At 40.2% G+C, this 576,716-nt stretch overlaps 2 protein-coding genes and 1 pseudogene across 3 annotated transcripts; 2 read left to right on the top strand and 1 right to left on the bottom strand.

The window, feature by feature from the left end:
* Positions 1-276,271: 276,271 nt before the first annotated feature.
* Positions 276,272-498,815, bottom strand: LOC126199239 (RNA-binding protein 33-like). 2 transcript variants are annotated; one of them, XM_049936032.1, is made up of 20 exons: positions 498,511-498,815; positions 474,794-474,893; positions 474,644-474,708; positions 456,429-456,604; positions 447,715-447,912; positions 424,487-424,608; positions 402,158-402,299; positions 392,811-393,055; positions 379,693-379,944; positions 377,426-377,537; positions 376,898-377,058; positions 346,136-346,463; positions 342,009-342,169; positions 315,180-315,356; positions 306,319-306,570; positions 297,773-297,925; positions 295,572-297,631; positions 286,196-286,396; positions 281,240-281,299; positions 276,272-276,477 (listed from the first exon to the last, which is right to left on the bottom strand). In XM_049936032.1, the coding sequence occupies exons 1-17, from the start codon at positions 498,522-498,524 to the stop codon at positions 297,497-297,499; spliced, it is 2,793 nt and encodes a 930-aa protein (XP_049791989.1). In that variant the 5' UTR covers positions 498,525-498,815; the 3' UTR covers positions 276,272-276,477; positions 281,240-281,299; positions 286,196-286,396; positions 295,572-297,496. The 2 variants fall into 2 exon arrangements, with proteins under 2 accessions (XP_049791989.1, XP_049791988.1); XM_049936031.1 differs by lacking the exon at positions 286,196-286,396.
* A 251-nt stretch (positions 498,816-499,066) lies between these two features.
* Positions 499,067-573,497, top strand: LOC126198959 (RNA-binding protein NOB1). Its single transcript, XM_049935607.1, has 7 exons — positions 499,067-499,271; positions 499,432-499,564; positions 510,873-511,081; positions 518,672-519,217; positions 526,812-527,051; positions 562,240-562,375; positions 573,270-573,497. Exons 1-7 carry the CDS (start codon positions 499,197-499,199, stop codon positions 573,389-573,391), a joined length of 1,461 nt encoding a protein of 486 aa, XP_049791564.1. The 5' UTR covers positions 499,067-499,196; the 3' UTR covers positions 573,392-573,497.
* LOC126200109 (5S ribosomal RNA) lies at positions 509,273-509,389 on the top strand (annotated as a pseudogene).
* Positions 573,498-576,716: the final 3,219 nt, after the last annotated feature.

Here is a 576,716-nt window from a genome sequence, read left to right as displayed (position 1 = left end):
GTATTTCAAGTGTCATCGCTTTACCCGCGTCAATTCTAATTCACATACAGGCTTTTTGCGACTAGGACCAGATATTTAGGGATTCCTCTTTGTTCCAATACTGCCCTTAGCTTGTCCCTGGGAGTTCTGTCTAATGTTTTTCCATGCACCACAAATGCTAGGTGAGTTTTCAGATTAAATTCTTGCCTCTCTTGAATGATTTCTCTTACTGTAGAAACACCGTCTATGCATGATTTTCCCTTTCGGAAACCTGCTTGTTCCTCCATCAAATTTACGTCCGAGATATTTCACTGTCTGTTGTTTATTATTTTTCTGTAGATTTTGTAAAAAATGTTCAGGATATTTATGCCCCTGTAGTTAGATGCATTACTTCTGTCGCCTTTCTTATACACTGAAATGACCTTCGCTGTTTTCCTTTCCCCCAGTGTATCATATTTTATCCAGCACATGTTGCATTCCTAATTCTAAGAGAATTCCTCCGTGTTTAATCAGTTCGCTAATTCCAGAATGAGATTTTCAGTCTACAGCGGAGTGTGCGCTGATATAACACTTCTGGCCAATTAAAACTGTGTACCAGAAAAGACTCGAACTCGAGACATTTACCTTTCATAGGTAATTGGTCTACAGACTGAGCTACCCAAGCACGACTCTAAACTCCTCACAACTGTACTTGCGCCAGCAGCTCATCTCCTACGTTGCAAACTTCACAGAACCTCTCCTACGAAACGCCGGCCTGGGTGGCCGAGCGGTTCTAGGCGCTACAGTCTGGAACCGCGCAACCGCTACGGTCGCAGGTTCGAATCCTGCCTCGGGCATGGATGTGTGTGGTGTCCTTAGGTTAGTTAGGTTTAAGTAGATCTAAGTTCTAGGGGACTGATGACCTCAGAAGTTAAGTCCCATAGTGCTCAGAGCCATCTGAGCCATTTCTCCTACGAAACTTGTAAAAGTAGCATTCCTGGAAGAAAGGATACTGCAGAGACATGGCTCAGCTATAGCCTGGGGGATGATTCAAGAGTTAAATTTTCACTCTGCAAAGGATTGTGAACTTCATACGAAACTTCCTTGTAAATTAAAACTGTGTGTCTGGCCGAGACTCGAACTCGAGATCTTTGTCTTTCATGGGCAAGTGCTCTACCACACTTGCCCGCGAAAGACAAACGTACTGAGTCCGGGTCTCAATGCCATGGAGTTTCAGTTCGGTAATTATTCCTTCTAGTTCTAGTGATTTCCGGTTTTACATTTTTTTAAAACTGTCTTTAATTCCGACACTCCAGTACAGCCTATCCCTTGTAGATGTTCTTATTGTTCTTTTTTATCTGGTTCTTTGATTACTGGATGGCACCATAGTTCTTTATAACGTGTAATCCAGTCAGATGTTTGTATTTCGTTTAGATTTGTGGTGTCTCCTCTTCATTGCTGAGGCGTTTCATTGATTTATATGCTATTTCTCATCTATCACGGATGTCATATTCACCTCTGGTTATAAACGCGTCCCACGACGTACTATGTGCTGATCTTACAATCGTTTTTGCTTCATTTTTTTCGATTACATTGCTCTTTAGCTTCTAATAATTTCTTTTGCTTATTTTTTACGGTTTTTTTTTTGTATCTATTCGTTATTCCCCCCCTATGAACCATGGACCTTGCTGTTGGTGGGGAGGCTTGCGTGCCTCAACGATACAGATAGCCGTACCGTAGGTGCAACCACAACGGAGGGGTATCTGTTGAGAGGCCAGACAAACTTGTGGTTCCTGAAGAGGGGCAGCAGCCTTTTCAGTAGTTGCAGGGGCAACAGTCTGGATGATTGACTGATCTGGCCTTGTAACGCTAACCAAAACGGCCTTGCTGTTGCGAACGGCTGGTTCAAATGGCTCTGAGCACTATGGGACTTAACATCTATGGTCATCAGTCCCCTAGAACTTAGAACTACTTAAACCTAACTAACCTAAGGACATCACACAACACCCAGCCATCACGAGGCAGAGAAAATCCCTGACCCCGCCGGGAATCGAACCCGGGAGCGAACGGCTGAAAGCAAGGGGAAACTACAGCCGTAATTTTTCCCGACGGCATGCAGCTTTACTGAATGATTAAATGATGATGGCATCCTCTTGGATAAAATATTCCGGAGGTAAAAAAGTCCCACATTCGGATCACCGGGCGGGGACTACTCAAGAGGACGTCGTTATCAGGAGAAAGAAAACTGGTGTTCTACGGATCGCAGCGTGGAATGTCAAATCCCTTAATCGGGCAGGTAGGTAAGAAAATTAAAAAAGGGAAATGAATAGGTTAAAGATAGATATAGTGGGAATTAGTGAAGTCCGGTGGCAGGAGGAACAAGACTTTTGGTCAGGTGAATACAGGGTTATAAATACAAAATCAAGTAGGGGTAATGCAGGAGTAGGTTTAATAATGAATAAAAAAATAGGAGTGTGGGTAAGCTACTACCAACAGCATAGTGAACGCATTATTGTGGCCACGATAGACACGAAACCCACGCCTACTACAGTAGTGCAAGTTTATATGCCAACTAGCTCTGCAGACGACGAAGAAATTGATGAAATGTATGACCTGAGTCGAAATAAGGCCCCGGGAGTAGACAACACTCCATTAGAACTAGTGACGGCCTTGGGAGAGCCATTCCTGACAAAACTCTACCATCTGGTGAGCAAGATATATGAGACAAGCGAAATTCCCTCAGACCTCAAGAAGAATATAATAATTCCAATCCCAAAGAAAGCAGGTGTGACAGATGTGAAAATTACCGAACTACCAGTTTAATAAGTCACAGCTGCAAAATACTAACGCGAATTCTTTACAGACGAATGGAAAAACTGGTAGAAGCCGACCTCAGGGAAGATCAGTTTGGATTCCGTAGAAATGTTGGAACACGTGACGCAATACTGAACCTACGAATTATCTTAGAATAAAGATTAAGGAAAGTCAAACCTACGTTTCTAGTATTTGTAGACTTAGAGAAAGCTTTTGACAACGTTGACTGTATTACTCTCAAATTCTGAATGTGGCAGGGGTAAAATAAAGGGAGCGAAAGGCTATTTACAATTTGTACAGAAACCAGATGGCAGTTATAAGAGTCGAGGAAGCAGTGGTTGGGAAGGGAGTGAGACAGGGTTGTAGTCTCTCCCCGATGTTATTCAATCTGTATATTGAGCAAGCAGTAAAGGAAACAAAAGAAAAATTCGGAGTAGGTATTAAAATCCATGGAGAAAAAATAAAAACTTTAAGGTTCCTCCTGATGACATTGTAATTCTGTCAGAGACAGCAAAGGACTTGGAAGAGCAGTTGAACGGAATGGAGAGTGTCTTGAAAGGAGGATATAAGATGAACATCAACAAAAGCAAAACGAGGATAATGGAATGTAGTCGAATTAAGTCGGGCGATGCTGAGGGAATTAGATTAGGAAATGAGACACAAAGTAGTGAAGGAGTTTTGCTATTTAGGGAGTAAAATAACTGATGATGGTCGAAGTAGAGAGGATATAAAATGTAGACTGGCAATGGCAAGGAAAGCGTTTCTGAAGAAGAGAAATTTGTTAACATCGAGTATTGATTTAAACGTCAGGAAGTCGTATCTGAAAGTATTTGTATGGAGTGTAGCCATGTATGGAAGTGAAACATGGACGATAAATAGTTTGGACAAGAAGAGAATAGAAGCTTTCGAAATGTGGTGCTACAGAAGAATGCTGAAGAATAGATGGTTAGATCACATAACTAATGAGGAAGTATTGAATAGGATTGGGGAGAAGAGAAGTTTGTGGCACAACTTGACTAGAAGAGGGGATCGGTTGGTAGGACATGTTCTGAGGCATCAAGAGATCATCAATTTAGTACTGGAGGGCAGCGTGGAGGGTAAAAATCGTAGAGGGAGACCAAGAGATGAATACACTAAGAAGATTCAGAAGGATGTAGGCTGCAGTAGGTACTGGAAGATGAAGAAGCTTCCACAGGATAGAGTAGCATGGAGAGCTGCATCAAACCAGTCTCATGGCTGAAGACCACAACAAAAACAACATTCGTTATTCAGAACGATGGGTGAAAAGATGCGATTAACATGCCCGCAATTTTGGTAGTTGTACAGAATAAATGACTTGAACTGGTACGACTTGGCTGGAGAAACTTGTGGACTCTGCTCTCGAGGCAGCTGTCGATGCTAATGGCAGTGTTACAAAATATTTGTGTGAAGATTTTTTGCCCACTGTGCTTATTTGTTCGTCAGCCTTCAGACTGTCTGTACAGCATTGTACGGACGCTGACCGTCGTGTCGTTGTTTGCTACAGTCGTAGCGAGACCCTGACCGCACCTCGTGGGGTGTCGCGGCTGCTGCTGGTGGAGGCCTCTACAGGTCGCCTGTCACGATGGGCGCCGCACCCCTGCCACGGACGGCTGGAGCCGGCGCCGACCCACAGTGCCCAGCTGAACATGCGGGGCTGCCGTCTGGTCGCCTCTACGTTCATCTGGCCGCCCTACACGCTGCCGGCACACCGACCGCGTCAGTACACACACACACACACACACACACACACACACTACACTCTCAAAATTCATTCTCTAATAAAAATTGTTCATCGCATAGTAGGAGTGGTCCGAGTGGTCCAGCCGAATGATTGGATCATCTATCTATACAAGCCAATTTATACTGTGTGACGGAGCTTATTTACATGGTCTGGTCACATTAATGTGACCAACGCCTATGTTCGACATCAACGTCCAGTAACCACTCACAAGCGGCAGGTGCAAGCACAAGTAGTGGAACGTATAAAGAGCGCGTCGGGGGAGGGCCCGGAACAGTGCACTAAGCAGGAACAAAATGAAATGCAGCAACTGTACCGGTGGGCACTTCGCCAGGAAACGTAATACCAAAGTTAAAACCTTAATAAGCGTAAATTGTGAAGAAAATCATCATTCTGCAAATATTAAATGTCCCAAATATCCAGAGGAGCCGGCAAGTGCCGAAACAGCGGCTACCATTAATTGTGTCGATCTTCCAACAATGTCTGATCTAGAATCAAAACCAGAAGTAGTTCGTTCAAACAACAAAAAATGGTTCAAATGGCTCTGAGCACTATGGGACTTAACTTCTGAGGTCATCAGTCCCCTAGAACTTAGAACTACTTAAACCTAACTAACCTATGGGCATCATATCCATGCCCGAGGCAGGATTCGAACCTACGTCCGTAGCGGTCGCGCGGTTCGAGACTGAAGCGCTTAGAACCGATCGACCACTCCGGTCGGCTCGTTCAAACAACAGTCTTCATTAGCATATTCCCAGAAAAGAAGGATAAAGTTGTTAATGCAGTGGATCAAGTGGCCACACCATTCTTCAAGCGAAAAGTTATCATTGTTCAAGCAGGAACTGCAAAGATCTTCTTTATTAATAATGCAAAAATCAGAAAATAGCCAATATTCCTTTATACATTATGGCCTCCACGACATTGAAGAAGTAGTATCTAATTATTGCATCTGTTAAAGTAGATGATCACCGTACAAAACACTCTATACTCAAGTACATAATTGACAAATAAAATATCAAAATCTTCAGAGTTAGAGAAACAAGAGGGCGTGAACTTCCAGTTCAGTTAAAGGATTATATAAGTTATCGTTATAATGCACAAAATTACACAAGAGGAGAGGCCATCCACCGTGATAGAACTGTATCTGGTATAAGAAGTATGCCTCCCTACCAATATGAAGATGTTCAAATAACAATATTAAAAATATATACTGAAGGCTAGTCGCATATATATCAGGCCATGATATATCAGGCCATGATATATCAGGCCATGATATATCAGGCCATGATATATTATTCTACAAGGAATACAATAAATACAGAATTTGTCAATTCTTTAGTATCCTTAGGACCCTTGATTATAATGGACAACTCCAATGCCTATTCTGTTTTATTTAGTGACACAGTTACAAACCGTAATGGTCGTATACTAGAATAACTTGTTCATAATAATAATTTAACAAGATCTAATAACGATCGACCAACCTAAATACGTACATCAATACTGGATCATGTGATAAGTTTACATAGCATTAAAAATCAATGCAGTGAAATGCGGCTGGGTGATTGTGTCGGGAGTGCTCATCTACCAATTTTTTCCATACTTCTCTAATAAAAATCAATGCCCAAAATTTACAACAGCTAAAACCACAGAAAATTATCCAAGGCATAAGCAATTTGCATACATTCATGCATACATGCATAAATTCAACGAAATGATTAAGGCTTCATCCAGCAACTTCAAGGAACAATCAACAGAGAACATACGAATGATTGTAATGGAAAATTGTTGACATCATAAATAAAGCATTAATTGGGTGCACTCCTAAAATCCAAATCATACCCGAAGACCAAAGGATGCTCCCATCATATCCTGAATAATATAAAAATCAAGAGAAAAATGCATAATCTTTTCAAACAAACTACGAACCCAGTATGTAAAACACAATGGTACAGATTGAATAATTTGGTAAGAAATCAATTAAAACAATTTCGAGCCCAAAATGGGTCCACGTAACCAGAAAACTTGGTCATAAAATGCATCACCTTCAAAAATATAACAAAAGGTCCACCTTTGATCCACTGGCGAGAACTGCAGCAAAAAATAAAGCTGAAATCTTCAGAGAGGTTCTGGATAACGTTCACTAATTTCCAACTGATGATAATTTCAACCTAGATCGTGAAGGACGAGTAAGCGAAGAATGCCAACCGACACTTGGATGAACATCAAGCTCAACTACTGATCGATGTTACAGAATAAAAAGTAAAAAACTCCATTAACCAAGGAAAAAATAATTCGCCAGGCCCAAGAAAGATACTACTACTAACGACAGGAAATCTATTTAAGTTATTACAAAATTTGTTCAGTATGGTTCGTAAACAACGAAAGATACCGCACCAATGGAAGCTGACCATGATGACAATGATGTAAAACCGTAAAGACTTCCAAATGACCCCTTGTCATATAGACCGATAACATTACTACCTGTGATCAGGGAGACTTATGCTAAGATATTAGGTAACAGGGTACAAAAGTTCATGTTACATAAACAACTCACCCCACCTATACAAGTAGGTTTTCTAAAAGCACGTTCAACCATGGATCCAGTTTTTTGGTTAGCAAGCAACGTAACACAAGCACTAAATGTTGAAGATTGAGCCTTAGCTCTAATGTTGGATATTGAACGTGCGTTTCATACAGTTTGTCATTTGGAACTATTACAAAACAAAACTTGGCTTTCCGGTTAAATTGGTAAAACTGATAGCAAGTTCAGTTGATAATATACAAGTTCGGTTACCATAACTGACAGCAAATCAACAGCATTTTATCCAATCTCTGGAGCAATATGGCTTACTGGTGTCATGCATCCACAACTGAAAGCTTACATAGACTGGCAACACAATATATCATTTTGCTGAAATCGTGGCTTGCCAAATAGAAGATACGCCCAAATGCTCAGAAAAGCCAACTCATATTTCATCATACAAATTGACAAATTACAATTTTCGAAAGGTAGAATATTTTACATTAACATTATGGGGAAAACAAATCATACTCAGCAAGTCTGCGAAATATCTTGAAATCACCTACTATGCGACAATGGCATAAAGGCAAGCAATCAATGAATTAATCATGCAAGCAAAGAATAGACTAAATTTACTAACATTAATAAAAAGAAAATTCATGAAGCTTCTTCACCTATGCTCTTATATACATATTGTTCATTTATAAGACCGATAATACAATATATAGCGTCAATATGAACGGTCGCTTCAGTACAGACTCCAAAACTTTTCAGCACTTATAATTGGATTATACTGTAAATGATGAAAGTATGTGAATGCAGCTTGCCGCTAACTTGGTGTAATGTCTCTCACACATGAACCTGTACAGCAAAGTAAGGGCCTCCTGTTTTTATCTTTAGGCTGATCCGCGATAAGACAGGCAAACAATTATACTAATGGAGGATTCTGCGTATTTTCTCTAATTTCATTCGCTCTCTCTCTCTCTCTCTCTCTCTCTCTCTCTCTCTCTCTGTCCTTCATCTATATACAGTTTTAAATATATTATTTAATTACGTGAACTCAGCCCAATAGAATCTCTGGTGGAGCCATTCGTCTTAATCTTCAGCGGCTGGCTTGCTGTAAAAGATCTTTATATCTATTATTATTGTTAAGCGCTGCATTCAGTTGGGAAAATCGATCGTTTGAACAATTCGTTCATTATACGACAGACTTAGAATTTCAGATGTGTCCGAAGCCTTTTTGGGCGATTTTATAAAATAGCGGTGATTGCAGGCTCTCTTCGTCACAACTGAAACTTCCCCACTAATTACAGGGCCAAGACAATCATCAATGATTCAGACAGAGAACTCATTCGTCATTCACTCTAGAATAAAAAGGTCACAAACCTTATTTCTGAGGAAAAATTGTATATTCAATCCATCTCCAGTACATGTTCCGTTTTCTGTTGATTCCAAGTCTTACTTAATTTGCGTTTACAGTTTTTCTCTCTCTCCAAATAACCCGCTAGTGGCACAAACGTTAATAGCTCGCTTTAGCGAGAAGAAGAGCAAATATGTCTCTTTTAGCAGCCCGACAATCTTCCAACAGATACTTCCGAAGCTGTCCTCGTTATTCCTCCCTAACAACCATAGAGAATACATATATGTATCTCTATTCTTCCAAAGAATAAACGTACTAGAAAAATACCTTGGCGTCGACGAGCTGTCGGCGCATATATTACTAGAAAATCCGATCAGATACTTTCCAAAAGTGAATAAATGTGGATGATTTGATTGGTAATTATTAATTATTGCGTGGTAGAGGGTAATTTTCCGTGGGGAGATTACACACTGAGAGAAGGATTTCAAGAAAAGCACCAAGACGGAATCCTAGCACATCAGGAGAGGACTTTATAATGGTACCAATGTACAGCCACTTGAATAACGTTTCATTAAATTATTACTGGATTATCAAGTTTGACAATAGAAACCATAATAGAATTGCTAAAGCAGATACCATTTAAATGTAACTTTCCACAATGTCCCACATCGTCCAAGCATAGTTGTTGAAACCTCACAAACAGTCTACCCTGAGGAAAATAGTAGTATACAGGCAAATCTACAAGAAAATTATATTTTACTGCGTCTTAAAAAACACAATCAAGAAGAAGAGTGATCTGATTTATACAAACTATTACAGAGAATTTCTTTAGGGAAGTATTTCCTCGGCACTTAGGACGATTTAGGGTTTATAATTTCCTCCCTCGTCCAACCAAAGAGATAAAATGTATTAATAATAAAATAAGAGGCCAAATCCCAAAACTTAATAAATAGTCTCGACAGTATACAGACGTACTTTGGACTAAACAAATCCATCGGCTCTGTTCGAAAATGGCTCTAATGCGGAAACTGAGCGTTTTATCTGACGTCCAAAAGGGAGTGACTTTCGGGCCAAGGCTGCAAACATTTCCGAAAATGCTGAGTTTGTAACCCGTTCGCATGGCGCCGTGGCTAAAGTATACCGTGCGTTGCAAAAGGACACCATCGAAAACAGGCGCCGAGGCAATTGTGGTGCACCAAGGGCCGTAGGTGACAGGGTGAACGACGGCTGAGGAGATGTTTACGGGTATACAGATGTGCAACTGTTAAGCAACTGACCGCCCAGATGATCAAGGGGTTGTCAACAGTGTCTTCTGAACGACCGTTCAGCGAATGTTGCTGTGTATGGTGCTCCGCAGTCGGAGTCTGGTTCATGCAGCCATGCTGACTGCTGTACACCGGCGACCAAGGCTGGAATTTGCACGCCAATACTGAGACGCGACAGGTGGCCTCTTTAGATGAATCGCGTCTTATGCTCCATCGCGCACATGGCCGTTGGCGTGTACTGCGTGAAGTGTCTAAAAGCAAACCCCCTGCAACATTTGTCAGGAGGGTCCAGGCCGGAGAAAAGAGCTTTATGTTCTGTTGTTAAGGCATTACCTGGGTGATCTCGTCACTCTCGGAGGCACAATGGATCAACGAAGAATGCATCTATCCTTCGGGCCCATGTCCAAACCTACACGCAATTTGTTCCTCCTCGGCACCATCAGGACTACGCAACATGTAACGTGGTTCGAAGAGCACCATGGTGAGTTTTCCCTGACCACCCCAGATTTAAACCCAATCGAGAATCTGTGGGACCACCTAGGTCGGACGGATCCTCATGCGACAAACGTAACGCAGCTGGCCACGGCTCAAGGGAGTCACCATGGCTCCACATCCCCTGTCTGTACCAACGACTCTCCTCCAGCACGTCTCGCTACAAGTGGTGGTTATTCAGCCTTCCGACAGCTGGTCACATTAGTGTGACTGGATAGTGTATGTACTATCGCCACCCCTCCCCTCTACCGGCTTCCCTATTCCATTCGTACAAGGGTCCTTAAAGCAGGAAGTTACACGTTAAGAACATTGTACAATAAGAGTGTCGTATTGTCAGATGAGAGCACATGTTCCAGCTTTCCTGCAGAGACAGTTCTGCTGCTGTAGCGACAGTAGGTGCAACAATATGTGTGAGTGAAGTGGCATGGCAACTGGAAACGTACTCCAGAGTTGAAGCACGCGGGACAGTGGATTCTCGTAGGTGAAACGTCTAAACTGCACACGGATTCATCATGTGTATGGACTAAATGCAATGTCACGTCCAGCCATAGTGGAACGGTGTCAACAATTTGACCAAAGCCGCACAGACATGGATGGTAAGAAAGAAAGGCCACCAACATCAATCAAAGACGTCCGTGTCCTGCAATCGAGAAACTGATTCGCACCTAGAGCAAATCTTCCAACGATGAGGACGGTCAGACAGCGGTTCTCAAATGGCTCCCCGTCTCTATTGATCGTGCTGTCAGTGGGACATTAAACTAATCTTCCTTTCTTCTTCCTACAAATGCTTTGTGACCGAGGAACTTACTTCTGTCATCGAAGTACAGAACGATTGGGAGGACGTTCCGACCTTTGTTTACAGAAACTTGGTGACTACGTTGGAAAACAGTGTCGTGTACATATGTAGCTTTGAGCTCTAGTGTAGCATTCAATAAAACTTACTTAGCATGCCATAGCAATGTCTCACTTAAATATGAAGTCCACTCATAAATGGTGTGTGGGAAAAATGACTCTCAGTAAGTGCCTGTACCAGCTTCAGTTTCTCCCATTTCTACGTCGTCATTTCGTGATATGTATACAGAAGATACTGACACAGTGCCAGCCTGTTATTGGAATGTAGGCTCTCGGTGTTCCAACACTAAATCTCTCTGTGAAGCTACGATGCGTCTCTTCCAGCGTCTGCCATTTGAGCACCTACTTGATAGTCCCACGCTCACTTTTCTATCAGTGAATACGAGGGTTGTCCAGAAAGTAAGTTCCGATCGTCCGCTAAATGGAAACCACAGTGAAAATCAGAAACATTTTATTTTCAAGAGTTAGCTACACTTTCCAGATACTTCTCCACATCGTCGCCGCTCTGACTCCGACATTTGTCGGAGCGTTATACCAAATTTCCAACACCATCGTCATAGAAGGCAGCCGCCTGTGCTTTCCCATAATTCTCTACGCTGGTCTATAGCGCGTAGCCTGCACCCAAGTGTTGTCTTCTTATCCAGCGTTTCATGCGAACAGAGATGATACTCAAGACGACACAATTAGGACTGTGCTGTGGGTGATTGAACACTTCCCATCGAAAAGGCTGCAGGAGCGTCTTCACTGCCCCTGCAGAGTGCGGCTGAGAATTCTGCAGAGTGCGGCTGAGAATTGCCATGAAGAAGGAAGTGTGTGGCAGTTGTGTTAGGTGGGCTGCATTCATTAAGGCGAAGCCTCTCTGCGGGTCCTCCTACTTGGCGGGAGACATCGTTGTTCTAGGCACCTTACTCGCTCACAGTGTGCTCACAACTGAAAAGAGCATCTTGATGCGATCGACGGTCATACTACAGACACTACCCAACACATCCGTGCAAAGCTTCATTGGGCTTTCACCGTGGTGGACAACCCTCGTGTAAACAAAATGCTGTCATATTACTTGCATATGAATACTCGTTGTAATGCATCATTTGTACCCCCTCTAAAAACAAACATCGTCCGAAGAGGCCGTGAAGGCTCAATGGTACTGATCACTCGCCGTGTCATTTTGAGCCCGTAGGCGTCACCGGATGCGGATATAGGGGGGCATGTAGTGAGCATGCTGCTCTGCCAGCCGTTGTCAGTTTTCGTGACCGGAGCCGCCACTTCTCAGTCAAGTAGCTCCTCAGTTGGCCTCACAAGGGCTGAGAGCACCCTGCTTGCCAACAGCACTTTTGCAGGCCCAGAGGGTGACCTATCCAAGCGCTAGCTTAACTTCGGCGATCCGACGGGAACCAATATTACCACTGCGGCAAGGCCATTGGCTTTTCCCGTTGCCTTTTCCCCCTTCCGACAAATGTAAGCCACAATTTGGTTTTAGTTTTACATTACTGAAAAACAACGTTACCAGTTATACTCTTCGCCAGAGGGTTTGCAGTTCCTAAAATAAAGAAAAATTCGGTTTCAAAGGTATGACAACAGACTCGTCTCGGAACGCAACTTACGTCAAACGACCGCCTGAAACATTTCTTTTTATCGTCTCTCTCTAACGAATAGCACTCATGTAGGTAACCAACGTACTGTGTGATTTCATAAAAGCTGACAATGAACGTTTGAGTTCATGACCGGTAAAGGTGGTTTTACAGTAGAGTAAACGAAAACCAAATTTTGGTTGTTTGCTGCTCTATCACAAAACAGTGACAGTTCTCCAATAATGTCAATATTTGATAAAACAGAATGATCACTTTTAGTATTCGAAGAGCAACATGTTTTATTTTTTATATAGATTTCTGCTTCACTATTTAGTTATTTACTCGGAGTGGTTACAAAGTTACACGGTGAGCTCGTTTTGACGTTTCACCAGTATCAAGATTATTACTTAGCAAGCACGACGTGGTCCGTGTTGCATTTTGCAGCATAAGTATTGGTTGTCTTTTTTATATTATAATCACATTATTTCTGTGTACTTTTGCTTTGTGAAAAAGAATTTTACCGAGATCACAAGAAGTAAAAGCGTTTGGAAATAACTTGATCATACCATAAAAGAAAAGACAACCGATAGTTACGCTCCAAGATGCAATATGGACCACATCGTACCAAGACGTACGCTTGATAACGGCAAAACGCCGACAGGGATTCGACGTCTAATTTTGTAACCACTACGAGTAAATAACTTAATAGTGCAGCAGAAATCTGTACCATAAATAAAATATGGCGTTCTTCGACTTCATCTGTGTTGCGGTTCAACTATAAAAGAACTCCTGCTCTTGTTTTACCATTTCGTCTCTGGTATGTCAGAGGTAAATTGTAAATTTTCTGTAGTTTTTTTATGCAACCTTTATAATAGGTTTTCCAAAGTACACGTTCAGTTTTATGGGACGCAATTTTGTTACACATATTTCATACCAGAAGGGTTTGACAAAACCTACATCACAAATGAGACTCGTAGTTGTAAAAGGGGACTATTGAGGAAGTAAGTGATACTAAAGGATTATTTTTTTTTGCCTTTCTACATCTTTTATCGAACTATCCTAATTGGAAAGGCTTTTCAGAGACCGATACCGGTCACAAAATTTGTTGACTACTTGAATAATTTAATGACACTACATGTTTCGACATACAAACTTCATCTTTAGGTTTCAAAGGCAACATTTAACAGAAGTACACATATATATTAAAGTTACTCTGTATAGTTTTGTGAGCTGTGGTCATCGTGCGAAGAAAGAGAGGGGTGACCTAATGTGAGGGGATATTCACTCCGTTCATTGGTCTGCTATTCACATGGAATGGCTGTCTTCTTGTGGTGTGTTCATTTATCTTTCTTGCTATGGCTCCTTCGACCTTGTTGACCACTGTTCATAAGCTTGCAAAGCACACTTAAAACAAGTCGTCGCAACTACTCCACTGTGCAGTAGATGGCAGTCGAAACAACGCTTGTTTAGATTTCTCAATCGATGTGTCGATCCTGGTCGTTATATCACTTTCAGTGACTTCTCCAAATCTTACTGTTGCTTATTTGTATGTTACTCGACAAAATATATTACAACAAGACAGACAGTGACAACTTGACGTTAATAATGACAGTGTAAAAATTATTTTAAATAACTACAAAGATATTTTTTCTGAAACGCACACATATTCCTAATTCGTTACTAGTTACTATTTCAACAGTATCGAAGTTGCAGAAGTGTAAGTTCTCTAATTTAGTTGAGGATCTCGTTTTTCTCACTTGTGGCCACGGATAAATATTTTCACTTCAACTTCAATATTTGTGTGTACTGTTAAATGTTCTTTTGTGTTACCCCTGTAGGCTGAAGAGGCTTGTACGTTGAAACATGTTGCTTCATTAAATAATTTAAGTAAAGCAATAATATGCTGTGACTGGCTGCGGTCACTGAAAAGCCTTTTCATATTTTTGAAACAGTCACGGTCGATTAACAGTGTGACTATAAATTATCCTCACTGACACTGGCGCTGCTCCAGCTCACGCCTCCTCCTGTGTGGGCGGCTCCAGGTAACGCTACAGATCCAGAGAGCGACCATATGGCCCAATTCGTGCTGACGGATGGGTCTTTCCTCGAAGGAGGCCTGGAGGTGCGCCTCGCAGAAACCCTGGCAGCCCAGCTGAACGCAAAGCTACGATACCGCGTGCGCATGCGCGACATGTGGCGCGGCGTTGTCGATGACGTCAGCAGACGCTCCGCGCACATCGGCTTCGCCGGCAAGTGGTTCGTTGTGATGCAACCCCATCTCAACATCACCTGCACCGTGCCCTACCATCGCGGCAGCTTCTACTGGTGAGGACATCCACTGCAAATTTCCTGTCTATGCAGTTAATGCATTTTTCTGAGGCCTTATATTTACTAGGATAGTATTTTAGTTTCAATACAAAAAAAGAAATCTCTTGATGACTCTTACACAACATGCATCTAAAATTTTTGGTGACGGGGCTGGCATCTCAATGGTAACCAGCAACGGCTTCGTCAGTACTTCACTGCGTTCAGGGTAACGGAACAGTAGCCAGTATTAATTATCGCTTGGGTGAGCCCGAAATGTTTCAGTTGGTTGTGTAAAGCCGAAGAGAATCACTAAAACTTTACACGAAATAATCCTAGCAATAAGGATTCGACATCTCTCGCTCATCATCGTGTCATCTGAAGACACAATGTGTTAGGACGCTGAATCATTTTCAACTGCAGGTATAGGGACACACTAGCACTAGGGGGACCGGAAAGTAATGTTTTTCAAAAATGGCTCTGAGCACTATGGGACTTAACATCTGAGGTCATCAGTTCCCTAGAACTTAGAACTACTTAAACAGACTAACCTAAGGACAGCACACACATCCATGCCCGAGGCAGGATTCGAACCTGCGACCGTAGCGGTCGCGCGGTTCCAGACTGAAGCGCCCAGAACCGCTTCGCCACAACGGCCGGTCTAATGTTTTTCTTTACTCTAAATTCAAACAGATAAATTCTTAAAACGCTTTTATTTTTAATCAATGATGTAATCACCCTTGCTATCAACAAACTTTTGCCATCCTGTGTGCAAATTTTCAATGGCGGATCGATGAAAATCAACTGGTTTTTGAGCAAAATGCCTCGAGGTGGCATTTGAGACAGCATCAATGTTTTCCACATTTTTTTCCACTTGGAAAATATTGTAGCGATCGGAATAAATGGAAATCCGATGGTACATTAGCGGGTGAGTATGGTGGGTGAGGCAATACCTCCCACCACAATACATTAATTTTTTCCATCGAGTTGCAGAATAAAGCCTTCTCTATTGACAATCTTTGGATACTTGTCAATTAAAAGGTTGAGTTACTCAATCCAGTTGTTCACAGTAAAGGTTTGCATTCACAGTTCGTCGAGGTTTCAGTATTTAAAAATCTCTCGAAGACTCCACTAAACGCACAAAAGAGCATTTTTGCGGTGTATATAGTGGCGATGCAGTCGGAGAGAGCCACTGCCTTTGGCGTTTTGAAATATTGTTCATCTCCAGTGATCGAGCGATCAAAAAACGCTTCGGTATTATGTCGCTGAAGCAATAAGTTCCGTGTGGTGAATCGGTTAGTTTCATTTGTCTTTACCAATCTGCTGAAAATGTTCTTGGACGGTCGGCCAAGGTTGATTAAGATTGTTTGACAGTTCCTCGATTGTTTGACACCGGTTTGCTTCCACTTCCGCCCTTACCATTTCATCGTCTAAAGTTGTTGGTCTTCCTGATCGATACCAGTCGGAAAGATCAAAATTGCATGAGTTGTACTTAGAAAACCACTTTTTCACTTCCAAACGTCTAATGCACTTGGATAAACATCGAAAATGTTTTTGGTTGCAAGTGTTGTGTCATTACCCTTGCGAAACTCCAAAAATATAGGATGCCAGATATGTCCTCTTCTGGTATTTGTCTGCCATTTACCATAAATTGCAAAAAATATTCAATATTTAATTATTTACGAATAAAGAAATTTCTCTAACCTTAAAATGTCTGTCGCACTACTCTGAAGTACACAATGAGCTGACAGATGACAAACGATTATTGACATGCGCACAAACGACATTATCCCCCTAACAAATACAAAGCCATAACTGCAAAGCACAGGCAGGCATGCTGATGAAGGCTACCTGCATTATAGACGAAACTTTATTAGCTTTATCACATTATGATGCAGTGACGCACTCAGAAATATTTTGCTGAAATTAACTCCAGCAGCGGTAGCCGATGCTTATTCAAATCATATCGTTTAACAATACCATATGAAGCATGGTGTGACGTTCACTGAAAACGACTCATTTTCGTTACGGAAGGTTATCATCGTGCATCCTGTTTTTGTCTCGACAAATCAGAACGTGTTACGTTTGCCTTACTAAGGATCCGCGGCATTTGACGAGCGGTCGTTACTGGTGCTCTATGTGCATGGCTCTTACTCATGTTAATATTTTTTTTTTATTTTTCTTATATATCACTAACTCTGAAATAGATTGTTTCATGTAATTGAGGTCAGTTGGTTAAATCGCTATTTTTTCTGTTTGTAACAGATCTGAAGATGGCAACAACTGAAATCAGTTATTGTGAACCGTACAATTTACGAGATCAAGACTTAGCTCTACGAATAAATTTACCTCTTTATCACACCTCTGGAGCGACCTGCTGGGACGAACTTTCATCGAACAATAAATTACAAGACATATGTGTCAGCTGATGGTTAACTCCTGAATCGATGGCAGCCAGTTCAAAAACTCAATGCGGGATTGTAGCCCACACGATGCTTTGTTCTCACCTGCACTATTCTCCCGTAATGGTTTGTATGCTACGGCCGATCACCTGTCCTATCCTCAAAAAAACTTATGTATTCTATGCTTGTGTATATCTTGAGCTATTAATTTTCGTTGTAGTGTGATGACAGATTCTATATCATTTTGAGGTGATCCCTGAATAAACAGGTAAATGAAATCAATCTGTGAGTACTACACCATGCTAGTCCCGAAAAACCACTCAGTATGACGGTCAAGTTTACATCTTATCGGCCTTAGTGAATCCGCTTGTTTCCTCTGGTTGCTTTGCACCTGATACATGCAGAGCTTCACCACCCTGATTAGTCGACTAAACAAGTCATCTTAATTGGTCTGGCAGTCTGCAACAATAATTCCGCTGCTGCCTCGGTGTGGCAGGTTTCTTGAGTCGGTTTGAACAGTCGCGCTATCGACCAACGGGGATCTTGACATTTTTCAAAATTTCGTGCAAGATGTTGACACCAAATCCATGAGCGGAGGTAACTTTTCCTACAGTCACCTTCATTGTGATATGAAGTTGTGGTGTCACCGCCAGACACCACACTTGCTAGGTGGTAGCCTTTAAATCGGCCGCGGTCCGTTAGTATACGTCGGACCCGCGTGTCGCCACTATCAGTGATTGCAGACCGAGCGCCGCCACACGGCAGGTCTAGAGAGGCTTCCTAGCACTCGCCCAGTTGTACAGCCGACTTTGCTAGCGATGGTTCACTGACAAAATACGCTCTCATTTGCCGAGACGATACATCTACATCTACATTTATACTCCGCAAGCCACCCAACGGTGTGTGGCGGAGGGCACTTTACGTGCCACTGTCATTACCTCCCTTTCCTGTTCCAGTCGCGTATGGTTCGCGGGAAGAACGACTGTCTGAAAGCCTCCCTGCGCGCTCTAATCTCTCTAATTTTACATTCGTGATCTCCTCGGGAGGTATAAGTAGGGGGAAGCAATATATTCGATACCTCATCCAGAAAAGCACCCTCTCGAAACCTAGCGAGCAAGCTACACCGCGATGTAGAGCGCCTCTCTTGCAGAGTCTGCCACTTGAGGTTATTAAACATCTCCATAACGCTATCACGGTTACCAAATAACCCTGTGACGAAACGCGCCGCTCTTCTTTGGATCTTCTCTATCTCCTCCGTCAACCCGATCTGGTACGGATCCCACACTGATGAGCAATACTCAAGTATAGGTCGAACGAGTGTTTTGTAAGCCACCTCCTTTGTTGATGGACTACACACTCTCCCAATGAATCTCAACCTGGTACCCGCCTTACCAACAATTAATTTTATATGATCATTCCACTTCAAATCGTTCCGCACGCATACTCCCAGATATTTTACAGAAGTAACTGCTACCAGTGTTTGTTCCGCTATCATATAATCATACACTAAAGGATCCTTCTTTCTACGTATTCGAAATACATTACATTTGTCTATGGTAAGGGACATTTGCCACTCCCTGCACCAAGTGCCTATCCGCTGCAGATCTTCCTGCATTTCGCTACAATTTTCTAATGCTGCAACTTCTCTGTATACTACAGCATCATCCGCGAAAAGCCGCATGGAACTTCCGACACTATCTACTAGGTCATTTATATATATTGTGAAAAGCAATGGTCCCATAACACTCCCCTGTGGCACGCCAGAGGTTACTTTAACGTCTGTAGACGTCTCTCCATTGATAACAACATGCTGTGTTCTGTTTGCTAAAAACTCTTCAATCCAGCCACACAGCGGGTCTGATATTCCGTAGGCTCTTACTTTGTTTATCAGGCGACAGTGCGGAACTGTATCGAACGCCTTCCGGAAGTCAAGAAAAATAGCATCTACCTGGGAGCCTGTATCTAATATTTTCTGGGTCTCATGAACAAATAAAGCGAGTTGGGTCTCACACGATCGCTGTTTCCGGAATCCATGTTGATTCCTACATAGTAGATTCTGGGTTTCCAAAAACGACATGATACTCGAGCAAAAAACATGTTCTAAAAATCTACAACAGATCGACGTCAGAGATATGTCTATAGTTTTGCGCATCTGCTCGACGACTCTTCTTGAAGACTGGGACTACCTGTGTTCTTTTCCAATCATTTGGAACCCTCCGTTCCTCTAGAGACTTGCGGTACACGGCTGTTAGAAGGGGGGCAAGTTCTTTCGCGTACTCTGTGTAGAATCGAATTGGTATCCCGTCAGGTCCAGTGGACTTTCCTCTGTTGAGTGATTCCAGTTGCTTTTCTATTCCTTGGACACTTATTTCGATGTCAGCCATTTTTTCGTTTGTGCGAGGATTTAGAGAAGGAACTGCAGTGCGGTCTTCCTCTGTGAAACAGCTTTGGAAAAAGGTGTTTAGTATTTCAGCTTTACGCGTGTCATCCTCTCTTTCAATGCCATCATCATCCCGGAGTGTCTGGATATGCTGTTTCGAGCCACCTACTGATTTAACGTAAGACCAGAACTTCCTAGCATTTTCTGTCAAGTCGGTACATAGAATAGTTAGCATAGCCTTCAGCTACGTCATTTGCTACGACTTAGCAAGGCGCCATTACCAGTTACTATTGATGCTGTAAAACATGTACCGTCAAGTGCGATGTTCACGAATTATGGATTAAAGTTAAGTATTCCAGCAGCTACGTACGTTTTTTGTTAGTCTCATTTCCTTGACCTGTTCCAGACCTCACGCCAACCTGCGTGAGCTAAAACGCGTGCCTTTCGGCTTCCTCTCATAGTGGGTTGGCTGTCTTGCCAATCCACAACAGAAGTTATAATGAAATCTAGACCTTTCACTGCATACAGGCGTTGATAAATATCAACGGGGACAGTTGAAAAATGTTTGGTCCCGACCGGGACTCGAACTCGGGACTTCCTGCTTATATGGCAGACGCTCTATCCAATTGAGCCACCGAGGACACAGATGATGGGGCGACTGGTGGGACTTACCTCTGGCACGCTCCCCGTGAGACCCACACCTTCTAACTTTCTGTCCACACACTACATTTGTAGTGCCCCTGCCCACCCAGGGGCACTATAAATGTAGTGTGTCGATAGAAAGTTAGAAAGTGTGGGTCTCACGGGGAGCGTGCCAGAGATAAGTCCCTGCAGTCGCTCTGTCGTCTATGTCCTCGGTGGCTCAATACCGGCACGGTAGCTCAAATTCATATGGCTCTGAGCACTATGGGACTTAACATCTTAGGTCATCAGTCCCCTAGACTTAGAACTACTTAAACCTAAGGGCATCACACACATCCATGCCCGAGGCAGGATTCAAACCTGAGAGCGTAGCAGCCGCGTGGTTCCGGACTGAACCGTCTAGAACCACTCGACCACAACGGCTGGCCACAGTAGCTCAGCGTGTTCGGGCAGAGGGCAGCTCGCCCTCTGTAGTAAAAAGCTGAGTAAAGGAATCAAAGGTCAACTTGAAAGGATGTCTTGTGACGTCGGCCCAGACCAAACGCAACGAACAATACCGAACAAAATGAAAAAAAGAAAAAGTCGGATAGAGGGTCTGCCTTGTAAGCAGAATACCCCGGGTTCGAGTCCCGGACGAGGCACACATTTTTCAATTGTCCCCGTCCATAGTTACCAACGCCTTTAAGCAGCGAAAAGTCTAGATTTCAAAAAAGTCTAGACTTCATTCTTAGAGAGCTGGAAGATCACCAATGATATCTGTACAGATACCAGCTTCATATTGACTGTGACACGTCGGTTCTTAAGAAAAGCGGTTCTTGATCCAGAGATCGTCTGTCCCCCCAGTCTTTCAGACTTATTTCGCCACACTGGAAGCGCCTGTCTCATATGATGGCACATTTCCACCAGATCAGCGCGGACTGTTGCACCGCTGCTCCCCTTGAAACGCAGGAAACGAATTGCCGCATGATACTCCACTTTATCAATGGGTTGTGTTATATGGTTTTGTTTCTTCGATGTAGCAGCGTACTACGATACTCTGGCGCGGAGATATTAATGCGTATCAGTCGGCAGACATGTATTTCCAAATAAACAAAAAGTAATGACGTGTTTTTTCGAGGTGGTAATTAAAACTTTATTACTAACTCTTGTATTAGGGTAAAATAGAAGGTATTTACAATATTATCGGACCTACTAAAATAAGGGGCGATCAAAACTATCCCGTTTAACGTCATTGCACCAGCGTATATGAAACGTAGCGCGACTCCGGTGCGCTTTTATAAGCATCGGCATGTAGGCAACCGATTAATGTGGCATTCGTGTCTTCCGACGTATTTGCTGTAATTGCGGAAACGTGATGGCGACGTTACTAGCAACTGCGTCCAAAGAATGCCAATCTGCTGTTATTCTTTTTGTGGCTGCCGAAGGACAAACACCAGTAGACATTCACTGGGGAATGAAGAATGTGCATGGGGCAGAATGTCTGTAGAAAACGACGGTTGTGGGATAGTGCAATAAAGAGTGCTACTGCTTCAAGATAACGCACGTCGCCACATTACAACTGTCGTAACGCATAAGCTACGCCAAGTCAAGTAGGAGACAGTCGAGCTGCCGCCCTGTAGTCTTGCTGTCCCTCCATGCGATTATCACGCCTTCGGTCCCTTAAAAAGGGCCTTGCAGGGTCGACGATTCCTGTCGGACGAGGATGAGCAGCAGGCGCTTACGAACATCTTCACGCAGCTGGACACCCTATTTTACTAACAAAGGAACCTCCCCATCGCACCCCCTCAGATTTAGTTATAAGTTGGCACAGGGATAGGCCTTCAAAAACTGAACACAGATCAATCGAGAAAACAGGAAGAAGTTGTGTGGAACTATGAAAAAAAATAAGCAAAATATACAAACTGAGTAGTCCATGCGCAATGTAGGCAACATCAAGGAGTGCGTTACTTACGAGCGCCGTGTTCCCGTGGTTAGCGTGAGCAGCTGTGGAACGACAGGTCTTTGGTTCAAATCTTCTCTCGGGTGAAAATTTTAATTTTTTATTTTCAGATAATTATCAAAGTTCAGGCACTCACACATAATCAACTTCGCTCTCCAAAATTCCAGGACATGTTCAGATTTGCTTGGACATATACAGAATTTGACGGTCTACGCACGGAGACATTTGAAAACGTAAAAAACATATGTTTTGACAGAGCACAGGGAAAACTGTGCGACTCTGAAACTGTTGCATTCATTTGATGCAGTTTATGTGACAAACTCTTATGTTTTCATCACTTTTTTTGGAGTGATTATCACATCCACAAGAAAACCTAAATCGGGCAAGGTAGAAGAATCTTTTTACCCATTCGCCAAGTGTGCAAGTTAGGGGGGTCGACAACATATTCCTGTCATGTGACGCACATGCCGTCACCAATGTCGTAAAGAATATATCAGACGTGTTTTCCTGTGGAGGAATCGGTTGACCTATGACCTTGCGATCAAATGTTTTCGGATCCTATTGGAGAGAAACGTCCTTTCGTCTACTAATCGCACGGTTTAGCGGTGCGGTCGCAAAACACAGACACTAAACTTATTACAGTGAACAGAGACGTCAATGAATGAACGGACAGATCGTAACTTTGCGAAAATAAAGAAAGTAAAATTTTCACGCGAGGGAGGACTCGAACCAAGGACCTTTCGTCCCGCAGTTGCTCACTCTAACCACGAGACCATGGCGCTCATCGGGTAATATTCTCCTTTATGTTGCTTATCTTGCACATGGACTACTCAGTTTGTATATTTTGCTTATTTTTTTCATAGTTCCACACAACTTCTTCCTGTTTTCTCGATTGATCTGTGTTCAGTTTTTCAAGACCTATCCACTGTGTCAATTTATAACTAAATCTGAGGGGGGTGCGATGGGGAGGTTCCCTTGTAAGAGGGTATCTTGAACCTGGTGCGTCGGTGGGGTGATAGTCTTGATGCTCACGGCGATTTCGCCTAATTGGCATACCGATTCTGGACAGTATGGCCTTCGAACGGAATAATATCCCGTACAATAACCACTTAGAGTTATCATGTCACAACAGCTGCTGATGGAGCAGGAGTGATAGAACAGCTGTAAAGGTTAACATACCGAAAGGCACTATGACTCACACTAGACAAACTGCAGTGGCTAATGAATGGAAAAAGCAGGATCTCATCCACATGGGCCTAATTAACGTTCGCCCTTCAATATTCGGCGTCCACTAAGGTTCAGCCAAAGACGATCAACGTCTGCGAATTGCGCTCTGTGTCCGTGTTATTGTTTTGAACTCGACGCTGTCGAACCACGGCTTCATACGAATGACAATCTTGCTTTGCCGCAGCCATTGGAAATAAGAATGCATCGAGGACTGTGGTCAACAGGTTTCATGACTGTGATAGATGTGTGGGGTGACGAACTACATGCCTATCCATCGCCATAGCAGCAAATATCTGCACGCCAACAGCTACACTGAACTGCTGATAAATGGTAGCTCGTTCTCTTCACAAATGAGTATCACTTTCGCTTGCGTAACGACAATACCAGTAAAAGCTCAAATATCCTAATATATCTCTGTGATAATAATTTCCTCAGACTAGGATTGCTTTGGTACGAGGTGTCATCTCTTTAGCTGGATTCCCAGACCTGCATTTCTGTTCGTATGAATCTGAGACTTAGCAACACTGTAGGGATGACATGCACAGTGCATATGTGCGATACTCGTGCTGAGGCAGTAGATCAAGATCTTATCCTGCAACATCGTACATCATAGGGCTTCTACTATTAAGGCATATCTTTAACGGAAAACAGAGTTAATTTCCCTGTATTTTTTGGAGCATGGGTTCAAAATGGTTCAAATGGCTCTGAGCACTATGGTACTTAACTGCTGCGGTCATCAGTCCCCTAGAACTTAGAACTACTTAAACCTAACTAACCTAAGGATATCACACACATCCATGCCCGTGGCAGGATTCGATCCTACGACCGTAGTGGTCGCGCGATTCCAGACTGTAGCGCCTAGAACCGCTCGGCCACTCCAGCCGGCGGAGCATGGGCTGTCAGAAGTTTGAACGTACAGGTGAGTTAGAAAAGCTGGAAATGCAAAGACTCAGTCTAGGTATAACGGGAATCAGTGAAGTTAAATGGAGAGAAGATAAGGATTTCTGGACAAATATAAATTAATATCAAAATCAGCAGAAACTGGACTAACATGAGTAGGATTCGTTAGGAAAAGGAAAGTAGGGCAGAGAGTGACCTAATGTGAACAATTCTGTGATGTGATTAATCTCATCAGATTCGATAGCAAACCAGCACCGACAACTATAGTTCAGATATACACGCCTGGAAATGGAAAAAAGAACACATTGACACCGTTGTGTCAGACCCACCATACTTGCTCCGGACACTGCGAGAGGGCTGTACAAGCAATGATCACACGCACGGCACAGCGGACACACCAGGAACCGCGGTGTTGGCCGTCGAATGGCGCTAGCTGCGCAGCATTTGTGCACCGCCGCCGTCAGTGTCAGCCAGTTTGCCGTGGCATACGGAGCTCCATCGCAGTCTTTAACACTGGTAGCATGCCGCGACAGCGTGGACGTGAACCGTATGTGCAGTTGACGGACTTTGAGCGAGGGCGTATAGTGGGCATGCGGGAGGCCGGGTGGACGTACCGCCGAATTGCTCAACACGTGGGGCGTCAGGTCTCCACAGTACATCGATGTTGTCGCCAGTGGTCGGCGGAAGGTGCACGTGCCCGTCGACCTGGGACCGGACCGCAGCGACGCACGGATGCACGCCAAGACCGTAGGATCCTACGCAGTGCCGTAGGGGACCGCACCGCCACTTCCCAGCAAATTAGGGACACTGTTGCTCCTGGGGTATCGGCGAGGACCATTCGCAACTGTCTCCATGAAGCTGGGCTACGGTCCCGCACACCGTTAGGCCGTCTTCCGCTCACGCCCCAACATCGTGCAGCCCGCCTCCAGTGGTGTCGCGACAGGCGTGAATGGAGGGACGAATGGAGACGTGTCGTCTTCAGCGATGAGAGTCGCTTCTGCCTTGGTGCCAATGATGGTCGTATGCGTGTTTGGCGCCGTGCAGGTGAGCGCCACAATCAGGACTGCATACGACCGAGGCACACAGGGCCAACACCCGGCATCATGGTGTGGGGAGCGATCTCCTACACTGGCCGTACACCACTGGTGATCGTCGAGGGGACACTGAATAGTGCACGGTACATCCAAACCGTCATCGAACCCATCGTTCTACCATTCCTAGACCGGCAAGGGAACTTGCTGTTCCAACAGGACAATGCACGTCCGCATGTATCCCGTGCCACCCAACGTGCTCTAGAAGGTGTAAGTCAACTACCCTGGCCAGCAAGATCTCCGGATCTGTCCCCCATTGAGCATGTTTGGGACTGGATGAAGCGTCGTCTCACGCGGTCTGCACGTCCAGCACGAACGCTGGTCCAACTGAGGCGCCAGGTGGAAATGGCATGGCAAGCCGTTCCACAGGACTACATCCAGCATCTCTACGATCGTCTCCATGGGAGAATAGCAGCCTGCATTGCTGCGAAAGGTGGATATGCACTGTACTAGTGCCGACATTGTGTGCTCTGTTGCCTGTGTCTATGTGCCTGTGGTTCTGTCAGTGTGATCATGTGATGTATCTGACCCCAGGAATGTGTCAATAAAGTTTCCCCTTCCTGGGACAATGAATTCACGGTGTTCTTATTTCAATTTCCAGGAGTGTACATCCCGACGTCGCAAGCAGAAGATGAAAAGATAAAGTATATGAGAATATTGAACGGTCATTCAGTAGGTAAAGGGAGATGAAAATGTAATAATCATTGGGGATTGGAATGCGGTTGTAGGGGAAAGAACAGAAGAAACGTTTACAGGAGAATATTGGCTTGGCAGTAGGGATGAAGGAGTAGAAAGACTAATTGAATTCTGCAATAAATTTCAGATGGTAATAGCGAATACTCTTTTCAACAATCACAAGACGAGGGAGTATACTTGGAAAAGACCCAGAGGCACAGAAAGATTCCAGCTGGATTACATCATGCTCAGACAGAGATTCCGAAATCAGATATGGGATTGTATGGCGTATCCAGGAGCAGCCACGGTGGACGGTAGATTAAAACAAATCGTATGGAAGAATCATTGTGGAAAAAAGTAGGATACTGAAGTACTAAGGAATGATGAAACGCGTTTGAAGAGGACTGGGCATCCCTAAAGGGTTAGTCACAAATGTTGGACAATCAGACAGAGGCACAGGGAAGGTAACTCCAAAACACCTTGGGTAACAGAAAAAATACTTCACCTGATGGGCGAAAGGCGGAAGTACAAAAATGTTCAGGGAAAGACGGAAATTCAGCAATATACATCACTTTGGAATGAAATAAATACAAAGTGCAAGGCAACCAAGGCTAAAATTCTGCAGGAAAAATGCGAAGAAATCGAAAAAGAAACTATCGTCGGAAGAACCGATTTAACATGTAGAAAAGTCAAAACAACCTTCAACGAAATTAAAAACAAGGGCGATAGCATTACGAGTACAATGGGAATTCCACCGTTAAACGCAGAGGATATAGCAGATAGGTGGAAAGAGAGCACTGAGGCCTCTGTGAGAGGGAAACATTGTCTGATTACTTGATAGCAAAAGAAATTGTAGTCGTAAGGAAGACATAGGAGACTCAGTATTAGAATCATAATTTATAAGAGCACTGTAAGACTTGAGATCAAATAATGCAGAACGGATAAATAACATTCCATCGGAATTTCTAAAATCACTTGGGGGAAATATAGTGTAGAAACTATGAGACTGGATATGTACCAGTAGACTTCCATAAGAATTCCGAACATAGTTAGAGCAGATAGATGCGAAAACTATCGCACAATCAGCTTTACATCTCATGCATCTAAATTGCTGACAAGAATAATACAGAGGAAAACAGAAAATGAAATTTAGGATCTGTTAGATGACGATCAGTTTCGCGTTAGTTCTCAAGTTGCGATTGATAATCGCAGCACGACTGAAGAAAAATCAAGACATGCTCGTAGGATTTATCAATCTAGAGAAAACTTCGACAGTGTGAAATGGTGCAAGTTGTTCGAAATTCTGAGAAAAACAGAAGTAGGCTGCAAGGAAAAATGGGTGATATACAACATGTACAAGAACTGAGAGGGAAGAATAAGACTGGAAGACCAAGAAAGAAGCACTCGGATTAAAACGGGTGTAAGACAGCGATGCAGTATCTTGCTTCTAACGTCGCACAGACAGTTACCGTTTGTACACACACAAAAAAAGATTTGCATCACCTCGATTCCGACAGTTCCGGAACCTGCACAGAAAATTGGAGTAGAAATTAACATAAACATCATTTCCTCTGTTTTTATTGCTCATGAAAACCACACATGGCATGTTGTACCACCATACAGTGATACCTTCAGAGGTGGTGATCCAGATTTCTGTACTCACTGATACCTCTAATACCCAGTAGCACGTCCTCTTGCATTGATGCATGCCTCTATTCGTCGTGGCATACTATCCACAAGTTCATCAAGGCACTGTTGGTCCAGATTGTTCCACTCCTCAACGGCGATTCGGCATAGGTCCATCAGATTAGTTGGTCGGTCACGTCGTCCATAAACAGCCCTTTTCAGTCTATCCCAGGCATGTTCGATAGGGTTCATGTCTGGAGAACATGCTGGTCACTCTAGTCGAGCGATGTCGTTATCCTGAAGGAAGACAGTCACAAGATCGGCACGATGGGGGAGCGAATTATCGTCCATGAAGACAAATGCCTCACCAGTATGCTGCCGATATGGTTGCACTAAAGGTCGGAGGATAGCATTCACGTATCGTACAGCCGTTACGGCGCCTCCCATGAACACCAGTGGCGTACGTACGCCCCACATAATGCCACCCCAAAACAGCAGGGAACCTCCACTTTGCTACACTCGCTGGACAGAGTGTCTAAGGCGTTCAGCCTGACCGGGTTGCCTCCAAACACGTCATCGACGATTGTCTAGTTGAAGGCATATGCGACACTCATCGATGAAGAGAACGTGATGCCTGTCCTGAGCGTTCAGTTCGGCATGTTGTTGGGCACATCTGTATCGCGCTGCATGGCATTGTGGTTGCAAAAGTTGGACCTCGACATGGACGTCGGGAGTGAAGTTGCACATTATGCAGCCTATTGCTCACAGTTTGAGTCGTAACACGATTCCTGTTGCTGCATGAAAAGCAGTATTCAATATGGTGGTGTTGCTGTCAAGGTTCCTCCGAACCATAATCCGTAGGTATCGTCCGTCCACTGCGGTAGTAGCCCTTGGGCGGCCTGAACGAGGTATGTCATCGACAGTTCCTGTCTTTCTGTGTCTCCTCCATGTCCGAACAACATCGCTTTGGTTCACTTCGAGACTACTGGACTCTTCCCTTGTTGAGAGCCCTTCCTAGCACAAAGTAACTATGTGGACGCTATCGAGCTGCGGTATTGACCGTCTAGGCATGGTTGAACTACAGGCAACACGAGCCGTGTACCTCCTTCCTGGTGGAATGACTGGAACATCGGCTGTCGGACTCCCTCCGTCTAATAGGCGCTGCTCATGCATGGTTATTTAGATCTTTGGGCGCGTTTAGTGGCACCTCTGAACAGTCAAAGGGACAGTGTTTATGATATAATATTCTCAGTCAGGGCAGTGTCTCTGAGACAATATCCTCAGTCAACGTCTATTTTCAGGAGTTCTGGGAACCGGGGTGATGCAAAACTTCTACTTATGTGTGTATATATCTGCTGTAACCGAACCCCGATCTTGCATCAGTCTGGACTCAGCGACATATGTATCATTCAGTTCGTCACTGCTTGTTTTTTGCGGTCATAGCTTATTGGCTGAAAACAACGCTCTTTAAATGTGGCTGATTATGTCATCGGCGGTTTTTGGTGCAATCTTCTTGACAATGAAAAAGGGTACCTTTAATTAACATTTACTAGAAACAGTGAAATGTGCTGTTTTCCAAAACCGCAAAACTGGCACAAAAAGTCTTCACTGTTCGCCCATATCTCTCATCACTCCAGCTACGTATATTATACAAAATTCACTCGTGATGTGGCATGATTCCGAAATCTGTATTCTCTCTCTGAAGTACCGATGACACACGAGATCAATGGGTAATCACAAGTTTATTGTAAATGACACGTAATGTGTTCCAGACCGAAACCTAGCCAAGACTGCCTTCCTAGCGAACTACATGTCAGCGCCAGATTTTCGGCAACATTAGTGCCACCTTCGGCTGTTTTCGGTTCGAATCTAATTTTCAGTATCCCATTTCTTCAAACTAGCGCTTGAATCCCATCAGTTTGCCTCAGTGACATCTAAAAACAGATAAAAAACGAATTAGACGTAATTTATTTGTTGTAGTTAATGCGGAAACGTTTCTACACTAACAACTTGTGTATGATTACGTTTTACTCTCAAACTGGCCATTTTAAATTTCGGTGGATTACATTAAGAAACTGTCCATTTTAGTTTGATTGAAGATTGTCAGAATATTCTGTGTACCTCCATTTATAAGCTATCTTACGTAAATAAAAACTGCTACGAGACAGGTAAACAAATTTAATATCAAAACATTAACTCTAAGAAGTTTAGAAAATAAGCGAACGCAAACTTATCGCTATCATTGCTCAACTGACTGCTAGCCATCTACCGTGACAAATGGGTAATACTGTAATAATTTCCTGCTAATACTGCTAGAGTGCAGCACTCTACAGGTCACATACTAGACATTTCCACATTATCTCACGCTTCGATATTTACACCCCCACTTCTAATGTGTGTTACAACAGGGGATGCAGATGGAAGTGGCCATTTACTGCCTCCCAACTGTAGCCCTGTTCACGTCCTATACTACTACGATTTTGTAACTCATGTCAAAATTTAATGTTCTTCGCAATAGAATGATTAAAATGCATAAAAGTCACGTGTGTTGTGACTGGAAACGTCACAAGTGTAGCAATAGCTTTACTCATTACGAGAAGGAATGCAATAACGTTTTGGGACCTTTTGCCTTATCACTGGCCTCTTCTTGCCCTTCCAATTACACTCTATCCCCTCTCTCTTCCTTTCCCAGCTCCCATTCCTGAGCTACTCCCCTTTCCCTCCCCTCCTCATTCCTAAGCCACAGCCCTTTCTTCGAAATAGGCTAATTAGACAGCATAAGACATGAATGTAATATGATTTCGACCTTTGATCTTGGTATTGACCTCCATCTACCCCTTCCTTCCCTCACTCTCTATCCTGACCCTTTCCCATAGCCCTCTCCTGCCCTTTCCGCTCCCTTCCTCCCCCCCCCCCTCCCCGAACATCCATTACTAATAAGACACTCCTTTCCCTGACTTTACCTCTCGGAATCCACATGTCATATCGTCATCAAGCACTCATTGTAATCACTTTAAATCAATTTCCGTGCTTATACATGCATAATATTTAAACCTGAAATATTTGTGTTTGTAGAAGGCGTGTGAGTATGCTTAGTTTAAATGTAGAAAATACCAGAGATACAATGAAAAATTATTTGTGTTTAAAAACTATAACATTATCACAATTTTTCATTTTTAAACAGTAACCACAATTTATAGTGAATTTTATTTCGTTATGAATGTATGCTCCTGTATAGGGTGTAGGATAATGACCGCTACCAGTCACAATAACAGGTGATTTTATTTTTGCGCCCATCTTCAGGTGGTTTACATTCACTAACATGTTTCCATACACAATGGCCGGCCGTGGTGGCCGAGCGGTTCTAGGCGCTACAGTCTGGAACCGCGCGACCGCTACGGTGGCAGGTTCGACTTCTGCCTCGGGCATGGATGTGTGTGATGTCCTTAGGTTAGTTAGGTTTAAGTAGTTCTAAGTTCTAGGGGACTGATGACCTCAGATGTTAAGTCCCATAGTGCTCAGAGTCATTTGAACCATACACAATGTTGGAGAGGACAGTTTAAACAGTGGTCTTTAACACTGCGTATGGAAACGTGTAATTTCTGGTAAACCGCCGGGAGATAAGCTGTATTTTCTGGCTTTATTCATTCACAACCCTGCATTATCATCATGCCCCTCTATGACTCTGGTAGATGCATTTATATGGGAAATCATATATACATTCTGTAGAAGGTCCAGAACATTGGCGTCTGCTAAACAGGAACTTCTTATCGCCTTTGTTGTGTATGGTGGCGCTACATCAACTGATGTATCATTCTACAGTGAACGTAGCAGTTAAGTGTACAGTACTGCACAGTCTTCCATTTATGAACACACGCAATAATGTATACGTGCAGTAGTGTGTATGTGAAGCTTGTTTAATATACTCTTTGAATATATAGTGAACTTTAACTTGTCTAATCCTGTTGTCATTATTGTGGTAACATAACGTCAGTTACTTTTAAATTAAACTGACTGTATGGTGTTTCACATAATATTAAAGTTCATCTAGTATTTAGAAGCTCCTGTATTCACATTTCTAGTTATAGTATGAGACAACATTTCTATAATTCGGGGTTGCTATATTTCGGACTGGGACCCGCCCCAGTTAGCTGTAATTAGTGACACTAGGCTTAGTGGCGCTGTGTGGCAGGTACGTGGCGGCGGAGCGGCCGCTGGCGCGCTGGCAGGCCCTGTGGAGGGCGTTCGCCGGGCCCTTCTGGGCAGCCCTGGCTGCCGCCTTCTTCGGCTGCGCCTGCTTCATCGCCCTTCTCTCCAAGAGGAGTACGTATAGTGGTCAGCGCAGAACGCTGCTTCCGTTGCTGCCAGCACCAACCAACCACATCACTTGCCCCATATGGGGCAATATAATAAAACTTTTTTTGGAGCAAATCGTTTTATTGTTACTCAAGATATTCACCATCTATATTTATACATCAGTGCACTCGTTTACACAAAATCTGAAGCTTTCTTTTCAACTCCGATGTTGCAATCTGATGCACTTGGTTTCGGAAGGATGCAACAGCTTTTAAAATACATTCATGCTCATAAATCAAAGATAATGCTGATACATGGTGAAACAACGCTCTGGTGAGCGGTTTGCAGGTTCAAATCACCTCGGGGTATGATCATGCGGTGCATCTGACCTGCGGTCGTCTCACGGTGGCGCTGGCAGCAGACCACATACGCAGACGTGTGTTGGTGCACGTCAGAGTACGGTGCAGCGAGTAAGTGTGCAGACGTTTCAGACGTGCTAATGGTGACTGTGTGTTGAAAATGGTTCAAAGAACACATATTGATGACATTATGAGCGGTAGAATACTAGGGCGACTGGAGGCCGGTCAAACACAGCAGGTCGTAACACGGGCCCTCCGTGTACCACAAAGTGTGATCTCAAGATTATGGCAACGATTCCAGCAGACAGGAAACGTGTCCATGCGCTACAGTACGGTACATCCACAGTGTACAACTCCACAAGAAGACCGATATCTCACCATCAATGCCTGCAGACGGCCACGGAGTACTGCAGGTAGCCTTGCTCGAGGCCTTACCGCAGCCACTGTAGCAGTTGTCTCGAGACACACAGTCTACAGACGACTGAACAGACATGGTTTATTCGCCCAGAGACCTGCAAGGTGCATTCCACTGACCCCTGGTACAGGAAATCCCGTAAAGCCTGGTGTCAAGAACACAGTACATGGTCATTGGAACAGTGGTCCGAGGTTATGTTCACATACGAGTCCAGGTATAGTCTGAACACTGATTCTAACCGGGTTTTTATCTGGTGTGAACCAGGAACCAGATACCAACCCCTTAATATCCTTGAAAGGGACCAGTATGGAGGTCGTGGTTTGATGGTGTGATTATGATTGGTGCACGTACACCCCTGCATGTCTTTGACAGAGGAACTGTAACAGGTCAGGTGTATCCGGACGTCATTTTGCACCAGTATGTCCGCCTTTTCAGGGGTGCAGTGGGTCCCACCTTCCTCCTGATGGATGATAACGCACGGCCCCACGGATCTGCATTCGTGGAGGAGTACCTTGAAACAGAAGATATCAGGCGAACGGAGTGGCTTGCCTGTTCTCCAGATCTAAACGGCATCGAGCAGGTCTGGGAGGCTCTCGATAGACGTATCGCTGTACGTCTTCAAACCCCTACGACACTTCAGGAGCTCCAACCGGCACTGGTGCAAGAATGGGAGGCTATATCACAGCAGCTGCTCGATCACCTGATCCAGAGTATGCCAACCCTTTGTGCGGCCTGTGTACGTGTGCATGGTGATCATGTCCCATATTGATGTCGGGGTACATGCGCAGGAAACAGTGGTGTTTTGTAGCACATGTGTTTCGGGACGGTTTTCTCAACTTATCACCAATACCGTGGACTATGTGTGTTCCCTATGTGCCTATGCTATTAGCGCAAGTTTTGTGTAGTGCCACGTTGTGTGGCACCACATTCTGCAATTATCCTTAATTTATTAGCAGTAGTGTATTTACGACGTTGAAACACATCAAAACCAAAATCACTACCAAAACACAAGACAACGCTTCAGAATAAGAGGACAAAGCATGACGAACAACGAAAACATCAAAACACGCTACAAAAGACGCACATACTAATCACACACCAAACGCATCGCATTTGTAATTTAAAGTACATTACAGGAACCGTTTTGAAATTAATTTTGTCCCTGAATTAACGATATCTCGCGACGAACTGTGAATCATAATTTGGAACCAACACTCAAAACTATCACAAAAACAACGATTGGCCTATTGGCAACAATCAGATTCCGAAAAACAACTCTATCAGCAAAGTAAATCTGAATTGATCTGATTGGATCAAAAGATTCTACCGGAATGAAACCAGGGCAGACTCAGCAATTTATGAAAGGGGACTTAGGCTGTTAAGGCATGCGCGGCTATTTATGAAAGGGGTCCTAAATGAAATGCAGCCATGGTCGTGGACATGCAGAAATGTGGTTCAGTCTGAATAATTTCCCCTCCCATTGACTCCAATATGATTCTAAAAACTGTAAGCAACGGAAACTGAAATAATTTACTGAGTGGCCCTCAAATGATTCGTGTTGTGATCCTAAGCACGTTATTATTAAACAAAAGTTAAGCAGGATCATCGAACTACTGTTAAAGAAGGAGTTACAAATTTGTTACAAAAAAGCAGATAAATAACGTAATAGATAAGTTGTTTGCCACTCTCCTCTCTCGGAGACCACATGCCATACACATAAGAAACAAAGAAATGCCAATAGTAACAAGATTGAACAAAAAAACATCTGCGGTGTTGCAGTGGTACTGTTGACTTGTGACCACTACACGAAAAATATAGAACTCATTGATCCGCGATCTCTGAATAAGACTGACGGTTTCCACGAGCTTTACTATACTGCACCTCCTGTCTCCAGCTCCCTTCCTAAAAGTTAAGCTGCTCTTCTTCCAGTCAGGGAATTTGAGTTAAATAGAATTAACGAATTCTTGCTAAGCCCCCAGTCCTCTAAAATATTACAAGTCCTACCAATGAAAGGGAAGCTGCTGGCTTGCTCTCCCATCAGACAACATTGTAATACTGAAGGCCAGTCGCTGCTGAGTTCTCGGTTCCCCACGGCCTGAAGTAAACTTTCGCAGACTTGGCGACAAACAGGCGCGTCGGTAACATCAAACACCTAACTGGCAACTGTAAAGTAACACTCTCACGAGGTAGCTAAAATGTTTACCAGCAGTGTAACTTAACTGTACCTGCCCTGTGCTGCGCCCTTTTGCCTTTTGCACTGCGCTCAGGGTGGGCGGTGAAATTGCATATTGCGCACCTATGAGAAACGTTCAACGCTTATCCTGTGCCATTCACCAGCTTACTCAAGTAGCTAGAATACCAATGTATCATATCGTTGCCTCAGCGACACCACTCCATTTTCCAAGAGGAGGCTCCCGTGAACATAGAGGCCCGGTAGACTTCAATAAAAGCGGGACAGGAACTGGGCGGTTACGTCAGACAATCTGCCGTCGTCCGATGGTCAGCTAAGCCTGTTCCTACAGACGTCTTTGGAGGCGTCGCCGAATGGAGCCTAACGGATGGGCAGTCGGTCTCGCCTTGTGAAAATTCCAGTGGCTTTAGCCCAAGCCATACCAGTGTACCAGGAGCGACTGCAGTATGAATCCAATACTAAAATAAAATATACTGTTTACCAATCAAGATTTTGGGACTGTGGCAAGTGTCTTTCCCATATGTATTAATAAACTTTTTAAAAGACACTACTGAAGGAAGACTTGATTACACCCTGAATTGCCGGCCGGGGTGGCCAAGCGGTTCTAGGCGCTACAGTCTGGAACCGCGCGACCGCTACGGTCGCAGGTTCAAATCCTGCCTCGGGCATGGATGTGTGTGATGTCCTTAGGTTAGTTAGGTTTAAGTAGTTCTAAGTTCTAGGGGACTGGTGACCACAGCAGTTATGTCCCATAGTGCTCAGAGCCATTTGAACCATTTGAACCGCCCTGAATTAAATTAAATCACTATTCCGCCGACTTTCATCATTCCATCATTCTACAGTAGACCGACTTAACAGATAGGCCTATATTTCTGAGTGTCAATTCGACGACCCTTCTTGAAAACGTGACTGATCCATGCTTTCTTCTAATTATTAAGAACACTTTCACACACCAGAGACCTACAGTACACTGCTGTTGGAACAGGAGGAAGTTCTTTTGCATACCTATGTAGACTCATTGCAGACTTCTTTGTTGTCCTATCTAGTCGCATTTAGTTATGTTAAACGCCTTATTATCACTGATTTCCTGTTCTACAATGAGTCGAGAAGTTCTGGTCTGTCAGTTACCAGAGTGTCTAAGATGTCACCTTCAAGACAGGCAGTTATCGGATAAGACATTTAGAACAATTTCACACGATTACCTGTCTCTGTTACCCGCCCTAAGCATTTGAGTTTCCCAATCTATAGCTAGTAAGTTGAACGTGGCCAGGAAATTTACGCAAAATATTCTGCAAGTTTCCACTCAAATATTAAACCACTGCTGCTGATGAAGCAAGGGGGGGGGGGGGGCTATAAAGCATCTGATGACCATCTTTCATCAACCTTTAATACTTATCACATTCGTAAACTGTACGACTCACATTACATACTACATCTTTTTTATAGCTGTAGAAACGTCGCCACCAGCAGCTCCAGTGGGAGTGGAGAATTCCATTTCTATTAACACCTAGTTTCAGCCAACTTTCTGTCTCTATTACCATGTGGACATAGTTTACCGTTTATAAGCGAGAATAATTTTTTTCCATGACCTTTCCACAAGCGCTCCTGCTTTATCAATATTTTCTTCCTCCGATCTGCTATTACAAGTGCTACCCTGTCTGGAATTAGCAGCCATCCTATCGGGCTTGTGCATGAATTTCTCTATCATAAAAAAAAGCTATATTTGTAGTTCACATGTATCCCGCTACCCAAGTAACTGCATCTTGCGAAAGTGCATCTTGATCTGTTATGCGAAGGTCCTACAACTCTCCGCATGATAGCGTAGGTGGAGATATTCACATCCAATATCGTCACATAATCGTTTGAGCTTCTGGTTTAACGCTTCCACCCGGCTCCAGACCTAAGGATCGTGGTTGGTTCTGGTACTGATAGTGTAAAACTGCACTAGCTCTACTTCCAACCCCACGTGCAAGTTACTGTCTCCACTAAATCAGCGAGCCGTCTGCGGGAACCGTGGATGGCCTCTGAACCCAGACGGCAGACGCCATGAGCCGCGATTTGCAGGCAGGGGTACGTAGCGCGCTCCTCCACTTCTCAGACGAGATCCTCCGGCAAACAGAGCGGACACCTGCGTTCTTTCCCGACTCCTCGCTATTTCCCTTAGAAGCTACATCACCTGGCTAACTTTGTCACAGTGAGAAGTAATCCCACCCTCTGCGCCTGTCCGGACCTTTCAGGAAGATCAGCCACAGTCCCAACAGGCGAGGCATTCCATTCTCATTCGGACATACTTTCAGCAGTGGGCAACACCTCAACTTTGTTTTTAAGGTGTAAGGCCGTTGTGCCAGTACCCACTTTCGCCTTCCGCCCAGAGATTCGCGACGGCACCACTGTCTGACAATCACAGTCAGGTAACTGTCAGCTGGTTGGGACGCGTGAATTGCAAAGTGTAGTGCCATCAGAGATCCAGAGGTGCCACAGCATTCTTGTCAGGTACCCCAACGCCACCACAGTCCTGGGCTGCGGGCTGAAGCCTATCGATCATGGTCAACAAAGCTTCCAGCTGTTAACATATAATGACCAGTTCCTCCCGCATCCGTACACAACAGGTGCAGTCCCTAATAGTCTTTAATCAGTTTCTGTCTGCACCTCACTCCAGCTGAAGAAGTCGCTGGATGCAATTTTAAGTTCTCCTGCTACGCTACTTCTAGTTTGTACTACAATCCAAAGCTGTCTCACACAAACTGATGGATTAAAAATTTGCCCAAAAAAAACCTAGAATAAGTTAGTACACACTAGTCTACACAGTAAAATACACAGACACAATTCAGTTCTTCGCACAAGTACGACAAAACAAAAACTAAACTAAGTACTGCCTATAAAACAGAAACAGCTACTGCTACAGATGCATACCCTCGGCTCTGCAACAGTCGCTACAGTAGGGTAGGAAAATGGAAAACACATTTGTTCCATGGATTCTGTGAAAATGAAATGCATCTGTAAAGGAAATCTCATGCAGGACGCTAGTGCGACCTCTCCTTGAATGCTGCTCGAGTATTTGGGATCCGTAGCAAGTCGGATTAAGGGATGACATCGAAGCAATTCAGAGGCAGGCTGCTAGATTTGTTAATGGTAGGTTTGTACAAAACGCAAGCGTTACGGAGATACTTCGGGGGAAACGGGAATCCCTGGAGGGAAGGCGATGTTCTTTTCGAGGAACTCTATTGCGAAAATTTAGAGAACCGGCGTCTGAGGCTGACTGCAGAACGATTCTGTTGCCTACAACATAGACTGCGGGTAAGTACCGCGAAAATAAGATACGAGAAATTAGAGCTCGTGCGGAGGCATATCGACAGTCGTTTTTCCCTCGTTCTATTTACGAGTGGAACACTGCCACGTGCCGTAAGGTGGACTGCGGAGTATCGATGTAGATGTAGATGTAGATGAAGATGTAGATGTAGATTTGCAAGATGCTAGTGCGCTCTATTCCAGAGTATTCTTCCTGTGTATGGCGTGCCAATCAAGCAGGCAACATAATAGACATCAAACGAATTCAAAGACGGGCTATTACATCACAACACGTTCTCATGGCCAACACTTAACTGTGATAGAACTGCCCAAGGAAATCTTTGGTAGGAAGACGTTGTTCTCGCGAAAACCTATTGGTTTAATTTAGAGAAACTGTATTCGTAAAAGACTGTGCGACCGTCATATACATTTCTACCAGAGAGCATGAGAACAGGACAAGAGAGATTAGGGCACATACTGATGCATATAAGCAGACAGTACGCAGATGGAATAAGAAAAATACTGGTAGTTTCTGTGTTCTCCAGTAGATACGTGAAAGATAGCTATACGCAGAAGCGCGCCGAGCTGGCATTCTACAAGTGATGGTTGTTCCATTCACTGGATTCAGGGTTGACCAGGGTTAAAGACAGATCAGTACAAGCGAACACTGAATGACTGCCACGCCCTGTCTCTATGCTACAGTTAAATAATATAAATTTTCTATAAGGGGGCGATCAAAAAGTTCCTGTTTGAGGGCGTTGCTGCAGTGTATATGCAAGGTAGCGCGACTCTGATAGGGGTATATAAGCACAGACAGCTAGGCAAGGGATTAGTGTCGCATTTGTGTCTTTCTGACGTGCGTACGGTAAAGGCGGAAACGTAAACTATGGTGACGTCATTACCAAATGCTCCAAACAGGGCTTTCCTTGGCTGCCGAATGACAAACACCAGTAGACATCCATCGGAGAATGAATAATGTATATGAGAAGCATTCCACTGTTGTGGAATCGTACACCAAGTTTCATTGCCGGTCGCGGTTCGTCACAACGCGCTCTTCGACTTGGGAAATCCGCCTCGTCAATTACGGATAAGTGGGAGACACTGGAGCACAGTTCTGATCTGTCCTCAAGCGATAATCACGCCTTACGTCTCTTAAAAACGCCTTGAAGGGTCGACGGTTCCTGGGGACAAGGATGTGCATCAGGCAGTTACGAACTGCTTCGCTCAGCAGGACACGATGTTTCACTAAACGGGTATCCTCAAGCTTGTGCGACGGTGGCACGATTGCCTCAGTGATCACGGCCAGTTTGCTTGATTAGCTTACCGATTCTGGACTATACGACTTTTGAATGGAAACTTTTTGATAGCCACTTATCTTAACAAATTATTGTAAACTGAAGCTAATTTTTGTTGTAATAATTTTGCTATAGCTGTTGCCTAGCCATATTTGGCCCTGTACGGCTGTTGCATGCAGGCAAGTCACTTCATAACAGCGGCTGCTTTCGGTAGTTGGTGTTATTCTCCTGCAACATTTACGTGTTTGACAAGAGTATGAGGCGAATACAACTGATAATAACGGTACAATGTACCCACCTCCATGCACTGTACATTAGCTTGCAGAATACAGGGTGTTTCAAAAATGACCGGTATATTTGAAACGGCAATAAAAACTAAACGAGGAGCGATAGAAATACACCGTTTGTTGCAATATGCTTGGGACAACAGTACATTTTCAGGCAGACAAACTTTCGAAATTACAGTAGTTACAATTTTCAACAACAGATGGCGCTGCGGTCTGGGAAACACTATAGTACGATATTTTCCACATATCCACCATGCGTTGCAATAATATGGCGTAGTCTCTGAATGAAATTACCCGAAACCTTTGACAACGTGTCTGGCGGAATGGCTTCACATGCAGATGAGATGTACTGCTTCAGCTGTTCAATTGTTTCTGGATTCTGGTGGTACACCTGGTCTTTCAAGTGTCCCCACAGAAAGAAGTCACAGGGGTTCATGTCCGGCGAATAGGGAAGCCAATCCACATCGCCTCCTGTATGTTTCGGATAGCCCAAAGCAATCACACGATCATCGAAATATTCATTCAGGAAATTAAAGACGTCGGCCGTGCGATGTGGCCGGGCACCATCTTGCATAAACCACGAGGTGTTCGCAGTGTCGTCTAAGGCAGTTTGTACCGCCACAAATTCACGAAGAATGTCCAGATAGCGTGATTCAGTAATCGTTTCGGATCTGAAAAATGGGCCAATGATTCCTTTGGAAGACATGGCGGCCCAGACCAGTACTTTTTGAGGATGCAGGGACGATGGGACTGCAACATGGGGCTTTTCGGTTCCCCATATGCGCCAGTTCTGTTTATTGACGAAGCCGTCCAGGTAAAAATAAGCTTCGTCAGTAAACCAAATGCTGCCCACATGCATATCGCCGTCATCAATCCTGTGCACTATATCGTTAGCGAATGTCTCTCGTGCAGCAATGGTAGCGGCGCTGAGGGGTTGCCGCGTTTGAATTTTGTATGGATAGAGGTGTAAACTCTGGCGCATGAGACGATACGTGGACGTTGGCGTCATTTGGACCGCAGCTGCAACACGGCGAACGGAAACCCGAGGCCGCTGTTGGATCACCTGCTGCACTAGCTGCGCGTTGCCCTCTGTGGTTGCCGTACGCGGTCGCCCTACCTTTCCAGCACGTTCATCCGTCACGTTCCCAGTCCGTTGAAATTTTTCAAACAGATCCTTTATTGTATCGCTTTTCGGTCCTTTGGTTACATTAAACCTCCGTTGAAAACTTCGTCTTGTTGCAACAACACTGTGTTCTAGGCGGTGGAATTCCAACACCAGAAAAATCCTCTGTTCTAAGGAATAAACCATGTTGTCTACAGCACACTTGCACGTTGTGAACAGCACACGCTTACAGCAGAAAGACGACGTACAGAATGGCGCACCCACAGACTGCGTTGTCTTCTATATCTTTCACATCACTTGCAGCGCCATCTGTTGTTGAAAATTGTAACTACTGTAATTTCGAAAGTTCGTCCGCCTGAAAATGTACTGTTGTCCCAAGCATATTGCAACAAACGGTGTATTTCTATCGCTGCTCGTTTAGTTTTTATTGCCGTTTCAAATATACCGGTCATTTTTGAAACACCCTGTATGTACACTGTATGCTGTGGCCGCCCACTTCATACAGTGTAGTGCCTACTGCATCGGCATCTCACTTCACGTCCAACCAACACGGGATGCCTGCATCACAGGATCCACCAGCAAAACCTATGTCGTCTGTGTTGTCAACACAAATATTTACCGGCGGCCACAACACCAGGTCTCTACCAACGCCCGCCAGGGACCGCTACCCGTTCGCAGAGCCTGCTGAACACCTTCACCAGAGGTTACAGCTCGCCCAGGAAGTACTTTGATCACAAATAGATTCGGCAGATACGTCCGCCAAACGGACCTTATAGGGCGGCGCACTGCTGGCAAAGGGCAGTTCGACACACCGCTTGGAAGTAAACAGAGCTGACACCCCAGCAGCTACGGCCAGACGCCTCTTCTAGCAGGCCGATCTCGTGCGGATGGGCTTATCGTACAATTATTCATTGTGATCTCTCCCTGTGAAGAGACGGGGATTTTCTATTATTATTTGTTATTTTATATTTGTGACAATTCGCAGTTGGGATCGAGTCCGTTGTTCTTTTGGAGATTGTATTATTGTTTCGTTTTGGTGAGTCTAATAAACTGTTTTCAGACTTGTGGTTTCTGAATTTCTATTCTGCTACCGCAGATACTTCACTGTCTGATGAGAAGTGTCCAGACACCTCTGTGTAATGCAGTTTTGAGTACTACATGTCTTGAGAGGCGGACTCAACAGTATAAAAGGGGGTGAAGAGTGTTGTCAGTACAGAAGCAGTAACAGCAGAATGGATCGGTCAGGGGACCTCATTGTCGTCGAACCTTTACTAGTCGCTGGAAATCATCTGAGTAACAGATACGTAAGGAACGTTTGAATATTTCAAAAGATGCACAAGTCGACTATTGGTGATGCGACTTTGACGTGGAAATGCGAAGGAACGACCGCAGCTAAACTAAAGATGGCAGGCCTTATACTGGAAGAAACAGACCGTCGAGAATTGTAGAATTTGGATGAGAGAAAAAGTAGCATGAATTCAGCGGGAGGAAACAGTCTAGAGTTCTCAAGTCCTACCAACAGTCCATTTAGCATAACATCTGTGCTTAGGAAATCAAAAGGAATGGGTTACAATGGTCGAACAGCTCCTTATGGGCCACACATTTCTGCTGTCAGTGAATGCTAAGCAATGGTTCAGGTGGCAAGAGCTACGTCTCTGGGCAGCGGATGACTGGAAGCGAGCGATTTGGAGTGATGAATCACGTTGCATCCGTGGCATTGAAGTACAGAGGAGTTGGTGTTACTGTATGGAGATGATTAGAGTGTGCTCCCCCTTATTGGGCAGTGTGCTGAAGGATATGAACTCACTCTGCAGCATTGTGTACTGCTTATAGAAGGAGACTTACATGGAGACGATGACTGTATCTGTGTGACAATGCAGTCAGTCGTAAAATAGCATCTCTGGGGCAATGATTTGTGGACAGTAACATTCCTGAAATGGGCTGGCCTACCAAGAGTCCCGACGTGAAGCCAATGGAACGCCTTTAGGATGAATTACAACTTCGCTCCAGACCCTGGCGTCCAAATTCACTACCTTCTCTGGTTTCGGCTCCTGAAGAAGAAAGGGTTGGCATTCCTCCACAAACATTCACACATCTCAGAAATTATCCCCATCAGAGTTCAAGACGTCATAAAGCCGAAGGGTTGGATTCTGGCTACTACTGTGCACATTAAGTTTTACTGGGGCTTAGGTACAACAGCAGTATCTTTTTTCCCAATGTAAGTCTGAGGTACATATTTGTGAATGTTCAACCTTTCCATCATGTGCAAGTGCTGCCAACTGTTGGGCATCACTACAAAAATATCAGCAAGTCAGTGCAGCAGTGCGCAGCAGCTCGTGACCTCCAGAATACACGAATGTTGCTGGTTCGCTACATTCCACTGTATAATTCAATATTGTTTGTGTTTTTTGCAAGGTAATTATTCAGTGATCATTTTACTGTTCATTACAATGGAGAATATTTCGTAATTAGTTATTTTACTCCATAAAATGAAGCCAAGTGTAGAAGTATGTTTTGAAAACAGGTACATATTTTTCTATAAATCTTCGATCTAAAATCACCTAAGAGAATTATCACGTAAAGAAAAATTTTCCTTCTTTCAGAAAATATTCGTGGCCGAAAGGGTTAGTGTCTGTTAACTGGTATTCGAATACTTTGTACATGACTGTACACGTAGAAACAGAAGTAGTTGCATGTACACACACACACACACACACACACACAGCTAGGACGCGGGTGTTCTGCAAGTCATGCTGGCCCCTGGTACAGAGACGGACTGGTGGGCCTGAGCCTCTTCTCAGGTTTCAGATCTGGCCGGCGGCTGATGTCGGCGCCGCTGCTGAAGTCGTGGGCCGTGCTGTTGGGTTGCAGCACTCCGCTGCCCACGGCCGGACACGCCCTGCGCCTGCTCCTCCTGTTCTACGTGCTCTTCTGCATGCAGGTCAGGCCTCAGCACCGCCTAATTCTGTCTACATACACAACGCATGTATTTAACCCTTCACTGCGCTGCTTTGCAGATGTGCAGAGCAAATTTTCAACTATTTTTTCGTCAGAGTCCTTGAAGTTAATCACTAGAAATTGTCTTACAGATGGGAAATGCTGCTTTCTGATGGCAACGAAAAAGGCATTACCCTAACGACCTATCAGTTAACTGTTACTATTTAGATGGTTTTGTCATTTTATAAATTGGTCGTTAGGGTAATGCCTTATACGCCCACATTCTTGGCTGCGAACTTGGAGAACTCGCCTTAATTAGTAGGATTTGAGATCCTTATTGGTTTGTTTCAGCGCCTACCTGTTAAGCGATGTAAAGAACTTCAAATCATATCTTTTTATTTCGATTTGTTGTGTACTATAGATTCACAAGGTATTTGTGGATAGCCTCAGCGAGCTCCTTGCTTTCCGTTTTTCTCTTAATATGTCGTCTGCTGTTGGGTTTTGCGTCAAGTTGCATTTCTGATGCCGTTACAACTAATTATATCACTAGTTGGTGATAATACCTTGGCCGTAAATGTACACATTATTGTACTTCATAGATTGCAGTGTGACATTTTAAATGAGGATAGGTCCTCATATATACTAGGGGTTTCCTCATCAATAAGAATTATAAAGGATATCATATTTTCAAAAATTTACAAGCTTTGTCCGGCGGAGCTCCTGATTGTATACCGTCTAGTTCTGATCTTTTTAATGTCTTTGCACGTTATCTTGTTAATCTGTAATATTAAATAGCTTCACTACTAACAAATATGTACATATGTTTTGTTTTATTGTGCTGGATTTACCAAGAGATTTGTTTTAACGCCACTACTTTCGTTTTGTAGCTTTAAGTGTAATACACTGAAAAGCCAAAGAAACTGGTACAGGCATGAGCATTCAAATACAGAGGTACGTAAACAGGCAGAACACGGCGCTGCGGTCGGCAACGTCTATAGAAGACAAGTGCCTGGCGCAGTTGTTAGATCGGTTACTGCTACTACAATGGCAGATTATCAAGATTTAAGTGAGTTTGAATGTGGTGTTATAGTTGGCGCACAAGCGATGGGACACAGCATCTGCGAGGTAGCGATGAAGTAGGGATTTTCTTGTACGGCCATTTCACGAGTGTAGCGTGAATATCAGGAATTCTGGAAAACATCAAATCTCCGAAATCGCTGCGGCCGGAAAAAGATCCTGCAAGAACGGAACCTACGACTACTGAAGAGAATCGTTCATCGTGACAGAAGTGCAACTCTTCCGCAAACTGCTGCAGATTTCAGTGCTGGGCCATCAACAAGTGTCAGCGTGGGAACCATTCAACGAAACATCATCGATATGGGCTTTCGGAGCCGAAGGACCACTCCTGATGACTGCGCGAAACAAAGCTTTACGCCTCGCCTGGACCTACAAACACCGACATTGGATTGTTGATGACTGGAAACATGTTGTCCGGTCGGACGAGTCTCGTTTCAAATTGTATCGAGCTGATGGACGTGTACGGGTATGCAGACAACCCCATGAATTCACGGACGCTGCATGTCAGCAAGGGACTGTTCAAGCTGGTGGAGGCTCTGTAATGGTATGGGGCGTGTGCAGTTGGTGTGATGTGGGACCTCTGATACGTCTGGATGCGACTCTGACAGGTGACACGTACATAAGCATCCTGTCTGATCACCTGCATCCGTTCATGTCTCTTGTGTACTCCGACGGACTTGGGCAATTCCAGCAGGACAATGCGACACCCCACACGTCCAGAATTGCTACAGAGTGGCTCCAGGAACAGTCTTCTGGCCACCCAAACTCGCCAGACATGAACATTATTGAGCATATGTGGGATGCCTTGCAACATGCTGTTCAGAAGAGATCTCCACCACCTCGTACTCTTACGGATTTATAAACAGCCCTTCAGGATTCATGGTGTCAGATACCTCCTGCACTACTTCAGACGTTAGTCGAGTCCATGCTACGTCGTGTTGCGGTACTTCTGCGTGCACGTGGGGGCCCTACACTATATTAGGCAGGTGAACCAGTTTCTTAGGCTCAGGTGTATGAGTACCCGTCACTTTCTGTACAGCTTGTATAGTACACCCTGATATATACTAAAAGTATACTCTTTTATTATGCATGGACCTGAAGATGGCATAGTGGAATGCCGAAACTGGTAGTCAGAATAAAATAAAATAATATCTCAACTACACAGCTGTTGGCGTACTTCATTGATAATTACTTGAACAGCTTATGTTCCCAGTCCATGACGGATCAACAGAGACGAGATAGTTTGTATGTTTTATGTCTAATTTTGTCACCGAGGTGCCAGAATCTGAAGCGAAAAAATTTTTAGAAAGAAGAGAGAACACACAGTGGTACCATGTCGTGCTGCCGTACACCTCACACATGGAAAATGTAAATTTATTAGATAGCAGCATCGGCAGATGTCGTATAAAGATTACATCCAAACGATGTATCTGACTGATATAACTGTCATAAATTTGTGGATTCTCTACAGAAGGCTACACACTGAAAAAAGAACTACAGAAATGTCGATGAACCAGAAGTAGTTTAGATTAGCATTGGTTCAAACTCTAGGTCGGATTGGTCATGGAACAAAAAAGTGAGATGTAAGAACTAGCCCAGATCCAACAGAGATCGACAGGCTTAAATATAAGGGATTATCGATACCTCCAGAGCCTACAAGATTATATTCCTACAATCACCGGCCAGTGTGGAATGAGAGCAACGTGCGAACTCCCTAACTGCAAAATCTATACCTTTGTCATGTGTGGGAAACGCAAAGTAAACTTATTTTTAAATATAGATAAAAACTGCTTTCTTGCAATACATAGTTTCTAAAGACACGTGACATCCATTCCTTTTCGAAAGAGCCATTAATTCAATCGTAATTGTTTAAAACTGTTGTTTTATACCTAAGAAACGTTTATTATCGGTCTAAATTTCACACGGTTTTGCATAAATGCCAAGTGTGACATACGAGTGAGTATTATAAGTATTACATAGTTTTACATAAATGCAAATTGCAAAAGGATATTTTTTTCAGATTTAAGAATGTATTATTTTTCCCACATTTTTCCAGACATCCTTGAAAAATTTCAGATACGAAAAAAGTTATGTAGTTTTCTTAAAAAAAAAAAAAAAAAAAGGCGGAATGAAGGGTTAACTCTGCAGTTAACAGTATTCTCACCTTAAGGTTACACTGTGTAAAATGGAAAGTAACATAAACACCTTGACCGAGCGCTACCAAACTGGTACTCCTGTAATTCCATGCCTGTGGGATACATCGATTAAAATTTCATCCTTATGCGAGCGTATTTTCAATATTTTCAGAAAAAATGGCTCTGAGCACTATGGGACTCAACTGCTGAGGTCATTAGTCCCCTAGAACTTAGAACTAGATAAACCTAACTAACCTAAGGACATCACAAACATCCACGCCCGAGGCAGGATTCGAACCTGCGACCGTAGCGGTCTTGCGGTTCCAGACTGCAGCGCCTTTAACCGCACGGCCACTTCGGCCGGCTCAGTATTTTCAGAACAGTAAAAAGTCATTCCTACACGTGAATGATGCGAATACATGATGACTATTGGGTGTGTCTAACGTTATTGAGACTTTTCAGGTGGAGATAGCAACAGAACATGCCCAAAGGTCATGCACGTGTAGCCTATCGACACCTTTAGCACTATGCATAAGTTCGAATCATTGGTAGGGAGGGCTTTGGGGCATTACACAGACACATTATACAGACAGTTAAGCAAAGACTACAGAGTGGGGGCTGACGAGTTGGATTGAAGACTATAGTGTGTCAAGGAGAGCAAGTACAGTTGCCTCTAGAAGGACTACACCATTAGAAGACCATAGGATTGGTCGACTGACTCTGACAGATAGAACGGATGACAATGTGTGATATCTGGGCAGAGTTTACAGGCTAAGTGTCGCCACCAGCCCTCTGGAACAAATTAGTGGAAGCTGAGTTGAGATCTCGAATTGCCATGCATCGTTTACTGCTAACACCAAACTGCAGACAATAGAGGCTTGCATGGCGTAAAGCCTGAGACCCCTGGGACATTCAGTTGCATTCTGTGGAGTTTGGTGATGAGTGTTGCTTCTCTTTGTGATGGACAGATCGACACCAGGGTGTCCGTGGACAACATGGTACAAGATCACAGGAAGTAAAGTTACTCAAAATCCTTACCACTATTTATTTGTAGCTGGTTGCCACATGGGTCTACTACCTAGAAATTAAAGCAGGCTGTACCTTTTTATTGTCTACTAGCCTCTTCCCCATGGCTTCGCCCTTGTAAGCGTTCGACACATACATCGAACATACCTACTCCTCCTCCTGCTCTTTGTTTCCACCTCTTCCTCCTTCTGTCTGCCCATGTCATCTTCAGAGTTCTATCTGTCTATCTCGTCCTCCACACTCTCTCTGTTTCTCTGTCTCCACCTCCCACTCTCTTTGTCAGTTCCCTCCACCCCCTCTCTCTGACCATTCCTTCCTCCCCCTCTCTCTGGCCATATCCTCCTGCCCATCTCTCTCTCCATGTCCTTCTTCCCCTCTTCATTTTCCACCTGCCCACTACCCCTCTATAGCTTCCACCTGCCTCATGCATCTACTCAAACTCTCTATTTCCCTCTCATCCTCTAGCTTACTGAGTCCATCCCCCCTCTATCCATCTCAAACTGTTCCCAGCCGAGCTTGTTGACACACATATCCCCTGCACCACAGATCAATAAAGCAGGCCAATGTTACTCCAACAACACATTTGTCTTTCAGCAAAGGCTACACATCAGGAGCTTTCAGATCATTTAAGTTACGTTGTGCAAGACGCGACAGTTGGCTGCGACTGCGACGCTGCCCCCTCCTCTTTTCCCGCCCTGGCAGACGGCGACACGGCCGCAACACGACAGGAGTCGTCGCTGTTTCCCAAGCTCTGGTCGGCGGCGGCGGACTCAGACACATAATAAAAATAAGAATTCCGATTTTCTTGCTGTAAAAAATACTGTATGTTAATGCAACAAAGTTACATCGGCTCCCAGAGTTAGTTTTTCGATACAGATTCTCCTTTTACGAGGGCTATTCCGAAAGTAAGGTCCGATCGGTCACGAAATGGAAACGACTATGAAAATCCGATAAAGCTTTGCACAGATGTGTTGGGTAGTGTCTCTAGTATAACCCCAGTTAGCATCACGTCGCTCTTCTCATTTCTGAGCTCGCAGTGAGTGCGTAAAGATGTCTAGAAAATAGTGTCTGCCGCCAAGTACGGGGGCCTGGTGAGAAATTTCCCCTGAAGCTATGCAGCTAACATTACATAACTGTCGTGCTGTTTCGTCTTCAAGACAATTCTCAGCCGCATTCTGCAGGGGCAATGAAGATGCTCCTGCATCGTTTTCAAATGGAAATGTGAGATTACCCACAATACAGCCCGTAATTGTCTCCCTCTGAGTTTCAGCTCAGGTCACATGAACCGCTGGTTATGAAGACAACATTTCGGCACAAGACAACGACCCGTAGGCCAGCGTAGAGAATTGGCGGAGAGCACTGGCGGCTGCCTTCTATAGCGAGGGTATGGGAAAGTTGGTACAACGCTACGATACACGTCTAAGTCGGGTCGGCGACTATGGAGATAAGTAGCTGCAAGGTGTATCTAACTGTTGCAAATAAAACATTTTTGATTTTTACCGTGGTTTCCATTTCGCGACCTATCGGACCTTACTTTCGGAATAGCCCTCGTACTTTAAAAAATTGAAAAGTATCTCTTCCGGTTTTGCGTGTTTTTTTCGCTGTATATTACTTCTCTATCGATTGTGAGGAAAGTAAAAGGCACAAAATTGATGTTTGCGTATCTTACAGTTTCACATCACAGCTTGATAATGAGGTGTCTGTTTTTCCGATATTCGTCAGAGTTATTCCGATACTTAATTTACAAGTAACCTACTGCATAAAATTTGAATTGTGTACAGTGAAAAATGTGGTCGCTGGCTACTTTGCGTATGGTTCACGTTAGGCCATACATCGTTGCCTATGAAAAGAAGCTAACATATCGAAATTATTTTTAAAGCTGAGATCAGAATGATATCGAGCTCCGTTTCCGAGATTTGGGCTCATATATCTCCGGGAGCGTCGCGACTAGCCGCCAGTTCTGTCGACGCGCAACGAGAATCGTGTGGTCATCACACGATAGAGAATGCATTTGTTTTTTTTCGCTGACAAATTTGGACCTAATGAAACCATTTTATGTCATATATTTCTCCGGTATGAGTTACTAATATTTCTCCATATGCTCTTGACAATTTCATTTAAAATGCCACGAAATGTAGGTTTCTTAAAGCCAAGTGATCAAGCAGAACCCATTTTCTTGGTTTTGCTGAGGCATCTGAACCTGTTCCAAGCTTTCTCGTTTATTTCTCTGATACGAGTCCCGAATATTCCTCCATCTGTTTTTGCACATTTCACCTAAATTTCCAATGAAAGATAAGTTTATTAACAATAAGCATTGTTTCAAGTTCTTGACAACAAGATAGGGTTACACCTTAAATATCTCTAGAATTTTCATTCTGAACGTCTACAGTATACACTGGCAGAAATGTGAAAGAAATAATGTCCGTGCTTGTTCATAAAATTTCCCCAAATTATACTTGTCTGTTTCTCCCATGCAGAAACTTACGGAACAAGCTAAGGCAACTTTCATAACCGACTGACTCTTTATTCCCATCCAAATGAACTTCCATATTCTTATATTCTGACAGCATACATCGTTATGGATGACATGAACATTTAATCTTGCCAAGCTGCAATCAAAAGATGACTCCAGGATTTATAAAAGACGAATTTCAATTGTGAACTGTGTCAGACCAGAAGGGCCTTGTAAAACAGTAGTGCACTTTTGGCACAAGTTTTTTGAGCACCATCTTCTACCAATGAATTGAAGTGAATGTGACAAATTACTTATTGCAGCATACTGTTTGCGCAATCTGTTGAGAAACGCCTTCCTCAAAAACGAACATCTATTGATTACAGAAATCTGTAAAACAATCTGGTGGTGGTTTTTCACAACTAGAAGGTATCATCAAGACACCAATCTACCGTTTACTTTCAAAGTGAAGGTATTGTAAAATGTAACTGTCTCGTTCTACTTTAGATTGTTCATTTTATAATGTACTTGCCGTTTTCAATTTTTATCGTCACAAAAAAGAGTAATGCGAAAATTGACCTGCAAGTTCATTTTCATCATTCTAATTCTACATCTGCATGGATTATACTGATTTTCATAACAGGCCTGAAAAATTTGCATTAATGGGAAAATATTATATATTTCACTCACCTGCCAGTTTCAACTGTGCACCAATTTCTGTCTCTGAACATAGTGTCTCTATATTTAGGGTTCTTCAAATCGTAAAGGCAAGGATGTTGCGAGACCAGCTCACAGAGCATCACATCCTGTGAGTGGCTCATTTCAGTTTTCCTTGACTGGCTCGACATCTTTCTGGCAGCCGTACATCTTCGTGTCGTCCGACTTCCGTCGCAACACTGCTCACTGGTGCAGTGCTGCGGCAGCTGCCGCAACAGTTGCGCGTCGCATCCCAAACTCGAACTGCGCATGCGCCAGTAGGCAACTTCTGACGTCACGTAGCCACCCATCGCAGTCGCTAGTGTGCGTCGCGTCTTGGACAACGTACCTTAATTTGCCACTGACACGAAGGCCATAATGCAAAGGAGCTCGGTAAAGTAGGCTGATACAACTCCTACACAACATGCATGTCTTACAGAGCACCCTACATATCGGAGCCCAGAAAACTGTTTCTTGCACCTGATATATAGGTGCCTGCAAATCAACATTCCTGTAAATCAACAAGGGTATCTTGTAAAACAAAAAGAAAACTGTATCTGTCAATCCGAAACATTTCCAATGTTGATGCTAAAGCACATTGTAAGAAATACTGCAAAATATTAAAGACTGTAATATGGATGTCAAAGCAAATATATTACAAGGAAAAGATAGTCGTATCACATAACAAAATAAAGACAATATGGGATATAGTGAAGGAGGAGACTGGTAGAACCAGACATGAAGAGCAACAAATAGCATTAAGAGTAAATGATACATTGGTGACAGATGTGTATAGTGTTGCAGAACTTTTTAACAAACATTTTATAACTGTTACTGAAAAGACGGGGTTGTCAGGTTCGGTAGTTGCTGCTATGGATTACCTTAGACCAGACATTTCAAGTAACTTCCATAATATGAATTTGACCATCACTACCCCAACAGAAATAATGTCCATCATAAAATCTTTAAAATCAAAAACATCTAGTGGGTATGATGAAATATCAACAAAGTTAACTAAAGAATGTGATTCTGAGCTAAGTAACATATTAAGCTATCTGTGTAACCAGTCGTTTATCAGTGGAATATTTCCTGAATGGTTGAAATATGCTGAAGTTAAGCCACTGTTTAAGAAGGGAGATAAAGAAATAGCATCAAATTTCCGTCCAATTTCACTGCTGCCAGCATTCTCAAAAATTTTCGAAAAAGTAATGTACAGTCGTCTTTATAACCATCTTATCTCAAGTAACACACTATCAAAGTCACAGTTTGGATTTCTAAAAGGTTCTGATATTGAGAAGGCTATCTACACTTACAGTGAAAATGTGCTTAATTCATTAGACAAAAAATTGCAGGCAACTGGTATATTTTGTGACCTGTCAAAGGCATTTGACTGTGTAAATCACAATATCCTTTTATGTAAACTAGAATATTATAGTGTAACAGGAAATGCTGCAAAATGGTTCAAATCTTATATCTCTGGCAGGAAACAAAGGGTGTTATTAGGAAAGAGACATGTATCAAGCTATCAGACATCATCCAACTGGGAACTAATTACATGTGGGGACCCACAATGTTCCATTTTGGGGCCTTTACTTTTTCTTGTGTATATCAATGACCTTTCATCAGTAACATTACCAGATGCCAAGTTTGTTTTGTTTGCCGATGATACAAACATTGCAATAAGTAGCAAATCAAGTGTAGTCTTAGAAAGATCAGCCAATAAAATATTTGTGGACGATAATCACTGGTTTCTAGCCAATTCTTTGTCACTAAACTTTTAAAAAACACACTACATGCAGTTCAGAACTTGTAAGGGGCGTCCCAAGAGTATATGTCTAACATACGATGACAAGAAGATAGAAGAAGTGGACAGTGTTAAATTCTTGGGATTACAGCTTGATGATAAATTCAAATGGGAGGAGCACACCACAGAACTGCTTAAGTGTCTTAACAAATCTCTGTTTGCAATGCGAATTTTGTCAGACATAGGGGATATAAAAATGAAAAAGCTGGCATACTATGCTTACTTTCATTCCATAATGTCATATGGGATTATTTTTTGGGGTAATTCATCAAGCCAAGCTAAAGTTTTCTGGGCCCAAAAACGTGCAGTAAGAATTATATGTGGTGTGAACTCAAGAACATCCTGCATAAGCCTGTTTAGGGAACTAGGGATACTAACTACTGCTTCCCAATATATTTATTCCTTAATGAAATTTGTCATTAAAAATATATCACTTTTTCAAACCAACAGCTCAATTCATGGAATCAATACTAGAAATAAGAATAATCTTCACAAGGATTTAAAGTCACTTAGTCTTGTACAAAAAGGTGTGCATTATTCAGGAACACACATTTTCAATAACTTGCCAGCATCCATAAAAAGCTTAACAACCAATGAAATTCAGTTTAAGAGAAGCCTAAAGGATTTATTGGTGGCCAACTCCTTCTACTCTATTGATGAATTTCTTAGTAAAACCAACTGATTTGTATATAAGTACAACATAACTTCTGCACAATTTCAGTGCAGTAATGTTTTCATTGAAAATTTGTGTGTCTCTGTGTGTGTGTGTGTGTGTGTGTGTGTGTGTGTGTGTGTGTGTGTGTGTGTGTGTGTTTGCGTGTGTGAAAGTATAATCTAACTTATGCACCATTTCAGTGCAGTAATGTATTCATTGTAAATAAGTATTACGGTAGTTGTATTACATGTTTATTACCTTATAAATAAATAAAAAACTTTTTTATTTTAAATTCAGTGAATTAGTATTTGTAAAATGACTCTTAGTGTTCATTAAAAAATGACGATCATTCCACTTGGGACCTGTGGAATGGTACATTAGCTTATTTGTTTTAGTTGTAAATATTTTTCATGTATTGTTGTTTTTCTGACATGTTCCACATCCTGGAGGACCTTCTTACTACGGATCAATTGGAATGAAAGTAAATCTAATATAATCTAAAATCTAATCTGTTATGTAGGGGCTGGAAAAACATGTTTTTCCCGTATCTCTGTTCCAATTGGAGGTAGAAAATTATAAACCTGCAGTGCTGATACTCGAGAGGCCTCCTGTTTCTGTGCAAAATTTGGTTGAAATCGATCCAGAAGTTTAGCAAGAGATCGCAGACATATACATCTACACTCTGATTCATATATACAACCGATAAATAAATGTTTATAATTTCATTAGGCAAATGCTACTTCAAAGAGATAAAAATTTCCAGCTAATTTATTAGTTACATCTGCAACTCCTGCAATCATGCTGTGAAGAGCTACTCCAACTAACAGCAGAAGTGATTCAGTAATTATTGAAGTAAAACTGACTTCACCAATATGTGACAGGAGAGTTGAAAACTTGTTGCCATACCCTTCATGATCAGGGTTCCAAACGGCATAGTCCAGTAGGATAATGCAATATCCCTCACTGCAGTTTACTCCACAAAAGGCATGAGAAATGTGTGGATCATTGACCCATCAGCCCAGCCCCTAATTTGTTATTCACAGAGCATGTTGAGATGCGATGGGAAGACATATATTTTCAAATCAGCTTTTTGCCAACAACCCTCATGAAGTGACACACCATGCTTTTGAGACTGGCAACAAATTTCTTACGATGACATTCGAAGACTGTTTGCTTCCATGACACAATGAGTACAAGAGTATATTCATGCTCCTTGTAGTAAGACCTCTTACTGATGTTGATGATGGACAGTCCAGAATGGAATGAAAGTTTGTGTAATACACATTATGAAATGGACATAACCATAAAGTTTGACAAATATTGTACTGGTAACATTATCAATTTCTGTCACTGTATTAGACATGCCTTGGGTAAACCATTTTTATTTTACATGACGAAATGTGGATAGACACAGTAATAAAAGCATAGAGTGAGTATAATGATTTGTTGTCTTTGGAAGTGAAAGAAAGAAATCCCTAATAGTATACCATAAAGATTAATATGAAGTCCACTGTTACACTTCCTGTGTCATCTCAATTATGTGTTGAGGATGTGAATTAATTATTTTTGTATAGGATACAAGCATTGTAATATGTCATCCCAAACTGGTCATTTGTATAAGGTTGTGGTGTCCAGTTGCTAAGTAATGTGCCTGGACTGCAAATAAAGCCACATAGCATTGCAATTCTAGTAATAAGCCACTGATTTCATGAAGTTAGTATATCACTTTGTCAAATAATGTCATTGCTGGATAACTGGGCTGATACATGGTACAGAGTTTTTGTAATGCCCAACGGCCGCTAGTCACAATTTGGTTTACTTTACTAAACAGCACTGTCAGGTATTTCGGATTTACATATCCATCATCATATTGACATTCATATTAGTTAACCTTCTATGAAGAGAGCTTCGATTTAATAGAAAAACACATTTAATGCATAAAATGAGTTGGAGGTGTGTGTAGTAGAAGACAGATTTCTTGGAAAAGCACTGAAGGAGATACCACAAATGATTTTCACTGCCCTGCTTTTCAGTTTTCTTCTTGCAGTTTGGTGTCTCATCGAGCAGATCTCGTGGAAGTTTTGTTTTACAGGCATTCTGTCATGGTGAGAGGCATGTTTCTGTACCTAACGACTCATCTCGTAACGATGGGACATCATCAGATCTTAGGTGACCGTTTTTCCAGAAGCAGTCACATAACATTTTCAGATTCATAAAGAAAGACCCATTTGATCAGAGTATTTAATTGACGCTGAGGAATAAGCTATATAGTCAATGTTGGTAACTAACTAATTTAATTTTACTCTTCATTTATTTTTGATTCAGATTTGCATGCCTTGTAGAAGTGAGACAACATTAAAATTCTTATGGACAGTCCAAGGACAGTAAGAGTCGGCCGCCACCCTCAGAGCCATTTCGCAGAAGGCTTCCCCAAGGCAGAAGTGAGGATCAATAGCCGATGGATAGGCACAACTTCGTGACTCTGCCCTGTGGCACCTAAAGCTTTGTGAACACTTAGATAGCAGCTCCTGTTGTGAAAGCTCCCACCACTAACATTTTGCAACCCAAAACGAGAGAAATGTTGCAACAGAAAGCACTGTTGTGAGAAAAGCAGAGATCAGAGTTCTTCCCCAGACAGCACAAGATACCACAGATAAACAGCTCGAAAATGGAATGGGGCACACAGTTTTGGGCCTCTGAAGATGTGGGACCAGTGGATGTGTTGACTCAGCAAAAAACAAATGTATATGCGACATAAGAATACAGGGACTGGCTCACAAGTTTGACAGAGAAGTTCAGCTATGTCTACGACGAGCACCTCCTTAGACACAGAAAAAGACAGAGACAGAGTGAACCGACTTTTTCAGTGTAAGATGGTAGGACAAATGTTACTGGTGAACCAAATAGAGTAGAGCCCAAGGATGGGGACTAGCATGTTCTAAGGAACATTTTTACAGGTCAGTACTCAGAAGATATGGAGCCCAGACAATCTGAATTTAGTAAGAAACGCAAAATGCAGCAATGCATGGTCTTCTTGTAGTACACATTTGACAGAAATCATTTCAGCGTCAACTCCATTCCGAACTTCTACTTCTTCCTGGACGTCATCTTTGGCTACACCTTCTTCTTCGTGATCAATTTCATCTGAGCCTCTATCTTTGGCATGGTTGCTGCTAGTGTTACCACCAGGGCTGATGTGTCACGGACTTAGAGGAATCTCGGGCTGATTTGCACTTTGCCACTGGCAAACCCATTGGTTCTACCAAGGACTGCAACCACTTCAGCGTCCAGCCACCTGCAACACCGTGGTGAGATCAAGCCACAACGACCAGATGATGTGTAGGGAAAGTATAGTCTTTTACAATATTTTGATCACTTCAAGCTTTCAAGAGTTGTATTCTAAATCAATGAACAGTCTACTTTCAGCTCCAACCACAGGTGTGACATATTCTCTTCTATAGTATTATCTGTTTTCAATCAACAACACTACATTCACTGGACACTTTGCGATTACAGTTACTTCACTTCTGCGATTATTAACACCTTCCCCCTCCCCCCTCTCCCTGGCAATTGCATGTCAGATACGCTCACTCATTATTATTTTAATGTTGCCACTGCCTGTCTTTTGTTTTGGGAATCATTTTTCTCAGAATGAATAAAAATAAATGTGATTTTTGTGTCCTTTAGTAGTCGTACGTTTTGTCATTTATTTTCGATGGCAGCCTAATTTTTACGACGCCTTCCAGATTTATAATTCATTTAAACCTGAGTCACCTTGTTCAGAGGATAATAAACTCGAAAAGTTAAACATGTAAACATCCCCTAGCCCACGGCCTAATCACTATAAATCAGGAATCGCCAAAGATATAAGTACTTACCATGAAAATATGCATTGTAGCATCTTGTTTGAAAAAATCTTCATCTAGAAAATGGAAACCTGGTAAATTTTTCAGATACATTTTTCTTTAATTCCTTGATATTTATCTACTAGAAGTTTTTGAAAATAATTCTCATTATAATTAGTATTAATATTTTTCTCAGTTCTATTGATAATATCGGTTAGTCGTTGTTTATTAAGAATAGAATATTTTTTTAATTTTATGTTTTACAGGCTTTATGGAGATCACTTCCGATTTTTACTCAAATCGTTATCGTTATTAATTTTGCCTTCAGATTTGTTGATGAAATCAATTAATTTACTTTTTCCAAGTTTAGAATAATTTTTTACTTTTAGAGATTTTATGAAGTTCTTTTAAAATTTTTTTATTAAATTCATTATCATTATCATTTTTATTAATAATATTGTCAACAGGATTTACAAGAAGGCAATTGATTTTTGTTTGTTAGGTTTGGAATAATTCTGCAAATTTTCTGCTTTACCATTTGATCTAAGTTCCTTTATATCTTTATATTTTAGTTCTCCCTTCTCCATTTCTTTATTCATTTCTTTCCTATTAAAATAACAAATAAATTCCAACAGATCTTCTCCAGTTACATTTGAATAACCATTTCCTTTACAATAATTTTCTAAGTCTCTGTAACACAAGCCCTACTTTCGTTTGCTATAATTTTCTAAGTTTTTAAATAACTCAGGTTTGTTGGTCATTTTGTTTCTATTGTTTTTATATAGAATGAAATTTGATTTTTAATTTATTAAAACGTTTTTTGTTAAAATATACCTTTGAGTTTTTGTATTTTAATTGCAATCAATGGAATATATTCAAGGTTTGTTTGTTCTTATTTATAAGAAATGAAATTTATTAGATTTGTAAATTTTAAGTGAGAATTTGTTTCTTTTTTTCAATATAAGCAATTGATGTTTGATAGTTCTTATTTAAGAAAATTTTTAAATGTGAAAATGAGAATTTGGTTTTTTCAATGTAGGCAAATGAATTGATAGTTCTTATTTATAAAGAATAAAATTTATTATAATTGAAAATATTCAAATGTGAGAATAAGAATTTGGTTTTTTCGATATAGGCCAACGTGATGTTTTGGTTGGAAAAAAGTGCAAAATTAGATTCTTGGTTTGAGTCCTGGAATTTTTAAGTCAAAATGCTCTTTGGTCCATAATTGGCACAAATATACTACTAATTTGTCACAGAGATGTTTGACTACCTTGTCAGTAAATCTCTAGAGGTTGAACATGCCCTTCTTCTGGGAAAGTTCTGGATAAAATTCCAGATAGACTGTAAAATGATTTTAATGTTTCGATTGCTGATATCACATACAGCCCACAAAGCCAAGATAGCAAGTCGTGACATCAGCATAAAGGCATCTATTCACAACCTGACCGGTTCACTGTCTCAACCGCCAACCTGTCAGACTGTGTGTGTACACTGGCAGCTGCTTGACAGACCCTATCTGCCTGCACTGGCGGAGTGTGGGCTGGCAAGTGGGGGTCAGGGATAGCAGGTTAAGGATCGCTAGTGGAACTGACAGACTTAGACCATGGACCCGACCACGAGCCCATTGTCCACACATAGGCGGACTGGTCGAGACAGACCCCCTCGGCAGAGGAGTCGGCAGACTGCTTGATCTGTGTATGGGAGCCCTAAACGAGGATTGCTGCCCACAGGTGAACACAGCGTACCAGGCGGGCCTTGTGAGCCGGCTGGCGCATCCGGGCTGGGAGCGGCCTGTCGCCAGCCTGGAGCAGGCCTTGTCCAGGGGGCTATCCTTCGTCTTCCCCGCCTTCTGGAAGGTCTACTTCCAGGTAACTGCTGCCACCGGTCCTGCTCCTGTTCTGTTCCTACTCGCGATTCTCACAGTTATCTAAGGGCCTCTTTGTTTTCTATTCAGAGTCAATCCGAACTCCACTGACAAAATTTCGGAAATTTTTCAGGGATATTTTCTCATTATTTTGGTATAAATGACTCATAATCTCCAGTAGCTCTGTAATGAGTAACTGCTGTTCACTTGATTCCTTATGCCCAACGATCTTTGTATGTACACTGCGCTCATCAAATTTTACAAGCATTACATAACAAAATAGCACTAGTTGATATTTTGTGCGGTATTGGACTGTACAAATCGCAATATTCTCGTAGATAAACTCCAGTTTTATGGAACTGATGGCATAGCCTACAAACCGAAATGTCATATCTAACCAAAAGTTTGCAGAAATTTGTGTTTAATAATTCGATCACTGTAAGCAGAGGTGTTTCTTCTAACTGGAGATAAATGGCTTTTGGGGTTTCATAATGCTCAGTCTGAAGTCCACTATTGTTTTTCATGTAAGTAAATGGTCTTCCATGTAATACATAACGAGAAAGATTACTTCTTACTGCTGATGACTCTAGAATCATAATCCATCCAACTATATGTACGCAACAGAAGAGATGATAAACAATATTCATAAAACTATTCTTCAGTGGCTTCCTGTGAATGGTCTCGCTCTCAAATTCGAGAAGACACAACACATTCAGTTTTGCACATCTAGAGCTACTACATTAATGATAAGTGTAACACATCATGAGGAAAGAATGAATAGGGTGGGAACGTCAAAATTTTTAGATTTTGTATACTGGTGTGAATTTAATCTGGAAAAGTACAATGTCGAAAAATATTAGTAAACCTGGGAAGACGATGGCGATTTTGATCCGATGGCGGCATATGCCACCCGGCAGATAGTAGATGCGCTGATAATGGCTTGTACGTCGTCCGCCAGCAGATATCGTAGTGGCATAGATACCAGAGCGCCATCTGTATCCACCCTTTAGTAGGTAATGTTCTCAGCCAGAAGACTCACTATGATCTTTCCGCGTAGAGAGATGGTCCTTTCGGAGAACTGCCATACAAGTTACATGTGCTGCGCCCATTGTGCAATGATGCTCTTATCAGTGGTCACTTGAACATTCTCACACCCGTAGATGAGGTTCTCATAGATGAGGTCCGGACGTCCATGCAGCATAGACACCCGCCAGGATCGATGTGTTGTAAGGGCAGCAGTGGCAGATCGTACAGCAACCACAGCATAGATAAAACGACTTGTGAGCCCAGAGGTGTCAACACGATTTTTTGCGAACCAGCTATTAGCAGTGGGACTATGGGCATGCACACCTCTGGTCCGTCTTCCACTCAAGCCACAGCATCGATGTGCATGGCTCGACTGGAGCCGTCAGAGGATCACATGACAGATGGAATGATGCGCTGTGGTCTTTAGCGATGAAAGCATATTCGTCCTTCAAGCAAGTGATGGTCGTTTGCACGTAAGACATGCACCTGGCAAGCGCTGTCCTGTAGACAGCACTCGTTCAAGGTACACTGGCCCCATGACAGGCCATATGGTCTCAGACCCGATAACCTACAACTGTTGTTCACCTTTGGTGTTTATGGAGCGGACACTAACCAGCACTCGGTACGTATGGAACGTTGTTACGCCCATTCTTTTGCTGTTCTTGCAAGAGGGAGGTGATGTGTTGTCCAACAGGATAATGCTCGCCCACACAGTGCCCATGACACTCAATGTGCTTTGGAATACAAGCAGTAACTTCCCTGGCCAGCACAGTCTCCGAACATGTCTCCAATCAAGCACGTGTGGAATATGGTGGGACGAGATATGATTCGTGCGACTCGTCGACCGACAACTCTTCAGAGCTACGTGAACAGGTCGAGCAGGTGTGGCATAACGTAACCCAGGTCAGTATTCACCATTTGTACGATCAACTGGATGCCAGAGTCATAGCTTGCATTGCCACCGTGAAGCTGCACCCATACTAATATATAGGGTGTTTCAAAAATGACCGGTATATTTGAAACGGCAATAAAAACTAAACGAGCAGCGATAGAAATACACCGTTTGTTGCAATATGCTTGGGACAACAGTACATTTTCAGGCAGACAAACTTTCGAAATTACAGTAGTTACAATTTTTAACAACAGATGGCGCTGCGGTCTGGGAAACTCTATAGTACGATATTTTCCACATATCCACCATGCGTAGCAATAATATGGCGTAGTCTCTGAATGAAATTACCCGAAACCTTTGACAACGTGTCTGGCGGAATGGCTTCACATGCAGATGAGATGTACTGCTTCAGCTGTTCAATTGTTTCTGGATTCTGGCGGTACTCCTGGTCTTTCAAGTGTCCCCACAGAAAGAAGTCACAGGGGTTCATGTCTGGCGAATAGGGAGGCCAATCCACGCCGCCTCCTGTATGTTTCGGATAGCCCAAAGCAATCACACGATCATCGAAATATTCATTCAGGAAATTAAAGACGTCGGCCGTGCGATGTGGCCGGGCACCATCTTGCATAAACCAAGAGGTGTTCGCAGTGTCGTCTAAGGCAGTTTGTACCGCCACAAATTCACGAAGAATGTCCAGATAGCGTGATGCAGTAATCGTTTCGGATCTGAAAAATGGGCCAATGATTCCTTTGGAAGAAATGGCGGCCCAGACCAGTACTTTTTGAGGATGCAGGGACGATGGGACTGCAACATGGGGCTTTTCGGTTCCCCATATGCGCCAGTTCTGTTTATTGACGAAGCTGTCCAGGTAAAAATAAGCTTCGTCAGTAAACCAAATGCTGCCCACATGCATATCGCCGTCATCAATCCTGTGCACTATATCGTTAGCGAATGTCTCTCGTGCAGCAATGGTAGCGGCGCTGAGGGGTTGCCGCGTTTGAATTTTGTATGGATAGAGGTGTAAACTCTGGCGCATGAGACGATACGTGGACGTTGGCGTCATTTGGACCGCAGCTGCAACACGGCGAACGGAAACCCGAGGCCGCCGTTGGATCACCTGCTGCACTAGCTGCGCGTTGCCCTCTGTGGTTGCCGTACGCGGTCGCCCTACCTTTCCAGCACGTTCATCCGTCACGTTCCCAGTCCGTTGAAATTTTTCAAACAGATCCTTTATTGTATCGCTTTTCGGTCCTTTGGTTACATTAAACCTCCGTTGAAAACTTCGTCTTGTTGCAACAACACTGTGTTCTAGGCGGTGGAATTCCAACACCAGAAAAATCCTCTGTTCTAAGGAATAAACCATGTTGTCTACAGCACACTTGCACGTTGTGAACAGCACACGCTTACAGCAGAAAGACGACGTACAGAATGGCGCACCCACAGACTGCGTTGTCTTCTATATCTTTCACATCACTTGCAGCGCCATCTGTTGTTGAAAATTGTAACTACTGTAATTTCGAAAGTTTGTCCGCCTGAAAATGTACTGTTGTCCCAAGCATATTGCAACAAACGGTGTATTTCTATCGCTGCTCGTTTAGTTTTTATTGCCGTTTCAAATATACCGGTCATTTTTTAAACACCCTGTAGGTGTGACGTGAGTAAGCGTTCATACCTGGTACTTTAGAACTACTTGTGCTATTTATCTGTAAATGTTATCATTGCATGTACTCCATATGCACTGTTACAACAATAAACTTTGAGTGAATTGGAAACCTCTAAATGGGTGTACTAAGTTTTCTCCGGCTGTGAACATATTGGAACTCGTGAAACAGCTTGTTTCTGTCACATTTGCACTTCGAATAATTGCAAATCATAGGGAAAGAAAAATCACTAAGTTGAAATGTTTCCTTTCAAAAAGGCGTATTTTCATTCATTAATGTCAAATATAATAATGTTCTGGGATAGCTCATCTTTAAGAAAGAATGTTTTCGTTGCTGAAAACCGTGCCTTAAGGATAATATGTGGCGCTCACCCACGATCTTCTTGTAGACTTGAGTTTAAGGAATTCTGCATTTTGACTACTGCTTCCCAGTATATTCATTCTCTCATAAAGTTAGTTGTAAATGATCCACTGCAGTTCAAAAGCAACACTGATGTACAGTTACAGCCCCATAAGAAAATATGACATTCATTACTCTACATTAAGCTTGTCTTTAGCACAAAAAGAGGTGTAGAACGCTTCAAGCAAAATTTTTGGTCACTTATCCAGTTATATAAAATGTCTGACAGGCACCAAAGTTTAACTTGAAAAAAAAAATGAAAAACTTACTCTTTGGCACTCCTTCCATTCCATACTCTGTAAAAGTTGGGTGGACAGTAATAGTAACTCACACCTGCATTTAAGAAAATAAATAGTAAAAAACGGTCTTTCAAATGGTCAGCAATTACTGTAGTCACAAATGAATGAGTGATGTGAATGTAAAATGATTTGTTCCACACCATAACGATTAATCGTGCGTATGATACATGGCACATGAAACTAACTAACTAATTAGCTATCTCAAAATATATTCGCAACAGTCCAGATGTCACGGTGTGCTCTACGTCTTGTTTGGAAACAAGGTTGTTCCATTCAGTCGCTGTATTTGCTGTTGACACCTGTAACTCCCACACCACTCTTCGCCCTCAAACTTACATTCAGCAGTGGTCACGTTTATGTTTCCGCAATTTTAATGATAATAACAGTTATACACTGGGATGCGGATGGGTTTACTGGTGAAGAATTAGTCAACATTCGCCTCGTGTATGGGTTCATCGAACGCAAAGAAGAAAACCACGATATTGTGCAGAGCTTGTTTCTGCAGCAACGGTAAGCACAGTACCTTGCGCCTGCATACAGTATAAGTGGCTAAGAGGAACCGCATCATCCCGTGTTAGAATGGAAGATATGAAGGAATGCAATGTATGCCAGAATTCCAGATCCGGAAGACGATATGTTCCACGTCATTGGTGAGAATCGCGCTACTATTTGCACTAGCTCTGAACAGAAACCAAACATTGTTCCGAGACTCTTACAAGAACAGCAGTTGCATCCTTATCAAACACAGAAGGTGCAGTCATTGCCGCCAGCAGATTTTCTGTATCGAACGGAGTTTGTAAATTGACTCCTACAGAAACATGCAAGAAACACAATTTTACTGCTTTCGTAATTTTTACAGATGAGGCTGTGCTTACGAGAGACGGCTCGTTCAACAGAAAGAACAGGCATGTACGGGATGACGAAAATCGATATGAACTTGTGTGATTATCTTATCAATATGAGTTCGCTGCGATAGTGCTGAGTGGTACTTCAACAATCATGCGACTGACCTTACGTACCTCCCGATAAGTTAAAAGGAGTCGCATGCAAAAATGTTGCTTCACCATTTCTTCCCACAGTTTCTAGAAATTGCGCCGCTGAGAATTCGTCAGATTATGTGGTCTCAATATGATGGGGAGTCGGCACAGTTCTTGCTCCATGTTAGGAAATTGACTGATGTACAGTTCGGGAAACGATGGATTGGTCGCCGTCGTCCTTTCCTGTGGCCAACTCGACCTTCGGAAATAACACGAATTCACTTCTTCTTCTCAGGAGCGTATGAAGAGCATAGTTTACCAGACTTCGGTCAATACATAGACCTGATTGCTAAGATTGTCGCAGCAGTGGAACCAGATCACCAAAATCCTTGGATTCTTAGCGAATAAGACAGCTGATGGGTCGTCGCTGCATCCTCTGCAGTGAGCAAGGTAGTCCTCAGTACCTGCAAGAGAACAGTTCTGCATTTATTAAGTACTGTACTGTGCTCTGACTGAAGACACTGAACATACCATGATGAAAGCGTACGTGTGTTATCTGAAGGTTGTTGCATTACTTTGTGTTTTGTGTTATTAGTTTTAATGACTGCATATTATGGGCTTTTGCAGTGTTGTGAAAGAGTTTCCACAGAAACATAGATAATTGGCATGACAAACCCTTTAAATTACAATTATATTTTTATTCTGCAAAGAGTCACCAGAGACCGTAGGTGCCTAATATCAAAAGACACACAAAATATCCATCAACAGCCTCAAAAATTATGTTCATGGAATTTGAGTTCAACCTGTATAAACAAAAACAAAACACTGTTAACCACACTTGCACACACTGTAGTTCGCTGCAGTGTGTATGTATTTGGCTGATGCATAAATTCGTCCAGATGACTGTAATTAATGTGTTTCATTGTTTCAATATTGTTTGTGGTTCTATTTCTTTAGACCCGAGTCCCATTAGATAAGAGATGGCAACATTCATTATTTTAATTTTTCTGTAGTTCCAGAAAACTTGTGTATGGACTGCCAATACATAGCCTTATGGTATGGGCAGAGTAGCGCAACACCAAAGAAATTCGGGACACAGTGCGAAAATTGCCGTCCCGAAGGCAGACAGATGGTGACACAGCTGATCTGCAAAGCTCTCCACACATTACGCCAAAGTGTGGCAAGATGCCCATAACGACTCGAGAATCCAGCATTGCGGCAATGCATGCCTTCACGGCCAGACAGCGAAACAAACTGTCACCTGGGCATTATTTATATGCACTGATCGAGCCACCAGGGACGGAAAGATGGGTAGTGAGACAGAGGAGGAGGAGGTGGACAGTTAGAGGTGGGAGCAGGAAATGGATGGAGAGAAAGGGGAGGGGGAATGAACAGGCAGAAATAAGGGAGGAGGTGACAGGGAGCAGTGGGAGAATGAGATAGTCAGGGAGGAGGAGATGGATACAGAGAGGGAGAAGAGATTGACAGAGAACGAGAGAGAAGGTAGGAAAAGATGGATAGAGAGAGGGGGGAGATAGAGAGGTGGTGGAGGCGATTGACAGAGAGAGGGCGAGAGGAGGAGATGCAGTGAGAGGGGAGAGGAGGAGACAGACGGGGAAAGCGAAAGGGCGACATGGATGGAGAGAGCAGTGAGGACTAGATAGATAGTGAGAGGAGTGAAGAGAAGACAGACGGAGAGATGGCAAAGAGGAGTTTGGTAGTAGAGAGAAGGAGAAGGCGAAGGTGGACAGAGAGAAGGGAGAGATGGAGATAGTGAGTGGGGGGGGGGGGAGGTAAGAGGAGATGCGTGCAGTACCTGAGACATACGAAAACGAGAGCAAATCAGCGGATAAAATATATGCACCACGTCCTTACCATTTTCTGCTTGAGGGAGACTTCCTTCCCCAGTGGAGAGAAAGTATGATTATCTAGGTTTTTGAAGTAGGAAAGACCCCACAGGAAGCGGACAGCTACATACCAACTTATCTTGCCAATATCTTTTACACTCATTGCATGGTAAGCCGACAACTGTTCTGGACCGTCCAGAAAAGGCCTCTTTTCTACCATACATTGTGAGTTTCAGGAGATCCGGTCTACTACTTCTACTAGTGACCATGTATACTCCCTGGAGTATACTATCAGAATGGGTTTTCAGCAGCTGCTCAGTGTTCTTCGACTCACGTAAATCCTATGATACCATATGGTGCCACCATATCCTCACCACCTTACATGGATGGGGCTTCTGTGATACCCTCCCAATTTTCATTTGAAATTTTCTGTCTTAACTGACAGGTCATAGGCCACTATTATTCCCGGCATCCATTGGGGAATAAAATATCTGCTCTTAGACCTCACTGACAGCAGTAAACGGTGGTATTTCTCCAGTCCCCCAGTCATGATCGGACCCCTGGGAATTAACTCATGGATCGGCTGGCCTATGATGCTATCTGAAAAAATGTTCTGCAAATGAAGATAATAAAACTCTCGTCTTGATCACAAATATTTATTTTACTTCTTTCATATGAAGCAAAATAAATATTTGTTGTCAAGACAAGAGTTTTATTAGAAGTGTACAACATGACTGCCACACCTCATAAAGCTTTTATGTAATATGTATCAAGGAAATAGAGCCACATGTGGATAATAATGTATCATCTTCAGACTGAGATTTTCACTCTGCAGCGGAGTGTGCGCTGATGTGAAACTTCCTGGCAGATTAAAACTGTGTGCCGGACCGAGACTCCAACTCGGGACCTTTGCCTTTCGCGGGCAAGTGCTCTACCAACTGAGCTACCCAAGCACGACTCACGACCCCTCCTCACAGCTTTACTTCTGCCAGTACCTCGTCCCCTACCTTCCAAACTTCACAGAAGCTCTCCTGCGAACCTGGTAGAGCACTTGCCCGCGAAAGGCAAAGGTCTCAAGTTCGAGTCTCGGTCCGGCACACACTTTTGATCTGCCAGGAAGTTTCATGTATCATCTTGTCTTAGTGGTGTCTAACAGAGAATGGAGCGTCACGACCACAACCAATACGTTACCTGTTATAAAAACAGTCTACAACTGTGTAGCTGTCTTCTCTTCGACCATCTCACCGTGAACCCGCAATCTTTTGCTCCCTCCGTATTGATTACAGTAATCTGATCCACGGTTACATCCTGCGACAAGGTGGCGCAACCTGTTTGTGTCTCTCTCCTGACGGTCCACCACATCCTGGTGGAGTGCCCCAGCGTCGCTGCAACACGGCAAGGTTCGCAACAGAGTTACTCCCTGAAGACCAAGCTGATTATGTCAAGGCGGCAAATCAAGTTTCGAATTTCATCCTTCTGAGTGGTCTGTGTACTCTTCTCTGAAGCCTTCATCGTTAAGACCCTGTTGTTGCCGGGCGGGGGACAAGAGTCGTCAACTGCTGCATTTTAATCGCCAGATGGACGGCTAGTTCGACACCTGTTGCCGTCCACTCAGTTTTAGTACTACTTGAAGTCTTAATATCTTCTTAAAAATGTTTTAGCACGCCTTTCATCAGGTAGCTGAATTGTCGATTGTGTTGATCTGGTACAGTAGGTGGTGGAGCCGTATGACAAGCCGCAGTGAGCCTCATATCACCCCCCCCCCCTCCCCCCTGCTGTATCTAGCCTTCGGTATTATCTTTTTATCTTTAACCCCCCTGCTCCCCGACTCTTCCAATAATTTATTTTTAACACCTTTTATGGCTGACCTATGCCAGTTTTTTCTTTTACAGAGAGCTATTTCTCGTTTGAAACTGAATAGCTTTCTCTGATGTTTCTGACAAGCCGTTTGAGGCGCGCGAAAGCCAATCTAGCATAACATGTTTGTCCGTTGCCTGGTAAATGTGGCTCGGGCATCCCGCTAGGGAGCAGTGAAGTGGTGCCTCCTGAGTATAAAAGAAGCTTGCATGTAAGCTATGGCAAGAAGGTTGGTTAAGCGTCCACGGTAGTAATGCGATATGTGAGCGGCATTTTGCTGACGACTCCGCGTAACGTCCCGTTGAAGTATCAAGGCGAACATGTTGACCGTTAACTGGGTGCTGCTCTGTTGGAAGTGGTTGTTTGTTTCCTATTTTAGGTATCGGCGAGACTTGGTTTGGAGTCAGAGACCCTGAATACGCTGTCTTGCCTAGTGAACAGGGGGCTCGTGGTGGTTTTAATTTCATCCAGGAACAAAGTGTAAACTACCGTGAGCATCTGCTTTACAGTCATCGGATTCCAGGGACGAGACTTTCGGAAAATCTCCATGTTCCGTCGTAAGGTTCCGTCATCCTGGCAATCGAGACACATTGCGCTGAAATACTATGCGGTCCCGTACTGTGGCCCATTGGTTATGCTCTGTTCTTTTAATAATCAAATGTGTTACTTATTGTTAATTTTTTATAAAGCCGCAGTAGGCTTGCGAGGGGACATTGTCCGTACATAATCTGCTTTATTTGGGTTTACATTGTATATAAAATTGCGAGAGGCCGGTGTACTGTGAGAGTTACTGTACACCTTTGTTATTATTTGGCTTTTGACTTATTCTGTGCCACTTCGACGTTAAATGGTATTTGTATTTTGAGTATTGTGGCTTTGGTGTGTGTCAGGCAGCCTATGAGCCTTAACGTTGTAAGAAACTTAAAATTTTAAGACTGCTTCGTGGAGGACCTTATTTTCTCAAGGTTTGTGTTCAAAAGCTGCTTTCGAAGTTTTGTTAGCTGGTAACCTGAGGCGGATAGTTAAATTCTGTTGTTATTTGTTTTGGTAATTCAACCTTATTGCTGTTACAGGTAGTTACCAAATGCTATTTCTTTTTAATTTTGTGTATCTTGGTTGCCGACTAAGGCAAGCTAGTAACTGTGACCGTTTAGAAATTGTATTTAAACACATTGGTCGCCATGAAGGCACTTAGTTAATTACTGTGTTTCTTTATTCTGTTGCCTTTTGAGGGGCTAATAGCTGCCATTTTTTCATATTTTATTTCTTGTGCCTTCTTTATTCTGAATGTTTACCAGAGCGGAAAAGTTAACAGGGTGCAATCGCTTTTCTGATGTGCCCACCTCGAGCATCAAGAGAGCTTCTTGTTGTTTTTGATGTTCGATCTTATGTGAAATAACCTAATTGAAACTGTATCAAATTATTTGATGTAGCGTCTTCCCAATCACGAACCTAGCTCCCTACCGTTTCACTGTTAGAGAAGGGACCGATGATCACAGCGGTTTGCTCCCTTAAAACCACATAATTCATCCACCCACCTCGCGCAATGACCACGACGAGAAAAATCAAATAAATTAGACCTCTTACGTGGGTTTGATAACAATCACGCTTCCCACACATCATTCGCGAATGGAGTAGATAAGGATGCAGACGTAGACGTAGAGGTTAGGTCGTAGAAGCGTTAACGATGCAGATGGTCAAAATAAAACTTTCGGTACTTGAGTGGGCCCCCATGAAAAACGAGTGATCATATAACAACAAAACTTTGTGGAAACATTTGTAAGGACAAGCGGAGGAAAAATAACGAGTAAACCATTGAAAGAAACACATTTTTTGTCCACATGAGAGGATAAAATTCGTAAATTGCATACCATGTTTACGTTGCACAATGTGACAACCATCTGCGTCCACGATAGCCTGGAACCGCACTAGAGATACCATTTCCCAGTTGTTTGCAGCACTTTACGATCGGTGCACCATGGAATGTTCAGCTGCCGTGACACAGCTTGTGCATTGCTTGAAATTCGCACGTTGTGTCCAGCATTCTCAGCTACGGCGACAGTAACTTCTTCAATAATTTGTAGCGCAATTCGTCGTCGACCTCTCCAAGAAGCTATTGCCAAATCGCCAGTTGATTCGAACTTCCGAAACATATTCTTCAACCCCGGTGTGAAAAGAGGACCTTTTCTTATTCTTTTAATGCTTCGATACTTGCGAAGACCAGAAGCACTATTGCTGCTGTTTTCATCAAACAGCTTTACGAATAAAGTCCTGCTCCCAATGCCCAGACCCATGTTGACTGGCAGCAACTGTAATGCACACTGATGATTGTGTTTCAGCCCTACGTCACAGTACCAGTACCAGCAAGTCATGACGTTAAAACTACTAAAAACACAAAAGAAGACGATGTAAATATTCCAGAATTCGGATGGAGAACAGCTGCCAACATGAGTAACGTAAAAGTAAATATCCTCGGAGTAGTGAAGTAACTTAAATCACTTAATAAAAGCAAGTCTTCTGGTCCAGACTGTATACCAGTTACGATCCTTTCTGAGTATGCTGATGCATTAGCTCCATACTTAACAATCGTATACAACCGTTCGCTCGACGAAAGATCCGTACCCAAAGACTGGAAAGTTGCACAGGTCACACCAATATTCAAGAAAGGTAGTAATTACAGGCCCATATCGTTAACGTCGATATGCAGCAGTATTTTAGAACATATATTGTGTTAGAACATTATGAACTACCTCGAAGAAAACGGTCTATTGACACACAATCAACATGGGTTTAGAAAACATCGTTCCTGTGAAACACAACTATCTCTTTATTCACATGAAGTGTTGAGTGCTATTGACAAGGGATTTCAGATCGATTCCGTATTTCTGGATTTCCGGAAGGCTTTTGACACTGTACCACATAAGCCGCTCATAGTGAAATTGCGTGCTTATGGAATATCGTCTCAGTTATGTGACTAGATTTGTGATTTCCTGTCAGAGAGGTCACAGCTCGTAGTAACTGACGGAAAGTCATCGAGTAAAACAAAAGTGATTTCTGGCGTTCCCCAAGGTAGTGTTATAGGCCCTTTGCTGTTCCTTATCTATATAAACGATTTTGGAGACAATCTGACAAGGGAACCTCCCCATCGCACCCCCCTCAGATTTACTTATAAGTTGGCACAGTAGATAGGCCTTGAAAAACTGAACACAGATCAACCGAGAAAACAGGAAGAAGTTGTGTGGAACTATGAAAAAAACAAGCAAAATATACAAACTGAGTATTCCATGACAACATATGCAACATCAAGGACCTCTTGCGCTCAGGAGCGCCGTGGTCCCGTGGTTAGCGTGAGCAGCTGCGGTGCGAAAGGTCCTTGGTTCAAGTCTTCCCTCGGGTGAAAACGTTATTTTTTATTTTCAGACAATTATTATCTGACAAACTCTTATGTTTTCATCACTTTTTGGGAGTGATTATCACATCCACAAGAAAACCAAAATCAGGCAAGCTAGAAGAATCTTTTTACCCTTTCGCCAAGTGTACAAGTTAGATGGGTCGACAACATATTCCTGTCATGTGACGCACATGCCGCCACCAGTGTCGTGTAGAATATATCAGACGTGTTTACCTGTGGAGGAATCGTTTGACCTATGACCTTGCGATCAAATGTTTTCGGTTCCCATTGGAGAGGCACGTCCTTTCGTCTACTAATCTCACGGTTTTGCGGTGCGGTCGCAAAACACAGACACTAAACTTATTACAGTGAACAGAGACGTCAATGAACGAACGGACAGATCATAACGTTGAGGAAATAAAAAAAAGCGAACTTCTCACTCGAGGGAAGACTTGAACCAAGGACCTCTCGTTCCGCAGCTGCTCACGCTAACCACGGGATCACGACGCTCCTGAGCTCAGACTATCCTTTATGTTGCCTATCTTGAGCATGGACTACTCAGTTTGTATGGTTTGCTTATGTTTTTCATAGTTGACACAACTTCTTCTTGTTTTATCGATTGATCTGTGTTCAGTTTTTCAAGGCCTATCCACTGTGCCAATTTATAACTAAATCTGAGGGGGGTGCGATGGGGAGGTTCCCTTGTGAGCAGCCGTCTTCGGTTGTTTGCAGATGAAGCTGCCGTTTATCGACTAACAAAGTCATCAGAGCGCCAAAATAAACTGGAAAACGATTTAGAAAAGATATCTGAATGGTGCGAAAAGTGTGTGTTGACCCTAAATAACGAAAAGTGTGAGGTCATCCACATGAGTGCTAAAAGGAACTAGTTAAACTTCGGTTACACGATAAATCAGTCTAATTTAAAAGCCGTAAATTCAACTAAATAACTAGGTATTACAATAATGAACAATTTAAATTGGAAGGAACACATAGAAAATGTTTTGGGGAAGGCTAGCTAAAGACTGCGTTTTATTAGTAGGACACTTAGAAAATGTAACAGACCTACTAAGGAGACTGCCTACACTACTCTTGTCCGTCATCTTTCAGAATACTGCTGCGCGATGTGGGATCCTTACCAGATAGGACTGACAGAGTACATCGAAAAGGTTCAAAGAAAGGCAGCACGTTTTGTATTATCGCAAAAGATGGGAGAGAGCGTCACAGAAATGATACAGGACTTGGGCTGGACATCACTAAAGGAAAGGCGTATTTCGTTGCGACGGAATCTTCTCACGAAATTCCAGTCACCAACCTTCTACTCCGAATGCGAAAATATTTTGTTGACACTGGCCTACATAGGGAGGAACGATCACAACGATAAAATAAGGGCAGTCGGAGATCGTTCGGAAAGATATAGGTGTTCATTCTTTCCGCGCGTTATACGAGATTGGAATAATAGAGAATTGTGAAGGTGGTTCGATGAACCCTCTGCCAGGCACTTAAATGCGATTTGCAGAGTATCCAGATAGATGTAGGTGTAGAAAAACGCAAATCCTGCAGCTCACAGTCTGAACATCACGTCTATAAACTTGTGTACTCATGAGACAATTACTCTGTCCAGTCACATTAATGTAACCACCTGTCAAAAGCCTAAACGGCCAGCTTTTACAGTGCGGACCAGTGCGAGACGTCCAGTTAGAGAGTGAATTAGGTTCTGGAAGTTATCAACAGGGATGTGGAGCCGTGCAGACTCCAGTCCCGTGGTCATCTGCTCTACATTTCTCGGATGTGGATCCATGGCCCTTACAGCTCGATCGAGGTGGTCCTACAGATCCTCATTGGCTTTAAAACTAGGGAGTCTGGTTGCCAGGGGAGTACAGTAAATTCGTCGTGGTGTTCTTAGGACCACACGTACACTGCGAGCTGTGTAACACGTTGAACTGTCGTGCGGGTAGATGACATCGTGTCGAGAAAAAACGAAGTCCATGAAGGAATGGACGTTGTCCCCAAGGATAAACGTATACCTGTGTTGATCCGTTGTGCCTTCCAGAATGACGAAATCAGACTGGGAATGCTGTGAAAACATTCCTCAGACGATAAATCTCCCGCCTCCGGCCTGAATCCTTACGACTGTTGAAGGATGTTTGCTTTCGGACGTTTCACGCCGTATACGCTAACGGTCATCTGTCCGATGGACCATATCAGAACAGAACACCTGTCGCCACTCAGTGGAGGTCGAGTTCGGCTATTGGCGTGCACATTACAGCCTTCGTCGCCTGTGAACAGCAGTTCAAAAATGGTTCAAATGGGTCTCAGCACTATGGGACTTAACATCTGAGGTCATCAGTCCCCTAGAAATTAAAACTACTTAAACCTAACTAACCTAAGGACATCACACACATCCATGCCCGAGGCAGGATTCGAACCTGCGACCGTAGCGGTCGCGCGGTTCCAGACTGAAGCGCCTAGAACCGCTGGGCCACACCGGCTGTAAACAGCAGTCAGCATGGGTGCATGAACCATGCACCTGCTGAGGAAGCCCAGTGCAGCAACGTTCGCTGAACAGTCGTTGAGCAGACACTGTTAGTAGGCAAGTCGTTCGTCTGGGCAGTCAGTTACTCAACAGTTGCACGTCTGTTCGCCCGTACACATGTCCGCAGCCGTTGTTCACCCCTGTTACCTCGTCGCCGGTTTTGGATAGCGCCAGTTTGCCATGCACAGAGTACTTTAACCATAGAAGCACGCGAACAGTTTACAAACTTAGCCGTTTCGGAAATGCTTCCACTCTTGGGCCCTAGAGCCAATGATCATGGCCTTTTGGCCGATAGATAAAGTGCTCCACTTTCCCATTACGACAATGAGTGCACTGTTTTCCGCGTCCCCGGACACGCTTTATACCCCTGCACTGCTACTGCTGTCCGCAGCTCGTGGTCTTGCTGTAGCGTTCTCGCTTCCCGCGCACGGGGTCCCGGGTTCGATTCCCGGCGGGGTCAGGGATTTTCCCTCCCTCGAGATGACTGGGTGTTGCTGTGTCGTCTTCATGATCATCATTCATCCCCATTACGGTCGGAGGAAGGCAGTGGCAAACCACCTCCATTAGGACCTTGCCTAGTCGGCGGTGCGGGTCTCCCGCATCGTTCCCTACGCTGCTCGGAGTATGAGACCTCGTCATCATCACTGTTACTGCTAACACATGCCGTTGAGAGCGGTTACTGCACGTTGACGTCGAACATTGGCGATGGTCATATTAATATGACTCGATCGTGTAGTTTTTCCGTCCACAATGGCTCAAGTAGCGAAAGTTTAATTCATAAAATTATAAACAGCCGACCAGTTGCAATGGATAAAGAATTCTTTACCTAGGTTTCAACAAATTTAAATTTGTCTTCTTCAGAAGATGGCAATTTTACATTAGTAAGGACTAATGTACCATTGCCGTTTTTACAAATGTCGGCATAGATCCATTTGTCAAAATTAAAATATAGCCCTAGAAATAGGGTTTGTCACGTAAATATAAGTCGGTTGTGAGCTCTGTAACATCCATGTACTAATTTATATTTACGTGAAAAACCCTATTTCTAGGGCTATATTTTAATTTTGACAAATGGATCTATGCCGACATTTGTAATAACGGCAATGGTACATTAGTCCTTACTAATGTAAAATTGCCACCTTCTGAAGAAGACAAATTTAAATTTGTTGAAACCTAGGTAAAGAATTCTTTATCCATTGCAACTGGTCGGCTGTTTATAATTTTATTACGTGGAACCGTTGCTGTTGTGCAGCTATGTTTTAAATACTGAAAGTTTAATTATTATAACCACCCTGCAGCCTCCGACACGTCCGTAAGGAAGCTTGGCTCACATAGGTTCCGATGTAGAACTAATACTGCCATGTCACGCGTTCCACACTCCTGCTACGATTCCGCCATTTCGTTATTCTTATGATTACATGTGGAGCTGTCTGCAATAAAGCTGTCATAGTGTTACTCGAGAGCGAGGAGCTGATGTACGGCGCGTGCTGCAGAATGTGGAGGACGAGAGATACCGGCGGCTGGTGCGGCGAGCACGTCTCTCAGACGACGTGAGCGGCAGTCTGCTCGCGACCGCCTCCCGTCGCGACGCCGCCGTCGCCGCCGCCGACGCCTTTGCCGACTACACCATGGGCGCCGGACACCGAAAGCTCAGACGTCTCCAGGTGAGTCGCGGATTCACCCTGTGTTAATCACTGTGAGGTCCACATCGCGTTTACTAGTCAAGTGAGGTTGGATTGGGTTGATTTGTTTGGGGAAGGAGATCAGACATCGAGGTCATCGGTCTCATCGGATTAGTGAAAGACGGGGAAGGAAGTCGTCCGTGCCCTTTCAAAGGAACCATACTGACATTTGCCTGAAGCGATTTAGGGAAATCACGTAAAACGTAAATCAGGATGGACGAACGCGGCACTGAACCGTTGTCCTCCCGAATGCGAGTTCAGTGTGCTAGCCACTGCGCCACCTCGCTCGGTATACTAGTCAAGTGAACAAAGCGTCCCATGCAGACTCAAAAATGCACGAACTTCCTTTACGGCACATTCTGCCCATGAGAATTGCAACGCCGTGGAATAATCGCCAAATTGGCGTTCCATGTACTACATGCTTGGACATACACTATCCAATCAAAGGTATTGAACACCTGTTAGTGGACATTAGCAAGGAATGTATGCAACCCTTGCCTTTTTGACGGCCTGAACTCTGCTTGGGACGCTTTCAGTCAGGTGTATGAACGTCTGTGGAAAAATTGCAGCCCATTCTTTTTCCAGAACCAAACCAGAGAAGGCAGTGATGTTGGACGTTTGAATCTGGAGCGAAGGTATCGCTCTAACTCATCCTAAATGTTTCCCAATGGGTTCATGTCGGTACTCTGGGAAGGCTAGTCCATTTAAGGAATTTTACCAATGTGTTACAATGTGATTTCCTATAGCCTTCTGACTTAGAAAATATTTAAATTTTATAATTAATCGTGAATATTGCGAGAAATAAAATAAAATGAAAAAATTATAACAACAGCTGGAATCAAAACCGAGCCAGCGATTTGCCAGTCAGTGCGTATGACTACTATGCCAAAGCCCCGTTACATCAACTGCTCCTCTGAAGTTCCTCAAACTCAGCACTTGCACAAGCATGTTCCACGCAGTTTCGAAGATAAGTACTGACCTGGTACTGTGAGCAGCATAGTACTCACAGTGCCTGAAGGGACGACGTCGCATTAGAGCATGCACAGTCGAAAATGGACAGCTGCACCCAGTCTCTGAATTGATCGTAGCGCAGCTAACCATCATTCCAGCTCTCGACGCTGTTTTACAGTTATCGTGGAGAGACTGCTACAAAAGATGTTTTCTTCCATTTTATTTGTATATAGCATGCATTCGAAAAAAATGGCGTAATTTTAGTGCGATTTTCGGCTCACATTCAAAGAGAAACGGCAAAATTTTAGTGCGATATTTACAGTGTGCTGTAGCCCATCAGTGCATGATAACCGTCCATCACTCGTTATTGTCCGTAAACCATTGCCTGCTACTTAATGGTGAGGTGCACTGTGATGTTGATATAAACAATAATCGTCTCCAAACTGATCCTCTAATGTGCGTTGTACAGAATGCTGTATTATGTGATCATGCTCTTCTGTATTTAGCAGTTTCTTAACACAATAAGGGGACCACACCCTAACCAAGAGAAACATCTCCGCAGCGAAACATCAGTTCAATGCGGCACTACAAATTGCGCCAGGTAATGTTCTCCAGGAGTCATAAAGCCCAACGCTGTCATCTAACTGACACAGGGTACAACGTGACTCATCAGTGCAAATCACTCGTTTCCAGTCACACAATGTCTACTGGCTTCACTCTTTACACCACCCCACAGAAATATGTGGCTTATGAGGAGCTGCTTGACCACTTTACGAGGGCGTGCTGAAAAATGTCTCCGAACATTTTATTCTGATCTCAGTATCGGTTGAGGTATCACATGTCATGCATATTACTCGGTCGACTTTCTCGCTACGCTGACGCAAGCTGCAACATTCAGCCGCTAGAGGTCTCCGAATTTTAGGGTGTAACATGGTGGAAAACTATGTCGGTGCGTGAGAAACAGCGTGCTGTAACCGAGTTTATTATTATTGAAATCCATACAAGAATGAAAGCTGTGTACGGTGCCGGCGTCAGTAACGTGCGACGTTGGGTTGTTCGTCTTCGTAATGAAGGAAACAGGGAGACTTAACGCGCTCTCAAAAGGGAAACTCCCTATCGCACCCTGGTCAGATTTAGTGGTGAGATGGCCCAATGGGTAGTCCGCCCAAAGAAAAAAAATCAAGCATGAAAACAGGAAGAAGGTGTACTGAACTGTGAGAAAAATAGCAGAACATGTGCAACATCGAGCGAATTACAGTATGCATGGTGTCGTGGGCGTTGGATTATGAGCAGGGAGATCCGAGTTCAGATCTCTCTCGCGCCACAATTTTTTTATACAAAATTATGATCATACCATCCTGTCGTTGACGTGTCTGCTCGCTATATTCAAAGCTGTGTCTGTGTCGTGGTGTAGCGTGTACCGCAAGTCTCTAGAGGAACGGAGGTTTCCAAATGATTGGAAAAGAGCACAGGTAGTCCCAGTCTTCAAGAAGGGTCGTCGAGCAGATGCGCAAAACTATAGACCTATATCTCTGACGTCGATCTGTTGTAGAATTTTAGAACGTGTTTTTTGCTCGAGTATCATGTCGTTTTTGGAAACCCAGAATCTACTATGTAGGAATCAACATGGATTCCGGAAACAGCGATCGTGTGAGACCCAACTCGCGTTATTTGTTCATGAGACCCAGAAAATATTAGATACAGGGTCCCAGGTAGATGCTATTTTTCTTGACTTCCGGAAGGCGTTCGATACAGTTCCGCACTGTCGCCTGATAAACAAAGTAAGAGCCTACGGAATATCAGACCAGCTGTGTGGCTGGATTGAAGATTTTTTAGCAAACAGAACACAGCATGTTGTTATCAATGGAGAGACGTCTACAGACGTTAAGGTAACCTCTGGCGTGCCACAGGGGAGTGTTATGGGACCATTGCTTTTCACAATATATATAAATGACCTAGTAGATAGTGTCGGAAGTTCCATGCGGCTTTTCGCGGATGATGCTGTAGTATACAGAGAAGTTGCAGCATTAGAAAATTGTAGCGAAATGCAGGAAGATCTGCAGCGGATAGGCACTTGGTGCAGGGAGTGGCAACTGTCCCTTAACATAGACAAATGTAATGTATTGCGAATACATAGAAAGAAGGATCCTTTATTGTATGATTATATGATAGCGGAACAAACACTGGTGGCAGTTACTTCTGTAAAATATCTGGGAGTATGCGTGCGGAACGATTTGAAGTGGAATGATCATATAAAATTAATTGTTGGTAAGGCGGGTACCAGGTTGAGATTCATTGGGAGAGTGCTTAGAAAATGTAGTCCAGCAACAAAGGAGGTGGCTTACAAAACACTCGTTCGACCTATACTTGAGTATTGCTCATCAGTGTGGGATCCGTACCAGATCGGGTTCACGGAGGAGATAGAGAAGATCCAAAGAAGAGCGGCGCGTTTCGTCACAGGGTTATTTGGTAACCGTGATAGCGTTACGGAGATGTTTAATAAACTCAAGTGGCAGACTCTGCAAGAGAGGCGCTCTGCATCGCGGTGTAGCTTGCTCGCCAGGTTTCGAGAGGATGCGTTTCTGGATGAGGTATCGAGTATATTGCTTCCCCCTACTTATACCTCCCGAGGAGATCACGAATGTAAAATTAGAGAGATTAGAGCGCGCACGGAGGCTTTCAGACAGTCGTTCTTCCCGCGAACCATACGCGACTGGAACAGGAAAGGGAGGTAATGACAGTGGCACGTAAAGTGCCCTCCGCCACACACCGTTGGGTGGCTTGCGGAGTATGAATGTAGATGTAGATGTAGATGTAGATGTAGCGTCCGTCTGCAACAGAAGGGATCTCCAGACGGCCGTTGTGACCGAGCGGTTCTAGGCGCATCAGTCCGGAACCGCGCTGCTACTACGGTCACAAGTTCGAATCCTGCCTCGAGCATGGATGTGTGTGATGTCCTTAGATTAGTTGGGTTTAAGTAGCTCTAAGTCTAGGGGACTTATGGCCGTAGATGTTAAGTCCCATAGTGCTTAGAGCCATTTGAACCATTTGAACCTCCAGACGCACGTACTTCCTATTTGTTCTTCACAGGTGCCACATATTGTATTATGACTCTTTAATTCTGTTTTAGATGTTTTGACTGTTGTAACATAGTTCACACCCATTTATTTGTTGTTTTTATTTGTGTGAGAGGTCTACGCATCGTCCCGCTTGCTCTTACTGTTCATCACGTGTAACGTCCGCCCCCGGTAGCTGAGTGGTCAGCGCGACAGAAGGTCAATCCTGAGGGCCCGGATTCGATTCCCGGCTGCTTCGGAGGTTTTCTCTGTTCTGGCCTCTTAGCAACAAATGATTCTGATCAAAGAGGGAACAACATTGTGGATGCAGGGATTAGTGATCACAAGGTCGTTGTAGCGAGATGGAATATTCAAATCCACCAAAAGAATATGCAAAATATTATTTAAAAAAGCAGATAAAATTCGCATGACGCCTTCGTAAGACATGGGCTCCACTCCTACGAAACTAACTAAGGAAGCATACGCGAGATGTGGCTTGAATTCAAAGAAAGATGACATAGAGATACATACCAAACAAGTTAATGTGGAGAGACGATGATACTGCTAGCATATGTTATGCTAGTAATAAGTATCATAGCTTATGTGATGTCTGAGAACCTCCAATTCTGGGAGCAAGTCAGACGAAAATTGTGAATAAACATCCCTCAGTTCTCTCTCTGTGCTGTGAACAGACTTTCAGATCGTGTGGTGAGTAGCCTCTGCTTGCAGGAAGACGTGGTGCGCTCGTTCGACGTCGTCATGTTGCTGCCCAAGGGATCTCCACTGCTGCCTCGCATCAACAGTCTCATCGGAAGACTCATGGCCGCCGGCTTCTTCGACAGGTCTGTCAGGCACACAGCTCCCCACTATTATTTCCAGTTTCTATAGTTGAATTCTTTTATCTTGGCGGCTCGCGCATGCCCGCCCAGACGCGGGAGATTGCTGCGTTGCCAGTTGCACACGACGCACGCGCCAAGAGAAGCAACGCCATAGTATAGTACGCAAGCTTACGTTTAGGGGGGAGCGCGCAGTTTATGAAGTAAAGCCACCACGGCCGCATTAACCCTTTCGCTGCTACAGAGACGTGCTCCCCGCATTCCGCGCTGTGCGCGATTTTGTCACTGCACTGCTCGCCTGTGCTGACACATGGTGTTTCCGACTGCTTTGACACACTTATCATTCGATTCCACAAAAACTATTTGGCACAAAAATTAGATTTTTACACATCTTCTTGACCGATACCTTCCCACCACTTCCTTTGACTGATTGAAGTGTTTTAAAATAAAGCCAAACGCGCCCGGTGTAAATAAAACTTTTATTACAGTCGCGAAAGACGGAATATTTCTCAATATTACATACGACACCTATGTGGTACTTAAATGAGATATTGTTATACAGTAAATTTTATATGAAATTTAGGTACCTTGTCCACATTTCATTCTCAACATTGTGGCAACTAAAATCGACCATACAGAAAGTATACGCTATGGACTTTTACCTCTGCAAACTCTTCAAAATTTCGTGCAATGGTTTACTATATTTAATGCTGCACAATAACTGGGTTGAACATCGAAACAAAATTAAGTCATTTATCGGGGTAAGGTATCAGTCAAGAAGATGTGTAAAAATCAAATTTTTGGGCCAAATAGTTTTTGTGAAATCGAATGATAAGTGTGTCAAAGCAGTGGGAACATCCTGTGTCTGCACAGGCGAGCAGTGCAGTGATGACAAAATCGGGCACAGCGCGGAATGCGGGGAGCACGTGACTGCAGCAGCGAAAGGATTAATGAAGAGACAAAGCACTAGAAATTTCAAAAAATTGCATTCAAACGAATAAAATTCGTGATGTAACACACTTCGATATTGTTTTTAAATAAAGAAAATAACTAGCATCGCACAAGGTTTGAACTCTTACTAACACAACACCTTAACCGTTACGCTAGCGCAGCTCGTCGTACAATATATCTCCATAACGAGTCTAACAGGTGACGCAAAATTCTGACAAACACTGTTGGTATGCCTATGAATTACTCGCACTTCATCGAAGTACAATAGGAAATAAACAATTACCGCAGTTCTTTATTGCGAAAAAGCGGTTCGTGAAATTGATACAAACACCTTTCCTTGCTATCGCCTGAATTAAGAGTCTTATTGCTTGTTTGGTTTAATTAATAGAAAATGAAGCAATTGGTATAAAGAATGGTTTTTCCAAACTTTCAAAAAACAAAGTCTGCTATCAAGACATTGCTTTTGTTCTATTACTTTATTTATGACTGAACGTTTCTAAAACTGAAGACACTCGTCCGTGCTCTGCTCTGCAGTCGAGATCTGGCAACGTCGTTCTCTGTTCATTGGCTGACTGTGTTTTGTGACGTCAGATGCGCAGAACGAACCTAAACTCGGCCGCCAACATAAATGACGCGCACTTTAACAACCCTACCACAACAAAAGTAAAATTTAATTATGATTGTAGTGTTGCTCACGCTGCTAAATATTGCATTTTCGGGCAACAACAAAGTTATGTTATGTGGTGGGTGTCATTAGAGCACAGTTAATCAAGTCATTTCATGAAATAATGGATAAACTAGGCACTCATCTTTTCGTGTTTTCCACGCTGGTCTCGTTGTGAACTCATGGCTCAATCGTCGAAAATCTAGGTGGTGGTGATTCCAAGCTCGGATGCAAAGAGGCCTAGGTGTTATTCTGCGATATTCAAAAGTTTTATAGATGTGTTTCATAAACCATTCTTGAAGATTAAACTTTTGCAAGTTAGCACAATGGTGAGGTAAAAAAAAGTAATCAGCACTCCGAATTTAAGTTACTCTTCTTTTTTATTACTTTTGTTGCACCATCACTTCACAATATGAAACATACTTGAAAATATCTTCCTCACTGTTAAAGTTCACATTTCATAAACTGACTACAATTTGCGTCTTTTCAACATGACGACCAAGACTTGACTCTCTAATAACAGCTTACGCGCCCAAAAATCAGAGTTACAAGTACGTCGAAGATCATAGTGACAAAAGAAAGAATACACATAAGAATTATATCATTGCAACATAAACATATCGATCTATCAAAGTACCTCTACATTAATGAAATCAAATCTGAATGTTGTCACAGAAATATGTTAACTATTTTACAGAAACACAGTAGAATATTACTGGTATCGAGAGGTTGAGGTGAGGTGCCTTAATGGTTACGTAATTCAAGTACCATTACAAGTTCCAATATACAGGACGCTGTAGTGCCTTGCCAACAGTTTTAATCAGTAATGCATTCTAATTTCAGATTGTTTAGTTCCTGGTGGGTTTAAAAATCTCACATCTTTATATTTCTTCGAATAATGTCAATCATCCCTTTTACTCGTTAATTAATACACTATGAGACAAAGACTGTCTGGAATACAGGTAGTACATAACTGAAATACTGTATACCTTACTCTTCCCTAATGTCCAGGACCTGGTAGTGGGAGATAAAGACGATTCCAGTTACACGTTAGGGAAGTGCAAGAAGAATACTCAAAATGGGACCTGACAAGAAACACGAAAAAGACGGAGTGCATCGTGGTAGGTGAAGATGGCTGAGAAGATTCGAACGTAGGATTCTGAAAATTAAAAATGTCTGTCTATCTAAAGCAAATGGAAGAAGCGCACAAAACATCATAAGTAAAATTGGGCAAGGAAAAATAATAATTGCCCAACTTAACTCCTTGCTATAGACTGATAAAATTACAAAGTGAGCGGCGGTCTTAATGTACAAGCCAATCGCAGAGAGTATCGCCACATATGACGTTGAAATACCGGAACTAACTAAAAAGGAGAAAAATAAAGTGATGTCCCTTGAGAGGGGGTTTTAGTGAAGAAGTTTTCGCATCTCCAGACTGTCAGAAATGACACAATACGGGAAATTATGGGTGGAAAAGACACCATTCTCGATGCCATAGATAGCAAAATACGATGTTTATTCGGTAACTAAGGTCTGAAATGCCGTAGCAAATCGAATGTCGCACCGAGCGAGGTGGCGCAGTGGTAGCACACTGGACTCGCATTCGGGAGGACGACGGTTCAATCCCGTCTCCGGCCATCCTGATTTAGGTTTTCCGTGATTTCCCTAAATCGCTTCAGGCAAATGCCGGGATGGTTCCTTTGAAAGGGCACGGCCGATTTCCTTCCCCATCCTTCCCTCACCCGAGCTTGCGCTCCGTCTCTAATGACCTCGTTGTCGACGGGACGTTAAACACTAATATCCTCCTCCGAATGTCGCTCTAACATTGAAACACTCATCCGCACCGACTACCGGTATGCCAGGCGACGCCATTTTCATTGGTACTGTCGCATTGTGCTTTTTACATCATCATTTCAAAGTGTTTAAAACAACTGGTTAGCTCGTCGACTGTGATATACGGATAATGATTCCGTTTTGGCAACGTCGTAGCAGCGGAAATTCATCTACAGATATGTGTGGTTGTGGCCGCAATGCAATGAGTGACATCAAAGTGCCTAAACGGATGAGAACTTTCAAGGACAGACGTTAAAATGTCCATGATGAACTGCGATCTGGTCGACCATCAGTAATCTCCAAATATTTGGTCATAGTCCTGGACGAAAAGATTCTTGAAGACCAGCAGTACCCAACCTCAACGTCAGCATTGGAACTTCCAAATGTGGTAGAACAAGTTTACACAAAATTGTCTCTGAAAAGTTGCACGAACTGTGCGCTACTTACTGAGGAACACAAAATGGAAAGAACTGCTTGTGCTCTTGAATTTTTGGATCGATATCATAAGGAAGGTGGTCAGTTTTTAGAGAACATTGTCACGTGGGATTATATGTGAGTTTCTCACATGATTCCAGTCTAAACGTGAGTCAGCGGAATAGCGCCACGCGACATCACTGGTCAAAGTTAAGGCCAAACAGACAGTCTCAATATGCAGGGTTATGGCAACTGTGTTTTGACTCAGAGATGTAGTCTTGTTAGTCGAGTTTATGCAGCAAAGGGCAAAACAACCGCAGCCACTTACTGTGGCTGACTAAATTTCGACATGCAATACAGAATAAGTGACGTGGCCTCCTGATGTCTAGGGTTTTGTTGCTGCATGACAATTCCAGAACCTATTCTGCCATTGCATCTCTTGGATGGAACAGATTGTCCATCCACCGTACAGTAAAGACTCGGTGTCGAGCGATTTTCACTTGTTCCGCTACCTAAAGGAATGTCTCGGCAGCAAGCACTTGGCATCATATGATGAGGTGGAAGAAGCAGTTGAAGACTGGTTATCCACGCAGGTGACCGACGTCTTTGACTGAGGGATGCAAAAGCTTGTGGAACGTTACAGCAACGTACCAAAACTATGTAGAAGAATAGAGAAACATCTAAGTAATTAAGTAAAAAGTTTCTTGAAAAAATCTGTGATAGTTTATGTTTTATAAGAAATCTGACCTTACTTTCACAATAACCACCTCCAACGAATGACTCAAAACCGGTGGCCAAAATGAATCTCTGACTGTACACCATCTGAGTGAAGAAATCGTAAAAGACTACCCAGGAGATGGATGCAAGACGTTAAACATGCGATGAGTTCAGAGGGGGCTTCAGGAAGAAGACTGGACAGATGGGAAACTGTGGAAGCTGAGAAGCTTAATTTAGCTAATAACAATAATAATTATTATCTCCATTTATTTTAGCTAAATAGTGTTGTTATCCATTTATAAAAGAAGAAATTACGTAAAACATCCAAAGTGGATTGAGGAATGTTGCGTGAAGTACAAAAATAGTAACAACTTCATACGTCGAAAATAAGTAAAGTGGATAATTGCGAGTAGGAGCACTTTAGACTGCAATAAGGGTCTAACTAAATATTACTTTTCACTCGAAATTGTGTTAGTGATCATTTGTACTATGGTATCATCTTCCTGCAAATTCTCCAAATACTTCAACAAATTACTGTCAAGACACAATATTTGTCGCAGGTACGTATCAGTGTATCAAGTATTTGGACACCATAATATATGGATAATTATAGCTGGCAGCATTCTCCATTTCAGTAACAAACTAACTAAGAAATCAAGTTTTACTTGGACTCTACAAACTGATCGTGTGTACTAATGAACTCTCTACATATTTTGCAAATTACTGTTAAGATACAGTATTTGATGCAGGTATGTATCTGTTTACCTTGTATTGAGACAATCTGAAATACAGAAATCCACCATTTTCGATCCTGCATATACTCCTGTTCTCGGCCTGGATAAATGTCCTTACAAAGACTTAGAAGGATTGTTCAAAAAAGTGTTATGTTTGTTTATTATACAAGATACTAACAAATAGCTGAAACTCCTTCTTACCAGACACTACCCACATCAAAGTTGACAGAACCACTCAGGTTTTAAGTTCATAAATGCTCTTATCATAAAATTTCAGCCGGCCGCGGTGCTCTAGCGGTTCTAGGCGCTCAGTCCGGAACCGCGGGACTGCTACGGTCGCAGGTTCGAATCCTGCCTCGGGCATGGATGTGTGTGATGTCCTTAGGTTAGTTAGGTTTAAGTAGTTCTAAGTTCTAGGGGACTGATGACCACAGATGTTAAGTCCCATAGTGCTCAGAGCCATTTTGAACCATAAAATTTCAACTATAAATAACCTACTGTTAACCCCCGTTCATTCCCTTCTCAACCACTACTTCCCTTACATGTCCCTCGGCTCTTAAAACTACCGTCTGGTTTCTATAGAAGTTGTAAATACAAGGTTTTTCTTGTAGCCTTCAGTCCAAGTTCTGACTCTCAAGTTATTTTCCTTGCTTTCTTTGTCTGTCACTTTTTCAATAAAATAAAGTCTAGTCCCCGCTTTCAGGCTTCACTCTCTGCGAATTTTAACAGTAGTACCGGTTGTCGGGGAACCATACTGTGCCAAGTTACAATAGAATCGTGACCAGCACAGAACTTGGTTCACCACTCCATAGTGCTGGTTTTCGGCAAACATGCTGCCCCATACACATTCTTCATTCTCTGACAGATGTCTACCGGTGTTTGTCCTTTCGCATCCAAGAAAAAATAACAGCACATTGCTGCTCTCTGGGCACCATTGGTAATAATGTCGCCATAGTTAAAGTTCCCACATTTACAACACACATATTAAGAACGACATGAATGGCACACTAATATGTTGCTTACATGTCAGTGCTTATGTACCCACATCTGAGTCACGCAGCATTGCATATGAGTTGCAGCAATGTTGTCAAATGGAAACTTTCTGATCGCCCTTTATATGAAATGTAGCGAATGAGGGGATATTACCGTACAAGTGAGAAAAACGTTATAATACCAAATTAATAAATGGAGGCCCCGGTTCATTCCATCTCCGAAACAACAACAAGGAAACCACATATCAGCTATGGGTGCATATACAAAGCATAAAACATTGAACATAAGGAAATATTGATAAAACAACAAATATTGATGATGTAGACATCGCATGGCAAGACATTTAACAGCGTACTTTTTGCTCATTGCTGAATTCATTCACTAACTGATGACATTAGTAGTTCTGAATATGTAAAAAGTATGAGTTCCATCAATTATACAGGTGCTTCGAACGTAAGGCATACTTGTGTGGCACTGGTGCAGAAGATTTTTCCGCTCCTTTGCAACCTTTTGATTGCTAGGGTTGACTCGCCGTGGATCCACTGAAATTACAGGTTGGGGTGACACAACTTATCTGTGATAAGGCTGCAGTCTATCAAAGTGCATGATTACAGAGCACTCAGTGTAGACTAGGAACGTTAGAGACACAATTTAGTACGGCCCTTCATAGGCTGGAGAGGACTTTTTCATTTTCCCTTTTTTAATCAATGCTACAGGACCCAGTCAACTGGTCAATAAGGGGATAGCACTGAATCTTCGTTACTTTGTTTCACCTGTGCAGCTGTGGCTTGAAGATTACTTTCCTGTACATCTCGCCAGATCAGTATAAAGCATCATCTTCAACTTGCCCAAATCAACTGCCGGCCGGTGTGGCCGTGCGGTTCTAGGCACTTCAGTTTGGAACCGCGTGACCGCTACGGTCGCAGGTTCGAATCCTGCCTCGGGCATGGATGTGTGTGATGTCCTTAGGTTAGTTAGGTTTAAGTAGTTCTAAGTTGTAGGGGACTGATGACCACAGATGTTAAGTCCCATAGTGCTCAGAGCCATTTGAACCATTTGAACCCAAATCAACTCCCAGGAGTAATAATTTTACTCAAAGGGTGAACTCAAGGGGCGTCCAAACACCACTTTGTAGGGTGTGTGCCCCATTGACTGATCAATTCTGCTGTTACAGGTAGATAAGATGAATGCCAAATATTGATCCCAATCGTTAATGGTCCTGTTCTCAGAGTAGGATAACAATTAACTACAGTTTCATGAATCCATTCTACGTTGCCATTGGCTTTAGGATGGAAAGAGATTTTTCTCTACTTCTTAATTCTCAAAAGTTTACATACACTGTTGAAGAAGACAGACCTTTTCCCTTGTTCTCTGAGAATAACATCAGGACTTCCAAAAGGCAATACTAAGTGATTGACAAAAGCTTTTCCCACTTTCTCCACCGCCATATAGTAACTGGTACCAGGGCTAGGTGCTGCAAAAAAAAAATTATGATCGACAGAATGTTCTTGTTCTTCTGTTGTGCCTGCAGAAAAGGTCCTGTAATATCTACACTACAGTGTCATAAAGCCTAAAGCTTCTTGTGCAGTTTATAGTGGGATTCTCATTATCTTGTTTGTTACACTCCTTGCGTGCATAGAAGGTAAGGATGTCTATAATCCTCTGTGCCCAGTAGTGCATCTTGATTTCTTTGCTAATGGCATTCTTTCCATTGTGACAGTCTGTATACTACTGTAAAACTACATAGTGATATGGTACTGTAATTCCTTGAGTGTCATCAGTCGGTTCCCAAGGGGAAGTTTTCCATACAGAAAACTATCTTCAGATACTGATACATCCTGCATTCACCATTTGAGCTTGTTGCAACTCCACAATAAGCACCTCATCTGTTTGCAAAGCACAAATCTTTCTGTTTGATACTCTGCATTGTGATGCAACTTACTGGGTTTCTGATGTAATCATACTCACTTAACTTTAATGTCTGGATCGTTCAAATTCAACAGTCACAGAGGGGTTATGTGTCTGGTAACCACTGTAACCTTTCTACCATATGGGTAGAATTTAAAATAATTTATCCCAAACACCAAAGCCAATAATACCTTTCATTGTGCAACAGTTAATTTCGCCTTATTGAGCTGGAGCAGTAAGCAATCGATTTCTCTTCGCCACTCTATTCCTGACTTAAAGGAAACCCCACAGCAAAATCCTTACCATCAAAGGATCTGTTAAATGCTTATATCTTCAGAATCTTGGTATTACCAAAACATCTCTAACCAGCCACAAGGCTATCTTAAATTCCACTGTCCACTTAGAAGATATTCCTTTTTTCAATAACCTGGTCACAGTAGCATAACCTTTGAAACGATGATAATAATTCGCTAGCAATAGAAATGTCTGCAGTTCTGTCACATTGGTAGGTGCAGAGAAGCTGCATATCGCTTCTGTAAGTTGTGGGTCTCATTTCACCCTAGCAGAACTGATAAACTGGGCCAGGTATTAAAGCTATGATTCTGCAAAAGAACATTTCTCTAACATAGATGTGTTCAATGTAATCGTAACAACACACTTATAAGCATTTCTCGATGTTCCTTGATTGTCCTTGAAAACACGATGATATCATCTAAATAAACAAAATCCGTAAACAAAAAATCTGTGAATTGCTGAAAGGCTGTGGGCGCATTCCTCAAATCGGAAACGCAGTTTTAAACCTGTCTTGGAGAGCAATACGAATCTGATGGTATCCCAATTTCATATCTGGAATAGTAATAATTCGCGATTTCCCAACCTATCCAAGATTTCATCTATACAAGGCAGTGGACATGTCTCAGGTGTTGTGATCTCATTCACTATTAGCGCATCGAATCATAAGCAACAGGTTTTATAATCATTAACAGACTTTTTGGGCACAATTACTATTGGTGAGGCTCGTGGACTAGAAAATAGATAAATGATTCCAGTGTCTAGCTCTCCTCAGTGACTGACTGCAAATGACATAGGGTTTGATAGGGCTTTTACGCTATCAGTCCAGCACTCCGGGTCTAATTTTCTTTGTATGTGAAATCTGCGTCCGGCAAATATTGCTTTTCCTAATACAGCCACATAATGTCTTTCAATACCACATATAAAAGTCTTCGATCTGATTCTGACAAGTGTGATATTGACAGTCTCAGCCTTGCAAAGTCCACATTTCTCATGTACTTTCAGTCAGTCGAGAACTTAATTCTTGATGATCAGATCAACCAGGAAGATAGTTTCAACGAGATCCTTAATTTTGGCTGTCACCTAGAAAACTTTTCCAGTACTCCCATATCCGGTTACGGGGACATTAGCTTTCAACCCTAAGATATGCTGTTCATTAGAAGCGCGGGAAATAGGCCTTTTTCTCGGGTCACCTGAATCTGTTTAGTGCTGTCGCCACCAGAACGATGAACTGTTTCGCCAAATTATATAGTTTGTGACCAATAGTCAATGACACCCTGAAAATGGCACAAAATATCTCTCCCCAGGATGACATCAAAATCCTATCCTCATTTTCTCCATGTTTAGATCTCAAAGCTGTGCTCCATCCCACCAATTGCTAGTTTAACATAACAGGCCCGTATTTCCTTGATGATCTCTGCCCATGACCCACTAATATGGCACCAGATAGCTATAATGCCCACTCATCACCATGGCGTAAAAACGCTCAAATCACTTGAGGCCCGTTTCAACCAAAATTTTTACTCTTTTTCCACATACACTCCTGGAAATTGAAATAAGAACACCGTGAATTCATTGTCCCAGGAAGGGGAAACTTTATTGACACATTCCTGGGGTCAGATACATCACATGATCACACTGACAGAACCACAGGCACATAGACACAGGCAACAGAGCATGCACAATGTCGGCACTAGTACAGTGTATATCCACCTTTCGCAGCAATGCAGGCTGCTATTCTCCCATGGAGACGATCGTAGAGATGCTGGATGTAGTCCTGTGGAACGGCTTGCCATGCCATTTCCACCTGGCACCTCAGTTGGACCAGCGTTCGTGCTGGACGTGCAGACCGCGTGAGACGACGCTTCATCCAGTCCCAAACATGCTCAATGGGGGACAGATCCGGAGATCTTGCTGGCCAGGGTAGTTGACTTACACCTTCTAGAGCACGTTGGGTGGCACGGGATACATGCGGACGTGCATTGTCCTGTTGGAACAGCAAGTCCCCTTGCCGGTCTAGGAATGGTAGAACGATGGGTTCGATGACGGTTTGGATGTACCGTGCACTATTCAGTGTCCCCTCGACGATCACCAGTGGTGTACGGCCAGTGTAGGAGATCGCTCCCCACACCATGATGCCGGGTGTTGGCCCTGTGTGCCTCGGTCGTATGCAGTCCTGATTGTGGCGCTCACCTGCACGGCGCCAAACACGCATACGACCATCATTGGCACCAAGGCAGAAGCGACTCTCATCGCTGAAGACGACACGTCTCCATTCGTCCCTCCATTCACGCCTGTCGCGACACCACTGGAGGCGGGCTGCACGATGTTGGGGCGTGAGCGGAAGACGGCCTAACGGTGTGCGGGACCGTAGCCCAGCTTCATGGAGACGGTTGCGAATGGTCCTCGCCGATACCCCAGGAGCTACAGTGTCCCTAATTTGCTGGGAAGTGGCGGTGCGGTCCCCTACGGCACTGCGTAGGATCCTACGGTCTTGGCGTGCATCCGTGCGTCGCTGCGGTCCGGTCCCAGGTCGACGGGCACGTGCACCTTCCGCCGACCACTGGCGACAACATCGATGTACTGTGGAGACCTCACGCCCCACGTGTTGAGCAATTCGGCGGTACGTCCACCCGGCCTCCCGCATGCCCACTATACGCCCTCGCTCAAAGTCCGTCAACTGCACATACGGTTCACGTCCACGCTGTCGCGGCATGCTACCAGTGTTAAAGACTGCGATGGAGCTCCGTATGCCACGGCAAACTGGCTGACACTGACGGCGGCGGTGCACAAATGCTGCGCAGCTAGCGCCATTCGATGGCCAACACCGCGGTTCCTGGTGTGTCCGCTGTGCCGTGCGTGTGATCATTGCTTGTACAGCACTCTCGCAGTGTCCGGAGCAAGTATGGTGGGTCTGACACACCGGTGTCAATGTGTTCTTTTTTCCATTTCCAGGAGTGTATTTTACCACGAACGGTGTCATTTTCCACCTCTTTTAACCTACAAAAATTGACGCAGTTAACTGTTATAATGGAAGAATGGAGATATGGTTACTCTGGCCCCTCTATCGTTTCCTGGTTTCCATTACCTCTATATTGGGCGAATATTAATAAAATGGACAAACTGCAGGTACGGATTTCCGATTGTAAATGGATGAAAATAGGCCCTATGAACGTGTGTGTAGAAATACGTCGATACCACGGTAGATATTTCTGATGAATTAAAGTTCCGTCGACCATATGCAACGTGTTCCTTGTGTTTTACAAGCTGTGTGATTGATGCTGCATACTTTAAACAACAAACTGGTTCAGTAATCATGTCAGGAACAAGACAAGGAGATAATGTTTGGAGGTATGACCAAGCAGATGGAAACAATCAAGAGACTGCGTGGCTATATCAAAACAAGTACTCTCACTGACACCAACCACATCACACAACATTTCAAGCCCTTTTAGGGCGTTTGTGTGTGTGATCATGGGTCATTTTAGACAGAAGAACATGCAGAGAGACGACGGATGATGCCTACACCAGGTTTGAAGGACCAGACACTACAGGAGGAGAACTCCAGTACAAGCTCCAGGCAAGTGGCCTTTCAACATGCTGTAAGCCAAAGTGCGATTATGTGTATCCTGCTTGACAGCCGCTACTATCCCCATCACCTGCAACAAATGCAAAAGCAGCGCATTTCCCTCTATGGAAAAGATTTTGTCGACGGTTTTTGCACTAGACCATCACAGTTATGTGATTTCTGTTATAGGTTCTCCTTATTAATGCAGTAACCTTTACCTGAATTGACATCATCAGTCTGCATAATCGTCATCTGTGGGCTACAGACAATCCTTGGGAAATGGTTGAGGTGTCTCATCAGCATCAGTTCAGCATCAATGTGTGGGTAGGTATTCTTGGCAAGCACACACTTTGACTGGTTATTATTCCACAAGGCCTCGACGGAGGCATGTAGCTCTGCCTGCGCTGCTCGAGAACGTGCCTGTGACAATACTACAGGTTATGTGGTTTCTACATGGTGGACTATCACCCCACTTCCGCATTACACTTCACCGACACCTGAACAACATTTTCCCCAGACGTCGGATGGCATGTGGAGGCCCTGTAGCCATCTGGAGTTTTACCTCTGGGGGTATCTGGAAAGCACTGCATGTGCTGATCCGGTTCCTGATGTGCAGAGTCTTCAACAGCGTGATCACAATGGCTGTGACGCTATTCAGAGAGAGGCTGGAACGAGCAAACAGTGGGACGATCCATGATGCGACTTGTGAACGCATGCACTGCATCCCATGGGGGCCACTTTGAACTTCTTCGTTGATCTATAACATGTGGGGCCGGACGATGGCATCAATGTAATCCCGAAACTGGTAGCACATAGAAGTTCATAAAATAAAATAAATTTCTACAATACATACGGCTGTTGGTAAATCATTGCATAAAGAAGACTTTGAACTTCTTTCATGACTTGGATGCAGTGCAGCTCCGTACAGTGTTCCCAGACCATATGTTGTCGTTGTACTCACACTGTCAATTTCTAGACTTATGTTCATAGGTCCTCCATTTCCAGTCGGGAATGTCTCCCTGCAGTTAGTCGGTTTTATTAATGTTCACTCTGTATATTTGATATCCACTGCAGTTTCATGTACACTCTTTGACATAAAACTCGACCGGCGGCCGGCCGCTTCAGAGGCTAAGTCCGCGCCGATCGCGACATGGGACAAAATAACTGGCCAACTCGCTAATTCTCTAAGTCCGGTTATCTGCACAATCTGACAACACTGTAGACTGCGGCACTTCCTGGAGGAAAACTTGTCCCAAGATAGAGAAAATCTAGGCTGATTACGCCTGTGGTCTAGCGGTAGCGTGCGTTGTTTATGTTCATAATGTCAGTGGATCGAGAGCAGCTGGCATAAAATATTTTTATAGCCTCTTCTGTCTGAATGCTGAAGACGTGAATGTAATGGTAACGCAGATTCAATCTATTTCGCTTTGTGACACACCGATATCAAAATTTTATCCAGTAACGATTTTGCGGCAGATTTCCTGCAGACTGTCCTCCTCTGGACGCCGTATGCGGCAAAGCTCCGGGATCCATTTGCTGGCTACTGGCAGCGGCCGTGGCGACAGCAGCGGCACTGCACTCCCCCGTTCTTTATCGAAAGCGCCTGCTACCGCTCATCGCTTTTGATGATTTAAAACGCTTTATTATTAAATGTTGCTCCACAGAAAATTTCTACAATTTCCATTCACGCTCAAAAGCAACGGAGACAGACGCCCTGATTAGTAGGCGGGTCATCGGCAAGAGCTGAGTATGGCCCGAAATTAATTTTATAGACTGGGACGAAATTAAACCACCTCACTACATTCGATGAATTTATAAATGCTTCATACCTCGTTTCTTTTCCTTTCAAACTTAATTATTTGTGCAACTTTTGGTCAATGTTTGGATGTTTTCGTCAAGCCAGAGTGAGCGTCTGTGGTGTAAAGTGTATTACAGTTCTTGTTTCATTCCTTATGGTAAGTCTATGCGATAAACTGTGTGAATACCTTGCAATGCATGCTCTGTAGCAGTGCAGGCACACTGCACATTTGGAGTTCCATGTATGGGTTCATGAAGTATTTATTGTTGATCGGAAGAGATAGTTAAGGTCATCAGATTTAAACCAGAAAAATTTGTCGTTTTGAAGGTTTCAGAGAACGGAAAGGAATTGCTGACGGCGGTGTTAGAAAACGTCTACAGTTAAATGCTATTGCAAAAATTTAGAAGAAGGGAACTATATTAATGAACATGTGCACTTCATAAACAACCTTCTGACATGTTAGACCTATATGACGAACAAAGCTCAAATTTATATCGTTGACAGTCGGTTTGAATCTTTTCAGGACCTATTTTACAGTGAAGCACCTTGGAATTTGCAAAGCAGAAATCCATGATATTAACTTAATTTACTAAGTCGAAATCGGACGAAGATTGATGTTTAAAGGCATTCTTCAGATTTCGCATAAGAAATTTTTACTAGCAGTTTGCAACTCCATTAATTAAAATGGAAAATAAAAGGTCGTAGTCAGCGGCTTCTACCGTGATTCGAACTTATAGTACAAGCACTGCAACGCACAAGGGAACCTCTGAGCTAACGACACACTGGCGGCCAGAGGCGGACTATAGTCACTGCGATGTTGCCTGAGCCTCAAAACGCAACCTTAAACACACGAACAGAGGAGGTGGAGATTACTGTTTTAACGTCCCGTCGACAACGATGTCATTAGAGACGGGGCACAAGCTCGGATTAGGGAAGGATGGGGAAGGAAATCGGCCGTGCCCTTCCTAAGGAACCATCCCGGCATTTGCCTGAAGTGATTTAGGGAAATCATTGAACACCTAAATCAGGATGGCCGGGCGCGGGATTGCACCGTCGTCCTCCCGAATGCACACACAAACAGGTGTTACTTATGTGAAGAACGCCGTTCTTGGAGTCCAGAAATTAAATATACTTTCTAATTGTGTCATCTTGCAGTGGATTATATCGTACGAGTCTTCGATGTGGAAAACGAATGTCAAGTGAATTTAGCGAGGTAACGCCGACCTACAACTGGAAGTAAATGCACTATCAGAGTGTTGACAAATACTTGCTACGACGCTGCCATTTTTCGGCTCTCTGACGAGGCAGCTCTTCAGCGAAATGCTTGCCGTGATTCTCCGATACGGTTCTTCAGAGTGGAGACGCGCGCGCACGTTTGGTTTTTATGCGGCGTTCTCCCCTGATGGTTTCTGACGTCGCCTTGTGGGCTATGTATACATATGAGACATTCAATTATCATTAATCCAGAATGATACAAGTTTCAGCTTCCGGCGTGGAAGAAGGCTGTTGACGCCGACATTATATCATTTCAACGTAGGGAAAGCAAAACGGATCATTCAATGTTTCTCATTCAACATAAAGCATGTGAGATAAATTTCCGTAACCTTCATAATCATCTAAAAATACAAACGAAGTAAAAATACACCGGAAGCTTATTCGAATTGAATATAATGTAAGATACCAAACGCTTTGCATCTCGATGTCGAATTTGTCCACTTGCAATCGTTTGCAGCATGGACATAGAATGTCATGATTACCACGAGAATGAAGAAATATGTTGGTAACGATGGAAGCAAGAAGAGACGCAGTCAACAAATATTCTATTCCTCATGGCATTCATTTCATTTGACACGTAAGAAGAGGTAAAGCGGGAATTTACTTTCGTTAACACGAAAGATATGCCGCACATATTGATAACGAGGAAGTCTGCGTCTTCATACGTTTCCTCCTTGAAATCTGTATGCTCTATTATATACTAAGTAGCCCGATCATTGTTTCAGTAATGTTACCCTCTTGTTTGACCCCGTAACGATGAACAGATTCCAAATGCATGTCTCTGCGTGAAAGTAGCTGTTCGAACCCTTCCTGGGTTGTTTTTTGTGTTTTATTGCTTGGAATTCCTGAAGCAGACCACTGTGCCTTCCCCCCCCCCCCCCCCCCCCTCCTGGGTTAGGTCTCAAAACTAAACCGCTTTGTATCCAATGGCATAATTTATTCATACAGCATCAGCATAAGACACTTGCGAGTGAGAGAATGACAATAACAATCGTAACAAGAACAAGCAAATAATGAATGATGTTTATTCCAACGCAGAACGAGAATGGCTTTAAATATAAAAATCTATATCTATATCCATATCTATTGATCTTTGAGTTGGCACAATGCAAATATATTCTTAGCATTTAGTTACTGAATTTAGTTCTGGATGTTTGCAGAGAAAAGGAAAAGTCGGTACTTCTCGCTAGTGTAATATAATGCGAACCAGCAACTACCCTTTCCTTAGAACACGACTCAAGCAGGTCCTCAAGTAGGCACTGCTGCATTCAGTTCCCTGACATTGCTCTGATGACGGTTAATGCAGATAGTTCCGATTATGAAATACAAAACGTATTGCAGGTTAGTTCCTAGGATAGTAACATTAAATTTGCGTTGTAGACGGCACATGAACGTGACGTTTATCCATATTACTCATCAATATAAAAAGACAATATTTTGGGAATTTAGCAGGATTACTCAAAATGAATTCTGAAATTGGGTGACTGACCGCACAGGTGCTACACGTCGTCAAGAGTATACGATTTCCTAATCGCATTAGGAATATGAAGATCGTCTTCGACAGCTCGCAACTTTCACATTGCTATCTCCACCCTACTCCAGACAGCTCTTGGTGGAGTTGCACTACGTTGCCGATGTTATGGAAGGCCTTCAAACCGACAACAGACCACATATTGAAAAATACAAGCGAATTCTCTTGCAGCGTAAGCTTATTGTAACTAATCTAAAAATTATTGGAGAGGAACATTGTCCTATTCAAAAAAAGTAAAATGTTACACATTGTTGACGTCAAACGGACATTATCTATGTCCTGTCTTGTGTCCTACTCATCTATAATATCAAGTGTACTATGAAAATGATTATATATAATGGATTATAAGGTAATGCATTGATATCAGATGGTGGGGGCCGGCCGCTGGTGGCCGAGCGGTTCTGGCGCTACAGTCTGGAACCGCGCGACCGCTACGGTCGCAGGTTCGAATCCTGCCTCGGGCATGGATGTGTGTGTTGTCCTTATGTTAGTTAGGTTTAAGTAGTTCTAAGTTCTAGGGGACTTATGACCTCAGCAGTTGAGTCCCATAGTGCTCAGAGCCATTTGAACCAAGTGCTCAGAGCCATTTGAACTATTTAACACAAAATGACATTAAAAATTTAAGTTATTCACGAGCAGCTAGTTGAGAATATGTATGAACATTAAATGACACGACGAACCGTCTTGTTCTGCATATGGATTCAAACCCAGCTCATACAGACTAAGCAAAGATTTCGTGACTGACGGAAACTAACAGTCATTCCTGATTAGGCATACAGAGAGTGATATACCTCGATTTTAGACAGTATCAGTTAGCAAATATCAACTTTAAATTGCATAACGCAAACATTTTTAACAGACGCGAATTCCTACCCAGCATCTATTGTCCCTGTTAACGAACTACGAGAGATGTTAAATATTGCTTCTTCACAAGTAACTTACTTGAAATGCCGTGAGGTAAAGCTGTGTGTTGGACACGGATTCGAACTCGGAACCTAATCGGATTGCTATCGAAGCACAGTCAAATGTGACATATCGGAATTTCGCGGCAGTAACTAGATGTTTTAACTGAAATGACGAGACGAAACATTAATTTTTTCCTTCCCAGGACTCCAACCCGGCACCTATCGCTGTTATATTCTAGAGAAAACGAACGTTAAATATGGGTTTGTTGCACCAGCAGTGACATGTGAGCATGTTTGAACTGAAATAATATGACGAAGAGTTCAGCGCTCACTGGGAATAGAGCCCCACACATATCGTTGTTGACTACACACAAAGAGACGTCAGCTACCAAATTTTTCTCCACCAGCTGCTCAGAATAGCATCTTGAACTTGCAGTCATCTCGCAAATAGTTCTGTGTCTCACTGGGAGTTAAAAACGTCAGATATCGTTAGTGTTGACAGCGAATGAAAATACATTAAAAATCAAAATTATTATCCACCAGCAGATAGGTGTTCTCATGCTAGAGCTTGATAATACATAATTAAATCTTTAGCGCTGGGCCAGGATTCGATCCCATCACGCATAATATGTGAAGGTGTTGAGGAATCTGGAGTTTTGAGCAAACAACAAATTGTAGCCGAGCTGTATTGCCACGAAGGGATCAAATTCCGCGTTAAGGGCGGTCTGAGTTGCATTCCCAGTTCAGAACCAATTTTATCGACATACAGAAGCTCAAATAAAAGATGGAATAAGTGTCTTGTGACCATACATAGCGTTTGTGTCGTCACTTGAAATAAATAACTAGTATAAGAAAGGTTACTGGTGATAGAGTTTCTACATGTCGCCACTCCAGACTTTATTGTGGTTCAACCTACCGTCTACTTGGTAAAGAAGGAATATCATCTTTAATGTGAATTTTCAGACCACGCAGCCATTATATCTCCTTCACTTGGTGTAGCCAGGAGAGAATGGAATCTGTCACTCCCTATCTAAAATCATTGACAGAAGTAGGAATCGAACCCAGACCATAGGTATAACAACCTACCATCCGTCCAACAGACCACGAAATCCTCTTCTCTGCGAGTCATTTATCTATCGTAACGCAGTTGCGCCACACTGGATGAGAATTCTGACACACAGGCTCCCTGTAGTAATTTGCAGCATGTTCAGTAAATTCATTTACTTGGTTGACCGAATCACCATGAACTAGCTGCCTCGGCTACCCAGTGCATACATTCGACTATTTTGTAATCACAGAAATAAAATCACGTAACTGCCACCTACACACAACTGCCAACATTGCAGGATGCAGAAGTTTAAATAGGAAGTGTTCCTTTCCACTTGAGCTATTCTATTGCGCTATCTGTTACTAGAAAACGTCGTTCAGTCCAAAAGAAAAGCTGTAACTGTTTGTCTCTCAGAAGTCAAGACCTGGCCATATGCATAATCTCACAGTGCTGTGGAATCCAAAAGTTCTGGAGGAATAGTTGCCGAGCTCTGGAGCTGTTGTAGGTACGTGTCAGCTTGTAGCATAGATAAAATGTCGCGAGTTCGAATACATTCAGTGCTACATTTTTTAAAACGCAATTCTGCTCTCTGCTGAAGTTATAAATTTAATGGAACTTTGAACATAATTCCCTTCACTTCTCAACCCAAAGTAGTCGCATGTGGAAAAAGGACTAACTACTGTGACATTTTGTTCTATTCAGGTTTAATAGACAGCAGGCAGCAGATGCATCTCGAAGATGTGCAGGGAGAGCGCATCGTGCCATAATATGTCAGAAAAGTATTTTCTACATTAGCCGTCGTGTGGTAGTGATATTTTATTCTTCTTCAAACTTTGATTGACAGCTTTAACTCAGAACACGTTTTCTACATGCATGTAATCAATAAACTGCATGTGCATTGTCAGACTGTCATAGGTAACATCAGAGAATTCGCATATATCGTTGATGATTAATTTCTCTCTCATGTTTACTATTGTTTTAACAACACTAAAGGAAACCTTACGAAAATTGTGCACTGTATTATAAGAAATGAATTAAAACTAACCATGATAACCTTACGACGAAAGTATCTGTACACAAGCATGCCTCTATCGACACGAATTAGTAAAATACTACTCACTTAGATTTTGATTGGGTCTGTGTTTAATTGGTATGCTGTGTCATACTCAAGAGGTATGCAAATGTGGCATTTCATAAATATAGTTACGTATTCCTAGAAACCCAAAATTCGCTTGTCAGCAGCGGAAAGAGGCGTTACCTGTTGTGCAGCATTGTAAGTTTTTCAACATTGCACTATGAGCTGAAAGCATTTTCTTGCGATTTCCTTATTGATGTTTGATCTGACTGCTTGTAGCTCTTTCACAGAAGGGATAAAAACGTTACACTCAGTGAGACTGGAACTGCAAACCGTAACAGACGCTGTTTCACAGGTCAGCACGTTACCACAGAGCTGGCGAGGAGGTATGGGTCTCAGCTTCCTATTACGACGGCAATAGTAACTAGAACTCGTAAACCGCTATTTAAAGGTCGAGATTAGTTGCGATTTCCACCTGCAACGACTTTCCTGGGCTGAAAACCGTAAATTTTCAATCTTTTGTTACCCCTCAAGCTATAATAACTCAGATTATTCAATGGAAATGACAGGTAAAATCAAGTGAACTTTGAGGCTTAATTCCGTGCACACCAGGAAGTAACTCGTCGATCACAGAGTTGCCAAACATACGTTGCCTTGTTGCCAAATCTCAGTTACAGTACCAGCAGGAAGAAGACGAACCGATGTGATCCTACAGCGGTCTGGGAAGTGACCATAGCTGGTGTCTCCAAGTCGCGGCTGCTACGGCCTGGAATACGTAATGCGTCTGATTCGCTTTCTGTAACTAGGTCTAGGGACTGGAGCGTAGTTACTAATAATACTCAGAACTGACTGCAAACTGAGCATCATAAATCAGTAACTCTCATTGTTGTTTTTATATTTCTTTCGTAAGTGCACTCAAAACTAAGAAAGTCATTCACAGGCGTTTTCGTGCCTCGCCGATAGTCGAGCACAACATACAAATAAAAATAAAAAAGAATGTGTGTGTGTGTGTGTGTGTGTGTGTGTGTGTGTGAGAGAGAGAGAGAGAGAGAGAGAGAGGGAGAGAGAGAGAGAGAGAGAGAGAGAGAGAGAGAGAGAGCGAGAGAAAAAGAGAGAGAGAGAGAGAGAGAGAAATAAAAAGCAATGAGAGAGAGTGTAAAAAATTGTTGTAAAGAAATTGAATCATGGTATTTAAAGAAATCTTTCATTAAAATGACACGTTCCACATCATTACGAAATGTCGTATTCATGATCTATGGAACAAGAGTTAATCTAATGTAATCTAATCTAATCTAATCACATCATATTGATGATTAGCCATTAAGAGTCATGAATTACCGAAATTTTTGGCAATACCAGTAACCAAATCTAAACTTGAAAATAAAAGACGACAATTTTTGTAATAAACCGTGACTCCTGTCAAGACCCTTTCATCCCTGTTATCTAACCACGAAAGATGTCTGATATACCTCCATTCTGAAGTAACAAAGTGTGCATGCATTTAAAGATGAAGTGCATGATGTGAAGTTCTGTGACGGAGATACGAACCCAACACGTAATCCGATTGTTAACTAAGAAAAATCAAATGTTACGTATCGGTTTTTCTTACGAGCCGCTAGGTGTCTGAATCTAAAATAAGTATACAAACTTTTGTGCCTAAGCGACAATCGAACTGCACACCCACCGTGCATCCACGAATATAGCTTAAGTATCAGTTGCTTACTCATGAACAGTAAGATATGTGCGTGTTTGACCAGAAATAACGACACCTGTTGCGATTGTTGGCAACACATGAACAGACATTGAAATTGCGCGTTAATTTTCACTAGCAGGTGGGTGTGCACTTGATAAAGCTAGAAATGAAATTATAAATATTTTTGTACTGGATCAGGTTTCAGACCCACATACTTACCTTTGGAGGAGACCTAGAGAAGATTGCAGTCTTGGGAAAAGGAACGAAATGACTGAACTATACTGTTACGAGAGATTCAGATCCTCGAAAGAGGAGATACGAATTCGAATCACAGTCCAGCACCAAATTTTTAAACGTCTCTAGTTCAATCAAGTACAAGTAAAATAAGAGCCCTGTCCCTTTAAATGGCTATCGGTTCATCAAATAAAATAAAATTTTCTAATGTAAGTAAGCTTACTGGCGACTGTATTTCTGTTTACCATGACTTCCGTTGTGTCATTTCCCAACGTAAACCGGCTCTGCCCAGTTGGTAATGAAGGAACGTGATGTTTAATGCGGATTCTGGATTATAACGTCTTTCTCTTGAGGTTACCAGAGGTAAAATAAATCTGTTTGTGCCTCTTAAAAGTAAATGCCTGAACCCACGCATTGCACTTGTGATAGTTCGTTCCACCAGACCACATTTCCCAGCCCCAGGAGTGTGCTGTAACGGATGATGTGCTTAGCTTACCAAATTAGTCACGGTGGAAAAAATGCGAGTCTATTAAATGGTCAAGTAGAAGCAAGCTTCTGACGCAGAGATTATGCTATTCTCATGTCAGCAGGATGTAAAGACTCTTCTAGGCATCATAGGCTGGATGTGAAGCCATTTTGATTTTTCACAAATTCAGCAAATTTCTTAGTTCGAGAAAATGCACTGGGAAGTGTGAAGTTGCCGGATAATTCGATTATTACTGTTATTATTACTATCATTTTATTCATACCGCTGCTGTAACACAAGTGCTTGAACATCATTTAGTGCCTTTTGGTCACTATAGAAGGAGTTTCCCAAGAACAGGTTCTTTCCCTGTCTACGGAATCCTTTTCATGTTAATATCAAACACCAGCAATTACTCGTAGATTACATTAAAACTAAAGTAATTGACGAAGACGTTACTTGGTAACAAAAACGCACTGCCTTTCTTCATTTACTTTCGCCTAGAAATGGCTATCGAGTACTGACAAACCAAAAGGCAAGAGATCTTACTGCCTTCCGATATACGTTGCTGTTAGTTCTTCCACATGATTTGGTCGACATGACCTGTTTCAAGTAGTGTATGACAGACAGTGTTTTAGAAAATCTATTGTTTCCCTTTGCAATAAACAGAAGTATTTTCAAAATGGTTCAAATGGCTCTGAGCACTATGGGACTCAACTGCTGAGGTCATTAGTCCCCTAGAATTTAGAACTAGTTAAACCTAACTAACCTAAGGACATCACACACATCCATGCCCGAAGCAGGATTCGAACCTGCGACCGTAGCGGTCTCGCGGTTCCAGACTGCAGCGCCAGAACCGCGCGGCCACTTCGGCCGGCAAGTATTTTCATTCTAAGCTGTCCAAGTACAAAATTTTCGCAATATTAGTTCTTATTTAATATTCGCTTCTATAATGTAGTAAAGTATTTCACAGTCGGAAAACTCGCATCCGAAACGTTGACCTTACACTTAGTCGCTGACTATAAATTCTAGCTCAGAGTGACACCAGTTTAAATAACCTATTGTAGGGAAGACTGTTTGCCAGTGCTCTTTCTCACCGGAAAATACGCAATTGACTCATTTGGCTCCATAAGTACACTGTAACAGTAATTTCTGTGTGAAATTTGTCAGTAAGCTTTCGCCTTCCAACCGGCAAAATACGGAAGAGTACGGCCGGTAAACAATTCACAAACCACGATTTAGTGCCGATAAGACGATTTCTTTAAACGTTGTCGAAGCTGAGGGAATTTACTTTCTGCTTAAATCGTCTTAAGCAGCAACGTTCACAGATATCTCAAATAGGAAAAAGCTGAATATCCAGGTACGAAGGTTGTTAAACAAACTTCCCACAGTTTGTGTCAGGTTGATCTTTTCGTCTGATAACACTGCTTAAGTATTTTGTCTAAGAGGTATCACAAGTAGCATCCCTGTAGCTGTGGGAATCATTGGTTGAAAACGAGTTTAACACCAATGGGTACAGTGCTGCTAAATTTTCAAAATTATTATCAACCTAAGTCTGAGTTCATCCACAAACTGAGGCGTATTTATAATATTGAAGCTAGACTGTGTATCCTTGTCTTTCTTGAGTGGTCATTGGAAGGCGTTTACACACACGTATACAATACTATGAATACTTCGAACGCTATGGTTAACGTTGCTCTCATAAACTACTTTTTTTTAATTCTTCTGGGTCTTAAGCGTGCAATATGTGTTGTAGATACAGTCTCAGACCAAAAAATTGACCGCCGAGTCGTTCACGTAAGGTGGACAATACAGTCATGCTCCTCTCAGAATTCTATGTCTGGCAATATGCTCGATCTAGCAACATGTAGACTGCAGCACTTCCCAGAGGAAGTCTTGACTCCAGTCTTAGTACATTGCTCTTGACTACGACCGTAGTCTTGAGGTAAAACGCGAGACCAGCTAATATGATATTGTAGATTCGCTTGAATTACACTCATAGATTCAGCACCGAGAGGAAAGGGGCGATAAAAATTTTGTCGATATGTGCTTTCGGTCGCCAGACGTCATATTAGCTGGTCTCGCGTTTTACCTCAAGACTACGGTCGTGTTCCATCAGCGGTATGAATAAAATGATAGTAATAATAACAGTAATAATCGAATTATCCGGCAACTTCACACTTCACAGTGGATTTTCTCGAACTAAGAAATTTGCTGAATTTGTGAAAAATCAAAATGGCTTCACATCCAGCCTATGATGCCTAGAAGAGTCTTTACATCCTGCTGACATGAGAATAGCATAATCCCTGCGTCAGAAGCTTGCTTCTACTTGACCATTTAATAGACTCGCATTTTTTCCACCGTGACTAATTTGGTAAGCTAAGCACATCATCCGTTACAGCACACTCCTGGGGCTGGGAAATGTGGTCTGGTGGAACGAACTATCACAAGTGCAATGCGTGGGTTCAGGCATTTACTTTTAAGAGGCACAAACAGATTTATTTTACCTCTGGTAACCTCAAGAGAAAGACGTTATAATCCAGAATCCGCATTAAACATCACGTTCCTTCATTACCAACTGGGCAGAGCCGGTTTACGTTGGGAAATGACACAACGGAAGTCATGGTAAACAGAAATACAGTCGCCAGTAAGCTTACTTACATTAGAAAATTTTATTTTATTTGATGAACCGATAGCCATTTAAAGGGACAGGGCTCTTATTTTACTTGTACTTGATTGAACTAGAGACGTTTAAAAATTTGGTGCTGGACTGTGATTCGAATTCGTATCTCCTCTTTCGAGGATCTGAATCTCTCGGAACAGTATAGTTCAGTCATTTCGTTCCTTTTCCCAAGACTGCAATCTTCTCTAGGTCTCCTCCAAAGGTAAGTATGTGGGTCTGAAACCTGATCCAGTACAAAAATATTTATAATTTCATTTCTAGCTTTATCAAGTGCACACCCACCTGCTAGTGAAAATTAACGCGCAATTTCAATGTCTGTTCATGTGTTGCCAACAATCGCAACAGGTGTCGTTATTTCTGGTCAAACACGCACATATCTTACTGTTCATGAGTAAGCAACTGATACTTAAGCTATATTCGTGGATGCACGGTGGGTGTGCAGTTCGATTGTCGCTTAGGCACAAAAGTTTGTATCCTTATTTTAGATTCAGACACCTAGCGGCTCGTAAGAAAAACCGATACGTAACATTTGATTTTTCTTAGTTAACAATCGGATTACTTGTTGGGTTCGTATCTCCGTCACAGAACTTCACATCATGCACTTCATCTTTAAATGCATGCACACTTTGTTACTTCAGAATGGAGGTATATCAGACATCTTTCGTGGTTAGATAACAGGGATGAAAGGGTCTTGACAGGAGTCACGATTTATTACAAAAATTGTCGTCTTTTATTTTCAAGTTTAGATTTGGTTACTGGTATTGCCAAAAATTTCGGTAATTCATGACTCTTAATGGCTAATCATCAATATGATGTGATTAGATTAGATTAGATTACATTAGATTAACTCTTGTTCCATAGATCATGAATACGACATTTCGTAATGATGTGGAACGTGTCATTTTAATGAAAGATTTCTTTAAATACCATGATTCAATTTCTTTACAACAATTTTTTACACTCTCTCTCATTGCTTTTTATTTCTCTCTCTCTCTCTCTCTCTCTTTTTCTCTCGCTCTCTCTCTCTCTCTCTCTCTCTCTCTCCCTCTCTCTCTCTCTCTCTCTCTCTCTCTCTCACACACACACACACACACACACACACACACACACACACATTCTTTTTTATTTTTATTTGTATGTTGTGCTCGACTATCGGCGAGGCACGAAAACGCCTGTGAATGACTTTCTTAGTTTTGAGTGCACTTACGAAAGAAATATAAAAACAACAATGAGAGTTACTGATTTATGATGCTCAGTTTGCAGTCAGTTCTGAGTATTATTAGTAACTACGCTCCAGTCCCTAGACCTAGTTACAGAAAGCGAATCAGACGCATTACGTATTCCAGGCCGTAGCAGCCGCGACTTGGAGACACCAGCTATGGTCACTTCCCAGACCGCTGTAGGATCACATCGGTTCGTCTTCTTCCTGCTGGTACTGTAACTGAGATTTGGCAACAAGGCAACGTATGTTTGGCAACTCTGTGATCGACGAGTTACTTCCTGGTGTGCACGGAATTAAGCCTCAAAGTTCACTTGATTTTACCTGTCATTTCCATTGAATAATCTGAGTTATTATAGCTTGAGGGGTAACAAAAGATTGAAAATTTACGGTTTTCAGCCCAGGAAAGTCGTTGCAGGTGGAAATCGCAACTAATCTCGACCTTTAAATAGCGGTTTACGAGTTCTAGTTACTATTGCCGTCGTAATAGGAAGCTGAGACCCATACCTCCTCGCCAGCTCTGTGGTAACGTGCTGACCTGTGAAACAGCGTCTGTTACGGTTTGCAGTTCCAGTCTCACTGAGTGTAACGTTTTTATCCCTTCTGTGAAAGAGCTACAAGCAGTCAGATCAAACATCAATAAGGAAATCGCAAGAAAATGCTTTCAGCTCATAGTGCAATGTTGAAAAACTTACAATGCTGCACAACAGGTAACGCCTCTTTCCGCTGCTGACAAGCGAATTTTGGGTTTCTAGGAATACGTAACTATATTTATGAAATGCCACATTTGCATACCTCTTGAGTATGACACAGCATACCAATTAAACACAGACCCAATCAAAATCTAAGTGAGTAGTATTTTACTAATTCGTGTCGATAGAGGCATGCTTGTGTACAGATACTTTCGTCGTAAGGTTATCATGGTTAGTTTTAATTCATTTCTTATAATACAGTGCACAATTTTCGTAAGGTTTCCTTTAGTGTTGTTAAAACAATAGTAAACATGAGAGAGAAATTAATCATCAACGATATATGCGAATTCTCTGATGTTACCTATGACAGTCTGACAATGCACATGCAGTTTATTGATTACATGCATGTAGAAAACGTGTTCTGAGTTAAAGCTGTCAATCAAAGTTTGAAGAAGAATAAAATATCACTACCACACGACGGCTAATGTAGAAAATACTTTTCTGACATATTATGGCACGATGCGCTCTCCCTGCACATCTTCGAGATGCATCTGCTGCCTGCTGTCTATTAAACCTGAATAGAACAAAATGTCACAGTAGTTAGTCCTTTTTCCACATGCGACTACTTTGGGTTGAGAAGTGAAGGGAATTATGTTCAAAGTTCCATTAAATTTATAACTTCAGCAGAGAGCAGAATTGCGTTTTAAAAAATGTAGCACTGAATGTATTCGAACTCGCGACATTTTATCTATGCTACAAGCTGACACGTACCTACAACAGCTCCAGAGCTCGGCAACTATTCCTCCAGAACTTTTGGATTCCACAGCACTGTGAGATTATGCATATGGCCAGGTCTTGACTTCTGAGAGACAAACAGTTACAGCTTTTCTTTTGGACTGAACGACGTTTTCTAGTAACAGATAGCGCAATAGAATAGCTCAAGTGGAAAGGAACACTTCCTATTTAAACTTCTGCATCCTGCAATGTTGGCAGTTGTGTGTAGGTGGCAGTTACGTGATTTTATTTCTGTGATTACAAAATAGTCGAATGTATGCACTGGGTAGCCGAGGCAGCTAGTTCATGGTGATTCGGTCAACCAAGTAAATGAATTTACTGAACATGCTGCAAATTACTACAGGGAGCCTGTGTGTCAGAATTCTCATCCAGTGTGGCGCAACTGCGTTACGATAGATAAATGACTCGCAGAGAAGAGGATTTCGTGGTCTGTTGGACATTCCGCCGCCGGCGGCCGTGCTGTGCGGACGTGCGGAGCGGCTGTTGCGGTGTTTACATCGTCGCTGCGAGCGGCCGGCGCTGTGTGGTGAGTGCGCGCATTCTGCGTTAGTTATAGTCCACGATCACATTTCTAGAATGACATAATGGAGCAGACAACGCGACGCGATACTTTGAAGTTGATTTTCGATCCGAACTACTCCCGACCGAAATCTTACGAAGTTGAGGCATTTATCGAAGAAACTTTTAAGGTCAAAGTGGATGAATTGATTGGAATTCACCTGTCGATTGTCAGTCCGACTGTGTTCCTTAAGTTATCCAGTTCTGACAAGTGCGACCAAATTGTAGAAGCATGTGGTGGGGTGGCAAAATTCAAACATTCAGACGGACACATAGGGCAGGTCACGGTTTCGCGTGCCGGAATGGAAATAAGAACGGTTCGAATCTTTGAGCTCCCCTTTGAAATAACGTCCGAGGAGATTAACAACAAACTGAGAGACTATGGCACCATTATCAGCAATGTCGCCGAAAAATGGTCTAGCTTGCACAAGTATCCAGTATTAAATGGAGTCAGGCATGTTAAGATTGACATGCTGAAACATATCCCATCGTATCTCTGGATTGGTGGATATCGAGCGATCATCATTTACGATGGGCAGCCGAGAACCTGCTCGGGTTGTGGTTCGACCCAACACGTCCGCCCGCAGTGTGTTCAACGGCGTGTGACGCAACTGCCGACTGGGGAGCGAGACCCGCCTAGTCAGATGGCTACGCTACCCGTGACGTACGCCGCCGCAATTCGCAGTGACGTCGCCCCAGACATGTGTTTCGACAGGGCGGTAGTTGCTTATGCCGACGTTCCCGATGGTAACGTAGCCATGGATACTAGCAACACAGAAGCTACAGGTCCAGCACACTCACAAGACGAGGAAACTGACAGACGTGCAGAACCAGACCAGGCTAAGACGGCAGAAGAAGGCATGTGCAAACCACTCGAAGAAGTCGGGCAACAAAAAGAGGACACGGTTGCCACGTCGGAGGATAATGACCAGCAGCCTACAACTGTTTCACCGAAGAAACGGAAGAAACGTCGAATAGCCCGACAGGGAGCAGCAGAAATCGCGCCAATCCTGCGTGAAAAGGCGAAACAGATAGGCCAAGAACTGGCGGAGACGACACAGGCAACTCCTCTGGAAGATCGAACAACAAAGAAGAAGACCCGAAATGAGGACACTGAACCCGACCGTGGAATCCACATTCCAGACGGTCCAGCTAGTCCGAAGGACCCTCCACCTGTACCAAAAACGGACACGCGGGAAGTTACGTGCACGCGAGATTGGGCGGATGACATCGAGGAGCAAAACCATGATGCAGAGATGGCTGACATACCACAACGTTCAGGACGGACGGCACCCGACCGTCGACAAGATGTGTCCACCCGGCAACAAACCACCATCAAAGACGCTCGTGCAGAAGATGATGATGCCGACTTCTTCTAAGTAGAGCACACATCCACTTCACCTGGCAAATAGTATCCCACCTGACGCGTGTAAATGGTCCGCCTTAGTCGTTGATATCTTGCTAATTGCTATAATCGCACTATTTCACTCCAATTTACGGAGCTTGTTAGCACTTGATGTTAGGTTGGCGCCATTACAATGTATTGTATTGTAGTAATCGCTGCTGCTTGCTGGATCGCTGCTGTGTCTCGATGCTGATGCTGGCTCTAAATCTGGTTGTCTAGGGTTAAAAAAACATGAGGTCCCGTGTTTTTCATGTGCTTTTGATGATAAAGAACGAGCGAAACCAACACGTATGTAAACATCAAATATTTATTACTTTAGTGGCCATATTAATTCCACTGTCCACCAAAGACCATAACACAACACAAAGTAGTACTTCCTTTACATGTTCTTTGCCTTGTTTTGCCAAACAATAACACAGAAACACACCTCACCAAAGTGACATTCCGACTGCCCCTGACTGCCTCCGACTGGTTTTTTGACCCTTCTCGCTGCTTGTATTTATAACATTGTCAAAGAACTACTAAAAAGAGATATAGTTTATGAGTCACATGTACATCTGTTATCATAATTTGTGCAGAAAGTTATTAATTTGCATCGAGTGACATAATTTAACATGTTATTAAAATGACAGACAGATTTGTTGACTTGACAGAATAATTCTTTGTTACAAAAAGGCTGTTTTTTAGAAGTTTGTCAATTGACTTCTCTAATTTGCATAAATAAGTAAGTAACATGAATTATGAAGAATTACATTGGTTTTCGTCTAAAATAGGATTGATTACGTGAATACTGAGTGAAAACGCTTCTAGTGAACAAATAGGTTTCACTGGGTGATTTTTATTTAAGGAGATCCAAAATACCTAAGTTGGCCACTATTTTTCGTACTTCATATTAATTATTTAAGATGAACTTAGTGTTTTTACATGATGACATTTGCTGTATCAGTGATCAAGTGATATTAACTTTTGTGTGGGTCAGTTATTCAGTATAATTTAATGGGTTGACTGTTTATGGAGACATGTTGTGCAATCATTGTTAACATACACAATAACTTTTCTATAATCATAAATACTCGTTAAACTGGTTGAATTTGGAAGGGATCGCATACTTCATTAAAGTAAAGCCTTTAATATGTTCCGTTACAATACCCCCCTCGGGTAACATCATTTACAGAATGTTAATGATATTAGCCGACTAGGACAAATGTGTCAATTACTATGCATAATGTGTATGTATACAACAACCGTTACACCGTTCCAAAATGACTTTTTCCTGCAAATATTTTAGTTGTGTTGTTTCAAATGCACTTTGTGTTATGTCAATCAGTATGACAGCATAATAAAAATATTTAGTAATACATGAAAGTAAAAAAAAATTGTTAATCTTTGCTCCCAGTGCGCCACATGGAAAATGATCAAAAACAGACACAAATATATCACATGCGATCTTAAGATATAAAAAAAAAATATATGTAAATTATTTCAAAGTCAGCTCTCATTGAGTCACAGAATAATCAAGATAATAGAAGGAACATAAATATATTACATAGATGGACAGGTCAGATGTCCATAGGAAAAACAATGCAACTGTCTGCTCATTTTGAGCCACATAAAGGAAATGAAAACAAAGAACATAATTATAAGTATGGACATGATATATAAACACAAACACTAGAGAAGTCACATGTATGAATATAATATGCATTTAAAAAAAAGAAAATATTTAAAGAACTTGTCTCCCATTGAGACACATAGTCAAGATAGTACAAGAACATATTAATACCAAAATTGCACACTTAATTTGGTCACAACATAACACAAACATCAAACTTGGTAAACATCTGATTGGTTGTAGAAAATTGTACACAAATCTTATGCCTAAGAAAAGAATAGTAACAAAATGATGGGTCTTGCACAACAATTTTTACATTGTCTTTTATATTTGGTGCAAGTATGTCCCTTTTTCAACAATACAAAAAGAAAGTAATAAATGTTTGTCACCTTCTTGCCCATTGCAAGTAAAGAAGATATCACAATATTTAATATTCAATAGTGACAATGAAAATATAAAAACATTGTCTCAGACATCTGGAACTTTTCCAGGGTCAGTAGTGGTAGTTGCTATTTGACACACCCAGTGAAAATCTTTCGCTGATAACATGCTTTACGGAAAATGGGTAAGTAACTGTATTCAAACAGGGAAATGTGCTTAATCATGTTTATATGGTTTCAATTCAGTGATGTTTCTTAATCCAAATAACCTTCTTGATCTGGGAAAGATTAGTCTATACGCATTAGGATGTGGGCTTTCTTTTATTTCAAATGGACAAATGTCAATGTTTACTTTAACATATAGATAACCTAGCTCAACATCTTTGTCTACTTCAGTATTTTCAAACAATAGATCATTTTCAATTCCTTTAGTTCCTAAGTCTAATGTCTCTTTCCTACATTTAGCCACATCCCTGTCTGTTTGCAAAGCATTGGCATTTAAACATAAACCTTTGTTTTCATCTGTTCCTCTTAACACTGTGTTGCCACTCAACAAATTATTGTTTTCACCCCATTTTTTATAAAGTCCGCTACGGATTCTTATCCACCATATAGGATACAAGGTTGCACTTACCTTTGCTAATTCTTTCCAAAAGGCATCTTTGTTTATACAGTTTCCATAGTTGTTCCACAAAACTTCTAAAAAATTTTCCCCTTTTTCTTGAAAACACACATTTACATTCCATCCGTTTATATTTTCTTTAATATTATTATTATTACCATTCTCATAGATTAGCGTTTCATAGTTCCCAATAGGCAATAGCTTGTCCTCAGATACACATTCCCTAGTCTGCATTTCACTTAAATTAACCTCATTATTACCCATGTTTGTCACATCACTTACCTTTACCACATCACTTTTCAATTCTACAAATACTTTTATTTCTTCCTCCACACTCTCATCAATAACATCACTTGATTTAGGATCATTATTTAAATGTCCCTCTATTACTTCTTCTTCTTCCTCAACAACAACCCCATCTGCAGTTTCCCCCCTATGTATCTGAATCTCAGCAATTGAGTCTTTGGCTCCATTAAACACTTCGTCATCCCCCTTCTTATCAAATAAACCCCCCAAAATAGATTCTACTTGTGGTGTGTCTGACTTGTTATTCACACCAGTATCCTTTTCAGCCCAACTATGGAACTCTGCAATACCTTCAACTTCTGCACTTTCACTAACTACCTGTGCTTGAACACAGTTTTTATTAACTGTATCACTTTTACTCATAGTATCCCAAAACCTTTTATTAAATTCTAATTTATTCATTCTAACAACTTCAGTATTTTCATGGTAATTACTCTTTACATTGTATCCTCTCCTTTTCCAGTTTCGGTTATGTGTTGTCCTGTCATAATATTGTCTAGCCCCAAAACTACGGACATCTAGTGGGACTGTCCACCGTTTCCCGGCTGGTTTCCTCGGTCTGTCCGTTTGTAGCTGTCGTTTTGTTCACTAGTTTCAACAAACCCCCTTCTATCTTGTTCTCTTCCCCAATACCTATTTCTATCATTCCTGTTATCTCTCCTCCATCCTCCCTCCTGTGTATTGTTTCTGAAATCATTTTCATATCTCCTATCTCCCCTATTTGGAGCATTATTTCCAGAATTTTCAAAGTCTCTCCTCCAATAATAATCTCTATTTACATTCCTGTTCCACCCCCCATACTGGTTGTTGCCAGAGCCAAAACTTTGGTTACTTTCTCTTTCCAAGGCCCTATCTAATCTATCTACAAATTTCAGGAACTCTTCCATTGAATCGTCTGGTCCATGGACCAATTCCCACTGCAGTCTCTCTGGTAATCTTCTTTTTAAAACATCAATTTGTGTCATAATATCAAAAGAGTTATTTAAATGAGCAAGTTTTTTCAGTTGATCTCTGCAAAATTTTTGCATTCCCCCTACTTTCCCTCTATACACTGGTCCATTTAGAAATTCTGACTTTAATCTGGCTTGTATGGATTGTGACCAAAATTTGCAAATAAATTTAGCTTCAAACTCTTCAAAAGTATTCCAAGAATCATTATTCTCATTTGCCCAGGATAGGGCCTCCCCTTCTAGAAACCGTTTTACTAACTTAATTTTTAGGTTATCTGACATTCCTACAACAAACATATCCTTACATTGGTGAATAAAGTCAATAGGGTGCAGATTTTCACCAGGAAAGCATTTCACTTGGATGTGCCCATACATTGTATTTTGATTGTAAATCGTTTGTTTGGACATCAATGCATCTTCCAATTGTGAATATTTAGTGTGCATATTTTCTACTTTTGTATCTACATTAGTGGTGTACAGGTTGTATTCTTGTTTAAGGTCTTCTGATGTTTTGTCTATTCTTTGATCTAATCTTTTAGCTTCAGCATCTACTCTGTTGTAGATGACAGCAATGCTGTCTGTGTTAGCTTGTATGTTTTCATTTAAACTTTCAACTTTAACTTGAAATTCTTTTCTGAAGTGTATCAACTGTTCTCTAGTGTCCTTACTGAGGGTAGTTTTAATTTCCTCACACTTCTCATTGAGATGAGTATTTAATAGATCAAAATTCAAACTTAACTTATCCAGTCTATCTGTGTTTTCCTTAAGTTTCAAACTTACTTGTTCACTCGATTGTTTAAGTTGCGAGCTTATTTGAGTTGCAAACCCTGCTAGCCACTCTGTTAAGTTTAATTGTTCACCACCCCCTGGTTCAATTTTTACATTTCCTACGATCTCATCCCTCTCAGGTAGAGACATGTTAACAATTAATTATTTTAAATGACAACAACAACAAAATACCTTGCTTTATGTCTATGCTATGATGTCGTGGTCGGTGTTCTTGTTGGCTTTCTTCACTTATATTCAGTTTTATCGAAGCAGAAGTCTTGATTGATGAATTCCATTGACATAATCCAGACGTTAATCTTCCGAGCGGTGTGATGATAGTTTTTCGTAGTCGCACAAACACACTTTATTTATTTCTTTATTTTTGCATTTTTTCACTGTTGCCACAATGCACAAATAAAATTTTTTTGGAGTGCCAAGCACTTACGAAATTTATCGCTGCACTATTATCATCGATGCACTTAAAGATCCCGGACGAGCCCCCACTTTTGTAAATGGTCCGCCTTAGTCGTTGATATCTTGCTAATTGCTATAATCGCACTATTTCACTCCAATTTACGGAGTTGGCGCCATTACAATGTATTGTATTGTAGTAATCGCTGCTGCTTGCTGGATCGCTGCTGTGTCTCGATGCTGATGCTGGCTCTAAATCTGGTTGTCTAGGGTTAAAAAAACATGAGGTCCCGTGTTTTTCATGTGCTTTTGATGATAAAGAACGAGCGAAACCAACACGTATGTAAACATCAAATATTTATTACTTTAGTGGCCATATTAATTCCACTGTCCACCAAAGACCATAACACAACACAAAGTAGTACTTCCTTTACATGTTCTTTGCCTTGTTTTGCCAAACAATAACACAGAAACACACCTCACCAAAGTGACATTCCGACTGCCCCTGACTGCCTCCGACTGGTTTTTTGACCCTTCTCGCTGCTTGTATTTATAACATTGTCAAAGAACTACTAAAAAGAGATATAGTTTATGAGTCACATGTACATCTGTTATCATAATTTGTGCAGAAAAGTTATTAATTTGCATCGAGTGACATAATTTAACATGTTATTAAAATGACAGACAGATTTGTTGACTTGACAGAATAATTCTTTGTTACAAAAAGGCTGTTTTTTAGAAGTTTGTCAATTGACTTCTCTAATTTGCATAAATAAGTAAGTAACATGAATTATGAAGAATTACATTGGTTTTCGTCTAAAATAGGATTGATTACGTGAATACTGAGTGAAAACGCTTCTAGTGAACAAATAGGTTTCACTGGGTGATTTTTATTTAAGGAGATCCAAAATACCTAAGTTGGCCACTATTTTTCGTACTTCATATTAATTATTTAAGATGAACTTAGTGTTTTTACATGATGACATTTGCTGTATCAGTGATCAAGTGATATTAACTTTTGTGTGGGTCAGTTATTCAGTATAATTTAATGGGTTGACTGTTTATGGAGACATGTTGTGCAATCATTGTTAACATACACAATAACTTTTCTATAATCATAAATACTCGTTAAACTGGTTGAATTTGGAAGGGATCGCATACTTCATTAAAGTAAAGCCTTTAATATGTTCCGTTACAATACCCCCCTCGGGTAATATCATTTACAGAATGTTAATGATATTAGCCGACTAGGACAAATGTGTCAATTACTATGCATAATGTGTATGTATACAACAACCGTTACACCGTTCCAAAATGACTTTTTCCTGCAAATATTTTAGTTGTGTTGTTTCAAATGCACTTTGTGTTATGTCAATCAGTATGACAGCATAATAAAAATATTTAGTAGTATATGAAAGTAAAAAAAAATTGTTAATCTTTGCTCCCAGTGCGCCACATGGAAAATGATCAAAAACAGACACAAATATATCACATGCGATCTTAAGATATAAAAAAAAATATATGTTAATTTTTTCAAAGTCAGCTCTCATTGAGTCACAGAATAATCAAGATAATAGAAGGAACATAAATATATTACATAGATGGACAGGTCAGATGTCCATAGGAAAAACAATGCAACTGTCTGCTCATTTTGAGCCACATAAAGGAAATGAAAACAAAGAACATAATTATAAGTATGGACATGATATATAAACACAAACACTAGAGAAGTCACATGTATGAATATAATATGCATTTAAAAAAAAGAAAATATTTAAAAAACTTGTCTCCCATTGAGACACATAGTCAAGATAGTACAAGAACATATTAATACCAAAATTGCACACTTAATTTGGTCACAACATAACACAAACATCAAACTTGGTAAACATCTGATTGGTTGTAGAAAATTGTACACAAATCTTATGCCTAAGAAAAGAATAGTAACAAAATGATGGGTCTTGCACAACAATTTTTACATTGTCTTTTATATTTGGTGCAAGTATGTCCCTTTTTCAACAATACAAAAAGAAAGTAATAAATGTTTGTCACCTTCTTGCCCATTGCAAGTAAAGAAGATATCACAATATTTAATATTCAATAGTGACAATGAAAATATAAAAACATTGTCTCAGACATCTGGAACTTTTCCAGGGTCAGTAGTGGTAGTTGCTATTTGACACACCCAGTGAAAATCTTTCGCTGATAACATGCTTTACGGAAAATGGGTAAGTAACTGTATTCAAACAGGGAAATGTGCTTAATCATGTTTATATGGTTTCAATTCAGTGATGTTTCTTAATCCAAATAACCTTCTTGATCTGGGAAAGATTAGTCTATACGCATTAGGATGTGGGCTTTCTTTTATTTCAAATGGACAAATGTCAATGTTTACTTTAACATATAGATAACCTAGCTCAACATCTTTGTCTACTTCAGTATTTTCAAACAATAGATCATTTTCAATTCCTTTAGTTCCTAAGTCTAATGTCTCTTTCCTACATTTAGCCACATCCCTGTCTGTTTGCAAAGCATTGGCATTTAAACATAAACCTTTGTTTTCATCTGTTCCTCTTAACACTGTGTTGCCACTCAACAAATTATTGTTTTCACCCCATTTTTTATAAAGTCCGCTACGGATTCTTATCCACCATATAGGATACAAGGTTGCACTTACCTTTGCTAATTCTTTCCAAAAGGCATCTTTGTTTATACAGTTTCCATAGTTGTTCCACAAAACTTCTAAAAAATTTTCCCCTTTTTCTTGAAAACACACATTTACATTCCATCCGTTTATATTTTCTTTAATATTATTATTATTACCATTCTCATAGATTAGCGTTTCATAGTTCCCAATAGGCAATAGCTTGTCCTCAGATACACATTCCCTAGTCTGCATTTCACTTAAATTAACCTCATTATTACCCATGTTTGTCACATCACTTACCTTTACCACATCACTTTTCAATTCTACAAATACTTTTATTTCTTCCTCCACACTCTCATCAATAACATCACTTGATTTAGGATCATTATTTAAATGTCCCTCTATTACTTCTTCTTCTTCCTCAACAACAACCCCATCTGCAGTTTCCCCCCTATGTATCTGAATCTCAGCAATTGAGTCTTTGGCTCCATTAAACACTTCGTCATCCCCCTTCTTATCAAATAAACCCCCCAAAATAGATTCTACTTGTGGTGTGTCTGACTTGTTATTCACACCAGTATCCTTTTCAGCCCAACTATGGAACTCTGCAATACCTTCAACTTCTGCACTTTCACTAACTACCTGTGCTTGAACACAGTTTTTATTAACTGTATCACTTTTACTCATAGTATCCCAAAACCTTTTATTAAATTCTAATTTATTCATTCTAACAACTTCAGTATTTTCATGGTAATTACTCTTTACATTGTATCCTCTCCTTTTCCAGTTTCGGTTATGTGTTGTCCTGTCATAATATTGTCTAGCCCCAAAACTACGGACATCTAGTGGGACTGTCCACCGTTTCCCGGCTGGTTTCCTCGGTCTGTCCGTTTGTAGCTGTCGTTTTGTTCACTAGTTTCAACAAACCCCCTTCTATCTTGTTCTCTTCCCCAATACCTATTTCTATCATTCCTGTTATCTCTCCTCCATCCTCCCTCCTGCGTATTGTTTCTGAAATCATTTTCATATCTCCTATCTCCCCTATTTGGAGCATTATTTCCAGAATTTTCAAAGTCTCTCCTCCAATAATAATCTCTATTTACATTCCTGTTCCACCCCCCATACTGGTTGTTGCCAGAGCCAAAACTTTGGTTACTTTCTCTTTCCAAGGCCCTATCTAATCTATCTACAAATTTCAGGAACTCTTCCATTGAATCGTCTGGTCCATGGACCAATTCCCACTGCAGTCTCTCTGGTAATCTTCTTTTTAAAACATCAATTTGTGTCATAATATCAAAAGAGTTATTTAAATGAGCAAGTTTTTTCAGTTGATCTCTGCAAAATTTTTGCATTCCCCCTACTTTCCCTCTATACACTGGTCCATTTAGAAATTCTGACTTTAATCTGGCTTGTATGGATTGTGACCAAAATTTGCAAATAAATTTAGCTTCAAACTCTTCAAAAGTATTCCAAGAATCATTATTCTCATTTGCCCAGGATAGGGCCTCCCCTTCTAGAAACCGTTTTACTAACTTAATTTTTAGGTTATCTGACATTCCTACAACAAACATATCCTTACATTGGTGAATAAAGTCAATAGGGTGCAGATTTTCACCAGGAAAGCATTTCACTTGGATGTGCCCATACATTGTATTTTGATTGTAAATCGTTTGTTTGGACATCAATGCATCTTCCAATTGTGAATATTTAGTGTGCATATTTTCTACTTTTGTATCTACATTAGTGGTGTACAGGTTGTATTCTTGTTTAAGGTCTTCTGATGTTTTGTCTATTCTTTGATCTAATCTTTTAGCTTCAGCATCTACTCTGTTGTAGATGACAGCAATGCTGTCTGTGTTAGCTTGTATGTTTTCATTTAAACTTTCAACTTTAACTTGAAATTCTTTTCTGAAGTGTATCAACTGTTCTCTAGTGTCCTTACTGAGGGTAGTTTTAATTTCCTCACACTTCTCATTGAGATGAGTATTTAATAGATCAAAATTCAAACTTAACTTATCCAGTCTATCCGTGTTTTCCTTAAGTTTCAAACTTACTTGTTCACTCGATTGTTTAAGTTGCGAGCTTATTTGAGTTGCAAACCCTGCTAGCCACTCTGTTAAGTTTAATTGTTCACCACCCCCTGGTTCAATTTTTACATTTCCTACGATCTCATCCCTCTCAGGTAGAGACATGTTAACAATTAATTATTTTAAATGACAACAACAACAAAATACCTTGCTTTATGTCTATGCTATGATGTCGTGGTCGGTGTTCTTGTTGGCTTTCTTCACTTATATTCAGTTTTATCGAAGCAGAAGTCTTGATTGATGAATTCCATTGACATAATCCAGACGTTAATCTTCCGAGCGGTGTGATGATAGTTTTTCGTAGTCGCACAAACACACTTTATTTATTTATTTATTTTTGACATATTTTCACTGTTGCCACAATGCACAAATAAAATTTTTTTGGAGTGCCAAGCACTTACGAAATTTATCGCTGCACTATTATCATCGATGCACTTAAAGATCCCGGACGAGCCCCCACTTTTGTAAATGGTCCGCCTTAGTCGTTGATATCTTGCTAATTGCTATAATCGCACTATTTCACTCCAATTTACGGAGCTTGTTAGCACTTGATGTTAGGTTGGCGCCATTACAATGTATTGTATTGTAGTAATCGCTGCTGCTTGCTGGATCGCTGCTGTGTCTCGATGCTGATGCTGGCTCTAAATCTGGTTGTCTAGGGTTAAAAAAACATGAGGTCCCGTGTTTTTCATGTGCTTTTGATGATAAAGAACGAGCGAAACCAACACGTATGTAAACATCAAATATTTATTACTTTAGTGGCCATATTAATTCCACTGTCCACCAAAGACCATAACACAACACAAAGTAGTACTTCCTTTACATGTTCTTTGCCTTGTTTTGCCAAACAATAACACAGAAACACACCTCACCAAAGTGACATTCCGACTGCCCCTGACTGCCTCCGACTGGTTTTTTGACCCTTCTCGCTGCTTGTATTTATAACATTGTCAAAGAACTACTAAAAAGAGATATAGTTTATGAGTCACATGTACATCTGTTATCATAATTTGTGCAGAAAAGTTATTAATTTGCATCGAGTGACATAATTTAACATGTTATTAAAATGACAGACAGATTTGTTGACTTGACAGAATAATTCTTTGTTACAAAAAGGCTGTTTTTTAGAAGTTTGTCAATTGACTTCTCTAATTTGCATAAATAAGTAAGTAACATGAATTATGAAGAATTACATTGGTTTTCGTCTAAAATAGGATTGATTACGTGAATACTGAGTGAAAACGCTTCTAGTGAACAAATAGGTTTCACTGGGTGATTTTTATTTAAGGAGATCCAAAATACCTAAGTTGGCCACTATTTTTCGTACTTCATATTAATTATTTAAGATGAACTTAGTGTTTTTACATGATGACATTTGCTGTATCAGTGATCAAGTGATATTAACTTTTGTGTGGGTCAGTTATTCAGTATAATTTAATGGGTTGACTGTTTATGGAGACATGTTGTGCAATCATTGTTAACATACACAATAACTTTTCTATAATCATAAATACTCGTTAAACTGGTTGAATTTGGAAGGGATCGCATACTTCATTAAAGTAAAGCCTTTAATATGTTCCGTTACAATACCCCCCTCGGGTAATATCATTTACAGAATGTTAATGATATTAGCCGACTAGGACAAATGTGTCAATTACTATGCATAATGTGTATGTATACAACAACCGTTACACCGTTCCAAAATGACTTTTTCCTGCAAATATTTTAGTTGTGTTGTTTCAAATGCACTTTGTGTTATGTCAATCAGTATGACAGCATAATAAAAATATTTAGTAGTATATGAAAGTAAAAAAAAATTGTTAATCTTTGCTCCCAGTGCGCCACATGGAAAATGATCAAAAACAGACACAAATATATCACATGCGATCTTAAGATATAAAAAAAATATATGTAAATTATTTCAAAGTCAGCTCTCATTGAGTCACAGAATAATCAAGATAATAGAAGGAACATAAATATATTACATAGATGGACAGGTCAGATGTCCATAGGAAAAACAATGCAACTGTCTGCTCATTTTGAGCCACATAAAGGAAATGAAAACAAAGAACATAATTATAAGTATGGACATGATATATAAACACAAACACTAGAGAAGTCACATGTATGAATATAATATGCATTTAAAAAAAAGAAAATATTTAAAAAACTTGTCTCCCATTGAGACACATAGTCAAGATAGTACAAGAACATATTAATACCAAAATTGCACACTTAATTTGGTCACAACATAACACAAACATCAAACTTGGTAAACATCTGATTGGTTGTAGAAAATTGTACACAAATCTTATGCCTAAGAAAAGAATAGTAACAAAATGATGGGTCTTGCACAACAATTTTTACATTGTCTTTTATATTTGGTGCAAGTATGTCCCTTTTTCAACAATACAAAAAGAAAGTAATAAATGTTTGTCACCTTCTTGCCCATTGCAAGTAAAGAAGATATCACAATATTTAATATTCAATAGTGACAATGAAAATATAAAAACATTGTCTCAGACATCTGGAACTTTTCCAGGGTCAGTAGTGGTAGTTGCTATTTGACACACCCAGTGAAAATCTTTCGCTGATAACATGCTTTACGGAAAATGGGTAAGTAACTGTATTCAAACAGGGAAATGTGCTTAATCATGTTTATATGGTTTCTATTCAGTGATGTTTCTTAATCCAAATAACCTTCTTGATCTGGGAAAGATTAGTCTATACGCATTAGGATGTGGGCTTTCTTTTATTTCAAATGGACAAATGTCAATGTTTACTTTAACATATAGATAACCTAGCTCAACATCTTTGTCTACTTCAGTATTTTCAAACAATAGATCATTTTCAATTCCTTTAGTTCCTAAGTCTAATGTCTCTTTCCTACATTTAGCCACATCCCTGTCTGTTTGCAAAGCATTGGCATTTAAACATAAACCTTTGTTTTCAACTGTTCCTCTTAACACTGTGTTGCCACTCAACAAATTATTGTTTTCACCCCATTTTTTATAAAGTCCGCTACAGATTCTTATCCACCATATAGGATACAAGGTTGCACTTACCTTTGCTAATTCTTTCCAAAAGGCATATTTGTTTATACAGTTTCCATAGTTGTTCCACAAAACTTCTAAAAAATTTTCCCCTTTTTCTTGAAAACACACATTTACATTCCATCCGTTTATATTTTCTTTAATATTATTATTATTACCATTCTCATAGATTAGCGTTTCATAGTTCCCAATAGGCAATAGCTTGTCCTCAGATACACATTCCCTAGTCTGCATTTCACTTAAATTAACCTCATTATTACCCATGTTTGTCACATCACTTACCTTTACCACATCACTTTTCAATTCTACAAATACTTTTATTTCTTCCTCCACACTCTCATCAATAACATCACTTGATTTAGGATCATTATTTAAATGTCCCTCTATTACTTCTTCTTCTTCCTCAACAACAATCCCATCTGCAGTTTCCCCCCTATGTATCTGAATCTCAGCAATTGAGTCTTTGGCTCCATTAAACACTTCGTCATCCCCCTTCTTATCAAATAAACCCCCCAAAATAGATTCTACTTGTGGTGTGTCTGACTTGTTATTCACACCAGTATCCTTTTCAGCCCAACTATGGAACTCTGCAATACCTTCAACTTCTGCACTTTCACTAACTACCTGTGCTTGAACACAGTTTTTATTAACTGTATCACTTTTACTCATAGTATCCCAAAACCTTTTATTAAATTCTAATTTATTCATTCTAACAACTTCAGTATTTTCATGGTAATTACTCTTTACATTGTATCCTCTCCTTTTCCAGTTTCGGTTATGTGTTGTCCTGTCATAATATTGTCTAGCCCCAAAACTACGGACATCTAGTGGGACTGTCCACCGTTTCCCGGCTGGTTTCCTCGGTCTGTCCGTTTGTAGCTGTCGTTTTGTTCACTAGTTTCAACAAACCCCCTTCTATCTTGTTCTCTTCCCCAATACCTATTTCTATCATTCCTGTTATCTCTCCTCCATCCTCCCTCCTGCGTATTGTTTCTGAAATCATTTTCATATCTCCTATCTCCCCTATTTGGAGCATTATTTCCAGAATTTTCAAAGTCTCTCCTCCAATAATAATCTCTATTTACATTCCTGTTCCACCCCCCATACTGGTTGTTGCCAGAGCCAAAACTTTGGTTACTTTCTCTTTCCAAGGCCCTATCTAATCTATCTACAAATTTCAGGAACTCTTCCATTGAATCGTCTGGTCCATGGACCAATTCCCACTGCAGTCTCTCTGGTAATCTTCTTTTTAAAACATCAATTTGTGTCATAATATCAAAAGAGTTATTTAAATGAGCAAGTTTTTTCAGTTGATCTCTGCAAAATTTTTGCATTCCCCCTACTTTCCCTCTATACACTGGTCCATTTAGAAATTCTGACTTTAATCTGGCTTGTATGGATTGTGACCAAAATTTGCAAATAAATTTAGCTTCAAACTCTTCAAAAGTATTCCAAGAATCATTATTCTCATTTGCCCAGGATAGGGCCTCCCCTTCTAGAAACCGTTTTACTAACTTAATTTTTAGGTTATCTGACATTCCTACAACAAACATATCCTTACATTGGTGAATAAAGTCAATAGGGTGCAGATTTTCACCAGGAAAGCATTTCACTTGGATGTGCCCATACATTGTATTTTGATTGTAAATCGTTTGTTTGGACATCAATGCATCTTCCAATTGTGAATATTTAGTGTGCATATTTTCTACTTTTGTATCTACATTAGTGGTGTACAGGTTGTATTCTTGTTTAAGGTCTTCTGATGTTTTGTCTATTCTTTGATCTAATCTTTTAGCTTCAGCATCTACTCTGTTGTAGATGACAGCAATGCTGTCTGTGTTAGCTTGTATGTTTTCATTTAAACTTTCAACTTTAACTTGAAATTCTTTTCTGAAGTGTATCAACTGTTCTCTAGTGTCCTTACTGAGGGTAGTTTTAATTTCCTCACACTTCTCATTGAGATGAGTATTTAATAGATCAAAATTCAAACTTAACTTATCCAGTCTATCTGTGTTTTCCTTAAGTTTCAAACTTACTTGTTCACTCGATTGTTTAAGTTGCGAGCTTATTTGAGTTGCAAACCCTGCTAGCCACTCTGTTAAGTTTAATTGTTCACCACCCCCTGGTTCAATTTTTACATTTCCTACGATCTCATCCCTCTCAGGTAGAGACATGTTAACAATTAATTATTTTAAATGACAACAACAACAAAATACCTTGCTTTATGTCTATGCTATGATGTCGTGGTCGGTGTTCTTGTTGGCTTTCTTCACTTATATTCAGTTTTATCGAAGCAGAAGTCTTGATTGATGAATTCCATTGACATAATCCAGACGTTAATCTTCCGAGCGGTGTGATGATAGTTTTTCGTAGTCGCACAAACACACTTTATTTATTTCTTTATTTTTGCATTTTTTCACTGTTGCCACAATGCACAAATAAAATTTTTTTGGAGTGCCAAGCACTTACGAAATTTATCGCTGCACTATTATCATCGATGCACTTAAAGATCCCGGACGAGCCCCCACTTTTGTAAATGGTCCGCCTTAGTCGTTGATATCTTGCTAATTGCTATAATCGCACTATTTCACTCCAATTTACGGAGTTGGCGCCATTACAATGTATTGTATTGTAGTAATCGCTGCTGCTTGCTGGATCGCTGCTGTGTCTCGATGCTGATGCTGGCTCTAAATCTGGTTGTCTAGGGTTAAAAAAACATGAGGTCCCGTGTTTTTCATGTGCTTTTGATGATAAAGAACGAGCGAAACCAACACGTATGTAAACATCAAATATTTATTACTTTAGTGGCCATATTAATTCCACTGTCCACCAAAGACCATAACACAACACAAAGTAGTACTTCCTTTACATGTTCTTTGCCTTGTTTTGCCAAACAATAACACAGAAACACACTTCACCAAAGTGACATTCCGACTGCCCCTGACTGCCTCCGACTGGTTTTTTGACCCTTCTCGCTGCTTGTATTTATAACATTGTCAAAGAACTACTAAAAAGAGATATAGTTTATGAGTCACATGTACATCTGTTATCATAATTTGTGCAGAAAAGTTATTAATTTGCATCGAGTGACATAATTTAACATGTTATTAAAATGACAGACAGATTTGTTGACTTGACAGAATAATTCTTTGTTACAAAAAGGCTGTTTTTTAGAAGTTTGTCAATTGACTTCTCTAATTTGCATAAATAAGTAAGTAACATGAATTATGAAGAATTACATTGGTTTTCGTCTAAAATAGGATTGATTACGTGAATACTGAGTGAAAACGCTTCTAGTGAACAAATAGGTTTCACTGGGTGATTTTTATTTAAGGAGATCCAAAATACCTAAGTTGGCCACTATTTTTCGTACTTCATATTAATTATTTAAGATGAACTTAGTGTTTTTACATGATGACATTTGCTGTATCAGTGATCAAGTGATATTAACTTTTGTGTGGGTCAGTTATTCAGTATAATTTAATGGGTTGACTGTTTATGGAGACATGTTGTGCAATCATTGTTAACATACACAATAACTTTTCTATAATCATAAATACTCGTTAAACTGGTTGAATTTGGAAGGGATCGCATACTTCATTAAAGTAAAGCCTTTAATATGTTCCGTTACAATACCCCCCTCGGGTAATATCATTTACAGAATGTTAATGATATTAGCCGACTAGGACAAATGTGTCAATTACTATGCATAATGTGTATGTATACAACAACCGTTACACCGTTCCAAAATGACTTTTTCCTGCAAATATTTTAGTTGTGTTGTTTCAAATGCACTTTGTGTTATGTCAATCAGTATGACAGCATAATAAAAATATTTAGTAGTATATGAAAGTAAAAAAAAATTGTTAATCTTTGCTCCCAGTGCGCCACATGGAAAATGATCAAAAACAGACACAAATATATCACATGCGATCTTAAGATATAAAAAAAAATATATGTTAATTTTTTCAAAGTCAGCTCTCATTGAGTCACAGAATAATCAAGATAATAGAAGGAACATAAATATATTACATAGATGGACAGGTCAGATGTCCATAGGAAAAACAATGCAACTGTCTGCTCATTTTGAGCCACATAAAGGAAATGAAAACAAAGAACATAATTATAAGTATGGACATGATATATAAACACAAACACTAGAGAAGTCACATGTATGAATATAATATGCATTTAAAAAAAAGAAAATATTTAAAAAACTTGTCTCCCATTGAGACACATAGTCAAGATAGTACAAGAACATATTAATACCAAAATTGCACACTTAATTTGGTCACAACATAACACAAACATCAAACTTGGTAAACATCTGATTGGTTGTAGAAAATTGTACACAAATCTTATGCCTAAGAAAAGAATAGTAACAAAATGATGGGTCTTGCACAACAATTTTTACATTGTCTTTTATATTTGGTGCAAGTATGTCCCTTTTTCAACAATACAAAAAGAAAGTAATAAATGTTTGTCACCTTCTTGCCCATTGCAAGTAAAGAAGATATCACAATATTTAATATTCAATAGTGACAATGAAAATATAAAAACATTGTCTCAGACATCTGGAACTTTTCCAGGGTCAGTAGTGGTAGTTGCTATTTGACACACCCAGTGAAAATCTTTCGCTGATAACATGCTTTACGGAAAATGGGTAAGTAACTGTATTCAAACAGGGAAATGTGCTTAATCATGTTTATATGGTTTCAATTCAGTGATGTTTCTTAATCCAAATAACCTTCTTGATCTGGGAAAGATTAGTCTATACGCATTAGGATGTGGGCTTTCTTTTATTTCAAATGGACAAATGTCAATGTTTACTTTAACATATAGATAACCTAGCTCAACATCTTTGTCTACTTCAGTATTTTCAAACAATAGATCATTTTCAATTCCTTTAGTTCCTAAGTCTAATGTCTCTTTCCTACATTTAGCCACATCCCTGTCTGTTTGCAAAGCATTGGCATTTAAACATAAACCTTTGTTTTCATCTGTTCCTCTTAACACTGTGTTGCCACTCAACAAATTATTGTTTTCACCCCATTTTTTATAAAGTCCGCTACGGATTCTTATCCGCCATATAGGATACAAGGTTGCACTTACCTTTGCTAATTCTTTCCAAAAGGCATCTTTGTTTATACAGTTTCCATAGTTGTTCCACAAAACTTCTAAAAAATTTTCACCTTTTTCTTGAAAACACACATTTACATTCCATCCGTTTATATTTTCTTTAATATTATTATTATTACCATTCTCATAGATTAGCGTTTCATAGTTCCCAATAGGCAATAGCTTGTCCTCAGATACACATTCCCTAGTCTGCATTTCACTTAAATTAACCTCATTATTACCCATGTTTGTCACATCACTTACCTTTACCACATCACTTTTCAATTCTACAAATACTTTTATTTCTTCCTCCACACTCTCATCAATAACATCACTTGATTTAGGATCATTATTTAAATGTCCCTCTATTACTTCTTCTTCTTCCTCAACAACAACCCCATCTGCAGTTTCCCCCCTATGTATCTGAATCTCAGCAATTGAGTCTTTGGCTCCATTAAACACTTCGTCATCCCCCTTCTTATCAAATAAACCCCCCAAAATAGATTCTACTTGTGGTGTGTCTGACTTGTTATTCACACCAGTATCCTTTTCAGCCCAACTATGGAACTCTGCAATACCTTCAACTTCTGCACTTTCACTAACTACCTGTGCTTGAACACAGTTTTTATTAACTGTATCACTTTTACTCATAGTATCCCAAAACCTTTTATTAAATTCTAATTTATTCATTCTAACAACTTCAGTATTTTCATGGTAATTACTCTTTACATTGTATCCTCTCCTTTTCCAGTTTCGGTTATGTGTTGTCCTGTCATAATATTGTCTAGCCCCAAAACTACGGACATCTAGTGGGACTGTCCACCGTTTCCCGGCTGGTTTCCTCGGTCTGTCCGTTTGTAGCTGTCGTTTTGTTCACTAGTTTCAACAAACCCCCTTCTATCTTGTTCTCTTCCCCAATACCTATTTCTATCATTCCTGTTATCTCTCCTCCATCCTCCCTCCTGTGTATTGTTTCTGAAATCATTTTCATATCTCCTATCTCCCCTATTTGGAGCATTATTTCCAGAATTTTCAAAGTCTCTCCTCCAATAATAATCTCTATTTACATTCCTGTTCCACCCCCCATACTGGTTGTTGCCAGAGCCAAAAATTTGGTTACTTTCTCTTTCCAAGGCCCTATCTAATCTATCTACAAATTTCAGGAACTCTTCCATTGAATCGTCTGGTCCATGGACCAATTCCCACTGCAGTCTCTCTGGTAATCTTCTTTTTAAAACATCAATTTGTGTCATAATATCAAAAGAGTTATTTAAATGAGCAAGTTTTTTCAGTTGATCTCTGCAAAATTTTTGCATTCCCCCTACTTTCCCTCTATACACTGGTCCATTTAGAAATTCTGACTTTAATCTGGCTTGTATGGATTGTGACCAAAATTTGCAAATAAATTTAGCTTCAAACTCTTCAAAAGTATTCCAAGAATCATTATTCTCATTTGCCCAGGATAGGGCCTCCCCTTCTAGAAACCGTTTTACTAACTTAATTTTTAGGTTATCTGACATTCCTACAACAAACATATCCTTACATTGGTGAATAAAGTCAATAGGGTGCAGATTTTCACCAGGAAAGCATTTCACTTGGATGTGCCCATACATTGTATTTTGATTGTAAATCGTTTGTTTGGACATCAATGCATCTTCCAATTGTGAATATTTAGTGTGCATATTTTCTACTTTTGTATCTACATTAGTGGTGTACAGGTTGTATTCTTGTTTAAGGTCTTCTGATGTTTTGTCTATTCTTTGATCTAATCTTTTAGCTTCAGCATCTACTCTGTTGTAGATGACAGCAATGCTGTCTGTGTTAGCTTGTATGTTTTCATTTAAACTTTCAACTTTAACTTGAAATTCTTTTCTGAAGTGTATCAACTGTTCTCTAGTGTCCTTACTGAGGGTAGTTTTAATTTCCTCACACTTCTCATTGAGATGAGTATTTAATAGATCAAAATTCAAACTTAACTTATCCAGTCTATCTGTGTTTTCCTTAAGTTTCAAACTTACTTGTTCACTCGATTGTTTAAGTTGCGAGCTTATTTGAGTTGCAAACCCTGCTAGCCACTCTGTTAAGTTTAATTGTTCACCACCCCCTGGTTCAATTTTTACATTTCCTACGATCTCATCCCTCTCAGGTAGAGACATGTTAACAATTAATTATTTTAAATGACAACAACAACAAAATACCTTGCTTTATGTCTATGCTATGATGTCGTGGTCGGTGTTCTTGTTGGCTTTCTTCACTTATATTCAGTTTTATCGAAGCAGAAGTCTTGATTGATGAATTCCATTGACATAATCCAGACGTTAATCTTCCGAGCGGTGTGATGATAGTTTTTCGTAGTCGCACAAACACACTTTATTTATTTATTTATTTTTGCATTTTTTCACTGTTGCCACAATGCACAAATAAAATTTTTTTGGAGTGCCAAGCACTTACGAAATTTATCGCTGCACTATTATCATCGATGCACTTAAAGATCCCGGACGAGCCCCCACTTTTGTAAATGGTCCGCCTTAGTCGTTGATATCTTGCTAATTGCTATAATCGCACTATTTCACTCCAATTTACGGAGCTTGTTAGCACTTGATGTTAGGTTGGCGCCATTACAATGTATTGTATTGTAGTAATCGCTGCTGCTTGCTGGATCGCTGCTGTGTCTCGATGCTGATGCTGGCTCTAAATCTGGTTGTCTAGGGTTAAAAAAACATGAGGTCCCGTGTTTTTCATGTGCTTTTGATGATAAAGAACGAGCGAAACCAACACGTATGTAAACATCAAATATTTATTACTTTAGTGGCCATATTAATTCCACTGTCCACCAAAGACCATAACACAACACAAAGTAGTACTTCCTTTACATGTTCTTTGCCTTGTTTTGCCAAACAATAACACAGAAACACACTTCACCAAAGTGACATTCCGACTGCCCCTGACTGCCTCCGACTGGTTTTTTGACCCTTCTCGCTGCTTGTATTTATAACATTGTCAAAGAACTACTAAAAAGAGATATAGTTTATGAGTCACATGTACATCTGTTATCATAATTTGTGCAGAAAAGTTATTAATTTGCATCGAGTGACATAATTTAACATGTTATTAAAATGACAGACAGATTTGTTGACTTGACAGAATAATTCTTTGTTACAAAAAGGCTGTTTTTTAGAAGTTTGTCAATTGACTTCTCTAATTTGCATAAATAAGTAAGTAACATGAATTATGAAGAATTACATTGGTTTTCGTCTAAAATAGGATTGATTACGTGAATACTGAGTGAAAACGCTTCTAGTGAACAAATAGGTTTCACTGGGTGATTTTTATTTAAGGAGATCCAAAATACCTAAGTTGGCCACTATTTTTCGTACTTCATATTAATTATTTAAGATGAACTTAGTGTTTTTACATGATGACATTTGCTGTATCAGTGATCAAGTGATATTAACTTTTGTGTGGGTCAGTTATTCAGTATAATTTAATGGGTTGACTGTTTATGGAGACATGTTGTGCAATCATTGTTAACATACACAATAACTTTTCTATAATCATAAATACTCGTTAAACTGGTTGAATTTGGAAGGGATCGCATACTTCATTAAAGTAAAGCCTTTAATATGTTCCGTTACAATACCCCCCTCGGGTAATATCATTTACAGAATGTTAATGATATTAGCCGACTAGGACAAATGTGTCAATTACTATGCATAATGTGTATGTATACAACAACCGTTACACCGTTCCAAAATGACTTTTTCCTGCAAATATTTTAGTTGTGTTGTTTCAAATGCACTTTGTGTTATGTCAATCAGTATGACAGCATAATAAAAATATTTAGTAGTATATGAAAGTAAAAAAAAATTGTTAATCTTTGCTCCCAGTGCGCCACATGGAAAATGATCAAAAACAGACACAAATATATCACATGCGATCTTAAGATATAAAAAAAAATATATGTAAATTATTTCAAAGTCAGCTCTCATTGAGTCACAGAATAATCAAGATAATAGAAGGAACATAAATATATTACATAGATGGACAGGTCAGATGTCCATAGGAAAAACAATGCAACTGTCTGCTCATTTTGAGCCACATAAAGGAAATGAAAACAAAGAACATAATTATAAGTATGGACATGATATATAAACACAAACACTAGAGAAGTCACATGTATGAATATAATATGCATTTAAAAAAAAGAAAATATTTAAAAAACTTGTCTCCCATTGAGACACATAGTCAAGATAGTACAAGAACATATTAATACCAAAATTGCACACTTAATTTGGTCACAACATAACACAAACATCAAACTTGGTAAACATCTGATTGGTTGTAGAAAATTGTACACAAATCTTATGCCTAAGAAAAGAATAGTAACAAAATGATGGGTCTTGCACAACAATTTTTACATTGTCTTTTATATTTGGTGCAAGTATGTCCCTTTTTCAACAATACAAAAAGAAAGTAATAAATGTTTGTCACCTTCTTGCCCATTGCAAGTAAAGAAGATATCACAATATTTAATATTCAATAGTGACAATGAAAATATAAAAACATTGTCTCAGACATCTGGAACTTTTCCAGGGTCAGTAGTGGTAGTTGCTATTTGACACACCCAGTGAAAATCTTTCGCTGATAACATGCTTTACGGAAAATGGGTAAGTAACTGTATTCAAACAGGGAAATGTGCTTAATCATGTTTATATGGTTTCTATTCAGTGATGTTTCTTAATCCAAATAACCTTCTTGATCTGGGAAAGATTAGTCTATACGCATTAGGATGTGGGCTTTCTTTTATTTCAAATGGACAAATGTCAATGTTTACTTTAACATATAGATAACCTAGCTCAACATCTTTGTCTACTTCAGTATTTTCAAACAATAGATCATTTTCAATTCCTTTAGTTCCTAAGTCTAATGTCTCTTTCCTACATTTAGCCACATCCCTGTCTGTTTGCAAAGCATTGGCATTTAAACATAAACCTTTGTTTTCATCTGTTCCTCTTAACACTGTGTTGCCACTCAACAAATTATTGTTTTCACCCCATTTTTTATAAAGTCCGCTACGGATTCTTATCCACCATATAGGATACAAGGTTGCACTTACCTTTGCTAATTCTTTCCAAAAGGCATCTTTGTTTATACAGTTTCCATAGTTGTTCCACAAAACTTCTAAAAAATTTTCCCCTTTTTCTTGAAAACACACATTTACATTCCATCCGTTTATATTTTCTTTAATATTATTATTATTACCATTCTCATAGATTAGCGTTTCATAGTTCCCAATAGGCAATAGCTTGTCCTCAGATACACATTCCCTAGTCTGCATTTCACTTAAATTAACCTCATTATTACCCATGTTTGTCACATCACTTACCTTTACCACATCACTTTTCAATTCTACAAATACTTTTATTTCTTCCTCCACACTCTCATCAATAACATCACTTGATTTAGGATCATTATTTAAATGTCCCTCTATTACTTCTTCTTCTTCCTCAACAACAACCCCATCTGCAGTTTCCCCCCTATGTATCTGAATCTCAGCAATTGAGTCTTTGGCTCCATTAAACACTTCGTCATCCCCCTTCTTATCAAATAAACCCCCCAAAATAGATTCTACTTGTGGTGTGTCTGACTTGTTATTCACACCAGTATCCTTTTCAGCCCAACTATGGAACTCTGCAATACCTTCAACTTCTGCACTTTCACTAACTACCTGTGCTTGAACACAGTTTTTATTAACTGTATCACTTTTACTCATAGTATCCCAAAACCTTTTATTAAATTCTAATTTATTCATTCTAACAACTTCAGTATTTTCATGGTAATTACTCTTTACATTGTATCCTCTCCTTTTCCAGTTTCGGTTATGTGTTGTCCTGTCATAATATTGTCTAGCCCCAAAACTACGGACATCTAGTGGGACTGTCCACCGTTTCCCGGCTGGTTTCCTCGGTCTGTCCGTTTGTAGCTGTCGTTTTGTTCACTAGTTTCAACAAACCCCCTTCTATCTTGTTCTCTTCCCCAATACCTATTTCTATCATTCCTGTTATCTCTCCTCCATCCTCCCTCCTGTGTATTGTTTCTGAAATCATTTTCATATCTCCTATCTCCCCTATTTGGAGCATTATTTCCAGAATTTTCAAAGTCTCTCCTCCAATAATAATCTCTATTTACATTCCTGTTCCACCCCCCATACTGGTTGTTGCCAGAGCCAAAACTTTGGTTACTTTCTCTTTCCAAGGCCCTATCTAATCTATCTACAAATTTCAGGAACTCTTCCATTGAATCGTCTGGTCCATGGACCAATTCCCACTGCAGTCTCTCTGGTAATCTTCTTTTTAAAACATCAATTTGTGTCATAATATCAAAAGAGTTATTTAAATGAGCAAGTTTTTTCAGTTGATCTCTGCAAAATTTTTGCATTCCCCCTACTTTCCCTCTATACACTGGTCCATTTAGAAATTCTGACTTTAATCTGGCTTGTATGGATTGTGACCAAAATTTGCAAATAAATTTAGCTTCAAACTCTTCAAAAGTATTCCAAGAATCATTATTCTCATTTGCCCAGGATAGGGCCTCCCCTTCTAGAAACCGTTTTACTAACTTAATTTTTAGGTTATCTGACATTCCTACAACAAACATATCCTTACATTGGTGAATAAAGTCAATAGGGTGCAGATTTTCACCAGGAAAGCATTTCACTTGGATGTGCCCATACATTGTATTTTGATTGTAAATCGTTTGTTTGGACATCAATGCATCTTCCAATTGTGAATATTTAGTGTGCATATTTTCTACTTTTGTATCTACATTAGTGGTGTACAGGTTGTATTCTTGTTTAAGGTCTTCTGATGTTTTGTCTATTCTTTGATCTAATCTTTTAGCTTCAGCATCTACTCTGTTGTAGATGACAGCAATGCTGTCTGTGTTAGCTTGTATGTTTTCATTTAAACTTTCAACTTTAACTTGAAATTCTTTTCTGAAGTGTATCAACTGTTCTCTAGTGTCCTTACTGAGGGTAGTTTTAATTTCCTCACACTTCTCATTGAGATGAGTATTTAATAGATCAAAATTCAAACTTAACTTATCCAGTCTATCTGTGTTTTCCTTAAGTTTCAAACTTACTTGTTCACTCGATTGTTTAAGTTGCGAGCTTATTTGAGTTGCAAACCCTGCTAGCCACTCTGTTAAGTTTAATTGTTCACCACCCCCTGGTTCAATTTTTACATTTCCTACGATCTCATCCCTCTCAGGTAGAGACATGTTAACAATTAATTATTTTAAATGACAACAACAACAAAATACCTTGCTTTATGTCTATGCTATGATGTCGTGGTCGGTGTTCTTGTTGGCTTTCTTCACTTATATTCAGTTTTATCGAAGCAGAAGTCTTGATTGATGAATTCCATTGACATAATCCAGACGTTAATCTTCCGAGCGGTGTGATGATAGTTTTTCGTAGTCGCACAAACACACTTTATTTATTTATTTATTTTTGCATTTTTTCACTGTTGCCACAATGCACAAATAAAATTTTTTTGGAGTGCCAAGCACTTACGAAATTTATCGCTGCACTATTATCATCGATGCACTTAAAGATCCCGGACGAGCCCCCACTTTTGTAAATGGTCCGCCTTAGTCGTTGATATCTTGCTAATTGCTATAATCGCACTATTTCACTCCAATTTACGGAGTTGGCGCCATTACAATGTATTGTATTGTAGTAATCGCTGCTGCTTGCTGGATCGCTGCTGTGTCTCGATGCTGATGCTGGCTCTAAATCTGGTTGTCTAGGGTTAAAAAAACATGAGGTCCCGTGTTTTTCATGTGCTTTTGATGATAAAGAACGAGCGAAACCAACACGTATGTAAACATCAAATATTTATTACTTTAGTGGCCATATTAATTCCACTGTCCACCAAAGACCATAACACAACACAAAGTAGTACTTCCTTTACATGTTCTTTGCCTTGTTTTGCCAAACAATAACACAGAAACACACCTCACCAAAGTGACATTCCGACTGCCCCTGACTGCCTCCGACTGGTTTTTTGACCCTTCTCGCTGCTTGTATTTATAACATTGTCAAAGAACTACTAAAAAGAGATATAGTTTATGAGTCACATGTACATCTGTTATCATAATTTGTGCAGAAAAGTTATTAATTTGCATCGAGTGACATAATTTAACATGTTATTAAAATGACAGACAGATTTGTTGACTTGACAGAATAATTCTTTGTTACAAAAAGGCTGTTTTTTAGAAGTTTGTCAATTGACTTCTCTAATTTGCATAAATAAGTAAGTAACATGAATTATGAAGAATTACATTGGTTTTCGTCTAAAATAGGATTGATTACGTGAATACTGAGTGAAAACGCTTCTAGTGAACAAATAGGTTTCACTGGGTGATTTTTATTTAAGGAGATCCAAAATACCTAAGTTGGCCACTATTTTTCGTACTTCATATTAATTATTTAAGATGAACTTAGTGTTTTTACATGATGACATTTGCTGTATCAGTGATCAAGTGATATTAACTTTTGTGTGGGTCAGTTATTCAGTATAATTTAATGGGTTGACTGTTTATGGAGACATGTTGTGCAATCATTGTTAACATACACAATAACTTTTCTATAATCATAAATACTCGTTAAACTGGTTGAATTTGGAAGGGATCGCATACTTCATTAAAGTAAAGCCTTTAATATGTTCCGTTACAATACCCCCCTCGGGTAATATCATTTACAGAATGTTAATGATATTAGCCGACTAGGACAAATGTGTCAATTACTATGCATAATGTGTATGTATACAACAACCGTTACACCGTTCCAAAATGACTTTTTCCTGCAAATATTTTAGTTGTGTTGTTTCAAATGCACTTTGTGTTATGTCAATCAGTATGACAGCATAATAAAAATATTTAGTAGTATATGAAAGTAAAAAAAAATTGTTAATCTTTGCTCCCAGTGCGCCACATGGAAAATGATCAAAAACAGACACAAATATATCACATGCGATCTTAAGATATAAAAAAAAATATATGTAAATTATTTCAAAGTCAGCTCTCATTGAGTCACAGAATAATCAAGATAATAGAAGGAACATAAATATATTACATAGATGGACAGGTCAGATGTCCATAGGAAAAACAATGCAACTGTCTGCTCATTTTGAGCCACATAAAGGAAATGAAAACAAAGAACATAATTATAAGTATGGACATGATATATAAACACAAACACTAGAGAAGTCACATGTATGAATATAATATGCATTTAAAAAAAAGAAAATATTTAAAAAACTTGTCTCCCATTGAGACACATAGTCAAGATAGTACAAGAACATATTAATACCAAAATTGCACACTTAATTTGGTCACAACATAACACAAACATCAAACTTGGTAAACATCTGATTGGTTGTAGAAAATTGTACACAAATCTTATGCCTAAGAAAAGAATAGTAACAAAATGATGGGTCTTGCACAACAATTTTTACATTGTCTTTTATATTTGGTGCAAGTATGTCCCTTTTTCAACAATACAAAAAGAAAGTAATAAATGTTTGTCACCTTCTTGCCCATTGCAAGTAAAGAAGATATCACAATATTTAATATTCAATAGTGACAATGAAAATATAAAAACATTGTCTCAGACATCTGGAACTTTTCCAGGGTCAGTAGTGGTAGTTGCTATTTGACACACCCAGTGAAAATCTTTCGCTGATAACATGCTTTACGGAAAATGGGTAAGTAACTGTATTCAAACAGGGAAATGTGCTTAATCATGTTTATATGGTTTCTATTCAGTGATGTTTCTTAATCCAAATAACCTTCTTGATCTGGGAAAGATTAGTCTATACGCATTAGGATGTGGGCTTTCTTTTATTTCAAATGGACAAATGTCAATGTTTACTTTAACATATAGATAACCTAGCTCAACATCTTTGTCTACTTCAGTATTTTCAAACAATAGATCATTTTCAATTCCTTTAGTTCCTAAGTCTAATGTCTCTTTCCTACATTTAGCCACATCCCTGTCTGTTTGCAAAGCATTGGCATTTAAACATAAACCTTTGTTTTCATCTGTTCCTCTTAACACTGTGTTGCCACTCAACAAATTATTGTTTTCACCCCATTTTTTATAAAGTCCGCTACAGATTCTTATCCACCATATAGGATACAAGGTTGCACTTACCTTTGCTAATTCTTTCCAAAAGGCATCTTTGTTTATACAGTTTCCATAGTTGTTCCACAAAACTTCTAAAAAATTTTCCCCTTTTTCTTGAAAACACACATTTACATTCCATCCGTTTATATTTTCTTTAATATTATTATTATTACCATTCTCATAGATTAGCGTTTCATAGTTCCCAATAGGCAATAGCTTGTCCTCAGATACACATTCCCTAGTCTGCATTTCACTTAAATTAACCTCATTATTACCCATGTTTGTCACATCACTTACCTTTACCACATCACTTTTCAATTCTACAAATACTTTTATTTCTTCCTCCACACTCTCATCAATAACATCACTTGATTTAGGATCATTATTTAAATGTCCCTCTATTACTTCTTCTTCTTCCTCAACAACAACCCCATCTGCAGTTTCCCCCCTATGTATCTGAATCTCAGCAATTGAGTCTTTGGCTCCATTAAACACTTCGTCATCCCCCTTCTTATCAAATAAACCCCCCAAAATAGATTCTACTTGTGGTGTGTCTGACTTGTTATTCACACCAGTATCCTTTTCAGCCCAACTATGGAACTCTGCAATACCTTCAACTTCTGCACTTTCACTAACTACCTGTGCTTGAACACAGTTTTTATTAACTGTATCACTTTTACTCATAGTATCCCAAAACCTTTTATTAAATTCTAATTTATTCATTCTAACAACTTCAGTATTTTCATGGTAATTACTCTTTACATTGTATCCTCTCCTTTTCCAGTTTCGGTTATGTGTTGTCCTGTCATAATATTGTCTAGCCCCAAAACTACGGACATCTAGTGGGACTGTCCACCGTTTCCCGGCTGGTTTCCTCGGTCTGTCCGTTTGTAGCTGTCGTTTTGTTCACTAGTTTCAACAAACCCCCTTCTATCTTGTTCTCTTCCCCAATACCTATTTCTATCATTCCTGTTATCTCTCCTCCATCCTCCCTCCTGCGTATTGTTTCTGAAATCATTTTCATATCTCCTATCTCCCCTATTTGGAGCATTATTTCCAGAATTTTCAAAGTCTCTCCTCCAATAATAATCTCTATTTACATTCCTGTTCCACCCCCCATACTGGTTGTTGCCAGAGCCAAAAATTTGGTTACTTTCTCTTTCCAAGGCCCTATCTAATCTATCTACAAATTTCAGGAACTCTTCCATTGAATCGTCTGGTCCATGGACCAATTCCCACTGCAGTCTCTCTGGTAATCTTCTTTTTAAAACATCAATTTGTGTCATAATATCAAAAGAGTTATTTAAATGAGCAAGTTTTTTCAGTTGATCTCTGCAAAATTTTTGCATTCCCCCTACTTTCCCTCTATACACTGGTCCATTTAGAAATTCTGACTTTAATCTGGCTTGTATGGATTGTGACCAAAATTTGCAAATAAATTTAGCTTCAAACTCTTCAAAAGTATTCCAAGAATCATTATTCTCATTTGCCCAGGATAGGGCCTCCCCTTCTAGAAACCGTTTTACTAACTTAATTTTTAGGTTATCTGACATTCCTACAACAAACATATCCTTACATTGGTGAATAAAGTCAATAGGGTGCAGATTTTCACCAGGAAAGCATTTCACTTGGATGTGCCCATACATTGTATTTTGATTGTAAATCGTTTGTTTGGACATCAATGCATCTTCCAATTGTGAATATTTAGTGTGCATATTTTCTACTTTTGTATCTACATTAGTGGTGTACAGGTTGTATTCTTGTTTAAGGTCTTCTGATGTTTTGTCTATTCTTTGATCTAATCTTTTAGCTTCAGCATCTACTCTGTTGTAGATGACAGCAATGCTGTCTGTGTTAGCTTGTATGTTTTCATTTAAACTTTCAACTTTAACTTGAATTTCTTTTCTGAAGTGTATCAACTGTTCTCTAGTGTCCTTACTGAGGGTAGTTTTAATTTCCTCACACTTCTCATTGAGATGAGTATTTAATAGATCAAAATTCAAACTTAACTTATCCAGTCTATCTGTGTTTTCCTTAAGTTTCAAACTTACTTGTTCACTCGATTGTTTAAGTTGCGAGCTTATTTGAGTTGCAAACCCTGCTAGCCACTCTGTTAAGTTTAATTGTTCACCACCCCCTGGTTCAATTTTTACATTTCCTACGATCTCATCCCTCTCAGGTAGAGACATGTTAACAATTAATTATTTTAAATGACAACAACAACAAAATACCTTGCTTTATGTCTATGCTATGATGTCGTGGTCGGTGTTCTTGTTGGCTTTCTTCACTTATATTCAGTTTTATCGAAGCAGAAGTCTTGATTGATGAATTCCATTGACATAATCCAGACGTTAATCTTCCGAGCGGTGTGATGATAGTTTTTCGTAGTCGCACAAACACACTTTATTTATTTATTTATTTTTGCATTTTTTCACTGTTGCCACAATGCACAAATAAAATTTTTTTGGAGTGCCAAGCACTTACGAAATTTATCGCTGCACTATTATCATCGATGCACTTAAAGATCCCGGACGAGCCCCCACTTTTGTAAATGGTCCGCCTTAGTCGTTGATATCTTGCTAATTGCTATAATCGCACTATTTCACTCCAATTTACGGAGTTGGCGCCATTACAATGTATTGTATTGTAGTAATCGCTGCTGCTTGCTGGATCGCTGCTGTGTCTCGATGCTGATGCTGGCTCTAAATCTGGTTGTCTAGGGTTAAAAAAACATGAGGTCCCGTGTTTTTCATGTGCTTTTGATGATAAAGAACGAGCGAAACCAACACGTATGTAAACATCAAATATTTATTACTTTAGTGGCCATATTAATTCCACTGTCCACCAAAGACCATAACACAACACAAAGTAGTACTTCCTTTACATGTTCTTTGCCTTGTTTTGCCAAACAATAACACAGAAACACACCTCACCAAAGTGACATTCCGACTGCCCCTGACTGCCTCCGACTGGTTTTTTGACCCTTCTCGCTGCTTGTATTTATAACATTGTCAAAGAACTACTAAAAAGAGATATAGTTTATGAGTCACATGTACATCTGTTATCATAATTTGTGCAGAAAAGTTATTAATTTGCATCGAGTGACATAATTTAACATGTTATTAAAATGACAGACAGATTTGTTGACTTGACAGAATAATTCTTTGTTACAAAAAGGCTGTTTTTTAGAAGTTTGTCAATTGACTTCTCTAATTTGCATAAATAAGTAAGTAACATGAATTATGAAGAATTACATTGGTTTTCGTCTAAAATAGGATTGATTACGTGAATACTGAGTGAAAACGCTTCTAGTGAACAAATAGGTTTCACTGGGTGATTTTTATTTAAGGAGATCCAAAATACCTAAGTTGGCCACTATTTTTCGTACTTCATATTAATTATTTAAGATGAACTTAGTGTTTTTACATGATGACATTTGCTGTATCAGTGATCAAGTGATATTAACTTTTGTGTGGGTCAGTTATTCAGTATAATTTAATGGGTTGACTGTTTATGGAGACATGTTGTGCAATCATTGTTAACATACACAATAACTTTTCTATAATCATAAATACTCGTTAAACTGGTTGAATTTGGAAGGGATCGCATACTTCATTAAAGTAAAGCCTTTAATATGTTCCGTTACAATACCCCCCTCGGGTAATATCATTTACAGAATGTTAATGATATTAGCCGACTAGGACAAATGTGTCAATTACTATGCATAATGTGTATGTATACAACAACCGTTACACCGTTCCAAAATGACTTTTTCCTGCAAATATTTTAGTTGTGTTGTTTCAAATGCACTTTGTGTTATGTCAATCAGTATGACAGCATAATAAAAATATTTAGTAGTATATGAAAGTAAAAAAAAATTGTTAATCTTTGCTCCCAGTGCGCCACATGGAAAATGATCAAAAACAGACACAAATATATCACATGCGATCTTAAGATATAAAAAAAAATATATGTAAATTATTTCAAAGTCAGCTCTCATTGAGTCACAGAATAATCAAGATAATAGAAGGAACATAAATATATTACATAGATGGACAGGTCAGATGTCCATAGGAAAAACAATGCAACTGTCTGCTCATTTTGAGCCACATAAAGGAAATGAAAACAAAGAACATAATTATAAGTATGGACATGATATATAAACACAAACACTAGAGAAGTCACATGTATGAATATAATATGCATTTAAAAAAAAGAAAATATTTAAAAAACTTGTCTCCCATTGAGACACATAGTCAAGATAGTACAAGAACATATTAATACCAAAATTGCACACTTAATTTGGTCACAACATAACACAAACATCAAACTTGGTAAACATCTGATTGGTTGTAGAAAATTGTACACAAATCTTATGCCTAAGAAAAGAATAGTAACAAAATGATGGGTCTTGCACAACAATTTTTACATTGTCTTTTATATTTGGTGCAAGTATGTCCCTTTTTCAACAATACAAAAAGAAAGTAATAAATGTTTGTCACCTTCTTGCCCATTGCAAGTAAAGAAGATATCACAATATTTAATATTCAATAGTGACAATGAAAATATAAAAACATTGTCTCAGACATCTGGAACTTTTCCAGGGTCAGTAGTGGTAGTTGCTATTTGACACACCCAGTGAAAATCTTTCGCTGATAACATGCTTTACGGAAAATGGGTAAGTAACTGTATTCAAACAGGGAAATGTGCTTAATCATGTTTATATGGTTTCAATTCAGTGATGTTTCTTAATCCAAATAACCTTCTTGATCTGGGAAAGATTAGTCTATACGCATTAGGATGTGGGCTTTCTTTTATTTCAAATGGACAAATGTCAATGTTTACTTTAACATATAGATAACCTAGCTCAACATCTTTGTCTACTTCAGTATTTTCAAACAATAGATCATTTTCAATTCCTTTAGTTCCTAAGTCTAATGATCCCTGTCTGTTTGCAAAGCATTGGCATTTAAACATAAACCTTTGTTTTCATCTGTTCCTCTTAACACTGTGTTGCCACTCAACAAATTATTGTTTTCACCCCATTTTTTATAAAGTCCGCTACGGATTCTTATCCACCATATAGGATACAAGGTTGCACTTACCTTTGCTAATTCTTTCCAAAAGGCATCTTTGTTTATACAGTTTCCATAGTTGTTCCACAAAACTTCTAAAAAATTTTCCCCTTTTTCTTGAAAACACACATTTACATTCCATCCGTTTATATTTTCTTTAATATTATTATTATTACCATTCTCATAGATTAGCGTTTCATAGTTCCCAATAGGCAATAGCTTGTCCTCAGATACACATTCCCTAGTCTGCATTTCACTTAAATTAACCTCATTATTACCCATGTTTGTCACATCACTTACCTTTACCACATCACTTTTCAATTCTACAAATACTTTTATTTCTTCCTCCACACTCTCATCAATAACATCACTTGATTTAGGATCATTATTTAAATGTCCCTCTATTACTTCTTCTTCTTCCTCAACAACAACCCCATCTGCAGTTTCCCCCCTATGTATCTGAATCTCAGCAATTGAGTCTTTGGCTCCATTAAACACTTCGTCATCCCCCTTCTTATCAAATAAACCCCCCAAAATAGATTCTACTTGTGGTGTGTCTGACTTGTTATTCACACCAGTAGCCTTTTCAGCCCAACTATGGAACTCTGCAATACCTTCAACTTCTGCACTTTCACTAACTACCTGTGCTTGAACACAGTTTTTATTAACTGTATCACTTTTACTCATAGTATCCCAAAACCTTTTATTAAATTCTAATTTATTCATTCTAACAACTTCAGTATTTTCATGGTAATTACTCTTTACATTGTATCCTCTCCTTTTCCAGTTTCGGTTATGTGTTGTCCTGTCATAATATTGTCTAGCCCCAAAACTACGGACATCTAGTGGGACTGTCCACCGTTTCCCGGCTGGTTTCCTCGGTCTGTCCGTTTGTAGCTGTCGTTTTGTTCACTAGTTTCAACAAACCCCCTTCTATCTTGTTCTCTTCCCCAATACCTATTTCTATCATTCCTGTTATCTCTCCTCCATCCTCCCTCCTGCGTATTGTTTCTGAAATCATTTTCATATCTCCTATCTCCCCTATTTGGAGCATTATTTCCAGAATTTTCAAAGTCTCTCCTCCAATAATAATCTCTATTTACATTCCTGTTCCACCCCCCATACTGGTTGTTGCCAGAGCCAAAACTTTGGTTACTTTCTCTTTCCAAGGCCCTATCTAATCTATCTACAAATTTCAGGAACTCTTCCATTGAATCGTCTGGTCCATGGACCAATTCCCACTGCAGTCTCTCTGGTAATCTTCTTTTTAAAACATCAATTTGTGTCATAATATCAAAAGAGTTATTTAAATGAGCAAGTTTTTTCAGTTGATCTCTGCAAAATTTTTGCATTCCCCCTACTTTCCCTCTATACACTGGTCCATTTAGAAATTCTGACTTTAATCTGGCTTGTATGGATTGTGACCAAAATTTGCAAATAAATTTAGCTTCAAACTCTTCAAAAGTATTCCAAGAATCATTATTCTCATTTGCCCAGGATAGGGCCTCCCCTTCTAGAAACCGTTTTACTAACTTAATTTTTAGGTTATCTGACATTCCTACAACAAACATATCCTTACATTGGTGAATAAAGTCAATAGGGTGCAGATTTTCACCAGGAAAGCATTTCACTTGGATGTGCCCATACATTGTATTTTGATTGTAAATCGTTTGTTTGGACATCAATGCATCTTCCAATTGTGAATATTTAGTGTGCATATTTTCTACTTTTGTATCTACATTAGTGGTGTACAGGTTGTATTCTTGTTTAAGGTCTTCTGATGTTTTGTCTATTCTTTGATCTAATCTTTTAGCTTCAGCATCTACTCTGTTGTAGATGACAGCAATGCTGTCTGTGTTAGCTTGTATGTTTTCATTTAAACTTTCAACTTTAACTTGAAATTCTTTTCTGAAGTGTATCAACTGTTCTCTAGTGTCCTTACTGAGGGTAGTTTTAATTTCCTCACACTTCTCATTGAGATGAGTATTTAATAGATCAAAATTCAAACTTAACTTATCCAGTCTATCTGTGTTTTCCTTAAGTTTCAAACTTACTTGTTCACTCGATTGTTTAAGTTGCGAGCTTATTTGAGTTGCAAACCCTGCTAGCCACTCTGTTAAGTTTAATTGTTCACCACCCCCTGGTTCAATTTTTACATTTCCTACGATCTCATCCCTCTCAGGTAGAGACATGTTAACAATTAATTATTTTAAATGACAACAACAACAAAATACCTTGCTTTATGTCTATGCTATGATGTCGTGGTCGGTGTTCTTGTTGGCTTTCTTCACTTATATTCAGTTTTATCGAAGCAGAAGTCTTGATTGATGAATTCCATTGACATAATCCAGACGTTAATCTTCCGAGCGGTGTGATGATAGTTTTTCGTAGTCGCACAAACACACTTTATTTATTTATTTATTTTTGACATATTTTCACTGTTGCCACAATGCACAAATAAAATTTTTTTGGAGTGCCAAGCACTTACGAAATTTATCGCTGCACTATTATCATCGATGCACTTAAAGATCCCGGACGAGCCCCCACTTTTGTAAATGGTCCGCCTTAGTCGTTGATATCTTGCTAATTGCTATAATCGCACTATTTCACTCCAATTTACGGAGCTTGTTAGCACTTGATGTTAGGTTGGCGCCATTACAATGTATTGTATTGTAGTAATCGCTGCTGCTTGCTGGATCGCTGCTGTGTCTCGATGCTGATGCTGGCTCTAAATCTGGTTGTCTAGGGTTAAAAAAACATGAGGTCCCGTGTTTTTCATGTGCTTTTGATGATAAAGAACGAGCGAAACCAACACGTATGTAAACATCAAATATTTATTACTTTAGTGGCCATATTAATTCCACTGTCCACCAAAGACCATAACACAACACAAAGTAGTACTTCCTTTACATGTTCTTTGCCTTGTTTTGCCAAACAATAACACAGAAACACACTTCACCAAAGTGACATTCCGACTGCCCCTGACTGCCTCCGACTGGTTTTTTGACCCTTCTCGCTGCTTGTATTTATAACATTGTCAAAGAACTACTAAAAAGAGATATAGTTTATGAGTCACATGTACATCTGTTATCATAATTTGTGCAGAAAAGTTATTAATTTGCATCGAGTGACATAATTTAACATGTTATTAAAATGACAGACAGATTTGTTGACTTGACAGAATAATTCTTTGTTACAAAAAGGCTGTTTTTTAGAAGTTTGTCAATTGACTTCTCTAATTTGCATAAATAAGTAAGTAACATGAATTATGAAGAATTACATTGGTTTTCGTCTAAAATAGGATTGATTACGTGAATACTGAGTGAAAACGCTTCTAGTGAACAAATAGGTTTCACTGGGTGATTTTTATTTAAGGAGATCCAAAATACCTAAGTTGGCCACTATTTTTCGTACTTCATATTAATTATTTAAGATGAACTTAGTGTTTTTACATGATGACATTTGCTGTATCAGTGATCAAGTGATATTAACTTTTGTGTGGGTCAGTTATTCAGTATAATTTAATGGGTTGACTGTTTATGGAGACATGTTGTGCAATCATTGTTAACATACACAATAACTTTTCTATAATCATAAATACTCGTTAAACTGGTTGAATTTGGAAGGGATCGCATACTTCATTAAAGTAAAGCCTTTAATATGTTCCGTTACACGCGGTATAGTCCACATGACGTCCTTGCAGGCGTACAGAATTGCGACCTTGAATATAAATAAAATTAGCAGCACCCTCAATCTGAGAAATCTCCAAGATTTTCTGTACGCCGCTGATGTTGACATCTTAATGCTGCAAGAAGTAACGGCTATCCGTTTGGACGACATCACTGGCTACAACGCCGTCATCAATCCTGGCAATGACATTAGCCTCGGCACAGCGATTATGACTAAAGAGGGGATCCTACTTACAGACGTGACGAAACTGCCGAACAGTAGAGGTCTCGCTGTCACGATAAACAACACCAGGTTTATCAACATCTATGCCCCGTCAGGAACCGGAAACAAGCGCCGCAGGGCCGAATTTTTCAAGGAGGACATCGCCCCCTTTTCGCGGTGCGATTTGAACAAATAATATTTGCGGGTGACTTTAATTGCGTGCTGAATCCCAAAGATCAGACGCCAAATTTTAACAAATCTTTGGAGCTGGAGAACATCGTCAGAGAATACCATCTGTTAGATACTTGGGAACTAAAACATGGTGATCAGCTCGGTTTCACCTATATCACCAGCCATTCAGCCAGTCGTATCGACAGGATTTACGCAACGTCCAATTTAAGGCGACACGTTTTACAGTCCGAGCTATGGCCCACTATTTTCTCTGATCATATCGCGTACATATGTACGATAAATTTAGAGAAACAAGGCACTTACAGGGCGAGAGGTCAGTGGAAGCTAAACGTTGCTCATCTTTCGGATCCTGGATGTCACGCCGCCTTCCACACCACTTGGGCAGAATGTGAAAGGAAGTTCCACTTGTATGGTACGGCGCTGAATTGGTGGCTCAACTGCGCGAAGCCCGCAATCATAAAGACAATGAAAACTTACTCCCGTGAAAAAGTCGCCTGGCGGAAGCGGACATTAGACTTTTACTTCAGCTGTCTGAGAGACTTGTGCGTTCGGGATGCTACAATCATAACAAACTATGGGCAAATCAACAGAATAAAAGCAAAATTGCTCACCCTGCAGAGGCACCTGTAAAATACGAACGCGTTTGCAGAACGGTACACGAGAAGAAACAACATCGATGTACCACATCCTCCAAGAGAACAAAAGACAAAAACGGAAAATTCTGACGGAACTCAAAACTTCAGACGGGAGACTCTTGACAGATCAAGCTGCAATACGAGACGAGATCCATCGACACTTTAGTGAGTTGCTGGCCAATACACAGACAGATGAAACAGAGCAGCAAGCTCTCACTGCTAGGACGACAGAGCGACTCACTCCAGAAGAAGCTGATGTGCTCGCAGCAAGAATAACGGATGAAGACGTCGAAGATGCCATCTCGAGGAGTCCAAAGAATAAATCACCTGGACCAGATGGGCTACCCGCTGAATTTTATCAAACTTTTCGCGAAAAGATAATTGCTAAATTGACACTCGTCTGCAATGAAATATTAAATGCCGACACTGACCTTCCGAAGGAATTCTGTGAAGGTACAGTGGTCTTAGTCCCCAAAACACCAAGAGGCAAAACCGTGGTGAATCTTCGACCCATAACACTTCTCAATAGTGATTATAAAATCTTCGCCCGTATCATGATGCAAAGGTTTAATTCAGTTATTCGTACAGTGACAGGAGCTTACCAGACAAGTGTGGGAAAGGATAGAACGATATTTCAGACCTTATGCGACTACAGAGACATTATAGCGATATCGGAAGCCTGCAACATTCGCTGTGCCCTGATGTCGCTTGACTTTGAAAAAGCTTTTGATAAAGTTAATCATTCGTACCTGTTCCGGTGTATGACATCCATGCACTTCCCACAGAAAATTATAGCCTCCGTGAAAAACATACTGACGAATAGCACGTCAAGAATCAGTGTCAACGGACAACTCAGTCACCCGATCAATATTCACAGTTCGGTAAGACAAGGTTGCCCCATGTCCATGACGCTTTTCGCGATTGCGCTTGAACCTCTCTTAGTATCCCTGACTCGGCAACTCCGTGGACTACATATACACGGACAGAAGATCATATGTCAAGCCTACGCGGACGATGTAGGGGTACTTGTGACTGACGAAAGCGAGGTGGCTACAGTACTTGAAGTTGTGGCGACCTACGAACTGGCGTCAGGAGCTAAACTCAACCGCAATAAATCTGGTATTATGAATCTTGGTAGGGGCATAGAGATCAGAGCCGCTGGACGTATCAACACTGTGGAAAAACTAAAATGCCTTGGAATAGAATATACGAATAATATCCGCCGCACAGCCGCTCTTAATTACAGAAAATTACTTGCCACATTACGAGCAAGCATAAAACAACACAGCTTGCGTAATTTAAATGCAATACAAAAAGTGCAACTAGCCAATACCTATATAACCTCCAAAGTAAACTATGTTGCTCAAGTGCTTCCTCTGCCACGCACCATAGCACGCCAAATGCAAGCAGCGCTTGGTTATTTTGTCAACAGAGGTCAGATATTTAAGGTTTCCTATGATACCTTGACGCTATCGACACGCAATGGAGGGCTACATCTAACAGACATCTACCTTAAAGCGCAAGCGCTATACGTTAGCAAAACTTATAAACAGTGGCAACGATCACCGCGGACCTTAGTGGCTCATCTCTTACGTGAAATCACCCCAGTCAGCAGAGATCCACCAATCGATGTGCATCACATCTCCCACGAGCTGTACCACTATAAACACTTTCTTGTGGAATACAGCTATGTACGCCATAGAATACCGGAGAAGTACATATATCAGGTTAAGGAGGTTTACAACACCTTGCTGGGAGGAAAATTGCGCAATCGAATAGAAAACAAGTTTCGACATTATAACTGGAAAAACATATGGGAAAACATATCTGACCCCCATCTACCATCAAATGTGCGATCGACGTGGTACCTCGCAGTCAATAGAAAAATCCCCACCAACTCTAAACTGCACGCTATACGTCTGGCACACACACCAAACTGTCCCAGCTGCGATGTCGTCGACACCGAAGAACATCGTTTCGTCTGTGACGATGTGAAAGACGTGTGGAATCTCTTCAGGCAAAAACTAGCACGTGTGATCCGCACGTCACCTAACACCATTACACCGACACACGTCCTTCTGCCAGATGACGTGCCATATCCTAACACCAAAAGAAGGTCAGCCAACTGGCTCAAAGGACTGACAGTCCATTACATCTCAACGGCTATGACGAAGAGTGCAGAAGACTATTGGATGTACCTGATGACAGAACTTCAAAAGCTCGAACGACAAAAGAAATACAAAGAAAATTACGCAAATTTCTTGAACCGAACTTTGTCCTACCGACAGAGCTGAAGAACGATTAAACGATATTTTTTTTATTTTTTTTTATTTTTTATTTTTTTATGAAATTCTCTATTACGTTTCTCATTCCTTTTGCGCCAACAAGGTGGCTATTTCGTTTACCCTTTGCCCTCGTGTAGCAGCACTAATAGGTTGCTGACGCAACCCTGAGACGCCAGCGGGCTGAAGTACGCCTGGCTCTCCTATAAAAATCGCTACCGCACAATGATGGAAGAATGTAGCGGACCTATATTCTTTCCACAACTCCAAAAGAAGGGATTTTGTTCACTTGTACACATTTACTTCGTTGGTCAACTATCTCTTATGGAACAAACATAGCACAGAAGCTAGCCGAAGAAGGCACAAATGGCGAGCGGAAGGACGGGCTGTAGGGGAGGAAGGAGGCCCGACAAAAAAAAGAAAAAAAGTTGGACGGATGGTAGGTTGTTATACCTATGGTCTGGGTTCGATTCCCACTTCTGTCAATGATTTTAGATAGGGAGAGACAGATTCCATTCTCTCCTGGCTACACCAAGTGAAGGAGATATAATGGCTGCGTGGTCTGAAAATTCACATTAAAGATGATATTCCTTCTTTACCAAGTAGACGGTAGGTTGAACCACAATAAAGTCTGGAGTGGCGACATGTAGAAACTCTATCACCAGTAACCTTTCTTATACTAGTTATTTATTTCAAGTGACGACACAAACGCTATGTATGGTCACAAGACACTTATTCCATCTTTTATTTGAGCTTCTGTATGTCGATAAAATTGGTTCTGAACTGGGAATGCAACTCAGACCGCCCTTAACGCGGAATTTGATCCCTTCGTGGCAATACAGCTCGGCTACAATTTGTTGTTTGCTCAAAACTCCAGATTCCTCAACACCTTCACATATTATGCGTGATGGGATCGAATCCTGGCCCAGCGCTAAAGATTTAATTATGTATTATCAAGCTCTAGCATGAGAACACCTATCTGCTGGTGGATAATAATTTTGATTTTTAATGTATTTTCATTCGCTGTCAACACTAACGATATCTGACGTTTTTAACTCCCAGTGAGACACAGAACTATTTGCGAGATGACTGCAAGTTCAAGATGCTATTCTGAGCAGCTGGTGGAGAAAAATTTGGTAGCTGACGTCTCTTTGTGTGTAGTCAACAACGATATGTGTGGGGCTCTATTCCCAGTGAGCGCTGAACTCTTCGTCATATTATTTCAGTTCAAACATGCTCACATGTCACTGCTGGTGCAACAAACCCATATTTAACGTTCGTTTTCTCTAGAATATAACAGCGATAGGTGCCGGGTTGGAGTCCTGGGAAGGAAAAAATTAATGTTTCGTCTCGTCATTTCAGTTAAAACATCTAGTTACTGCCGCGAAATTCCGATATGTCACATTTGACTGTGCTTCGATAGCAATCCGATTAGGTTCCGAGTTCGAATCCGTGTCCAACACACAGCTTTACCTCACGGCATTTCAAGTAAGTTACTTGTGAAGAAGCAATATTTAACATCTCTCGTAGTTCGTTAACAGGGACAATAGATGCTGGGTAGGAATTCGCGTCTGTTAAAAATGTTTGCGTTATGCAATTTAAAGTTGATATTTGCTAACTGATACTGTCTAAAAACGAGGTATATCACTCTCTGTATGCCTAATCAGGAATGACTGTTAGTTTCCGTCAGTCACGAAATCTTTGCTTAGTCTGTATGAGCTGGGTTTGAATCCATATGCAGAACAAGACGGTTCGTCGTGTCATTTAATGTTCATACATATTCTCAACTAGCTGCTCGTGAATAACTTAAATTTTTAATGTCATTTTGTGTTAAATAGTTCAAATGGCTCTGAGCACTTGGTTCAAATGGCTCTGAGCACTATGGGACTCAACTGCTGAGGTCATAAGTCCCCTAGAACTTAGAACTACTTAAACCTAACTAACATAAGGACAACACACACATCCATGCCCGAGGCAGGATTCGAACCTGCGACCGTAGCGGTCGCGCGGTTCCAGACTGTAGCGCCAGAACCGCTCGGCCACCAGCGGCCGGCCCCCACCATCTGATATCAATGCATTACCTTATAATCCATTATATATAATCATTTTCATAGTACACTTGATATTATAGATGAGTAGGACACAAGACAGGACATAGATAATGTCCGTTTGACGTCAACAATGTGTAACATTTTACTTTTTTTGAATAGGACAATGTTCCTCTCCAATAATTTTTAGATTAGTTACAATAAGCTTACGCTGCAAGAGAATTCGCTTGTATTTTTCAATATGTGGTCTGTTGTCGGTTTGAAGGCCTTCCATAACATCGGCAACGTAGTACAACTCCACCGAGGGCTGTCTGGAGTAGGGTGGAGATAGCAATGTGAAAGTTGCGAGCTGTCGAAGACGATCTTCATATTCCTAATGCGATTAGGAAATCGTATACTCTTGACGACGTTTAGCACCTGTGCGGTCAGTCACCCAATTTCAGAATTCATTTTGAGTAATCCTGCTAAATTCCCAAAATATTGTCTTTTTATATTGATGAGTAATATGGATAAACGTCACGTTCATGTGCCGTCTACAACGCAAATTTAATGTTACTATCCTAGGAACTAACCTGCAATACGTTTTGTATTTCATAATCGGAACTATCTGCATTAACCGTCATCAGAGCAATGTCAGGGAACTGAATGCAGCAGTGCCTACTTGAGGACCTGCTTGAGTCGTGTTCTAAGGAAAGGGTAGTTGCTGGTTCGCATTATATTACACTAGCGAGAAGTACCGACTTTTCCTTTTCTCTGCAAACATCCAGAACTAAATTCAGTAACTAAATGCTAAGAATATATTTGCATTGTGCCAACTCAAAGATCAATAGATATGGATATAGATATAGATTTTTATATTTAAAGCCATTCTCGTTCTGCGTTGGAATAAACATCATTCATTATTTGCTTGTTCTTGTTAAGATTGTTATTGTCATTCTCTCACTCGCAAGAGTCTTATGCTGATGCTGTATGAATAAATTATGCCATTGGATACAAAGCGGTTTAGTTTTGAGACCTAACCCAGGAGGGGGGGGGGGGGGGGGGGGGAAGGCACAGTGGTCTGCTTCAGGAATTCCAAGCAATAAAACACAAAAAACAACCCAGGAAGGGTTCGAACAGCTACTTTCACGCAGAGACATGCATTTGGAATCTGTTCATCGTTACGGGGTCAAACAAGAGGGTAACATTACTGAAACAATGATCGGGCTACTTAGTATATAATAGAGCATACAGATTTCAAGGAGGAAACGTATGAAGACGCAGACTTCCTCGTTATCAATATGTGCGGCATATCTTTCGTGTTAACGAAAGTAAATTCCCGCTTTACCTCTTCTTACGTGTCAAATGAAATGAATGCCATGAGGAATAGAATATTTGTTGACTGCGTCTCTTCTTGCTTCCATCGTTACCAACATATTTCTTCATTCTCGTGGTAATCATGACATTCTATGTCCATGCTGCAAACGATTGCAAGTGGACAAATTCGACATCGAGATGCAAAGCGTTTGGTATCTTACATTATATTCAATTCGAATAAGCTTCCGGTGTATTTTTACTTCGTTTGTATTTTTAGATGATTATGAAGGTTACGGAAATTTATCTCACATGCTTTATGTTGAATGAGAAACATTGAATGATCCGTTTTGCTTTCCCTACGTTGAAATGATATAATGTCGGCGTCAACAGCCTTCTTCCACGCCGGAAGCTGAAACTTGTATCATTCTGGATTAATGATAATTGAATGTCTCATATGTATACATAGCCCACAAGGCGACGTCAGAAACCATCAGGGGAGAACGCCGCATAAAAACCAAACGTGCGCGCGCGTCTCCACTCTGAAGAACCGTATCGGAGAATCACGGCAAGCATTTCGCTGAAGAGCTGCCTCGTCAGAGAGCCGAAAAATGGCAGCGTCGTAGCAAGTATTTGTCAACACTCTGATAGTGCATTTACTTCCAGTTGTAGGTCGGCGTTACCTCGCTAAATTCACTTGACATTCGTTTTCCACATCGAAGACTCGTACGATATAATCCACTGCAAGATGACACAATTAGAAAGTATATTTAATTTCTGGACTCCAAGAACGGCGTTCTTCACATAAGTAACACCTGTTTGTGTGTGCATTCGGGAGGACGACGGTGCAATCCCGCGCCCGGCCATCCTGATTTAGGTGTTCAATGATTTCCCTAAATCACTTCAGGCAAATGCCGGGATGGTTCCTTAGGAAGGGCACGGCCGATTTCCTTCCCCACCCTTCCCTAATCCGAGCTTGTGCCCCGTCTCTAATGACATCGTTGTCGACGGGACGTTAAAACAGTAATCTCCACCTCCTCTGTTCGTGTGTTTAAGGTTGCGTTTTGAGGCTCAGGCAACATCGCAGTGACTATAGTCCGCCTCTGGCCGCCAGTGTGTCGTTAGCTCAGAGGTTCCCTTGTGCGTTGCAGTGCTTGTACTATAAGTTCGAATCACGGTAGAAGCCGCTGACTACGACCTTTTATTTTCCATTTTAATTAATGGAGTTGCAAACTGCTAGTAAAAATTTCTTATGCGAAATCTGAAGAATGCCTTTAAACATCAATCTTCGTCCGATTTCGACTTAGTAAATTAAGTTAATATCATGGATTTCTGCTTTGCAAATTCCAAGGTGCTTCACTGTAAAATAGGTCCTGAAAAGATTCAAACCGACTGTCAACGATATAAATTTGAGCTTTGTTCGTCATATAGGTCTAACATGTCAGAAGGTTGTTTATGAAGTGCACATGTTCATTAATATAGTTCCCTTCTTCTAAATTTTTGCAATAGCATTTAACTGTAGACGTTTTCTAACACCGCCGTTAGCAATTCCTTTCCGTTCTCTGAAACCTTCAAAACGACAAATTTTTCTGGTTTAAATCTGATGACCTTAACTATCTCTTCCGATCAACAATAAATACTTCATGAACCCATACATGGAACTCCAAATGTGCAGTGTGCCTGTACTGCTACAGAGCATGCATTGCAAGGTATTCACACAGTTTATCGCATAGACTTACCATAAGGAATGAAACAAGAACTGTAATACACTTTACACCACAGACACTCACTCTGGCTTGACGAAAACATCCAAACATTGACCAAAAGTTGCACAAATAATTAAGTTTGAAAGGAAAAGAAACGAGGTATGAAGCATTTATAAATTCATCGAATGTAGTGAGGTGGTTTAATTTCGTCCCAGTCTATAAAATTAATTTCGGGCCATACTCAGCTCTTGCCGATTACCCGCCTACTAATCAGGGCGTCTGTCTCCGTTGCTTTTGAGCGTGAATGGAAATTGTAGAAATTTTCTGTGGAGCAACATTTAATAATAAAGCGTTTTAAATCATCAAAAGCGATGAGCGGTAGCAGGCGCTTTCGATAAAGAACGGGGGAGTGCAGTGCCGCTGCTGTCGCCACGGCCGCTGCCAGTAGCCAGCAAATGGATCCCGGAGCTTTGCCGCATACGGCGTCCAGAGGAGGACAGTCTGCAGGAAATCTGCCGCAAAATCGTTACTGGATAAAATTTTGATATCGGTGTGTCACAAAGCGAAATAGATTGAATCTGCGTTACCATTACATTCACGTCTTCAGCATTCAGACAGAAGAGGCTATAAAAATATTTTATGCCAGCTGCTCTCGATCCACTGACATTATGAACATAAACAACGCACGCTACCGCTAGACCACAGGCGTAATCAGCCTAGAGTTTCTCTATCTTGGGACAAGTTTTCCTCCAGGAAGTGCCGCAGTCTACAGTGTTGCCAGATTGTGCAGATAACCGGACTTAGAGAATTAGCGAGTTGGCCAGTTATTTTGTCCCATGTCGCGATCGGCGCGGACTTAGCCTCTGAAGCGGCCGGCCGCCGGTCGAGTTTTATGTCAAAGAGTGTACGTTGCAACTGGGAGCAACAACACCTAAGTGACCAAATACCCTACAATGGGAGCAGTATGGTGCTCGGCATGTGTCAGCAGAGTATCTGCGTCACTTGTATTGTTCGCTGTCTGTTTCCTTTATAAATATGCAGCAGGGGTCTTTATTGCATGAGTCGATCGAAACAAACAGCTGAACTTACTCAAAAAGTACCGTCACATGGACTGCCTCTTGCAAAGGCAAACGTGACGCCACTTTAACATCAGCTCCAAGTTACGACTCTATACTGTAGATAAACGCATCAACAGCTCGAGCTTTGCCTGCTTCTAGCACGACACCGTATAGTGTCACGTCTCTCGCCAAGTCATATAAGTGACACGAGATTGTGCGAATTCTATCACCTAATGCTTCAAAATCCTCTCCTAGCCTTCACCCAAGGGTGCACAATTTATCCTGGTAATAGCTCACACTTCTCCTATCTGAGTACCTGTCTTCTAACTCATCGGCCAATACTTCGAGACTTTCTGTATCCCTTAAGGAGAGCCGGAACGATCCATCTCCGCCATGATAATTTTAGCAAATAGCAGGAACACTTTTTTCTAAAACCATTAAACATATTGCTCTGAAATTTTGACTACATGTTCAGTGAATATTTCTCTACAAAGTTACAACGCCGTGTCAAGAAATATTTATTGGTTTTTGTTTTACAATTGTTTTAAACAGATGCTTATTTTTTTCTCTAAAATTTTGCACTTTTTCTTATATAACTCTTGAATTATATAATATTTTTTACAAGTTGTTATATAAATGAAGGAAAAGAAGTAAACAATATTGTGTATAAATTTCATTGATATACTTTTATGAGTTTTTGAGAAAATGTTCCTCAAATATGAAAATTTTAAAGTTACGGGAAATGGCTTTTTAATATATTCCTGCCCCATATGATGGATTATCAGCATCCTCTTCTTTTTCCAGTGTTAGTTTCCTTTTCACTGGTCTTTTCTTCCCTTTTGCTACATGTTGTAAGCTTCTGTCTCTTCTTCCTGCACCTCTTAGTCTTTCTTCATCAATTAGGCGCGTTGTGGAAATGGTGGTTTGTCCTGGTTGGAAACCTAAACGTTTCAGCACATCACATTTCATAATGTTTCCTTCATTGTATGTTGTCACTGCATCATACACTCTAACATGCAATGTTTTCATCTGTACAAACACTCTTGGGAATCCTAATCCAAATTAAATTATTTAGACTTTCTTTTGTATTTTGTGTTTTCCCTTGCAAACACTTTTCCAATAAACTTGGCTGTCATAAATGTCTGAATATTGGCTTAATTACATCAATTAAAGCATTTGGCAAACGGTTTTTATGGGCATATTCCTTTCTTGATTGGTACTTACACCATGAGTCATTGTGGGGCACAGCGCATGTTGTGGGTGCTCATTCGTTGATGCAGTATGAAAAAATAATGCCCATACTGCTCTCCTCATATGCTCAATGCTTCTTGTACTTTGCCTAATTGCACACCCATAATACCTCTGCAATCTATCAATTGCTTCATATGTCAATATTCCTCTTCTTCCAAGGGTCTTACCATCACTAAGCTTCTGGGATCTTAATGCGTGCTTTAGTTTGTGCAAGCGAACCCCCATTCGCTTCTGCACATATCCAATGCACTCCTGTTTTTTAATGTGAATTTCATTGCCATAAGGTTTGAGTTTATCTACAGCTTTATACCCCTTAGAATCACCGTCTCCTATATAGTTAATGTATCGTACATTATACCACTCCTGTGATCTGGAAAAAATTGCTTTCACTCCCTCTACTTCCATCGTTCCACGCGTGCCGTGAAAATTTGCTTCACAACTTTCACTATGTTCGTCCTTGATATTGCCCTTACATCTACAATGTTTTGAGAGAATAGCAACATCAGTTACTTTGCAACTGTCTCCAATGGTAGCTGTCACAACACCATTTAGAGATTTATGACCTCTACGTATGATCCACCTAAAGCAACATTTAAATCTCTACAATTCCCATTATCTGTCACAGCTTCATCAACTGCTTTCTTCACTGTTGCTTGAACAATATCTTCAGCAGAAGCTCTCACCAATTCATTATAAAATCCAAACTTGGTTGGTGGTTTTGGCAAGTTCATAATTCCACATAACATTGTCCCTGCAGCACTGCCCTTGCTAGTACAACGCAAGCCATACACTAGCCTAACATTTATATCATACACCTTCTTTCCACTATTACCACAATGAGGAATACTGTTAGAATTAGAAAATGAAACTTCTGCAGCACATTTTTTACACTTCAATAACATTTTACATGCCAAACCAATGTGTGAAGCCGGCCGCGGTGGCCGTGCGGTTCTAGCACTTCAGTCCGGAACCGCGTGACTGCTACGGTCGCAGGTTCGAATCCTGTATCGGGCATGGATGTGTGTGATGTCCTTAGGTTAGTTAGGTTTAAGTAGTTCTAAGTTCTAGGGGACTGATGACCTCAGATGTTGAGTCCCATAGTGCTCAAAGCCATTTGAACCATTTGAACGTGTGAAGTGATTTTCAATTCAAGTCCTCTTTCTTTGCAAACTTGGCATAATACATTATGTTTCAAAATATTAGAGAGCAAGGAAATGTTAATTATTTCATCCACATCATTACTGTCACTTTCATAGTTTTCGAATTTTTCTTTGCTGTCACAAATTTTCTTGCTGCAAGAAGTTCTATCACATTCATTTGGAGTAGTCAGTAAAGCAGTCTGAACAGCATTCCCTTCGAAACAACAAAAGAATTCTTCTTCCACTCATTGTACCTTTTCTTAAACACTCGATTGCTGAAACGGAGCATATCGATATCCACAAACCAAATACGTAAACAACGCAAAGCAAACTCCACAAGTCAACACACACGGTATAGCGTTTATGTTTACCGATATGAACAGTCACTTGTCACAGAGATAAAGCCATACAATGTTGGAAAACAAAACACTGTCTAATTCTGCAAAGACACCCTGCTTCCATCCAGTGAGCGGTGCTGTCAGAGGTGACACACCAAGTCGCTATAACCGTTTACGCGGAGCGTCGACATTGCAGCGATAAAAAACACACTTAGAATTCGCGTAGAAGGGTGAAACTTAATTTTTTAATTCAGAAAACTCCAAATAATTTTATGATGAAGAAAAACAAAAAACGTTATTTTTGTCATTTTCATCGTTCCGGCTCCCGTTACTATTGTTACTGATTCCACATAGTGCATGCATCACCCGACAACTTTACGTATTCAACAGAAAACCTTGTGGTTTCTTGAAAATGCGACCAACACCATGGACATTTTGTAAGAAAGTGGACGCATTCTCTGTGGGCTTCCCTGAGAAAGAAGGGATAAAAGTGACAGCAGGGAAGCAGTTCACTTTGTTAGGCTGTGGGGTGTCAGCATAGTCTGCAGGTCCCTCTGCAAGAGTATCATTTTGTTACCCTTTCCTGTAAAGCCTTGAAAGGATTTTCACTACCTCCTCCCTCTGTTCTGCTATCTACTTTTGACTGTGTGCTGGGCATTTTTAGCCTTTTTTTACAGAACAAGTTGAAAATCTCCTGTAAAAGAAATAGTCTGCTCTTCGGGCAACATTCACTACTGGCATGTTGCCTGCAATACTTTAGCAAGCAGTGACACATACATTAAGCTTCGTATGATGCGACGTGTGAAAGCAGCAGCATGGCCAGTGAATGTGGGCCGCTGGGTCCATAGGCACATAGCACCCATGTGGACCTAGGAGCGATAGCTGGCTGCAAGTATGGCGAGGTAAAGTGTGTGGGCCACAATTGCAGGCTGACTGCATCAGCGACAAGGAAGAGGCACTGCAATGTTGAAGCCAGGACCCTCAGATGAAGCAGGTACAGACTAGCAAGCTGTGGTTAGCTTCATCAACAGATGGGCGACAGATGGGCTGCACCGCTACAGAAGAAGGGTGGTCCCAGCAGGAATGGTGTGATGTTGGCGAAAGGTGGACTACAGCATGACCTGTGGCAAACAGCATGGTCCGTGGCAAGGTCAGTTCGACCAGTGGGCAGGCAATGTACCAACATGACCAGCATGACCTCAACAGATGTGGCGACGCCAGTGAGCGACAGGCAGCTATCAGAGGTAGCACTCCTAGCAGGAAGCCGCATGAACCATATACAGCAAATCCATTCACTTGGTTCATCACAGCAAGCACTGCCTGCACTCACTGCGCATGTGAATGGTGCCAATTGTTGCTCTATGCCATTATGAATCCATGGCACGACTCTTACGCTATGTGAACATGACAGTATTGGCAACAGATCTTGTAATCCCAGCGTCACTCTCAGACAAAGATCACACTGAACCCAACTTCGCCTGACACAGCTGTAGACTGTGCAGTGACTGTGCAGTGTCAGTCAGTGTGCCCATTCCCAGTGACGAACAGAACAAGCCTTGACTAAATCACTCCTGGTTGTACTGTGCCCCCAGCTGTGACAACATGCATACTGTTGCATCCAGATGTGAAGATATAATTGACACAGTGTAAATGGGATGTGCTGAGGTAGATGAGCAGAGCACTGGCTACTTGGAGGTACCGTTATGATTAGAATACTGTGATGTTCGGAGCGAATTGAAGAGTGTAGGAAGATGGTGTGTTGTTGGGTCCAAGGCTAAGGGCAGAGAGAGACCAAATCTGGAATCCACGTCTTGCTGCAACCTATGGAAACACATGTGATGTCCTCGTACAATTACCATTGGATGCAGGCTGCAGGTTCCCAAAGTGTACCTTATTAGCAGTCCACAACCGTGTGAAGAACACTTGGCCATAAACATAGGCCATTTCCGGAGTGCAAGTCACAAGAACTGTTCCATGGACAGATAACGTCTAGCACGAGAGAAAGAAAAACTTCACAACTTGGAGTTAATCAACAACATGTTTCCTTACCGCTATGAGCAGGGGGCCACCTGCACATAAATGTCTTACTGTTGATTGTGTCTACCTACATTGTCTGTCTAGCGTCAACTTAAGGTGTCAGCCTTTGTTGGGTGCGTTTTGTGAAAAGATCTTGGCCTAAGATCCTTTATCGGGTGCCCTAGTGTTCTCCTATTGCTGTATGTGCAGTTATTTCGGTATATTAACTCATGTAACGTTATAGTTAAGTTTTTTATTTCACTGGAGTTATATTATTGATACCTTTGGGTACTGTCTTAGGTTAGCACTTTGTCATTTTCGTATGTTTATCTGTGCCTCCTTTTGTAAAGCAGATTAATTATAATGGATAAGGTATTTCATTTTGTATTATATTATTGTATTAACACTCCGCTTTGAGGAGCAGATGCTTCGAAAACCACGAAAACAAAACTCGTATGGCACAACATCAAAACAGATAACACAAGGTGTAATTGGATCTACACAACATCAAAACTAAAATACTTTGGCAGTAAAACTGCGGTGCACTAATATCGAATTTCTATGTATAGAAGAAAAACATTAGGATTGAAATAGGAAACAAAAGATCATGAGTATAAATTTTCATTTGATACTGTTTAATAGCCATAATTTAGAACATGAGAATTGTTTACATTCTTGGCAAACAGATTTGTAGGGAAAACCACCTTGTTACAGTGACCATTGATGGTTCTTTTTTAAAATAAAGCAGAATGCATGCGGTCTAAATAAAAGTTTTATTGCAGTCACAAAAGATGGCGTATAACCTATATTACTTCTACTTTAAAGGCAGCTAAGTGTGCCACTACACTATCTTAGGTCGCAATTCATGTTATTTTGTCTAACATGTATAGATGATATTTAATGACTTATTAGCCACCCTAATTATACGCCAATTCCGGTTCGGGTGTGCCTAATGCTTCGTCACGGCCGTCGCATAATACTGAATATGCACATGTACACTCGACACATACACCAGTTTTAGAAGATCACGCACGTCTCTTTGGCAGGTGGTGGTCGGACCTGCCGCGTCACCGCTGGACGACAGAGGCTGGCATCGAGGACACCGATGGCGATGAGAACGCAGAAGTCGATGCCGCCTTCTCGTTGTCACTGGTGCACGCCCAAGGCGCGTTCGCAGCACTCCTCGCTGGTTGGCTGCTGTCGTTGATCGTTTTCTCCCTGGAGCTGGCAGTTCATGTGGCTGCAAAGAGAAAGGCCGCCGCAGCTACTAAAGTATTTGGAGCAGCTCGCTGAGTCTTCTCTTAGTGGTCCCCAAAGAGACTCGGGCTGTGACAATCCTTATCCTCTGTGACATCCACAAGAAACTAAGGTTATATACGAGGGCTGGCTGTATAGTCGTGGTGTATCGTTTCAGACAATAATTGTTGTTCAGTGCTGTACTCCAAGGGCTGCATCAACTCTAGTCACTGCACCTACCCAGTGGCAATGTAACACATCCCATATTGTACACATTCTCTTGTTCTTGTTTACTTGCACCAGTATGATAGTCAGGTACAATGAGACAAATGTCAAGCAAGTCATTGGTCTCATTCTGTTGTACACATTTGCAGATATGCATACGCTGATGAGCCAAAACATTCTGACCACCTGCTTAACAGCATTTCGGTCCACATTTGGGAGCAATACAGCAGCAGTTCTATGTGACATGGATTCGTCAAGATCTTGGTTTGTTCCAGAGTTATTTGATACCTCAAATCTGTTCCTTGGTCACGCACTTCCCCTAAAATGAGGAACCATTGTTTTTGGGCGCGAATATGGCACCCAAAAGAGTTGCAGATGTTTTCCATCTGGTTCAGACCAAGAGAATTTAGTGACCAGATACCAATGTGAGATCACTACCATGCTTCTCAAGCCACGGTCGCGTGATTTTGACCTTGTGGCACAAGCAGCTATACTGCTGCTAAATGGCATCACTGTCGGGGTACACATTTAGCATTAGCAGTGCCAAGGGCCTTGCCGCAGTGGTAACACGGGTTCCCGTCAGATCACCGAAGTTAAGCGCTGTCGGGCTGGGCTGACACTTGGATGGGTGACCATCAGGTCTGCCGAGCGCTGTTCATTAATAATTATAGTTAAATAAAATAACGCGTTAATCTGAAACTGACTATTCGTCTTGAACTTTACTTCGATTTAGATTCATAAATAATTATGTTACGTGATTTTCACGAAGAATAAATTGCAGACTAGTAACTGAAATAAGTGAACGAGAATCTATTGAAAACACTAGTATTAATTTACTTATGGTTTTTTCCATCAGAACTGGGAAGACAATACGTGTAGTGACTCACTGGGGTTAATTTAAGAACTAGCTGGGAAAAACAAAACCCCTCAATACCAGCCCATGTATAGATAAATTAACATTCCTACTTTCATACAAGATACGGAAGTCGGGATAGAAAAAAGGGTCGCTACACTGGGCCGTGGACAGCTGATGAACAGCATCACAGTGTATTCAGCAATGAACTGCAGTTCTGCACTACACAGGATGACCATTGTCAGTGTGTACAGCGATGACTTGGGTAGAGACCCGTTATTCCTTTATTTTGGGGAGGCAGAATAGTGTTACTCCTGGCGTCTTAGTGTGGGGACCTATTGGATATGACTTCAGGCCATAGATGGTAGTTACAGAAGACACTCTGACAATACAAAGGTGGTCACGAATCTCCTCACGACCTCTATCCCCGTTTAATGTCGGTTCTTTCAAATACTTCCACTGCTTCTTCTACATATTCTTCTCCTTCCTTATGATCCCTTCATTTCTCTTAATCTTTTATTCTGTCTTTCTACTTTTTTTTTTTTGCACATTTCAAAACTATATCCCCACAGAAACAGCTCCCAGGACGTGCGCCGATGGTGCCATGAACTAATTGTGCCACAGGTTGTCAGTCGAATACCATGCCGGCACTGGCAAACTCCTCTCAAACATTCCCAGCTGGGAACCCATCTGCTCCACTCCCAGCTTGCTGGGAATTAGCTGAACGGAACTGTGGTTTGCAGTGGGCTAGATCTGCATCTGTGTGCTCAACCCATCTCGTTAGTGAATGAGAAGATAGAAAGCTAATTTCTTGGCATGATAATGGAATGGGGCCTCCTCCAAATTGTGGACATTGTGTTAGATGTGTAACACTAAGCATTGATTTTTGAAACAGATCGTTGTGCATCGTAGTTCTTGTGGCTACAGCTGATAACGAAAACAAAATGAAGGCAGAGGGTGAAAAACAGAACCAGTACACAGTCTGCTCCTATAAAGTAGCAAAAAATGCCTTTGACCGAAAAAAAATGCAGTTCCACGACAAGTGAATAATGTCTGTGTAATTGCAATAGTGAACTTACTTCCTTGATTTCATCGTTTTGAGAGTTTAAGAATATTTATTCAAATGGTTCAAATGGCTCTGAGCACTATGGGACTTAACATCTGAGGTCATCAGTCCCCTAGAACTTAGAACTACTTAAACCGAACTAACACACGTCCATGCCCGAGGCAGGATTCGAACCTGCGACCGTAGCAGTCACGCGGTTCCGGACTTAGGAGCCTAGAACCGCTCGGTCACAACAGCTGGCAAATATTTATTACGGTACAGTGTACCTCTTCCATCAGATCCATTTTCTTGTGGTTAATCTGCCAATATGAGATCTGATTCAGAAATAAGAGGGAAACGTTAGAGGAATTGGAAGTCTGTGCCAGCCCTGGATGACTGATTCATTTAGGTGTAACCAGGATATCTTGGTTGAAATTTCAGTCTGACAATGATTATCAGTTACTGCTTCCTTCTTTACAATCTATACATGCGGAAAACTAATAGCTGTAGTTTCCTCTTGCTTTCATCCATTTACATCATCAACATAGCAAGGCCATTTTGGCTAAATATTACAAAATCAGATCAGACAATCATCAAACTTTGCTCCTGCAGGTACTGAGAAAGCTAAGGACCCTCTTCCGGAAGCTAAGGTTTGTCTTGCCTATCCACATCCCTCCGTTGTCGTTGCACATACAGTACAGCTAGCTACCTGTATCTTTTTGCCATGCAAGTTACCCAACCTTAGCAAGGTTCATGTTCATGGAGGAGAAATAAAGTAAGGCACAATAAATTTACTATAAAAAGTGAAGGTAGAGCTGTTGAAGACCCCTTAGAGATTGCTATAATATGTAATTAACATTATATACGAGGGCCGTTCAGAAAGTAACCTGCGGTTGATTTAAAAAATACACCAAGTTAAATAAAAATATTTTAATATATACATCTTACAACTACATCTTTGCACTATTTTTCTACATAGTCTCCATAGCGATTGAGGCACTTATCGTATCTCTTCACAAGCTTTGAAATTCCTTCTGCATAAAAATCACCCGCTTGTGCCTGGAGCCAGCCTGTGACCGCATCTTTGAGCTCTTCGTCGTCATCAAACCGCTGTGACCCGAGCCATTTCTTCAAATGCATGAAGAGGTGATAATCACTTGGCGCCAGGTCTGGGCTGTAAGGTGGATGGTTGATAACGTCCCACTTGAAGGACTCAAGAAGGGCCGTTGTTCTGCGAGCAGAGTGAGGACGGGCGTTATCGTGCAAAAAAACGATACCGGAAGTCACCATACCACGGCGTTTGTTCTGTATAGCCCGTCGTAACTTTTTTATTGTTTCACAGTACACGTCTTGATTAATGGTCGTACCACGTTCCATGAATTCAACCAACAACACCCCTTTGGCATCCCAAAACACCGTTGCTATCAGTTTTCTGGCAGAAAAATCTTGCGAGGCTTTTCTTGGTTTGGTAGGCGAATTTGAATGTGCCCACATCTTTGATTGTTCTTTTGTCTCAGGGTTCACGTACTTAATCCAGGTTTCGTCACTGGTCACGATTCTGTTTAACAATGGTTCTCCTTCGTCCTCATAACGTGACAGAAAGTCTAATGCAGAGGCCATTCTTTGAGTTTTGTGGTGGTCGGTAAGAATTTTGGGCACCCATCGTGCACAGAACTTACGGTAACCCAATCTTGCTGTCACTATCTCGTACAAGAGAGTCTTAGAAATCTGTGGAAAACCAGTAGACAACTCCGACATTGAGAAACGTCGATTTTCACGAACTTTTGCATCAACTGTCTGAACGAGTTCGTCAGTCACCAATGATGGTCTACCACTCCTCTCTTCATCATGAACGTTTTCTCGTCCACTTTTAAATAAACGTACCCATTCACGGACAACTCCTTCACTCATAACTCTTGGTACGTACACGGCACAAAGCTCACGATGAATAGCTGCTGCAGAATATCCTTTGGCTGTAAAAAACCTTATGACAGCACGCACTTCACATTTGGCGGGGTTTTCTATTGCAGCACACATTTCAAACTGCCACAAAAACTAAACTAGCGCAGGTACGACGTTCACTCGACCACGGCTTGATGCTGACTGACCTGTTGAGTGCGTGAACGCACAGATGGCGTCGCTACTCCCCCCACAACCCGCACTGTGACCAATCGGAGGTTACTTTCTGAACCGCCCTCGTAAATACAATACAAAATTGAATTAAAAACCAGTGTCTCCAAATGATGATGAGAAGAACCCCAAAAATTACAACACCTTCATTCCAAATCTAGTGACTATAGTGGAATTAAAAACACTATCAATAAACCAAAAACTGAAACATCATATGAACCCAGTGACATCATAATTGAGGTCATTAAATAAAGTTCCAGCAAAACAGACTCTCAGGTAATTGATATAATCAACATATCATTTTGTACAGGAATATTCCCAACAAACTAACAACAATCAATAGCAAAGGCACTTCACATAAAGGATGATACATAAGACATATAAAACTACAGTCCTGTCCCATTGTTGCCTAGCTTTTCTAAAATAATAATGTACAAAATGTTTTTAATAAAATTAAAATATTAGTCCATACTCAAAGTGGTTTCACGAAACATTAATCTGCTGATGGAGCTGCCTTTGACTTTTTGACTCAAGTCCTGAGTGCTACAGAATAAAATGAATTAAACTGTGGGCTGTTTCCAGATGTATTTAAAGCCTCTGATCTGATCAGTTATGATCTGCTCAAGAAATTATCCAAATAAGGAATCTGCAAACTTTCCTACAACTGGTTTGAGTCGTATCTTTCTGGCAGGCAAGAGAAAGTGTAAATATGTTATGAAAACAAAAGTTACTTTTCAGGATACAGGAAAATTAATCATGTTGTGTATAAAGGCCCTTATTCAGTCACCCATTATTCCTGATTTTTATAAATGATTCCCATATTACTTGTTAGTAGCACAGCCTGGTTTACAGCAGAAGGGACCTATGGATGATTTAGAGTCTACTGCATGAGAAGAAAACTCTGTGGGAAGCTTCAGAGACAAGAACTAAAGTTGGAAACAATACTAGAATAGTGGGGGGAGGATATAGCATTGAACAAACATCTTACACAAAGTTTCAAGGAGTTTAGTTAAAAGATCATTTAAGATGGAAAAACATGAACTATTGAAAGAAAAGTTGATTAAATACAGCTATGTCCTAAGATTGTTTAGGAACTGAGGTAACACTGAAACAGTACTATATATTTAACATGCAAATGTGCATAGCCTGTAACAATATGGTGTGGTGCTGTGGGTAAATGTAAGTTTTGCAGAACAATCATTTAAAATTCCAAAACGAGCAACAAGAATAATGAAAGTTATTACCATTAGGGAATTATGCAGGAACAGAATTTAAAATTTTTGTTTCCTGGATACATATTATCATCATTGAATAGTTAGGCCCACACTTACGAAACTAGAAGTAGAAAAGATTTTCGTAGAGAAGTGCATAATAAGGCCCTGTTCTGGAATAATATGGTACATGAACTGAAAATAATCAGGAATGCATTGTCTGTAGAACTAAATAACATAAAACATCAGGAATATTTAAGAAAAATACAATAACATCTAATAGTTTTATAGCACTGAGCAATGTATAAACTATTCACTTTGACACATTAATGTTGGTTCTATGTAGTGAGAACCACATTTGTTATAGTTATGAGCTTCAGTTTCTATCAAGATCGAATGTATAAATAGTAAAAGCGAAATTTGTGAAATACCAGGAAATAATGAGACTACAGTGGCTGCAACTGAGGGAATTCTGTGTACCACACCATGTGTCATAATCATAGTTACTGTTCCACAGATAGCACAACAAATGTCATTAAAAAACTTTGTGATGATAGTTCCAAATGAACCAAAGCTTAAGCCATTGTTAATAATGTATTACCTCCTTGGTGCAAATAATTTATTAAAGAAGTTCTTGACCATGCAAACTTTGTAAGTTTATCCATTGATATCAGTAATTATAAATTAACAAAGTTTCTACCAGTATTAATTAAATATTTCATTTCAGATATGGGGTTGCTTCAAAACTTTTTGGAATTTATTGCTATTGAAAATAAAACTTCTAATTTGATATATAAAAATGTGGTGTCAGTCCTGCGATATCTTTGCCTAGAATAAAAGTTTGTGTGTTTATCTGCTGACAATACGAACAGCATGTTTGGTAGAATAAACAGAAATGGCAAAGAAAATGTTTACTCTAAATTACAAACTAGCCTTCGTAGGAATTGTTTTATAGGTGTGGGTTGTGTAGAACATGTCATATACAACAATGAGAAAACAGCTGTTAGGAAGCTGCCATTTGATGTAGAGAATATCACTTGTAAAATTTACGATATTTTCAAATTTTTACTGTAAGAATACTTAGAGGTTTCCCCTAAGAAATTCTTTCACTAAGTACTTTATCTTTTTCCAGGGCGGTGGCGTATCCTATGGGTTACTCAATTTTTCATTCGCATACGATAGCCTTTTTGTAGGTTGGTGTATGAAGATAGATAGTTGGGTGCATTACGATATTCCTAGGCATTAAGTCGTATGCTAGTCCATAAGTTGTATTAAAGGAATGCAATGAATGAGCTTTCTTAGGTGTGTGAATCAAGATTTCATTTTGGCTTCTCATGTTCAGTATTCTTTGGCCACGAATGTCCATGTACTCAATCTAAGATGCAGACTATAATTTTTTTTTACTGTTTTCCGTTGGTATCCTACCTGGTATTCAAGACCCTTATAAATGGTTCAAATGGCTCTAAGCACTATGGGACTTAACAGCTGAGGTCATCAGTCCCCTAAACTTAGAACTACTTAAACCTAACTAACCTAAGGACATCACACACATCCATGCCCGAGGCAGGATTCGAACCTGCGACCGTAGCTCAAGACCCTGATATAAGCTATTACAATGCCTAATTTTTTTAATGTATTAGATATGGTGTGTTGTACTATAATGGTATAATTTTCAGATGGGTTGCGCTAGCTTTAGACATTGGGTTGAATACCGCTGTACTTTGTTTTCAATAATTTACTAAAAATTTTTATAGCATACAGTCTAACTTTTAAACATTTTACTTTTCATTTGTAACTATCTGTGTCGCTTACTTAGCGATAATGTCAAAAAATGGCACTTGCACTTTTGTAATGATATAATGCAAGTTTCGAAAATACGTTGTATACGGTTTGTTAGCAGTACTCTGTCGTGAAGAAATCATCAAAATATTTTATAAACATTTAACAATTTTTATGTGTGTATATTTGGAATCATGGTTGTTTTGAAATTACATATTTGACTTTTACTGATAGAATCTGCATACTGCTGCAGCGACACCTCTTGTGCTAGTGGTCAGTTCGTCTCATGCATTAGTTATTAACAATCTTATGCCACACTGATAGGCATGACATGTATAGTTATGGGAACGAAGTTTTGGCGAATTGTGATGTAAATAGTAATTTTGATTTTGACGTGCCATCGCACCGATCATTTCGTGTTTTATGTACCTGGAAATTCAGTGGAAAGATTTCATGTGCAGCTCGCACAAGATGCTTATAATAACCTTTATGAACGTACTTTGCGACTTGATTATTCTAAGGGTTAATGTTGCATAATTTGTATGACAGCTTGTAATTTTATTACAGATTTGTCAATGGTAACTTAGCTTTAATGAAACCGATTACCGATAATAAAGTTTTTTATAGCAATCTCGGCTAACCAGTCCTTCTTCTACTAAGAAATCACTACAGGTCGTCTCTTCGTCCTCAATATGACTCAACTAATGGATATTTTTCTTCGTTGCTTTCATTTATAGTTCATTACTAAATTTCGGTTTCATTATAGACGAATTTGGGATCCGTCCAAAGTGGAACTGAATAACTTTTTGTTGGTTCAGTGGCCTTGAGAATGCCACTGATTGGGTGAGCGGAGTAAGTGCATTTGATTTTAGTGATGAAGCGAAGAGGTAACACAATGAGCTCGCAATCAAATCACCACCCAGCCATTCAGTATTAGTTTTTCCCACCGTTTCTCTGAAAGGTTTAAAGCGAATGCTAGAGTACTTCCTGCTGCTGGTTTCCTTCTATATTCGTTTCTAGTCTGAGCTAGTCCTCCATCCTTTCTGAGCGCATCTTGAACGTGACATTAAACGCTAATCTCCCTCTTTATTGAATATTATATTCTTTTAATCGTAAAGTAATAGAACAAAGATTTTTTCCTTACCCATTTTTTGTACACTAGTAATACTGAAAATTTCCAGCTACTTTACACTATAAATTACATCTTCATCAGTACCCATCATTTTGCATGTGGCTTCAGAAGTCTAAACTGAAGAAAACACCCAGAAACGGTTCAAGGCATATACGAAATTTAAGAATTTTTAACATATTGCAGCCCCGTCAGCAACTGTGAAAGACTATTATTTTGAAGGATCAGCCTCAGTTGCGCAAATTTTCTGGTCTTTACCAGGTTTCGGCTAAATTAATCTAGCCTTCTTCAGAAGCATAAAATTACTATAACATGCCAGAGTAAGGCACAGTCAACATTAAAATTAAAACCTATAGTACCGTGGTACCATGTCGAATTAAAACTACTTAACTGAAGTCCAGCCCCGGCATCTCTTCACCAAGCAGTCGGTTGGCAGCGGCAGCTACGTTGGCCAACGTTCCGATGAAGAGAAGCAGCAGGTGACGCACGAGTGGTTGCACACATGATCAAATAATAAAAATATTAAAAGAATATTCAAGGTTTTCATTTGACTCCACCTTCTATTATCGCAGTGGCACATCAAGGTGAGCTGCAGCCACATGGCACAGCGGTGTGGAGTCTGGCTGATGGACCTGAATTGTCGACACCAACATGGAGCCATCATTTGGTGGTCGTGGACAGCGGCTCACAAGTAACCTGTGTGGCATCGGGGTCACGGACAGCGCACTGGCCGCACCTGTATGTGGTATCAGTGTGGCTGGCCCAGGGAGTTGCCACTGTCGGAGTGGCTCCATAAGATGGATGATGGGGTGGCCGCTTCCGCCATCGGACAGGCAGCTGCAGTGGAGAGGAGGCAGTTCAGAACAGCCAGTGTAGAAGGAGACTACTAGCAATTTGGAGTAAGAGAGCAGCCAGTTCATTGGGCGAAGCAGGAAACGTAGAGCAGAGCAGTAACACAGCCTGATGGACTGACAGTCAAGGCTTTCAGCATCTTGTCATCAAGGGCATCCTTCTGGGTGGAGCAGCGGACAGTGCTTGGATTCGCAGAACCAGGGAATACAGCACAACCAGGAGTCTACAGTTCGCTGCTGTGTTGTGTTTTCGGCTGTAACAGTTGGAGGAGAGCAGTGGTTCCCAAACGGGGGTAATTACCTTCTGAGGGGTAAAATAAAATTTTCTAAGGGGTAAAAAAAAAGGAATTCGATGGTGTTGTTACTAAATTATTTTTTAAAAATTATTATTATTATCACTATTTCGTAACACTGATTCCTAAGTACCCAGTCCTTATCTTTTCTTTTTGTTTTTTCAAATACGAGCATTAACCCGTGACATAATTTGGTTGAGATTAAAACATACGAAACGAATCTATGAACATCTTCATCCTTCACATAGCCACTTACTACACACAAAAATTTTATTTTGTGCCATGGATTTACAACAGGAACATTGATACATATATATCAAATATGTTTTGATATCTTCAGAATGAGATTTTCACTCTGCAGCGGAGTGTGCGCTGATATGAAACTTCCTAGCAGATTAAAACCGTGTGCCGGACCTAGACTCGAACTCGGGACCTTTGCTTTTCGCGGGCATGTGCTGTACCGTCTGAGCTACCCAAGCACGACTCACGCCCCCTCCTCACAGCTTCACTTCTGCCAGTATCTCGTCTCCTACCTTCCAAACTTCACAGAAGCTCTTCTGCGAACCTTGCAGAACTAGCACTCCTGGAAGAAAGGATATAGCGGATACATGGCTTAGCCACAGCCTGGGGGATGTTTCCAGAATGAGATTTTCACTCAGCAGCGGAGTGTGCGCTGATATGAAGGTAGGAGACGAGATACTGACAGAACTGAAGCTGTGAGGACGGGGCGTGAGTCGTGCTTGGGCAGCTCCGACGGTAGAGCACTTGCCAGCGAAAGACCCCGAGTTCGAGTCCTGGTCCGGCACACAGTTTTAGTCTGCCAGGAAGTTTCATGTTTTGATATCTCATTAAAATGCCTTCTCTGGGCTGTAAGTAGTTTCCGCACCAGACCAAAACATTCCATTACTCACTTGGCAACGGATAATCCATGTAGTTGACGGCACAACGCAACAGCATCTACGTATCGTAATCGCTGTAGGGCCTACGTAGTGTTATTATTATTAGTAGCAATGGTCAGACATAATACATTGGCCTGAGTAAGGTCTTTCAGTTTCTAGTAGTTCAGAAGTAGGGAGTCCAGCATGAGGTAATCTACAAACATTAAGTGTAGCGCAAGCATTTTAATTCGGTTGCTTTTAAATGGGGGGTGTAGGGGGCTAGAGCTGCTAGGGAGAGGAGTCGTGCAGAGAAACCATGTTTTGTAATAAGGTCTATCCTCAATGTGGATAGTTAACTTTCTTGTCTGATGAGGAGTTACAGGTAGCACTAGCGATGCACTGTTGAGTGCTTCATCATTCTATAAAAACAGATTGTTAGAAACAACAAGAACCATTAGTTCATTATATAATAAATATCTACAGAAACTAGACAATTATTGAGCTATATGAAAACAACGTAAATTAGTTACAAACTCTGGCGTGCACACACTTTATTCTACATGAAAATGTCACTACAGATATTCGGATTTAGGTTATGACGCGTTCGATATGCCTGCCATTAGTGGCGATGATGTGGAGCATGACCCACTAAGTGTTGGAACAATGATGCTGTCGATGACCTCCTGAATGCTTGTTTTCAGCTCAGCAATGGTTTTGGACTTATTGCTGTGCACCTTGTCTTTAATTTAGCTCCATAAATAGGAGTCTCATGTGTTCAGATCCTTAGAATATGGCGGCCAATCTAAGCCCATGCCAGTGGCCTCTAGGTACCCCAGAGCCAGAATTCTATCCCCAAAGTGCTCCTCCAGGACATCTGACACTCCCTGCTTCGATGGGGTCGAATTCCGTCTCGCATGAACCACATCTTATCGAAATCAGGGTCACTTTGGATAATTGGGATGAAACCATCTTCCAAAACCTTCACGTACCGTTCGGTAGTCACCGTGCCATCAAGGAATCACGCACCGATTATTCCGTGACTGGATGTTGCACACCGCACAGTCACGCGTTGAGGGTGAAGAGACTTCTCGATCGCTAAATGCAGATTCTCAGTCGCCCAAATGCGCCAGTTTTGCTTATTGACGAACCTATCCAAATGAAAGTGGGTTTCGTCTCTAAGCCAAACCATCTAATTGTCATCATGCCCCGCGTTCAACAGCGCAGTTTGAACGTCCTAACGCAAACCGTCCAGAAGTTACGACAATTATACTTCATATAGTTCAATTATTGTCACCCTGCGTCTTTCGTCTTTCTAAACATAAAAGTGTTCAAGCAAAATTCTTTTTCATTCTAAAAGTTAGTTAGGCACTAACGTTGATGACGTTGCAGGAACTATCTGATATGTGACTGCACTCAGAGGTAATGGGCACAGACAGACTGGGAAAAAATGGACTAGCGTTGTACCAGTGCTGTCTTTCATAAGTCACCAAGTGACTACTTATGTGAAATACAATGACATCGCTGTTGGTCTTGGAGTATTCAGTTGGAAAGACTATTTGATTGAATTGTGTTTCGTGAAAATTTTTATCTGCCATTCCATTTTGTTCAAATGGTTCAAAAGCCTCTATGCACTATGGAACTTAACATCTGAGGTCATCAGTCCCCTAGACTTAGAACTACGTAAACCTAACCAACCTAAGGACATCACACACATCCATGCCCGAGGCAGGATTCGAACCTGCGACCCTAGCAGCCACGTGGTTCCCGACTGAAGCGACGAGAACCGCTCGGCATTCCTTTTGGTTTCCATTGTTTTGCGGTCCTCATCTTCTGCCTCCGGCAGAGTGTACAAATAGTTGGTGTTTTGATTTTGTCTGACTTATATTGCAGGTTTAGAATTAAGTAAGGTGATGGCTTTGATGGATACGTTTTACGTTTGAGTTCAAGGGTAAGATCCTTTATTCGGTATTTTCATATTCTTCTATTATTTGTGATATATTAATTCACACCACATTTATTGTAAGGTTCGATAAATTCATATTATTCAAATTATTGACTCCGTGTTCTGTTGCATTAGATATGTTACGGTGTTATTGCTTTGATATACACTGAAATGGCAAAAGACATGGTTTAATGATACATTTGTCGAGAGTGTCATGTACACAGGATATAAAAGGGCAGTACATTGGCAAAGTTTTGTACTCAGGTGTGATTATGGCCGTACGATGGGAGTTAACAGACTTTGAACGCGGAATCGTAGTTGGAGCTAGATGCATCGGACATTCCATTTCGAAAATCATTAGGAATTCAGTATTCCGCGACCCACAGTGTCAAGAATATCAGTGCCGAGAATACCAGATTTCAGGCTTTACCTCTCACCACGGACAACGCAGTGGCCGACGGCCTTCACTTACCGACCGAGAGCAGAAGCGTTTGCGTAGAGATGTCAGTGCTAAAGACAAGTGACATTCCCTGACATAACAGCAGAAATCAATGTGGGACGTACGATCAACGTGTTCGTTAGGACACTACGGTGAAATTTGGCGCTTTCGGCTATGGCAGCACACGACCGACTCGAAAGCCTTTGCTAACACCACGATATCGCCATGTAGCCTGCAGCGCCTCTCCTGGGCTCATGACTATATCGGTTGGTCACTAGACGACTGTAAAACCGTTGCTGGTCAGATGAGTTCCGATTTCAGTTGGTAAGAGCTGATGGTAGGGTTCGAATGTGGCGCAGACCCCACGAAGACATGGACTCAGGTTTTGAACACGGCGCTGTGTAAGCTGGTGGTGGCTCCGTAGACTGTATTTAAAGGAATGAACCGATCAATTACTGGAAATGGTTATGTTCGGCTACTTGGAGACCATTTGCACCCATTCATGGACTTCACGTTCCCATACAAGGTTGGAATTTTTATGGATGACAATGCAACTTGTCACTGAGCCAATTGATCGAGAAAAGAAGGAAGCACAAAAACGTTCAGGAAAATACAGCAATACGGCATTGTAGATCACTTATGATTTAAATAAACAGGTAATTCGCAAAAGAAAGGGTCGTCAGATACACCATACAGAACAGTCAAAACAACCTTTGATGAAGTTAAAAGCAAGAGCAGCAATATTAAGGATGCAAGAGAAATTCCACCGTGAAACACAAAGTAGAGAGTGCGTAGGTGGAAAGAGTACACTGAAGGATTCTATGAGGGAGAATACATGTCTGATGAAGTGGTACAACGAGAAATGGAAGTCGAAATGGAAGATACAGGGGATAACAGTAGTAGAGACAGAGTTTAACAAAACTTTGAATGACTTACCATCAAATAAGGCAGAATTTTTGAAATCGTTGGGGGAAAGTGGCAAGCAAACGACTATTCAAGCTCGTTTTTACAGTGTATGAGTCTGGAAACTTATCACCAGACCTTCAGAAGACCATTTTCCAGACAGTCCCGAAGATATGAGTAACAAGGGGAGAACTATCGCATGATCAGCTTAACATTTCATACATCCAAGTTCTTGAGAAGTACACAGAAGAATGGAAAAACAAAATTGAGGATCTGTTACGTGACGCTCAGTTTGACTCTAGGAAAGGTAAATGTTCCACAGAGGTGGTTTGACGGTGTGCTTTATAATGGATGCATGACTGAAGAAGAATAACGACAGCCTCATAGGTTTTGTCGGACCTAGAAAAAGCGTTCGACAATGTAAAATTGTGCAAATTGTTCGAAATTCTGGGAAAAATAGGAGTAAGCTATAGGGAAAGGTGGGTAATGTACAATATGCACAAGAACCAAGACTGGAGCACTAAGATTGCAGTGCCCTGAGTAAAAAGGATGTAAGATATGGATTCAGTCTTTCGCCCCTATTGTTCAAACTGTACATCTAAGAAGCAATGACGGAAATGAAAGAAAGATTCAAGAGTGGGATTAAAATTCAGTTGAAAGGATAAAAATGATAAAATCTGTTGATGACATTGCTACCCTCTTGGGCATTCGCAGAAATTTCTCTAAGAGAGTGGGAATCTCAAGACTCTAAAATGCCATTTTTTACACAAATGAGGTGATCAGTTTAGAAACGTGACACGCCATAAGAACTAGATTTCACAGCTAACACAAAAAAATATATCCCAGAGAATTGATAGTTATCCACTTGCTGTTCTCTAGAACTCCATGGGAAGGGACGAATGGCCCTATTGGCACCTCCCCCCTTCCAACACTTGAAGACGCTTGTGGCTATACCCAGTGAAAGTAAGGAAGGATTGCAAGACCTATCGAACGTGATCAACAGTCTAATGAGCACGCACAAGAGACTGGGTAGTTGGAAGAAAGACGAAAGAAACGAGAAAAACGAGAAGTAGCAGAAACGACATCAGTGGCAAACTTAATGCTACCTTGGAAGCCAGGGGGGGGGGGGGGGGCGGAGTGTCAGTGGGGTCAACTGCCCCTAGTGCGAATTCATGTAACTTATGAATGTAAAACACTACTTGTAACGGTAGGGCCTGGATTTTTATTATCTAAAATACCGCGAAAATTACTGCTAAAATTACCTGAAAAAGAAGATAAAAAGGCGTAAAAATTATATGAAACGTATGTAAAGTGAGTTATAAAATGAACTAGACTAATGTAAAACTTTGTAGAAAAACGAAATTATAAAAAAGATGATTAATTTTAAATCACTATGTTTTCCTTTAAGAAATCTAATTCGTCGAAGATGTACGAAAATTGTTGTACCATCGTCAGAGGTATTGAAGCGCATGTTTCTCATCGCGTGGGGTTTGTCGAATATGGGGGAACATCTGTTGACGGACAATTCGTGCCTATATGTAGAAAATATTTCAACATTTGCTGAAACAACTTTAGCGTGCACTTTGAGTTTTAATTTAAAAAATAATTACATGTATAACATTTCACAAATGGGCGTTACGTTTGGTACAATATCTATACAAAATATTAATATTTTTGTTTCAGTACCCATACTTGTTAAAAGTTATCAACAGTAAGTGGCTCGACACTGACAATAAGCAGACGAACAGTCAATTCATTTTCGGTGTGTACGAATATGTTCTTAAGCAACAGTATTACGTTTTCCCTTGAGGTACATGTTTTATTCGTCCTTGCTAATATTAAAAGAGTGAATAATTGTGAAATAAACGAAATTGATACCCAAAAATGTAGCAATGAAATAAAATTTTAAAAATGGCCTCATCCTTGAAAAGTCAAATAATATATGGTACCCATTTGACGAAAAATGCAAAATTAAATTTACGTTTCTATAGAATGTAGGGGACTTCACTACTTTTGAACAATGCGTGGCTCATGTGGAAAGGAATGTTACGTCTCAACAAACTTCAGGCAGTACTATAAAAAAACGCTATAATAAAATGTAGTTGCCGGTCGACGGAATGACGGAACTTGTACATGTGTATGAAGTCTACACCTACATCTGCATCTACATACATAGTCCATGAGTCGCCATGTGGTGCGTGGCGGAGAGTACTTCAGCATTTTATTCGAGGAAGTCCCCATCACAATTGTCCTGAATTTTTCCGCTGAATGGTCCGCCGTTAGCACAGCTGTGATCACTGGCTATCGTAAAAGCGTCGCCTTTTTCGTCTATTTCTTGATCTGTACGACGACGTCTTCCTTCATCGACCGACTAACAATTTCATCAAACTTAAGCTTGTTAAAACAGTCACGTTCCTGCGAAAACATTTTGTACTATACAGAAGAAAACAGGTACGTAGTTCACAAGGCGCGGTCTAGCAGACACCAACAGTATCACTAACACGAGTCAGCAAGAAACAAATAAAGCAATAATGCAACTGACAAAAAAACATTTCAGGGCTACTCTGAAGTCACGCGAGGCCTGCGACAAAGACAGGCCGCGGTGCGCAGGGGGGCGCAGAAAGCTATCCGCAGAAAGCAACGTGTTTTCTCAGCTGTGCGCATGACGTCACGGTGGAAGCAGCTTTGCCAAACAGTACACAGTTCGAATTGTGTGTGATTGTTTTTCTTGTGTTGTTTTGTGTTTGAAGGGGTATTTTGATTGAGTTCTTTCTTCTGAGGTACTCAGTCAACAGCGGAAACATTCGGAATTCGGGAGTGTTAACGGTTTTTGCTGTAATTGATATTTGATTCGGAACTGAAATAGTTAGCGATAGTGGACAGCGGGATCAACATTGTGTTCGCCAGCTCTATAAGCTCTATAATTTATGGTTCGTCCTGTGAAATTCTTATTGGAGAATCTACAAGTGAGTGAGAAAATTAAGTTTTACAATGCCAGGCTGTGCTGTTACGGGCTGTTTTTCCTACAACCGGAGCACAAAGGGAACTGACGTAATGTATCACATTTCCCGCCTAATGAAACATTACAAAAACTATGGTTGTCGAAATGATGTAGGAAAGACAGGGTAAATGTTGCGCATGCACGAATATGTTCTCGCCATTTCGCAGAAACAGATTACTTAAGGGATTTACAGTCTGAATTGCTTAATTTGCCCCGAAAAAGAATGCTCAAGCCAGATGCAGTTCGTGCAATTTGCCGTGCAGTAGTGCGAATGTCAATGTGTCACCCGCAACAGAAGACAGAACCAAACGGTATAAGAAACGAGAACTAAATAAGAGATATCTGGAAACTCTGGAAAAGCTGTCACCAAATAAGAAACATCATAATAAGAGCACATTTACAGATGACAGTTTTTTTTCAGACACAGATAAAGTTACTTTGATGAATACTATAGCGGCTTTAGAAAGAAGGAATGCTGTTCTTACAAAAAAGTGTTGTGCAACTTCAAGCTCTTAAGTAAATTCATTTCAATGCGATTAAATGAATAGTTTCTGATTTATTTGAGCCGAGGTTCCGAATTTCAAGTGTGTGTCAGTGTGGTTGTGATCTGATATTTTACCGATGTGTGAAGCATAAGCTGCGAAAGAATATAACTCATCAGTTTTAACTGTAATATTTTAGCAGCAGAAAAGCAGTTTAGACATCTCAATTCTGGTATAAACAAAATCTTCCGCCAAAAACTTGACGTAAACGCGCATGCCGTGTCGTCTGCTTGTGAGCGCTTGCTTCCAAGCTGACGTCACTAGGCCAGCCAATGGTAGAGCAGAGCGCTTACTGCCCAACCTTATTATTTAGTAACCTTGGCGGTGCGTACGTCACGACGGTAGGCCTGAACTCGCTCGTTCGCTCAGCTCAGCAGACAAAATGTGTTTCTAAATCTGTTGACTAACGAAAATTGCATCTTCTACTGTAGTTCTTAGCGCAACCAAGGCCCGGTGCAAAAATGTCTGCAAACTCTTCACATAGACAAGAAACAGTGGCTGAAGGCACAGTCTGATTCACTGATAGGACCTGATTGACTATAGACAAGTTAAACAACTGAAATAAATCTAAACCAAACAAGTTCACTGCAGAAGAACGAAGGACGTAAAATGACACAAGTTTTGTTTGTCCCTTGTATGTTGCAAGAAGGCTGCACTGTCTAACACAGGGATATTCTGACCTGAATAACAATTTAACGTAACATTTGCGACACGCAACGGAGGTGTGCCCAGTTGTTTGTACGTGTCTTTATTGATCAATGAAACTGCAGCTCCGGTATCGAGCTGGAATGGGACCACGTTGCCATTAATGTCCAAGTCTACAAAAAGTTTATTGTCCTGCTGACGACAAGAGCGACTGTCTCGTGCAACGTGAACTGACACTGTTACAGAATCACTTGCTAATTGACGTGATTTCCGGCGACGTCGACGCACACTTTTCGTGGGACGAACACAGTCACTGTTAGAGAGAGCGGCACTGGGCAGAGTGGAATGAACTACATGAATGTCCATGTGCGAAGGGTCACGAGCCTGAGTATTCGCGGTTCGATTCCGATTCCGGCGCGAAGCAAAGGGCCTGGAATGGTTGTGAGTGTCCGATCGGAGCTTTTTCCGGCAAACACTCTGAACATGTCCTTTTTTATTACAGAAAAAGCAAATAGCTTGGCGTGACGGGCAATTCTCACGCGAATGTCTAGTAGCACACCGCGGGCATGACTTTAGCACTGCATTTGCCTGCCTGCGCGGCAAACTTAGCGGAGAGCTTGGCAGCAGCTGCGCGGACGGGCGCGAAGGCTGTTTACTGTTCCGTGCAGCTCGCCCGGCGGGCCGGTTAATGTGACACACGGCTGGCGACGTTTCAAATGATTCCTGAGCAAAGTCAAGTGTGTCTTGCCTATCCAATATGTCCATCACTTGTTGAAGGGAGGGATTGACTAGTTTCAAAATTTGCTCCCGTATACTAACATCAGAAACGTTCTGTGCAATTGCATCACGCACCATAGTATCTGAATAAGGGAGTCCACATTCACACTCAAAAGCACAATCCCTTGTAAGGACTTGCAAAGTTGCAACCCACTCCCGATTAGTTTGACCGGCCATACGTTTTGTACGAAAGAAAGTATACCTTTTTGCAACTACATTGACTGATTCCTTGAAATATGCATCTAAAGCAGACAAAATTTCTTCGTAGGACAGAGTTGCTACGTCGCGGCGGGGAAATAATTTCACTATCACAAGGTACGTCTGGACGCTGACACATGACAATAAGTGAGGCTGCCGCTCATTACCTTGAATTCTGTAGGCGGCGAGATGGAATCCAAATTGGCGTGACCACTCCGTCCAGCTTTCCATGGCCGCATCAAAATGCCGAAAAGGTGGTGCAACTGCGTGTTGTGGCTGCGTGAGCGGTGAAGCGGCGGCTGCCGCATCGTTTTTTATTACACGTTGACCCTGGACAAGCTGTCCAAGGGCATCCAATAACGCCTGCGTCTGCTGATTCTGCAAGCGATAAAATTCGGACAGTACATCTGGAGATTGTGGCGAAGCCATGACGCAAGTAAATGAGGGCAATACCAACGCTAAATCCTCTTTTGAGACTCGTCGCCAAATATGTTGTGTCTAGACAAGACAGCCTAGACACAATGAGAGGAAGCCGAAAGGCACGTGCTTAAACTCACGCAGGCTGGCGTGAGGTCTGAAACAGGATACGTAATGAATGCTATAAAGAAAAGTACGTAGCTTCTGGAATACTTAACTTTACTCCACATGTGTAGAACATCGCTCTTGATGATACATTAATAGAATCTCAATATCAATTGAATACGGCGCCTTGCTAGGTCGTAGCAAATGTAGCTGAAGGCTATGCTAACTATCGTCTCGGCAAATGAGAGCGTATTTGTCAGCGAACCGTTCCTTTCAAAGTCGGCTGTACAACTGGGGCGAGTGCCAGGACGTCTCTCTAGACCTGCCGTGTGGTGGCGCTCGGTCTGCAATTACTGACAGTGGCGACACGCGGGTCCGGCGTATACTAATGGACCGCGGCCGATTTAAAGGCTACCACCACTACAAACAGCATAGTGAACGCATTATTGTGGCCAAGATAGACACAAAGCCCATGCCTACTACAGTAGTACAAGTTTATATGCCAACTAGCTCTGCAGATGATGAAGAAATTGATGAAATGTATGACGAGATAAAAGAAATTATTCAGGTAGTGAAGGGAGACGAAAATTTAATAGTCATGGGTGACTGGAATTCGTCAGTAGGAAAAGGGAGAGAAGGAAATATAGTAGGTGAATATGGATTGGGGGGAAGAAATGAAAGAGGAAGCCACCTTGTAGAATTTTGCACAGAGCATAACTTAATCATAGCTAACACTTGGTTCAAGAATCATAAAAGAAGGTTGTACACCTGGAAGAATCCTGGAGATACTAAAAGGTATCAGATAGATTATATAATGGTAAGACAGAGATTTAGGAACCAGGTTTTAAATTGTAAGACATTTCCAGGGGCAGATGTGGATTCTGACCACAATCTATTGGTTATGAACTGCAGATTGAAACTGAAGAAACTGCAAAAAGGTGGGAATTTAAGGAGATGGGACCTGGATAAACTGACTAAACCAGAGGTTGTACAGAGTTTCAGGAAGAGCATAAGGGAACAATTGACAGGAATGCGGGAAAGAAATACAGTAGAAGAAGAATGGGTAGCTTTGAGGGATGAAGTAGTGAAGGCAGCAGACGATCAAGTAGGTAAAGAGACGAGGGGTAGTAGAACTCCTTGGGTAACAGAAGAAATATTGAATTTAATTTATGAAAGGAGAAAATATAAAAATGCAGTAAATGAAGCAGGCAAAAAGGAATACAAACGTCTCAAAAATGACATCGACAGGAAGTGCAAAATGGCTAAGCAGGGATGGCTTGTCTCACTAGGGGTAAGATAGATACTGCCTACAGGAAAATTAAAGAGACCTTTGGAGAGAACAGAACCACTTGTATGAATATCAAGAGCTCAGATGGCAACCCAGTTCTAAGCAAAGAAGGGAAGGCAGAAAGGTGGAAGGAGTATATAGAGGGTATATACAAGGGCGATGTACTTGAGGATAATATTATGGAAATGGAAGAGGATGTAGATGAAGATGAAATGGGAGATAAGATACTGCGTGAAGAGTTTGACAGAGCACTGAAAGACCTGAGTCGAAACAAGGCCCCGGAAGTAGACTACATTCCATTAGAACTACTGATGGCCTTGGGAGAGCCAGTCATGACAAAACTCTACCATCTGGTGAGCAAGATGTATGAGACAGGCGAAATACCCACAGACTTCAAGAAGAATATAATAATTCCAATCCCAAAGAAAGCAGGTGTTGACAGATGTGAAAATTACCGAACTATCAGTTTAATAAGTCACAGCTGCAAAATACTAACGCGAATTCTTTACAGACGAATGAAAAAACTAGTAGAAGCCGACCTCGGGGAAGATCAGTTTGGATTCCGTAGAAATGTTGGAACACGTGAGGCAATACTGACCTTACGACTTATCTTAGAAGAAAGATTAAGGAAAGGCAAACCTACACTTCTAGCATTTGTAGACTTAGAGAAAGCTTTTGACAACGTTAACTGGAATACTCTCTTTCAAATTCTGAAGGTGGTTGGGGTAAAATACAGGGAGCGAAAGGCTATTTACAATTTGTACAGAAACCAGATGGCAGTTATAAGAGTCGAGGGGCATGAAAGGGAAGCAGTGGTTGGGAAGGGAGTGAGACAGGGTTGTAGCCTCTCCCCGATGTTATTCAATCTGTATACTGAGCAAGCAGTAAAGGAAACAAAAGAAAAATTCGGAGTAGGTATTAAAATTCATGGAGAAGAAGTAAAAACTTTGAGGTTCGCCGATGACATTGTAATTATGTCAGAGACAGCAAAGGACTTGGAAGAGCAGTTGAACGGAATGGACAGTGTCTTGATAGGAGGATATAAGATGAACATCAACAAAAGCAAAACGAGGATAATGGAATGTAGTCGAATTAAGTCGGGTGATGCTGAGGGAATTAGATTAGGAAATGAGACTCTTAAAGTAGTAAAGGAGTTTTGCTATTTGGGGAGCAAAATAACTGATGATGGTCGAAGTAGAGAGGATATAAAATGTAGACTGGCAATGGCAAGGAAATCGTTTCTGAAGAAGAGAAATTTGTTAACATCGAGTATAGATTTAAGTGTCAGGAAATCGTTTCTGAAAGTATTTGTATGGAGTGTAGCCATGTATGGAAGTGAAACATGGACGATAACCAGTTTGGACAAGAAGAGAATAGAAGCTTTCGAAATGTGGTGCTACAGAAGAATGCTGAAGATAAGGTGGGTAGATCACATAACTAATGAGGAGGTATTGAATAGGATTGGGGAGAAGAGAAGTTTGTGGCACAACTTGACTAGAAGAAGGGATCGGTTGGTAGGACATGTTTTGAGGCATCAAGGGATCACAAATTTAGCATTGGAGGGCAGCGTGGATGGTAAAAATCGTAGAGGGAGACCAAGAGATCAATACACTAAGCAGATTCAGAAGGATGTAGGTTGCAGTAGGTACAGGGAGATGAAGAAGCTTGCACATGATAGAGTAGCATGGAGAGCTGCATCAAACTAGTCTCAGGACTGTAGACCACAACAACAACAACAACCTAGCAAGTGTGGTGTCTGACGGTGACACCACACTCGATATAAATGATATAACGGCTTGTTTATTACATTTATTCTCTTCTGCTTAACAGTCCTCATTTTAAACGAGAAGTGATGCAATATACAAGTGATAGTCGTTTTGACATGATTTTAAGTTTATAGTACCCCAGTACAGCCATTACAAATTATAAGTAGGACTAATGACTCCATAATAGTGGATTCCAGTAGAAGATGCAATTCTTGTTTGTACGTACACACCTAGCCACGAGTGAACAGGTGTAGAGACGTAGTTTGTTTTCTGTGTTGAGCTAGCGAGCTCGAGCTCTGACCTACCTTTGTGCCGTACGCGCCGCGGCCCGTCTTTCTCGTAGGCCTCGAGTCACGTCAAATTTCATCATTATATTTCGCTAGAGGAGCGTTATTCCTTTCTTGACGACTGTGACTTGAGCGCTAAAATACGGCTGCTTTACATTTATGTTGCTGGTCCTGACACCAATTTAATATTTTCGTCAACAGGCGGCATTGAATGTTGGGCAGCGTTCATTTAGGGGCTTCCTGTGCTGATGCCAGTTTACTTAATATTTACACTATTTCTGTTCTCATTTTTCAAGAAACAGAAATATTTAGTAATAAATGTAGGTATCATTCTTCATTATTAAAATAATGTAGTTCAAGTAAGTATAAATGTTTCATGCTTTATGAGTGAATTTAGGTTCGTTTCTCTGAAATCATGTTGGGTGCAAATGGAAACATAACCTCCCTTTGTTGCAGAGTCATGGATCCCAACACGTCCTCTGGAAAACTGAAAAACGGTGAAGAATATGAAGTTAGGCATATTTCTGGGTAACAATCAGAAGACTCTATTTTATCTTCAGATAGTGAGGACGATATTGAGATTCTAGAAAATCGCTAAAGAAACATAATTATAGCCGAGAGTGATATGATGGTGCAGAGGACGGTGAGAGTGGTGTACTTGTGAATAATGAAAGTGAAAGTGAAATTGATAATAATGAAAGTGATAATAAGTACTACAAATCGTACGATTCGTCCTTTTCAACCACGGAAGAGTTCTCTCCCTTGTGCATCAGAAGAACCTCGTCTGTCTGTGGCCTGTTTCAGGCAGTTGTTACATGGCAAAATTGTAGAATATGTTGTTTCTCAAATGAACTTACACGCAATACAGAAAGACATTTCAAAACCAATAAGCACAGATAAATATGAAACTGAACAATTTTTTGGCTGTTGTATGTACACATCCATTTATGGACTTCATCACTTCGTATGTAATGGGAAACCACTTCTCATATTTCAGCTGTTGGTGATACAATGAGCTGCGGTAGGTGGGGGTAGCTAAAATTAGAACTCTGTTTCAGTGATAATGAAAATATAGATACAGCTGACAATATGTATAAGATCAGACTCGTTCTGGAGCCACTGGCTGAATATTTTCGAAATAACCCGGAGAGTGAAGTGTTGTCTGCGAATGAACAGATGATTCCTTTCCAGGGAAAAATACCTTGAAGAGCTATGCGAAAAAGAAACCAAAAAATGAGGTAAAAAGCATTTGTCTTGTGTGATGCAAATTGACTCGCATATAATTTAGAGATATATTCAGAGAAAGCAGAGCTTGACCCTTCCTTACGTGATGTAGATGTGAGTGGAAATGCTCTTCGCTTGGCTTCTGTGATACCTAGAGACATGTTTCAAAAATGGTTCAAATGGCTCTGAGCACTATGGGACTTAACTACTGTGGTCATCAGTCCCCTAGAACTTAGAACTACTTAAACCTAACTAACCTAAGGACATCACACACATCCATGCCCGAGGCAGGATTCGAACCTGCGACCGTAGCAGTCGCGCGGTTCCGGACTGCGCGCCTAGAACCGCTAGACCACAGAGACATGTTTCACGAACTGTAGTTTGATAATTGGTTCTCAGAAATTCGGTTACTAGCTGAACTACAAAAATTGGGTATTTATCTTTAGGAACAGTGAGACCTAATCGGCTCCAAGGTTGTACGCTCACTTCTGACAAAGATATGAAAAAGAGGGGTCGAAGGAGTTATGATGAACAGTCATCTAAAACGGATGGCATTACTTTGAGTGCAATAAAATGGAATGACAACAAATCTGTTCATTTGCTCAGTACTTTTGCTGATCCAGCATCAGTAATAGAGAGATGGGACCATACAAAGAAAGAAAAAAAAATGGTTCAAATGGCTCTGAGCACTATGGGACTTAACATCTATGGTCATCAGTCCCCTAGAACTTAGAACTACTTAAACCTAACTAACCTAAGGACAGCACACAACACCCAGCCATCACGAGGCAGAGAAAATCCCTGACCCCGCCGGGAATCGAACCCGGGAACCCGGGCGTGGGAAGCGAGAACGCTACCGCACGACCACGAGATGCGGGCAAAGAAAGAAAAAATAAATGTCGAATGCCATAGTAGCGTTCACTATTACAATCATTACATGGGGGCGAGGGGAGGGGCAAGGAGGGGGGATTGATCTTTTGGACACAATGATAGCATTGTATCGCATGAAGATCCGATCAAAGAAGTGATATTTAAGTCTTCTATTTCACTTGCTTGCTCTGAGTGTAGACAATGCTTGGCTGTTATATGGAAGAGATTGTATAAGTTGTAAAGTGAGAAAACCAGACCAGCTCAGCCCATTGGACTTCAAAGCTAACGATGCTGCCTGTCTTTGCAAAGAGAATAAGGATGGGCAGAAAAAAAGGGAAGACCTAACGGTTCATTAACTGAAACTGCAATTCAGCTGAAGAAGAAAATTGGGTCAGCGGCGCCACTGCCTGAAAATGAAGTGAGAAAGGATGGAATGGATCGAAGGATGGAATGGGTAACTTACCTCAATTTTTAGAAAAACATGACTTGCAAAAACACTGGATGTAATGATGCAGCAATAGTGTTTTTCACAATATGTAAAGTGCATCTTTGCTTCACATCAAACTCTAATTTTTTTATTTTCATACTAAATAGTTCAAATCAGAAGCTAAAAACTGAAAAACGATGACATTAAAATCAATTTTTAGCTTTGTATTTCTTTCACAATTATTGCATTGTATGTATTTCTGCATGTTATTAAGTGTTATTGCATCATTTTTTATATTTACATTTTTACTGTATCATACAGCTACATTGTTGTCTTACAATGGAAATTGTAAAATATTCGTACAAGATTGAATATAAAGTGTAAAAGAGTCATAAACCTATTTCGAAAATATAAATAATTTTTAAAATAAAAGTCCACCTTGTATGTGTTAAACACATTATTCTTTAACATTCTGTGCATGTAATTTTTATTTTCTACAGGAGATAATAATCTGTGTAGTACAGGGTTAAGGAGGGTAGGAGGGGTGTAGAAGCATTCCACCAGAACTGACCTTGGAGAGCGAGTTCGAAAATTTTCGCGCGATCTAAGAGACCACAGCTCGTCAGTTGAGGGCTAGTCATTCCCTTTCCTGTGCCTCAAGCAAATGGAGTGAGGGAAGATCGACTGTCTATGACCCTGAGTCAGTGCTAACTTCTCTTATGTTGTCCTAGCGATCCTTACTCCAGATTAGCGTTGGTGGCAGTAGAATCATTCTGCAGTCAGCTGCAAATGCCGATTTCCTAAAACATATGAATAGTGTTTCGAGAAAATAACTTCGTTTCCCTCCAGGAATTCCCATATCAGTTCACGAAGCATCTCTGTAACACTTTGGTGTTGATCAAACCTACAGGTAACAAGTCTAGCAACATGCCTCTGAACTTCTTCGATGTCTTCCCTTAATCCAACCTGGTGTGAATCCTAGACAATCGAGCTGTATTTAAGAACGGGTAGAACTAGTGTTCAATAAGCGGTCTCCTTTGCAGATGAGCTAAGCTTTCCCAAAATTGTCCCACTGAACTGAAGCCGACCAGTCGTCTGTCCTCTAACCGATCGTAAGCGCTAATTCTATTTCATATCACTTTGCAACGTTATATCCAGATATTTAATCGACATGATCGTGTCAATCAGTTCCCCACTACCGGTGCATTCGAACATTATAGCATTGTTTTTCTATTCGTCTGCATTGATTTGCATTTTGTCACGTGTAGAACAAGCATCCATTCGTCAACCAAACAGAAATTCTCTCAAAGTCATCTTGTATCCTTCTACAGCCACTTAACGATGACACTACAGAGTCATCAGCAAACAGTCCGGCTGCTGCCCACCCTGTACGCCATATAATTTATGCATATAGCGAGCAAGAGCGGTCCTAAAACACTTTCCTGGGACACTCCTGACGATACTCTTGTCTCTGATGAACACTCACCGCCCAGGACAACGTACTGGGCTCTATTACTTACGAAGTCTTCGAGTCACTCACGTACCTGAGAACCTACTCCATATGCTCGAACCTTCATTAACTGCCTTCAAGAGGCACTCTGTCAAACGCTTTCCGAAAATCTAAGAATATGAAATCAGCTTGTTGATCTTCATCCATAATCCGCTGGTTATCGCATTAGAAAAGGGCAGGCTGAGTTTCGGACCAGCAATGCTTTCTAAATCCATGCTGATTTGTGGGCATATGCTGTCCGTCCCAAGGAAATTTATTACAGTCGAACTTAGAATATGCTCAAGAATTCTGCTGTAAACCAATGTTAAAGATACTGGTCTGCAATTTTGGGGGTCCGTTATTTTACACTAATTATACACAGCAGTCACTTACGCTTTTCCCATTCACTTGCGACTTTCCACTAGGCGAGGGATTCGCAATAAATGCAGGCTAAGTGAAAGACCAATGCCGAAGACTACTCTGACGACTTATTTGTTTTCAACCCTTTCAGTTGCTTACAACGCCAAGGATGCCTATCTATTTCTGTGCCCTCCGTGCGAGACTCTGAGCGACAGTCAAACGATGGTCGACAAGTGACTGGATAGTAGCCTTCGATCCGATAGTGATTTTGCACAGCGCCAGAATTTCGCGGTTTCTAGGCAAGATCTTTCGCTGAAAAAGTGTATATGAATGGCGGTAAAAAATAATCGTATACTAAGCGTGTCGATCTTTTTATGTCATTGTGGTCTTCGGTCCTGAGACAGGTTTGATGCTGCTCTCCATGCTACTCTATCCTGTGCAAGCTTCTTCATCTCCCAGTACATACTGCAACCTACATCCTTCTGAATCCGCTTAGTGTATTCATCTCTTGGTCTCCCTCTACGATTTTTACCCTCCAAGCTGCCCTCCAATACTAAATTCGCGATTCCTTGATGCCTCAGAACATGTCCTACCACCCGATCCCTTCTTCTATTCAAGCTGTAACACAAACTTCTCTTCTCCCCAATCCTATTCAACACATCCTCATTAGTTACGTGCTCTACCCATCATATATTCAGAATTTTCTGTAGCACCACATTTCGAAAGCTTCTATTCTCTTCTTATCCAAACTATTTATCCTCTACGTTTCACTTCCATATATGGCCACACTCCATACAAATACTTTCAGAAACGACTTCCTGACACTTAAATCTATATTCAATGTTAATAAATTTCTCTTCTTCAGAAATTCTTTCCTTGTCATTGCCAGTCTACATTTTATATCCTCTCTACTTCGACAATCATCAGTTATTTTACTCCCTAAATAGCAAAACTCCTTTACTACTTTAAGAGTCTCATTTCCTAATCTAATTCCCTCAGCATCACCCGACTTAATTCGACTACATTCCATTATCCTCGTTTTGCTTTTGTTGATGTTCATCTTATATCCTCCCTTCAAGACACTATCCATTACGTTCAACCGCTCTTCCAAGTCCTTTGCTGTCTCTGACAGAATTACAATGTCATCAGGAGGAAACTTACAGTTTTTATTTCTTCTCCATGGATTTTAACACCTACTCTGAATTTTTCTTTTGTTTCCTTCATTGCTTGCTCAATACACAGATTGAATAACATCGGGGAGAGGCTACAACCCTGTCTCACTCCCTTCCCAACCACTGCTTCCCTTTCATGTCCCTCGACTCTCACAACTGCCATCTGGTTTCTGTACAAATTATAACTAGCCTTTCGCTCCCTGTATTTTACCCCTGCCACCATCAGAGTTTGAAAGACAGTATTTCAGTCAACATTGTCAAAAACTTTCTCTAAGTCTACAAATGCTAGAAACGTAGGTTTGCCTTTCCTTAATCTATTTTCTAAGACAAGTCGTAAGGTCAGTATTGCCTCACGTGTTCCGATATTTCTACGGAATCCAAAGTGATCTTCACCGAGGTCGGCTTCTACTAGTTTTTCCATTCGTCTGTAAAGAATTCGCGTTAGTATTTTGCAGCTGTGCCTTATTAAACTGATAGTTCGGTAATTTTCACATCTGTCAACACCTGCTTTCTTTGGGATTCGAATTATTATATTCTTCTTGAAGTCTGAGGGTATTTCGCCTGTTTCATACATCTTGCTCACCAGATGGCAGAGTTTTGTTAGGCCTGGCTCTCCCAAGGCTGTCAGCAGATCTAATGGAATGGTGTCTACTCCTGGGGCCTTGTTTCGACTCAGGTCTTTCAGTACTCTTTCAGACGCTTCACGCAGTATCGTATCTCCCATTTCATCTTCGTCTACATCCTCTTCCATTTCCATAATATTGTCCTCAAGTACATCGCCCTTGTATAGACCCTCTATATACTACTTCCACCTTTCTGCTTTCCCTTCTTTGCTTAGAACTGGGTTGCCATCTTAGTTGTTGATATTCATACAAGTAGTTCTCTTTTCTCCAAAGGTCTCTTTAATTTTCCTGTAGGCAGTATCTATCTTACCCCTAGTGAGATAAGCCTCTACATCCTTCCATTTGTCCTCTAGCTATCCCTGCTTAGCCATTTTGCACTTCCTGTCGATCTCATTTTTGAGACGTTGGTATTCCTTTTTGCCTGCTTCATTTACTGCGTTTTTAAATTTTCTCCTTTCATAAATTAAATTCAATATTTCTTCTGTTACCCAAGGAGTTATACTACCCTTCGTCTTTTTACCTACTTGATCCTCTGCTGCCTTCACTACTTCATCCCTCAAAGCTACCCATTCTTCTTCTATTGTATTTCTTTCCCCCATTCCTGTCAATTGTTCCCTTATGCTCTCCCTGAAACTCTGTACAACCTCTGGTTTAGTCAGTTTATCCAGGTCCCATCTCCTTAAATTCCCACCTTTTTGAGTTTCTTCAGTTTCAATCTGCAGTGCATAACCAATAAATTGTGGTCAGAATCCACATCTGCCCCTGGAAATGTCTTACAATTTAAAACCTGGTTCCTAAATCTCTGTCTTACCATTATATAATCTATCTGATACCTTTTAGTATCTCCAGGATTCTTCCAGGTATATAACCTTCTTTTATGATTCTTGAACCAAGTGTTAGCTATGATTAAGCTGTGCTCTGTGCAAAATTCTACCAGGCGGCTCTCTCTTTCATTTCTTACCTCCATTCCATATTCACCTACTACGTTTCCTTCTCTCCGTTTTCCTACTGCCGAATTCCAGTCACCCATGACTATTAAATTTCCGTCTCCCTTCACTATCTGTATAATTTCTTTTATTTAATCATACATTTCTTCAATTTCTTTGTCATCTGCAGAGCCTGTTGGCATATAAACTTGTACTACTGTGGTAGGCGTGGGCCTCGTATCTATCTTGGCCACAATAATGCGTTCACTATGCTGTTTGTAGTAGCTTACCCGCATTCCTATTTTCCTATTCATTATTAAACCTACTCCTGCATTACCCCTATTTGATTTTGTGTTTATAACCCTGTAGTCACTTGACCAGAAGTCTTGTTCCGATTGCCACCGAACTTCACTAATTCCCACTATATCTAACTTTAACCTATCCATTATCCTTTTTAAATTTTCTAACCTACCTGCCCGATTAAGGGATCTGACATTCCACGCTCCGATCCGTAGAACGCCAGTTTTCTTTCTCCTGATAACGACAACCTCTTGAGTGGTCCCCGCCCGAATGGGGGACTATTTTACCTCCGGAATATTTCACCCAAGAGGACGCCATCATCATTTAACCATACAGTAAAGCTGCATGTCCTCGGGAAAAATTATGGCTGTAGTTTCCCCTTGCTTTCAGCCGTTCGCAGTACAAGCACAGCAAGGCCGTTTTGGTTAGTGTTACAAGGCCACATCAGTCAATCATCCAGACTGTTTCCCCTGTAACTACTGAAAAGGCTGCTGTCCCTCTTCAGGAAACACATGTTTGTCTGGCCTCTCAACAGATACCCCTCCGTTGTGGTTGCACCTACGGTATCTGTATCGCTGAGGCATGCAAGCCTCCCCACCAACGGCAAGGTCCATGGTTCATGGGGGGGGGGGATGTTTTTATAGCCGTACAAATTTCTACTGACTTTTGCTGTCGACATTTCTCCTTTCGTTTTTGAACAAAGAATGCAACAGTCTTTCAGAATTTTCTGGATTTTGTTACCAAACTACGGGGCATCTTTTCCGTCCTTAATCCACTTACCCGACACATACTTCTCCCAGTAAGCTATAAATGGTGAAAGTCTCGTTACCGAAATGTTGCCTTCCTTGGGAACGCAAAAGTCACCATCTCATTCCCACGTCACTAAGTATGCATGTCTTCATAAACCTCAAATGGTTACTAATGTAACAAAACAGTTACATGATAAAACACACTTAACAAAAGCATACTCCTTGAAAGTTCAAATAATTGGCAATAACAGTTAGGCGCTAATTTAAAGCAACATATCGTGTTATTTTTTTTTTTTCATTTGCCCAAGGGGTGTTCACATGCAGTGTGTGCCCATTGACCAGTTCTTGCCGGTATATGTAGCAAGTCATCGTAATTGGAACTATTACCATCCTATGCGATCTAACAATGAGCTACATTCATTGAGTAACTGTTGTAAAACAGCTTTCTTTTTAACTAATTTCATAATCGCTACTACATATAACAACCACATTTCAGCATGAACGTGTCTATAATGTGCTGTCAAGAACGATCGTTACGGCGCGAGAGTGTTGTCCGCAGTTAATGAAATTGTCTCTCAATTTTTCCATGGTCGACAATGACTTGTAAGAGAGGAGTGGTGCATGAATGTGGTTTACTTAAAATTTTGTGTGTAGTTTGGGGTAAAAACATAGTGAATACAGCACAAAAATTACCGATGATCGTAAGTTTTTTGTATTTCACAGACGAATGGCAACCGAAAACAAAAGTAGGAATTCGAAAAATATACTACTTGCGATGAAATGTTACAAAGAAAAGGGTGAGTCAACGACAGATAGAGTTATTACAAATCTCATTAATTGTAATGATAGTAAAAATATATACCTAGTCACAACCTCTGCCGGCTTAAAATGCTCTGATGAGAAGGGTAGCAGTCTCCTGGTCAGTACTTCCGATGTTCTAAATTGTATTGAAAAAAAGGAGATTGGCGATTCCCTAAAGTACAGGATTTAATTGAATCTGTGGCAATCTGACAAAAAATATAATTTCCAGAATGACGTAGGTGACATAAAGAGAACATTTCCATTGGACTGGCTGTCTTAATACCCGTGACTGATTTATTCTAAGACAGTTAAAAGTGCACTTTCTAAGTTGTGTGTACTTTTCCAGTCATTTGTGTCAGACGGTATGGCACATTCATAAGCCTTCCATCCACCAAAGAATTCTGAAAGGCGAAAAGATGTAGCTGAAAAGTTAACTATTTCTGTAAATATTACAAGCCAAATTTAGAGCGTGGAAGAACTCGTCAGTAAGTATCTTGTGGAATTAGTGGAAACTAGTTGCGCTAGGTTGAAATCAGTTCTTTGTTGCATATTGTTTGATGCATTATTTTACATGCCTTTGAGAGGAAAAAATCAGAATGCTGTTTTCGATGTAGTTCAGAGTAAAGTCAAGTGACGAAGCATGGCGACAACATTTTGATTTCAAATTCAAAATGATTTAAATTATGAAATAAAATGTACAGTTACATGTTATGCAGTATCCTAGAAGTTGTGCTTGAGAGGGAACACGAAGTAGTTTCCACATACATTGGTTTGAAAGTCGATGTTGAAGGTTGTTGCAGTGGTTAAAAATCGCAAAATGTGGGAAATACTATCCATACGATGTTTACAATGGCTGAAAAATAGTTGAGAGAACAGGACATACAACAGTACCGACCAAAAACTACATAAATTGTAGGGAAACGTAAAAACTAGGAATGTAAAAACAAGTTTTTCTGTAATTATACTGTTAGTTTGTTCATGTTTATGACAGTGACCAAGTGTTCAAACTGCTCTCTAAAAACCAATTGGAGAAAATGATGAGCAGATGACAACGTCTTCAAAATTTCTAAATCACATGAATGGGGAAAATGTTTTACCCCTACTGACATAAAGCCCTACAGGCGCCCCTGTTTGGAAGCAATATAACACATGGCTCGAGAGGCGAGGAGTACGTAAAAAGCAGACTAGACAGGAAAAGAGAGCATCCCGGCCAACGGAGGTTTACCTACTACAGCAGAGGCAGCGGAAGGAAATCTTTGACAGCTATAGTGGGCGTAGCGTGGCTTGGCGCATCTACCTCAAGCAGTCACGTAACGCGATTTTAGATACGTCTCTTTGACAACGTCTCATGCTATCGCATCTCCTGACAACTACTGTTTTCGCCCCTACCAGTTTGCGCTTCATAGCTGAAAACAGTCTGATGAAGTTGGCACCCGACTTTCAAGAAATATACATTTTTCACTTTTTTATAGATATACTATAGTTCTAAAGTATTCTGAACAAAATTTTAATAGTTCTGCAGTATGTCGCGAAGAAAACAATAGTACTCCGGAAAATCATAATCATGTAAGAAATCTTATTTGCAAACATTATGAATGCTGAATAGCTCCCCAAGAGTTACACAGAAAACCCATATAACCTTCTTTATGCAGATAATAACTTATGAGATAATTACAAAAATGGGGGACCCATTTACACTTCATAAAAAATAAATTTCTACAACAGTTCTGAAGACGGTTCGGAGAACATCCCAAGAGTTCTACCAATCATCAATTAAACTGTTACCCGAACTCTGAAAACTTTGTGCACAGGTAGCAGAACGGGTCGACCCCCATCTGTTTAACCATCTGCTCAAGATGACACAGCGTTTCGTTGTCTATTTAAGCTAGCCATTGAAAGTAGAGCTGTGGCACGGGTAGACGCAACGTTTTCAATGATCGTGGTAACGTTCACTTAATTTGCGATGGGAAGCGCTCTTGAATCTGAGGCGCTATTGAGATGCTGTGGTAAGAATACACGGTGCTCTTTTAATTTACTTATTAGAGTCATCGAACATACGTTTTCACGCACCAGCTCCAAAACATTAATAAACAGAAGTTACAGTTAGCATATCGATTACCCAAGAGCATCTATAATAAGAAATGCCTATCTCGAAATTTCAAACTAAAACACTACCAAACAGCTATCCGGCCTGAAGCCCTATATGCCTCAGAGTGCTCGAATATGAACAGGAAAGGCTTGACAAATAAACTAGAGATTCAGGAGAGGAAGATCCTGAGAAAAATTCTGTGACCCGTTAAAACAGATGGTAAGTATAGAAGACAATCGAACCAGGAGCTATACAATCACACCGAGAAAATCACAGATATAGCCAGGATAAGACGTCTCACTTTCTACAGCCATATCACAGGGATTACTGGGAAAACATCAAGTCCCTCTCCAGGCTGAAAAGTTGAATATCGTGGTCCTTAGCTGCCCCATCCGAAAGAAGAAGAAGAAACAGAAGAATATCACGGAATTAAAAGGAAAAGATTTGGACGACATGTCTTTAACACTTATTCGTAAAGAAGCAGGTAACAATCAGACAACAAGAAACAGGATTACATGGTTTTCAGTACAACAGTGGGGAGCAATGAAGATTTGAGATCATAAGTTTTTCATAAATCACCAAATAATTTTTCTTAGAAAATTAAAATTTTCCCAAGACTATTGTTTTCTTTGCGAAATTCTACAGAATTAGTCAGATTTTGTACATAGGACTCTTGAACTATAGCATGCTACCAATAACTCTGAAAAACAGTATATTTCTCGAAAGTCGGATGCCAACTTCGGACGACTGGTGAAAGCTGACAACAGCGTCACCAGCGATCAGTTATTCCTTTCGCCTACTCTACCATGCAATCAAACTTCGGTCTTAATTTGAAGAGAATGGCGCACAGCATTGTATGAAAGTGAATCATTGACGGCGGGGAAAATCGAAAAAGGAGAGAATCGAAACGTCTGAGATGTGCTTCTACATAAGAAAATTAGGTGGAATGATGCGATAAGAAAGAGGAGATACTTCGTAGAATCGACGAGGAGAGTAACGTCTGGAAAACACTGGCAAGAAGTAGGGACAGAATGACAGGACACGTGTCAAGACATCAAGCAGCAACTTCTGTGGTTCTTGCAGGAGCTCTAGAGGTAGAGTTGCCATCCGTCACAATATGTCGGGCCGTCACCATTATAGACTTTCTTGTCCAGATATCCCGACAAGACCAAATTTTGCTCCGATTTTGCAAAATACTGTTATGAGTTTGGCTCAGGTACTGAAGTAACGCCACCTGTTGACGCAGCATGTAAATGCAGCCTCGGTTAATTTTATTTGTGTCAACAAGTTTATGTGAAAAGGTCGTCCAACAGATGGGGTTGCATGTTGAGTGTCTAGTACCGACGATGCAAGCACCTTCTAGATTTACCACCATCATTCGAGAAAATACCAGACTTCTTCAGTAGTATAGGGGTGGAATTATTTAAGCAGCGCCACGTGGAAGAACCCGCAGTTCCCATTTGAATAGGTATCTGATAAAACTATTCTTTCTAAACGTAATTCGAACGTAATACGAACAGCGAGTACAATATAAAAAGCGTGGGGAAGAATAAGTCTCGATAACTGAAATAAGAAATACATTAATCGACACTCAAAGAAGTCTGAATGAAAGGAAGACAGCCAGTTTTACTGGCACGCAGATCAAGATGAATGCGAACAAATTAAAGAATGTGAACCCTAACCAAGAAATAATTAATTTGATTTCAAAAGTGAGGACGAAACAATGGCTTTCTATGCCATAGCATTACTTAGAGAAATGCGCTATTTCTTTTAATAAATATGAAATATTTCGTTGGGTGACGCTATCTGAGACCACAGATTTGGTGATGATTCACAGTTATATACCTGACTAAAAATTGTATGAAGACTTCAGGCGACAATTGTTTTCGGGAATATGTGTATCTGAAGAGCTTTTTAGAAACTAAGTGTGGCTCGGAAGAATGGAAGCCCAAACACTCCGTGGAACAAAGGTGAATTCACTTTCTCAAGGAAACCGAAAATCCTGAACACACAAGCTTGCAGAAATCCTAAAACCGAAACTGCCTGAAAAAATCTACAAACAAGGAGATAAATTGACGTTTCAAATAAATTATAAATTGAATTTAATACGGAGGAAACGCACTCATAAACAAATATGTTCGCAAGATTCTTGCCAACTAGGTTTAAGGACTTTCAGGCACATCGCACATGGCATGAACTCAGTAAATGGCTGATTCTCTTAATTCTAGCTTGCAGTCCTGTATCCTTTCCCGGCAGATATATTGTTACATACTGTCCCTTACAATCGTCAATATCATTTTGTAGGTTTTGCTATAATCACATTCTCTACTAGTCAGATCTGTGGTCAGCGTTTGGTAAAAACTGAAAAAATCGCTCTACAAGGGAGAGTTTTCCATTCCCCTGAGATACACACCAAATTACGAGAATTGACCTATGTGCAATAAGTCTGTGGTAAACGCAACAGTTATCGAAAAATAATTTGCTCGAACTGCGATGAGAAGAACCAACCACTCACAAATTTCAGTTGATAAATACGATTCTCTACCGCTTTCTTTGGATCCGTACGGTTGTACGTCCTCGGAAAGGATTGATCAAATTTCGCAATGAGCTTAGCGAACTTGCGAAGTTCTCACAAGCACATGATCCGAAGCCTTCATTAGAAACTCTCATTGGTAAACCAGAAAACCCAATTCCTTTCGAACATCAACAACACATTTGAAGAACCCCACTAAAATTTTTCTCCTTCTGAAGCTCTTTTGTTATTTTTCTGCAAATCAGCTCTGACGTCGTGGATATGTATATAGCGTTTTTCCAGTTCTCATAACCTTTTCCTCTAAAAGTGGAATTTTCTTATGAAAAAGCAAACAACCACGGATAATGTAGGTTGTAGCTAGATATAACGGGAATTAGTGAAGTTCGGTGCCAGTAGGGACACGACTTGAAGTCAGATGAACACAGGGCTATAAATACAAAGTCATATAGGGGTAACCCAGTAATGGGTTTAATAATGAATAAGAAAATAAGAAAGCGGGTAAGCTCTTATGAACAGCACAGTGGCACTATCGTAGCCAAGATAAACACGAAGCACACGCCTACCACAGTTACACAAATTCACGTACCAACTCGCTCCGCAGATGATGAAGAGACTGAAGAAATGTACGATGAGATAAAATAAATTATTCAGGTAGCTAAAGGAGACGAAAATTTTAACTGTGATGGAGGACTAGAATTCGACAGTAGGAAAAAGAAGAGATGGAAAAATAGTAGGTGAAAATGGACTGGGAGGACGGAATGAAAGAGGTAGAATTTTGCACAGAATATAATTTAATCATGGCTAACACTTGATTTTCGAATGATAAAAGAAGGCTGTATACTTGAAAGACGCCTGCAGTCACCGGAAGGCTTCAGATTCATGATATAGTGGCTAGACAGAGATTTAGGAACGAGATTTAAAAATGTGGTACATTTCCAGGAGCAGTTCTGGACCCTGGCCACAATTTATTGGTTATCAAGTGTAGATTAAAACCGAAGAAACGAAAAAGGAAGGAAATTAAGGAGATCGGACCGGCATAAGTTGAAAGAATTAGGTGTTGTTGAGAGCTTCGGAGGGAGCATTAGGCAACGGTTGACTAGAACAGGGGAAAGGAATACAGTAGAAGACGAATGGGTAGCTTTAAGAGATGAAATAGTGAAGGCAGCACAGGCTCAAACAGGTAAAAAGGCAAGGCCTAGTAGAAATCCTTGGCTCTTTTAGGCACTTGATTGCAGGTTTTATTTGCTGCATTTTTAAATTTTCTCTTTCCATCAGTTAAATTCAGTATCTCTTGTATTATCCAAGGAGCTTCCTGGATCACTCCTCTTTCTAAGCGCCCACGGTTGCCATAAATCCTGAAAAGAACAAGATCACAGGGCGCAAAGCCATATTTACGGACTATAGACGGTTTAGACAGGAAGAGAATAGAAGCTTTGGAAATAAGGTGCTACAGAACTTTTAAAAAATGAGATTGACAGGAAGTGCGAACGGCTAGAGAACAAATATAAGGATTTGGAAACGTATATCGCTAGGGGAAGGATAGATACCGCCTACAGGAAAATTAAAAGGCCTTTTGGGAAAAAACTACTGATAGCCTTGGCAGAGTCAGCTATGATGAAACTCTTTCATCTGCTATGCAAGTTGTATGAGGCAGGCGAAATACCCTCAAACATGATGAAAAATGTAGTAATTCCAATTCCAACGAAAGCAGTTGCTGACAGGTGTGAAAATTACCGAATTTCGTAAATCATAGTTGCAAAATACTAACACGAATTCTTTACAGAAGAATGGAAAAACTGATAGAATCTGATCTCGGGAAAGATCAGTTTGGGTTCCAGAGAAGTGCAGGTACACGCGAGGCAATACTGACCCCATGACTTATCTTAGAAGATAGATTAAGGAAAGGCAAACCTACATTTATAGTATTTGTAGACCTAGAGAAAGCTTTTTACAATGTTGACTGGAATACTCTCTTTGAAATTTCTGAAGGTAGCAGAGGTAAAATAAAGGAGTGAAAGGCTATTTACAGCTTGTTCAGAAACCAGACTGCAGCTATAAGAGTCGCGGGGCATGAAAGGGAGGCAGTGGTTGAAAAGCAAGTGAGACAGGATTGCAGCCTATCCCCGATATTATTCAATCAGTATATTAAACAAGCAGTAAAGGAAACCAAAGAAAAATTTTGAGTATGAATTAAAGTTCTTGGAGAAGAAATAAAAACTTAGAGTCTGCTGATGACAATGTAATTCTATCAGAGATAGCAAAGGACTTGAAATCGCAATTGAACGGAGTGGGCAGTGTCTTGAAAGGAGGATATACGATGAACATCAACAAAAGAAGGATAATGGAATGTAGTCAAACCAGGTGAAGCTAAGGGAATCAGATTAGCAAACGAGACACTTAAAGTAGTAGAAGAGGTTTGCTGTTTGGGGAGCAAAATAACTGATGATGGTCGAAGTAGAGAGGATATAAAATGTAGGTTTGCAATGGCAAGGAAAGCGTTTCTGAAGAAGAGAAATTAGTTAACATCGAGTATAGATTTAAATGTCAGGAAGTCTTTTCTGAAAGTATTTGTATGGAGTGTAGCCATGTATCGAAGTGGAACGTGGACGATAAATAGTTTAGACAGGAAAGGAATAGAAGCTTTGGAAATAAGGTGCTACAGAAGAATGCTGAAGATTAGATGGGTAGATCACGTAACTAATGAGGAGGTACTGAATAGAACTGGGGAGAATAGGACTTTGTGGCACAGCCTGATTAAAAGAAGGGATCAGTTGGTAGGAAACGTTCTGAGACATCAAGGGATCACCAGTTTAGTAATGCAGGGAAGCGTGGAGGGTGACCAAGAGATGAATACAGTAAGCAGAATCAGCAAGATGTAGGCTGCAATAGTTATCTGGAGACGAATAGGCTCGCACAGGATAGAGTAGCAAGGAGATTTACATCAAAACAACCTTCGGACTGAAGAACACAACAACAATAACAATGTAACTAAGTATTCTCTTGAGTCAATAATATGAATTGAGGATGTTGACACATTTTTTTCTTAAAAAACAATAAGGTTAATAATATGTGGACAGAGAAGGGAGAAAAACAGCTTATTACGACTGAAAGGGAAATAAACTGTAGTTTTATAAAAATATGAAAAGGCTGTGTTTTATTTCAATAGTTACTGATAATCTAGAATCATCGGCAACAACAGCAGTAACAGGTAGTCAATATTCTGCCGGAAAACGAAGTTTTTACAAGGAAAAATCAGAGTTGCCGGACAAATACCAGAATTCTAGAGCAGTTTTCATCAACAAAATTGATAAGAGACTAGCAACAATAAAAGTTTTACTAGTGGAGAAACTATGCTCCTCCGGCAGGAAGGTTTACTTAAAAGATTAGGTTTATATATATATATATATATTTTTTTTTTTTTTTTTTTTTTTTTTTTTTTTACTGGGAGGTTTCTTATTACAACGCTTTCTTAAGTCCATATTTAGCACCTACACAGGATCACAATACTGTATATTACGTGCTGTCAGTATATAGTTATTATGGACCCTGTTTGATCACACAATGCTTTTAGATACGTTTTTATGGTCATCGTGGCACTCATTCTCTCTCCGTGGTCTGTTTTTTCTTTCTCCAGCCCACTTGCTTGTTTTTCGTTTCCTGGCAGTACTACCTATCAATTAAACCTTTGAGTGAGCAGCTTCCTGTCTACTATTTCCCTGTTTATAAAGGGCTGCCTGAAGGTCATTTTTAATTTGTTCTGTGTATTTTTTCTCGGTGTACTTCCACTGCAGTAGAATACAGCGCAAGTTGTAAATGCCTTAATTTTCGTTAAGTTTCATGATAGCATACATTCTTTGATATCTAGTATATGCATTTGAGGTTGCTTAGTATACCGTACGTTTGTAAGCGGCTCTAAAATATCAATAAATTAAAACTGTCAATTCTGTTCCGATTACATTGGTCCTCTTATTTCTTTTGTTTACTGCAACGATACATGAAACGCAAATAAACTAATGCGGAAGGCATCAGTTGTGCTGGCGCATCTTTTCTTGAGTGTTTCAGGACACTGTCTGCAGGTAAATAAAAAGCACCGACACGTCAAGAATTTAACTTTACACGTTACTCAGAAATTTCGATTACGAATTTGTGCAAGTTTAAACATTGCAACTCTTTGTCACACGATGTACTCTTTATCATTTCTTAAATATTAAGATGATTTATGCCAACAAATGCAAACTGCACTTGATGCTCGCAATCGAGGGTCTCTTGTTGGCAATGCAATGAACTGAATCCTTCTTACAGATGTATCACCCAAGCACGAAGCTTGACAGCCAATAGCGTGTATTTAGGTTCTTAATTTTCTGCAGAAATATATAACTGACATTGTTTGATCCACATATTATAGTATAAGCACTTGAAACTATCTAGTATAGAAACAAATGTAAAAAGCCCAATATTTAAGAAATCTTCTAAACCGTTCCAGTTAACATTTCCAAGTCTCTTCTGCTTTTCTTGCCTTTTATTTCTTTGTTTGCTCTAATGATACACTAAACGCAAGTGAACGAATGAGAAACGCATGAAACAGTCTCCAACTATCTAACATTAACCACGAAACGAAATTAGGCAACAATCAGATGTGTTGACACGGTTACATTCATCTTTACTGGATTGTTTCAGTCACCTGCAGACAGATAAAAAGCAGTGATGCGTCAAGAATTACGCCTCACATTGTTACGGAGCTAATTTCATCCTGAATCTGTTGAAGCTAAAATATTGCAGCTCATTGTTAGACGGTGTACTCGTCGGCGAATCTGAAATCTTAAAATTATCTACATTAACATACAAAAAATCTTTTTGCTGCACTTGAGACAAATACATAACACGTCCTATGCTACACACGTAACTGTTAGGACCAACATCAGGGACGGATTTACGCATGGGCCATGTAGACCCGAGCGCAGGGCATTAGAGAGAAAAGGTGGTGCCGAGACACTTCGATAGGAGCTTTTATTTTCGGTAGGTTAGGTCACAAAAAAGGAATTGCATGTGTTTTGAAAATATGGCTGTCGCTAGCATGTCGTTTACGTCGTTTTGAGTTCTGTTGGTGCTGTACCGCTGTTTTTGACATCGATTCGTGTACAAGTTGAAATTTCCTTGGTTGTCAGTTGTCATCCTTGCGCATGTTAGCTGTTATTCTTTGTTAAAGAGTATGCTATCCAACATGACATCTAAATGCTAAGAGGTACACAAAATGGGAAACGAACTATTCAACGGAAAAGGGAAGATAGCATTCAAGTAAAGATTGGCGAATGTTTTCGAAATACAAATTCGAGCCAGTCTATCGGTAGTAATTAATCAGCAATTAAGGTGAAATTGTAACAGCCTTTAATGAAAGTGTTGATGACCGTTAACGGCACAGTGTTGGTAGAGTTAGGCGTGAAACGACGCTGATGTTTTTTTGTTGATGCTGAAGAGGTATAAAGACGGGGACTTGGCGGTGGCAGGATGGCATTCCCAACATTTGGAAATGAGGGAATGGAGCAGGACAGCTGGCGACGAGAAAATTCATGACTAGTCTGTGGAACAAATATCAACGGCATGAGGATGCAGAACGCAACGGAAACCATTAAACGCACTAACGGCAGTTTAAGACACATTGGTGGAACGGTCGCATCAAACCAGTCGCAAGGCTGAGTAAAAAAATAAATAAATAAATAAATAAAAATAAAAAAGTTGCTCAAAAATATTTATGTGTTAGGGATGTTCTGATACACTTAGGTATTAGATACTTTTGTTTCGATACCGAGTACATTTAGAATGGAATACTTCTTTCGATACTTACTTAGTATAGAAAAAAGTATTCGTGTCGAATCGGAACCTGACGTTAAAACAACTTCATCTAATGTTCGAGAGATAGTGCACTGGATTAAAACTAGTGTTGTGCGGTCGGACAAATCTAAAAAAAATTAAATACGAAACAATACTCACGAAGGCTCACTGTTGAAACTTGTTGCTTATTTTAAAACAAGGCGGAATTCGGCCCTTTTATTGTTTGAGGGCTTCTTACATCTCAGAAAAGTGATATCTGAAATCTTAATTGTTAGAGTTTCAGCAGCTGACATGCCAACTGCTGTAGAGATGGAAGCAATCAACTACCTTGATTAATAAAGACTTTCGAACATGTCACAAAAGAAGCGTCTGCGCAAAAGTATACTACAATATCCAAATTTATAGCAATGATGAATCGCTTGTCAACCAGATGTGATAACATCACACCAGCCGCACCAGTTTTCAAAAAATGCAATGGCGTTTTGTTTAAAAAAACTGAAGAAAAGATGTGGGTTAATTGACTTAAAGACCATGCGTCCAATGCTTCTCTGTTGGATCCAATGTTTAAAAACCTGCATTCTCAAGTTCCAGCAGTATATGGGCGGGCCATACAAAAACTCAGAAGTATGAACTGTGAACAACAAAATAGCCCAAGAGAATCGTAGGAAGATGCTATCTCGTCTACTGTAACAGGAATACGACTAGCGCACGGCCGCAGAAAGAAAAGGCAAGCACACAACCTATCTTTCTATTTGTCAAACCCTGTTAATATATTTAAAAAGGAACCCATTTCTGTAATGGAAAGACATGAAAGTTATTTTTGTACAAATATGCCTAACAACATCTCACCATGTTGCAACATCTATGTCTAGTGAGTGTTTATTCTCAAAAGCTGGTGCAACTGTAACTCAAAATAGAAAAAAATTGTCTCCGAAATATTTACAGCAATTGCTCTTTTAGAGAAACCTTCCAACATGTGACTTTTCTGCTAAGGGATTAGCATTAATAAATAAATAAAAGTTTTAATGTGTTTTAATAGACTACAGAAAACAAGCAACCAGGCAAAATATCATATACACTTTACGTCACTTCATTTGCATAAAAAATTAAAAAAACCGATATGCGTTTATACCGATACTTTTGAAGTACTTTATGAGTAGTATTGCAATTTGACTTAATTACTGTTCATTCGAGTAGATATAGATACTTTAATGGTATCGGAACATCCCTAATCGAGATACAGCGTCTCTCGGAAAGCACTCACCATCATCAAGTAGCGTAAGGTACTGCAAGATTAGTAATATTTACGTAAAAGCATCGTGATAAAACAACGGATTATTTTCACTCTGAAACCGAATACGTTAATGTATCCGATGTATTCCTAACAGTCCACAGTCTACCGGACGTAAGACACGTGTAATAGAGTTGATTCGCATATGTAATTTTAATCACAAACTGCACACGAAAATATCATATACGCTGCGTATGTTCTGCATCCATTACACTACGTATTACGCGTGAGGCGTACCTTGTCGCCTTGTCAGTACGTTTTTACATAATTATTGTCAAAGGCCACTAGCTTCCGCCTGATTGTTGAAAACGTAACACGTCCAGATATCTAACAAATGTTTTTGTGCAACTATACCGTATTTGAACTGTTTTACGGCAGTTTTCGAATTAGAAGCCTGTAAAGCATCATTTGAGATTTAAAGTTTAAATACATATAATTTTAAAATACAAATGAAAATAACTGAAACATTTAGGTATTCAACTAGACATGTCAACATCGCTATGAACAACCACACTGAGAAACATCGTAACTGTAATTAAACATGTTCGTTAGGCAAATGCAGAATTATAATAGGAAACCAAAAACCAAGCAAATTTTATTTATATTTATTTCATCTAACACCTCAAAATGAATATTTATTTGTCCGTCATATACATCTTCCCAAACCATTCACCCAATAGCGACGAAACTGGTGAATTGTTCTGCTCACGTTCGCAATGGGTTCTGAGGGGGTAAGAATCACCTACCACCCACAGGGGTGGAAGTGAAAACGGGGTGACGTACAAGTTTAACTTTGGAATATCTGGAGCAATTTCAGTCACATTTGGAGGCGAGGGTTGGGGGAGAGGACGTAACACGCAAAAACATTCGATGACAACCGATATCAGCGTCACATCCATAATTTTCGAGATCGCTAGACTTATTGGTGAATTACAGTGACGTTTCGGCCCCAGAGTTGTCGTTCTCGTCGTGTGACTAGGGCCTCCCGTCGGGTAGACCGTTCGCCGGGTGCAAGTCTTTCGATTTGACGCCACTTCGGCGACTTGCGCGTCGATGGGGATGAAATGATGATGATCAGGGCAACACAACACCCACTCCCTGAGCGGAGAAAATCTCCGACCCAGCCGGGAATCTAACCCGGCCCCTAAGGACTAACATTCTATCGCGCTGACCACTCAGCTACCGGAGGGCGGACGAGAGTTGGAGTGGAGGTGGCACGAGGGGGGGGGGGGGGAGGGGTTGCAAGGATAGTGATATACCAGTATAGAACCTTTTACATAACACCTGTTAACACATAACTGGCATATGTATGAACATAATGTGGGCGCGAAACATCTCTACTGCCGGTAGGGGTGCGCGTGATAACGACAGAGGTGACATGTAGAAACGTCCGATACCGACCCGTCGGTGTTTCTTTGCTTTAATTAGTTGACTTCGGATATTTTGAAAGTATTACGCGCAATCTGTCTCTTATTTGTGTTTGAACAACACGAGTAAGAATGAGCAATGCAGGGAGCCAACGATTTTGCCAGTGTGTTTCGGGTCTAAAGATCATGCCACACGGCTCAATGCCAGAGTCCTTTGTAGTGTATCGTGGTATGAAACAACGGAGAATCGCACAGCTGCCAGCGACAGTCCTTTTTCTTGAAACACAGTTCTTAGAAAATGCAACAGGTCCACCGAAGAGATTGGCTATATCACGCTTGTGGTTTGCTGCTGCGCGGTGTGTTCCGCACCAACAGGATTAACGGAAGATATGGAAAAAGTTCAAAGAAGAGCAGCTCGTTTTGTATTATCGAGAAATGGGGAGAGAATGCCACGGATATGATAAGCGAAGTGGGGTGTCAATCGTAAAAACAAAGGCGCTCTTCGCTGCGGCGAGAGCTCATGAAATTTCAATCACCAACTTTATCTTCCGAGTGCGAAAATATGTTGATGGCGACCATCTACATAGGGAAAAATGATCATCATAAATATAATCAGAGCTCGAAGGCGTAGATTTAAGTGTTCGCTTTTCCCACGCGCTGTTCGAGAGTGGAACGGTAGGGAAATAGCTTGAAGGTGGTTCGATAATCCCTCTGTCAGGCACTTAATTGTGAATTGCAGGGTAATCATCTAGAAGTAGATATATGTTAAACGTATGTGAAATATATGTGACATGTGCCTACGAGCCGCAGGCCAAGTATTAGTATACAGTATTTCCCCAAACAATCAGTCTTACAATGAAACTGTCAATCTTACTGGCTAATGTGTTTGCACCTGCACTTTGTGCTAATGAAGCTACTTATAATATCTCCATAAATGTTGTCTTAAAACATCACTTTCAATCTGAGCGAAGCCAAAACGTTGAGCCTGTCTTCTAACGAGGAGGTTCGAAGCCCTATTTTTAACCGACTTCGTATTTGAAAATTACCTTTTTCCACTGCTGTTTCTGATCACAAGTGAGAGATACGTTCTTAGAGCGATCTCGATGTTAGGAAAATAATCTTCGACGTTTTATGAACCCTGGTTAAGATGAAAAGAGAAATGAAAGAAATTTTTTTCCTGCAAAGTTGAACTCTCTTCAGTTCCCGATGATTTCGTTAACCATTATTTTAGAAGTTTTTGCGGTTTTCCCGACAGAGGGGCCTCACTTTTGACCGGCCCTATAGGAATTTGACGCGAGAGAGGAGGTTTGAGCAGCATGTGCCAACTTAATTCATAGCAGCTGTCAATTGAAAAATTCGTCTGTATAAGCCCATACAACATGGCTAGCCCGCGTCATTTACGATTATGACGGGCCTGCACCAAAGTATTAATACAAAGAATTTTTCTTAGAGTTCGGTGCCTCAGTCGGTAAAAGCGGAACCTTTTATAGGATCACTTTATTGTCCGTCTGGCCGTTCGTCTGTTAAAAACCCTTTTTACCAAGGACCGGTCACATACTAAGATCTATAGTACCTTAGCGGTGTAAAAAACTTGTTTCCAAGTCAGTGCAATCAAAAATTACGACCATTTGTGCCATTTATTTCGATACTCGCAAACTCTCTCATCAAAACCTTTAAGGCACTAGCCGTTGATCTAGGATCATGAAATTTGGCAATAATCAATGTTTCATGGTACAAGTAAAGGAAAAAAATCCGAAAAATGTTAACTTGTAATTATACCACACGAAAAAAATTTGTTTGTCATTTATCTAACTGTCTGTCCCTCCGTCTGTTAAGGCCCATTCTTCTCAGGAACGGGTTTACGTATCAACCCGAAGTCTGCCTCACATACTAAGATCTACAGTTCTTAGGCGGTGTAATAAATGTAAGCTTCTAAGTCAATGCAGTCAAAAGATACGGCCATTTATGCCACATATTTTGATACTCGCGAACTCCTCATAAAACCTATGAGGTAGTTACTGCTGATCCAGAATCACGAAATTTGGCAAGAAACAAGGTTTAACAATTAAAGTAAAGGGAAAAAATCCGAAAATGTTAATTTGTGATTATATAACGCCAGAAAATATTCTTTGTTATTTGTTATCCGACTTCAGACCTATAATTGAGCAAATGGCTCTGAGCACTATGGGACTCAACTTCTGAGGTCATTAGTCAGACCTATAATTAAAACATTCTTTAAAGTCATGGAGTTACGGGGACCGATATCTTGCCAGTAATGCTGTCGGTAACAGCCAAAAATTGTCGAGATTCTCACTTCCTTCATGGATGAACAGTCTACGTACATAATTAAGAATGTACAAAACCCTCAGAACGCGAGCCCTACTCGCACGGAGGCAATTTTTTATTTCAAAATTTATGTGGTGCGGGCGGGGCGCAGGCCAGCCAGTCTTGCGTCTCAGACAGTCCTGATTATTTTCTAGCGTCCTTTCTCTAACTGTACACTTTCTTCTATCCGGCAAATAACCATCACTTGTGGATGACTGGGCAGATAGCAGCTTCAAAGGTTCAAGTACGTATGACAACAATCAACGGATAGCCGAATGACGATAACTCGCTAGCACGTTTTTTACAACTTTCAAACAAGATAACTTCAGTGAGGAACGATATCTCTGTGATGATAGCGTTGGAAACTTAGAACGAAATGAGATATGTTTGGTAATAAAGAGTCCGTGACCAGTGCACCGACAGGCAAATGCTTCACACTCCGTTTTCCAACGTTCTGCCCGGAAAAAAGCATCATCACATAAATGGAAGAAAGAAATAACCTCCAGTATCTTAAAAGATCGTGTGTAACATTGAGACTGAGCAATGGCGTTATTGGAGAAAGAAGTGCCCATGACCTTATCGAAGGAATCGTTCCGGTATTCATATGTAGTGATTTAGGGACAGCTCGGAAAACGAAAATCAGTTGGTCGGACAAAGATTTGAATAACTATCCCCACGCCCCCATTCCCACAAATTGAATGTGAGTCTAGTGCTTTATTCACTCTTCCATTTCGAAACCACAACTCGTACCTATACAGTTCCTAGCCACGGGAGTGATCATTTTGAAAATTCTTGACAATAGTCATTCTTTAGGCCAGCATGCCTGAATCAAGTATCATAACTGTTTGTGATTTTATGCGTACTACTACATGTTTCCATTGTTGACAAAGATTACTGATGCGAATCATAACAGGTTATTTCCAGATAAAATAGTTGTCTGTAGTAAAATTGCATGTGGAAAGCAACGCCAGTGCTACATTTAACAAAGCATTAGCGTAAGTTTCGTTGGGTTGGCAAAATATTGTAAATTCGTTATTTGCACAGAAACACGCCCGCGTGACGGTGACTTGTGCAGTTCTAGTGAGGCTCTTGACTGGTCAGAATAACTGCACAAAACTGGGGGGAAAAAAACTCTGTTAGTCTGAGAACATAATAAATGCACCTATTACAGGATTGTTTCAGTCTCCAGCTCGGGAAACACATCGTCTTAATGTAGGCGCAGCGACCCTCCACTACGTTTCGTTGGTCACTTTGCAATAAGAAATTCCAATCATAAATACCTCTCGTGTCGGTAAAAACAGACGGAGCGGTCGGGAAGGAGGTGGGAGGGCGAACAACAAATACCTGTTTTCATTTTTTTAAACTTTTCTCGACAAACATGAATAATTATTATATACAATGTAGGAACGATAAAGTTAACCACCTGTGTAGGCCCTAAGTAGAGAACGATAATTTATCTAGTTCTGCTAAACGCGACTCTTTTTTTTTATTTCAAATGTTTCAAAGGCCAGCATTCCGATAAGCATAAAACTACAGAAACACAACTGGAATTGCCCAGCATTAGTAACTGTCAGGATTTAGAGAAGACTGGCAACAAATCATTCTTTAAAAAAATTTTTGGTTGTCACAGGCCACCGCAATGAGGGTAGGAAGGCACTTCCCCCTCCTAAAATTTAAGGGAATAGACTTAACCCTTACTATAAAATTTGTATTTCAAGCAATGATTTCTGCGATTCTCCTATGGCTCGGATTTAAGATTGCCGAGTGTGATAAAAAATATTGTCATTTGAGAGTTTGGTTTTGTTTCTCCACTTTGAGGAGTATTAAATTTGGTGTATATCCCGATTATTTATGTTGCTATCCCACATTATTCTTTCAATCGTTCTGATGTTTTTTCTATTTCTTTTAATTTTCAGGGCAAGCCTAACGTTATTGGCATAAGATAAAAATTTGCTCTTGTAAATAATTCGCTGAATACCATGAATTTAATCGTAAGAAGGATGCAGTTTTAGATTGCTGAATCAAAATGATGGCTTTCGTTTTCATGTTAACAACATAAACATGTCTAATTAGATTATATTAATGAAAAATGATTACCATTTCGGTATTAGAATAATGTACTTATATAACGTTGAGTGAGTACCTCTTAGTCGTATGGCATTGCAGATTTTTTTTTTATTTCTCTCAAATTTATCTTTTGACTAATTATACAGTCTCAAACTCACCGAATCAGATATGCCAAAAATGGAAATTTTAGAATCTTGTCCCCTTTTGAATTAATTCCCGCGAACGCCCATTTAAGTTATGCTAACTGGAGGAAGAACTTTCATGTTATAATTTTGTCATGCTTCAAGCAGCATTAGCAAAATACATTGCTTTGTAAATGAATAAAAATGGTTTTCTTCGCTTGCATTGTTGGCAAGAAAATTGATATCGTTCCGTCAGTGTTATCAGGTAGGAGGTCGTTTGAGGCAACGGTACAAGCGGCTGGACTGCAGTGTCATAAAGAAAATGTTATTTCATTTAATTTTACAAATGAAAACAATGTTTACGACAACATTCGTGTACACAACAGATACTACAACTAAAACGTCTGGGAAAAAATCTTGATAGCAAAAGTAACTTTCGATCGTAAAACTACATCAGCAATTCACAAAAAAGTCGATAGTAAATATGGGTTAATGGCCATATGAGAGGAGTCATAATTAAACTGAATTTATATTAATGGAATACACACGGCAGGTTTTGGCACTGATTAGCAACAAGAAAACGAACACCGTTAATTAAAGTCAGAACGTTCTAGAAGCTTTAAGAACGCACAGCCATTCCGGCGAACAGCGAAACATGCAGATCGCAAGACAAATGGTTCTTGGTACACTCTCCTGCCGCTCGCTGGGTGCGCCCTTGTCTAGACTCATGGAGATACGTACGCATTATGAATCCATCTCTTTAGGGTTCCTCGCCTCAACCTGCAAAAATGGAATCCTTATAGCATTGCGTTGTTGTCCCTGTGTCTGTCCGATTGTTAAGAACCCTTTTTCTTAGGAACGGGTAGACAAATCACGTTCAAATTTATGTCACCTATTAAGACCTATGGCCCCTTGACGGTGTAAATGTTTTAAGCTTCTAAGTCACTGCAATCACAACAAACGACCATGTATGTCACATATTTTGATACTCGCAAGCTCACTCATCAAAACCTATAGGGTACTTCCCTTTGACCTAGAACGTGAAATTCAACAAGAAACAAGGTTTCGCATTACAAGTAAAGCAAAAAAAAAAAAAATCTGAAACTTGTTAAACTGTTATTATATTACATAACAAATATCTTTCCCATTTGATACATCGCATTCATCATCCGTCAAAAGCACAATAGACGAACACTATTGCGTGCAAACATAAAACGTAAGTTGTCATGTTTTAGAAAGTAAATAAAAATGTTTTATTAAATCTTCTCTCTGCACATATATAAACTGAAGTCTCCTGCTCGCTTCTTTTCGTACGTCCAGGCTAGTCTGAGGATTTACGGAGAGATTTTGAATCTGAGATTCTAATACTGTAGAGATTCTGATACGGTCTTGGAATTCCCAGGACCATTATCTTGCTAGTATCGCTATCGATAACAGGTAAAATCGTTGAGACCACGTATATAGAAAAAGTTTATACGGAACCCTCAGTACACAAGCCCCACTCGCACTTCGCCAATTTTTTTTTCCAATACCGTTGAAAGCATCTGCAACAACATGCCACAGTTTTGAAACACTCCTAAAAAACAGTGTACGTCACTTAATGCCAAGTACAGAAAGCAGTGCAGAACCCCTGAGCTTCAAGACAGCGAGATTTTTTGTATCAACTAAGAGTGTATCTAAACCTAAAGGGTAGGCTAATGGGTAATGGAGGTTGTGCGTTCATTGAGATAGTTAAAAAACTGAAAACCATTGAGATACAAACTGAAGCAGACTGCGAGATCGTTTTGGGCAAGAATCACTGTGTAGGATGACCATAAACTTATAATTCGGAACACCCGTCGACTAGTTTCACCTTCAGATCTTTGCGAAAACCTCAGCTCGCTAGCAGATATGTTCGCCAGTCATAATGGAGGAATCTCGGTGTATACATTGAAATGTTGCCAATAACAGCACTGCTGATTGCCGTAACTCTTGTTATAAATTGTAGGAGAGAGAGTTTGATTATATGAAATGAGAAGGGGCTTGAGTGTATCTGCATAGTAGATTTGTCCTGAATATTTAAATTAAAATGCCCACTTAATATTGCTGTTACTGTATTCTGTTCAATAATACGTGCATTTTTTCACAAATAAATATAAATGAACTTCCCATCAATTCCGCTTCTATCTTAGAAGCTTCAAAACAGGAGGGCGTATTTTGTATCACTTCTTAATATAGATGGCAGCTTCGGTTTCCGCTTCACTTCTCAGAGTAGTCGTGATCTCCGAATAACTTTTAATTCTAATGTAAATATCTTCAATATATGCAAAGCGAAATGAAACAAAACTGCACAACGACGCTTCATGACTAGAGAAACGAATCTCAGCTACATTGTCAAAGATCGCCGCTAACAAGCCAGACAATCATATTGCGTGCACGAATCACATGCGATCTATCAGACTGCCTGGGATTTTCACGCGATCATCGACCGATCGTTGCGATTTGCCCACACACGTCAGAGCTACGAAGCGATCGGTCTCCCATGCTACGGTTGGCTGCAGTGCGTCGCTCGCGTGTGAGGCTTTTACATCTACTTTATTGTGCTCTCTATTAAAGTTTCGAGCTGTGTCACCTCTTATTAGTCTGATTTTAATATCATGTTTGCATGGGAAAGTGACTTAAGGAGCCTGAAAAATATTTCTAAATTCCCTAATTATAAGCTATTTTTGGTATTTTCTAAGCATCTTTCTTCGAGTGTAGGCCATTTTACATTATTAGACTTTAATGTAATCGTACAACCTTCCATTAAAATGGCCTAGATTGACTAGCTGAACGTCATTGGAAATTAAAATGTCCATTTTGGATTCCGAACATCATTTTAAATACACGATTCATTGCAGGCTAAAGTAATTTCCTTGAATTTTAATTCAGTAGTCATCGAACTACGCCAGGTACTTTGCATTCCGTATGGATCGAATAATTGTCGTAGTATATATTCGTTAAAAAAACTAATTGTTGTTCGGGAAAAGGTAAGAAAATGCTGTTACGGGTAATCTGTTAATTGCGATTTTATCACATCGGTATTTTTCACAATTCATTCTACATTTATTAGTTTAGCAAACATAAAACATAAAAATTAAACAAGAAACAGGTTGCACTAGCGTCTAGAACTTTCTCGTTTGTCGTTTCGCTGGTTCTTGGTAATACACTTATTAGTAATCAAAGCTTTCGAAATGTTAACATACAATATTACATCTTGATATAGAAACTGTTTTTCCTTTCACTGTCTTGATTATTGATTAACACAGAAAAAAGGGCCGAAACCGGCAACAGCAGAAAATAATCTCAACAATGCAGACACACAGGGCATCCCAGAGCGAAGTGAGACCAGCCTCAGTGTTAGTTGAGGCGCCGCGTTGACAAGTCGTGTACGCGATGATGATCGCCAGTGATCGTCAGGTGACTTGCGTATATAATACGGCTCACCAGATATACGAGTCTCGGTTGCAGTACCACCTGGTCAAGTGCAAAAAAGTACATAACGATCAGAAGAAAGCCATTTGCAGCTTCGATTCTACCCATCACGTTCCTGCCAACGACTATCTGGTTCACATTCAGACATGCCCTAATAGACGTGTCCTAGACGAGCACGCCTACCATGTGGACGTAAGTAAAACATTTTTATTATTCTTTTTGTACATCGCCACAGGGTCTTCATAAGCCATATAATGAATTATCAAGAATAACTGCATTGTTGCGTATGGGTTATAACCGGTATTACTTTGGGTTTTTTCATTGAAATAATAGTAATATCTTGTTTCGTTTTACTCATAATTTCTTAACCACTTACTCTTATAAACGTTGTGTGGTAATCAGGAACATCTATTTAGCGATATATCCATTATTTTTAGCGGTAGGCCCGTCCGTTTTATGCGTTGACAAACCCAATATGAATTACGGTATTATTTAAGTGCCTTAAAAATACTGAGCAGTCGTCCTGTAGCATGTGCTATATTTATGCTGAGAAACCGCCTCTGAGTCTTGGTACATTTGCTACTTGTCGGTATGCCAAACTTCCATGTTAAAACTGAACGGCAGTAATTCGCTTCTTATTCACTTTAAGGTTAATTGATTAATATCGATTCTTTTTCAGTGCAAGTTATGCATGATCCGCGTCGTCAGAATTAAACCGAATTGATACTTTGTGTGAGCTAAGTAGCGGATCCCTGTTGCATTTTTTGTAAAATGTGTTAGGTTATGCGTGCGGTTAAAGGCGCTGCAGTCTGGAACCGCAAGACCGCTACGGTCGCAGGTTCGAATCCTGCCTCGGGCATGGATGTTTGTGATGTCCTTAGGTTAGTTAGGTTTAACTAGTTCTAAGTTCTAGGGGACTAATGACCTCAGCAGTTGAGTCCCATAGTGCTCAGAGCCATTTGAACCATTTTTTTGTTAGGTTATGTTCATCACATGCATCAAAATACTTGCCCAAGACTTTTCCATTATTTAACAGTGGTTTTATGAATTTCCCTTGCTTTTCAGCGTTTATGACGAGAAGTACCTTAAATACGGCGCGATCGTAAACGTTAGTGGGCTACATTACACTAAACTTGGCATTCACATTCGTTGGCCTCGCCAACTCTCCACCAAAATATCACCTTCCAATCTCAAGTAGACCTCGGGTTACGCTACAGATCAGTCTGACACCACAAGCAAATATTCCGAGTGCCGTTGAAGGGGGGGGGGGGGGAGTTCACATTCTTTAGTCTTGATACTCTCTGCATGAATGAAGTGGGCAGCTGCGTGGAGCTACATCTTAGAGTGAAGATCTCTGGAGTGAGCATTGCGTTTTGCGCATGCTGTCAACATTAAACCAGGATTGTCACGTGTTTTCGGGACTTCGCTGTGCGTGTGTGCTTTCTGCAGCGTTTGAAGTTTATAATATGAAGAGTTTTTGTTGTGTTTCACCGTTTGTTGATAGTGTAATAGCGATGGTTAATTACTGTTGTTGCTACGGATGCAAGGAAAAATATGTGAAAGGAGGGATAGTAACATTTCATGGGTACATACCATGTAGCTTTAATTATAGTTATCATATTAGTAAAAGACACTATATGTTTAAAAATTTCGAGACGCATTATAATTAAGGCTTGATTCTGTAGATCTATTTTTCTATGATTTTATGACTATATAATAGATATTACGGCTCGTACAAAAGCTTACAATCGCTTCCTCTCGTAAATTTCCTGGTGGAACAGGTTAGTTATTTCAGCAAATACTATCCCCCATGCATTTATCAGTGACTTGTGATTATGTATGTAGATTACTCAGTCTATTATTTATTTAATAAACTGGGAGCAAGTACGTAAAATGCGTTAAATAAATACTTCAATGTGTCACCAGTAAGAAAAATTGTGCTTTAGGTCGCATAAACGAGAAAATAAATACGCAGAAATAGCAGAAAAAAGGACGAATTAGCAGGGATATAATCGCTAATGTGTGGCAAATTCGGTGTTTTTCGGACACTTGCGAAAGTACTAGCGTACTGTCAAGTCGTTTTGCAAGTCTATCACTGCAAAAATGTACGTCAGGCTCTGTAATACTATAAAGTGCCGTATCATACCGAAAACTACCAAAAATCGAATGCATCTGAACTGTGACACTTATCGCAAAGAAGCAGAATGCAATATCACTTGCCCTTAAAAGTTACGTAGCTGGTTTATTCCCGGTATCAAATGGATACTGTTAAAATGTCTGCGCAACATATATAAATAATCCACGACACGTACGAAAAGAATCCGTCTGTACTGGGGATGTAGTAACATTCTAAATAAACAGGGCGCGATACGGGCAAACAAACACACGACGTCCCGAGAACACGTGACCAGGCCGGCAATATATGTTGACAACAAAATCTGTTCTGCGCATGTGAATGCTCACTCCAGAGATATTTACTCTATGAGCTACATCCAGGGTAATTGTAACTGGAACGTGACCTGATAGCTGTAACTGAAAAGTGCCAAATCTAATAATTTGTTTTGTGCGCCTACTAATATGCTTGTTCCGCGCAGTAATATATACGACTTCAAGCAGTTTATGTGTACTGGGCGTCTCTCTTGAGAGACATAAGAAGCATTTTCTCTTGCGTTCTCGCAGATATTTGCAATTTAGTTTCTGTCGCATGTAGCTGGGGTCATCTTATTTCTCGTCGCGTCTTTCATGCGACGTCCAGCGTTGACGGAAAGCGTCGGATTGCTTCCCGTTTAAAACAACACTATTTTTAAAGCGGAAATTTCCGTGCCGATTCGCTGGAGAGATCCCATATTAGTCATTAGTGCGATTTTCGTTGTATGGATGTGTATTGACAGGGAAATTAAATTATGAAGCATAAGCATTTCTCCAGGAGCGACTGAGCAGCGCTGTTGCACGGTGGACTAGGACAGTTCTGTCGCTGCTGGATACTTAGTGTTTTACTGTCCTGGTTAATATGTATCGATAAAAGAATATCGCACAAAGCTAATTCTGGACAGCTCTATCGAATGGGTGCGTAAAATTCCGCTTTAAAAATCATTTTGTTTGCAATAGGAAACATACCAACGTTTCCCTGCGGCGTCGTATGAAAGGCGTAATGAGCAGTATTTGATTGGGCTACATATCGCAAAAACGAAATTCCAGGTATCTGTCGAAACACCAAAGAAAATGTGCCTGACGAGACTTTGAAGATATATACAGGGTGAGTCACCTAACATTACCGCTGGATATATTTCGTAAACCACATCAAATACTGACGAACCGATTCCACAGACCGAACGTTAGGAGAGGGGCTAGTGTAATTGTTTAATACAAACCATAAAAAAATGCACGGAAGTATGTTTTTAACACAAACCTAGGTTTTTTTAAATGGAACCACGTTAGTTTTGTTAGCACATCTGAACATATAAACAAATACGTAATCAGTGCCGTTTGTTGCACTGTAAAATGTTAATTACATCCGGAGATATTGTAACCTAAAGTTGACGCTTGAAACCTCCGACGTTTAGTTGCGTGGAGGACGCATAAATTGGCCAGCCCGTTCTCCTGATCTTACACCTCTGGACTTCTTTCTGTGGGGTACTTTAAAGGAGAATGTGTACCGTGATGTGCCTACAACCCCAGAGGATATGAAACAACGTATTGTGGCAGCCTGCGGCGACATTACACCAGATGTACTGCGGCGTGTACGACATTCATTACGCCAGAGATTGCAATTGTGTGCAGCAAATGATGGCCACCACATTGAACGTCTATTGGCCTGACATGTCGGGACACATTCTATTCCACTCCATAATTGAAAACGGAAACCACGTGTGTACGCGTACCTCACCCCTCATGGTAATGTACACGTGCGTCAGTGAAAAAGACGAATAAAAAGGTGTTATCATGTGGACGTAATGTGCTGTTCCAGTCTCTTCTGTACCTAAGGTCCATCACCGTTCCCTTTGGATCCCTACGTAATTCGGTGCTCTCCGATACACACGATCGAACAGCGGGGGAGTGGTACTCAAGCGTCAACTTTAGGTTTCAATATCTCCGGATGTAATTAACATTTTACAATGCAACAAACGGCACTGATTACTAATTTGTTTATATGTTCAGATGTGCTAACAAAACTAACGGGGTTCCATTTAAAAAAACGTAGGTTTGTGTTAAAAAACATACTTCCAGCATTTTTTTATGGTTTGTATTAACCAATTACACTAGCCCCTCTCCTCACGTTCGGTCTGTGGAATCGATTCGTCAGTATTTGATGTGGTTTACGAAATATATCCAGCGGTAATGTTAGGTGACTCACCCTGTATATTATTTTATGGTTCAAATGGCTCTGAGCACTATGGGACTCAACTGCTGAGGTCATTAGTCCCCTAGAACTTAGAACTAGTTAAACCTAACTAACCTAAGGACATCACAAACATCCATGCCCGAGGCAGGATTCGAACCTGCGACCGTAGCGGTCTTGCGGTTCCAGACTGCAGCGCCTTTAACCGCACGGCCACTTCGGCCGGCTATATTATTTTATGTACTAATTTGCTAGATGATTTATCATCCTGATTTCATGAAATGTCTTGCTTCAGGCACCTTTCGGATAAATGATTAAAAACACAAGAAAATAACACAAAACAGATATTGAGCACCGCATTACTTGGAGTTACGCAATATAGTCTGCTGTTTATCTATTGGTCACTAGCAGAAAAATTGTACTGTATGTCAGTTGCTGCGCACTCTCTAAATTTTTGAGCAGAATAACATCTACTTTTCAGTCATCCTTCAAACCTAGTTATAACTTTATTTTTTCACCTTCTTAGGCACTTTTAGGTAATTTGTTGAATTAGACATAACGAAGACATTTGTAACTGCTTTGGTAATGAGTCTTTGCCATCCTAGCAAATGGCGTGTTAATTATATGTACTTTTCTTGTGATATGGTCTCTGGCCATTCTTTCTTAAAGTTTCCAGATATGGAGTTAGACCTACAGACTGAGTACTGTCCTTACATTCACTTGTTAACAAAATTTCAACGTGCTTCATATAGGATAGTCCTGTGTTGCACGTGATAGCTTTCTTTTGCGAATTAACCAAGTTTGAACCTGTAGCATTACCCCATAGCAGGTGCCGATCCAGGGTTCGATACTGGGAGAGGAGGCTGAAAGTTTATTATATTCTCACGCCCCCCCCCCCCTCCCCCCCAATTGTCACACTTCCATATCTTAATTTGCCGTCGCCACTACTTTCCACATGGCACAGGTGCCTAAGATGATAACAATAACTGCAAAATATTTTAATACAATGATTTATTTACATCAGTGAGCATATTGCTTCAAATTCAGGGAACTACAAAATTTGAAAACGCGTATTTCTGAAGTTATAAGCATATATATATGCACAACGGAGGGGTATCTGTAGAGAGGCCAGACAAACGTGTGGTTCCTGAAGAGGGGTAGCAGCCTTTTCAGTAGTTGCAGGGGCAATAGTCTGGATGATTGACTGATCTGGTCTTGTAACACTAACCAAAACGGCCTTGCTGTTGTGGTACTGCGAACGGCTGAAAGCAAGGTGAAACTACAGCCGTAATTTTTCCCGAGGGCATGCAGCTTTACTCCATGGTTAAATGATGATGGCGTCCTCTTGGGTAAAATATTCCGGAGGTAAAATAGTCCCCCATTCGGATCTCAGGGCGGGGACTACTCAAGAGGACGTCGTTATCAGGAGAAAGAAAACTGGCATTCTACGGATCGGAGCGTGGAATGTCAGATCCCTTAATCGGGCAGGTAGATTAGAAAATTTAAAAAGGGAAATGGATAGGTTAAAGCAAGATATAGTGGGAATTAGTGAAGTTCGGTGGCAGGAGGAACAAGACTTCTGGTCAGGTGAATACAGGGTTATAAATACAAAATCAAATAGGGGTAATGCAGGAGTAGGTTTAATAATGAATAAAAAAAATAGGAGTGCGGGTAAGCTACTACAAACAGCATAGTGAACGAATTATAGTGGCCAAGATAGACACGAAGCCCATGCCTACTACAGTAGTACAAGTTTATATGCCAACTAGCTCTGCAGATGAAGAAGAAATTGAAGAAATGTATGATGCGATAAAAGAAATTATTCAGGTAGTGAAGGGAGACGAAAATTTAATAGTCATGGGTGACTGGAATTCGATAGTAGGAAAAGGGAGAGAAGGAAACATAGTAGGTGAATATGGATTGGGGCTAAGAAATGAAAGAGGAAGCCGATTGTAGAATTTTGTGCAGAGCATAACTTAATCATAGCTAACACTTGGTTCAAGAATCATAAAAGAAGGTTGTATACATGGAAGAATCCTGGAGATACTGAAAGGTATCAGATAGATTACATAATGGTAAGACAGAGATTTAGGAACCAGGTTTTAAATTGTAGGACATTTCCAGGGGCAGATGTGGACTCTGACCACAATCTATTGGTTATGAACTGTAGATTAAAACTGAAGAAATTGCAAGAAGGAGGGAATTTAAGGAGATGGGACCTGGATAAACTGAAAGAACCAGAGGTTGTACAGAGTTTCAGGGACAGCGTAAGGGAACAATTGAAAGGAAAGGGGGAAAGAAATACAGTAGAAGACGAATGGGTAGCTCTGAGGGATGAAGTAGTGAAGGCAGCAGAGGATCAAGTAGGTAAAAAGACAAGGGCTAGTAGAAATCCTTGGTTAACAGAAGAAATATTGAATTAAATTGATGAAAGGAGAAAACTTAAAAATGCATTAAATGAAGCAGGCAAAAAGGAATACAAACGTCTCAAAAATGAGATCGACAGGAAGTGCAAAATGGCTAAGCAGGGATGGCTAGAGGACAAATGTAAGGATGTAGAGGCGCATACCTCTAGGGGTAAGATAGATACAGCCTACAGGAAAATTAAAGAGACCTTTGGAGAAAAGAGAACCACTTGTATGAATATGAAGAGCTCAGATGGAAACCCAGTTCTAAGCAAAGAAGGGAAAGCAGAAAGGTGGAATGATTATATAGATGGTCTATACAAGGGCGATGTACTTGAGGACAGTATAATGGAAATGGAAGAGGATGTAGATGAAGATAAAAAGGGAGATACGATACTGCATGAAGAGTTTGACAGTATTTGTCACCGCGCCTCCGGTCACTCAACTGACCATCGTTTCCCAGTAGGCCTACTACCGTGTCGGATTGTTTGTCCGCAGCAGGTTCGATCAGCCTGTGATTGGGTGCTTATATGGCCGGAATGGCCGCAGCAGTCGGGACGCACGCACATACACTTGGACAAAAAACTGAGAAGTAAGTTGTAATTTTCTAGAATTCCTTACCATTTTCGAAACTCCTAGTTTCAACGCCACATTATTCCACGAAAGTTAGCTGAGAAATTTGGATATGTAAAAATATAAACGTTTTTACTAAAATATATTTGGGGGCCTCATGACGCGCACCTACCTTGGATCTGCACTTGTCCAATAGCTATTCCATAACACAGAGGAGAAGATGAAGAATGTGAAATACGCATATACGAGTATGGTACAGAAGTTATTTATGTGCCCAAATCAGCTCTTGCAGTAGCTGGAGCACATGTTGCTGCTGTGACAGGCGGATTTCATGTGTGAGTATCCCAGCTGAAGCTTAGTTCTATGTGAAATCAAAGCAGTTTTACTTTCTATTGTCATCACTGGTAGCACTGACATTAAGTATAATGTCTTCACCTTCGCTGTATTTTTTTGTAGTACGTCTTCCTGAAAACAAGTGGCACATATCCTTGTCACTACGTCTATACTATGTTGTATATTTTCAAGATATCTGTCACACCTGACAAGTGTCGTGCCAAAGAATATATGATTGCATCACACAACATTACTTTGTGTCAATCATTTCTGTAAATAATGAACAAGAAAGTTTCAAAAATCGGTCCCCGTGAGACACACACACAATTCGAAAACTGGCTGTTTTTTATTACCTGTATTTATATTCGCTGCCTGCTGTTGCTTAATTACGTTGTATAGGACATAGAGCATTCTCTTCCACTCCAAGCGACCACTAAATACAGTGCGCGCATAGTCGGTGAAGCTGTAGCCACGTAGTCCTGTGGACACGGCAACAGCAGCAGTAATTTCTGTTTATACGCACGATTTGGTTTAGTTTTTGTTCTCGCGTGCCTATACGAAGAAGTGAACTGTACGTTTCTATATAAATTTTGCTGCATTTGCATTGTATGAGCTGACTTCGCAGTTATTCAATATCAGAAGTAGCACACAGGTTGCTCTGTGGGGCGATCGGTGTGGTTGGAAACGAACACTGTGTGCCGCGATCGCAGTGTACGTACTTTTATTGTTCCAACATAACAATAAAAGTGTCGACACAGCGATTGCGGCACACGAAGTGTTATTTCCATCAGAAGTAGCGTAGCAGCAGCGACTGCCTGGGGTAGTGTTATACAGGGTGTTACAAAAAGGTACGGCCAAACTTTCAGGAAACATTCCTCACACACAAATAAAGAAAAGATGTTATGTGGACATGTGCCCGGAAACGCTTAATTTACATGTTAGAGCTCATTTTAGTTTCGTCAGTATGTACTTCCTCGATTCACCGCCAGTTCGCCCAATTGAAGGAAGGTAATGTTGACTTCCGTGCTTGTGTTGACATGCGACTCATTGCTCTACAGTACTAGCATCAAGCACATCAGTACGTAGCATCAACAGGTTAGTGTTCATCACGAACGTGGTTTTGCAGTCAGTGCAATGTTTACAAATGCGGAGTTGGCAGATGCCCATTTGATGTATGGATTAGCACGGGGCAATAGCCGTGGCGCGGTACGTTTGTATCGAGACAGATTTCCAGAACTAAGGTGTCCCGACAGGAAGACGTTCGAAGCAATTGATCGGCATCTTAGGGAGCACGGAACATTGCAGCCTATGACTCGCGACTGGGGAAGACCTAGAACGACGAGGACACCTGCAATGGACAAGGCAATTCTTCGTGCAGTTGACGATAACCGTAATGTCAGCGTCAGAGAAGTTGCTGCTGCACAAGGCAACGTTGACCATGTCACTGTATGGAGAGTGCTACGGGAGAACCAGTTGTTCCCGTACCATGTACAACGTGTGCAGGCACTATCAATCAGCAGCTGATTGGCCTCCACGGGTACACTTCTGCGAATGGTTCATCCAACAATGTGTCAATCCTCATTTCAGTGCAAATGTTCTCTTTACGGATGAGGCTTCATTCCAACGTGATCAAATTGTAAATTTTCACAATCAACATGTGTGGGCTGACGAGAATCCACACGCAATTTTGCCATCACGTCATCAACACAGATTTTCTGTGAACGTTTGGGCAGGCATTGTTGGTGATGTCTTGATTGGGCCCCATGTTCTTCCACCTACGCTCAATGGAGCACGTTATCATGATTTCATACGGGATACTCTACCTATGCTGCTAGAACATGTGCCTTTACAAGAATGACACAACATGTGGTTCATGCACAATGGAGCTCCTGCACATTTCAGTCGAAGTGTTCGTACGCTTCTCAACAACAGATTCGGTGACCGATGGATTGGTAGAGGCGGACCAATTCCATGGCCTCCACGCTCTCCTGACTTCAACCCTCTTGACTTTCATTTATGGGGGAATTTGAAAGCTCTTGCCTACGCAACCCCGGTACCATGTGTAGAGACTAGAGACTCTTCGTGCTCATGTTGTGGACGGCTGTGATACAATGCGCCATTCTCCAGGGCTGCATCAACGCATCAGAGATTTCCATGCGACGGGGGGTGGACGCATGTATCCTCGCTAACGTAGGACTTTGAACATTTCCTGTAACAAAGTGTTCGAAGTCACGCTGGTACGTTCAGTTGCTGTGTGTTTCCATTCCATGGTTAATGTGGTTTGAAGAGAAGTAATAAAATGAGCTCTAACATGGAAAGTAAGCGATTCCGGACACATGTCCACATAACGTATTTTCTTTCTTTGTGTGTGAGGAATGTTTCCTGAAAGTTTGGCCGTACCTTTTTGTAACACCCTGTATTACTAGTGGTTTAGACGAAAACTCATTATAGATTGATAAATACGGCGCCTGTTGTGTACGGATGCGGCCGGAACTGGCAGCTATAAACAGCTGGAAGCTGTGTTGACCACAGCCTTGGGTTTCTGCCCCGGGGAGCGGTGGTGTTAGGGCATCTGAGACGTTCGCTTTCGCAACTCAGGAGCCTACAGTGTCGACTGTGACCCCTGATGTCACAGCAGCTTCGTGCGGCTATTGGCGGGCGCTGTGGCGTCACTAAAAACTCCGGAAATAGCGCTATAACTTGTGGGCCGTGCATTTATGCGATGTATTTGTGATACCTTTAAGTTTCTACGGAAATATGAAATAATGAAATGTAAACTGATATGCTATTGCCAGAATGTTACCCCTACATCGAGTAACCTAACCAGCTTTTAAATTGTTGTTGTTGTTGTGGTCTTCAGTCCTGAGACTGGTTTGATGCAGCTCTCCATGCTACTCTATCCTGTGCAAGCTTCTTCATCTCCCAGTACCTACTGCAACCTACATCCTTCTGAATCTGCTTAGTGTATTGATCTCTTGGTCTCCCTCTACGATTTTTACGCTCCACGCTGCCCTCCAATGCTAAATTTGTGATCCCTTGATGCCTCAGAACATGTCCTACCAACCGGTCCCTTCTTCTAGTCAAGTTGTGCCACAAACTTCTCTTCTCCCCAATCCTATTCAATACCTCCTCGTTAGTTACGTGATCTACCCACCTTATCTTCAGCATTCTTCTGTAGCACCACATTTCGAAAGCTTCTATTCTCTTCTTGTCCAAACTGGTTATCGTCCATGTTTCACTTCCATACATGGCTACACTCCATACAAATACTTTCAGGAACGACTTCCTGACACTTAAATCTATACTAGATGTTTACAAATTTCTCTTCTTCAGAAACGATTTCCTTGCCATTGCCAGTCTACATTTTATATCCTATCTACTTCGACCATCATCAGTTATTTTACTCCCTAAATAGCAAAACTCCTTTACTACTTTAAGTGTCTCATTTCCTAATCTAATTCCCTCAGCATCACCCGATTTAATTTGACTACATTCCATTATCCTCGTTTTGCTTCTGTTGATGTTCATCTTATATCCTCCTTTCAAGACACTGTCCATTCCGTTCAACTGCTCTTCCAAGTCCTTTGCTGTCTCTGACAGAATTACAATGTCATCGGCGAACCTCAAAGTTTTTACTTCTTCTCCATGAATTTTAATACCTACTCCGAATTTTTCCTTTTTTTTCCTTTACTGCTTGCTCAATATACAGATTGAATAACATCGGGGAGAGGCTACAACCCTGTCTCACTCCTTTCCCAACCACTGCTTCCCTTTCATGCCCCTCGCGTCTTATAACTGCCATCTGGTTTCTGTACAAATTGTAAATAGCCTTTCGCTCCTTGTATTTTACCACTGCCACCTTCAGAATTTGAAAGAGAGTATTCCAGTTAACATTGTCAAAAGCTTTCTCTAAGTCTACAAATGCTAGAAACGTAGGTTTGCCTTTTCTTAATCTTTCTTCTAAGATAAGTCGTAAGGTTAGTATTGCCTCACGTGTTCCAACATTTCTACGGAATCCAAACTGATCTTCCCCGAGGTCCGCTTCTACCAGTTTTTCCATTCGTCTGTAAATAATTCGCGTTAGTATTTTGCAGCTGTGACTTATTAAACTGATAGTTCAGTAATTTTTACATCTGTCAACACCTGCTTTCTTTGGGATTGGAATTATTATATTCTTCTTGAAGTCTGAGGGTATTTTCTCCTGTCTCATACATCTTGTTCACCAGATGGTAGAGTTTTGTCATGACTGGCTCTCCCAAGGCCATCAGTTGTTCTAATGGAATGTTGTCTACTCCAGGGGCCTTGTTTTGACTCAGGTCTTTCAGTGCTCTGTCAAACTCTTCACGCAGTATCTTATCTCCCATTTCATCTTCATCTACATCCTCTTCCATTTCCATAATATTGTCCTCTAGTACATCGCCCTTGTATAGACCCTCTATATACTCCTTCCACCTTTCTGCCTTCCCTTCTTTGCTTAGAACTGGGTTGCCATCTGAGCTCTTGATATTCATACAAGTGGTTCTCTTCTCTCCAAAGGTCTCTTTAATTTTCTTGTAGGCAGTATCTATCTTACCCCTAGTGAGACAAGCCTCTACATCCTTACATTTGTCCTCTAGCCATCCCTGCTTAGCCATTTTGCACTTCCTGTCGATCTCATTTTTGAGACGTTTGTATTCCTTTTTGCCTGCTTCATTTACTGCATTTTTATATTTTCTCCTTTCATCAATTAAATTCAATATTTCTTCTGTTACCCAAGGATTTCTATTAGCCCTCGTCTTTTTACCTACTTGATCCTCTGCTGCCTTCACTACTTCATCCCTCAGAGCTACCCATTCTTCTTCTACTGTATTTCTTTCCCCCATTCCTGTCAATTGTTCCCTTATGCTCTCCCTGAAACTCTCTACAACCTCTGGTTCTTTCAGTTTATCCAGGTCCCATCTCCTTAAATTCCCACCTTTTTGCAGTTTCTTCAGTTTCAATCTGCAGTTCATAACCAATAGATTGTGGTCATAATCCACATCTGCCCCTGGAAATGTCTTACAATTTAAAACCTGGTTCCTAAATCTCTGTCTTACCATTATATAATCTATCTGATACCTTTTAGTATCTCCAGGATTCTTCCAGGTATACAACCTTCTTTTATGATTCTTGAACCAAGGGTTAGCTATGATTAAGTTATGCTCTGTGCAAAATTCTACAAGGCGGCTTCCTCTTTCATTTCTTCCCCCCAATCCATATTCACCTACTATGTTTCCTTCTCTCCCTTTTCCTACTGACGAATTCCAGTCACCCATGACTATTAAATTTTCGTCTCCCTTCACTACCTGAATAATTTCTTTTATCTCGTCATACAGTTCATCAATTTCTTCATCATCTGCAGAGCTAGTTGGCATATAAACTTGTACTACTGTAGTAGGCATGGGCTTTGTGTCTATCTTGGCCACAATAATGCGTTCACTATGCTGTTTGTAGTAGCTAACCCGCACTCCTATTTGTTTATTCATTATTAAACCTACTCCTGCATTACCCCTATTTGATTTTGTATTTATAACCCTGTAATCACCTGACCAAAAGTCTTGTTCCTCCTGCCACCGAACTTCACTAATTCCCACTATATCTTGCTTTAACCTATTCATTTCCCTTTTTAAATTTTCTAACCTACCTGCCCGATTAAGGTATCGACATTCCACGCTCCGATCCGTAGAACGCCAGTTTTCTTTCTCCTGATAACGACGTCCTCTTGAGTAGTCCCAGCCCGGAGACCCGAATGGGGGACTATTTTACCTCCGGAATATTTTACCCAAGAGGATGCCATCATCATTTAATCATACAGTAAAGCTGCATGTCCTCGGGAAAAATGTTTTGTCTCGATTCACTTTGAGCCCTACCTTCTGTGCATAATTGTCCATTTTCTGGTACATTGCTTTCAACTTGTGCTTTGATTCACTTAATAGTATTATATCATCTGTATATGCGAGACAATTGATTAAATAGACACTGCTAATTTTTAAAAAGGATTCAAGCAACTTTCGAATCAAAACATGCAAAAAAGCACAAAGTATGGTCCGCTTCTGTAGTTTTCTGCCCAAGTAAATTTTCGAAATGAGCTTGCTATTTTCTAAGCTAGGTAGATAGATAGATATCCAGCAATCACAGGACCCGCAGACCAAGCGCTGCTTGCACAAACTGCCTCCATTCCTTCCTGTTTTGTGCCTGATACCTCCAGGTGTCATCGATTCCCTGGGCTGCTAGGTCCTTCGCCAGGTCGTCCATCCAGCGCTGCCTTTGTCGTCCAATGGGGTGTTTGGTGTTTAGTTTCCCCGCAAGTGCCATCTTCGCCTGTCTTCCATCTGGCATACGGGCTACATGGCCCTCCCATTGTATTCTTTTGCTTTTTATCTTCCGTAGGATAGTTGGTTGTCGCATCAGAAGGTAGATTTCCTCGTTTTTCCTCCTCCTCCATTCTCCGTTATCTAAAACTGGTCCCCTATCTTCCTCATTACTCTTCTTTCAAATATTAATAGTTTTTCCCTTTCTCGATTAGTCATGCTCCATGTTTCTGAACCGTACATTACTACTGGGCATATCACTGTGTTGTAGATTATCATCTTAGTGTTCACTGAGATTGTTTTAGAGCCGAGTGTCTCTCTGAGGGAATGCATGCATTTCGTTCCCACTGCTATTCTTTCCTTGATGTTCATTTTTATGTTGTTGTCCGTGGTAAACCAAGATCCCAAGTATTTGTACTGGTCTACTCTCCTGAACCTCTTGCCATCTATCTCAAGAAATTCTACCTGCTCTTGTCTTCTTCCTAATTGCATGAACTCTGTTTTGTCTCAATTCACTTTGAGCCCTACCTTCTGTGCATATTGTCCATTTTCTGGTACATTTCTTTCAACTTGTGCTTTGATTCTCTTAATAGTATTATATCATCTGTATATGCGAGACGATTGAAGTTACCGTCCATCTGTACTCCAGCCCACTCCTGTTACCTACACTCTTGTATTACCTTCTCTAGGATGATATTGAACAGAACATATGAGAGCATCCCCTTGTCTGAGGCCTGTCTCAATCTCGAATTTTTCTGATGTTGCTCCTCGGAAACGTACTGCTGCCTTTGACCCTTCCATACAAGCTTGCACCGTTCTCTCTAGCTTCACAGGGATTCTGAAGTCCTGCATCGCATTGTATAGGCTATTCCTGTGGATGCTGTCATATGTCTTAGTGTGAAAATGTGATATATTGTCAATCAGTTTGGTCGAAAGCCAGCTTGGTAATCCTGTTATGTTGTTCTCTATGAATGGTTGCAATTTTCTGAGGGTAATGATGGACTGCACCTTACATGTTACATTCAACAAGCTGATTCCTCTGTAGTTACCGTATTCCATTTTGCTTCCCTTCTTGTATATTGGACATATTATAGCCAATTTCCATTCTTCTGGCAGTGTCTCCTTCTCCCATATCAAATGGATCAGTTTTTATATCTCTTAGCTCTCACCCCCCTCCTCGATTAATTCTGATGTTATTCCGTCCTCCCCTGGGGCTTTCTTGTTTCTGAGTTTTCTTCACTAACTCCCAATTCTTCTTCGTCTTTCCTTTCCTCTGTAGTGTTTGCAGGTAACATCCCATCTTGGTCTGGGCGATTCAACACTTCTGAGAAGTATTCTTTCCATCTTTCTACAGTTCTTTCCTTGTCATTTATCAAGTTGCCGTTTGTATCTCTAATGAAAAGAGTTGTGCTCTGAAATCCACGTTTCCGGTTTTTTATGTATTGAAAGAACTGCCTTGAATTCTTGTTTTGGTTCTCTGCCTCAACTTGTTTTAGCAAACTAATTAGAAATATTCTCTTCTCTGCTCTTAGGAATTGCTTTGTCTCCTTTCTGATGTTGGTAAAATGTTCCCTTTACTGCTCATTCCCCCTGTCAGCTAGCCACCTCTCTCTCATCTTCCTTCTCTTTTCTGTAGCCTTCTGGCATGTCTCGTTAAACCATTTCCTCTTCTTCATTATCTTCTTTCTTCCCAATATATCCTCCGCTACACTTAGTACTGTGGACTTTTATTTCTTTCCATCTTTCCTCCACGTTCTCTCTTGGATCTAGGGTCTCTAGGACCTCAAAACGGTTTTTGATTTCTATAGCATATTGTTCTTTAATGGCACTTTCTCCTAGTTTCTTAACATGTCACCTTCTTCTTATGCATGTAAGTGAACATGAGTTTAATCCTGCACACAATGAGGAAGTGGTCTGATGCACAGTCAGCTCCTCTATACGACCTGACGTCCATGACTCTATGGCTATAGCGCTGGTCCACCAGTTTTAACGAGTGAACAAGACCTACGTAACTCTCATTTTCATTTTGTATTGTTCACATCTTAAAAGGAACTTTAAGTTACAAGTGATTTACTTGTAGGAAGTATTTGAATTAGCTAATGAAACTACACTCATGCTCATCAATTAAAGATAATGCTGATACATGGTGAAACAACGCTCTGGTGGGCAGTTTGCAAGTTTAAATCATCTCAGGTTACAAGTAAGCAGTGCATTTGACCTGCAGTCATCACATGGTGGTGCTGGCAGTAGTCCACATACACAGCAGTGTGTTGGTGCATGTCAGAGTATGGTGCAGCGAGTAAGTGTGCAGACGTTTTCAGATGTGCTAATGGTGACTGTGTGTATGGCTCAAAGAACACATATTGATGACATTATGAGGGGTAGAATACTAGAGCGACTGGAGGCTGGTCAAACACAGCAGGTCATAGCACGGGCCCTCCGTGTGCCACAAAGTGTGATCTCAAGATTATAGCTACAATTCCATCAGACAGGAAACGTGTCCAGGTGCTACATTATGGGACTTCCATAACACCGCATGAAGACCAAAATCTCACTATCAGTGCCCGCAGAAGGCCACGGAGTACTGCAGGTAGCCTTGCTTGGAACCCTGCCGCAGCCACTGGAACAGTTGTCTCCTGACACGTAGCCTACAGGCGACTGAACAGACATGGTTTATTCGCCCAGAGACCTGCAAGGTGCATTCCCGTGACCTTTGGTCACAGGAGAGCCCATAAAGCCTGGTGTCAAGAACACAGTACATGGTCATTGGAACAGTGGTACCAGGTTATGTTCACGGATGAGTCCAGGTATAGTCAGAACAGTGATTCTCGCTGCGTTTTCATCGGGTGTGAACCAGGAACCAGATACCAACCCTTTAACGTCCTTGAAAGGGACCTGTATGGAGGTCGTGGTTTGATGGTGAGGGGTGGGATTATGATTAGTGCACCTACACCCCTGCATGTCTTTGACTGAGGAACTGTAACAGGTCAGGTGTATCGGGATGTCATTTTGCACCACTATGTCCACCTTTTCAGGGGTGCAGTGGGTCCCACCTTCCTCCTGATGGATGATAACGCATGGTCCCACCGAGCTGCTATCGTGATGGAGTACCTTGAAACATAAGATATCAGGCGAATAGAGTGGCCTGCCTGTTCTCCAGACCCAAACCCCATCGAGCATGTCTGGGATGTTCTCGGTCGACGTATTGCTGCACGTCTTCAAACCCCTAGGACACTTCAGGAGCTCCAACAGGCACTGACTGGTGCAAGAATGGGAGACTATACCCCAGCAGCTGCTCAACCACCTGATCCAGAGTATGCCAACCCGTTGTGCGGCCTGTGTACGTGTGCAAGGTGATCATATCCCATATTGATGTCGGGGTACATGCACAAGAAACATTGGTGTTTTGTAACACGTGTTCGGGACAGTTTTCTCAGCTTATCACCAATACCGTGGACTTACAGATCTGTGTCATGTGTGTTCCCTATGTGCCTATGCTATTAGTGCGAGTTTTGTGTAATGCCGCATTCTGCAATTATCCTTAATTTATGTCATGAGTGGAGAACATCCTCCCAAATACCTGGTGCCAACTGAAACTGCGGGTTCTTCAAGAACACAAGATTGACACTGCAGGTGGAGGTTCTCTGGATTTTTTTTTCCTGAAAAAATTGTAACCCTTCTGTGAAATGGTGCGCAAAAAAATCGACTTGATAAATAATGCGCTCTTTGACCCATAGAAACCGTTTTGACCCCTGTAACAAACGTATCATTTGACTGGATGAAAATATTTTGCCCAGTTTCGATTAGTTTCAATAGATACAGGTGCATTTATTTTCTTCGTTGTGAAGACGTTTCATTAACAAAAATTCACTTGCAAGCTCTTTGATACGTGCTTGCAATTTCATGCGCATGTTTTTCAGATGAGTATTTCTCCTCTATAATGACGCTATGCAATTTTGTAAACAGGCTTTATCTGATTTCATTATAAAGGACTTTAATCAGTAATGTACATTTATCAGCGCCCATCTGCCGTTGTAAAAAGCTTTTGCAAAGTGCCCATGCTTCTTCCACGGATGTCACATTTGTTGAAAGGTTCCTTTCCCTTTATCTGTTACAAGTGGTTTGGTAGCACTGGTGTGCATACTACTTGGCAAATTACACGATGGAAATTCATTGCTCTTAAAGCACCCGTTCATGCGGTAAATTTAACAGTACCAAACGCAAGTCTCTAACATAATCTATTTGTTTGCAATGATGATAGCATATTTTAACATTTGCAATATTCACAGGGTCTTTTCTACAGCCAAATCATTTGCAGGGAAAGCATAAAGCCATGCTTTCGTTCCTTTTTAGTTTTGCGATTGTGAGAAGTACAGCCATGACAGCCAACAACAGCACTATCTGGCATTCCTTGCACACGCTCAAAACACTATCACTTGCAAATAACCCACTGCACCAAAGCAACTAAGCGAAAGTGACAACACTCATGAAACCACACAATCTCCAACATAACAAGTCGATGGTACCAATGAAAACCTCGTAACTCCATTGTTTTGTGAAAACTTGTAATTCAGTAACCAGTATCTCTGGAATCAAAGAGGAGTTTTAAAGTGCATGGATTTCTTTAGTTGTCAATAATTAACATTCCACTATACAGTCATACAAGTAGCAACTTTCTGTATCACATTATATTATTTTTTAAGAAACTGTTTTTGCTTCATCTGCAAAATTTAACAAAATGGAGTTTCGAGGTTTTCTCTGCCTACCATCAAAATGTTGGCGCAAAGTGTACCATTCTGACACCAAGCACACAATGACAGGAATGCATTTGCTTCTGCACAGTGTTTACTGTGCCGCCCTGGACACTTTGGGGTGATGGTGAAGGGAGAATAGTGGTGGGGTCCTGAATCTCTGGGCAGAAGGCAGAATGCTAGAAAATTCTATCGAAATGCAGACAGACCAGCAGCGGATCGACACTTGGTGCAGTGTTGACCATTACTATAAACATATGTAACATATAGCGCACAAATAGGCAGAGCAGCACATTTTGTTATGGGTTAACTTAGTAAGTGCAAAAGTGTCACAGAGATGCTCAGCTGACTCCATTGGCTGCCACTACAAGACAGACAGTTTGCATGACTGTGGTTTACTGTCAAAGTTCCAAGATCATACGTTCTTAGAGTTAACTAATAAAGTGGTTCTCCCATGTATATCACATGAAAAGACTATGAAGATAAAATTAGAGAGATGTGAGATCGCACCGAGGCTTACTGATAGTCATCTTTCTGCGAACTATTTAACAACCGGAACAAGAGGGGATGTTGTCAGGGGAGGGGGATAACAGTGATACACAAAGTAGCCTCCATCACAACACCATCAGGTGGCTTGTGAAGTACATGTAAGTGTAGATGTAGTAGTAAAACTCTGGAATTTTCTGATAAGACTACTGTAAGAGTCCAGATCAGAAGCTTTCCTTAAATCCAACAGTGTTGCATAGAATATAATGTTATTTCCAAACCATGTTACAATGCAGTGATTGTTTTGACTGTAAAAATGTTGGACCTGAACCCATATTGTGAGCAGTCAAGTACTTTATTTACTTGTTATTACGGCCTTCATTGGACTACTTTTGTAATTTTATACAATTGATTTTTTAAAAAGGTTGGACCTGAACCCATTCTGTGAGCAACTAACTATTTTATTTATTTACTTGCATATTATGGCTTCCATTGGACTACTTTAATCAGTTTTATACAATTGGTTTTTTGTTTCCTGTTGATGCAGTACTTCTTCAGTCTCTCAGATCAAATCCTTCTTTCTTCTTATAAAATCATTCTTCCTGTTGTTTGTTCGTTGCCCTTGGTGTGTAGTTTGGTTTGTTTTTGTTGATTTTGTCTTTGGTTTTAAATCTTCTCTTGGTATTCTCTAGTTACTTCATGTCTTGCCCGATTTCTGTAATCCATCTAATGTTGCTCTTAGAATTCCATAATTTCTGCATTATTCTACCGATGGTTCTGTTTTCCAGTGTCCTGATTATATGTCCTAAGAATGGTAAGCATTTCTTCCAGATCATACCCATTACTAGTTCTCGTTTACTGTTCACTGTTTACTGTTTCATTAGAAGCTAGTCTCCAAGCACATTATTGGATTCAAAATATTGACACTCCTGTTGGTGCGATCTGTATTCTATAGTCTATTATAGGCTAGAGATTCAGTGCCTGACCAAAGAAATAAATTACTGAAAGCCTTCACTCCACTGTAAGCAAAATATTAATTTTTCCAGGGTGAACGAAGAAGTGCCGAGGAATGCTGGAAGGAATACGTCCCAGTAAATCTGCCTCCTCCACAAGAATCATGGGACACAGATGGACCTGGTTACACTTACAATCCAGACAGAGTGTCTAGAGAAAAGCCTGTGATTCGAGTAATGACTGGAGGAACAAAATCTGAAAGGAAAGCGTTCCGCCAACGAGAATGCCGACGACTTCAAAACCTAAACAATGGGCTGCCACTCAACGAAAGGCATTCAGCATGACTCATTCATTCCTGCATCCATTTCCTTTGAATTTCTTGGCGTTGATACACATGAAAACGTTCAGTAATGTAGCACTATTTTTATTGCTTCAGTGAGAAAATACTTTAAAATATTATTCAGGAGGAGTGAACAGTATTTATTCTGTTGAGAAGCTCATATACATGATAAGAAGGAAATAATAAGGATAAGAAGAAAATGAATGATTTGATGATTTCCATTTATGGGTGAATACAAGTTTTGGAGTACATATTCCTCAGATAGACTGAATTATGTGAATCAGTGATTGTTTAGATGAAAAATTTAAAGAACATCTGTGTATATTGACCCATATTTCAATCCAGAGAGTCAGTGGTATGGAGGTTTGCTATGACAGATTTTTATGAGAAATTTGTACTGTACATACTCAGTTGACTTTCATGTGAAACTTGAGATTTTTGTATATTAATGTTACATTTCATAGAAATATTAGGCATTATTAATCAGAATTGTCAGTCTGAACTGTTTCGAGGTGTTTTTCATAGTGTTAATTTTGGTAATACTGGTCAGTTTCATGTTTAAAAATGCCCTTTTTTAAAGCAATATATGAATAGGTGTTACAATTTTTTTAAATTCTATACAAGAAGAGTTTATATTTGTTTGCTGCATATGACATATTATAGGAAGGAAGTAAATAGAAAAGTATGGGTTTTGTGTTAAGTAGATAAAATATATTTTCTGCTTACTGCTGAAATTTATCTGTTTTACTCAGATATTGTTTGCAGACCAAAAATGTAAATAATATTCTGTCTCCTAAATAGTTAGTAGACTCTGAAATATTTATTCAGTATATTTAGTTGTCTTCTGGAGTCAGATATTTGTAATTCAGCTTTTGAGGAATTTTATTGGTACATTTATGTTTGTTACATAATGATTGTAGGAGGGCCAAAGTTTCATTTTTGTAACAATTTTTCCATAATCAGGAATCCATGTAGTGATGTTGCTCTTGCTGACTTGCAAGTTTGTAGCACTGAACTGTTTACAGATGTCACAAATTTTGAGTATGTTATTTTGATTCTTATCAAATATTAAAGCTCAGTATTCTCAGGAGCTGGAAAAATGTAATGAAAGAACATTTATAGTTTTTACGATGTACTCAGAATTGTAATTTCTGTTGATAATTTACAAATACAAATGCATTCACATTTCTGATTTCCACACACATTCTCATTCAGTATTAAAATAGAGTGTGGTAGCTACAAATTTAAATGTAAGATTTATAAATATATTTGCAATTCTCATTATGTTTAGTTTTAATAATTTTGTAAAAAGATCATTTGTAGCACACTTGCACCATGTGGCACTGCTAAGCATTGAAGTCCTTCTAATGTTTTTATTACACAGCTTCCTTCATCCCAGTATAAGGTCAAAACAATGCACTTCTGGACATTGCTTTATCAAGAAAAATGTTTAATTTCATCCCTTCTATTATATCAAAGAACTAGGAATAGTTATGTTATATCCTGTGTAATGTTCTATTATAATCAAAATCATTTGGAATGTAGTAAAACAAAAAATAGCCATAAACCATGTCTCCAGTTTCATTCTGCAGCTTTGAAAGAATCAACACACCAGTCAGATGAATCTTGAATGAGTGTACAAAGGTTAAATGTATCAAGAAAGAATGGAGGAGACTGAAAGAATAAATAAACTCATTATTAATCTAGAGATTGATTTTGAACACACAGTGATTTAATAGGCTTGGTCCTGTTGCCTTTCTCCGACTTCTGAACTGACTTTTTGGACCAGTTTAACATGGATTCAGATGCACAGTGCAACTTGGAATTTCCACATCAACAAAGATTGTTGGAGACAAAAGAAGTGACAAGTGAGAGATCAAAATCCTAGGATTGACCAGGAATCATATCTGAGGCCTTTGAGTTTTCAGCCTGTCACTTTACCATTGAGCCACCAGAAACAGAAAGAATGGTGATATTAGTTTTGAAAGTATAGATGAAGACAAAGGCCACCACAGTAGGGAACAAATTAATAACTTTCCCTGATCCTGACAAACTGGACTCGTATTTGGAAGAACGATGAGTTCAGATCCGTATCCAGCCATCCAGATTAGGGCTTTCTTTGATATCCCTACATTTTCCAAGGAAAATGCCTTGATTGTTTTCGAAAGAGTATGACACATAACCATTCAAAATCCTTCACACAATCTGAGCTTGTGCTCCATCTCTAATGACCTCAAACTGGGACATTAAACTCTAATCTCCCTTTCTTCCACCAAAGCCTGCATGGTAAGGGAGAAAACTGAAATACAATTGATGAACTTACAAGTTTGGCTTCACATGCTACTCAATAATGAGACATTGTAAATGTATACATGCTCCATTTCATTTTATTTTTTTAATTGCTCTAATTTAGAGCCATTGTAAATGTATACATGCTCCATTTCATTTTATTTTTTTAATTGCTCTAATTTAATTTAACCTCAGCTCAAAACAAAAGGCTACGCGTTATGCTGAATTGTAGTTTGAAGAAAGTCTGGTGTCGGTAGTGCTATGATATTGAGTGCTCTGTCCCTACTTATTCCCATGGGGTACCCACACATCTTTCAGTAAAAAGACAAGAATGTGCAACAAGTAGTTTATTATAACATATTTGCCTGTAACACTCCATGGTGCTTAATGAGCCTTTTGTTCAGCAAATATTTGAACCACAGTACACTAGACTCTGACTAGTCCGGCCATTCCTGGCACACATGGGTGCCAGATTAGTGGAAGTGCCAGATTATCGAGTGTCTGAAATTTATTTTATTCATTTATTTAGTTTTTTATTTATTTTGAAAACATAGGGGATATAGTGTACTGTACTTTATTAAACTGAAGGCTACAATTTTAAAACATAGAGGATGTTGTTGTTGTTGTGGTCTTCAGTCATGAGACTGGTTTGATGCGGCTCTCCATGCTACTCTATCCTGTGAAAGCTTCTTCATTTCCCAGCACCTACTGCAAACTACATCCTTCTGAATCTGCTTAGTGTATTCATCCCTTGGTCTCCCTCTACGATTTTTACCCTCCACGCTGCCCTCCAATACTAAACTGGTGATCCCTTGATGCCTCAGAACATGTCCTATCAACCGATCCCTTCTTCTAGTCAAGTTGTGCCACAAACTTCTTCGTTCTCACCCTGTCAAATAACCTGTTTTCCCAACTCACTATCCAGTTGTGTTGAGTACTGTCAAATAGTATCCTCTTTCATAGAGGATATAGTTTATTAAATCCAAAAATACATTAATTTTCAAAGAAAACTTAGTCCTCAAGTGTACAATATACTGCACATAATTATACAGTCATATCACTCTCTATGAAACATGTCCATAATTTTTAACTGTCGCAATGATGATAGATGATGCTGGCATGCTTTATCACGCAATTGCTTTACAAGCATTACATCAGTACTGCATGTATCTGGTTGTTGCATAATGTACTCCAGGAAGACCTTGTCAGCTTTAGCACCAGCAGTGTGAGAAATCTTCATGCTCTCTCCTGTGCCCTCTTCTTCATCACTTTTCATCATTACTTTCTTGCACACTTATGATTATTTCTTCATCTGTTAAAGTTTGGTACTTACCACAGTTTTCCTCATCATCAATTTATTCTCCTCCTGGAGGATTGTAGAAGTTGTCAGTGTACAAAGTAATTGATAATTCTGAATTGACTGGCTCATCTGTCACTCATTACTGGATCCAACACGGCATCAATGCGTGGCCACAATTTTCTCCAGCTTTTCATTATGGTAGCGCTCTCCACTGTATCCCATGCTTTGTCTGCTTGGAAAACAATATCACATGTGTTAATTGCTTTCCATGCCTTCAGCATAGTCTCAGTAGTCTCTTTCACTTTCATTCAGCAAGGAGACAAAAAGTTTAACTGATTCCAAAATTCCCTAGTCCATGGGCTGAATTAGGGCTGTCGCATTGGGTGGCAAAAAGAGTGCTTGTATACCATCGGACTGTAGAGAAACGTCTGAAGGATGACTGGGAGCATTGTCAGTTACAAAAATAGCTCTCAGTGGAAGCTTTTTCTTCTTTGGCTCTTTTCTCATTGCTGGTACAAACGTTTCATGGAACCACTGAGATAATATTTGACTGTCCATTCATGCTTCCTTCTGAGCACAATACTGCACTGGTAGAGTATTTATGTCAGTGAGTTGAAAACAATGTAGATGTTGGGATTTTCCAACCACCATAAGCTGTGGTTTATGACTCCCATTTCCAGTGCAACATGCCATTAATGTTGTGTGATGTTTATGTTGCTTGTAACCATGATCTTCCTTCTCTTTTTTGGCAGCTAATGTTTTTGAAGGAAGCATCTTGTAAAAGGGTCCTGTTTCATCAGCATTATACAAGGCATCAGCAGTTAAATCTTCTTCCTCTATTATCTTCTGTATCTTGCTTACAGACTTAACAGCATCCTTATTGTTAGCTGAGCAGCTTTCCCTGGTGACTGTCAGCTGCTGAATGCCATGTCATTTTTGCGTTTGATGGTCAACCTTCGCTTGCTGCTAACAAGTTACTACCACCAACGTGTTTGTTAAATGCAGTTGCTTTTTCATTTATAATTGGGCCACTTACTGGAATTCCTTTGCTGCATTGTTGTATGAACCATCTATGAATAGCTACGACCAGTTCTTCATTCTCACCCTGTCAAATAACCTGTTTTCCCAACTCACTATCCAATTGTGTTGAGTACTGTCAAATAGCATCTTCTTTCTTTTTGATGTCATACATAGTTGCTCGTCCAACACTGAACTCGGGAGCAATGGCTTTCTGGGAGAATCTCGATTTAAATTTAGAGTTTCTGCTTGAGGTCTAACATAACATGTTTCCTTTTAGAAGACATGATTCTGAACTGTAAAGAAAACTAAAATTTCAAATACTCACAATTAAACTGTCATGTCTGTCTGAACATGTCAATCTCGAAAATTATTAGATGAATTTTCATGGTGTTTTCACAGGTGACTTGAGTTAGTGTGGGGAAAAATATAGGTTTTATTTCGCCAAAATTGGAAAATGGAGAAAAAAAAACGTTGTTTCAAAATTTTATTTAAAATCATCTGCTTGTGTGAGATGTCCAGTCATTACAGCAAAGTACACCAAAGAACCAATACATGGTGCTCTTGGTTAGATTGTGCACCAAAAAACCAATAGAGTTCTTTAACTCAGTGACAGACGTATTTTCTTGAGTTTACGTACGTGACAGCCATTTTATCTTTACAAATACAAACTAAAAGTGAATTTACTTGGCTAGGATATATGGATTTACTGATTTTTGTTTTGTGGATTAAAAACTTAATGACATTGCTTTGCTTCTTTTGAAAGGTTTGATTTATATTCTTAGCTAGGAAAAACATGTTTATTGAGTTTGCTTTGTGATTTCTGTGCCTACTTTCTACATTTTTATTTCATTTTGTTTTTGAATTAAAATTCATAGAGAAAGGTCATATTTTTCTGAATACACAAGAACAGCTAAAAGGCTGTGGACTATAAAATCTCAAAAATGCAATGAAGATCATGAGGTCAGACTTGTTGCAACTCGAGAATATCAGGCTTAGCTTGCTCCTTCCAAAATTGAAATTCACAGTGAGTTTATGTTATGCAATAACCATAAAAGAAAGCATAAGGCAAAATGCAGGTGTGGACCTTGATGTCAGTTGTCTTTTGCATGGCCTGCTACGTATGGCTCTCTCCCAAGTTAGTGAAGCAAATAAGCTCTTCGTTCATGCCCACACTCATACTGCTTCAAACATTGTATACCAAGATGCTTTATAAGTCAAAAATAAGTGCCATGAGTTCAGAGTCTTGGACACAGCTATAAACAAATACCTGGGCAATGCCACATTTCTCAGCTCATTTGCAAATAAGATTGAAATTTTAAGCTTGTGCATATTATTCTAGAGGTCTAATGGTTACAAAGTAATCTCTTCAAAGTTAGAAGTATGAATTGTTTTCAAATGTTTAATTTCTTCTTCTAAATCTTTTGTGACATCATCATGGTATTCACTGAAAAATACTTGCATGCTTCAGCGACTTGATCGTCAGTTATCTTTGAGTTTTACCATAAAATTCCAAATGTGTCACATAAAATCTTGACTGCTTCAAATCAGGTTTTCAAGATGAAATTTAAAAAATTAAAAAAAATCTTGAATGAATCTTCTGAATTCGCCACTGTCACTTCATTCCTGGTTTCATCACAAAATGACTTCCTCTCCTTAGTGTGCACCTCCAGAAATTCAGGAAAGTTTTCAATGTTTCTTACCTTAAACCACTGGTGAGAATTTTGAGCTTGTAATTTACTTCTGTAGTCAGTTGGTACCAATAACTTAAACAAAACTGATATCTTGATTAAATATTTGATAGGTATAACTAATCAAAAACATCCCATACTACAGAACATGTTTCAGCTGATAAATTTAACTTACTGTGTATTCCAACAGCAGTGACAATCTTAACCAAGTGAGCAGCAATTGGTCTTTAGCTACGTTTGTTAATAGACTTGTGCCCAGCACATGAGGTATGGAACATGTTGCAAGTTTCCCGATATGTGCCTGCAACATTGACACTAATGTTCTAAGAAATACTCTGTTCCGACACAAATGCCTGTATGGATGCACTCATCAAAAATGTGTCACAAACCCCTGCTACATTTTCTACTGAGCATGCATAGTTAGCTAACAGGCAGACTCATGATGTTGCATCTTGGGTGCAGGTGATCAACTGTGTACATTCACCAGCAGTTTGTGAAGATGGAGTGGGCAAATAATAATACCATTAAACTAACAGAAGAATTTCATGAAAGGCATTTGTTACGGGATCCTTCATTCTCCTATTCTCAAAACCACATTGCCAAACATATTGCCCTTCTCCAACATGCATCTTTCATTTGGCATTTCAGATAAAGTATTGGACAGTAAAATTCACAACTTGAGGTCAGAATTCCTCTATGAATTCAACAGATGTTCATCCTCGAATACAACAGAATTGGCTACAGAAGAGCTGCTCGTATCAATGGTATGCCTGAAGGATGTAAACAAACAAGTGCTTTCAGTATTATTTCATTGTTTTGGATCTAGAAATCCTGTGCATGTACATTAATCCATTAATCAGCTGTACAAGTCTCCAGTAGCTAAAAAGTGTAATATAAAAGCAAGTTATTCAGTAGAGGCTACAGATTTTTGAAAATTTGTATCCTTAAATGTGGAATATTGAGCTGTCATATTTAGTACTAGTGAAATCAGTCATAGACATACAACAAAAACCTTGTATGTCTTCAACTTTTATGTCACTTATCACTGAAATGTAAGCTCCGTGACATCGCCATTTATTGAGAAAGTTATGCACCCACCACCTACATTCCTTTTTCCAATTATTCTCCTTTTCGTAAATACATTCATAGTGCTAGTGCAAAGCAATAGAAGTTCTGCCTTGGACGCCATGTTTTGTGAAGCTTACTGGCTACACCTTTATAGGTCACCAGTGAGAACACTCACATTGGCAACTTCTGCTGGGCTCTTGTTCCTGAACGAAGTCATGATATATTTGTGTTGAGATACTTTCCACTGCAGTGTGTGCTGGGTACAGATCTCCACAACAAATCCCTCTGAATGAACAAAGCTTTACAGCATCAACCAAAGCACTGCTACAGATGTCAGACATGGAATATAAAGAACATCCAACATACTGTTTCCGAATTCCCACTGTAGTGGACTGCAACTGATCTGGGTTGTAAATTTGTTGGATAACTTCATAAAAAGTATGTGCTTCATCACAGCTCTCAGCTGCATGTACTGCACATAAGTTAATACTATGACAAGCACACAGACAACATTTTGCAAAAGTATTCCACTGAACAAAATGTGTCTGGGCTTTTTTATAAGCCCCACTCAAGCTACTTATGTTATCATAACTCTGTCCACGGCATTCACTAATGGGAATTGAGTATTTCACAAGTGTTGATGAAATGTGTAGTATCAAATCCTGAGTTCTGATAAGAATCAAGAAATTCCAAAAATCGTTCATTTATTTCATTTTTATTAATTTTCTGAAGTAAATATAACACAGGGCAAATGTTGTCTTTTCAGCATGATTTGCATCTGCGATTGGATCAAAAATAACTAAATAATACTTTACATTTTCTCTCTGTTCCAAGATGGCACTGCTGGCATGACGGGACTGTTTCTGACTTTGCTAATGTGTTTCGTAAGAACTGGATCATGGTGGTCCAAGAAGTCTAATAATGAACCTCCCCCCCCCCCCCCCTTCCTATGAACCATGGACCTTGCCATTGGTGGGAAGGCTTGTGTGCCTCAGCGATACAGATAGCTGTACCGTAGATGCAACCATAACAGAGAGCTATCTGTTGAATGGCCAGACAAATGTGTGGTTCCTGAAGAGGGGCAGCAGCCTTTTCGGTAGTTGCAGGGGCAACAGTCTGGATGATTGACTGATCTGACACTAACCAAAATGGCCTTGCTGTGCTGGTACTGCGAACGGCTGAAAACAAGGGGAAACTACAGCCATAATTTTTCCCGAGGGCATGCAGCTTTACTGTATGATTAAATGATGATGGCATCCTCTTGGGGTAAAATATTCTGGAGGTAAAATAGTCCCCCATTCGGGTCTCCGGGCGGGGACTACTCAGGAGGACGCTGTTATCAAGAGAAAGAAAACTGGCGTTCTACGGATCAGAGCGTGGAATGTCAGATCCCTTAATCAAGCAGGTAGGTTAGAAAATTTAAAAAGGGAAATGAATACGTTAAAGTTAGATATAGCGGGAATTAGTGAAGTTCGGTGGCAGGAGGAACAAGACTTCTGGTCAGGTGAATACATGGTTATAAATACAAAATCAAATAGGGGTAACGCAGGAGTAGGTTTAATAATGAATAGGAAAATAGGAATGCGGGTAAGCTACTACAAACAGCATAGTGAACGCATTATTGTGGCCAAGATAGATACAAAGCCCACACCTACCACAGTAGTACAAATTTATATGCCAACTAGCTCCACAGATGACGAAGAGATTGATGAAATGTATGATGTGATAAAAGGAATTATTCAGATAGTGAAGGAAGAGAAGGAAACGTAGTAGGTGAATATGGAATGGGGCTAAGGAATGAAAGAGGAAGCTACCTGATAGAATTTTGCACAGAGCATAATTTAATCATAGCTAACACCTGGTCCAAGAATCATAAAAGAAGGTTATATACATGGAAGAAGCCTGGAGATACTGGACGGTCTCAGATAGATTATATAATGGTAAGACAGTGATTTAGGAACCAGGTTTTAAATTGTAAGACATTTCCAGGGGCAGATGTGGACTCTGACCACAACCTATTGGTTATGAATGGTAGATTAAAACTGAAGAAACTGCAAAAAGGTGGGAATTTGAAGAGATTGGACCTGGATAAACTGAAAGAACCAGAGGTAGAGAAAATTAGGGAACAATTGACAAGAATGGGGGAAATAAATACAGTAGAAGAAGAATAGCTTTGAGAGATGAAATAGTGAAGGTAGCAGAGGATGAAGTAGGTATAAAACCAAGGGTAACAGAAGAGATATTGAATTTGATTGATGAAAGGAGAAAATATACAAATGCAGTAAATGAAGCAGGCAAAAAGGAATACAAACGTCTCAAAAATGAGATAGACAGGAAGTGCAAAATGGATAAGCAGGGATGGCTAGAGGACAAATGTGAGGATGTAGAGGTGCATATCACTAGGGGTAAGATAGATACTGCCTACAGGAAAATTAAAGAGACCTTTGGAGAAAAGAGAACCACTTGCATGAATATCAAGAGCTCAGATGGGAGGACAATATTATAGAAATGGAAGAAAATGTAGACGAAGATGAAACAGGAGATATAATACTACGTGACGAGTTTGACAGAGCACTGAAAGACCTGAGTTGAAACAAGGCCCCGGAAGTAGACAACAGTCCATTAGAACTACTGACTGCCTTGGGAGAGCCAGGCCTAACAAAACTCTACCATCTAATGAGCAAGATGTATTAGACAGGCGAAATACCCTCAGACTGCAAGAAGAATATAATAATCCCAATCCCAAAGAAAGCAGGTGTTGACAGATGTGAAAATTACCGAACTATCAGTTTAATAATAGACCGCTGCAAAATACTAACACGAATTCTTTGCAGACGAATGGAAAAACTGGTAGAAGCCAATCTCGGGGATGGTCAGTTTAGATTCCGTAGAAATGTTGGAACACGTGAGGCAGTACTGACCCTACGACTTACCTTAGAAAATAGATTAAGGAAAGGCAAACCTACATTTCTAGCATTTGTAGACTTAGAGAAAGCTTTTGACAATGTTGACTGGAATACTCTCTTTCAAATTCTAAAGGTGGCATGGGTAAAATACAGGGAGTGAAAGGCTATTTACAATTTGTACAGAAACCAGATGGCAGTTATAAGAGTCGATGGGCATGAAAGGGAAGCAGTGGTTGGGAAGGGAGTGAGACAGGGTTGTAGCCTATCCCTGATGTTATTCAATCTGTATATTGAGCAAGCAGTAAAGGAAACAAAAAAATTCGTAGTAGGAATTAAAATCCATGGAGAAGAAATAAAAATTTTGAGATTTGCAGATGACATTGTAATTCTGTCAGAGACAGCAAAGGACTGGAAGAGCAGCTGAAAGGAATGGACAGTGTCTTGAAAGGAGGAATAAGATCAACATCAACAAAAGCAAAACGAGGATAATGGATGTAGTCGAATTAAATCAGGTGATTCTGCGGGAATTAGATTAGCAAATAAGATGTTTAAAGTAGTGGATGAGTTTTGCTATTTAGGGAGCAAAATAACTGATGATGGTCGAAGTAGAGAGTATATAAAATGTAATCTGGCAATTGCAAGGAAAGCATTTCTGAAGAAGAGAAATTTGTTAACATCGAGTATAGATTTAAGTGTCAGGAAGTCATTTCTGAAAGTATTTTCATGGAGTGTAGCCATGTATGGAAGTGAAACGTGGATGATAAATAGTTTGGACAAGAAGAGAATAGAAGCTTTCGAAATGTGGTGCTATAGAAGAATGCTGAAGATTAGATGGGTAAATCACATAACTAACGAGGAGGTATTGAATAGAATTGGAGGGAAAAGAAATCTGTGGCACAACTTGACTAGAAGAAGGGTCAGTAGGGCATATTCTGAGGCATCAAGGGATCACCAATTTAGTATTGGTGGGCAGTGTGGAGGGTAAAAATCGTAGAGGGAGACGAAGAGACGAATACACTAAACAGATTCAGAAGGATGTAGGTACTGGGAGATGAGGAAGTTGCACAGGATTGAGTAGCACGGACAGCTGCATCAAACCAGTCTCAGGACTGAAGACCACAACAACAAGATGAACCTCTAAAGGCCAAGCCTCTTTGGCCAAGAGATAATGTTACATCAAGTACCTTCCTTGTATCTGTTTCCTAATATAGATTTCATTTTCAGTCTGCTTCTTGAGACATTGTAATATGTACCAGAATGTTATAACTTGATTTCAAAGTTTCACCATTTCAATTGACATTCTTTATGAAGTTTGCTAGATTGATGTTCTTTGATGCTGTCATATAACGTTTTTCCACTTCAAACTGATATGAATATTTTTTTGTACTTTCAAAATTGCAGCACAGTCAGCAATCGCGATAATCTAATATATATTAGAAACTATCAGCCTCGATTGCGGTAATGAAACCGACCTTAACCTAGGTTTCAGCCCAAATAATTGAGCCTTCTTCAGAAGATATACCTAAATGTATAATTTATCTAAGACAAACTATTTCGCTCTGGGGTTTATAAAATCACCTGTGGGGATTGCCTGAACTATTATATAGGTCAAACATTGAGAGCCATTGCAACTAGATATAAGGAGCCCATTCCAACCAAAAGTGGTGACGGCACACAAGGTTCCTCCGTCACCTAACACCTGATCCAAATGGCACATGCGCCTAATCCCCTAACCAGCACGGAGCTTCTTCATCATGAGATTAAAGGCACTAGATTAGTCATCCTAGAAGAAATGGAGATTTTTAAACATCTGCAATTTGATAAGGATAACCTCCTTAATGATCAACTTCAGTTAAAAAACAGGAATTTTTTTGAATGTTTTATGCCATGATTTAGAATATCATGAACAGATAATGGTTGGCTGGCAGGAGCCGAGCAGTATTTCGGTGGCAGTGTGACACAGATAGTCGGTGTTTGATGTACTTTATTTTAGACATCCCTTAAAGGTAGTGGCTAGCATGCGTGCATTTGAGCACGTGACATTTTGGTATATGATTCCCATCCGGTCATCTTTCCACATACAGTGCTTACATAATGTGGCACACATGGTTTTTAAATAATTAAGATGCTCACATCTATCCCACAGCTAGTAGCTATATTCATATATGTGGTTACTAGCCCACGAGCGGTGAAATGGAGCCTCAGGTGACAAGATGAAGTTTAGCTGGTCCGTCGTGACCTTTTGGGATTTAATTCCCTTTACATTTATTTGTAGTTGCAATCCAGAGAGACTTCATCCTTGTCCATTTATGGCATGCACATGGGCATATTAGTAGCTACCTTTCATTTCTTTTTAATTTTTCCCTGTGAAGAACATGCTGTTTTCCCATGTCAAATGTCCATAAAATTTTCCTATGTGTCTTTTCAGGTCAAGCACGTTTTATCATATCATATATCTATTTAACAATAACCTTTAGTATAAGAGGCAGTAATTCTCTTTTGTAGCGTGTAGTGAAATTGACCTCTTGTCAGTCGATAGAGTATAAGGGCGATGAAAGAGCGTTGCACGTCCATTCACGCAGTTACCATATTTTTTACACATAAAACATATCTGACCTATGCTGTTCATTTGCTATTACATGGCAATGAAGTGTTATTTTTAGTAATAAGATAAAAAATTAATCTTGATAATATTCTTCATTCAGTGTGTGTCAGCAATAAGAAGTATGTCTATATTAACTGATAAAAACACCTACTCGACCATCTGTGTACAGGTTAACCAAGATTATTGCATTATGGTGTTTACATACTACAGTTTCACTGTTTTATGTCCTACGTCACCTTTCATTAATAATGATGGATGCGTTATGCAGCATTCGTTGTGAAAGGGCCAATATATTCTAATAGTGTAACTCGGGATAGTGTGTTCGAACTTATATAAATCCAGGCATAATTTATTACATTTTAGTCATAACATGCTGCAGAAGCTTTATGTTTAAGATTTTCAACATTTCTATAAGTTATTTGTTTTAAGATATAACTGCCTTGGTCTTTTATATTTGACAGTCATGGTCTCAGTTAGACATGCGCAATGTTCCCCGCCATGTTGATTTTTAGCACATTATCTAGTCCTACTTAGTTTCACGTGAGCTCCTGAGGCCCACCACATGGCGTCCATGGAGATGAGGCGCACGCCAGAGCTCAAGTTCAGTCTTGGTGTTGACTTAGTACTTATGTACCGCATTTTTAAAATGTGGCTACGCCTATTCAGGCTGTTCTAGTTTTATTTCTAGACCACGCCCTCTTAGACAAATTATAGATTCAGGTATATCTTCTGAAGAAGGCTCTATTATTTGGGCTGAAACCTAGGTAAAGGTTGGTTTCATTACCACAATCAAGGCTGATAGTTGCTTATATATTGATATGAATATCCTGATTTTGAAGAGAAGTTTTAAACAACTGTCTCAGCCTGATGGCAGGTAAAACAATGTCATTGTACATTGAGGTAGAAACAAAATCTTAGGCTGAATAAACTTGTCTGATCTTCCTCTCTTTTCTTTCTTTCCTCTTCACTGCTCCAGACTTATGTTTAGATTCCATAATATTAATATCATTTAAATCAAGTTTGCACTCTTTCACATCAACCTCACAACTATTAAAAGTTTGTAAAATAGATCTCTGCAGTGCTGCAAACTCAACGATCTCAAGATGAGGTGGGAGTACTCTGTAGTCAGCATTTTGTATTGCTATGTACAAAAGTATGGGCCATATAGAATTGCTACTCACTGGTAATTCTCCAGTCTTCAGTGCATTTGACGTAAAAGGTGTGTGCGAGAATGGTGATCTTTTGGGGAATAGCAGGTGGTATCCTGGAGATATAATTACAGTAGTTCTTTACTTCGGCATTGGTGTGAAGAGAATTTAGAATAGGGATGGGGAAACATATTGCATTTTTTTCTTATTAACCAGTTTTTCAGTTGTTTATTGGTATTTTCTCTCTCTCTTCTCTTTTTTTTAAACTGAAAACCAGGAAAGAAAACTGGCAAAAATTCAACTTGCCATATCAGTGATGCTAAAAGTTTCAGTTTCTAAACAAAGCATTTTTATTGGTAAAATTTCCTTGGTTTCAAATACAGAATTATTAAAAACGAAGTAAAGTAAGCAGTGCTTGTTTAATAACAGCTCCAAGCAACAGCCACAAGACACTAGATATACAGGGTGTTTCAAAATGAATATACGAGTTTTAAAGCTTTGTAGCACGTATTAAACTCACCTTACAATTACAAACAATACACCAAATGAAACAGAAACACAAATAGTTTTTCTTACAGTAATTCAGTGTGAACACCGATCACACATAAGGTCGATAGGCGAGTTGTTCCGCAACCTCGATCAGTGTGTCAGGTAACTGTTGCAATAACACTGTTTCTAAAGTCTGATACAGCAGTTGGTATCCGAGGCACATACACGCAATTGCGTCAGATCCTGGGTGAAAGTGAAGGTCGCGCATAAAATGCTGCGTCAATCGGCCCCTCGCGCCCAATCCACCAGTCGGAGACAACGCCTTTTAACCAGTTGCGTACTGAGTAATGCCAGTGAGGTGGTGCACCATCTTGCTCCCAAATAAAGATGTGTTGTTCAGCTTCTGCCCATTGAGGCACAGGATATAATTGTAGCACATCGAGATAACAAACATCAATTACAGTCGATTCACTGAAAAAGAAAGACCCATAAACTTTCCACGGGGATATTTCTTAGGGCTAAGTGCGAAACACTCACACTCGTTCGACACATTTTTCAGTCACTCTTTATGATTCCACACTCTTTCCATTGTGCGCAGGTATACAAACAAAACTGTTTGAGTTCCTCCTTCATTTGGTTTATTACTTACAACTGTAAGTTGAACATAATAAATGCTACAAAGCCTTAAAACTGGTATGTTCATTTTGAAACACCCTGTATTACACCATTATTGACCTTGTAATGTAGCTGTTGTCTTTGTAGTGTCCATGTACTTAGTTTACCCTGTTAAAAATGCTGAATGCACAAATTCTTTTATTTTTTTGTAGAATTGTCAGTGTAAAAGTAAACTGCCATGTGATGGAGGTGTAGCTACAAGGGCTACTCAGAAAGTAACAAACATTTTGGTCTGCCACAGGAATGGGCAGGGCTACAGCCACCATCTTGGTGTCATAATGTTCCTACTCTTGGTTTGCATCCAGCAGTGGTAGCATGTGGACTATGTCTCTGCTAGCCCGCATCTCGTGGTCGTGCGGTAGCGTTCTCGCTTCCCACGCCCGGGTTCCCGGGTTCGATTCCCGGCGGGGTCAGGGATTTTCTCTGCCTCGTGATGGCTGGGTGTTGTGTGCTGTCCTTAGGTTAGTTAGGTTTAAGTAGTTCTAAGTTCTAGGGGACTGATGACCATAGATGTTAAGTCCCATAGTGCTCAGAGCCATTTGAACCATTTTGTCTCTGCTATTTTGCTTTTTGTGATTTGTTAAAATGTGCACTGCAATAGAAAATCGCATCACTTGTGAGCCAAGTTCTACGATTAAGTTTTTTTTTTGGCAAAAAACTGCAAATTGATTGAAATTTATTGTGACCTTTGTGATGTATACATAACAGGAATAATGAGTGAAAGCTGAGTGAGGCAATGGTGCATTGATTTTATAAATGGCTGTACCAGTGTTCACGATGAGGACCACAGTGGTAGGCCTAGCCTTGTGATGGACAGACAGATGATGAAAATCATTGTTTCATGATTATGGAACTCTCACGACATTTTCCCCAAATTTCTCAGAGCTGGTGCATGAAATTGTGGTGGAGAAGATTATATTTGCCAATTAAGCACCACGGAGGGATATGAACTCTTGAGAGACTTGTGGCCCCCCCGTGAGGCTTGGGTGCTGGGGATTTTACCCCCTGCCCCTCCACCCAGGCTGCTCAGCACAGCCTCCAAATGCTGCACCTGGCAGCCTTATCCTATCCCCACAGTGTCCCTGCACATTCACATAGGCAGCACTAGCATCTTCCCCAACCCCTCAACCTCCCCAACCAGGTCTCCTCCTTACCCCAACCGACCACTCCAGCAGATGCTGATTAGATCAGTCATTGTCAATATCAGGCCTTAGCACGTGGAAACAGTTGCTGTGTGTTTGAATTGTTGTGTGAACATGTGAGTTCTATTACTGTAGAAGGACTTTGTCCAAAAGCTTAAATATTTCTAGTATTCTTTTCATTGTGCCTGTCTGTGGCTCAACACCACCTCTATGTTTTGAGTGGCAATTTCTCCTTTCCATATTACAGAGCTTAGTTGTTGGTTCATTGACCACCTTCTCCATTACATGAGTCCAGCAAAAGCTGTTTTTTCTGTTCACTGTTTATTACTGGCAGTAGTGCCTCTGCTTTACTCACATCCTCCGTGACATTGTAATCTGACTGAGGACTTATAAAATATGCATATAGAATGTTAGATGGAATTAGTGTATGGAATATTTTATCTTCTTTCTTATCCTGGCCTTATCCTGTATCTTTATGGGATTGGCATGTTAATCTGGATTTGGCAAAGTTAGTGATAGAGGTTGGCCGGATACCCTTCCTGTCATCACTACTCCTTCCTCCCCAGGATGGAATTTGTGCATCCCATCAGCCTGCATCTAGTGTTATCCCATGGAAAGTGTGAGAATATTTCCTAAATATCTGTGAACTTTGTAAATGAGGTGGGACACGGGTGCCACCCATCATTCACCTAGTCGGATGTGGGAAACCTAAAAAACCCGCATTCAGGGCTGGGCAGCATTCCGGCTCTCATTGTTAATCTGCCAGGTGGACTCAATCCTGGGCCAGTGCTCCTCCCAGAAGCAGTGTGCTAATGCTTGCAGCTATCTGGACAGTTTGACTGAGTATACATTACCATCAAAACTGAGTTCTGTTTTAATCATTTCCTTTTCTCCTCAGCATTATTATGCTTTGACCTGTCTCATTCAACTCAAATTTGGTGTGTACCGATTTTTTTGATTTTGTAGCATTATGATTCATTCAGCTCAGATTTGAGGTGTACCAGTTTTTTCGATTTTGTGGTTTAGTGCAGCGACTCTGCCTGGAAGCTTTCATGTAGTGTTTAGAACATGCTTCAAAAGTCAAGTTAACAGGCCTAGAAATTTATTGGTCAGTTCATTAGTATCTGAATTGGTTATTATTGTATCCAATTTTATTTACTTCAGTTTACTTAATCAACTGGTTTAGCTCTGGGTAATTAACTGGGTTTGTAATTCTTCTATGTTCCATGGATGTTTCAATTATTATACTGTTACAAATTTATCTTGAATCATAGTCCCTCATGATCAGAAATGTATATGTCTTTCCCATTGTTACTGTGCTGAAGTATATTTTGATACTTATGATAAAGTTACAAACCAGATGTAACAAGGAAATTATGAACACCACTTAAGGAAGAGCATCTGATTTTGTTAGTTACAGGAATAAGGGCATCTTGTACTTTATGATTCTTTACTAATGTACTATTACCAGTCTTTTAACATAATATCAGTAAAATGCTAGGTTTCACAAATGATTTAAAAGTCAATCCCCAGTCAGTCATAGGATTTTTATCTATGACTTATCTTCTTGCGTCCCTGACAACGCTAATGCAAAAGATGCTGGGTTGCTCCCTGCTTTGGAGACCACAATAAACTTTGCTTCCCCCTGTAACTGGCTGAGTAAGTCAGTTCAAAGGTCGAAGAAGGCAACAGCATACCACCTCTAATAGAGCCATATCCCAAAATTACATTCTATTTATGAAAATATTATTGCTGGTTTTATAATTGATTTTTTTCTGCTACTATTTTAGAGCTATATGGCAGAAGTTATAACACACAATTGCAACAGCAGAACTGAGTGGTATTGCTGCAAGTAATAAATGGACTGCATAAACTTGATGTTTGTGAATAGTGATAAAACATTGTCAGAAGTTTCCACAGTTTTAGGAAATTATCTGTTTTAATCCTTTCACTTTTGTTGTACACAGGAGTGTCACAGCAGGAGGAAAGTTGAGACAATATTCACACATCCAGTATGAAGAAAGTGGAGACATATGCTTTCCACGTCAAAATCACTTAAAAATTCACATGAAACTATATTCTCACAATACAAATACTTCATTTTAAATTTAAAGTCATTATTTGTAAATTTTATCCTGTTGGAAAAAAATCTCAAAAGAAGGTGAATGTGCTATCAAGAAGGTTAGAATGTGTTCTCATGACTTCGTTTGTAGCACTGACCAGGGAACTGACTGAGTAAGAGGGCAAGAAATGTGCAACAAATATATGTTTATATACATGATTTCAAATGTAGGTATGACAGTGGAAGTCATTAGATAATGTCAATAGAGCGAAAGATTATTTTAGAAACAATTTTTTCCACTAGAATTACATTTAGTTTCAAATTAAGTCAACCTAATGTTGATCAGAAGAGGCCTGTATCTTCTGTTTCTGAAAATAATGCAAGCTTTCCTCTACATCATTTGCTGAAAATCTGAAACCTGTGCCAGAGTGCTGTGTCAAAGCATGACTTCATGAAAGCGTTCTGTATTCAGTCGGCAACTGAAACATGAGATTAGCTGAGGGTACAAAAAGTGGAGCAGGGATGTACGGTTTGAGGAACTGATATTTCCTATCAATATAATCTGGACAGAATGTTCTCTCACAAGTCATGACGTAATCATACACAATCACTGAATGCGAGAAAGGGTTAAATTTTAAGTTCTATTCAAATTACATAATGAAATCACAAGGAGATAGAATGGGCTGAATAAGGTGGTCCAATTGTAAGTCCCTGGACCCGCATTTGGGGAATGTAGTTCAAATCTTTGTCTGGCCATACAGGTACAAGTTTTCATAATTTCCCTAAACCACTTATGCAAATCCCTTATGGATCCTTTCAAGCAGACACAGCCATTTTTCTTCCCCTACCACAGCCATGCTCCACTATAGATTCATTGTTGACTGAGTGTTAAATGTTAATCTTCCTTTCTTGTAAGACAGAATGGCTGACCAGTAATGGCATAAGGATGCAGAAGGCAATGGAAACCACTGCATTAAAGACACATAATGTATTTCCACAGGACATGTGGCCTGTAACTGAAAAAGTCTCATGATGATCTCTCCACTGGCAAAAGATTCTGAACTAGTCTCCCATTCGAATCTTCATAATTGAAAAATGTCACGATGGGCAAAATATTCCAGAGTAGTCCCCCATTTGGACCTCAAGAATGAAACTGCCAAGAGGGAGATGACCATGAGGAAAAGATTTAGCAACCAATGAAAGGATAACGTTTTACAAGTTGGGCCACAGAATGTCAGAAGTTTGAACTTGGAAGCTAGAAAATCTGAAAAGGGAAATGCTAAGGCTTCATCTAGGTACAATGAGGGTCAGTAAAGTGAAATGGAAAGAAGACAAGGATTTCTGCTCAGAAGAGAATAGGGTAATATCAACAGCAGCAGAAAATGGTATGAGAGCAGGAGTTGTTATGAATAGGAAGGTTGGGCAGAGAGCAAATTACTGTGAACAGTTCAGTGATAGCATTGTTTGCATCAGAATCAACAGCAAACCAACACTGACGATAGTTCAGTTATGCATGCCGAAGAGATAGAGAAAGTGTATGAGGATACTGAATGGGTATGTGAAGGGAGATGAAAATCTAATACTTACGGAGGACTGGACTATGGTCGTAGGGGGAGGAGTAGAAGAAAGGATTACAGGAGAGTATGGGCTTGGTTCTATGAATGAGAGAGGAAAATGGAAGTACTAAAGAGTGAAGAGATACGCTTGAAGTTCTCTAAGGCTATAGATACTGCGATAACGAATAGCTCAGTATGCAGATTTTAACTGTTCATGCATCCAAGTTGCTGACAAGAATAATATATAGAAGAATGGAAAAGAAAATTGAGGATCTGTTAGATGACGATCAGTTTGAGTTTAGGAAAGGTAAAGGCACCAGAAGGGCAGTTGATAATGGAAGCAAGACTGAAGGAAAAACAAGACATGTACATAGCATTTGTTGACCTGGAAAAAGCATGTGACAATGTGAAATGGGCCAAGGCATTCGAAATTCTGAGGAAAATAGGGGTAAGCTGTAGGGAAAGATAGATAGCATATAATACATACAAGAACCAAGAGGGAACAATAATACTGGAAGACCAAGAATGAAGTGCTCAGATTAAAAAGGGTGTAAAATAGGATTGTAGTGTTTCACCCCTATACATCGAAGAAGTAGGACAGAAATAAAAGAAAGTTCCAGAGTGGAATAAAAATTCAAGGTGAAAATATCTCAACAATGAGATTTGCTGATGACATTGTTATCCTCAGTGAAAGTGAAAAAGAATCACAGGATGAGTTGAAGGGAATGAATCTAATGAGTATGGAATATGGATTGAAATTAAATTGAAGAAAGACAAAAGTAATGAGAAGTAGGAGAAATGAGAACAGCAACAAACTTAACATCAGGATTTGTAGACTTAGAGAAAGCTTTTAACAAAGTTGACTGGAATACTCTCTTTCAAATTCTGAAGGTGGCAGGGTAAAATACAGGGAGCGAAAGGCTATTTACAATTTGTACAGAAACCAGATGTCAGTTATAAGAGTTGAGGGGTATGAAAGGGAAGCAGTGGTTGGGAAGGGAGTGAGACAGGGTTGTAGCCTATCCCCGATGTTATCAATCTGTATATTGAGCAAGCAGTAAAGGAAACAAAAGAAAAATTCGGAGTACGTATTAAAATCCATGGAGAAGAAATAAAAACTTTAAGGTTCCTCCTGATGACATTGTAATTCTGTCAGAGACAGCAAAGGACTTGGAAGAGCAGTTGAACGGAATGGACAGTGTCTTGAAAGGAGGATATAAGATGAACATCAACAAAAGCAAAATGAGGATAATGGAATGTAGTCGAATTAAGTCGGGTGATGCTGAGGGAATTAGATTAGGAAATGAATCACTTAAAGTAGTAAAGGAGTTTTGCTATTTGGGGAGCAAAATAACTGATGATGGTCAAAGTAGAGAGGATATTAAATGTAGACTGGCAATGGCAAGGAAAGCGTTTCTGAAGAAGAGAAATTCGTTAACATCAAGTATAGATTTAAGTGACACGAAGTCGTTTCTCAAAGTATTTGTATGGAGTGTAGCCATGTATGTAAGTGAAACATGGACGATAAATAGTTTGGACAAGAAAAGAATAGAAGTTTTCGAAATGTGGTGCTACAGAAGAATGCTGAAGATTAGATGGGTAGATCACATAACTAATGAGGAGGTATTGAATAGGATTGGGGAGAAGAGGAGTTTGTGGCACAACTTGACAAGAAGAAGGGACCGGTTGGTAGGACATGTTCTGAGGCATCAAGGGATCACAAATTTAGCAGTGGAGGGCAGCGTGGAGGGTAAAAATCATAGAGGGAGACCAAGAGATGAATGCACTAAGCAGATTCAGAAGGATGTAGGTTTCAGTAAGTACTGGGAGATGAAGAAGCTTGCACAGGATAGGGTAGCATGGAGAGCAGCATCAAACCAGTCTCAGGACTGAAGACCACAACAACAACAACATTTGAGTCAGCACAGTATGTTTCCCTAAAACATTCAGGAAAATTTCTGTGGGAGTAAGGAAATAATACTAGCACTGCTACCATGAACAGTATCTTAAAATACTAGACTATAATGGTTTTCTGCAATATATTTCATTTCATTTAGAAATTAAGACAGACTGCCTACCTGAAAATTTTGTTCATGATGTTAAGTACGGAAACTTTCCCATCAATACTAATAATGAAACTGTAAAATCATCATGTCTATCTGTTTGAACATGTTGATCTCCAAAATACTAGATGAATTTTCATGTGGCTATCACTGTTAACTTGGAAAACTCATATGCCTTAATTCATCAAAATCTGATCACAGAATAAAAAAGAAAGCAGAATTTAAAGTTTGATCAATAGCTGCAGTGCCTGTCTGTCTGAACACACTACTCTCCAAAACTATTAGATGAATTTTCATTGGGTTTTCACAGTTGACTTGAGAAAAGCTTGGGGCAAAATAATGGCTTTATTTCACCAAAGTTGGAACACAGAAAAAAAAAGATATTGTGATTCAAAATTTTATCTAACATTGTCTTGTCAGCTTAGTAGTTCTGATGTTTAATGATCATGGGACGGTGCATCAAAGAACCAATAGATGGCGCTGTTAGTTTTATAGTACACCAAAGAACCAACACGTGGCATTGTTAGTGTTTTTTAATGCAGTGACATTTGTATTTTTGGAAGTTTACATCAGTGACATAATCAAGCTCCACCAATTTATCTTTATGAATACAAACTAACAGCAAATTTACTTGGCTAGGATATTATGTATTTACTGATTTCATTTTGTGTGTTACAAATTTAATGACATTGCTTTGCTTCTTTTCATAGGTTTTATTTGTATTCGTTGCTAGGAAAAACAAAGTTTCCTTTGCGAGTTGGGAGCCTACTCATTAATTTTTATTTTATTTTGTTTATGAATTAAAATGTCTAGAAAATGGCTATGTCTTCCTGAATACTCCAGAACAGCTAAAAGACTGTGGACTATGCAGTTTCAAGAATCCAATGAGGATTGTGAAGCAAGACTTGCTGGGGCTCGAGAAACATCAGGCTTTAATTAATTCTCTTTAAACCTCTTCTGAAAATGAGGCATATTGTAGCTCTGGCCGAGAGCATTCTGCATCCTGCTTAAAGTTACTTCCCTCCACTGAAACACAAAGAAGTGGAAATTTTGATGTGCAGTGGTGCAAGTGAGCAAGTTTATATATTCAGAATCCAACTTATTGCTAACAATTTACCATTTCATGTTGAACATGTAGAATTTTCAGTGAACTTATATTATGCCATGACCACAGACATAACACAAGACCAGGCCTACGTTTCAAGGGCATGGAACTTAGTGATGGTAGCTTTTCACACAGCCAACTCTATGTGGCTCTCTCCCATATGACTGAAACAAAAAAGCTGTTTTTGCATGCCTTAATCACAATACCTCAAACATTGTGTATAAAGAAACTTTGTAAGTCAAAAATAAAGTCTAGAGCACAGCTATAAACAAATATCTGGGTAATGCTGGATTTCTCAGCTAGTAACCAATAAATATGCATAGGACAACAAAAATAGTAAATCAAGTCATGGAGCTGAATACATTTTTTCTCTGTTAGACTAGTAGTTTAGATTGGGATAGACAACTTGAGTAAAAAGAAAGACAGGACACAAACAATATCAAAAAATAACACAGAGAAGAAGATAGGATTTAACTTCCCTTTCATAGCAAAGTCATTAGATAAGGTGCACAAGCAAGGAAATTGGTTTTTCCCTTTCCAAAGGAACTATCTCTGGATTCACCTTTAGCAACTTCGGAAAATGATGGAAAACGTAAATCTGGATGGCCAGATGAGGATTTGAACAGCTGCTTCCAAAGGTGAGCCCAATGTCTTACCATTGTGCCACCTCACTCAGTACACAAAATATATGCAGCATAATGATTACAAAATTGAGTAAAATGCTAGATTTAATAAAAAGAATTGGTAAAAATCTAAGAAAAACTCCAAAATGGGAAATACTTCATGACTCCTCACTAACATTTCTAGAATTGGCCAAAGAAAGATTGATGGGACATTGTTGACTTCTTGTGTTACCTTACAAAACATGATGGAATTCCTGAAACATACAATGTATGTGCCTTATTTTATGTTTTATACATTTTCTGTTGAACTGTATTGTGTGTGTGTGTGTGGGGGGGGGGGGGTGTATGTCTGTGTTTGTGTGTGTGTGTGTGTGTGTGTGTGAGAGAGAGAGAGAGAGAGAGAGAGAGAGAGAGAAATATGTCCGCAGCTCGTGGTCGTGCGGTAGCGTTCTTGCTTCCCACGCCTGGGTTCCCGGGTTCGATTCCTGGCGGGGTCAGGGATTTTCTCTGCCTCGTGATGACTGGGTGTTGTGTGATGTCCTTAGGTTAGTTAGGTTTAAGTAGTTCTAAGTTCTAGGGGACTGATGACCACGGATGTTAAGTCCCATAGTGCTCAGAGCCAGCCAGAGAAATATGATACAGATAACCAATCTTCAAACACTTAATGGATTGTCAGTGAAGAGACATTATTTAGACAAAAAAGATTAAAGAGAATAATAAAAAACCACAATTAAAATAACAGAGGAAAAACTATTAAAACATTTAACAAACAAAATCAAAGGAAGAGGATACATTGAAACAGTCTGTACAACTATTTTGGTAAGACTTTGCATTCCTTACATGATCTTTTTTGTATTTAAACAGTGCATTATTATCAAGTACATCGTTATTTTTTGGCAGTAAGTTACTGATTTTAATACTACAACATTGTGCACCTGTCTGTGTGATGGATGATTCATTGAATCACAATACAGATTATCCTTTCATATTGCACTGTAATCATGGTGCATTGATTAGTTTCATAGTGCTTATAATTACAAACTGTGGAAATCATGATTGGAAAAGGTACCGGGAAGTGGTGGTGAATGTTACAGCTTGCTTGGAAGGGCTGCAGTCAGGTGGGGTCCACATGCCCCAGCTCTCAAGGAATGAAAAAAAAAAAAAAAAAAAACCACAGTGTAGTCAGGCTTTTTATTACATAGGCTTTTAATAGGACCTGAACTGGAATTTTTTTGTGCAACTTACAAGTCACCATTCATCTTCCAAAATCTTTAAAATATTCTCCACACATCAAGGTTTAGGCCCCCTTCCTCCTACAAACTATTGTATGGGTGTCACTGCATTCTATACATACATTTCTTGTAGACAGAATATACATTACTTATATATTAAGGTTTATGAAATTCAAATTCAGACAGAGGAATACAGTGGAACAGTTTTTACTGTGTCTTAATACAAAACAACATGTATTGAATGGCAGTCACTCAATGAATAAACAAAAGAGGTGCTATGTCCAAGGAACATAAAAAGAAATGCGACTGCGGTTCCATCAGTATGTTGGGTGGGGAGGTTTTAAAAACAAAAACAACATGTCAGTTTCAATACTCCCACTGCCTGAGTGTCTTAAAATCTTTTGTGACAGTGTTCAAGGTTGTGCGTACCATCACAATCTGTATATGCAAAATGGTTTGGTTAAAATATCAGAATACTGTTTTTTTCACTTGGAACATACTCCATAATGATCACATCCCTTTCATACTTATGAAATGATATTGGATATCAATATGTTTTGGCCTTTTATGAAATTCACGGTTTTTTTATTAATCTTACCGTGCTCTGGTTATCCATATAGAGTTTTGTTGCTGGATCACATTGATTCCCAAAATCACTTAGCAAACATGTAACATGCAGTGTATTTTAGTTACATATTATTCATACGTACACTCAATTCTTAGCTATGGCATTCTTTTCTGGGGAACAAATGCACAAAATACGAACACAATTTTCAATCTCCAGAAAAGAGCCATAAGAATAATAACCAAAAATACTAGTCGAGCTCATTGTAAAGATTGTTCAAAACACTGGGGATTTTAACTGCTCCATGTGAATACATTTACCAGTCAGTTGTACACATCAAAAATAACATTGGTAATTACTGCAAAAACTGTTCTGTCCATGACCATGAACTAAGATATAGACTCAACTTACATTTACCAAGAAAAAATAAACATAAAACTCAAAACAGCAGTTTCTACCAAGGAGTAAAACTGTACAATAAATTACCAAAAGAGGTTAAAGAAATTGCAAAAATACACTTATTTAAAAAGGCATCTACAAAGTAGCAGTTATGCAATACATTTTATACATTGAAGGATTACTTAGATAAAACAGAGAAGGGGTTTTATAAAAAATGTTATACAAATAAATAATAATAATTATGATTATAAAACATCTAACATTCCACATAACACCTTCACTTCATGTTTTTTCCCCTCTTTTTTTCCTTTCTAGAAATACTTACCCCAAGCTATGCATAGTACAATACTAACATGTCTTCCTCTTTCTGAGCTCAACATCTCACTCATTACGGAGGGATGCTGACTCAGTTTTTCAGGATAGCAAATGGGAAGTTGCAGTACAGAAAATGGCCCAGGGATCACCAGTGTGTGTGTGTGTGTGTGTGTGTGTGTGTGTGTGTGTGTGAAGTACAGAAAATGGCCCAGGGATCACCAGTGTGTGTGTGTGTGTGTGTGTGTGTGTGTGTGTGTGTGTGTGTGTGTGAAGTATTATGAAACACTGTGTGTATAGTGTGCGCAGTGACTGATAGTGAGATATGAGTGAACAGTGTGGGATTACACTATTTAATAAGTTATTTGTAAAAAATGTGTTGTATACCAGAGTGAAGCTAGTGATTGTCTCTAACTAGAAGTCTGTAAATATACGTGTATATGAATTAGCTTATTTTAAAATGGTCTAAACTTATTGAGAGGACCACATTATTGGTCCATTTGATAACAGAAAAACAAAACCAGAAGTCGACCGCCTTGTTTTCATAGCTCCCACATACGCGAATCTCTATACCCCAAAAGAATCATCTTGTCTTTGCTCTTTCTGTAGAATTACCAAAAGTTGTCATGCCTTGCACATACTTCAAAATGTGAAAAATGCATTCGATGGCTTGATAATGACCCTCGCCGTAATTGTTCAAGTATTTGCTCGTTGCATTCATTTTGGAAACTACATGTGGTCAATTAACATTCACAAGAAATAATAGTGAACCAACTGCTTCCCTGAATAGAAATTTTGCTATAACTGAAGCATTTTTGTCAGATAAGTATAATTTCACAGAATGAATAATGGATTCGAATTTTCCAGGTAAAAATGTTTCAGAACTTTTGTCGCATACACTGTTTGGTGCATAAACAACGTTTTTCTTCTCTATTTTGCTCAATTTTCATTCTGCAAAAGACTTCCACTTCCTAAACAGTTGTTACAAATGTTTTCACCATTGTTTGTGCAATGACCTTGATGGACTCTTTGCTTTTTCCAATCAACAGCCTATAATCTACAAACAAAGCCAAGAAGACAAGATCATTTCCAACTTTCCCAATAAAAATAAATTTACCCAATCATTCACTCTGAAACGTCTTCAAGAATTTACAAAATCTTCGATTCCAACAACAGGATGCCTGGTTTAGGGTGTACATAGACTACTTAACAATGCATACATATTTGTTCTCATTCAGCATCACACCTTGTGGAGATGACATATAAATTGCCTTGCTTTGTTTTCTATACAAAAATGTGGTTTTACATCAAATTGCAACATTTCAGTATCTTTTATGGCTGGAATTGCAAGAAAATTGTGTAGTCACTCATGTCTCACTACTGGCAAAAAAATTTCAGTGTAGTCAAGTCCAGAGAGTTGAGTAAAGACTCAAATGACAAGTCGAGCTTTACACTGGGAGCCATTCTCATTTTCAATGCTTGGATTTTGGAAATAAACTTTGAATCTATTGTCATTCAGGTCCCTTCTGTTGTTATGGTGACTCAAGATTCATTTGTTTGATGCACTTCAAGTTCCTCTTCAATGGCTCATTTCCATTTTTCTTTCTCTGGACCTGAGACTGCCTCTTGAAAAGTGTTCAGTTCAAGACAATCTGTGCAGATCTCATCATATCTGGGTGGGGGTCTAATCTGGCTCCAGTCATGTAATCTGTAAGACTGCTGCTGATCTTGGAGTAGTAGTCTGAGATATCGATCCCCCATCTTCTTGTACTTTCCTCTCATCTTCATCTGGTCTCAATCTTTGCCTTCAGAGTCTTTGGTGTTGGAGTCCAAAATAGGCAATAAACAATGTAAAACATCACAATCCTGCCTCGAAATGGGTTTGTGAATGGTCGGATTCCCTCACTGAAAATAACATTGTGGGATTTGAAGATTTTCTTGTTGTTTTGGATCAAAAAAATCTGTAGCTGCAAGATTCTTCGTGATAGCCGACTATGATAATTTTCTTGGCCTTCAGATTCAGCTTCTTCTGGAACAATTTAGGAATGTGGATGAACATTTCTGCTCTAAAAGTCCTTACGTGTGAGATTTGGGGTTTTCTGGGGGTTTTCATATGGTGTTGCATTTCTTCCTTTTTTTATTGAATTTATAAACAGCAGTGTTAACTGCCTCCAGTTAAAGAATTTTCAAAATATTCATCTCAATGAGTATGGACGTCATGGACTCAACAATGGTCCTGCATTCTACTTTTCTGTTTTGTTGAGGAGTAGACAGCGAAGTTGTCTCGAGTGCTATCCCAAATACAAAAAGATAGCTCTTCACGTTTTTGTTCAAGTGTTCTTTCCCTTGATTAGTCCTTAGAGTCTTCATAGTTTTGGACATACTGATCAACATCATCATCTTGAATTCCGTGAAATGATAAAAAATTTCGAATTTAGTTTGCAAGATATAGACACGATGGAAACCAGATGTGTCGTCTGTGAACGTTAAAAAATACTTTGCACCATTGATTGATTTGGCCTGCATTGGTCTGTATACATCACTGAGTATGAAATTGCGTATTTCTGAATCTCTTCTTTCAACTTTCTTGTTAAAAAGCCAACAGTAGATTTTGCATTTTGACATGCTTCACAAATGAAGGACGCCACATCAGACAGGCTTATTCCCTTGATAAGACTTGTTTTGACATTTGTATGAGCCAATCTTTGTGCCAGGTTTTCGGTTTATTCACAGTCAAGATACAGGGTGACAGTTATTGAACTATATGAGAAAAAACGGAAATTAGTTACAAACTACAGCGTGCACACACTTTATTCAACATATAAATGTCACTACAGATATTTGGATTTAGGTTATGACATGTCTGATATGCCTGCTATCATTGGCGATGACGTGGCACAGATGAATAGCAAACTTGTGCATGACTCGCTGAAGTGTCGGAACATCAGTGCTGTCAATGACCTCCTGAATGGCTGTTTTCAGCTCAGCAATAGTTTTGGGGTTATTGCTGTACACCTTGTCCTTAATATAGACCCACAAAAAAGAGTCACGTGTGTTCAGATCTGGGGAATGTGGTGGCCAAAGGCCCACGACAGTTGCCTCAGGGTACCCCAGAGCCAGAATACGGTCCCCAAAGTGCTCCTCTAGGACATCAAACACTCTCCTGCTCTGTTGGGGTCAAGCTCCATCTTGCATAATCTACATCTGTCGAAATCAGGGTCACTTTGGATAATGAGGATGAAATCATCTTCCAAAACCTTCACTTACTGTTTGATAGTCACCATGCCATCAAGGAATATTGCACTGATTATTCTGCGACTGGACATTGCACACCACACAGTCACCAACTGAGGTTGAAGAGACTTCTCAAACAAAAATGCAGATTCTCAGTCCCCAAAATGTGCCAATTTTGCTTATTGACGAACTGATCCAAATGAAAGTGGACTTCGTCAGCAAACCAAACCGTATTCACATCAACGTCCTCTTCATCAATTCTATGGACAATAGTGTTGGCGAAACACAACCGCTGTTCCATGGCCCTGGGGCTTAATAGCTGATGGTTTGAATTTTGTATGAGAAGAAATGCAGCTCTTCACCAACAATTTGTCACAGTGTCTCCCAGTTTATTCCCACCTGTTGTGCAGCTCATCTGATCAATCTCCTGGGGGCTGGTTTGAAACATAGTGCATGTATTCTTGATTTTTTTTTCAGGCATTTTCACCCTTTTTGGACAACCGACGTTGCCAACACTGTCATCATGAACACCACCCAATCTCTCAAAGTTTTGAATCAAATTCTTGATTGTTAGCACACTTGGACCAGTTGTCTTCAGTTTGAACTTTATCGCAAACTTCCTTTGAGCCGCAGTTGGGCTGTTATTGCTTGCATAGTAGGCCTCCACACACACTATATGCCCAGGCACACTGTATCATGACATTTTCACTTGGAAATGGTTGACAACAACAAGACACATGCGCATGTGCATACTAATTCCCATTATGGGCCGCAGCCAACTGTGCAATTTGATTGTCCTAATGCAAACTGTTCAGAAGTTACGGCAATTTTATTTCATATATTTCAATAATTGTCACACTGTATTAACACCACGTAAGATATTTGATACAAAAACATTCTGAAAATCTCATTTCCTTGTTTTATTCCTTGGGCAATGCAACATCAGCCACAACAAATGTTTACAAACTTACATACAAAACTCACCTCGAAACCATTAGTCAATCAAATACTGACAGAAAACAAATTCATCCTTATTTTTGGGACATACAGCACATCATCAATTCATCCTTCTTCCCATGAATTTCTTTATTTTAATTAATCTGGTTCCCTTTGCTTCACATTTACTGTTATCTCCAAGTGAAATTTCGATGTTTTGACATTTGAAAATTTCAGTGAACGATTTCCCACTGAAAAGTGATGTGGTGTGATGCCCCCTATTAGTAATCCAGACATCACTTATTCAGCATACTATTGCAAATCGCTTTATCATGTGTTCGTGTGACCCTCCACTGATAACAATGAACACACATAAATTACCTCTATTTTCTTGCTACTTTTCTTCTTCTTAGAACAGCAATTTCATGACAAATGGCCTTACTTCCCACAGATCCTGCAAGTAAATTTTCCTCTTGAATTTGATTTCTTCTTCTTTGTGCTCATGTGCTCTTTCTTCCAGCCTTGTGATGAAGCCACTGCCAGGATGTTAGATGCACCCTCCACGTTGTTCAATCATTTTTCTTTAGCAGTGATCCGCTCTTGGAGTTTCAGAATCATTTGCTGATCCTTGAGCACACTGTCCCAGGTTGTGACTAGCATATGGAACTTCATCAGATGGCTTCCAAGGATATTGTCTGTGATCACTATGTCCAACATGGTTTCACCCATGTCCTTGTTTTGACTTGCAACATTCATGATTTTCGCTATATGCCATGACACTGGATCACTTGCATTCATTTGATACTTATGGAAGGTTTTCAGAGAGAGTATTTTTTCACTTCAGATGTATGTTTGTGAATCAAGTAAAATTTCCCTAGATTTCATGAGTAGTATTGGATATTATCAAACATTCACAATCACTATTTAATACATGGCATTAGAATTGTCTTTTATTCACAGTTTTTCAGCAGATGTCATCAATTCCTTGGGTTTTGCTCTCTGGCCATCAACCTCATCTTGAATGCCGTATGTGTCGAACAAAGCCTGAATTTGAAACTGCCACAACTGGAAATTCGGTTCATCAAATTTCATGATGCCTATTGTTATTCCTTCTTTTGACCAACCATGCACTAGGTGACTCGAACTGTGTATCAAACAAAAGACACATTAGCATCCGCACTGAAATTTGTGATTAAACTGGGCTCAGAACCTATTAAGTTTTATGGAATTCTAATTTGGACACAGGAATACAAACAAACAACTTTTATTATGTCTTACAATTCTCGGCAGGGTCAGGGATTTTCACCTGCCTCGAGATGACTGGGTGTTGTAGGGTCATGTTCATTATCATCATTCACCCCCATTACAGTCGGAGGAAGGCAATGGCAAACCACCTCCACTAGGACCTTGCCTAGTACAGTGGTGTGGGTCTCCTGCATTGGCCCCTATGCTCTGTTACGGAGTATTGGACTTCATCATCATCAGTGCAAAGCAAAGTGAGTGATGGACACACAATGAGTAAACAAAAAGGGCCTACACCCAAGGAACATCAAAAGAAATGCAACTGTATTGCCATCAATATCTTAGGTGGGGAGATCTTAAAAGCGAAAATAACATTCCAGTTTTAAGAGTTAAATTAGCCCTAAATGTAATATCATAACATGTGACGCAATTAAATTACTTGAAGCAAATTGTTACACTTATGTTTCCAATATTTGAATTATTCTTATAGAAAACGTGGGTGACACCAATCTTTTTTTGAAGTTTGGAAAACATGATGTTCCCTTGTAAGGCTATTATCTAAAGAGTGACAATTGTTGGACTATATGAAGTAAAATCATCATAACTTCTGAATGGTTTATGTTAGTATGTTCAAACTGCACAGTTGGCCAGGGAGCATGATGGAAACTAGTATGCACATACATGGTTTGGTTTAGCAATAAAGCCCACTTTCACTGGATGGGTTCATCAAGAAGCAAAATTGGCACCTTTGGGGGACTGAGAATCTGCTTTTTGCAATTGAGAAGTCTCTTCATCCTCAACAGGTGACTGTGTGGTGTGATATTCCTTGATGGCATGGTGACTACCGAATGGTAAGTGAAGATTTTGGAAAATGATTTCATCCACATTACCCAAAGTGACCCTGATTTCTACAAGATGTGGTTCATGCAAGATGGAACTCCACCCTATCAAAGTAGGAGATTGTTTGATGTCCTGGAGGAGCTCTTTGGGAACCGTATTCTGGCTCTGGGGTACCCAGAGGCCACTGGCGTGGGCCTCGATTGGCCACCATTTTCTCTGGATCCTTTTAGTGGGGCTATATTAAAGACAAGGTGTACAGCAATAACACCAAAACCATTGCTGAGTTGAAAACAGCCATTCAGGAGGTCATTGACAGCACCGATGTTCTGACACCTCAGTGGGTCATGCAGAATTTTGCTATTCATCTGTCCACACCATCGCCAATCATGGCAGACATATCGAACATATCATAATCTATATCAAAATAACTGTAGTGATGCTTACATGATGAATGAAGTGTGTGCACACACTGTAGCTCCCACCTAATTTACATTTTTTTTTATATGGTTCAATAATTGTCATCCTGTATACTGAGTGTTTGTAGCAGTGTATTCATGATACCTATTGACAATTGTGACCAATAGTGATCTCCTGCAGCAATGTGTGCTCAGTATGAAACTGAATGAAATAAATTTTGTGGAGATTTATTGACAATGAGTTTACTTGAATCAGATTATGATTTCTGACAACAGTTTATTGCTTTCAGCATATTAGAGTGTCAGAATGTTTGTTGTCTGCTGTAATCCTATCATCATTTTATTCATATCTTCACACATCCTGTTCTATTACTACAACTGTGAAAAAGAGCCTTCAGGGATGAGGAACAAGTCAAATTTACAATGCCTCAATCAGAATCTAGTTCTCCATCTACTTTACTTCTCTCTCAGGACTAACTTCTGCTGGATGTGTCGGAGGTAGTATTCAAGTTTCCCACTGCCCCATCTGCTATCGTAGTGGCACACTTTTTCAGGTAGTTTTTGTGATCCACAGAATCAAAATATGCAGAAAGATTATAAAATATACCAGCTGGTAACTTTTCCCTTCTATCTTCTTTTTTGAGAATAATAATATAGCTCCAGTTTTGAACTACACACTATTTTCTGTTGATGACATCAAACTTGTCAAGATCTTGCACAATTCTAGCATACAGTCATTTCCCAAGCACTTCAGTCAAATGGTAGATGAGGCAGTAGCTTGTGCCTCTACATTAAATCTTCTTTCTCATAGAGGAGGTTCTTTGCGGAAAATTTATTTCTATCTACGATTGTTGTTATGTGATGTATGCTGTGTATGTCTGCAACACAATATGTGTGCATTTCTGACTATTGGTTCCCTATCTCAATATAATTTATTGTGGACCCACAATCACCCGTTTCAATTTGACCCAAAAGATTGGAGACACCCTGTATATGGAGTAACATGTTACTTACTAGGAATGGTCTCTAGAATCAGAAACAGAAGTTCATTATCTCATGACACACTGCTTAAATCAGTGATTTATTGTACAACATTATAGTTCATTCAATTCTAGTTTTAGGGTATTTTTGTGTTGTACAACATAAATATAATACGTCATTTAATATCACATATTACATACAAACTGAATCATTCTTTAAAAATTTCTTTATAGCTTTACATATTTCAGTTCCTTTTGCTGTATTCTGCTCAAATAACAATAGTATCGAAACTTCCTAGCAGATTAAAACTGTGTGCCGAACCGAGACTCGAACTCGGGACCTTCGCCTTTCGCGGGCAAGAGCTCTACCAACTGAGCTACCCAAGCACGACTCACGCCCCGTCCTCACAGCTTCACTTCTGCCAGTACCTCGTCTCCTACCTTCCAAATGTGCTTGGGTAGCCCAGTTGGTAGAGCACTTGCCAGCGAAAGGCAAAGGTCCCGAGTTAGAGCCTCGGTCCGGCACACAGTTTTAAACTGCCAGGAAGTTTCATATCAGCGCACACTCCGCTGCAGAGTGAAAATCTCATTCTGGGAACAATAGTATCATTCAAGAATTCCTTTACTGAGTAGTAGCTTTTCTACACTAGTACACTACAGTTTTCTCTTTAGTGAACCACTTTTCATCTTATTTAGGCTATTTTTTACCTTTTAATTTGTTAAAAATCTTAATTCCTAAGTACTGGGGGTTTCAGTAATGAGCTTAGAAAGGTACAGCTCTAATTATTATGTACACATGTTGGTCCTTTGCTTTTTATTAATTTAATGATTATCTTAGTATCATTTACAGTTCTGTGTGATACAATTACCTTTTCCATATAATTTGGAACATAGCTTTCTCTGTTACAGGACTGCAGCCTATTTGCTCAAGGACACTTAAAAATGGCAATTAAAAATGTTTGGCACCTCATCCTGGTTGCTTATTTGTTTCTTATCAAAATTCAAGACAACATATGTGCTATATTATAAGAATTGTATTGTAATGGGTCTTCTCAGAGGAGAGGAAATCAATATACCAAAGGACAGTGCTCTGTTTGGATACACGTTAAGAGCACTTCATCTTGTTTAAATGGCTACACCATAATCATGTTTTTCACTTTACTACACAATAGCTTCTGATCTCTCACTCCTTGGCACTCACCTTCCTACTGACACCTCTCCTTGTGCATCGGCATTTGGGTCACTGCAGTTGTGAGTGGGGAAGGAGGCACTTTGTGTTTCAGTGTCTCTCAGGTGGACTTCTCCTGATGTTCCTGATACCTCATTTCCCTGGTCCACATGTGGCATAGTAATCAAAAAATGACACTTACCTAAACAATCTCACAAACTCTTTACTAACGACTTGCAATGGATGACTTGACGCGCAGTCACAATATAGATGCTAATATGTAGCTTATACATGTGAAAAAGATTTTTCCCCCAAAGCTCTCCACCATTTGATCAGAAGTAGAATTGGATTATATTAACACACGTTCAATCAAGTGTAAAATTGTAATATTACATCTCCTATACTTGTCAAGCAATAGTAAAACTTGAGAATTAATGCCCAAGGGTGCCCAATGATAGTTTGTAGAGTGGGGGCAGACCTTGGGTAGGGGTAGGGGGGTTAGAAAATTTTTATATTTTGAAAGGCGAAGTTTCAGTTCTAACCATGTTAAAAAAACTGACTTTTAAATCATTATCTTGAAAGAAAAACTTTGACTACACTACTTTTTTCCTTTCCCCGAGATCTGTGTGTGTGTGTGTGTGTGTGTGTGTGTGTGTGTGTGTGTGTGTGTGTGTGTGGCTGGGAGTGGGATTTTGGGGGGGGGGGGGGGGCGGCGGCGGCCCTCCTTGCCCCTGGGTATGGGTATCCTTGTTTGGCTTCCATAGATCCCATCTCAAAGAAGAACCTTCAGGCTTGTAGAAAGATACAACATATAGAACATAGGAAAGCAGCTGTTAGAAACTGGACTAAATATAACTTCCATACACAGCCACAAACACTACTTGTGTACACTCAGACTAAACTAAAAATGGTAAAATTAGCAGGAAAACTACGATGTGGGAAATAAAAAAAAGGCCTGCAAGTGATTACCTTACACCATTTTCTGTAAATTTTTCAGTGAAGTGAAGTGAAATGACATTATTGCATAAAAAGTAAACCAAGCCAGGTCCAGCTACTTCATGTTCCAAAACTACATAGTTTTCCAGCAAATATTCTCTTTTTTCCAAACATGGCTTTTTTTCTGACTCATCCTGTTGAAAATAGTTTCATCAGTTTTCCTTGGCAATTTTTTGCATGACAGCCTCCAGAGGCAAATTAAATAAAGTCAGTGATACAGAATCCCCTTGATTAAGTCCATAAAAAATGGAAAAATATTGGAGTAATTGCCATTAGCTTTTATTTAACAGTTGTTGTAGCTTAGGATCATTTTCATGAGTGTTATTAGCTTTGGTGGTATCCCCAGCACCCATAATGCCTTACAAAGACTGTTAAGCTGCTTTAAAATCCACATACTGTTGGTGCACCATTATAGTGTACTCGTAACACTTTTTCCATTATTAATCTAAGGGCAAATGTCTGCTCTTTCCTTTGTGAAACTGCACTGGTATTCCCTAATTGTGTCTTCTACACATACTGCACTCTTAACAATTTTCCATTATTAATCTAACAGTGAACACCTGAAACTTCTTGGCAGATTAAAACTGTGTGCCGGACCGAGACTCGAACTCGGGACCTTTGCCTTTCGCGGGCAAGTGCTCTACCAACTGAGATACCCAAGCACGAATCATGCCCCGTCCCCACAGCTTTACTCCTGCCAGTATCTCGTCTCCTACCTTCCAAACTTTACAGAAGCTCTTCTGCGAAACTTGCAGAACTAGCACTCCTGAAAGAAAGGATATTGCAGAGACATGACTTAGTCATAGCCTGGCAGCATTCACCAGTGCTTTTCCTCTAGGGTTGTTGCAATTTGTTCAATCTTCCTCCTTCTATGTTAGTACAATCACGGATATGTTCCAGTTTGTTGGCATTCTTTCAGTCTCCCATATTTTCCAAACTTGTTGATGCACTTTCTTTAATATCTCGATACTATACTCTTGAAAATTTCACTTAGTATCATACCTCACCCCACAGCTCTGTAGTTTCTCATCTTCTTAACAGTTAAAATCACTTCTTCCAACATTAGTTCCTCTTCATCTACATCTACACCATACTCCAGAAGCCACCTAAAGGTGTGTGCAGAGGGTACTTTTGGTACCACTATCTGATCCCTCCAACCTTATTCCATCTGCGAATAGTGCGTGGGGAGAATAATTGTCGGTAAGCCTCTGTATTAGATCTAATTTCTCAAATTTTCTCCTCGTGGTCAATATATGAGATGCATTATTGTCACTGCTACCAGCTTGTTCCACATGTTCCTCTTCTTCAAATTCCAGGATTTCCCCAAATTTCAATACTTCTTTAAAATATGCTTCTCATATTTCTATGATTTTAGTTTCATCTCCAACCAACTTTTCTTCTTTATCCCTGCAGATTGTTGTCCAAGGCTGCATCCTTGTTTTATCACTTTTATTCCCTTAAACATTCTTCTAACATCCTTTTCACTTCTACATTCCTCAATGACTTTCAGTCTATTTTTCTCAGATTATTTCTTTTTCCTTCTGGAAACACTTTCTACTTTCCATCTCATTTCTTCATAATTTTGTCTGGCGGCCCATTTATATCACTGGAGCATCTTCTTCCTTGTGCTATTTTGTTCCTCAGTAGCCTTCTCACAGTCATCATTGAACTACTCATTTCACCTTACTCTGTTTTCCAGTTTCAGTTTGACTTCCATTATCTGTTGTATTGTTCTCTCTTATTAGTTGTCACTGCTCTTCAGGGGTAGCTTGCTTCTCAGCGGCAATCATTCTCATCCCTTCATCCATTTCTCTTTGGAATTCTGTTCTTTCCCTGTCATTGGTAATAATTGGGTCAACATTATACTTCTTATCCCTGCCTATAATTGACTAACAGCATATAGTGGTCCAAATCCGCATCCTCCTCTGGATTCAAATCTCCCGGAATCACTTTCACATCATTTTCTGCTATCGCATCACATGTCCCTTCAAGTTGTTCATAAAAGGTGTCTTTGGCCCTATCATTTGCTTCCTCTGTTGGTGCAAATCAGCGTTATTCTGAAGAATTTTGCTTTTATCCCCAGCATACATATCCTATCATTTATAAGCTTAAGATTTGATGTCATTGACCTGTATGCCTTGTGTAGTCACCAGAATCCAATGTGCAGGTATCCATCCACCTAATCTCCTGTAATGCTGCTAATTCTGTTTGGTACTTTTTCAGTTGGTCTTTCAAATTTCTGAATGCCTCTGCCCCATTAAGACTCAGTACAATACAAGTAGGCATTTTTAGATCAGTCTATGTCCATTGCTTGGTCGTCATCATAGAGGCTGTCCAGTTCCCACATGTGCTCGATATTTTCGTGACTGTATACTTTTTAGGTGGCAGGGAACTCACCCCTGCGCACTACCACCAGCGGTGCTGCCCCTTCACAGCCCGTTTAGAGAACCTCTACACAGAGAGAATAGACAATGCTCATTACACCATAGACAATATACACTGATAGCCGCCGTTATTTTTGCCAGAATTCGCACAGAAAATACTGTTACCCATCGACTATCAAAAGACATGGATTTCGAAATTCACATTATAGCAGAAAGGCTATCTTATTATTTAGTATGTGACTACTACATATTTAGTGCGGATTAAATTAAAGTATGGTATGATGTAGTGTATTAGCCATTAATTACAACATTCCAGAAAAAATGGGAATGAACCAGGAAAAAACGTTTCATTTGTATTATTTTAAATACTCTGATATGATTTCAAAGTTTCCTGCTCGGCTGTTCATTGTTGACATTATCAGCCTCCAAGCTTTGTAAATGTTTTTCCTTTCCAGCTAATATATTTTCGATCAGATCATTTTGGATCTAGAAACTATGTCTTATACCTGAAAAATGCAGAAGACATTCTTCTGTGATGATATTTAGAAACTCTAAAGAATGAAAGCATGGTAAAATAATTTCACAGTAGCTGTTTTTAAAAATGAAACATCTGTTATAATGGAAACTCACATTTTCATGCAATTAATACTTAAACATAACAAGATTATGATCCATGATTTGTTAACTGACATTTCAATTCGACAAATGCAATTTACAAGGGAAAAAAAATTGATGACAGTAAGATTTGAACTGCTAACAGCATGATTTACAATTACAATCTTGAACACTACTTACTGAGCTGAGAACAACATTATGGCAAACAGGTGAAATATTTTATAGATATAGTGCCCATAAATTTTCGAAGCTGATTTTTCCCTTCCCAAGACAAGACACCTGTACACATGGTATGCTGTAGCCTGAAATAGTTTTCCAAAAATCTTCAACAATAATCCAACTCCAGAAAGCACTGTGAACATCTGAACTGAGAGAGACACATGGGAAAAAAGTGGTGCTGCAGCTGGTCAGCCAATCTGGTGCTATTTCACCAATGGCCACACTCTCTCTGTATATAGTAGGCACTCTATGGCTGTTTGGTGTCTTCCTTTTCCGTCAGGGATAGTCCCTTAGCCTTTGAGGATACTTCTTCTTCCTACAAGGCAGCAAGTTCCTACTATTACCCTCAGCAGGCAGATGCCCCAATGAGATAGAAAAGGGAAAAATGAAAGGCACATGGGCCTTGAAACCTAACACTGTTCGGGTCGAAAAAACCAAGAGGTGACCAAGGGCAGTCGACAGGGGAGAGAACAGAAGAAGCCTGACAGTGACATAATACTGAGTGAAATTCTAATGGGCACATCTGAGTTGCCATGGAGATGTGCTTGCCCTGGACCCAGCTCTGAACTATCTCCATGAATTCTGGACAACTATTCAACAGTCATTGATAATGATGGCTTTTCAAGGCTTCCAGTTCTTCGTGGAGTTCATGTCACGACATGCTGCCACTGATCCTGGGTATATGGTGTACATGCTAGTGAGTACTAGTTTTTTTGTGTAGAATTCCAGTTCTCATTAATGTGTTTGCATAGCAGTCCAATTTAGTTGAAATTCTTACTTTGTGAAAAGCTGCACATAATTTTTGACTCTTCTACTTTTGTCTATGAAAGACACTACATTTCCTACATCACTATGTCTTCAGAACTAGGCTATGAGATTGATAATGGAATGTGTAGTATTTAAGTTTAGAGGAATATTGCTAGTGCAAATACTGAAAATAAGGAGTAAGGATGGCAAACAATTTCACACACTGACTTTTTGTTTCACATTTTACAATAATTTGTACTTTATTTTCTATCAGTAACAACAGACACAGGAACAAATAATGTTTATACAACAAACAATTCTCCAGTCAATGGATAGTGTCAAAACACAATTTTTATAAAATGTCATTGCTTCAGGTGCGACCAGATACAATACAATACAAAAGTTACACATTACAATCACAGCAGTACACCAAAAGTTACTTTATACAGTTTTGTATCTTTGCATCACCTGGGAGCGACTCGTGCATTTGGGAGGCCAGCTCCACATTTACCCTGGAGGTCACTCACACCATGAAGGCTCTGATAAAAATAGGAAATAAGAGGCATATTATGAGACTGAACTAGAAGGATAATAATTTATAAAAACAATTCACTGTTATACTGGGTGAAATATGTTTACTATTTAATCAATGTTGGAGGAAAATAGTTAAGTGAAATTTGAAAAATAGATACCACAATAAAGTACCATCAAACGGGGTGATTTAAGACACTGTGGGGATTTCGTGTTCATTTGCTCTTTCCCAGTGCACAGCAATGAACTGCTGCTCATTTTCACTTCCGTATGCTAATTATTTTAAGTGCAAGATTGTATTTATCATGCTCCATGACTTTTATTTTGGCCTGATTGTTTACCTAGGCAAATATCTGATGAACAGCCTCATAGTTGAAAGTTTATGCTGTATCGTCAAGTGGAAACTTTCTATTGTTGTGACTAGTGGGAAAGTATCACAACTGCAATTGTCAATGAGCTCAGTAGTCTACAGCATTGAGACAAGTCCTGTACAAGTTTGTTGAGTTTTTCGTGTAAAGTTATAAAATAATTATGGTTTGTACTGTGTGGTGTGATTTTGGACAATGTTCAGAACACATAAAAGCAGAAAAGGTGCTGAAGTATGGTGCAATTATGACCCAGAACTTTTGGATAAAGCTGTTCATGATATTCAGTATTGCAAATTATTGATAGAAAAATTTGTGATTTGTAAGTTATACCCACACTCGTGAGCCAAAGCATTATGACCACCTGCGTAATAGCATGTTTGTCTGTCTTTGGAACAAAAGAAATACATCACTGATTCTGCTTATCAGGGGTCCAACAGTTTATTGGTAAGTTTGTGGAGGTATGTGGCAGTCTACATCTATGTAAAGGCCACATGACTCGTGTATGCGGCGATGATGCCCTATAGTGACCCAGATAGGTCATGATCAGACAGAGATTCCAAAATCAGATACTTGATTGTAAGCCACACCCAGGAGCAGAAATAGATTCAGATCACAAATTAGTAGTAATCAAAAGTAGGCTGAAGTTAAGAGAAAAGTCAGGAAGAATCAGTGCACAAAGAAGTGGAATACAAAAGTACTAAGGAATGAAGAGAGATACTTCAAGTTCTCTGAGGCTGTAGATACTGCAACAAGGAATAGCTCAGCAGGCAGTTCAATTGAAGAGAAATGGACACCTCCAAAAAGGGCAAGCATGGAAGTCGAAAAGAAAACATAGGTACAGGAAACCACGAGTAACAGTTGGCTGATGAAAGACTGAAGTACAAAAATGAGCACGGAAATTCAAGAATACAAAAATACAAGTCACTAAAAATAGGAAGTGTAGGGAATCTAAGGTGAAATGGCTGCATTAAAAATGTGAATAAATCGAAAAAGAAATGATTGTCGGAATGACAGACTCAGCATACAGAATAGTCAAGACAACCTTCAGTGAAATTAAATGCAAGGGTGGTAACATTAAGAGTGCAGTGGAAATTCCACTGTTAAATGCAGAGGAGAGAGTAGGTAGGTGGAAAGAGTTCACTGAGGTCCTCTATGAGGGGGAGGACTTATCAGATGGTGAAATATATGAAGAAACAGGAGTTGATATGGAAGAGATAGGCAATCCAGAATTAAAATTAGAATTTAAAAGAGCTCTGGAAGACGTAGGATTGAGTAAGGCAGAAGGGATAGATAACATTCCATCAGAATTTCTAAAACCATTGGGATAAGTGGAAACGAAATGATTATTCACGTTGGTGTGTAAAACTTCTGAGTCTGGTGATATGCCATCAGGCCAGCAGTAGCCGACCGAGACACAAACAACAACAGGGAAGTAACCAATATTGCGACTTTTACGAGTTCCTAACCAGGAGCAAATTTTATATCATCATCTTTAGTTTCTTGAGTTTCTGTATGTTAATTTAATATCTAATAACCACAGTTCTCACATTTTTGTTTGCGTCGGAAAGTAAACTGATTTTGTGACATATTACAAGTTCTTAATCAGGGGCGAATTATTTAGTTTCACCCGAGTGCTTCGGTAGTTAGGTTTTTGAATCTCTGCGTATTAATCCGATTTATTAGACACAGTTCCTGCGTTTTCATCAGGGTCTACAGTAGAGTTGCGCAGCACGTGCTGATAATCCGCTTATCTGCATAGTTTAGTTTTCCACGGTCTTTAGTATGGACACGGACTACGATTGTTGTGTGCGGATGCGAGCCGAGTTGGTGACACTTCGCTCTCTGCTTCAGGCTGTGATGGCTTCAGTTACACAGCTTGAGGCTGCAGTGGATAGGCACCACTGTTGTGGGCTGGCCATGGGGATCCAACGGACGTCCAGCACGTCTAAGTCCTCCGATCGGTGCTCACCGGTGGCTAGCCCAGTTACTGCTCGCACTGATGTTGACCCCTCACCTGTGGTTGAGTGGGAGGTGAACGATTTCCCAGGCGACACATGTAAGGTCTCCCCAGTTTGTCTGACAAACAGGTTCCAGGTAGTGCTATCTGTGACTGACACTGCCACTGAGCTAGGTGCTGTCGCCTGTCTTGTCTCAGAAGAAACCTCTCAGCCTGCAAAATACAGACAATCACAGAGGGTGGGATTATTGATAGTTGGGAGCTCTAACGTTAGGCACGTTTTGGGGCCCCTTAGAGATCTGGCTGCCAAGAAGGGAAAGAAAATCAATGTGCACTCCATGTGCATACTGGGTGGAGTCACTTCAGATGTGGAACGGGTCCTCCCAGATGCCACGAAGAGCACAGGGTGCAGCCAACTGCAGGTGGTTGCTCACGTTGGTACCAATGATGTGTATCACTTTGGATCAGAAGAGATTCTCTCTGGTTTTGAGTGGCTAACAGAAGTGGTAAAGGCTACCACTCTTGGTTGCAAGATGAATGCAGAGCTGAATATTTGCAGCATAGTCGACAGGACCGATTGAGGACCTCTGGTACAGAGCTGAGTGAAGGGTCTGAAGCAGAGGCTCAGACGGTTTTGCGACACTGTAGGCTGCAGATTCCTTGACTTGTGCCACAGGGTAGTTGGGTTTCGCTGAATAGGCCAGGTCTCTACTATACGCAGGAGGTGGCTACACGGGTAGCAGGGTCTGTGTGGTGTGGACTGGGTGGTTTTTTTAGGTGAGAGGGCCTCGGGGAAAAAACAAGAAGTGCTTCAGCCACAAAGGGTGCAGGCCGAACACAGATACAGGAACCATTGGTATAACAGTTGTAAATTGTCATAGCTGGCACTGATGCTCAAATCGTTACAGGCACTGAACACTGGCTAAAGCCGGAGATAAGCTCAGCCCAAATTTTTGCAAAGAATCTAAAGGTGTTCCAAAAGGATAGGCTAAACAGGTTGGTGGTGGCGTGTTTGTTGCTGTTAGAAGTGGTTTATCTTGTCGCGAAATTGAAGTAGATAGTTCCTGCGAGTTAGTATGGGCAGAGGTAATTGTTGGCAACCAGATTAAAATAATAATTGGATCCTTTTATCAACCTCCCAATTCAGAAGATACAGTTGCTGAAAGGTTGAAAGAAAACCTGAGTTTGATTTCAAACACGTACCCGACTCATACAATTGTAGTTGTGGTGACTATAATTTACCCTAGATGTGTTGGCGAAAACACATGTTTAATTCTGGAGCTACCGAAATTGTGCTAAACGCATTCTCTGAAAATTAGTTCCAGCAGTTAGTTCATGAGCCCACCACGTAAACAGTAAACGGTTGTGAAAACACGCTTGACATCTTAGCAACAAATAAGCCTGAGTTAATAACAAGCATCAAAACCGATACAGGGATTAGTGAACACAGGGTTGCCTTAGCGAGATTGAATACTGTAACTGCCAAATCCTTCTAAAATAAATGAAAAATATACCTATTCAAAAAAGCACATAAAAATTCACTTGATGCCTTCCTGAGAGACAATCGCCACTCCTTCCAAATTAACAAGGTAAGTGTAGACCAGATGTGCCTTCAATTGAAAGAAATAGTATCGGCAGGAATTGAGATATTTATACCCAAATAAATTAACAAACGAGGGAGCTGAACCTCCTTGGTACACAAAATGGGTCAGAACACTATTGCAGAAACAACGAAACAACATGCCCAATTTAAACAGACGCAAAATCCCCGAGATTGGCGATCTTTTATAGAAGCTCGACATTTAGTGCGGGGGGGTTTAAGAGTGGAATTAAAATTCAAGGTAAAAGGATATCAATGATAAGATTCACTCATGACATTGCTGTCCCAAGTGAAAGTGAAGAAGAATTACAGGATCTGTTGAATGGAATGAAGAGTCTAATGAGTACAGAATGTGAATGGAGTGTAAATTGAAGAACGACGAAAGTAATGAGAATTAACAGAAATGAGAACAGAGAGAATTAACAATGGGATTGGTGATCACAAAGTAGATGCAGTTAAGGAATTCTGGTACTTAGGCAGCAAATTAACCCACAATGGATCATCCCAATGTATGGTGTAATTTTGGATGCTTTATTTGTCCATCCATGGGAAAGTACAGGTACACACAGACTTTCTGCTTTTATGATATTTTATTTGTTACACTTATACCCCACCACTCCTGTGTAACAAACAATGCAATTTACCAAAACCTATGCAAGTTATGGAGAAAATAACCACAAAACAGTTTGAAATCACCCCATTTGACAGCATTCTACAAGTTTACAAAAATTCACCTCTAGAAATATTAATTAAACTGTAATAAAACTGATGCCTTTGACACACGGCTGGAAAAAAAAAAAAAAAAGAAGAGATTCGGATCTGTATATATGCGACATGCAACTTACTCATTAACATCACTGTCGACCCCTGTAGCAGGAATGTTGTTGGTTGGGTGTGCACAACCTCTGAAATGCAAGGAATAATGGGAGTTGTAATTAATTGAAAATATATATATATATATATATATATATATATATATATGTAAGATTCACTCTGAAAAATCAAGACACATTGAAATTTGTTTAACATCAGCACTGGTTAGTACTGCCCAAGGCATTACAAATTCATACCATGCTGTTTGCAAGAAACACTACTCACCAAAAGTTCCAGTTTTGGCTAAGAAAGGAGGCACATTAGATAACAAGCAGAGTATAATGAAACCACTCTTCAATTCTTTGGTTGCGCTAATCCCTCTCTTTCTATTTCAGTGAAACTTCTAAAGTATGACTCATTGCTTCGAAAGTTAAGATTTTGTGGTTGTTTTATGACAAGTCTAAGTAATTCTTAACAGTTTCATCATGATTCGTATTTTATAAATAATATTATCAAAGTTTCCAAATGGCATCTACAACAGACAGACAGGAAAGAAAGGCAATGGTAGATTTGTGAAAGGAAATCTGAAGCAATAAACAATCCCACTGAAAATGGACCTAATCTTAATTCCAAGCCCAGAAGCATACTCATATGTATACAAAAGCTGATATGGGCAAGATGGGTACTTAAATATAAAAGCTTGTGAAAATGTCAGGCAAGTATATAATAAAATTACTTAAGTTATTTTTTATATTGACCTAAGAAAACAGATGATGCAATGGGGGAAAAGTGTGTGCCCTCGAGATGACAGGGGAAAATGTTTGTCCCATATACAGTGTTTCACCCCATAAACAGTAATAAAAAACGAATATTTGCTAAAATTATTTTTTGTAGAAAGGTTTAATAACTCCAATAATCATCAAGAAAATTAATTTTTGGCATGATACAGTTTTTTAGAAAACAACAACATGTGTGCCTTCTGGTAACCATCACTCTGAACAGTGGGCTGGCCCATACTTCCTCATGAGTTGAAACCGGAGAAGGTAGTGATGTTGGACACTGGCATCTGGGGCAAAGGGAACTGTGGCTGTACCTTCACATTTCCACTTCACAATCACAACCAACAGTTGACTTGGGCAGCTTTAGAAGGTTTCAAATGTCCCTGATGAATTTGTTCCTCACGTGCCATCCAATAACTAGTCCATGTTCAAAGTCACGGAGCTGTACTGACCAACTCATTCTGCTGTTACTGCTCTACTCTTACTGACAACGCAATACTCCCCACTTTGTTTTATATTGACAGACCCACTTCTCATGACATTTAATGGTCAGTTCTACATTACGTAGGGATGTCCAGATATTTTTGTACAGATAATAAATTTTGCTAATGGTTTCTACCATAATGGAATCTACAATATCAGCATTAATGGAATTTCTGAACACTGAAGGTTTGTAACACATAATCATAGACAATGGGCACTATGATATCTCAACACATATTCAACATTCAACAGCATCTAATATCTCACCACAGCACTACTCTATTACAGGGAATGTCCTTTGCACCATGGAAGAATGCAGACATGGTAAATATTAATAAAATGCAAGATAAGGATACGATTATATCCAAATCATACAGACTGAATGTTCTTCATAAGACATTCAAAACATTGTACAGAAAAGACTACAAACATAGACTGGTGCATGAACTGAGCAGATTTATGAAAGGTACAAAAATTGAAAACGTAACAAATAAGGTGATGTCACTTGGAACAGGCATTCATTTTACTTACACTCTAGTGAGTGGAGTGAGCCCTCAGCAATATAGATTTTTAAGCAATATGACAACTGAAGACCTAATTGATAAGGTGATGTCACTTAGAACAGACATTAATTTTATTTACACACTAGTAAGGATGATAGATATTACCAGCCTTTTGACAACTTATTGTGGCCATCTTTCTTTCGTCACCTTAGGGAGTTGGAGTGTTGTAAGGAATTGTACAGTATACTGAGAGCATATCGCATTTAGAGACAAGTCTTTAATGTTCTCAGGGCAAGAAATGAATATCACTTAAAAAAGCTGTCAGCGTACCAATGGAGTTCATAATACAAAAGCTACATGGCGGCAGTAACATAGGTTGACTGGTAGTATTTACGGATAATGTGTTGTTTGTCATAAGCAAAGATCTGAGAAGAATTATAGATGATAAGTGTAATGCTGCACTCCATGCACCAGATCCCCACAAAAACAGATACTTCCTGCAGAAAAGGAATCTACTAAGAAATTGTACAATAAAATTGCACAATGTAATGATTAGAAAAAGTGCAGTAATGAGGTATCTAAAGCTATCCTAGATAACTGTCAGAATTTCAGACACCACAGAGAGGAGGCATGCGGGAAATATACAAATGTGATGCACAAAAATTATAAACATCAAATACAGAAAATTTTGACTTCTCTTGAAAATAATCAATGCATACCATAGATTTTTATTACCACCTGTTGTGGGATATGGTGCGAGCATGCAGGATTACAGCTTGTGAAGCCAGTTTCAGTATTTGAAAGAGTGCAACGAGGTGATCTATAGAGATTTGCAAGCGAGTGCTGTACAATTCCAAATGATGCCTTATTGTTAATCCTAGAAATATTCTCATTGGACTTTGACATTAGGAGCCCTGTCTAAGTTAAAGAAAGACAATAATCCAGAAGTACAAGGGATACTTGGAATAATGACAATATGAAGAAATTAAAATATGGTAAAATGAATGGGACTCTTCAGATACAGGTGCTGGAGAATATATGATAAGGGAGACACTAACAATGTGATTTCTTCACCCATCGAGAAGACTGACATATTACCTGCACAGTCATGGCTGGTATCTGTATAAAATCAGAACATAGACATATGATAGTTGCCCTACAACATTGAGGACACTTCGGAACACATTTTGTAGGACTGTGTTCTACGAAGATGCTGTGGGTAATGGTTGTCACAGGTGAAGTATGCTTGGATCCCAAAGCAGCATTGAGGAAAATGTCAACCTTGCATCTTGGATAATAGAATACCTAGGAAACCATCAAGGATTTCATGAACCATTCAGCCACATATCAGTATGCTGCCACCTGTGCTTATCAACATCTTTTGCAGATGGAAAGAAGGTAACTGAGGCGACGATCACTGAATGAAACAATCTTAAAGACAGTCCACTGCATTAGTGCAAGTAGTTATGTAAATGTGGGTCCCAAGAAGTTACAGTGAATCATGGTGGAAGACATGTCACCCTACACCCAAGGAATTCAGCAGACACTGGCTGCTGTAGTTTTAAGGGCAGATCCAGTAGAAGAAACAATCTTCAGTGGTAGAGATGTATTAGTACCGCAATGAAACAATGACCCTAATGAATGAACAATAAGACAAGTTTACTGAAGTCATAGAAGCAGTAGTACTAACAGAAGTATTAAAAGTTGGTTAATCAGTTAAAGTGTCAATAGTAGTTTGATGGTGGTAGATAGTAGTTCTTTCTTTTCCTGTGGCTTTGTCGTACAATTAGGCTTTTTTTCTTTGCAGTATTTGTAAGTACCACATAGTAGCAATTTTATATACACTTTTAATTATACACATAAGTGGGTTGCATGCCTTATTTTAGTCTTTCAGATAGCAACACTGTAATTGTGAGAAATTAATAATTCCACAGCTGACTGCTATGCATACTGCTTCATCAGCTGCAATCAATCACTTGGTTGCCAACATATGCCAATATTTGAATTGGATGAAGTAACTGGACCTCTGTCAGTACCCTCTGCTTTTTTTCCATCCTCCAGTCCTGAGCATTATCCATACTGTGCATCTAGACATTAAGCCCCCCCCCCCCCCCCAATTCTCTGCCATCCACCCTATGACAGCATCTCATCTTCGCTGCTTCTGGGCCGTCTGTTATGAATGGCACTGAGCACTGAAACTTCTCCACAACACTGATACGCAATTTGGGTCCTCCTGAACAACAATTTAAAATCCATGCCCAGACAGCTACAAAGCCCCAACAGAAAAGCTATCACTTCGAAAAATTATCCTGGGAAGACAATTGAAAGGTCATAACTGGAAAGCACGCATACCACCATTAGTACCTATATGGCTTACAGGTATGGTGTAAAAAAACCGCATAAAGAACAATATCCTGTCTCCCTGATTTCAGGCAAATGTTGCACCCAAAATTTCTACACTTGAAAACTATGTTGACTGCTGCCGTCAACCATCTAACCAACTGTGCTATTACAATAAACTAAAACCACTTGTGATTCCCCTTGTAGTGGCTCAGAACAAAAGACAATAAGCTGATTGGTTCACGAGAAAAACATTTCTGTCTCATGTTAATGCAATTAAGAAAAAATTACTTCATCACCACCATCAACACAAAATTTTTGTACAAGAATTAATTTTAGTGTGTCACGGTCTGACACAAAAATCTATGGTTTTTTTTATGCTTTACTAAGTAGCTGCACATGAATAGGACACATGTTGCAGGAAATGTATAATGAGATATCTCTCCAATTTTTAGAAGGGAGAAACTGCTGAGATGTGGTTTACTTGAGGAAGTGTATTTCAAATTATCAGTACATTAGATCTATTGATAGGAAAAGGTTTTAAAGTGATTTCACACATGACTTGGCAGGGATATAATCAGCAAAGAACAGTAATGGACAAAAACCAATCCTCATGGATCAAGGCTGCCAAAAATCAAACAGGTTCTTATAAATAACTGCAGAGAAATATGACACAAGCAACACCAGGAGCCAAGCATACTCCAAAACCTGTCCCACCAGTCAGTCTGTCATTAGCTGCTCAAACTGAATATTACATTTCACCATGGGTGAGTTACACTCAAAGATTTTGTAGACTTGTCGAGACCTAGTGATTTTATGATACAGAAGTACTTTTCTAAAAATGATGCTGTCTTTCAAGATTATGAAGCCTCATTTTACACACCAAGTTATTTTCAGATATTCTTTGATGAAAGTGGGTGACATCAAACATTTCTCCTGGTATGTTCCATCATCCAATATAAACGATATCAAGTGGCTGTAGCTAATTTAATAGCTGAGACTTGATTGCACATTTCCTCTCCCAGCCTACTGATGGGACATTCTGCTACACTGCAGGATGAACAGTTCACAATTTTTCTGGAAACTGAAAAATGTGTTCATAAATTTAGAAAGAAAAGTCGTGGTTGAATAATGGCCAAAATACCACTACAATACAAGCAACAAAGAAAATATTTATTAGTCTGACACAAAATAACAAATACTATCTAATGAACAGAACCGCTCTTTACCAAATAAGCTAGAAATTGTCATCACTGAAGTTGATACAGGATTATATAAGTTTTATCAAATTCTGAGATATGTGTAGCAGCTCTACATGAGGAATGGCAAGAGTAGTATTCACTGTTCTGTTGTGGCTGTTACAGTACCTGGGAATTATCTGAATATACCTGACCTTGTAGTTTTCACTGGTGTGAGAGATTAATCAATCTTGAAGGCCAGGAGATCTTACTGTCTTTGCTGACTGTTCTTTTAAAATCAGAAACCTAATGATCATGCAAGGAGGAGTGCCCAATGTTGCTGAAAATATAATTTTTCCTTTTCAATCATTTCATCCACAAAGAGATAAATTACATTTCAAACACACCAAAAACACTTTTTGGGCTAGTTTCACTTACTTTCCATTGAGTCATAATTGTGCAAGCGAATAGATAGGGTCCAATGCTACACTTATCATGTTCACTTTGCTGTTTAAATTGAGTAATCAATATACACATTTGCTAGTACGGCTTCAGAATTAGCACTCCACACCTTATCATGTTAGTGTATACTAACAAAAGACTAGCACTTCATATGCAATATCAATCATGAACAATGATCAAAATGGCAACCTTAAAAGAAAAAAAAAACCTTTTGATGGCACAAGGGTGTGGAAGATTGTTCACTGAAAATAGTGCATTTGTTCAAGCAAAACTGAAATGAAGGAAGATTAGAGTGCAACGTCCTGTCAACAGCATGGTCATGCAAGATGGCAAAGCAGAAATGGAAAGATGTATACAATATAAAATGGTTTTCTGAAATATACTATCAATCTTTTAAGGGAAATAGATCATGTACTGAACAGTTGTCTGTGAGCCTTTCTTTCATTTACAGATTTGGCTCCTTCATTCTGCCAACAACTCTTTTCTAATTATCTGCTAACACCTACTAACAAAACAATAACATTTGTTGCATTTAAAAAGTCAAACTGGAACTACAGAGCAAACAAATTAAAATCGGTTCCTCCTCAAACATAATGCATCTGCCACATCATCTCTGTCTTCCTACACAAAAAAAGGAACTAATTTGTTTTTCAACTTGTATAAAATGAGTTATAATTCGTGAGCTTTAGACAGCTGTCACTGGCACTGGCATGTTGAAACTACTGTCTTCTTGGAACTGATTTGCGCCCTCCTTATATGCACAGAGCAGCAAAGCTCAGAGTCTTATAGAGGTGGATCGAATTATGTGTGCATGTGAAGGGACATCGAGCAGAGTGCGGCAATTTCTACTTTCATCAACTCTCTGCAGAGCCACATGATGCAAAAAGAGTACAAGGGCCCATACTTATCCAAAACTGCCATTCCTGTCCCCTTATAACTACTGGGCATGTTCTTTGTTATTGCTCCATATCCAAAATTTGTAAACCTTGCCACCATGATCTATGAAGGGTGCACCTCTAGCTATTATTGAAATTATTGTGCCATAATTGAAACACAGTTGCATCTCCAGTTACTGAAGCCCAATAAGTTGTCTGACTGACCAAGATTATCTTTTTTTTCTGAACAGTATTTAGTGTTCATCCTCTGGACAATATTCTGGCAGAACCGACTCATACATTTAAAGCAAACCACTTGTGATAGAGCAAATTGTTAGTTTCATGTAAATACTGCAAGAGTTACACAAAATACTGGCTACACTTGGCATAACATGGCCAATGTATTCTTTCACAAGGGGGAGCGTATTTCAAATCTTCAGAGAAAGCTGGAACAATCTCAATCCATATCAATGGAAAATATGTACTCCCTTGCCAGTTGAAATATCACGCTAAGGATGTAATATCATCACTCTGGCATCTTCCTTTGAGCCACAAAGCATTCCATCACCAACTGTACTTCAAAGTGTTCACCATATCTTTCTTGGTGCAGCTGTTGTCCTTGAAATGTGTCCTATAAATGCTTGAATTCAGACTGGAGATGTTCACTGTGCGTTGCTTGACCCCCTTCCCTTAACATTAGCTGCACCTGACCATGAGGAACCTGAGGGGCACCTGGAAGTGTCTGTGCCCTATGGGGCAGCGTTGGAACAGTCTGGTGTATCTACTGAAGACAATGGGAGGGGCAGCTGTCAAAAGCAAGAATTATAACTTAACTGATCTGTTCGAAATCTGAAAAAATTTTACCCAGTTATGCCACTGAGAAAGGTTGTGAAAATACAAACACACTCAATAATTCCACAAAAAATTAATAGAACTATAATGCTATTACTTAGTGTGTTATTAAAAGGATTGCACAAATGGTAGATGTTATACTTACTTAGGAACCGCAGCTGAACATGAAGGTGCTCAGTGGCAATGTATCTCTTAACACAAGCTGTATAGCTTATACAATAAATAGTAAGAAAGTAAGAAAACATGGTGGCTCTATGAAAGAACATATGACACTCGATACATCAACTAACAGTGACGGTAAACAAGGTTCACATGTAGACTTTTAACATTTGGTTTAAAAATATGATAATTAAAAATCTATGATGAAGTAAAAACTGAATGAGTACATCATAACTGAGGAAAATATTGTGTTTCCTTTATATGGTTTCAGATGAAAGACATGAGAGAAGAAAGAAAACAGATGATGAAAAGAAAGAAACAAGAAATACTATTGTTTCAAATAGTATCAGTAGTTGGAAGAACCACCCGATTTGAGCAAATAGTGATCAAATGATCACTGATGATATCACAGATGAGAGAAAGAATGTCCCTCAAGGATTACTGATAGTTTATATTTTACAGCACACACAAATCAGCCTGTGTGACACACAAAATGTTTTAAAGCAAATTTCAATACTTGCAGAGCATTCTTTCTCATATAAATTGAGAGTAGACTGATTTCCTCACTTAATACATTAATGGAAGACCAACAATAATTACATTACTTACATATAAAATTATAAATAATTCTGGTTGCATGGAAAATATTTACAAAGCCATCAAAAAGAAATGGCTACAACATCCACGAATATACTATAAACACACAATGGTAGAACATAAAAGGCAGTAAAAAATAAATGCTGCTGTTTACAAACGCTAACACAAACTGAACAGGTAAAAAGTTAAGGAAATATGCCAATATTCAGTCTTAAATACAATCACAGCTAAGTTGCACACATTAATATGAATTCTAATGTTAAAACGAAAGAAAAAATATGCACAGTACTCCAATGCTCTTAAGTTTTAGGCACCAAATTCAATAACATCCCTAACAGCACATTTCTGTGGAAGGTGATAGCTAATTATGATCAAATGTCAAATGAAATTTCTTTGGGGTTGTCAATAAAATAACGAAAACATTACAAAACAAAAATTAATAATGTAAACACAATAAATATAACAACAAAAAAAGGAAGGTTGAAGATGAAAACTGGCTACTCAGTTCAGATGTAAACAATGAAAATATGAATGAACTTATGATTATTTAAAGATATTAATGCAATACTCCAATGTTAGTTGTGAAATGTTATCACAATCAGATCATATATGCCTTATGAATATGAGACAGCTCCTATGTTCTTTTAATGCTCTTATGTAAAATGTAAATATAGCACCAAGTTGCATTTCAATGCACTAACTCACCATAGAAAATTATTAAAACAATTTTCACAGCCAGTAAACAAATGCAACAAAATAAATATTTTTTTACAATTACAAAAATTTGTACTATTGAACAAGATTGTCAATTTTTTTTTTTTTTTTTTTTTTTTTTTTTTTTTTTTTTTTACAACAAGGCACTTTTAAAAATATACATGATGGCTATCTCTGTTGGATTAAATCAACACTGATTGCACCTCCATATAATATAATGAACTGAGGTGAATCAGATAACAGCCATTCAAGTTTAAAATGAGTTTTTACAAATACTTTCTAAGTTTTATAGGATACACAAAGTAAATATGAATTCCATAAAACAATACCTTAAATGACTAAAGTATTTTCCATTGTTTTACTGCAACTTACTGAGTTCAAATGTTTTCCAGTGCATTTGACAAGCAGGCTTTGTATTTTGAGCTTTTAGTCTTAATAAACAGTCTATACTTCCACCAAACAATACATGTTTAAGTTACTTTTCTAAAACAAAATTGTCAGTAACAGGACTTCCATTTCTGCAATCACCAGCAAAGCAGTACCTACTCCCTACATCTGCTCAGTGATGCTTATGAACTGTACAGCTCCTCAAAATAAAATAAGCTTGTTGTTTCACTTCTGTACATCTCTTCACAACTGTTGATTCTTTTTACCACTGAAGTAGTTCAGGAGTTACAATTACAACACAGCTACAAAGTCAACAAAGGACACAGCTGTTTGTGGAAAATACTTTATAAATTATATACATGAAATCAGTATCACCTATCTCCAGTCAACTGGTGTCACTTTACAGCAGATTTTCCATGTAGGTTTTATACTATGCCATTAATACAATGCAACATGTAGATGGCTGCTGTCACCTGAATGTAGCATTATCTTTGAAAACTGGGGATTCTGTTCAGAGTTTTTTCTTTGGTCATAAAAAAATTTGTTTTACCAGAACTGCTGCATTTTGCTTACATTATTAGTGTTACATCAGTGCACACATAGCCTGACTATTCTGTGTGCTTTTGAAACACATTGTCCTTATTCAAAGTTATTGATATGTTTCATTCAGCATGTGCGGAAATTGCTTTATTGCCGAAGTAATTCTAGAGGTCTTTGGAGTGTATCTTTAGTTTCTTCTGTAACAAAGGAAGGCAGTAGTTATTTGTTATTTTACAAGCAAATAAATTTTTATTATTCAAGTTACATCATCTTATTTTCCGAGATCTTTATCTTCCTTCATCCTTACACAAGGTGCATTTCCCTTAACATGATTTTGAGTCACCTATCATTCCACATGTCACCTATCACTAATTTTCTCTTTCCTATGTGGTTCTGAAAATTAAGTATACTATTAACTATTTTTTTATGTTTCTATTGATGCACTGAGAATTTCACATCCTGCAAATAAGTACTGGCCAGCCCACCTGTCATTCTCTGAATTTTAACAAATTTCTGAATAGAATTATCCTTTTTGTACGATATCTCTCTTCTTTAGGTTCAAACTATCTTTCCTATAGTTAAATTTGTTTTTGGATGGGATCTGCCTTGAGCAAAACACATTTTTTCTCAATTTTCAACTCAATCAGGAGAATTTTATTTTCTTCCAATTGAACAACAGGGAAAATGCTCTTTACTACTTGTGTGTGGGTGTGTGCAGTCAACAGAAGCTGATTCTTCAGCGCTAAAAAAGCCAAGGCTCATGTCACTGGTGGGAAAGATCATGGAATCAGTTTTTTGGGATGCGAAAGGCATGTTGTTGATTGGCTACCTTGAAAATGGTCAAATAAAAACTGGAGAATATTACTCTCAACTGCTAATGAAATGTGATGCAAGCATTTGTGAAAACAGACTTGCTTTAAAGAAGGAAAAAATCATCTACCATCAGAACAATGCACCTCCTAACACAATGTCTTGGCAATGGGTAAATTGAGGGGTTTGCACAATGAAATACTGGAATATCTACATTATTCCCCAGATTTGGTTCCCTCAGTCTTCTATCTATTCTCCTAGCTGAAGAAATTCCTCAATGGTCAGCACTTTTTGTCCAATAATGAAGCCATTGTGGCTCTAGATGGGTACTTTGCAGCACTGCTAATGTTACAGAGAGGGGATAACGGCATTAGAACACAGCTGGATGAAATTTACTGATATTAGAGGAGATTATGTTGAGAAATAAAACTTCTTTGAATGAAAGCATAAATTATCATCTTCACTATAAAGCCGAGAATTTTTCAGAGTGCCCTCATATATGTAACATTGGGATCTAACATTTTCCTTAATTGTGCACATTTCATCACAAAAGATGTTCAAAATGTCCACTGTCAACTCCAATGTATTTTGCAGTTCATGTAGACAGCTGCTTCATTGCTGATCTGAGCTCATTCACATTTAAAATACAAGCTAGTAGTTCTATATAGTAAGGAATGTCTTGGCTGCTGTTTCTGCCAAAATGATCATAATTGGAGAAGTATCAGCCCAAGTAGTGTACAAGTCATTTGCCATAAAGACATATCAATGTGTGTGTGTGGAAAAAAAGTATGGTATCAGAAAAAGACCTATGGTCAATGAAGACAAAACTACGTAACCTAATGTTGCTAGTGAAGGAGGACATGCAACTGATGCCTGTGATTTTCAAACAGCTGTATGTCGGTTACGGTCAAGGAGAGGGAAAACATTAGTTTATTTATTTATTTTTTCCTTCCAGAATCACTAATACAATCACCCCACAAAGAATGTTCCTTTCCTCCTCACTCAACCTGAATATAAAAAAGTCTTGTCAGTTTTCAAAGTTGCAAATACTATCTTAAAAACTCTCATTTATACAAGTACATCAAGTAAAAAGCATTTATCCAGTTGTTTAACAGAAAGAAAATAAGAGCCCACTGATGATGCTGAAACTTCAGCAATACATGTCTGGATAGTAGAAGAAAGCAAAAAATTTGTTTCGCCCACTTGGATCCCACCCAAAAGCAAATGTATCTCTACGCAGGCAAGGACAGCAGAGCTTCAACCTCAAGATGAATATTTTCTACACTTAAAAATAAATGGAATCATTATAATGTATTAGATTACTTTAACTTCGTGAAGTATCTGTGAATATGAGTTCACCAGTCTTGCATTAGTAAACAAATGTCACAACTACAGCTCCTGAATGAGGAGAATAAATTTTCTTACTGCAAGCAGAGAAGTAACAACACTTTGCATCTACACATAGAGCTTACATTTTTGGACTTTTGACAAAATAACCTTCTTAAAAATTAAACCAATATTCATTTAATTAAGCAAACATCACACATAAATAGAAATGTTGCTTATTTGGCAGACACATTACACTGATCATACTGGAACATTGGACAGTGCTGTTTTGAGTGTCTTCACATCAACATGGCAATGTGGAATTATTCTCTTTGTATTAGTTTTGATACTGATTTCATGTTCAGATTCATAGCATTTGCTGAATGCATGCACCTGGTCATTAAGTGCTGAGATTTCGAATTCTGAAAAATATGTTACATTTTTTAGCAAAAACGTTGAAGGTACATAACATGCAGTATCTATCCAGCATATTTTCAATACAATAATGAGTCCACTTAAGAGTTAACAAAACAATAATATAAAAATTTAAATTATACTGAGAAAGGATGTGCAATTTCCACAAAATGAAATACTTTAGTCCCAAGGTGCATCTCAACTATGTGTCTGATTTCAGTTTCAATTTATCATTGAATGTCAATATGATCCAATTTTGCTTCATGCTTCCATTTCAGAAATAAAAATGGTGAGGCAAGGGCACAAAAACACTTGTTACTGCCTCAAAAAGCTGTACCTTTCAACCTTGTTGAAAGAGAAGTATTTATTAATACTTTTGTCACTAAATATACTGTGGAAATGTGATTTGGCTCTATATTCAACTAATAGATAGTTTTGCTGAAAAAAAAATCTGGAAATCAGAATGAAAATCCAGGAAAGTTTGTTCCATTTTAATGTTTTCAGCATACTTGGATCACTGTTTCCTTTCTTTATTTTGTAGTAATTTTACATTCTCTAATTATTCCTGTACAGTCCACTCCAGTACAGTCTGTGAATATGTATCATCTTTGCAACTAAAATTTATAATTTTCCATTAACAAACAAATACACAGACTTAAAATCATCCATGCTGGAATATGTATGTGGACTCATGACATTCTAAGCAGTAAATATTTGTGTCACACAAGCCCATATTGATGCCCAAGAAATCAGAGTCACTACATCTTCAAATCAGCAACAAAAGGCAAAATGCAGACTTGGGTACTCAATTACTCAACTCAAACACAATATATAATACTACATTCTGCAAGTATGTGGAATGCATCAGTTTAATAAAACCTCTACACTAACTCAAACATGAGTGTTGTGAGGATGGGTATTTACGTCTGATTACACACACAGAGGGGAATAAGTGCAGTTAAAAACAGATACAAAATACAACCGCTCTGGATGAAACACATTGCTGAACCATGATTAATAACTAAAACAGAAGAACCAGGTATCAGCAGTAAGTTCTTTGAAATTATGTTTTAAAGTAGCCTTTTTGATATTTTATATAGACGGACAAATAATAATATATCTTTTTATTAATATAATTAACCATTATAAGCAAAACACACATTCAGTGAGATGTGTTATAGATGACTGTTTCTGACACTCAGCTTTATGAGATAACTGCAGACCAAACAAGACAGAATATGGAAAGAAAACCAAATTACACTGATACAACCAATCACTGGTTTACTGTTTGCGGTTTCACAAATATTAAAACCTATCTTTTGAACTATATTTAATAGAAACCTTAAGTAACTTACTTACTGAAGCTACTGTCCCAAACTCCAGTGTAATTCCAGTTATTACAGCCATAATTCACAAAGTTTTGTGTGGACTGTTATCAAATATTCATATTTTTAAAACAATGACTAAATGGTGAAAATACACATTACATCGTACTGGAGCTAGGTGATACACTGGTAAAAACATTGTGTGTGTATAAACATGAATTTTGTCAAAATATTGAAGACTGCCAATGACAGCTGGCTCCATAATACTGCTTTTGTGTTCTATTGTATGTACTTAGTGATCAGTTGTTAAAGCAGAATAATCTTCTAAAAGAACAAAAAAATGTATTTCTGTCTTTTTTAAAAATAAATAACAGCACAGTCTGTGAATTAAAATGATGGTGGAAGTACAGCAACATTTCTGAAAAATCAGTTTATAAGGGTCATTATAAGTTGAGACAAAAAATGTAGAGGTGCCAAAATACTATCCCTCCAAAGGAGGGAGGGGGGAAAAAAATACTGTAAAATACTGCAGCAGAACCTGCTTGCCAGTGAACAGTTCTATTGTGGTAATATTTTCAGTATTCTATGAAACTATTGTGAAACATCATAAAAATGTATACCTGCACTTGAAGTTTACTTGCATATTGGATGCCTGGTGCCAGTTGAGTTGATGGACTCGAATTTCCTCGCTATTCAAGAAGCCAGTTTTCTGAGAACTATTTGTTGAAAATTTGTATCTTCTGGAAGTAAACTTTCAAAGTGAGTGAACTACCCCACAGTTTCAATCTGTCTAAAGTCTAAGGGTAGTAATTCTAAATCACAACAATATATACATACACAAACTTCAGAGTTGTGTGTCTTTCACAATCCTTTTGAACACTGTAGAATATATCTTCCTTCAAAAATATTCCACTGCTTTTAAAAATATACTCTTCTAATTGACTGTCAGATTATGATTCACCAGTCATGCTGATTAACTGCTTGCAACATGCACATTGCAAACGATATTCACTGTGCAAAAATTGATAGATCTCATTTTGAGGAACTTACTAAAGTAATATAAAAAAGTTTTCATTCAGAAACAGATCTTTCTGTTAATTACTTATTTTTACAAAGTCATACATGCTTCTTGAATGAAGCATTTTATAATAGTTGTATTAAACAAACTATTTTATGGTGCTTGAGAACAAGTCATGCAACTTATCCGTAAAGAAGTTGACAATGTCTGCATTCCTGTATCTTCACGGCAACCAGTACAAAAAGAGGAGATAAAAATCATCCTAATTTGATGAAATAAGGATGAGATAATTCACAAACTAAACAAAACCAGTTTCATTTCTTTGTTGTAGCACAATATTTTCCAGCTTAGCTATGGAACTGCCACAGGCAGCAAAAAATTAGTAACATCTTCAGGCTTCTAAGATTTTGTCAGTTTCAAGACCACTGCGTCTTCTTCAAGCTCACATGAACACACACATTGTTACAAATGTCACAACTTTCTTGGATAACTATGACAAAAATCTCTGAAGTCACAAATACTTCAAATTCAGTCTTTTTCTTGAGCTGCTGTGTTATGATGGTGAAGTATATACTTCTTCAGTCTTGTGTCAAAAATGTTTTTTAGCTGCTCACAGCAGCTAGACATTCATTACACAGCAACACCAAATTAATTAAGATATCTGTCCCAATGACAAACAGCACCAACAGTCAACTAATATTGTTTTTCTCATTCCTGCAGGGTATGCACAGCAAATAAATGTAACCTTGTGTGTATCTGGCATGACACTGCCAAACAGAGTAAATGTCAGAAGACTATTCCAACTGTAAACACCACTGCTATGTTAATGGAAGCAGCTATCTGTGATTCCTGGTTTCAACATTAACGTTTTTCTGATTGTAAGTAATGTACTAAACTGTTGTAAAATATTTAGTGCTTATGTTTAGTACACAGGCACTACACTAAAAAGAATAGAAATTAAACTGCGTACTCCAGAGAGGCCTATGCATGATTCTTTACAGAATAAATAATGAGACAAAATATGGTCTTGTCATACGGTGATAAGAGAATGAGACGAGAATGAGACCAAACGACTCCTTGATATTGGTGTTCTTAAATAAGCTACAACAGTTGGCGATGCATATTAAGCAGCTGAAAGAATTTTTAACAATAAATTGTGAGGAGGTTTTTCAATATTCCTGTATTGCAGGAATTGTGTGTGTGTGTGTGTGTGTGTGTGTGTGTGTGTGTGTGTGTGTGTGTGTGGTGGTGGGGGTCATGTGTGCTTGAAAACCAAAGAGAAAAAGAGACAGAGACAGACAGAGAGAGAGAACACACATTTTATTTTCAGTGCTCCCAGTGATCTCTCCTTTGTAAAGGCTGAAATACAAAGATAGCTGCTTCACGAATCACGAACAAAGACTTATAACAATCTCTCCTTTCAATTTCAGTGACGTAAGTCATTACTCAGACTCTCTTTTCAGTAAGAAAATGCTGTGCAAGCCTGCAAAGAAAGAGTATAATTCCTCCACAATAATTCGGTGTCATTCAAGGCACTAGTGACACCTGTATGAGTGAGAGGTCAACAATTTTACGCTGATAACGGTCGATGAACATTCCCGCTGAAGATGGGTTAGCAAAAGTGATGACTGCACGTCGATGCTGTGGCTGCATCTGCACTTTCTGTAAACAAAGAAAGTATGACATTATACAGCAACAGGTGCTACACAAAGAAAGAAACTAACAAGCACAAGCGTGTGCGCGCGCGCCCCACACACACACACACACACACACACACACACACACAAGAACAAACATAGATACCTCAACTGTGCCAACACGCAGGCACATTCTGCGGAGTTTCATTTCATCAGTGTCAACGGAAAGGTTTTCTACTGCAACCGATTTAGATGTTCTTTGTTGGCCTGCTTCAACCTGATTCACTATAACTGTTCGATTTGGAGATGCAACTGCTTGCTGAAATGAGAGCAGGGATTGAACTGTTACAGGCATGTCACTGGTATAAAAGAAAAAGATAATAATACAAAGAAACATGAATAAAATATTTTGCTTAACAGAAACAAGAAGCAGGAACATGAAAAGATGTTGAATTTCATTACTCTGGTGTAAAAACTTTTTCACCGAAATGAAAGGGCAAAATAAAGTGTGTGGAAGCATTAGAAGAGTGTAAACATTGTTCCAGTATATCAGTAAAGAATAGAGGTAATACATGCAGAGACAAGTGACTAAAAAGTATACCACGAGATAAATTAAGAACACACACACCGACAAGAAGTAACTATTAGCCAATTCATAAGTAAACAGAAACAAAAAGGTCATCTGGAAAAAAAAGTAAAAAAAAAAAATTGAAAAATCTAGGATGGAATAATGACAATATTATGAAAAGGATAGATTGCTACTCACCATATAGTGGAGATGTTGAGTCTCATAGATAGGCACAACAAAAAGACTGTCAAACAAGTAAACACACACACACACACACACACACACACACACAAAACCCCAATACACGCACGAACACTGTCTCTGGCTGCTGAGGCCAGATAGCGACCAGCTGTGCATGACAGGAAAAGCAATCTGAGTGGTGTGGATAAGGAGGAGAGTGGGATGGGGAGATGAGGGACAGCAGGGTTGGCACCACCACCCTACTCTCTCTCTCTCTCTCTCTCTCTCTCTAATGCCCCAGCCTCCTCCTTACCCCCACCACCTGCTTGCCATTTGGCCTCAGCAGAGACAATGATTGTGTGTGTGTGTGTGTGTGTGTGTGTGTGTGTGTGTGCGTGTGTGTGTGGTCTAATTCAGAAGGACTTTTTGGCTGAAAATTTACTTGTTTGGCTGTCCTTTTGTTGTGCCTATCTGTGATGCAATATCTGCACTATATGGTGAGCAGCAATCTATCCTTTTCATAATAATGTCAACAAAACAAGTCAAAATTATTTAGAACAAAATCCTCACTTTATTTCTCAAGACAGTCTCTATATATTCCTATACATCTGGTTCGTAAAGTTTCCAAGCTTTTTATTTGATCAGAAAAATATATTTTATGTCACACACTGTAAATAAATACAGATGGCCATGATCACTTCATTGTTTTATGAAAATTCCTTCCTAGTAACACAAAATTTCATTTTAGCAATTATGAAGAAGCCGTTCTGAGCTACATCTATAGAACAAAGTGGATGCAGAACCATTTAACGGCTCAAATAATGCACTTCAACTCCTGTTTCAAATTATCTAAGAATGAAGCATAGACATTTCTCCAGTAATCAAACCAAATAATACCTTGCCGATCTCAAGAAATAGTCGTCACCACTTTACAAGAAAACAAAATTGTCTTTGTCTTCTTTGAAATAAACTCATCAGCCTAGTCTATTGTACTGAATGGGGTTTCACCTCTATGTGTTTGACAAGGGATCAAAGTTTCATTCACTTTTATGACTAGGTAAAAGAAGTCCTTAAAACTGTAACTAACTATAGCAAAACATTCTTCTGGACGTGCTTTTGGTCAAAAGTCAGAAATCACTGCATCAATTACACACACTGATCTTTCATTCACAATTGGTCAGGCAGCATATTTTGTACTCGTTTAGTTGGCATGTTTATAGTGTCAAATACCCTAGGCATTTTCACTCAGCAGTCTTACATTATGCTAGAATGGATCTTAACTGTGATGACTTCAACTGTGTGGCTGGTATGCATCCATGGCCTTATTTGAACTCAATCCATAAATAAACAAAAATATCTTTTTCTTTCCACATCCTCACAACAGGTGGATCCCTCTCGAAATGACGCCCGAGTGCCTTGTGTCTCCCTTATCATCTTCCCACACAATCTATCTTACCTCCATAACTTATAGTTCTGAAAGCTATTATAGTTCTTCTACTTTTGTGTATGATTATGCAGTACACTGATTTTCATTTGCTGGTGGTAAGTAGTTGTAATTTTATAGTTTTCCGAAGTGAAGTTCGAAGTCATATTTTATAGTTTTATGAAGTAAAGTTTTCTTTTGATGCAATTAATGACGTATAGATAATGATAATGGAAATTCCTGGATGGAACAAAATGTAAAATAAAGAAAAGGCAACCGCTCCCCTTTAGCAGACTGATGTGTGGTGCACAGAGACATGTAACAGAACACTGCCTTAACTAGATTTTGAGCTCTGGCTCTGTTTCTGTCAGAAAGTACACACATTCACATACGCAACCACACAGGCACCCAAATGCACAATACTGTGGCTGTAGTGATAGTGTCCTTCCACCAAAAGAAGAACTAGAGCTCGAAAAGTAGTTAATAATGTGTTCTGTTGTGTGTCTCTAGGTGCCACATATCAGTCTGCTAAAGGTGAGTGATTGTCTTTCCTTTATTTTACATAATAATGTGTAGAGAGGTGATTTGGTTTTAGCACAGATTATGGGCTGCCTGAAGGGTGATAGTGCCTGGAAGCTCCAGTCTCCTCCTCTAAAGGAAAAGGTATGTTACTGTGGACAGTGTTCCTGTTAACAGTTTCTCCCCAGTTCATGGTACCTGACGATGTCCTGACGATACACATCCACATCCACATCCACATCAATACTCCACAAGCCACTGCACGCTGTGTGGCAGAGGGTACCCATAGTCATTTCCTTTCCTGTTCCACTCGTAAATAGAGCGAGGGAAAAATGACCGGTTTTGTCAAGATCTGCAAGTGAACTTGGAGGCGACACTTCTGCAGATAGACTTATTTTCTTCTAAAGTAACTTCCCATGCTAACAGCAAAAAATAAACTGTCATAATCTGAAAATATGTGGCACAGAGAATTTGCATATCTCAGCTGAGCATGACTGGCATCCATTAAAGCTCAGTATATTACATCACGAAGAAGAGTCTTTTACGATCTTTTTGTGTTTACAGGATGTACTATTTTTGAGAAAATATTGGTATGTTATAAAAGTGCTGCTCTGATAGCTTGATGAAGACCCGAGAAGGCTGTGTGTTCTACTAAGAAGGCACACCACTTCACCGTCACTATTAAGATTGGATTTGTTTCTAAGCCTCACCACTGGATTGTCAGTGAATTCACCGTAAATTTTCAATTTTGCAAGTGTCCAAAACGGTAATATCATGCAAGTTTTTGTTTGTGTGTTGTGTATCCCACAAGGGCTGAAAATATGAAGTGGAATTCTTACAATGTTCCAATTCATAAAAAGGTGACATGTTTTTTTTTTTTGTTGAAAGAACTTTATTACTACGTTTACTTATGCTGCGCAACACAAAACTCTTTACATTGAGTGTGAATTCATGCCAGGAAATTAAACAAAACACAAAACATCAGCCCATGAGTATCTCATTTTACAATGCTTTCACACAACTGGAGGACAGCCGTTTAGCAAATAAATTAATCTCAGAACAGCAGTAAAAGGTACCAGTGTGGCAGAAGCGGAATATTGTTTTGCAACTTCATGAAGCTAAATGATTTAAAATGGAGGTTCTTTAACTACAGGGCAAAAATAGTGGTGCTCCTACAAAACATGAGGCAGTTCAGCTGCAGGGTTGTTGCCAACTTTACCTTTATAAATGATAATATGTGTATGAGAATGAACATATATCCTGAATATCAAACAATGGAAATTCTGTTAGGAATATCAACAATGTAGGAAAAGACAGACTGAAGATGACACATCAAGTCTGCAACTTGATGTGTCTTCTTTCATGTTTATATATCCTGAATATGTAGATGTCCATTGCCTCTACTGCTTTCCACTATAATACAATAATTCTTCTTAACTATGTTTTCGGAAGAACTTTTACTGTTGTATTAGTTACGCTTGAATTTTGCTCGCAAGTGAAGTTGACATATTGTATGATAACAGATGGCAAACATTAATAAATTTCAAGGCAGTTTAATACATAGCATTGTGCAATACCTCTTCTTTTTCGAATTCAGGATGGTCTATCTAGATCGCAGTGCCTTCATTTTTGTCTGTGAGGGGCTGCACACCGTGGAATGGCTCAAGGACAAGGTGCCCATGATATCCCCATGGGAAGATGCGAAGCTGCTGGTTAAGACAGCAGCGAAGCTTCTTAAGACCGCAAAGATATCAATATCGGTACCATAGATTCCTAAGGAAGTCTCTCCTAAGACTCTGTTAGAGAAAATAAGATTCTATTGGAGAGTGATCAACCAGAATGTTTCACCAGAAGGATGAACCCTGGTAGTGGAGGTCGGAGAGAAGTCCCTGAAGGTGATGAGGGAGCAGGACCTGAAATTGTTTTTAGGGTTCTCGCAGGTCACCGTCAGGGTTCTCAAAGACCTCAAAGACGGCAGCAAGATGGAGACTCGAGGTGCTGCAGATTAATCTGCAGCACAGAAAGGAACCTCTGCTGCCCTGTGTCGCTGCCTGGGGAGGCAGGAAGTGGATATGGCCCTGATACAAGAACCCTATTTATATAAAGGGGGTGTATCAGGCCTCGGTGGCACTGGTGGTAAGCTAATTTATGCTAGAAATCTAATAAACTCCAAAACATGCATCTATGTAAGCAATGGAATTTCTTTCATGCCAATGATGGATTTATGCTCAAGGGACCTAGTGAACATTAAAATGCAGCAATGTGAGGAAGGTATCACGAGGGAAATTATTTTGGCCTTAGCTTACCTTCCTTAAGAAGACAGTTCTCCTCCTCCTTTGGAAGTGAGGAGACTGGTAGAGGCTTGCCATCGCCAAGGTAACCAACTGCTGGTGGGATGCGATGCCAATGTTCACAACCTAGTGTGGGGCAGCAAGGACACCAACAGTAGAGGTGAGTACCTTCTTGAATTTCTTTTAGCTAACAACTTGGAGGTCCTGAACAGGGGCAATGAACCTACATTCAGGAATAACAGAAGGGAAGAAGTAATTAATGTAACTTTTGGTTCCATGATGACAGGCAGCTATGTCAAACAATGGCATGTGGTGTTAGAGCCATCCTCATCGGACCACATGTACATTAAATTCAAGGTTGAAATAGGAATCAGACAGACAATGACCTATAGGAAACCCAGGAAAACAGACTGGGAGACATATAAGAGGGACCTTGACTTAGGCTTATCGGAAATTAAAACCTCAATAAGGAATTAAGTAAAGTCTGAGAAAGTAGCAGAGGCTGTTACCTCTGTCATAGTAACCTCATATCAGGACAACTGCACAATCACCAAGAAGTACACAAATATGGTTGGCTGTTTTGGGGAAGGAGACCAGACAGCGAGATCATCGGTCTCATCGGATTAGGGAAGGATGGGGAAGGAAGTCAGCCGTGCCCTTTGAAAGGAACCATCCCGGCATTTGCCTGGAGCGATTTAGGGAAATCACGGAAAACCTAAAGCAAGATGGCCAGATGCAGGATTGAACCTTCGTCCTCCCGAATGCGAGTCCAGTGTCTAACCACTGCACCACCTCGCTTGGTAAGTACACAAATAGGAGTGTGCGTTGGTGGAATAACAACTTGGAAATTCAAAGGAAACAGGTACGAAGACGGTTTAACATTGCGAGACATAAAGGTCAATGGGATAAATATCATGATGCCCTTGTCAACTACAACCTTGCAGTCAGACAAGCAAAGAAGACATCCTGGGAGGCATTCTGTGAGAAAGTGGAGAGCACGGCTGCTCAAGCCAGACTTCACAGAATCCTCACAGAGTACCAATCAATCCAGAAGGTACGTTGAGGAAGGAGGATGGGGAATATACAAAGACAGCACATGAGACACTGGAACCGTTCCTCAAAACTCACTTTTCTCAATATGCTCTGCCGGACAACACAGACCAGTATGTGATCCCAGAGGGACAACGGTTCTCAGGCACTCGAAGAGAAGACTGGGAATCAGTCAAGGAGTGTGTGGACTTTAATAAAATCCAATGGGTGATTGGGACATTCCAACCGCTCATGTCACCTGGCCCAGATAGAATTTTTCCAGCTCTCCTGCAACAGACAAGAGAGAATCTCATAAGAGTCCTATGCAGGTTATTCAGGGTTAGCCTAGCAGTATGAATCATTCCCAATGCTTGGGGGGCAGTGAAGGTTGTCTTCATTCCAAAGCCAGGGAGAAAGAATTGATCATACCAAGGCTACGGATATGAGACTAATCAGTTTGTCCTCCTTCATTTTCAAAACACTGGAAAAACTGGTTTTGTATATGTTGGGGAGAGGAGGCTAATTGGGGCACCTCTACATTCAAACCGACAAGCATATCAACCAGGTAAATCATGTGAGACAGCTCTCCAACAACTCGAAGAGAGGGTGGAGAAAGCACTTCACTTACAAAAAATAGCCCTCTGCATCTTCCTGGATATTGAGGGGGGCCTCCAATAACATGACCTTTGATTCCATGGTAAGGGCAGCAGAGATGAATGACCTAGGGACCAGGGCCATGCTTAGTGGAAGGAAGGTAGAGGCTACCACGATGAATGAAAAGATGGTAATTAATACTACTAGAGGCTGCCCACAAGGAGGAGTTCTGTCCCCTTTATTGTGGAATCTAGTGGTGAACGAACTCATTGAGGGACTAAATTCCAGACAGTGCTTCTGACAAGGATACGCAGATGACCTTGTCATAGTAATACTTGGCAAATTTACTGACACAGCTAGAAATATGGCGCAAGGAGGATTGGAAATTGTGCAAAATTGGTGCATTGAACAGGTTCTGAGGTTTAATCCTAAGAAGACTGTTGTGGTGCCATTTACAAAGAAGCATATCCAACCTCAAGTTGGAATCTAAAGCTCTTCGATGAAACTCTACTTGTGAAGGGGATAATGAAATATCTAGAGGTAACCTTAGAATAGAAGCTAACATGGACCCCTCATATTAAGAATATCTGCCCCAAGGCAAAAACTACTCTAGTGAGTACCAGAAGGGCTTGTGGTAAAAACTGGAGCCTAAATCCCAGAGGTATGCAATGGATATACACCACAGTGGTTAGACCTAGGATTTCCTATGGGGCAGGAGTGTGGTGGAAGAAGGTAGAACAGTGGGTTGCAGCTAACGAGCTTGCTAAGGTGCAGAGACTGGCCTGCTTAGCCATAACAGGCGGAATTAGCAGCATACCAACCACTGGGTTGGAAGCCATGCTGGACATGCCTCCACTACACCTTTGGGTCAAGATGGAAGCAGCAGCTGGGGCATACAGACTTAAAACTGGCAAAAACTGGATCTCATCGGGATATCCAGAATCACACACTAACATAGTGAGTGAGGTAAACATAGGAATGGCTGGGGAAATGCCTGTCGACTATATAACAACTCCCAACTGCTTCAACAAGCCTTACAATATAATAACTGGAAGCAGGGAGCAGTGGGAAAAATCAGTTCGACACCGTACGGGGGACATTGTTTGGTTCATTGATGGGTCGAAATCAGACTAAGACATTGGGGCAGGGGTGTATGGGGTTCAGCCAAGACTGGAGGGCGTCATCTCTCTAGGAAAACTGGCCTCTGTATTCCAAGCTGAAATTACTGCAATCAGGGCATGTGTGGAGGAAAATATGCATAGGTGCTACAATGACTGTAGCATTTACATCTATTCGGACAACCAGGCAGCCCTGAAATCACTGGCAGCTCCTTCAACAAGATCTAAAATTGTTGCAGAATGCCACAGGACTCTGGTGGAGCAAGGGGGAATCAATGGGGTAAACCTAGTGTGGGTCCCTGGCCACTCAGAGATCTGTGGCAATGAACAGACAGACAGATTGGCCAGGATGGGGGCAATGACTCCATATATTGGATCGCAACCTGTCCCTACAATCAGCAAGGCTATGATCAAACTGGAACTACAGAAATGGCTCAGGAAGCAGCACGTAGAGTATTGGACCAAGGTCCATAAACAAAAACATGGTAAGGTAATGATGCCCAACCCATGTTTTAAAAGAAGCTCTGTAATCCTGGGACTGAACAGGAAAAGAGATCGAACTCATGACTGGACTGATGACCAGCTGTGGGAAGTTCAAAAAACACCTACACACAATGGGTATAATGGAATAAGACCTTAAATGTAGGATCTGTGATGAGGTTGACGAAACTGCATCACACCTAATCTTCGAATGCATGGCATTGGAGAGCAAAAGATACAGAATCTTCGGGACAACTAAACCTGAAGAAATTGTGTCTAACAAAAAACTGGTAAAGGGACTACTTGCACTATTTAAGGGCACTGGTTGGCTTTACTAGATATACAGGGAGTGATACCGCACAATGAACTCTATTTCAGCGCGGGCAGTGGCGGGTTAGACCTAAGCTGTTTTAGCTTCCCTGTCAAAATCAAATCAAAAATGTTAAATATGCCTCGTCTGTGGGGCAGAGGGTTCAGGCAATCTGCGTTGTCATTTCATGAATAACTAACCTGTCCTTGCAAGGCAGTACTCTTCTGAATAACCACTCTTTGCTGTTGTTGACCTGTGAGCAACTGAACACCAGTTCCGGATGATGCACCACGGAGAACCACTTTTCGTGCTTGTGGCTGTTGCTGGCCTACTACTGTGACTCTCTTTGGGTTCACCACTGTGGCGGTACCTGACGCCTGCTGGGATGGCGCCCTCACAATGCGTCCAGGTTGCATTGCTGGAGCGGATTTCGATGCTGCTGGTCCACCAATCTTGTAACACAAAATTATAAGAGTCATTTTTAGAAAAACAGGAAAATATAAATGATTTTCAAGTTACAATCAACAGATTCCAGTTAATCACATCTCAACTGTTTTCAACAGTAGCTAAAAAAGAGACATTGCCAAACTGGGCTCTTTTCAAATGATACGAGAACAGAACACTTGCAACTAAAACAGCTGGAGACTGTTGAAGTGACTTTACAATTGATATCAAGTTCTTTAAAATTTCTATAAGGAACTTGTCGTGTCAATAACCACAAACAGCATTTTCTAACAATTTAAAGATAAATAATCATATAAAACTAACTAAGCAGCATCTGATCCATTTGACTGGAAAGTATATTGCACAAAATTCTTGCTTACAGGTAGGAAAGCAAACTAAAGGTATATTAATCAAAGAAGGCAATACACCGATGGAAAAAATCCAAACATCAAGAAATAATTAATGTAGAGTAATGAAATTTCAGGAAACATTTGTCTAGGTAACGTGCTTAAGTGATTAATGTTGTAAGATCACAGGTTAAAGTAAGTGCAATAAAAGCCATTGAAAATGTGAAATGCTGGTACATCAATAACCAGTGTAATTGCCAGCATGTCAAATGCTAGCATGCAAACATGCATGCATTGTTTCGTATACATGCTGGATGTCAGTTCGTGCCAAGGAGTTCCATGCCTATTGCACTTGGTTGAGGTTGATTGCTGGCCCTCAACTGGTCTCCTCCTAACCAATACACTGCCATCACTGGCAGTGAGGCACAAATGTCTTTCATCAGAAAGCACAATAGTTTTCCACTACGCCCTCTAATCAGCTCTCACTTGACACCACTGAAGTCAAAAATGATGATGGTTTGAGTTCACTGGAATGCATGATACAGGGTGTCTGGCTCAGAGCTGTCCTTGAAGTAACTAACTTGCAACAGTTCATTGTGTCACTGTGATGCCAACTGCTGCTCAAATTGCTCCTGCAGTCACAGTACGATGTGCCACAGCCAAACACAGAATATGATGGGCTTCCTTCTCTGTAGTGCCACATGGCAGTCTGGAGCTCGGGCTTCTTGCAACCGTACCTTCCTGTGATCACCACTGCCAGCAATCATTTACAGAGGCTACTTTCCTGCCAAGGCTTTCTGCAATAATGGGGAAGGAACATTCAGCTTCTCATAGCCCTATTACAAGATCTCTTTCAAACTCGGTGAGCTGCTGATAAGATATCGTCATCATCTTATAGGCATACTTGACTATCAACAACTCACCATGTCCAATCTCAAAGGTAACTATAGTGCGCGTCATTATGACGGCGGCCGAGTTTAGGTTCGTTCTGCGCATCTGACGTCACAAAACACAGTCAGCCAATGAACAGAGAACAACGTTATCAGAGCTCGACTGCAGTGCAGAGCATGGACGAGTGTCTTCAGTTTTAGAAACGTTCAGTCATAAATGAAGTAATTGAACAAAAGCAATGTCTTCATAGCAGACTTTCTTTTATAGAAAGCTTTCTTTATAACAACTGCTTCATATTCTATTAATTAATTAAACCAAACAAGCAATAAGCCTCCTAATTCAGGCGATAGCAAGGACAGGTGTTTGTATCATTTTCACTAACCGCTTTTTCGCAATAAAGAACAGCGGTAATTGTTTATTTCCTATTGTACTTCGACAAAACGTGAGTAATTCATAGTCATACCAACAGTGTTATTCATGTTATCTGTTTTGTTTGTGTATCTTCTCTTCCGCAGTCGCTGTTTTACTATTCATATTGAGATATATTGTTTTGCGACAGTATTAAAAGTATTATTTAGAGCAGAATTTTGGCTCGTACGTTGCCGAGCTACTTGATCGTCTGACGCAATTCTTTGCTTTGCTGCTTTGGCAACATCATCATATTCAATGTCTTCGTCAACTGATCTATGTTTTGGCAAGTATTTGCTGTCCGTTGTGACAAATACAAATTGTTTGTGCACTGCGCCTTACTGACGATATATTTTAGTTTCCATGTTTTATTACATCCACAATTCAGTTATGTGTCCTTCGCCAACTTTGTTTTAATCAGAACTTTTTAGAAAAAAGCGAAATGACTCTGGTATAAATAAAACTTATTACAGTCGCGAATGGCGGAATATTTCTCAATATTATATACGACACCTATCTGGTACTTAAATGAGATATTGTTATACAGTAAATTTTATATTAAATTTAGGTAGCTTGTCCACATTTCATTCTCAACACTGTGGCAACTAAAATCGACCATACGGAAAGTATATGCTATGGACTTTTACCTCTGCAAACTCTTCAAAATTTCGTGCAATGATTTACTACATTGAATGCTGCACAATAACTGCACTGAACATCGAAACAAAATTAAGTCATTAATGGGGGGAAGGTATCAGTCAAGAAGATGCGTAAAAATCAAATTTTTGGGCCAATTAGTTTTTGTAAAATCGAATGAGAAGTGTGTCAAAGCAGTCGGAACACCAAGTGTCTGCACAGGAGAGCAGTGCAGTGATGACAAAATCGCGCACAGTGCAGAATGCGGGGAGCACGTCTCTGTAGCAGCGAAAGGGTTAATGCGGCCGTGTTGGCTTTATTTCATAAACTGCGCGCTCCCCCCTAAACGTAAGTTTGTGAACTATACTATACTATGGCGCTGCTTCTATTGGCGCGTGCGTCATTTGCAACTGGCAATGCAGCAATCTCCGGCGTCTGGCCAGGCATGCGCGAGCAGCCAAGATAAAAGAATTGAACTATAATGCTTAATGGTTACAGTGCTTGTGTAAAGAAAGCCTGATTTGTATCTTCATAGTGGCACTACTAGTGTCACTCTTACACGACTGGTGTGAAATTCGAATAGCCTTCTTTTGGATGTAGAAATATGCCAACCAACTTTCGTTTATCTCAGTCTTCTTCTTGCTATTAACGCCAGACATGCTTGACGACAGTGAAACCGCTGTCACATTTCAGCATTGTTTGAAATTATCGGTAGAGCTGCGCTACTCCCTTCAACGCCACCTAGGAACAAAGCCTACACATGCGAGCTGAGTAGGCTTTGTTCCTAGGTGGTGTTGCTTCCTTTGCTAGTCGGCAGATTACCCTTTGTTGCCTGTGCCATTACTGTTTTCGTAACTATTCTGCGCAGCAGTGCAAGGTTTGGCTTATGTATCTCAATGCATCCTTATAGTGATGTCTATAATTATAGACTTTGTGAGGAAGACTTGACTGCAGTATGAAGTGGTTCCTGATTAGTGACAAACATCATCAACATGGTCTGTCAACTGATGGATGGGACAGAGATACTCTACAGGCGAAAACGAGAAGTATGACGATAACTATTTATTGCTAGGCTTCACAAACACTACATTCAATGGTGAAGAATGTCTGCAGTCTGTAGTTTGTCTAACAATTTCAGCTGCTGTTAGCATGAAACCTAACAAGAGACATTTTGAAATCAAACATCCTGAATTAATGGGAAGACCATAGGATTTTTGTTTGTCAGGAAACTAAATGTTTTATTATCAACCCAAGAACTTTGCTACAACAACAAATGATACGTCTAAGGCTCTTTTAGCCTCTTACCAGATTTCTCATAGAATTGCTAAATGCAAGAAACTACACAGGGTTGCAGAAACTCTGATTTTACCAGCAGCAATTGATATAGTATCAACAATGTTTGGTGACTCATTTGCTCAAGAGTTGAAAAGTGTTCCTGTCTCGAATGACACATTGCATAGAAGAATTTCAGACATTTCTGATGATTTAGTTGAGCATTTAATCGATAAATTGTGCAACAACTATTTTGCACTTCAAGTGGACAAAGCAACTGACATTCATAAAGATGCTAATTTGATTGCTTGTGTTCATTTCGTTGATGAATTTAACATTCAAGAGGAATTTCTTTTCTGTGAGCCAATAGAGAAAACAGCTACAGCTGAAAGCCTTTTTGACATGCTTAATACTTTTTTTAATCAAAACGGTACATCATGGAATCGGTGCATTGGAGTCTGCACAGACGGAGCTCACTCAATGTCTGGAATTCGTGGTGGATTGCAAGTGAAAGTTAAAGCTGTAGCTCTTGATGCTGTATGGTCTCACTGAATAATACTGAGAGACTCTGGCCACTAAAGAATTTAGTCCACCCCTTCACAAAGTTCTGCAAACGGTTATACAAACAGTTAATATTATTAAGGCAAAATCTATAACTTGGAGGCTTTTTGAAGTGCTATATGAGGAGATGGGTGCTGAACACACTCAGTTGCTCTTTTTTAGTAATGATTGATGGCTTTTAAGGAGTAAAGTATTGAAAAGAATGTTTGCACTGAGGAATGAGGTATTTTTTAAGGAGAGAAGTCAGTCACTTTTTGGCAGACTGTTTCAAGAACGGAGATTTTTTATTTAAAATGGTTTACCTCTCTGATATTTTTGAGAATCTAAATATTCTTAACACTTCACTTCAACATAATCAGGCAACTGTACTATCGTGGAATGAAAAGGTGAAGGTGTTCATAAATAAATTAGAGCTGTGGAAAAACCGAATACAGAGTGGCATACTACACTCATGCTCATAAATTAAGGATAATTGCAGAATGTGGTGCCACAGAACGTGGCACTACACAAAACTGGCACTAATAGCATAGGCACATATGGAACACACACGACACAGATCTGTTAAGTCCACGGTATTGGTGATAAGTTGAGAAAACCATCCCGAAACACTTGTGCTACAAAAGACCACTGTTTCTTGCGAATGTACCCTGATATCAATATGGGATATTATCACCATGCATACGTACAGACCGCACAATGGGTTGGCATACTCTGGATCAGATGGCTGAGCAGCTGCTGGTGTATAGCCTCCCATTTTTGCAGCAGTGCCCGTTGGAGCTCCTGAAGTTTACTAGGTGTTTGAAGACGAGCAACAATAAGTCAACCGAGAGCATCCTAGACGTGCTTGATGGGGTTTAGGTCTGGAGAACAGGCAGGCCACTCCATTTGCCTGATATCTTCCGTTTCAAGGTACTCCTCCACAATGGCAGCTCGATGGGGCTGTGCATTATCACCCATCAGGAGGAAGGTGGGACACAGTGCACCCTCGGAAAGGCGGACATACTGGTGCAAAACGATGTCCCGATACACCTGACCTGTTACAGTTCCTCAGTCAAAGACATGCAGGGGTGTATGTGCACATCATAATTCCACTCCACACCATCAAACCACGACCTCCATAAAGGTCCCTTTCAAGGACATTAAGGGGTTGGTATCTGGTTCTTGGTTACGCCAGATGAAAACTGGCAAGAATCACTGTTCAGACTATACCTGGACTTGTCCACGAACATAACCTGGGACCGCTGTTTCAATGACCTTGTACTATAGACTGTGTGTCTGGAGACAACTGTTCCAGTGGCTGCGGTAATATACTGAGCAAGGCTACCTGCAGCACTCTGGCCGTCTGCAGGCACTGATGGTGAGATATCGGTCTTCTTGTGGTGTTGCTAACTGTGTATGTCCCATACTTTAGTGGCTGGACACATTTCCTGTTTGCCGGAATCGTTTCCATAATCTTGAGATCACACTTTGTGGCGCACAGAGGGCCTGTGCTACAACCTGCTGTGTTTGACCAGGCTCCAGCCGCCCTAGTGTTCTACCCCATTAATATGTATTCTTTGAGCCATTTTCAACATACATTCACCATTAGCACGTCTGAAAACATCTGCACACTTACTCGCTGCACCGTACTCTGACATGCACCAACACACCTCTGCGTATGTGGACTGCTGCCAGCGCCAATGCACCACATGGTCATACCCCAAGGTGCTTTAAACCCGTAAACCACCCACCAGAGCATTGTTTCACCATGTATCAGCATTATCCTTAATTTATGAGCATGAGTGTAGGTATGTTCCTTACTGTAGTGTCACTGTTAGAGGACACAGAAAATCTGATACTTCCAATGACTTGCTTTCATCATCATCTTGCTAAATTAACAGTTCACTTCGAGAAGTATTTCAGCAACGATTTAATTAAACTTAATTGGATTGAAAATCCATTCACAAATGCTCCTGGACCATCATTTCTAAATACGAAGAGCAAGAACAACTTATTGAACTCGCTTGTGATACTTCACTGAAGAATAAATTTAATGAAGTGTCTTTGCTGGAGTTTTGGATACATATTAGCAAGGATTTTCCAACACTAAGCAAAAATGCAGTGAAGATCCTGATTCCTTTTTGCAACGACATACTTGTGCAAGATTAGATTTTCAGCTTTTTCAGCTGTGAAGTCCACTACTGTTCAAAGCTAAATGTAAACAAAGAACTTCGAGTGGCTCTTTCTGCTATTCCTCCACATCTTGAGGAACTTTGTTCCCAAAAGCAAGCGCATCCATCACACTAAACTTCTTAATTTAAATTTTTATTGCTCTTATAATTCTTGTTTGTTGAATTGTACATAATGTTCATTTCATAGTTTTTGCATAAATGAAAATGCGATAAAGATAAAAAATTTGTTCCATATTTTCATTACAATGAGTCTTGCTATTTTTGGTTTCTGCTGCATAAAATCCTTTTCAATTGAATTTGGTAAATATAATGAGGAACAAATATAAAATATGACTACTTTTATTAATAACAATAGGCTGGGGGCCTGATACTATTTTTCCTAGTGAAGGGGGTCCGCAAGGAAATATACTCCTTTCACCTTTCCTTTCTTTGCTTAGCATTAGTTCTCTGTCTGAGCTCTTGATATTCATATAGCTACTTTTGTTTACTCCAAAGGTTTCTCTAAATTCCTTATAAGTGGTATATATCTTTCTCCAAATTATACATGCTTCTACAGGCTTGCATTTGTTCTCTATCTGTCCCTGCTTAGCCATTTTGCACTTTGTGCCAATCTCATTTTGTAGACATTTGTACTTTGTTTCACCTTCTTCATTTGCTGCAGTTCTGTATTTTCTCCTTTCATTAATTAAATTCAGTATCTGTTGTCTTGTCCAAGGATTTCTACTACACCATGTCTTTTTACCTATTTGATCCTCTGCTGCCTTCACTATTTCAACATTCAAAGCTACTCATCAATGTTTACTGTATTTCCTGTGCGTGCGCGCATGCACACACGTGCTTAAACTAATAAAGAGCAATAGTTCATAAGCTAGTGAAATTTTCTCTTCCGTCCACATATAGATGAGGTACAGGTAAGATATTGTCTATGCATGTATTTTCTTTTAAATCATGGAATATCTGCTATTTTAATACAGTCTTATAATCTCTTTTCAGTTCACATGATTGATGTTTTTAGAATCCATGCTGGTTGGCAAGGAGGAGGACATTATGTTCAAGATTTTAGAAGCCTATGAAATGTAGAGAATCAGGAGACGGTTTAAGATCACATGAATTGGTTCAATGGAAAACAATGACCTCCTTACTTTATGTCAATGACCAGCAGAAACGGCTAATACAATACACAATCAATATGAAAGATAGGATGATTGGCCACAAATGAGTTGTTACTGCAAACTGTAGTTGAAGGGGTGGTGGAAAGAAAGAATCACAGGAGCTACCTTAGATAAATGTAAGTTAATGTGTATGGGTGGGAAAAACAATACAGTAACATTCGAGTACAGCACTAGTAGGGTGTACGTCAAAACAGTAACATTGATTAAATATCTAGATGTAACACTGCAAACTGATATGAAGTGGAATGAGCATGTAAGGACAGTGTAGCTCCTCCGTAAAGGAGACAGTACATAGAATGCTAGTGCGACTGCAGAAAAATCCTACTGCTGCCAAAGTACATTTCACATAAAGACTATGAAGATAAGATGACAGAAATTAGGGCTTATATGGAGGGTTTTAGAGTCATTTTCCCTTGCTCTATTTGTGAGTGGAACAGGAAAGGAAATGGACCAGTAGTGGTACAACATAACCCCCGCCATTCACTGTAAGGCAATTTGCGAAATACGTATGTATATGCAGATGTAGATATGAGTATACTGAAATGAGGAGCATACATGGTAAGTGTGAGGAATCGAGAACTGCATCAAACCACTGCGAGGAATGGAGAACTGCACAAAACCAACCTTATGGTTGATGACCAAAACAACATTTCTGTACACTCTAAAATAATAGCCATTATGGTACTTAATCACTGTTTATCCTACCACAGAACAATTATTAATATTACCACATATAAGTAATGGACCAGTAGTGGTACAACATAACCCCCGCCATTCACTGTAAGGCAATTTGCGAAATACGTATGTATATGCAGATGTAGATATGAGTATACTGAAATGAGGAGCATACATGGTAAGTGTGAGGAATCGAGAACTGCATCAAACCACTGCGAGGAATGGAGAACTGCACAAAACCAACCTTATGGTTAATGACCAAAACAACATTTCTGTACACTCTAAAATAATAGCAATTATGGTACTTAATCACTGTTTATCCTACCACAGAACAATTATTAATATTACCACATATAAGTAATGAGAGAAATAATCTGTATTCACTGGATGGCATACATAAATCACAACTGGGTGCCATTTTTGTGAAATGGTTACTATTGAGTAAGTATGAAGAGCAATAATGGTCACATAAAATTATACTTACATTTTTCCGTAGAACTGGAATGCCCTGTACTGACTGTTTGGTGACTACAGACACCTTCTGTATAGGATGCTGTTTAAGCTGCTGGCCTCCTTGCGATAAGAATTGTTGTTGTGGCGGTATTTGTTGATGCTGTTGGTGGAAGTGGTGTTGATGCTTTTGCTGATGCTTTAACTGCCGCTGTTAGGAATATTTTGAAAACAGTTCTTTATTTACAATGACATTTCAATACACACAAAAATTTCATTCTGTTCTTTAATTAAATTAATTATCACTTTGTAGTGCAGATGGTGTATATTACTAGCACTGCAACTGTCCTTTCAATTACACAATAAAGCTTATTTTGAACAGATAAGCAATGAAACAAGACACTTGTAACATTGAAATCTGCAGTAGTAGTTCAGTGTCTTCGGGATTTTTAAGAAATGACACTGATCCAAATATCTACAATACCCAATGTCAGTAATGGTTCTTTTTTTATGTGCAGTATGTTACATTCATAAACATGCATGGTCAATTGCCAATCCCTGCATTCATCAATTCTCTGCAGGTATGCCTGCAATTCACTATCATCTTTTGACATTGGTATCTTCCTACAGGCACGTAATCTGCAAACAATTTCGTGGAGCTTCCAATGTTGTCCACGGGGCCATTTATATAGCTTGTAAACAGTAATGGTCATATCCACATTTACTTATGTACTCCTGGAATTATCTTGAATCCAGTCAGCTGGTCCGATTGTCAATAAGGTCTTATTTTTTTCACTACGTGATAGTGCGGGACTGTACCAAATGCCCTTCTGAAGTCAAGGAACACATCAATCTGAAAATCGATATCAAAAGTGCTGTGGGTCTGAGAGAGGAACAGAGCGATCTGAGTTTCATAAGATTTGTGAAATCCATTTTGAGTTTTATAGATGCATGTTTGTTCTCAAAAACCTCCATAATATGTGAGGATAAAACAGATTCCATAATTCTACAACCGATTGACATCAGCGATATGGGCCTGTAATTACGTACGTCTCATGGTACCCTTCATTGCTCCAATGACCTATGATAAACTGCTGCTGGAAGGGAAGGCAAGTTCTCTGTACCATCTCTATAGAATCTTAAAAGGTATCTCATCTGTTCCAGATGTTAATGATTTCCATCTGATTACCGATTTTACCTACACTTACAACTTCTTAGTTTTAGTCAGACTGGTTGGCTAAATTTTGGTTTCACAGTCACTGAACGTATCTCTTGTTGCTCTCCTTACACTCATTTTCATTTTGTTCAGCCTTTGTTGTCAGCTAGGTTTTTAGTTCTCTTAAATTTGTGATGAAACTCTGTTTTTTTTAGCAACTTTCTAACGAAACTATTGAACCAACTGGATCTTTTGCATGCCTTAAAGCCTTGCTTGGAACACACTTTTCTAAGGCATATGGAATATTTACTTCAACACACTTTGGGCTACAAATTAACATCATTATCACTTAGCTGAATGTATTCTTTAATATATATTTTAATAGTTCAAAGTTATCAACCACAAATTAAAAAAAGCTTCGAATAGTAGTTTTCCAAAGAAAGATTAATCTCTCAGCTTTAATATTTTTTCTGCTATTACACTGTATAGTATAGTTACTTTTTATAGCGTATCAATGGTGAGCAGACTACACATAAGAAAATACACTATGTTAAAAAATGGAATGGATGGGAAACGGATATTAATCTCATTAATGTTGTTGTCAAGTAAAACTACTTTGAATTCAACGGACAACTGTACCAGCAGTCTGATGGGCTCGCTATGGGCAACCCTTTAGCCGGCATCATTGCCGACATCTTTATCAATTCCTTGGAAAGAAAAGCTGTTTAACCATGTCTCAGCCGCTTCACTAGGTATCTTTTCTTACACAAGATACGTTGATGATATTCTAGTCATCTATAACAGACCCGCCGATAGAATTGATCATATATTTAAACTTTTTAACGAACTCCATGAAAAAATTTCTTTCACTATTGAACTCGAAAACGAAAACCGCCAATTACATTATTCAGACTTGATGCTTACAGTAGAAGACAATAACAATACTTTCAATATTTTTCGAACAGAAACGTATACTGACCAAATCGTGCCTGCTTCCTCTTTTCATCCACAGTCTCAAAAAATGGCCTTTTTTCACTCTGCCGTTCACCGAGCCACCTCTATACCACTTTCAACAGAAAAGTTTAATGAGGAGATTAATTTACTTAAAACCATAGCAGGCAATAATGAATATACACCTAACGTAGTGGACGATATCCTAAAAAAGAAAACTGCAAGAACTACCACGCTCAACACCTCATGCACTGAAATTTACCCAAAAAACATTTTTCTATTCCTTTCATAGGACCCATTTCCTATCAGATTCAGCGCATGCTCTGCAACAAATACAACTGCAATGTTGCCTTCTCTACTAATAATAATCTAAAGAGAAACTTCATTCATAATTTGAAATCCATTCGCTCCCCTACAGAAAGTTCTGGCGTTTATAAGATCATCTATGATACCTGCTCCTCCTATTATATAGGGCAAACTGGACGTGCTTTCACCATCAGATATAAAGAACATCTTTTGAGAAAGAACGGCACCAGTCCCCTAAATTCATCCTTTGCCGATCATCTCTTAATTACTGGACACGCGCCTAAAGCCATAGGCGATAACAATATTCTACATACTGAAAAGAAGAATGTTTCAGAGGAATTGGAAATTTTCAAACATCTCTCTCATCATGATGGCCTCATTCTCAACAAACAGCTGCAGCTGCGAAATAAAAACTTTTTCGACTGTATAAAGCCATTGCTTGATTTTGATTCAGATTTCCTCATGCAATTTACCGAAATGTTGTTTTCCTGTTACATCTTTGCTGTTTTCTTGTATGTCATAACTAACGTTTTTTTACGTTAGAAAATGTATCTCTGTTTAAAGCAGATAAATATGTAACTTCATCCTATTATTATTAGTGCTTATGTTATGCCTGAATCAGCTGCATCACAATTTCATGTGTCTAATTTTGAATGTACACTAGCCTAGTTGTTTCTGTGGCCACTAGATGGCGCTCGTAGCAACACCATGTTTACTTGCCCACACTTTCTAACGTGAGCACCTCAGTCTTGTTGCAACCCTTGTTCACTAAAGTACGAGCAGCCCTTAGCGGCTCGCCATCTTTCTTACAACTATTCATGACGTTGCTTTTCTGGCTTAGATCTTTTTTAATATGTGACTTGTAAGTACTCCATCTTTTTCCAGTAAGTACAAACTTTAATTTTATTAATGTATTATATACATAATATGTTTTAGAACAGTTAGTCTAATTCTGAAGACGATGCTCATAGTAGCGTCGAAACCTGGTCAATTTTGACTTAATATTTGTGACCGAGGGCTTATTTGTTCCAAGATATTTTTTTTAATTTTTCCATTTTGTGTTCAATATCTTTGTTGGGGGACCAGATGAAAATCTGAAAATTTCACAGTTAATAGACCTTTATGGTATCAAACTTCAGTATAAATTTTAACTTTGAGATTCAATTGGAAGTTATGGAAAAAAAAGATTACAAACTTGAGTCAAATATATGTTTTTTAACATCTGTGATATCTGGTATGCTAATCAAATAAAGTATACCAACTACATAATGTAACAAACCACATTACACTAGCTAATGATTATTTGTCGAAACAATGCTGTGGTAATTGTTTCAGCAGGCTAACAATTGCATCTGCAAGCCTATACAAGTCTTACCGTTGTCATCCCCATTACACCAACAATTGTCTACTTACACTTATTTATCTAGAAGTTCTTGAAATGTGCAGTTGAAAAATGGTGTCTCAGTGTTCTGCTGGTGTTATTGTTAATGAAGCATGTCATAAAAGTGTGTAAGGAGTGTATCCTAAAGACATTACTTTAACTGAAGATTACAGTGAAGAAGAAAAAGTGTTATTTTATTTACAAGTCGGCCCAGATGTCAAATCAACATGCAAGTACCATGAAATGAAATACTTAAAAAAAAAATTCATCAACTTTTTGGTCAATCTTGCATGGACCCTTATAAAAACATATAACAAAAGGTCAGCGAGAAATAAAATTTGATCGTTACTCTAAAAATAAAAGCCCTTTTGTCAATCTCGTACCAGGAAAATCAAAGTGTCCAATATGTTATTATAAGATACTTGTAATTCACAAGAGAAAGGATAGTGAAACCTCAGATACAGAATTTTGTGACTTATCAGCAACCATTAAAAAAGTAGATGTTGTTGTTGTGGTCTTCAGTCATGAGACTGGTTTGATGCAGCTCTCCATGCTACTCTATCCTGTGCAAGCTTCTTCATCTCCCAGTACCTATTGCAACCTACATCCTTCTGAATCTGCTTAGTGTATTCATCTCTTGGTCTCCCTCTACGATTTTTACCCTCCATGCTGCCCTCCAATGCTAAATTTGTGATCCCTTGATGCCTCGAAACATGTCCTACCAACCGATCCCTTCTTCTTGTCAAGTTGTGCCACAAACTTCTCTTCTCCCCAATCCTATTCAATACCTCCTCATTAGTTACGTGATCTACCCACCTTATCTTCAGCATTCTTCTGTAGCACCACATTTCGAAAGTTTCTACTCTCTTCTTGTCCAAACTGGTTATCGTCCATGTTTCACTTCCATACATGGCTACACTCCATACAAATACTTTCAGAAACGATTTCCTGACACTAAATCTATACTCGATGTTAACAAATTTCTCTTCTTCAGAAACGATTTCCTTGCCATTGCCAGTCTACATTTTATATCCTCTCTACTTCAACCATCATCAGTTATTTTACTCCATAAATAGCAAAACTCCTTTACTACTTTAAGTGTCTCATTTCCAAATCTAATCCCCTCAGCATCACCCGATTTAATTTGACTACATTCCATTATCCTCGTTTTGCTTTTGTTGATGTTCATCTTATATCCTCCTTTCAAGACACTGTCCATTCCGTTCAACTGCTCTTCCAAGTCCTTTGCTGTCTCTGACAGAATTACAATGTCATCAGCGAACCTCAAAGCTTTTACTTCTTCTCCATGAATTTTAATACCTACTCCGAATTTTTCTTTTGTTTCCTTTACTGCTTGCTCAATATACAGATTGAATAACATTGGGGAGAGGCTACAACCCTGTCTCACTCCTTTCCCAACCACTGCTTCCCTTTCATGCCCCTCGACTCTTATAACTGCCATCTGGTTTCTGTACAAATTGTAAATAGCCTTTCACTCCCGGTATTTTACCCCTGCCACCTTCAGAATTTGAAAGAGAGTATTCCAGTTAACGTTGTCAAAAGCTTTCTCTAAGTCTACAAATGCTAGAAACGTAGGTTTGCCTTTCTTTAATCTTTCTTCTAAGATAAGTCGTAAGGTTAGTATTGCCTCACGTGTTCTAACATTTCTACGGAATCCAAACTGATCTTCCCCGAGGTCTGCTTCTACCAGTTTTTCCATTCGTCTGTAAAGAATTCGTGTTAGTATTTTGCAGCTGTGACTTATTAAACTGATAGTTCGGTAATTTTCACATCTGTCAACACCTGCTTTCTTTGGGATTGGAATTATTATATTCTTCTTGAAGTCTGTGGGTATTTCGCCTGTCTCATACATCTTGCTCACCAGACGGTAGAGTTTTGTCATGACTGGCTCTCCCAAGGCCATCAGTAGTTCTAATGGAATGTTGTCTACTCCCGGGGCCTTGTTTCGACTCAGGTCTTTCAGTGCTCTGTCAAACTCTTCACGCAGTATCTTATCTCCCATTTCATCTTCATCTACATCCTCTTCCATTTCCATAATATTGTCCTCAAGTACATCGCCCTTGTATAAACCCTCCATATACTCCTTCCACCTTTCTGCCTTCCCTTCTTTGCTTAGAACTGGGTTGCCATCTGAGCTCTTGATATTCATACAAGTGGTTCTCTTCTATCCAAAGGTCTCTTTAATTTTCCTGTAGGCAGTATCTATCTTACCCCTAGTGAGACAAGCCTCTACATCCTTACATTTGTCCTCTAGCCATCCCTGCTTAGCCATTTTGCACTTCCTGTCGATCTCATTTTTGAGATGTTTGTATTCCTTTTTGCCTGCTTCATTTACTGCATTTTTATATTTTCTCCTTTCGCCAATTAAATTCAATATTTCTTCTGTTACCCAAGGATTTCTATTAGCCCTCGTCTTTTTACCTTCTTGATCCTCTGCTGCCTTGTGAAATCCTGGGTATATTGCCTGCTAGTAAAATTAGAAAACTAAGTCAAGATAAAAGACCAAGTGCCTTGAAAACAAAAACTGAGTAAGTGGCAGCTACAGTCAAGAAGAAGTTGGAAGTTTCATTTCAAAATACAATTTGTACTAAAACAGATAGAAGTTCTAAAACTTCACCAACAAAATATGATGATTTGATAGAAAAACTAAAAACTAAATGCAGTACTACAAACAAAGAGGATACAATTAAGATTATCAGTTTACTGCCGAATCTTGGAGTCGAGCAAAAGTTAGTGATGAATTTAATGTGTCAGAACGTCTTGTTAAGTTAACAAGGCAATTAGTAAAAGAACAGGGAATTTTACCAGCATTACAAAAGAAAAGTGCATCTAATTTGGTAGATAAAAACACAATCAATAAAGTTATTAAGTATTATGACACTGACAATAACAACTATTTGATGTCTGACAAAAAAAAGACTGTGTTTCTGTGAAAGAAAATGGTTCTAAGATTCAAAGACAAAAAAGGTTAATATTGTGTAATTGAAATGAACTATTCACTGAATTTAAAAAAGAGAATCCTGACATAAAAATTGGAAGATTAAAGTTTTGCGAGTTGACACCAAGATGGTGTATTGTTGCAGGGGCATCTGGCACCCATAATGTGTGTGTGTGTGTGTGTGTGTGTGTGTGTGTGTGTGTGTGTTTTACAATTGTAAGATCAAGGGAAAATGTGAAAATTGGCCAGGCAAACAACCCTTATGTGACATGTTTGAAGAATCCAAAGATGATGATTTGATGCCTGACAATATAAAACACAAACAATGGGTGACAAAAGACGGAACTGAAATGGTGACAGTCATAAAATCATGAGAAGAGTTTTCTAAAGTGTTGGTGGCTAACCTTGAAAATCTGAAAATGCATTATTTTATTACAAAAGCTAAAAGTAAATTTTTGAAAGTTAAAAAGCAAACCATGGCAGCTGATGAATGCTTAGTTCTTGCTGACTTTTTGGAAAATTATTCCTTTGTTGTTCAAGATGAAGTACAAGGGCACCAATGGGTAAAAAAAAAAAGGCCGTAACAAATTACATTAAACAGCAACACTCTTCCATAATAACAAAATGATTTACTTTTCGGATGGGGCAGCAAAAACACAGATGATGTGACTTACCGAACGAAAGTGCTGGCAGGTAGATAGACACACAAACCAACACAAACATACACACGAAATTCAAGCTTTCGCAACAAACTGTTGCCTCATCAGGAAAGAGGGAAGGAGAGGGAAAGACGAAAGGATGTGGGTTTTAAGGGAGAGGGTAAGGAGTCATTCCAATCCTGGGAGTGGAAAGACTTACCTTAGGGGGAAAAAAGGACAGGTATACACTCGCACACACACCCACATCCAACCACACATACACAGACACAAGCAGACATTTGTAAAGGCAAAGGGCTGTAAAAAAACATATCAAAGGAATTACCTACATTTTTGTACAATGTGAGGAAATACACGAAGTCTATGACAGTGTCTTGAAGGAAAGGTACTACACTTGTCAGAAGATTAAAGGCACTCGATATTTTCATTGTTTTGTACCCCATTCACACAACTTACTGAGGTGTAAGATCACATCAGCTTCGCCTGATAGTGAACTTCATCAGTGTGGAAAACTTCTACAACTGGTTCTTCAAAATAAAGACATAGTGGCTTGTGTTTATGATGAACAGTGCTGGATTGGCGAAGTTGGTAATATTGACTGTCAAAACCAAAACCAATATCAACATGTTGTATTTTATCACCCTCCAGGACCAAGGACATCTTTTAAAAAAATTGAGAAGGATCAAGTTTGGGTGCCACTTAAAAATTTACTAAGGAAGATGGTTCCCATGGAAGTTACAACTGTGACTGGGTGAACTTATAATCTAATACCCAAAGTGAGTGAAAAAATTTCTCAAATGTTCAATGAGCAATGCACTAAAAACAAATAATAATAGAACAATATAATGTAATTAGTAGGCTTATTATCAATAAAAAAAGTAAGTAATCATAGATATGATTAAATTATATACTGTAATTGATATATTTTATTCCATAAGCCTAGATATCGCAGATGTTAAAAAACGTATTTTTGACTCGTGTTTGTAATTTGTTTTCCATAACTTCCAATTGATTCTCAAAGTTGAAATTTATACTCAAATTTGATATCATAAAGGTCTATTAACGGTGAAATTTTCAGATTTTTATCTGGTCCCCAACAAAGGTAATGCAGTCAACAAAATTGAAAAATTAAAAAAAAAAAAAAACATTTTTTAAAATGGCGTATTTTTTTAAGTGTAAGCCGCTCACCATTGATACCCTATAAAAAGTAACTATACTATACAGTGGTGAAATAGCAGAAAAAATATTAAAGCTGAGAAATTAATCTTTCTTTGGAAAACTACTGTTCAAAAACAGAGGTTTTTTTTTTAAATTTTTGGCTAATAACTTTGAACTATTAAAAATATATTAAAGAATACATTCAGCTAAGTGATAATGATGTTAATTTGTAGCCCAGAGTGTGTTGAACTAAATGCATTCTATCTGGAAGGCTTAGGACAATTCACTACTGTCGCCAGAAACTTCGTCATGCCACAAAGTGTCAAAAATTTTGTGCTAGAAGACAGCATACAATTTAGATCAGTGTATTCTAATTTGAGAATTTATCTCATGCAACAACTTTTCGGTAAGCAGGATTTCTAATATAAGATATCTGTAAATACATAAACTTCAGTAGAGAAATTTATTTCTGTTCAATAGCATTGAGAAATCTGCACAGCAACTTTTAGTGTAACTTTATTCTCCTTTGGTATATTTTGTATACATTTCAAACTCAGTAGCGCCATTTGAGACCTTGTATCTATTTTATCTTATATCTATCCCCCCCACGAACCATGGACCTTGCCGTTGGCGTGGAGGCTTGCGTGCCTCAGCAACACAGATAGCCATACTGCAGGTGCAACCATAACGGAGGGGTATCTGTTGAGAGGCCAGACAAACATGTGGTTCCTGAAGAGGGGCAGCAGCCATTTCAGTAGTTGCAGGGCAACAGTCTGGATGATTGATTGATCTGGTGTTGTAACACTAACAAAAACAGCCTTGCTGTGCTGGTACTGCAAATGGCTAAAAGCAAGGGGAAACTATCGCCATAATTTTTCCCGAGGGCATGCGGCTCTTCTGTATGGTTAAATGGTGATGGTGTCCTCTTGGGTAAAATATTCCGGAGGTAAAATAGTCCCCCATTTGGATCTCCGGGCGGGGACTACTAAGGAGGACGTTGTTATCAGGAGAAAGAAAACAGGCGTTCTACGGATTGGAGTGTGGAATGTCAGATATCTTAATCAAAAGAAAATTTAAAAAGGGAAATGGATAGGTTAAAGTTAGATATAGTGGGAATTAGTAACATTCGGTGGCAGGAGGAACAAGACTTCTGGTCAGGTGAATACAGGGTTACAAATACAAAATCAAATAACGGTACTGCAGGAGTAATAATGAATAAAAAATAGGAGTGTGGGTAAGCTACTACAAACAGCATAGTGAATGCATTACTGTGGCCAAGATAGACATGAAGCCCACACCTACCATAGTAGTACAAGTTTATAGGCCAACTACCTCCACAGATGACGAAGAGATTGATGAAATGTATGATGAGTTAAAAGAAATTATTCAGATAGTGAAGGGAGACAGAAATTTACTAGTCATGGGTGACTGGAATTTGATAGTAGGAAAAGGAAGAGAAAGAAACGTAGTAGGTGAATATGGAATAGGGGTAAGAAATGAAAGAGGAAGCCGTCTGGTAGAATTTTGCACAGAGCATAACTTAATCATAGCTAACACTTGGTTCAAGAATCATGAGAGAAGGTTGTATACATGGAAGAGACCTGTAGATACTGGAAGGTTTCAGATAGATTATATAATGGTAAGACAGAGATTTAGGAACCAGGTCTTAAATTGTAAGACATTTCCAGGGGCAGATGTGGACTCTGACCGAAATCTATTGGTTATGAACTGCAGATTAAAACTGAAGAAACTGCAAAAAGGTGGGAATTTAAGGAGATGGGACCTGGATAAACTGAAAGAATCAGAGGTTGTAGGGAGTTTCAGGGAGAGCATCAGGGAAAAACTGACAGGAATGGGAGAAAGAAATACAGTAGAAGAAGAATTAGTGGCTTTGACGGAGCAGGCAAAAAGGAATACAAACATCTCAAAAATGAGATTGATAGGAAGTGCAAAATGGCTAAGCAGGGATGGATAGAGGACAAATGTAATGACGTAGAGGCATATCTCACTAGCGGTAAGATAGATACTGCCTACAGGAAAATTAAAGAGATGCTTGCAGAAAAGAGAACCACTTGTTTGAATATCAAGAGCTACGATGGAAACCTAGTTCTAGGCAAAGAAGGGAAAGCACAAAGGTGGAAGAAGTACATAGAGGGTCTATACAAGGGTGATGTACGAGAGGACAATATTATGGAAATGGAAGAGGATGTAGATGAAGATGAAATGGGAGATATGATAGTGCGTGAAGAGTTTCACAGAGCACTGGAAGGCCTAAGTCGAAACAAGGACACAGGAGTAGACAACATTCCACTAGAACTACTGACAGCCTTGGGAGAGTCAGCCCTGACAAAACTCTACCATCTGGTGAGCAAGATGTATGAGACAGGCGAAATACCCTCAGGCATCAAGAAGAATATAATAATTCCAAGCCCAAAGAAAGCAGGTGTTGACAGATGTGAAGAGTATCAAACTATCAGTTTAATAAGTCACGGCTGCAAAATAATAATGTGAATTCTTTACAGATGAATGGAAAAACTGGTAGAAGCCGACGTCGGGGAAGAACAGTTTGGATTCTATAGAAATGTTGGCACACGTGCGGCAATACTGACCCTATGACTCACCTTAGAAGATAGATAAAGGAAAGGCAAACCTACGCTTCTAGCATTTGGATACTTAAGGTAGCAGGGGTAAAATACAGGGAGCGAAAGGCTATTTACAATTTGTACAGAAACCAAATGGCAATTATAAGAGTCGAGGAGCATGAAAGGGAAGCAGTGGTTGGGAAGGGAGTCAGACAGGGTTGTAGCCTATTCCCGATGTTATTCAATCTGTATATTGAGCAAGTAGTAAAGGTAACAAAAGAAAAATTCGGAGTAGGAATTAAAATCCATGGAGAAGAAATAAAAACTTTGAGGTTCGCTGATGACACTGTAATTCTGTCAGACAGCAAAGGACCTGGAAGAGCAGTCGAATGGAATGGACAGTGTCTTGAAAGGAGGATATAAGATGTACATCAACAAAAGCAAAATGAGGATAATGGAATGTAGTCGAATTAAGTTGGGTAATGCTGAGGAAATTAGATTAGGTAAAGAGACACTTAAAGTAGTAAATGAGTTTTGCTATTTGGGGAGCAAAGTAACTGATGATGGTCGAAGTAGAGAGGATATAAAATGTAGACTGGCATTGGCAAAGAAAGCGTTTCTGTAGAAGAGAAATTTGTTAACATCAAGTATATATTTAAGTGTCAGGAAGTCGTTTCTTAAAGTATTTGTATGGTGTCTAGCAATGTATGGAAGTGAAACATGGACAATAAATTGTTTGGACAAGAAGAGAATAGAAGATTTCTAAATGTGCTACAGAAGAATGCTGAAGATTAGATAGCTAGATCACATAACTAATGAGGAGATATTGAATAGAATTGAGGAGAAGAGAAATTTGTGGCACAACTTGACTACAAGAAGGGATTGGTTGGTAGGACATGTTCAGGGGCATCAAGGGATCACCAATTTAGTATTAGAGGGCAGCGTGTAGGGTAAATATCGTAGAGGAGGCCAAAAGATGAATACACTACACAGATTCAGAAGGATGCAGGTTGCAGTAGGTACTGGGAGATGAAGCAGCTTGCACAGGATAGAGTAACATGGAGAACCGCATCAAACCAGTCTCTGAACTGAAGACCACCACCACCACCACCACCACCACCACCACTACCGCAACAACAACAACATCTATTTTATACACAATATGTTATGGCTAGGGATTGTGTTTGTTGTGAGCGGACACAAGGAGAGTTGGCTGCTGCCCGAAAACAGTTGGAAGCTGTGTTGGCTACTGTTGACAAGCGTCTAGCTAATGCCCAAAGTTGCGGTGAGATTGGGGCCAGTGACCTTTGGTGCCACTGGAATCGCCTGGTGACCCGGACATCGCAGAGGCTTCTAATACCCAATACTAATCAGCCCATCCTCACTCCAGAGTGGGTGGCAGACAGTGATGGGTTCGCATGTCACTAGGCAGAAGATGAAAGAGGAAGCAGGCCGTGCAGCTGGCGCCCTACATCTTAGCAACAGATATGAGTTGCTACCCAGAGTTGGTAACTGAGCCAGCACAGTATGCATCTCCAGTTGGACCAGTGGTCGATTTTCCTGCCCAGTCTGGACAAGTACAGTGGGTGGGTATGCTTGTAATTGGGAGCTCCAATGTTAGGAGGGCAATGGAGCCCGTCAGGGAGATAGAAGGCAAGGTGGGAAAGAATTCCAGTGTGCATTCAGTATGTTTGCTGGGAGGTCTCATCCGTGATTTGGAGGAGGCCCTACCGGCAGCTATCAAGCGCACTGGGTGAAACTGGCTGCATGTAGTGGCAATGTCGGCATGAATGACCCCTGCTGCTTGGGTTCTGAGGGCATCCTTGGCTCCTTACGGCAGATGGCTGATTTGGTGAAGGCAATTAGCAATGCATGTGAGGTGGAGGCTAAGCTGTCTATGTGTAGCATCGTGCCCAGGGTTGATCGCGGTCCTCTGGTTTGGAGCAGAGTGAAAGGTCTAAACCAGAGGCTCATATGACTCTGCAACGGTATCGGATGCGAATTTCTTGACCTCCGCTATCAGGTGCAGAATTGTAGGGTTCCCCTTAATAGGTCAGGCGTGCACTACATGCAGGGGTAGCAGAGTACCTGTGTGCACATGGGGCTTTTTTAGGTTAGAGAACTCTTCCCTTGGGATAAAAGACGATTTGCCTGTTAAATCAGCCACAGTGACCTCAGAGGATCTTGGCCCTCGTAGATCAGAGATAGAAAAGATTAATATGATTTTAGTAAACTGCAGGAGCATCCAAGGAAAGGTCCCATAATCAGTATCGCTTACTGAAGGTTATAATGCACAGATAGTATTGGGAACAGAAAGCTGGTTAAAACCAGACGTCAATGTCAATGAAATCCTACATTGAGATTGGAATATTTATAGTAAGGATAGGTTAGTCACCAATGGTGGCGGCGTGTTTATTGCAGTAAACAATTTGATAAAATCTATCAAGGTTATCACGGATTCCGAATGTGAATTAATCTGGGTGAAATTGAGATTCAAAGGATGGTCAAAAATGATGATCGGATGCTTCTATATACCACCTGGGTCAGGATTTGTAGTTTTAGAGCACTTCAGAAAGAACTTGTAGAATATCATTAGTAACTTCCCTGATCATGCTGTTGTAATAGGGGGTGACTTCAACTTACCAGGTATAGACAGGGAGTGTCATGCCATCAAAACTGGTGCCAGAGACAGGGATTCGTGTGGCATTGTTCTGGATGTCTTGTCCGAAAATTACCTTGAGCAGATCGTTAGAGAACCAACTCGTGAGGGTAATTCAGTTTATTCACCATTGACGACTTACAGCGGAATAGGTCTGAACATTAAATATACAATTAACAATAACTTTACAGTAAAGTTTTTACAATTTAATTCCTTTTCTTTTAGGAATATTCTTATATACTAATGTCAATGCTTATTTCAAAATATTCTGTTATCTTATAAAATGGGTGTTTGAGAAGCCAGTCATAAACCTTACGTTTGAAAATATTATTGGTCAGTGACCGAGCAGATGCTGGAAGTTTATTGAAGAGTTTTAAACTCATTATTTTGTGTGAGTTTGCAGTCTTTGTGAGTCTGTGTCTTGGTATGTCAAAGTCCAGTTTGCCTCTGGTGTTGTGGGGATGTACGTTCTCTCTGGTCTCGAACTCATTTAAGTTGCTTCTGACATAAAGCAGTGCTGTGTAGATGTATAGATTCATCACAGTTAATATCATGTACTTGATAAAGAGGGGACGGCAGTGTTCCTTGGGCTTAGCTTTGCTTATTATTCTGATTACTTTTTTTTGAATTTTCAGAATTTCACTGACAAAGCAAGAATGTCCCCATAACAATATGCCGTAGGAAATGTGTGACTGAAAGAGGCCAAAATATACCACCTTTAGATACTCATCAGTGACTACATCTGTCAGTCTCCAGATGAGATAACACACTCTTGCTATTCTCTTGCGGATATGGCTAATGTGTTCCTCCCAGTTTAATTTTGAGTCAATGTGGAATCCTAACAATTTTATTGATTTGCTTTCAACAGCTGTAGTTAAACCCAGTATTAGTTCTTGTGTTTTATCAGGATTACACAGGAGTTCATTAGAAGAAAACCAATCCATTACTAGTTCTAGTTTTTCCTGTGTTGCCTGATGCAGTTCTGTTGTGCCATGGTGTGTATTGAGCAACTTGTATCATCTGCATAACACACAACTGAATTTGCTCCTACATGGTAAGGTAAGTCATTAACTGCAATGATAAACAGAAAAGGACCTAGGACCGAGCCCTGAGGCACTCCAGTCCGAACTTCCTTCAGTGAGGAGCATCTATTTTTAATTGATACATACTGTCTCCTGTTACTTAAGTATGATTCGATTACATCCAAAGATGGTTTGTGTATGCCACAAAATTCCAGTTTTGCAAGTAGGGTGTTAGATGGTATGCAGTCGAAGGCTTTGCTAAGATCGCACAGTACGACTGATACTAGATCCTTATTTTCGAATGCAGTTAACAGCTGGTTAACAACTTCAGTGACAGCAGTAGTGGTGTTTTTACCATGCTGATATGCAAACTGTCTGTTGGAGAGGAGATCATGCTTATCAAAATAGTTATTTAGTTGACTGTACATTACATATTCAAAAACTTTAGAGAAAATTGGGACAATAGAAACTGGTCGATAGTTTTGGGGCAGATGCTTATCTTCCTTTTTAAAGGCTGGTATTACTTTAGCAGTTTTGAGTGCATCTGGGAAATCTCCAGATTCTAAACACATGTTAAAAATGAAAGAAAGAGGTTTACAGATAAGGTGTATTATTTTTTTCATTACATAGTTAGAAAACCAATAACAGTCCATACTTTTGGAGTTGGTGAACCTTGCCACAGCTTTTACAATATCCTCTGGGGTGACAACATTCCAGTGGAAAGTATACATACTATGGGGCACGGCACCAATATGATCTAGTGCACAAGTGCCATTTTGCTTGATTTTGTTTTTCAGCTCACTCACTGAGGTTAGGAAGTAATTATTTACTTCTTCTGGGACCAGCATTGCGTCTTGTGTATGGGTTTGTGAATTATATTGGTTGATGATATCCCATGCTGCTTTACATTTGTTGGGAGCACTTTCAATGTAATGTTCACATGCTTGTTTTTTGGCCAAGGACAGTTTGTCTTTGTAGATTTTTTTACATTTTAGATAGGCTCTATAAGAAGTATTATCTAGCTCAGGTCCTTGTTTACAAGAATTTTTATATATTCTGTACAGTCTGAGCATCTCCTCCCTAGTGAGAGCTAGCTCATCTGTATACCATTTTAGCTGTTTGTTTTTCTGTTTATGCTTAGGGCTACTCTTGGACTTAACCCTCCTGGCAAGAAACAGGCCTGAACTTATTAAATCAGTTAACGTAGGAAAAAGATATCAGTGATCATAAGGCTGTGACAGCATCTATGATGATGGGTCCTACAAGGAATGTTAAGAAAGGTAGGAAGATATATTTTCTCAGCAAGGGTGACAGGATACAAAGATGTGGAGAACAAATGGAAAAAATTGAAAGGCATCATTCAATGTGCCGTAGACAAGTATGTTCCAAGTAAGGTTTTAAGGGATGGGAAAGATCCCCCATGGTTTAATAGCCGTGTTAGAAAAGTATGATGTAAACAAAGAGCCCTTCAATTCAGATTCAAGAGAAGTAAAAACTTAGATGACAAACAAATGCTGAACGAAGCGAAAATGAACATAAGGAGAGCAATGAGAGAAGTGTTCAATGATTTTGAAAGTAAGATGTTGTCAAATGACCCAACTAAAAACCCTAAGAGACTTTGATTTTGATTGTATGCAAAATCAGTAAGGGGGGCAAAATCATCTATTTATTCCCTCAGCAACCAAACCAGCATTGAAATGGAATATAACAGAGAGAAGGCTGTAATATTGAATTCGCTCTTCTGAAGTTGTTTCAACAACAGAAGATCGTAACACTGTCCCTCCTTTCAATTGTTGTGCGAAAATCGAAATGGCAGATATTGAGATAACCGATCGTGGAATCGAAAAGCAGCTACAATTGCTTAGTAGTGGAAAGACGTCAGGACCAGTTGAGATGCCTGTAAGATCCTATGAAGATTATGGGAAATAACTTTCTCCCCTTCTAGATCGCTTCAGCAGCGAAAGGTACCTAACAACTGGTAAAAAGTGCATGTCATTCATGTTTTTAAGAAAAGCCGCAAGACAGATCCACATAATTATAAACCTATATCGTTGACGTCAATTTGTTGTAGAATTATGGAACGTTTTATGCTCAAGAATTATAATGTTTTTGGAAAATGAACATCTCCTCTATAAAAACCAACATGGATTCCACAAACAGAGATCCTATGAAACTCAGCTCACTCTGTTCCTCTGTGAGATCCACAACGCAGTGGAAGACAACGGCACCAGGTTGATGCAGTATTCCTTGATTTCAGCAAGGCATTTGACACTGTCCCGCATTGCCATTTAATGAAAAAAAAAAAAAAAAAAAATACGAGCTTAACGGAGTATCGGAGCAGATTTGCGATTAGATTGAAGAATTTCTTGCGGACAGAACTCAACACGTCACTCTTAACGGACTCAACAAATGTAAAGGCAATATCAGCAGTGTAAAGGTAATATCAGGAGTACCACATGGAAGTGTGATAGAACCGTTGCTGTTTACAATATATACACTCCTGGAAATGGAAAAAAGAACACATTGACACCGGTGTGTCAGACCCACCATACTTGCTCCGGACACTGCGAGAGGGCTGTACAAGCAATGATCACACGCACGGCACAGCGGACACACCAGGAACCGCGGTGTTGGCCGTCGAATGGCGCTAGCTGCGCAGCATTTGTGCACCGCCGCCGTCAGTGTCAGCCAGTTTGCCGTGGCATACGGAGCTCCATCGCAGTCTTTAACACTGGTAGCATGCCGCGACAGCGTGGACGTGAACCGTATGTGCAGTTGACGGACTTTGAGCGAGGGCGTATAGTGGGCATGCGGGAGGCCGGGTGGACGTACCGCCGAATTGCTCAACACGTGGGGCGTGAGGTCTCCACAGTACATCGATGTTGTCGCCAGTGGTCGGCGGAAGGTGCACGTGCCCGTCGACCTGGGACCGGACCGCAGCGACGCAAGGATGCACGCCAAGACCGTAGGATCCTACGCAGTGCCGTAGGGGACCGCACCGCCACTTCCCAGCAAATTAGGGACACTGTTGCTCCTGGGGTATCGGCGAGGACCATTCGCAACCGTCTCCATGAAGCTGGGCTACGGTCCCGCACACCGTTAGGCCGTCTTCCGCTCACGCCCCAACATCGTGCAGCCCGCCTCCAGTGGTGTCGCGACAGGCGTGAATGGAGGGACGAATGGAGACGTGTCGTCTTCAGCGATGAGAGTCGCTTCTGCCTTGGTGCCAATGATGGTCGTATGCGTGTTTGGCGCCGTGCAGGTGAGCGCCACAATCAGGACTGCATACGACCGAGGCACACAGGGCCAACACCCGGCATCATGGTGTGGGGAGCGATCTCCTACACTGGCCGTACACCACTGGTGATCGTCGAGGGGACACTGAATAGTGCACGGTACATCCAAACCATCATCGAACCCATCGTTCTACCATTCCTAGACCGGCAAGGGAACTTGCTGTTCCAACAGGACAATGCACGTCCGCATGTATCCCGTGCCACCCAACGTGCTCTAGAAGGTGTAAGTCAACTACCCTGGCCAGCAAGATCTCCGGATCTGTCCCCCATTGAGCATGTTTGGGACTGGATGAAGCGTCTTCTCACGCGGTCTGCACGTCCAGCACGAACGCTGGTCCAACTGAGGCGCCAGGTGGAAATGGCATGGCAAGCCGTTCCACAGGACTACATCCAGCATCTCTACGATCGTCTCCATGGGAGAATAGCAGCCTGCATTGCTGCGAAAGGTGGATATACACTGTACTAGTGCCGACATTGTGCATGCTCTGTTGCCTGTGTCTATGTGCCTGTGGTTCTGTCCGTGTGATCATGTGATGTATCTGACCCCAGGAATGTGTCAATAAAGTTTCCCCTTCCTGGGACAATGAATTCACGGTGTTCTTATTTCAATTTCCAGGAGTGTATAAATGATCCAGTAGAAAGCGTTGGACACTCTTTAAGGCTATTCGCAGATGATACAGTTGTCTATACCAAAGTAGCAATGCCAGAATATAGTAAGAATTTGCAGAACGACCTGCAGAGAATTTATGATTGGTTAAGACTCTGGCAGTTGACCCTGATAGTAAATAAATGTAATATATTGCGCATACCTACGAAAAGAAATCCAGTACTATAGAGCTAAACTATTGATGACGAACAGCTGCAGACAGCATCTACCATAAAATATCTAGGCCTAACTATCCAGAGCAACCTTAAGTGGAATGACCATATAAAACAGATAGTGGGAAAAGCAAACACCAGACTCAGATTATTTGGAAGAATCTTAAGGAAAGGTTAACTCATCCATGAAAGAAGTGGCTTATAGGGCACTTGTTCACCCGATTCTTGAGTACTGTTTATCTATCTGGGATCCCTATCAGGTAGGACTGCTAGAGGAAATAGAGAACATCCAACAAAGAGTGGAACGTTTTGTCAAGGGATCGTTTAGCTGGCGAGACAGCTTTATGGAGATGCTAAACAAACTCTGCTGGCAGACGTTACAAGAGAAGCGTTGTGCATCACGAAGAGAGTTACTATTGAAATTTTGGGACAGCACTTTTCAGGAGTAGTCTGACAACATATTATTTACCCCTCACGTATTGACCACAAGGAAAAAATTTGAGAAATTAGAGCCAATACAGAGGCTTACCAACAATCATAATTCCCACACACTATTCACAAGTGGAACAAGGTTGGAGAGATTGTTAGGTGGCTTGGAGAGTATGATATAGATATAGATGTAGATGAAATGTCTTTTTTTTCCTTTCTGTGTAGTTGCAAGAGCAAGTTGCAAGAGGAAGTGCTTTGACTCATTTCTAGCAGGAAAGTTTTAAAGACCATCAAGATACATATTTGATTGCCCTAATGGAATGTCACAAAAATAGCTAGATGTCGCCTGAAAGGAGAAACCAAGCAAAAAAATTGGACCACAACATTTTCGTATTTTATGCAAAATAGCTCAGAGATACTTTCCATTTGTAAAACTGCTTTCTTGAATATACATCCCGTAAATAATTCGCATCTTCAGCAAACGAATCAATTAATAGTTTCTGGACAGAATCCTAAAGAATTTTGTGGCAATCATAACAGGCCAAAGGTATTCTGGCTTCATAATTGCCAAAATAAAAAAAATCACACAGAGTCATTTCCCACGTTTCTTATTACAGTTACAAAGAAGTATAATACTTCGATGCCTCTCTAAATGTGGACATTATGTATCACCTTTTCATGAAGAAATACACAGAAGAAAGGGAGAAAGTTAAGTATGAATTCTAGCTGAAGTTTCCAATTTTGCTTTTGAGGTTCGGCAGGCCACATGCTGATGTTTGTGGTGAACGTGAACAACTTGATACAAAACTAAAAGATCACAGTCTCAATGGTAATGGGAAGTGAGTTGCTGCAGCAGGAAACACGGTACATGAATGAAGAGCTAGTAAGTTTTATGCCAAACTCAGGGAAATTGAAGTTTTATGCAAGGAACACGAAGCTGTAATTTTTGATTGCCTTCAGAATATGCCACTTCTAGTGATACCTGTTAATGATATGTTTTATTACAAACATTTATTGCTCTAAGGGTTCGAGATACATAACTTGAAAAGTGATACTGGACATTTCTATACATGTATTGAAAGACAAGCTTTGAAAGGTACAAATAATGTTTGTACCTTTATTTAAGATTATATTAAAAAAATGACTACTGAGATACAGGAGCTTCACATATTTTCAGATGGTTGTCCAGGACAAAATTATAATCATACAATTTTCAGATTTCTCTTATATCTCATACAAAGCAAGCATTTTCGCACCATTTTTCTGTATTTCTCTGTTTTTGGGCACTTCTTCCTACCATGCAACAGACCATTTGGAAATAACAAACAAGTCATGATTGAATTTATCAACCAGAAGATCAACAACACATAATTGCACACAGTCAGAAATTAAAGCCATCCACAGTATCAGTAATCAAATATACAGATGTAACAGACTTCAGACACTGGTGGAAAAAAAAAATCAATGCAAAGAAGATTGATGAATGGTGAAACTTTGGAGTTTTACTTCATATTACATCTTTGGAGACAAACAATGAGATCAACAGGAATCATAATATAAACATTACATTTCTAGGTCATCATATTATGTAAAATTCTTATTAAATGTAGTTACCTGTGTTTTTACATTTAACAAATGTTGACTGGAAAAACAATATAATTCTGAGTTTTGTTTTCCGTTGATCATCATCTCAGGATGCACTTAATGAAACTTGCCTGGCAAGGTATTGTAGAGGGAGTCATTCCTTACAACTTCTCTGTTCACTTGATTATTTTAGAATGTACACTTTTTACCCAAAGCACACTTTTGCATTTATCTCAAAACAAGGATTTTGGAGTTGTACTGTTTTTCCACTCACTGATTCAACTACAGGGGATAGGCAAAATAATGTCAACACTTGTAGTAATGGGATGGTTGTGTTTGACGGTCTATAATGCACGTAAGGCATGTATCATGGTGGACTGTGAATGTTCAGTATGGACTATGCATCAGTGCAGGCTGTTTATGACTAGTGCACACTTTGTATTTGCTTTCAGAGGCTGAGGATGATGTGCAATGGAAGACCTAACCAAGTTCTGCAGAGGGCAGATTGTGGGGGCCTGATTAGCTGGAGCATCAGTAACTACGACAGCCAACTTATTGAATGTTTCAAGAACAACTGCTTCAACTGTCATGACAGCATAAACAAAATATGGGAAGTCATCATCATGTAAACGTGACAGTAGGTGCAAATCAAATCTAAAAGACAGAGATCATCGTACACTAACACAAATTATGTCAAAACAACACAAAACTATGCAGACTACAGTGACTGCAGAGCTCAATAGTCATCTTTGAGACCCTGTATCTATTGACACTGTCTACCGAGAAATCCATAAAGTGAATATTCATGGATGAGCTGCTATACCAAAACCATTAGTGAGACAACCAACACAAAGAAGCATAAAACATGGTGTCAGGAGCATAAATCCTGGGCGGCTGATCTGTGGAAACATGTCATATGATCTGACGAGTCAATGTTTTTGTCATTTCCAACACTAGGCTGGGTTTACATCTGGAGAATGTCAAAAAGAAGCCTACAATCCTGATTACTTGATTCCAACAATTAAGCATGGAGGTAGAACTGTGATGTTATGGGCAGCCATATCATGGTATTCTGCAGATTACATCATTACTCTCATAGGCCATGTTACGACCAAGGATTATGTGAACATTTTAGGTGATCAGGTGGACCCTATGATTAAAATGTTGTTCCCCAACAATGATGCTGTATTTCAGGACAATAATGCACCCATTCACATAGCCAGGACAGTACAATCGTGGTATGAGAAGCATGCAACTGAACTGCAGAGTCTTCCCTGGCCAGCACAGTCCCCAGACTTGAACATTATCGAACCCTCGTGGGCGGTATCGGAGCGTAGACTCCAGAGCAGATTTCTTTCTCTGTTGTTGCTTCAGGAGGTAGAAGAGGGTCTATTGAAGATCAGCATAACATTCCACTGGAGGCTATACAATCATTATATGCCAATATTCCAAGAAGAATTGCAGCTGTATTGGGGGCAAATGGGAGTCCAACTCCTTATTAATAAACCATTCCCAAAAAAGTACAAATGTTCACATTATTTTGCCTATCCCCTATATATTGTTCAGGGGTTATATTTATTCCTATAATCACTTGTAATTTACCCAGGACTTGCCAGTATTGTGTTGCCCAGAATCTTGTTTGTCTTTTAAATTTTCTGGTTGGTTGGTTGGTTGTTTGGGGGAAGAGACCAAACAGCGAGGTTATCGGTCTCATAGGGTTAGGGAAGGATGGGGAAGGAAGTCGGCCGTGCCCTTTCAAAGGAACCATCCCGGCATTTGCCTGGAGCAATTTAGGGAAATCACGGAAAACCTAAATCAGGATGGCCGGACGCGGGATTGAACCGTCGTCCTTTTAAATTTTCTGATTCTTGTGTGTGTGTGTGTGTGTGTGTGTGTGTGTGTGTGTGTGTGTGTGTGTGTGTGTCCATCCAACAACATTCACAAACACGCATACACCTGTGTGCACACACGGGTCCTCTCTTGCCACAATTCATTATGATGCCTACACACGTACAATCAATTTGTATCAGTTCCTATGGTTGCAACTATGCACATAATGGGTTTACAATGAATTATGTGTTACCGTAACTGTTGCTTACTAAATTACATTGAAATTATTCATTATTTGTTTGTATTTTGGCTTCAAGACTGGTAGTAAAATCTGAAACTTGCTGCCCGTCCCTACATCAACAAGTGTCACTATCAGACAATAGATTGGCACTTACCATACACAAGACTCAAGAAGGTACAGACAGGCACAATTAAAAGGCAGTTATGCAAAGCTTTCGGCGACAGTCTTTATCGGAAAAAGAGAAACACATATCATTCATTCAACCAGCCAGCACACTTCACACACACATGATCGCTAATTCCGGCAGCCCGTGCCACAACGCAACTATCATGCAGGATGCAGGCATCAATCTGGAGGATTGGGGAAGAGGAAGGATAGCAGTGTACAGGTGGGGCAGGGGCCACAAGAGAGTGCAGGGACTAGAATACCAACATGGCAGTTTGATATTGTGTTGCCAGAGGGCAGGAAACAAAGAGGGTGGGAGATGAGAATGGGGATGTGGTGATAGGACACAGGGAGTGAAAATTGTTGGGTGGAGGGTCTGGGGACAGCATGTTACCACAGGCTGTACATCAGGTATGTTATCTATATCTGACACCTTCATGCAACCTAAATTCTGCTTATAAATTAGTTTCTTGTTATTTTGATAACATGATTTCTTGTTGTCCTTAGTTATGTGGGCTTTTAAACCAGATTTTACTGACTGAGTATTAACATTTAAAAACTGAAATATTTGCCCTGTAATTCTGCATTACTGGAGTTGTGCTATATCAACATAGCTGTACAAAAAGGAATTGTACAAAATTCCAAATGAGAGAGCTGGTTTGCTTCAGTATAATGAAGCAAACTTTTAAATTTGCATCCTACATCTTCATCTGCACAGAATAGCATGAATGGCCGTGAGTTTACAGCCCTTGCCTTGATGAAGTTTATAACATTTACAGTGCCTGTCAAAACAATATGAAGAGTTTTGGACATATCCTTAGAAGCTAATGATTGTCAGTGTATTATATAGTGTGTGCTTTGACAATCGGGTGCAACTTTCCTCACTTTTACTGCCAGTCCCATTAAGTGACCATACACTGCCTTGGCCCCATCTGTACGAATACCAACACATTTTAGCCAAGGAACACCTACATTTAACAAGTAAAGGTAACCCATTTTGTAAAATAAAAACCCCTTTCTTCAATCTTCATGATAGTAAAAATACACAAAAACGAGTAACTGCATTATACTTGGAACAACTGTATTCTTGTACATTTGAAGAGCAAAGTATGTGCACCACTGCAGTTGTAACAACAACATTTCTTCAATATTGGAACACATCTTCAATTTTCCTTTTTACAGTTTTTGGTTAATGAAACTTTTTGTACTTCTTTGGCCATTTTACCCCCTCAAAAGCTGCTTAAACCATGTCTCTAGCCACAAGCAATAGGAGACTCACCGATCATGTGAGGTTTTCCTCCCTTTCCAGTTCTTACACTAGCCAAATATGAGGCTTTTATGTAGTCACTACAGTGCTAATGCACGGAAGCTCCAAAGAAACTGGTATAGGCAAGTGTACTCAAATACAGAGATATGTAAACAGGCAGAATATTGTGCTGCAGGAGGCAACGCCTATAAGACAACACATGTCCGGCACTGTTGTCAGATCGGAAACTGCTGTTACAATGGCAGGTTATCAAGATTTAAGTGAGTTTGAATGTGGTGTTATCGGTGTACGAGCGATGGGGCACAGAATCTCCAAGATAGCAATGAAGTTGGGATTTTTCCGTATGACAATTTCACGTGTATATTGTGAATATCAGGAATCCCGTAAAACATTAACTTTAAGACACTGCTGTGGCCAGAAAAAGATCCTGCAAGAATGGAACCAACAACGATTGAAAATAATTGTTCAACATGACAGAAATGCAACCATTCCGCAAAATGCTGCAGATTTCAATGCTGGGTCATCAGCAAGTGTGAACATATGAACCATTCAACGTAACATTATCGATATGGGCTTTTGGAGCTGACTGCCCACTCGTGTACCCTTGATCACTGCATGAGACAAAGCTTTACGCCTCGCCCGGGCCCGTCAACACCAACATTGGACTTTTGATGACTGGAAACATGTTGCCTAGTCGGATGAGTCCTGTTCCAAATTGTATTGAGCAGATGGTCGTGTATGGGTATGGAGACAACCTCATGAATCCACAGACCCTGCATGTCAGCAGCAGACTGTTCAGGCTGGTGGAGGCTCTGTAATGTGTGGGGTGTGTGCCGTTAGAGTGATACAGGACCCCTGATACGTCTAGATATGACTATGACAGGTGACAACACGTAAGCATCCTGTCTGATCACCTGCATCCATTCATGTTCTGTGTGCAGTCTGATGGACTTGGGCAATTCCAGAGGACAATGCGACACCCCACATGTCCAGGATTGCTACAGAGTGCCTCCAGGAAAACTCTTCTGAATTTTAACACTTCTGCTGGCCACTAAATTTCCCCAAATATGAGCGTTATTGAGCATATCTGGGATGCCTTGCAACGTGGTGTTCACGAGATATCTCCACCCCCTCATACTCTTACGTATTTATGGACAGCCCTGCAGTATTCATGGTGTCAGTTCCCTCCAGCACTACTCCAGACATTAGTTGAGTTGATGGCAAGTTGTGTTGCGACACTTCTGTGTGCTACACAACATTAGGCAGGTGTACAAGTTTCTTTGGCTCTCCAGTGTAAACTCTGCCATGCACTTGGATGCTTTTTTACAAGACATGGATTTATTTTGAACAAAGTCAACAGGTGTCCCAACTAACTCAGACTACTTAGACCTCTGATGACATTTTAAAAATAAAAAAGACTTCAATGCTTTGATTTGAAAGTGTTTCTAAGTATAGAATGCACTAGGGAATTGGGTTATCACTGGTTTCTATGTCGGCCTATACTATAAGGCCAAGTTATAAGCAGCTTTCATCATACTCACAGTTAGGTGTAGGTTTAGGTTTTTTAACTGCATCATTGGAGGTAGAAAGAGCATCCAGGCTTAAAAATCACTTCATGCTTCACTTTAAACATAATCACATATAAGTCAAAAAATTAAGTCAAACTTCACATCATCACAGTTATAGTAGTCAAGAATCAGTTTGTTGAATTACACACACTCTGGTTCCACATGCAAGCTTTCTTCATATCACAATGCAATTTACTGTGTGGCCCAATCAAGTGACAGTAACAACAATAAACCATTTATCACGTAATGACTACTACTTTGCCACTAATAGGTACACCACATAAGTTGGCAGCAGCTGCAAAGCGACAAAGACAACTTCTGAATAACCACTGACCAGACCCAATCACAATATTGCCAACTTCAAAATAAGACCCATCATTCATGGCCAAGACAGTTACAAATAATGAAGGGAGCGGTGGGGAGGTACAATCGTCCTTCCTGTGTCCTGTGTATTGCCCAAAACAAACATTCTGTGGTATATCCATTTTCTTTAATGTTATACAGATCCTACTTTTATTAATCTGATTTCTCACTATCATTTTACTTTAAAAATACAGTAATGTATGAAAATAATTTTACTTATATCAGTAAATGTTTTGTTTGCTTGAACATGTACCACCTGAAATGTCCTTTCATACCACCACCTGGGAACCCCTGGCCTACTTGCTAGAACTTCAAAACCATTTTTCCGTAAGGAGAAAGAGAGTATAGGAATTAAAATTTTCCTTTTATTCTGATTTACAGACAGCTGCATAAGAGTATTACACATCACACCCCCTTTCATTACTACTTATCACATTTATGATACGCAATAAAGTGCATTAAATTACATACCTGTATGCCAGCAGTAGGAGTTACACCAACACGCATAACAGCTGTACGCTTGCGAACTCCTGTTGGAGTAACCTGCGTTGACAATGGCTGTACTGGATTGCGATTGACAATTGTTGCAATGGCATTTCCCTTAGGAGGATCAACATTGGACGGATCAACACCTGTTTTATAGTAAGAAAGAACTCAAAGTTAAGAATTTTTATCATGGAGTGTAATATCAATACTACTGTGTACAATTTTTTTTACTGTAGAACCATTGTCAAAGGTAAAAAAGTGAATTCTTTGGTCATAAGGCCTTCATCGCTATTAAATGACAAAATTTAAATTTTGGCATAGACTATACTTGACTTGTAAAATACCTGTCAGAATAAAAATTGATATAGTGAGATAAGATACTGAGATAAGATACCAAAACCTTTCCACTGCTAAAATATTATAGGCACACTGAGGGAAACATTTTACACATAATGTCTCTTGTGCAACAGCTGCCACTGGAGTTGGGTGAGCTCCCCACGAAATATTGCTCTCTCTAAATGAACACATGGCAAAATAAGCCGTGTTTCTTTGGATCTTTTATACTTCAAGTATTAACACTAGTCAAAAAGGATTCGAGACTGATGAGCAGTACTGAAAGTTAAGTCAGAAATGAGTTTTGTAACCTATCTCCTTCATGGGTAGAATGAGCATTATGTGAGAGTAACTGTTTCGTTGCAGAGAGGTTAGTTTACGAACTCTGCTGTGGACACTTTGATAGTTAGCCACTAGGATTTTAATAACCCCACTCCTCATCTTTTGATACACGAGCAGGTTCTCAGACAGTGGATTTCTATCCGACAATGTTTTAAGTTCTGCTAATGTAAGTACTCCTATGTGCTTTCTACACACAATCTGCTGCCCAAAATGTCATTTAGAGTGGTACAGTACGAGTCTGAAGTATGTAGGGCAACCCTACAAGTCTCCCTTGTCTAGCTCAGGAAGAGGAATCTACAAATGAACTAACCATAGAACTGACAAATTCTCTGGTTTGGACCTTCAATGCAACTCCAGACCACAGGACCCTCACCGGTTCTCCTCATCATGTTGCTAATCACAAGTTGTGCTGAAACTCCATGAGAGTTTCGCTAATCTTTCACTGGTCCCTGGAGAGAACCACGATTAGTTTCTAGATTCCAGATGACAGACATCTTTGGTGCTATTGTTCAATCATCTTTTGGGTGCGTTCAGGACAGTAATATTTCTTCTTCCAATACTTTGACTGATAACTGTACAGCCACCATCAACATGAGTCAAAGACTGAATTAAGACCACTTGGCACAATTATATATTAAAGTAAAAACATATGTGCCAAAGATCAAACTGTCAGCACGAGAAGAAACACTGCTGTCTCAGATGCACACCTGAAAGCTGATGGAATGTTCTAGCCACAGGGAAAGATTCAAGAAGTACACCTTTGGTGCTGATGTGAGCAACAATCTGCCGAAGATCCTGAGATGGTGTTTTTCAGCTGGTGAACAGATTCATCCCATACTCTTATGACACGAGAAGAATCTTGACAGCTAGAAGTGCCTTGTCAGCTTTCAAATGCTGACTCACAAACAGCTACAGCAAGACTGACTGAAAGACCTAGATGGATCACACTGAGTGTTGCCATAGAAACATTAGCAAAATAGCATTAAGTGACTAGTCTTATCAACCATGCGAAACACCTGCGCAAAGCCCACTTTGACTGTCAAGGATCAACCCCTGCCACACACAGTGGAGGACGTACACTGAGTGAATATTGGATTTCTTCACCTCCTGTGATGTTATTTCCATAAAGCGGCCATCAAACACAGTGCTAAAGTAGATGCATCTTGAACATGATGGTGAGGCAACTGAGTGATGTTCCTCATAAACTGCAGGAATCTTTTGGCCCAGATAAGACTTTCCCTGTGAAACAGCATTATATCTGAGCAGGACTCACCAGGCACCACCAAATAATCACTGACTGTCAGACTGACATTTTTCGTGGATCACGTCAGCACATTCTAGTTCAGGAACCCATCTGCAATAGGAGGTCACCCTGTCATTCTATCACCAGTGTAATTTGCAACAGCCAGGCCATGTGAAGCCAGCTGACAGTTGCCAATGTAACTTTCAAATGTTCAACTAATCCATTAGATTCCCATAACGGTCACAATCCTTAGCCATACAGCCAAGAACCTAACCATATTTAGTGGTGGAAATTATGTACAAGCACAGCTCTTGCAAATAACTGACAAGTAAAGAAATTTAAGGCACCAAATGTACAAATAACTGATTACTATAACAACAATCAATTTTAGACAAAATAATTTAATTGTATAGATAAAAAACCTACTCGCCAAGTGGCAGCAGAACACACACATAAAAGAAAGTTGTAATTAGGCAAGCTTTCAGAGCCAGAGGCTCCTCCTTCAGGTAGAACGGTTGAAGGGGAAGGAAGAGGGGTGAAGGATAAAGGCTGAAGAGGTCTAGGGAAAGTGGTAGATTTCAGGAAAGACACCCAAAAAGATGGGTCAGGGGAGACTTACCACACAGGATGAGAAGGAATGCCTCTGGCTCCGAAAGCTTGCCTAATTACAACGTTCTTTTATATGTGTGTTCTGCTGCTGCTTGGTGAGTAGATTTTTTTATCTATCCAATTAAATTCTTTGGTTAAAAAACTGATTACTGTCTATTTCCACACAAAGTATGCAAAAAACTAAATATAGTGAAGAAATGAAGTACCATTGTTGCTCAAAGAGCAGTCACTGGTAATTAGTGGCTACTGCTACAAAACTGGCACACTACGGAGAGGGGCACAAGAGGAGGATGGGGAGGGGGCAAATCAACAAACAATAGTGGACAGTAAAAACTGCTTAAGTCAAAGTGCCGAGCTTGAGTCAAAGTGCCGAGTTAAACAGGTAAGTGACAGAAAGCACAAAAATGAAGCCATTCTGTTGTTGTCTTCAGTCCTGAGATTGGTATGATGCAGCGCTCCATGCTAATCTATCCTATGCAAGCTGCTTCATCTCCCAGTACCTACTGCAACCTACATCCTTCTGAATCTGCTGAATACTCTTAAATTTGTCAAAGACAATGTTAACTGACAGAAAATAAAAAAAATGGAAAATCCAGGAAGGAATAATGACAATATTATGAAAAGGATAGTTGCCACTCATCATACATGCTGAGATGCAGATTTGTCAAACAAAGCTTTCGGCCAAACAGGCCTTCGTCAGAATTAGACATAGATGGATCACACTGAGTGTTGCCCTCCCCACACACCTCACACAAACATGACAACAGTCTCTGGCTGCCATGGCCAGACTTGGCAGCTAGAGCCTGTGGTTATTATTCCATCCTGGAGTTTCCATTGTTTGATTTTCTATGAGTTTATGTTGTCATTGAAAATTTTAATAGTATTATTTTCATTTTTATGCTTTGTCACGTAGCTATTTATGTTGCCACATTGACTCAACCAATTCTTACTGTCCACTGTAATGTCTCGCCTTGGCAGATAGAGACTGTGGCCGTGTGTGTGTGTGTGTGTGTGTGTGTGTGTGTGTGTGTGTGTGTGTGTTGTGTTTAATTCTGATGAAGGCCTTGTTGGCCGAAAGTTTGCTTTGACAGTCTTTTTGTTGTGTGAGTCAGCATCTCCAATGTATGTTTCCTTTTCATAATACTGTCATTAATTTGTACAAATGTACTGAAGACATCTATATTAATGATACGCATGCGAGACAAGAACCACAACAAAATAATGTGATGTTTGGAAAGAATGATGTGATATTAAAGGAATAGTAATATTTACATATTGCAGTTGTTTTTAGATATGTGAGTTTTACAAGGACTATGGATCAAATGCAAAAAAATTGTAAGTATGGAAAATGGTATTTCAAATATTTACAAGAAAGACATAAAACTGGAATTGCTTTGGTTCATATAACAACTGAATTTTTACTGAAAAAATATAGAAACAATGTATCTCAGATCGTTACGAATTTTTTTGCACCAATTAACAGTGAGCCACTCAAAATAACAGTTCTATTTGTTTTAGTTGCTACACCTGATACTCCATTCTCAACTACTGCTAAAGCATTTCATAACATAAAACTGTATACAACCTCCAGTGAGTTTTTCAGTAACAGAACCAGTCTGATGCTGCTGCTGCTCTTGTCCTTGTTGCGGTTCTTGTTGCTGTTTCTTCAAAAGACGCTGTTTCTCCAATGCTGCCATCATGCGCCGTATTTCTTTCGCTTGAAGTACTTTCTCACGCAATCGTTTCTGCTCTTCGATTTTACGTCGATACTCCCGTGTTTCTTCATCTTCTTGATCTCCCTCTTCATTTGTTGTACTAGCAGTGGCTACTGTACTTGTTGCTGTGCTTTCTGCCTGTACTGGTAGTGTGTCTACGGTCTTCACTTCATGTAAGTTGCTCATGTCTGGCATGCGCTGGGAACACAAAGTATAATGTCATAATAGGTAAAAACTGCAAATTGTGGTGAAATTTGTTTATGACACATAGAGAAATACGATTATTGTGAAACAGCTAAGATTTTACATCTAGATGGAAAATGCTGTGTGGAATACAAGCAGTGCAATGAATGAAGACATCAACTCTCAATACTCATATGTTGGAGGCATTGAGCAGTATCTAGGAACATAAACATCCTACATTTGCATTCTTCTTCATGGCACACACCCTTACGTAGCTACATTGTCCATATGTTGTGGTTTGATTGGACTGTGGGGTTGTTTTCAGCAAAAGGTAAGGTGAGGTGAGCCAGAAAGTGGCATGATGAAGGGCGGGTACGGACCGAGACTGGGGTTGTGGGGGCGGGGGTGTAGAATAAAATGCAGCAGTAGAGAAAACACTCTGGCACAAATAGGGGTTTTTATTATGATTCACATGTTAAAATAGGTGGGATAGGGATTGGGGGAGGGGGGGGGGAGTAGAGAGACTAAACTGCTTGGTTATCAGTCCCTTTTTCCAAGGTCACACAGGTCTCGGATGAAAACAATACCCCAAATGAATCCTATCACTTACAATCTGATTGTCAATTCAGTAGCGGAAACACCTATCACTTAAAATCTGATTGTCGATTCAGCAGCAGAAACAATGTTCTGGATCACCTCATCTATATTACCATCCGCTGAAGATCCAATGGAGGTAGCATAGGCGAAAGCATCCCAGTCAGCCTTGATAAGAGCCCAGATGGGCATTCAGGCGAGCGATGCCGAGGATGGCAGGTAGAGTGGAAAGTGGTCACTACCATACAAGTCATTGTGAGCTCTTCAGTGGATAGAAGGTAGAAGGCCAGAACTGCAAACAGAGAGATCAATAGCCAAGTATGTGGCATGTGCCACACTGAAATGAGTGGGGGAACCTGTATTTAGGATGCAAAGATTGGGTTGAGTTAGTAGTTCTTGACATCTTTACCACAGCCAGTAATCTTGGTGCCACCCCGCTAAGTGTTATGGGTGTTGAAATCACCCAAAAGCAAGAAAGGTGGAGGGAGTTGAGAAATTAGTGCAGCCAATATATGTTGTAGCACATCACCATCTGGAAGAAAGTAGATACTGCAGATGGTAATTTCCTGTGTTGTCCTCACTCTGACAGTCATAGCTTCTACAGTTCTTTGAAGGGGCACAAGTTTGCTACATACAGAGGTATGGACAAATACGTATACTCCCCCTGACTTCCTGTTAGACATTACACTTTTTGTAACATCCTCGATAGACAAGAAAGATGGGGGTCCGGCCGGATTGCTGGAAACCAGGTTTCCTGAAGGGCAACGCAGAAATCAGGTATAATGTTTAAGAGTTGTCGCAACTCAACCATGTGGTGGAAAAAACCACTGCAATTCCACTGGAGGACATGCTTCCTCTAGTCTGGGAAGGCAAGAAGGGACCAAGGGTGCAGTTTACACCTCAGGGTCACCTACTGCCACTGGCTGAGTGCTTGTATCCATTTCCACTGCAGCTGAAGCATTGACAAGATCTAGGTCCACGGGGGATGCCAAAATCTCCACTGCGTCCTCAGGCGCAGAACTGGTAGGGAGTGGTAGTGTGCCGGCAACTGGAGTCTCTCAGTTCTTAACAGTCTTCTTCTTCGACTGTTTGCCCTCTTGTTGCTCTTGAGGCATTTGCTGGGAGGGCTTCTCTGAAGTAGCTTCATGTACAGAGACCATGAAGCCTTTTGATCAGCAGCTTCTGGCTGCTTCAGCCACTGGCTGGTGTCCACTTTTATATGGGGGGAGACCTTGGAAGGTAGAGTCCCTAGGGCCCTTTGTGAGAGGCTAGCCGAGGGGACTACCATCGCCAGGAAGGGTGACATGGTTGTAACTGCAGTGTAAGAGTTACCATCTGAGCAGGGTTCAACTGCCTCTAAGTAACCAACCTTGTCCAGGGTCTTTTACTCCATAATTTTCCTCTCCTTTTGGAGTACCGCACAGTCCGGTGAGCAGGGGGAGCTGTGCTCTCCACTGTTGTCACAGGCGGGACAAGGGGCACATGGAGTACTCAGATGCAGTGAATGTCCGCAGTCTCTACTTGTGACACTGGAACCGCACTGGCACTACAAGTGCCCAAATTTCCAGCACTTAAAGCATCGCATAGTGGGAGGCATGTATGTTTTTACATCACATGGATAGGATGTGTGGCTGCTGTGTACGGATGCAGGAGGAGCTGGCCATTGTTCGCAAACAGGTGAACTTGCTGATGACCACAGTCAGCCGTCTTCAGGGTGCGGATGGACCACCCTCTCCCCAAGGGGAGTGGTGGGTTCAACGGCGTTCGCGTTGCACTAGGTGGAGGGTCAATGTGGAGGCTGGCTGTATGGCATCGCCCGCTCTGCCTGTGAGTGGACACGTGGCCGCTTCTTCAACAAGGTCCGAGCAGGCACATGGGGGGGAGGGGTTTATTAGTGATTGGGAGCTCCAATGTTAGGTGGGTGGTGAAGCCCCTTAGGGAAATAGCGGAAAGGTCTGGGAAGAAAGCCAGTGTTCACTCTGTCTGCTTGCTAAGGGATCTCATCCAAGATGTGGAGGAGGCCCTGCCGGCAGCGATAGAGAGCACTGGGTGCACCGACTGCAAATTGTTGCTCATGTCAGCACCAATGACTCCTGCCATCTGGGTTCAGAGGTCATCCTCAGTTCATACAGGCAGTTGGTGGAGTGAAGGCAGAAAGCCTTGCTCATGGGGTGGAATCGGAGCTAACTATTCGTAGTGTTGTTCCCAGAACTGATCGCAGTCCACTGGTCTGGAGCCGAGTGGAAGGCTTAAACCAGAGGCTCAGACGATTCTGCGGAGATCTGGGTGCAAATTTCTTGACCTCCGCTATTGGGTGGAGAAATGAAGGGTCCCCCTGAATAGGTACGGCATGCACTGCACGCAGGAAGCGGCTACAAGGGTAGCGCAGTACGTTTGGAGTGCACATGTGGGTTTTTTAGGTTAGAGAATTCCCTCCCTAGGCTCCACACGACTCCTCCTGATACGCGACAAGGTAGCAGAAGGCAAAACGCAACAGGGAATGACAATATTAATGTGGTAATAGTAAACTGCAGGAGCATCTATAGAAAGGTCCCAGAACTTCTCTGATTAATAAATGGTCACAATACCCACATAGTACTAGTGACAGAATGTTGGCTGAAATTCTAAACTAAGACTGGAATGTATACCGCAGGCAGAGGCTGGACAGTGAAGGGAGAGGTGTGTTTATAGCAATAAAAAGTGCAATAGTATCAAAGGAAACTGACGGAGATGCGAAATGTGAAATAATTTGGGTGAAGGCCACGGTTAAAGCAGGCTCAGCAGCTGCTGTGGCAGAACACCTTAAGGAAAATTTGGAAAATATTTCGAGTAGATTTCCCAACCATGTTATAGTTTTGGGTGGAGATTTTAATTTACCAGATATAGACTGGGAGACTCAAACATTTGTAACGGGTGGCAAGGACAAAGAATCCAGTGAATTTTTTTAAGTGCATTATCTGCAAACTCCCTTGGGCAGTTAAACAGAGAACCGACTTGTGGCGATAACATATTACACCTTCTGGTGACAAACAGACCCAAACTATTTGAAGCAGTTAATGCAGAACAGGGAATCAGCGATCATAAAGTGGTTACAGCATTGGTGATTTCAACCATAAATAGAAATATAAAAAAAGTAGGAAGATTTTTCTGTTTAGCAAAAGTGACAAAAAGCAGATTTCAGAGTACCTGATGGCTCAACACAAACGTTTTGTCTCAAGTACAGATAGTGTTGAGGGTGGACAAGTTCAAAACCACCATACAACATACATTAGATGAGTATGTACCAAGCAAGATCGTAAGAGATGGAAAAGAGCCACCGTGGAACAACAACTGAGTTAGAAAACTGCTATGGAAGCAAAGGGAGCTTCACAGCAAACATAAACACAGCCAAAGCCTTGCAGACAAACAAAAATTACATGAAGTGAAATGTAGTGTGAGGAGGGCTATGCAAGAGGTGTTCAATGGATTCGAGAGTAAAGTTCTATGTACTGACTTGGCAGAAAATCCTAAGAAATTTTGGTATTATGTCGAAATGGTATGTTGTTGTTGTGGTCTTCAGTCCTGAGACTGGTTTGATGCAGCTCTCCATGCTACTCTATCCTGTGCAAGCTTCTTCATCTCCCAGTACCTACTGCAACCTACATCCTTCTGAATCTGCTTAGTGTATTCATCTCTTGGTCTCCCTCTACGATTTTTACCCTCCACGCTGCCCTCCAATGCTAAATTTGTGATCCCTTGATGCCTCAAAACATGTCCTACCAACCGATCCCTTCTTCTAGTCAAGTTGTGCCACAAACTTCTCTTCTCCCCAATCCTATTCAATACCTCATCATTAGTTACATGATCTACCCATCTAATCTTCAGCATTATTCTGTAGCACCACATTTCCAAAGCTTCTATTCTCTTCTTGTCCAAACTGGTTATCGTCCATGTTTCACTTCCATACATGGCTACACTCCATACAAATACTTTCAGAAACGACTTCCTGACACTTAAATCTATACTCGATGTTAACAAATTTCTCTTCTCCAGAAACGATTTCCTTGCCATTGCCAGTCTACATTTTATATCCTCTCTACTTCGACCATCATCAGTTATTTTACTCCCTAAATAGCAAAACTCCTTTACTACTTTAAGTGTCTCATTTCCTAATCTAATCCCCTCAGCATCACCCGATTTAATTCGACTACATTCCATTATCCTCGTTTTGCTTTTGTTGATGTTCATCTTATATCCTCCTTTCAAGACACTGTCCATTCCGTTCAACTGCTCTTCCAAGTCCTTTGCTGTCTCTGACAGAATTACAATGTCATCAGCGAACCTCATAGTTTTTACTTCTTCTCCATGAATTTTAATACCTACTCCGAATTTTTCTTTTGTTTCTTTTACTGCTTGCTCAATATACAGATTGAATAACATCGGGGAGAGGCTACAACCCTGTCTTACTCCCTTCCCAACCGCTGCTTCCCTTTCATGTCCCACGACTCTTATAACTGCCATCTGGTTTCTGTACAAATTGTAAATAGCCTTTCGCTCCCTGTATTTTACCCCTGCCACCTTTAGAATTTGAAAGAGAGTATTCCAGTTAACGTTGTCAAAAGCTTTCTCTAAGTCTACAAATGCTAGAAACGTAGGTTTGCCTTTTCTTAATCTTCCTTCTAAGATAAGTCGTAAGGTTAGTATTGCCTCACATGTTCCAACATTTCTACGGAATCCAAACTGATCTTCCCCGAGGTCCGCTTCTACCAGTTTTTCCATTCGTCTGTAAAGAATTCGCGTTAGTATTTTGCAGCTGTGACTTATTAAACTGATAGTTCGGTAATTTTCACATCTGTCAACACCTGCTTTCTTTGGGATTGGAATTATTATATTCTTCTTGAAGTCTGTGGGTATTTCGCCGGTCTCATACATCTTGCTCACCAGATGGTAGAGTTTTGTCATGACTGGCTCTCCCAAGGCCATCAGTAGTTCTAATGGAATGTGTCTACTCCCGGGGCCTTGTTTCGACTAAGGTCTTTCAGTGCTCTGTCAAACTCTTCACGCAGTATCTTATCTCCCATTTCATCTTCATCTACATCCTCTTCCATTTCCATAATACTGTCCTCAAGTACATTGCCCTTGTATAAACCCTCTATATACTCCTTCCACCTTTCTGCCTTCCCTTCTTTGCTTAGAACTGGGTTGCCATCTGTGCTCTTGATATTCATACAAGTGGTTCTCTTCTCTCCAAAGGTCTCTTTAATTTTCCTGTAGGCAGTATCTATCTTACCCCTAGTGAGACAAGCCTCTACATCCTTACATTTGTCCTCTAGCCATCCCTGCTTAGCCATTTTGCACTTTCTGTCGATCTCATTTTTGAGACGTTTGTATTCCCTTTTCCCTGCTTCATTTTCTGCATTTTTATATTTCCTCCTTTCATCAATTAAATTCAATATTTCTTCTGTTACCCAAGGATTTCTATTAGCCCTCGTCTTTTTACCTACTTGATCCTCTGCTGCCTTCACTACTTCATCCCTCAGAGCTACCCATTCTTCTTCTACTGTATTTCTTTCCCCCATTCCTGTCAATTGTTCCCTTATGCCCTCCCTGAAACTCTCTACAACCTCTGGATCTTTCAGTTTATCCAGGTCCCATCTCCTTAAATTCCCACCTTTTTGCAGTTTCTTCAGTTTCAATCTGCAGTTCATAACCAATAGATTGTGGTCAGAATCCACATCTGCCCCTGGAAATGTCTTACAATTTAAAACCTGGTTCCTAAATCTCTGTCTTACCATTATATAATCTATCTGATACCTATTAGTATCTCCAGGATTCTTCCATGTATACAACCTTCTTTTATGATTCTTGAACCAAGTGTTAGCTATGATTAAGTTATGCTCTGTTGCAAAATTCTACAAGGCGGCTTCCTCTTTCATTTCTTCCCCCCAATCCATACTCACCTACTATGTTTCCTTCTCTCCCTTTTCCTACTGACGAATTCCAGTCACCCATGACTATTAAATTTTCGTCTCCCTTCACTACCTGAATAATTTCTTTTATCTCGTCATACATTTCATAAATTTCTTCATCATCTGCAGAGCTAGTTGGCATATAAACTTGTACTACTGTAGTAGGCATGGGCTTTGTGTCTATCTTGGCCACAATAATGCGTTCACTATGCTGTTTGTAGTAGCTAACCCGCACTCCTACTTTTTTATTCATTATTAAACCTACTCCTGCGTTACCCCTATTTGATTTTGTATTTATAACCCTGTGATCACCTGACCAAAAGTCTTGTTCCTCCTGCCACCGAACTTCACTAATTCCAACTATATCTAACTTTAACCTATCCATTTCCCTTTTTAAATTTTGTAACCTACCTGCCCGATTAAGGGATCTGACATTCCACGCTCCGATCCGTAGAACGCCAGTTTTCTTTCTCCTGATAACGACATCCTCTATAGTAGTCCCCGCCCGGAGATCCGAATGGGGGACTATTTTACCTCCGGAATATTTTACCCAAGAGGACGCCATCATCATTTAATCATACAGTAAAGCTGCATGTCCTCGGGAAAAATTACGGCTGTAGTTTCCCCTTGCTTTCAGCCGTTCGCAATACCAACACAGCAAGGCCGTTTTGGTTAATGTTACAAGGCCAGATCAGTCAAACATCCAGACTGTTGCCCCTGCAACTACTGAAAAGGCTGCTGCCCCTCTTCAGGAACCACATGTTTGTCTGGCCTCTCAACAGATACCCCTCCGCTGTGGTTGCACCTACGGTACGGCCATCTGTATCGCTGAGGCACGCAAGCCTCCCCACCAACGGCAAGGTCCATGGTTCATGGGGGAAGGTCGAAATGGTAGGTGGATCAAAACAAAATGTCCCGACACTCTGTGACCAAAATGGTACTGAAACAGAGGATGACAGACTAAAGGCCAAAATACTAAATGTCTTTTTCCAAAGCTGGTTCACAGAGGAAGACTGCATGCACTGTAGTTCCTTCTCTACATTGTCGCACAGATGACAAAATGGTAGATATCGAAATGAACCATGGACCTTGCCGTTGGTGGGGAGGCTTGCATGCCTCAACGATACAGATAGCCGTACCGTAGGTGCAACCACAACGGAGGGGTATCTGTTGAGAGGCCAGACAAATGTGTGGTTCTTGAAGAGGGGCAGCAGCCTTTTCAGTAGTTGCAGGGGCAACAGTCTGGATGATTGACTGATCTGGCCTTGTAACACCAACAAAAACGGCCTTGCTGTTGTGGTACTCCGAACGGCTGAAAGCAAGGGGAAACTACAGCCGTAATTTTTCCCGAGGGCATGCAGCTCTACTGTATGATTAAATGATGATGGCGCCCTCTTCGGTAAAATATTCCAGAGGTAAAATAGTCCCCATTCGGATCTCCGGGCGGGGACTACTCAAGAGGACGTCGTTATCAGGAGAAAGAAAACTGGGTTCTACGGATCGGAGTGTGGAATGTCAGATCTCTTAATCGGGTAGGTTAGAAAATTTAAAAAGGGAAATGGATAGGTTAAAGCTAGATATAGTGGGAATTAGTGAAGTTCAGTCGCAAGAGGAACAAGACTTTTGGTCAGGTGAATACAGGATTATAAATACAAAATCAAATAGGGGTAATGCAGGAGTAGTTTTAATAATGAGTAGGAAAATAGGGGTGCAGGTAAGCTACTACAAAAAGCGTAGTGAACGTATTATTGTGGCCAAGATAGACACGAAGCCCACGCTCACTACAGTAGTACAAGTTTATGTGCCAACTAGCTCTGCAGATGAAGAAGAAATTGGTGAAATGTATGATGAGATAAAAGAAATTATTCAGGTAGTGAAGGGAGACGAAAATTTAATAGTCATGGGTGACTGGAATTCGACGGTAGGAAAAGGAAGAGGAGGAAACATAGTAGGCGAATATGGATTGGGGGGAAGAAATGAAAGAGGAAGCCGCCTGATAGAATTTTGCACAGAGCACAACTTAATCATAGCTAACACTTGGTTCAAGAATCATGAAAGAAGGTTGTATACATGAAAGGACCCTGGAAATACTAGAAGGTTTCAGATAGATTATATAATGGTAAGACAGAGATTTAGGAACCAGGTCTTAAATTGTAAGACATTTCCAGGGGCAGATGTGGACTCTGACCACAATCTATTAGTTATAAACTGTAGATTAAAACTGAAGAAACTGCAAAAAGGTGGGAATTTAAGGAGATGGGACCTGGATAAACTGAAAGAACCAGAGGTTGTACAGAATTTCAGGGAGAGCATAAGGGAACAATTGACAGGAATGGGGGAAAGAAATACAGTAGAAGAAGAATGGGTAGCTTTGAGGGATGAAATAGTGAAGGCAGCAGAGGATCAAGTAGGTACAAAGACGAGGGCTAGTAGAAATCCTTGGGTAACAGAAGAAATATTGCATTTAATTGATGAAAGGAGAAAATATAAAAATGCTGTAAATGAAGCAGGCAAAAAGGAATACAAACATCTCAAAAATGAGATCGACAGGAAGTGCAAAATGGCTAAGCAGGGATGGCTAGAGGACAAATGTAAGGATGTAGAGGCTTGTCTCACTAGGGGTAAGATAGATATTGCCTACAGGAAAATTAAAGAGACCTTTGGAGAAAAGAGAACCACTTGTATGAATATCAAGAGCTCAGATGGCAACCCAGTTCTAAGCAAAGAAGGGAAGGCAGAAAGGTGGAAGGAGTATATAGAGGGTTTATACAAGGGCGATGTACTTGAAGACAATATTATGGAAATGGAAGAGGATGTAGATGAAGATGAAATGGGAGATAAGATACTGCGTGAAGAGTTTGACAGACCACTGAAAGACCTAAGTCGAAACAAGGCCCGGGAGTAGACAACATTCCATTAGAACTACTGACAGCATTGGGAGAGCCAGTCCTGACAAGTCTCTACCATCTGGTGAGCAAGATGTATGAGACAGGCAAAATCCCCTCAGACTTCAAGAAGAATATAATAATTCCAATCCCAAAGAAAGCAGGTGTTGACAGATGTGAAAATTACCGAACTACAAGTTTAATAAGTCACAGCCGCAAAATACTAACGCGAATTCTTTACAGACGAATAGAAAAACTTGTAGAAGCGGACCTCGGGGAAGATCAGTTTGAATTCCGTAGAAATGTTGGAACACGTGAGGCAATACTGACCCTACGACTCATCTTAGAAGAAAGATTAAGGAAAGGCAAACCTACGTTTCTAGCATTTGTAGACTTAGAGAAAGCTTTTGACAACGTTAACTGGAATACTCTCTTTCAAATTCTGAAGGTGGCAGGGGTAAAATACAGGGAGCGAAAGGCTATTTACAATCTGTGGAGTAAGCAGATAGCAGTTATAAGAGTCGAGGGACATGAAAGGGAAGGAACAGTTGGGAAGGGAGTGAGACAGGGTTGTAGCCTCTCCCTGATGCTATTCAATCTGTATATTGAGCAAGCAGTAAAGGAAACAAAAGAAAAGTTCGGAGTAGGTATTAAAATCCATGGAGAAGAAATAAAAACTTTGAGGTTCGCCAAAGACATTGTAATTCTGTCAGAGACAGCAAAGGACTTGGAAGAGCAGTTGTATGGAATGGACAGTGTCTTGAAAGGAGGGTATAAGATGAACATCAACAACAGCAAAACAAGGATAATGGATTGTAGCCAAATTAAGTCGGGTGATGCTGAGGGAATTAGATTAGGAAATGAGACACTTAAAGTAATAAAGGAGTTTTGCTATTTAGGGAGTAAAATAACTGATGATGGTCGAAGTAGAGAGGATATAAAATGTAGACTGGCAATGGCAAGGAAATCGTTTCTGAAGAAGAGAAATTTGTTAACATCGAGTGTAGATTTAAGTGTCAGGAAGTCGTTTCTGAAAGTATTTGTATGGAGTGTAGCCATGTCTGGAAGTGAAACATGGACAATAAATAGTTTAGACAAGAAGAGAATAGAAACTTTCGAAATATGGTGCTACAGAAGAATGCTGAAGATTAGATGGGTAGATCACATAACTAATGAGGAGGTATTGAATAGAATTGCGGAGAAGAGGAGTTTGTGGCACAACTTGACTAGAAGAAGGGATCGGTTAGTAGTACATGTTCTGAGGCATCAAGGGATCACCAATTTAGTACTGGAGGGCAGCGTGGAGGGTGAAAATCGTAGAGGGAGACCGAGAGATGAATACGCTAAGCAGATTCAGAAGGATGTAGGCTGCAGTAGGTACTGGGAGATGAAGAAGCTTGCACAGGATAGAGTAGCATGGAGAGCTGCATCAAACCAGTCTCAGGACTGAAGACCACAACAACATCGAAATAGATGACAGAGGGATAGCAAAACAATTAAAATCGCTCAAAAGTGGAAAGGCTGCTGTGCCTGGTGGGATACCAGTTTGATTTTACACAGAGTACGCGAAGGTACTTGCCCCCCTTCTTGCAGCAGTGTACCATAGGTCTCTAGAAGAGCGTAACATTCCAAAAGATTGGAAAAGGTCACAGGTCATCCTCGTTTTCAAGAAGGGATGTTGAACAGATGTGCAGAACTAAAGACCTAAATCTCTATCGTTGATCAGTTGTAGAATTTTGGAACACATAATATGTTCAAGTATAATGACTTTTCTGGAGACTAGAAATCTGCTCTGTAGGAATCAGCATGGGTTTCAAAAAAGATGATCGCATGAAACCCAGCTCACGCTATTCGTCCAGGAGACTCAGAGGGCCACAGACAGGGGTTCCCAGGTAGATGCTATGTTTCTTGACTTCCGCAAGCCATTTGATACAGTCCCCCACAGTTGTTTAATGAATGAAGTAAGAGCATATGGACTATATTACCAATTGTGTGATTGGATTGAAGAGTTCCTAGATAACAGAACGCAGCATGTCATTATCAATGGAGAGAAGTCTTCTGAAGTAAGAGTGATTTCAGGTGTGCCGCAGGGGAGTGTCATAGGACCGTTGCTATTCACAATATACATAAATGACCTTGTGGATGACATCGGAAGTTCACTGAGGCTTTTTGCAGATGATGCTGTGGTGTATCGAGAGGTTGTAACAATGGAAAATTGTACTGAAATGCAGGAGGATCTGCAGCGAATTGACACATGTGCAGGGAATGGCAATTGAATCTCAATGTAGACAAGTGTAATGTGCTGCGAATACACAGAAAGATAGATCCCTTATCATTTAGCTACAAATTAGCAGGTCAGCAACTGGAAGCAGTTAATTCCATAAATTATCTGGGAGTACGCATTAGGAGTGATTTAAAATGGAATGATCATATAAAGTTGATCGTCGGTAAAGCAGATGCCAGACTGAGATTCATTGGAAGAATCCTAAGGAAATGCAATCCGAAAACAAAGGAAGTAGGTTACAGTATGCTTGTTCGCCCACTGCTTGAATACTGCTCAGCAGTGTGGGATCCGTACCAGATAGGGTTGATAGAAGAGAGAGAAAAGATCGAAAGGAGAGCAGCGCGTTTCATTACAGGATCATTTAGTAATCGTGAAAGCGTTACGGAGATGATAGATAAACTCCAGTGGAAGACTCTGCAGGAGAGACGCTCAGTAGCACGGTACGGGCTTTTGTTTAAGTTTCGAGAACATACCTTCACCGACGAGTCAAGCAGTATATTGCTCGCTGCTACATATATCTCACAAAGAGACCATGAGGATAAAATCAGAGATATTAGAGCCCACACAGAGACATACCGACAATCTTTCTTTCCACGAACAATACGAGACTGGAATAGAAGGGAGAACCGATAGAGGTATTCAAGGTACCCTCCACCACACACCGTCAGGTGGCTTTCGGAGTATGGATGTATATGTAGATGTAGATGTAGATGTAGACATCGGTATACCATCACCTTGACATTTATAAGTAACGAATTACCCTCAAAGGCCAATATGAAGGCACTGATGACAAACTTATTATCTTTAAGCCCCCTATAGATGTGCCAGATGAAGTGAACACCTCATCATTCTAAATTGGCGTGTAGCTGACCATCAGACTGCAACAGGAGGTCGCAATGAAAAATAATTCCCTGGACCATGTTGAGGCTTTTATGGTGTGTGACCAAAACTGGAATATCACTCTGCTTGTCACGTGCGAGTGACACTCGTGATTGGGCTGGGGATGCCATCTGAATCAGGACCAACCAACTGCACATTTTGGACAGTGCTGTCACTTCCCCAAACTTGTCCTCCAGGTGTTCAACAAAACATAGAAGTTTCGTATCCAGAAAGAAGTCCCCAATGGTTCTGCTGCTCACTAAATAATGAGGTGAATATGCCTCTCTTCTTTCTGTAGCCCTAATCATTTACACAATTCAGAGAAGCAGATATGAAGAGAAGAAGTTGACAAAAGGTTGGGTGGGGGGGGGGGGGGCAGATGGTATGGATTAACTTGTTAGTTTAAATATACTCTGCTTCACAGCTTACTCTGTCACTGATTGAAGAAATTTACCCTTGACTACAGTTTGTTGGTGAGGATGAACATCTTGCACACTGTTGATGTGGTAGTTCTTGAGGTAACCAACTTTACCAAAAATATTTACTAGGTACACCCCTCACTATTGCATTGTAAGCATTATGTGACATATGTGCAAATAGTACCTGCAAGAACACTAAAAAGAGACACACACATTTATAGGCTAACTATAGATCTCAGTCAATCAGTGGTCAACTTCATGGACTTGCATAATTATCTTTGGAGTTGCAGTTTACATCTGTATGAGGAAATTCTTCACTTCTGGTGTTTTAAGTAGTAGTCGTGCACTCAAAAATATAGTGCTGATGTCCAAGACGGAAACATTTAAAGAGAGTAGGAATTCTGTTACAGTCATGTGTTAGTCATGTGTTAATGGCCTATACAGGGTGGTCAGAAAATGTGTGAAATGCTTGTAGGGATGTTATAGGGCAGGTTGTACTGAGACATAAATGTTAAGAAAGAAATTTGATATGTTGCTCAGTTTCCGAGTTATTTAGCACAGAATTTAGCCAATCAGGGCATCGCGCGCTCGCATTCAAGCGGCCTGCCAGGGGCGGTGTTGCCCAATGAATGCTGTGTCTCATTATCTGAAACTTGAATTTACGCGCGCGCTGATCTGATTGGCTAACATCAATGCTAAATAACTCGGAAACGGCGCAACATATCGAATTTCTTTCTTAACATATATGTCTCAGTACAACCTGCCATGTAACATCCCGACAAGCATTTCACACATTTTCTGACCACCCTGTGTAGAGGAAATTTTAGCAATACTTCTAAATACAATCACAAGGGCTTTATTTGCAGGAAGGCAAACTTCCTAAACTAAGCAGAGTGATAGGTTCTGTACTACACACTTCAACTAATACAGTGCGCGTCATTTATGTTGGCGGCCGATTTTAGGTTTGTTCTGCGCATCTGACGTCACAAAACACAGTCAGCCAATGAACAAAGAACGACGTTGCCAGATGTCGACTGCAGTGCAGAGCACGGACGAGTGTCTTCAGTTTTAGAAACGTTCAGTCATAAATAAAGTAATAGAACAAAAGCAATGTCTTGATAGCAGACTTTCTTTTATAGAAAGTTTGGAAAAAGCATTCTTTATACCAATTGCTTCATATTCTATTAATTAATTAAACCAAACAAGCAATAAGACTCCTAATTCAGGCGATAGCAAGGAAAGGTGTTTGCATCAATCTCACGAACAGCTTTTTCGCAATAAAGAACAGCGGTAATTGTTTATTTCCTATTGTACTTCGACAAAGCGTGAGTAATTCATAGTCATACCAACAGCGTTTGTCAGTATTTTGCATGACGTGTTACGAGTCCTCTTGGAGTTACATTCTGAGACTTAAAAACAATATTGAAGTGTCTTACTTCACAAATTTTACTCGTTTGAATGCAATTTTTTGAAATTTCTAGTGCTTTGTCTCTTCATTAATCCTTTTGCTGCTGCAGACACGTGCTCCCCGCATTCCGCGCTGTGCGCGATTTTGTCATCACTGCAATGCTCGCCTGTGCAGACACATGGTGTTCCCACTGCTTTGACACACTTATCATTCGATTTCACAAAAACTATTTGGCCCAAAAATTTGATTTTTACACATCTTCTTGACTGATACCTTCCCCTCATAAATGTCTTAATTTTGTTTCGATGTTCAACACAGTTACTGTGCAGCATTAAATGAAGTAAACCATTGCACAAAAGTTTGAAGAGTTTGCAGAGGTAAAAGTCCACAGCGTATACTTTCCGTATGGTTGATTTTAGTTGCCACAATGTTGAGAATGAAATGTGGACAAGATACCTAAATTTCATATAAAATTTACTGTATAACAATATCTCATTTAATTTAAGTACCGGGCATGCTGTAGCATTCTCGCTTCCCGCGCCCGGGTTCGATTCCCGGCGCGGTCAGGGATTTTCTCTGCCTCATGATGACTGGGTGTTGTGTGCTGTCCTTAGGTTAGTTAGGTTTAAGTAGTTCTAAGTTCTAGGGGACTGATGACCATAGATGTTAAGTCCCATAGTGCTCAGAGCCATTTAAGCCAATTTAAGTACCACATAGGTGTTGTATGTAATATTGAGAAATATTCCGTCTTTCGCGACTGTAATAAAAGTTTTATTTACACCGGGTGCATTTGGCTTTATTTTAAAGCACTTCACTTCAATCAATGAAAGGTATGGCACATATACAATGGTACTCATGTTCTCTTTCTTGTTTTTGTTCCACAGTTACAGTTCTACAAATGGTATTGAAATATATTCCTCTTCTGCAACTGTAATAAGTGGCTTATTTAGACCAGACACGTTTCTCTTTTTTGAAGCATCTTCAGTGGACAGTATTTTGTCTCCTCCATTGCCAAGTCACCTTCCGTAGTTTTGTGCTGCGGCAACACAATATTCAACGTGTGTGTCGACTGATCAGTGTTTTAGCAAATAAATGCTGTTTGTGTGTGCCACACACAAAAATTATATTTGACATAGCTCAGAGCACTTCACTGATAGACTGTATATTCAAGTCCTAATGTTTTTGTAAGTCCACAGTTTTGTTTAATGTATTTTGTCTACTTGCTATTGATTGATTGAAGTACTTTAAAATAAAGCCAAACGTGCCCGGTGTAAATAAAACTTTTGTTACAGTCGCGAAAGATGGAATATTTCTCAATATTACATACGACACCTATGTGGTACTTAAATTAAATGAGATATTGTTATACAGTAAATTTTATATGAAATTTAGGTATCTTGTCCACATTTCATTCTCAACATTGTAGCAACTAAAATCGACCAAACGGAAAGTATACATTATGGACTTTTACCTCTGCAAAATTTCGTGCAATGGTTTACTATATTTAATGCTGCATAATAACTGCGCTGAACATCGAAACAAAATTAAGTCATTTATGGGGGGAAGGTATCAGTCAAGAAGATATGTAAATATCTAATTTTTGGGCCAAATAGTTTTTGTGGAATCGAATGATAAGAGTGTCAAAGCAGTCGGAACACCATGTGTGCACAGGCAAGCAGTGCAGTGACAAAATCGCGCACAGCGCGGAATTCAGGGAACACGTCTTTGTAGCAGCGAAAGGGTTAATGCGGCCGTGGTGGCTTTACTTCATGAACTGCACGCTCCCCCCTAAACGTAAGCTTGCGAACTATGCTATACTATGGCGCTGCTTCTCTTGGCACGTGCATCGTGTGCAACTGGCAACGCAGCAATCTCCCGCGTCTGGGCGGGCATGCGCGAGCCGCAAAGATAAAAGAATTGAACTATAGTACCGAAAGGTGTTTTAGTACGGTCAGAAACATTTTAATTCGTGAAACATATGTGTGCCATTCTAATTCCTTGGCTCCATTTTTTAAAAAGGTTTCTTTAAACATTTACTGTTTACAAATGTAGCTAGTCATATATTCCATTAAACTGCAAATGCTTCACTGTGTATTTAAGTTCACTTTTAACAAAATTACTATTATATGTTCAAATCAAAGAATTTTTTACACTGGTAAAAGGTAGGTATGTCTGGAACTTCTCAGTGCTGTAATTAGTGCGGCAGATTTCTATGTAAATCTGTCCAGAATGACTTAACACTTAGGAGGCTGGCCACTTAGAAGAATACTGGGTCTAGGAAACTGGCCAATTATGCTGTGGTTTAAAGTTTTATTGGCATGTATGTAGTAGATGTATCTTCGAGAGTGGTCATAGTGCAACAGGGCCAAGCTTCAAGATTTATTTTTCATGTTTACTTCAATTCTTTGACAGATTATAAATTTTAAAATAAAGATGACAGAAAATTAAATTATCCTCTCAAGCAGAAAGTGTGAGGTAAGTTCTTGAGCAATTTCTTCTGCTTGAGTTCCCAAAATTGTTTCCTCACTCAAAAAACATAATGTACTTGTAGCAGTTAACAGCAAACTACAAAACCTAATGAGTACACACACAAATTATATCAGTGCGATCATATGGGATCAACTGTTAACGACAATAACTGTTACGTTTGATAATGTTTCCTTTGAGATAATACTAGAAACTGACAACACAACAAAAGGAAGCACCAGTCAAGGGGCAGGTCGTGACACGTCCATACATTGCACGCCCATGAATCCTGTTTTTGAGTGACGGCTGGCTTGCGCGTCGAGAACATTGCAACTTGACCAATAATCATGTGTGGTCTTTTTAATACAAAGTTGTGGGCCAAACTATGCTTGAGCTTGGTCTCCGAAGTGTTGAGATTAATGCCATTTGTAGACAAGTTTGTGAATGTTCATGTATCTCTTACTACTACAGTAGGAAGTGCCCCACCAAGATACATCAAACAACGGAAAATCCAGGATGGAATGAAACAATATTATAAAAAGGAAAGTTGCTACTCACCATATAGCAGAGAAGCTGAGTCGCAGATAGGCACAACAAAAAGACTGTCACAAATAAAGCTTTTGGCCAGTAAGGCCCACGTCAAAAATACACCACACACAGACCCACACACACCAGGAGCCACCCCAGTGCCTGAGACTGGAGTCTCTGTGTGTGTGTGTGTGTGTGTGTGTGTGTGTGTGTGTGGTCTATTTTTGATGAAGGCCTTAATGGCTGAAAGCTTTATTTGTGATGGTCTTTTTGTTGTGCCCATCTCCGCTATATGGTGAGTAGCAACTTTCCTTTTCATAATATTGTTACAACCATGATACACGCTAGATCTGACAATGCTTAACTAGTACGGGCAGCGTCAGCACTTATCAGAGCTGTACGGTGTTCAAGTAGTAGCCTGGGAACACTGCACAAGGTACTGTGAACACACCAAATCATGATAATATCTAAACAAACAAATTCTTGGTTTATGGAGGGACCCACACAAGAAGCAGTGCAGAAGCTGCAGTGTGGTTACTACAACACAGGGCTGCTTTCACAAGATATCCTGTCTTTGGTCAGCCAGAACAAGCGTCAGTGACTAGACAGAAATATGATGTGTTACAGAAATGTATCAAAGAGAAGCAGGGCTATATTTTCAAAAGTGAGGTTTACGCAGAAAGCAGAAGGGACTCGCGGACTGATCAGGTCATTTCATAGCTTGGTTGGACAGCAGAATATCACTTTGAGAGGGAGGGGAAAGATTTTCGCAGTTCACTTTCTTGCTCACATCAACTGCACCCATGGGAAAAAGCCCCTCAGCCTAGTTGGGCTAGAGGACCAAGACCATTTAACTGCTTGTCTAGGCACAAGATCATATTACAAGTTACCATATTCCATTTTTCTTTATGTGCCTTTCCATTTCTTCATTGTTTCCACAATACATTTAGTTATTACCTTTGCCCACTTCAATGCTAAAATCGTGTGAAAGTTATCACCTACATATGACATCAGAATAAAAATCTTCCACAGAAATATACTACTTTCAAAAACACAGACTTGAAGAGAAACAAATGAGTGAGTATTTTTAATTAAGTAGGAAGATTTATTCAAATGGTGGGTAAACATTTAACTCCTGTATATGTGCTAAAAAGAAAAAAAAAGTGTTCATTGTATAAAAAGGAAAAGTCAGAAGGTGGCATGTATGTTGAGAGCCAGTATTACACTCCAATGCAGTCAATACAAGAAGGAAGAATAGGGTATATATATGTCCTGCTGATGATGACCTCCCCCCATGAACCATGGACCTTGCCGTTGGTTGGGAGGCATGTGTGCCTCAGCGATACAGATGGCCGTACCGTAGGTGCAACCACAACAGAGGGGTATCTGTTGAGAGGCCAGACAAACATGTGGTTCCTGAAGAGGGGCAGCAGCCTTTTCAGTAGTTGCAGGGGCAACAGTCTGGATGATTGACTGATCTGGCCTTGTAACATTAACCAAAACGGCCTTGCTGTGTTGGTATTGCGAACGGCTGAAAGCAAGGGGAAACTACAGCCGTAATTTTTCCCGAGGACATGCAGCTTTACTGTATGATTAAATGATGATGGCGTCCTCTTGGGTAAAATATTCCGGAGGTAAAATAGTCCCCCATTCGGATCTCCGGGCGGGGACTACTCAGGAGGACGTCGTTATCAGGAGAAAGAAAACTGGCGTTCTACGGATCGGAGCGTGGAATGTCAGATCCCTTAATCGGGCAGGTAGGTTAGAAAATTTAAAAAGGGAAATGGATAGGTTAAAGTTAGATATAGTGGGAATTAGTGAAGTTCGGTGGCAGGAGGAACAAGACTTTTGGTCAGGTGATTACAGGGTAATAAATACAAAATCAAATAGGGGTAATGCAGGAGTAGGTTTAATAATGAATAAAAAAATAGGAGCGCGGGTTAGCTACTACAAACAGCATAGTGAACACATTATTGTGGCCAAGATAGACACAAAGCCCATGCCTACGACAGTAGTACAAGTTTATATGCCAACTAGCTCTGCAGAAGATGAAGAAATTGATGAAATGTATGACGAGATATAAGAAATTATTCAGGTAATGAAGGGAGACAAAAATTTAATAGTCATGGGTAACTGGAATTCGTCAGTAGGAAAAGGGAGAGAATGAAACATAGTAGGTGAATATGGATTGGGGGGAAGAAATGAAAGAGGAAGCCGCCTTGTAGAATTTTGCACAGAGCATAACTTAATCATAGCTAACACTTGGTTCAAGAATCATAAAAGAAGGTTATATACCTGGAAGAATCCTGGAGATACTAAAAGGTATCAGATAGATTATATAATGGTAAGACAGAGATTTAGGAACCAGGTTTTAAATTGTAAGACATTTCCAGGGGCAGATGTGTATTCTGACCACAATCTATTGGTTATGAACTGCAGATTGAAACTGAAGAAACTCAAAAAGGTGGGAATTTAAGGAGACGGGACCTGGATAAACTGAAAGAACCAGAGGTTGTAGAGAGTTTCAGGGAGAGCATAAGGGAACAATTGACAGGAATGGGGGAAAGAAATACAGTAGAAGAAGAATGGGTAGCTCTGAGGGATGAAGTAGTGAAGGCAGCAGAGGATCAAGTAGGTAAAATGACGAGGGCTAATAGAAATCCTTGGGTAACAGAAGAAATATTGCATTTAATTGATGAAAGGAGAAAATATAAAAATGCTGTAAATGAAGCAGGCAAAAAGGAATACAAACATCTCAAAAATGAGATCGACAGGAAGTGCAAAATGGCTAAGCAGGGATGGCTAGAGGACAAATGTAAGGATGTAGAGGCTTGTCTCACTAGGGGTAAGATAGATATTGCCTACAGGAAAATTAAAGAGACCTTTGGAGAAAAGAGAACCACTTGTATGAATATCAAGAGCACAGATGGCAACCCAGTTCTAAGCAAAGAAGGGAAGGCAGAAAGGTGGAAGGAGTATATAGAGGGTTTATACAAGGGCGATGTACTTGAAGACAATATTATGGAAATGGAAGAGGATGTAGATGAAGATGAAATGGGAGATAAGATACTGCGTGAAGAGTTTGACAGAGCACTGAAAGACCTGAGTCGAAACAAGGCCCCGGGAGTAGACAACATTCCATTAGAACTACTGATGGCCTTGGGAGAGCCAGTCATGACAAAACTCTACCATCTGGTGAGCAAGATGTATGAGACAGGCGAAATACCCACAGACTTCAAGAAGAATATAATAATTCCAATCCCAAAGAAAGCAGGTGTTGACAGATGTGAAAATTACCGAACTATCAGTTTAATAAGTCACAGCTGCAAAATACTAACGCGAATTCTTTACAGACGAATGGAAAAACTGGTAGAAGCGGAACTCGGGGAAGATCAGTTTGGGTTCCGTAGAAATGTTGGAACACGTGAGGCAATACTAACCTTACGACTTATCTTAGAAGAAAGATTAAGGTAAGGCAAACCTACGTTTCTAGCATTTGTAGACTTAGAGAAAGCTTTTGACAATGTTAACTGGAATACTCTCTTTCAAATTCTGAAGTTGACAGGGGTAAAATACAGGGAGCGAAAGGCTATTTACAATTTGTACAGAAACCAGATGGCAGTTATAAGAGTTGAGGGGCATGAAAGGGAAGCAGTGGTTGTGAAAGGAGTGAGACAGGGTTGTAGTCTCTCCCCGATGTTATTCAATCTGTATATTGAGCAAGCAGTAAAGGAAACAAAAGAAAAATTCAGAGTAGGTATTAAAATTCATGGAGAAGAAGTAAAAACTTTGAGGTTCGCCGATGAAATTGTAATTCTGTCAGAGACAGCAAAGGACATGGAAGAGCAGCTGAACGGAATGGACAGTGTCTTGAAAGGAGGATATAAGATGAACATCAACAAAAGCAAAACGAGGATAATGGAATGTAGTCAAATTAAATCGGGTGATGCTGAGGGGATTAGATTAGGAAACGAGACACTTAAAGTAGTAAAGGTGTTTTGCTATTTAGGGAGTAAAATAACCGATGATGGTGGTCGAATTAGAGAGGATATAAAATGTAGACGCAATGGCAAGGAAATCGTTTCTGAAGAAGAGAAATTTGTTAACATCGAATATAGATTTAAGTGTCAGGAAGGCGTTTCTGAAAGTATTTGTATGGAGTGTAGCCATGTCTGGAAGTGAAACATGGACGATAACCAGTTTGGACAAGAAGAGAATAGAAGCTTTGGAAATGTGGTGCTACAGAAGAATGCTGAAGATAAGGTGGGTAGATCACATAACTAATGTGGAGGTATTGAATAGGATTGGGGAGAAGAGAAGTTTGTGGCACAACTTGACTAGAAGAAGGGATCGGTTGGTCAGACGTGTCCTGAGGCATCAAGGGATCACAAATTTAGCATTGGAGGGCAGCGTGGAGGGTAAAAATCGTAGAGGGAGACCAAGAGATGAATACACTAAGCAGATTCAGAAGGATGTAGGTTGCAGTAGGTACTGGGAGATGAAGAAGCTTGCACAGATAGAGAAGCATGGAGAGCTGCATCAAACCAGTCTCAGGACTGAAGACCACAACAACAACAACAACAACAACAACTGATGATGAAATCACTAAGAATGGAACATAAGCTCAGACTGGAGGAAGGATGGAGAAGAATATCACTGATGTTCTTTTCAAAGGAACCACCAGCATTTGCTTAGAGAAATCATAGAAAAACTAAATCTGGATGGCTGTGGATTTGAACCACTTTCTTCCCAAATGCGAGTCCAGTGTGCTAACCACTACGCTACCTTCCAATGCAGCCAACATAAACAAAGAGAGATATAGCACTCTTAACTTTCAGAAATTTATGTTCCTTCTGCAAAGTGGAGAGAAGGAACTGCTTGCATAAAATTGACACGTGAGACAAATAACCCAGAACTTAGGCGAAGACGGGCCTACCCTGTATGAGAAGGAAGGGAGACTATCTAATCTTCTCTTTTGTTTCCTGTAATTACAAAGTTAGGAAGCCTTTTTCATCTGTTAAATGAACTGCAAAGAAAGTGAGGATCTGTTCAACACAGGATGCCAATAAACATGTATGACAATAGTAGCATTTCCTGCTTTAGAAATTTCACTTATAATACCACACTTTTGTTACTATGTGGTTCAGTTTGCATGCATATGTAGATCTAGAAAATAGCAGGATGATTTCTCTGAGAATTCACATACTCTTCTTAAATGCTGCAAGGCAAACAGAAATTGGGAGAGTGGTGCATTATTTTTAATTTACAAGATAGTGGATAGGTCTTCAATATGACCGTAGCCATGCCTTATCCTAACACATGGTTTTATGAGCTCACAGGGCAGGAACAGAATATGAAATACAGTTATTTGTCAATGTAGTTTAGTGGCACATGATGTCTGCATGTCATAAATTTGTCCTGGTGAGACATTGACAGCTGTTCTATGTAATGTTCATAATGAAAACATTTGTAGAATGAAATCTTTACATTACCAGGTTTTAGGGAACCAGACCAGTCTTCAGGTGCATCTATAAGTTACAGCTTAAAGGTGCTTTTCTCATGGGCATATGTGGGTACTCAATCTGATAAGCTATGTACGGGAGATGTATTGCTTGTGAGTTAGCTTTGACATGGACACTTTGTCCTGCTATTTGCAGGAACACCTAAAGTTGGGGCTGAGTCACTGAAAACTTGTAGAACTGTCAGTTGACTTCAAACAACAAATAACTGTACAACAGTAGCAGATGTTTTCATCATGAACCTGTCAAAATGTCTCTTTCCCAATATGCAGAGGCTCAGAAGAAGTCACTCAACAGGATGGAGAAATCACAAATAAGTGTGACTGATGTATCACCCCTCACTTGATTGAACCACCCATGAAAAGTCTACTTGCATAATTAATTTCTGAGGAATTTATAACATTTTTATTATGTCTTTCCTAGGGAAAAAAAGTTTCTGAAGGATAAAGCTGTAGAACAACTATACACACAGTAAAATAAATCAGTGGGAATACTAAAAACTGCCACTTGGTCAGTACAAAGGACAAAGATTGAAGGTCTCAAGTATTTTCACATATATGATACTCCTAGTATAACATAACATTATTTGTTAGCCACAAAAATTGAGCAGATGCATTTGGAAGGATACAAACTAGTATTAAAATATAGCATCCACAATAAATTATCTCGTCAAATGTATCTGGACACCTATTAGATGACAAAAATAAGTGCGTCCACCCTTCATACTTCCAACACCTTGAGCTCTGCAATGAACACTTTCAATGAGGTGTCCGAATGTCTGTGGAGGAATGGCAGCACATTCTTCCTAAAGAGCTGAAACCAAAGCAATGTTGGAAACAGGTGTGGAGCAAAGTCAACACTAACTCATTCCAAAGGTATTCTATTGGGTTTAGGTTGGGACTTTTGGCAAACCAGTCCATCTCAGGAGTGTTATTGTCCACAAATCATTGCCTCACAGATGCTGTTTTCAGACAGTGTGCACTGCCATGCCGATACAAACAATCATCATCTCCAAACTGTTCCTCTATCGTACACAAAGCCGTAAAATGTGTTCCTATTCTTCCACATTTAGCATTTTCCTAAGCACAACAAAGGAACAACATTTTAACCATGAAAGAGACCCCAAACCTAATACCACCTCCCCCTTACTTCAATGTTAGCTCGACACCTGATGGCAGGTAGCATTTACCAGGCATTTGCCTAACCCACACCTGTCCATTTGACTGCCACAGTGTGTAGCATGATTCATCACTCCAAATAACCCATTTCCAGTCATCTACTGTCTAGTGGCATCACTCTTTGCAACATCCGAAGCATTTCTCAGCATTGGCTACAGAAATGTGTGGCTTATGAGGAATTGTTCAATCACTGGATCCCATTCTTTTTGTCTCCCTCAGGACAGTCATTGTGCTAGCTGGACAGCTTGTAGCACTTTGAAACTCATGAGATATTCCTTTCACTGATTTCATGTGATTTTTTTTTACAACCACTTTCCGTGATGCTCAATGGTCCCTGTCCGTCAGTACACGAGGTCTGCCTGGCCTCAATTTAGCTGTGGTTGTTCCCGCACATTTCCACTTCTAAATCACATCACCAAGAGTCAACTTGGGCAGCTTTAGTGGGTTTGTTACTCAGGTGACAGATTAGTGCACATTCAAAATCACTGAGCTCTCTTTGCCGACTCACACTATTGTTACTGCTTCTCTACTGACACCACAATACTCCCTGCCTCTTCCTCATTGATGGCTCTGCTTCTCATGACATCTAGCGGTAAGGCTGTACAGATACATTTGATCAGATAGTGTACAAGGAGAGTGTGGGAATATTTACAAAATGTGGAATAAAGACGCAGACCATAGTAAATTGCACTGAATAGCTTTTTGGGAATTGTGCTTCATAGACAGACTTCAAATCACACAAGACAATTAGTTAATTGCATGTTTCATGGCTCATACTTGCTGTGATGTGGAACAAGTCAGTTTTACAAATATTCTCAGTGTAAAATATGGTAACATGCTAATGTGGTGATTTTGATACTGATTTCATATTGGATAGCACTTATCAATGGTATCTAGAGTTACTAGTGTCCACCTCTGACTTGTTCCCAACAGCAACATTCACAAGACCAGAAGCAACTGATAATTTATTTACAAATCCAATTGTACTTCATTAAATAAATGTGAGCCCTATAATAACTGGTTTGTATAAGTACAATGGTCAAATATGCATAATAAAACTTCTTCATCAATACACGGTATTGGTTGGAAATGCTTACCAACGTATTATACTTGACCTACAATCTCTTTTATGTCTCGCCCTTCACTCTGTTGTCAGTTGCCTTGGAAACAAGTGGAACCCCTTCTCAATTTGGGGATCTGAGTTACATGCTCCTCCTTTCCCAAACTTTTCTCTTTCTTCCTTGAATAAGGAACTAATAGCTCCAAAAGCTAGTATAATTTTTGTACTTTTAAACGTAGCTATCAGTACTACTGGAATTTGGTCTTATCAATGTAAGTAATAGTCATCCATTTTGTCTTCTTGGTCATTTTGTCTTCTTGTGATTCAATAGTTTCTGCAAGTAGATTTTCCTTTTGATACAATGTATAACATGACTTATTCCACATCCCTGAAGGTTCTTCTTCATGACTGGGGTTATTGAACAGATGATGAGACAGAATTTCCTGTTCTTACTAACCCACGTTTCTTTCTCAAAACTTTATTGATATATGTGGTGTGTGATATGGGATTTGAAGAATATCATTTTGGTGCAAACTGGGAAGGTCATCAGAGAAAGACTGGGGTAAGTAAGAAAGAGAAATTAGGGTTTAATGTCCTGTTGATTATGAGGGAATTACAGATGGAGACTGGGAAGACTATTACAATATATACACACAAGTCAAGGCATATTAATAAGACAAACAGTGTTAGATGTTAAAACACTGATTTGAACACGTTTTTTAACAAACGGTTTTTCAAAGCTCTTAATCCTAAAAACAATTATGGTACCATTTTAGCACAATTTTCACCAAAGTGGAAAGAATACAATGAAGTTTGTAAATTAATTTAAACCTTCGGGAGAGACAATACTAACAACACCATCATATGAGGGTAGTACGAAAAGTTATGACCTAACAAAGAAATTACAAGTTTTTTCTTCAAATTAATTTCTATTTTTCAATATAATCTCATCATAAGTCTATACTTGTGAGTGTGTGTGTGTGTGTGTTTTCTTTCTCCAACAAAGGCCTTGTTGGCCAAAAGCTCATTTTCTGACAGTCTTTTTTGTTGTGCCTTTCTGCAACTCAGTCTCTCTGCTATACAGTGAATAGCAACTATGTTTTTCGTAATACTGTTACATTCCATACTGGATTTTCCATTGCCACATAACAGTTAGTGTCTTTTTCGGCAAAACAGTTGTTTGCAATGGAGATGGCCTCTTCAGTCAACAAAAATTTCTGTCCTCTGAGCTCAAATTTTAGCCAAGGGAACAAAAAATGTTGCCTGGGACTAGATCTGGTAAGTAAGGAGGGTGATCAAGCTGTTGAACCCACAATTCGTGGAATTTTCACCATGCCAACTGCTGAAATGTCAGACAGCACAGAGTGAGCAATCTTGGCACCTAGCATGTGGTCAGCTTACTCATCCCTAAATTTTCAGTCAACACATGATAAACATGTTCTTTAAACAATGGAAAGGCATGGTTGGAATATCAAAAATATTGAAAAGGACAGATTGCTACTCACTGTAAAGATGAGACACTGAGTTGCAGACAGACACCATGAAAAGACTGTTACACATTTAGCCAGCTTTCAGTCAAAGCCTTTTTCAGAAAAGGAAACACACACATTCAAGCAACCACACCTCACGGATACATGACTGCTATTTTCGGCAGCTCAAACCAGTAGTCTGGCTCAAGTGGCTGGAGATAGCGGTCATGTGTGCTTGAGGAGTGCTTGCTTCTATGAATGTGTATGTTTTCTTTTGTGAAGAAGGCATTGGACAAAAGCAAAATGTGTAAAAGTTTTTTTTTTTTTTTGTGCCTTTCCTCTCTCTCTCTCTCAGTTTAACTCGACAGTTCTCTACAACCATCTGGCAAACTTGAGCAATGTTCTCATTAGTGATTGCAGTTTTTGGCCAATGCGAATGTTCATTGTCACCCAAGCTAGTATGAACACATTTAAATTCAGCTGCCCAAAATTTCACTATAGTAAATAACGGTGCAGAGTCCCTGTGAACAGTGTCAAACTTGTGTTTAATTTACATTGTTGTGGTGACTTTCAAAAACAAAATTCCAATTACAACTTGATATTTGGTTTTGTCCATTTTCACGAAAGCACGAACACCAACTCACTAAAACAACTGTCAAACAACAAATGCATATCGAAAATGTCTGAAATTTTGGTGAGTATGTTACTAGATATACACATATAAATTCTCCAACTTTTGTTGACAAGTACTGATATTTTCTTGTTGAAGTCAGAAACTTTTCAGACTATCTTCGCACAAATGGAAACTAGCTCACAGGATAGCAATTTTAGACAATACATAAATAATTCCTGATAACCAGAGAAATGTATGTGGTTGCACCAAAGAACTTTCCACTTTTTGTCTTAATAAAGCACAAATTTATAAAGGTTCCTGTTGGATGCTTCTTACAACTGACAAGGGAACATTCCAAAGTGTCAAAAAATGGTATTCGTGATACTTGACAGGTGTGTAGAGGGGGCTAAATAATGTAATACTGTACATATTTTGTTTTTGATTTTTCTTGGGTGCCCAGTTTCACTTTCAAGGGCTGAAACACACCTCAAAAGCTAATTTAGCATTTCAAGTTTAAAGAGAATATTTTTAAAATGATGATATATAAATAATCTTTTTCTTATAAAAGGTGATATGTAGTCAGTGTTCCTGAAAACTGTATGATCAACTTTTGTAACAACATGAAATTTTGCTAAACACTTCACCTCACTACCATTAATTAATTTTGAAAAATGAAAACTTTTGTCAAAACATAAATGAAAGAAGCTTTTAAGTCACAAACATCCCTGAGTACCAAAGCTGATTTCTGAAATACCATTTCTGGAAAATAAGCTGCACAATATAACTAATTAAAATATGTGAAAATTCCTTACTATTATAATTATTTATTTTACCTATATTTGTTTTATGTTTAAATTGTTATTTTATGTTTAACATACATGTTTTTCTTTTTTTAGTTAACTGTTTTGTGATCAAAAAGCATAAGTAACTCATTTTTTATTATGATAGAAAATAATTACAATAATGATAATCTGTAAGGAAATGTAGCAAACAAAACTTTTTTCACACCATGCACATAAAATAAATGAAATTTCTTCACATAACGTATACAATGGAGAAGACAACAGAAAACAAAATTAAGCAGGATTTCAAATTGTCACAGGTGATCCTCTAAATACCCGGATTTGTATTAATCAAACAATGGAAAATCCAGGATGGAATTTAACAATACGAGAGAAGGAAAGTTGCTATTCACCATATAGCTGAGATGCTGAGTCGCGATAGGCACAATAAAAAGATTCACACAATCATAGCTTTTGGCCATTACGGTCTTTGTCAGCAGTAGACACACACACACACACACACACACACACACACACACACACACGCGCGCGCACGCGCGCGCGGGTGCAAGCGCAACTTGCACACACATCTGCAGTCTCAGAGAGCTGAAACTACACTGCGAGCAGCAGCACCAGCGCATGATAGGAGTGGCGACTGGGTGGGGGGAAAGAGGAGGCTGTGGCGGGGAGGGGGAGGGATAGAATTTGTATTAGGCATACTGCAGTCCACTGGTAAGCCTTTACGAAGAGAATACATTATGAACTGTTGACTGCAGCTTGATTGTATTGTTTTGAAGATTGACATCATCATCATTCAACAAAACTAGATCTGAGAATCTTCTCACAATGTTCTTCCAGCATCGAAAGCTGTATACATTCTGTGACTGTATGTGTGCCACTGAGCCCTTTGGGATCACCAGATGTTTGTCATCCTCGGGTACAATGCTAAAAATGTCCCCCCACCCCCCACCCAAACACACACATACAGACAGACCACCCACCTTTTCATAGCTTTAAAAGAAACTAATAGTGAGTTTGGCCTGAGAATCTCTTTCCCAAGCACCAAATGTCCCAGTGACAGCATCAAAATCTGATATACAAACGTCTGACTAGGTCAAAAGATATTTGAAAGATGTTTTCTTTCCCAGAGAGGGAGAAATATGTTGCAGATATCAATGTCAAAGGACTATTGAGAGCACCATACCATACCTGCAGACAACAAACTTTTTCAACTGGTGATCCCAAATGGCACGATGGCAAAGGTACAGCCGTGGGGGACAGCTTTCGATGTTGGAAGAACTTTGTGAGACTATCTTCAAATCTAGTTTTGTTGAATTATTAAAGCTGCAGTCATTTGTACATAATCAATTCTCTTCAGCAAGATCTATCAATGGACTGAAATAGGTCTGATACATATCATGATATTTAGACGATCACCTGTGACAAATTGAAATCCTACTGAATTTTGTTTTATGCTGTTTTTTTCCATCATATATATTATTGAGAAAAATTTTCATTTTTTTTCATGATGTAAAAAAATTATGTTTTAAGCATTTCCTTACAGATTATCATTATTGTAATTATTTTCTACATAATAATGAGTTACTTATTATTTTCAACTAAAAAATACACTTACATGAAACAGTAACCTAGTAAAAAAACACAAACACATAATGAATTTGAAACATAAAATAACAATTTAAAACATAAAACAAATATGAGTAAAATAAATAATTAGAATAGCAATGAAAGTTTAGATATTTTAATTGGGTATGTTGAAAATGCTCTCTCAGAGCATCGTGTACAGCTTATTTTCCACAAATGGTGTTCCAGAAACTAGCTTCGTTACACAGGGATGTATGTGACTTGAAAGCTTCTTTAATTTATGTTTTCAAAATTAATTAATGGCAGTGGGGTATTTTGCAAAATTTCAAATTATTACAAAAGTTAATTATACAGTTCTCAAGAACTTTAACTACATCTCAACTTTTATATGAAAAACATTTTTTATATATCATTGTTTGAAAAATATTCCCTCTAAACATAAAATGCCAAATTACCCTTTGAGAGTGAAATTGGGCATGTATTGCAATGTTTTGCCCACTCTACACACTCTCAAAGTTTCTTCAAGCTCATTTATTGACACTTGAGGGGAAAAATGAGAATACACAGAAAGAATCATAATTAAATTTTAAATTACTATGGTAAAAAACAAGCAGACAGAAAAGTCTCAACTGAGGACATGAAAACTTAAAGACCATGCAGCCACACTGTAACTGCACTCAAATAACTATACAAAGACAAATGTAGTACACAAATTTAGAAAGTAACACATACAACAAATAACAATTTTGAAGACAGTAGAATAACTGGAATAAGCTGAAAAAAATGAGAGTAAATGCTACATTATGGCCTACCTTCTTTCTTCTGGGGGTAGAGTCCAGACGCTTCACAGGAACAACTTTCACAGGTGGCTGCTGTTGAGGTGTTGAAGTTTCTGGTTGTTGGGAATGTTGACTAGAACTGACAACATTTTGTTGCTTTGGAGAAGCAATCCGTTTAGGACCATTAGGTGGACCTGTTGCAGAAACACAGTTACATTTCACATTTTATGCCTGGTCATATCTGCAACCAGAAAATTTATATTTGCTCTTGCAAGAAAAACTTAGTTTCTGGACTTTTAGAAATTACGATTTTGCTTGCAATTAACAAATTAACAGTGTAATTATTATTTTTAATAATATCAAAACCATTAGGAATGACACAGCCAGTAATTGAGAATGCTTCAATACCAAAACTGTATCTGTCCCAAAACTTCATTTCAGCAAATTTGCCTTCACAGTAGTGCATCCAAGCTAGAGGTTATGTACAAAATTAAATGAGAACAATCAGTTAATTAATATGGTATGACCCATTTTGCAAGGGTCATGGAATTTTTCACTAACCTTGATAATGTACCCTTCGCTTCATATTCATATTCTGAAATCTAGACACTGGCTGCCTAAATCGTCCACCAGGACCCATGGTTTGACCAGGAGGTGGAACACGAAATGCACCCTATAAAAACAAATAGTATAAATTTTCTACAATCAGAAAATGCATAATAACTTACAGACTTGTCTACAAAAGTAATAAACTGGAATATGTAACAATAACTACTACTTATTACTCATATCAAAGAGTAGGTTCCTCACCTGTTCCAAACTGTGTAGCTATTACCACTGATGTGTAGTGCACATCCAACTTTTTGCTTTAATGGGACCAACGAGTCACTGTGATATGGACTATAAAAGATACTGAAATTGCTGTGGAGAGGCACTCATTGGTGCCTGGTCAAAAGCTACCTACAGACCACAAAGATTGGTCAAAGCATAGTACAAAGTGTACATGTCTGCCTCTACTGTATTAACAGTTTTACTGTGGAATGTTCATCAAACCATTCTCCCATGATTCATATGTGATAGGTTAGTGCGGGTAGGCAACAAAAGGTCTGATGAAAGCAAGTTATGGTGCTATGGCAAACTGCCCCATTTTCAGAAATAACAGCAATCTTTTCATAGTGGAGTTTAATCTAATTTAACTGCTCATCAGTATAATCAGTTTATACAGAACAAAACATTAAAAATGTTACAAATATCATCTGACAGAAAATATAAACTCAACTCTTGGAATCTCATTCCTTCCAAGAAAATAATTCAATCAATTTAAAGTTTTCATGACTTTTATTAAGACATTAACATTTAGGTTTAATTTTTAAATATTTGGATCTCCTTAAATGATGTGAAGCATTATGAGTAAAAGATTTTGGTTCATAAAATGTGGCAGATTTTCAAAATCTGTTACCCCTGATTCCCTTTCTGTAGTTTGTGGGTCTCCTGATGCTGGGGCTTTTCCCTTTCATGAATCTTCATTTTTCTCCTTGAAAAATAACTATTTATGAGTTCTAAACACCAATTTCAATTTTTATGAGATCTAACTCAACTTCAGATATTATTCTCCACATGGCTGATAAGAATATACGCATCTTCTGCCTTGAATAGTGTTAGAACTAGTTTTTACTTTCTACTTTGAGTTACACTACTTCAATTTATGGTATAAGATTCGTTCCTTCTCGTACCATCTAGTAGCCCACCTCTGACCTGCAGTTTTGGGTGACTTTTCCATAACTCTTCCATTTCTTAAACATCATCAGACCTCTTCCTTTCCCTTCAACCCTTCCGCCAGAAGGAGCCACTGATTTGCATTTTCCACATCTTTTTTGTACATTTTATCCTCTCAACATTTGAGGAGAAATTTTTTTTCATCCTGTGATTTTATGTTTTTAAACAGTGATTATTTTCGTTAATATATCACTTACTTAAACATACTTATATTACTGTTACCTACAAAACAGGCTGTTAAAATCCTTTTTTAATTCAAGAAGTACATAGTTAATACAATGTCTCAAGACAAATATACTAAAAGGTTAATGCTTCAGTACACAATCATAAATAATAGTTAAGACACAAAATCTGCTCACCAAGTGGCAGTAGGAGAAATCATATAAAAGACGTGGAAATGGACAAGCTTTTCGAACCAGTGGGTCTTTCTTCTGGTAGAATGATTGAAGGGAAAGGGAGAGGGATGAACGGAAAGGACTGGTGGGGAAGAGTTACGGAAAAGTCATACAGAACCGCAGATCAGGGGAGACATGCTGGATGGTAAAAGAAGGAAAGACTAATCTTTTAAGTGCTTTTTCCAGCTACCACTTGGTAAGAAATTTTTTTATCTATCCGTATTATATTTTCAAACATTGATTGTTTTCACTGATATAACAGATAAGATGTATTCCTGCATATCTGAAACTCATTCTATTGTACCTCATGTCAGCTTCATCCATGTCAAATGGTCTCTTTCAGATCAATGTGCAGCATAGTTGTCTTACCTTCATTCAGAAACCTGTACAAGTAAAAATGCATTGTCCTCAAACAGGCTAACTCTACATTGCCACACACTGATTTGATGATGACCATTTGTCCCAGCTGAAACTGATTATATTAAAATATAGAAGTGATGGTGTAAGGAAATAAACCTGTTTTACAAATGAAAACAAACAAGTTACTGCATTTCAAAGAAATGAGAAACAAGGTGTGTGTGTGTGTGTGTGTGTGTGTGTGTGTGTGTACAACATTTTAGAACAACTATATCTACAGAAAACTTCAAATGTAGTTACCTGGATGTGCATATCAGGTGGTGGCATAAAATTGCCAGGAGGTGGAAACCGAGGTCCCTGTTCTTGGAAAGGAGGAAACTGCTGCTGTGGAGGTGGAAACATTAAAGTATCCCGTGGTGGGGGCAAGAAAAAATTGTCAGGGGGGGCCTGTGGGGGTGGTATTTGGTGATGAGCTGGTGGCTGCTGCATCATGCTGTGATTCAACCATGGTTCAGGCCCACTTGGTACAGGGGCATGAGTTGGAGGCTGCTCCTGCAACCAGTACAGCAAGAGATCCTGCACGTTTTTACTGCTGTTTGCACTTCCATTTATTCTCATGACAAAAACAATGCAAACGGTTACTATGACATATTCTTGGAAAACGAACTGATATGCACTGATCTGCATATTAGTTAACACTGTGTGTGCAAACCAATATTTCAGATTTTGTGAGTGATTCTATAAACCAGGGTTTCCCAAATTGTGTTCTGCAGAATTCACTTTTTTTAAATTTTATTATGATTTCTGCATTATCAGTTATGATATAAATAGAAGTAATCACAGAATAAAACAATTTTTTCTCACAATCAAAAATTCTGTTAATCGTCAAAATGAACAAGATGTTCCATCAAAATAACAGAATCATCAAAATGTTCTTTCAGAGGAAAAGTTTGGGAACCCCTGCTATAAACCAAGCACCACAAAGAGTGAAACAAAAGAGCATAAGTAATTATTTGATTTACTCCTCGGAGATATTTTTACCATATTCTTTGAAAATGCAATCAGTACATATAAACTCCTGCTTTCCTAAGAAATGCACTATTTTTGTCTTAAGAAATTGCTGAAAAAAAATAAAAGGGGAAGAGATTCCTCTTGGGAGGCATGATGATGACATAATTTATAAATATATCCTTTTGGAAAGTTTGCAGACATACTTTCCCACTGCCTTTGGTACAGCCATTTCTATACTGATTGACTGATGAGAACTTACAACAACATAGGTCACAGAAGGCAATGGAAAGAAAGAAACAGTTTATAAACACAAACATGAAAAACAAAGCAATAACACCTGCTTTGGCTTAGCAATTATGGCTCCACAAAGTCAAATCAATTTCACACAGTAGAAACATTTACTGGACCCATTTATCATATGAAACTTTTAATTGTAATACTAATATGTGTGTACAATTATAAATATAAATATAATTCTAATTGTTCTGAGAATATTCATCATTTAAATATTTCTAAGTTTTAATTTATTATTCCATTACTGACCTAAGATTACCTTGCGTATGAGGTTGTTTCTAATAACAAAAATTGAATGTGAAACAGAGAAATTAGTTACAAAACAAACCTGCACAATAAATCCAACAAGCCAAATTATGGACTTCAAAAATTGAGAGCTGGGTCTTAGAAAGATTCTTTTAAATATTACATTTGAGCTCAAAGTTTATCAATAAACTGCATGTAGCATTGTATTTGAAACATCAACTGTACCCTAATTTAAAAATACACCTATTACTTTACATGCACAAAATAAATATGAAAATTAAATACAGCCTAAATCATAACAGGGCAGTGGCAGTGACACTGCAGTGTGATGGTAAACATTGTAGCATATATATACATATTTATTGGTATAATTGGTAGAAAAGTGCTGTGGCAGTGGGAAAATAGTCCAAACAATAAATGAAATGACTTAAGTTTGAAATGAATATTAGACATTTTCTTTACTGAAATACAAATTTTCGTTTCTGATACCAAATAATATTTTATTGTAAAATCTGGAATTTATGTTTTCTACATGTCAAGTGAAACTGAAGAGCACAAAAAAAGAGCTTATGAAACATTCACTATTCTTTCTTTGAATGCCCTACACACATAAAAAATAAGTAGGAAGTAGTAATAGCATAATGTTTACAAACTATATTAACACAATATATGACAAAGATAGCCTTATAGGGTTCTGTTGCAATAAGATAACTTTTAGCACATCATTGTCACAATTCCACCTCTTTTCTGCAAAACAAGCTGTGTCAGAAACGAAATTGTGGAATGCTGATCATTTGTAATTGTGCAGTGTTGTTTATTATGGTAATACAAACTTAGGTGTGGTGAGACTTCTCCATTACTATGAAGAATAAAAATTAAATCTGGTGTGCAAGTACACTATTGCCATACAGCCTATTCCTGTCAAAAAGATAGGGAAGTTAAATGTATAAACAGACATACCAGCAGCAATGAGACATAATTTTAATTTGGTCTGCAAAACTGCTTCCTCAAACAAATCAATAATATACTTGCTTAACATTTAACAGTCCAAAGTTATTTAGTAAGAACTTCAACATCAGCAGTTGGAGGAGAATGGGAATGGAGGTGAAATGAAAGATAAAATATTATTATTCAGATTACACAAAATTTACCAATACGGAAGTCTATTGTCTCACTCTACCACACAGTGTTAAGAGATAGTGATTTTATTCAAGACGTTCACATGTTATCAAGCAAGGCTAGATGTTGTTGATAGAATTGGGACAAGCCATAACCTGCTTACCTCTTACTGAGAGGTAGTAAGAATTTAGGCATGCAATGACCTTGACATACAGAGTCTGAAGAACGCGCGCGCACACACACACACACACACACACACACACACACACACACAAATAGGATATGGTAATGTGGGTCCTTTGAGTTATGATTACAGAGGCATAGTTACATTGTAACCCAACATTTTTAAGCAGCAGCACTGATAATAGGCCACAGACAAGGCGATACCAGAACATGAAGTGTAATTGTGTGAGCTAATTGGACTATTACAGACTACTGACACCCCACATATCTTCACTCGTATCATGCATGTAGATAAGGTGACCATTTACAAATACCACAGTGGTTTGGCTAAAACACACACATCAGATTAAAGCATCTACTGATGCAGTCTACTTCCCATTCCAACAACAACAATCACTGTTCTTTCACATTGTTCTCATATCTACCAATGCTCTTCAAAATCCAATTGAAAATTTCCTAATTACTTGGCAACCAATTACATTTTGTGTAACTTTATTTATACCAAGATGTCTTTCAGGCTTCCACCCTTGCTAATGTCTTAGTCTGATCTGAAATGTCCTCCCTCCTGCTTCCCTTATCACAGGTAAATAGGAAGACTTCCATATAATCCTTAATATTGGGAAAATGAAGAACATCAAATACATATGGTTCTCTTCCTAATAACACAAATGACAAAGCTACTGGCAGAGATAAAATTATTTAGCACAGTCTTTACCATAGCTACAACATATTTCGATATTTACATACAAGTAACCATGCAGAAAATTTCAGTGCAAGTTCATGCTAAAGCAAGCAGATCCATCACAGCCAGCTAGAAGATATCCATAAACATGAAACTAGAGTGCTCTGATTTTTTTTAACTACAGAAATGTTTTATTGCCTATACATTCATGTGGAAACTAGACAAACAGCAGAACAATGTTATATGTTGTAAACATAAATTCCAGATTTCACCCCAATTTTAGGGATGATATGCTGCCTCATCAAAGGGCCAGTGACGGGGTAATGTATATAATATTTAAAACTGCTGTCCTAGTGTGTAGTTCTTACACTGACAAAGTTTTTGAAAAACAAGCAGCGCACCATTACATCACAAGCATTGTTTTATAAAGTACAGACTTAGTAATTTCACTTGAACTGTTTTGCCCATAAAAACTTATTTGAAATAAATTTACTAGTATTCACAATATTTCCCTATTGTTTATGAATAAATAAACCATAAAATTTAGAGCTTAGCACATAACATTTAAACAGCATAGGAGGACATCCACCAAGCTGCACAGTACAGTCTTAAGAAATTTTTAGTGAGAGCAAATGCTGAAGAACCTTCATTTATAGCAAACTGTGAAACAAATTGAATAATCAGCTGCTACCTGCTGAAAATAAAACAGTATTTTCCCTTGTACCACGTAGCCATAAAAAGCTATTAATTTTTATTTGTTCTTCTGGTTTTTCAACACACTGCATATTACTTTAAACCCTACACCACCATGGAGATAAATAAAGGACTTCCAGCATTATACTCTCACTTACAGATAGCTGAAATCAGTAAAACAACATGAGTTACTGAAATAGTTTGCTCCTCTAAACATTCAATCATTCTTTCCCCAGAGTCAATAATGACTCCAAAAACTCAACGTAGTGCTCACTAAGAAGTAATGAATTTGTGATTTAATTGAAGGACAGACAGCAAGAAAAACAAGCAGTTCTTAAGTGCTACTGCATTTTGCCCTTTGGTCATATATAAAGTGTATAAAAACAAACTAGTTTGTATATGTACAAAATTAGTGATTTCTGTTTTAAAAATATGGGTCAGTGCCCACAAAATATGAGATATAATCAAATTTATCTCTACTGTTAACAAGAAAGTGATACTTTTTCATTTACACTCAAAGGTGTGTCTGCTAATACACTTACTGAAAACAAAGTCAATGACTGTGAAATAATTTTCAAGTTTTAAGCTTGCCTAAGGCTCAACAGAATAACAATATTTCCAGAGGCAGTCAATATGCACTATTATTTAATAACATCAAAAAAGGATGTTACATGGACTTGACTCATCTAACAAGCAAAGTTGAAATGGAGCTCCAAACACAACTGAGATGCTTCTAATTTTTGGCAATCAGAGTGTAAACGAGGGACAGTATCACATACTTGAACACACACAGACAAGTCAACTGGTCAAACAGACCAGAGTCAACCAAAATATTTCCCTACAGCATGCCACTAACATAATGCAAAATTATCAATCTTTGTACAATACCCATTTTTCTAAAAAATTCACCAGAGGCTAATCCTATTACTCAAGATAGGGTTATATCAGGATCCATAGAACATAGCACATACAAGTGGCAATGCTTTGACTCAAGTAAAAATATATACACAGCTTCTGAAAGAGTATCATAGTGGAGGCAGTTGAAATTGAGTATGAAAATTGACTCATCAGGGACATGGCTTTAATTTAAAGAGGTGTTAGATCCAACACCCACAATAGTCAGGGAGCAGACTTGCAATGGAATACCACTGATGGACCTGGAAACAGCCGCTGTTATAAAAGAACAGCACCTAACAATGCAAATGAATTGAACAGACCCTTCAGAGCACTCTGCTCAATTGAGAAGTTTTTTTATTAATCTTAAAACAGATCTAAGAACATTGTCAGTGAGATATTTCTCCTCACACTGTTCCATCATCTTCATACGGAATGAGGGAAAAATGATTGGTCTTATACCTGGGTATGTGCTCCATTCTCTACTACCTAATACTTATGGTCAAAACAATCTAAGCAGTGTTTCTTGAGCACCGATTCTCCAAATTTACCTAACAGGGCTTCATGAGAACAACTTCACCTCACTTGAAAAAGTTTCCTTTCAGCTTCCCCTGCATCTCTCAACAACACTTCTATATGGCCTGTACTGACGCATAACAATTTTAGCATCACATCTCTGTATTCCTTCTGCTAGAAAAGAGCTCAAAATGTTTTGTTGTTGCTCTCCATGCTACTCTATGCTACTCTATCCTGTGCAAGCTTATTCATCTCCCAGTACTTACTGCAACCTACATCCTTCTGAATCTGCTTAGTGTATTTATCTCTTGATCTCCCTCTATGATTTTTACCCTACACGCTGCCCTCCAATGCTAAACTTGTGATCCCTTGATGTCTCAGAACTGTCCTACAAACCGGTCACTTCTTCTTGTCAAGTTGTGCCACAAACTCCTCTTCTCCCCAATTCTATTCAATACCTCCTCATTAGTTATGTGATCTACCCATCTATCTTCAGCATTCTTCTGTAGCACCACATTTTGTAAGCTTCTATTCTCTTTTTGTCTAAACTATTCATTGTCCACATTTCACTTCCATACATGGCTACACTCCATACAAATACTTTCAGAAATGTTCCTTGCCATTGCCAGTCTACATTTTATATCCTCTCTACTTCGACCATCATCAGTTATTTTGCTCCCCAAATAGCAAAACTCCTTTACTATTTTAAGTGTCTCATTTCCTAATCTAATTCCCTCAGCATCACCCGAGTTAACTCGACTACATTCCATTATCCTCATTTTGCTTTTGTTGATGTTCATCTTATATCTTCCTTTCAAGACACTGTCCATTCCATTCAACTGCTCTTCCAAGTCCTTTGCTGTCTCTGACAGAATTACAATGTCATCAGCAAACCCGACAGCTTTTATTTCTTCTCCATGGATTTTAATACCTACACCAAATTTTTCTTTTGTTTCCTTTACTGCTTGTTCAATATACAGATTGAATAACATCGGGACTAGCCTACAACCCTGTCTCACTCCCTTCCCAACCACTGCTTCCCTTTCATACCCCTTGACTCTTTATAACTGCCATCTGCTTTCTGTACAAATTGTAAATAGCCTTTCGCTCCCTGTATTTTACCCCTGCTATCTTCAGAATTTGAAATAAATTATTCCAGTCAACATTGTCAAAAGCTTTCTCTAAGTCTACAAATGCTAGAAACGTAGGTTTGCCTTTTCTTAATCTAGCTTCTAAGATAAGTTGTAGGGTCAGTATTGCCTCACGTGTTCTAACATTTCTTTCGGAATCCAAAGTGATCTTCCCCGAGGTCAGCTTCTACCAGTTTTTTCATTTGTCTGTAAAGAATTCGCGTTAGTATTTTGCAGCTGTGACTTATTATACTGACAGTTCGGTAATTTTCACATCTGTCAACACCTGATTTCTTTGGGATTGGAATTATTATATTCTTCTTGATGTCTGAGGGTATTTTGCCTGTCTCATACATCTTGCTCACCAGATGGTAGAGTTTTGTCAGGACTTCCAATGGAATGTTGTCTACTCCCGGGGCCTAGTTTCAACTCAGGTCTTTCAGTGCTCTGTCAAACTCTTCACGCAGTATCGTATCTCCCATTTCATCTTCATCTACATCCTCTTCCATTTCCATAATTTTTTCCTCAAGTACATCGCCATTGTATAGACCCTCTATATACTCCTTCCACCTTTCTGCTTTCCCTTCTTTGCTTAGAACTGGATTTCCATCTGAGCTCTTGATATTCATACAAGTGGTTCTCTTCTCTCCAAAGGTCTCTTTAATTTTCCTGTAGGCAGTATCTATCTTACCCCTAGTGAGATAAGCCTCTACATCCTTACATGTTTTACAGACTAAAACACTTTCCCAGGATTCTTTCAACACTTCAGTCATCCATTCAATTCTCCTACTACATTTCCCATGTTCCGGTAAATTGTTTTAGTGACATCCCAAAATATTCTTGTAATCTGTACATGGATCTTACTCTCCCAAATGCCATGAAACATGCAGTCAGAGATTAAGCTTATCCATTATGGAAGATGAGCTCTGTAAAGGCTTAAAAACTAGCTCATGGAAATAAACAAATACAATTTACTTCCGATTATTCAAGTATAAACAAGTGTGTAATGTTTGCCTCTAGGAAAAGTGATAAACAATCCGTCACTTGACAAGAACTGGCATTTACATTATTTAAATGGCTGTTGTGTGACAACAGATTATCATTTCCATTGTTAGCGGCCAACTTGTCCTGTGTAAATCAAAAACAATCTCAGTTTTCTGATGGTGTCTGGTGTATAAGTGTTAATGAAGCAAGTTGAAAGAACTTTGTAAAAGAGATGACAGAGAAGTGAAGAAATGTGTTGACATTAAGACAAAAATTAGAATTAACTGAAAGATTTGAGAAGGGGAAACTATTGCAAGACTAAGTGCCGGCTATAATCGAAGCAGACTGTTCGGGACATTAAAAAGAATAAGCAGAAAATACAAGATTTTCTCAGGAAATGAAATTCTAGTTCTGGACCATCTGCACAAAAAAGCATGAAGAGATCTACATTTAATGAATTGGATGCTGCTCTTTTGCAATGGTTTAGCCAAAAATGACATGAGGTTTCGTACTTAAAATGGTAAATTTCTTCATGAAGCTCTAGGTTTAGAGGGAGAACTTAATTCTTAATCTGGATGGCTATCCACATTCCAATGTCATTGAGTAATTCATGCATCTTCAACCCCACATTACCCCAAATAATTATGAGTATACTGTACTTCAAAAGTGACTGGTTGCAGTTTTCTTGTGTATATTCAGGTGACGTCATAGTAAAAAAGAAAAAATGTATGCCAGTTTATTATTACTGTTGATCTACAGGTAAACATTTAAGATGCACCTTGTGTTGCAATGTCATCTTTCGTATCGGAAACATGTCTGTCTGTATTTTTCTGGTCCTACCTCTTACAAGAGCTCAAGCAATTGCAAAACTACGTTTGAGGTGGTAGTCATACGGTTTTAATTATCACCATGAAACAAAGTTACATAATTAATTTTTGTTGTGTTCGCAGTTTTGGTACACACTGAAATCCCCTCATCAACACATACTGCTAGAGGAACCAAATAAAATAGCTTCTCATCTCACATACAAAAAGGAATACTGTGCTATGATTACTTTTCTGCATTTGAAGGGGAACAATGCCGAACAACCTGTGCTGAGTTAGCGAACATGTATGGCAACAACACACCCTCACATGACACAGTGGTTAGGTGACACAGATGCTTCTGATGGGATAAAACAAGCCTGAATGATGCAGGAGGAAGCGAACAACAATGTCTCTGTGAACAACTGAGAATCACAACAGAGGAGGAGGCTGTTGCTTGACGACCTGCTGTATTACAGTTGAGGGAATAGTGGAAAAACTTAAAATCAGTCATGGATCAGTTTTCATCTTGCACAACATTTCAGAAGTGAAATAGGTCATTGCCCATCGGGTTCCACAATTCCATAAGCCATACGTTTTCCATAAGCCTAACCGAGGCAGCAGTGGGAATGTAGCTGTGACAGTCTAATTAAGGTAACTTTTGCTGCCTAATCACCATGGATGAGTGCTGGGTGTATTAGCATGGCCCTGAGACAAGGAGCACAGCAAGCAGAGGAAACATGTGGTTTCACCCCTATTATTGCCTGTACTACCACAAGAAATCCACTTTAACAGCAGTTTTAGAAAGTGGCCACAAGATCAAATTTGACAAGAACTCTGTTGTGGCTTGCACTAACAGCTTCTGGGACTGTAATTAAAGAAGCCATTGAAATAAAACTCGTTGATAACACCCTTAATAAAGACAGTGGCCTGCAGCTCAGTGCGACACGGTATCCAGCGATTGCGCAATTGAAGAGGGCACATCAAACACAAGGTCAACGTATGCCAATATATGGCAATCCTTCCAGCACCAGTGATGTCACAGATGGCAGCTAATGTACATAAGGGCATAACAGCAACCCACTGGCAATCATACCACTTGACAGTGGCTAAGGAATGTTTGGCAGAAAGTTCGTGTAATTTTAATCACTTGACAAGGCTGAAAATCTGAAAACATTTTACATAATGTCACTGCTACAAGACTTTGCATTCTTACATGTGGTTTCACCACTGACAAAGAGGCAAAGACTTAACAATCGTCAGTCAAAATGATGGTGTGTGTTTTGTAGCAATGCTCTTAAGGGGCAAACTGTCGCAGACGCATACTATAGAAATCTCCTGGTGAGGTTACGGAGAGCTGACAAGGTGAATTGCGATAAAAAGCTTCCCAAAGGGTTGTTTTTGTTGCACAGCACCATCTCAGATCATTCTGCACAGTCCATACTCACACTTGCTGCTTATCAAGTTTTACCTCATACCTCCAGTATTCTCATGGCATGGCACCCAGCGACTTCTTCCTCTTTCACCAGATGGAGACACCATTCCATGGCAGGTATTTCCAGAATGATGGAGACATTATTTTGAAAATGAAACATTTCCTGAACAGCTAAAATGTAGACTTCTACAACCAAGTCATTCATTGTTGGAAAAAATATGTCACACTGAAGTGTTGATATGCAGAGAAATAGTGACAGCATCATCAAATGCCAACGTCACAGTTTGAATTTTTTTTTAAATTGATAACTGAAACTTTATGACTATCCCTCACAGTGTCTTTAGTTTGAGCTTTCCACACTGCTCAGTGCTGATAATTTCATGCAATAATCTCCTAAAACCAGTTTCCAGAAACACATGTATGGGATGCAAATCTATTTCAGACCTTTCAACTCGTCCATCAGTCATAGTCCTCTTCCTCTAGCAAGGATTACTCTTTTCTAAGAGCTTCCTTGCAGGTTTACAGTGGAGTATCACTGCTTGCATTGTATTTGTAAATCAGGATGACATCTTATCAGACACTAGAAACCTGTAGAAATCTCTGAAACAACATCTATGATTAGGTACATTCTAGTATGAGCTGATAGATTTGGCAGTTGTGTGCAAGAGGTGTGCTTGCTTGTGTGAATGAATTGTGTGTTTCTCTTTCTGTTTCTTTTTCTGACGAAGGCTGTGGTGGCCGAAAGTTTGTGTGTACCTGTATTAATTGTGCCTGTCTGCAATTTAATGTGTCATCTTTATAATAAGTAACAATCTATCTTTTCCCACATTGTTAGCATGGAATTTTTTTCATTAATAACTTCTTGCATTAGCATCTAACTCACTTACTTTTTAAAAAAAATTAATGTGCCACATATATGATCTTCCAGAAGACCCTCTCCAACTTACACTGGAATGATGATCACTCTCACAATACAGACTGCAATGAGATAACAACAAATGACACAATGGAGGTGGGATGTTGCTATATTTGACTACTGTCAATGCTCTATTAAGTGTTGGCAGTGTGCATGTCAGATGTTGAATGCAAATTTACACAAAATGCAGAGAAGAATTTTCTTCACTTCCCTCCGGTCCAACAGCAATGTATTTAGAACAACACTTAAGTAATTAGCATAAATAAATGTAGGTTCATCACTCCGAAAATTAAATCTGCACGCAAAATACTGTTCAGAAAATTTACAATGTCAATAAACTCATCTTCCTAGGTAACATAGAACTATTGTCTGTGTGTTCATGCTTACAAGTGATTAATGCTGTTATTGCACAACTTCAATAAGTCGCATAAAACAACTGGTTGGCTAAATTACAGGACAATTACAAAAAGCAACTGACGTAGAAAAATCTCTCTCAGCTGTGTTTGGCAGCATTATGGTGTGTAAAATCTACAATCTTTCTTGGTTCTAAGGCTTTTACTGGAAGAATTGCTAACTTTGTTGCTGTAAATTAGAAAGAGCAATAATTACTTTACATAAAAAAAATCAATCAGTGAACTGCATCTCCCTTGAATCTGTTATGACTATTTGTCATATTAATCTGCACACGTTCATTTGTTGCTCTGAAATACATATGACTGCAACAATTAATGTAAAGAAATGACAGTTCACTTTTACTAACTACCTAGAATAAATAGCATGCTCATTTCCTCTACAGATGTCATGCTGCTTACACATAACAGCAGCAGCATCATATATTTTTACTTTAAACTTGTAATTAAAACACAATCCAATACATCTTAATTATTATGTGCAAAACGATTGCAGCTCCGTAGAAGAGAAATGGTTTCATTTCATTTCATAGGCCGTTTAGGCAGTGCTCTTTTTTCCCTGTTAGTTTACATTATATTATCATTATGTTATATGCCTCATTGCATGTGCAGAGTTATATTTCATTGTTTGGTGTTAAATACGAAAGTAATATGTTACTTTACTGTGCAAAATAAATACCCACACATGTATGTTCAATTTATTTCATTTGGTTTTTCACCTATTGGTTTGTTTCCTCTTTATAGCTTTTTCCATTCCTTACTTTCTATCGAACACAGTGCAGAAACAATACATGTGAACAATCTGATAAAACTGGTGAGCATTTAAATGGCCTGTGGATCAAGCTGCATGAAAATAATATATTGATATAATACAATTTAGCAATTACTTTTGTCCACAATTTAAACAAAAAACTTGTCACAAAGTTACTTAGTGATGTATGAACTGTACGGGACTTTAATATTAGTTTATTACACATGAAATGTCAGATTTGGGCATGATGAGAATTGGATTTTATGAATACAATGTACAATTACTGAATCTTTTATCAGCAAGTAGACAGTTGAGTGTTAGAAAATCTTGTGATCTTAAAATAAAAATTTCGCTTTATGAGTTTTACCTTTATCAGAACATGGTAGAAGCAGCCAGAAAAATAAATGTAACAATGTAACTGGGTACAGGAAATGAATGACTCACTGCAGTTAAAGACAGAAAGAGAGATCTACATCTGGTGATGTAATTCCAACAAATGAACCATGTAGATACACGTTTGCACTCACTTGCAGAAAGGAAATTATGCAATAGTGGGCATGATGCTCCCAAAATGTAAAGAATCCAACTGTTACTTTGGGTTTGTATTTTTCTATGTTTGTCCCTCATGATCAAGTCTTTGACAAGATGTTAAACCCTAATCTACCCTTTCTCCTTTCATTTCTTTCTGGGTCTCCTGAAGCACTTGGAAAAGAAGAAGAAGAAGAAGAAGAAGAAGAAGAAGAAATATTTTACTTTGCCACTCATGAGACTTGGCATCTTTTCCTGACTAAGCACTGAAAGAACTGATGCTACGAAGTACTATAATCTGCTGATGAAGCACACAAAAAAATGATGTAATGAACCTAGGCTTATTAGCACTAATTAAATGTTTCTTTGTAGCCTCAGCATTGGCAAAAAGTAGGAGACATAACAATAACTCTTATTTTCCATTAACTTACTTTTGTTTCAAACACCATTACCAAATCTGACGTTACCTGTGCAACAATCTGAATACAACGTAGATACAGCAGTGTAGATTTACACCATTAATCCTCACAATATGCTGCTATACTTGACAGAGTGAATAAATTCTCACAACGAATTCATTTCAGTAAAAACATTAAGTACACACCGCAAATTGGCATACAGTTACAAAATGTAGATGCATTTGGTGTGAACGTTAAGCAGAATATGGAAATGTTATATACTTTTCCAGATCACCTAGCTTACAAAAGAAAATCATTACTTTGAAACCAGCAGCTAGACACTTACGTAAAAGTAAAAATAAAGTAATTTATAATTCTGCCTATGCTTTGGCTGGAATAAGGAATGAACTAAAAATTAAGTTCACCATATAATTTTCATTGTAGTATTGTGGCTGCTGTTGCGATGCATGCAGTGCGGGTGGATAACTTTGATTCTGATGGTGATGGTGTGGGTGGAGGCCATCAGGAAGCACAGCGCTGGGAGGATTCGGATTTTGCTGGAAGGGTCCATCAAATCCTCCATGTGGCATCTGACCATAATCTTCATTTCCCATCATACGTTGAGGAAAACCATTATTTACTCCTCCTTCCCGGTCCCATATGAGCCGAGCTGGAAGATAACAGCAATAATTCACCTAGAAGCCTCAACATAAGTAAAAAATTTAAACTATTTAAGTCATTCAAATTATAAGTAAATCAGAGAACCAAAAATTATTGACATAAATTAAATAAGATAACAGGGTGTTTATGGTTTTATACGTCGACGTAGAATTTCCCGGCACTACAGAAAACGAAACTTGGGAGCGGTGGGGGTTTGGGGGGGCCACGTTTTGTTGGAAAGATCTTTGATATGCAGCAGCAACATGTGCGCTGCATATTTTCGTGTTACGAAGATATAAATTCGAATTCCACCAAACACTGCATGTTACTTTCCAAGGCATTGAAATCGAGATTGCGATGCGCTTTTGTAAGCCAGTCATAGCTCAAATCATGTGATCTCGCCAGCTGATGACAGCACAGGACACGTGATGTACTCAGCCAATAGCAAGATCACTCTTAAGGAGCGCGAACACACAAATAAGAAAAGTTGATGGTTTAAATTAATATACATAGTGTTGCTACAAGAAAAACAGGCGTTTCACAGATAATCGTAGTCTCGAAGATTAATAAGCTGCAAGAGAAGCTAAGCTTCCATATATAATGTTGATCTTTTTTACAAGTGTTACACTTTAAGATATATCACACAAATGTGCCAGTAAAATTTTAAATAACGACGTAAATGTCTGATCTCCTGGGCTCGAAATTCTTCTAGATCGTAGTCCTCAAAGAGTTGATTTTTAATTGAAAGACAAACGCTCGGTGATTTAAGAAATTCATCGTACATTCTCGCATATAGTTCATCTTGTGTAAAAGGAAATTTACTTTGAAAGTAACACTTTACAAACCACCATCTGCAATGTTTTCCCATGACCTGTTAGAAACTGATTCGTTTCAGCAGTTGCCAGAGAGTGCCAGAAAACAGACGCCACCGCTCTTGCGCAGCTATGACGACACAGGAAGCAAGTATGTTCGTACATGTAAAACATTAAAGATCTTGAACTATGTCACAAATGAAACAAGACATCAGAGGACACTACAAGTTAACCGGAATTTCGTGAACCATACTAAAATGCATAATTAGGCTTAAAGTGCACATCCATATGTCCAGATTTGGATATAAATTTTCCTGAGTACCAGTACTGTATTATCTCATGTTTGGTTCTTTATTATGGCATAATGCCATGCGAGCTAGAAGATGGAAAACGTGCACTTGAAATGCAACGAACAGTTGAAACTAGCCAACAGTGTGAAATTAAACACTTAGTTTCAAGTAAATTGACTGCCTCAGCGCAAAAGATTAATAAAAGCCAAATCTCTTTGGCAAAGCGACAAAAATAACTTCATTGTTCTGCAAGGTGATTAATGCTTGACTGTCAGAATTCTTTTGATAGCTCCTGGCCACAGAAACCTGTTTTATTTTAATTTGATGTGAGAGTAATAAATGAAGAGGAAACAGCAAAATCACTAAACGTAAACACAGGTCATGTGGAGATTCCCCGCCTCCACACTACTACTACTTGGACTGCTCTGTGCATCAGCCCCGGATCTACGATATTTCCGAACTGGGGCAATAGTAGATAGTGGCTAGTGGCGCCCAGCCACACATCAGTAGCCAGAAGCGCGAGAAGGTATTACCCATATGCGACTCAACTGTGCATGCACGAGAGCCCACCCGCAACTGCTCAAACGAATCTAATGTCAACAGCTGTCACGTCACGCTCATCGGAGGCAATTTGTCATTATGAATCTTTGCATAGTCTTTCTAAAACCTTTGACACTCTTTGCTGTTGGCAGACGCTTGTATGAGCACTATGTTTTGTTGTTGTATATGGCGGATTTCCTTTGCGACTTAAGTTTCATTTTAGTTTTTACTTCCTCTTGTTAATGTTTTGTTGCTGCAGTATTATCCTGCAGACGCGGGATACAGTAATATCGTTTGTTGGAGTATTGGTTCTTACCAGTCAAAATCACAAAAATTTAACTGAAAACTAAAACAATGAAACGTTCCCTGAATTCTAAAAAATTCCCGGGTTTTTCCCGGTTTTCTCCCGGATGAAAAAATTCCCGTGTTTTTCCCGGATCTCCTGGTAGTCCCGGGTCGTATACACCCTGGATAAACTACAGCATACATATTGCCACTTGATTTGACCCAGTTTAACATACTATTAGTAATGGTGTACAGAATACCAGCTTGGCAACTTCAAAACATCAACTAGTATGTATTTTGGTGTATATAATCCGAATATACTTTCCAAAATGTTCTAGCACATACCATTTTTGAGTTTTTAAAGTTTTATTTTATTTTTTGTATTCAGTATTTCTCTTTTTGCTGTTGTTCTCTTCTGATGTTTGTTTGCTTTTGATTTGCAAAGGAGCGGTGAGCTAATGATCATTATTCACACTGTTACTTCTGTCTTACAAATATTTTGGGACAGTCAAGCAAAACTAGACATAAAATAAAGTATCCAAATATATCTTCAGTGCATTTGCCTGTGCCCCATGATGAGGGGTTGCCTATTCCTGCCTGTAACTTGAAAGCCATGGAACCAGACACCATGTCAAGTGAATCAGAAAGTAATGAACATATAGAATACTGCCCTCAATATCATGACACTTCACCTCAGCTCTTTAACCAAAAGGAATTGAACAATTTGGTTCGCGATCTAAAACTTTCGGCACAGAAAGCTGAACTCTTGGAGTCGAGACTGCAACAAAGGAACCTTCTAGCTCCAGGGACAAAAATTTCTTGTTTCAGATCAAGAGGTGCTTCCTTTGGTCAATATTTCAATATGCAGAATTCAATGTGTGTATGCAGAGATGTCAATGGTCTGGTACAACATAATCCACAGGAGTGGCGACTATTTACTGACTCCAGTAAAACCAGCTTGAAAGCTTCTGCATAATGGCAATGCAGTTCCATCAGTACCTTTAGTTTACGCAGTAAACATGAAAGAAACTTATGAAACCATGGCTTTGTTGTTAGAGGCAATCAAATATAAGTATCATGAATGGCAACTCCGCTGTGATTTAACAGTTGTTGCACACCTTATATGTTTACAGGCTGGATTCACGAAATACTGCTGCCTTTTGTGCCTTTGGGACAGTCATGACACCAAGAACCACTATATAGTCAAGGAATGGCCTCTGTTGAACAACTAAGAACATGGGGTGTAAAATGTCACTTAAAATTCACTTTTTACATTCTCACCTTGATTTCTTCCCAGAAAATTTGGAAGCCATAAGCGATGAGCACGGTGAACACTTTCAACAAGACATTCTTACCATGGAACACCGTTACCAAGGCCACTGAAACCCTCTGATGATGGGTGACTACTGCTGGGGTCTTGTTACGGATAGTGATGAAACGGCAAACAAAAGAAGAGCTCTGTCGTCACATTTTTCAAAAACCAAAGACGATTAAAGGCAAAAATATCTTCTGAACTAATCTGGGCCTTTTATTGGCATCATGCCCATATATACATACAAAATAATATTGATTTCAAATGTTCTCAATGTGTATTTTTGTTTGACTTAATTGTGTCAATTTTTGCTATTACCATTTTTTATTCTCCTGTGTATCCAGGAAATGTGAGGTCATAGAGAAAAACTGATTTTACCAGTGTATTCAGCACCCCAAAATTAGGTAAATCCACTCATTTACAAACCAGATGCAGAAAAAAAGTTTAAATTTGTTGACTAGTGTAATGGACATAATGTAAAAAAGAGACTGGTGGAATCACGTATTTCTGCAAATCAAACAATTGAAAATTCATGATGGAAAAATGACAATATTATGAAAAGGATAGTTGCTTCTCACCACATAGTGAGGTGCTGACTCACAGATAAGACACAAGAAAAAGACTGTCAGCAGGTAAGCTTTCAGCCAAAAATGCCTTCATCAGAAATAAACGACACACACACAACTAACACAAACATGATCACAGTCTGGCCTCAGCAGCCCGAGATTGTGGTCATGTGTGTGTTAGTTGCATTTGTGTGAGTGCGTATGAGCTTGTATGTCATCTACTTCTGATATACGAGACTGGAATAGAAGTGAGAACCGATAGATGTACTCAAAGTACCTTCCGCCACACACCGTCAGGTGGCTTGCGGAGTATGGATGTAGATGTATTCTTTGAACATGATGAATGGATGTACACAGAGGGTGTATATTGATGTCACACAACATACTGTTGCAGAGCATGCTCTACAACATGACAGCTCATGATCTCAGTACCAGTTTCACCACATACGCCTTCTGTATTCTCCCCTAACAATAGTTTCTCAGAACTAGACAGGTGGTAATGGCATTTCAACATATCCTTAGTTCTCGTCACCCACCTGGCCGTCCAGTTACTATTCCTTTCTCCTCCCCCCCCCTCCCCCACCTCACATGTCTACCACATATAATGCACTTGCACGACATTTTGTCAGTAATTTCTGTCTTACTTTTTACCCTATATTCCACCTTTAAGCTCCCATATTTTCAAAACTTGTCCAGTGCATTCCCCAACAGTCACTCTTTCCTTCTCATCCAGTCTCCAGAAAGTCTCGCCTGACCCAGGGTTCCTGTTAACTTTTCCATAACTCTTTCTGTTTCCTTAACATTGTCAGTCCTTTTTCTTCATTCCTCTTCCTTCCCCTTCAACCCTTCTGCCAAAACGAGGATCCACTGGCTCAGAAAGCTTGCACATTTCCTTAACTTTTGTGTGTGTTTTCTCCTGCTAGCATGTGGTGAGTAGACCCTTTATCTATTCAATCATATTAGACTTTGATGAAAGTACATATGAGATGTAGATATAAATACGAGATAAGCTTTTGACAATGCTCACAGGTGTAAATTCTTTTAAATTGTGAAGGAAGTAGGGGTAAAACACAGAGAGTGAAAATCTATCTACAGCTCGTACAGAAACCAGACTGAAGTTATATGAGTTGAAGACCACAAAATGGAAACCCTAGTTGGGAAGGGAGCAGGTAAGTTGTAGCATATCGACCGTGTTGTTTAAAATCTGTTCACTGAGGTAAGCATTGTAGGAAACCAAGGACGATTTTGAAAAAGGTAGTAAAGTTTAGGGAGAAGAAATAAAATCTGAAGGTTTGCTGATAACACTGTAGTTCTGCCAGAAATGGCAAAGGACTGGAAGATAAACTGAAAGGAATGGATCGCATCTTGAAAAGAGAATGAATATCAGCAACAGTAAAACATGCGTAAAGGAGTGTAGTCAAATTGAATCAGGTGATGCTGAGGGATTTACATTAGAAAATGGGACATTAAAAATAATAAACAAGTCTTATTCATTTTCTGAATTACACAAACAGTTAAAGGAATCCTCAAACACTTGATAGATTTTCCCCATTTTTGTTTGTTACTGCCTTATTAACTAATGCAAAGTGACATCCAATAAACATGTATTTCTGTTCTGTGTTCTGCCTTTTTCATTGTTTCTCCAATGGCATTTTCATTTTATTTTCTCACATCCTCACAAATACATTTCCAAGCAATTGTGTTTAATACAGTGTAATCTACTCTATTTCTGTTATCATTTGCTTGCGCACTCTCCTTCCTTGCTCCATTCGAAGTTTTCTTTTCTTTTGTCTCTGCCCCTAACACCTTTTACTACTTTCCTGATACTTATGCTAAATAATTGGACCTTTCTTCTATATCCACATAACCCTGATTTTCCAAGATGCTAAACTGATTGCTTAATTTAATCTAGTATGCAGCCCTTATTATTAAATAATTTCTCGTAATCCAAACGTCTTGGTTTCTTGCCTTGTGAGTTTGCTTATTTCAGCTTTACTTCTATTTTTACTCAGCATCTCAGAAGTCTGTGATCAATTGATGAACTAAAGCAGTTCAGGACTGTCACATCCTGCACAATCCCTCTAATGTTTGATAAAACATTCAGTTTCATTTCATATTTCCAGTTAGTCCCTGCTGAGTCCCTTTTTTATTTGCGTTTTTCTTCTGCGAGAATGTATGAAGCATAAATATATTACTTCTGACAAATTCTACCAACATACACTGCTTTGCAAACCTCACGAATGAGCCAGATAAAGTAATGCAACAGATTTACTACATTGTGGAAGTGTGAGGTCAGCATGACTATAGCATCAAATGTTAATGGCTCAGCAACACTTGAAGGAATGGGAAAAGACAGTGTGTCTATCAGCAAGCAGTTTCCGCGCACTGTGTTCTTCATTACAACATGGGTCGAAGACAACATTTGGATGACTTTACATGGGGAAGAATCATCGGAAAATTGGGAGAAAGACAAGTGTGATAAGTGTATCCTAGGAGTTTGGTACTGCTTGCAGCTTTGTTCCACATGCAGGGGGAGCATTCTGAATCATGGGCACTGCTGTACGAAAGAGAGGAAGTGGTCAACCATGGTCAGCTACAGTAGATGATAACCACTCAATTGTGCAACAGGCAAGATAGAACCCATGTCAAATAGTGGGTGCCATGGCAACTACATTTAACAGGACTGCAAGGCACGCAATCTCTCACTCCACAGAGGCATAGCGAATGCATGGGGTTGGTTTCTTTACCTGACGACCAGCATGTTGTGTTCTGTATGTGATGGTGCCAAGAGCAAAAGGACTGGACCAACAAGCAGCTGGGTCGTGTACTCTTCGTGGATGAGAGCAGATTCAGTCTGAGTTGTGAGTCTGGATGTACCTTCATATGACAAGTATGACAAGTAGTGGAACATGTAATGCACCTCAAAATGTTGTTGAACATGATCATTTTGGTGGTCCAGGTGTCATGGTGCAGGGAAGCATAATTGTGCATGGACATACTGACATCCACATCTTTGATCATGGTACACAAACCAGTTAACTTTATTGTGACACTGTACTCCTATCCCACATGCATCTTTTCAGGGGTGCATTCAGCCCCAATTTCATTTTTATGGATGGCAATCCACAACCACAGTGAACAGCAGAAGTGGAGGAGCCCACGGAACAACAGCATGTGTAGCAAATGGATGGCCCTGCCCACATTCCCGATTGAGATCCCTCTGAGTATGTGTGGGATGCGTTGGGGAGACGTGTTGCAGTATGTGAACATGCATCAACAGCCAAGCAGCAGTTATCAACTGCACTAGTGGAGGAATGGAATGTCCCACTACAAGAACTCCTTACCAACCTTGTGGCCAGCATGGCCATGGGTGCATGTTGCAGAGGATGCATTCCTTCGTGGTGATCACACACCCGTAAGTATCTTTTTCTGCCATTTGTGATGTCTAGGGTCCCATCATAAATCACCGAGACTTCAGTGTAATTACTGTCTTTGAAAAAAAGTGCCATTTCCGTTCATCTCACTGCATGTTCCCACCCCATCAGTTACCTTCTGTACTATACAGTAGCAGTTCTTTTTTAAGTAGGCTGCAAGTTCCATTGATGCTGATGATGATATGATGATTGGTTTGTGGGGCACTCAACTGCGTGGTATCAGCACCCCTACAAATTCCAAACATTTGTCCAGTCCAATCTTCCCACTTTCATGAATGATGATGAAATGATGAGGACAACACAAACACCCAGTCATCTCAAGGCAGGAGAAAATCCCTGACCCCGCCGGGCATCGAACCTGGGACCCTGTGCTCGAAGTTCCATTGAGCTATGTTACTTTGCAGCAACACATCATGAGAAAGTTACTTTTGTCCTTAAGTTTTGCACACTAGTCATATTAATTTTTGCTATTATATTCAAATTTTCTCATTGAAGAATCCTTATTTCTTTATTGTCCTTCTTTTCCATTAAAGTCTCTCATCAATGTCTTGCACTAAGATTTTCTATCATATATCAGCTTTCGCATTCCTTCAAAGAGGTATTATACCTTCACAGCAGCATATAATGTTGTTAGTGCATAGACTTGAATGATTTTCATGGAAAATCTTGTTTATTTTTTTTTTAATCTGTCTGCTATTCTATCTGAGATCCCTATATGTCTGAAACATGGAGCACTTCTGATAACCCTACTATATCCCATCTGATGTTATTCAACTCAATATCCAATTACACCAACTTGTGTTTGCTACTGAATATCTCCTATATTCAGCTGAAGTGCTGGTAGCAAGCACATGTAAGAGTATAATTTGCAGCATCTGATGAAGATGACTACAGTGGCAGCCAAAATATTGCACATAACAATGTAACTGTTTATCTAACAATGGAAAATCCAGGATGGAATGTAACAATATTATGAAAAGGATAGTCGCTACTCACCATATAGTGGAGATGCTGAGTCGCAGATAGGACAACAAGGCCATTATCGAACACTCACACTCACTCACTCACTCACTCACTCACTCACTCACTCTCTCTCTCTCTCTCTCTCTCTCTCTCTTTCAGCTGACTTTCTGATGGTCTTTTTGTTGTGCCTACCTGTGACTCAGCATCTCCATTATATGGCGAGTAGAAACTATCCTTTTCATATTACTGTAATTGTTTATCTACATAGACAAGAAAAAATGGAATGTTAATCCTTCAATTGTCCCTTTAGCTAATACATCAACAATAGTGCACACTATAACTGACTTTATTACTGTTTTATCAGTAAGCATAAGAAAATAAAATTAATCGTTGATTATCTTGCAGGTGCAATGGACACAATGTATGAGAACAAACACGAAAAACAGTTAAGAGATTGATAACTTTTTAAAGATTTAGTTCTTTTTTTCTCCCACTCAGTAACAGGGAAAAGGATATACATTATGATTTCACACAGTTTTTGTATAAGTTGTCAACTTTTTTATAATGATATCAATCCACAAAATTATATTTTTTAAAGGTAATCACAACTATTTACACTGTTCCACACCTGACAGATAAAGGCTTAAGTGCAGTTTCGACAATGTTTTTAATAATCACTCACTACCTCATTTATGGAAGATGGGTAGCAATCCTGCACCAGAGCATGGCCAAATTAGGCAGTGTTAAATCGAAATGTGGACACTGGACTGAGGTGTGGAACTGAACTATGATGCTTACACAAAATAAGTAGATTTAATAATTTCGAAGTGTTTTATTACAAAATACCCAGAGACTCAAGTTTGGAATAGTTCAAAGAACAAATTGAAATATATATACAATTTGCACTTACTATCTGGGTGGGGCTGTACAGCACCTCTGAAATGTGGATTTATGAGAATCTTCTGAGGTGGTTGTTGCATCTGAGCAAAATGGGGTCCAGAGTTCTGGAATGAGTGGAATGGTTGTAGCTTCTGTTGATAATGTTGCTGCTGCTGCGGGCAGTACCACAAAAACACATTTACATGTTAATATATTAATGGATACTTCAATTGCTACTTAATCAAAATGTTTCATACTTAAGCATAAAAAGCAAACAAACTTAGCTTTGTTCTACTAGTATTTATTTTAGTTGATGCTACGATTTTTTCTGTCACTTATCACTTCTTTCATTACTGACATTGATTTGTTTATGCGAAAATGCAAAATTAGGAGTTCATCCTCAGTGTAAAGCCTGCCCACACTCTCCCCCTTCCGCACTGCAGCTCATTGGGTGAGTTAGAGCAGATATTGGATGTTCAAACCTAGTAAATTTGTCTTTATGGACACTAGTCAGTTGTTAATTGATAATGTCCTAAATTAACAGAATACCAATTACAGTGGAACTTTAATTTTACATTCTCTGATTTTACTTTTTTCATGATTCTACACCCTAAATTCATAGCCCCTGTGAAAAGATCAATGCTAAAAAATGTCCTGATTTTACAATTCTTCCTAGTAAGGTTTACCTCAATTAAGGTTCTTACTCAACATCTCGCTTGATTACATCCCCATTTCTTCCTATTGACATTTGACGTGACTGGATGAGTTATATGTGGCACAAAAGACAAATGGTTCGAAATACAGGTGGCGGCAGAGTTAAGGGGATATTTTGGGCCATTGTGAAGACGGGAGACATGAGAGAGGAAATGGTGGCGTAATCCATGGTCGGTGTTGCCAACACAACTTGCAGCATTCAGCTTCACCGCACTAGTATGATACAACTACTGCTAGGTTGCATCGCTAATGAAAAAACAAGACAGTCAACGCAAAATGTTCCGGACCAAGCCAATACGTGACAAAGTGATCCAGCCACCATATTTTCCTTTGCCACTTAGTCTTTTTGCATGTATTTCCAATATACTGTGTTCAGTAACACTATCAACTGTCAATCTTTTAAATTCTAACACTGAGTCTCGAAGGATATGCTCAGTCATAAGCAAGGAAACGTCGCCCATTTCTGGCTAGTGAGCTCTTATTGGCTGGCAACCTGTTAAAGTCAACCAATAGTCAGCACTGCCACCACACCACACTAACACATATAAAAAGAGCTTGCCTACTGCATGTGTGGAGAGGACGAGTGGCCCTTCGACGACATGAGTGCATGTAGAGGTGAAAGCATTTTGTGAAGTGCTGAAAATATATTTTTATGTAGATGATGTGCGATGACAGAGATGTCAAACGGAAATAGAATAAGGGTTTTGTGATATCACATTTTAAAGATTTTCATTTTCAATTCTGACACAATACAGTTGAAACAACTACATACATTACACAATAAAGTTGCAACAAATACATACACTATTCACATATATACTTTGCACCACACACACTACACACTGCAGATCGTAAAGATTGGTAGCAGTGGTAAAGGGCACTAAGCGAAACTGTAGCACTTGAGTTTTTACTTTTTACACAGTGCAGGAATTTAATGAGCCACCTTCTAATAAGCTTGTAACATCAACTGGGGAAGTAAACTCATTTTTTCACATCTCTCTATCTCTCATCAAGTCTAAAATAACACTTTAACATTGGTGAGCATATGAAGCGTAGCTTTTAAGAAAAGCGTTAAACAATAACAGCAATGGTGACAAAATCTGTCATCAAGCAGTTGTCCGCATTTATGTTTATCGTTTAACCACTTGGCTGCTGTGACGCTTTTGGTTTAACTCAACATGTTCAGCAATTTTTGCTTTTCTCTGGGTGAACACAAAGGATGAGCTCTCAAAAACACGTGTTTTGCATGTATAATTTGTACTTGTATGCTACAACATGTTGAAAACATGCTTGATTACCTTGTACCCACATACCAATTTCAAAAACATTTTTTTTACTTGCTGTTACACATCCTTAATTTTTTTAAGAACTGATGAAATCCATTACCACAAATTATACTATAAACATTGTATTGTTCATTTAATTCCCTCCACTTAGATTTTATACAAAGGATTGGAAAGGACTGTGATTTTTAATAATATATGCCAAGTACATGTGTTTTTGCTCGTATTTTGGGGGTTTTACCATTTTCCTGAATTTTACAGTTTTGAGGTCTGGACCACATGAAAACGTAAAATAGGGGTTTCTCTGTAGCCATAAATAAAAATCAGTGGAGCAAAATACAATTAATTTTCCTTTCACTTTTAAATCAATTATAATGAAGCTCTACGCGCAAAATTACTGAATCCTTCCCACACCTCCCAAAGTGGTACTTCATCGCCCACCCAATCTACGAAATATCTTAGTTCATCTTTACACAACTACGTCCAATTCCTTACCATATGAGTCACACTCCTGTGGAAGATCCAGGTGCAAGACCTATACAATGCACCTACCCCACACATTCTACTAAAGTCATGGGCATATCTCATCTTATAATTTGATGCTGGAGTGGTCTACAGCCTTTATGTAATTATATAACTTGATTGTTTCCACTTGAGGCTGTCAAATAATTAATTTTTTTATTTCTTTCAATAGTAATTTTGATTATTGCTACTCATCAGCAGGCAGAAGTATCAAATATAAATATTCATAAAGGCGCATACATACAGCTACTACTCCAAACATTAAGAGTATGTGAAGTGTCCAAATTACACAATAAATACATAATCACAAAATCAGATAAAAACCATGATGGTAACATTTCTTACATTTGTATGGCCCCACTGTCAAACTTTATGAGTGTTTAGCAAGACGCAAGCAAGCACAGTTATGAAACACGAGATTTTCAAATAATTCCTAGTCAGCATTAGTGCTAATAATAAAAGGTAACAGAAGTGAGGTTGTACCCAAGTGAGTGCGTCTTTCCCCGTCCAACCCTCTCCCCAATTCCTCTGACCCATTAACAGAACCATTCTTATATCAGGTACCTATCCCCATGTTAACACTGTTCTGATGCTGTTGTTATTTATATGCTTTTGAACATGTGGATACACTGTAGAATTAATCTTAAGTCACTATCATCACAGTATACTGACACAGTCTCTTATTAAATGTAAATGCTGAGTGACTAGGGCCTCCCGTCGGGTAGACCGTTCGCCGGGTGCAAGTCCTTCGATTTGACGCCACTTCGGCGACTTGCGCATCGATGGGGATGAAATTAACACATTAGATATATGAATATGTTATGGACAACTTTATACCAATTTGTTTCGTATCCAGGAAGATGTTACATGCACTGTTATACATAAATCTAAAATATGTTACATAATTTAACTACTTTGAAACATCTTTATATACTGAACACGCACAATGTGTGCCACCTCATATAACAATAAGTCAATAATAGTGCATTGCTTTCTAAACTGACTTAGAAATGCCAACACACATGAGATGCAATAACATGTACTGAAATGTGTGTATTCTAGTTTTGTAGCATGAATAGTAGTTACACTGTTATCATTGTTTTGTATTGTCCCCATCTTCCTTAAGAAAATGAAGGAGTTTTGTGTTGAATGCACATGTATTTTGTATTCACAATGCCTGTATGTTAAATATGAGTAATGTATTTTAAAAATCTTCATGAATACTGTGTTTTAAACTAGTCTTACCAAAGCAGCCCAAACGGCAGTGTTTTCCTAAGCATTTTGAGAAAACCAATGGTTGTATGAATAAATCTGCACAAGTATCTTACAGTTTTGGAATGTAGTTTACAGTGTTATTTTTCCTGTAGAAGTAATCTTCCATACGAAGTGGGAAATAACCTAGGATGCATATATACGAATGGTCAACTAAGGACCACATGTTCCTTTTTGGTGGTTCTTTTGTTCTAGGGCTCTTTCGTCTGTCCACTATGTTTTTCTTCCTGTCTGCTGACCACTTCAGACCAGTTTTTTTCACTCTCCTACCTTGAAATCCTTCCACATTCAATACTTTTTCCTGAACACCTCTCTGTCAGTTAACACTTCTGTCAGTTGCTCCTTCAGTTTTCGTATAATTTTTTTTCCTACGACTTTTCTACTTTATGGATGCAACTTCTTGTTGATTTCTGATGCCACAAACTTTTGAAGATCTGTTTGGTTAATCGACTGTCTTTACTTTGATATAAATGTCCAAAAAATAGAAGTCTTCTTCTGAAAAGTTTTCTATATTTCAATAAATTTCGTCATTACTACGAAGTTCCATAGTTTCTCATGGGCCTAATACATTCCTAATGATTCGCCTTTTTATTATTTCTAATTTATAGTTTAATGCTAGATATTCACTTGCATACAGTGGAACCTTGAGTAGCAAGCATAATTTGTTCAAGAGTGTTACTCGTAGAGAGAAATACTCATTAAGTGAAACAATTTATCCCCTATAAATTAATGTAAAATATGATAATGCATTCCATGCAGAAAAAAATACTGGAAGTTTTAGCTTTGTCATGCCATTTATTCAAAGAAAATTATACATACAATATACGCACTTTATTATTCATGATACATAACTAGTTCTTTTTTACTAGCAAGCTATCTATAGTCATTTGTTTCTGCTTATGCTTCAACATTTGGCAAAATTGCGACACAGTATTATCATAAAATAAATTTGTAGCGCACATACCCACTGCTTTATTGGAGGTGGTGACTTTCAATGTACAATGCAACCAATTCACGTGCTTTCCGCATTAGCATTTCTCTTGTTGCACCAGAAGATTGCTGCTTCCTCGTTACCACCACCACCACCACCACCACCTCCTCCTCCTCCTCCTCCTCCTCCTCCTCTGAAGAACTCCTCACCACAACTTCCTGCTGTTAAACACACTACAACTCCATAAGCTCTTTGGTGGTCATTTCTTGCCTGTGATCTTCCACAAGCTCATCAATATCATTGTTATTCACTTCTAGTCTCACGTTCTTGGCCAAAGACACAATCTCATTGACTACAGGCTTCACAGGTACTGACTCAAATGCCTCAGTCACATTCGACAATGCACTCCAGCCAAAGCTTCTTCCAAGCAGAAGTGAGAGTTTTCTTGGTAACCCCTTGCCACATCTTTTCGATCATACTGATGCAGGTAACGATGTTGAAGTATTATTTCCTGAACTCTCTGAGAGTCAGTCATTCAACTCATTCAACTCAGTCAACTCAAAGCAATGCTCGAAGGGTGCTTTAGTGCACAGCTTCTTAAAGTTAGAAATAATCTGTTTTTTGGTCCATAGGCTGGAGTAACGGAGTGGTGTTGGGAGAAAAATTTGATCTCAATGAACTGAAATTCTTCAAGAACGTAGTCTTGTAGGCCTAGAGAATGGGTAGGAGCGTTGTCCATAGCAAGGAAGACATGGAGTGGCAGATTCATATCAAGCAAATATTTTTTCACCGAAGTACCAAACACTTCATTGATACAATCTCAAAAAAGATTACATGTCACCCTAGACTTGTTATTGGGCCTCCACATCACACTTAACCTGTTGTTCTGCACTTTAAACTTCTTGAAGGCTTGTTTGGTGTCTGAATGGTAAACAAGCGGCAGTTTAATTTTCAAATCACCACTTGCATTGGCACATAATAGCAGTGTAAGGTGGTCTCTCATTGGCTTGTGACCGGGCAATGCATTCTCCTCTGCTGTTACAAAGGTAAGCTTCGGCACCTTTTTCCAGAATAGATCCATCTCGTCACAATTAAAAACCTGTTACGGCAGCATTTTGACGTTTCTGACGAAGTTCTCTGCTGCTTTTGTAGTGGAGCTGGCTGCTTCAACGTGCCTCATAACGCTGTGGAAGCTGGTTCTCTTCTTAAACTTCTTGAACCACACACGACTTCCCTTAAACTCTTCTTTGGCCACTGATGACCCTTGCTGCTTCTTAACAAGGTTGGCAAAATTCATTCTCACCTTCTCACAAATGATGTTCTCATTAATAGTGTCACCTTACAATTGCTTGTCATTTATCCATACATGGACCAACCTTTCGAGATCAGCCAGAATACGAAACCATTGTTTAGATACTCTTGTCACTCCCTTTGAAGCATCTATATCTGTAATCTTGTCCCTGTTCTTGAGGATAGTGCAAATAATTAATGTAGACCGATTGTAAGTATGTGCTAAATCAGCAACGTTCACACCACGTTCACGTTTTTCAGTGATTTTGTGAGTCATTCCTAAGGTCATTTTTTTCTCTTTTGTCGTCTTCTTGAGGCTTTATCTTCAGGGACATTTATATGAAGATAATTAAAATCTTAAAAAAAAAAAAAACGCTGTGTGAACACAAGTTTAGAAAAATGTGTGACCACAAGCTGCACTAAGATGATAGCAGAAAGAGCACTAAACCCAGACTGCAGTGCATACAAAAGACATTGTTCATATACCTCTGCCAACAATGAAAGGTGTTCATATTGTTGAGCATTGCTCTCGCTGCAGGAACAGCTGGTGTCATCACACTAAATCCACTTAAACGTTGTTGCTCATTACGCAAAACATCGCTCACGAAGTGAGTCATTTTTTTTACAATCTGTTTCGCATGTTATGTGAATTGCACCTTAAGAGAGGTGCTCGTTAAGTGACGTTGCACTGTATAGAGATTCTGCCTTCACTAATGTATTGAATGCACCTTGTTTTTTGCATTTTTAGACAGGCATTTTTTATTGTTAACATCTTTATTTAAACCACCTGCTTTTCCCATTTTACAAATCCTTTCCTCTATAACTGCTGTCTCCCAAAGGTATTCAAATTTTTTAACCTTTTCAACTTGGCTGTTATCAGAAAGTGGCATCATCTTTTTAATGTTTGTAATTTGTTTTCCCCGTGCAGAAATTCTTAAGCTAGTCCTACTGGCTATTGCTTCTACAAGATTAATTTTTGATATAGGAGATGTCACATTTTCAGAAAGTATAGCAATGTCATCTGCAAATGTGAGACAGTTAATTTCAATATTTTTGTTTTCTTTTCCCAACCTTATTTGTGAAATCTTACATTCATTCAGTTTTTCCTTCCAAAGTTGCACTGTTTTTTCTAAAACACTGTTAAAAAGAATCGGGGACAGGCCACCACCTTACTTTACACCTGCACTTATTTCGAAGGGCTGAGATATTTCTCCCATAAATTTCGGTTTAGATTCAGTATCTGTAAGCATATATATTTTATTTTATTTATTAATTCAGTGTATTTAGTAAGCAATGTCACAAAAGATGGTTTTATGTGGTTATGAAGTTCACATTCAGTGTTTTTGTTGCAATGTATGCATGAGTAATGGGGTCTATATGATTATTACTGCCCAGATTGCTAGATGTTATGAGCATGCAAAGCTAGGGGAGACGAGTTTTACTAAGCCATGCCTTGGTAAATGATATACCCATCTCCTTCCTTAAATAGTACGGTTCTATTATACAGCAGAATACCGAATGTTTGTCAACTAACTTACAATAATTATTAATTCACTCAGATAGAAAATGTTTACTCTGTAGCGTATGATATCTGAAAATAGCATACAGAATACCACACGAGAATGTGTTTTTTCCTGCCAACAGCCTCATTTATCATCTATAAAGTGTACACACGTAATGGTTTGATGCAATTTTTGTAAAATATGATGATACCACTAACTGTATGTATAATTTATGCCATTTTTATGCCGTTCATAGTTCGTTCTTGATTAATGTAGACCCATTCTTGCACTGAAATAGCCAACATATGTATGTGCTGATGACATATACAGGGTGCTAAAAAGAAAGTGTTGAAGATTTTGAGGGGTGTTAGTATCCACCAAAACAAGAACATGTTGTTGTTGTTGTGGTCTTCAGTCCTGAGACTGGTTTGATGCAGCTCTCCATGCTAATCTATCCTGTGCAAGCTCCTTCATCTCCCAGTACCTACTGCAACCTACATCCTTCTGAATCTGATTAGTTTATTCATCTCTTAGTCTCCCTCTACGATTTTTACCCTCCATGCTGCCCTCCAATGCTAAATTTGTGATCCCTTGATGCCTCAGGACACGTCTGACCAACCGATCCCTTCTTCTAGTCAAGTTGTGCCACAAACTTCTCTTCTCCCCAATCCTATTCAATACCTCCACATTAGTTACGTGATCTACCCAGCTAATCTTCAACATTCTTCTGTAGCACAACATTTCGAAAGCTAGAGCATAAGAACATAAAGTCCAATAAACACGGGTCCTCAGAACTTACTTTCTGAGATATGCAAACACGTTCATAGGGAAGGTTCGACCTGATGTCCTTTCATCATCACACTTGTAATAGGAGGTGTCCAACATGATTTCTGCCCATGGCAATGCATCCCTCTCTCCCTTGGGATAACAAATTACCACTCATTGAAATACACCTGGTTGTCATCGTAAGCTGCCATGCAGTGAAGACATAATCCTGCACTATTTGGATATCACTGACTGGGATGGCATAGACTAATGCCTTTAAGCATCCCCATAACCAAAATCCTACGGGAACCAAAAATGTTGGGGACTGAAGTCGGGGGAACGGGGAGGTCAAGGTGTGGGGCCTCCCAGACCTATCCAGCGATCTTGAAATGTCAGCATCAGATGTTCACGCACTCTGCAGAGGAAATGTGCTGGTGCATGACAGTGCATAAACCACACCTGTAATCTTTGCTGATAAGGCCAACAAGGGAGGCAATACATTAACAAGAAATTGATGACATTGAGTCCCGTTCAATCTTCATTGTAGCCCGAGTAATTTATCACTAAAAACACATGCCCATACACTGATGTTGTTTATGCACTCTTTCTGCAAGTGCACAGGGATTTCCATTAGCCCACTCATGCTGGTTGTGAACATCACATGCCATCTCTTGTGAACCCTGCCTCGTCAGTCACTAAAATCTTTGGCAAAAGCAGTAGATCTGCAGTAAACTTCTGTAAGAGCCACTGACAGGACTGCAATCTGCTGTGGTCATCTTCTGGCCTTAGTGCTTTGTTGCACTGAAGATGGTACGGATGCAGCAATTGCTCATGTAGTACGAACCAGACAAATGGAGACTCATGCCTTCTGCTGCTGCCAATTGCCACACACTGGTTATGAAAGTTCACAATGTCATCTCTTGTGAAACCCGCCTTGTCGTAGATTTAGAACATGCTCCTCCATCTGAGGTGTGTGGACTGATCAAGACCACCTACTGTTCACCTTGTGGGGTGCTAGAGGACCTGTGTCCTTGAAATGCTGAAATAGTTAGCCGAACGGCTTATCAGATGGTACTGTGTGATGTGAATATTTTTCCGTGTAGATGGCACAGGCTTGCAACTACTTCCATTTGCTAAACTGCAGCAGAAAATCATATCTACCATTTCACTTGTCGATTAGTACATGCCCATTGCTAACATGTGGAAGACAAAAAAAATTACTGCACCATTTATGTACAGGGCAATACACACATCACAACAACAGTAAACATAACAATTAAGCCATTTTTTTAAAAGTTGATGCAACTCTACAACACATACCCAGCACTGCTAGAAATTTACTGCACAATAACACACACTAACAAGTCTGAGACTACAGCACCTATACCACAATGCTGACAACACAACTGGTTGTAAACTACCCAATGCTCAGACTGATGTTAATACCAGAGTATGTCAATACAGAAAGACATGCAGAGTAATGAACCCTGCTTACAGATCACTAAGGCTATGACTGTGCCCATACAGTATTTGTCTCCTCAATGTTTATCTTGCATGTCAAGGAGGTGGAGTTATTGTCTTCAACCACTATGGACAAATGTAACGATCTCAGATTGTATGCATTTCCGAACCCATATTTATTGGACTTTTTTTCTTGTCTTGATGGTTACTACCACCCCTCAAAACATCTGACACTTTTTTTGTCAACACCCCATATACATGTCAGATAGTTTTTATTATTTTGATATATGCTGAAGCACAATGTGAGCAATATGTTAATTTTGACTTTATTTTATTATATAACTGCTAAACACATGACACGACTCAAATATAATTGTGTGTATATGATCTGCTTTTGCAGTTCACGATATTCCAGTTGATAATGGCTATAAGGCTCAAACTACAATACTGGTTTTTATAAATAAATAATTTTACAGTCAAATGTGGAAATGATGTCCTGTTAGAAAAGTTCTCAGCTTCATTTAGATGCTTATCGATGTGTCAATGTCTCCACTGTATGGTGAACTGTTACTTTCACTCTTCCAATTATTTACACTGTTTGCCATTAAAATTTTGACACCACAAAGATGGTATGTGAAAAAAGTCAATCTGGCATTAAATGCTCTGTACTGTTGGATATACAAATGATTAACATCTAAACGCAAATTCTCAAAGTATGTACAAGCAGTGGCATTTAATCTCACTCAGAAATTTTATTTCTTTGTGACACGATCAAGTTTTGTCTCATATAAGAAGGATAAACTTCTAGCAGCACATGTCAAAAATTCAACAGCTACACAATGGAGGCCGGTCAAGATGTGGTTTACCATTCTGTGATATTAGTGGTTGGGTGTCCCATGACTGTCACGTTAATGTTGAATCAACTGGTTCAGCAGGACAGACCATACTCAACAACCTTGCAGGATGACAGTGGTTCCGTGTGACAAGTGCCCAAGAGGACAAACGTACAGTTCAATTGGCTATGCAGTGTCATATACCCATGTCAGGAACCCTGAGTCAGGTAATGGGCTTGCTTGCAACAAGGCAAGGCAAGTACCCACAAGGGCAGTGCGAAAAGGTCCGGAGAACCATGGACTTTCAGCATGATGAACATTGTCGTGTCTTCCCTTGTCACAGCAGCAGAGAGAGGTGTGCTGTCAGTGGTGCACCATCACCACCAACAATAGACACAAAACTGGCACCATGTCATCCTTTCAGACTAATCCTAACTTATCCATATGTGAAGGTTCCAAGGAGAACAAATATTATCAGACTACATTCATTACCATCATATGGATCATTTAAAAACATTTTATATATATTTATTGTACTAGGATGCTGCTATTTTTTGAAGCTTTATTCAAGAGTTGTACATTTACGCAATAAACTTATTTCGGCTGCATTGCATTTTCAAGGGATATGTAATTATATAGTGCTTTTAGCTTATAAAATTTTTACATTATATATCTGACTGGTTTATAACAGTGTGTGAGTACGTACTTCCATATAACATCGTTGATGTTGTAGCTATCAAATATTTCTGCTTATTGTATTTGTAATGCTGAGTGAATTGTTTTTGTTTATTATATATATACTCTTTCTCCACAGTAGATGCTGTTGAGTAATTTTTGAAATTTTCATTTTCTATAAATTTGACAGCTTTACCTGACAAAAATCATAGACGTTGTATGGTTATATATTTATCTTATTCATCTGTGTGTGTGTGTGTGTGTGTGTGTGTGTGTGTGTGTGTGTGTGTGTGTGCGCGCGCGCATATTTCTATTTCTTCTAAAATGGTAATTTTTGGGCCTTTAGGTATTGTATGTAGGATTTTCATTGTGTAGTTATTGGTTTCCATCTTCAAGTGGCAGAAAAATGTTGATGGATTTTGCGTTACTCTTTTGGTGTGTTCTCGACATCTAATTAGAAAATTTCTTCCTGTTTGGCCTATGTAGATTTTTTCAGTTGTTACAACTGGTTTTATAGATATCTGGGTATATGTATGTTGGTGGTTTTGTTTTATTGGAATGGATTTGTGTTTTTATGTTGTGTGCAGTACAGTTCGCAAATCTCACTGTAGTATTTTTTAATAGTGGATTTAGTTTGTTTGATATACTTCTTATGTGTATTCGTAGTATATATGTGATTTTCCATTTAGTTGATGTTTCTCATATTAATTTTATGTCAGCATGAATTTGGGCATGTGTGGGAATTTTATATTTCTCTTGTATTTGGCTGACTATACTGGGATTAACACTTTTATGTTGTGCTATGTATTTGAGAGTTTCAAGTTCTTTCTGAATAGCTGGTTGTTGTAATGGTAGATTATGTAATCTGTTAATCACTGTGTGAAAATAAGCATGTTAGAGTTTTTTTGGATGACAGGAATTTGCATTAATAATGTTATCTGAGGTCGTAGTTTTTCCGTAAATTTTAAACTAATTTGTGGTGTTACTGCTTTTTATTGTTAGGTCAGGGAAGTTGATCAATTGATCGTGTTCATGTCCTGTAGTGAATTTCATGTTAGGATGAAGTTCGTATAGTGTTGCATGTATCTGTTGAATTTCATTGTTAGAACTGTCTATTAGCAGCAGAGTATCATCTACATATTGGAAATACTATTTAAGTGTCTTAGTGTGTGTATGTGTTATTAGTGAAGAAGATTTTTTGTTCTAAGTTGTTGAGAAATATATTAGCTATTGTGGCAGCTATATCTAACCTACTAGATTAGCAGGAAACTGAATGACCTATTTAAAAAGGAAGCCACAACAAGAACTAAGTGTTTCTTGGAAGAAAGTGATTCTAATGATTCAAGCAATGGTGAAAACTATGACAGTGCAAGTGGCACAACAAAAGACAATGATAACTGCAAAAATTTTGACAATAGGGAAATGTACACAACAAAAAATGTTGATACGAGAAACATGCTGATGTGACAACAAAGTGTGCTGTAGACTGTTCAAAGGTGAATGACTGGAATCAGGATAGTGAGTGTAGCAAATCTCTCTGAAAATGGTACTTGATACATGATATCGGAAATAGTAGCTAGAGGTATACAATTTATTTAATTCTTACATTCCATCCTGAATTTTCCACTGTTTGATTTCTATGATAAAATTTTACAGAACTTCTTCAAGTGGTATACAAATTTCTGACAATACTGTTGTTTAGTAGTAGTAGTAGTAATAGTAGTAGTAGTAGTAGTGAAAAAGGTTCCAGTACTCAATTCATGCTGATATGCAGCTTGACCCAACAGATCTGCAGTGCAACAGGAGAATAATCGTAGAGACAGTGGGGGTGGGGGGAGGGGGGGGGGGGTACTGCACATCGATCCCAGCCTACTCCTTGAGATGATGGGAGGCGGGAGTATAGTAGACAGTCCTTGCTGGCTTGCGATCACCATTGCTTGTGAAGCACATCTTATGTGAAGCCCTGATCTAAGCTATTTGAACAGTTAAATAGTTCGACATTACCAATGGCAGCGATGGTAAGTTCCCGAGAGGCATTAACTGCAAAAGTTAGTAGTGTGACTCAGTTTAAGATTTATCTACAAGAGTCAATGACACAATAATTTGCAAACATAATTGACTGAATCTGTAGAGATGTTGTTTGAACAAAACGTTCAGACTGAAGTAATAAAAGAAGTGTTGTCAAACAAATTCAGAGAATATGAACAATGTTTCAATAATAAATGATAGTAACAGGAACAAAATTTAATGGTAAAAATTTAAAAATTGGAAACAGCAATGGAAAAAAAATTGGTATGTGGTTTCAGCGATGAACTGCTCATAATTATTGATGACAAAGTTAAGGAGTGGCACAAAATGCAGGATAAAAATTCTCAGAATGGAAAAAAGCACAGGCCAAGGAGTTACACGGCAAAGTTCAAGAGGTTTTCGAAAACTACAAGTCACACATTGACATGCACGTAGTGGAATTAATCAGAGCACAAAACGTTGCACTGAATCAACATAAAAAATGCAAACATGAGATTTTGGAGGATACAGGCAAGATGCATAAAACTATTAATCAGGAATACAAAAAAGGCATTGAACCCATCACTTCTGACATGGAATTCAAGCATACATTAGAGCAATTAGTGTCCAAACCCCCATCATTGATGATTTGATGTTGTGAGAAGAACTCACCTGTTGAGATTGCAACCCAAGTCCAGAAAATTTTGTAAAAACTACCAGCATTACGAAAGCAAAAGCAATAATGATAACATATCAGACAGAGGATGTTAAAATTCAGCACTGGTAATTTTCTGAATGTATACCTGGAAAATGCGATGTACACCAACCAGTCATATTTATAAAGCTTCCCACTGTGTACTGCAAGAGACTTGGACTGAAAATCAGTCACATTTGTCAGAGGCAATATGACATGTGACACACCACTGTGAGCAACAGAAGCTGCCAACATATGCCAGACATACCCTGAGTCTGAGACTATTTTTGTCAAAATACCAGCCCTGCAGGGTTCAAGATAAACTGTACAATGTAAGATGTGGGATGCTTGACAGATATTTTGGAAAGTGTCTAAACAAAGCAGAGTACTATGACCACGATGTGCTCTAAGTTGAAGAGAAACAAACGGTCGCATGCATGATGTGAATAACAGTGAAAGAAATCGACAGTCACATCACAACCATAGGTACCAACACAACCATAGGTGCCAACTGGACAACCACAAACACGTTAACTGGAGAGACTGTGATTACAATGTGGGAATAATAACAACCAAATGATGCACTTGAACAGATTAACAGACATTCGAGCTAGAATGAAGGAGGGAAGACAAATCACGATAAGGAAAACTAAGCACAGTCGGTCATAGCTCCAAATCACTGCTCAAAGGTACATGAAGGGACAATACAAAATCTCTTCCTAAAATCCACAAACCCAATCACCGTGGTCATCTAATAGTTGCTGCCATCAAAGCACCTCTGAATGTATATCTGCCTTACTTCATGAACATGGGCAACCTATAGCACAAAGACACCAACTGTTTCCTAGATCATTTGTAATCTGTGTCCATCCCACTCTCATAATACACCTTGCTTGACACCAATGACACTGCTTCCGTCTATACCAACATCCCCCAGTACATGGTAGGTTTGCTGCTGAACATTACATCAATCAGCACCCATCTGATTCCAAACCTATTAAGTCATTCCTGCTTACCTTAATCAACTTTATACTTACCAACAACTACTTTAACTCTGAGGTCGGACACACAAAGAAATCAGGGACACAGCCATAGGAACCAGAATAGCCTCCCTATGACAACCTTTCCATGGGTTGCTTGGAGAGGGATTAACATGGAATCCATACACCTTCAGCTCATGTTTTGGTTTAGGTACATTAGTGACCACTTTCCCATATGGACTCATGGTGAAGCTGACGTGTTAAATTTTTTGGAATCTCTAAATACATTCTCTCAATAAAACTTCACATGATCCTATTCCGAATCCCTTGCCACATTCCTTGATGTTCACCTCACCCTCACCGAGAGTCAGCTACACACTTCTGTTCAAATTAAACCTATTAACAAACTACAGTATTTAAATTTTGACTGTTGCTATCCTTTCCATATCAAACATTCCCTCCCACAGGCAGCCTGGGCATTCGAGGCAAATGTATTTGTTCAGATGCAGATTCTTACACCCACCATTCTCACCTCAACCTTCACAGGATGTAATTACTCCACCAGTTTAGATCAAAAGCAGATTTCCTGCTTCATCACATCCAATCCTGGTATTGTTGATCCCTCAAAAACACAGGAATACACCTCTTGTCACTCAGTACACACAGAATTATCCTGGTCCTGAATGTATTAATCAGCTACTCTGACAAGGCTATAATGACCCAAAAATCATGAACTAAAATGAGGTCAATTCTGCCTGACATTTTGTCCATCAGTCCATCACACCTAGACAGAATAGCCTCCCCTCCCCATCTATGCTCCCTACCATTTCCATACCCAATGGCTTCTACCTCTGTGATTGCCCTACTGTAAGGCTTGCTCCATGCACCCTCCTACCCCCACCTATACCAGCCTTGCAACAGGCAAAACATACGCTACCAAAGGGAGAGCAACCTGCAAAACTACATGCTGTGTACCAGCTGTTTTGTAAACACTGTTTGGTCTCTCACATTGGTATCACCACCACAAAGTTATCAGTCAGGCAGAATTTACATACCAAAAGGGTGTAAAATGGCAACGCACAATATTCTGTTGCAGAGCAAACTCCACAAAATGACACTCATGACTTTGGTGCCTGTTGTACCACACATGCCAACTGGATTCTTTCCCCAGACTTCAGCTTCTCAGAACTCCACAGGTGGGAAGCAGCATTACAACAAATTCTTGCTTCCTGCCACCCACCTGGCCTAAGTTTATGTCAGTTTTCTTGGGCTCAGCACTTCTTCTCAGTAACTATTCCTTCCTTCACTCATGTTTGGTTTTCTATATCTTTTATTTTCTGATCTGTCTATTTTTCCCCACCCGCCACCTCTTCCACATACAATGCACTTAGGTTTCTACTCTTATTAACTCTTGCACAACATTTTGTCAGTAATCTCTGTTCTGCTTATTACCCTACCTTCCACTTCTAAACTCTCAGGTTTTCATATCTCTCCTGGTGCAGTCCCCAACTATCAATCCTTTTTTCTTATCCTCTACGGTAGGTCTCCCTTGCCCTGGGGTTCTCGGTGACTTTTCCAAACCCTCCCCTTTTCGTAAACCTCATCAGTCCTTTTTCTTCATCCCTCTTCCTTCCCCTTCACCCTGCCTTAACCTTCACACGTGTGCGTACTCCTGCCACCACTTGGTGAGTAGATTTTTTATCCATTCAGTTACATTATATTTTCAAAAATTGATTATTTTCATTGATTTATTGGCAAATCACTTTGACGAAAAAAACACGGAAGTATACAACATCCAGATTTGCAGGAAGAAGTTACTAGTTTAGAGTTCCACCATTTAGGTTGAATGTGAATGCAGGTGTATTTGCTGCAGCCTTGGATAAAGTACTGGGACAACTATTACGTTCATATTGACAATTTGTTATTAGTTGCAACATGGAAAATATATCTGAAATTGATACAAAGAAGTACCACAAAAATTCTGAAGAGCTGAAGCAACAATCCTAAAAAGTCAAATTTTGGAAGGAAGAGGATTAAATTTCTTGGTCACATCATTTCATCATAAGGAATAACACCCATTAAAAGCAAGATTACAGCAGTACGAAATTTTCCTACATCATGCAACAAAAACAATTAAAATCATTCATAGGACGGCATAGTTCTTACTAAAGGTTTGTTCCAAAGCAGGCACAAAATAGTCAAGCTTTAAGTTAACTGTTAAAGAAACATATTATGTGGGAATGGACAGCAGAAAGCCAATCAGGTTTTGACTTGACTACCAGAGAAATAAGTCAAGCAAAGATGTTATACCACTGATGTTTCAAGTGTTGGATTAAGAAATGTTTGGTTTCAGATTAAAGTTTTACACCATAGGTATTGCAAGCCAAGTTACATTATGAGAAGTCATATACCTCCACCAAACATGAAGCCTTAGCCATATTGTGGGCAAACAATAAGATTTCATTTTTGCTTAGTGGGTAACCATACCAAAATATACAGTGACCATAAAGCATTAAGTTTCCTACTCAGTTGTAAACTACTGCATGCCCAAATACGCATACTGGACATTACCTCTACATTAGTTCTGTTTTGAAATAATTTACAGTAAAGGAGGACAGATGATGATGATGATGATGATGATGATGATGATGATGATGATGATGATTGGTTTGTGGGGTGCTCAACTGTGCGGTTATCAGTGCCCATACATATTCCCAACCATTGCTCAGTCCAAACTTAACACATTCATGAATGATGATGATGAAATGATGAGGATAACACAAACACCCAGTCATCTCGAGGCAGGTGAAAATCCAGGAGTACAGAACAGAGCCACAGATGCATTACCACATTTACAGGAAGGATTGGATGAATCATCTTTGTGTATGGAGAGGATGGCAGATCTAAAAGTTTTATTGGCAAAAAATGGATATATCACAAATATTTTCTGAGCCACATGCAAAACACAGATCTTATTTAGTCAAAAGTAAAAGGAACTCTGAAAACTGCCCCGAAAAGCAAGTTTACCACCCACTATATTCTGGACCGAGATGTATTATATTACAAAAAGAGGTATAACATATTTAGTGCCTGCAGAAGGTGTGATAATGCTGCTACTCAAGATTGTCGGCGTGGTATTTGACAGGTCAACAGTGACTCAGTAACAATCAGGGAACAGAACTCTGTGGCGGGAATTAACTCACTGTGCCAACTTAACTAAAGGACATATGTGTATGAAAAAAACAACAATTCAGCACACAGATGGTGCAGGTGGCTTACGACTGTAGACAACTCTTGGCATGAGTGCTAGGCTAGGTCCGTGGCAGTCTTACTCCACAGGAACACTGCCCTGCTCCATTTACTGCCTCACCAGTAAACACTGATGTCAGCAGGTCTGCCTATATGGTGTAATGCACACACCCTCCATGGCAGTTTCCTAGACCAGTACACTGTTCCTACCAAACCAGCCATTTGCCTCCATCAGGGCGTCCACTACGAGGATGCTAAATAACTCACCCCCCCCACAGGAAAGGCCACCTAGTTCAGACAATGACCAGGCTTAGGTCATGACCTCTGCCACAGAAACAGAGACAGTGCTACAGAATACAGAAGTGGACTGCTCACCAAAGGGGGCAACATCGACATTGCCGGCTCCACCGGAAGGGGGGGGGGGGATGCTTAAGTTAAGAGTGAAGCTGCAGCTGAGAGCAAAAAGATACTCTGCCTTACAAAAGAATTCTATATGCCATGACAATCATTACTACCACATGTGGACAAGAATTGCTCTGGATCACCAGCTGCCATGAACAACCACAATTTGTCCCTAAGGGCGTGTTCATAGGGACAGCGAAACCAGTCCAGGTAGGTCAGCTCAATTCCACTGATGAAGAATTAGATTAGGTGATCATTACTGACTACCCACCAGAGGTATCTACTATCCAGCTGCCAATAGGTCCTGCCTAGACATTGTCTGCAAATGCTGACCATTCTGCATCATTTTTGGGCATCTTCCAGACCAGAGGGATAGAATGCAGACACAACATCCCTGTGTGAAACACCATATTAATAATGGGGATCAAACCCCCATCACTCATCGCTTATACGGACTGATTGGTGAATATGTCATTACAGTACTACACAAAAATGGATACAAACTCAAGGAAGCACTAATGAACAATGCAGCTCGTCATCCCAGCTCATTTACAGACAGCCAGTCTAAAGCATTTTCACACTGCCCTTGACATCATGTAGGATTTCTGAAGATCCTCAAACAAATAATAAGTAGGTACTGTTGACTGCATGTCAACTTATCTGGCAGAAATTACTTGAGCCACTGTAGGGAATACCAACAATGGGAAATACGTGCCTCAGTTACTGCCAGGACATCTGGTACCAATTGCTCCTGCAGCTGCTTCAGTTCACTGGACGATAATTGATGTCTCGGGGAGGTTATCAAAGTCAGGTTGTCCAAGTCAACAAATGGAAATGACTACATCACCCACTATGGTCTCACTAAGGTTGTACCAACTGCCCAAGCTCTAGAAATAGTCAAGTTTCCCATAGAAAATATAATTTGCATAAAATACAGAAAAGCGGGATATCACAGGATTCACAACTTTTATCCCTGATCCATGGTTGAGAGGCTAATATAACAATGGATACTTTGTTTCCATTTCAATCTGATGAAGCTTAGGGTGATAACTGTGAAAATCTCATCCCTAGAACAGAAGAAGCATAAGGGCTCACGTGAATACGATTTTCGGACACTGATACATTATAATCTCAAACACAAACCAGTGAGCCATCGTGGATTTTTACACCTGTGTTGAAGGCTAAGCGATTAGAAATATTGATGTGCTTTCTGGTCTGTGCAGGAGCTTCAGTCACTTGTCGGACAGTGCCGACAACGCTCAAGGATGATGATCCTACACTGAGAAGGCGAAAGAGCAGGAAATGCTGTCCATATCCTTTGCATCAAGCCCTATGAGAACCCTGAGGTGGTGATCAACAATAGGTGCATACAATAGGGAAAACTTGAAAACCTACATCGACTTTGATACCCGGATGGAAGTAATCACTCGTGAACAATTCAGTTACTACACAGATCAGCCAAAACATTATGACCACTGCCCACCATGATGCTGGGTGCCACCTGGTGGGGTAGCGTGCATGTGATGTGCTAACAAAAGTACTTTAAGTGGAGCAGAAACGGATGGGGGATCACCCTAGAAAAGATATGGGCTGCAAATAGGAAAATTCTTTGAGATGAGCAACTTTGACAAAGGGCAGATTATCACTACACAGAAACTGTGAACAAGAATCTTGAGAACGGTGAAGCTGGTCAAATCTTCATGCACTACTACTGTGAGCATCTATGAGAAAAGGTAGGAGGTCAATGAAACTACTGCTACACACTAAATGGTTGGACGTCCGTGGCTCTTCGCTGAACGTGGGGCCTGGAGGCTTGTGTTATCTGTAAAGTAGGACAGATAGTGATCTGTGACATGTCTGCCAAAAGAGCACAATGCTGGTGCACACACAACTGTTTTGGAGCATACTGTTCACCATACATTGTTGAACATGGAACTCCACAGCAGACCACCCCAAAGTCGTCATAACAACATTGTGTCATAACAACATTGTCAGTTATGATTGCAGTGGGCACATGACCATCAGGATTTGACTGTTGATCAATGGAAATGTATCAGCTCTTCAGGTGTATCACATTTTTGCTTCACTAGGTCAATGGTCTCTTCTACAAACACAGTCATCGAGGTGAACGCCGGCTGAAAATATGCAGCACACCACGGGTGCTTGCTGATGGGGGCAGGATTATGCTACAGGAGGCATTGTCCTGTGCTTCCATAAGATCTATGGTAGTAACCGAAGACACACTGACAGCTCTGAACCACCTGCATCCATTCATGCTTGATGTCTTCCCCACAGCAATGTCATCTTTCAGCAGTATAACTGTCCATGTCTCTGAGCCAGAACCATCCTACAGTGTTTTGAGGAGCATTGTAGTGAACTCATACTGATGTCTTGGTGACCAGATTCACCTGACGTAAATCCTAAGGAACCCACCTGGGTCACTATCGGGTGCCATCACCACATATGAAAATCAGTGGCTTATTGTTTCTGTGAATTACATAACCTATGCATAGACATCTAATGCCACATAGTTCCACAAACCTACAGACAAACTGTCAGATCCCTGCTATGCAAAATCAGTGATGTATTCAGTTCCAACAGCAGAAAAAGAAGCCATTAAGCAGGTGGTCGCAATGTTTTGGCTCATGAGTGCAAGAGGACACAAAGATTCACCACCACCATGTGAAGAGCCACTAAAGAACCACAGTTAGGAAGTCATAGAACACTCAGAATAGGGAGTTGCTGTTTTGCTAGGGAGGGGGGCAAAGCCAAATGTGGTATATCACATACCTCTGGTTGGCAACATGAACACCAGTTTAATTCTCACCTACTACAAGTATTTATGATTTAACATTTCTGACTTCTGCAAATTTCTGATCGTTACATATTACTGAATATTGTAAATTGCTAGAACATTCTATGTATGTATAAATACGAGCACTCTCTGCTATGGTAAGCAGTTCACCTCTACCATTTGTACTCAATAAAAGTTATTTCAGTGTAAAGTGTTAGTTCTTGCTGAAGACCCTGCTCTCAATTCTGTGTTCTACATGGCAATATCTCTAGACACATTTCAACACTATCATTGAAAACAGGGGAATGTTGTTTGCTGTTTTGCCATACACTGCAGCACGCCCGGAGTCTATAACCAACAGGAAGCCTAAGGCAAAGCCAAAATTCAATGGCATATGATCAGTGTCACAAAGAGGATGGCACAGCAGTGCCGGAAATTGCTTCAAGAGGAATACTTTTATTACCAGTGACATGCAGCTAATGTCTCTGCCTGCTCAGCTTTTTACTAACTATAAAGTATCTTTCCTGTAGATTTTGTCTTAAAAAAAGCATTTCAGTCACCAAATTTGTGATTTACGTGCAAAAATTCACTGTATATCACTGACTGATTCTGCCTCATACTTTTACTCATGGAATAATTCTCAGTAATACCTACATTTGACAATTGATCTGCAATCTGTGATGACACAAACACAACTGAGCTCCACATCATTTGCACGACGAACTGCACCAACTGCTACCTCTGGAGACCTGACCAGTAGATCTGTATGTTTGACTCATTACTTTCCCAGCACACATTGTACACAAATTTACTATGATGACTGATAGCAGTCACCTTACAGGGCAAAAAGAAAGGTGGATGTAATGATAAAAATTCTCATATCTCTGCACATAAAATAATTTATCTTGTGACAGCCATGGAAATTAATGTTATTTTCAATGTAAATTTTAATAACAATATTTAACCAGTTTTAGACTGAAAATTACCTGGTGAAATCGCTGATTCAAGCCACCACGCATGTTAGATCCCGACTGTCGCGAATAAGCCCATCCTTTCTTTCCTCTCCATTTCCTCTTTACATTAACATCATCTGAAGGAATTACACTATCTGTAAACACAAGAACTTTTAATAAGAACATATCCTCAGAACTATACATACATATTCTACTTCTCCAAGTAACAAGAAATAATATACAAATGATTTTTTTTGTTTAAAAAAAGTGGGGGAATGTGAGGGATTATAAAGTTCAGTCACCATATTTTATCAACCTCTAGGATAACATAAAAATAAACTATCTCATAATGAAATACATATTTCAAGTAATTTCTGAACCATTTTCTGTATCATAGTATAATGATTGTTCGGCCAAACAACTGAAACTACAAAAGTTCTGTACAAGTGAAGGCGCTCAAAGACAAATGGCAATCAATCTTGAACATCAGTCAAGCAGTTTTCTACCTTAAGGCTAAGATCAATTTGTGTAAAAGGAGGTACACAATAGCCCCGTTTTTACATTGCCAAAACTTTCCTAATGTTTACAGCATTTTTTATCGTTTCACCAAATATCTTATGTTCATAATGTTAATTTGCACCCACTTTCACAAAACGTAATAAATTTCCTAGCACTTTTACTTAATGAAACGACGTTCATGAGGAAAACAATAAGGACAGGTATACACTCGCACACACACACATATCCATCCAGATCTGGTGAGAAAAAAGGTGAAAAGGTGTTGGTTATAGCTGGGCTATGTTGATCTTGTGGTGAACTTGGGTTGGTAGACAACGATGTGCACAAAGGTTATGTGGTTGTGTTGCCGCCAAAACACGTTAAAGGGTGGAGCAATTCGGGAAAATTTCGAAAAAACTGCGTGTAAATGTATTAAAAGGAGTGGTTTTGTGGTGGCAGATTGTGAAAATGAGGCTAACAATTGTCTGACGAAGAAATAATGACGTTAAAACCTACGGGAAACGGCTAAAAAAGATCAGTGATGTGGGAAAAACGGAAATGGAAAAAAAGCGAAAGTTATTGGAACTGGCCGAAATGGCTGTTTAATAGCTGAAAGGAACTGTTTGTGAACTGGAAATGGTGCATTTTGTAGCAGTTGTATTGTTGAAAGCGGAAGAAAAAAAAATTTTTGGTTATGGTTTAGAAGTGGGTTACGTATTACTGAGTATATATGGGCGAGATAAAATTGTATGGTAGATTCGGTAAAGAGGAGAAGGTGAATACAAAGTTAAACTACTTGGATGGATATGTGTGTGTGTGCGCGCGCGAGTGTATACCTGTCCTTTTTTCCCCCCTAAGGTAAGTCTTTCCGCTCCCGGGATTGGAATGCCTCCTTACCCTCTCCCTTAAAACCCACATCCTTTCGTCTTTCCCTCTCCTTCCCTCTTTCCTGATGAGGCAACAGTTTGTTGCGAAAGCTTGAATTTCATGTGTATGTTTGTGTGTCTATCGACCTGCCAGCTCTTTCGTTCGGTAAGTCACATCATCTGTGTTTTTATAGGGAAACATTCCACGTGGGAAAAATATATCTAAAAACAAAGATGATGTGACTTACCGAACGAAAGCGCTGGCAGGTCAATAGACACACAAACAAACACAAACACACATACAAAATTCAAGCTTTCGAAACAAACTGTTGCCTCATCAGGAAAGAGGGAAGGAGAGGGAAAGACGAAAGGATGTGGGTTTTAAGGGAGAGGGTAAGGAGTCATTCCAATCCCGGGAGCGGAAAGACTTGCCTTAGGGGGAAAAAAGGACAGGTATACACTCGCACACACGCACATATCCATTCACATATCCATCGCACATATCCCCACCACTAGTGTGGATGGATATGTGCATGTGTGCGAGTGTATACCTGTCCTTTTTTCCCCCTAAGGTAAGTCTTTCCGCTCCCGGGATTGGAATGACTCCTTACCCTCTCCCTTAAAACCCACATCCTTTCGTCTTTCCCTCTCCTTCCCCTCTTTCCTGATGAGGCAACAGTTTGTTGCAAAAGCTTGAATTTTGTGTGTGTGTTTGTGTTTGTTTGTGTGTCTATCGACCTGCCAGCACTTTCGTTCGGTAAGTAACATCATCTTTGTTTTTACATATATTTTTCCCACGTGGAATGTTATACTCGCACACACACATATCCATCCAGATCTGGAGATATATATATATATATATATATATATGGAAGCATTCCACGTGGGTAAAATATATGTCTGAGACATCTCACAAGCAGACATATTTAAAGACAAAGAGTTTGGGCAGAGATGTCAGTCGAGGCAGAAGTGAAGAGGAAAAGATGATGTTGAATGACAGGTGACGTATGAGTGGCGGCAACTTGAAATTAGCGGAGATTGAGGCCTGGTGGGTAACGGGAAGAGAGGATATATTGAAGAGCAAGTTCCCATCTCCAGAGTTCGGATAGGTTGGTGTTGGTGGGAAGTATCCAGATAACCCGGACGGTGTAACACTTTGCCAAGATGTGCTGGCCGTGCACCAAGGCATGTTTAGCCACAGGGTGATCCTCATTACCAACAAACACTGTCTGCCTGTGTCCATTCATGCGAATGGACAGTTTGTTGCTGGTCATTCCCACATAGAATGCATCACAGTGTAGGCAGGTCAGTTGGTAAATCACTTGGGTGCTTTCACATGTGGCTCTGCCTTTGATCGTGTACACCTTCCGGGTTACAGGACTGGAGTAGGTGGTGATGGGAGGGTGCATGGGACAGATTTTACACCGGGGGCGGTTACAAGGATAGGAGCCGGAGGGTAGGGAAGGTGGTTTGGGGATTTCATAGGGATGAACTAACAGGTTACGAAGGTTAGGTGGACGGCGGAAAGACACTCTTGGTGGAGTGGGGAGGATTTCATGAAGGATGGATCTCATTTCAGGGCAGGATTTGAGGAAGTCGTATCCCTGCTGGAGAGCCACATTCAGAGTCTGGTCCAGTCCCGAAAAGTATCCTGTCACAAGTGGAGCACTTTTGTGGTTCTCCTGTGGGAGGTTCTGGGTTTGAGGGGATGAGGAAGTGGCTCTGGTTATTTGCTTCTGTACCAGGTCGGGAGGGTAGTTACGGGATGCGGGACCCACCTCCTCTTCCTCAAAATCACCCTCTCCAAACCTTCCAGGAATTTCTGACTTCCAGCCTTGCATCTCAATCCTTCTTAAAAAACCTTAATCCTACTCCCAACATCACCACTGCTGAAACCCAGGCTATCCGTGATCTGAAGGCTGACCGATCCATCGTCATTCTTCCGGCGGACAAGGGTTCCACGACCGTGGTACTTGATCGTCGGGAGTATGTGGCTGAGGGACTGCGTCAGCTTTCAGACAATACCACATACAAAGTTTGCCAAGGTAACCCCATTCCCGATGTCCAGGCAGAGCTTCAAGGAATCCTCAGAACCTTAGGCCCGCTGCAAAACCTTTCACCTGACTCCATTAACCTCCTGACCCCACCAACACCCTGCACCCCTACCTTCTACCTTCTTCCTAAAATCCACAAACACAATCATCCCGGCCGCCCCATTGTAGCTGGTTACCAAGCCCCCACAGAACGTATCTCTGCCTACGTAGATCAACACCTTCAACCCATTACATGCAGTCTCCCATCCTTCATCAAAGACACCAACCACTTTCTCGAACGCCTGGAATCCTTACCCAATCTGTTACCCCCGGAATCCATCCTTGTAACCATTGATGCCACTTCCTTATACAAAAATATTCCGCACGTCCTGGGCCTCACTGCGATGGAACATTTCCTTTCACGCCCATCACCTGCCACCCTACCTAAAACCTCTTTCCTCATCACCTTAGCCAGCTTCATCCTGACCCACAACTTCTTCACTTTTGAAGGCCAGACATACCAACAATTAAAGGGAACAGCCATGGGTACCAGGATGGCCCCCTCGTACGCCAACCTATTCATGGGTCGCTTAGAGGAAGCCTTCTTGGTTACCCAGGCCTGCCAACCCAAAGTTTGGTACAGATTTATTGATGACATCTTCATGATCTGGACTCACAGTGAAGAAGAACTCCAGAATTTCCTCTCCAACCTCAACTCCTTCGCTTCCATCAGATGCACCTGGTGCTACTCGACATCCCATGCCACTTTCCTTGATGTTGACCTCCACCTGTCCAATGGCCAGCTTCACACGTCCGTCCACATCAAACCCACCAACAAGCAACAGTACCTCCATTATGACAGCTGCCACCCATTCCACATCAAACGGTCCCTTCCCTACAGCCCAGGTCTTCGTGGCAAACGAATCTGCTCCAGTCCGGAATCCCTAAACCATTACACCAACAACCTGACAACAGCTTTCGCATCCCGCAACTACCCTCCCGACCTGGTACAGAAGCAAATAACCAGAGCCACTTCCTCATCCCCTCAAACCCAGAATCCCCCACAGAAGAACCACAAAAGTGCCCCACTTGTGACAGGATACTTTTCGGGACTGGACCAGACTCTGAATGTGGCTCTCCAGCAGGGATACGACTTCCTCAAATCCTGCCCTGAAATGAGATCCATCCTTCATGAAATCCTCCCCACTCCACCAAGAGTGTCTTTCCGCCGTCCACCTAACCTTCGTAACCTGTTAGTTCATCCCTATGAAATCCCCAAACCACCTTCCCTACCCTCTGGCTCCTATCCTGGTAACCGCTCCTGGTGTAAAACCTGTCCCATGCACCCTCCCACCACCACCTACTCCAGTCCTGTAACCCGGAAGGTGTACACGATCACAGCACTCACGTGATTTACCAACTGACCTGCCTACACTGTGATGCATTCTATGTGGGAATGGCCAGCAACAAACTGTCCATTCGCATGAATGGACACAGGCAGACAGTGTTTGTTGGTAATGAGGATCACCCTGTGGCTAAACATGCCCTGGTGCACGGCCAGCACATCTTGGGACAGTGTTACACCGTCCGGGTTATCTGGATACTTCCCACCAACACCAACCTATCCGAACTCCGGATATGGGAACTTGCTCTTCAATATATCCTCTCTTCCCGTTACCCACCAGGCCTCAATCTCCGCTAATTTCAAGTTGCCGCCACTCATACCTCACCTGTCATTCAACATCATCTTTGCCTCTGCACTTCCGCCTCGACTGACATCTCTGCCCAAACTCTTTGTCTTTAAATATGTCTGCTTGTGTCTGTATATGTGTGGATGGATATGTGTGTGTGTGTGTGTGCGCGCGAGTATATACCCGTCCTTTTTTCCCCATAACGTAAGTCTTTCCGCTCCCGGGATTGGAATGACTCCTTACCCTCTCCCTTAAAACCCACTTCCTTTCGTCTTTCCCTCTCCTTCCCTCTTTCCTGACGAAGCAACTGTTTGTTGCGAAAGCTAGAATTTTGTGTGTGTGTTTGTGTGTCTATCGACCTGCCAGCGCTTTCGTTTTATATATCTAAAAACAAAGATGATGTGACTTACCGAACGAAAGCGCTGGCAGGTCGATAGACACACAAACAAACACAAACACAAAATTCAAGCTTTCGCAACAGACTGTTGCCTCATCTGGAAAGAGGGAAGGAGAGGGAAAGACGAAAGGATTTGGGTTTTAAGGGAGAGGGTAAGGAGTCATTCCAATCCCGGGAGCGGAAAGACTTACCTTAGGGGGAAAAAAGGACGGGTATACACTCGCACACACACACATATCCATCCACACATATACAAACACAAGCAGACATATATAAGAAAAAAGTCACATGAAGAATGTTAAACAAACTACAGTTCTGAAACATCTGATACAAAAACAGAAACTACCAATGAGTTTGTGAAATAACAAACTTATATAAAATTAGGGTCTGTGAATCCAAAGCCAATACAATTAATAAAATGACTCACTAATGTTTTATAAAGTACACGCTTAAAAAGTAATTATCCACCATTATACACACCATTTTTTGACGACCCTTCAAAATCAAAACTGCAAAAGAGGAGTTCCACTTAAGCTCTTCAAAAACTAAATAAATACACGGAAAATAAACTAGACATGGATATTGTTTGGATACATAATTTTTCAAATAATTGACTGTAGTACATGTGATAGCAACAAACAGCAATATTAAACATAAAACTAGGTATACTTTTGATTATATATCTGAAAAGGAAGTACAAAATTTTCTTTTGCTTCAGAGTAAAAACGTGTTAAGGGAAGTTAATACAGATTTTTTTTTCACTTTTTCGGATTTTTATCGCATTATAAAATTTGCAATTTTCTGAATAAAACGATAGATGTGACACTTATAAACTCACATGAGAAGTATTTTTTTTTTTTTAAATATAATCTACAATGGCTGAAGATGTTAAAATTTTTACATGCATTACTTCAACATCGAATAAAATCGTTAATTTTTAAATAGAAGGCTGTGGATTCCTGTGTTATAAAGGTTAAATTACGTGTTTGTATTGGTAGCACTGTCAAAAACAGTATCATATAGTTTCATAGTATAAACATGCATTGTATTTTGAAGAGCTAATGTTTTTCTGAGGAAAAGTGATGAATAGATTGGTAAATCTCACAAAAAGTAAAGTATGAAGCCAAAACGAAGTGTTTATAAGAAACGTGGGTTTCATGGTAATAGATTTTCAAATAAAGGGAAACACTGTGTTCAACATGTGAAGTTAGAGACAATGAAATACAGGCAAACTCATCAGTATCTAGAGAAACACCCATTAGTGTTTCGAAGATTAAAATAAAATACTGTGATACACAGTTTTTCAAAACGAAAGTGATGTAAATGGTAAGTTAGGTTATATTCTGATAGATTTACACAGCCTAACAAGGGTGTTAGGTGAATGCAGGGGTGTAAAGTATGCGGAGGGCCAGTTAGTTTACATGAAGACAGTGAGGTATCAAATGGACTAGCTACAGTGAGGTATCAAATGGACTAGCCAGGAAACTTATCATTAATTGTGCCAGTTGTAAATATACTCATTCATTTTGAAATTCTGATAAGTGTAAAGATAATTATTTTGAAGTAAATGTTAGGTGGTTTTATGGATTGAGAGCTATTGGCAAAGGACACACTGCAGCAGAAACAATGTGTGCCGTGATGAATATGCCATGCCCACCTTGTAAAATCGACAAGTATGCAGGATTTATTGGAGCTGCTGTGGAATCTGTAGCATGTGAGGCAATGAAGGGTGCTGCAAATGAAGCTGTTGAAATAAATGATGGTATGACCAACATACCAGTAGCTTTTGATGGCACTTGGCAGAAGCACAGCTACGGTTCTAAGAATTATGTTACTACGGTGACCAGTGTGGATACAGGAAAGGTAATAGATTTCCAGATTTTAACCAAACATCATAAATCAGGAAATGAAGAAGGGTGTATCTGTGATAGAAATTATGAAGGAACAAGTGGTGATATGGAGGCCTCTGCAGTTATTGAAAATTTTAGTTGATCTGTGAACAAAACAGGATTGTGTCACACTAAGTTATTTGGTAATGGAGACTCAAAAGCATATAACAGTGTAGTAGTCACTCAGCCTTATGGTGAGAAGATTATCACAAAACTGGAATGTGTTGGTCACGTCCAGAAGAGGATGGGCACCAAGTTGAGGAAGTTGAAACAAAGTTTGAGAGACAAGAAACTTTCTGATGGTAAAACCATAAAGGCAGGTTGACAGACAAAATGACTGATGAACTACAGCAGTATTATGGGATGGCCACTAGAAATATTACTGAGGATTTGTTGAAAATGAAGCAGGCAGTATGGGCTACCTTCTTCCACAGACTGTCAACGGATGAAAAACCAGTACACCACCTTTGCCCTCCTGGACCTGATTCATGGTGCAATTACCACAATGCCCAGTACTCAAACAGTTCATATAGCTGTAACATTCCATCCCAGCAGCAGTCATGGATATCACAAAACCTATTTACAGAGACCTGGCAAATCCTGAATTACTGAAGAAGTGTCTGCATGGTCAGACTCAAAATCCCAATGAGTTGTCCAATAAACTTAGATGGACTTGCTTACCAAAAAATGTTTTTGTTCGAATGAAGACACTAAAGTGTGTGTATGTGTGTGTGTGTGTGTGTGGGGGGGGGGGGGGGGGTGTCAGTGATGCTGTTATTGCTTTTAATGATAGCAACATTGGTAGGGTGAAAGTGCTACTGCATATGGTGGGAGTTAATCCTGGAGCAAACTGCATCAGAGAGCTTGAACGGATGGACAAGGTTTGCATTGATAAAGCAGAGTAGGCAGTACAGCTGGCCACTAAGGAGTCCAGAAAGAAGAAAAGGAGAAAAAACTTGGAAAACGATCAAGAGGATGACATACAGTATGGTGCAGGGTGCTTCTGAGAGACTATAAATAAAAAAATTAAGCATATATTAAGTGAGTTACAGTCTTTTGAAGCTTTAGAAGCCGTTCCTGAAAATTTACATTTTCTGTTACATTTTTCCCTAAATCTCAGAAACCACTTCGTGTAGACTATTCAAATTTTCAGGGAGTAAAATGACATACATGTCCTGAGTCTACTGAACTAATACAAGAACATAATGTTATGTATAATTAAAATTATTTAGGATAACGTACAAAAAGGTATACAAAATTTTAACCATGTAATTAAAAAAAATTATTTCTAAAAGCAATGGCTGAAATGCAATTATTGTAGTTCAGCAGACTCCGCACATAAAGTTTAATGGCCTGTAAAAATTTCATGTCAATGGTTACAGTGATTCCTGAAATACAAGGAAGCTAAGTCACTAAATTTAACATTGTCGGGATAGGGCGTTCCAACTCCCCTTAAGGACAGTAAGTGGACAGTATCACATTTTTCTTTTTATTCTAACCTCTTGATAACCAGATCAAGGATGTGGAAAGCTTCTTCAATGGATTGTTCTTTTAAAGCACTGTTCTTAGAAACAAATAGGCTTAAACCTATATGGCCTGATGGAGATGAAAAATCAGATGCTCTAGATGAAGCAGTCAAATACAAGCACCATTCAAAAAATGAGAAGCTATAGAATGTTTTTTCAGGATACAGTCTGCAACATGTAGTAAGTCAGCTAAACAAAAATTATGTAAGGGCACTACATCAGAATATTCAAAACATTGGTAAAAAGGAACTATAAACAGGAATACTCATAAGTGAAATCTGGCCAAAATTACTGAGCAACAGTGAATATGAACTAACTGAAAGTCAAATAAGTAAACTGACGATAAAAGACTGTACCACATCCAATTACTTCTGTAGATTTGAACATAAAGGTGGTGACGTTTATATTGAAACGTCACTGTTAGATTCGTTTTACACTATTTAACTCGTATTTTGTGCTGTTATGCTCAATTATTTGTAATTTAGTTTGGTGCTTTGTGTTTGTCCACAGTCAGTGGTACACAATTACATTACAGTATCAGTAAGTATTTAATCCTATGTCCCTTGCCCACATTTTGTGCACCCAAATTTCCTTTCTCCATTTATCATCTGTATGAAGGCAAAGAGATTTGCACCCTTTCGGTAGACATTCGACAGTAGTTAAGTTGGAGGCAGAACGGACCCCCTCTGGTCTCTTCTGGCTATCTGGGTGAAGTTTGTTGCAGGGAGTGTGTGCTCTCGTCACTTGGGGCTGGACCTTTGGTGAGTGAAGACGGTACTCTTCAGAGCGACTTGGCGCTGGTGAGTGTGTTCATGTGTGATGGTGTGTAGCTGTTGTAACTAGAGTACACATTTGATCTGCTAGTTCATTTTCAAGTTCAGTAGTTGAATTCTTACATTTTTCAGAGTGTCGTCAGGAGCATATTTTCTATATTTAGTAAGTTCTTCCGATCCTTGCTTTGCGTAACCAGAACACATGACGTGGGAAGTTTTATTACTCCAGTGCAGGTTTAAAATTAAACTGTCTGACTTTTCTTTTAGCTGGAATGTATGTGTGAACTTTTCTCATGTGTATGTGTCTTATTTCTTCTACTTCTCATTTCATTTCAGTTTTAAGATTGTGTAGCTTCATTCACCATGTTTAATTTCAGGACCACCTTGGATATGTTTTATTCGTAATTATGCATGATATTTTATTGCTGTTTGTGTCTATAAGGTTTACATTTGTGTTCCTGAAGTTTTCATAAGTCTTAGTAATTTTGCTTTGTTAATGAATAATCAACATCATTTGCAAGTGTTTCATGGCAGCGTAGCTCAGTTTCATGGGCAAGGTGACACAAATAAATTACTTAGTCAGAAAGTGTTCCATAGTATTCGTACTCACAATAATTCAATCATAGCAATAGGGATGAACCTCTGAGCCTTTGGCTTATTGTGATGGGTAAAATTGTTTTTATCTCTATTCTTGTGTGTGTGAATCTAGTATGATTGTGCGAACTTTTCCCATTTGCGCCTAAATTTCTTTTACATTTATCACCGCAATGTACCTTGGCATTCAATATAATAATAGCACAAGTGAGTTAATTAAATAACACGCAACAACACATCATAGTTTAGCATTACTTTGCAAATTCTTAATATGATGTTCCATTTTAATAAACTATGATAAACTGTCATGACTGTTTCTCACACAAACCAACCCCATTTTGTAAGATTATTTTTAATACATCCCACCTGGTGTTCCTTAAGCACAAAAGGCAGGCCTTATATTTGTAGACTTTAGTATGATTGTCTTACTTTTTTTGTTGAGGCTTAAGCTCCTGCTTGCTCTGACTTAATTGATTTAACATTTGTACTTAAATTGTTCCCATATGCTCATTCCATACATTCCTTTGGATCTGTTTATTAATATTAAAACAATAGTTATGCTTAGTAATTCAGTGATTAATTCATTTCTTATATTAAATTTTCCCAATTTTAATTAAATTGGGTGGCGATCCAGCAAAATTTTGCAGCACACAAAACTTCAGTAGACTATAGAGTTTCACATTGACTGACTTCCCCAGTTTCTGTTTGCAAATCACTTTCCAGATAACCATTCACCCATTAATAACCATTTACATGGTGACCCTGCATACGAACATAACTGGAGATGTAGAGGAAGAGTCAGTAGGTAGGATGTATTAACTGAATTTTTTTTTTCCTTTAGCACTTAAACAACTTACACGTTGTTCCAAGATGATTTCTTCTTGTGATTTTACACCGTTGTCCTCTACTCGGAGTTGCATTGTTCTATATTGTGTATATATGTATATACACTCTCTTGTTTTATAGTGTGTGTGTGTGTGTGTGTGTGTGTGTGTGTGTGTGTGTGCGCGTGTGCGTGCGTGTGTTGATTCCACGTGTCAGGTTGTTTGTGTTACTTGTATTTAGACTGTGTGTGAAACTTATATTCTGACTGCCTGTTTAGAAAAGCAGACTTCTGTTATGTTTTAGATTTCTATGGCTGTAGATTTTTGATAGTGGCATTTTGCAGAAGTGGGTTTTGCTTATGACAACTCATACACAGTCCAAAAGTGATAATAGGCATGAAACTGTTGACATGATGGAACAGAGTAATCATTCAGTCGCAGAGGTCAAGCAAATGGGGAGTATAGCAGGAGGGATTCTGTACCTTTCTGATAATAGTGCAGGACAATGATCAATTTTCAATGTTAGCAATAATACCACATACATAAGTTTTGAAAGCAGACAGACACCATCCACTTTCGTGTCGGAAAGTGCAAGACCGAATAGTGACGTACAGCTGAGTCCCCAAACAACCCTGCAGTAAATTATCAATTTGACATGAAAGAGCTAGTAAGAATATTATCTGAGGAGAACTGTATGGCATTTGAAGAAAGTAATAAAAAATTATCTGAGAAAATGTCTGAGGACATGGATCAGAAGCTGGCGGATCTTGCAGTAAAGATGAAAAACAATATAGTTGCGGAATGTAACGAGCAGATCCAAATTTTTGACCAGCATATTTGCAATTTGGAAGAGGGAAGTGAACAACTTAAGCTGCAGAGAGAGTGTCTTACACGGGATTTCCGTGCGCTAGCTGAGTTGTGTATGCACAAACATGCGGAGCTGCAAACACTTGTGGGAAGGTCAGCGGCACAGGTACCGCAGCACATTAGCGTGCCGGGTGGCCACTAATAGTAAAGCGATCAAGGTATAGGAAGCCAAGGTTGCAAGCATGGTCAGAAAGTTAGGAGACTTGTTCATTAGCAACAATTGCGACAAGAATGTACCGATCAGTGTAGCTGAGACGGCAGGGAGGAGATCATCACCACTGAAAACTCAATGGGGTCAGTGGGAAGCAAATATAGAACATAAGGACATTATGACAGAATTGTGTTGAGTGGGTAGTGCATTTAGAGAACTTTAGGTATAGTGCATGCAAAATGCCGTGGATACTCGATGCGCAGTCGGCTGGGGAAGAGTGGGGAGAGCGGCAGTGGTGGGGGGGGCCATTCAGAGTACTGTAGGGGAAAAGCCAAGTGCTGGAGAGGAAGTTCTAAAATGAAGCATATACTCTCATTTTTGGGAAATATTAAGTGGGGCCCCTCCATGCCGACGCTTCTATTGTGACCATTCAAAAAGATCTGTCACCTCTTCTTTCGTTAGTACCTAAAAAGAATGCCGCCGAAAATGCAGCGATTTTTTTCATCTGGTTTGATAGCCATTTGTAACTTTCAAAAAAGTCACGAATGGGGAATTTAGAGTTAAACCTACACATTTCTCTTGCTGCCATGTTAAAATTTGCTTCTTTTGCCAAAACTAAGTGGAGTTTACACAGTCTCACCTCACTAGCAAGTTGTGCAGATGCAACTGCGAGAGAATTCTGAAACAGTGGTTTAATAAGTTTATTAAGTGAAGAACTGAGGAAAAGTAAGGCCAGCATCTTATGAAAAGGCACATCCTCTGTACAAAATAAACTTATGTTGTTCCAAAGCCCATAGCATTTGTCATTTCACCAGCACTAACAAATTACATTCTTTTATAGAAATGTTAGTAGTTAGTGGAATAACACAGTAGATAATGAAGTTTTGCATAATAACACAGCAAAATAGTCTCCTCTTTGTGTGCTAACGTTTGCCAAAATCTCACTATGATATCTCTAACAGTTTATGAACCATGAGGAATGTTGTGGATTTTTCACTCTGGCTTTATTGATGGCACGGTGCAATCGCAAATGAGTGTGCTACATCTGATCAATTTTCTTGAGATTCATGACAGATAGAGACCTCCAACAAAGTCTAAAGAAAAATTCAATATGGTAGCTAAATTTCATATACAGCAACATATTATGTAATATGCAGCAGAGACATAATCATAGCAACCCCTATGTTTCATTCCAAACTTATTTGAATTTCGGGCAGTCTTACTTCCCACATAAATATCACAATAAATATGACCATTAATGAAATGACAGGCACATCATAACGAACCTGACATGTAAAGCTACAAGTAAAGCAAAAGTGAAATTTTGTCACCAAATAGTTTCTGTAAAATCGTTTGAGAAAGACTGCAGGGCATGTGCGTCCATTTTGCAATCACTGACCGGCTGAAAGGTGGCAAACGTTTGTCAGTTTCCACTTCTCAACAAATGGAAGAACTAGCCCAACTCTTTGGAATCCTTGGCCACCATATCCTGTGTGACCTATACAATAGAGAGGCTAGTGAACTAGTCTGTAAACACAGACAGGAAAATACAATTCGAGACTCTGGACACGGTGCTGATTTGGACGAGGATAGAGCAGAAGAAAGAGAAATGGGAGTTGTTGCGAGCAATACCCATGAGAGGAAATACGCGGATTTGATTTTAAACACTTCCTCTCAGTGAGAAATTTCGAAGTGTTTACTTCCTCTCTTGTTTTGCCATCTGGCTCCTTAAATTCATTTTTTCATTTCTGACTGATTACCATTAACATAAATGAGTATAATCTGCATTTTCATAAAAGATAAAGGTTGGCCCTCAGTCTTAAGAAATATAGTACCAGATCTAATCTTGTGCTTAGTACTCAACTTCCTAATTTATTTTGACTATTCCTAGTTAATATCTTTTGTTATAGGGTGCTTCATAACTTAAATTCTGTTGTTGACTTATAAACAAATATAAATTCTGTACTAATTATAAACCTTTGGAAGAACCACCACTAGGATTCTTTAAATATTTATTTGGCTCTATTCGAAAACATATTAGCAAAGCTAGCCCTTAATTAATTCCAAAATAATTACCAGGTTTGTCAAAAGCATTGTTTGCATAGCTATATCTGTTAGTTTCATTATTTAAACAAATAATTCGACCTAACCTTTGTGGTAGAAGAAACTGTTGGATAGAAGGCATTTTTAAATGTATTCAGTTAATTGAATGAGTTATGTTTTAATTGTAATGTCTGTAAATTAAACATCAAACAATGTGTAGTTTCAGTATCTATTATTGTGAGGATATATACAGGCCCAATATTTGGCCCCGAGACAGTCTATGGCTGAGTTTCAGATGAGGAATTCATATTGGTTAGAACAACAACAATGCCCTAACTTAACTGTGAAATAAGTGTAACACAAATAGGCCGTGTGTTAAAACAATGACAGTGTCTGTTCAATATGTACTGTATTATTCTGCACGAACTGTGAACTGTGTATTTTGATTTTTGCTGTTCACAGATATTCAATAGTAAACTGCTGTAGCAGTATGCTGATGTTTGTCTGCAACCTATTAATGAGGCTTATCAAAATTTGCCAACAGTTAACTGGCCTTTTTAAGGAGAGGTAGGTAGGTGTGTGTGTGTGTGTGTGTGTGTGTGTGTGTGGTGAACAGTGAAAGTAAAGAACTGTGAAACACAACTGTGCAATTGTCAGCTACATCATTTACAGTAATCAGTGTTGAACTTCCACCCCCCATTTTTCAGTTAGTATAACAACGCAGTAAGTCGACACTGAGGACTATCAATGAAGAAATAAAGCAGGTGAACTTCACAAACTCTCCAAATGGGATTCATCCCAGAGCTTGATTACAACAGTTCTAATTTTCCCTTCCTCCTGTCTGGCTGGATTCGTACAAGTTTGAATGCATGTGTGGGTACCTCGAGAGCGAGCCAGCTATATGCATGAGGGTGGTGCCATGCGATTGAAATTCAGTCAAGGAGTTCCAACAGATTTTTCTATTGGCTTACCGATGTGAGGCAACTTTCATCAATCAGGCTTTTAAAGCCTGGCTCAGTTATTCGAAGATATACTACACGAAAATCAGTTCTTGTACGATACTTATGGACCAGCAGAACTAATTCGCATTTTCATTATGAAGTTACCAATGAACTTGAGCCATATGATTATTGCAGGAAGATCTAAAGATGAAATAGAGGGATTTAGAACCATGCTACATGAACTGCAGTACGATACAGGCGATGGCGCACAGTATAGAGGATCATATTTGCATAGACAGATGCGTCGCAACCATAGTCGCAGCCGTGGCGGAAACAGGAGATGGGACCACATAGGGGGGCAAGACCAATATGAGAATGAAACACATCAGCCTTATCAGAACTGGCATAACAACAACACGGAACATAGGTATTATTACGCTAATCAACGAAATTATGTTAACCAACAAAATTATGGTAATTATGGTAAAAGACAGCATTATGAGAACCAAGAAAATAATGGCAGCCACGAAAATCACAGGCATCAAAATTAATATACTAGCCATGAGACCTGCAACCAATACGTCGTGAAAGACATGCTAACAATGGTGTCACAGGGCCTCCTCCAGGAGTTCAGATCAAGCCAGCAAACCCCAGACACAACCAGCGGTCACAATCAGCAATGAATGTTAGCAAAAGCGAAGGATGAGGCTCTGTAGCAGACTATGGCAAGGCCACATGAACATGTATCGTACAAAAGGGTGGCATTAGGGAGGAACTTTTGCAGAAAGTCTCCTGTGCGAAGGTTATGGCAATCAGCCCGGTAGTTACAAATGCAACTGGGGAAGTGCGACTTGAGTGCATTATTGACACTGGTAAGCCCCGTCTCAATTATAAGCAAGGTGGCATTTCAGAAATGTGAGGAAGACAATGCTTGGTCTATTTTTTGGTTCAGGGAAACAAAAGTAAGGGGAGCGATACACAGGAAGAGCATTGAAATACACAGGCAGACTCGACTAACTTTTACATGTCAGGGGAAACAGTTTGAGTTTAATTTTTATACTGCCCACCTATTAAATGTCTCTGTTGTATTGGGAGCAGACTTTAAGTATACCTACGATGCAGAGATTGACATGGGTGGAGGAACTATGATGGTCCAGGTTGATGGTAAATTTCTGGATATTGTACGAGGGTAAGTCAATTATTATCCACAAAGTAGTTAAAAAAATTTATTATAATCAAATAGGAAACTTACGAGAACATCATTTTTCGACATAATCTCCTTGTGTTTCAACGTGCTTGGTCCATTGTTGTACAAGCTTCCTGATGCCCTCATAAATGAAGGTTCTCGGTTGAGATGCAAGCCAGGAATGCACTGCTTCTTTCACTGCTTCATCCCAGGCAAATCGACGGCCCCTTAACGCCTGTTTGAGTGTACCAAACAAGTGATAGTCAGAATGGGCAAGATCAGGACTATATGGAGGGTGATTCAGTACTTCAAATTTGAGTTTCTGGAGTGTTTCAGCAGTTTGGGCAGCAGTATGCGGACAGGCATTGTCGTGCAACAACACGACACCTTTTGACAGCAATCCTCAGTGTTTGCTTTGAATTGCACGCTTTAGCCTGGCAGAAAGTATCTCACTGTAATGTACACTGTTTGCTGTTGTGCTATTTCCCCATAATGTTCCAGTACTGGACTTTGTGCATCCCAAAAAACCGTAAGCATCAGTTTTCCTGCGTATGGTTGGGTCTTGAACTTTTTCTTGCATGGGGAATTTGGGTGTTTCCATTTCATGCTCTGCCATTTACTCTCCGGCTTGTAATTATGGATCCATGTTTCGTCACCAGTAATGATCCTGCCTAAGTGCAGATGTCCAAGTGCATTTGTTTATGCAACTGTGTGAATTGTTTTGGGACCCATCTTGCACAAACTTTATGAAACCCAAGCCTGTTGTGGATGATTTTGTAGGCAGAACTGTGACTAATTTGCAGACAGTGTGCCACTTCGTCAATATCTAATCGTGTGTCCAAGAGAATAATTTCACTCAATGGTTTCTTCATTTGTGGCGGTACGTGGTCGTCTGACTCCTTCATCTTGCAACCATTTTCGAATTTTTCAATCCATTCGTAGACACTCCGCTGTGGCAAAACACCGTTTCCGTACTGTATTGAAAGTCTCCAATGAATTTCGGCCCGATACGCCTTCCAATCACAAAATATGGATCACTGAACATTGATCTTCTTTGGTGCAAATAGACAGCGGAGAAGCCATGATTAACAGCACAGCAGCGATAACGAAACTAACCTAGCAGCTTGAAAATTGCAAAGATATAACAACAAATAAACAGAGCATGTGTCATCAATGTAAAACAAGAGTACTACCAAAATAAACAAAAATATAACTAAATTCCGGATAATAATTGACTTACCATCATATTTAATGAATGCATATTGCATCATGAATCTGAAGTCAGCTGCTTGAGTTTTTGCGTTCAATCCGAGGCTTGACTGGGTCAAGAGGTCCTAGTTCGCTGCATCAACGGGTCGAGTTGCCCGAATAAGGAACACGAAAGAAATGCCATCCTCGAGTTGGAATGTTGCTGGTGCGGGTATGGAATTGTTTCAGATCTTTCGGGGGACACGAGTGGGTTTTCTTTGAGGCACAAGGTGCAATTAAAGGATTTGTCTACAAGTTTAGGGTACAGGAACATCAGAAGTTCTTTGTTTGCCCATATCCGATTCCCTACGCATATAAGGAGCAGGTTGAGCATGAACTAAATAAAATGGTTCACCTTGTCTTGGATTCCACACAGATAAACACTGTCATCGCAACGGAGATGGACAAGATGGAGACCTTGATGAATTGTTATGGTGCTTCCATAGTGTGAAAGTTTTGTCACTGATTGATTTCCATGCCAGCTTCTAGCTGATCATTTCAGATCATTCTTGTAGACAGTACACAGCCTTTTACTGTTACGGTAATTGCTACCAGTTCTGGCACCTTCCATTTGGGCTGAATGTATCTTCAGCCACATTTATTAGAGGGCTAAACAGCATTTTGCTGGACGACTTATGGGCACAGGTATCACTTTATGTTGATGATATTCTCATTGCACAAAAATTATGCGAACAACATAATAAAGTGTTCACAGACTACTGGAGGTTTTCGAAAATGCAGGTCTTACTGTGAATTTAGAGGAGTCTCAATTTGGACAGAAAGTAATAAAGTTCCTAGGGTACATTGTATCAGCTGATGGAATACGACAGGACCCTGAGAAAATCGCATTGATAGCGGAGTGTGCAATGCTGACAATGCTGAGTGTGCAATGCTGCTGCTTAGCAATTGAGAGCATATTTACATCTCTGCAACTTCTATAAGCAGTTTATGAACATGAGTGTACTTGTCATCCCTCGTCTTTGCACCTTGACAGGGAAAAACAGTGTATTGGATTGGGACCAGGAGGCACAAGAAGAATTTAACAAGATAAAGAATGCTCTAATCAATGCATCCTTCTGTCACATCCTGATCAAACAAAAGAATTTTGTCTCATGACAGACAGTTCTTTGTCTGGTTTAGGTGCAGTTCTCTTTCAAACAGATGATGAGGAAGACTCGTCTTCTTAGAAGACAATTTCCTTTGGCAGCAGAGGGGTCTTGCACTCAGGGAAAAACTACTCTGTCACAGAACTCGAGGCACTTGCATTCATCTGGGCATTTAAGAAATTTCGGTATATTTGGGTTGGTCAAATGACTAGTGCTCACAGACCACGGCACTCTGCAATTTTAAATGAGCACAAAACAGCAATAAGATTATTACCAACATTAGTACATGTGATTACAAGTAACATGTAGTTAAAACAGAAATACCTTATCATCACAGACAGTTGACCTTCTGCAGAAGTGATGACATATCATCAGAATCAAAATAAACAATTAAAGAAGTCAGATTCATCAGTGAGCTAAATATGAACACTTTTAGAACCAGTAAAGAATGTAAATGAAAAGCATGATGAATTTAATACTGTAAGAACAAGATACAAAACATACCCCACTGACTGACTGTTCTTTGTAAACAATGGTGTTAGAAAGCATGATGTGATACTACATATCACACCGGTAGAGTGATATGTAACACTATGTTTACCTTTCCCACAAATGATGCTCACAAAAAAATAAAACGATATAATGATTTAATAATAGGAGAGCATAACTTCTGTATGATTTTGCTATGTATTTTGCATGTGGCAAGTCATCCTGAGGGACGATGCATGTCTTCAAGGTGGTACAATGATCATGTTAACTTTCAAAACAGGAAGTACCCGCAGGGGGCATTCATCCACTCTGCAAGGATCATCGCCCTACGTCAGAGTAGCAAATCAGCCATTGAGGAGCTACAGTTGTCAACACTGTAAGCAATTAAAGAAACAAGTGAATGTTTAAAAATGTATTAATTCTCTTGTGATACACTGAACTGTTATATTGACATCTGCACTCTTACGTCAGATCTAGAGAGAACTGTAATGTCACATACCTATATTACGATAAGTTAAACATTCCCGCCCGAGATGCTGGAGCTGGCGGTTGTGTGTGTGTGGATAGTGTGTGTCTCTCTTTTACTGATGAAAGCTGTAGCCGAAAGCTTTGTGAAAGTGTCTTTTAATTGTGCCTGTCTGCAACTTGACGTATCTTATTTACAGTAAGTACCTATCTGTCTTTTCCTATATTGTTGAATTAAACATAATGTTTCTGAAGCATGTATAGGCTACGTCTTTGAGGAAACTCTCCATATTTATTTCCAAGCATTGATCCAGACTGCAGTACATAGAAGTCCAAGAACTCTACACAGTCACGGTCAAGAATAAATAAAAATGTTGAGCAAAATAATGCTAATCGAAATGGTTGCTCCTTGGTATAAAAATAGTACTGAATCTTTTTTGTTTGCAATGTGTGCTGTAACTCCCACATGTTACTCCATTACTAGGCATTTCCATCTTTGGCAGGAGTCCTCCAGCAGTGGCTACTGCCACTCGTCCAGCCATCACTCTGAGTATGTGCAGTTGACATATGGCTGATCAAACAGTACTGCACCATTTCTACCTATCGCCTCACCACGCTATGTCTTCAAGGCTCATCTGCTAGCCCTTGATGTTTGTTTTAGAATCAATCGTTAGACCCAGCACCTGCTTCTCTTGTAGTTAGTCTGCGATAGAGAGGCGCTTGCCAAAGCTCACAGCACACCAACTGGTGCCCATCTGAACTATGGCAGCTTACTTAAGACTGTGGCCCGAGCTCCAAGCTTCACTTCGCTAGCTGCACCATAATGATCATGTTCTTGTACTCTGCGCTACAATAACCTAGGCTCTAGTACTGGACATTGTTTCTTTTACTCTATTTGGATCAATGTTCGCTAGTGCTTGTAATTTTGGTGTCAATAAAGAAGTGTTACTGTTTACGAGTTGTTTCACTGTGTAGTAGTCACTACAATGTGTTCTGTATTACATGGACACTTGTTGTACTCCATGTAATCCTACAGACTATGGTAAAATTTAATTCAAGGTTTTTCCTTGATGTTACAAGGATTTTGGCCCTTGATGTTATTGACAATGATTTCATCATCCATCAGTTCTTAGTAGTCAGCATAGTCAACAGCACATTCACATTTTGTTGGTCATGTTCTTCAAATCCTAAAGAGTTTTTAATCAGATCAGCCAGTTCTGATACAAATTGGCTGTTTGGTTGGTCTTCAGATGGAGTGATAGCCTCATCTGATGGAAAGAGCTAGTGTAAAGTTATTGATAACAGCCCAACTTCTACTGTCATGTACACAATACCCCTCAAGTTGATTTTGATGTTCATTTGCTTTCTCCCAAAATCTTCCCTGATCAGAACCATATGTAGCAATGCCTTTCTGTAATAACATTTTAAACTTTCCACATACCCCTGGTCCACCAGTTGAGGGACTGAGGTAATGAATGGAGGTTAAAAAAACTCAAACATTTATTCTCTCTTCCCAATGGACTGTGATTTGAGCATCATCAACCAATAAAAAAACATTTCCAAAATTCCCAGTTGTAAGCTGATGCTTTTTGACTACAGAGAAAAATACAGTATCATACCATTCTGCAAAACTGGTTCACTCTATCCATGAAAACTTCTGCTTCAAGCAGAAGACAGTATTTTTTTAAAAAAAATTTATGGCACCACAGATTCTTAGACTTCTTAAAAAAGATAATCTCTGCATTCTGGTAGCATTTCTGGGTACCACACTATTTATCTAATTTGCTTGTCCTGCAACCAGGTCCTGATATTTCATTCATAGAAACTAAGGATATTGGTAGCATTCTCTCCCAGTACAAATCAGTTTTGCATTTTTGCTTTTTAAACAATTTTTAGTTCACTTTATAATCACATTATTAAAGGGGCTCTTTCAGATGTTCAACTCCTTGAATCCTAGAAAACCTTTTCCATCCTGGGTGTCCCATTACCTAATTCCACACCCAAGTTTTAAAGAACATTTGACAGCCAGAAGTCATTTTAAAACCAATATAACCATATAGTTTCTTATTCCTTTCAAGTGCTCTGTAATAAATCAAAGAGCAAATAACTGTTGGTCTTGGCTAAATACTTGAATGAACTATTGATAAACTGCAGTTCGTTTCCTGCCATTTTATAATTTTTCAGAGCATGCTTCCATCTTCACAGCCAAATACACTCACAAATTTTGCAATGAAATCAATGTTCCTTTTTATATTAGATATTATTGCATTTGCAGTTAAATATTCTTGAGCTAAGTTTGATCCTTTCCACCATTCTTCAACTAGCCTATTATTCCAAGTTTACCAGAAACACTGAGAATGATGTGTTTGTATTTGGTTGCCAAAGCGAATAGTACAACAGCATGATCTGTCAGAAGCAAAAGCTCACTTGCTTCTAATGGAATGAGGTTTGTTACATACATTGATTGGTATGAAGAGTAAACTGCTGCAGTGCCACAGTATAAGCAGCTGAAAGTTTGAATTTACCAACCACAATAGTTTTGGATAACCAATGATTCAAATAACTGATATGGATAATTGATGTTATATCGTAGTTTGTTCAGTTGGTGGCTAAAGGCAAGATGGGAGGAGCAGAATGGTTTAGCTAACAAATATTAGTATAGGTGAAACTCTCGTAAAGCGGAGAATCCCAGCAAACACATAGTGTTCATCAATCTTATTACATTATTGTATCTCATTTTCTTATGACTCTTGTGCAATACTTGGATGAGGTAGAAAAGTACTGTGAGGCATGTGTGTTCATGAGCTTCCAGTGCAGAAGGTGAAAATACTATGCAATAGCTAATGTGTCACTAATGTGAACAACACTTGGAACATTGTATCAGACAACTGCTACCATTTTACACAGATGATGTTAGTAAATGGGGCAGCAGCACAATGGTATCTACAGTAATAACATAGTATCTCATAGATAAGCTACTGTTAATGATAATACAAAATTTAGTGGAAAGAATAATGGTGACCACTTAGCATATAGTTGATAAGGCACTGGCAGCTGACACGCACAGAAACAAGATTTAAATACCCCATGTGGCTACACTGTCCTAGCACTGCAACCCAATAGTCACTTTTATCGCTTTCATTGTCAATATGCCACAGAGGAGTTACTAGTAATGAAACCTTCTTACAGTATATCTGATTTTTAATTGAGAAAGTAAAAACATGATTTATCAAAAATTAGTAAAAAAAAAAATTAAGACAAACTGAGGAATTCATATAAGTGGTTTAGAGAAACAACAAAGGACGTAACTGTAGTTGGCCAGACTTTGATCTGGAACTGCTTTTTCCAATAATAATTTCATTCAAGGCTGTACTGCTTCAATTTCCTTCCAATATTTAATTTCAACATGAATCCCTTTTTATTACTAATCCTTTGGTCAGCCCTTTGCAACTAAAAAGATTTGCACCACATAAAATAAATTGAGTACATATATGGGTGGGAACTTTGTACATTTGTCTCGTCTCTTTTCCCTGTCATACACTAATTAACCAGACCATGAGTAGTACAGTGAAAATGGATAATTTATTTTAAGTTTTCTCCTGAAAACGAATACATAAAAAATGGAACAGCAGCAAAAAGTAATTTAAAAACGAAAGTGATGAGTGCAAATTTACCTAAAGTGTCTGGGATATTTCCAAATGTCTTTGAGCTCTTCAGGGGAACAATATTGGTTCTCTCAGACTTAAAACGATCCCGGCTTTCCATTTCAGACTCTTCCTCCTCCTCAGATTCCACATGCGTTGTAGTCTCCGCAGATACATCTTCTGCATTGTTCTTCTCTGTACTGACGGAACCTACACTGTGGTTAGGATCTGAAATAAGACAGATGCTATGATGTAATGGACCATTAATAAAATACAAGAAATATTGTGAAAGTCTTTGCATGTCATTGAATGACATGGGATGAAATAATTCAAAAAAATGTGAAACAATGTTATATGATTATTCTGAAGCATTAAGGTATGAGTCACTACATTTGCAAAATGTCAAACATATACATATTTTTATGTTTTATACCAGTGGTCATCAAAATGTAGCCAAAATCAGGTACTCATGTATTCCATGATTCTCAGTTGTATTTCGTAACTAGCCTTTTTCCTGCAGCTTTGCCCTTGTATGTGTTCAACACATATGCTGAACACACCTCCTACTTCCCCCTCTGTGTGTCCATCTCTTCCTCCCTCTGTCTTCCCTCCTCAACCTCCCACCTCTATCTACGCCTACTTCTCTCTTTGTTCATTTGCTTTGCCCCCTCACTTTGACCGCGCCTTCCTTCTCCCCCTCCCTTTGACCATATCCTCTTCTCATCTTTCCATCTCCACCTCTCCCTCTCCCTTTTTCACCGGCCCACCACCCCTCTTCACCTCCAACTGCCTCGTGCATTTCCCCTTCCTCCCCTCACTCTGTCCATCTCCTCCTGCACTAATCTCAATCTGTTCCCAGCCATGCTTATCGGCATGTGTAGCCCCTGCAATACAAGTCAATAAAGCAGGATGCTATTACTCCCACAAGATGCCCACAGTGTTGATACCTGAGACCTGCTGTTTCTATGCCAAATCTGATTGACATCGATGAAGGGATTTGGGAGGAGAGCCCAGACATGCACACAAACACCCTGCTTTATATATATAATAGATAATATGCACCTAGGAACTGACAGCCAAATCCAATAACACCAACTAATGTTAAGTGTTTTATTTTTTGAGTGTAGTTGTATTGCTCAGTAACAAACAAAAATAATCAGAGACAGTAATAATTTAAGATGTACTTAACTTTAATTGATTACGGTGAATTTGGCCTTGAGCTAAGTAAAGCTGGCTACTTACCTCAGGAGCAGAGTAGTAAGTAACATGGACACTGTGGGGATGGATTTGAGGATGTGAGAGGGGGAATGTTTTACTATCTGTCTTGCAGTACTGACAACTAACAGGCATGCATGATTAGTATCAATCAGCTGCTATGATATAACTTCTGACATGGAAGTAACATGGATTTGTGAATGCACGTTACAGAGACTGTCATCTTCAAATGTGGTACTTATTCATAACCAGGAACATTAAACTAATTAATGATGTTGTCATACAATAATACAACACAGTGAGTACAAGGAAACTGGCATTTAAATATTTTACCAAGCTTTTGTGATGGTGTCTTGTACGAATATTGCATTTAAATATTAGTAAAAGTACTATCATTAATCAAAGTCACTCACACACATACAGTAAAACCAACAATGCTTCACCACATGGCTGTACTATCACAACTGTCAGATCACAGATGTTGGCAGCAATCTGAAACAGACCACAGTCAACATCAAGTGATCTGAATAGAGCAGACATCATGTAATCAGTACTTTGGGGCCGCCAGCCAACTAAGCGCGTGTCTACTATTGAATAATCCTATCAATAACAAAAGTGACCAATAATTATATAAACGGAATTATAGAAAACAAACCTGTGTAGTCGAGGTTTTATGCCATCAAATTTTCTCAGTGTAATTACCACCATATAAATAACTTAGCACAGACAGAGAAGTTTACCCAACACAATGTAGATGTTTATTGCTACTATACTGTGATTAAGATTAGTTTGCACTTGACAGTTAAGCACATGTGTTGCCTGGTATCTGACTGGGCCAATCATACCTTGCAGTAAAGTGTACAAGTCCTGCATGGTTGCAATCTGCCTGGCATGTGCTCTGTGTTAGATGTTGGTGTGCCGCAACAGATGGCACTGTGTTGCTTTCATCAACTTTCAGATGCAAAGTAAGTTTAATAAGGCTATAATGATAATGATAGTCGAAGATTTTGCATTTAGGAAACACTAAAACAGGGCGAGGAGCCATGGTGATACTTGAAGAAGATGAAAAAGGTGACAAACACTTGAAAAAGGTGATACAATATTTTAAAAAGGTGACAAATTATTTCAATAAATATATGTGGCACAAATGAGTTGTGTTCAGTTTTGATAATTCCCTACCAAGGAGGTCAATTACGAACATAATAAATTTCTCTATTATGATCCAGAAAGGGGTGTGGCCATTTTTTTCTTCATACAAATTTATTAATATATGCAGGTACATTAGTAATTTAGTATAGGTAATTCTATTTTGTTAAATGTAATTCACAAACACTATTTACTTCACATTTTTACAAGTAATGACCTTCCACACATCAGCACTGGAGAAAGATCAACAAAATATTTCTGAATTACTGTTTCCTAGGAACCTTAGCAAAAGATGAAGTAATCATACTAAACAATGTAAAATCCAGGATGGAATACAGCAATAATGAAAAGGATAGTTGCTACTCACCATATAGCAGAGATACTGAGTCGCAAAAAGGCACAGCAAAAAGGCTGTCCCACAATTAGCTATCTGTCAGCAAGGCCTTTGTCAAAAATTACACAACATACACACATCAGACACAAGTCTGTCTTCAGCTGCTAGAGAATGTGATCATGTGTGTGTGTGTGTGTGTTGTGTTTTAGAGAGTGTGGGTGTGTATGTGTATTGCCTAATGGGACAAAGGCCTCGTTAGCCGAAAGCTAATTGTCTGACAGTCTGTTTGTTGTGCTTTTCTGCAATGCAGCATCTCCATTATATGGTGAGTAGCAACTATTCTTTTCATTATATTTTTACACTAATCACACTACATTTTTCTTTTCCCAAGATATTTCTGAATGGTTTCAACCTCCCTCTTTCTTGTATAAATTATTTATGCACCCTGAAGTGAACTCTGGGTCAATTTTGTTGCCTTTAGACCATTTTTCGAGTGATTTTTTTTCATTTAGCTGAAGCCTGAGAGAAAAGTTCTTCTCGTGCCTCGTTCGATAGTTGGTGGCCTCTCATCTTCTCTTTCAGAGCAGCTCTATCAAATAGTTAACAGATTTTTCCATGTTATTCACCTTTTTAATCCCCTCTTCAAGATAATTTTTGGTTTTGTTTCTCTTTTTGCTTTCCTTTTAATTCAAGTTCTCTTTTCCTTTCACATTCATTACTGTCAGCAGTATAATTTGCATGTGCTTGCTGTCCATACCTAATGTGCTAGGAGTCAATGGGGAAAAAAATGTGGGTATTGTCCCAAGGCATCCATCACAATCAAAACACTGTTTAAAAATTTTCTGATCATTTTTGCCTTTTCTTCTAATACACTATATGATCAAAAGTATCTGGACACCCCCAAAAACAAACTTTTTTCAATTAGTTGCATTGTGCTGCCACCTACTGCCAGGTACTCCATATCAGCCACCTCAGTAATCATTAGGCATAGTGAGAAAGCAGAATGGGGCACTGTGTAGAGCTTACGGACTTCGAATATGATCAGGTGATTGGGTGTCACTTGTGTCATACGTCTGTACACGAGATTTCCACTCCTAAACATCCCTAGGGCCTCTGTTTCTGATGTGATAGTGAAGTGGAAACATGAAGAGACACATACAGCACAAATGTGTACACCCTGACCTCGTCTGTTGACTGACAGAGACCACCAACAGTTGATGAGGGTCATAATGTGTAACATGCAGACATCTATCCAGACCATCACACAGGAATTCCAAACTGCATCAGGATCAACTGCAACTACTATGACAGTTAGGCAGGAGGTGAGAAAACTTGGATTTCATGGTCAAGTGGTTGCTCATAAGCCACACATCACACCGGTAAATGCCATACAATGCCTCACTTGGCGTAAGGAGCATAAACATTGGATGATTAAACAGTGGAAAAACGTTGTGTGGAGTGACAAATCACGGTACACGATGTGACGATCTGATGGCAGGGTGTGGGTATGGCAAATGCCTGATGAACATCATCTGTCAGTGTTTGTAGTCCCAAGAGTAAAATTTGGAGGTGGTGCTGTTATGGTGGTGTTGTGTTTTTCACTGAGGGGGCTTTCACCCTTTGTTGTTTTGCATGGCACTTTAACAGCACAGGCCTACATTGATGTTTTAAGCACCTTTTTGCTTCCCACTGTTAAAGAGTAATTCGGGGATGGCGATTGTATCTTTCAATACGATCGAGCACCTGTTCATAATGCATGGCCTGTTGCGGAGTGGTTACATGACAACAACATCCCTGTAATAGACTGGCCTGCACAGAGTCCTGACCTGAATCCTACAGAACACCTTTGGGATGTTTTGGAACGCTGACTTCATGCCAGGCCTCACCGACCAACATCAATACCTCTCCTCAGTGCAGCACACCATGAAGAATGGGCTGCCATTCCCCAAGAAACCTTCCAGCACCTGACTGAAAATATGCCAGCGAGAGTGGAAGCTGTCATCAAGACTAAGGGTGAGCCAACATCATATTGAATTTGAACATTACTGATGCAGGGCGCCACGAACCTGTGACTCATTTTCAGCCAGGTGTCCGGATACTTTTGATCACATAGTGTATGTACTTCACAACAGACCATCTCTCCATGTCCTTGTTGCTATGGGGCAATATAAGAGGACCTTAAACAAATTTTGAGACATTTGGATACTTTAACCAATAATTGTCAATACTTTTATTACCTGAAATTGGGTAGAACAGACTGGCATGTCCGTTCCCCCAACTTAAACCCGATAAAACACATGTTGGATGCATGGGAGAGATGTACTGCAGCACGCGCACATGCACCAAGCATCCAGCAGTTCTCAACCACACTGGTGGAGGGCTTGAACATTGTATCGCAAGAACTCCTTACCAATCTTGTGGTCTGAACAGGAACACATTGCCATCTGTTATGATCACATTCCCTGAACCATGTCCCAACTTTTGTAATGTCCAGGGAACCATCATAAATTGTGGTGAATTCAGTGTAATTATAGTCTTTGAATTAAAGTGTCATTTTTTATCATCTTACTGTGTATTTCTTTGTTACCTTCTGGACTACACTGTAGCAGTTCTTTCTAGGTATGGTCAAAGTTTCAAAGAGCAATGTTACTTGGTAATTACATATCATATGAAAGTTACTTTTGTCCATATGTTTTGCACACCAGTGCATTTATTCTTTAGCAGTTGTGACTACACATTTCCTTTTTTAAAAGGTGTTAACGTTTAACAGCTTCTGAAGAAGGATAACCTACATACATTTTTAACCACTAGAGAATAAATACTTACCATCTGCAAATGTTGGCAGTACCTGACTCCTTCCATACAGTTCACAGGTCCCCTTACAGAGACCACCTGGATCGGCACCCTGACACACTCTCGTGAGCCGCGACATAAACAGCTATATTTAAGTGATTGCAAACAAGTACACTGTATTCTGTTGTCCAGTCAATGTGTTCAGTGCTAAGCACAATCTGTATCTTACATGTTGCTGTATTACTGTTGTACAGTCAATGTGTTCAGTGCTAAGCACAACCTGTATCTTACATGTTGCTTTATAATGTACTACGTTTCAAACGTGTCTGTCCTTGCTACAATACCTGCCCTGCATGATAAGCGTGTTGTAGCCTACTTTACTGAATGCTATTGCAAGGGCTACACATTGTGAGCATAGCTGGGGCACATTGGAATGGACAGAGGAGGTGTCGGAACGGGAGGAGGAAATGAACAGAGGGAGAGGGAGGTGGAAATGGGCAGACAGGGGAGGAGGGGGACACCCCTGAGGCAGGTGGAAAGTGTAGATGGGTGGTAGGCAGGTGGAAAGTGTAGATGGGTGGTAGGCAGGTGGAAAGTGTAGATGGGTGGTGGGCAGGTGGAAAAGGAAGAGGACGAGGTGAAGATGGAAAGGGAGGGAGGGAGGGGGATGAAGATATGGTCAGAGCTAGGGTGGAGACAATGTAATACGAAACGGGATGGGGGAGATAATGAGACATAAAGTGGAGAGGAGGAGACAGATAGCCGTGGCAGGACGAGATGGACAGACAGTGGGAGGATGAGGTGAACACAGAGGGGGAGGTGTTCAACACATGTGTCAAATGCATACATAGGTGAAGCTGTGGAGAAATGGCTAGTTGATAATAAGACTGGTACATATGTGCCCCAAGTTGCTGCCCCATAATGTCAGTATTATTGAGAGAGAGGGGAAAAAAAATAAAAATTACAACCTCTGTTTGATTCCATAAATGCCAGAATAAAGTTTACGAAAATATTTGTTGTCAGCATGCAGAGATAAAAAGTAATATGCAAGAAATTGAGGTAAAATAACTAAATGTGACATAATTCAAAGGAGCAAATCAATTTCAGATTTTTTTTTAATCCACATATCTTTTTTTTCCCCCCCCCCCCCCTCTGATCTATGAGGGGCAGTCAAATGAAAACTGAACACCTGTCACACTGGGACCATGGAATGGTAATCACCACAAGTATTATATTAAGACATTTATTCCACTGGGAGAAAAGACGATCAATTCTTGTTTCGCAGAACATGGCCGGCTGCTGATGGCTCCACAACCGCACCAACTATTGCACTTCCTCGTCCGATTGAAACAGACATCCACACGTCTTTCTTCACGTCGCCAAAGATGTGAAAATCACATGGTGAAACATCTGGGCTGTACAGTAGATGTTGTACTGTTTCCCAACCACAACACTGAAGCAAAGCCTTTGGCTGAATGGCAAAGTGTACGGGGTGTTATCGTGCTACAGGATGATTCCATCTGACAGCTTGAGGGCAAAAGGCAAAGCCAACAGTGGGGACATGCCACACCTCCCACGCCAAAGAAATCCAAAACTGTTCACATAAGTTTTGGTAAGGGCATGATGACCTCCTGCTTCAACTGCAGGAGCCCTCTGCTGGCCAAGTTCCTTGAGTGTGGAACCACAATCAATGCGCAGCACCGTGATGTGCCATAAAGTCAAAATGCCCAGCAACGTTGTCAGATGGAATCATCCAGTTGCATGATAAAGCTCACCCCCACATTGCCAATCAGACGAAGGCTATGCTTCAGCAACTTGGTTGGAAAACACTGCAATATCCTCCGTATAGCCCAAATCTTTCAATGTAGGATTTCCACATCTCTTGCGTCCCGAAGAAAGATATGTGTGGATGTTGGTTTCAGTTGGACAAAGAAGAGTAAGTGTGGGTGCAGTTGTGGATCCGTCAGTAACTCCCGCATTCTATGAAACAGGAATTGACCGTCTCTTCTCCCTTTGGGATGTATGTCTCAACGCATGTGACGATTACTTTTGAAAGGAACCATTCCGTGGTCCCGCTGTGGAGGATGTTCAGGCTTCATTTGATTGCTCCTTATATTTGCTTTTCTTTACACAACCAGCCACTCTTTTTCCATATTTCTGTATTTACCTTTCTTCAGGTTATGGACTTACAATATGTATGCCATTCCTGACAGCTTCTTTTTTGGGGGACTCAATTCGAAGCAGGACTCATCACTGAAGACAATTCTACTCCAGACCAAGCGATTCCAACCTGAAGATATGTTTGGAGACGCCCCAGACAGTGATCAGATACCAACCTGAATGTTGTCCACCATGTGGCCCAACAACGAGGAGTGATGGTCTGGGATGCAATTCCTTTTCAAAGCAGAACACCTTTAGTAGTCATCTGCAGCACTTTACAGCACAGTGGTGTGTCAACAATATTCTATGCCCTCTACGGTAAGCCACCCTGAGCTTACATTTCAGCAAGATTACGCCTGCTGCAGACGGCGAGAGCTTCTACGGCTTATCTTCATGCCTACCAAACCCTATCTTGGCAAGAAACATTTGGAGTATTATAGCAGGACCCTCCAGCCAGCTTGTGACTCTGACAATCTAACATGCCAACTGCACAGAATGTGGTACGATGTCCCTCAGGAGGACACCCAACAACTCTTCAATCAATGTCCAGCCAAATAATTGCTTGCATAAGGCCCAGAGGTGGACCAACATGTTGCTGACTTGCGCAATTTGTGAAGCTCTTTCTCTTGAATAACTCATAATAATTTTTTCTGAAGTAGTAATCATTTGTTTATCTCTATATGCACATCACATCTACTAATTTCAATTCCATTCATGTGATTCCTCTGTGGTGCTTTTTTTGGGTGCATTTACAGTTGGATAAATGGAGCACAGAAAAAGTAGAAATGAGTAACAATTTAATATGGAAACTAGGAATTAGAGCTAGTTCAGTGTAGGGGGTCACCTAAAGATTTCTAGTGCACTTTACTACTAGTGTCATCATAACAAATGAAAATAAAGGATATATAATACACAAAATAATCAATTATTGACAATATAATGTAAATGGATAGATAAAAAATCTAATCTATCCATTTACACTATAAAGATAAAAGAGAGAAAGAGAGGTCTAACTGTCCTTCAGCTTACTCTTCACATACTTCAGAGCTACATTTTAGGTATTGACAAACAAGCAATGGATAAATATGAGCAATACCTGTGGTTTCTGGTTCTGCAGTTACATTCTCTATTTCTGTGCCAAAAGTGGATTGTTCTTCAACAAGTTTCTGCTGGCTAGCATCAGCACTTTCTTGTAAATCTGAATCTAAGTCATCAAGGCCATCAGTTACACCCAAATCTAAAATATCATCTTCAGCCGGCTCATCAGTTTCTCTGTAAATAAGAAAACAATGTATATTCATGAGCCCTAATAAGTTTATGGAAACCATTTGCAGTAACGGCTATTTCAAGAGATAGATGAACAGCAAACCTTTTAAACCTTACACATTAAGTGCTCAATTTACTTTTTTTTAAGAGAGAGAGAGAGAGAGAGAGAGAGAGAGAGAGAGAGAGAGAGAAATGAAACTAACTCTTTGTGTACAAATAGGAATAAATTACTCCTCAGATGAGATTGATATTTCATCTCAACTCTATGTTCAATGTGTATCTGACTGACTTGTAAGTCCACCCTCCAGCACCTGTTTCTACTCCCCTGTTAGAATAATAATAATAATAATAATAATAATAATAATAATACAATATTACTGGAACATACCCACACAAATTCACACATTTGCTATACATGGATGATCTAAAACTACTGGCAGCAACAAATCAACAACTCAACCAATTACTAAAGATAACAGAAGTATTCAGCAACGATATAAATATGGCTTTTGGAACAGACAAAAGTAAGAAAAATAGCATAGTCAAGGGAAAACACACTAAACAAGAAGATTACATATCGGATAACCACAGCGACTGCATAGAAACGATGGAAAAAACAGATGCCTATAAATATCTAGGATACAGACAAAAAATAGAAATAGATAATACAAATATTAAAGAAGAACTAAAAGAAAAATATAGACAAAGACTAACAAAAATACTGAAAACAGAATTGACAGCAAGAAACAAGACAAAAGCTATAAATACTTATGCTATACCAATATTGACCTACTCATTTGGAGTAGTGAAATGGAGTAACACAGACCTAGAAGCACTCAATACACTTACACGATCACAATGCCACAAATATAGAATACATCACATACATTCAGCAACAGAAAGATTCACATTAAGCAGAAAGGAAGGAGGAAGGCGATTTATTGACATAAAAAAAACCTACATTATGGACAGGTAGACAATTTAAGAAAATTCTTTCTAGAACGAGCAGAAACTAACAAAATACACAAAGCAATCACTCATATAAATATATCGGCTACACCACTGCAATTTCATAACCACTTCTACAACCCTTTAGATCACATAACATCAACAGATATGAAGAAAGTAAATTGGAAAAAGAAAACACTACATGGCAAACACCCGTATCATCTAACACAGCCACACATCGATCAAGACACATCCAACACATGGCTAAGAAAAGGCAATATATACAGTGAGACGGAAGGATTCATGATTGCAATCAAACAATAAACACCAGATATTACGGCAAGCATATTATTAAAGATCCCAATACCACAACAGATAAATGCAGACTTTGCAAACAACAAATAGAAACAGTAGACCACATCACAAGTGGATGTACAATACTAGCAAATACAGAATACCCCAGAAGACATGACAATGTAGCAAAAATAATACATCAACAGCTTGCCTTACAACATAAACTAATAAAACAACACGTTCCCACATACAAGTATGAACCACAAAATGTACTGGAGAATGATGAATACAAATTATACTGGAACAGAACCATTATAACAGATAAAACAACACCACATAACAAACTTGACATCATACTCACCAATAAAAAGAAGAAATTAACACAACTAATCGAAATATCCATACCCAATACAACAAATATACAAAAGAAAACAGGAGAAAAAATTGAAAAATACATCCAACTGGCTGAGGAAGTCAAGGACATGTGGCATCAGGATAAAGTTGACATTATACCAATCATATTATCAACTACAGGAGTCATACCACACAATATCCACCGGTACATCAATGCAATACAGCTACATCCAAACATATATATACAACTACAGAAATCTGTAATTATTGATACATGTTCAATTACCCGAAAGTTCCTAAACGCAATTTAACATATACCGTACAGTTAAAAGGAAGTCACGCTTGATCAAGGTCCGCGTCACTTTCCATTTCCAACCAGACCTAAGGTCTGAGAAAGGAAAGAAGATAATAATAATATCATTCTTCACAATTGAAAAATTTTTAAACATAAAAAAACAATCAAATATAAACAGACTCCAAATAAAGTTCCTGAATGAAATTTCTAACCTCTTTCAAATATAATACAGTTGTAAGACATACCTACAGTACTCTTCAACTATATAACATTAATGGAAATTTCTGGATAGAGCAATATGTAAAATAAGGAAAGGGCAACAGCTCACCTAAGTAGACTGATGCATGAAGAATTTAAAAAAAAAAAAAAATCAAGAATCATCAACACAACTGGGAAGAAAGAAGCAGTGTACTGAGGCCAGACAGTTGCAAACTAAAAATTGCTGTATGCCAAATAGCTGAAAATCTAGCAAATGCAAAAATACAAATTAATCCTTTGGACAGATACCAGTACAGTATATTCAAAAATCTCTCTTTAGAAAATAAACTTTATCATTAACATACAAAAATAGCCTTTTTTCACACTGGTGAAATAGAAAAGTTAACAAGTTCATGTATCTAGTTCAGATAAAATGGATTATAAAAATCTGCCATAATGAAAGAAGTCACAAAATGGAAAGGGCATACATAATAACAAGAAACATTCACAATTATAAGTAGATATCAAGAAATTCAAAAAATAATGCATTACAGTAAAGTAGTGAAACAAGAATGCCTCTACTCAAGCAAATGCCTAGCACTGAATTACAAATCAGATAAACTCATGAGAAAATTGTACAACAATGAAATATACCAAAATACAGAAAACATAACAGAAACAATAAGGAAAAAGGGGAATGATACTTTCTGGACATCTATACAGGATGAAAGACAATAGGTTGATAAAATAAATCTTCATGTGATTCTGGGAAAAGAAGTTTATAATACACATAGCCAGGAAGTTAAAGAAGATTTAGAAATATGCAGGATACAAGCACAAGAAGCAGCAAAAGAGGTATTTTCAGAAAAAAGAAGTTAGAGATGTTTCAAGTCAGAAACAGTAAGAGAACACGTGTAAAGTGGTCTGAAGAAAGAATACTTATGGTGAAAATATGGAAGAAGATTGGGAGAAAAGGAAAGAAAAGAGCAAATGAGAAGGAATTGAAACTGGCAAAAACGGATACACTGAATCTGAAATTTCAGCGATAGTTCAAAAGTTTTGCATCCACACATTTCCTGATTTTCACTACATTTCTTTGACTAACCTATTACCCATAGTACATTCCATCTCAAATATACCACTTGACCCTATGATTTGTCCTCCATTAATCACGTCTGTTATGTGCATGCCAATAACAGAATGCAGCACATTGGGTATAGAGGCTATATTATATCATTTAAATTTACTTGAAATACATTTGTTTGAGATATTGTCATATTCAAAACAAAGAGTGCTGGTTCATCTTCAGTGTAATATTTTATTTTTCAAGTTTTGTCATTTTCCAATAAGATGCAGCCTGATTCACAATGTTTTCCTGCATGATTGAATGGTTTATGTTTCCTTGCTTCTAGCTGAATTTCAGTTTCATCTCACTCACAAGTTTTTGCCATCTGACCCAATCATCATCTTCAAGTACTTTGAACAGTGGTCTTATGTATGCTTGTTGAACTCACTGCAGCCACATTGAAAGGGATTGTTGGTGTTGGGCTCCCATTTCGATGGGCTTAAACACCAATACTCATCACCTCCTTCTCTGTGCCAGTGTCATTACCAGATGAAATACACTTGTCTTTGACATTTTCTGGCTATTATGGAGGAGACGATCAACAGAATCTTAATAAATCGATTACTGAATCTTTAGCCCTCTATAACTGAAATCTCTGTAGTTTATAAATTTACTGGTATGCTTATTTCAATATATAATTAAGCTGCACCAGAAATTTTAAGCATGAATCATGTTACTGATCTTGTATCTAATTTCATGATTATATTCCAAATACAGCTGGGTAACAATTGTTTGTTACTGATCTTGTATCAAATTCATGATTATATTCCAAATAGAGCTGGATAACAATTGTTTTATTAATTTTCTATGAACATGCTTTAACAGTTGTTAGATTTCTTTTTTTACTGGCTCCATAACATGTCTTTTTTTTAATGGCTTCGTAACCACCCACAACTGCCAATTTCTTGGTGTAATCTCAGTACAACTGAGGCAAACATTCAATAATTTTATTGAGAATAAACCAAGAAGGTGACAGCTGCAGCAATTGTGAAGGGAAAAAAGTCTAAGTAGAAATACGCGGCATAAGAGGAACCAAGGCTTCTTAAATAAAGAAGCACATACACTTATGGAACTTCCTGGCAGATTAAAACTGTGTGCCGGACCGAGACTCGAACTCGGGACCTTTGCCTTTCGCGGGCAAGTGCTCTACCACCAGAGCTACCCATGCACAACTCACACCCCGTCCATACAGCTTTACTCCTGCCAGTACCTCGTTTCATACCTTCCAAACTTTACAGAAGCTCTCCTGCGAACCTTGCATTCTGGGAACATCCCCCAGGCTGAGGCTAAGCCATGTCTCCGCAATATCCTTTCTTTCTGGAGTGCTAGTCCTGCAAGGTTCGCAGGAGAGCTTCTGTAAAGTTTGGAAGGTAGGAGATGAGGTACTGGCAGAAGTAAAGCTATGAGGACGGGGTGAGAGTCGTGCATGGGTAGCTCAGGTGGTAGAGTACTTGCCCGCGAAAGGCAAAGGTCCCGAGTTTGAGTCTTGGTCCGGCACACAGTTTTAATCTGCCACGAAGTTCCATATCAGTGCACGCTCTGCTGCAGAGTGAAAATCTCATTCTGGAAACATACACTTATGGTTCTCTACTTCATAACAAATGGAAGGAAGATTAGGGTTTAACATCCCATCGACAGCACAAAGTCATTAGAGAGCACAAGGTCCTATTTTTCCAGGATGGGGAAGGAAATCTGTTGTGATCTTTCAAAGGAACCTTTGATCTCTCAAACTTTCAAGTGTTGGAGTCAGGGACATTTGAGAATTTTCTTACAGTACAGCAGCAATTAGGATCTGAACAAGGTCCAAGAGTTCCAAGTCAGAAACTATATACACTGTGCTTGATTATCTATTTTCTGTAAGCCATGATCTAGTGTTATTCACTTCCATCTTTACTGAATCAATTACATAACATACTATATCTTTCACTGTGACCTTGTGTCAACTGCAAACAGTTTTTGACCAATTATCGATAAAATCAAGAAAAGCAACAGGTACAAACAGATCCCCGTGGCACCTCTCGCTTTACAGCACCCAAGTCAGATTCAAATATATTCTTCAATTTCTGGCACTGAAAAACAACTCTCTTTCGTATTTCCTAGAAGTACAATGAACCACTTTCTGGTTCTTCTTTCGCAGTAACAGACCATATAGCAATTACTGTAGTACATTAATGCACCTACAATATCATTTTAAAATCCAGTTATAAACAAATTACATACACCTAATGTTGGTGGTAATACACCATTTTTTTACTCCACTGCGATAATGCGTGGTCTCATGTACATTTAATATATGTGGATTTTTAGATGGAAATAAAGTCTATATCCTTGGCATATTTAACACCTTGCAGCATCTCCTTGTTCACGGAAGTTGTGCAAAAGATTGAGGTACTGCTATTTGAAATGTCACAGGAAGTGCTTACACCTTGTAAGACCACCAGACAAAATATTTGTTAGTCCCTTAAAAGAGTACAATGATTATTTTATAGCATCGTAGATAATACAGAACTGCTATCAGTGAGTTATGCGCCACTGACATAAGACATGGCAGAGAAGTGGTGTGTGTTGGCCAGTAGGTCGTACAGAATCAGCACAGAATGGCAGCTAGACATGGAGACATGAAAGAAAGGCAGGAAGAAGTTACTTTGTCTGGACATTCATATGATCATATACTGAATGGCATTTCCAATTTGTTGGTGTATCAACAAGACTCTCCAACATGTCTACAAGGAATAGTGTCACGGCTTGTCAATGACAGGCACTGTCACTTTCAGTGAAGCAAAGGGAACTACTCGTAATGGACATCTGGAGACACATGCTCACAGTAGCGTGTAAAGCTGCATGTCTTCAGTGAGCCAAACGACACAGAAACTGGACAGTAGTTGACTGGAGGCATGTAGGTCATCCACTACGCTTCTTTTCAAATGATGTAAGTCATGAAGAGCACCAATGGTCCAATGAGGTATTTAATCTGGGAATGGTTTTTGTACTATGTGTAACAAAGTAAGGTGGGATTACACAACTTTTCCTTACATAGTTCCTGATACAATATTACTTTTTTTATATATCTGCAGACTGAAGCGACACAATGAAAATTTGAACCAAGGGCAGGATTCAAAGCCATGTCTCCTGCTGCAGGTGTGCTAACCACTACACCATCTTTGTACATCAGCTTTTCACAACTGCACATACCTTCCTCAATCCAAATTCCCATTCACACCTCAGCCAACTCAGTATTCCACCTAAATTTGAACAGCATTGCAGAGGATCTCCTACTGTATTGGAATCGCACCTCAGCCTTATTAGAAATGGGGGATCCTGTCTAAGAACCCAAGTTTTGTAAAAACTTCCATTCATTGCTTCAGTCTGCATGGCTCAGGTCTCATACAATTATAATCAATGGTGACTTTAATTTACCCTCAAAATGTTGACAAAAATACATGTTTAATTTCAATCTGGAGGTATGCATAAAATAACTGAAAATGGGTTAAATGCATTATCTGAAAATTATTTTGAGCAGTTAGTTCATGAGCCCACATGAACAGTAAACGTGTGTGAACATACACTTTACCTCGTAGCAACAAATAATCCTGAACTAATAACAAGTGTCAAAACAGATACAGGGATTAGTGAATACAGCAAGACTGAATACTGTAACCTCCAAATATAAACAAAAAATATACCAGTTCAAAAAAGCAGATAAAAATTCACTTGATGCCTTCCTGAGAGACGATATCCACTCCTTTCAAATTAACAATGTAAGTGCAGACCACATACTATCTTTTGCAGAAACTCGAAATTTAGTGCGGAAATCAATGTGAGATGTTTATAATAAGTTTACACGACAAAACTTTGTCTCAAAAGCTGGCAGAAAATCTGAAGAGATTCTGGTTGTATGTAAAATATGCTAGCAGCAAGACACAGTCAATGCCTTCTCTGTATGATAGCAATGGAAATACTATTGGAGACAGTGCAGCGAGAGCAGAGTTTCTAAACACAGCCTTTTAAAATTCCTTCACCAAAGGAGATGAAGTAAGAATTCCAGAATTCGAATCAAGAACAGCTGCCAACATGAGTAACTTAGAAGTAAATATCCTTGGAGTAGTAAAGCAACATAAATCATTTAGTAAAAGCAAGTCTTCTGGTCCAGACTGTATATCAATTACTTTCCTTTCACAGTATGCTCACGCAATAGCTCCATACTTAACTATCTTATACAACCCCTCAAGCGATGAAAGACCCGTACCCACAAACTGGAAAGTTGCACAGGTCACACCAATACTCAAGAGAGGTAGTAGGAGTGATCCACTAAATTACAGGCCCATATCATTAACATCAATATGCAGCAGGTTGGTTGGTTGGTTGGTTTGGGGAAGGAGACCAGACAGCGAGGTCATCGGTCTCATCGGATTAGGGAAGGACGGGGAAGGAAGTCGGCCGTGCCCTTTGAAAGGAACCATCCCGGCATTTGCCTGGAGCGATTTAGGGAAATCACGGAAAACCTAAATCAGGATGCCCGGACGCGGGATTGAACCGTCGTCCTCCCGAATGCGAGTCCAGTGTCTAACCACTGCAGCAGGATTATGGAACATATATAGTGTTTGAACATTATGAATTACCTCAAAGAGAATGGTCCGTCAACACACAGTCAAGGATTTAGAAAACATCATTCTTGTGAAATACAACTAGATCTTTACACATATGAAATGCTGAGTGGTAATGACAATGGATTTCAAATAGATTCTGTATTTCTAGATTTCCAAAAGGCTTATGACACTGTACCACAGAGGTGGCTTCTAGTGTTTGCGTGCTTATGGAATATTGTCTCAGTTATGTGGCTGGATTAGTGATTTTATATCAGAGAGGTCACAGTTCATAGTAACTGACGGAAAGTCATTAAGTAAAACAGAAGTGATTTCTGGTGTTCCCCAAAGTAGTGTTATAAACCCACTGCTCTTCTGTGTCTATATACATGATTTAGGAGACAATCTGAGAAGCCATCTTAGGTTTTTGCAGATGATGCTGTCGTTTATCGTCTAGTAATCACAAGATCAAAACAAATTGCAAAATGATTTAGAAAAGATATCTGAATGGTGCAAAAATTGGCAATTGATCCTAAATAACGAAAAGTGTGAGGTCATCCAAATGAGTGCTAAAAGAAATCCGTTAAACTTCAGTTACATAAGTCAGCCAAATCTAAAAGGCCATCCATTCAGCTAAATACCTAGGAATTACAATTATGAACAATTTAAATTGGGAAGAACACATATAAAACATTGTGGGGAAGGCAAACCAAAGACTGATTTACTGGCAGAACACTTAGAAAATGTAACAGTTCTACTAAAGAAACTCCCTACTCTACACTTGTCCATCCTTTTTTGGAGTACTGCTGTGCAGTCTGGGATCCTCCCCAGATACGATTAATGGAGTACATACAGAAAGTTCAAAAAAGAGCTACACATTTTGTATTATCGTGAAATAGGGTAGAGAGTGTCACTGGCGTAATACGGGATTTGGAGTGGATGCCATTAAAACAAAGGCATTTTTCGTTGTAGCAGAATCTTCTTATAAAATTTCAATCACCAACTTTCTCCATCGAATGCGAAAATATTATGTTGATGCCGACCTACATATGGAGAAACGATCATCATAATAAAATAAAGGAAATAAGAGCTTCCACGGAAAGATACAGGTGTTGGTTTTTTTCCGCACGCTATTCAAGATTGAAATAATAGAGAATTATTGTGAAGGTGGTTCGATGAGCCCTCTGCCAGGCAGTTAAGTGTGATTGGGCAGAGTATGCATGTAGATGTAGATGTAGGTCTCTGGAATCGTATATATTAAGTAAAGCACCTATGCCTGGGTTTCAGGAAGGATCTCCTGTTTTACTTGATGCTGAGGTGCTATTCCAATGTAGTCAGAGAGCCTCTGCAACACTTCTCAAGTTTAAGGGGAATACCAAGTGGGCTGAGGTGTGAATGGGAATTTGGATTGAGGAGGGAGGCATGCTAGGGTAGTCCATGCAGTTCTGGAAAGCCAGTGTATCAGAATGGCATAGTGGTAGGAGAATCTGCCTAGTGAGCAGAAGACCCGGGTTGGAATCCCAGCTTTGGTATAAATTTTCATTCGTCACTTCAGTTTGCATGTATACATCATACAGGGTTATTACAAATGATTGAAGCGATTTCACTGCTCTACAATAACTTTATTATTTGAGATATTTTCACAATGCTTTGCACACACATACAAAAACTCAAAAAGTTTTTTTAGGCGTTCACAAATGTTCGATATGTGCCCCTTTAGTGATTCGGCAGACATCAAGCCGATAATCAAGTTCCTCCCACACTCGGCGCAACATGTCCCCATCAATGAGTTCGAAAGCATCGTTGATGCGAGCTCGCAGTTCTGGCACGTTTCTTGGTAGAGGAGGTTTAAACACTGAATCTTTCAGATAACCCCACAGAAAGAAATCGCACGGGGTTAAGTCGGGAGAGCGTGGAGGCCATGACACGAATTGCTGATCATGATCTCCACCACAACCGATCCATCGGTTTTCCAATCACCTGTTTAAGAAATGCCGAACATTGTGATGGAAGTGCGGTGGAGCACCATCCTGTTGAAAGATGAAGTCGGCGCTGTCGGTCTCCAGTTGTGGCATGAGCCAATTTTCCAGCATGTCCAGATACACGTGTCCTGTAACGTTTTTTTCGCAGAAGAAAAAGGGGCCGTAAACTTTAAACCGTGAGACTGCACAAAACACATTAACTTTTGGTGAATTGCGAATTGGCTGCACGAATGCGTGAGGATTCTCTACCGCCCAGATTCGCACATTGTGTCTGTTCACTTCACCATTAAGAAAAAATGTTGCTTCATCATTGAAAACAAGTTTGGCACTGAACGCATCCTCTTCCATGAGCTGTTGCAACCGCGCCGAAAATTCAAAGCGTTTGACTTTGTCATCGGGTGTCAGGGCTTGTAGCAATTGTAAACGGTAAGGCTTCTGCTTTAGCCTTTTCCGTAAGATTTTCCAAACCGTCGGCTGTGGTACGTTTAGCTCCCTGCTTGCTTTATTCGTCGACTTCCGCGGGCTACGCGTGAAACTTGCCTGCACGCGTTCAACCGTTTCTTCGCTCACTGCAGGCCGACCCGTTGATTTCCCCTTACAGAGGCATCCAGAAGCTTTAAACTGCGCATACCATCGCCGAATGGAGCTAGCAGTTGGTGGATCTTTGTTGAACTTCGTCCTGAAGTGTCGTTGCACTGTTATGACTGACTGATGTGAGTGCATTTCAAGCACGACATACGCTTTCTCGGCTCCTGTCGCCATTTTGTCTCACTGCGCTCTCGAGCGCTCTGGCGGCAGAAACCTGAAGTGCGGCTTCAGCCGAACAAAACTTTATGAGTTTTTCTACGTATCTGTAGTGTGTGTCGTGACCATATGTCAATGAATGGAGCTACAGTGAATTTATGAAATCGCTTCAATCATTTGTAATAGCCCCGTAGATGTTTGAGACTTGACAAGGTCTCTGGAACCGTGTAGTTCCATTTGACTGCTCTTTTTCTTTTCTTTTGTGATCTCCTTTCATTAGTAGTGCATGTACAGCTAGTTCCATAAAATAATCAATTTCTTATTCATGCTGTGCATTGCTGGACTTCAATTATTTGTGGTGCTACTTACTGATTGGTGGTAACAATAGTATATTTAGCTCACATGGAAACATTTTATTTAAAGAAAGTAATTTACAGCATCTCTTAAAATATGGGCACATCAAAATTCTTCCCCACTAAAAATTATTTGTTTTATGATTGACTGAGTTTATATGAAATCTCCGCATTTTCTCTTTCAGACAGACATTATACTTTGTAATGTAATTGGATAGATACAAAATCTACTCACCAAATGGTGGCAGGAGAACACACACATGCCACCACTTGGTGAGTAAATTTCGTATCTGTCCAATTACATCATATTGTCAAAAATTGATTATTTTTGTTGTTGTAAACATCATAATTTGTACAAAAACTTGGTATTTCAAAAGTTAATTGTGTTCATAATTTTTTGTGTTCCAGAAACCTAGTCTCCAAGTTACAATTCTCTATAAAATCCAGTGTTACATTTTTGTAGCCCTGATTTTTCTGTTTCCAAAAATATAGACTTCTAAAATAACATGTTAGCTTACTAATTATTCCAACTGGATAATCTCATTTTCTAGAAAATTCTTGGCAAAATTTGAGAAGTGTATAGATTAAAACTTCCCTCTAATAATATGTTACCTTTTATTTTGTCATTTTGTTATTGTACAGCTTTTGGTTGGACAAATTCACTTCACTGCCTATCATATTTCATATTTCTCATTTTTTCTATTTTTTTATGTTAATATCTATAAGTGTTGATAAAAAAGTTTCAATTCGTAGACCATACAGCCCAGAAGCAGTACGCTGATGATGTGAAATCACTGAGAGCATTGAGGCAATTATCCTACCAATTCACCAGGTGGAGGATATCTGTTTGGTAAAACATCATCTCCTGCTGTGTGAAGAAGTCCATAACTGACTGCTGCTCATTCTCGTCTGACACAAATCGTCAACCCTTCAAGGCCTTTTCTAAGGCACCAAAGGCGTGGTATTCACATGGACTATAGGGGGGGTAGTACAGTGTCTCCTAATTGGGCCTCCCAGCTGAGGCTGACCTCCCAGATTGACCAGTGTCTTGTGTCAAATCATGGCCAGCACAGCACTTGGTGCACCACTTCACAATGGTAGTTTTCAACAGATATGCTGCCCCACACACATTCTTCATTCTCTGATGGAAGTCTACTGGTGACTGTCCTTCGGCAACCAAGAAAGAGATAATGGCACACTGGTCCTACTTGGATGAATTTGATTATAACATCACCTAGTTCATGTCTCCACTTTTACCGCACACACATTTGAAAGACATGAATGCCACACTAATTCCTTGCCTACATGTCAGCACTTATATACCAGCATCAAGGTCATGCTATGTTGCTTCACTGCAGCAATGCCCTCAAACAGAAATTTTCTGATTGTCATTTATAAAATATAACACTCCTGTATTTCACCATTTTGTAATTTCTGTAATATGTGTGTCTATAAACAGGTGTTGCGCACAAAGCCTCAGGCAGGTGGTATCTAGTCAGTAAGAGCATAATCTATGTCCAGTTTTCACCATGCAATGTTAAATCAGTTGTCAAGTGTAACTCATTGTGAAAAACTTATGTCCGTCACATACTATGATGTAATGTTCCATGTCAGTCAGTCTGTGTCTGGGAGTAACCGTACAAAGTTCTACTCAAAACAACATGTTTAACTACAATGCCATTTGTTAATACTCATTAGGTAATAATGGCATATGTAGGTTAGTGACCTGTGATGTTAAATTGAAATAGTTCATGACAAGCTGATCATCTATAATGTTTATGAACAATAAGTATGAATGAAATGAAAGTTCATATCATAAGGTTTGTGTATCATCATTTTGCAATTGCTGCCACCTGTGAAAGCAGCTCTGCTGCAATCGCTGCACAGCCTTTTATATGACTATCAACCAGCTGTCCACCAGATTGAACGGTCACTGCCCTGTGGCACAAAATGCGGCGAACATATCATGCTTGATTTCAATGGCTGCTTTAATACCCAAGCCATCTGGATCCTTCCCTCCACCACCAGCTTTTCTGAACTGCACAGATGGGACTTATCCTTACAACACATTCTCTGCTCCCTAAATCATCCTGGCCTCAACCTATGGTAACACACTGTTTCCCACACCCTCCACCCAACAGTTTCCACTCCCTCTGCCCTATCACCTTCTCCATATTCTGGTCTCCCTCCCTCTTTGTGTACCACACTCTGCCAATGCACCCACCCACCTTTCCCTACTCCTCTCCTTTGTCACACCCTGTTTCTCCCCCTCCCAGCCCCATAACATCCTAACACTGCACCTACTGGCAAACTAGTCCTGCATATTTTAGCACACAACCAATATACTGCTATCTTTTTCCTTTCCTGCCCCCTCCAGACGGCAGCTTCCATTCTATGTGACAGTTATACTTTGGCCCGAGCTGCCGGAGATGGCGGTCATGTGTGTGTGAGGTGTGCTCGCTTGTGTGAAGGAATGTGCGTGTGTTTCTTTTTCTGATGAAGGCTGTGGTCAAAAGCTAATGCATAAAGTGTCTTTTAGTTGTTCCTGTCTGCATCGTAACATGTCATCTTTATGGTAAATAGCAATCTATCTTTTCCTCACATTGTTGATATTCCAACCCGGAGTTTTCTGTTTACTGGAATTTTTTTAGTTTTGAACTACTTCTCTAGCTTCTGTACTAATGAAAGTATTTTATACATGGTAAGTATAATTGTGCTGCCACCAATTGTGAATACGAAAAAAACCTGTAAATAATCATCTCTGCTGTGGAGAGTACTACATTACTATAACATTCTTGCCTACAGTTGAAAGAACGTGATACTAGAAGCAAAAGAGTCTCGGCAAACATGGGCTCTAAATTGCATACCTTCAATACTGTGAAACAAATCTCTTCTACTGCACGCTCTCTCCTTTCGATATTTTGAGAAGTGGTAGCATTGAGCAAAACAAGAAAAAATGTTTCATAGAATGTGCTCTAAAGTGCATATCTTAAGAGCTACGAGCACTACTTCACTTTCGCTACTGTGAAACATATCTCTTTTACTGAATAAGTGCTCACAGCTCTTGCAGTATGCGACACATTTACTGACACTTTTCTGCTTCTAATATAATGTATTTCCAACTGTATTCATTTGTGCCATTAATTATGACACACTCTGTACAAACAACACTGTAATGTTTTAACATTATGACAAATAAAGGGTGAAAATATCTCACTGTTTGACATTTGTTTCTTCACAGATAAGTGTAGCTCATATCGTAGCAGATGAAGCAGTTTGCTTGTGAAGACATATTTTGAAGTAATGTATCACATATTAAATAATAATAATAATTATTCCAGATATGGTTCAAAGTGCTCTGCAATGACAAGTTGGGTATGTATGGCCTACAGATGTTCTAAAAATGTGAATGGTAATGGCAATTCAGTACTCTGCAAAACAATGGTTTTTATTTTTATCTGCATCTTATCCAAGCACTATTATTATTATTTCTTTTCTTTCTCAGACGTTATGTCTGGTTAAAAATGGAAAGTGACGCGGACCTTGATCAAGCGTGACTTCCTTTTAACTGTAAAGTATATGTTACATTGCATTTAGGAACTTTCAGGTAATTTAACATGTATCAATAATTACAGATTTCTGTAGTTGTATATATACGTTTGGATGTAGCTGTATTGCGTTGATGTACCGGTGGATACTGTGTGGTATGACTCCTGTAGTTGATAGTATAATTGGTATGTCAACTATATCCTGAAGCCACATGTCCCCGACTTCCTCAACCAGTTGGATGTATTTTTCAATTTTTTCTCCTGTTTTCTTCTGTATATTTGTTGTATTGGGTATGGATATTTCGATTAGTTGTGTTAATTTCTTCTTTTTATTGGTGAGTATGATGTCAGGCTTGTTATGTGGTGTTGTTTTATCTGTTATAATGGTTCTGTTCCAGTATAATTTGTATTCATCATTCTCCAGTACATTTTGTGGTTCATACTTGTATATGGGAACGTGTTGTTTTATTAGTTTATGTTGCATGGTAAGCTGTTGATGTATTATTTTTGCTACATTGTCATGTCTTCTGGGGTATTCTGTATTTGCTAGTATTGTACATCCACTTGTGAGTGGTCTACTGTTTCTATTTGTTGTTTGCAAAGTCTGCATTTATCTGTTGTGGTATTGGGATCTTTAATAATATGCTTGCCGTAATATCTGGTGTTTATTGTTTGATTGCAATCATGAATCCTTCCGTCTCACTGTATATATTGCCTTTTCTTAGCCATGTGTTGGATGTGTCTTGATCGATGTGTGGCTGTGTTAGATGATACGGGTATTTGCCATGTAGTGTTTTCTTTTTCCAATTTACTTTCTTCATATCTGTTGATGTTATGTGATCTAAAGGGTTGTAGAAGTGGTTATGAAATTGCAGTGGTGTAGCCGATATATTTATATGAGTGATTGCTTTGTGTATTTTGTTAGTTTCTGCTCGTTCTAGAAAGAATTTTCTTAAATTGTCTACCTGTCCATAATGTAGGTTTTTTTTATGTCAATAAATCGCCTTCCTCCTTCCTTTCTGCTTAATGTGAATCTTTCTGTTGCTGAATGTATGTGATGTATTCTATATTTGTGGCATTGTGATCGTGTAAGTGTATTGAGTGCTTCTAGGTCTGTGTTACTCCATTTCACTACTCCAAATGAGTAGGTCAATATTGGTATAGCATAAGTATTTATAGCTTTTGTCTTGTTTCTTGCTGTCAATTCTGTTTTCAGTATTTTTGTTAGTCTTTGTCTATATTTTTCTTTTAGTTCTTCTTTAATATTTGTATTATCTATTCCTATTTTTTGTCTGTATCCTAGATATTTATAGGCATCTGTTTTTTCCATCGTTTCTATGCAGTCGCTGTGGTTATCCAATATGTAATCTTCTTGTTTAGTGTGTTTTCCCTTGACTATGCTATTTTTCTTACTTTTGTCTGTTCCAAAAGCCATATTTATATCGTTGCTGAATACTTCTGTTATCTTTAGTAATTGGTTGAGTTGTTGATTTGTTGCTGCCAGTAGTTTTAGACCATCCATGTATAGCAAATGTGTGATTTTGTGTTGGTATGTTCCAGTAATATTATATCCATAATTTGTATTATTTAGCATGTTGGATAGTGGGTTCAGAGCAAGGCAGAACCAGAAAGGACTTAATGAGTCTCCTTAGTATATTCCACACTTAATCTGCATTGGCTGTGATGTGGTGATATTTGAATTTGTTTGGATATTAAGTGTGGTTTTCCAAGTTTTCCATTACTATGTTTAGGAACTGTATTAATTTAGGATCTACTTTGTATATTTCCAAAATCTGTAGTAACCATGAGTGGGGTACACTATCAAAAGCTTTTTGGTAATCAATGTATGCATAGTGCGGCGACTAATTTTGTTCTGTGTTGTATGTGTCATTAATTTCTGTGTAATGACTGAAGTTAATATTTTGTATATTGTTGGTAGGCATGTTATGGGGGGATATTTTGCTGGGTTTGCTGTGTCTGCTTGATCTTTTGGTTTCAGATAAGTTATTCCTTGTGTAAGTGTATCAGGGACCGTGTATGGGTCTGCAATGTAATTGTTAAATAATTTAATTAGATGTGAATGTGTTGAGGTGAACTTCTTTGGTCAGAAATTTGCTATTTTATCATTTCCAGGGGCTTTCCAATTGTGCGTAGAATTAATTGCTCGGGTGACTTCATGTTGCAAAATTATCACTTCAGGCATTTGTGGTATCATCTTGTATGAGTCTGTTTCTGCTTGTATCCACCGGGTTTGACCATATGTTGCTCCAGAAGTGTTCCATGTCTGTTATGTTTGGCGGATTGTCTATTTTAATGTGTGTGTTACCTATTGTCTGGTAAAATTTCTTTTGGTTTGTGTTGAATGTTTGGTTTTGTTTCCTTCTATTTTCACTTTTTTTATATCTTCTAAGTCATTTGGCCAATGCTTGTAATTTCTGCTTCTTTTCATGTAATTGCTCCATTGCTCCTTGTTGTGAGATTTTACCTAACCTTTCTTGTTTTTTGTCTGATATTTCATTTCTTATAAATTGTGTTAGCTGTCCGATGTCTCTTCTCAGTTTTTCTATTCTGATCTGTAGCCTGTGTTGCCATGCTGGTTTTGTGGGTTTCTTCTGTGTGTTGGTTGGTTCTGATCTCTGCCTAGTGTGTATATTTAGTGTAGTGAGTGCTCCTACATAAACCAGTTGTAACTCCTCCATAGTTGTATTTTCTTTTATTTTCTTGTGTATGATTGTGTTGATAGTTGTTATTGTTTCGACTTGTAGGTTATTTGGTGGGCTATGCAAGAATGGTCTAAAGTCTGTATTTGTGTCTTTGTATTCTATATATGTCAACCGAAATTTTTCTTCTATACCTAACATTTGTGTCACTTCATGTTCTATTTGTGCTTGTTCTGGTGGCTGTCTTAAGATTTCATTTTCCTCTGATTGTTTAATTGATGCGTGTTGTTCTTTGTTTGTTTGCTCTCGGATGTTTGAGTCCATTACCGTATTTTCTTCTCCTTCTGATTGCACATTATTTTGTTCCAGTATTTGTTGTACTTGTTGTTTGATGTTTTCTAATTCTGACTGTGGTATCCTGTTATTTTTGATTATTACACGGATCTGATCAGCTAGTCGTTGTTCTGTTAAAAATTTTAATTCTGGGTATCTGGTAATAAATGTTGTGTATACTTGTGATCTGTATCCAGTTGTGTTGGTTCCTAAGTTTGTTGCTTCGTAATAATAGAACATGAGGTGTCGGTTAACTTCATCTGACCATCTCATCCTCTGTCTTTGTTTTCCTTCTAGAGTGGTTGCAGGAAGCATATCCTGCAAAACACCTCTATTTGGATTTAAATCATTTGCCGTGTGGCTAGCAGTGTCGTTACCATTGTGGACGGGCATAGGGTTCAAGCGTCGTCCCTGACCATGACAGCGCTTGTCCGAGGCTTCATTAGTTCTGTCCTGAACCAACTAATCACACTAAAAGGGGGGTTAGCCCTATTAGTGGTTTGTTCTTTTCGTCGCCTTTTACGACTGGCAGAACATACCGGAGGCCTATTCTTTTCCTGGGCCTCCACGGGGTTTATTATTATTATTATTGCAGAAATCTTAATAATTACCAAAATCCATACTTACACAAAACTCTTCTCATCTGACTCCAGTATTTCTCCATGATCATGACCCTCCAGCTCAGAGGAATCCTACAAAGAAGAGATGGTATTAAAAAATCCAAAGTGAAAACAATTTTAAGATAATTATTGTTTTAATAGAATACAGATATCATACCTGTAGCTCATAATCATCTGCCAGAAGACGATCTTCATCTTCATTACCAAGATCATAGTCAATATCATCTTCCAGATCATCATCTAAGAGGTTTATGTCACTGCATACACAAAGAACCAGGATTTAGCTTACATGTATTTCATGACTGTATTTAAAATAATGTGATGCTTAAAAGCAAAAACTTTATCTATTTTATAAGTCTGGTATGACCTGAGAAGATATCTCAGGATTGTGTGTGTCATACAGTTTCAGAATTATTACAATTGTATTACCTACAACTATGAAAAGTGTAAAAATACAACCAACATACACTAGCAGGATCTGTAATTAAAATAAATAAATTAATTAATTAAACAGAATGACGAGATTGTGTAGAACACCGATAAATACTGGTCTATACTGCAGTTGCAGATTAGTATGCAGTCTTACTGAACCAAACATTCACTCTCACACAGCGACTCACAACATTCTTGCAACTAGATTGTGTACCCAAGGTATATGGTATGGTACGAGCATCTGAAGTGAATGGATGATGATGCCCTGGATGATTCAAAGGATGAAGATGGCGGGCACAAGAGACCAGGGGTAAGGCCAAGAAACAAATCGCTAAAGGATTATGCTGGATTTTTTGGAGTGTTGCACTGGAAGTTATTGTTCTTTGCTGTACAGTGCTGTTTTGAAGTCTGTTGTTGGCCTTTTTTTATTACAGAATTCTGCGAATTATACACCACTTATAAGCGAAGACTAATGTACAATCTTTTTCTTCTTATCTTCCCAGAACTACTTGTGGATTGGTTGATGGCCCGCCTTTGTTCGTTTGACATCATCCTCCTAGGTTGTAATTTTTGTTGTTGGATGCAGTATTGATCAGTAGCCTGAAATTTTCCGTGTCCTGTATAATTTATTCTGTGACATTAAGTTTTCTCAGATCCCTTTTTGTCTCTTCCAGCCATCCTGTAGTGTCATTCATTCTGCAAATATGGCAGTAAAACTTTAATCTCCTCTTCCTTACTGTGTCTGCAACTGTTTCTACGTTTCTTTATAGATCTTCATTGTTCCTCTTTGTCCAGTTATTATCTTCATACTTTGGTGGTCTTAATGTTTTTCTGAGTATTTTCCTTCCTTTCTTTTTCAGTTCTGGTCTTAACGTTTTTCTGAGTATTTTCCTTCCTTTCTTTTCCAGTTCTTCTTGTTCACCTCTTTTATTCATTGTTGGGCATTCAGATTCATGAATTGCTTCCACTTAATTACTTTAGCTTGATGTTTAATGTTTGCCTGGGGTGATACCAATCTTTATTGTATCAGTTTCTAGTGAGCCTATATGCTAACTCCATTTCCTTCGGCATTTCTTTACTTGTGGTATTATCTAATCCATTTGATAGTACACATTCTCCCAAATACTTAAACTTGTCAATTCTTTTAATGTTTCTGTGTTGTGTTTGAATACATTTTTCTCTGTCGTGTTTATGTTCAATGTATTCCAGTTTCTCATACGATATTTGTAAGCCAATTTTAGCCACAATTTTGCAAAGTGTTTCTACCTTTACATTTGTTTGGCTTTGGAAATTATTGCAATGTCATCAGCAAAAGCAAGACATTTAACTTCAAATCTTCCTCTTCCTACAATGACTCCTTCAAGGTTTTCTCTTGTAGTTCTCTACCCTACTCTCTCGTGACCTTGTCTAAGACTAGACTAAAAACAATCACTAAGAGCCCATCGCCCTGTTTTGTTTTAATTCTGAAGGATTCAGAAACTTCTGCTCTGTGCATGATCTATTTTTTCCTGAAACCCACTTGGTACTCACCAATTGTGTGTTTTGCTTGGTCTTCTATCTTATTCGGTAGAGCTTTGTATACAATGTTATACGAAGTACAGATATAGCTTGGTAATTGTTGGTTTCTGTCCTGTATTCTTCGTTTCTTCCAGCAATCTGTAATAACCTCATGAATAGTTTAGCCACCCGTTTCCCTCCCAGTTTCCACATTTCAGCTAACACGTCCTGTTGTTTTTCAGTTAGCCAATGTATTGTTGAATTTGATGCAGTGATGGCAGCTCTGAATATGGGTTTTGCTTTTGAGGCTGCCTGAAAATTAGTCAGTGTGTTGGTTCCTTACAGTTTAGAAGATTTTCGAAGTATTTTGCTTATAACTCACAGTTGCTGTCATCATTGGTAATCAGTTTGCCTGATGAATCTTTAAATTCTTTGAAAACTTTGTAGAATGCCCTAGAGTTGTTCTGTTTGAAATTTGTATCTATGTCTCTAATCATTTTTGTCATATTTCTGTTTCTCTGTTTGAATAATTCTGATGTCTGTTTTCTGATTTTAGTGACTGTGTTCCAGTCACTTTCCTTTTTGCTGGAGTTCCATTTTTTCCAAGCAGTCAGTCTACGTTCTACTGCTTTGTCTCATTATTCCACCAAATATGTCTCCTCTATTTTTGTGGTTGTTCTCACTCTTTCGCCATTTCTATAATTCCTTCTCTAATCTCATCCTAATTTCCCATTGTCTGAAGTATGAAGCTTTTTATGAATTCATTCCTGTTGTCTGACATAAATTTTTTGTCAATCTATGGACTTTTTTAATTTTGGAAGCGGTCTGAATCTATGCCTAGTCCTTTTCTGATTCACAATTTCTCTATGAGGGAGGAGGAGGAGATTACTGTTTAATGTCCCGTCGACAACGGGTTAGGGAAGGACGGGGAAGGAAATCGGCCGTGCCCTTTGAAAGGATTTAGGGAAATCACGGAAAACCTAAATCAGGACGGCCGGAGACAGGATTGAACAGTCGTCCTTCCGAATGTGATTTCTCTACGATTTTGTTTGATTATTGCCATTTGAACCAGTTGATATGAGCCTAAAAGTTTCTTAGGAGAAGACCAGATCATATTTCCCCTCGGCAATTTTCTAAAAAGAACCGACATTAGTTTTAAGTGTGTGTGTGTGTGTGTGTGTGTGTGTGTGTGTGTGTGTGCGCGTACATGGGATTGTCCTTTGGGAACATGGGTGTGGTAGGCTGTTGTTTAATGGAGGTGGGTGTGCTGATGGTGTTTCTAGGGTGGAGGGCAGATAGACTAAACCAATAATAAAAGCAAGATGAAGGAGACAGGGAAGTCAGCAGGTAGGTATCTCTGGTGCTCTGCATGCAACGGGACACGTCCCGCCCACAGCTGCCCTGCTCCAGATCCATAATAGTCAAGAGCGCCCACTATCCAACAAGGTGCAACACCCAGAACAGAAATTTGGGTGCAGAAGAAAGAAGGCAAACAGAATCCTGGTCAAGGAGGAAGGGTCAGTAGTCGACCCAGACCTAGATTACAATGGAAGTTGTCCCATACCTAACCACTCTGCCCCTGTTCTGGAGGTAGATTAAAACATTTTAACTCAGAATAAAAATCACTCTCATGGAGCAAACAGAACCATCCCAACCACCTGTGAATCATCTACCAATATTAGCGGCAATGATTCCATAAATCCATACTTATAAGGGAAACTCCCCGCCACACCCCGGTCACATTTAATGGTATGAGGCCTCAATGGATAGCCCGTCAAAAACTGAACACACATCAAGCATGAAAACAGGAAGAAGGTGTAGTAGACTGTGGAATAAAAAAGGGAACTAGAAACAGTGAACAGTCCAAGAACAACAAGTACAATATAAAGCAGCCAGGATGAGAAATGACGTCGTCATTAAGTGGTAATGCTGTTTAATTGCCAAGTGGGGTGACCTGTGTTCAAACCTCCCTCGTGCCAACCCTCCCCCCTCTCATGTTAGTTTTATTTAAAGTTGTGTCTGTGTCGTGGTGTAATATCCATTTGCAACAGCAAGGTGTAAGTTAGGGACCTATAATGACAGTTGATTCTGCACAACCACTCTATTAGCAGCCAAAAGGAAGTGGCTTTCGAATGGGAACCATAAACATTTGATAACTAGGCGACAAGCCAACCAAATCCTCCACAGAAAAATGTGTCAGGTGTGTCATATATGGCATTAGTGATAGTGTGTGTGTCATATGATAGGAATCTTTTATTGATGCACCTAATTTGTATGACTGGTGAGTGAGTAAGATATATCTCCTGCCCAATATAGGTGTTCATATGACTGTGAATGTGATGACTCCCAAGGAAATGATGACAACATAACAGTTTGTCACATAAGCTGCAATAAATGAATGCAACAGTTTCACAATCAGACAGTTTCTCTGTGCTCTGACAAAACATATGTTTTTAACGTTTTTGAAGTTGCATTCAATTTTGGAAGTCTGGACTCTTGAATTCCTTTCTTGTAACATAGTTCACACCTTTTTATTTGTTGTTTTCATTTCTGTGAGATGGCTATGTGGTATCTCACCTGCTCTCACTACTCATCACATTCACTTGCGGCAATTTGTATTCTTACCACATGACTGATATTCTATAAACAACTACCAAGACCACAGAAAGAGAACAGATATTTCAATGACCGGACGGACAGTTCATAATGTTGTAATAAATAAATAAATGGCACGAGGGAGTTTTGAACATGGCTCGCCCGCTTGGCAGTCCAACACTATGACCACTTACCCATGACACCGCTGCTGCTTTGGGCTGCTCTTTATTGTTTCTTGTTCTTGGATCATTCACTGTTTCTTATTTTTTTCCCTGCAGTTCAGTACACATTCTTCCTGTTTTCATGCTTGATCTGCGTTAAGTTTTTGATGGGCTTTCCACTGAGCACTAAATATTATGAGGTTGTGATGGGGAGTTTCCCTTGTTAGCATCGAGGCCAAAAGAAGAGGGCATTCCACCAAGATATGAGCTACTGTCTATAAGGTTCCACAACCACAATGTGGGGGATAGCTCATTATGTAAAATAAAGCTACAGGTTAACCTGGTATGACTGACGCAGAGAAGACATATAGGACTGTGCATTCTTTCTGGGAGAACTGGAAGGAAGAAAACCATGCTCTGCAGCATCTTGTTGTCTATCAGATGAGGCAATAGCCCACCAGATGCAATTCCATTTCTGATCAAGCACATATCTAAAATGCATTCACAAATCTGCACCTGGTGTCAACAAAGCTAACAAGGAGTGAGTATGTGCTTCTTTAGCCAAACAGTTGACCAGTTCATTCCCATACCCATAAGACTTGGGAGTCAGATGAAGACAATTGAACAGGCAGCACGACAAATATCAGCAAGAAAGTCAGAACAGTAGAGACCCGCAACACACATTCCCTGCAGTGAATGACATTCCATACTGGCAGGAGATGTATAAACATATCCCGTCTTATCCACAGTTTTAGAGCTGTCAGTGTAAAAGATGGAAGCATCCCGGAAGTCTTGAAGAAGTGGATGTAACAGTCACCAAAGGGTCATGGGGGGGGGGGGGGGGGACTGAGACTTTAGAACCTTAGAAGACATTGGTCCTAATCCTTAGCACGAGAAAACATGGGGAGCACGGCCCAAGAGAGGAGTTGGAGATCTCAGCTAAGGCAAGCAAGGCAGATTCCAACTGGTAATCCCAACTGAGGGCAGGAATCGGGACAACATCCCTCGTGTGTAAGGACAAAGTGATATGTCGAATGATCAGGGAATTGCTGAATGGTGATTTCACAGGAAATCAAGAGCTGGTACCATCAAATCAGGATGGGGAAGATCCCCACTTCAGCAAGGATGTCTACGAGACTAGTCCAAAAGACGCCGGAGGCCAGACGCATTCCACGATGATGGACTGTGTCTAACAGTTTTAAAGCTGAAGGAACCACAGAGCCATAAACCTCGAAACCATAGTTCAGTTGAGAAAAGAAAAACAGTCCCAACAACTTCTGGGTACTGAGTACCTACATAGAGTTCCAGAGTTCCAGGTGAGGATTGACCATGGTACAATGGAAGAAATGCATAATCTGTATTTTGTAGGAGAGAACTGGAAACCATGGGAAAAAGCCAATGCAGAGGCCCACAGTACAGCACCTTGGAGCTGGCATTAAGCAGTGGCTACAAAGTGGGAGCGGTACCAAACGCAAAAATAGTCGACACACAATGAAGGGGTGACCTGTGATCCCCCAAAGGTCATTAGTCTACTAATGGTGATGACAAAAAGAGTGAAACTCAACACACAGCCCTATGGAATGCCATTCTCTTGGCCCTGTGAGGAACTGCTGACTCCAACCCAGAACACCCGGGGTGTTAAAAGCTGATGAACAAAAATTGGTAGGGGACTTCTAAAGCCCCAGTCATGGAGTGTGAGTAAAATGTGATGACACCTAGTGCCATATGCCTTATGCAGATAAAAAAAAAAAGAAGACTGCAATAAGATGTTTGTGTTTAGAAAAATACTGTCAGATTGCTGTTTCCAATCTAGACAGATCATTGGTTGTGGATTGTCCCTCCCATAGTTGATCGGTTGGTTGGTCGATTCGGTGGAGGGGGCCAAACAGCAGCATGGGGAAGGAAGTCGGCCGTGCCCTTTCAAAGGAACTATCCCGGCATTTGCCTGAAGAAATTTAGGGAAAACACAGAAAACCTGAATCAGGACGGCCGGATGTGGGTTTGAATCATCGTCCTCCCAAATGTGAATCCGCACCTTTCTCAGTTATCTCCCATAAACCATACTGAGAGGGGGACAAAAGGCACCTAGAGTAGAGAGCTCAGTATAATCTGTTGGTTAGGCTAATCGGCTGGTAACTATCGAGAGATATTGAGTTCTTGCCTGCATTCAGGATTGGGACAATTATGCTGTCTTGTCATTGCCAAGGAAAGTCGTCTTGAGGCCACAGACAGTAGAAGACTATGAGGAGATATTGCTTTTGGGAAACATTCAGGTGGTGGATCATCTGATTGAACTGAAATTAAGGCCTGGAGCTGTGTTCTGGGATGAGGGAAGAGCTTGAAGTAGTTCCTAGTCAGAGAAGGTTTCATCATAGGATTCAGATTGGTAGCAAGTGAAACATAAAGGGATGTCTTCAACTTATGGCTTCTGCACTAGAAAGGTAGCCAGATATGAAGACAATGCCAATATTGTAGCAAAGCGGGTAGAAAGGTGTCGTGCAAGAATCAATGAATTGGTAAAAAGATTACCCTGTAGGACATGAGCCAGAACAGCTGTTGAATGCTAGTGAACCGTAAGACCACAGACCTAGGCCTACACGAGATGAAGAGCCATACATCCCCAGGGAGGAATGCAAATAGAAGTTCCTCTGGCGTGGATCATCGTATCTGAGAATGAGACACCATGCACTTTATCAATACAACCCAACAGAGAGGCAGTGAAGGTAACAGCAGAAGCATACAAAGGTCAGTTATCTCTGTGAAGTGCCCAACATGGTAGTCAGTCAGTCTGACAGTGGCAAGGAAACAATGAGACCACTGAAAATTGGTCACTGTCACAAAGTTCATCATTTAGTGATCAACATAGTGATGCCACAAGATTAGGGAAGAAGATCAGGTTGATAGCTGAAAAGGTGCCATGGGCAGTAGCACTGAAGTGGATAGGAAAGCTATTATTGAGGAGGTTCAGATCATGGTCTGTGGGAAGCTAGTCAATTACAAGACCCCTACCACACAAAGTGGTACTCCACCACAGGGGGTGGTGTGTGTTGAAGTCACCAAATAGGAGAAAAGAAAGGGGGGGGAGGGTGGTGTTGCTGGATTAACATGGTCAATTCAACTTAAGTAAGTGGCCTGGCTGGTAATCACTGAGGTTATTTGCATGCACTCCATTATGTTCTCCAACAAGGTAGAAAGGACAATCCATTCAAGCAATGACATAAGTATGACCAAAAGTACACATCCCTTCAGATGCCATCTCAGGACCAGCACAGTAACAAAAGAATGCACGACAATCACAGAGCATTGGAAAATACTCACCAGTGAAATGTGGTTATTGTAGAGCAATGCGAACCACAGAAGGAGAGGAAATAAGGTGGTGTTGTTCCAGCAAGTGACAGTAGTATCCATTACAATTCCACTGAATGATCACACAACTGGTAGGCTTGTTAGGCATGAAAGGGCCACAAGGGCTGGTCATGCAGCAGGATCACTGGCTGTCACCAGTGGGGAGGGAACCACATCCACAAATATTGGCTGTGTGGAAAAAGGGGGGGGGGGGGGAGTAGGAGATCTGGCATCTCCCAGTGGTATCAGAGGAGCTTCGTTGCAATTCCGATTCTTATTCTGCTTTGCCTTCATAACCTTTGGTGGGCAAGGGGTTCCAGGGGCTGTCTGCATTGAGTGCACGGACAGGTGAGCGGACGGACAGCCTTGGGACCCACAGGCTGTGGCTCCTTCAGCAACAACTGTTTGGCGTCGGGCCTCCAGTCTAGGGGTTGCCGGGAGACAGATCCTAAGAGGGAGCCCTGTCACCAGTAGAAGCAGAAGAAGGAGAATACTGGCAGGGTGCGGGAAGTAGTTCCTGCAGAAGATAGTGGGGGAACCACAGGAGAGGAGGGTGGTGAGAGATATGGTTTGGGGAAGGCTGTGATGGTGGGAGTTCAAAATGGCTCTGAGCACTATGGGACTTAACATCCATGGTCATCAGTCCCCTAGAATTTAGAACTACTTAAACCTAACTAACCTAAGGACAGCACACAACACCCAGCCATCACGAGGCAGAGAAAATCCCTGACCCCGCTGGGAATCGAACCCGGGAACCCGGGCGTGGGAAGCGAGAACGCTACCGCACGACCACGAGATGCGGGCGATGGTGGGAGTAATGGTCCGGATGTTAACATAATTCACTGTCACATCCTAAGGATATAGGCATTCATATTTCTTCCTTGCCTCAGTATACAATAGACAGTTAACAGATTTGTAATCCTGGATCTTATATTCTTTCTTGAAAACTCGGTACTCTGGCAAATGTGATGGTGATGTTTTGCGAAGCTGACACACCAAACTGTGCGTTCACAAGGATACTACCTTCGTGGACTGATCGTCCACAATTGTTGCATTTTGGGTCCACTGTGGAGCGAAATGACATATGCTCAAAGTGTAAAAATCATCACTGGGAAATTTTGAACAGTTTATGAGGCATTGGGATTCCTTATTGTACTATGTGTCAGACAGCAGCACACAGTTGACAGCCTGTGCCGACTTGAATGTAGATTTTCTAAAGGATTCTGATATAGCAAAAATGATGCGGAAACCTACAATTTGATCTCCATAATTAATTTTCAAACTCAGGTACATAAAGACAGTAAGACACAAAATGAAAATATTTTCTTTAGTGAAACTCAAAGGAAAAAAAACAAACAAAAAACTGTTTAATCAGGATATGGGTGACTTCAACTTGCCAGGTACAGATTGGGTATGTTATGCCATCAAAACTCGTGCCAGAGACAGAGAATCGTGTGGCACTGTTCTGGATGTCTTGTCTGAAAATTACCTTGAGCAGATAGATAGAGAACCAACTCGTGAGGGTAACGTCTTAGGCCTCCTGGCAACAAACAGACCTGAACGTATCGAATCAGTTAATGTAGAGGAAGGTATCAGTGATCATAAGGCTGTGACAGCATCTATGACAATGGATTCTACAAGGAATGTTAAGAAAGGTAGGAGGATATATTTGCTCAGCAAGTGAGACAGGATACAAATTTCAGAATATCTCAGCAGTCAGCATCAAACGTTCAGTGATGAGGATAAAGATGTGGAGAACAAACGGAAAAAATTCGTTTTCATTGTACAATATGCCCTACACAAGTATGTTCCGAATAAGGTTTTAAGGGATGGGAAAGATCCACCATGGCTTAATAGCTGTGTTAGAAAAGCACAACGTAAACAAAGAGCACTTCATCTCAGATTCAAGAGAAGTAAAAACCTAGCTGACAAACAAAAGCTGAATGGAGTGAAAATGAGTGTAAGGAAAGAAATGAGAGAAGTGTTCAATGATTCTGAAAGTAAGACATTGTCAACCGACCTAAGTAAAAACCCTAAGAGATTTTGGTCATATGTAAAATCAGTAAGTGGGTCAAAATCATCTATTCATTTTCTCAGCGACCACACAGCCACCAAAATGGAAGCTGTTTCACTGCGGAAGATGGTAACACTGTTCCTCCTTTCAGTTGTCCTGCGAATGTCGAAATGAAAGATATTGAGATAATCGATTGCGAAACTGAAAAGCAGTTACAATCACTTAGCAGTGGAAAGTCATCAGGACTAGATGAGATACCTATAAATTCTATAAAGATTATGTGAAAGAACTTGCTCCTCTTCTAGCAATAATTCATTGTAGATCGCTTGAGCAATGAAAGGTACCAAAAACTGGAAAAAAGTGCAGGTCATTCCCGCTTTTAAGAAAGGCCGTAAGACAGATCCACATAATTATAGACCTATATCATTGACGTTAATCTATTGTAGAATTATGAAACACGTTTTATGCTGAAGAATTATGACATTCTTGGTTGGTTGGTTGGATTAAAAGAGGGGGAAAAGGGACCAAACTATGAAGTCATCAGTCCCTTGATCCGAATAAATCAATGCCACAAGTGTGAGAATAAAACAACCGAGACTGACAACTCAAAACGGAATGAAAGGAAAAATCACACGACAAATGAAGGGAAACAAACATGTAAATGGACAAAAGGGGACAAGAAAGCCAAAGAAACACAAGAAACGGGACGAAGAGATTAGAACAACAAAGCAGATTACTATGGCTGGCTGACCATGAGAATAAAATTGGAGAAGCCGGCCACTCTGCAACACATTAAAACCTCCACCCTAAAAGCACTAGGGTTGAGGACACAGAGGGACAAAGGGCATGTGCTAAAACTTAGATCAAATGATAAAATCCACCTTCATGAATAAAATGTAAAGCTAAATCAGCCAATGATGCATAGTCAAAATGGGACAGTGCACCAGAATATGGGCCACTGTCAACCGGGCACCGCACCGAGCAAGTGGGTTTTCAGGGTGCAGGAGGTAACTGTGGGTCACCCAAGAGTGGCCAATGTAGAGCCGGCAGAAGACATCTGATTCCCTGCGAAAGGCCCACATGGAAGACTTCACACATCCGTAGTCTCCTTAATGACAAGCAGTTTGGTGTGTGTACTGTTATGCCATTCCGTCTCCCTATGTCAGTACGCAGGTCAGGTTCAGAGATGCCCATCTACAGCAGCAGTTTCCGCGTAGCCTGTTTGGCCAGCCTGTCAGCCAGCTCGTTGCCTGGTATGCCTATGTGTCCTGGGGTCCACACAAACACCACTGAACAACAGGATCAGTCCATCGCATAGATGGACTCCTGGAAGACCGCTACCAAAGGATGGCGAGGTTAGCACTGGTCAATAGCTTGTAGGCTGCTCAATAAGTCAGTACACAGAAGAAACGATTCCCCGAGGCATGAACGGATATACCAAAGTGCACGAGAGATGGCCACCAGCTCTGCAGTGAATACAGTGCAGCCATCGAGCAAGGAATGCTGCTCAAAATGGCCTCTGTGGACGTAAGCGAAGCCAACATGACCATCACCCGCAGAGCCATCGGTGTAAACCACTTCAGAGCCCCGAAACACGTCAAGAATCGAGAGGAAGTGACAGCGGAGAGTGACAGGAGTAACTGAGTCCTTCAGGTCATGTGAAAGGTCCAGACAAATCTGCGGCCTAGGTGTACACCATGGAGGTGTATGCGGACGGACCTGGATGGGAGGTGGTAAAGGAAAGGACTCCAATACAGAGAGAAGGGATCACACGTGAACTGCAATCATTAGCCCTGACCTGGGCCACCAATGCGGGAGATGAACTGCCGCGGGTGGAAAAAGGAGATGGTAATTCAGATGCTCAAGAGAACTACGAATGTGTGCAACGTAACTGGCGAGCAGTTGTGCACGTCGGATCTGCAATGGAGGGACTCCGTCCTCCACCAGGACACTGGTCACCAGACTCGAACTAAAAGCTCCCGCCACTAGGCGAACACCACAGTGGTGCACTGGGTCGAGTACACGCAATTCTGAGGACGTTGCCAAACAATAAACCAACCACACGCCCATAGTCAAGACGGGATTGAACTAGGTCTTTGTAGAGATGCCGCAGAGAAGAGTGATCTGCACTCCAGTTGGTGTTGCTCAGGTAGTGGAGGGCATTGACGTGCTGCCAGCACTTTCGCTTAAGCTGACAAAGGTGAGGTAACCAAGTCAATTGAGCATTGAAAACCAGTCATAAGAATCGATGTCTCCACTACAATGAGTGGATCATCATGAAGGTAAAGTTCTGATTCTGGATGAACAGTACGATGCAGACAAAAGTGCACGACACACGACTTAGCGGCCGAAAACTGGAAGCTGTGGGCGAAAGCCCATGACTGCATCTTGTGGCTGGCTCCCTGTAAGTGCAGCTCAGCAACACCACTGCTGGTGGAGCAGTACGAAATGCAGAAGTTGTCTGCATACAGAGAGGGTGAGACAGATGACCCTACAGCTGCTGATAGTCCATTAATGGCCACTAAAATTAGTGATACACTCAATACAGAGCCCATTCTCCTGGATATGGGGGAAACTATGGGAGGCACCAACTTGGACATGCAAAGTATGGAGCGACAGGAAATTCTCGATAAAACTCGGGAACGGGCCTCGGTGACCCCAGCCGTGTAATGTGGCAAGGATATGATGTTGCCAGGTGGTGTCATATGCTTTGCGTAGATCAAAAAAGACGACAACAAGGTGTTGGCGTCTGTAAAAGGCTGTTTGGATGGCAGACTCAAGGGAAACAAGATTATCAGTGGTAGAGTGCCCCTGGTGGAAGCTGCCCTGACGTGGAGCCAGTAGGCCACATGACTCCAGGACCCATCCCAACCGCCGACACATCAAACATTCCAGCAGCTTACAAACAACCTTGGTGAGGCTGATGGGCCAATAGTTATCCACATAAAGCGGGTTTTCGCTGGGTTTGAGCACCAGAATGATGGTGCTCTCCCGTCATTGTGATGGAAAGACGCCATAGCACCAGATCCAGTTGAAGATGACGAGGAGATGGCGATTGTAGTCAGACAAGAGATGTTTAATCATCTGACTGTGGATCCGATCCGGCCCAGGAGCTGTGTTGGGGCAATGTGCAAGTGCACTGAGGAGTTCCCACTCCGTAAACGGGGCGTTATAGGGTTCACTGTGGCGTGTAGTGAACGAGAGGATTTTCCTTTCCATCCACCATTTGTGGGTGCTAAAGGCTGGGGGGTAGTTCTCCAATGCAGAGACGCGAACGTAGCGCTCAGCAAAGTTCTCGGCAATCGTGTTTGTGTCAGTACATAGCACACCATTGATGGTAACACCAGGGACACCTGTTGGGGTCTGGTACCCAAAAAGATGTCTGATCTTCGTCCAGACTTGAGAAGGTGACGTATGGCACCCAATGGTCGACACGTACCTCTCCCAACACTCCTGTTTCCATCATTTAATAAGCTGTCGTACATGAGCACAGAGCCGCTTAAAGGCTATCAGACGCTCATGGGAAAGGTGTTTCTTATGTCGCTGTAGAATTCGCCGACACTCTGTAATTGCCTCAGCGACTTCCGGCGACCACCAAGGGACTGTCTTTCGCTGGGGGTACCCTGAAGAGTGAGGGATTGCGCCTTCTGCTGTGGAAACGATTGTGGTAGTCACCTGCTCAACCATCACATTGATATTACCATGTGGGGCAGAGTCAACGGTGACAGCAGAGGTGAAAGTTTCCCAGTCGGCCTTGTTTAAAGCCCATCTGGGCAGGCGTCCATGGGCCTGATGCCGGGGCAGTGACAGAAAGATGGGGAAGTGGTCACTACCACACAGGTCATCACGTGCTCCCCAGTGGATAGATGGGAGAAGTCCTGGGCTGCAAATTGATAAATCAATGGCCGAGTAATTACCTCGAGCCACAATGAAATGTGTGGCAGCCCCAGTATCTAAGAGGCAGAGGTTGAACTGAGGTAGTGAAGTTTCGACACCTTTGCTTCGGCCAATAAGCACAGTGTCACCCCATAAGGGGTTATGGGCATTAAAATCTCCCAAAAGTAGGAAAGGTTTAGGGAGTTGTTCAATCAGTGCAGCTAATACATTCTGGGGTACTGCTTCATCTGGAGGAAGATATACATTGCAGACAGTTATTTCCTGCATTGTCTGTATTCTGACAGCCACAACTTGAAGGCACACAGGTTCACTACAGACTGAGTTTAGGACATAAACGCAAACTCCACCTGACACTCGATTGCAGTCGCTAAGGTTCCTGTAATATCCCTTATAGGGAGGGCAGGGGGTCAGCTTTGCCGGGAACCAGGTTTCCTGGAGGGCAATGCAGAAAGCAGGTGCAAAGCATAACAATTGTCATAGCTCAGCCAAGCAGTGGAAAAAACTGATGCAATTCCACTGGAGGATGACATCATTGTAAGACTGGGAAGGCATGGATCATTCAATGAGGCAGTTTACACCTCAGGGTCACAGGCTGCCACCAACTTTTTGCCTGAGCAATCTATATCCATTGTGTCTTGAGGGTCCGGTAAGATCCAGGTCCTCAGCGAACGCCAGAATCTCCACCCCATCCTCAGACGCAGAGCTTGTAGGTAGCGGTGGTGTGGGTGCCACCGCAAGTTCCCTGTTATTAGGGATCTTCTTTTTCGATTTCACGTGCTGTTCCTTGGGTTTCTCTGGCTGGGAGGACTTCACTGAATCAGTCTCCGGGACAGAGGATGAGCAAAAAACCCTACGACCAGCTGCTTTTGGGCTCTTCAGCCGTTTGCGGGTGTCGTCTTTCCCACTAGCAGAAACCTGGAAAGAGAGTGACCCAAGGGACCCCTTCCTAGAGAAGCCAAAGAAGCCTTACATAGCTCTGGCTCTGAAGTGGAGACTGGAATCCCCGACGGTTGGGGGAGTGTTGCTCCTGAAGTAGGTGGTGCCGGGTGCAACCAGGAAGGAAGTTCCCCCACCATCAAGGGGGCAGGTGTAGTCTCCCGGTTATTAGAGGCGACATGAATTCGAGGAACTGATGGGGTGAGAACTGTTCTCATAGCAGCGGTGTATGAGGAGGTCATAGCCACAGGATGTAGACGCTCAAATTTCCTCTTAGCTTCAGTGTAGGACAGTCGGTCCAGGGTCTTATATTCCAAGATTTTCCTCTCTCTCTGTAAAATCCTGCAGTCTGGCGAGCGAGGTGAATGATGCTCTCCGCAGTTGACACAGATGGGAGGCAGTGCACATGGAGTATTGGGATGCGATGGACACCAAAAATCTCGACAGGTGGGGCTGGAAGTACAGTGGGAAGACATACAGCTGAACTTCCAGCACTTAGAGCACCGCACTGGGGGAGGGATATATGGCTTGACGTGACAGTGGTACACCATCACCTTGACCTTCTTGGGCAATGTGTCCCCCAGTTATCTCTCAGAACCCGATGGACGAAATGAACTCCTCATCGCTCTAAATTGGCGCACAACTCGTCGTCAGACAGCAAAAGAAGGTCCCTGTGGAATAAAATACACTGGACTGTACTTAAGCTCTTATGAGGTGTGATGGTAACAGAAACATCCCCCAACTTGCCACAAGCGAGTAATATCCGTGACTGGGCAGAGGATGCTGTTTTTTCCAAAACTCGTCCAGAGTGCATTTTGGACAAACCCTCCACCTCCCCAAACTTGTCCTCCAAATGCTCCACAAAAAACTGAGGACATGAAAGATTGTCCATCAACTCTCGTACATACGAGGTACTGGAGCGAATAAGCTTCACCGCCATCCTTACCCTGGCGTCCCACCCATGGTGTGGCCAGGAAGGGGAACGACTTGGGGTAACATTTCTTAGCATTAAAGTTAGACTTTGCCCACTTAGAGACTGCTGGCAGTGGACCACCAACAAGAGATGAAGTACTACGGTTCATGGTGTGTCATCCACCCTGATGCCACCCACTCCGACCAGGGGCCCTCCCCACGGGCACCACCCAGCCACAGCAAAGGCCACATGGCAGGATGGCTATTGCTGGGACTCCCAATGCCCCAGGGTGATGGGTATCTACTTCTTGGCATACGCGGAGAGTTAACAGCACAGGCATCAGCAAAGAGATCCCTGTGTTGTCAGGGTGCTACAATCAACAGGGTACATGGTGGCCCCACCACAACGGACTGGCTACCGTGCTGGATATGAGGTACAAAGAAGTCCATGGTCATCGTCGGCACAGAAAGTGACACTGCATAGTGCATGGTGGAAAATGCACCCATGAAGGTGTCCTCGCCCAAGTGATGGAGAATGGGCTGGACTGCAATGTGACAACGAGAAAGTGGGCTACAGATCTCCATGCACGGTGGACATTCCCTTCCCCAATTGGCTCGCTCTTTGGGAAAATTTTGAAAAATGGAGGTCAAACCCTACAGGGGACCATCACATAAAGGCCGAAATGTGCGAGACTCCTTTTAGTCGCCTCTTACAACAGGCAGGAATACCTCTGGCCTATTCTTACCCCCAGACTCGCAGGGGGGTGGGGGCGTTCTTGGAAAATGAACATCTTCTCTATAAAAATCAACATGAATTCTGCAAACAGAGATCCTGCGAAACTCAGCTCACTCTGTTCCTCCATGAGATACACAGTGCAGTGGACAACGGTGCTCAGGTTGATGCCGTGTTCCTTGATTTCAGTAAGGCATTTCACACTGTCCCTCATTGACATTTGATGAAAAAAATATGAGCTTGCATAGTATCGGAGCAGACATGCAAATACATAAAGCATAGGATGCTCTTTAAGGCTATTCGCAGATTATGCAGTTGTCTATACCAAAGGAGCAATGCCAGAAGATAGTAAGAATCTGCAGAGTGACCTGCACAAATTTGATGAATGGTGCAGACTCTGGCAGTTGACCGTGAAAGTAATTAAATGGTAACACATTACGCAAACATAGGAAAAGGAATCCACTACTGTACAGCTACACTATTGATGACAAACAGCTGCAGACAGTTTCTGCCCTAAAATATCTAGGTATAACTATCCAGAGCAACCTTAAATGGAATGACCATATAAAACAGATAGTGGGAAAAGCAGACACGAGACTCAGATCCATCAGAAGAGTCTTAAGGAAATGTAACTCATCCATACCTGGGATAACATTGATAATGTACCAAATGCTACTATCAAATTTGCTCTATTCCATGGCAAAGTCATACCATTACTTGAAAATAGCTTTCCGCATAAGCTAATCCGAAAGAATGTTTAAACAGCCACATAAAAAACCACAGATCACCAGAGGATTAAAGTATCCAGTGCAACAAAAAGGGTTTGGCAAGTAAAAGCAGGGACCCTGCAGTAGTAGCGCCCTGCAAAAACTACTCAGAAAGGTTATTTAAAAAGTCAAGGAAAAAAAAATATCATCTCTAAAACAAGTAATTCCGACAACAGACTAGGCTATATGAAATGTAGTGAAACAAGAGACAGGTCAACCAGCCATAGAACATGACATCATCACTATTGAATTGAATGGATGGGCTATAAATGATGAGCCACAAGTAGCAAATGTAAATGTCACATACAACCAAAAGAATACAGAAAGTTATAGAAGTAATTCAACCATATAGTTTGGAAACATCATTCTGACTGGGGAGAAATCACAAATGGGGTTCCCAAGCCTCAGTCTTTGGTCCACTATTGTTCACCATATATGTAAACGATCTTCTATCTAATATACAACAAAGCATAATTAGTTCTTTTTACTGATGACACTGATGATTTGTATGGAGTGTAGGCATGTATGGAAGTGAAACATGGATGATAAATAGTTTGGACAATAAGAGAATAGAAGCTTTCGAAATGTGGTGCTACAGAAGAAGCTGAAGATTAGATGGGTAGATCACATAACTAATGAGGAGGTATTGAATAGAACTGGGGAGAAGAGGAGTTTGTGGCACAACTTGACAAGAAGGAGGCACCGGTTGGTAGGACATGTTCTGAGGCGTCAAGGGACCACAAATTAAGCATTGGAGGGCAGCGCTGAGGGTAAAAATCGTAGAGGGAGACCAAGAGATGAATACACTAAGCAGATTCAGAAGGATGTAGGTTGCAGTAAGTACTGGGAGATGAAGAAGCTTGCACAGGATAGAGTAGCATGGAGAGCTGCATCAAACCAGTCTCAGGACTGAAGACCACCACCACCACCACCACCACCACCACCACAACAACAACAGATGACACCAGTATTGTAACAACAACAACAACTGATGACACCAGTATTGTAATCAATCCAAGCATACATATGGAAACAGAAGAAATGGTAAACAATTTTCTTGTAAGTATCATGCACTAGCTTTCTGGGAATGGTCTCACCATCAACTTTAAAAGACACTACAGACTCAGTCCTGCACAACCAGAGGTACTGCACCAATGATATGAGTAACACACAGTGAGGAAATACTAAACAGGGTGGAAGGTCCAAATTCTTAGGTGTCCGTGCCGATGAGAATTTAAATTGGAAAAAGCACATTTTGGAACTCCTAAAAAGAACTTAGTTCAGCCATATTTGAACTTAGAATCATTGCAAATCTTGGGGGGAGACAAATTTATAAGTTGACATATTTTTCATATTTTCATTCTGTAATGTCATTTGAAATAATGTTCTCTGGTAGCTCATCTTCACTGAGCGAAAATGATTGTAAGAATAATATGTGGTGCTCACCAACGATCATCTTGTAGACATCTGTTTAAGGAGTTGGGCATTCTGACTACTGTTTGAGGTACATTTCTTCCATCAAAATGTTTGTTGTAAATAAACCACTACAGTCCAAAAGGAACAGTGATGTACATAATAGCAATAAGATAAGGAAAAATGACACTCACTACTCCATATTAAGATTGTCTTCAACACAAAAATGAGTGCAAAATGCTGCAACAAAAATTTTGGTAAAAATCTAGAACAGGGTCATAGTGTATTTACATGTTTTGTGCTGGAGTGCTTGTTGTGAGGTATGATGGGAACAAAAGAAGGTATGTCAGCTGTTTGTGTTACACAGTCAACAAGAGAGCAACAGGCAGAGAATGTATTTTGAAACAATACATTCCGAAGAAAGGGTGAAATATTGCTGTAAACGAGAATTATAAATTTAATTGCTCCTTGTTTGAATCACAGCTGTTTAAACTCTGTAGTATCCACAACAACGTTAGCATTGCAACCCACAATACATTCGAAAAAGCAGTGAAATGTTTCTCTGCTCTGTGTTGCTACACACTCAATCTTCACAAGCACAGTGAGTAAGTGGACCAACGATTTTTAATTAAATCATGGGAGAAGGTACGTGTATCAATGTTTATTAATATATCGAACATGTGACTATTACTGATAAACACTGACCCACCTACCTTCTCCCATGATTTAATTAAAAAAAACACATGTACAGTGTGTTCCCACAGTCAACTGCATAGTCATTTCACCAACATATATTTTCGTACCTCTGTAATTAATCCATGAGACGTGCACTGACAGTTGATGCTGCCCTGCAGAATTCATCACTTAAACCAGTTGACTTTATAGCACACTCTGCCATAATCATAAAATATTTATCTTGAAACTAACAAATACACTGAAAAACTGCAAACAAGACAATGACTTAAATTTTCCCCTAGATACACATTGCCTCTCTTCTTGCCTCCCATTGGTTATGTCAAAGTATCATCCCATTATCTGTACAAATCATTAGCTATGCAAACAGACGCATTGCCAACCTATGAGCAGTAGATTAGCACCATCATGAGTGATGCTGGCCCTGATTTACTTTGGCCAAAATTTTTGAACCCTTGCCCAGTGATATAAAATATCTGGCAGACAGCAAGGTAACAGATATTCCTTCCATTCTTCATTTGTGTGGCCATAGTGTCCATTGTTGCTTTAAAATTCTTGAGGGTATTTTTGTTCTGTTGTTGCAGCTACAAAAATGTGCAATTTTTTTCCACCAGATGCATTTTGCTTTATTGAGGTAAAGCATCATAAGTGATCTGTAATTAAGTTATTTACATTTCTATTTGCTTTTAGAGCCATTCTCTAGAAGAATTTCTATTACTGTAATGTGTGGAAGGTGGTGGGACGGAATTTAAGTTTTAATTCATAATGAATGATTTTGCACTTTCTCCAAGGACTCTACTTCTCCAAATTTGTCTTCAGTTTAAAATAAATAAATAAAAAAAGGGGGGGGGGGTCACTGCAGTAAAAGTATCCTTATCACTCCAAGTACAGACCAAGTATTGGTGAATTATTTCCCTATTTTTTTCCCATTGTCTGGCTTCACCTTCTTCCCATGGCGTAGCATGAAAGGAAACACTGTGGAGTATCTGAAAAGACTGCAGGGGCCTTGTGGCTACCAGCAGAAGAAACTTTAATTTGCTACATTTGTGAACCTTTCACAATGGTACCACCCACTCCAAACAGTGGTTTCCCTACTAGTGCCTCCCAGCCACAGCAATGGTTACCTGGCCAGTAAACTGTTGCCTGGACTCCCTGTGCTTGAAGCATGATACACACATTCTCGTGGCTTGCGTGGCGAGTTTCCAAATGGTTCAAATGGCTCTAAGCACTATGGGACGTAACATTTGAGGTCAACGGTCCCATAGACTTAACTACTTAAACCTAACTAACCTAAGGACATTACACATATCCATGCCCGAGGCAGGATTCGAACCTGCGACTGTAGCAGCCGCGTGGTTCCAGACTGAAGCGCATAGAAACGCTCGGCCACCACGAGTTTCCAACTCAGGCACCAACAGTGTGATCCCTGTGTGGTAGGAGGCTGCCACAGTGCAGGTACTTGACTTACCTGGGCATTCTGTTGGGTTCTTTGGCTGTTTTGAGATGTATGTGTGTGTGTGTGTGTGTGTGTGTGTGTGTGTGTGTGTGTAGGGGGGGGGGGGGGGGGCAACCTTGATTATTGCTAAGCACCTTTTATGTATTTGTTGAGAGATTGTAGCTGGTTTTCAGAGGGAATTTTCTGTGAAATGAAGGTTTTGTAATTTATGTTCAATTAGTTTGGTATTATTTTGAGGTTATTTATTGGCATATACTGGTGGGTATTCTGGAGTGTGGTCCTGTGTTTTTAGATTGTGGGGCTGAGTGTTTTATAAACATTTTTCCAACTGGGCTGTGCCGTTGAAGTGAAAGTTTGGGCGCTGGTTTATATGGCTTTGTGGGGGTGTCTGGTATTGTTTGAGATGTATAGATCAAGTGATTCACTTTATCTATTTAGGTTAAGTGTAATATTCAATTCCAATGGTGTGTTTTTCACATGTTTTGTTCAGTTGACTACCGGGCAATTTGTGTGCATTATATTTGTTTTTGAATGATGACTTTATTCTTATTGTAATCATATTTAGTTTGTCCCCACCCAAAATCTCCCACTTCCAGCAGCTGCCCGTTAGTTTAATTTTACTGCTGGTGTGAAAAATTTGGCATGTTACTTTTGTTTGTTTGCAGGTTAAATGAGTGATTTTGTGGTCACCTTATTGAATAGTGCACAAAACACAGGTCACAGCCACGTTTATAATGTCACAGGTCAAAGCAGACAGGTGGGATTGGGCTATTTGGTAATCCCCAGTTCTGCTTCTGGAATGGGGAAGTACAATATTATGTCTTTTACAGAGTTCACAATGGTAGTACTTGCAGGTGGTAGACATATCCTAGACTTGTCTAGGCCTTTTGACACTGTTGACCATGCAATACTATGAATCAAGCTAAAAGCACTTAGTGTAATAGAAATAGCAAACAAGTGGTTCCAAAAATTGCCAGGAAAAGATGCAAAAGGTAGTGGCAGTTCATACATCTGCTGATGATAAACTTCTGGTAAAACAATTGCCAGACAAGAAACATATAAACATAGGTGGTCCTCAGGGAAGAGTACTACATCCAATTCTGTTCTAAATACATACAAACAGCTTTCCTGACTATGGAAGACATGAGGAAAAAATTCCTTTGACGATGACAGCAACATCACAGTCGCTGGTAAAACACAAACTTCAATCAGAAAAATAAAACAAAACCTTCAAGGATGTTTATAATTGGGCAAAATGTAATACATTAAAAATTAATATAAAAGGGAAGCATTTTAGTGTGAAGAGGGAAACCAACTCTGTTGCCAAAACGAATACCATCAGCATGTTATGCTCTTAGGATTCTATCATCAGTTTGTAAAAGTCAATGTCTTGTGATAATGTACCGTTCCTACACACACTCAGTTCTTAGCTATGAGACTCTTTTTAGGGGATCAGAGGCAGAAACCATGAACACAATTTTTAAACTGCAAAAAAGGGCCACAAGAATAACTAAAAACTGTGGTCAAGCTCATCAAAAAGAACTGAAAAGAAATATCTGCAAAAGAAATATCTGCAAAAAAAAAAAACAAAAAAAAAAAAACTGTATAATAATTGTAAAGTAAGATGGAAAAGATTATTAAAATACATTTGTTTAATAAAGCAGCTAAAACATTCTTCACAAATAATGCATTCAACGTAATTAAAAATGATTTAGAGGACTGAAGGGCAGTAGTTAAAGGGAAGGGGGTAACTACAAGACACAGTCACATTTTAATAAATGATCATAATGTAATACTTTTACAAAGATGTCTAATGTTAAGACGTATAGTGCATGATAATAGCGTCATTCTCCTGAATTCAGTATCGGCTGAAATTTACAATGGGGTGCCCATGCACAGGTGTTGGCAACTCCTATGAGTGTATGACTATGAGAGAATGTGTTATTACTTTTGACAATAGAAACTGATCACTTATCTTCACCCATCCATCTCTCTTTAAAAATCATACAAACACTGACTCACAATACAACTGTACTGCTGTCTTCAATTTCCCAGATGGCAGTTAGTAAAAGTTTTACATCATCATATCCACCATGGGGAGATGCAGACTCAGTTTTCATGTGCACTCAGGGGAGGAAATCTAGACATGTATGGGGCATAATTTTCTGAACATACTGGAGTCAGTGCCAGCGGCATAGCAACATGTTCGTGGCCCAGAGTCACCAGCGGGTGTCCTTAGTGTGTCCAACAACAAAGAGCAAAACCATATTTTTTAAGTTACCTGAATCAAACTGTGTGTAAATCAAGGACAACCAATCAAGTGATGCATTGCAGTTGTTTAGACACTACCTTAATATTGGGGAAGATGGAGTGTTTGCTCTGTCTAATCACCCTATTTAGGTTTTCCTAAATCTTTACAGGCAATACCAAAGATGGTTCTGTCACCAAGCCACGGCCAACAGCCTATCCCATCCTCGTAGGGGCACACTTGGGAATTCTGTATGTAAGCTACCTATAATTTGCATTAGCCTATATAGTTTTCACTACTATGAAAAATACTGTATCACTGTGATAAATCCAAGGATGAATAAACAGAACGATAATTTTGGGGGGGGTGAGGGAGGGGAAAGGTTGATCAAGCTCTAACCTACTTGACCACTGAGCCACCAAACGAGAATTAATGAACCCTATAGACTACATGGAGCTTTGGCTCTAACAGTTATATAGCAGTAAATGAATATACACAGAGTGTTGATAATTATCTCCCGTTAACAGATACGTTGCACGTCTCTGGTAACGAAAACCTCTAGACATACACCAAAATGTCTAGAAACGTAACACAAAAGTTCCCAAGATAAATGACAAAAAATATGAATCGCTAACACTCCGGTACAGTCTGTAATTAAAGCTTTCGACGGCAATAATATAAAATATGCGCTAACCGTTATACCCTAGTATGTAATTCTGCAAACATAAGAACATTTAATCGAACTGTAAAGTTTTTTAAAAAAGGTCATAATTACTTGTTATCCGACATTTTACTGCTGGATCATCACACACTGGAACCAACGTTTACACAATGTCTTCGTTAACAAATAAGACGATATTTCATTTCATGAGCCACATAGCTCTTGTGTAATGTCTGTAACGACCTCAGTCTCTTATAGTCACAAAGAACAGGAAATCGTTATACTTCGACACTGTAACGAACAGTGAATATTTGAACGCCTAGTTTACTTGAACAACACTATTTCGATTCGCGCAGATTGTTTATTTACGGACAACAGTGCCGTCAGGTTCACTTCAACATGGCCAAATTTAATGCTTCACTCTCTTCCACCGAAACTATTTGGAAGATATACTCAAGAAAGGCTTTGTATGCAAAGGTCTTCATGAGAAATACCTTAAAGATATACAGTAGTATAATACACAGAACATTAACGAAAAGCATTTGCTATATAGTCACCTAATTTGATTTCTTGCAGTGTCTGAACTGCGAATGAGTGAAAATATTTCATTTATGTCTTGTTTGTAGACTAATATAAAAGTACGAAGGTAGCATCTATGGTGTATGCCATAGATGATCCTCTAGGAGAGAGGTGTAGTGAAGAGAGACATCTGTTTGTGTTGTTTGACTAAGCGTGGTCGAAGTGCATGTTTACGATTAAGGAAGTGGAGAGCGTATGTTGAACAACGACATTTCTGCAAAATGAGTTTGTGTAAACAAAAAGTTGAACATTTAGTCGCTGACACTAACACTTTCATAAAAAATTCATCTCTGCAAGTAAGCACACTTTAAATTTAATGTCGTAAGACAGCTGCTGACAATTTTTATTGATTTGGCAGCAATATTTTCAATGTGCATTAATGTTGCGTTATACAGTCTGCCCTGCAGATTTTATAGTACGTTAAAGATTTTGATAATGATTCTCTTCTTCACCCAGGACGTAGCTACCAACGTATATACTGTGCAGGACGTACTTGATGAAATTACAAATAAACGCCAACTGCGAAACTTAGTAGTGCTGCCCTATAATGTGGTTGTGAAGGACGTTTTCACTGAAAATGTTAAATTTGGTAAGTATAGTGTAGCACTTTAATTATCTTTAATTAACTCAGGATTGTATTCTACTCCGAAAATCGGAAGCGCCCGATTCCACCCGTCTGCTTTGACCCATGACGTCACAAATATGGCGGAGCTGTATAGGTCAAGGGAAGTGTCCGATTCTAGAGGATATTGTGTTTAATGGAATTTAGGGAGTTTTGTGTTGTCGGTTTTTTTTCATCGTTTTGTGTGGTTTGGTATGGTGGTGTGTGTCTAAATTTGTTTATATTTACTTGGTCCCCATCCAAAAACCCTCAGTTTCCCACGCTTGTCCCGTTAGTTTCATTAGGGTTTTTTGTGGAGCGTGTGTGTTGATTTTTCAATGTATTTTCGTGTTTGTGGTCATGTTTACGTAATGACGTCATAGGCGCCATATTGGAGTCGTAGTCTATGGTCGTTTCCGCCATATTTGTGAGGGCATGGGTAAAAGCAGACGGGTGGAATCTGACACTTCTGAACAGTGTTCGGTTATTTGGTTTTTGCATAGTGAAGGTGTGAAACCTATTGAAATTCATCGACGAATGAAGGTTCATTACGGTGATACATGTTTGTCACAGCAGCACGTCTATGATTGGAGTAGGACGTTCGCAAATGGTGTGACTTCAATGGAACATGCTCCTCATCCAGGTCAGGCACAACGAGGTGTGAACTCAACAGAACATTGCAGCAGTTGATGCCATAGTGAAGGAAAACCGCCGAGTAGCACTGAATGACATTGCAGCATGTTAACAGATTAGTCATGGGTCAGCACACCACATTGTGCATGATGTGCTCCAGTTTCACAAATTGTCTGCAAGATGGGTGCCACGATAGCTGACTCCTGAAATGAGAAAACAACGAGTTGATGCTTGTGAAGAACTTCTTCGGTGCTTCGAACGAGAAGGGGATGGCTTCCTTGCAAGAATCGTTACTGGGGACAAACCCTGGGTTCAATTCCACCAACCAGAAACGAAGAGAGTGAGCACGGAATGGTGCCATTCCTCATCACCAAAACCAAAGAAATTTCGAGCAGAACCATCAGCAGGCAAGGTTGTGCTGACTCTCTTTTGGGACGAAAAAGGCGTCATTTTGGAGCATTACATGCCTAGAGGGACCACTGTCACCAGTACATCATACACAGGTCTCCTAAAAAATCATCTGTGGCCTGCAATCAAGTCAAAGCGACGTGGATTGCTGTCAGCAGGTGTCCTTCTGCAACATGACAATGCAAGGCCCCACACTGCCCATATAACAGTTGCAACAATCACAGAACTGCATTTTGAGTGTCTTCCTCATCCACCATACTCACCATACCTTGAACAAAGTGCTTTCCATATGTCTGGACCACTCAAAGACGCAATGGGAGGAAAGAAGTTCCATTCTGATGAAGAGATACGCCACGCGGTGCATGAGTGGTTGCACGAACTACCAAAAGAATTTTTTTCTAAAGGAATTTATGCACTTTGTAAGCGCTGGAGGACATGCATTGAGTGTGGGGGGAGATTATGTTGAAAAGTGATACAGCTTTGTACCACTTCTGCACAATAAATAATATTTAAAAAAATATTTAAGGTTTTTATTTGATTCACCTTCATATATTGATCAACTGAAATTTCCATTACCAGTTTTTTCAGGTCTTTTTATTGTGGCTTTGTTGATTACTGATGATTTCATTTGCTTGATTTTTGCATTAGAATCTGTTTTGCTATGCCCTCATTATTACGATTGTCATTTATTTAGTTTATCCCTGCTCAGCAGTCACTTATTTAGTCTATCCCTGCTCAGAACCACATAATTCTTGTGGTTGTCCCATTAATCTCATGTTATTTCTGGAGTTAAATATTTTTGTATTATTTGTGTGGCTTCCTGTGTGCAATCATTGATGTCTTGGTTGTCATATTTTATAAGCTTGAAATAAGTTTGTGCTCTACCTTGATAACAACAGTCAAATGTGATGGGTAGCACTACAATCTTTAGTTTCTCCAAAAAAACTATCTTTATAAATTTCCACTCTTCTCCACTTCTACAAGAATTTGATACAATACCATGTCTTCACAGTATGGCACTGGAATTAATCATGGAAACTAAAGCTTTAGGAATATGGCAAAGAACAATTTAAAATGAGACTGTCATGTGAAAGCTCTTGAAACAAAGTTTGTTGTGCTCTATTTGCACTAAATCAAAGTGCAAGCAGGTCAACAGTGATAGAGGCTTATTATACGTACTTCCATTCATTACTTAAATGTGGGCTAATCATCTGGGGAAATTCAGACCCCACTCCCAGTAAAACAAAATTTAACAATGTAGAAAAAAGCTGTCAGGGCCATCTGCAACTTACAGTAAGTGGAAACATAAGGATTGCAGTTAAATCAGCTGAAAACCATTCGCACATATCAGTGTACCCTTTTTGCAACTGAACGTATTTTAAATAGAAGTAGTGACCTACCATGAAATAGGCCTCTCCATAACCATACCACAAGAAGTGTTGGTAAATTCACATGTCTCATTCTAGAACAGTTTTATATCAGAAAAGTGTTTCTCAGGTAACAGTTAAATTATTCAGCAGTCTACCTCGGGATTTAAAACAGCAGTGACATAAATATACCTTTCAACGTAACCATAAGTCATTTCTGATGGAACTGCTTTTACGCAGTAAAAGAATTCTTGATTTATAGAACAAAACTTTTGTGAATTGAATCTTAACTGTGAATAATTTCGGACATTTAAATTGTTTTTAGGTATATAGACTGAAGCAGCGAGTGAAAATTTGTACCAAGGCTGGAAACTGATCCCAGGTCTCATGCTTACTGGGCAGGTGTGTTAGCCACTAAGCCGCCATGGCACAGTGGTTCACACAACTGCATGGATTACCCTGGCACACCTCCCTCCTCAATCCAGATTCTCACTGCCATCCCCAGTCTACTTTAAATTCCTTCTTACACACTCACCACTTCAGTCTACATACACAAACTCATATCTATATGAGACCACTAAACTCTTCAAAGTTGCATCATTTCACTCATTCACTTAAATTGTGCTTTTTGTTACTTGTAATTTATGATTGTGAACAGGAACTTGTCATTATTCCCTCTCTTCCCCTCCCCCCTCCTGTCTTATGAAAACAAAATACCAGAATGACCTGAACGTGGAGAGTGACCTTAGATGTCCTTTGTAACTTGTATGAAACCAAACATTTGGGTGCTGTTTAAAGAAAAACTGTTTCAGTCATCTCATTGATGTTTGGAATTCTTGTCATGACTTTCACCACATAAAAACAGGTTAGATGTGAGAAGTGTCATTTAGGTGAAAACAGTATCATTGGTTATTTAAGAAAGACACACAGAAATTTCTGTTTTGGCTGCAGTTTTGTATTACACTACATTTGATAACCTTCCTTTAATTGCAGATTATCATCAATTAAAGTCTTTCCAAAGAAGCAAAAAATATTAACAAACGAAATAAATATAGGGAGCCATTGCAAAAGGAGGCACTATGTAGAAAAGATTGGATTGTGGTTCTGCTAGACAAGCTCAAGTATTGTGGCATGAGTGGGACAGTGCACAAATGGTTTAATTCGTACCTAACGAAGAGTGCAGAAAGTTGAAATAAGTAGTTCTCATAATATGCAAAGATCAGCACATTCCTCAAACTGGGGAACTATCAAGAATGGGGTTCCACAAGGGTCAGTCTTGGGTCCTTTGTTGTTCTTAATATATGTTAATGACTTGCCATTCTATATTCATGAAGAGGCAAAGTTAGTTCTCTTTGCTGATGATAAGGGTATAGTAATAACACCTGACAAACAAGAATTAACTGATGAAATTGTCAATACTGTCTTTCAGAAAATTATTAAGTGGTTCCTTGTAAACGGACTCTTACTGAATTTTGATAAGACACAGTACATACAGTTCCGTACAGTGAATCGTATGACGCCATTAATAAATATAGACCTTAATCAGAAGCATATAGCTAAGGTAGAATATTCCAAATTTTTAGGTGTGTCCATTGATGAGAGATTAAATTGGAAGAAACACATTGATGATCTGCTGAAACGTTTGAGTTCGGCTACTTATGCAATAAGGGTCATTGCAAATTTTGGTGATACACATTTTAGTAAATTAGCTTACTACGCCTATTTTCACTCATTGCTTTCATATGGCATCATATTTTGGGGTAATTCATCACTGAGGAATAAAGTATTTATTGCACAAAAGCTTGTAATCAGAATAATAACTGGAGTCCACCCAAGATCATCCTGCAGACATTTATTTAAGGATCTAGGGATATTCACAGTAGCTTCTCAGTATATATACTCTCTTATGAAATTTGTTATTAACAACCAAACCCAATTCAAAAGTAATAGCAGTGTGCGTAACTACAATACTAGGAGAAAGGATGATCTTCTATTCAAGATTAAATCTAACTTTGGCACAGAAAGGGGTGAATTAAACTGGCACTAAAGTCTTTGGTCACTTACCAAGTAGTATCAAAAGTCTGACAGATAACCAACAACTATTTAAGAAGAAATTAAAATAATTTCTGAATGACAATTCCTTCTACTCCATAGAGGAATTATATATATATCGCTGGCAGGTCGATAGACACACAAACAAACACAAACACACACACACAAAATTCAAGCTTTTGCAACAAACTGTTTCCTCATCAGGAAAGAGGGAAGGAGAGGGAAAGACGAAAGGATGTGGGTTTTAAGGGAGAGGGTAAGGAGTCATTCCAATCCTGGGAGCGGAAAGACTTACCTTAGGGGGAAAAAAGGACGGGTATACACTCGCGTGTGCAGGAGTGCCGTGGTCTCGTGGTTAGCGTGAGCAGCAGCAGAATGAAAGGTCCTTGGTTCAAATCCTCCCTCGAATGAATATTTCAATTTTTTATTTTCAGACAATTATGTGATGCACATGCCGTCACCAGTGTCGTATAGAATATATCAGACGTGTTTTCCTGTGGAGGAATCGGTTGACTTATGACCTTGCTATCAAATGTTATCGGTTCCCATTGGAAAGGCACGTCCTTTCGTCTACTAATCGCACGGTTTTGCGGTGCGGTCGCAAAACACAGACACTAAACTTATTACAGTGAACAGAGACGTCAATGAACGAACGGACAGATCATAACTTTGCGAAAAAAAAAGAAGTAAATTTTTCACTCGAGGGAAGACTTGAACCAAGGACATCTCGTTCCGCAGCTGCTCACGCTAACCACGGGATCACGGCGCTCCTAACCACAGGTCCACGGCGCTCCTGAGTCTACGCTGTACATGAAGTTGCTTATCTTGCGCATGGACTACTCAGTATGTTTTGCTTATTTTTTGCATAGTTCCACACAACTTCTTCCTGTTTTCTCGATTGATCTGTGTTTAGTTTTTCAAGGCCTATCCACTGTGCCAACTTATAACTAAATCTGAGGGGGGTGCGATGGGGAGGCTCCCTTGTAAGATTTTTGAATTCGAGTGGCAGCTTATTGAAAATGGATGCAGCAGTATACTGCACACCTTTTTGCACAAGAGTTAAGGAAGTCCGATCCAAATGGAGGTTTGATTTCTGCCGAGTATTAACTGAGTGAAAGCTGCTTATTGTTGGAAATAAACTAATATTGGTGACAAGAAACGACAATAAGGAATATACATATTGAGAGGCCAGTGTCAAAATACCCAGACTCGTGAAAAGAGGTCGACAAGAGGTTCGTGAACTCACACCACTTATTGCCCGAACCGCCCGTTTCTGAGCCACAAATATCCTTCTAGAATGGGAAGAGTTACCCCAAAACATAATACCATATGACATAAGTGAATGAAAATAAGCAAAGTAGACTAATTTATGTGTCGAAATATCACTCACTTTCGATACCGTTCGAATAGTGAACATGGCAGTATGAAGTCTTTGAACAAGATCCTGAACGTGGGCTTTTCACAACAATTTACTATATATCTGAACACCTAGGAATTTGAACTGTTCAGTTTCACTAATCATATGCCCGTTCTGTGAGATTAAAACGTCAGGATTTGTTGAATTGTGTGTTAGGAACTGTAAAAACTGAGTCTTACTGTGATTTAACGTTGGTTTATTTTCTACAAGCCATGAACTGAGATCATGTACTGCTCTACTTGAAACCGAGTCAATGTTGCACACAACATCCTTTACGACCAAGCTAGTGTCATCAGCAAACAGAAATATTTTAGAGTTACCCATAATACTAGAGGGAATATCATTTATATAAATAAGGAACAGGAGCGGCCCCAACACTGATCCCTGGGGCACCCCTCACTTGACAGTACCCCACTCAAATCCCACATCACAGCCGTTATCAACATTGTGAATAATGACCTTTTGCTGCCTGTTGCTAAAGTAAGAGGTGAACCAACTGTGAGCTACTCCCCTTATTCCGAATGGTCCAACTTCTGGAGCAATATTGTGTGATCAACACAGTCAAATGCCTTTGTTAAATCAAAAAATACGCCAAGCGTTCGAAACTTTTTGTTTAGCCCATCTAGTACCTCACAGAGAAAAGAGAATATAGCATTTTCAGTTGTCAAACGACTTCTAAAGCCGAACTGTACATTTGATAGCAAATCGTGTGATATAAAATGATCAATTAACCTTACATACACAGCCTTTTCGATAACTTTTGCAAACACTGATGGCATAGAAATAGGTCTAAAATTATCTACATTATCCCTTTCTCCCTTTTTATAAAGTGGCTTTACTACTGAGTACTTTAATCGCTCAGGAAACTGACCATTCCTAAAGGAAAAATTACAAATATGGCTAAATACAGGGATAAAATGTGCAGCACAGTACTTTAATATTCTACTAGACACTCCATCATAACCATGAGAGTCCTTAGTCTTCAGTGATTTGATTATTGTCTCAATCTCCCTCTTGTCTGTATCACAGAGGAGTATTTCAGACGTCAATCTCGGAAAGGCATTTGCTAAGAAATTTATATGACTTCCTGTAGATACTAAATTTTTATTTAATTCACCAGCAATGCTCAGAAAATGGTTGTTAAATACAGTACATATATCTGATTTGTCAGTAACAGAAATATTAGTACTGCAAACTGACTTTATATTGTCAACCTTGTGCTGTTGACCAGACACTTCCTTCACAACTAACCATGTGGCTTTAATTTTATCCCGTGAATTAGCTATTCTATTTGCATACCACATACTTTTTGCCTTGCTAATAACATTTTTAAGCACCTTACAATAGTGTTTGTAATGGGCTACTGTAGCTTGATTGTGACTACTTCTAACATTTTGATATAATTCCCGCTTTGTTCTACGTGATATCCTTATCCCACTAGTCAGCCAACCGGGCTGTCCATTACTGCTAGTACCCCGTTTAGAATGTTCTAATGGAAAGCAACTCTCAAAGAGCATGAGAAATGTGTTATGGAAAGCATTGTATTTATCATCTGTATTATCGGCACTATAAACATCTTGCCACTCTTGTTCCTTGACAAGTTTTGAAAAACTCTCTATTGCTGTTGGATTAACTTTCCTACGTAGTTTGTAATTAAATACGACGTTGGTTAGAGTACAAAAACCTTTTAGTGTTAAAATGTGTGCATCATTGTCTGAAAGGCCATTCACCCTTTTACTAACAAAATGCCCATCTAGTAATGAAGAATGAATAAAAATATTGTCTATGACTGTGCTACTGTTCCCCTGCACCCTAGTTGGAAAAAAACACAGTTTGCATCAGATCATATGAATTTAGGAGATCTACCAACAACCATTTTCTTGCACAATCATGTACAAAATTAATATTGAAGTCACCACATAGAACTACTTTCTGGTACTTCCTACAAAGTGAATCAAGAACCCTCTCTAGCTTAAGCAAAAATGCTCTGAAGTCGGAGTTAGGGGACCTATAAACAGCAGCAATTAGAAGTTTAGTTTCACTAAATTCAACTAATGCTGCACAACTTTCAAATATCTGTTCAGTGCAGTGTCGTGATACGTCTATGGACTCAAATGAGATACTGTTTTTTACGTACAGAGCCACTCCCCCACCCCCCAAGGAACTCCTTGAGAAACAGGCAACTAATCTGTAGCCTGGTAAAGGAAGCCTCTGAATTATCAAATTATTTAAGTGGTGCTCTGATATACCAATAATTTCAGAGTTAGCATCTATTAGCAGTTCACTAACTTAATCTCTAATACCTCTTATGTTTTGATGAAATATGCTAATTCCTTCTCTACTTGGAAACATTACATCCTCTGGAGGTGAGCCTTTAGTTAGAGGCACTTCCTTTAAGCAGGTATACCTATCAGCTGACTTCAGTCTAAAAAGGTGCAGCTCTAACACCAACTACTATAGGAATTTTTCCATGAGTGATACCACTACCACCACCACCACCACCACCACCCACTACACTGTCACCTATAAGCTTAGCCAGCCTCCCCTTCCCATACCTATTGAGGTGCAGGCCATGCCTAGTAAAACCCCATCTACTGATGGACCCAACTAGCACCACTGAGACGTAATCCATGCCCTCCGCCATCAGTGCCCTCCCCAGCCCCACATTAACGCGCCTAACAGCCGCATTAAGGTGAGGCTGATCATGACGCTGAAACAGTTGCACAAAATGCACATTAGTACCACCAGTTTGAGTAGCTATCTTAACTAAGTCACCACTGACATCATATTCCCCGTCCTTACCGAGACTGTTCCCTGCTCCACCCACTATCACTACCTGATCCTCTTTCGTCAAATTCTTACATAACTCCCCTATGCTTTCAGTCACCTGAGCCAACCCTGCACTAAGCTTCACAAAGCTGGTGACCTGGTACTCCCTCCCCAACACTTCCTGCAACTGCTGGCCCACACATCTACCGTGGGAACTACCTAGCAGCAGAACCTTCTTTCTGCTAGACTTTGCAACTAATCTAGGCGTCCTAATTGCTGAGGACTGCTGCAAGTTACCTACATCTACAGCTACACGAGGCTCCTCTCCACTCAACTCTGACAGTTGGTCGTATCTATTGCATGTATGCAAAGTAAAACTGTCTTGAGTACCTCCTCTTCCTAGCTACCTTCTTGCCAACTGCCAGTTCCCATTTCCCACCACCCTTCACCCTCCTCAACCTATCTAGTTCCTCCTTTGCGCATTGTAACTGCACCTGAAGGGCACAGATCTTACGCTCCCGCTCCTCTATTAACTTGTTTCTACTACAGATTCTACATTCCCAGGAAAGGATCTCCCTAAAATGACCACTGGCTTCCCCACTGCATTCCCCCCAATGAAAATACTTTGAACAAATCCCACACCATAATCCACTACTCACAAACCTACGACATGCAATGCAGAAGCTCAGTTGAGACGAAGATGTAATAGGGAACCAGCTGTGGTGTATTTAAAGAAAGTATGGTCACATTTGACTGATTTAGCAAAACCACAGGGTGCCTAAATCTGGATGGCTGCTTTCAAAAGGGAGTTGAACACACAACTACTGCATCATCATATTCTTTGTCATGTGGGATAACACGGTATGTGACCCATCATGAAGTTGCCTGGCTGATTCCAAGTGTGTACTTAATTAGTCCAAGAATTGTTTTTGTCTTGTGGCACTGATGGCAGCTGGCACTTCGTGCCAATGAGTTTTTTCTTCTGTTGGTATTCATTCAGTATTTTAGTAGCAGTTCAGCTGATTTAACTAGAAGGTAAGATAGTTCACAGGCAACGGCCTTGCCGCAGTGGATACACCGGTTCCCGTGAGATCGCTGAAGTTAAGCGCTGTCGGGCGTGGTCGGCACTTGGATGGGTGACCATCCAGCCGCCATGTGCTGTTGCCATTTTTCGGGGTGCACTCAGCCTCGTGATGCCAATTGAGGAGCTACTCGACCGAATAGTAGCGGCTCCGGTCAAAGAAAACCATCATAACGACCGGGAGTGCGGTGTGCTGACCACACGCCCCTCCTATCCGCATCCTCAACTGAGGATGATACGGCGGTCGGATGGTCCCGATGGGCCACTTGTGGCCTGAAGACGGAGTGCTTTAAGATAGTCCACATTGTTCAAGATGCCCTGTATTTCTTTCATGAAGAAATCTCATTGTGCTTTCAACTTTACCATGTTGTTTATTAGGATTGAAGGAAGCCAGTACTGGATCAGAAGTTGACATTGAAGTTACAGTAACTTGCCATTAGTGAAACTGGAATTACTTCCATAGGAAGTAATGCACTTTCTTAGTTTTACAGGGAACATTGTCAGTGGACACATGACTTTTTCCTATGAAGCAGTTGTGGAGTGTTGCTCTCTGTACACCAAGTTTTAATCCTTGGCTATGGCATGCAGGGAAAGGGACTACAGGTGGTGTAATAGACTAACTACATCCACATTTTAGTAGTCTTTTACATTGGCTGATAATATAAATTGTAGGTACAGTGCAACTAAAAACTTTTAGAACCCATAGCCACCTGCCTGTGTGGAAAGATAGGATGCAAGTTAAGCTTGAAAAGATTAATCACCCCACCCACCCTCTCATCCTGCTGGAGATAGGGGAGGAGGAACTTGCCCTCTCTTATCTTGTGTTTCAATCGGTATCCATTATTGTTGTTAGTAACAACTTTAAAAATATTAAAAGAAAATATAAAATTACATTGGAAAAACAGGGATTTCCATTAAGAACATAAATATAACCATGGAATGCACTAAGTTTTAAAATGAAAGATAGATTGTCATGACAATTTTGTTGGCATTGCCAACTCACAACCAGACTATGATTCTCCATCCTTACCAAAAAAATCAGACTGCTATGAGGATCAGCCTGACACCACAACCTCCCTAAAGAAAAAACAGTTACTGTTTTTTTTTTCCAGTTGTGTTGTCACTAGTCGCAGCAGAAGAGCAGTAAATCTTCTGTACACGCAATGAATGGATGTAAGCAATAGTTTTGCACAATCTTTAGAAGTAAAGAAATTAAACCAGAAGGTAACCATCTGTAGCATTTAGCATCTTTTGAAAGAAGGATGAAGCTCAGTCTGCACTGCTTCTCTTCAGGAATCTGTGCAAAATGTGCAGGATTCCGTAGTAAGTGTTGGAAAGCGATGGTGCTTTTGCAGCCCATAAATTTCATCTCATTGCCTTTTTCTTTTTTTTTTTTTTTTTTAAAAAATTAGCAGTTCTGTTATTCATTTAAGTTTATAATGTTTGTTGTAATGTAAACTAGATCAGTTCATCAGTATCTTCCAAAATAGCCAAGGAGATTTTATTATTTTATTTTAGTTGTCCATACATAATAATTAACAATAATAGTTCTCATTTCTTTTTTTCCAGTTACTGAATTTTCGAAGAAGACTGGGGACTACACAAGTCTTTCTGCTACAGACATAAGAGTTATAGCACTGACATATCAATTAGAAAAAGAGGTAGTGGGATCTGACCACCTGAAGCAGCAACCACAATTCAGTTGTGTTATCAATACTGCGAAAAAAGCACCAGATGATTGTACAAAACTCCCAGGATTTTACGTGCCCAGAAAGATGGTGAGTTGATTGGCCTAAAGTATATCACTGATATTTAAATAACTAGTTATTGGACTCAACTCTAGCACATTAAAAATCATATTTGTGAACCTGGAAGGGTTTCATATCGGGTCCATTTAAATGATAGAGAACCATGATCGAATAGTTCTTGACTGTTCGATGAAGATGTAAACTAAAATGTGTGGTGTGAGGCAGCCCAAGTGGTTTACTTAGTATTTTTGGCAAGAAAATTTATACTGAAGTATTAATACTCTACATGGTGTAATTGAGAAATGTGTCCCTATATGATACTGTGGCATTTCGTTTGGTATGCTTCTACAGTGTGACAATTGTGATTTTTCGATTTGAGAGACACAGTCAGCTCTTGCTCATCGCCAATATATCCTTACATTTCATACTCTGGTTCCTGAGGCATAACATGAGAATTTGTAAGAAAAAAACTGAGAAGTTTCTAGGATGCTATGGCAACTCCTAGTAGGTCTCTAATATAGTAATGACTACAATATGCTAAGTAAGAGTGTGGTCGGAAGTACACACAGGTGGTAAAAGATATTGCCTTAGTTCTTTCACAGCCCACTAGAGGAACCTTTGTCCTTCATGCAGTTCGATAAAGCATTAGTTTACTTTGAATTCTCGGCTGAGATTTGTATGTGTTTACTGACAATTTAAATGCACAGAAAATGTTACATATTTATCAGAAATGTTTGAAGCTGACTTTCAAAAATTGGTTCAATGACAAAAATGAAGACTGGATACTGCATGAGGGCAATGATCCGAAGCACTACAGCAGGCTGTGCAGTGACTGGAAAAAGAATAAAGTTGTTCAGGTAGTTGATTGGCCCTCACAGTCACCTGATGCTAAACCTACTGAAAATGTATGGTTTTACATCAGAAATACATTGCAAAGAAAAAAGAACTTCACTTTGAAACAGCTGCTAATACAAATTCGACATATTTAGAGGTCTCTTCCATGTGAATATGTGGGAAACTTGGTTTCAAGCATGCGTCAAAGATTCCAAGTGATTATCGATGCTGCAGCTGACTGGAAATATTATTAATTGTAATTGCATACCTCCTTGGTTCATATATGATGTGTATATATGTTTTAGTTTGTTGTCAGACAAATTTTCCTACTGATTAACCCAACCACTTGCTTAACAGACTGGAATTAGGACATCCAGACTGTAATTTAAAGTGATACGTAGTACTCTGTACTTGAATTAATATGATTTACTTTTAGCTTTGTTTTCCAGAAATGGAGAGGGGTACATACACTGTGTTTCCCAGAAACTGACTTTATTTTATACACAAAATTATTTAGTGACAAAGTATACGTAATGATTTTGTACAGTGATGTTTTGTTTTGGTGGGGGGGGGGGGGGGAGGGGAGGGGGTTCCTCTTTCCCATGATGAATTTTTAATCATGGTAATTGACACATATCTACTTTGTGTTCAATGCACAGGCACATTATTTCTTTGCATCATACTTCTGCAGCAAGCTTTTTGCCCCATTAAGGGGTTACTATACAAGGTCCGTTCAAAAATTCCAGAACATTCGTAATTTTGCAGCAGAGGTGCATTGGAGCAAAATGTGATTGGCATCATTGTCCATGCCTGTGTTTAATGTGTAACTGCCAGAAGTTTTATTGTTGTATCTTTATTAGTTATTGTTCAGTGCCATATTGAGTAGAATGTTGTGTCGCACAGTTGGTGAATTTTGAGATGGCAGAGCTAGAGGAGCAACACATTTGCATTAAATTTTGCGTGAAATTCAAGAAAACTTTTACAGAAATGCGTGAAATGATGCAGGAACCCTACAGTGAAGAGTTCTTGAGCCATTTCTGTGTTATGAATGGTTCACATGCTTTAAAAAAGGCCAGACAGAAGTCAAACGTGACCCTCATTCAGGATGCCCTTCAACATCTCCCAGTGTTGCTCATGTCAGGAACATCAATGAAATTGTGCATGCCAATCAAACACTGACTGTCTAAGAGATTGCAGAAGAATGTAACATTTCAGTTGGATCATGTCATGAAATCCTGACACAGCATCTTGGAATGCATTGTGTTGCTGCCAAGTTTGTCCCACGGCTTGTGAGTCAAAACCAGAAAGACCTTTCACTCACAATCTGTGAAGAGCTTTTGGATCACACAAATGAGAACGAGATGTCCCTTAAGAGAATTATAACTGGTGGTAAGTGGTGGTCTACGGTTATGATGTCAAGACCAAGGTTTGGTCTTAACAGTGAGTTGGAATAGGTTCTCAAAGGCCAAAAAAAGCTTGTCAGGTCAGGTCAAAAGTCAAAGCCATGCTGATAGTTTTCTTTGACCTTGAAGGATTAGTTCATTGTGAATTCGTGCTACAGGAACAAACTGTTAATCAATGGTACTATTGGGACGTGTTGTGATGCCTGCGAGAAAATGTGAGAATGAAATGGTTTGAAATGTGACGAGACAATTCACGAGTCTTGCATCACGATAACACACCCGCACATTCATCCCTGTTGTGCATGACTATTGCACAAAGAACGAAATCACTGTGCTGTCTCATCTTCTGGACTCTCCAGACCTGGCCTCTGTGGACCTTTTTTATTTCCAAAGTTGAAAACCCTATTAAAAGGACAAAGATTTGCAGTGATAGATGAGATAAAATAAAATTTGCAGACAGTGCCTTGCACGATCCAGAAAGAGGTGTACCAAGAGTGCTTCCAGAAGTGGAAATGGCATTGGGAGCGGTGTATCAATTATGGCAGAGAGTATGTTGAAGGAGACCATACACAGTAAGTAAAAGGTAAGCGTAGAAAAATTTTGTGGACAAAGTTCCGAAATTTTTTGAACAGACCTCATATTTTGTTTCTGTTACTGCTTTCTCCACGTTTGTCACAATATTTTATACAAAGTGTTTTGTGATTGGTAGCCTGGAGAGTTGTAACACTGAGGAATTCAAGAATAATTTGTGAAATACAGACTGAAAAGGTATACACAACACCTCCTGGTGTTAATGATGAATGTAATAAATTCTGTAACATTGTGATTGGCTTTCATAATAAATTAATTGGCAGAGCAGATGAAATAGATGAAATATGCCTAAACACAGAATTACAAATGGAATCAGAATATTGTGCAAAACTAAGAGAAGACTCCACCTAGCACCAAGAGACGCAGTCGATATAAGGTTAAATCGGAGTAAAAAGTTATTGCCAAATTTTAAGTGAAGTCATCAGAGTATCAAAGTGTGTGTGTTGTAAAGGGAAAATAAGCTTCTCCAGCAACAAGAAAAGAACTATTTGGAATGCAGTAACTACTCTAAAGCATGATAATTAGGAAAATTATTAGAATAGCTATGTGCTTACAAGACACATCTAGAAGGAATCTGAAAAGCATGAGATGGTATATGAGTCAATGGACATAAATTCCAATTTAAAGCATTTCTGAATAACTTTCTCTCTGCTGTTAACAGCTGTCACTCAATGATGAAAACAGAAATATGGCACCAGTAGAGTATCAAAGAAATTGCAGATAACAAAAGGTATTGGATTATCATGTAGCAGAATGAGAAAACTATACAGACTAATGAGTATAAGCACAAACGTACAAGTGCTTTCATATTGTGGTATGCTGAGAAGAACTATAAGAAAATTGAAAGAAAAAGTGCTTCTCGAGTCAGAGATTAAAAATTCCGAAAATAAAATCAAAACAGTGTGGAGTGTAGTTAGAAGGGAACATGGAAATTCTATCAGGGATGAAAGATAATGACCAAATGGTCTTTGACGTCAAAGTTACAGCAAACCTCTTTAACAGTCACTGACGGATGTCATAAATTGACGAGGGCTTGGGCTTTTAATTGTTACCTTTTTGTAGTGTATGCACGAGTTAACTGGGAAATTACATAGAATAGGCAGCTATTACACAGGCCAGTGAACATATGAACAACTTATTTGTGATACAATCTGTCACATAGACTGGTTTTGACTATTCCTTGATTAAAAATATATAAATTTGACTGTCACAGCAGTTTGCCTTATGTGAATTTTATTCTTTCAAACTGGTAGGAGATGAAATTTGAATATAAAAATTTACTCTCGTCTTTGAAGAATAGTTTTTGTAGTTTGCTGTTCTGATTAAAGTGACAGCCTTGGGCAAAACCTATTTTTCCAGACAGATCAGTGATCAGTATCTTCCTAAAAATCAATCATCAGTTTCCTCAAAATGACAAGAGAACACACAAACAAATTTGTCGAGATGTACCAAACCCAACGATGTTGCCATAACTAATTGACCCACAAAAAGACAGAAAATGTACATACTTTAGTGTGAACCATAAGAATATCTAAAGCAGGGGCAGCCAAGAATTTGGCTGATGAGCTGTGCCCTAGCACAAGTGCCAAAATGCCCAGTCTGATTGCAAATTTCCCTCATAGTCATGGTATGCTGTCTGAACGTGAGGATGAGGAAAATGTGAACATGCCGCATTTAAATGCCAAAGCATTCACATTGCATATGACTTGATTTAGTATTCCACATTTCCCAACAACATAGATCACAAATGAAACAAACTTTCAGTTTTATTTAATTATTTTTGGTGTGTTGAAGACATAATTTTTGTTTGGTGCAAACTATCTGTGTAAGGACAAACGCGCACAATTTCGCAGATTTTCACACTCATAATCAAAGAATACATGTGTTGATCAAAATATTGTAGGACTTTTGCAGCCTCATTATGGAGATGTGGAAACTCTAGTTTAGTGAAACAATGTAGACGTCCTGGACAGTTTTAACGTAAAGGATTTGTCTTTAAAATGGTAACTGCATTGTAGATCAGTCAATTACATCTGCACCTGCAGAGGAGTGCTTTCAATTGTAATGAATAATAGTCTTGAAAACAGCTGGAACACAGATGAGAGATTGGCATTGTCCTCAAAATTTCAGGCAACTATTCTTGTAATTCATTTAAGGCCACATTTACTTCTTCAAATCTTGCGTTTTCTTTAACACCAGTGAGCTTAAGAAACTGGACTGTGTCAGAATTTGTCCCTTATGCAGTGCAGTTTTCTTTTTAAATGCACATCCCCATCATATCGGAAATGAGTTGTTTTTCATCCTGCAGTCTCTTACTGTTTGCAGTGTGCAGTCGAGTCCACTCTAAATGCCAGGTCTGCAGACCATTCCAGATGTCCTAATTGTCATTTCTGCACTCTTTTCTCCTTCATAAATTCAACAATAGCAAGTTTTAAATTGAAAAATTTCCCTTGACTTGATCGACCTACTTTGCGGTAAAACATAAGGTCTCCATACTGTTTGTTCAGTTCCATCAAACTGTTGCAACTGACAGTGGAGTAATGCCTGTGAGGTCAGAAATTTTGCAAGGGTGTACTGAAAAGTAATGTCTCCAAATTTTTTATGTTAAAACTTAAGCTTTTTAAAAATAACGAATGTTATTAACGTTCTACATCTTTATTCTCCATGTGTACGTATTTATTTCTCAACAGCCTGGTGATGAACACATTTTTTTCTATTGAGGGATAAATTTGTTAATACTGTCCCTGTAGAATGTTTGACTTTGTTGGTGGAACCACAACCTCACCACTGCTTGTTCTGTTTCATCACTATCAAAGTGAAGTCCTCCAAGGTGTACTTTAAGTTTTGGAAAAAGATAAAAATAGGACGAGACTAAGTTGGGACTGTGTAGAAGATGATTGATGGCAGTGAACCCTAGGCACCAGATTGTTGCAGACATTGGCACGCTCGTGTATGGTCTGACTTTGTCATGCTGAAGAAGAGGGTGCTCCATGTGCGGCCGAAATCGTGGAATTTGAAACTCGATTACAGCATGCTTTTACCATGCTTTGATATAGTTAAATTACACATCACCACGTCACACCTAAAATTTGCAGCCCTTTAGGAACAGAGGGCTGGAAATGTGTAGACACGAAGAATGAAGATGTAGAATATTAATAATGTTTGTTTTATTTAAAAAGCTGTAAGTGTTTTCACATAAAAAATTTGGAGGCGTAACTTTTCAGCATGCCATTAAAATTACCAAATATGCAGCAACCAGTCGCAAAATCATGTTTTATTTATTCACTTTTGCAAATCGATTTCAACTGATTAACAGCCATCATCGGTGCTATCAACCAATATGTGCCCTGAGTAGTAATACTGTCTTAAGCAGAGGTCAAACATAAAGTCAAACATATTGGTTGAGAGCACCGATGATGGCTGTTAAGCAGTTGAAATCAATTTGCAAAAGTGAATAAATAATACATGATTTTGCGACTGGTTGCTGCATATTTGATAATTTTGTGGTTTACGGTCACTGCACGACTTGGGAACCACATGGAGCCCACCATTCATAATTTTCAGCATGCCCTCGTACTGTTTGTACCATCAGTTTCTTCACATGCTCCAAGCCTGCAAATTTAGCATAGAATAATGAATCCCATCTGTTGACCATTGTAATTATTTGCTCTTTCATTGTCAACTAAATCTTTACGTACTTTCTGCATGGTATTGTAATGTTTCAAGGCAGATTTGCAGTAGTTGTGGTTTATGCAAGTGCATAATAGGTACTGAGAATTCTCATTTCTCACTTCTGTCATTCACATTCAGTTTTAAATGCTTGTGATGATAGATCACTAGACTGCTTCTTTTTGTGCAAACAGCCACTGGACCTGTGAATGTCCTTTATACCACAAACAGATAGCAAAGGATAAACAGCGCTGACACCATGATTCTGCAAAATGAAGCGAGTTGTGCCACTCAAAACATGCCATACCGCAATGCTAAATGAAATGTCATGCTATACCGGTAACTTCTGAGAAGGACTGAGCAAAGCTGAGACAGTCCAAAGCTCGACCTACACACAGCCCACATATCCAGATTGAATACAGTTTGACATGCAGCAACCAGCCCTGATCTAAAGAACTGAGCGAAAACATGAAGAAAATAGTTTCTTAGAATTACGGGTGGCAGACTTCCAGGTAAATCGATGAAAATGAAAAGATATATGTATGGTGTAAAAAGTGCCAATTCACTCTAAATAATGAAAAGTATGAGGTCATCCACATGAGTACTCCATGACATCTCTGAAACTTAGGTTTCATGATAAATTACATGAATCTAAGGGCCATCAATTCAACTAAATACCTCAGAAATTACAGTTACAAACAACTTATCATAATAAAATACGAGAAATCAGAGCTTGCATGGAAAAATGTGTGTGCATTTTTTCAACCTGTTTGAGAGTGGAACGGTAGAGAAAAAAGTCTGATGGTGCTTGGTACTTAAATGTGAATTGCAGAGTAGTCGTGTAGATTTCGTAGCCCTTATTTTTGGAAGTGCACTGCAAAGCTTAAAACTCGCATATCCATAACCCAGTTTTACACTTGACACTATCTCCAAGATATTGTTGAACACAGTTAAATCAGCTGAGACAGAAGTTTGAGGCTAATAAGAATAAAAGTAATGATAATAATAGTAGTAGTAAAGTAAAATTAATGAAGGAAAAATGTGCAATTATGTCTTTTTAAAATTCCATATGATATTTTCTTTGCTTACACTATTTTTGTCATGCACTCTATTTTATTTTCAGGACCATAACTCACTTAATGAATCTGATGATTCCACTGATTCTTATATTGATGAGAGGAATTATGGTGGTAATGAACAAATCACAAATATTTCTGCAGCTCTACAAGAAGAAGAAAGTAATTTAAGTAAAACTAAGAAACATTGTGAAAATACTGTTTTGACAGACTGCTCTAGGAAGCAGCCTCAAGGCAGTGAGGAGAGACATACAGAGGACAGTAAAATGTCTTCATCTGTTACAACAGAGAACAGTTGCACAGAGACAACTGATGAAACAAATAACTACAGTAAAAATTCCTGTGGAGATTCAGTGGAAGGTCAAGAACATTTCCATAGCTGGCGTGATTCCCATGCTGATGGCAGTGAAGATAGTCCTGGAGAGGAAGGGTATGATACTGATGATGATGATTATGATGATGATTATGATGATGATGAGGCAGACTGGATTACTCCAGAGAATATTGAGGAAATAAAAAGATCTACTGGTGGCGGTGACCTAGAAAGCAAGCCCGTCTCTGTTGCTTGTATTACATCAGATTTTGCTATGCAGGTAATGTAAAATAGTTTGTGTCCTAATGTTCTTTGTGCTTTACAAATTGTTAGTAATGTTGTACACATATCATTTGGTTCTTACTGTAAACTGCAGTGAAGTACAAAATTTAGCTATGACCCAGAAAAAATTCCAAATTACTTTCAATAACCAATAAAATAATTGTATTCACTAAAATTTACAATTATATTAAAATATTGAAGAGGGAGATAATTTATGGCAGAACTGTATTATCCTGTTTAACCTTCAGTTATTCACTTAATTTTCCTCATTTTCTTAGCACTTTCCTAGCTTACATGCAGGACATTAGCATACAATAAGGACAAGAAAAGTGTGTTCTTAGTATACATCACAGAGAGAAAGCATATTAATCAGGAAATAGATTTAAGTCACAAATCTGTAAAAAGTTTGGCATGTGGAGAAGTCCACCAGACAAGTCTGTGGTTCTTAAGTCTCAAATCCACACACTTTTGCTTCCATGTGAAAGTCCACGTCTGGCCCCATGCGGTTTTGGACCCAGATGTAAAATAAACAATTTTTAGATCTTATTCTGATGCTCCAGAAACAACTTTGTCTATATGAACAACTTTACCAAGGAGGTGTATTGTTTGTCATCATTGAGTTTGAGGAAATATACTTTTGAATACAACTGCAAGGAAATTATTTGGAAGATAAAATACATTTTAAAAAATCATTTGAATTACTTTCTTTAAATTCACTGATCTTCATATTTTTTGTGCTTGTTTTGTTCATTGTCAGTACTACTAGCTTGTGTTTCATGATCCTTTATTGGGTACAGCTTCTGGAAAGCTGTTTTTCACAGTCCTTGTACTTCTAGTTCAAAACCATGTACTGGAGTACTTACGTATAAAAAATTATCTACTCCACATATCTGTGTGTGCATTGTTGTACCTCACACGAAGATCCATATGTTTCCATGTTCCTCCAGACATCCTGGGGAGAATCTCTGGAGTTGCACATAAAAGAGCTCCCTCAAAACTTCTGAGCAATTCTTCATTAGGTCTGGTACTGATGTTGAGCCACAGGGTACAAGTTGTATGGTGAGAGCAGGTCCAGGATTTTTGGTCTTCATTTCACAGGACTAGAAATGTTGCTGAATCACACCCAGTCCATCGGCTTCAAAATTGTTCGTCAGGGTAATCACACACCTGATTGGCAGGATGTACTGGAGCTCCATCTTGCTGTAACTGTACCACAACCCCTTGTCTTCAAATTGAGGTATTAACCACATTTGTAAAATGTCCAAATAAAAGTCGCCATTCAAAAAAGTTTGATTTGAACAGGCACCCTGATAACACTGTGGCCCCATATTATGATGTGATGCTGGTTCCTTTCCAACTCTTGCACACTATGGGAATTTTCTTTGGACTAGAAAAACACATTTCACCATGAGATATAGTGCACATTTGTCAGGAAATAACACACATGAGCAAGGCACAGCATTTGGAAATTGTGACAACAAAGTATGGCAGGCTGGAACAAGCTGCTCTTTGCTGTTGCCAGATAATTCATTCTCAAACCTCAATCTAAATCCTTTCATTTTCAATTCTTTTTTGTCCGCAGTACTTGGAAGTTCAGCTGAGGTTTTGCGAGTGGCTTTCAAAGGAAACAATGAAGTTGATTGAACTATGGTGGCACATTTCTTCCCATGTTTTCATACATATTCTGCGTGACCTGTATTTGACACAGCCTGGGTCAAAAGTAAATTTCTCACAGTGAGGCAGGGTTCACTCTCACACACACACACACACACACACACACACACACACACACACACACACACACACACACACACACACACACACACCCCTCCTCAACAGTGAAAATGTGTCCACTCACTTCGGCGGTGGCTATACAACTGAAACAATGCAGTACTGGCAACAGTGCTTCTCATCATCTTTGAAGCAAGAATGCCTATAAAACAAGTATTTATTTCTCAAAATGTTAAAGGTGTGAAGGGTACAGGAACTTCGCGATCAACATATTGTAATGCTCATTAAGCCCAAGGGCCTAAGGAGACTTAACACTTTCCTCCATAATATGGTACTAGACTGTTTGCATTTAGGTGTGATAGTTTACATGCAGCCTTGGTAATTAAAACACATCTACAAACATTCAATTTGTACATTTATTTTCTGTTATTGATGCTAAAAATTCTTCGTATATATTCTCCGGGCAGGGGCTACTCAGGAGAAAGATAACTGGTGTTCTACGGATCGGAGTGTGGAATGTCAGATCCCTTAATCGAGCAGGTAGGTTAGAAAATTTAAAAAGGGATATGGATAGGTTAAAGTTAGATATAGTAGGAATTAGTGAAGTTCGCGGGCAGGAGGAACAAGACTTTTGGTCAGGCGAATACAGAGCTATAAATACAAAATCAAATAGCGGTAATGCAGGAGTCGGTTTAATAATGAATAAAAAAAATAGGAGTGCGGGTAAGCTACTACAAACAGCATAGTGAACACGTTATTGTCGCCAAGATAGACACGAAGCCCACGCCTACGACAGTAGTACAAGTTTATATGCCAACTAGCTCTGCAGATGACGAAGAAATTGAAGAATTATATGATGAAATAAAAGACATTATTCAGATAGTAAAGGGAGACAAAAATTTAATAGTCATGGGTGACTGGAATTCGTCAGTAGGAAAAGGGAGAGAAGGAAACGTAGTAGGTGAATATGGATTGGGGCTAAGAAATGATAAAGGAAGCCGCCTGATAGAATTTTGCGTAGAACACAACTTAATCATAGCTAACACCTGGTTCAAGAATCATAAAAGAAGGTTGTATACATGGAAAAAGCCTGTAGATACTGACAGGTTTCAGATAGATAATATAATGGTAAGACAGAGATTTAGGAACCAGGTTTTAAAGTGTAAGACATTTCCAGGGGCAGATGTGGACTCTGACCACATCTATTGGTTATGAACTGTAGATTAAAACTGAAGAAACTGCAAAAACGTGGGAATTTAAGGAGATGGGACCTGGATAAACTGACTAAACCAGAGGTTGTACAGAGTTTCAGAGAGAGCATAAGGGAACAATTGACAGGAATGGGGGAAAGAAATACAGTAGAAGAAGAATGGGTAGGTTTGAGAGATGAAGTAGTGAAGGCAGCAGATGATCTAGTAGGTAAAAAGACGAGGGCTAGTAGAAACCCTTGGGTAACAGAAGAAATATTGAATTTAATTGATGAAAGGAGAAAATATAAAAATGCAGTAAATGAAGCAGGCAAAAAGGAATACAAACGTCTCAAAAATGAGATCGACAGGAAGTGCAAAATGGCTAAGCAGGGATGGCTAGAGGACAAATGTAAGGATGTAGAGGCTTATCTCACTAGGGGTAAGATAGATACTGCCAACAGGAAAATTAGAGAGACCTTTGGAGAAAAGAGAACCACTTGTATGAATATCAAGAGCTCAGATGGAAACCCAGTTGTAAGCAAAGAAGGGAAACCAGAAAGGTGGAGGAGTATATGGAGGGTCTATACAAGGGCAGTGTACTTGAGGACAATATTATGGAAATGGAACAGAGGATATAGATGAAGATGAAATGGGAGATACGATATTGCGTGAAGAGTTTGACAGAGCACTGAAACAAGGCCCCAGGAGTAGACAACATTCCATTAGAACTACTGACGGCCTTGGGAGAGCCAGTCCTGACAAAACTCTACCATCTGGTGAGCAAGATGTATGAGACAGGCAAAATACCCTCAGACTTCAAGAAGAATATAATAATTCCAATCCCAAATAAAGCAGGTGCTGACAGATGTGAAAATTACCGAACTATCAGTTTAATAAGTCACGGATACAAAATACTAATGCGAATTCTTTACCGACGAATGGAAAAACTGGTAGAAGCCGACCTCGGGGAAGATCATTTTGGATTCCGTAGAAATATGGGAACACGTGAGGCAATACTGACCCTACGACTTATCTTAGAAGCTAGATTAAGGAAAGGCAAACCTACGTTTCTAGCATTTGTAGACTTAGAGAAAGCTTTTGACAATGTTGACTGGAATACTCTCCTTCGAATTCTGAAGGTGGCAGGGGTAAAATACAGGGAGCGAAAGACTATTTACAATTTGTAGAGAAACCATATGGCAGTTATAAGAATCGAGGGACATGAAAAGGAAGCAGTGGTTGGGAAGAGAGTGAGACAGGGTTGTAGCCTCTCCCTGATGCTATTCAATTTGTATATTGAGCAAGCAGTGAAGGAAATAAAAGAAAAATTCAGAGTAGGTATTAAAATCCATGGAGAAGAAATAAAAACTTTGAGGTTTGCCGATGACATTGTAATTCTATCATAGACAGCAAAGGACTTGGAAGAGCAGTTGAATGGAATGGACAGTGTCATGAAAGGAGGGTATAAGAGGAGCATCAACAAAAGCAAAACGAGGATAATGGAATGTAGTCGAATTAAGTCGGGTGATGCTGCGGGAACTAGATTAGGAAATGAGACACTTAAAGTAGTAAAGGAGTTTTGCTGTTTGGGGAGCAAAATAAGTGATGATGGTCGAAGTAGAGAGGATATAAAATGTAGACTGGCAATAGCAAGGAAAGCGTTTCTGAAGAAGAGAAATTTGTTAACGTCGAGTATGGATTTAAGTGTCAGGAAGTCGTTTCTGAAAGTATTTGTATGGGGTGTAGCCATGTAGGAAGTGAAACATGGAAGATAACTAGTTTGGACAAGAAGAGAATAGAAGCTTTCGAAATGTGGTGCTACAGGAGAATGCTGAAGATTAGATGGGTAGATCATATAACTAATGAGGAGGTATTGAATAGGATTGGGGAGAAGTTTGTGGCACAACTTGACTAGAAGAAGGGATCGGTTGGTAGGAATGTTCTGAGGCATCATGGGATCACCAATTTAGTATTGGAGGGCAGTGTGGAGGGTAAAAATCATAGTGGGAGACCAAGAGATGAATACACTAAACAGATTCAGAAGCATGGAGGTTGCAGTAAGTATTGGGAGATGAAGAAGCTTGCACAGGATAGAGTAGCATGGAGAGCTGCATCAAACCAGTCTCAGGACTGAAGACCACAACAACAACATATTGAAGTCTTTAGCTCTTGGTGCAGTGTGTTAAACATGTATTCCTCCTTGTCTGTATTTCACATCGGTACAAAAGTTGGTATGAATACTACATTCCGTTACTAGGCTCATCCTTTGCTTTTACCATACTCTTTTGAGATACATTCCATTGCAGACAGTGCTGCATATCACGTGATTGAGTCAGGAACTACCCATCAGTGATATCCATCTATGAGTGCCTATCCCCTTCTCTTATCTCTTGAAGGCTTCTTAGAGCACAGCAGTAACATGTTTTGCAGAACACTTGTTCAAGGTCTTGTTTTACTGTTTAAGGACTGGCACATTTTCACATTCAAGAGATGAAGCTTAGCCAGTAATTTGTCAGATATTCTGATTTACATAATTGATATTAACTGATGTTGCTATCAAAACTACTGCATGCATACCATGTAAACACAGTCTTAAATTTTTTGCTACCAGTGTCTTTCTTAGAGAGTCTGAATCAGAGGTTCCTGTTGCTGATTTGGCTAATGTATGCTAGTATCTTGGTATCAGTACCCAGAATTATGCACCTGATTTGACTTTCTTCTCCTGTGATTATTACCTATTATTGGCAATATTATGAAAAGGATAGATTGCTACTCACCATACAGAGGGGATGACTCGCAGACAGACACAACAAAAAGGCCTGAGCGGCCAGAGACAGTGATCCTATGTGTGCGAGTTGTGCTTGGGGGATTGTGTTTTGGCTGAAAGCTTGATTGAATACCAGTCTTTTCATTGCAGCTGTCTGCGACTGATCATCTCCTCTATAAGATGAGCAGCAATCTGCCTGTTTCATAATATTGTTGTTATTCCATTCGGGATTTTCCATTTTTTTGGTTTTATAATATTGGGTCATTTTTTGTTGTCTTAACTTTTTTGTTTCCTTTTCATAATTTGCATTTTTTTTCTCTTTTACTGTGCCAGACTGCCTCTCTTATTATTGGATTACTATAGAGTTTTGTCTGTAGTCGCTCGAACACTAAAGTTAAACTGAAGCTATTACATTTGCATCGTGCCCTCAATCTTTTAATTTATTTGGAAGGACTGATCTTAATCCACTCAAGGACTGATCTTAATCCACTCATTTGACCAAGTCCTAACATTACTGCTCTAAAATGCAAATTGCTCCTTTCCTTTTCTTTCCTATGGTAAAAATTTCTCTGTCAGCTGCCTATTTTCCATAATTGGGTAGCCATCACAGCCACAATAAAAATAATCAGCACCATTGGTGATGCAGGTGGTTGCACAGCAATCTTCATGAACATATTCTAGTCTCCTAATTTCCAGTGTTTAGATCACTTGAACTGTTTACAGTATTTATTGTAATTATAAAAGTTCAGTACCATTTTTTTCCCCATAAGAAGAGAAATTTGTATTTGTTTTATTTCTGAATGGTGCATGTTTCACATGAGTGATTACTGAACATTATTGAGCTAAAGATTTATTCATGAAATTATTGATGCTGCTTTCTATTTCTAGCAACATAAGTTGCCTAGATAAATTGATTAAAGAAAATTATTCTGAAACATGAGGTAGAATTGCTGCCCTAATTTTATAGTTTTCTTGTGTAAATTTTCTTTTTGAAAATTATTCAGAACATGGTAACAAATGCATGGTTAAAACTGCTTTAGAGATTAAATGTGATGCTGAAATCACAGTTTTTACAAGGATATAAAATCTTTCATTATAACTTTTTGGTAAATTATATGCTGTTGCTAATTTAATGACCACTGTGCTGACCACTATTAGTAGCTGTGGCTAGTAATATGTTCTTAAAAATACTTGCCTTTGTTTAACTGCTGCTGCCTTATCCCTTTGATACACGCTTACTGTGTTGGTTTAAGTATGCCAACTTATCTATTAGTTTCCTCAGGAAAACTTTTAACAATACTTCAGAAATATTCTCTGGATGCCTCAAAGAACAGAATAAATATTAGAAGGTCTCTATTGTCTAGCAAAATTGTTAAAGACTTACTACGCATCTAAATTATCTCTTTTTCTTATGAAGGAAATGTTTACCTTCTTGTTTTCCAAAGCGTATATGAAGTGAGCCTGGTTATGCAATAACCAAAGTTAAGAGTCATAATTGCATCTGTTCTACTGTGGCGCGCGCGCGCGCCCCCCCCCCCCCCCCCCCCCCCCACACACACACACACACACACAGAGAGAGAGAGAGAGAGAGAGAGAGAGAGAGAGAGAGAGAGAGAGCATACTTTGATTTTTCATTTTTTCATACTGTAGTTGCAGTAAACTGCATACCTCTATAATGTTTTCTCAAAAATGTAAGCACAAGAACATACACTATTTTATTTATATGATGTAATAAACTATAAATCAAAACCACAAATGTTGGCCGGATATAAAATTTACATAAATTGAAGTTGCTATTTCTTTCGTAGATACATTTGAATGGCAAATTTCGAATGAAGTGATAAGCTGTTGTTTCATATCCAGAGTGTAATTATTCAATTATTTTCTTTCTGTCTCTCTTACAGAATGTTTTGAAACAAATTGGCCTGAATGTGTTATCTATTGATGGTCGTCTGATTCGACAAACCAGGACATTTGTTCTCCGCTGCTATGCATGCTTTAAAAGAACCAGCATTATGACAAAAGTATTCTGCCCTCATTGTGGCAACAGGACACTGAAGAAAGTGGCTGTAACTCTCAAAGAAGATGGCACTCAGGAAATACATATCAACACAAGACGACCCCTCTCAGGAAAAGGGAAACGGGTAATAAGCAGTTTCAATTTCCTCAAAATATATCCTTAAAAAGATGTCCATTAAAAGTACATATTTAAGAGACTGTTGTTATTAGTTTTGTAGAGGTCTTCCTCTTATTTTTAATACTTTTGTTGAATTTAAATACTGATTACATTTTATTTTACCTTTTACTTCAAAAATATCTTCAAATTTTTCATCAATACCTCTGTTTTTCCTCTTTCAATTAAACATTTTCTCCTCCTTCATAAATTTTATATTCCAATAAGTATCAGATCGAAATGTGGCTTCTTTTTCGAGAGATTATTTTCATCTGAACACTCCATGCTAGTTATTAAACAGGCTTTATCATGAGAGGAAAATAAATTTGCGTGACAGCAGTACTGTAGTAGAAACCGAGGGCTAAGAGGAATGCAGCACTGAGATTTGCAATTCCGGACAAAATTGTTGCTACTGGTTCAGGTTTACTGCATCCCTCTGATTGGATCTCAAACAATCTGTTGCTACATACACACACTGTACTGTGCTTGATGCAGGGCACTTCATACCAATAGCAGTGACTTGCTATCGTATACCGTTCCCACATGTAGCAAAAAAATCGTGTTTGCCTCGGCTCTTCCCCAAATCTCTCCTATTCTCTTGATCTTTACACAGTGCACTTAATGGAAGCAACAGAAGAATTGCGCACTCTTCCTCGAATAATGATTCTTCTGTGTATTTACCCAATAGGTTTTAGTGAGAACAATGTCTCCTTTCTTCCAGAGATTCCCATTTACTTTTGGTGAGCAGCACTGTTACCCTTTTTTATGAAAAACGACAATATGAACTAGAATAGATTACCACAGACCACATAGGAGATGCGTTGAGCAGCAGGCAGGTTCATTTAAAAGTAGATTAAACTGTCAGTGTCCGCCTTCGTATTTAGAAAAATGCACAGGCATTCACATACTTACAACTCAAGACACACAGCCACTGTCTTCTCCAGGCGCTGAGACGACCTTATCATTCAGAAATGACAGTGCTATATGTGTACGTGTTACGTGTTTATGAAATTGTGTGCTTTCCTAAGTCTAAAGGAAAATGTTGTCCAGTAGCTTACGCTATTTTTAAAAGTGTTTTGTCGTTCCGTCCCAGGTTTTACATTGTTTACTTTCTTAAGAAACATTTAACATGTGCCATTGAAATTATCAGGGTTGTCAGAAACAGTCTAGGAAGCTGGTAAGGGTGTTGTAGGGTAGGTTGTGTTGAGAAATAATTTTCCGGAAAAATAATTCGGTATTTTGAGCTGTTTCTGAGTTTATTATTATTTTTTTTTTTTTTATTCTCATGTCAGAAACATACAGGTACATGTGCATACATTTTACAGTTATGTTTAAATTACTTTTGACCAACACTTGGCCACTTACAGTGCATTTTCTGTTGCCTGTTGAAGATCATCTTCTGTACAGGAGACTGGGCACAATTGACACCGAAGCATGTGCCAAACTGTCTGTTCTTCTCCACAGTCACACTGAATTTGGATCAGTGTAACCCCATCTTGCCAAGTTAAATTTGATCTTCTAACTCTGCATCTCAGTCTATTCAGGGACTTCCAAGTTGTCCATCCCCCATCACGGCCTGGAGGTAAAGCTTCAACAACTCTTTTCCAACCAGGGGGAAGGTAGGTTGTAGCCCTCCATAGTTGTAACCTACCTTTTTCAACAGTAATTTCAAGTTCCTTTGATGTTGTAAGGAAACTCTTCCTTGACTTTGGTTGTTGCAGATGTAGTTCGTGCCCATACAGAGAATGGGTAATTTCCTGTTCCACTGCCTTTCTTTCCTTGTTCGCACCTATCTCTCATCAAACAGGTGGTGGTGCTATTCCTGCGAAGTGGTAAAGTCATTTGACTGAAGTGGATTTCGAGCAACTTGTTATACTTTGCAGGTTTCATTGAGAGCTATGTCCACCAGTTTGGCATGAGCTGAATTATACAAAACAGAACAGGCATACTCTGCCATAGAATAGCATCGTGCCATTGTAGATGTTCGGATAGTTTCTGGTTGACTACCCCACTGTGATCCATACAGTTTCTGTAAGAGATTGTTCCTGGTGGAAACTTGCGACTTGCATTTCATGCAGTGCTTTTTGAAAGAGAGAGATCTGTCAAGTGTCACTCCCAGGTATTTTGGAGTCTCATAGTGTTCCAGTTTGACCCCCAACCACACTATTTTCAACTTGCAAATGGCTTCTATGTTTCTCAAATGAAAAACACACACTTTGGTCTTTGAAGGGTTTGGTTTAAGCTGGTATGTGTTGTAGTATTTGGATAGATCTTCAAGGGCATTGGTGAGGTTGTTCTCCACTGATACAAAATCTGTTCTGTGGATGACTAGAGCGAGGTCGTCAGCATTTGAGAAGCTCCTGGTTTTTTGGGCTATAGGTTGGTCGTTTGTGTATATATTAAACAGAATCGGAGCCAAAACACTTCCTTGCAGGAGGCCATTCTTCCCTCGACTACACTGTACTTGGAAGTCGACGAAGAACCTGCGATTCTGCAGGAGGGCGGCGATGAGTCTGGTTAGACCTAATCTTTGGTCTGATGGTAGACCTTGACTAGTAGCAGCTGGTAATAGACCATATCATACACTGCTGATAAGTCGACAAATGGTCCTATCACCTTTCGAGCTTCAAAGCCATCTTCTATAAACTGTGTGAGATTTAGCAATTGTCGAGTACAGCTTTTCCTGGACGAAATCCAGATAGCTGAGGTATAAGCGAGGGTTCAATTGCAGGTGATAGGCAATTTAAAATCAGCCTTTCCAGCAATTTGTAAAAAGTAATGCAACTGGTCTAAAATTTTTCGGATCATTTCCTTCTTTGCCAGGTTTCAGCAAAGCATGCATGGACGATATGAGTATTTTAGTTATATGCTTTTTTGTCATTTGTGTGCATTTTATCAACTGTGTGTATTTTATTGATTGTACGTAGAGTGTCCCTTTTATACTTTGACTTCATGTAATGTAACATTGGCAATTTTATAGCAATTTCAAGAAGGAATATGGAATATTTCATATTTTATATATGCGTCTCTCTCCAACCCCTCTTATTATCTTTATTTTCCTCTTAGATCAGACAATAGCACAGCATAAGACTGTGAAAATCAGTCATCGTGGAGCAGCAAAAGTGTCTACACTGTGATCGTGGCTTACGAAGTCTGTCTATTTTCAACCATACCAAACATCCCACAGTACAATATGTGCACCTTACAAAATGGCCTTATTGGCTGACATCAATGCTAATTAACTCAAAAATTTGAATTCTTTTTTAACAATTATCTCTCAGCCCAACCTATCGTGGTTTTCGGACTGTTTCTGACTACCACGCATATTGTGGACAGTATGGATTGTCAAAATTGCCAGCTGTACAAATTGTAGCCACATGTTCAACAACATTGGTGGCAATACATTCACAGATGAGAAATGTCAACAAGGGTAACAGTACTGCCGTGAAGTGGATGATAGTGAGGTTGTGGTTTGTGCTGCCATTGTACAATTGCTGTCCACAACGAAAAATGTTAGTGAGAAAATGAAAACCGGATTTGTGTATGCTTGCTTGTTTGTAAGCAAATTGATTCTGAAACTTTTAATTCATAAAATAATGCTGGACACATAGCTTTTCCAGAATTTCGTCATATTGCCAAAACAAATTTTTTAATTTATCATAAAAGCAATTGGTCCAAGAATTGGTAAGACCATCACCAATATGAAAGACTGTATACCAGGTACAACCAGACTGGTGATCACCTTCGGTGTTTGGCTGTTGGTAGTTCGTACAGAAATTTGATGTACTTCTAAAGGGCATTTCTCACTTACACGCCTCTTCATACAAAAAGTTTTCAATGCTTTGGTAGAAGGACTCAGTGAATTCAGTAAGATAAGTTTGAAATAACAGTCAGTTGGGTATATTAATCCTTTATTGTGGTTCACCACTTGTCAGTGAACTAAAAATTTTGTAAGTGCGATACATCTACAACAAAAGATCTGAGATGATGAAAGTAGAGTGCATGTATACGAAAACCATAATAAAGGTGGGTCAGTCGGCAAGTTACTGTCCATGAACATGGAAACACACTTGATGAAGCTTACAAAAAGTTTAGAAGTCTTATGAATCTATGTAAATTACAATTACGGCTCACTGCTGCAGATGTTCTTATAATATGACAGTAGCAGATAGAATGTATTTTCCGATTGCTGTTTTTGTTTATATTGCTTTCCATGTCCCATAACCCTGTCACGTACCACATTTAAGAAATTTGCAGTTCTCTCGTTTCTCCACTTCTACATTGCTGGAGACAACAAACAAATCAAGTGCCTACATGTAGGACCACAAACATCCAAACTGAAGCAAAATATTACTACACAGTTCTATTTGTTGCGGGATACCAGACTCGTAGAACTTTTTAAATGACTTCATATTTGCTATTGACTGTACTATTTATTGCAATATCTTCTATTACATTTTCAACCTTACTCTTTGTCCATACATTGGTGCCAACATTGGCACTGACATTTGTCAATAGTTATGGGGCAGCACCCACATGTTGGAGCCAACATTCAGTTGATTTCATGTAGAGCTAAGCATATCTCATTGACAGATCACAGCCAGTGCATTTGCAGCTTTTTAATGTGAATAGTTGTATTTTGTCATTGCAAAACAAAAACAAAAAATAGCAGGCAGTGCCCCCCCCCACCCCCACCCCCCCACCACCACCATGAACCATAGACCTTGCCATTGGTGGGGAGGCTTGCGTACCTCAGTGACACAGATAGCCGTACCGTAGGTGCAACCACAACGGAGGGGTATCTGTTGAGAGGCCAGACAAACGTATGGTTCCTGAAGAGGGTCAGCAGCCTTTTCAGTAGTTGCAGGGGCAACAGTCTGGATGATTGACTGATCTGGCCTTGTAACATTAACCAAAACGGCCTTGCGGTGCTGGTACTGCGAACGGCTGAAAGCAAGAGGAAACTACGGCCGTAATTTTTCCCGAGGGCATGCAGCTTTACTGTATGGATAAACGATAATGGCGTCCTCTTGGGTAAAATATTCCGGAGGTAAAATAGTCCCTCATTCGGATCTCCGGGCGGGGACTACTCAGGAGGACGTCGTTATCAGGAGAAAGAAAACTGGCGTTCTACAGATCGGAGCGTGGAAAGTCAGATCCCTTAATCAGGCAGGTAGATTAGAAAATTTAAAATGGGAAATGGATAGGTTGAAGTTAGATATAGTGGGAATTAGCGAAGTTCGGTGGCAGGAGGAACAAGACTTTTGGTCAGGTGAATACAGGGTTGTAAATGCAAAATCAAATAGGGTTAATGCAGGAGTAGGATTAATAATGAATAAGAAAAATAGGAGTACGGGTAAGCTACGACAAACAACATAGTGAACGCATTATTGTGGCCAAGATAGACACGAAGCCCACGCCTACAACAGTAGTACAAGTTTATATGCCAACTAGCTCTGCAGATGACGAAGAAATTGATGAAATGTATGATGAGATAAAAGAAATTATTCAGGTAGTGAAGGAAGACGAAAATTTAATAGTCATGGGTGATTGGAATTCGAGAGTAGGAAAAGGGAGAGAAGGAAACATAGTAGGTGAATATGGATTGGGGCTAAGAAATGAAAGAGGAAGCCACGTGGTAGAATTTTGCGCAGAGCATAACTTAATCATAGCTAACACTTGATTCAAGAATCATGAAAGAAGGTTGTATACATGGAAGAAGCCTGGAGATACTAGAAGATATCAGATAGATTATATAATGGTAAGACAGAGATTTAGGAACCAGGTTTTAAATTGTAAGACATTTCCAGGGGCAGATGTGGACTCTGACCACATCTATTGGTTATGAACTGTAGATTAAAACTGAAGAAACTGCAAAAATGTGGAAATTTAAGGAGATGGGGCCTGGATAAACTGACTAAACCAGAGGTTGTACAGAGTTTCAGGGAGAGCGTAAGGGAACAATTGACAGGAATGGGGGAAAGAAATACAGTAGAAGAAGAATGGGTAGCTTTGAGAGATGAAGTAGTGAAGGCAGCAGAGGATCTAGTAGGTAAAAAGACGAGGGCTAGTAGAAATCCTTGGGTGACAGAATTTAATTGATGAAAGGAGAAAATATAAAAATGCAGTAAATGAAGCAGGCAAAAAGGAATACAAACGTCTCAAAAATGAGATCGACAGGAAGTGCAAAATAGCTAAGCAGGGATGGCTAGAGGACAAATGCAAGGATGTAGAGGCTTACCTCACTAGGGGTAAGATAGATACTGCCTACAGGAAAATTAGAGAGACCTTTGGAGAAAAGAGAACCACTTGTATGAATATCAAGGGCTCAGATGGAAACCCAGTTGTAAGAAAAGAAGGGAAAGCAGAAAGGTGGAAGGAGTATATAGAGGGACTATGCAAGGGCGATGTTCTTGAGGACAATATTATGGAAATGGAAGAGGATATAGATGAAGATGAAATGGGAGATATGATACTGCGTGAAGAATTTGATAGAGCACTGAAAGACCTAAGTCGAACCAAGGCCCCGGGAGTAGACAACATTCCATTAGAACTACTGACAGCCTTGGGAGAGCCAGTCCTGACAAAACTCTACCAACTGGTGAGCAAAATGTATGAGACGTGCGAAATACCCTCAGACTTCAAGAAGAATGTAGTAATTCCAATCCCAAAGAAAGCAGGTGCTGACAGATGTGAAAATTACCGAACTGTCAGTTTAATAAGTCACGGCTGCAAAATACTAACGCGAATTCTGTACAGACGAATGGAAAAACTAGAAGCCGACCTTCGGGGAAGATCATTTTGGATTCCGTAGAAATATGGGAACACGTGAGGCAATACTGACCCTACGACTTATCTTAGAAGCTAGATTAAGAAAAGGCAAACCCACGTTTCTAGCATTTGTAGACTTGGAGAAAGCTTTTGACAATGTTGACTGGAATAATCTCTTTCAAATTCTGAAGGTGGCAGGGGTAAAATACAGGGAGCGAAAGACTATTTACAATTTGTACAGAAACCAGATGGCAGTTATAAGAGTCGAGGGACATGAAAGGGAAACAGTGGTTGGGAAGGGAGTGAGACAGAGTTGTAGCCTCTCCCCGATGTTATTCAATCTGTATATTGAGCAAGCAGTAAAGGAAACAAAAGAAAAATTTGGAGTAGGTATTAAAATCCATGGAGAAGAAATAAAAACTTTAAGGTTCGCCTATGACATTGTAATTCTGTCAGAGACAGCAAAGGACTTGGAAGAGCAGTTGAACAGAATGGACAGTGTCTTGAAGGGAGGATATAAGATGAACATCAACAAAATCAAAACGTGGATAATGGAATGTAGTCGAATTAAGTCGGGCGATGCTGAGGGAATTAGATTAGTAAGTAGTAAATGAGTTTTGCTATTTGGGGAGCAAAGTAACTGATGATGGTCGAAGTAGAGAGGATATAAAATGTAGACTGGCAATAGCAAGGAAAGCGTTTCTGAAGAAGAGAAATTTGTTAACATCAAGTATAGATTTAAATGTCAGGAAGTCGTTTCTGAAAGTATTTGTATGGAGTGTAGCCATGTATGGAAGTGAAACATGGACGATAAATAGTTTGGACAAGAAGAGAGTAGAAGCCTTTGAAATGTGGTGCTACAGAAGAATGCTGAAGATTAGATGGGTAGACCACGTAACTAATGAAGAAGTATTGAATAGGATTGGGGAGATGAGGGGTTTGTGGCACAACTTGACAAGAAGAAGGGATCGGTTGGTAGGACATGTTCTGAGGCATCAAGGGATCACTAATTTAGTATTGGAGGGCAGCGTGGAGGTTAAAAATCGTAGAGGGAGACCAAGAGATGAATACACTAAACAGATTCAGAAGGTTGTAGGCTGCAGTACGTATTGGGAGATGAAGAAGCTTGCACAGGATAGAGTAGCATGGAGAGCTGCATCAAACCAGTCTCAGGACTGAAGACCACAACAACAACAACAGCAGGCAGTGACTGTAACATACACGTAAAAATACTCCGATCTTAGACTACGTATTTCATGACATTAAGAATAAGAATACATGGACTGGAAAATTTAGTTTAAAATGAGTCTTTGTGTGATTTAATACATCCTTTACTATGTATAAGAATTATTCAATGCAGAAAAATTCCAAAATCAGTTGGAGCTCTGTGTAACTCACAAGTTTCAGGGAAAAGAGTTAAGAGAAAACCATTCTAAAAAGAAGTTAATATAAATATTATGTAGCATACAGATAAATTCGAATGTTGAATAAACTGTGTGTTTTGTGGACCAGATAAGGAAACTCTCAAACTTGGGTAGCTCAGTTGGTAGAGCACTGGCCCGCGAAAGGCAAAGGTCCCGAGTTCGAGTCTCGGTCCGGCACACAGTTTTAATCTGTCAGGAAGTTTCATATCAGCGCACACTCCGCTGCAGAGTGAAAATCACATTCTGGAATTATTCTAGTGATGCCAACTGTGACTTTTCAAAAACTGAATCACTTACCCCCCAGGGACTCACCATTCATTTTCTGGGTATAGGCTGAGCTGGGGGTCGGTAAGTGCCATTGGGCAGGCTTCAGTGACCACCATCCGGTGGGGCAGTGGAATGTTGTGTCACAAGGGCTGGGAATCATCTTCTGGGTCTCAAGGACAGTACAGACCTCTTAAAAAGCCTCAAGCTTAAGTTGTGCTGTGTGCCGATGAGATGCTTAGCTGTTGAAGTGTACCTGCCACACCACAGTTGTATAAGGCTTACTGAGGCAAGCGGGGTCCTGTCTGGGTGGATTATTTGTTTCCCTAGCGGCTTGAGGATCACTATGGCATCCATAACTTCTCACACACTCACTCCCAATGGTCTGGGTAGTCTGTTGGGTAGTACTAACACCCAACCTTCATAGAAAGCCTGGAAGGATAGCCCTCCTGAGCAATTTTCATCAAAGTTCAAGCATTTTATTGTAACAGGGCACGCCTAGCGTCTCAAAATTTCTTTCTTGTGATAAGAAGAGAAGATCGTACATTTGAGAAGGTATTATCACCCTTCTGCATCCAAAAAGACATTGCTGGTTCGGCTGAATCCTCAAGTCTGTTAAATGACTGTGTAATGGCACATTGCTGGTCAAAACAGTGGCATCACAGTAAGTTAACAACCTTCTGAAGTCCAAATATTTGTGTGAGTATCCTGTTGTGGTTGAACAGCATCGTAGCCGTAATTACAATCATGGAATGTTTGCATGCAATGACATCATGCATAGGACACAAAGGAGTTTAAAGAGGAGTGGGCTGGCGAAGGACTCAGTGAGGTGAAACATGTAATGCATTGCACGAATGGAACACTGGAAAATCAGATTCGTTTGCATTGATGTTTGGTTCACCGGTTTTGCCAAATTATATTAAAGCTGGCTTTCTAAGACTGAAAGTCAGACCATACTTCCCCAACACTATAAGGTATTTCACATGTCAGAAATTCAGATACACTTTTCCAGGGTGTAATGGATAAGTTACGTGTGGTAAGCATTGTGTGGCTGCTCATGCTGAGAGAACTCCTCTTCATTTTCTGCAGTACTCATGAAGAAACATGCGTCTGTAAGTGTTTCCACCCAGACATTAACTGTGGACCTTGAACCAAGATTTTCTCTTGAAATTGCACCAGCAATTCAGGTGGAGCTGTTGCTATCTCCACGCGAACTCCAATAGCGAGCACTGTGTTTGCTCCTGCCATCAGTGTGATTTTGGCAGAACAAGTGCAGCACACTGGGTTGACACACTGCCAAGAAGACAGAATTGAGGCAGTTGGATTGTCAGATCGGAAACATTCAGAGGATGATGACTCACCCGTGGTCTTGGAACTCTGCTTTGATGAACCATTGAGTCCACTGAATTCTCGTCCTTCTGAAGTGGGTGCTCCTACAGTCAGAAGGGCAAAGGGAAAACATAAACCTCCCATATAAATGGCTCTTGTGCTTCAATGGAGCATGACTGGGTACAGAACATCTGTGGATGAGCTGAAACTGCTGGCAACGGGATGGTGGTTTGGGGGGGGGGGGTACAGAACACATGGAGGAGCTGAAACTGTTGGCACAGGAGAGACTCCTCTGTCTGTGTATACAGGAAAAACATTTTAAACGTGGGGCAATACTAGCGATACCCCTGCACTCAGGGAAACGCATTTTAAAAATAATGATACCCCTGTGCTCTGGGGATACAGCCTCCATCAGAAAGATGAGCCAGTGTAGACAGGGCTAAAGGTGATGTGGATATCTTTGTGAATGACACTTACCTCTCCACTTCTATCTCTCTTGTAGCAGCTGTCCAGGCAGTTGCTGTCTTGGTGCATACTCCATTCACTGTTACAATTTGCAGTGTGCATTGGCCACCCAATAAAACTTTGACTATAGCATGTCTTTCTGACCTGATTTGACAAATCCCTTAACTCTTCCTGCTTGTAGGAGTCATTGGTGCACACAATGTGCTGTTGGGATTTTCATCAACATGCCCCCAGGGATTGGGTTGTCACAAGCCATATTGTGTCAGAGGCATTATGCCTTCTTAACATTTGTGATTACACCCACTTTACCGCTTCCGTGCAGTCATTCTCAGCCATAGGCCTTACTTTCTGTTCTCCTGCTATTGTACATACTGCTCACTGGAAAATGGTCAATGACTTGTATTTCACTGACCACTTCCCTATCTGGACCCACTTCTCAGATAGAGCTGTCCGTGAAAGGAAGCTGCCAAGGTCACTGGTAAGCTGGACACTGGTCAGTCAGGTAGCTGTTTTTGAATGCCGAGATAGTGTCCGGGACTGGATGGATCACATTACTAATGTGATCCATCATGCCACTGTGGTACCTATCCCAAAGTTTTCACACTGATGTCAGAGGTGACACATCCCATGGTGAAACAATGAATGTCGCTCTGCCATTCATCTGTTACAAACCTCGCAGCCTTTCAAATCGTGAGGGCAAAGGCATGACAGACAATCAGAGGGAACAAGAAGAGGTCTTAGCAATACTTTCTAGGCTTGATCAGTTGTTCCACTAGCTCTTCAAAGGTATGGGAAGCCATAAGGAGGCCATCTGGCAAATGTGGCATATGAGTATAACCACTGTACAGTCTACATTGTACACCTGGGAACATTGCGAATCAAATGGCACATTACTTCGATTCGATCACTGCCCCTGCAAACCAAGCTCTAGCTTTCTGCACCCATCAGGCAGTAATTCAGAGGGGAGGCTGGAATTTTAATTCCATGAAAACCAAGGACTACAATTGCCCCTTTTCCATAGCTTTGGTGTGTATCGTTTCAGGTCATGGAGACTGCCCTGGGTAAGGATTGAATACCATACAACATGTTAAAGTACCTTCACCAGGATGCAAGGGAAATACTCTTGTCCATTTTTAATGGAGTTTGGTTGACTAGGGATTTTCCGTTCATGGACAAACTCAATTTTAGTGCCTCTTCTGAAACCAGGGGAGAACCACATGTTGCCCAGTAGTTACCGTAGTGTGGCCTTCACTAGCTGCATAGGAAAGACACTGGAACACATAGTCCACCACCGTCTGATTGGATCCTAGAATTGCAGGACCTACTTAGTTACTCCCAGTGTGAGTTTCAGAGGTATCATTCAATTCTTCACAACCTAACCCTGCTGAAGGTGAAAATCCAACAATAGTTCCTATGCAAACAGCACCTCATAGATGTCTTCTTGATCTTGAGAGGGTCTCTGATGCTACTTGGAGTCATCACATCCTGGTAAAGCTTCATAAATGGGGCTCCAGAGGACGTTTACCAGTTTTCACATAGTCCTCCTTTTCCAGACAATTTTTTTGATATCAGGTCAGTGGTGCTCTTCCCGAGCAATGTAAGCAAGAAAATGGTGTGTCTCAAGGATCTGTTTTAAGTGACCTCTGTTCACCATTGTCTATAATGGTACTGCGTCCGCAGTTTGTGGACAACTTTGCCACCTTGTGCTCCTATTGCAACTTGCAATGTCCATCCATCAATTGGAACTGATGATATGGTGTTTGGAAGAGTGGGCAGATAGTACAGGTTTTAAATTTTCCTCAGAGAAATGTGTCTGAGGTAATTTTAATCATTCATGTCACTATTAACATGAGGGCACTGTTCTTACTTTTAAAAGTTCAATGAAGTTTTTTTGTCTCGCTTTCGATGAATACCTCACATGGTTACCACATCTGAAGGCTATTAAGGCCAAAAGTTTAAAAGCACTGAATATTTTAAAATGCCTCAGCCACAGATCATGGGAGACAAATCAATCATGTCTGCTTCAGTTTTACAAAGAGTTTGTACAATCCTGCCTCGACTATGCTTGCACAGTTTATGGCTCAGCTATATTATCTTAAGATAATCTATGCTGTTCATCATGAGGGGTTTCTTTAGGAACAGGAGCATATAGGATGAGTCTGATTTCTAGCCTCTGCTGAGATTGGTGAACCACTACTTGTCATCTAGCAGTGGGCCCTCATGATGCATCATGCGTGCAGCCTGCTCTCCACACCACAATCACTGGTATTCCATACTTTTGCTCGCCCTCCAGTGGAGCAACTATTTAGAAATAGTTAGCTCGTGGTGTAGACAGTATTTCTGTGCTTCATTGAAGTTGCAGTCGCTGGCTGCCCTTGTTAATATGGAGATCCAGAATTATTTTAGATCTATAGGTGTACAAGAAGATTGTTACTCCAGAATCTGTTTTTAAATTGATACTGAGTTGCGTAATGCAGTGCTTAGCACACTGGACTCATATTTAGGAGATGATGGTTCAAATCCATATCCAGCCATCCCAATTTAGGTTTTCCACGATTTCCCTAAATTACTTAAAGCAAGTGCCAGTATGGTTCTTTCGAAAGCACTTGGCTGCTTTCCTGCTCCACCCTTTCCTAATCGGAGCTTGTGTTCCGTCTCTAATGACCTTGTTGTCAAGGGGACGTCATACACTAATCGCCGCCTCCTCCTTTAAATCAATGTTCCATATAATTTTAACCAAGCTCTGTGACTGTGTGGTCATCTACACTGATGCATCTAAGCAGGATAATTCCAGTGGTCGTGCTGTGTTATTTCCAGACTGTGTTAAACCGAGATTCGCTTACCTTGTACAGACACAGCGTATGACACTGAATTATATTTGATCTTGAGGGAGCTGGAGAAGATGTAACGCCTTCCTGCTACCAAATTCCTCATCTGCACTGACTCCCTAAGTGCCCTTCAGGGTATCAGTCATATGTATCTAGCTGAAAAGTAACTCAACTGATCTGCAGCACCCTTTTCCACTTGCAGAGGCAGGGAAAGGATGTGTCATTCTGCAGTTAAGAATACTCTCTTGGAAGTCACAGTTTGTGAACATGCTCCCCTTGTCCATGCATTTACTTCACTATTTTGAGACACAGCATTATGCATCTGTGGGAGGAGGAGCAGTTACGGTTCGAGAACAATGGGCTGAGGCTCGTGAAACCAACAATACGTCTGTGGAATTCCTCCTCCTGGCCACTGCAGTGGGAGCAGCATTTCTTCTTGTGGTCACTGCTGTGGGAGGGAGCAAGTACTTTTAATGCAACTGTATATAGGATGCAGTCTTCTGACGCATGAATTCCTTCTTCAGTGGGAAGATCCCCCAGTATGCAGTGCTTGGAGTGTACACATTTCTGTAAACCACATTCTAACAGAATGTGTTTTATACCATGCCTTGAGGCTGCAACTTACTTACCAGATGACCTGCCCTCTGTGTGATGAATCGAACGTGTTTCTAATTTTAAGGTTCTGTGTGGTGTAGGGTGTCTCAGTAATGTCTTAGGTAGAAGGTTTTAATGTGTTTTCCAATGGCTCTTGTACACACAGTTCCATGCTCCACTATTTTAGATGTTGTGTGGTTATAGTCTATGTATTTTACTCACACACTGCCTTTAGGCACACACTTTTTGCTTGTTTGTCTGATAGTGTAAGTGAGAGCATCCCAGGATGGCTGCAGATTACATTTTCTAATTTACATTTTGTTGCATGCTTCTAACAATCCATAACCACAACTGTATTCTGTTAATTGTGTAAGGGCACTGATGACCTTGCTGTTGAGTACCCTAAACATACCACTACCACCACCACTGCCACCATGAATCACTTATTGGTACTTTATAATACTCATAGAAAATAAAATACAGTTCACCATACCTTCCATTCAGCAACTAGACCCCCCTGCGGGTTCGGGGGTAAGAATAGGCCTGCGGTATTCCTGCCTGTCGTAAGAGGCGACTAAAAGGAGTCTCAAACATTTCGGCCTTCTTGCTATGGTCCCCTCTTGGGTTTGACCTCCTTTTTTCCACATTTCTGTTGTTAGTGCGTGCCATTTGGGGAAGGACGCCTTACGTGGTGTTTTTCTATTGGTCCCTCATGCAGCACCATCTTGCATTTTACCTATTGTCGTGTGGGGGGGATTACACCCAACATCTTCTGGGTTGTCTCCTTCTCGTCTTGTGCGCAATCCTCATCTTAGCGCCCACGACAACTGTGGACCCTTTCAACACCTAAAATCCAGCACGGTAGCCAGTTCGTTGTGGTGGGGTCGTCATGTACCCTCTTGGTGGTAGCCCCCTGACCATGCAGGGATCGCACTACAGATGCCAGAGCTGTTTCCTCCCCCTGCATGCCAAGGAGTATGTGCCCATCTTGTCTGGGGCACGGGGACTCCGGGCAACGGGATATCGGCCAGGTACCCGTTGCTTTGGCTGGGTGGCGCCCTTGGGGAGAGCCCTCGTTCGGAATAGGTGGCATCTGGGCGGATGTGGCACAATGAAGCGCAATAAATCACACCAAGCTGGTGGTCGCACGGCCACCAGCGTCTCTAAGCGAGGCGGAGTAGACTTTGATGCTGCGCAATATGACCCTCAGTCGTTCCCCTCGTTGGCTGCGCCATGGGAGGGACGTAGATCTAGTGCCAAATGGGAGCCTTATGTACCACAATACCTTGTCTGAAGCAGGACTGATGGTGACTCCTTTCTTACAACAAAGGCTCTGTTTTTTGTGGAACACCTGGAGGATAAGTTTGGGGAAGTGGCGGGGTTGTCTAAAATGAGGAATGGGTCCATCCTCCTCAAGACGTCTTCCCCAGCCCAGTCACGAGCGTTGATCTTGTGTGATAAGCTGGGTGACGTCCCTGTTACCGTCACTCCCCACAGTAGCTTAAATATGGTCCAGGGGATTATTTACCATCGTGACCTCTTGTTACAATCCGATGACGAGCTGAGAGCCGACTTGGAACGCCGTGGTGTACATTTTGTTCGTCGTGTACATAGAGGGCCCAAGACTAACAGGGTGGCCACCGGTGCCTTTATCTTGGCCTTCGAGGGTGATGTCTTGCCCGAGAAGGTCAAGGTAATGGTTTACCGTTGTGACGTCAAGCCATACGTCCCTCCCCTGATGCGGTGCTTCCAGTGCTGGAAGTTTGGGCATATGTCCTCCCGTTGCCCATCCAGCGCTACATGTCGAGATTGCGGACGCCCCTCTCATCCCGATTCTCCATGTGCGCCTCCGCCTGTATGTGTCAACTGTGGGGAGCACCACTCTCCATGCTCGCCGGATTGCCCCGTTCTTCATAAGGAGCGGAAGATAATGGAATTTAAGACCCTGGACCGGCTTACTTATCGAGAGGCAAAACTGAAATTTGAAAGGTTGTATCCTGCTTCCCTTCGCCCATCTTATGCTGCAGCCACGTTATCGTCGCCCTCGCGAGCGATGGTTGTCGCCTCGTCTGTGCCGCCTTCAGTGGGCCCTCGGGGCCGTGCATCTCTGTCTGCCCCCCTCGTGTCTGGGGGCAAGCCTTCCTCTGTTGCCCCCTTAGCGGTTGGGGGCACACCCTCTTCTGTCGCTCTCCCCACGCTTACTTCGGGGGTGACATCTCCTCCAAAACCGGGGGGCTCGATCCCTCCCCCTCCTTCTCCACCAGCGTTGCCTCTGCCGGTTCCTCTCTCGCGGAAGGGGTCCCTCGGGACTCTCCCTTCCTCCGTTTCTTCTCCTACCCAGCCGGATGTCAGCCAGTGGCTGAAGGTTCCGCCACCTGCTGGTCGTAGGGCTTCTGCGTCGTCGTCAGCCTCCGATGCTCCTTCAGAGAAGCTCTCCCAGCCCTCTCACCCTAAGGGCCGAGACGAGAAGAAGGAATGGAATGTGTCCAAGAAGAAGGACGTTCCGGCAGTTTCAGTACCGCCTGCTGTACATAGTCCTGGCTCCGGGGATTGAGGTGGAGATCCTGCCTCTGCCGCGGATCTCGCCCTCACGGAACCCTTGGGGGCCTTTCCTATGGACACAGCTGACTCTCCCCCGGTGGCGGCAGTTGGCTCTGAGGCGCCGTCTGCCTCTTAGTCGCATTCACGCCCTCCCAGTCCCTTCCTGCTTCCATTCTCCAGTGGAACTGCGGCGGTTATTTCCACCACCTGCCTGAGCTCCGGATGCTTCTGAGTGTTTCCCCTGTTCTCTGCATTGCTCTGCAGGAAACTTGGTTTCCTGCAATGCGGACCCCCGCCCTTCGCGGTTATCGGGGATACTATAAGAACCGTGCTGCCTGTCACCGAGCTTCAGGCGGGGTTTGCCTCTTTGTTCACCACTCTGTCTGTAGCTCACCAGTACCCCTTCAGACGCCTTTAGAGGCAATCGCTGCCAGGGTTGAGCTCTCGCCGGCTATTACTGTTTGCTCTGTTTACATTCCTCCAGATAGGGAGCTCCCCCGCCATGTCTTGGCTGCGCTGCTGGCACAACTCCCGCCACCATTGCTGCTTCTGGGCGATTTCAATGCCCACAACCCTCTGTGGGGTGGGACTGTCTCCGATGACCGCGGTCGGGCCGTGGAGCATTTGTTGGCTCCGCTCGACCTTAGCCTCTTGAACACCGGTGCTCCCACGCATTTCAGCTGAAGCAAAAGTGCTGGCGGCACCTCAACGCCCTCCGCTGCCTGAGCCACACATCTTGGGGTGCGGATCGCTGCACGCTGTTGCGATTATACAGAGCCCTTGTGCAGTCCAGGCTTGATTATGGGAGCCTGGCCTATGGGTCTGCATCACCCTCAGTGTTGAAGTTGTTAGACCCCATACACCACTGTGGGGTTCGGCTTGCAACTGGCGCTTTCCGTACGAGCCCCGTGGATAGTCTAGTGGTGGAGGCCGGGGTTCCCCCGCTGCGGATTTGCCGCTGCTGTCCACGTGCATTGCTCGCCGGGCCATCCCAATCATCGCCTGCTTTTCCCTGTCACGGTCCTCCATCTGCCTGAACAGCGACCTAGGTCTGGGCTTCCCATAGCTGTCCGCGTCCAGTCCCTGCTGTCGGAACTGGGCTCATTCCCTCTTCTGCCTCCCTTCCGGGTCCGTGCACCTACGCCTCCCTGGTGTTTGCCCTGGCCGTCTGTCCGTCTGGACTTGGCACAGGGACCCAAGGACTCGGTTCCGCCTGTGGCCCTCCGTCGCCGTTTTCTTGCGCTCCTCGCCTCATTTCCGGGCTGTGAGACTGTCTACACTGATGGTTCCCTGGTTGATGGTCGCACGCACTGCCTACGCTTTTGCTCACGCTGCCCATGTTGAACAGCGCTCCTTGCCAGCTGGCTGCAGTATTTTTACTGCCGAGCTGGTGGCCATATTGCGCGCTCTTGAGCATATGCGTTCCTGCTCAGGTACGTCCATCGTCATCTGCAGTGACTCCCTGAGCAGCCTCCAGGCCATCGACCGCTGCTATCCCTCTTCTCCTCTGGTGTCCTCTATTCGGGAGTCTGTTTCCACCATTACCCACTCTGGAAGTTTGGTGGTCTTTGTTTGGATTCCAGGTCACGTTGGCATCCCGGGGAAACGTGTTGACAGGCTGGCCAAAGGGGCGATCGACGCCCCAGCTTTGGAGATCGGCCTCCCAGCTCGAGATCAGCAGTTGGTGTTGCGCCGTAAGGTGCTTGGGATGTGGGCTGCTGAGTGGCGTGGCCTGACATCCCCGAATAAACTGCGGGCTGTTAAGGAGACGACCGATGTGTGGCGGTCCTCCCTGCAGGCTTCTCGCAGGGACTCTGTAATCCTGTGTCGGCTCCGCATCGGCCATACCTACCTGACGCACGGCCATCTTTTGCGTCAGGAGGATCCCCCCCCTGTGTCGGTGTGGGTCCCGGCTGATGGTCGCCCACATTTTGTTGGAGTGTCCCCAACTGCGCACCCTCTGGCAGTCTTTTAATCTCCCGGGCACTTTGCCTTTGCTTTTATGCGACGATGCCTCCACGGCTGATGACGTTTTAAATTTTATCCGTGGTAGTCCTTTTTATGGTTCTATTTAGGGAGGTCCTACACCTTTCCCTTTCTGTGTCTTTTGTCCTCGTGTCTCTCAATATTTGTTGCTGTTTTGGTGTGTCGTCGAATGGTTGACTCTTTTCCTTTTTTTGTTCTCGTGGTCAGTCAACCAGTCTCCGGCCATCTTCTTTTCTTCTGTTTCTTTCTGTCTGGTGTTCATCTGTCCTCTTCTTGTCTGTAGTGTTTGTTGCTGCATTTGTGTTCTTTTAGTGCCTGGGGGGGGAGTCTCCTTCCCCTTGGGGTTTTACCTGCTTCGTGACTATGTCTCGCCTGTTTTTTTTTTGGAATGGGGGACTGATGACCTTAGCTGTTTAGTCCCCCTTAAACATCCCAACAACAACAACAACAACAGCAGCAACTAGATTTTCTGTCAGAATGAATACTTATGCTCCGATATTTCGAAAACATTAAAGTATAGTCCAAGCCTCTGTCGGGATTCTTTGACACCACATCATTCTCGAAATATCATATGGCTTAGGGTACATGGAAAAAAAACCTAGATGAAACAAGCTTTATTGCACAAGTAAACAAAACCATCAGTGTACACAGAAACAGCACATAGCACATTTATAGAATGTAAATTCAAATAAATACACCAATATTCAATCATCTGTTTAGATAAGTGCGTGTATTTACAGTCTGAGAAAGTATGATTGCGAAAAGAGATTCGGCACTTACATAACTGTTTGGTCACCATGCATCTGCAGTGGCATTGCAATTTTTGTGATTCATCGTACCAGTATTCCACAGATGTATTTCTTGCTGTTAAAGTTCCAAAAAACTCAAGAACTTGCATGTTACTCCACTATTCCTGAGACACTGTGTTTTCAAATATCTGATCTGCAAGTACAAGCAACAAACAAACTTGTGTTTCGAAACGGCAACCAGAAAAACAGTGTTGATGCCAGTGAGAGTTCAAAGTGTTGGTTGGTACCAAGTTCTTTCATTATCTACTACCGAGTGAGGTGGTGCAGTGGTTAGTACACTAGACTCGCACTCAGGAGGACAACGGTTGAAACCTGCGTCTGGCCATCCTGGTTTAGGTTCTCCATGATTTCCCTAAATCGCTCCATGCAAATGCCAGAATAGTTCCTCTGAAAGGGCATGGCTGACAGACATTCTTCCCTAATCCAACGGGACTGATGACCATGCTGTTTGGTCCCCTCCCCCCAAATCAATCAACCAACCAGCACATTTGATTGACACTGTTCGTGCCAGTGTTGGCCCCAATGTGTGGACCCAGCCTAGCTCATTTTCTAGTCATTACACATGCTTAAAACTCGATAGTAGTCAGCATTAATACTGCTGTATTTCTCACCTGAAAATGACCAAGTCATAATTTCAGTAGTGGGTATTGTAATAAACACTGCAATCAGTGGTGAATATGAAGTCATTTAAAATAATATTGTTTCACTATTCAAATTACATTACTTGATATCTTTCCAAAATCCTTCCTATAAATGTGACTTTTCCATTTGCCCTCCCCATATCTGATTTCATATATTCTTCTTGTTGCATATGGCTTTGTAATGTTGTCTCAAAATATTTGAATTACAGAAAACTAGCGACCTAACCCAGCTTTGCAGGTGCAGCACTAATTCTCTATGACCATACAACTTGACTGAGCGAGGTGGTGCAGTGGTTAGCACATTGAACTCACATGTGGATGGACGACAGTTCAAACCCGCATCCGGCTATACTGATTTGTTTTTCCTGTGCTTTCTCTAAATTGCTTAAGGCAAAAGCTGGGATGGTTTCTTTGAAAGGGCATGGCCGCTTTCCTTCTCCATCCTTCCCTAATTTGAGCTTGTGCTCCATCTCTAATGACTTTGTTGTTGACAGATCGTTAAATACTGATCTCTTTCTCCTCCTCTGGACGTAAGTATGGTGCAGCACGTAGATTTATTAATAAAAGCCAGAGAACAACATTAGGTGACTGAATATGATCACTTTCAAATAATAAATGATATAAGCAGCGCATGCCAGGAAGTTTTTCAGGAGGTATGAATGTTACCAATTCCATACTAAATTGATATTTGGAATGACATATTTTGGTAACGATGAGCACATTCCTGTTTACGACACAAGTAAATGTTTAATATATCTTGGTTTTGTTAGTTTATGAGATATGTCTCTTAATTTGTAGCATGTCATGTATCGAAGGTTGGCTGAGTTGATTGTGTCCAAAGGCCAGAAATGAACTGAAATTTTATAAAATCCACACATAATGTAGATGTTTAACCAGTGGCAGCACTTCCCATGTAACGTTTAGTATGCGTCGTTTCATTGTAGAAACTCGCTGCCAACATTCTTTGTCACAGACCCTTAGTGGGATACTTTTTCGCTCTGCCACACAAAGAATTGGGTCCTCATCTAGGATTGAAGGAAAGTAGAAAGCTGGAAGTTTAGTTATGTGATGCACTGCTGGAAAAACTTACTGTATGTAAATGAAGTAGTTTTTTGGAAAATGCGTAACAGTTTGCAAACAGTTGCAGGGAAACCATTTTGGTAAAAAAAATCGATTCTTTCACATTTTATAGCCTCCCATCATAGCTTTGAGGATGAAGCAATTATCTCTTCATTATTGGTCATATTTATTACAATACTTCGTAGTGAAATAAGTCAATGCCCATTGTTGAAAGAATTTGCCCTAAATAGTGAGTGTGAATTGTGATTGCTAATCTGGGATAAGCACAAATTGGCTATGTGAACTTGTGTTTTTTCAAAATGCGTTCCTGAACCTTGTGTAGAAGTCTTTTGAAATCTTGTGTAGTCTTCAAGGAATTTCTGAATCCCATTCCATTCTCTATGTTTAAGGTATCAAGAAGATTGTGTCCATGTATCTTTCCTTTCTCCATACGTAAAGGCATGTTAGCAATAAGTGCACTGCACTGAACACTTTTTGACTATTGTCGGCACATCGAACAAAGCGGAGCGCATGAACTCAGTTTGATGGGGCTGTGTCTTGCTGCACAGAGCTGTGCTTCTATGGAGTCCTGCCATTCACCAATAGATGGCAATGGCATTGTTTTCACGGCAGCAATGGATTTTAATTCATCATAGTTCAGTTAATTAACATGAAATATTTATAAATTGTATAATGAATTGCTCCTGAATCAGTCATACCTATTAAAGAAACCTGTATCAGAACCCCTACAGTAGTTCCGGAGATTAGTCTGAACATACAGATAGAATCATGGGAGCTCACTTCATTTTAAATTTGTGTAGATAGAAGAAGAAGGTTTAATAAGGATTCCACCAGGTCTTGGTACCTTTTTTGCTTTGAGTAGTCTGATTCTTAAAAGCAAACAAAGGAAAATCCAGGGTAAAATGATGACAGTATTATCAAAAGGATAGTTGTCAGTCTCTCTCATTTTTGCTTGTCTGGCAGTTGAATATTGGCACAGTAGTAATCTCATGTTGGGACACATTGGTAAATGCAGAAGTCAATGTTTTGGCTTTCTATCTGCCCCAACACAAGACTAATCCATGATTGGTTGGATGGCCAGAGATCTTTCTGGGGTTTTCTGCTACATCTCTTGCAACAATCTATCTGTGGTAATTATCATTGCCGTCATACATACCCCTTCTTACAAATGCAGTAGTTGCTGTTAAGTATTCTCTCTAAGTTTCCGTGCAGTCTCTTTTTCAGAGAGACTGTAGTAGTCTCTGTTTTCACAACATTCTCCAAAGGAAGGAAGTTTAGGGGTTAACATCCCGTCATTAGAGGTGTAAACATGCACAGTACTATTATACTAAGGGAAGTCTTCGACTTCTGTCATTACTTGGTATGTATTTACCTAGACTGTGGTTTATAATATCTCTGAGCTTTAACCACAGTTGTTCTGTGTTTGTCAGGGCAACAAAATGTTAGGGCAACAAAATGTTCACAATTTGTATTTTAAGTAAGTTCTTAGTGACTGTCTCATTAGTTGTACCAAATGTTGTGTTGGCAGAAGAGCCAACACCGTGTTAAAACTGGAGGCCGAAATGCACGCATTTTAGCTCACGCAGGCTGGTGTGAGGAGGGAAGAACTATACTGACGTGAGGTCTGCAACGTGACAAGGAATTAGAATCCAGAAAGTGGACGGAATTAGTTTGATACTTAACTTTAATCCATTAATGATGAACGTCCCTCTTGACGGTACATGATTCACAATATTATCTGTTCAGATTATAGTAACTGAATATGGCACCTTGCTAGGTTGTAGCGACTGATGTAGCTGAAGACTATGCTAAACTGTCGTCTCTGCAATTGAGAGTGTCTGTAGACAGTGAACCATCGCTAGCAAAGTCGGCTGTACAACTGGGGCGAGTGCTAGGGAGTCTCTCAAGACTAGACCTGCTGTGTGGCGGCACTCGGTCTGCAATCACTGATAGTGGCGACACGTGGGTCCGACGTATACTAAAGTGCGCGTCATATATCTTGGCGGCCGAGTTTAGGTTTGTTCTGCGCATCTGACGTCAGAAAACACAGTCAGCCAATGAACAGAGAACGACGTTGCCAGATCTCGACTGCAGTGCAGAGCACCGACGAGTCTCTTCAGTTTTAGAAACGTTCAGTCTTAAATACAGTAATAGAACAAAAGCAATGTCTTGATAGCAGACTTTCTTTTATAGAAAGTTTGGAAAAAGCATTCTTTATACCAATTGCTTCATATTCTATTAATTAATTAAACCAAACAAGCAATAAGACTCGTAATTCAGGCGATAGCAAGGAAAGGTGTTTGTTTGAATCTCACGAACTGCTTTTTCGCAATAAAGAACAGCGGTAATTGTTTATTTCCTATTGTACTTCGACGAAGCGTGAGTAATTCATAGTCATACCAACAGTGTTTATAAGTAGTTGCGTGAGGTGTTAGAATCCTTATGGAGTTACTCTGTTCGATGAGCCGATGTAGCGGAACGGTTAAGGTGTTGGGCTGCCAAGTGAAAGGTTACGAGTTCAAACCTTGTGCGGTGCTTAATATTTTCTTTATTTAAAAACAATATTGGAGTGCCTTACTTCACGATTTTTATTCGTTTGAATGAAATTTCTAGTGCTTTGCCTCTTCATTAACTTTTTCACTGCTGCAGACACGTGCTCCCCGCATTCTGCGCTGTGCGCGATTTTGTCATCACTGCACTTCTCGCCTGTGCAGACACATGGTGTTCCCACTGCTTTGACACACTTATCATTCGATTTCACAAAAACTATTTGGCCAAAAAATTTGATTTTTACACGTCTTCTTGGCTGATACCTTCCCCCCATAAATGACTTAATTTTGTTTTGATGTGTAGCATTAAATGTAGTAAACCATTGCACGAAATTTTGAAGAGTTTGCAGAGGTAAAAGTCCATAGCGTATACTTTCCGTATGGTCGATTTTAGTTGCCACAATGTTGAGAATGAAATGTGGACAAGATACCTAAATTTCATATAATATTTACTGTATAACAATATCTCATTTAATTTAAGTACCACATAGGTGTCGTATGTAATATTGAGAAATATTCAGTCTTTCGCGACTGTAATAAAAGTTTTATTTACACAGGGCGCGTTTGGCTTTATTTTAAAGTGAAAGGTGAAAAGGTATGGCACATACACAATGGTATTCGTGTTCTATTTCTTGTTTTTGTTCCACAGTCGCAGTTTTACCAATGGTATTGAAATATATCCCTCTTCTGCAACTGTAATAAGCGACTTATTTAGACCAGATGCGTTTCTCTCTTTTGAAGCATCATAAGAGGACTGTATTTTGTGTCCTCCATTGCCAAGTCACCTTTCGTAGTTTTGTGCTGCGGTAGCACAATATTCAACGTTTGTGTTGGCTCATCAGTGTTTTAGCAAATAAATGTTGTTTGTGTGTGCCACACACAAAATTATATTTGACATAGCTCTGAGCACTTCACTGACAGACGGTATATTCAAGTCCTAATGTTTTTGTAAGTCCACAGTTTTGTTTAATGTAGTTTGTCTACTTCCTTTTGATTGATTGAAGTGCTTTAAAGTAAAGCCAAACGTGCCCAGTGTAAGTAAAACTTTTGTTACAGTCGCGAAAGGTGGAATATTTCTGAATATTACATACGACACTTATGTGGTACTTAAATTAAATGAAATATATAGGTATATTGTCCACATTTCATTCTCAACACTGTGGCAACTAAAATCGACCATCCGGAAAGTATACTCTATGGACTTTACCTCTGCAAACTCTTCAAAATTTCGTGCAATGGTTTACTATATTTAATGCTGCATAATAACTGCGTTGAACATCGAAACAAAATTAAGTCATTTATAGGGGGAAGGTATCAGTCAAGAAGATAGGTAAAAATCTAATTTTTGAGCCAAATAGTTTTTGTGGAATCGAATGATAAAGAGTGTCAAAGCAATCGGAACACAATGTGTCTGCACAGGCGAGCAGTGCAGTGACAAAATCGCCCACAGCACGGAATGCAGGGAGCACGTCTTTGTAGCAGTGAAAGGGTTAATGCAGCCGTGGTGGCTTTACTTTATGAACTGCGCGCTCCCCCCTAAACGTAAGCTTGCGAACTATGCTATACTATGGCGCTGCTTCTCTTGGCGCGTGCGTCGTGTGCAACTGGCAACGCAGCAATCTCCCACGTCTAGGTGGGCATGCGCGAGCCGCCAAGATAAAAGAATTGAACTATAACGGACCGCGGCCGATTTAAAGGCCAGCACCTAGCAAGTGTGGTGTCTGGCGGTGACACCACATTAAACACAAATACTTTCCTGTGTATTTTTTCCCTTCGGTGACTACAATCCCTGTAATAACATCATAGTTACTAATCACGGTCTCTTTTGTGACTCTATCAGAAAGATAAGGTTTGTTTGTACCAGGAGATCCTAAACATCCATTTCATGAGTGAGTTGTTGGACTAATTTTTTGAGACAGTTGTCTAGTAATGAATTCATTATCACTTTGCAATGCTGTCCTTACAAGGCTGTTAGTCACCATGTGCTAAATCTGTGTTATTGAATTTAGGCTATTGTGGAAAGACTCTAATAATACTGTATCTAAATTTGGCAGATAGTAGTTTCATCGGTGTTTCTTTTGGAGGGGGGCGGGTTTGTTCTGAGAGAGTGCTGCTCAGGCAAGAGAGTCAAAGCCCAAAGGCTGCCACATTATCAGCATTAGAAGTATTGGGTCTAGAATTTCTGTCATTTTCCAGATAAAAATTTTCTCCAGATCTGACTACAAGAACACAAAGATAATAAAAACTAAACATTTTATTACTTAAAGAAGACTGGTACAGGAAAACACTTGCCATGGAGCGACTAGACTCTTAGCCTGAGACACACAGGCTGAATGGCAGTGGGCCGGGCCCAACTCTACAAATCATTGGCTGCCCAGTAGAGTGCACTACAGAGAGACTGTGTACACATCTGACAGTGGGGGCCTCTATCTGCTGGCGCTAGTGTCTTGCGACTTCTGTGGCACTCCTGGATGATGGGTGTGGAAACTTATATTGGTCACCCCTTCCCCCCCTAATCCCCTAAACATGGAGTGGATGGCTGCAGTATGGAGATGGTGCTCACACCCATTGAGGCCCTGGAGGTGATTAGGAGAGCAACTCCTGGTCAATGGAAACCTCGGAATAGGGGCAAAAGTGCCCAGTTCGAGAAGCGCCCCAGTACTTCCCCTGTGTGGGAGCAACAGATGACGGGACCAGCAATGAGCAGTCCTAGCCAGGATCCATGGCGACGTCTGGTGGCAGTGGGGAAGTTGGAGGCGACCCCACAGCAGACTGAGACGACACAGGAGACATCGAACCGGCGAGGTGCTTGTCCATCAGCTGGAGGGGCACCAGGATAGCTGCAAGAGGCTGCAAAGTCGAAGGCTCATCTGGTGGCACAGATGTAGGAAAAAAATTGGTGCAGCCGGGATTTGGTGGGTGGGTGTACTCCCAGACTCGAGCTTATTTTGATGGTGGCAAACCTCCTGCTGTCCTGTCTGCAGAGTGTAGACACAGCAGCCACTGTGATGCACAATGGTTGCTGGTAACCAGTATGGGTGCCAACCGAGTCCATGCGCCCAGACTGCTGTCACTGGCAGAAAAAGCGATACAGTGGAACATGAATTTGGGCAAGAACCTGGATGGAGGAGGTGGAGCAGTGTCCACAGCTGATGGCCACAGAGAAGCTCAGCAGGAGGACAGGAACCAATAGGAGTCATACAGTAGGCCATCAGAAAGAACAACAGTGCCTCCTCAGCAGAAAAATACTGCTGATATATTTTCTATTGGGCCCCAGAGGTGTGAACCGTGCATCCAGCCTCTCCGTTGAATTGATGGTGAAAGGGAGGTGAGTGAACATGGCAAATACTTGACCACACACACAGAAATCATGAAATTCCTGGGACAGGAACTGAGGTCTATTGGTGGAAACGAGCGTAACCAGGAGACCATCCAGATTTAAAAAATTTTGAAAGAGCCTGAATAGTAACTTCGGTAGTAACCAAGGAACACTGGATCACATAAATGAGGAACATGAAAATGTGTGAGTGGCAATCAGCCAAAATACACATTCAGAAATGGACTCGCAAAGTCCACATGGATGTGTTCCCAGAGTTGGGTTGCTGTAGGCCATGGGGAAACAAAGCCTTGAGAGCCGCCTTTTGACTAGCGCACTGGGGACATGCAGCCATCAAATGATCCAGTTCCCACTCAAGGCTGGGCAGTACACGTGCCTGTGAGCCAAGGCTTTTGTGCAGGAAACACTCCAGTGGCCCTCAAGCAACTGCTCTAAGACCTCCTGCCGCAAACTTCCTGGAATGATGATCCCTGGAAGCTGTGTCGTCCATGGAGAGGATGACGACTCCGTCTAAGACTGAGAGACAATGACGCGAGACAAAATAGTTATGAAGCAGAGTGGAAGCACACAGCCCGGAGGATGAGACAATTGACCCTCCTGGATGAAGTGGATGATCTACTTGATGACGGGATCAGACACTGTGGCCCTTGCAACCTGGATACTAAAAAGCCGTCTACAGCTTGGCGGGAGGCAACATCCAAGTAGAGCTCCTCTCTATCAAACTCTGAGTCTGGACAGATGGGTAGTCTGGATAAAGTGTCTGCATGGGGGGAAAATGAATGTCATAGTGGTATTTGGAGAGGAACAGTGCCCACCGATGTAACCTGTGGGCTGCCTTATTGGAAACCCGGGCGGATGGACTGAATAACGAAAATAACAGCTTACGGTCCGTAATAAGTTGGAATGTGGTGCCATACAAGAATACATGAAACCTTGTGAGTGCATACACAATGGCCAGAGCCTTCTTCTTGATCTAGGAGTAATGGACTTGTGCTGGACTGAGAGTTTTGGATGGAAATGCCAGTGACTGTTCCGAGCCATCTGCATTCCAATGGGCAAGGACCACCCCCATGCCATACTACGAGGCATCCGTAGCTAAAATGAATGGTTTGCTAGACTCGAAAGTAGCTAGACACAGCACCGACCTGAGGTGGTCCTTCAATGTGGGAAAGGCCTGGTTGCACATTGAAGATTAAGGAAGTGCCCTTGTGAAGGAGGAGGTAGAAAGGCTGGATGCCCCAGGAACGAACCAATGGTAATAGGCAATTTTACCCAAGAAAGCATGCAGTTAGTATGACAAAGAGCAACAAGTCAGGTCCATAATGGCCTTGAGCAGACTCGCAAGTGGTTGGGTATCCTGCCGTGATATTTTGTAGCCCAGATACTCAAGAAAGGGTTGGAAAAATGTAGACTTCTGTAGATTGCATAGATTGTATTGCAGACACAGGGCCCAAAGTTGTTCCAAAACAGCCTGGAGATTGTGCAGGTGGTTGCTTGTAGTATGTCTGGTAACAATAATGTCATCCAGGTGATTGAAACACTGTAGAATAGTATACATGACCATATTAAGAACAATGATATGCTTGGACTCCTTATCAGAGGGTAACTGGTGATATGCTTCAGAAAGATCAAGTTTGGAACAGGATTGACCGCCTGCTAAGCATATGAACAGCTCTTCTGAACATAGCAACGAGTGTGTGTTGGCCATGAACTGTGAATTCACAGTGACCTTACAGTCACTGCAAGTTCACAATTTACCAGAGCGTTTCATAACGATAACAAGGGGTGTAGCCTATTAACTAGAAGAAATGGGGACCACAAACCCAAGAGATGCAAGCCGGTCCAGCTCTGCCTTGACTTTGGAGTGGAGGGCTATTGGAATCTGCTGAGCACAAAAAAATCTAGCACCTGCCAACTGTGTGCTTTAAAGTCTGTGGTGCACCCTAGGCCTTTCACAAAAAATATCCTGAAATTCGGAGCACAGAGATTCCAATGATAGAGAGAGGATGTCAGCAGATACCAACTGTATGGAGTCCATGATTGAAAAGCCAAAGGCTTGAAAGGCATCAAACCCGAAATTGTTTGCTAAACTAGCATAGTGAACAACAATAAAAGTGATAGGCCGAGTTACTGATCTATAGATAACATCAGCTGTGAATTGACAAAGCAAGACGATTTGCTTTTTACCTTATTTCCGTAAGTGCCTGTTTACTGGTGACAGCAGAGAAGAATCAAGGTCTGAATATGTTTGGGCACTAAGCAGAGAAACTGTCATGCCGGTGTCCACTTGCAGGTGCAACTGTCGCAAGAGAACCAAAACCTTGATAAAAATCTTGTTGGGTGACCGATTGGGAATCAGGCCTAATGATGACACTTCCTGGAAATCCATATCCGTGTTCTCTGATATTGCGTTCTGTGCTGTTGATTGGCAGAGTACTACTTGTGGCCTTTTCTCTAACACGGCAAATGGCTCGGTGCTGGGGATGCTTTTATCTATCATGTTGGGAGTAACTTTTATCTATCATGTTGGGAGTAATGAGATGCACACAACGGCAACAGGGAATGACAGCTGGAATGCTGTTTACTTGCTATGAGCAAGCCGCCAGATGGGCCGGCTTGCACCACCGCTATGTCACCCTCCCTGGATGCAGTGGATGCAGGTGGGCCATGCTACACTACTGTGACATCACTCCACGCATCCAGCTGTCAACCAGTGGCCCCTGAGATCTCATACGACTGGGCAATGAACAACACCTCTTCAAGGGAAGGGTTTTCTAATTGGAAGGCTTGTTTCTGGACTTCCTTACCCAAGGTGGAGCAGATTATGACTTCGTGAACCATGTTGTCTGTATGTGACACTTTTGACTTGGACATGACAAAATGGCACTTGCAACTAAGGCTGTAGAGAGTTGCGGCTCAGACACGATAAGACTGATGGGACTGTTTCTTCCATTGGCAGGATTCAACTCTAGCAGCCGCAATGTGCATGCTGTAATGGTAATAGGAAAACAACAATGAGCATAAATTGTCAAAAGTCAATGAAGAAAGTTCCTGTGATGGTGCCAACAGCTGCAACACCTGATACAAGGCGAAATCCATGACAAAAACAGTGCATGACATACCTCTGCATTCATCACATGGAAGGCCTGGAAATGATGCTGTAGGCAGTGTTCATATGTATCGCAATCTTCCACTGCCTCAACAAACAGCAGGAACAGCGGAGGAAACATAACCAGAGGCAAAGGCGAAAAGAGCAACCATGGCACAGCCTGTCGCACAGCTGTAAGAAGTTCTGTCTGCTGTTACACCAATTTTTGAAGCAGAGCTTCCATGTCGCAACAAGTAAAATGTCACAGCCTAATGTGAAAAGCAACTGCACAACAAAACATGTGATAAACAATCCTACTTGTCACCAGTGTGTTCTTGCTACAGGAATACACAGATAATTACAAACACAACACTTCATTATTTCAAGAAGACTGCCACAGGAAAACACTTGTCATGGAATGGTTGCACTACTAATCAGAGACACACACATGGCGAATGTCAACATATGACTGAGATCGAGGTGGACCGGGTCCAAATCTATAAGCTATTGGCCAGCCGGTAGAGTGCGCATGCAAGCGTGGGGGCCTCTGCCGCTGCTAGCGTCTTGTGACTTCTGTGGTGCACCCTACAGCTGTCTGCCCAGATTTTTGATGTGGAATCTTATTTGGGTCACTACAAACACAACCCATCAGATACGACCAGGTGATTATTTTGTCCTCGGTTGGATTCATTGGAGATCACATCACGTTAGGAGACTTGTTACGACACAACAGGGGATTGCTTTGTCACTTCACAGTGGTACAATCGCAAGATCCACTTGAAGCCAGTCAACAGTTCCTAATGCAGTTTCCAGAATATAGAACAGAAATACACATAAGAAATTTCACAAAATGAAATAAAAACTTATTATTTCTGCTATTTCTGCATAAGAGAGAAAATTAGACTTTAACTTTCATTTGTCTGTTAGGCTTAACCTTTTATGAACAGTTCAGTCTCTTTTACAATTCCCCCACCCCTCCCTCACATCCAGCTCTCTCATTTCGTCCCCTCAGATAGTAGTGAGTTAATCCTGTGTGTGTGGAATGTTTCCCTCTATTATAACTATATATATATATGAATATAATAGAAGGAAACATTCCACGTGGGAAAAAAAATATATCTGATGATGTGACTTACCAAACAATATATATATATATATATATATATATATATATATATATATATATATATATATATATATATATATATATAGAGGGAAACATTCCACGTGGGAAAAATATATCTAAAAACAAAGATGATGTGACTTACCGAACGAAAGTGCTGGCAGGTCGATAGACACACAAACATACACACGAAATTCAAGCTTTCGCAACAAACGGTTGCTTCATCAGGAAAGAGGGAAGGAGAGAGAAAGACGAAAGGATGTGGGTTTTAAGGGAGAGGGTAAGGAGTCATTCCTATCCCGGGAGCGGAAAGACTTACCTTAGGGGGGAAAAAAAACAGGTATACACACACACACACACACACACACACACACACACACACACACACACACAGACACAAGCAGACATTTGTAAAGGCAAAGAGTTTGGGCAGAGATGTCAGTCGAGGCGGAAGTACAGAGGCAAAGATGTTGTTGAAAGACAGGTGAGGTATGAGCGGCGGCAAATTGACATTAGCGGAGATTGAGGCCTGGCGGATAACGAGAAGAGAGAATATACTGAAGGGCAAGTTCCCATCTCTGGAGTTCTGACAGGTTGGTGTTAGTGGGAAGTATCCAGATAACCCGGACGGTGTAACACTGTGCCAAGATGTGCTGGGCGTGCACCAAGGCATGTTTAGCCACAGCGTGATCCTCATTACCAACAACACTGTCTGCCTGTGTCCATTCCTGCGAATGGACGGTTTGTTGCTGGTCATTCCCACATAGAAAGCTTCACATTGTAGGCAGGTCAGTTGGTAAATCACGTGGGTACTTTCACACGTGGCTCTGCCTTTGATCGTGTACACCTTCCGGGTTACAGGACTGGAGTAGGTGGTGGTGGGAGGGTGCATGGAACAGGTTTTACACCGGGGGCGGTTACAAGGGTAGGAGCCGGAGGGTAGGGAAGGTGGTTTGGGGATTTCATAGGGATGAACTAAGAGGTTACGAAGGTTAGGTGGACGGCGGAAAGACACTCTTGGTGGAGTGGGGAGGATTTCATGAAGGATGGATTTCATTTCAGGGCAGGATTTGAGGAAGTCGTATCCCTGCTGGAGAGCCACATTCAGAGTCTGATCCAGTCCCGGAAAGTATCCTGTCACAAGTGGGGCACTTTTGGGGTTCTTCTGTGGGAGGTTCTGGGTTTGAGGAGATGAGGAAGTGGCTCTGGTTATTTGCTTCTGTACCAGGTCGGGAGGGTAGTTGCGGGATGCGAAAGCTGTTTTCAGGCTTGTTGGTGTAATGGTTTAGGGATTCCGGACTGGAGCAGATTCGTTTGCCACGAAGACATAGGCTGTAGGGAAGGGACCGTTTGATGTGGAATGGGTGGCAGCTGTCATAATGGAGGTACTGTTGCTTGTTGGTGGGTTTGATGTGGACGGACGTGTGAAGCTGGCCATTGGACAGGTGGAGGTCAATGTCAAGGAAAGTGGCATGGGATTTGGAGTAGGACCAGGTGAATCTGATGGAAGCAAAGGAGTTGAGGTTGGAGAGGAAATTCTGGAGTTCTTCTTCACTGTGAGTCCAGATCATGAAGATGTCATCAATAAATCTGTACCAAACTTTGGGTTGGCAGGCCTGTGTAACCAAGACGGCTTCCTCTAAGCGACCCATGAATAGGTTGGCGTACGAGGAGGCCATCCTGGTACCCATGGCTGTTCACTTTAATTGTTGGTATGTCTGGCCTTCGAAAGTGAAGAAGTTGTGGGTCAGGATGAAGCTGGCTAAGGTAATGAGGAAAGAGGTTTTAGGTAGGGTGGCAGGTGATCGGCGTGAAAGGAAGTGCTCCATCGCAGCGAGGCCCTGGACGTGCGGAATATTTGTGTATAAGGAAGTGGCATCAATGGTTACAAGGATGGTTTCCGGGGGTAACAGACTGGGTAGGGATTCCAGGCATTCGAGAAAGTGGTTGGTGTCTTTGATGAAGGATGGGAGACTGCATGTAATGGGTTGAAGGTGTTGATCTACGTAGGCAGAGATACGTTCTGTGGGGCTTGGTAGCCAGCTACAATGGGACGGCCGGGATGATTGGGTTTGTGAATTTTAGGAAGAAGGTAGGGGTGCGGGGTGTTGGTGGGGTCAGGAGGTTGATGGAGTCAGGTGAAAGGTTTTGTAGGGGGCCTAAGGTTCTGAGGATTCCTTGAAGCTCCGCCTGGACATCAGGAATGGGATTACCTTGGCAAACTTTGTATGTAGTGTTGTCTGAAAGCTGACGCAGTCCCTCAGCCACCTACTCCCGACAATCAAGTACCACAGTCTTGGAACCCTTGTCCGCCGGAAGAATGACGATGGATCGGTCAGCCTTCAGATCATGGATAGCCTGGGCTTCAGCAGTGCTGATGTTGGGAGTAGGATTAAGGTTTTTTAAGAAGGACTGAGAGGCAAGGCTGGAAGTCAGAAATTCCTGGAAAGTTTGGAGAGGGTGATTTTGAGGAAGAGTAGGTGGGTCCCGCTGTGATGGAGGACGGAACTGTTCCAGGCAGGGTTCAATTTGGATAGTGTCTTGGGGAGTTGGACCATTAGGAGTAGGATTAGGATCATTTTTCTTCGTGACAAAGTGATATTTCCAGCAGAGAGTACGGGTGTAGGACAGTAAATCTTATCGGGATACTTCGCACTAACACCAACCTGTCAGAACTCCGGAGATGGGAACTTGCCCTTCAGTATATCCTCTCTTCTCGTTATCCACCAGGCCTCAATCTCCGCTAATTTCGATTTGCCGCCGCTCATACCTCACCTGTCTTTCAACAACATCTTTGCCTCTGTACTTCCGCCTCGACTGACATCTCTGCCCAAACTCTGCCTTTACAAATGTCCGCTTGTGTCTGTGTATGTGCGGATGTGTGTGTGTGTGTGTGTGCGCGAGTGTGCGAGTGTGCGAGAGGGAAAGACGAAAGGATGTGGGTTTTAAGGGAGAGGGTAAGGAGGTATTCCAATCCCGGGAGCGGAAAGACTTACCTTAGGGGAGAAAAGGGACAGGTATACACTCACGCACACACGCGCGCACACACGCACGCGCGCACACACACCTACACACACACACACACACACACACACACACACACACACACACATCCATCCGCACATATGCAGACACAAGCAGACATATGTAAAGGCCTGCCTACACTGTGAAGCTTTCTATGTGGGAGTGACCAGCAACAAACTGTCCATTCGCATGAACGGACACAGGCAGACAGTGTTTGTTGGTAATGAGGATCACCCTGTGGCTAAACATGCCTTGGTGCATGGCCAGCACATCTTGGCACAGTGTTACACCATGCGGGTTATCTGGATACTTCCCACTAAAAAAAAGGGGGCCTTTACATGTCTGCTTGTGTCTGTATATGTGCGGATGGATGTGTGTGTGTGTGTGTGTGTGTGTGTGTGTGTGTGTGTGTGTGTGTGTGTGTGTGCGCGCGCGCGTGCGTGTGTGCGCGCGTGTGTGCGTGAGTGTATACCTGTCCCTTTTCTCCCCTAAGGTAAGTCTTTCCGCTCCCGGGATTGGAATACCTCCTTACCCTCTCCCTTAAAACCCACATCCTTTCGTCTTTCCCTCTCCTTCCCTCTTTCCTTATGAAGCAACTGTGGGTTGCGAAAGCTTGAATTTTGTGTGTGTGTTTGTGTTTGTTAGTGTGTCTATCAACATACCTACGCTTTTGTTTGGTAAGTTACATCATCTTTGTTTTTAGATATATTTTTCCCATGTGGAATGTTTCCCTGAGGGAAATACATTTCTTTTTTCCTCACATTCATTCAGTACTTCCTTATTAGTTACTGTATTGACCCATCTAATCTTCAGCATTCTATTGTAGCACCATTCTTCAAAAGCTTCTACTCTCTTCTTATTGAAGTGTTTATCGTCAACATTTCCCTTCCATACAAGGCTATTCCCCAGACTAATACCTTCAGAAAAGACTCTGTAACATTTAAAATTATATTCAATGTTAACAGCTACTTCATTTTCAGAAATGCTCTTTTAGATATTGGGAGTTTACATTCATATTCTCTCCACTTTGGCCATTGGCATTACCAATATCTAATTAACCTTAAATATATCTGTGGTGGTATACCTCCAGATATTGGTACAACTGCATTAACAGACCACGGTGCAATAACTTTGAGATGTGGTGTGAGGCATTGATAGTCAGTTACGTCTCTTGTTTTACCATTGTTACTTTTGAAGATATACACTTCTCTGAATTTATATCAATTGTGCAACTCTTGTTATGTGTTATTAATGCTACTTTGTTTTTAGAGATACTGAAACCACTAATTTGTATTTACATTCACAGTTCTCAATTCCAAGGCTCAGAGGTGGAAAGCACTCAAATGATCCAATCTTATGTGAGGATCAGCCTGTTCCACATCAGCGACCGTCACGTTTGGCTTGCAAGAAAAATGATCCCTTGGATCCAGATTATATTGCAGGTTTGTGAAAAGCACGAGTGATTTTAATTTGGTGTTAGCTAGGGGATTGAGAAGTTTCTTTGAAAGTTGTAACATATTCTGAAATTTTCCAATTGCCTTAGATTAACCCTGTGGCGCATAGTGTCCACTACAGTGGACAGCTGTTAATGATCGCTTCTTTGGCATTTTCAATCAGTCCTGAGGCTGAAAGTGTGCACAGTTCCCTGCAGTGGTCACTCCCAACTGGTGTTGTGTCCTGCATGCATTTGCAGCCTCATGACTCAGTGAAACTGCCAGCGAATTTACCATTAAAAGTTGTCCACTGCAGTGAAATTCATGCACCCCAGGGTCAAGTGGAAGATTCAGAGCTAATACTGGAATTGACTTGTTACTGAGACCACCATGCCACCTTTTTTATCTTATTTAGACCAATTGACTTTTTTTTGTACCATAGCCATTTCTTTCAGCTGGCCAGGGTGGCCGAGCAGTTCTAGGCACTACAGTCTAACCGCGCGACCGCTACAGTCGCAGGTTCAAATCCTGCATGGGGCATGTGATGTCCTCTGGTTAGTTAGGTTTAAGTAGTTCTAAGTTCTAGGGGACTGATTACCTCAGAAGTTATGTCCCATAGTGCTCAGAGCCATTTGAATCATTTCTTTCAAAAGTAAATAAATTTTGAACTGGAGCAATACCAATTACTGAATAATCTTTCATTCTATTCACATTATTTATGACATATTTCTGTAGGTAATGCTTTGTCCTTTCACTTAAAGTGGAATTGCTTAATAAATTGACCCATCTAATCTTCAGCATTCTTCTGTAGCACCACCCTTCAGAAGCTTCTATTCTCTTCTTAGCTGAAGTGTTTATCATCCACATTTCCCTTCCATACAAGACTACTCTCCAGATCAATATGTTCAGAAAAGACATACAGCTGCATGTTGTACTAAAAACAAAAAATTAACTGTGTTGCATCAGTTTCCATTTTGAAAAAACTCATTTGGAAAAGTAAATGCCTTTCTCTTACATTGGAGGAGAAACAGAGTAGAACTGAACTGTTATTTCGTAGCATGTAGTTTCAGCAACTCTAAGGATGACTCAGAAAAGACTCAAAATTACCTGAATAATGAAATGGACAAAATTTTTGGTTATTTCTTAACTTTGTTGAGGCTCAAATTTCTGTAGGCCAGGGTTGAAATCCTGATAGATTCCATGAGTCTTTAAATCTGAGAGGCGTTCTCTGAGAGGAAAACAAAAAATCTCACATCCAACAGGATGGAGGCAACTGATTTGCCAGCTAGGAATGTGGGAGAGATGGTTGGCAGGTGCATAAGCTAGGCATGTGATGCATGGTTGACAGAGAAGAAGGTGACATGATGTTGTGGATTGTTGGGAGATGGAGAACACAGGAAGTTGAAACTGTTGGGATGAGGTTGTGGAGACAGTGGGTTACTGGAGATAGAGGCCAGAATGATTGTGGGAGTGAAGGATGTGTTGCAAGGATAACTCTCATCTGCTTAATTCAGAGAAGCTGGTGGTAGAGGGAAGGATACAGACGGCCCAGATTGTGAAGTAGCCATTGAAATAGAGCTTGTTATGCTCAGCTGCATGTTGTACGATTGGGAGGAGGGGGGATCAGCTTTGTTCTTGGCAACAGTTTGGCAGTGGCCATTCATCCTGGTGGACAGTTGGTTGGTAGTCATACCAACATAAAAAGTTGTGCTGTGTTTGCAGCAGAGTTGGTGGCTACTTGGTGGAAGACCTCCCAAATCTACCCACCCAACAGTCCTACTCCACTCTTTCCACAGGCTTACTCTATCTCCACAGAAGGCGGGCCACCTGTGCTGTAAACACTGCACAGCTTTTATGTCATTATGACTACAAACCAGCTGTTTACAAGAAATGACTCTGCCTAAATGAGCATAACATGTGCTGTTTCAATGGCTGCTTCACAACCCAGGCCATCTATATCCCCCCTACCACCAGCTTCTCTGTAGTACGCAATGGGAGTTATCCTTGCAATACATCCTTCACTAATCCTGGCCTCAGTCCCTAGTAACCCACTATCCCCGCACCCTCCACTTAACTGTTTCCTCCTTCCTCCGTCTTCCACCCGTTCACAATTCATGTCCTGGCATCACCTTCAGTGTGCACCACTTCCCACCAGCTCTGACAATTGTGTATGTGCCTAGTGCATGCACCTGCCAAACCCCTCTCTTCTATATTCCTAGCTGGCAAACCGGCTACCTCCCTTCGAGCCACTATCCACTTACCCCTCCTCCTTGTATCCCACCTCTCTCTCCCCCTCCCCCCTGAATCTACTGCACTGGACACAACCTCGTCATAAATTTGCCAAAATGCAGCAGTGGCATTGTTTGTCTAGCTTGTACCATAATGGTGCTTGTGTGTGTGCGTGCGCGGGGGGGGGGGGGGGGGGTGTTTGTTGGTTGGTAGGTTGGTTGTCTGTGTGTATTTGTACTCCATCTCGAAAAAGGATTACTCTGAAAGCTAGCAAGTTTTCTTTGCTTTTCAGTGAGTGACCCTCCTCACTCCTAAAATATTTACAATTATTAAATTGGTTAGTTCTCATTATGAATGTTCTTCTTAAGTAAGATTATGTGCTATTATGTACATACTTCATTCCACAGGCAATTAAAGTGACACCCAGTACTATGATATTAATACTGTTTACATCGTAATAGCAGCAATAGAAGCAAAGTTATAAAGAGGAAAGTGTCATTTCCTTTACAGTCGTATCAAAATGGGATACTTCATACCTATATTGGTTGAGAATTGACTACCACTCAACAGCTTCTTTGTCTTAGAAGATGGAAATCACTGACTGTCAGTTGGAGGCTATGTTTGCAGTACATACGAGTTGTTATGGCACTTCATATTGGGGGTAACAGAACTTCTTGCAGTCCTAACTCCATGCATCACAGAAGGAAAATTTCAGTGGTAGAAAACTCTTAGGCAGTACATGTCATGACTTCAGGGGTTTTGCGCAGATGTCATTTGTGTAGTAATTGATGCCTTAATGGATTTTTATAACAGATCTTTGAGAACTTTATTGACCATTCTGAAAAATATTGAATATTTCTGTGATACTCCAGTGTATCAGTATAAATGTCCATGGAATGAAATTTACCCCCAACAACTCTTGTTACCTTATTGTTTTATTGCACTGCTGTTTATTGACCATGGTTCCATAATTTGACCAGTAGTTTTGTTTTTAAGAAAATGAATTGGGACAGTACTATTGATCTCTTCATAAGAAATTTGACCCCTCTATTATTGTTGATTTCCATTTTGGAAATAGAACTATAAGAGAACTAACAACAGTGCAGTATAAAGAACACTTTAAAAATTGTAAAATTACCATGAGACAGGAATAACTTGCCAGACAAGATTTTCAGTGCTGCTGATACACACAAAAGTAGAATAAACTGCACCGACTTTTGGAATTGTTAGTTCATTCCTCAGCGAGGAAAAATGTGTACGTCGGATAAGGTTGGAAAGCCGTCTCCCATGTCCTCACTGCAGGCCCCTATCAACCTGGAGTCTGAATGATCTGCCCTTCCTTCCCAACCTCCCTAACGGAGCCCTCTTTCCTACCTGGTAAAGAAACTAACAGCTGCAGAAACTAGCACAGGTTTTCTTTCTGTTTTTGTGTGCTTACATATACATACATACATACATACATACTCCACAAGCCACCGTAGGGTGCATGGCAGAGGGTACCCTGTACCACAACTAGTTGTTTCGTTTCCTGTTCCACTTGCAGGCAGAGTGAGGGAAAAATGGCTGGCTGTATGTCTCCATATGAACCCACAATATAGTAGTGATGAAAAGTAGGCTGAAGTTTAAGACATTAGTCAGGAAGATTCAGTACACAAAGAAGTGGGATACGGAAGTACTAAGAAATGACGAGATACACTTGAAGTTCTCTAAGGCTATAGATACAGCAATAAGAAATAGCTCAGTATGTGGTACAGTTGAAGAGGAAAGGACATCTCTCTCTAAAAAGAGCCATCACAGAAGCTGGGAAGGAAAACATAGGTACAAAGAAGGTAACTGCAAAGAAACCATGGGTAACAGAAGAAATACTTCAATTGATTGATGAAAGGAGGAAGTACAAAAATGTTCTGGGAAACTCAGGAATACAGAAATATTAGTCGCTGAGGAATGAAATAAATAGGAAATGTAGAGAAGCTAAGATGAAATGGCTGCAGGAAAAATGTGAAGACATTGAAAAAGAAATGATTGTCAGAAGGACGGACAGGAAAGTCAAAACAGCCTTCAGTGACATTAAAAGCAAGGGTGGTAACATTAAGAGTGCAATGAGAATTTCACTTTTAAATGCAGGGGAGAGAGCAGGTAGGTGGAAAGACTACATTAAAAGCCTCTGCGAAGGGGAAGATTTGTCTGATGTGATAGAAGAAGAAACAGGAGTCGATTTAAAATAGATAAGGGATCCAGTATTAGAATCAGAATTTAAAAGAGCTTTGGAGGACATAAGGTCAAATAAGGCAGAAGGGATATACACTCCTGGAAATTGAAATAAGAATACCGTGAATTCATTGTCCCAGGAAGGGGAAACTTTATTGACACATTCCTGGGGTCAGATACATCACATGATCGCACTGACAGAACCACAGGCACATAGACACAGGCAACAGAGCATGCACAATGTCGGCACTAGTACAGTGTATATCCACCTTTCGCAGCAATGCAGGTTGCTATTCTCCCATGGAGACGATCGTAGAGATGCTGGATGTAGTCCTGTGGAACGGCTTGCCATGCCATTTCCACCTGGCGCCTCAGTTGGACCAGCGTTTGTGCTGGACGTGCAGACCGCGTGAGACGACGCTTCATCCAGTCCCAAACATGCTCAATGGGGGACAGATCCGGAGATCTTGCTGGCCAGGGTAGTTGACTTACACCTTCTAGAGCACATTGGGTGGCACGGGATACATGCGGACGTGCATTGTCCTGTTGGAACAGCAAGTTCCCTTGCTGGTCTAGGAATGGTAGAACGATGGGTTCGATGACGGTTTGGATGTACCGTGCACTATTCAGTGTCCCCTCGACGATCACCAGTGGTGTACGGCCAGTGTAGGAGATCGCTCCCCACACCATGATGCTGGGTGTTGGCCCTGTGTGCCTCGGTCGTATGCAGTCCTGATTGTGGCGCTCACCTGCACGGCGCCAAACACACATACGACCATCATTGGCACCAAGGCAGAAGCGACTCTCATCGCTGAAGACGACACGTCTCCATTCGTCCCTCCATTCACGCCTGTCGCGACACCACTGGACGCGGGCTGCACGATGTTGGGACGTGAGCGGAAGACGGCCTAACGGTGTGCGGGACCGTAGCCCAGCTTCATGGAGACGGTTGCGAATGGTCCTCGCCGATACCCCAGGAGCAACAGTGTCCCTAATTTGCTGGGAAGTGGCGGTGCGGTCCCCTACGGCACTGCGTAGGATCCTACGGTCTTGGCGTGCATCCGTGCGTCGCTGCGGTCCGGTCCCAGGTCGACGGGCACGTGCACCTTCCGCCGACCACTGGCGACAACATCGATGTACTGTGGAGACCTCACGCCCCACATGTTGAGCAATTCGGCGGTACGTCCACCCGGCCTCCCGCATGCCCACTATACGCCCTCGCTCAAAGTCCGTCAACTGCACATACGGTTCACGTCCACGCTGTCGCGGCATGCTACCAGTGTTAAAGACTGCGATGGAGCTCCGTATGCCACGGCAAACTGGCTGACACTGACGGCGGTGGTGCACAAATGCTGCGCAGCTAGCGCCATTCGACGGCCAACACCGCGGTTCCTGGTGTGTCCGCTGTGCCGTGCGTGTGATCATTGCTTGTACAGCCCTCTCGCAGTGTCCGGAGCAAGTATGGTGGGTCTGACACACCGGTGTCAATGTGTTCTTTTTTCCATTTCCAGGAGTGTATAACATTCTATTAGAATTTGTAAAATCATTGGGGGAAGTCATAACAAAACGACTATTCACATTGGTGTGTAGAACATATGAGTCTGGCGACATACCATCTGATTTTCGGAAAAGCATCATCCACACAATTCCGAAGACAGCAAGAGCTGACAAGTGTGAGAATTATCGCACAACCAGCTGAACAGCTCATACATCCTTACAAGAATAATATACAGAAGAATGGAAAAGAAAATTGAGGATGTGCTAGATGTCGATCAGTTTGGCTTTAGGAAAAGTAAAGGCACGAAAGAGGCAATTCTGACATTGAGGTTAGTACTGGAAACAAGACTAAAAAAATCAAGACACATTCATAGGCTTTGTTGACCTGGAAAAAGCATTCGACAATTTAAAATGGTGCAAGATGTTCGAAATCCTGAAAAAAAAGTAGGGGTAAGCTATAGGGAGAGATGGGTCGTATACAGTATGTACAACAGCCAAGAGGGAATAATAAGAGTGACGACCAAGAAAAAAGTGCTCATATTAAAAAGGGAAGACAAGGATGTAACCTTTTGCCCCTACTGTTCATTCTGTATAGTGAGGAAGCAATGATGGAAATAAAAGAAAAGTTCAGGAGTGGAATTAAAATTCAAGGTGAAGGGATATCTGTGATACAATTTGCTGATGACTTTGCTATCCTGAGTGAAAGTGAAGAAGAATTACATGTTCTACTGAATGGGATGAACAGTCTAATGAGTACACAGTATTGACTGAGTAAACCGAAGAAAGATGAAAGTAATGAGAAGTAGTAGAAATGAAAACAGCAAGAAACTTAACATCAGCATTGATGCTAACGAAGTAGATGAAGTTAAGGAATTCTGCTGCCGCGCAGTAAAATAACCAGTGATGGACAGAGCAAGGAGGACATCAAAAGCAGAACAGCTATGGCATAAAGGCATTCTTCGCCAAAAGAAGTCTACTAATATCAAATATCAGCCTTAATTTGAGGAAGAAATTTCCGAGAATGTAAGTCTTGAGTACAGTATTGTATGGTAGTAAAACATGGACTATGGGAAAACCGGGACAGAAGAGAATCGAAGCATTTGAGATGTGGTGCTACAGACGAATGTTGAAAATTATGTGGACTGATAAGGTAAGGAATGAGGAGGTTCTTTGCAGAATCGGAGAGGAAAGGAATATGTGGAAAACACTGATAAGGAGAAGGGACAGGATGATAGGACATCTGTTAAGACATGAGGGAATGACTTCTATGGTACTAGAGGAATTCGTGGTGGGCCGCATCAAACCAGTCAGAAGACTGATGACAAAAAAAAAAAAAACCTAATTTCTTGTATCTTATCTTCATGGTCCCTAAACAAAATGTAGGTTGGTGGCAATAGGATTGTTCTGCAGACTGCTTCAAATGCTAATTCTCTAATCTTTCTCAGTAGTGTTCTTTGAAATGAACTCTTCTTCCCTCCAGGGATTCCTAATTGAGCTCCCAAAGAATATCCGTAACACTTGCATGCTGATCGAACCTACCAGTAACAAATCTAGCAGCTCACCTCTGAATTGCTTCGATGTCTTCTTTCAATTCGACCTGGTGCGGGTCCCAAACACACAAGCAGTGCTCAAGAATAGATCACACTAGTGTCCTGTATGTGGTCTTCTTTACAGATGAACTATCTATCTATCTTTATCCGAATCCCGCTCCAGCTACTGCCGGGTCTGGGTGCTGATGAGTCCTCTCCATTTGGCTCGGTCCTCCCACCACTTTTCTTCCTCCAGTTGCTGCCAGGTCACACCTCTCCTTTCTACAGATTATCTCACTCCCATTTTCCACCGTGTTCTTGGGTGCCCTCTAGGTCTTTTCCCATCCATCTTTAGTTCTTCCATAATTTTGGGGAGTCTCTGCCCATGCATCCTCTTAACATGCCCATACCATCTTAATCTCTTTCTTTCAATTTCTTCTCTCATACTTTCTTGTTTAAGGTCCTTTCTAATCTCTACATTCCTTATTCTGTCCATTCTTGTTTCTCCCTTAACTGCTCTGAGAAATTTCATTTCCCCTGCTTGCAGTGTGCTCCAGTCCCTTTCTGTCATTGTCCATGTTTCTCCACCATAGGTGACAATAGGGATGTAATAATTCTTATACATAAAGAGTTTTGCTCTTTCTGAAACTTCATTATTCCAAATCAGGTGTTTTATTGTTTGGTAGAAAGTGCCTCTCTTCTGTAACCTCCTATTAATTTCGTTAGTTATTCTTCCATCCCTAGATATTTCACTCCCTAAATAAGCGAAACTTTCTACCACTTTGAGGGGTTCTCCATTCAAGGTAATATTTCTGTTGATCCCTTTCTCTCTTCCAAATACCATGATGAACCACGCTTTCCTAAAATGCTCCCAGTAAACTGAAGTTGACCATTTGCCTTCTCTACCACAACCCTCACATGCTCGTTCCATCATATCGCTTCACAACATTATGCCTAGATATTTACATTAAGAGCCAGCTGCCATTCATCACACCAGCTAGAAATTTTGTCTGGTCATCTTGAATCAACCTACAGTCACTTATCTTCAGTACTTTCCAGCATACCGCAGCATCACCAGTGAACTTCTGCAGATTGTTGCCCACCCTGTCTGCCACATCATTTATGTACGAGGGTTGGAACTTAAATAGTGGCAACTATTTATTCACAACCGATACAAAAGAGTTACTTGTTTGCATCTGTCACTGTCCTTCAAAGTAGTCACCAGTGTGGTGTAAAACCTGTTGCCAGTGATGTGGAAGGTGTAGTGTACCATTAGCAGAGCCTGTTCTGGTGATGGTGCAAATGGAGTGGTCTACTGCCTTTCTAATCTCTGGAACAGTTCTGAAGCGAATGCCACGAAGTGGTTCCTTCATCTTTGTAATCAAATCAAAGTCACAAGGACTTAAGTCTGGGGAGTATGGTGGATGATACAGTACTTAGCAGTCCCATCGACCGAACAGAGCAGCCACAGCTTGCGCTGTATGCGCCCGCGCATTGTCGTGGAAAATTATGGGTGGGTTGCGCAGAAAGTGTCGCCACTTCTTTCGCAAAGCTGGTCACAGGTGATGCTCCAAAAACGAACAGTAATACTGTGCATTGACGGTCTGCGGAGGAATGTAATGCGTTAGGATAACACCATCACAGTTGTACACGAGAATCACCATAACTTTAGACCACTCTGTTCGCACCATCAACAGAACAGGCTCTGCTAACGGTACACTACGCCTTCCACATCGCTGGCGGCAGTGGGTTCTACACAATGCTGGTGACTACTTTGAAGGACAGCAACAGGTGCAAACATGTAATACTTTTGTATCGGTTGTGAATAAATAGTTGTCACTATTTAAGCTCCAACCCTCGTATGTACAAAATAGCAGCAATCCTGTGACACTTCCCTGGGGCACTCCTGATGTTACTCTTGTCCCTGATGAACACTTACCACCGAGGTCTTCAACCCAGTCACAAGTCTGGGAGCCTAGTCCATATCCACTTACCTTCATTAACAGTCTGCAGTGGCACACCGTGTCAAATGCTTTTCAAAAATCTAGAAATATGGAATCTGGCTGTTGCCCTTCATCAATAGTTTGCAGTTTATCACATGAGAAAAGAGCAAGCTGGGTTTCGTACGAGTGATGCTTTCTAAAGCTGTGCTGATTTGTGGACATAAGTTTTTTAGTCTCACGGAAATTTGTTACATTCAGACTCAGAATATGCTGTAGAGTTCTGCAGCAAACTGATGTTAAGGATATTGACCTGTAATTTTGTGGGTCTGTTCTTTTACCTGTCTTATATACAGGAACCACCTGTGCTTATTTCCAGTCACTTGGCACTTTGCACTGGTCAAGAGAGTGCAATAAATGCTAGCTTAGTAAGGGGCCAGTGATGTAGAGTATTCTTTGTAAAACCGAACTGGGATTCCATCTGGAACTGCCGACTTATTTGTTTCCATTTCTTTCAGTTGTTTCTCTACATCAGGGATGCTTATTACTATGTCATCCATATGTGGCTCTGTGCATCGGTCAAACAATGGTACATTTGTATGATTCTCCTGTATGAATGATTTCTTATATGTGGAATTTAAAACTTTTGCCTTCCTTTTGCTATCTTCTGCTGCCAAACCAGACTGGTCAACAAGAGACTAGATGGAAGACTTAGTGATTTTACACAGGACTAGAATTTTTCGAGTTCGCCACCAGATCTTTAGCCAAGGTACGATGATAGTACCTCTGTATGCATCTTGTGAAGATATTTCCACGGATGCGCGAATCTCTACTAATGTTTGACTGTCATAATTTGTACGTCCTCTTTTGAACCGAGCCTTTGTCTTCTCACTTGGCCTCTGTCGACAGTACTTGAAATTCACCGGAAATTCGCCGCATCCTCTTTTGAATGGAGAATGCAACAGCCTTTGCCTTCCTCTGTTGGCCTCCGTTGGCAGTACTTGAAATTATCCGGAAGATGAGTGACGATTAGCTATACTGTCTAATTGTAATTTTAAAGGCGTGTAAAAGGCAGAAATAAGTGTGTTGTGTCATATAGTTGCTCTACTTTTATTTTAATCCTTGTCATATCGTGCTCTTCCCAGAGACTAACATAGCAGTTTTAGAAAATGTGTTCTATCAAAATGGCACAATAACATCATTTGTTTTTAAAAGAATCATTATTTCAGCAACTGTAATATCAGTCAATCTTTCTTACCTAAGATTATGAATATCACACTTGAGAAATATTAATTCCGCAGTTCCTGTCTTCACCATCTCATGTGTGAGCAAATGCTTCAGAGTTGTACAAATGAAATAGTATTTTGGCTAAAATTCATTTTCTCAAATATTACAGCTTTGTAAGCACACTGTTCATTTGAAACAGTGTAGTAAGACATGCTAGATCATTGTTACATTTGTGCATTTTCTCATATAAACTAATTATATTTTATTTTTCAGGCTATTCGCCTTTTGTTATGCGTGACATAACTTCCAAATCAGCTGTGCTAGGAATCAGAAATGGGAATTTGAAGAATTACTTCAGAAGGAGTGAAGTTAATAAACCAAAACGAAGGAAATAGTGATTTCTAACTTTTTTAAATATGTGTTACTTACTAAGTTTGGCTGAGCACTCGGTGTATAAACTGTTTTTGTTTATTAAAAACAACAGGAATAATTGTCAGTGTATCTCTTGACTTTAAATTCGTGTCGTTTGGTGATATGCAACCATGCTGAATAACATTAAGATATATAATTTATATATGTGTGTATATGAAATGTACATGCGATAATATCACCAAACATAAAATTTTCAACGGGTGATTAACCATGTAAACATGTTGGAATAAACATGTTTGAAACTCTTTTACAAATGTCCAGAAAACATTTCAGTAAACCATTCAGTAATTCAAAATTTGGTTACTATGCATTATACTCTGTTAAGAACTTAACAAAGATGGGATGTTACATTTTATCTACAGAAAAAGCAAAGTCAGGGGATGATAAGAAATGTTGTATTTCTTTATTTTGCCTGTCAAGATACAGGCTTTCAGTACCTCTTCTATATTGAGCAGATGTTTTGAGAGATACTTTTTACAGTTAACACTCCACTTTGCATAGGAAATGAGTGACTGTACTGTTACTGATGTTTATAACAATAGCAATAATAATAATAATACAGTAATGAGCATAATTGTTACAATAATTTTAGTCCTATTAATATTATGATAAATACATTTCTTGCAATATAACATTCCTGCTATTTAACAGTAGTCTTTGTTCTGCATATGTCACATTTATTTGTATGCCACGTTTCTGACAGGTGATTCTGGCAGAATAGTTCTACTTTCTGAATCACCTTCTCCAAGATCTAACAAGTGCAAGCTATTCTGTCATTGGTATTTTTCCAGTTCAATCATAGCCATCTATTTGGCTATAACTAGTACCATTACCACACCCAATTGTCTCCAACATGAGGTCTTGGATTTATGGTGTTGCAATTGGCTGTGACTGGACAAGCTGACAGGTTCAATGGCAACACACTTACTTGACAAAAGTCATGTGATATCGCCTGATATTGTGTTGGACCTCCTTTTGCCTGGCATAGTGCCGCAGCTCGAAGTGGCATGGGCCCGTCAAGTTATTGGAAGCTTCCTGCAGAAATATTGAGGCACACTGCCTCTATAGCCATCCATAATTGTAAAAGAGTAGCTGGTGCAGGATTTTGTGCATGAACTGATCTCTCAATTATTTTCCATAAATGTTCGATGGGATTCACCGGACAGTCTGGGTGACCATTCGCTGAAATTGTCCAAATTGTTCTTCAAACCAGTTGCAAACAGTTGTAGCCCTTGGCATGGTGCATTGTCATCCATAAAACTTCCATCATTGTTTGGGAACATGAAGTCCATGAATGGCTGCAAATGGTCTCCAAGTAGCCGAACCCAGCCCACACCATTATTGAGTCACCACTAGCTTGCACAGTGCCTTGTTGACAACTTGAGTCCATGTCTTGTGTGGTCAGTGCCATATTTGAATCCTCCCATCAGCTCTTGCCAGCTGAAATCAGGACTCATCTGACCTGGCCATGGGTTTCCAGTTGTCTTAGAGTTAACCAATAAGGTCACGAGCCCAGGAGGGGCATTGCACCTGAAATGCTGGTAGCAAAGGCTCTCGCCTCGGTTGTCTGCTACCGTAGCCCATTAATGCTAAATTTCATCACACTGTCCTATTGGATATATTAATTTTAGATCCCACATTGATTTCTGTGGTTGTTTCACGCATTGTCGCTTGTTTGTTAGCACTGACAGCTCTACACAAACAGCTGCTGCTGTCAGTCATTAACAGCCACTACATTGTCCAGAGATAATGACTGAAATATTGTATTCTCTGCATGCCCTTGACACTGTGGATCCCTAAAGATTTCCGAAATGGAATGTCCCATGCATGTAGCTCCAACTACAATTCTGAATTCAAAGTCTTTTAATTCCTGTCGTGCAGCCATAACAACATTGGAAACCTTTTCACGTGCATCACATGAGTACAAATGACAGTGCTGCCAATGCACAGCCCTTTTATAGCTTATGTATGCGATACTACTGCCATCTGTATGTGTGACTCAGTATAATGCTATAATAGGGATTTTAAATAAATTTTGCTGTTATTCCCCAGTGGTAGTAGTATAATTATTATATTCATATTTTTACTTTAAAAAAGGATTCTTAATTTCCTTCTAAAATGCTCATAGTGGGCACTTGGCCTTGCCAAAACACTAAGACTCAGGTGCCGTAGATTTATTATTCTTTCTCTCTCTCTCTCTCTCTCTCTCTCTCTCTCTCTCTCTCTCTCTCTCTCCCCCCTCCCTCCCCCCTCCCTCCCCCCCCTCTCTCTCTCCCTCTCCCTCTCTCTCTCTCTCACACACACACACACACACACACACAATGGAAGTTTCCAAGTTCCCTGCTCACTTCTTTCTATATATACACACTAATTTCAGGAACAATTATAGGGATTTTGATACTTGGTGTGGGCAGATGTGATTGCAGCACCAACAAATGAGCAGCTGTGGAGGCCCTTGATGCATGGCTCACACTGTTAGTGGGTTGTTGTCGGGCAGCCACTTACGCCTGTAAGCACTACAGTATGCCAGCATGTGGATGTTCAGTTTAAATCATTTAATTTATATGAAAGTGATAATATTCAGTTACCTAACATTGTTCTCTGATTTTTTTTATTGTGACTGTACGCAGTGCCATGTAAACAAAAATATTGTACCACCACGAAGTCACCAATCTGGTTGTAAATACTTAATGCTACCCATGTGAAGCCAGGGCAGGTCACTGGTATATACATAAATTCACATTTATACGAACTGGAAGTCACCCATCTGGTTGTAAATACTTAATGCTACCCATGTGAAGCCAGGGCAGGTCACTGGTATATACATAAATTCACATTTATACGAACTGAGATGTTGAGACATCATAAATGAATCAACTTATCTGAAAATGTTTTTTCCCAGTTTCCAGAGTTCAAGAGATCGTGTCTGCTGACAGAAACTAAAAAATGTTGTGGGTCCTGTTTTGGATGCAATGAAGTATGAAATAAATCTGCTTTCCTCAAAATCAAACTCACTTCAACATGCCAAAATTCTGTTGAATATTATTTTTTAAAAGTCTTAGCAATCTTGGAAATTATAATGCCACACATTTGATCGGGCATCACTGGGAATATTATGTAAGAGGAGTTTGAGAAATAATTGCCAACTTCACCTATACCAGTGGCCCACTGCAAAATCTGCCGAATCAGTTCATACCAAAGAATTATGCCTACGAATGTGAGGGTGTTGTCCACATCAGAGTATTAAGACCAAAACTTATTTTTTTATTTTCAATTTAGGATACAGCC

Source organism: Schistocerca nitens, chromosome 8, assembly GCF_023898315.1.
Source record: "Schistocerca nitens isolate TAMUIC-IGC-003100 chromosome 8, iqSchNite1.1, whole genome shotgun sequence".
In the NCBI taxonomy this organism is placed as follows: domain Eukaryota; kingdom Metazoa; phylum Arthropoda; class Insecta; order Orthoptera; family Acrididae; genus Schistocerca; species Schistocerca nitens.
Note: the sequence above shows the minus strand (reverse complement) of the source record. Positions and strands in the feature narration are given on the sequence as shown.

Coding starts and splice junctions, on each gene's coding strand:
- LOC126199239 (XM_049936032.1), bottom strand. Junction 456,605..474,643: donor TCAGATGAGAAGAGTTTTGT/GTAAGTATGGAT, acceptor TCTTATTTACAG/AGAAACTGATGAGCCGGCTG. Junction 297,926..306,318: donor GTACTGCCTTGCAAGGACAG/GTTAGTTATTCA, acceptor CTCTCATTTCAG/CAAGCAGTTGCATCTCCAAA.
- LOC126198959 (XM_049935607.1), top strand. CDS start 499,197: ATGAGTTTGTGTAAACAAAAAGTTGAACATTTAGTCGCTGACACTAAC. Junction 499,565..510,872: donor CACTGAAAATGTTAAATTTG/GTAAGTATAGTG, acceptor CTTTTTTTCCAG/TTACTGAATTTTCGAAGAAG. Junction 519,218..526,811: donor CATCAGATTTTGCTATGCAG/GTAATGTAAAAT, acceptor TCTCTCTTACAG/AATGTTTTGAAACAAATTGG.